General features: G+C 46.6%; 2 protein-coding genes across 11 annotated transcripts; both read right to left on the reverse strand.

Annotated features, from left to right (window-relative positions):
• Positions 1 to 22,912: 22,912 nt before the first annotated feature.
• Positions 22,913 to 432,619, reverse strand: LOC144785024 (uncharacterized). Of its 10 annotated transcripts, XR_013601741.1 has the most exons (14): positions 412,805 to 412,976; positions 320,732 to 320,821; positions 283,833 to 283,931; positions 280,820 to 281,002; positions 271,993 to 272,199; positions 255,502 to 255,630; positions 229,032 to 229,136; positions 221,196 to 221,255; positions 133,336 to 133,437; positions 117,245 to 117,334; positions 115,539 to 115,628; positions 111,810 to 111,933; positions 94,345 to 94,437; positions 23,922 to 23,951 (listed from the first exon to the last, which is right to left on the reverse strand). XR_013601741.1 is itself a non-coding variant. In XM_078664142.1 (13 exons), the coding sequence occupies exons 2-13, from the start codon at positions 320,783 to 320,785 to the stop codon at positions 23,304 to 23,306; spliced, it is 1,860 nt and encodes a 619-aa protein (XP_078520268.1). In that variant the 5' UTR covers positions 320,786 to 320,821; positions 432,501 to 432,619; the 3' UTR covers positions 22,913 to 23,303. The 10 variants fall into 10 exon arrangements, 9 of the variants coding, with proteins under 9 accessions (XP_078520268.1, XP_078520267.1, XP_078520275.1 ...); XM_078664142.1 differs by lacking the exons at positions 111,810 to 111,933; positions 412,805 to 412,976 and adding an exon at positions 432,501 to 432,619 and having other exon boundaries at positions 22,913 to 23,951; XM_078664141.1 differs by lacking the exon at positions 111,810 to 111,933 and having other exon boundaries at positions 22,913 to 23,951.
• Positions 432,620 to 524,431: 91,812 nt separating this feature from the next.
• LOC144785341 (olfactory receptor 1E2-like) lies at positions 524,432 to 535,780 on the reverse strand. Its single transcript, XM_078664302.1, has 3 exons — positions 534,866 to 535,780; positions 525,489 to 525,515; positions 524,432 to 524,437 (listed from the first exon to the last, which is right to left on the reverse strand). The coding sequence occupies exons 1-3, from the start codon at positions 535,778 to 535,780 to the stop codon at positions 524,432 to 524,434; spliced, it is 948 nt and encodes a 315-aa protein (XP_078520428.1).
• Between the last annotated feature and the right edge of the window lie 40,936 nt (positions 535,781 to 576,716).

Here is a 576,716-nt window from a genome sequence, read left to right on the forward strand (position 1 = left end):
GGTAACACACCAATCAGAACAGACTATTTGGAGGCCTTATTTACATCTCTGGGTACCGCCTAGCGAGATTGGGGTTCCCATGAGAAAATCGCGCAGAATACAGTGAAAGAATACATTTTAGCAACATAATAGAACAATATCATGATGCTGCTGGGCGAAGGTACAGCTTCCCAGGGTGACTCTGGTATCAACCTTCTTTGGCCTCCGTTCAATGCCATCATGGCTCCTGGCGAGTCTGCGCACAAGTACCCTCCAAGATGGACTCCCCAGCCTAGCACCCCTCCGAGTTGAGGATACATGAAAAGTAAGCGAAAACAAATTAAAACATAGAAATGACGATATGAAAACACATCATTGGTTTTGTACTTTGAACTTATCATTATAAGAAAATACTATGCAGTTTACGGGTTAGCAACATATACACTAGCACAAGAGCGACTGCACGAGCAGTATCACGTTATTACCAAAGCTATGTATTACGCATGCGCATCTTTTCCCTCCAAACCTGCAAATACGTCAGGCCACGTGAGTGTGACTGACGCATGCGCAGAAGCTATTTCAAAGCGGCGGCCATTTTATAGACTCAAATTAAATTGCATTAGAAATACACATGTGCAAGCTTCATCTAATTTGTTCATACATGAAATAAAGATTAGTAAGACGTACAAATTATTAATTGATTACACATGAGCGAGGTTCATGACTAAAGCAAGTCGCGATGCGAAGCTTTGCTTCATCAGCACTGCCACTTTGCCTTGACTGACTGTTCTGAAGAACTGCTTCTCTGCTTTGCTGACCAGCCCTGCTGCCTGCTGATATCTGCCTTTCTGAGGGACAAGGACTAGACCAATCTCACTTGAACCCAGAGTGACTCCAAGGGCTTTCCTCCTGTTTTCTGAAGTCCAGGAATACAAAAACTTCCTACAATCCTGCTGTTGCTGCTGGACATCTGTGAGTCCTACCCTTACATGAGGAGCTCCCTCTAGTCCTGAGCCTCAAAAATGGGTTCTCCAGCTTATTTTCTACAAAAGCGGTGCATGGTCACCACTGCACCGGTCTCAACCAACGCATCGCGAATTGACAAAGACGCAGACGCTGTTCTTCGACATCAGTTCTACAGCCTGGAGGCCTGATGATGACGCCCTGCACTGCTAGATAGCGAAGCATTGCCTGTATTTTAATGGAGCTCGGCGACGACACAGTGACCCGACTGAATGCAAAAGATTGACGCATCGTGCCTTCAGTGTCGATGCTTTGCTCCATCAAAGGTACTGTTTCAGTAGGACCTGCGTGAGTCCTGTAGACAGCCTGACCCTCATCACAGTTAGCCTGAACTATGGATTTACCTCGGTCCATTGCGACTTCAATTAACCTTTTAGCGCTATTGACTTCTAGGCACTGTTTTTGATTTATCCTTCATTTGTATCTTGAATTCTGCTGATTGGATTTTTGTTGTCTTGTTCTTGTTTTACTCAAATAAATATTCTCTATTTTTCTAAAACTGTGCGGAGTCTTTTGTGTCTTTTTCATTGTTTTACTCTGTGTGTCTGTTGCACAAATACTGTACACATTGCCTCTTAAGTTAAGCCTCTGTGTCAAGCTACCAGACGGTGAGCACAGGTTAATTTAAAATGTAAATCTGCCATACCCTGACTAGGATTGTTGTCCCTACTTGGACAGGAAGCAAACCCCTGCCAACTTGAGACCCTATTTCTAACAGCCAAACCTACATGTACCTGTTGTTCCTTGGTCGATATCATCATCACACATTCATCTTATTCACTGGCACTTGATAATGAAGTTGAAGAGCCTCTGTAGGATGAATTTGACGATGATCGACTTTGCCTGATTTCTACGTGTAACTGACGTGGGTCTTTGGCCTTGTGGGTATGACAAGAATGCTTGTAGTGGCCAATTTCTCTTCTCGCTCTGGAATATTTGGTTTTGCTTTGCGAACTGTTATGAAGTCATTTTCTTTACCAAAACTTTTACATGTCTGTCGCTTGGCTGGACATTTGCCTTCATGGAAAAATAAAAACCCACATCGGAAACACAGCTTTTTCTACTTTGGAGGTGTCAACTTGCGTACATCTATCTTGTGCTCGCTTTTCATGACCAATGCCGATTATATTTTCATTGTTCCAGCTTCCAAACCAGCAGCTTGTCGATCTGCTATTGCATCGGCCCTTGCAGGCATCTAAACTGAGCGTCGTCTCAACATGCGTCTTCTGAACGAGTCTGAAAGACAGCCATCAATGAGTCAGAGGTGTATGGCTTCTTCATCATTAAATTCACTAAACTTGCAGCACATCAAGTCTCTCAACAAACTCATCCATCATTTCACCAGCTTTCTGTCTTGCTTCATTGAAAATTTATCTTTTATAGTTGGCTTTCGGTATCGGATTGAATTTGGTTCCCAATGCTGATTTGATCTGATGGTATGATATTGCATCAGTCTGCAAGATTTTCTTGAGCACTCTTTTTCGCTCTGTCACCGGCAAGGTTCTTTAAATATTTAATGATTTTCTTATTATCTACTTCTTCTAGGACATCTATGAAGTCATCGATCTTCTCGATCCATGCAGTCCACAGGGTGCCAATTTCAATTTGGTAGTAAGCTAGTCCCAAAAAGGAAGGGATCCCCAGGGGAACCCTACCCCTCTGTGATTGGCAGTGAAAATGTTTTTTTAAGAGCAGGCATTAGTTCCACGGACCACTGCCTGCTCTTAAAAATGATAATGAAACGTTAAATCTTTATTGAAAAAGCAAACACAGACATGGGGGGGGTCTGCTGTCCCCAGCAGGTCACCATCCCAGTGTTATTACCCATTACCAATGGGGCACAAATTGTGACCTCCCTCATGAATATTGGTGAGGCAGGTCATTTGCGACCCCATTGGGATCCGCTAAATGTGTCTTAGACACATTAGTACATTTCCGTTTGTGACTCGCTATTTGCGAGTTGCTAAGATTTGCAAATTGTATGTCGCAAATGGAAATGGTCTTATATATGGCCCTAACCAATATAACATACTGATCCATTCCGGAAATATAACATAATAAGATAACTCATGTCATGAAAGTAACTTGCTGCACGCAAGATCATTTAACGTGACTCTTGACAGGCCTTGCAGCAGTTTTTGGTGTTGCACAGAAATGTCACTTCACGAGATCCTTTAAGGGTGTGTATCACAGGCATCTCTAAGCATGGGTGTGCATACAACACCATGTCATTGTGCAATAGTGTCAGGCACACAGAACCACTAGGCTTATAGCAACACTACCCTTTTCTTCCCATATGAGAATTTAAATAAATAAGATGCCGGGGTTCATTCCTTATAAAGTATACAGATTGGGCTGGACTGTTCCCATTTGAGCAGGATCATAGGTGATTTGCATGTGGCTGGTTCCAAACTGAGGTGGCATTGGGTGCAAAATAACAATGGACTGGGATACGGCCTGAGTACCTACCAGTTGCTGAAATTCATTCTAGCATTTCATCCTTCACTTTTGTGTATACTTTAGCATTTCCCCAGACATGGGTCCCATGCACACTGTGTCACTGGAACTAAGTGATACCCAGCTTATGAGCCCATAACAAGGGCAAAACGGTCCTTGGTTGCTTGTGTTCTGGTTCAAGGAGGACCTAGCCTGGCAGTTTGGGCTGGTCAGTTCTTATTTTAGCAGGTTCAAGGCTGATTCGCATATGGCTGAGTCCAAACTGAGATGGCATTTTGGACGAAAAATGATGGATTGGGATTCTCCGAGAGCAACTGACAGTGGCTTAATTAAAGCATTCCATCCAACTCCTTGTTTTTGATGCCCTCAGTGTGACGGGTATGCCTAGATGACAAATAATATTCCTGTTGTCTTTTGTGTGAGATAGCTTAGTGAGGTAATGCTTTAAAGCTTTTCACATACTGCTGCCTTTGTTGAATGTTACATGCACTATTTGATACAGCACAGGAAGGAGTAATTTACGCGGCATCTAACTTTTTTGCTTTGCTTCCCGGAGAGTATTCTTAAAGCACTTTAATACTTATTAATTGCCATTACTGACAAGACTGCTGATATGGGACAAGTAATTCCTTGAGGAACTGTCTTGAGAGCATATCAGCACTTAGGTGGATGAAGCTTAGGCAGTGGCCCGGCCCAGGAAGGGCTCTGCTGGAGTTTGCCTTGGGGGGGGCTAGGGTGTGGGCGCTCCCACTGAGGCATTGCTGCTCCCCTATCTTACTTTTGGAAGGGGAGGCCATGGTCTGTCCTCTTGCTTCGCCCTACCTGGACTTCCTTTTTCCCTACTCTGAAGATCATTACTGGCAGCTGGTTGGTGCACCATTGCTGGCAATTGAGGACTCACCTTGATCTTGCTATTTCAGTCAGGTCTTCTGCCCTCTCATCTCAAGTTCCGGTACTTGTTTTCTACCCGATGTATCTACACATTAATGCCTTCTCTTCGAACTCTTTCCGTCTGCTCCACACACACACAAACATTACAGAGTTATTTCACCAATGTTGGTCCTGGTTGGCAAGGTAAGGTATATGCTTTGCTAAAACAAATTCTTGAAACATGAGCCAAGATACACAAATATTACGAGTGGGCTCTGACGTAAATTACAGGAGACAGAACACCAAGTTGATTTCCTGTTCTTTCAATGCTCAACAAGCAGTGGGAGGAGCATAAACAATTAACAAGTGGAACTGAGTGTACTAGGCAAATGTATAACTGTCAATGGAACTCGAGGCAAATCTGACTATCAGCATTAATAAGAAAATATAACTTGGACCTCTTCCCAGTCCTTTGATGTTAACAAATAACATTTCAACAAGTACATGGTGAAAATAATTGTAAACGAAAGAATGCGGCTTGTTGGTAGCCTGTGCAAATTATAAACTGGATTTCTTCACTGGGAAGCATGATGCACAAGATTAATAAAGGCACACTGATCTGTGACCTATTATTTGGTGCTTAGCACCTATCCATGATATCTGAGAGAAAAGCCAAGAGCCAAACTGGGTAAGAAAGCAGCACCGATATGCTGGTGTTTGCTGGCATGCTGTCCTGTGAGCCCATATGTGCATGATGTTACTTGTTGTATCATATATCTGGATGCAATGACAGAAACTGTAAAATACAAGTAGGGTGGTATACTATGCCAAGCACAGAAAGGTGTAAATCACCCTACAGCTGCGCTCTATTAAGTAGAGAAATTCAGCAAGTCTACAAACACGACGTGCACTTTTCATGCTGTGTTTGTAGAGGTGCTGCATTTCTTTTCTTAACAGAGCTGGGCTACAAGGTGATTGTGGGGCTTTGTTAAAGATTTCAGGCTAATCACAGTGCCCGTCTGGGGCTGTGATTAACCTGAAATCTTTAACAAAGCCCCACAATCACCCCGCAGCCCTGCTCTGTTAAGAAAAGAAATGCAGCAACTCTACAAACACGACGTGTGCTTTTCATGCCGTGTTTGTAGAGTTGCTGCATTTCTTTTCATATTAGAGCGCAGCTGCAGGGTGATGGGCATATTGTTTGCTTTTGTTTAAAGTATTCATGTTAATTGCAGCTCGTGACGGCGCTGCAATTAATATGAATACTTTAAACAAAAGCACACAGTAGGCACCGCAGCCGGGCTCTACATTAAAGAAACACCCGGTTTTCGCGCACTCGCTTTTCAAAAGCAGCGGCGAGAATGTTGTTGATTGATGTGCTGTGTGTGTGCGCACCACACACAGCACTGCCCTCTTCATGCTACAGAGGTGTGCGCGCGCCCACGCGCGCACGTTATTGGGAACAATGGAGCATAGCAACCTTTGAGGCGGGTATATGGGGATTTCATGATTGTGTTCTAATTCAATATGTTGAAAACATGTTTTTAAGATTCACTACGGCAGTTCCCGCTAGCACCCCTGTATTTAACTGTCACATCGAGCTAGGAGTACCATACATCTCAGATTTAATTAAGGTACAACCAGTGCTGCTCTGGCATAAAATTTGGACCTCCACCAGCACAGGCCTAAATAAGGATATCTTAACCAATGCAATGAAACTAGATTATGCCAGCAAGATTACTTGGTTAAAATACGTAAAAAGAAATTATGCAGGACATTGGGCGTCCAGAATATTTTCCCCTGCCTGAAGCATTGAGTTCTATACACCGGAAGGAATTAAAAAAAGTTTGTATATCTTTTCTGGAAGAGAATAGGTTGGTCCTGGAAATAAATAAACCTATGGTGGTCCAGCACCAACTAATTCCCATAACGTATAACATCCAACCGTACCTGTTATGTTGTTTGGGGGGATATGACATGTACGTGTTAACATTTTGAGATTTAGGACCTTCCACCGATTTATCAGTCATCCGGTTATGAATAGTTGGTCAAGGGAATTATGCCAGTGTCCTTATGATAACATCTCTTTAGAAACTAGCATCCATGCTATTTTATTCAGTAAATTCTATATAAATGAACGATGTAGATGGATTGTACCTCTATTAAAACAGGGTGGATGGAGAGAATGCCGCCCTGCTTTTATGTATTTGCAGATGTTGGAAGATTACTATTGCATTGGTACTATGGAGGGTTTCCTAAAAAGCATATTGAGAGCAAGGAAAATCTTAAATGCTTAGACCTCTGATGGACTGTTTTTAAGATAGTTGCCAAATATTTTTATTTCCATGTATTCGAGACAATCAATGCACAATTAATTGATTCATGAATTTGTTTATATCTATGCACATTTGTGTATATTTAGAAGTGAGATGAAATGTTTTAAACTGTCTGCCTTTATGATTTTACATGCCTAAAATCGAATAAAGCTTGTTTTGATTTGATTTGACTACACACCTACACTGGTGTGTACACACCAAGATAGATCCCCCACATATGATGCACCCTGTCCACCCATCAAGTCACCATGTAAATCTAAATAGCAGTTGTTGATGAAGAGGATTCGACTATGACGTGTACAAAAGTAGAGGCCCGACAAATTAATGTAGAGGACACGAGTAGACCATCACAGACAAGCATCATGGTCCCATTAACCCTCTGAGTCAATAAGCACATTAGTTGCTTCAACCTCTGGGAACACTGCAATAGCCAATCAAGTACATGCCACTGTGAATGTTGCATTCAGAGCATGGAGCAGATGATCATATACACATACATTGTTGTGCATCATTAGCAAGGCCAGCGACAAAGCTCAGAACAAAAATATACATTTTAATACATAAACGCTGTATCTGTAATAAAAGTGCCAAACATAAAGGTCAATGGCCAGTCCAAAATATAGTCCACACTTATGTGCATGAAAACTTGCACTACAAACCTGTGACACAGTCCACTGTCATGTAAATCTCCCCAGAATAGGAGCATCAAATGGGTAGTTCAGATACCGCTCAGGGAGGATTGGGGTGGGAAGGGGGAGTCTGGTTCTACTTTGGGGCAAACTGAAACTGGGAGGGGGATGACTGTCTGAGGTAGTCAGAGGACTTGACCTGGGAGGGGGAGAACTGGCTGACGCAGTGGGATCACTGGATGTGGCCCAGGGAGGTGGAGAAATGCTGCGGGGAGGCTCAGTGGATGATGTTGCATGTGGAGGGGTGGGTCTAACTTGTTTGGGTGTCTAATATCCACTAAGCGTCTTGGGTCAAAGAAGAAGTGAGGTGGCCAGACCAGCCTCCTTCTTCCCAGATTTTATGATATGCAATGCAAACAGAATTAATTTGACTTAAGATCCACGTTTTACCTGTACATGTACTGGCTGTATAAGCCGAATCTTTTGCCCGATCACATGATGCATTGACACATGCTTTTTGGACGTTCTTGCTCCATGATGCTTGGCTGTGAAAGTGTCTACATCTCAACATCATATCCTATTGTGTATAGACAAACCTACATGCCTTCAGTTAAGAGAGTTACACATCTAATTCTATTGTGTTTCTCCCACTTGAAGTATGAGTTCACTGAACCCCACAGATACAAATGGACACATGACAATTGTTAAGTGACCTTCCATACAACTATGTTGGTACTGCAGCACAACTACTGCTGAACATTCTTAACTGATTTGTAGATGCATCGATGACATAGAAGTGCCCACCCCAAATATCTCAATGCACCCTAACATGATGCTCACTGCTGTTCACTGCCAGTTGATGTCTCTGAGTCTTACACCTCTGCGTATATTACATGGGCAAATTATTAGGGATAAAGTTCTACGAAGCACCATGTACTAATGTTGACAAAAAGACAATGCACATTAGCATGACTAGGGCAATGTGATGCAAGGGCCTTGCATTTTGTGACATGTCACATACCAACACCATTTCAATACCAGGCAAACCCTCAATGATCCACGGCATGAGAGTGCCTTTTGTCGATGAAGCTTTTAGTGGCCTCCATAATGACAGGCAATGTGTGCCAATAGCTAGTGCCTGGCATCTGGCATCCCTACGTTGTGCTGACCGCTGCCATCCAGGACACATCAATGTCACTCACCGATGTAAACCAGTAGCCACAACTTGACCATGCACTGATGCATATGGACACTCCTCCTCAATGAACACATAGTAAGTACTGCCACTCAGAGTGACACTGGTTTTTTTCATCAAAAGTTACAGTCAACACTTCAAATGCATCACAATTTGCCATATGCAGTGATCACATACAACCATGTTAAGCCCTAGTAGGAACACAATCTCACAATAGCCACGTTTAGCTCCATAGCTTCAACCTTCCACTGTCTAACCATCACAAAGACATGTTGCCATGTGCACAATGAGCAAATGCAGATCATCCAATACATCACTGCAATCTTCACCATCTACACCATTAGCACCTGTGTGCAGTTGCTGTCACTGTGGCAGGGAATTGCTACATGCAAAGCCATGCCGCTGATATTTGGCTAAATGTGTTGCTGTATCATTTTGCTGTATACCACCCATGGGACAGGTGTAACCTCTGCTAACTCACTGCACCCTGAGCCCACATTTATCCGTGTCTCAATCCCCTTTCACATCATCATATGATTAACAATATTGTGGGAGCCACACATCACACACAAGGCTGACAAGTGCACTATGTGAGACACTTCACACAACTTCGTTTCCTGTGAAGGAATGGCTCAGTTCAGACACCACTTTCCAGATGGTAGATGCAATCATGACAAAATGATTTGCAATGACACTGTTCCTGTATTCCCTACCTGAGAATCCAAATTTTGTACACATGCAGAACCTCATGAAATTGCCACTGAGGCTACTTTGAAGTGATTGCATCACACTAGAGACATCTTAGAGGTTTCTGGGTTGTTCATGGCTGGGATTAATGCAGTCAGTCATGCACCAAGTCACACTTAGCCAAGTACTCACCCTCAATTTGCTTCTGTTGGGCCCTCAAGCGTCCATCCAGCTCTGACTGTGCCACTGCCAGGATGCGGGCCAATAGTGGGGTCATGGTCCGGGGAGACAATCTGCCACTTCGAGGGACTGGTCCCAGCGTAATTTCTGCAATGTTTTTGCTGAGGCGGCAGATGTCATCGCACCTCTTGTGGCAGTGAGTATGTTGCCGGTTGGAGACCCCCACGGCCTGCACCTTGCCGGAGATGGCCACCCATATTGCCTTATTTATGTTTATTTATTTATTTATAAAGTTTTATATAGCTCGTACTAGATCCCATAGGCTATTAGAGCACTTTACATTAGGAAGGAAAGGAATGACAATAATGCAAATACATCAACAGGTAGGGATAAAAACAAGCATTATCACAGATTACACGACAAATGCCACATGGAGGTTATATTAAACAATTGACACAGGTAGCGAAAGAGGGGCATAATATGTCATAAAGAAGCATAGTAGTAAATGATGGTACCATGGAAGTAGGAACAAAGTCATCGGGCAGGAGAGCCTAGCCCGCTTACGGAAGGAATTTATTCAGAAGGAATCTTTTGACTTCCAGTTTGAACACAGTTGTTATGGAGATTCTGCGTACTTCCGGTGGTAGAGAGCTCCATATCTTAGGGGCAGTGCCAGCGAAGGCTCTGTGACAAGTTCTCTTTTTGCTCAGGATAAGTGGTTTCAAGAGGAATGTAGTGGCGCTTCTTGAGGCTCTTACACCACAGGATAGTTCAAGGTTTTGCGCCAGGTACCTGGGAGTATTGTAGTGGATGGCTTTGTGCTTCATAACGGCAATTTTTAACTGAATTTGTGCTTCGTAGGGGAGCCAATTTAGAGATTTTAGGGCTGGCGATATGTGCTCATTGCGTTTGGAGCCTGTAACCAGCCTAGCAGCCGCATGCAGAGATGCCCTTAATGGAGCCAGGGTGTATTTGGGAAGGCCCCGCAGAGTAGCGCTGCTATAATTTAGCTTCGGTAGGTCAAGCGCTTGGACCACCTGCTTGAAATCATTAAGTGGAAGGAAAGGTTTGATATTTCTGAGTGTCCTCATCAAGTATTTTGCATCCTTACAAATATTGCTGATATGATTTTTTATATTCAGGTGCTTGTCCATGGTGACTCCTAGAGATTTGGCTGAGTGTACGAAGAGAGGAGTGCAGTTGAAAGCAGCAAGGTGACTCAGCCAGAGGTCTAGCTTGGGGATATGGTTCGGAGGGGAGATGAGCAGGAATTCCATTTTTGAGGTGTTGAGTAGGAGATGGTTCTCAGTTAACCAGTTTTGAGTAGATGTTAGGCTAGTGTTGAGTGAGATGATGTTTTCCAGGGATGAGATTTTCAAATAGAGTTGCGTGTCGTCAGCATACATGTGGAAAAGAATACCTGTGGAGTTTAGTGAGTTAGCTATTGGTTCTAGGAAAAGGTTGTAGAGGGTAGGAGATAAGGCAGATCCTTGGGGGACCCCCATGAGAACTGGAGAGGGCTGGGAGAGAGAGTGGTTTGCCTTGACTCTTTGAGATCTGTGGTAGAGGAATGACGAGACCCATTCTAGCACCTGATCCCCAAAACCCATCCTGTTTTGTAGAATGGATAGGAGGTTGTCATGATTAACCGTGTCAAAAGCGGAGGAAAGGTCAAGGAGGATCAGTAGGCAGGATTCGTGTTGATCGAGCATTTTTAAAATGTCATCCATAACATGGATGAGAGCCGATTCGGTGCTATGCCCCTTCTGAAAGCCGGATTGATGCTGGTCTAGGAGTTGGTGTTTCTCTAGTGAGCACAGATTTGGGATTGAACGCATTTTTCAAGGAGTTTCGCCAGGGTGGGGATGTTGGAGATAGGTCGGAAATTGTTGAGATCAGTCTTGTCAGCATTATGTTTTTTTTAGCATAGGAGATACCTGAGCTGCTTTTAGGCAGTCGGTTATCGTGCCGTGAGATAGAGAAGCATTTACAATCCTTGTCCAGGTGGGGATGAGTGCATTCTTGATTTCCTTGAAGATGGCCGGGGGTAACGGGTCACTGAAGTGGTTGGACGGGTTAATATTCAGGAGGATCTTTTTGATGTCTTGTTCACTAAATGGGGTAAAGGGGTGACGCTGCCCTGGAGGAGAGCAGTAAGTAGAGGTGAGGTCAGTGGAGAGTTTTAATTTCTCAATGAAGAAAGCAGCAAGTTCGTCGCAAGAAGGTGGGCTGCCTACAGGTTCAGAGAGGTTTGGACCTACAACTGATTGTTGTTTGACCAATTCGAAAAGTTTCTTGGTACGGTTTGCCGCTTGATCCAATTGGTGTCTGAAGTAGTTAGCCTTGGCGCTCTTGATTTGTTTGTAGTAGAGACTCCTAACCTCTCTTAGGAGTTTAGGTTGGTCCAAGGAGGGATTTGATCTCTAGGAATGTTCAACTGCCCTAGGGTTGCGACGTTCCATGTTTAAGTTTTCATTATACCAAGGTTTGGATATGTTTGTATATGCATTTTTATGATGGATTGGAGCAATGTCATCCATGATGTTGGAGATGGTCGAATTGTAGTAGTCAATGAGTAACTGCACCTCAGTGAAGTCAACGTGGGAGGAGAGGGCAGATGTACAATATAATTGTAATTGTAGGTGTTCTTGTATAGGGCAAACTGCCACCCTACGGGTATCCTTGCGCTCAGACTTAAAGAAACAACCATCACGTGGTGGGGCCGGGGAGACTAAACAGAGAGGAGTCATGCCTTAGTAAAGAGCCATGTTTTCAGGCTCTTTCTGAACTCAGTTAGGGAATTGGTCTGCCTAATACTCTGAGGCAACTCATTCCGAAGGTGAGCAGCAGCCACACTGAAGGCCCTCCCCCCATCCTAGATTGCTTAAATCTAGGAATTACCAGCAGGCTAGTGCTGGAGGAACGGAGCTGCCTCTTAGGGAGATACTAGGCAAACTTTTTCTGTAATGGGCCCAGATCATGTACTGCTCTATGCACCAAACAAAGTGATTTAAAATTAGCACTTTCCTTGATAGGCAGCCAGTGGAGGTCTCTCAAAGCGAGAGTAGTGGAGGATCTGCGTTGCCTATTTAGCACCAATTTTGCCGCTGCCGACTGGACTCTCTGCAACTCCTGAAAGATATACTGTGGAGCCCCCAGATACAAGGAGTTGCAGTAGTCCAGCCTGCTCAACACTGTGCTTCTTACTATGAGGGAGAGCGAGTCCTTGGGTTGTATTGGAAGTATCTGATGCAACATATGCATCAGACCAAAGCACACACCGGCTGTCTTGTTTGCCTGCGATTCCATTTGGAGATTCTTATCTATTAGGACCCCCAAATTACGTACCGTGCTGACAGGAACCAACGGTCCCTCCTCAGGGGTAAGCCTCAACTCCACCAGTATGTGTGGGCAACTTCGCAGAGGAGCAATACAGCACCTCATTTTTCCCTCCATTAAACTGGTGGGCGGCTAGCTCAACAGAGTTTATTGATCTGAGGTCCCTTTTCCATATCTTTGATTTCGTTGGTTGAGCCTTCCTCAACAGTACCTCCTTGTTGATATAAAAAAGGATGCAGAGTTGGTCTGACCAGTCACATGTGGTAATGGAATCCAGGGTGACCGTCTGCCCTTATGAGATAATGAGGTCTAGGGTTTCTCCTTTATTATGAGTTGGTTGGTCACAGTGCTGAGCCAGATCATGATCATTTAAAAAAGCTTTAGGGCTTGATACCGCGAGGTCTTTGGGGTTTGCTGAGTGAAGATTAAAGTCACCAAGCAAGATTTGGGACACAGCTGAGTCAACATTGCTAGAAATTATTTCCATCAATTGCTCAATGAAGGGGAGATTGTCTCCCGGGGGTGGTAGAAGGTGTGAAGTTTGCAAAGCAGCAGGTTCTTACTTGAGATGCTGAGACAAAAATATTCACAAGAGGAAGGGGCAGAGGACTCAATGTGAGAAATTGAAAGTGTGTTCCTATGAATACAGACTAAACCCCCACCCAATTTCCGAGCTCTGTCTGCCTTACGCTGATGGACCTTGAGCTGTGGGCATGGGAGACAAGATGAGAACTTTTTAAATAGTGTGTTATGGACCATTGTGTGCCCGTCCAGAAGCATTTATACACATACCACACACATAGATCAATGGAAAGCAGAGTCTATATACCATGTCACATACTACACTCTGACCAAGCTTGATGGATACAATGTAAACATCTACGAGGATGGACCGACTACCTGGCCATCTCATATACATGCAGAGGGCGTGCACTTAAATCAAGGGGTAACAGGGTCACATCTGTGATGCATGATGTGACTGAGCCTGACAAACAATACACTGTAATTGATACCTAGTGGTCATACTCACTGTGTCTAACACTACACACCCCTTAATGTTCTTTACCATTGTGTAGCTACACACGTCATGGAGGTCACGATAAGGTACCTGACACTACATTCTCTCACTCATGTGACTAGGTGTAGGCCTGTCTTGTGTACTCTTCATACCTTAATATGCTGCTACATAAAGAGGAGGGTACACTACTCATATCTCTTGCAAAGTCTTTTGTGTGATGTGGTCTTGATACATTGTGCATTTACAGGACAAGCCTTAGGGGTTTTCACTGATGCAAATTGCGGGCCATTACAAGATTCACATACATGTAGAATGAGTTTAATGACACAGTCCATACACATGTGAGACTCAGTGGCGTTACGAAACTTGAGGAGGCCCCCCTGCAAAGTACATGGAGGGGCCCCCCATTATCTGTGTCAGTCAAGAGCTCTCAGGCCAGCGACCCGCCATACTGCAGGGGCTCACCCCAGCCATAAAAAAGGATTCTGGTTCCTCCATTGGTCACATCCGCCCTTTCTTAGGGCAATTTACACACATCAGTAAATACTGCTGCTGCGCCCTCCAGCAAAGTTACATAATACTGCCTCAAGACGGCCCACTAAACGCATCCTCCTACTTGATTACACGCCTTCATGCGAAGCCCGCTCAGTTAACCACCTCTAAACACAGACCACTGCCTTCAGGCCTGCTACTAACGCATCCATTACACTCTACTCTCACCCCCTACTAAACCCGCAGTTATGCTTTTCCGCCCACCTTTAAAACCACCCCTCGGATGTCACTGTGAACCTGTGACCGCCGCCCACTGCTCCCCTGTCCACCACCAACAGGAAGACTGATGGCCAGTCCCCATGTAACCACTGCTTACCAGTAAAGACAGAGCCTTTCAGCTGCTGCCCACCCAATGCCACTGTAGTAGTTTAAAACAGGTTAAACAATCTCTTCAACTGACCCCCCAAAAACAATTCTTCCTGCTAGACTCTACGGCAACAAAGCCGTTCCTGCTACTTTTCATCCTCTGCATGATGTACACAATAATATTAAATGTACAAAGGGTCCGATTTTTGTTTCCTCACGCCAATATTAGTTTACACTATGGATCCCACTAAACCATACCTCCTGTCAAAGGCAAATCTGATCCCATGTGTAGCACCAGTCAGCAAGTACAAACACCAGAGAGAATGCGCGATTCATATAATTAAACCCACAGTGACAACGTAGCATTTCCCCACTCACTGTCAGCCCAGCGAAGTGTGCTACCGCACAGTAGCCATCAATACCGGCAACATCTAAAGCTCATTTCTACTTCCTTTCAATGGCAGCTCCTGATACAAATACTTATGACTCTTCTCTTCCAGCTTCCTTACTAATAACTAATGGAGGATAACAAAAAAAGTATATAGTATTTTCTTAAGCAAATAGTGTATCAAGCACTTGCTGCCCACAGTCCTCACAAGATTCCCACGTATCAATATTCTGCTATCGCACCATCCTTTCAACCCTATTATTATCTGGAGATGTTTTTATCCCTTCCGTGAACTAGGAAAAACAATACCTTGCATGCAAACAAGTCCCTTTAAAACCTTTGCTACTTTTGTTGTAAAGCAAACAGGTAACTCATTCTAGGATTGGAATTTCTGCTTAGACGTGTGGAAGTTAATACTGAGACGTAGGATGATTTTTTGCATGTCTGCCAGGCACTTGTTCTTCCCTGTATGTGCACACAATGCTACAATACAATTTATCTTAAATTGTTCAGAAATGTACCGGAAGGTAAAGAAACAGCCCATATTATTTTTACAAAGAAAAATAGACAAACGTCCACTTTATACCCCATGACATAAAAGCCTAAGCATGCACAGCTTGTCCAAATCCACGCCACCTAATTCAGCCCTGCCAAGTATCACGCATCTTGCATTAGACTAACGCATTTCAGTGTGGTGATCTGCATCATGGCACTGAAATGCAATATCATGCATAACAGGCATCGCGCCTCCCCGGGTACCAGTGCTGATAATCAACGCTGGTGTAGTATTATTTCCATGTGGCCACAGTCTGATTTCTGGTGCTTCCCCTGCCTGCACAATGCGATGCGGTAAATTTCGTTATGCAGTACAGCTACCTGTGTGGTAGTCCTGTAATGAATGCCCTTTTCTATGCCCACAACATTTTGCCGTATTTCCAAAGTGTGTCCATAAAGTTAGGTCTCGCGAGGATTTGTTGCAGGTGCATGGCTTGCACCGGCAACCCTACGATGTCAGCAGCTTCGAGTGCGACATCTACAAGGACTGGCTCCTGATGGGAGCAAGGGGCTTGAGAAGAGTACCAGAGCTCTGGAGTGGGTGATGTGACCCAGGATTACCTCCAGCTCCCTGCGGGGAACGATGTTCAAAAACGGCCACTCTGCATGGAGGAGCCGGGATCTAAGATTTTGACAGGATGACACCACAGCGCTGAAGTGACCAATTTCATTGCTGTTTTGTTGTTGGGGAAATGGAAATACCCATGAGTAAGTATTAGATAAATAACATGCCAGAGTCTGTTTCCAGGCTGATTCCTACTTGTTTTCTTCAAACCTTCACATGACAGTAATAGCTACTTTCAGCAGCAGACATACTGGAATGAAAAACAAAACGTTAATTGTGAAGGTCCCGTAACTCCTGTGACCTAGGTGTATTGATAACTCTTACCGGTGTCAGAGTGTTGATTTCTTCAGATGCAAGATAGATATAGCTGCACTGATTAGGGGTGTTACATTGAGTAATTGCTAAATGTGTGACAATGGTTTCCGAAAGTGTTACTGTACCCAGGTGGCACTGTATTGATACTGCACATTACACTCTCAGAGTGCATAGACACAACCTCTCCTCCCCTTACTGCCCTGAATTATAGCTCCTCAGATTAGCGCCTCCAGTCTCCTCTTGTAGTTCCACCGGTTACTGTAGTCGGTCACCTCACAGCCATCCAACGCCTGTTGGCACCCTTCACGGTCCTCAATGCTCCTCTTTTGACTTCCAGCCTCTCAAGTTTGGGCCTCTACCTGCTGGTCGCAGGCCTGTGAGGCCCAATTCAAACACACACAAAAGAGGCCTCAGGTCCCCCTCCGTCCAGCAGGTGTTGTATTAATGCACCTACAGACCTTGCTCCGCAGGCAAGCCGATCGCGCCGAGGGTCTAGGTGCCTACCGTTGCGCAGGGAGCTGTGGCCTAACTCTAGTCTGGGAGCATCAGAGGCACCACTGCACATACTGATTCAGGCACGGATCTCCCCTCCTCTCACACTACTGGCTAAATGGACAAAACACTTCAGCCCAGGGTAGTCTAGACCACATAGTCCTAAAATATGTTAGATCCCAGTTCCCCCCCTCCTCAGATAGAAGATCACTGAGGAGGCACTAGAGGGCAGATCACTAGGTCTTACTGTGATTTTAGCATCCCAGAAATGAACTGATTACTCATAGATGAAAGCAGCTCTTTTTGGAAGGTTTAATCTGACCACAGATTAGCATTTAAAAAAAACTTTGCAGAATTTCCACGCAGAGTAATCAGACATTATGGGAGGCCTGATTGGACCTTCAATGAACTGCCACTTTTAAAGTGCTGGAGTAAGTGTAACCTGGCGCAGGCAAACCTCTGATTTCTGCAGAGAACATCTATGTATGCTGACGGAAAACTGCTTGGTGCTTGCAAGTTTGCAAAAACACCAGGCAGGCAGGTCAACATGAGGGTGCAGAGGAATACACCTCAATTAGAGCACATTTTTCATTCATTCATTCACTCATAGATGCCAAGGTTTGAGATTGGTATGTGTGACATTTTCACAATTTAACTGTAATAATGGGTGACATTCAAGCAGTCTGACTCTGCTTAGTTTTCAGTAGCCTGCTGTTAGCGCACTTCAGTTCAGTGACTTTCTTAGAGTTTCTAGTTGCTCAAATGGATGTAATTTCTGATAGTTATATGTTTCCCTCCTCTTCATTGCTTGATTGCGCTCACGAGAAAGTGTCACTCATAGTCGTTGAAATGTCACTCATAATTACACTGAAATTATGAAAATGTCACACATAGCAATCTGAAACCATGGCAGCTATGCTAATTCTACCACATACAGCACATTTCAACATCTCATAATTCCATGCCACACAATTCAACTATAAATAATTTAATGGTACAACATTCCATACCACATAATTATAATCCTAAAAATAAAAAAACCACATATTTCCATTTCACTCCATAGCTCCATAGCACATAATTCCACCTCACATAATAACATTCCACACAACGTAATACCAATCCAAACCACATTATTACACTCCACACAACACAATTCAACTACACATAATTCCACTTAAACCTATATAATTATACTTCACACAACATATTTACACACAACTCCAAAACACATAATTACCCTCTACAAAATACCACTCTGCAACATGCTGCATAATTCCACTCCACACAATTATACACCACACCATGCCACATAATTCCACATGTCACACAATTCCACAAATCATCCCCACACGATTCATCACACAACATAATTACACTCCACATAATACCACTCAGCACCACATAATTTACCCCCACATACTTATGCTCTACTCCATATTGCATAAATGCACTCCACATAAATCCAGTCTATGCCACATAGCAACATTCCACATAACTACACTTCACACCATGCCTCATAATACCACTCAACACAATTTTCACTCAACAGCGCACACTTCCACATCACACAAATTCAACTCTACACATTTTCATTCCACACCACATAATTCAACAACAAACGACATCATTCAAACCAAGAACACAATCACACAACACACCACGTATAACCAATCTACACCACAAAATTTCACATCATGCTACAATATTTAACAGCACACCACATAAGTAAACTCCACTGCATACCACTCCACAACACAAAATACCATTCTAGATAATCTCACTCCAAGACACACAATCCCACTCCATGACACACAATCCCACTCGACATAATTCTAATACACTTAATACCAAAGAATTACTATCCACATAATTGCACTGCACACCATAGCACATTTTTTCACTACACAGATCCAATCCTCACTATTCCACAACAAACCATATATGTCCACTTGACACCACAAACATTCACTCCACTCCAAACAGAAAACGCATAGGTAAAATACATTGTCCTTTACAACATCAATAGCTCTAACTCTCACACATGCGAGACCAATTGCATTGCAAATGCTTGTTTACCTACCAATGCGTCCCAACAGATCCTGTTCCTGGAGCTGCAAAACTTCACCTGCCCCTGTCAGCTCTGTGCTGCCTCGTCCCGTCTCAGAGGAGCAGTGCACTGTGGAGAATGCTCTCTCTGAGGGCCCCCACCCCCATCCTTTTTCCGGGCCTTGCTCTGACTGAAGAGAAACAATTTAACTTGTTATTTTGAGTCTCTTCAATCCTGAGTCAGTGCCAGGAGCTCAGTGCGGGCTGCACACTGCGGCTGCTTTAGAGCAAGCCGCTCACAGCTCTCTACAGATGAGTTGAGGGGGCCCCTTCACATACTGAAGACTGCGGCCCACCCCGCACTGCCTGGGGCTGCGGGGGTGATTCTTACGCCCCTGGTGAGACTCTACATATAATGGCACCAAAAGAAGGATGACATGTCCACTGTACATGTAGGAGATATGCGAGAGGTGAGTTGCTTCAGACATCAGTGTAACTGTACTACTGCTAAACTTCGTTTCTGCTAGGCAGAGTCTCATGCATTTACATTACCCATTCAGAAACAATATGTGTGATGTAAGTGCCCAAGGGAGCTGGACCAGTGACAAAGGTGCCATCCTCTGCACATACTGAAGTGCAACAACTTGTACGTCTTGTATAGGCCATGCAGATGTCAAAATCTGAATGCATTTACATTGGCTTGCACTCTGAGGCACATACTAGTGTCCAGTTACATAGGGTGAGCATTCTAATTACTCAAAATAAGTTACACATTTACTCACCAGTAACCATATAGCCGCCCGTACTAGCCAAGGGCCTCGTTGCCCAGGACCTCCAGCTCCTCTGCGGTGAAGGGACGTGCCCTGATGTTCTCAGTACGAGCCATGACTGGTTCCAGAGATGAAGAACAGCAGTAGTTGATGGGGAGGATGGGCAGGCAGCATTGTCTATAGGCAAGTGACAAGTGTGGCAATTTCACACACACATATTTAGGCCCCTAGGGTTGTTTCAGTGTTATTCTGCTAATGCCATTGGTCCTCCTCGGTCGCATTATTCAATTGGGGGACAATGCCTGTATCCGCAGTGGCGGTGCACGCCTAATGCACTGTAAGAAATTGTAAGGCACTACCGCGATGGCGGTTCTCATTGGCTGCTATGTTATTCGCATAGGCGGAGTCACATCGCGGGGTCAGAATGTCTCCACCGCTACCCTGCATTATTCAGTTGGAGCCAATGCCTGTACCCGCAGTGAGGTGCAAGCCTACAGTAAAGTTAAAAAATGTTAGCCACTACCGTGACTGTGGTTCCCAATGGTTGCTATGTTATTCGCACAGGCTGTGTCGCACCATGGGGGTCAGAATGTCTCCACTGCTACCCTGCATTATTCAATTGGGGCCAATGCCTGTACCCGCAGTGGCGGTGCACGCCTACAGTGACGTTAAAAAATATAAGGCACTACTGCAATGGCGGTTCTCATAGGCTGCTATGTTATTCACGTAGGCGGGGTCACACTGCAGGGGTCAGAATTTCTCCACTACTTCCCTGCATAATTGAATTGGGGCCTATGCCTATGCCCGCATGGCGGTGCACTCCTATTGCGATGTTAAAAAATTTAAAGCACTACCGCAATGGCGCTTCCCATTGGCTGGTATGTTATTTACATAGGCGGTGTCAGAATGTCTGTTCCGCTACCCTGCATTGTTCATTTGGGGTCAATACCTGTGCACGCAGTGGATGACAGCAACCGCACGTATAAACACACTGTGCTTTTGCATTCTCGATTTGCAAATTGCATCACTGATCCCAACACATTTTTCAAAAATTAAGTGCACCTTGTAAAGGGATTGGGGACTGGTACATTTGACTTCAGTCTCCCACACATGTTCTAGAAATACACATGGGATAAAATACATTGGTCTGCCCGTCATCACAGGTCATTTTCATCGATGTGGGCATGTATACACATTTCCTGTGAATTTGTGTTTTATTGTTGGGAATATGGAAATGTGTGTAATGCAAACTCCTGCCACAGACATGATGCTCTGCCCACTTAATGTGCATATATTTCTGTACACAGTGCTGTATATTTATGAAGTCTTGTCCAGCTTACACTCACTGGCAGCGGTTTGGTATGATGTTGTGCTTCGTGGGACTGAAGGTGGATTTTGTGCAGTGACAGCAGCTGCATACAACTCTGCATTGATGCTGTGTGCCACATGTGCTGTGTCATCTACCCACAGGGCTGGCTACACATCATTTAGCAGTGCACCATTGCCTGACACATAGTCTAACTTTGATTTGACAGTAGTTAGTATGTACACCCTGGCTACCTAATTGACTACAGGAGATCAGGGCGTCCATGCAGGTCACTTGTGCATTAAACGGATTCAACAGTCCTGTCAATGTTGCGGTTGTATGAGTAATTCTGTATGGTGTTACCCACATCTCTTCTTTGACTCTTTTCACACGTGTCCCCTGCCAGATTATGAAGGAGAAGACCACCTGTGTATCTGCCTATACCAGACCTGTTGACAATGGAGCATAAAGACATCATAAAGAAATGCCATCTCAATTGCCTTACCCTTCAAGAGCTATGTGCTCAGGTGGAGCCATATTTGAGGCCTCACAGAACGTATCTAACAGCTTTGACAGCAACAGTGAAGGTGATGGCCGCCCTGCATTACTTTGCCACCGGTTCATTTCAGTACAAGGTGGTCATCACAGGTGGGATATTTCAACCTGTGTTCAGCATGGTATTGCATGATGTCTTGTCTGCATTGTTAACATACAAGGACAGTTACATCCACTTTCTGAAGAGACATGAATTGGCAAATGTGAAGGGGGATTTTTATGACCTAGGTCACATCCCAAATGTTGTTCGAGCCATTGATGGCGCACCCATTGCCCTTGTTCCACTACAGGCACAAGAGCATATCTACCATAACAGGAAACATTACAATTCAATAAATGTGCAAGTGGTGTGCCAAGCCGATATGATAGTATCCTACAGGTGTGTGACAAATTTCCAGGGTCTGCACATGACTCCTACATAATGCAGAACAGCATCATCCCACAATTGATGGCAAATCTTCATCCAGAGAGGGACTGGCTTGTTGGTGAGTGAGCTGTGTCAATAAATGTGGTGTATATGTGACACGCTGGCCTCATCAAATAGTTCAATTACATTGTTGGTCGGTGTTTCTCACAAGTAGGTGACTCAGCGTATCCCAACTGGCCTTGGTTGCTGAGCCCAGTGAGGAATCCAAGGACTCCAGGGAAAGTCCACTTCAATGATGCCCATGGGAGGACACATTGTTTAGTGGAGTGAGCTTTTGGACTTCTGAAGGCAAGATTTACGTGCCTGGACAAGAGTGGTAGTGCACTACTTTACTCTCCCCATACGGTGTGTCAAATCATAGTCGCCTGCTGCATGCTCCACAACATAGCCTTGCACAAAGAGATCTCCCTTATTCAGGACGATGATGAGCAGCTGGAACCACCCGCTGCAAATCTACACATGCCCAGTGACAATGAAGGTGTTGAGGAGGAAGGTCTTGACCTGCGTCAACAGCTCATCAAAAACTACTTCCCTTGAGGGTAAGTTTGCATTGAGCAACTATGACTGTTACAGTTTGATTTGCTGTTAGGGCAGTAGCATTAATGATGTGTTGGGATGATTGCTGTTGTTTGCACACTGCTGTGGGGCACGTTGTGCATCACTGTGTTTGTATTTCCACTTACCCGATTACTATGTTGATGGTGTTGGTCAGTGTTATCTGATATGTATCTTGTACAGTGTTGACCATTAGTGTATTGCTGTTCTGCCATCATATGACAACTCAATGTTATCTTCTTTATGTGTCGTTCTAGGTCCCTCCGCCCTATCAATGGATTGTTACAATCACATCTTGTGGTACATTGAAATCTGAGTTTACATTGTACTTACTCTGATAAACATACACTAACACAAAGGCATAGGTGTTAATTGGGTTTATTTTCAATCATATGGTGAGTGAGATGTTAATTGTGCATACATAGTGTTTCAGTTATCAGTGATGGTAACAGAGACAAACAGAGTAGTCACCACAATAGTGGAAATCCACAGTCCAACAAACTCACGCCATCCAGATGGCAATGCGGGACAGGGTGGTCAACAAAGTCAATGTGCTGTGCAACACTGGTGACATTATGGCTGGCTCAGTGTCCTGGCTTGGCTTGGTACTTTGCAGCGAGATCGTCCTGTGATGTTTCTCAGATGTCCGTGCCCATGTTTGGAGGGGGGGCTCTGCTGCAGACTCAGAGGTGTCTGAGGAGTCAGTGGCTTGCATCTCATCCCTCCCTGTGGCCGCTAATGAGGTGGTGGGAGTATCAGCAGGCTGGCCACTGGAGAGGGGTGGTGGGGGTCGTTACTTGAGCTGCATGAATGTCCTTCAGAACACTCACAAGCTGGCCCATGAGATCTACCTGTTGTCCCATACGGGTGTCTATGGACCTCTGCAGCAGGCGGAGCTCACGCAGTTCATCTACAACCTGGCCCATCTGTCCCTGGTTGTGCTGGTATGCCCCAAGGACTCTGGTGACAGTGGCCAGGGGTTCAGTCTCAGTGTCCTCCTGTGATTGGCACCCAGTTGCCCTCCCTCCTGCCCTGTACACTCGGACCTGAGGCCTTGGCTGTACACGCACTGACATACTATCCCCAGCATCCTCGTTGCGGGTGGTGGTGCTGGTAACCTCAGAGACAGAGACAGTGTTGCAGGCAGTGGTGGTGATGGTTGCTGCACAGGTAGTTGGTGCAAGGCTCAGCTTTGTTGTTGCTGCTGTGCTGGTAGTTGTGGTTGGGGTGGTGGTGCCAAAGAGGCTCTGAGACTGAGTGTGCCCTGGAAGGCCTGAAGGGCCAGGTTGGTGCTGCTCATCCGAGAACTGGAGAGAATAAGCATCTGAGAGTTCATGCTCCAGAGGGGGTAGACTGGCTCTGCAGATTAGTGGTGGTCTTGCCAGTTGTTGATTGTGATTCACCTGTTGTACAGAGGTTACATTGTCAGAATGTTAAGTACACTCTATAACATTGGTGAATTTTTTTTGATGTTTTAATAGAAAAGACCATAGTTTTAGCATTGAGAATACTAGTCATTTGTCACAGTTTATCGGCAGTAGGACATGATGTTGAGCTACATTCATTACTTGTTTGCGAGGTACCTGGTAATACCAACCATTTAACACGTACATATAATGTGTTTCAAAGGACATGTTATCATCTACAAACTTGTTGTTCATCCACTTTAGTTTAGGCATGGATATTGTAGACTTTTCACATAATAAATCTCACCTATGCAGACATTTCCTAATTTCTGTGGGTCATTTTGCATTCACATCATGTAGGTTGTGTTCTTTGAATGAGTGTCCATGAATGTATTGTGGGCAAATGAGCCTTAATGCTTTGCTAAACTGGGACTAACACAGTGCATTTTGCGCATATCGTGACCGGGCTCAGCATTTCTTTACATAGGACTTTGTGATTCTAAGTGTGATTTATGTGACATATACGTGAGCTTAGCTGTGTGTGGATTGGATGTGACATATGGAGCATTGAAGAGCTGGCTAACAAGTGAGGGATGTGGTGGTCATATTTCTCCATGCTGTTGAAGTTTGAGGCAAGAGAGCATGAGCTGGCTACCTACCTGTAAGGAGGCACTGTGGAGGGAGATGGCTGCCACATGGCTCTAGGGTGGGGAGGGTGCTCCCTGCTGTTTGAGATGGAGGCCAGAGGGCCTTGTGGGAGTCTTAGTGTTGTTCTCATGTCCCGAAAACCCCTCCTTAGTAAGATGGCTGCCTACCAGTAAGGAGGCACTGTGGAGGGAGATCGCTGCCACATGGCTCTGGAGTGGGGAGGGTGCTCCATGCTGTTCGGAAGGGAGGCCAGAGGGTCTTGTGGGAATTGTAGTGTTGTACTCATGTCACAACAACCCCTTCCCTAGTAAGATGGCTACCTACCTGTAAGGAGGCACTGTGGAGGGAGATGGTCGCCACATGGCTCTGGGGTGGGGAGGGTGCTCCATGCTGTTTGAGAAGGAGGCCAGAGTGCATGAGCTGGCTACCTACCTGTAAGGAGGCACTGTGGAGGGAGATGACTTCCATACAGCTCTGCGGTGGGGAGGGTGCTCCATGCTGTTTGGGAGGGAGGCCAGAGAGCTTTGTGGGAGTTGTAGTGTTGTTGTCATGTCTCAACAACCTGATGGATATCAGTCCTTGCACTTGGTTGGACCACTATCTGATCAGGTGCCTGGTCCCACTCGCTGGTCGACCGGCACCACCACCCCAGAATGGAAAGTGCTGCGAGGGTGGAACAGAATCAAGGAAAGTGACCTAGTGGGTATTCTGCATAAAACTTCCCCATAAAGGCACATGCTGGGAAACCTTGATCAGGAAAGCGAGTCCCTCACAGACAGGCTAAGAGAAGCCAATAGACAAGGTGGCACCTGCACGACGGGAGAGAATTAGGAACAAAGCAAAGGGGCCCCCTGGTTTAACGAGGTCTTGAGGGGGAAGAAACAAACACTGCGCCAATATGAGAGGGCCTGGCGCAGATTGTACGACCCAGTGGCTCTCACTGACTATAAAGCTGTGTTTGCGACATATAAAAAAGCCATCATGACCAGGAAGCCTGAATACTACGAAACCAGGATCTTGGTCGTCGATAACAAGTAGAAGGAAACCTTCCGAATTTTGAAAGAACTTAGGCAGATATAAGAACAGAAATACCCTGCCATCCCTGAAGATTATAATAAGTTCCAGTCCTTATTCCTCCATAAAGTCAGTGATATCCTAATGGACATACATAACAGACCCATCGACCAGTGCCCCTTGGCTGTGGACCCTACACCCCATGCCCACGGCAAGCCCCTCACCATCTTTCCAAGGCTTGAACATGACTCACTAAGCCTTCTAATGGGCCGTGCCAAGTCTGGTTCTCCAGCAGACACCTGTCCAAGGGTGTTTCAAATGGCTCTACCTGGGGTAGAGAGCGAAGTCCTCAATCTGCTTACTCGGTCACTGGAAATGGGGTATGTCCCAGTCAACTTTAAGGAAGCCAGCGTTACTCACTTGCTGAAAGAACCAGGGGCGGATGTAGCCAACCTGAAGAATAACATCTATCTCCCAGCTTTCTGGCAAAAGTAGTGGAACAGCATGTTTTGAAAACTCTCTCAAACTTCATTGAGGAAGAACAGCTGCTCCAGGTGCGACAGGCAGGTTTCAGGGCTCACCACAGCACAGTGCTGGTAATGCTGGCATTGATGGATGAACTTAGACTTACGTCAGACAGCAGGAAGCCATGCGCCCTGGTCCTACTAGACCTATCCACGCTATTCGGTACGGTCAATCATGACCAACTATTGTCGCGGGTATTAGACCTGGGCATCCATGGACTGGCATATCAATGGATTTTGTCCTTTCTGTCAGGCCGCTCCCAAAGGATCCAGTTGGCTGATCTGGTGTCCAACATCGGTGCATTAACGCGCGGAGTCCCCCATGGATCAGCGCAGCCCCCCATCTTTTTAACATCTAGATCTGGCCCACATGGAGTGCCAAGTATTCTATTACGCTGATGACACACAAATAATCATCTAGATGGACAACTCCCCCCTGGCTCACGCACGCATGCAAAATATACTCAGGTACACTGTCAACTGGATGACAGTCAACTCACTTAAAATTAATCCTGACAAAACCGAGGTAATAGCCATTACCACCGGAAACAATCCATGGAGTGACCTTTTTTAGCCACAAGAGTTTGGTACCACCCCCACCCCAGTCCCAGTCATAAAAAGTCTTGGCATAAAAATAGATGCCAAGCTTTCCTTGTCGTACCAGGTGTCCACCGAGCCGGGGACATGTGTAGGCTTCCTGAGACAGCTGCGGAGATTTGCCCCCTCCTCTCATTTACTTCACTACAGATGGCTGTGTTGGCAATGATCGTGTCACGGTTGGACTATGGCAATGCTCTGTACATTGGCCTCCCTGAGAATTTGCTAACCAAACTCCAAGTTGCCATAAACAACGCAGCTAGACTAATCTTTAGGCTCCTAGGACGAGCACATGCCACCTCCCTACTGCAGCAGCGGCATCAGCTCCCTATCAAACAGAGAGCAATGTTTAAAGGTTTTTGTATAGCCCACAAAGCCATCCATGGCCAGGCCCTACATTAAGGAGCGCCTCAAAAACTATGTGCCAGTACGTACCCTTTGATTATCTGAAGCAGGCCTATTGGCCTGCCCGCACTTCAATACAAACTCTAAAGGGGGCAGAGCCTTTTCTGTAGTCATACTGCAACAGTGGAATGGGCTGCCAGAAAACCTTCATAGGGAACCTACCCTCCTCCCATTTAGGAAAAAACGTAATACGCTACTTTTCACTGAATCCTGGGGCACAACCTAGGCCAAGTCCGTTGCATGTACATGCTGATCATGGTGAGGTTTAGTTTCTCTCTCATAGCCCTAAGAGACCTGTTGGTGAACATGCATTCTATAAGTCCCAGTTACCAATAACAATAACAACCCCCTCCCTAGTAAGATGGCTACCTACCTGTAAGGTAAAGCAGGGGCAGGAAAGGCTAGCCATTTGACAGTGTGATGTGGTACTTACCAGTCTCCACTCCCACAGCTATTCCTGTGAGACTCACTGGAATCACGATCGCAAGCACCTTCTCCTCCCATACAGTGAATGTTAGTGGTGGAATGGGAGGGCCACCACCAGTTCTCGGAGCCGCCTCATGTTTCCTGTTGACGCAGTATTTGACCCTGCTCTTAAGGTCATGCCACCTCTTCTTGACGCCACGCAGTGTGCACACGGCGGTACCTACTGCTTTGAATTTGCTGACAATCCTCTCCCACATCTGTTATTTTCTAACAAGTGGGGTCTGTTGTACCATGGTTCCAAACAAATGTGGTTCTACTCTAATTATCTCATCTACCATCACTGACAACTCATTGTCTGTGAATTTGGGCATTTTGTTATCTGTGACATGTTGTATGCTGTACAAATATGAGACAAGTGCAGAGAGGAAGGTGGTGATGTAGGTGTGTAAGGTGTGTCAGGTGTGTGGGTGAAAAGTATTGGTGTGTGGAGATCGGTGGGTGTGATGGTCTGCCGTGTGATAAGTTGCTTCTCCTAACAGCTGTGGTGTCTGGCCCTTGGTTTTGCAAAGGATGATGGTCATGGAAGGGGTTGGTTTTATCCTCTGCTATGTGGGAGTGTCCACATGAGAAATTACCAACTGGTGTCCGTAATGGCCAGGGCTTTCAATGGGCTGAAATAACTGTGGGAGGTATCATTGGGGTGTGTCAGATGTAATTGAGGGCATGGCCTTAGACACTTTAGACACGTGTGCCAAACATTTGAACTTAGCACAGTGTACCACCCCACTGGGATTTGGCTGTTTCTGTCCATTTATGCAGCTACTTGACACAAGTATCATTGCACCTACAAAGAACAAGGACTGTTGACAATGCTTGTAAATGATATGAGATAAATTAGCAACAAGTATTACTTCGTTGTATATCATAACGCAAAAGCCTTCCTTTCTTGTGTGCGAGCTTGTGGCTCTGAGGCTAGAGCTGCCAACTTTCGAGCTGGGACAGCAGGTTTGAGTCTCTTCCTGTGATTAAAAACATGAATGTGTGCTTGTGTTATGCAACTGGTGCTCAAGTTAGCACTAACCCTGGGTTTAGTTCGCAGAGTTTTGCTATGAGGAACTCACAAAAGGAAGTTACAAAAAACTCTGTGAAGTTACAAAAAACTCTGTGAAGTTCAGCGAATTGCAGAGTGCAGTGCAAACTGCAGTTTGTGCTGGAATTCCTGCAGCTCGGGTAGAAATTCTACACGAGCTGCAGCTCACGCTCGCAAACTTACTGTTCACGATCGCGAATGTACTGTTCGTGATCGCGAGCAGAGAAAATACCCTGCTCCACATTGCGAAACTGAGTTTTCTGCACTCTGCGAGCTCCTCGGAGCGCAGAGTGCAGAAAACTCCGCCAATGGAGCGAAGTTCACTGACCAGGTCTAGTTAGCACTATATGATACGGACCGGATGATTCTTTTTGTAGGTACCTCAAAATCAGTGACAGATGGTACTATCACAGAGTTAGGCATTTTTGTTTTCAACTTTTGGCCACCCTGGAGGTGAAGGTGGAGAGCCCAATAGGGACTCGTTAAGGCCCCTGCGTTTCATAACTGCCGGTGCGGAGCAGATGGGAGAACCGGCCCACTTAAAGGCCTGGTTATGACGTTGCATTTGAACGTCCTTCATGTTGCCTTTGCGCGGGCGCAGCAGTCGTAATGTAGTGGCACTGTGAACTAGCAGGTCTATGGGCCAACATATCTTGCAGGGGTGTCCAGCATCAGTCTTGACACCAATCCCTTAGTTTACATTGTCCAACAAACACGCAGATCCTATGTATTTTTAGGAACTACATGACATGGCACTGCCAACATTGGGTTGGTTCTGATTTAACAGTCAAATCTGAGTAGTTCAGTCACGTTTTCTCATAAACCATTACTCACATTCAACCAGAGATGTTTAGAGAGAGCAAGGAAACCCGCCTCAGCTGAGTAGGTACACCATATGTATCGGCTGTAGGTTGAATCAAGCTTAAAGGATTATAGTTCCTCACATTGTGCAAACTTTATCTCTTTTCCTTACTAATTCCTCCTTCAATGTCTTACAAGAGGGATGCTTGTACCAGGGGTCAAATTAAGGAGGATGGTGAGCCGGAAGGGGCTCTTAATATTTTAGAAAATTGCAGACATGCAGTTACTTTTAGATTAATAAACCATGGCCTCACCTCAGCGGGATGTGGGGTTCTTTCATTAATGATGCATACATTGCATTCAGAACAGAGGTATTCTATTGATGGGTTAAATTCCCACATGCAGACGCACGCACACAAAACATTTCATACTTACATTGAGGATGAAATATCTGAAGAATATTCCTCATACGCGGACATAGAAGTCCTGTTAACATACCAGGAACATATAAAGTGGTTTAAAGGCGCTCTCCCACACACCACAGTAAATGTGAGACTGACCACTCAGCAGAGGCGGAGCGACATGGCTGGTCCTAGCTGCATACACACTGCACCGAGACATTGATCCATTGACAGCGCAGAATTACGTAAGCTTTACAGAGACATAGTGAAACCTTACACGGTTCGTCATGCGAACACTCACACTACAACCTGCGCGGCGTGTTCCAGTTGGTTAACCTCAATTGACTACTTCTACTATCAGTTCACAAACAATGAACGCAATTATAGGAAGAGTGCCCACCAAGCGGGAGTAAATTCCATTCTGGATAGCACAAAAAATAGCATAACTGGAAGCCGTATTTCCCCCATACGGGCCAGACGGAAAAACACAATGTTAACAATTTGCTTGCTGATGGGGATGGCTCCCCCAATAGAGGATTGTATCACCCCAATATACCCGAGGTATTGAAACAAATACAGAAGGAGTACGTGCAGAACCTGCCCTGGACTTGGGGATGAAACTGATGGGTAACTTTGCCCAAGTATCAACAATTATGTTAAGTAACATAAAAGTGAAGGTAGCATCGGGGAAATTAGTAAAGGCTGCCCTGAAAAGGGCTTGGTATACCCCACGTGAGACCTTGCTCACCCCAAAATAGAAAACGGATGTAACACAAATGACCTGTGTCTTGACCTTTAATCCCAAAGCCAATTAAGTTCAACAGATATTTTCAAAAAATTGGAGACTTATCGAACATTTGAATATCCCGAAGCCATTGTTTTCATTCAAGAAAGGTAGGAATTTAAAACAATACCTTGTTAGAGTGAATAGGGAACCACAGGCCAGAAAAGACACCAGAAGCATGTTAGGCTTGCCAGCAGTGGTGGGACTCTTCAGGTGTACCAACTGTGCCGCATGTGCAAGCACAATAGATTCTAAAACTATTGTAATCAATAATAAGACTCGTACCATGCAGTCCTTCTCCAATCGCAACACCAAAAATGTGGTGTATGTGGTGATGCGCCCGTGTGGGCATGCCTACATTGGCCAGACCACCCAAGCAGTTAAAATGCGCATCTGCCAGCAGAAGTCTCGCATAAGATGTAGGACCCTGGGAGCACCGTTGGTGCAGCACTTCAATGAACATGGACACAGTGAAGATGATTTAGTCTGGTCAGTACTAGTGGTGATCAAAGCAAGTAATAAGGGAGAACTGGAGACTAAGTTGAACCGCACAGAAGCTAGAATGATAGAAAGATATCATACCACCACTGAGGGTTTGAATGATAAAGATGAATAATGGGCTTTAATTTAGATACTTTGTGTGTTCTCGAATAGAGTAGTCGGGTACAGAGTCCTGCATTTCTATCTTAGATTTAGGAGGGTGAGAGAACTAGTAGGAAAGGTACATCTCGGACACTGATTTTCAGTGTCCTCTGTCCGTGTGTGCTGTCTGTTTTCGAGAGGTAATAATGATGATGTTGACTGGTACATTGAATTTATATGTTCATGATACTGTTGATTTTGCTCTCTGATTTTTCCTCATTCTCTCTGTGTGTATGCTTGAGAGGCTTCATTTGCAATACCTTGATATATGTACTCTGAGTGTTCACCCGGATGCGAGCATGCAGAGCCAGGAATATCTTGTAGGTTTTGTGGTTCTTTGTTATAGTCTGAGGCACCTGTGACTGTTAGCCGGGTTGCGATTAAGTGCCCATTTTACCATACCCTTCCGATTTGGTCGCTCGTTTTTGGAGAGGAACGTTTGTGTTTCCGGTCTTTTTATTTTAATTTTATTTTGACCCCGCAAGGTTCACTGTGACCTCAGCGGGTCCCTCGATTTGATCGATGCGATTCCATCTGTCACTTGGATCGCTTCTTTGATCAGCACATTCATCTTGGAGGAACCGCTTTGGAGGCAGCCCTTATTAATCTGCTGGGAGTTGATTTCCCTCCCCTCTTTAGTTTGTTATGGCTTCATTGCGCTTTGGTTTTGCATCTCGGTAACTCTAGCATGAGGACGCCTTTCACTTCAGTCCGCTCTCCATGCTGCCGGATGGACGTAGGTGACGTCAATTTGAACGTCCTTTTATACGTCCGTTGGAGGCGCATTTTTTTCGTGTTATGTGGACGAGAACAGACTGAATTGCTGGAGACTTGTGTGGCGTGACAGAGACCCGTTTTAACAGGTATGTGATTCAAGGGGCCTCCTTAACCCTCGATTACGATAGTGCACGTTTGTAAAGTGCGCACTGTAACGGTGTTTGGTTACGAGAGAGTTGTTGAACTGTTGCTGTATGTGGTTTTTCACTAGGAATTATACGCCTGCCATTTGTGAATAATGAGAAGTGGACATTTGATGATTTTTTGAGCCCTGTGAGACTGTGTTGTTACAGGTACGATCTATGTCACATGTTTTTATTAACACCTATGAGCTACTGATATTGCTTGATGTTCCTATGAATTTTTGTGAGGAATTATAGAACTCGTTTTCTGCCTATGTTTTCCCAGGATTGTAGCGAGTCTATGAGCTTGGTGGCTGCAGGGTTTCACCTGCGTAACCAGCGATTGAAGAGTGTGAGGCAGGATTTGTAGAGAGTTGTTCTCTCACTTAAGGTATTTAGCGTGCACTTCCTGAATTTTGTTATCGGATGATGTGGGTGATGGCTTGGTGCATACCGGCTATTTTCGTATATTTGCTTAATGGCACTCCGTCAGAGATTAGGCTTGTGTGAACTTGTTTGCTGGCCCTTCCTTTTCTTTCGGTGTCCACCTTAACCACCTGACCTTCCTGGCACTGCATGGTCACTGAGGGGCTAGTGTAATATTGATAGAATTGGATGTAGATTTATATGTTTGTTATTAATATTTTAGAGATAATGTTACCCTTGTCCTGATGAGGCCTAAAGGAATAACTCGCTGAAACGCGACCGCGACTGTGTCGACATATCAACGAGGAGTCCCATCATTTTGAGTCCTTTTGAAAAGATAAAGTGCCTAGAGAATAATTTGGTTAGAGATGTTATGCCTTAGGCGCATTAGGGATTTCTTCTGAGTGTATTACTTTTCAAGTTTCGAGTGTACACTGTGAGAATATTGTTGCTCTTAGTAGGGGTACTTTTTTGTTACCTTTTTGTACATCTTTTTGTATTTTCTTTTGTATGTTTTGTGTACGTTGTATATGTTGTATATAATGTATATATTATTGTATTATATATGAATGTGATTGAAATGTGATTTAGAGTGATTGTTATGTTATGTTCTGTACCTATGAAGTGTATATATACAACTGTGTATTTATTTGTGCCCTGCCCCACCATTTTGACACGTATATGAGTTTGATTTTTGGATATATAATGTATGTAAAAATAATTGGAAACATCAGGGTAATTAGCTGTACCTTGATTGAGAATAAATGTTGAATTGATCCCTCTGTATCCCCTTTTTCTTGATTTACATCGTTGATTGTTTTTGCTCAGGTACAGGAGGGTAATTTGGTCATAACCCCTTATTGATTTGTACCTAGTGCTTAAGGTAATGCACTCCTGGACAACAGGAGCGAGAACTACTTACAATTATTGAAGAAACCTATGCTTCACTGGGTAGCGATAATTTGGGAGCCAAACCTGGAAAACCACGAGTGCCAGGTAATTCTGAAAAGGATAACTCAAAGCAAGCTCCCGATTCTTTGAAGAAGAAATGGAATAATAAACAACCCAAAAATAATAATAAACAAATGTCACCAAGATCCCAGGATGGGTCTCCTCAACAGGAGCCCTCTGAGAAGAGGTATAACCTTAGGAACCAGGTTAGCATAAAAAAATCTGACAGGTATCAGGATACTGATACTCGTTCCTGTCGTTCCTCAGAGAGGCAAAGACGCTCAGAACATAGATCAAAAGAGCGAGTCAAACAGAAGAAAGACCCACATTGCACTACATTATCAAAGAAGAAGGAAAACCCTAAAACTAAACCACAATTTAAAAAGAAGAAGGTAGCTGGCCTTAAAATAAGTCATGCCTAGGCTACTGAAGACTCTGCTTCTGAACAAGGGAGTGGGCTCTGACGATGTTAGACAGAGCAGCAGAAGGAACAATAGCTCACCGGAACCTGATGGAATTTTTGGTGACAGCAGCATTGACGGAAAATATCATAGTGGAAACACCTGATACAAGGGTCCTAACATTGTTCATACGAAATGAAACTCCAAGTGGAGGGAGACATACCCAAAAAAGTGAAAGGTCTCTTTTGAGAGATCCAGACATATGGATACGATATCCTTTTGGCTGTGAAATATTCCAACCGAGTTCGTCATAGATTGCCCCAAAGGTAAAGATGTAATATTACCAGCATTTTCCGATATGGTTCCAGAGTCACTCAAACACTCATAGGCTCAGGAGTGGGAGCTAGCTCCCGCACTTTACCGCAATCATGTAGCGTGGGATGCTGAGTCACCTCACCATGAAATCACATTAAAATCTACCTCAACTCCACAGAGGCAGTACCCAATAAAATATGACGCAAATAAACAAGTCAGGGATATCCTAGATCAATTTGAATACCAAGGAGTGATTGAAAACTGCACCTCTTCAATGAATAATCCTTTGTTTCCAGTAATAAAACCCGACAATTCATATTGTCTAGTTTTAGATTGCATGCATTTGAGCACATGAACATTTGCAGTACAAAATGCACACAGTGCTGCATTAATGAATAACATTTTGCGAAAGAAATACAAAACAACTCTAGATATCTCAAATGGATTCATCTGCCAGAATGTAGCGCCTGAAAGCAGATATTTGACAGCATTGTCGGCCCTACGCACGCAACACCAATTTTGTAAACTGCCCCAAGGGTATAAGAACAGTCCTGAGTTGTTTTCAGCAAGAGTATCAGAGCTACTTCAAAATTGGGATGAGGATGCATTGTCCTATGTAGATGATATTTATCTGGCGGACGATGCACTATTGGAGCACTTGAGCAGGGTGAAAAACATAATTCAGGAATTTGCCACTTTGGTTTACAAATTCAATTTAAAAATATCAAAAATTGCCTATCTCAATGTCCTATTTTTGGGATATGAGCTCTCAAGTGAAGGGAAAAGCTGGCAGCCAATTTTTAATTTTTTTTATTGTGCACTGCTCCAACCGCCAAAGACTCTGAAAGGTCTATAATCCATTTTAGGATTCCTAAATCTTGGCAGAACATACATTTTGGATTACGCGGAAAAAGTAAAACTATTTTACGACCTAATCAGACCTGATTTTTCAGCTCACCATTGGACACAAGAACACACAGAAATTCCCTGTTCCATACAAGGTGACATGATAGCTTACACACACTTAAACACACGTGTAAATTGCACCAATTTGGTGTAGCCCTGGGTCAAGCAGGATACAATTACATCACTTTCAACGAAGGCCAAACCGTACCCATAGCATACAAATCTCATTTGTACACAAGTGCTTTTCCAATGGATTCATGTTTTGATTTATCTACTATGGATTTGTTTGTTTTTGAGGACCATCTACTGCAACATAACTGTAAATTATTTTGTATTATTATGGGTGGGAAATGTTTTTAAATTGTTTTATTTATTGTTTTAGAATTATATTATGTCATATATTTATCTGTACTTTTAAAATTTTCAAATTACATAATTATAATTATTCATTTAAAAAAAAGGGTAGAATTATGTTGTTTAAATGTTTTGTCATTTTAAGATGCTTTTTGGTGTTTAGCATTGTTTCTTGTTTAAAGTATAGATTTACCTATCATGTCTAGGTATTCCAGCTTTTTGGAGGTTGGAAATAGTTGAGTTTTGTGTTGCAGGTATTCATACATTGTTTTTGTTTGCTTACTGAGTTTAGGGCCTATTCTAGTTAGGGATTTCTCTAGCCTTAGCTCTTGTTATGTTATGTTATGTTATATTGTGTTTATATAGCGCACGGCTACTCTAAAAGAGTGTCCCGGCGCTTTCCACATGCAGCTCAGTGTAAATAACACAACAGACAAATAACAGACCACACAGCAAAAAAAGGGGAGAAAATAGAAGGCCTAGAGGTTAAAAAGCCAGGTCTTTAGGCTCTTCCTGAACTGAAGCAAATTAGAGGTGCTACGTAAAACCAACGGAAGCGAATTCCAAAGCTGAGGGGCCTTGAAGCTAAAGGAGCGACCCCCAGTACGGGCCTTTCTCACACGCGGAACCACGGCCATGAAAAGAGATTCTGACCGCAGTGAGCGGGCTGGACGGTAAAAGGACAGCCTCCGTTGCAAATACCTAGCGCCTGAGCCACAAAGTGCTTTATGCATCAGCGTCAAAGATTTAAACATGATCCGTTTCCGGATGGGCAGCCAGTGAAGCGTCTGCAGCAGCCCAGAAACTCGTGCTCGCCTGTGAAGGCCAGAAATGGCACGAGCAGCAGAGTTCTGCGCCACCTGCAGGCGCTGGACCAAATAATCCGGGAGACCTAAAAAGAGGGCATTCGCATAATCCAACCTGGATCCAATAAGAGCTTGCACAGTAATCCGCCTGTGTTCCACAGATAGCAGTGGTAAAAACTTGCGGAGCATCTTCAAGATGCCAAAACAGGTGCCAGCCAGACCAAGGACATGCGCTCTCAACATAAGCTTATTGTCCAGCTTGACTCCCAGGTTTTTGGCGACCAGCGATGACTGTGCAGGAGGACACATATCCGACGGCCACCATTCCTGCCACTCAGGGTCGGTGGCACAGCCGAAGAATAAAACCTCTGACTTGCTGGAGTTGGCCTTCAGACTATTCCGCTGGAACCAGTCGAAGACCATTCCCAAGCACCCCCGGATGCTCTCTCCATCAAATGCCTGATCTTTTCCGCATGTGAAGAGAAGTTGCGTGTCGTCTGCGTATGAGACGATCTGGGCCCCATAAGCCTCCACCAAGGCCGCCAGAGGGGACAGGAAAATGTTAAACAACGTCGGGCTCAACACAGACCCCTGTGGAACTCCGACTCCCAGTGGCGGCATCTCAGCGGAGCTCTGGGAGACCCAGATCGTCTGGCGGCGGCCCTCAAGAAAAGATGTAAACCATTTAAGCACCGTCCCCCTAAGGCCGATGTCATGAAGCCTGGCGAGGAGCGCCTCATGGGGGACGGTGTCAAAGGCCACCGACAGATCTAACATGACCAGCATGACCTTGCCACCAACATCCAAAGTCTCCCGAATGACCTCCGAGACCTCCAACAAAGCCGTTTCCGTACTTAAATTAGGACGGAATCCGGATTGGGATGGGTGAAGTAGATTGTTTGTTTCTAAGAAACCGGACAAGATGCCATGCACATGTTTCTCTGTGATCTTAGCCAGAGCCGGGAGAAGAGAGATTGGCCTGTAGTTGGCCAGAACCTCGGCATCTAAACCAGGCTTTTTCAGGAGGGGGATCACCATCGCCCTTTTCCAGGTGCGTGGGACACTCCCCTCCCTCAGGGAGGCATTGTGAAGGGGGTTGACCAGTGGGTTTACCACCGCAGCCATCCCGGCCAAAAATTTGGCAGGGCAGGGGTCAAGCGGCGAGCCCGATTTAAGGCTGGCTTGTTAGCTCTGTTCTTTTTTGGTTGATTGTCCTCTTCCTATTGTTGCTTGGAAGGCATAATGCCATCCTTCCACCGCGTTATTAGTTTTAGCTTTTTGAGCTAGAGTGCTATCGTAGATGTTCCACCAGGGGATTTGGAACTTTGGTTGCTTTCGGTACCCTGACCTATTTAGCCTTCACACCCAGGTGTCTTCAAAGTAGTCAAGGAAGGGTGTTAGTTTTCCTTCGTTGGCTTGGTAGAAAGGGCTTTAAAGAAGTACATTATTGTGGTTGTCTACTTCAGTTGATGGTATGTAGGCTAGGGCTATTAATTTTTTGATTTGGTTAGCAAAGTTGCTATGTGAGGCTTAATCTATACTTAGAATAGATTTTTGGAGGTGCCGCCAGATACTTTGGTTGAAGTGAGAATAGCAACCTTGTATTGTAGTGTGTGAGTATATTTTTTAAATTGACTGAATCATTGCTTGTTCAAAGTAAAAAAAAATTTGTGGGAAGTAGCTGTTGGTGTATTGTTTTATTATTATAAGGAGTTCTATGTAGTTGGTATTTTGCTTGTTGGGGAGTAGTGCGTATATGAAGGGGATGCTAGTCTCTTCATATTAGCCTTGGATGTTATAGATTTGATAAAAAGGGTTGGGGCAAACTTTCAATGTACCATCCATCATCCATGTTTTGCAGTTTTTTAACTTTTGAATGTTGTTATTGGTGGCAAAGATAATTATTAGTTTTTCATGACTGTTATTGTCATGAAGAATTAATTTTTCATCTTTTTGGGTGATAGTGTATTCCTGTAATATTTTCATTTCTGCAAAAGTTGGGGGAGGGTGGGTGCTGTTTGAGCAGCAGCTCATTTAGTTCTGGCTATTAATCATTTTAGAGTGGGGGTGGATGGTAGTTGTTCTGTCACATGTTCAGGAACCTTAGTCAGTAAGTTTTTTAATATTTGGGTACTGGTATGTTGGGAGCTGCTGCTTGCATCTCTGACCTAACCGTGGGCCGAGAGCTCTGCTCCGCCCGCGTAGTGTGCGGAGATTTGCCTACTGCGCGTTCCGCGGAGAAAGCGGAGTAGGCAAATCTCCGCGGCGGAGCGGAGCTGGCCAGCCCCCATCTCCCACCGCCCTATTTACGATTAATAAAACTTTTCAAAAACGCGTTTAAAGTAAATAAAAAGAACCTTACCTTAGCTGCGGCGTCTCCGGGCAGCCCTCCTCCTCTTTATCCCGTTCACGGTGAAAACTGCGCATGAAGAGGAGGAGAGCTGCCCAGGAATGCCAGAGCTAAGGTAAGGTTCTTTTTATTTATTTTAAAGCCATTTTTAAAAAGTTTTATTAATTGTAAATAGGGTGGGTGGGAGGTGAGTGGCGTAGCGGAGCACCACAGATTTTTTTCTCTGCTCTCTGATGCTCCGCGTAGCCCCACTTCGCCCACTACTTCCAGGCTTACTTTGACCTTGATTTCTATGATATTGGGGGGATGGTTGTGTTCCCTTACATTAACAACATTTGTTTCAACTGTTGTGGCTCTCCCATAGCAAGAATTGGAGTAGTATTTACTACATTTCCAATGGTTTTTTTTATCTGTTATTTACTCTTGCGTGCAAGATTAGGCCATGTAGCACAGAAGTAGTTTTCCATTTCGTGATGTGATGAATTTAGCTCCTTCTGACTTTTGTTTTGTATATCTGTGATATATATATATATATATATATATATATATATATATATATATATATATATATATATATATATATATTATATATATATATATATATATATATATATATTTATATATATATATTTATTATAAAGTTTTGGAACAACTTACATTTGACTTGCTTTAATATTCTTGTTGGATATTTTTATGATGTTCGTGTTTTATTGACTGCTTTATTTTTTTCTGTTGGTTTGAGAAAAAGTGTTACATTTAGTTTGATATTTCAATTATTTAGTATCTATTTTTGTTTGAGTAAAAAAAGTACTTACTATTTTTAGTTGTGAAGTTTATTTTGTTGATATTATTTTGTTGAAGTCTGTAGAAGCTGTAGAAGATGTTAAAAGAAAAGTATTTATTTGTTATGTTTTTTTAATTAAATCTATGTGTTGGTTAAGTCATACACTTACTTTGTTTTATATTTTTCGTTAATGTTGATTTTGTAGTTTTTTTAAGTAGATCTTTATTTTGAATTTTCTAGGTGGAGTTTTAGTGAAGTTTAATCTGTAACATACAAAGGAAAACGTGTTATATTTGTATTTGATTTGCTAATTTTTTAAAGCTAATTTTATTCATTTGGTGAAAATGTTGTTCTTACCTTTAATAGGAGCTTTTCTGAATAGTTGATTGTGTATTTTTCTTCAGTCTGTTTACTGTATTGCAAAGTTTTGTGATTCTTAAATGTTTGTCTGTTGAACGATCAGTTTTGTGTTAATTAATTGATTGCTCTTATACTGTTTACTTAATTAGTTAGAGTTTTCTGTTGGTTTGGGTTGGTGTAGTTTAAATTCATTGGTCAAGATAACTTTTTTGAATTTTTTGGCAGTTATAATTTAATTTGGTTAATATTAATTATGTTTATTTAAAGTGCACAACATGCCTTCCTGGCATTGTGGCGGGCGGTGCTGAGTGCACCGCCCCCCACAATGTCAGGAATGCAGGATGCACCCGCCACTGTGGTGGGTGCATCCTAAAGGCCCCCACAGGACCCCTGCCCTTATGGCGGGCGGTCCATTTCACGATAGGATGGCGGGGGACAAAGTCTGCCCGCCATCCTGATGGACCCCTTAGTCTCTATTTTTATTTACTAGTAAAAAAAATACTTACTATTTTTATTTGATGAAGTTTATTTCGTTGATGTTATTTTGTTGAAATCTGTAAAAGCTGTTAAAAGAAAAGTATTTATTAGTTATGTTTTTTAATTTAAATGTATTAGTTTTCATTAGTTTACTCTATTTGTTGGTTAAGTCATATACTTACTTTGTTTTATATTTTTTGTTAATGTTGATTTTGTAGTTGTTTTCGAAGTAGATCTTTGGGGCTTATTAGGATGGTGGCGGACCTGAGTCCGCCCGCCATCCCCACGGTGTTGGGTCTGGCCCCCAGACATGCGTCTGTCCCGCACAGCGAATTAGGATGCGACCGCCACCCTGGTGGTCGCATTCCACATTTTAACATTGCGGCGGGTGCTGCTGACAGCGAGCCTGCCACTTGGTGCAGCAAAATGTAGGCGGTACCATAGGTACCCCCCAAGTGCACCCCACCATCTCCAGACACATGGGGGGCCCACAACGGGCCCCCCAAATCAATCCCCACCAGCCGTTCCATGGCAGTGTTGCCGCCATGGAAAGGCCCTTAACAATCAACATCCTAATATGGGGACAGTGCCTGCTAGGCACCGTCACCATATTAGAGACCCTGCTCAGCCCGGCAGGCAAATGTAACGATTGCCTGCTGGCAGAAAAGCGACCGAAGGACTTTCTGTCTGCCGTAGTACCCACCGTCATCGTAATATGGCGGTGGGAAATTTCTTTACGATGGCGTAACGATTGCGACTGCCGGCCCGGGGGTGGCAATCGTTTCGCCATCGTAATGTGCCCCTTTGTTTTGAATTTTCTAGGTGGAGTTTTAGTGAAGTTTAATCTGTAACATATAAAAGAAAACATGTCTATTTGTATTTAATTTGTTTATTTTTTTAAGGTAATTTTATTTATTTAGTTAAAAAGTTTTGTTCTTACCTTTAATGGGAGCTTTTTTGTGAATAGTTGATTGTATAATTTTTTATGTCTTTTTGCTGTATTGCAAAGTGTTGTGCTTCTTCAGTGTTTGTCTGTTGAAAGATGAATTTTGTGTTAATTAATTAATTGCTTTTATAGAGTTTACTAAATTAGTTAGTGTTTTATTGGTTTGTGTTGGTGTAGTTTAAATTCATTGGTCGAGAGAGCTTTTTTGAATTTTTCAGCAGTTATTATTTATTTTGTTTATTATTAATTATGTTTATTTAATGTTTATTTTTATTTTGTTTATATAGTGTAAATAAAATTTGTATGTAAATAAATCATATATTTTTTATATATGATATATATTTTTATTTTTTATAGTTGTGATTTCTTTCATGCTGTATTGTTTGTTTATTTATTTGTTTTTGGTTTTTCAGTGTATTTGTTTGTTTTTCAGTTTTATTCATTTTGTAATTTGTTTTAGTGTTTGTTTATAATGTTTGGAATATGTTTTTTGAGTAATTATTAAAAATTGTTTATTATTGTTTAAATGTTATTTTTTGGTATAGTTATATGTATTTTATCGATGTTTGTGCTGTCGATATTATTTATATTCTTCATTTTTGTTGTTGATATGTTTGCCATTTAACTTTTTTTTAACGATTTTTTTATCGATGTTTGTATCGTTTCTGTTTTGTGTATTGGGTGTAGATATTTTTGTATATGATGTTATTTACTCGATATTTTTTTAGTTCGATGTTTTAGGAGTCAATGTTGTATCAGTGATCCAGGAAAGACGGAACAATCGTTATAGCTGTCATTGCCACGCGTAATAGCTCTGCCTTGCCAAAAGGTTTTACACTCAAGTACTTTGACAAGTTAGATGTGCAAAATATTCCATATGCTCAAATTCCAGGAGTGGGGGATAGAGTAATACCAAACATGAGGGCAGATTTACAAGCCCCTTGCAACATCTTTACGACACTGTTGCGTCACTTCTGTGATGCAGCAGCATCGTAAACAATGTGCCTCTATGCGACATATTCACAACATGGGGCATCTAGGGATATGCGTGACGTTGTAAAGCCCTGCTCTACATTATACCTGTGTCAGGTTTAACGTATGCAGGGTGGGCGTTCCGTCATAAGGAAGCCTCTTAAAAGTGACGCAGTGAAATCTACAAAATTTCACTGAGTCACTTTAACGACCCCGCTGCGTCAAAACCTTACGCCTGCTTGTAGCAGGCTTAAGGAGTGACGCAGCACAGCAAGTATAGGCTGCCACCTGGAAGTGCTGGAGTTGCGTCACACTTGCGACATGACTCCAGCACTGCGTCACCCTTACACTGACAGATGCGTGACTCATCTGTCTATCCTTGCGCCACTGTGCGCCTCATTATAAATGCGGTGCAATCATGGTGGCGCATGGCTATTTTTCCGTCAAGTACAATAACTGGCTCATCCCTGCTAATATACAGGGATGCGCTAGTTATTGTAAATCTGCCCCATGGATCGCAGATTAGAATTAATTCTAGCTGCACACAAGGGTCTGGGTTCTGCACACGCATGGATTGCTGCAACAATTTCACTATTGACGCAGCATTATTCGTGACCAGGTCTTGCAAAACAGACCAAGGGATATGTCCTCAAGTGCAACATCTTTCAGAAGATGAAAGGTTGCACCGTAGCGCGTCCACCTCAGACACCATTACTGATATCAGACAGACCTCTCGCAAGTGTGTATGTGGACTACTGTGACCCTTTACAATCTGACTTGGCTTACAAGTAAATCTTGGTGGCAGTGTTTGGGGATTTGGTCAGAGAAAAGATTGTGTATAAAAAATGAATTTGGTCCATCTTACAGAGCCCTTGTACCTGTCCTGGCTGTTGAAGGAACAAGAACAGTACTTCTTCTGCCACTTCCCGGTTGTAAAGAGCAGAGATTTGTCTCAATTGATCTGATCAAACCACACTATGTGGCCGATTCTCAACAGTAGGCCTCCTGGGTAGCCGTTGATCTCCTCTCACCATACAGGAGGTTTAGATGGAAAGACTGATAACTTTTGAAAACTCAAATCCACAAAGTGAAGGAGTTACCAACAATAGAATGCAACTTGTACCTCTTGAAATTGAACAACATCAAGTGAAAACCAGATCTCAATTGGGCCAAATACCAGCGTCTTTGTGAATGTGTCTCAAAACGAGTCATCTGCCAGTTCCACAAAACTTGCTGAGCTATCAAAGATAGATCGAACTGCGTCTGGCTACTTCATCAGCTTTGAGGATTTCTTATCGGAATTCCAGAGAACCAGAGACACCGCCATGGCCTGTTCCCTACAAACAACAAATTCATGAGTTCTACCTTTGGCTGAAAAAGACTTACTTTGTGGCTCCAGCTATGGCATGTAATTGGTCTATTTTTCCTAATAATTATGATTAGTGTAGTGACTGTCTTTTTCTTGCTCTTAAAGGGGCATTACCTTCCTGAAGGCTCTGCAGTACAAGTAGAACTTGGTCCTGAATCCGCATGTACCATCACACCGTGAACAAAGAGACCTGTCCTTAGTGAATGTTACAGCAGTTTCAGTTCCTGAAGAAATAGTATGGGATAGTTTTTCCTATGATGTGTAGGGTCCTACTGAACTTTTAAAGATTCCACACTTGTTTAAAATTTCTTTGAATGATTTCATCACCTCTAGTACTATCTCTGCTGATTGAGACATTGAGACTGTAGTTACTACAATGTCAGAACACTATGCCACATTTTCACAGGATGAATTGTATGATGACACATCTAATTTTGATACCATGTTTTGTCACCATTTTTTGCACAAAGCAAGTATCACACGTAATATTTTGACTTACTATCAATGGGAACAATGCCAGACACCACCACAAGGGAGTTCAACAACGTTTGCACTGAAGTTCACTTATTTTTCTGGGTTTAACACTTCAGACCCGGCCTCTTATTACTATAGGCTTGCTCCTACATTTGCAAAGAAAAATACGCTCACTAACACCAAGCTGATATACTCTGCTTCCTTTATTTTCCAATTGTCTTTACAAGGGTACGACTTTTGGAGGGAAACTATAGACACAAAATCTGTCTGGGGGACTAAAGTTTGGCAAGTTCAGGAAACAGAGGCCTTAATTATTTCAGGCAAGCCGGGCCGAAGACGGCTGTAATGCCAGAAACCGGTCCCCGGAAGCTTGTTTCCTTTCCAGTAAAGAATTGGCTTGGTAGTTTGGTCTGCCCTGTTCCCATGATGCACTGAGCCAGGGACAGACTAATCTGCATGTAGCCAGGTTCTGAACTGGGATGGTGCAGTGAGCTAAAAAACGGTGATGGATCAAGCCGGATCTTTTGACTGGGTAGGAGTGTTCTGCTTAATTCAGATACTCTGTCCATCACCACCCCCCCTTTATGAATCATTTTGGCCACCAAAAGCGTGGAAGGGTATGCTCAGATGTGAGTCCCTTGCTCACTGCACCATCAGGATTCAAGCAAGCCGGGCCGAAGATGGCTGTAATGCCAGTAACCGGTCCCCGGAAGCTTGTTTCCTTTCCAGTAAAGAATTGGCTTGGTAGTTTGGTCTGCCCTGTTCCCATGATGCACTGGGCCAGGGACAGACTAATTTGCATGTAGCCAGGTTCTGAACTGGGATGGTGCAGCGAGCTAAAAAACGGTGATGGATCAAGCCCTGATCTTTTGACTGGGTAGGAGTGTTCTGCTTAATTCAGATACTCTGTCCATCACCACCCCCCTTTATGAATCGTCTTATTTAAAGCCTGCCTCATACCATATCAAATAGTTTTCCTGAACAAGACTGTGCAACACACCTGTCTTGGATCAGCCAAGATCAAAGACTTGAACAAACCTCAGATTCCCTCACCTACACACTTTGAGGGTTGGCAAAATTATACAATACACTGTGAGGATATATTAGATGCTATACTGCACAATGGTTTTTACAATTCATCAGACCCCAATTGGAAGGGATGGTTGGTTTGTCCTATCAAAACAATGTAGGTATCAGTCAAGATACAGGGATACCACCGAAGTGTTTAGTATCCATAGGCCTGACCCGCGCTATGTACAATAAGAACACTCGGGTTGGGGACATGTTGGGAAGTTATGCTAGAGTGGCTAAAAACCTCAACATTGTCTCAGGTGAAACAACACTTGTCCCTTCTATGGCACTGCATGGATCACAGGGATTTTTGTTAGGTCCCCAGAAGCCACGTCGTAAGCGCTTCACGTATGCAATTTACAACAAATTATGGAAAATCTCCATACAGGAGGCTGCTGAGAGATTGTGTAAAATAGGCTTTGGTTGTGGCAACAACAGCATGACCACACTTTAGTCCAGAATGTATTCACTGGGCAACATTGTGTATTCTGCAATTGATATAATGGAACAAGATTTGTCTATTGTACAACACGGACAATTGCAGTTGCGCTACAATCTTTGTGTTCTGGCCGTGTTCCCTGGCGTTACATTAATAGCACGTCTCTGTTCTCTGTGAACAATCTAACAGAAGTACAGATGATTATAGCACAAAGAGATGCAAAGTACATCATGTTGCAAATTGAAAAATTGGACCAATTCCCTTTCACCGAGGCTGAGTCACCTTCCACAGAATGGTTCATCCATGGCTATATTACACTCTCAGTTACAACCTTCCAATTTCAATTCTGTCTCCAGTACCATCAGGTAGGCCGGTATGAAGCGCTGGGTGAGGGGTTCATACATAAGTACAGATTCAGATGTAGGAATGGGGACACTGAAGTTTTTCTCAGTGGTTCAAACCGCAAAAATACTTTTAGTGGATGTTTAGTTTGCAAAGAGAATACATGCTTAGGTTGCAACCTTTTCCTGGTATTTGAAGAGCTCCCCAGCTGCACTGATTCATCATGTGTTCGAGTTGCTCTCAAATGGGAGTTACTTAATGCTAAATGATCATCGCATATCTGGTCACAGTAAGATCCAGGGTTACTTGTTGTATGCAAGTATTGTTTCCACCAGCCCACAAAGTTAGGGAGGTAATGCTATGGCCTTCATTAAATGTTTGCTTTATACGGTTTGATTATCAGAGCTGACTAAAAGTCATGCTTTTTCAGAAAGATGTGGCCTCAACCTCAGCCCGAGAGACTTTTGATCTCCAGGTTGCAAGGTCTTCATCTGAGATACAAGCTCTAGTTTGTACAAATTTTCTGCTCCATTTTAGGGAAATGGTTCATCGTATTTTTAACATGTCTGATACGAGGGGGATCATAAACCTATTTAAACGTATTGGTTCTGGACTGGTTAGCACCTTTCAGACAATTGTTGGAGTAATTCCATCCTTGATAAACTCTGTTTTGGGATGCATTTTTGGAGGGCTTCTGCTCGTCTTACTACTTGTAGTGGGCATCCTCCTGATTTTAATCTACCTGCTTTGCAATGGATGTTCCAGTTCATCGGGGAGATGGAAAGGGCCCTGCTGGTGCAACGTTGTCGTGAATGCATGGTGCTCCATCTGGGCACAACTTAGCTGCAGGAGCTTAGTGTGCATTGGTTCCCATCGTTCAGACCAGCCTGGTTTGACTGCATCTTGCCTGTGTTCCGCTGCCTATTCTGCAGATTCTAATGCATGTTAGAACTGTGTCTGAGACTTCCGTCGGTTGCTCTACTGGACACAGACGTACTCCTGGACACCTTAAAGGCTCAGTGACAGTAATGTTGCATCTCCCTCATAGGACACATAAACAATTCAGCTCTCCGTGTGATGGGAACAATTTTTTTTAATTTTTTTTAAACAATCGAAATTGTAATGGAAAACATTGTTTTGTTTTATTTTCTTGCTCTGCACTGAGCACCATTGCTTTTGATGTGCTCAGTGAGCCTAATCATGTATTAAAAAAACTTTAACAGCATCTTTTTAACAATTTTTGTTTACATAACATGTTTTTAGAAAATTATTTCATGAATGCTTTTAGCAAGTTTATTTTAGCATCAGATGACCTTATTATCCTTCGGATGAGAAGTGGGTGTTATACTTCATAAGCTAGGCCTACATAGAAAGGCGACCTTTCCTCCTACCTTTCTTTACATAACAATTTTGGCACTGAACTTTTGCCTAGTTATGAGTTGAATAAATGTCATGTTGTTTTCTCGCCTTTGCCTCAATTGTTATGCATGAGGATTCTTGATACCATATAATGATACCCTACGCACTCTGTATAATACCTCTGTACAAAAGGCACTGCCATCGTCATACTTGGACAAAAGGCCTGCTGTGCACAGTTGCAATAATTGATTCAGGTCAATTTGTATAATTGCAACCATAAGATATTGATCGGAGTAGAACCCCTGTGGGTAGCTTTTTGGTATGAAAGAACTACACTTCCTACCTGATACTGGGTCCTGCATACTGAAAATTTAACACGCAACGGTCTGACATCCCTTGCGGGGTGTTCTGCTCGAGTCCAAGACTGTGTCCTTCATTCTCTTCCATCAGGTAATGGGGTTGGCACTTTCCTGGGGGTTCTTGGCTTCACGCCCACATATATGACCCTGTTCCAGGCAGGTCACTCCCCACGCTGCACAGCTAAACCTGTCTGTGCTCATGTTCATGCTCCCGCTGCTGCCCCGAGTTCGTGCCTCCTGTGCCTGCTCTCTTGTTTTCCCTTAATTGCCCATTCTACTTGTCCGCTTGTCTGATGGTCTTTCATACTCTGTCTGACTTTTGGTGCCATTCTTTGTTCTGTAGCGCTCTGTTTATATTGTTCTGCCTTCTACCACTTCCCCTTCCTGCTGCTGCGTCCCCTGCGGACCTACCCCCCTTGCTCGCCCATTCGTCCCGCACCCGACTCCCAGCTGCTCCTCCCTCCCACCTCCCCTTGTTAATGGCGACCGCTGTCCGGCTGCGCCTAAGACAAGCCCATCTGCACCTGTCCGCATCTAGACCGCGCCCAGCGCCAGACCCCCTGGCCCCCGCGAGCACCACGCCCCTCAATGCCGCAACAATGCCAACATCCCCCACAAACTCAACGCCGGGCGATCATCCACCTGCTTCCAGGCCACCTCGAAGCTCACCCAAGGACCCAAGGACCCTTCTCCTGCCAAAGCTGCAGCTTCACCAGCCAAAGAACACCTGCATGTCCTACCCCTCCCACCAGGGCAGGTCGCAACCATCTAAGATGCATACTACTCAACACCCGCTCCGTCCACAAGCACGCCATCAAACTATGGGACCTACTCGACTCATCCTCCCCGGACGTCGCCTTCCTGATGGAAACCTGGATGAACCCCTCCTCGGTGCCCGACATTGCCATGGCCATCCCGGACAGCTACAAGATCACCCGCAGGGACCGCACCAACAGACCAGGAGGTGGAATCGCCATCGTCCACAGGAATACCCTCAGAATTTTGACCAGCACTGCGCTGCAGAACACACGCCCTTCCAGATCCACATTGATTCCAACACCACCATCAGAGGAACCCTTGTCTACAGACCCCCTGGACCCCGGCCACAGTTCAGTGACTCATCACCGACGTCATCAGCACGCATGCCCTGACATCCGAAGACTACATCCTCCTTGGAGACCTGACCTTCCACCTCGAGAACACCAACGACAACAACTCCACCACCCTGCTCAACATTCTCGCCAACCTTGGACTCAAAACAGCTCATCACGACACCCACCCATTCCGCCAGACACACGCTCTACCCCATCTTTTCCACCAGCAACCACGTCACCTTCAGCCACACCACTGAACTCCACTGGACCGACCTCCGCTGCATCCATTTCTCCTTCAAGAAGCACACCACACACAACCACCCGCAACGAAACCCCCACCACAGCTGGAACAAGGTCACCAAAGACCAGCTAATCACCACCCTCCCCTGAGACCGACACCACCAACACAGCTGCCCACAACCTCAGGCAATGGATCGTCGACTGCGCCAACACCCTCACCCCGATCAAGAAACCCTCACATAAACGCACCAACAGAAGGGCCATCTGGTTCACCACTGACCTCCAGGCATCCAAGCAGGCTTGCCGAAGACTCGAGAAGAAGTGGCGCTACAAACAGACACCGGACAACCATGCAGCCCTCAAGAACGGTAGCCGCAGGCACCACCACCTCATTCGAACCGCCAAAAGGACCCCCTTCAAGGAACACATCAACAACAACATGCACAACAGCAAAGAGCTCTTCAACATGGTGAAGGAACTCTCCAACCCCAGCTCTAATGACATCCCGTCGTAAACAAGACCTCTGCGACTCTCTAGCCACTTTCTTCCACTGCAAGATCGCCGACCTCCATGACAGCTTCAACATCCAGACCCCCCGACAGCCGCCGACACCTCAGACTCACCGCGCCCCAGCCACACTGGCCTCCTGATCTCCTGGAACCACGTCAATGACAGCAACACCATCAAAATCATGAACATCATCCACTCCGGCTCACCGTTCGACCCCTGCCCTCACCACAACTTCAACAAAGCGAGCTCCATCATCGAACCCCAACTCACGAAGATCTTCACGGCTCCTTCGAGACTGCCACCTTCCTGGAGAGCTGGAAACACACCAATATGAACACCCTATTCAAGAAACCAAAAGGACCTCAAGAACTTGCAGCCCATCTCCCAGCTCCCGTTCCTGGCGAAAGTCATAGAGAAGATTGTCAACAGGCAACTGACCCACTTCCTCGAAGAGAACAACATCCTGGACTTGTCCCAATCCGGATTCAGCAGCAACCACAGCACCGAAACCGCCCTCATCATCGCCACAGATGACATCAGGACCATGCTGGACAACGGTGAAACCACGGCCCTCATCCTCCTAGACCTCTCGGCCCCCTTCAACACCGTTTGCCACCACACCCTAAGCACATGCCTCCACAATGCAGGGATCCACGACAAAGCCCTGGACTGGATCACCTCCTTCCTCACCGGCCAAACCCAAAGAGTCCGCCTCCGTCCATTCCGATCCAAAGCCACCATGATTACCTGCAGCATACCCCAAGGATCATCCCTCAGCCTGACCCTTTTTAACGTCTACATGACACCGCTCGCCAACATCGTCCGATCGCATGACCTCAACATCGTCTCATACGCTGGCCTCCCCACCACCACCAAAACCAACTTCCACGGAGGAATGAAGGCCGTTGCCGAATGGATGAAGAACAGTCGCCTGACACTGAACTCGGACAAGACGGAGGTCCTCATCTTCGGCTCCTCCCCCTCCGCCTGGGACGACTCCTGGTGGCCGGCCATGCTAGAAGCTGCGCCAACACCCACCGACCACACACACAACCTGGGGTTCATCCTGGACTCATCACTATCATTGACCCAGCAAGTCAACGCTGTCTCCTCCTCCTATTTCAACATCCTCTGCATGCTCCGCAAGATCTACAGATGAATCCCCACCGAAACCAGAAGGACGATCACCCAGACCCTCGTCAGCAGCAGGCTGGACTACAGCAACGCCCTCTACGCGTGAACCACGGCCAAACTCCAGAAAAGACTTCAATGCATACAGAACGCCTCCGCATGCCTCATCCTCGACATTCCCGCCACAGCCACATCCCTGCCCACCTGAGAGACCTGCAGTGGCTACCCGTCAACAAAAGGATCACCTTCAAGCTCCTCCCCCACGCTCACAAAGCACTCCACGATGCCGGACCAACGTACCTCAACAAATGACTCACATTCTACACTCTCAACCGCCAGCTTCGTGCCGCTGACCATGCCCTTGCCACTGTTCCACGCATTCACCGAACGACCACTGGCGGCAGATCATTCTCCCACCTCGCCGCCAAGACATGGAACACACTTCCCATCCACCTGCGACAGACCCAGGACCTGCTGACCTTCAAGAGACTTCTCAAGACCTGGCTGTTCGATTAGTAGGAACACCCCTCCCACCCCCCATAGCACCTTGAGACCCTCACGGGTGAGTAGTGCGCTCTACAAATGTTTGATTGATTGATATGCCTTACACATACATATATCTAGGTAAACTTAGAAAGGGTTCGCATTAGTGCGAGTAAGCTGAGATTACTGTTATATATATTACTGCATATATTTATTACTTTTGCGCCAAGGTAGAAATCTACCTACTATTTACACTTTTTGCGCTTGTAATTTTATACCTTTGCTTCTGTCTAATGATTGCAGCAGCACATACGTTTTACACTAGAGTGATGCTGGTTCAGTAAATACTTATTGAAAACGCACAATCGTTTATTCTGTGTATCTCACTGAGACTAAGTGTGCATGAGTGACTGAAAAAAATATACTGACTGTTTCCACGTTCCCTGGGGGGTCAGGGTTGTCATTTTCAGTAGTTGCCAGAAACTATTCGCTCCTTGGTAAGGATTAAGGGGTTTGTAGTGGCACTGTAAACGAGGTGGTCTACAGGCCGACATATCCTGCGGGGGTGTCCGGAATCAGTCTTGACATCACTCCCTTTGTTTATGTTGCCCAGCAAGCGTGCAGATCTTAAGTATTTTTAGGAACTACACAACACTCCCCCTGTTTATTTCGTATTGACACCCTAAAGACCCTGCCTTCAGGATGCATCTCCCCCTTGGGGACCAGGAACTACTGATATGAAATCTATAATCAGCAACCCCTGCAGCATGTCATCAAGACTTACATCATCCCAAAAAGTTATCAACCAACAGTGTCTGAAGTGTCATTTGGCGCCTCCGACTTGAAACTGTCAACAGATGTCGCTGGAGACCTCCATCCGAGGAGCCCATCATTCTCAATGTACCGTCCTCCTGTACCTCTATGCGGGGACTTGTTCTGTCTGTAGTCATGCCCCACCTTCTCCTTTCTGCCAATCTGCTCAGTCTATTGCGGGTCCTATAACATCTGGTGCCCGGTCCCCTGGAGTCAGCACCCCTCTCACATACCATCTCTGTCTCTATAGTTCAACATTCTTGCTATTATCGCTTTAGGGGAGGAGCCTGGGAGCGGACAAAGGGACCATTGCCCTATGAGCCCCTTTGATGAAAAATAGATGTGACAGCTTGTCTTGGTCCATGACCACTGTTAGCCACTTCTCCAAGAAGAACTCTTGTGAGTCGTACTCTGCACACTTTGGAAAGCCCTCAAAGCTCAGGTTGTGCCTCCGTACACTCCAACTGGTCGTCCAAATACACAACTCATTCTGTAAGGGTGCGAGCTGTATTCTGAAGACTCTCCACTTGCTTTGTCAAACAGGACATGTTCTTCTCTATCGCCAGTGAGATTCCACTCACATTCCGTTGATCCACTCCAAGCACCTCCACTCTTGGGCACAGGGATAGTGTCCATTTTATGTTTCATGGCCTGTTTGGACTGTTCAATAGCTAGTAGGATTCATGTGCCAAATGACTCCGGGAGGGACAATGAGTAAGGTCTCTCCCAACATCCAGTGGCTGCTTAATGCCCTAGCCCCGTCAGTATACTGGTCAATATTCGTTTGTTGGGTGGATCTGGATGCTCTATTGCGAACCATGTTGAAATCCAAATATTAGGCCCAAAAGACATAATGAAAAGACATCTAAACCATCTGCTTGATAGAAAACCATTTTTCACATCTGTGGTCAATTATACAAATGGCCCCTATGGTTAGCTGTTGGCCTAACCATAGGGGCTATTGCCCTAAGACATGTATGTGCGCCACATGGCACTTTGAAAAATGCCAAAAGTGCATTTTTCAAAGAAATCGCATATTACCACCAACTTGAAGTTGGTGGTGAGGTGCGATTTCTTAAGGAGAAAACGCACAACTTGGGTACTTTCTACATCGCATTTAAGGAATCACAATTTGCAATTCCTTAAATGCATTGGCAAAATAGGGAATCACAAATTTTGCTATTCCCTATTTTGCGAGGGCCTTATGGGATTATAAATCCCAACAGGCTTTTTCCCGTTCGCAAATGGGCCGATTCTGAGAATCGACCCGTTTGCGAATGGGAAATGGGCTTCATACATATGCCCCAATGTTATTTATACTGAGTGCAAAAATTCCTAGGCAGTCAAGGCTTTCAAAATAAAATAAACAAGTAAAGGACCCAAAACAAGGACACTTGAACGGCTGCGATGACTTATCTAAAATCATTAATTTTTAATAAAAACAACATAATATTAAAAACAAAACACTAGTAGTGAATCAAGAATAATTCAATTGATTAATACAATAATAACAATTACATATATGCAATACATATCAGAGCATAATACAATTAAAATTATGAACAGAACACCGCTCGTAGGGGTGTCCGACAAGATTATTAATACAGTACTCATGAGTGTATTAATCAATTGAATTAAGACTCCGAGATTGAGATGCAACCTTTCATGCATGTTATAGAAAAAGCTGCAAATCAAGTATGAGCTGCCTGTGCCCGAGCAGAATGGTTCAAAGACAGTGTGCCCTGAAAGTCCAGTTGAGTGCCAACAAAATGGATGTCCGTGGTGTGAAAGCGTGAACGCAGACCAATATTACCATTTGAAGGACTGGAAAGAAGCGGATGCGTTTTAAAACAAAGAACATTTTCATTGAAAGGATCATGTGGAACTAAAACAATGACATGATGAGGTTATGCTCATCCACCCCTTGGATTGTCCAATCAAAATTGGAGAAGACCCTAAATGTTTCAGAGTTTAGATAGATTAGCTAGCGAGAAAGGGTATAAAAGAGTATGTCCGGAGTTAGGAAAAAACACTCTCTTCTTCGATTTCTATCTGTGTGTTCCGACATGCTGCCCGAATGCTGAATTTTTCTGAGACGTAAGAAATTTGGTATTTTCTGAACTTTGAATTCTCTTGAGTGAGTACGGAGTCCTTAGATGAGGCTAATAGTTAGAAAGAATAGGGAGGCGAGCTTTGGGAACTATTATTTCTTTTGTTAATATTCATATCCAATAATCTCAATAATAATGTGTTTATTTCCGAGCTTTGAATTAAATGAAATATAAATGTATGAGTTCAATTTCTTTATTTTCCTTAAATCTATTTGCATTGAATGAATAAACAAAATGAATAAATTCAGGTCATGCTAGAAGATTTCTCTTTAAATAAAAATTAGAAAAATGAAGAATTAAGCTGGTCTTGTTCATACTTAGCCTCATTTTTACTAGCAGATCCATCGACAATCAATGGTGGTGTGTCTGAATAATTTGTTACATTAGTAAACCATGGTAAACAATTTAAACTGCAGATGTATATATATATAAATAGTTAGTTAACATTTTAGACACTCCTTTGATTCACACCAATTCATGAAGTAGAGAGAAAGTGTGTATGAGTGACTCACAGTGTTATGGGCCCCACTGATGAATAAATTAATGATTTAATACTTCAAGGAAAAGGTGATGAGGTTTTAGAAATTTTTTCCGGAGTAGCGCTGCATCAGTAATTAACTTGGTAGCAGAGCATAGGTTGCTATAGAATTAGCTAGGATAATGTATAGAGTGACGTATACAGGATTTGATGTACAGAATTATGACTAAAATCTTTTGAGTTTGTATTATGTTATATGTAGTCCTGAAAAAGCTTCCGGAAAGTGTGGGAAGCTAGTTACTCTGTCTACAGGCAGAGGAAGTGCGGCAGGTGAAGTCGCACATCGCATAGTATGTTTCAAAGTAGTGGTGTTGTCGTACATCACAAGTTTAGGGACTTTACGTGTGAAAGGATAAATGCCTAGTGAGGAGAGTCTATAAAATCTTAGCCTTCATGTACAGGGATCATTGTGTATCCTGATTTAAAACTTATCGCTGAGAGAGTAATAGAGCTTAACCCGAGCTTGAGAGAAGAGTAAAGGTAGAGGAAAGTTCTGCTTTATCGGTGAGTGTACAATTCTGTGGTAGAGAAGAGGTAAGCAATATCTACTGGAAATACAGAATACTTGTGCGATTGAGAAAACTATCACTTTGGTTTAGCGAAACAGACAAATGGAGTTGTTTTCTGTAGTTACTAACCGATTCTGTGGTATAAAATTGTAAATATGGCTTCTCGACAAACCTTGTAAAGGAGGGGTCAGTCGAAGCTGCAGAAGCCGGAGCAGAGCTGACGTCAAAAGCGTCGCGCAGGGATAGGTCCTTGTGACCTAAACAGAGTAAGGGCTGATTGGTGCCTCAGTAAAACAGCGAAACTATTGGTTAAGCACTACGACAAAGTATCTTGTTATAATTGGTGCGATAGTGTGAACCGCGGCTGATGTTACAAAGCAGTATAGGGAAGAGTGCGCAATCTTTTGAAAGACTGGAAATTATCAGACAAATTGAGTTTTAATACGGAAAAGAGAAGGAGAAACCTTCATGGTTTAAGAAGTTGAAAAATGTATTTAAGAAAGACAAGGTGATAGTAACGAGAGAAGGAAGATTACTTCCTCCGCCAAAAACACCTGCTTCTTACATGATGACGAAATATGGCTATCATACATGCATTTGGCTAGAAAATTGGGCTAGATACACTAGGAATGATGGTGCGTTAGCATTTCCAGAGGTAGGATCTTTTAATTTGGCAGTTTTGCGAAATTTGAGAGAAAAGATGATGAAGCTTGAACCGAGACCTAGACCAACTCAATTTGAGGCATTAGCAGAAAGGTAAGACAAGATGCAGGAGATAGAGCGAGAAAGGTTGGAAGATCATCGAGGACCGAGAGGTAGATTACGTGGATTATAGGGAGAGACACATGAGAGCAGAATGCGAAGGTGGAGAAATGCTGACATGTGTGGTGGAATGTATCTGGTTAGATTGGTAGATGAAATGGAAGGGTGAAAATGCGCAGAGAAAAGGAATAATGTGGAATCAGAGAAAAGGAAAAATTATGGAGAAAGTGAATCAGAGGATATGGTGCTGGAGGAGATATTAAATAGGAGACCACACCATATCAACCAGGTTCTATATGGACCACTCCAAGTGCTGCACCGATAGAGGATAGATTTACTGAAACCCCAAAAAGATTTTCACATTTTAGAGACCTTCCGGAAAGAGTAGAAATGAGATGATTCAAATACTCCAGTGATCGAAACCAGACTTACCCGTACTCCTAAGCAAAATGATGAGATCAGCAGAAGTGTAGCAAGAGTAGAGAGACAAATTGAAGAACAATCAAGTACTTCTGAATACATATGTTCTACAAATGAATTAACTGAAAAGATACAGAAACATACTAAAAATATAGAAGCTGTGACCGTCCCCGTAACATTAGGTCCTGTAATTCCGGTGTTTGAAAACCAGAAAATAAAAGAACCAACTATAACGATTCCTTTAAACCAGAGTTTACAAAAAGTAAGAGAAAAGATGTATCCAGATTTGTCTGAAATTAGGCGAACAAGTAACATAGTACTGCCTGATTTGACTTTTAATCAGAGTTTACCATACAAGTTTCCGACCAGAGCAGAATCTGATTCTGTGACTCCTGTAAGAAATGTAGAAAAAATAGATTTAACAAAAACCCCAGTAGGACTATAAGAACAAGAATTACGTGATTGGCTTAAAACTCTGAAATTAAAAGAACATTAACCAAAAGTATTAGATGTTGCTAGACTAAAAGTTGATATGGAAGAACTAAGTATTGGAACGATTGGAACAGATAGATTAAAAACATACCAAGATGATGAATTCATGTTCATGTGTGAAAGTATTACCTGGAAAGCAAAATCTATACATGATCAATTGGAAGGATTAGCAAGTGAATTAGATGTAGATTTTGCGAAAAATAAAACGTTACAGAAACCCTACAGAGTAGATTTTACAGAAAAAGACATCGAAAACATAAATACTGCAGGAAGATTGACACAAATAAAAGAGCTAATTGTTTTATTGAGAAAATGGGGAGATGTGAATAGATAGAAAGCAAAATGGGCAAAGAAGAAAGAAGAAGCCAGTGATAAATCTACATTAGCATTCCCGGTGAGAGAAAAAGAGACAGTAGTAAATGAATTTCCTATGAGAGAAATACCTGGAGGAGGATATGTACATGTTCCTTGGAGTAGACAAGACATATTATCATTTACTAATGATTTCCCCAGATTGAGAGAAAAACCAGTGGAATGGTATCGACAAGTGGATCGATTTGTAAAGGTTTCAAAGGTACTATGGGAAGATCTAGATGGATTATTTGACATAGTAGTACCAGCAGACTTATGGTCTGAGTGCAAAATAACAGTAGATTGGCAAAAAACTAAATATCCACGAGACAAAGTGACGGGTTCTTCTGGACCCGAAGTAATGCGAAAATAATAGTGTTTTTGAAAAATACAATTCTACCGAAAGAGACGGATTGGGTAAAGATTGACAGGACTTTGCAAGAACCGAAAGAATCTGTACATGCATTTTATGAGAGATTGTTGTTAGTATTTAAACAGTATAGTGGATATGAGGAACTAAATGAAAAATATGAGTCATTTTGTGTATAGATTTGTGTTTGGATTAAGACCAGAATTAAGAGACATGATTAAGCATAATGTGATGGGATGGCAGTCATGTTCTGTGGACGAAGTATTGAGACATACGAAATACTGCAGTGATGAAATTGAAGTTAAACAGAGAAAGCTTAAAGAGAAAGCCATGTGGGCACACGTAAAGGTAGCAGAACATCAAGTAGCACAATTGGAAAATAAAGGTATCGACGTGAATCAAGGAAAAATTAAGGGAAATTTCAATAAACCTAAATTAGTAGCGAACATAGAAGAACTTAAGAAAAAGTATCCTTGTCTTAACTGCGGCAGGATGGGACATTGGAAGAACAAGTGTAAGTGTCCGCCATGAGTTAACCCCGAAAATACATCATTGAATCAGCAGGTACAGAATGAGGTAATTCAACAACCACCGCAACAGCAGCAGGTAGTTTCTCAGCAAAGTCAGGTGCCACAACCGCCACTACCACACAGTGTAAATCTCCAGAGATACAGTGCAGAGACAGGATTCAGCAGAGGCGAGCAGGTAAACCGATCGCCCAGAGTGAATGTGAGTCCCCAGTATTGGTTACAAGAGGATGGCGGGAGTGAGCCGGATGATAGCTTCTGACGGTGCCTGAGAGAGGAAGAAGAGTGTGTGCTTGGAGCCACTCTTGAGGTAGATTAGTCTGGTCCATTTGTGAAGGGAAAAGCGAATGATGTAAAAGTAACTTTTCTAGTGGACACTGGTGCTACCCTATCAGTGGAAGTTCAAAATCTTCCTCTCTCGGGTGATAAAATCCAGTTCGTAGGTGTAGCTAATAGGCAAATTCAAACCTCCTTAAAGAAACCAGTAGAAGTAGAAATCGGAAATTTCAAAGACATGCACTGATTTGTGGTGTGTGATAGCAGTCCAGTTAACCTGTTAGGCAGGGATATTCTATGTAAAATGAACTGTGCCATATATTGTTCACCAGATGGCATTGAACTTCAAACTCCAGATGAAAATAGCCTGTATAAAATGACCATGGCAATGATAGTCATAAAAGAATTAACTGTTTCCTGTGTTTGATCAAGACAAGATACCTGTTGTGTTGAAAGAAGCAGTAAAATAGCAAGTGTGGGATTTTACAGGAGAAGATATTGGATTGATGAAAGGTGTAGATACTATAAAAATTTCTGTAAAAGGAGTACGTTACCGAAACATTCCCCAATATAAAATGACGGCAGAAATAATTGAAGGCATTACACCAGTAATAAACAAAATGATTGAACAAGGCATTTTACGAGAGATAGAAAGCAGTCCTTGTAATTCACCAATAATGGGATTGAAAAAGACCAACGGAACATTTAGGATTGTACAAGACCTTAGAAAGGTTAATAAGATCGTTGTCCCATGTTGTCCGATTGTACCAAATCCAGCAGTAATTCTATATCAAATTCCACATGATGCAAAATGGTATACCGTAATTGACTTGTGCAATGCGTTCTTTGCTGTTCCATTGCACCCAGAAAGCCAGCCAATATTTGCGTTCCGGTTCGGAGACCGCATTTTGGCATGGTGCCGAATTTCTCAGGGGTATACTGAGAGTCCATCTATTTTTAAGCAATTGCTAAAGAAATCATTAGAAAGTTTGAGCATGCCTGGAGAATCTGTATTGGTTCAATATATTGATGACCTGTTAGTGGCATCAAAGACAAGGGATGAATGTGTATTAGATACTATTGCATTGTTGAACCATTTGGCAGAAGAGGGACATAATGTGTCTCCCTCAAAATTACAATTTTATCAGAAAGAAGTGCAATACCTAGGTCATAAGATTGCTAAAGGAACTAGACAAGTTACCACAGAAAGAATCAAAATGATACAAGGAATGCAGCCCCCAAAAACACAGACAAGTTCGAATGTTCCTAGGAATGGTGGGTTACTGTAGACAGTGGATTAGTGGATTTTCACTAATAGCAAAACCCTTGCAGAGACTAACCAAAGCAGACATCAGAGATCCTATTGTACTGAATAAGACTGAAATGGAAGCATTTGAACAGCTAAAAACAAGCTTATGTGAAGCTCCAGCTTTAGGAATGCCTATGAGAAAGAATTTGAGCTGTATTGCAGTGAGCGAGAAGGATGTGCATTGTCAGTATTAATACAGAGACATGGAAAACTGAGGAAAACAATTGCATATTTCTCAGCCATTTTGGATGCAGTTGCAAAAGCTTTGCCAGGTTGCGTAAAATCAGTAGCAGCTACAAGTGTAAGTTTGGAACAAAGTGAAGGAATAGTGATGGGGTTTCCTGTGAGGGTATATGTACCTCATTCTGTGGAGATTATCCTCACTAGAACAAAAACACAGTACCTTACGAATAACAGAATGACAAAATACGAGAAAACAATTCTAGGTGCAGATAATGTGACAATCTCACATTGTGTAAACATAAATCCATCCACCTTGTTGCCTGATGCTATGGAAGCTGAAGTAAGAAACTAGGTTGATCACAAATGTTTGGATGTTCTTTAGTATTGTACCAAACCAAGGCCTGACATCAGAGATGAGCCATTGCCTGAGTCTGACTATGTGATGTTTGTTGATGGTTCATGCCTGAGAACAGAGGAGGGTGCTTTGAATGCTGCATACGCCGTATGTACAGTGGCAGATGTCCTGGAAGCATCTTGTCTGAAAGGAATTTGTTCTGCTCAAATAGCGGAATTGATTGCTTTGATTCGAGCATGTGAACTAGGAAAAGAAATACGAGTCACCATAGTGACTGACAGTCAGTATGGATTCGGGGTTGTCCATGATTACGGGCAACTGTGGTCCCAAAGAGGTTATTTAACTTCTGCAGGATCCCCCATCAGAAATGCTGAATTTGTAAAAATGTTGATTGATGCTATTCAGTTGCCTGATAAAATTGCAGTGGTTAAGTGTGCAGCCCATAAAAAGGGGGATGACTGTATAACCAGAGGCAAGAGGTATGTTGATTCCATTGCAAAATACTGTGCCAAAAATCTTGCATCCATAAATCGGGACAGGAAAGAAGAACATGTTTCAAGTCCTTTAATGCTAACCACAGTAGTTGAGACTTGGCAGGAAGTGAGAAAGATGCAGGAAGAAGCGAGCGAAGAGGAAAAAAATATTTGGCTAAAAGCAGGATGTAGACAAAGGGAAGCAGATGAAATCTGGGTTTACAAAGATGAAAGACCAGTAATGCCTGATAACATGATTTTCAAACATGGCCCGAATGTACCATGGTCAAGATCATGTTGGGAGGGATGCAATGATACGATTGTTCAGACAGACATGGTATAATCCCAGGTTTAGGATGATAGCTGAGAGCCTGTGTCAGTTGTGAGTATAGGAACTATAGGACGGGAGGGAGGTCCATTCACACAAATGCAATTGGATTTCATTGAGTTGCCTCCTTGTAATTGACTCAGATATGTGCTGGTAATCATTTGTCTGTTCTCTCGGTGGGTAGAAGCTTTCCCCACCCAGAGGAATGACGGACTAACTGTTACAAAATTGCTCTTGCGTGAAATCATACCACGATACGGTTTTCCAGTAACAATTGAAACAGATCGTGGGGGTAATGACCAGAATGAACTATTACAAATGATTTATGAAGCACTGGACATTCGTCAGAAACTGCATTGTGCTTACAGTTAAGTCTAGAGAAAATCCCTGGAATAATATTAAGAGATTGCGGCATGCAAGGGACAGATGGGTTTTTTTCTCCACAAAACCCATAGACCTATTGTAAGGGGACACACCAGAAACCAAAGTATAACGTTTACAATCTGTTATTAAAAATCAAAATTTGGTATTAAAATTTCAGAAAAAATCAATCAATTCTTCTGAAAACATACAGTTCTTTTTTTTAAAAACCAATGTCAACAATGTAAATTACATTTCATACAAATAAAAATTGTTAAAAAGACACATAAATCACCAATTCTAAAATTGAAACAAAAAAGGTTGCAAAAGGATCTAAACGTGAGACATACAGAATATAATACAGTAATATCAATAGCACAAAATATACAGAACAAAAACCCCACTTGTAATACTCGCTCGAATATTGTATCAACTGATCTATGGGATCCAATAGCCTTAGTAGGTTTGCATTTTTATACCACAGTTGTCAAATGTGCATACAGTTGGTATCTTCTAGGCTTTGTTGGATTCTCTATCTTTTCCGGGCGTCGACGTGTTTCGGTGTTAGTACCCTTGATACGGTCACACCTTCCTCATGACAATTTATAATGGGGTCCTCAGTTTCACATAGAAAAAGTTTCTTTCTGTAGGGATCTTGACAAAAAGGCACGATAGTGTACTTAAGGTCTCCCTTAGCAGCCAGTTTTCCTGGGTTCTTGAGATGTATCTTTATGTTGCGAGATGTAGACCATTTTTGTCTTATACTGGTGGGTTAAGCCTTTTCATTTATTCCATATATTGGTGGGTATTCTCGTGGAGCCTTCCGCTCTTCGGATTCCACGTATAGATACTTTGTGGGTATCTTTTCTTATATTTGAAGACGATTTCCCACAAATGTCCTCGGTTACAGGGGGTAGCTTTTTTATGCGTTTATCAGCGGTTTCAAAACCCGATGTGGTCTGCCGTCTTTACGCGCCGTGCTTCCCCTCCTGTATGCCGGTATTGCAATAATGCTTCAGAGGCTTCAGGGGTAGTTGAACAAGTGAATGGAAAGATAAAAAACAGAATTGCAAAAATGTGTTTGGCAACAGGACTAAAATGGCTGGACGCATTACGACCTTAAGGAGTATACCTGACAGAAAGACTGGACTAAGTCCACACGAGATTTTGATGAGACAAGCATTTGTACCAGTTGATAAACTGTTAACTATAAATGATGACATCATACTGGATTACTGCAAAAATCTGTCTGACGTGGTAACTTCTGTGTTCCATCAGGTGGGAACTGAGTCAAACATGAAAGAGAAACATCCAGCTCATGATCTATTTCCTGGAGATTGGGATCCGATAAAGGTACACCGATGGAGAAACTGTTTGGTGCCTCGCTGGCAAAGACCAAGACAGGTTATTTCGGTCAGCACAACTGCAGTTAAGTGTGCTGGAGTAAAGAGATGGGTGCATGCCAGTCACACCATTCATGTACCAGAGCCTGAAAATTCACACGAGGAAGGTGAAAGCACAACTGATTCTGATTCTGAAGGAAAACCAGAAAGAAATCCAGATACTGAAGCTCGACAAGAACGTCGACATCTGGAGGTATCAGATGCTAGCTCTGCATCCGAAGGAGAAGGTAAAATTGTTGAAATACCAAATTTTGAAGATCGACCTGAAAGTCGAGATTTGGTAAAAACTGATTCCAGTAAAGACATTGAACAAAGTGGAGACAAAACTGGTAATCAAGAGAATACTGAAGAACAGTCGGAAAGCTCTGAAAGCAGGAACCAAAATCCTGACACTGGAAAAGAGGAAATAACTCACGACATTAAACGCTGACTACAAGCGGAACTGACCTTAGCCGGGACGCTATTGCTGTGCATTAGCCATTTTGTGTTCGTGTTGGATTTTGCCGCTGCACCTCGCCGCACCCGCTTCGCGGGTGCCACTTCGCGGTGCCGTTGGTGGGAGCCACCTTTCAAGGACTCTGTGTGCCCTGGGTGAAAGTTCATCAGCAGCTTCAGGGGTGGAGCGCTGCAGGGACTCGCCTTCCCAGAAGTCCCTGCGTTACCCTTGTTACCTGGTCTGCGCCCCCTGATAGCCCTGCCCTCTGGACGCCATCCTTTCTACTTAGGGTCCACTCCCACGCTGGGCGGGAGAGCGCGGGAGCGCTGGGCTAAGCCCGGGCAAAGGGCGGGCCCTCTGAGGCCCTCAGAGACCGCAGGAGACCGGGCTGGGCCCCCCCTTATCGACGAACAATTCCTGATAAAGACTACTCGCATTACGTGGTAGTAAGCTGGCTTACTTAAAACATTTAAACTTGGCTGTTAAAAAAGTTTATTAATTGACCCGCTTGAGATGACTATGCTAGAGTGGTTTTAATAGGTCCCTATAGTGAATAGTGATTAGTGACCATCATGATGTCGTCTCCCTCTAAGGACAAGCCTTTATTGGCAGGAGGAGCTAATCAAGGCACACTTGATAACTATATAATTAGGGCTGCCACAGGAACTGATAGGGAAATCGCTCTTGCAGAGCGACGGGCTGAGAGACGTCGCTCTATTGAATATATTAAGAACAAGCGCTCATCCCTGGGCCCGTTACAGCTAGCGATTTCACCACTTCACATTACTTCTTGTGTAAATGAGGGCTGCGAGGCATCTTTTAATGACAGTATTCCATTACTCTTGCAAGATAGAACCCCTCCACTAGTTGCAACCAATGACTTGATTACAAACGATTCAGCTTCTCACTGTAATTTGATACCAGAGGTAGAAGTCCTGCCGGACACTCTGCCACCACGAGTAGACCCAGTCCATAAATTCAAGGAAACTCTCAAAACCCCCCGAGCCCAAGGCCCACCACCAAAAAGGAGAAAGCGGGGGAGCTCTTCACAGAAAAATAAGACCACTCCTAATAACTTTGGGCACTGCAAAAGCTCCTCACCTAACGCACCTACAACTCCTTTAGTATTAAATATTTTTTATTGAGTAAGTCAACACAGTACAGGCATCAACAATCAAGAGCGCTTGCCAATCGTTTCAATAGGAGCTGGGGCTCGTTTACATCAGAGGGGTCAGGACTATGCAGTATGTAGAAGATCGTGATTATACACAGCAAGCCGCCTACAACCCAACACGGGCAGGCCGCGTTTCAAACATTGCAGTGCTATTCAGGGCCGCTCTAGCTACTTCTGCCAACCCGCACCCACTGTCGCTGGCGTGTGATATAGCCCGCCCCTGTTGCCTGGTTGTGCAGTTCGTCAACACATTCTTGAACAATCATCCCCAACCCCCCTGCCTTAACCAACCTATCCCTCCCCGTGCCCAACACCCCACCGCCCCATTACCCCAACCCCAACAGTCCCAACCCCCATATCCCCCCCCCGCGGTCCACAGTCTCATTTCTACAACCCCTTTAATAGTTATTCCAACACACCTCCCACCAAAAGATCTATGTAGTACTGATCTAATGGGCAGTATAGAATTATTAATGAGATCATTCACATTGCCATTAGTAGAGAGGCTAAAAGGATTAACCCATCAATTGGAGAATCTTGAACAGGCTATTGGGGAAATTAAAGTGGCAATTAAGGACTTATCAAAGTCAATATCAGCGCCCCCAACCCCTGTGTTACCCCCAATTATGATCGCCCAAAAAGGAATAAAAACTACTAATTTGGCTAAATCAAAACCTCTGAAATCATTGCCTCCCAAAACAGCAGGGTTAAATATCAAGAATAAAGAAAAGGAGGCACAGGAAGGCGCTAAATCGAATTTCCTAGGAAATGCCCCTAAAACTAATGGCCATGAAAACACTGCTAGGGTAAATCCACCTAAGAGGCATAGAGTAGAACTGCCTCCGGAAGCAGTTCCGTATGTGGTGGTTCTCACAGGAGTGCCAGCTTTAGAGGAGGGTAGTGGAGAAGACCAGTATCAGCTGAAAAATAAAGTTATATTTTGGCTGAGACAGAATTGTCCACTACCACCAAATATAAATGGGGTAATTCTTAATGTCGGGCGTCTCTCCTGGCTAGGTCAAAGAACTAAGGATATAATGGGTGATATCATTATAATAAATTTTAGAGATGACAGAGCAGTCAGACACATTGTAAATTGGTTCCCCCAAAATGGTAGTAACTCAATCACTGCACGCGATTTGACTTACTTCTATCCCAGAGGTATAGTGGCTCCGGTACCTAATCTTAGGCCCCTGTCTTATCACCAGAGTAATCAAATTGGGCCCCTACCTCAACATCAGAATGCTGGTTTTGGGCCCTCATTTCAAATGCAGGAAGGTCGATCTAGGCCACTTTTTCACCAACAGGTTGATCGCTCCTTGCCCGTTTATAACCGTTTCGCGGCCTTAGCGGGCATGGAGGGAGTTGACTGACTGCTCTTTGGGGGCACAGCAGATGATGATGCCGTCGGTTCAGAAAAGGTGTCCCCATTGATCATAGAATCAACCAATAATGGTAATGCATATGTCTCTCTCCCAAAGCATTCATGTCCTCAGGACACAACGAATGACGACGTGGCTGCGGATGACGGGCAAACCGAAGCCGCACAAGGCATAGGATTGGGAGGTAAAATAGGGGAAATAGGGGAGGCAGATGACGATGTAGTTAGAATAGTGTCCTGGAATATAGCCGGATTGGCATCTAAATTTAAAAATAAAGAATGGCGCCAGTATATAAGCAGGTTCCATATAATTTGCTTACAAGAAACATGGGTGGTTGACAGTAGTTCCCTACATATCCAAGGGTATAAATGTTTCTTTGTCCCTGCAAAGAAATCTAGATCAGGTAGGGCTATGGGAGGGTTGTCTTTATATGTAGATTTGAACCTCCATGGCACATGGTCGACCTTAAACTGTAACTCATATGACATTCAAGAGGTACAGTTCAATGGGAAAGGGTTAAAACTGACTATATTCAACGTCTATAATAACGTAGCAGGCGGAGGCTGTAATGCACTGATAAGCGAATTGGAGTGCAGATTGTGCCAGGATTTTGTTGGGGGAACGGGGACCCATGCTCAAAATATTCTGGTTATGGGGGACCTTAACTGTCACCTCTGTCCGGCTCTCTTCCCAATAGATGTGGCCTGGTCGCGCTGTTTAGTGGACAACGGGGCTCATTTTGAGCACTCAGTGGAAGGTCATGCTTTAACCAAACTCTTGCATAATCATGACCTGGTTCATACCATGGATATGGCGGATATACCGCAGGATGGTATTCTCCCACCGACTTATAAGGGTAGAGGATGCTACAATACAACAGTAGAAGGGCCACAGCTACTCTCAGCATTTGAGCAGATTACTGGTTTGGTAGATGGCCTGTTAAAAACTAGTGACCCGAAAAAAAGAATTTGCTGTCAGCCGCGCTGGTTTGATCGGGATTGTTCCAAGGCCCTGAGGGAGCTTAAAAATAGTATAAAAAAGAGGCCAAGGGATGCCCTACGAGTTGCCTTATGCAGGAAAAAATATAAGAGTGAGCTGAGGAGGAGGAAACTAGCTCTATAAGCAGAAGGATGGGCAGATTTAAGGGAGGCAGGGGAAAAGAGGGATATGACAGAATTCTGGAGGATCATTAATAGACCTACATTCCAGGACGACAAAGCCCCCGAAATAGGAACAAACATCACGCCTGACAGGTGGATGACTCATTATAGGGGTTTATATAACCACGAAGTGGGAACATACGACGAACAAGGGAATGTTGACCAGGGCCAGCCCGTAGTTTTCTCAATAAAGGAAATCAAGGTCGGGATCGAGGGCCTGACTAAAAACAAAGCCCCCGGCCCACACGGTATCCCGCCTGATGTAAATGTAAATGTATTTCGATTTATATAGCGCACTAATCACCCAGGGGTCTCAAGGCGCTTGCTTAGGGAACCCGTCCTGGTATTCCCCTGTGAGATACCCCGGCAGGGTATTCACAAGGTGAAAGCCAGGCATCCCGCCACGAGGGGCCGTAGTGGAGATTAAGCAAGCTATTGCCCAGAGTCGCAGAGTGTGACCCCGTGAGTCGAGTAGGCACCGGAGCGAGAATTGTCGAGTCAGTGGAATTTTTGAGCCCGAGACCCGCCGAGGCGGGGAATCGAACCCTGGTCCACGGCTGATCTCAGCTTCCGGGTCTGCCGCCTCTAACCACTGAGCCACGCTTCTCCACTGATCTGTTCCTAAGCTCTGTGGAATTATGGGCCCCTATAATGACCAGGGTTATAAACACAGCAATTTGCTGTGGTTTACCGCCCTCCTGGTCAACGGCTATTATTGTCCCTATTTTTAAAAAGGGCAACAGGGACGACCCCCAATGTTATCGACCGATCTCTTTGACCGATGTATCTGCCAAAATCTTGGGCAGGGGGATATTAAACCGGTTGACTGAGTGGACAGAGGCAAACAATATTATCTCTGACACCCAGTACGGTTTTAGGATGGGCCGGTCCACGAGCGACCAATGCTTGAACCTTTACATGCTGGCAGCCAAATATACGAAGGCTAGTAATGAATCTATTTATATGGGGTTCATGGATTTGGCAGCCGCCTTTGATCATGTAAATAGGGACAAGCTTTGGGACATGATGACCAGAATGGGGATAGAGGTCGGCCTTATCAACATCTTAAGAGAATTGCATAGTAGTACCTCAGCACAAGTTAGGTACAACATGGAGGGCGGACGCACAGATTCCTTCCCTTGTAGAAGTGGGGTACGCCAGGGATGTATCTTGGCGCCTTTTTTATTTTCTCCTAATAATAATAACTTGGAGCAGTACCTCCTACACCTGAGATCTGATTGTCCACGAGTAGGGTCGCGTCATGTTCCTGTGTTACTTTACGCAGATGATGCGGTCCTCCTCGCACGTACACCAAAGAGTGTCCAGATTTTAATTGATGGTTTTGTATCTTTTATGGGCTCATTAGACCTGTCTGTTAATTTGGGTAAATCGTACGTGTTGTCAGCTGGCAACAAACCCTGTAATAAATGTACCTTCATGATAGGGAGCCATAAGATAGAGAAAGTTAAATCATTCTCGTATCTGGGCTTACTATTTGATGGGTCATTAAAATTAAATTGTTTGGTGGAGGAACGTTGCCGTAAGATGAATGTTACTAACGGCGCAATCGCAGGTTATGGGCAAAGGTTTGGGAGATGGTGCCCTGAACAGGTGCTGAACCTGTATAACTCCATGTGTTGTTCTAAAGTCATTTACGGGGCAGAGGTATGGGGCTTTGTGAATATTTGCCAACTACAACGGGAGAACAAACATTTACGATCCATCCTGAAAGCCCCACAAAGTTTAGCTGCAGTAATTGCACACAGGGAGTTAGGGATACCCTATCTTGAAGATCTGGTGAAAATCAGGCCAATTTTAGCCTGGCTAAAAATCTGGGTCAATTCAGAGGCGACCTTAAGTAGGGAAATCCTGAATGACTGCCTAGGTAGAGATAAATGGATACGAATCCCGTGGCTCAGTTACGTTAAGTCTGCACTAGAAAGCCTGGGCTTCGGAAATCTCTTTGATGACCCGGCAGTGATTACCCCTCAGCATAAAATGATTGTAAAAAAAAGCGTTCTTGGCACACAAAGTTACACAGAGAACAGAGTTAGAAAGGGCTAAAACCAAGGTGTCTGCCTATAACCTTGTTAAGAGAACAGAGGGAATGTAGCCTTATCTATACCTGATACACAATGCCCAGGACAGGTTTTTAATGTTTTGTTTTAGGCTCAATTTATTACCGTATTTATTGGCGGTACAAAAGGGGGTGGTGATGGACGGAGCATCTGAACCAATCAAACACTCACACCCAGTCAAAAGATCTGGGCTTGATCAATCACCGTTCTTTAGCCCACTCCGCCACCCCAGTTCTGACATGGCTATATGCAAATCAGTCTGACCCTGTGCCTCATGGGAACAGTGCAGCCCGAACTGCCAAGCCATGCCTTCCCTGGACCGGAAACAAGCTTCCGAGGACCGGTTTCTGGCATTCCAGCCGTCTTCAGCCCGGCTTGCTTGAATCCAGTGGCAAAGTGAGCAAGGGACTCACGTCTGAGCATACCCTGCCACACTTATGGTGGCCAAAGCGGTACAAAAGGGGGTGGTGATGGACGGAGCATCTGAACCAATCAAACACTCACACCCAGTCAAAAGATCTGGGCTTGATCCATCACCGTTCTTTAGCCCACTCCGCTACCCCAGTTCAGACATGGCTATATGCAAATCAGTCTGACCCTGTGCCTCATGGGAACAGTCCAGCCCGAACTGCCAATCCATGCCTTCCCTGGACCGGAAACAAGCTTCCGAGGACCGGTTTCTGGCATTCCAGCCGCCTTCAGCCCGGCTTGCTTGAATCCAGTGGCAAAGTGAGCAAGGGACTCACGTCTGAGCATACCCTGCCACACTTATGGCGGCCAAAGCGGTACAAAAGGGGGTGGTGATGGACGGAGAATCTGAACCAATCGAACACTCACACCCAGTCAAAAGATCTGGGCTTGATCCATCACCGTTCTTTAGCCCACTCCGCCACCCCAGTTCAGACATGGCTATATGCAAATCAGTCTGACCCTGTGCCTCATGGGAACAGTCCAGCCCGAACAGCCAAGCCATGCCTTCCCTGGACCGGAAACAAGCTTCCGAGGACCGGTTTCTGGCATTCCAGCCGTCTTCAGCCCGGCTTGCTTGAATCCAGTGGCAAAGTGAGCAAGGGACTCACGTCTGAGCATACCCTGCCACACTTATGGCGGCCAAAGCGGTACAAAAGGGGGTGGTGATGGACGGAGCATCTGAACCAATCAAACACTCACACCCAGTCAAAAGATCTGGGCTTGATCCATCACCGTTCTTTAGCCCACTCCACCACCCCAGTTCAGACATGGCTATATGCAAATCAGTCTGACCCTGTGCCTCATGGGAACAGTCCAGCCCGAACTGCCAAGCCATGCCTTCCCTGGACCGGAAACAAGCTTCCGAGGACCGGTTTATGGCATTCCAGCCGTCTTCAGTCCGGCTTGCTTGAATCCAGTGGCAAAGTGAGCAAGTGACTCACGTCTGAGCATACCCTGCCACACTTATGGCGGCCAAAGCGGTACAAAAGGGGGTGGTGATGGACGGAGCATCTGAACCAATCAAACACTCACACCCAGTCAAAAGATCTGGGCTTGATCCATCACCGTTCTTTAGCCCACTCCGCCACCCCAGTTCAGACTTGGCTATATGCAAATCAGTCTGACCCTGTGCCTCATGGGAACAGTCCAGCCCGAACTGCCAAGCCATGCCTTCCCTGGACCGGAAACAAGCTTCCGTGGACCGGTTTCTGGCATTCCAGCCGTCTTCAGCCCGGCTTGCTTGAATCCAGTGGCAAAGTGAGCAAGGGACTCACGTCTGAGCATACCCTGCCACAATTATGGCGGCCAAAGCGATACAAAAGGGGGTGGTGATGGACGGAGCATCTGAACCAATCAAACAGTCACACCCAGTCAAAAGATCTGGGCTTGATCCATCACCGTTCTTTAGCCCACGCCGCCACCCCAGTTCAGACATGGCTATATGCAAATCAGTCTGACCCTGTGCCTCATGGGAACAGTCCAGCCCGAACTGCCAAGCCATGCCTACCCTGGACCGGAAACAAGCTTCCGAGGACCGGTTTCTGGCATTCCAGCCGTCTTCAGCCTGGCTTGCTTGAATCCAGTGGCAAAGTGAGCAAGGGACTCACGTCTGAGCATACCCTGCCACACTTACAGCGGCCAAAGCGGTACATAAGGGGGTGGTGATGGACGGAGCATCTGAACCAATCAAACACTCACACCCAGTCAAAAGATCTGGGCTTGATCCATCACCGTTCTTTAGCCCACTCCGCCAACCCAGTTCAGACATGGCTATATGCAAATCAGTCTGACCCTGTGCCTCATGGGAACAGTCCAGCCCGAACTGCCAAGCCATGCCTTCCCTGGACCGGAAACAAGCTTCCGAGGACCGGTTTCTGGCATTCCATCGGTATTCAGCCCGGCTTGCTTGAACCCAGTGGCAAAGTGTGCAAGGGACTCACGTCTGAGCATACCCTGCCACACTTACGGCGGCCAAAGCGGTACAAAAGGGGGTGGTGATGGACGGAGCATCTGAACCAATCAAACACTCACACCCAGTCAAAAGATCTGGGCTTGATCCATCACCGTTCTTTAGCCCACTCCGCCAACCCAGTTCAGACATGGCTATATGCAAATCAGTCTGACCCTGTGCCTCATGGGAACAGTCCAGCCCGAACTGCCAAGCCATGCCTTCCCTGGACCGGAAACAAGCTTCCGAGGACCGGTTTCTGGCATTCCATCGGTCTTCAGCCCGGCTTGCTTGAACCCAGTGGCAAAGTGAGCAAGGGACTCACGTCTGAGCATACCCTGCACACACTTATGGCGGCCAAAGCGGTACAAAAGGGGGTGGTGATGGACAGAGCATCTGAACCAATCAAACACTCACACCCAGTCAAAAGATCTGGGCTTGATCCATCACCGTTCTTTAGCCCACTCCGCCACCCCAGTTCAGACATGGCTATATGCAAATCAGTCTGACCCTGTGCCTCATGGGAACAGTCCAGCCCGAACTGCCAAGCCATGCCTTCCCTGGACCGGAAACAAGCTTCCCAGGACCGGTTTCTGGCAGTCCAGCCGTCTTCAGCCCGGCTTGCTTGAATCCAGTGGCAAAGTGAGCAAGGGACTCACGTCTGAGCATACCCTGCCACACTTATGGTGGCCAAAGCGGTACAAAAGGGGGTGGTGATGGACGGAGCATCTGAACCAATCAAACACTCACACCCAGTCAAAAGATCTGGGCTTGATCCATCACCGTTCTTTAGCCCACTCCGCCACCCCAGTTCAGACATGGCTATATGCAAATCAGTCTGACCCTGTGCCTCATGGGAACAGTCCAGCCCGAACTGCCAAGCCATGCCTTCCCTGGACCGGAAACAAGCTTCCGAGGACCGGTTTATGGCATTCCAGCCGTCTTCAGTCCGGCTTGCTTGAATCCAGTGGCAAAGTGAGCAAGGGACTCACGTCTGAGCATACCCTGCCACACTTATGGCGGCCAAAGCGGTACAAAAGGGGGTGGTGATGGACGGAGTATCTGAACCAATCAAACACTCACACCCAGTCAAAAGATCTGGGCTTGATCCATCACCGTTCTTTAGCCCACTCCGCCACCCCAGTTCAGACTTGGCTATATGCAAATCAGTCTGACCCTGTGCCTCATGGGAACAGTCCAGCCCGAACTGCCAAGCCATGCCTTCCCTGGACCGGAAACAAGCTTCCGTGGACCGGTTTCTGGCATTCCAGCCGTCTTCAGCCTGGCTTGCTTGAGTCCAGTGGCAAAGTGAGCAAGGGACTCACGTCTGAGCATACCCTGCCACACTTATGGCGGCCGAAGCGGTACAAAAGGGGGTGGTGATGGACGGAGCATCTGAACCAATCAAACACTCACACCCAGTCAAAAGATCTGGGCTTGATCCATCACCGTTCTTTAGCCCACTCCGCTACCCCAGTTCAGACATGGCTATATGCAAATCAGTCTGACCCTGTGCCTCAAGGGAACAGTCCAGCCCGAACTGCCAAGCCATGCCTTCCCTGGACCGGAAACAAGCTTCCGAGGACCGGTTTCTGGCATTCCAGCCGTCTTCAGCCCGGCTTGCTTGAATCCAGTGGCAAAGTGAGCAAGGGACTCACGTCTGAACATACCCTGCCACACTTATGGCGGCCAAAGCGGTACAAAAGGGGGTGGTGATGGACGGAGCATCTGAACCAATCAAACAGTCACACCCAGTCAAAAGATCTGGGCTTGATCCATAACCGTTCTTTAGCCCACGCTGCCACCCCAGTTCAGACATGGCTATATGCAAATCAGTCTGACCCTGTGCCTAATGGGAACAGTCCAGCCCGAACTGCCAAGCCATGCCTACCCTGGACCGGAAACAAGCTTCCGAGGACCGGTTTCTGGCATTCCAGCCGTCTTCAGCCTGGCTTGCTTGAATCCAGTGGCAAAGTGAGCAAGGGAATCACGTCTGAGCATACCCTGCCACACTTACGGCGGCCAAAGCGGTACAAAAGGGGGTGGTGATGGACGGAGCATCTGAACCAATCAAACACTCACACCCAGTCAAAAGATCTGGGCTTGATCCATCACCGTTCTTTAGCCCACTCCGCCAACCCAGTTCAGACATGGCTATATGCAAATCAGTCTGACCCTGTGCCTCATGGGAACAGTCCAGCCCGAACTGCCAAGCCATGCCTTCCCTGGACCGGAAACAAGCTTCCGAGGACCGGTTTCTGGCATTCCATCGGTCTTCAGCCCGGCTTGCTTGAACCCAGTGGCAAAGTGAGCAAGGGACTCACGTCTGAGCATACCCTGCCACACTTATGGCGGCCAAAGCGGTACAAAAGGGGGTGGTGATGGACAGAGCATCTGAACCAATCAAACACTCACACCCAGTCAAAAGATCTGGGCTTGATCCATCACCGTTCTTTAGCCCACTCCGCCACCCCAGTTCAGACTTGGCTATATGCAAATCAGTCTGACCCTGTGCCTCATGGGAACAGTCCAGCCCGAACTGCCAAGCCATGCCTTCCCTGGACCGGAAACAAGCTTCCGTGGACCGGTTTCTGGCATTCCAGCCGTCTTCAGCCTGGCTTGCTTGAATCCAGTGGCAAAGTGAGCAAGGGACTCACGTCTGAGCATACCCTGCCACACTTATGGCGGCCGAAGCGGTACAAAAGGGGGTGGTGATGGACGGAGCATCTGAACCAATCAAACACTCACACCCAGTCAAAAGATCTGGGCTTGATCCATCACCGTTCTTTAGCCCACTCCGCTACCCCAGTTCAGACATGGCTATATGCAAATCAGTCTGACCCTGTGCCTCAAGGGAACAGTTCAGCCCGAACTGCCAAGCCATGCCTTCCCTGGACCGGAAACAAGCTTCCGAGGACCGGTTTCTGGCATTCCAGCCGTCTTCAGCCCGGCTTGCTTGAATCCAGTGGCAAAGTGAGCAAGGGACTCACGTCTGAACATACCCTGCCACACTTATGGCGGCCAAAGCGGTACAAAAGGGGATGGTGATGGACGGAGCATCTGAACCAATCAAACAGTCACACCCAGTCAAAAGATCTGGGCTTGATCCATAACCGTTCTTTAGCCCACGCCGCCACCCCAGTTCAGACATGGCTATATGCAAATCAGTCTGACCCTGTGCCTCATGGGAACAGTCCAGCCCGAACTGCCAAGCCATGCCTTCCCTGGACCGGAAACAAGCTTCCGAGGACCGGTTTCTGGCATTCCATCGGTCTTCAGCCCGGCTTGCTTGAACCCAGTGGCAAAGTGAGCAAGGGACTCACGTCTGAGCATACCCTGCCACACTTATGGCGGCCAAAGCGGTACAAAAGGGGGTGGTGATGGACAGAGCATCTGAACCAATCAAACACTCACACCCAGTCAAAAGATCTGGGCTTGATCCATCACCGTTCTTTAGCCCACTCCGCCACCCCAGTTCAGACTTGGCTATATGCAAATCAGTCTGACCCTGTGCCTCATGGGAACAGTCCAGCCCGAACTGCCAAGCCATGCCTTCCCTGGACCGGAAACAAGCTTCCGTGGACCGGTTTCTGGCATTCCAGCCGTCTTCAGCCTGGCTTGCTTGAATCCAGTGGCAAAGTGAGCAAGGGACTCACGTCTGAGCATACCCTGCCACACTTATGGCGGCCGAAGCGGTACAAAAGGGGGTGGTGATGGACGGAGCATCTGAACCAATCAAACACTCACACCCAGTCAAAAGATCTGGGCTTGATCCATCACCGTTCTTTAGCCCACTCCGCTACCCCAGTTCAGACATGGCTATATGCAAATCAGTCTGACCCTGTGCCTCAAGGGAACAGTTCAGCCCGAACTGCCAAGCCATGCCTTCCCTGGACCGGAAACAAGCTTCCGAGGACCGGTTTCTGGCATTCCAGCCGTCTTCAGCCCGGCTTGCTTGAATCCAGTGGCAAAGTGAGCAAGGGACTCACGTCTGAACATACCCTGCCACACTTATGGCGGCCAAAGCGGTACAAAAGGGGGTGGTGATGGACGGAGCATCTGAACCAATCAAACAGTCACACCCAGTCAAAAGATCTGGGCTTGATCCATAACCGTTCTTTAGCCCACGCCGCCACCCCAGTTCAGACATGGCTATATGCAAATCAGTCTGACCCTGTGCCTCATGGGAACAGTCCAGCCCGAACTGCCAAGCCATGCCTACCCTGGACCGGAAACAAGCTTCCGAGGACCGGTTTTTGGCATTCCAGCCGTCTTCAGCCTGGCTTGCTTGAATCCAGTGGCAAAGTGTGCAAGGGACTCACGTCTGAGCATACCCTGCCACACTTACGGCGGCCAAAGCGGTACAAAAGGGGGTGGTGATGGACGGAGCATCTGAACCAATCAAACACTCACACCCCGTCAAAAGATCTGGGCTTGATCCATCACCGTTCTTTAGCCCACTCCGCCAACCCAGTTCAGACATGGCTATATGCAAATCAGTCTGACCCTGTGCCTCATGGGAACAGTCCAGCCCGAACTGCCAAGCCATGCCTTCCCTGGACCGGAAACAAGCTTCCGAGGACCGGTTTCTGGCATTCCATCGGTCTTCAGCCCGGCTTGCTTGAACCCAGTGGCAAAGTGAGCAAGGGACTCACGTCTGAGCATACCCTGCCACACTTATGGCGGCCAAAGCGGTACAAAAGGGGGTGGTGATGGACAGAGCATCTGAACCAATCAAACACTCACACCCAGTCAAAAGATCTGGGCTTGATCCATCACCGTTCTTTAGCCCACTCCGCCACCCCAGTTCAGACATGGCTATATGCAAATCAGTCTGACCCTGTGCCTCATGGGAACAGTCCAGCCCGAACTGCCAAGCCATGCCTTCCCTGGACCGGAAACAAGCTTCCCAGGTCCGGTTTCTGGCAGTCCAGCCGTCTTCAGCCCGGCTTGCTTGAATCCAGTGGCAAAGTGAGCAAGGGACTCACGTCTGAGCATACCCTGCCACACTTATGGCGGCCAAAGCGGTACAAAAGGGGGTGGTGATGGACGGAGCATCTGAACCAATCAAACACTCACACCCAGTCAAAAGATCTGGGCTTGATCCATCACCGTTCTTTAGCCCACTCCGCCACCCCAGTTCAGACATGGCTATATGCAAACCAGTCTGACCCTGTGCCTCATGGGAACAGTCCAGCCCGAACTGCCAAGCCATGCCTTCCCTGGACCGGAAACAAGCTTTCGAGGACCGGTTTATGGCATTCCAGCCGTCTTCAGTCCGGCTTGCTTGAATCCAGTGGCAAAGTGAGCAAGGGACTCACGTCTGAGCATACCCTGCCACACTTATGGCGGCCAAAGCGGTACAAAAGGGGGTGGTGATGGACGGAGCATCTGAACCAATCAAACACTCACACCCAGTCAAAAGATCTGGGCTTGATCCATCACCGTTCTTTAGCCCACTCCGCCACCCCAGTTCAGACTTGGCTATATGCAAATCAGTCTGACCCTGTGCCTCATGGGAACAGTCCAGCCCGAACTGCCAAGCCATGCCTTCCCTGGACCGGAAACAAGCTTCCGTGGACCGGTTTCTGGCATTCCAGCCGTCTTCAGCCTGGCTTGCTTGAATCCAGTGGCAAAGTGAGCAAGGGACTCACGTCTGAGCATACCCTGCCACACTTATGGCGGCCGAAGCGGTACAAAAGGGGGTGGTGATGGACGGAGCATCTGAACCAATCAAACACGCACACCCAGTCAAAAGATCTGGGCTTGATCCATCACCGTTCTTTAGCCCACTCCGCTACCCCAGTTCAGACATGGCTATATGCAAATCAGTCTGACCCTGTGCCTCAAGGGAACAGTCCAGCCCGAACTGCCAAGCCATGCCTTCCCTGGACCGGAAACAAGCTTCCGAGGACTGGATTCTGGTTTCCAGCCGTCTTCAGCCCGGCTTGCTTGAATCCAGTGGCAAAGTGAGCAAGGGACTCACGTCTGAACATACCCTGCCACACTTATGGCGGCCAAAGCGGTACAAAAGGGGGTGGTGATGGACGGAGCATCTGAACCAATCAAACAGTCACACCCAGTCAAAAGATCTGGGCTTGATCCATAACCGTTCTTTAGCCCACGCCGCCACCCCAGTTCAGACATGGCTATATGCAAATCAGTCTGACCCTGTGCCTCATGGGAACAGTCCAGCCCGAACTGCCAAGCCATGCCTACCCTGGACCGGAAACAAGCTTCTGAGGACCGGTTTCTGGCATTCCAGCCGTCTTCAGCCTGGCTTGCTTGAATCCAGTGGCAAAGTGAGCAAGGGACTCACGTCTGAGCATACCCTGCCACACTTATGGCGGCCAAAGCGGTACAAAACGGGGTGGTGATGGACAGAGCATCTGAACCAATCAAACACTCACACCCAGTCAAAAGATCTGGGCTTGATCCATCACCGTTCTTTAGCCCACTCCGCCACCCCAGTTCAGACATGGCTATATGAAAATCAGTCTGACCCTGTGCCTCATGGGAACAGTCCAGCCTGAACTGCCAAGCCATGCCTTCCCTGGACCGGAAACAAGCTTCCGAGGACCGGTTTCTGGCATTCCGGCCGTCTTCAGCCCGGCTTGCTTGAATCCAGTGGCAAAGTGAGCAAGGGACTCACGTCTGAGCATACCCTGCCACACTTATGGCGGCCAAAGCGGTACAAAAGGGGGTGGTGATGGACGGAGCATCTGAACTAATCAAACACTCACACCCAGTCAAAAGATCTGGGCTTGATCCATCACCGTTCTTTAGCCCACTCCGCCACCCCAGTTCAGACATGGCTATATGCAAATCAGTCTGACCCTGTGCCTTATGGGAACAGTCCAGCCCGAACTGCCAAGCCATGCCTTCCCTGGACCGGAAACAAGCTTCCGAGGACCGGTTTCTGGCATTCCAGCCGCCTTCAGCTCGGCTTGCTTGAATCCAGTGGCAAAGTGAGCAAGGGACTCACGTCTGAGCATACCCGGCCACACTTAAGGCGGCCAAAGCGGTACAAAAGGGGGTGGTGATGGACGGAGCATCTGAACCAATCAAACACTCACACCCAGTCAAAAGATCTGGGCTTGATCCATCACCGTTCTTTAGCCCACTCCGCCAACCCATTTCAGACATGGCTATATGCAAATCAGTCTGACCCTGTGCCTCATGGGAACAGTCCAGCCCGAACTGCCAAGCCATGCCTTCCCTGGACCGGAAACAAGCTTCCGAGGACCGGTTTCTGGCATTCCATCGGTCTTCAGCCCGGCTTGCTTGAACCCAGTGGCAAAGTGAGCAAGGGACTCACGTCTGAGCATACCCTGCCACAATTATGGCGGCCAAAGCGATACAAAAGGGGGTGGTGATGGACGGAGCATCTGAACCAATCAAACACTCATACCCAGGCAAAAGATCTGGGCTTGATCCATCACCGTTCTTTAGCCCACTCCGCCACTCCAGTTCAGACATGGCTATATGCAAATCAGTCTGACCCTGTGCCTCATGGGAACAGTCCAGCCCGAACTGCCAAGCCATGCCTTCCCTGGACCGGAAACAAGCTTCCGAGGACCGGTTTCTGGCATTCCAGCCGTCTTCAACCTGGCTTGCTTGAATCCAGTGGCAAAGTGAGCAAGGGACTCACTTCTGAGCATACCCTGCCACACTTATGGCGGCCAAAGCGGTACAAAAGGGGGGGGGGGGGGATGGACAGAGCATCTGAACCAATCAAACACTCACACCCAGTCAAAAGATCTGGGCTTGATCCATCACCGTTCTTTAGCCCACTCCGCCACCCCAGTTCAGACATGGCTATGTGCAAATCAGTCTGACCCTGTGCCTCATGGGAACAGTCCAGCCCGAACTGCCAAGCCATGCCTTCCCTGGACCGGAAACAAGCTTCCGAGGACCGGTTTCTGGCATTCCAGCCGTCTTCAGCCCGGCTTGCTTGAATCCAGTGTCAAAGTGAGCAAGGGACTCACGTCTGAGCATACCCTGCCACACTTATGGCGGCCAAAGCGGTACAAAAGGGGGTGGTGATGGACGGAGCATCTGAACTAATCAAACACTCACACCCAGTCAAAAGATCTGGGCTTGATCCATCACCGTTCTTTAGCCCACTCCGCCACCCCAGTTCAGACATGGCTATATGCAAATCAGTCTGACCCTGTGCCTTATGGGAACAGTCCAGCCCGAACTGCCAAGCCATGCCTTCCCTGGACCGGAAACAAGCTTCCGAGGACCGGTTTCTGGCATTCCAGCCGTCTTCAGCCCGGTTTGCTTGAATCCAGTGGCAAAGTGAGCAAGGGACTCACGTCTGAGCATACCCTGCCACACTTATGGCGGCCAAAGCGGTACAAAAAGGGGTGGTGATGGACGGAGCATCTGAACCAATCAAACACTCACACCCAGTCAAAAGATCTGGGCTTGATCCATCACCGTTCTTTAGCCCACTCCGCCACCCCAGTTCAGACATGGTTATATGCAAATCAGTCTGACCCTGTGCCTCAAGGGAACAATTCAGCCCGAACTGCCAAGCCATGCCTTCCCTGGACCTGGAAACAAGCTTCCGAGGACCGGTTTCTGGCATTCCAGCCGTCTTCAGCCCAGCTTGCTTGATTCCAGTGGCAAAGTGAGCAAGGGACTCACGTCTGAGCATACCCAGCCACATTTATGGCGGCCAAGACGGTACAAAAGGGGGTGGTGATGGACGGAGCATCTGAACCAATCAAACACTCACACCCAGTCAAAAGATCTGGGCTTGATCCATCACTGTTCCTTACCCCACTCCGCCACCCCAGTTCAGACATGGCTATATGCAAATCAGTCTGACCCTGTGCCTCATGGGAACAGTCCAGCCCGAACTGCCAAGCCATGCCTTCCCTGGACCGGAAACAAGTTTCCGAGGACCGGTTTCTGGCATTCCAGCCGTCTTCAGCCCGGCTTGCTTGAATCCAGTGGCAAAGTGAGCAAGGGACTCACGTCTGAGCATACCCTGCCACACCTATGGCGGCCAAAGCCGTACAAAAGGGGGTGGTGATGGACGGAGCATCTGAACCAATCAAACAGTCACACCCAGTCAAAGATCTGGGCTTGATCCATCACCGTTCTTTAGCCCACTCCGCCACCCCAGTTCAGACATGGCTATATGCAAATCAGTCTGACCCTGTGCCTCATGGAAACAGTCCAGCCTGAACTGCCAAGCCATGCCTTCCCTGGACCGGAAACAAGCTTCCGGTCACCATTAGGGTATTCATCCACAATTGAGCAGAAGGGAACCTGTGGCTGCGACAATAGGTCTCCGCAGGATTCCCTTCATTTTGTATTGTTATGTTCATTTTATTCTAAGCCTAGGCGTAGATTCTTGATTGATATTTTAAAACAAGCTCATATGAAATGTGCCCAAGAGGCCTTGGTCTATCTACAACAAGCGACTGACCCTCTTACACTGTGCTGTATTATTAATTTTATCAAAGTCGCGGTTCGATTAAGGGCATCTGGGGGGGGGGGGAGAACTGTGAGATTTCAGCGATAGGTTTTAATGGCCATAAATGTCTTTTTTATATTCAGTGACTTTTGATTGTATTAACACTGGGATTCACATGCTTATTTAATTGTTTTTTTAACAAAGGGGGGATATTGTATGTTTTTGCTTTTATGGTGATTTTTAATCATCGAATAAAGAATCCTGAATTGAATTGAACTCACGACAAGGATGAGATTCCTAGTACCAGTTATGGAGATGTTCCTAACAGAGTGAAAGTACTGAGTAAAGAGAAACAAGATTCTGAAAAAGAAACAGACATTATAAAGTTCATCGTAAATGAAACTGTTGAAAATACTGAGAGTGAAACTGACAACAGTGGAGATGAAACTCAATTGAGAAAAAGTTCAAGGTGAAAAGCTTTTCATGCATTACCTCACTAAGCTAGCGCACATAAAATTCAACAAGAAATATGATTTGTCATTTAGGCATATCCGTCACACTTAGGGCATCAAAAACAAGGAGATGGATGGAATGGTTTAATTAATCTCAGCCAGTGTCAATTGCTCTGGCCGTTTTCGTCCAAAATTCCATCTCAATTTGGTATCAGCCATACACAAATCAGTCTTGAACCTGCTGAAATGAGAACAGTTCAGCCCAAACTGCGATTTTAGGTCCTCCTTGAACCAGTACACAAGCAACTCAGGACCGATGTTGCCCTTGTTATGGGCTCATATGCCGGGTATAGCTTGGTTTCAGTCACAGTGTGCATGGGACTCATGTCTGGACATACCCAGCCAACTTAGGGGAATGCTAAAGTATACAAAAAAGTGAAGGATGTAATGCTTGGATTATTTCAGCCACTGGTAAGCACTCAGGCCACATCTCAGTCAATTGTTATTTTACACCCAATGCCACCTCAGTTTGGACCCAGGCATATGCAAATAACCTATGATCCTGCTCCAATGGGAACAGGCCAGCCCAATCTGTATACTTTAGAATGAATGAACACAGCCATCTTATTCATTCAAATACTCATATGGGTAGAAAAGGGTAGTGTTGCTATAAGCCTAGTGAATCTGTGTGCCTGACACTAATGTACAGTGACATGGTGTTGTATGCACACCCTTGCTTAAAGATCACTGTGATAAACACCCATAAAGGATCTCTTGAAGTAGGAATTTATGTGCAACACCAAAAGGTGCTGCAAGGCCTGCCAAGGGTCACATAAAATAATCTTGTGTGCAGCAAGTTGCTTTCATGACACGAGTTATCATGGTGTGTTATATTTCCAGAAGAGATCAGTATGTTATACTAGTCTTAGGGCCACATGCACCACCATTTCCTTTTGTGACTTTCAATTTGTGAATTTTAAGGACTCGCAAATTGCGAGTCGCGACAGAAAATGTACAAATGTGTCTCAAACACAATTAGGAATTCCCAATGCCTCATCAATATTCATGAGGCAGGTTGCAATTTGTGCCCCATTGAGAATGGGCAAAAGAGGGATGGAGGCCTGCTGGGGACAGCAGACCCCAAGTTTGTTTTTCCCTTTTCAATAAAGGAACTTTTTTTAAGTGCATCAAGTTTTCCTTAAAGGGCAAGTTACTGACTCGCAAAATAGGTTTGGTACATGCTACAACCTCTTTTAGAGGTCGCAAACGGCCTGATTTTCCATTCGCCACCGCTAAAAATGATCATACATGTGACCCTAAACCATTTAGCTCCTGAGAAAATCACATGTGAGTGACCATGCCCAACTGGAAGAAGTTCCTTTGACTAGGAAGACTCGATTTTGAAAAACAAATACCGGGGCATTTCACTAACATAGAATTAGGACCACTACATCACATCGACCGATTGGCACAGAATGATTTAAAAGACAGTGTTGACACAAGTAATAATTGAAGCTTGGATGCCACACAAGTACTGGTTCTCTATTCTGTCTCCAAACTGGTACAGAAAACACCCCCCAGTCTTCTGCCAAATAGCTCCCTGTGTTTGCTCCTCTCCTCTACAGATCATTTTCCATCTCTGACTGCTTCCAGCCTTGGGCGTCGTAATGTCGTGAGACTATGTGCACTAGGACCCTTGCTTGTATTCTGGGCAGACTCAACAAGCAATTATATAACTTGCTGGGAGATGTTAAGGTATGGTTGTTAATGGTTATGACGTATTGAGTGGGCAGTCTGTGATCGTACGCTGTGGAATAAAGATATCTACTACAGAGCTCTGTGTGAGGTGCATTCATTCTGCATGCTCCTGGGCTGGGGAGGACACTACTGTCAGTATTATAAGAAGCCTAACACCACACCTTCCTGCTTGTTAGACTGAGCCCCCTGTCTTGTTGTATTTAAACGCTCTCCCCCATGTTTGAGTTTTTTGTGATTCTATGTCACATTTCTCCAATAAGTCATCAGGAGTCCAGTTACAGTGTGTCAAGAGCGTGTTGTCACATCTGGTCTCACAGCTGTTGTCCGATCTTCATTTGCCAGCTTAACATTCAGGCCTAGATCCTCTCCTCTCTTTGTGGCAATCATGCTGGGATCGCCTCGGGTTTGATGGTTGACGGTCTTGAAGACATATGGGTTCCTCATGATGGATTTTTCGGGTCAAGTAGCAGTGCCCATACTGCCCTTCTGTTCTGTCACCTTTAGCTCCATGTCGTAGGGCATGGCTGACTTCTTTTGCTGCTGGTTAGCTAGTACCCACTTCCATTTCTGTAGGTTCATCTCTTGGGAGTCTGCATATGTCTACCAATTCTCTCCTTTCCCCTGTCTGTGCCTTTACTTCCATTGCGGCAGTTGACTGCTAAAGCTTGGTGTGTATGTGCCTTCTTAAAATGAGTGTGACTGCGCACTCCCCTATTGTTGATTTTGGGTGTTTCAATATGCCCACTGGACATGTCATAGTGCTTTCGCTATGGTTGCACTCTCCACATTAGCTTGTTGTACTACCCTTCTTCAATGTGCCCATGAACCTCTCTACCATACAATTGGTTTTGGGTCACACTAGCATTATCCTCTGTTATTCGATGGCCAGCTGGGCTAGGAATTCTCAGAACTCCCCACTGTGAATGGCAGACTATTATTTGACTTTAATGTCTCTGGGAGGCTCAATACCGCAAAGATTTTGTTCAATGTCAAGACTACTTTCGTGGTACAAATGGATGAGCCAATTTTCACAGATGGGAATCAGAAATATTCATCCATGATTACCAGAAGGTATTTGCCTGAGGACCTGGGACTAAAGTAATCTATGGCCACCAGGTCCAATGCTTTGTTGGATAGTTCTGCCATTGTCACTGGTAGTGGTCGTGAAGTTGTGGAGATGCAATAACATATGTGACATGTCTGTAGTCCGAGGTGTGTGGTTACGATTTATTGGTACCCTGTTTCCAGATCTAGTTGATGATATCTTTAGCTTAGCTCAATCTCAAGTTTGGAGAGGATTTTGGCACAGTTCAACTATGTGATCATGTCTAATATGTGCGGGCCTGGATGTAGTTCACGCTTGATGACATTGTTCCGATGGCGCATGTCAACACATATCCTCATGACTCCCGTTGTGTCCTTCCTTGGTACTGCTACCATTGGGGAGACCCATTTTGTTGGGCCCCTGGAGGCTTCGATAATGACTAGTTTGAAGAGGTTCCTGATTTCTTTCTACATGGCCTCATGCAGGTAGAATGCTACTCATCTGTTCCTTTGTGCAACCTGGTGGGTGGCTTAATTTATTTTTAATTTGACTCAGATGTCCCTTGTTTTCCTCAGTCTGTTGAACAGCGTCGGGAAGTTTTGTGTCACTGGAAGATCAACTTATATTTTGTAGTTGATGGCTATAAGTCCTGTGGCTGCTGCTGTGGCAAAGTTTAGGAGGCATGGGCCAGGAATTTTTCCTTGCACTACGTGGAGGTTTGCTTTTGTGGCCTTTGAATTGTAGCTTGGGTTGTTTCAAATGACCCTAGGCTTCATAGCAGTTTGGAGGCTACCCACATGTAGACTTCGACATCAGTTGGCTTCAGAATTGGTTCTGGCATTAATGTTTGGAACGTCTCTACGCATATTATAGTGACTGATCCTCAGCTTCTGACAATGAACGGTACAGGATGTTCATTTTTTGTCATGTGAACTACCAGGCATTTACTGATTTTCAATTTTCTCACTGGTGTAGTTCATTGTCAGTATTCCTAGGCTTGTCATTGTGGGGAAGCAGATGACGCTGGGTGCTGACGTTTGCTTATCCAGGACATGGATTTTATTTGGCTCATTTCTTCTCTTTGTTCTGAAGGTTGTGAATTTGTCTTTGCACCTCACAGGCTCTACTACTCTGTGTGCATATGCATGTGTGTTTCAGTCAGATGCAGCTTGTATTTCATAGGTGCTAGGATACGCATTTCAATGGCATTCACCGAAGCGCCACTGTTTACTGTGAACTCTGCTTGGTGGTCCGCATCAAAAGGCTGACCCTTGCCATATGGCTTCCTGGATTGTTGACAGACATTATTTGGAGATATCCTTTATATTCACTATTTCCAAATGCTGATGCCACAGATGACCTTCTGCATGATTAGGTGGAGGGCTACCCTCTGGGCTTGGCCTTATATGCCTATATGTGGTGCCTTTCTTTCTCCCTCAACCTGTATTGTTATCTGGGGGCTTCTAGACATTTGGCTGTCGCTCTTAACATTTGGCTGGCTGCCTTCCCACGCCCTTTGTATGTCTGCTGCATAGCTGGGCATTTTCCTTAATGCAGGTGTTTGTCCTTTATTCAGTACCTTGTGGTTCTTATGTCTAGCATGTTTTCCTTTGAGTGTGTGTTTCTTTCAGCACTTTCTGTCAAAATGATTCGGACTGATACCCATCAATCAATGAATCAATCAATCAGGCATTTGTTAAGCACGACTACTCACCCGTAAGGGTCTCAAGGCACTGGTGGGGGGGGGGTAGGTGGGGCTTAGCAGGCTCCAGTACATCAAGAGGGGCCAGGTTTTGAGGTTTCTTGCAATGATGGGGAGCGATGTGGTCTGTCTGAGGTGGATCGGCAGGGCGTTCCAGGCTCGGCGGCGAGGAAGGAGAAGGAGCGGCCTCCCGATCTGGTCTTTCAGGGGCGGGGGACCAGAGCTGGGGTCCTCTAGGGTGCGTGGAATTTGAGTTAGCTGTTCAGGTATGCTGGTCTGGTGTCGTGGAGGGCCTTGTGGGCGTGGGTGACCATCTTGAAGGTGACTCTAGCTTCAATGGGGAGTCAGTGGAGTGTCCGCAGATGCTGGGTGATGTGACAGTGTCTTGGCAGGTCGAGGACCAGTCTTGCTGCGGCGTTCTGGATGCTCTGTAGCTTGTGGGTGAGGTTTTTGTTTATTCCGGCATAGATTGCGTTGCCGAAGTCGAGTCTGCTGGTGACCAGGGAATGAGTGACGGTCTTTCTGTGTTCGAGGAGGATCCATTTGAAGGTCTTACATAGGAGGCGGAGGTTGTGGAAGCAAGGGAACGAGACAGAGTTGATCTGGCGGTACAATTTGAGCTTGGAGTCCAGGATGATTCCCAGGTTGCAAGTGTGGTCCATGTGGCCGGGCGGGCTTCCGAGGGGGGGGCACGAGACGTCATTTCATGCGTCGGGGTTTAGGCCCATGATGAGTGAGGAGTACTTCTGTTTTGTTGGTATTTAGTTGTAGGCAGCTGTTTATCATCCATTTGGGACAGCTTCCAAACCTTCTTGAAAATTGTGTCTGGCGGTATTGGGTTTGTTGGATAGGGAGAGGATGAGTTGGGTGTCGGTTGCGTATGACACAATGTTGAGTCCGTAGGTTCTGACGATGGGGGTGAGTGGAGCCATGTAGACATTGAAGAGTTTAAGGCTGAGGAAGGACCCCTGGGGGACTCTGCAGGTGGTAGGTGTAGGGTCAGAGAGGAAAGAGGGAGTCTGACCCGCTGCGTTCTGCCGGAGAGGAAGGAGCAGATCCAGTTGAGGGCCTTGTCTAGTATCGCTGGGTCGTGGAGTCTGCATATTAGGGTGTGGCAAGTTGGCTGTTGATGGCTTTATAGATGACTTTCACTGAGAATGGGAGCAGGGTGATGAGTCTGTAGTTTTTGAGGTCGGTGGGGTCCGCCAAGGGTTTCTTCAGGAGGGGGTTAACCTCAACATGTTTCCAGTCGTCGGGGAACGTGGTGGTTACCAGGGAGCAGTGGATGGTGTAGCAGAGCATGGGTGCGATGGTGTTGGTGGCTCTGTTGAAAATGTGGTTGGGGCAGGGGTCCGTGGGCGCCCGGAGTGGATTGGCTTCATCGTCTTCAGTGTGTCTTCGGTGGTGAGGGCTGTCCAGTTGTCTATCGCTGGCTTCAGGGTGTTGGGGGTGGTTGGTGAGGGTTCAGTGTGCGGGTTGTCTTCATCAAAGTTGTCGTAGATGCTCTTGATTTTGTGGTGGAAAAAGGTGCTGAGTTTAACGCAGAGTTCTTGTGAGGGAGGGATGTCGGTGGACTCGCTGGTGGGTTGGGTGATCTCCTTCATGATGTTGAAGAGTTCTTTGCTGTTGTGTGTGTGAGTGGAGATTCTGTCTTCAAATCGTTTTTTTCCTCGTTTTTCTGATGAGTTGGTGGTGGGCGTTGGTGGCGGCTCTGAAGTTGTTGTAGGCTTCTGTGGATTTGGTGTTCCTCCAGGCTTTTTCGAGGCGGTGGCAAGTGTGTCTGGACTCTCGAAGTTCGGTGGTAAACCATCTGGCTTTCTTGGCGTGGGTGTTGTTATTTTTCTTGAGGGGGGCTATGGTATTGGCGCTGTCGGAGATCCATCTGTGCAGGGTTCGGGCTGCGGTGTTGGGGTCGTCGTTTTCCACGATGGTTGGGGTGGAGTTGCTGAGTGATGAGGTTAGCTGGTCGTCAGTGATTCTGGTCCAGTTTCTTCGAGGGAGTAGGTGCAGGTGTCTGTGGGTGTTCTGAGGGTGAAGTGGACGCATCGATGGTCAGTCCATGGGAGTCCATGGGAGTTTGGTGGTGTGGCTGAAGGTGATGGAGTTACCTGTTGAGAAGAGAGGGTCGAGGGTGTGTCCTGCTTAGTGCATGGGTTCGGTCACGATCTGGCGGAGTCCAATGTTGTGGAGGTTGTCCAGGAGGGATGTGATGCTGGGGTCCAGTCGGTTGTCAAGGTGGTAGTTGAGGTCTCCCAGTAGGGTGTAGTTGGTGGACGCGATGGCATGCGGGGAGATGATGTCAGTGATGAGTTAGTGTAAAGTCCACGGGTTCCAGGGGGTCGGTAGAGGAGGGTTCCTCGGATGGTGGTGGTAGGGCTGCCAAGTATCTTGAAGTGAAGGAGTTCCATCAGGTCTGTGGGCTCGTTAGGGAGTGTGCTCAGGTGGAGGTTGGATTAGTGGACGATGGTGATTCCTCCTCCCGGGATGGGTGAGGCAGTCCTTCCTGGAGATCTTGTTTCCTTGGGAAATGGCGATGGAAATGTCTGGTCCCGAGGTGGTGTTGGTCCATGTTTCTGTGAAGAACTCTACGTCTGGGTTGGTGCTGTCGGGGAGGTCCCAGATTTAGGTGGCGTGTTTGTGGAGGGATCGTACATTGAGGAGGATGCATTGCAGGGTCTTCGGTTGGGTTATGGTCTTGCAGCGGGTTGTGCCGGGTCCGTGGTCTTGGCGGTGCTGCAGGTGTGCCAGCAGCAGTGACAGCTGAAGGGTCCGTGGGTAATGGCTGGTGAGGCCAGCTTGCAGTTTCAGTCAGTCAAATAACTTTATTCGGTTTGTTTGTACAAAACCATCAAAGTATATAAAGGATAAAAACATTGTCAATTCACAAGTTAAAAAATATAAAAACAAGTACTGTTTCGAATAGCTTATTAAAAGTCATTGCGAATGTAAAACCAAAACATCAATAATTATTTGAAACATTTTAATGGAAATGCATTTAAATCAAACATGTAAATGTGCATTTAAATGAAAACATTGTTTAAAATGTTTATTTTTAAATAATGGGACCAGAAATAGAACTCCAGAACAAAAGGTTAAAGTTCAAATGCAGCACCCATAATTTTAAAAAACAGTGCAGGCACTCAGGACAGTTTGCCCTTTGATATTAAGTGCATTTCCAGAACACCGTCTCTTTGCAACTTTTATCTCTGCTGTAGATGTACCCTCCTGTAGTTAACAACACACTAGGATTCAATATATTTTACTTCCATTTCTTTTAAGCATTATTGGCAATGGAATTGAACACAAAAGTAGGGCTCATTCTGTTTAAGGCAAGGAAAAGGAACACTACATTTAGAGCAGATTTGCGACAGTAAATGGTTAGCTTTACCTTTAGTGTGGCTGACGGAGCTAAAAGAAGTCTAGTGGTCTTCGTGGCCAAATCAGGAGCCACAAGCAACCTACTTGCACTATCAGTACTCATGGAAAAAGCAGTGGCCCAAAGAACGCCACTACACAGTTGCTTTGTTGACTTTAAAGCAGCTTTTGACCAGGTGCCAAGGTGCCTGCTATGGCACAAACTGTAGAACTGGGGAATAACCCCAAGCCTTTTAAAGCCTAAATCCAACTTCATTCAAACACATTGATCCGTATAAAGTTGGGAGGGACCTCACGTCTCAAGAAAAATCCAGACCTCTTGTGGCATCAAACAAGGGTGCGTGCTGGCTCCTCTCCTTTTTAATTTGTTTAACTCAGATTTACCTCAGTAAATGGACAATGTCAACTCCCATTCCCATCAACTGGGTGGAACCCGCATCAGTAATTTACTATACGCCGATGACATGGTTTTACTCAGCCACACAAGGGTTGGACTGCAGAGACTACTTGATCAACTGCTTCTCTACACAATAAGTAATGCCCTGGAATTACATTTGTCGAAAACATAGTCAATTACCTTTGGGAGGCGGAAGCAGCTGAGGGGCGGGTGGCTCTTTAATGGCAAAACACATCAAAGCATTGACATCCTATAAACATCTGGGGACCTACATGGACTCTAAGGGAACTTTTTTAAAACAGAAAGAAGTGGTTAGGGCGAAAGCCCTGTCACTTGAGGCCTCAATAATGAAGCTCGTGAGACAGCTACTTGGCCCAAGCCTAACCCTGCTCCTAACAGTAATGTTAACATATGGCCAAGAGATTATGCTGGGTAACAACTTTATCATGCTGAACAAAAAAACAATCAGAATCTTCAAGCAAGTATGGCACTTGCCAAAATCTGCATCGCTTGAGTTTGGGCTACTAGATCATCGAGGCGTCGAGGCCGGCGCATACATCAAGCAGGGTAATAGGTTGCAAAACTCCAGAGAAAGTAGTCTAGAGGCCAGTCTGTGGCAAGAAATATTGTCTGTCCAAATCAGGCACAAACACAGACGCCACCTTGAACACTCCCTGCAAATACTTGATGTTGAAGAATACTGGGGAATAAACCTATTACCCAAAAGGCTTTAAAGCTCTCCCTCAAAAGAAGTGCTTGACTCTGGTCCTTTCACTCAGATAGGGCACAACTGTCCAAAAGAAAACATGCCTGGTCAGTTCTCTCGGAATTCAAACCAATAGCAGAGGCGCCCTATCTATCAAGCACTTATGCACTTTCCTGGAAGAAAAGGTTCATGGCACTGAGGATGGGCGAATGGCCCTTCTTAAGACACCTACTAGAATGACGCTGCCCAAGGGACAGCACTGAGTGCAGGGGGTACGGCTACCACTCTGAATCAATTGAGTGTGTGGTCTGCGTCTGTCCCGCACTGCTTAATGACAGAAGGATCCTGCTGCGGGGCGAATGGAACAAACACAGTGCTCAATTGTGTTGACAAGCCACCAAAGCTGCTATGAACCCAGAAAACATGATGCTCAACATCCAGTACACCAAATGTGTCACAAGAGCGGCCAAAAATCTAGGAATGACAGGTCTGCAAGCACTCCCGCCTCAACCTGCACTCCAGTGAAATCACCGAGCCTCTAATGATTTTTGAACACTCTGAGCCAACCCTCAAATGCTGCTTTTGTTTCTACTGTTTTACTTCCTCTCATTTTATCTTTATATTTGTCCTCAATAACCATGATATTGTTCTAGCCAGCCTACTCTAAACACTAGATAAACCATGAATGCGGACAATAATGAACATATAACCACCAGTGACATTTCGCCCTAATGAACTTTCAGCAACATCACCGCTTCTTCCTTAAACTATTTTGTAGCATAGATCTGCTTTTTAACTCTTAGTAATATCACCACTTCTTTTTAAGTCATTTTGTATCACCAACTTGCTTTTTTAACTCTTTTGTATGTAAGAATTACTTGTTTTAATTGTCATGATTTTAAGTAATCAAACAACAAAGACAAATTGAAATTGAACTTGAAGTCTTGTGGTACTGCTCTCTCTGCTGCTTTCCTGTTAGAATGACAGTTGATGTGACAAAAGATCAACATTCTAAACTGTTGATTAGAACATTGTTTGAAATGGAATAAAAATAGCCTTTTTTGGGAAAAAAGGCATTCCTCAAAAAAGTTTTGATAAAAACAAACAAACTGAATGTTGAAAACATAATTCAAAGTTTCCATTAAATTGTAACAATAACAATGTAGTTTGAGGAATTATTTTTCCATTAATTCACATACAACCATTAGGACTGGACCAAGGAGTTCTACAGTCAATAAGAGAGCAAAATATACACAAATGATGGATGGAATGCGGAACAAATCAAACATACACACCCAGTCAAGAAAGCTGGGTTAAATCCATTATTCTTTTGCTCATAATGCCACCCCAGTTTAGACCCAGTACTATTCAAATCACTCTTGGCCCTGCGCCTCATGGGAATAGTCCTTCCGAACTGCTAAGCCAGTTCCTCTCTGGACTAGAAGCAAGTAACCTGAGGCTGGTTTCAGGGCGTCACCCCATATCAGCCAGGCATGGCCCCGTGCGCCCCATGTCACTGGAGTCAAGCTAGCTTGACTGATGAGGGTTGAAACCCCAAAACCTGTCCCAGGATGCTTGTTCCCAGTTCAGTGAGGACCTGGCCTGGTAGTTCCGGCTGGACTGTTCCCATGGGGAGCAGAGTCAAGACTGAGTTGCATATGGCTGGGTTTACACTGGAATGGCATGAGGAGCAAAGAAAACGACGGATCTAGGCCCAGATCTCTGTACTGGGGTGAAAGTATGACATTGTTCAATATTCTGTCCATCAATTGTGCCTTTTGCATTTGTCACCTCGATTGGGACGGGTATGAGCAGAAGCGGGTCCCGTGCTCTACATGCCACTGAAGACAAGATAGCCTGGCTGATGAGAGGTGAAACCCCTAAAACCGGTCCCGGGATGCTTATTTCCAGTCCAGGGAAGACCTAGCCTGGCAGGTTGGGCTGGACTGTTCCCATAGGGAGCATGGTCAGCACTGATTTGTATATAGCTGGGTTCAAACTGGAATGGCATGGGGAGCAAAAAATTATGGATTTAGGCCCAGATCTCTGTACTAGGGTGAATGTTTGACATTGTGTAACATTCTGTCCATCAATTGTTCCTTTTGCATTTGTCAATAAGAGAGCAGCATCTTGCAGCTATTCTTGCTTTAGGGCTATGCACAATATGTGCTGGCTATATTAGGAGGACAGCATCACCATGTGTTGCTTCCAGTAGGTGAACAGCCACATCCAACTCTGCATTAGGAGGCCCGCTCTATCCAGCTCCTGGAGGTCAGCAAAATCCAGGTGAATCCTTTACTGCTTCATCATCGCTTAGCTCTGTCTGCAATATGAGATCTCTTCACTTTTAGAAGGATGGGACCATCCATTGTTTACAGTGGGAAATAACTGCCTTGGGTTCTATGAGGTAGAGGTTCTCTACCCGCTCCATGATTAGCATTTGTTGCATTACTTCAAATCATTACTGGAACCTAGGCACCACAACCTATGTGTAGATGTTTGACTAACATCTTCTTCCTGAAGACACAGCACAGCTTAAAGACTGTGGTCCTGGGGGAGACACTTCTCTGGCATACTGTAATATTTCTGGAAATGTCAGGGGAGTTGTGAGGGCGGCTCTGGATCTGTGTCCAAAAAATGAAACTGCAGTCAACGTACAGGGACAGCGTCTATATGTGGCTCTGCAGACCCACCCCACTTGACCTTGCCATATCTTAGGGTTTAAGAAAGAACTTGAAAAGAATTGTGGCTGGGATTGAACCATCTCTTTCGAAAATTAGAGAAGATCACCTTCTTGTTCTGCAATAAGACAATTTCACAATATGAGGGCTCTTTAAGGGACAATTTGGTACATTTCTCACAATGATGGGATTTTGAAATACCAAGAGGAGATTACCTTTTCCAGGAGAAAGTCTTTTGATGCATTTGCCTAACCATTTATGCAAGGAAAATTGAAACATTGATAAATGATTGACAGTAAATTAAATTACCAAATGTGCTAGAACACTTGATCTAACAGTTTAGTGTATAGAATAACAATTGTATCAGATGACCAGTCTTTATATATGTGCTATAATTGCATGAATTTTTATATAAAGTTATTACACCTTGTGTCTTTCCCACACATTGATGATACTGAAGAATTTTATATGATTTGCATTATGTTTATGGCTTGTGTAAGAAAATATTCATCAGCTCTATTTTCTATTCATACAGAATATGCATATCTGAATACTGTGGTGCATTCAAACTACAATTTGAGCTTATCAAAAGTCAGTATTAATAAATTTCTAATGGCTTGAAGATCGTTTCTCACTTTCAAGAACAGTGTAGAATGACTTAAAAGGGATCTGAAATAAACTCTCAAAAGCAGTGGTTCTTAAATCTTAAGCTGTGCTTGAGGACTACTTGGGGTGGTCGAGGCCTAGTCAGTGGTCTGCGACTGTGTTAACAATTTAAATAATATTAAAATTAATAAAGTATATTCAAATAAAGAAGGAAATTTGAAAGTGTTTTTGCTATTTGATTGTGAATTAAACAAAATATTTCAATATTTGAGCATTTGTTTGTCTTTTGTATTTTTGTGTATTGTTTTCAAGTTGAAATCACAGCTTTCAATAATGAGTCAGTGGGGATCCCTGGATTCCAGTAATGTTTCAGTGTGGGTCCACTGAAGCCAAACGGTTCCCTGGTACATTTCTCTTGCCCTGAAGGATCTTTTGCACATTTGGAGAATAATATTTTCTTCCTTGATCTTCTTCAGGACTACACTACACTGTTCTAAAGCATTAGACACAGAGCATCATTCAATGCTACAAGCATTAGGTGGTCAGCACCATTCTGATCACTGTGTAGAAGAACAGGTCCACACAGTGGTGCCTGCACTCATAGGATCCCACTATGAAAGGCCTGCAACTGGAAGACAAAACACCAGCTCTGCGTACATTTGGAGAACTGCCTATCCTGACTCTGCCTATATTTGAGAGAACAGCACTAACCACCTCTCCACACACTAGGCCAACACCACAACTCTTCATATATTCAAATGTCAAAATAAATGTAAAAGTATAAAATTAGGGGCAAGGAGAGGTGCAGCAGACCTTGCATGTACTGGTAAGATGAGACCAGCCAGCTCCTCCTTACCACGGGCAGGACGTCACCATCTGCAGACTCCTCCTCCTCTCTCTTAATCAAAAAATCTTCTATGTCCAATTGAAAGGTTTCGTTTGTTGCGCTCTGAAAAAAAAACATCTATCTCAAATTTTTAACTTAAAGTTTAATTCAATCAGAACACTGTGCACCTGACTGCATAAGGAACTAACACAGTATACCAAAAATATCTGCCTTCTTTAGGGGAACACCACCACTCTACACTAATATCAAAAGGCCAGTCCCACCACGCCTGCAAGAGGATATCTCTGACTGTTCCCTGACTTCCTGAATGAAGCCAGTATCTTTACAATGCTTAAACCTCACATGAGAGAAAGTTACTCCCTACTTGCTTCATTTTAGGTCTGGGATCAGGCGAAAAACAAAAACCATAAACTAAACACAATATCCCACATGACCTGTATTTCTTCTACTATAGCTCGAAGTGTACAGTGGGCTGACCAGAAACAAGTTCAAGCTTTAATGAATACATTTGCATAGTTTTTATTTACTTTTTTCATTGGTAAATATATACTTCAATACTTTTTACTTGCATATCCACAATATTATTTACAATTCTCATAATCACTAAATGTTTACTTTTTCCCTTTATGTATCAAAGACCATTTTTACAAAACCTTTATATATTTTCCATTAAAAGCCTTTTTTAATGCACATTATTGCAATATTGTTACTTACACGAATATTTTCTCCCCATCACTCAATCCACAAAGATAGGAAACACATCCTCTCACATATGCCACTCGTACCAATCCCGGCCACACCCCCCATATAACAAGATTTACAATCCGAAAAGATCTTCTATTTCAGCCGTTGTTGTGTTGCGGGCTAGGATCTCTCCAAAAAAACAGTCACCCCAAATTTCAGTAGGAAAAAAAGATTCCAAATCCACCTTCTTCAGGACCACACTAAAACTGGCTTTTACTCTGGGGGGGCAATGGGGGATTCTCGGAAATGGAGTATGCGAAATTGACGCTCAGGACCAAACGTTTTTAATATCTCTATGTTATTTTATTCCACTGTTAGAACCCATTGCATTAGGACCCACACCTTGATAAAAAAAAGTAATGAAAAGGTGATTATAAAGACACATGGTCAGTGTGTTGCCTATTACAGTATTAACTTCTATCCTGAACCCAGCATTCACTGTGCACAGAAAAATGCATCCTTAAATCGTGTAATTCCACGAATATAGGTAAAAAAAGGAGCAAGAGGAACAAAGAGAGAAGAGGGCTAGACCGTTGCGTGTGCATGCATAAACAAAAACCAGGCTCTCTTTTCCACCACTATTTCATGTGAGAAATGCGTATGCAGCCTGGGGATACCGAAGGACAGGTATGTGGTTTTAATGTACTTATTTTAAGTAGTATAATTACTTGCTAATAATGGGAGGGGGAGGCGTGTAGCGTTGTGGGCTACACAGAGGCCACGGAGTTTGTTCACAACTCCGTGGCCCTTCGCGTAGCCCCGCTAGGCCCACTAGGCACTGGGTTAGTCCTGACACTTTATTTATTTATTTTTTAAATAGCTGCGTTAAAACATTAGGTGTTCCTCCCTGTGTACAACTTTTCCCAGGTTGTATACAGAGAGGGGATTCGTATCAAGTCAGGCCAATGCTATACATATCATGTACACTGCCATTGCTATGGCTAAAAAGGCACCTCCTTCTTTTACAGTTAGGCTAGATATTCCCAGCAAAATTAATGGCGGGTCCATATCGACCTGAATCTGTAGTTTCTCATCTAAAAATCCCTTTATCTCCTTAATCAAGGGGTCAAGCTAGCTGCAGGTTGCAAACATATGAATTATGTTTGCCTTATAAAAAGCACATCATGGGCAGTAAACACCCTTCCCATTACTCCACTTTGCTATTATATTCGGAGTACACTAAAGCCCAAAGCATGTCTTATAGAATTGGACTTGAAGATTAGCCGGAATGAATGTTGTCTGGGTGCTTCAGAATATATTTTGGAAGGTGGCCCCCGTAATCCCTAGCCTTTCTTGCTACTTGTTGGAACATGTTTCCATATTATCTTTGGTATGCTCATTCAGCACCTTATAAAGAAGTCCCTATGAGTAAGGTCACATTTTGAGGTCAATTCCATGTATGTTACAATACCTGTGTGGGAATAAAAGTAGCCTAATTGTTTAATACCAGCATCAAACAAGGTCTTAAACGATAAGTCATTGAAAATATCTGGTAGGTTTCAATTCTGCCAAAGCGGTGTGTAGTAGTTTAGCCTTTTGTTTGGTTTGAAATTCCCCTTCCCGTTGTCCACTTACACATGCTATATTAGGTTAGCAATATGTGGCTAAATAGACGCCATTTGCATTCACGTTATACAACCCACTGAGTTATCCTCGCAACATGTAAGCTTCAGTTAGCTTGTGTGAATCTATTTTGTATTTCGCAATCACTAGAAGACTACTTGGGCTGTGCTCGCACTAGCCCTTATTTCTCTATGTGCTTGCCTCAGCAGAGCACTGTACTTCGTTATAATGTTCCCTCCTGTTCAAGGCTGTAACCCGACTTGCTAATGAACTGATATTCTTTTCCTGCATTCCAATCTCAATGCGTAGCTCTGCTCCCACATTAGGAGATGCTGAGACTCGGCACAGTGGCCTTGGGCTACTGATATTGCACCCATCTGGCAGGTGTTAGCTCATCTCTCTGTACCTCCTTTGTTCATGCCTGGCCCAAGCCGGCAACTTTCCATTAGAGGTGTGGCCGGAGTCTCAAGTAAGGGCTTATTATATATTTGCGTACCCTTACATTGCAGGCTGACTGGGCTCCTCAGCAGAGAATATGCTGAATAAATGTATGCTTGTATTCTCCACCATCTGACCGACTCTTCATTTTGGGGAAGGCATAGCAGGTGGGGGTGCATAACCCATGTGCCCCTAGAGGGCCCGTCCTACACTTTCTAGCCCATTTAGACGCTGTATTGACCACCATATTTTAAAGGTCATAAGTAGCACCTTGAACTGGACTCTTTTGTAGTACCCATAACGTAACTGGTGCCAAAGGGAACCCCAGGCATCAGGGCCAATCACAAGTTCCCATGGAGTAGGATATTCTGTTTGCATCCTTCTATTATCACTACTCAAGGGAGTGGAGAAATGTGTGAGTGAGGTGGCCCACCAATACAGCTTCGAATTAGAGAGGGCCAGGCCTCCACGCTCCCTGGGTAACGATCAACATTTAAAAGCTCTTCTTGGCCGAGAGTAGGCCCAAAGAAATTGTGCAAAAATATTCTCAAACTTTTTATTCCAGAAATTTGAGAAGGCGAGGGGTATTGCTCTAAAAAAAATATAGCAGTTTGGGAAAACAGATCATTTTTATTACATTGGTTCTAATAATGAGGGTTACACCTACTGGCTCGTTTGATGAACAAAAAATACATTTCCTGCAGGACAAATAGTTTGCTAAAAGGAGTAGGCAGTCCATGTTTGATTCTTTGAGAGTGTGGCAGAAAGAAGCAAAGCAGCGACACATGCAAGCAGAGAAAGAGGCTTGAAGGAAACGGGTGCAAACTATCACGCAGAAGGCGGTAGCCTATGAAGGAGAAAAGACAGAGAAAGGCATTGAATGCGCAGATAGGAAATTCCAACTTCAGACTGACAAGGAAGATGATCTTGTTGAAGAACTCTTGGATTCTCGCCCCCACCACCCTTTGCGCCACAGTGGATATACCCTATGGTCCCCACATCCCATTTCTTGTCCCTTGTGCAGCCGTTTCTAGTACTACTGCCTTAACCCAGCCCCCCATGCCTCCCTTGTATTCCTGCCAGCCACAGGAACGGATGCTGTTACTTCCCCTGTCCTCTCTCTCCACTCTCCTGCCCTGTCTCTTGGCTCTGTCTCGTCCACTACGCCCCCTTCCGTCCCTACAACTCTGTCTCCCTACATGATGGTACATGTCTCTGCATCCGTCCCTTCCCCTGTGAGTATAACTCCCCAAACGCCAATGACAATGGGAGCCATTTCAATTCCAAAGTCATTGATTTGGTGTGCATGGGCTTGCAAATGACTCAGAAATTCTATGCAGCAAACCACCCTCAATCAGCAGGCCTTCTTGAGAAATACAATGGTACTCTCAAGCTAAAGCTAGCAAAATTCATGAAAGTACAGGATTGCAATGGCCAGAAGCGCTGCCCTTAGCATTGTTCTCTACGAGACTACCAGTGCATTCTAGGACAGGGTGGTCACGGTACAAAGTTGTCTATGGGCGCTCCGCTAATGTCTGGGGGTCCCAAGACCCAAAAGTTTCTCTGAGATAGAGTACCCTCTTTCGATAGACTATCTGTATCAATTGTCTAAAGACCTTCATTTTATCCACCAACAGATACACACCACTCTGCAACCAGTACCAGAGGGGCCCAGACATCGACTACAGCCTGGGGACTATGTGATGGTTTGACATTTCCAGTGCAAAAACTGTTTGGAGCCAAGGTGGAAAGGACCTACTCAGGTGCTGCTCGCCACTCGTACAGCTGTCAAACTAGACGGGCGGAAGCACTGGGTCCATGCATCACACGTGAAGAAGGCGCCTCTGCCACTTCCATACGATGCCTGGGTTCGGGACGGAATCGCCGACCAGGAAGGTGAGCTGGTGTCTCATTTTGTCCCTTTCTCTGACGCCTGGCTGAGAGGGGTGCAGATGGACAAGGAGAGTGACGAGGCCTTATCCCGGTCAAATACGACACACAATCAGTGCTGAAGGCCCACTAGTAGCATTTGATTTACAGGCCCTGGCACACCCAGTGCACTTTATTAGGGACTAACAAGTAAATCAAATATGCCAATCATGGAACACCAATCCATAACACAATTTACATTGGGAGCACGTGCACTTTAACACTGATCAGCAGTGGTAAAGTGCCCAGAGTCCTAAAGCCAACAACAGCAGGTGAGGGCCATCTCCAACAGCTGCGCAGCAACATTTTACTCATGTTGCTGGCAGCCAATCAGAGTGCTTGCTTCCATGGGAGTCTGACTTCTGCGAGAGCGAAGTAGCCCAAAGTAAATAAAGCTCCCTGGGACAATCAGAACGCTCGTTTTTCAATTGGCGCTCCAGAGAGGGTTTTTGAGCCTCTCGCGGACCCAACCATCCATATATACAACTATTTTTACCCTTGATATCTAAAAAAACTAATGAACGGATTTCCATCATATCACAAAAAGCACAATTAGCAGACCAAAATCTAGCTTTGTTATATGTTCATTGTCGGCATCGCTAAGTTGGCATCAGCCTTGCTGCCATGTTGCTGCTTTTGCACGTTACTACATGACTTTATTATGCAAGACTCTGTTTGTGCATTTCACATGAGAAGTTTCTGCCTTTCGCCTGCTCTGCTAATTACTGGAGTTTAGTCTGAACATGATGTGCGATGTCAATAAACAATGTCCCTTGTTATTCTGTTCTGGTCAGTCCCTAGCACCTAGACATAACGTGCTAAACACAGCTGTCCTATTGGAGACTCGTGCTTTTGATAATACGAAGATGCATGTTTGTTCCCACAGACATTTGGAGAGAAACCTTTCCATGGAGAAGAGGTATGCTGTGCCTATGATGTAAAGCTTACATTTAGGCTTTAAGGCAGACACAAAATCTCACCTTAGTTTCTTTCACACTGTCCCAATCGATGGAATCTCGGATGTTTAGTTCTTCACACAAAGGAGGCAAAGTTGCTCTTTAAATTGCGTAAGTATGAGCATGCTATACACTCACGGTTTTATTGCAAAATTACAAAAGCGCCTATTGAAGGTTGCCATTTTTCTTGCTTTTTTAACACATCATGGGGCATATTACCAACGATTAGCGATATTTATCGCTAACGAGGCTTAGCAACGAATTTCTTAACGCTAAGCATCGCCGGAAATTATCGCAGAGGTAACTTGCTATTAGCAAGGTTTATGTCAGAAGTGATAAAAATCCTCGCGCTAACTGCCAAATGAGAGATTATCGCTGGAAAACCAACGATAATCTCTCGAAGTTTGGCGTTAGCTTGATGATAGGGGCTCACAAACTTAGCCATGATATCCACCTTCCATAGGATATCATGGCTAAGTTAGGAAAATATCAGGTGTAAAAAAAGCAGCGCTAACTGCGGTTAGCGCTGCTTTTTTTTTATCACTAACAGGGTTAGCAAAATCCTTGATAATAGGAGAAATGTCGCTTAACAACATTTCTCCTATTATTTTTCTCTGGAACGCCCCCTTTGCATCTCATTAGAGATGCAAGCGGAAGCGTAGAGAAAAAGGGTGCTAACATGCGAATTTGCGTGTTAGCACCCTGTTGCTGATAGGGAGATCATTTTATCTCCGCTTTCTTGGCTTTTAAAGCCAAAAAAGCAGAGATAAATCCCTTGATAATATGCCCTCATGTTCTCTGTAGGTTGGTTTGCCAACTCACTTCATAGGAATTCTTATTTTGTACAGTTAATAATAACTTTTTCCTCTGAGCAGTTTGCTCTAAGCTGTGGGTAAACAGCATTCAGTGGGCAGATGCTGAAACGGCTCAGAAATTATAATGCGGTGGGGGTGCAAAACTTTTCACTTCCTCAATTTAACATGGGGTTTATTTACATAGGAAAGATTTGCTGTGCAGAACTCCGAAACCACTAAATTAAAAGTCCGTCAAATTTTAATGGCGAAGCATTTTTTCCCAATCATTCAGTGTTCATTCAGTTTTTGGTTTAGTGAATTTTCACTCAGCTCTTTTGGCGATGTAAGAAAAAATGTAATTCTCCACGGCACGTGCCCGAACTATGTTTTTATCTGATATGGCACTATCACTGGGGAAACAAGTATAATGGATCTCTACTCCGTGGTCTACAGCATATTGCGGTTGAGGAGGAGCGGGCACCTCACTGTTTGCAATTTACACCTGGTTGCAGTGACAGCTGGTAGTTCCGCTTCTCTTTGGTTCGTAAAACCCTGTGGGCCCACTGGAAGCTCTCCAAGTACCGTTTGTAATTGTGATCTGGGCACTGGGTCCACTCACTCCGCCACAGTTCACAGCACATGGTAGGGAACAATCTTAAGATAATATATCTGTATAATAGGCTGAAAACAAATGGCTTAGGGGACAATTTTATTTATGTTTTAGAGTTTTTATGTAGGGCAAACTAGATTCGAAGATATCAGGGCGCTTTACCTGAGCACCAGTTTCATTACGCAAGGACAGATTCATTGCTGTTAGGCACGGGGAGATTAAGTGATTTGCCCAGAATCACAGGAAGTTGAGCGTCGTTGCAAAGACTCGAACCTGGTTCCCTAGCTTTGAGGTCGATCGCTCTAGCCGAAAAGCTACATCCTCTTCCTGGCTCATCCTACTGTGCAGTTTCACATCTGAGGTTCCCTCACATGACAGAGTGTAATCAATTAAGCAATTACCATTTTATTTTTACTAAGTGAATGGAATTCAAGTGGAAATGCTACTGGGAGTCCCAGAAGGCAAATAAAAGAAAGCAAGAGCTATGAAGAAGGATGTTCTCGTCAGTGACAAGGTTGACATCCTTTGAGCATGCAACCCTGAACCTAAATATTAATATAAAAAAAATTCTCGCATTTACATTTACAGATTGTGCCAGGCTCATTTTGTGCCAGTTATGTGAATTGCAAGCGTGGCTAGTTCGCGCAATTTCCTGCTGTCGCATTTTGCTCCCAAATAGACGCTTCATCATGATTCCGCAACAAAGTGCTTGGAAGGTTGGGTGTCTCCAGTCTCGCGTTTATGCAGATCAGAGCTTTTTATGATGGGAAATTTTGGCAGCCTTCTTGTGCCTGTGTTGAACGGAAGGCTTTCTAGCAATGTATGCAACTCACGCCTTATATATATTTTACACTTTTGAGGTACTGAAATTCTGAACCAGTTTTATAAAAATCGTCATATCATGACGATTTTGGTAACATCAGACCGAAAATGGCGAGTGTAGGGTGTACGAGTATTTTCGTCGTGTTCGAGTGACGAGATCACCATGAAATCAGGAAATCCGTCCTGAACCCTCGGGTTCCATTTTGTGCACGGCAGCCATTTTGTGGTTGCCCTCACATAGGCCGATGACAGTGGCCGAACTAGTCTCTAAGCACACGTACACCTTAGCTGACTTCTGAATGACCTGAGCAAGCGACCCTCTTGCCTAAAGCCAAAACTTGTTAAACCAGTTCCTTTCCCAGTAGCTGATCAAGATTACTGATCAAGGCACACGACACCGTCAAAGCTTTTATTGCTCACAACTATGTCTTATCTTGCTCACACCTGTCTCTGCTCTTTTCTTTACGGTCCGTTTACGATGGGGATGTGCCCGTTTTTATGATGGGTTCGATCGACCTGTCTGATGAAGAATGTTGGGTTTGACCAATAATTGATTATGGGCTGGACAAACTGAAAAATGGGCTTGTCATCATGATTCTGCTTTTTCTTTGTCGTGAAAACATGTGAGTGGTCAAACTGTAAATAAGGAATGTTTGCCTGAAGCATAATATTTGGTATAAAAAGGGATGACTAGCTTTGTAAAGTTGAGCAGTCTCCTGAGAACATACACTGTGTTGTACTTCTAGGATATCTGTTACTGGTTGCAGCCAATAAATTTGATCTTTGACGTCACCAAGAAGTTTCTGCGTTTCTGTAGTCTGAGACAGGAGAATCCGAAGTCTTTGGGTGTGTCCCCTGGCACCGCTGGGTTCTAAATAACCCGGTACTTCATTTTAGGACCGCTGTAAAGTGCCATTTGTTGCCTGACTGTAAAATGTCTGCACTTCATGTGGCATGCAATTATATAGCAATACAATCGGAAGCATAAAGGCAATGGACACAAATGATAACATGATTAACTTTGTGGCGACTGGGCCGAGGGTTCTGGGGCAAAGGGCGATCTTACGAATAGTGCTTCCAACCAGTCCATTCCTGACCTAGCTCCACATGTGGGCAGTGCTTTCTTTTTATCGGAGGTGGCAGGTGGTGGCCCTCTGTACTTATTTATAGGGACCAAACATTGTTTTTCAGCATCCAACTTTGGCCAATAGCAAGATAAAGGGGAAAAGAAAAAGGACAAGAAAGCTGTGAAATCAGAGACAAAAGGGATAAAGCAGAGATGAAAAACCACTTGCAAGAATGAGACAGAGGCAGGGTACACAGGGTGGAGGTAGAAGGAGGTGTGTGTTGATTTGTTCAAATCAAGACCTGACAGTCCTGGGATACAGATGCCCTCGCAAGAGCCAGCGCTGGCACAAGTGACGTAGTAAAAGCTTTAGCCCCTGTACTTTAAAAAAATTAATTGAGCTCTGCTTTTGGCATCCACTGTAAACTCTTTCAGTCTCTAACAATCTTTTCTTCTCTCTTCCTAGACCTACTCCCTGGAGGCTCACGCATCAGTTGTGGCTGGTGCAGGTAAGTGCGATGGGGCGGTGGAGTGGTGCGGGGGAACAGAATAGGTTTAATTTATTTATTTAATTTGACATATTTGTCGTCTGTCGACTTCCCCGCCCTGCCGCTGCCCCACAGCGCTTACTTACGCCGGCTGCTGCTGCATTTACATGCACTGTAATGCTGCCAGTTCCATGTGCAGCTGGACCCAGATCCATTTGATCAGACAACATTGCTCTGAAGTAAAATAGGCAACATCATTGAGCTTCTATTAGTTCTATTTTTTTAATCATGGTGTCCTAAACCCCCACTCAGGGCACAGGTCCTTAAAAAACAAGTGGGGGGACTAATAAGAATAAGCAATGCACATTGGTGTCACATGACATCATAGGAAGGGATGTCACCACCTCAATTACTTTAGTAACGCTCAACAATTTGAGAAGGTGCAAAAACAAGTCTGGGACTGAGTGGCTCACTTCCATTCAAAAAGTTTATGAAAGGGGGGCGTGGCTAGCAGCCGATCATGGCGGCAACATAAAGGGCGAGCTCCGTAGTTAGAGCGGCCTCTCCACACATCTGTGCACTTCCGGCCAAATCACGATCTCTAACGGAGGGACCTGACGCCCAGGACCGGGCAGAGTCGACGGCAGCATCCCCGGAGGAAATCCGACGCCGGGTGGAGAAGTTCTTGTGGGACGCATCTGTGGCCTGAGCAGCGACGGAGACCAAGGGGCTGTCCTCTCTGAAGCGGCCGACCGGAAGTGGCACGGACTTGGGCGAGAATCGCCAGAAGCGCTCCGCTGGAGCGGGACTAGGCTGCGGTGAGAAGCGGAATTGGCAGCAGAAGGGAAGCGAAGGTGCCGCCACAATTACAGGCAGCCGGACTGCGGGCTGCGGTGCATGGAAGATTCAGCTGCGGGTAGGAGCGTGCCGCCATATTGCGACACCGCAACCAACTCGTGGACCGGGTGGCATCCAGCGCCAGTAGTGGAAGGCGGAGACACGCGTGTGTAACGTGGACGAAGTGCATGAAAATGTTACCGCCGATTTAACAAATGCCCCCAGGAACGGCTTGAGAGGGGTGATCGAGTCCCGTAGGCTCACTGACACCGTATCCGTCAGACGCGGAGACAGGCACCGGCAGGCTGCTACCGACTGGGGTCCGAATGGTAGGACCGGATACTGCACACCCTGACGGTGAATAACTCCGGTGGCGCTGCTGAGTGGCCCCGAACTGCATAAGACCGCGGGGAGTGACACTGAGGAACTAAAGAGGCCTGATGCCCGCCTGGACCCGCTGGCGCTGCAGTGCATCGACCCGACGACAGGCCCCAGGGGAACACAGAGTAGTGACGACCGCCTCAAGGGCATGCAAGTCCCCACAGTGAGTAGCGGGTGGTTCTGCCTACCTGATTCAACTCCTAAGAATAGCTGCGGCTGGAAGACGGCCCACAAGCTGGATTCTGCTCTGACCCCCACATAACTCGGCGTGAGAACGCCCGTAGCAGCCAGCTTGACTGTGTGATACCTGCCTTGCGATCACCAAAGTGCTGTGCGGGCGCCTGGGCGGCAACGGATCCAGTGCACAGTGGCTAACACCGGCCCGGCACACCTGTTGCCAGCAGAGACATAAGGTGCACAGAGAGGCCCTTTCCAAGGATGGTACAAGGACAATCGTCAGCACAGGAGGTGGCAGTACACCTGGCACTGGGTAAATAGACTGGCAGTTTCAGATTGCCCATAAGCCGGGGACCGCAGTGGTAGGACTCCCCGACAGGCTGGAAATAAGGCATAACACCACCACAGGGACCGGACTGAGTCACTGCAACGCTTGCCAGACAACAACTGAATGAACAGGGTGTACAATTTGATTGTAGGTGCCGCAGGGGAGTAGGGGGCTGCATCCCGGACACACAACAGATTGGTTCGGATCCCTCCCATATCCTCTTCCACAACGCCACACAGGGGCCAAGCACGAAGGCGAGTGGAGCGGGGCACTGCGGTGGCCAGCATGGCGGGCAGGGGCTCAAAAGGAGGCACCACACAGACCCGTATTGATAAATACGCCTGCGATAAGGGCATCTCTTCCCCAACAGAAGGGAGAACACCCGCCGGTAAGTCCGCAGACAGAGCAGGTGGGAAAAAGGCAACGCTGGATGACGTAATGAAGGCCTTGACACAAGTACAAGCAACGGTGGGCTCGATCTCTACTGAAATCACTCTTATCAGGGCATACTTCAACAAAATGTCCGAGAAGGTGAGCTCCATGGAGGTGGTTACGAAATCGTTGGTGGAGGACGTCTCGGAGCTGCTTACGGCGTTGGAACGGATGTCGGCGGAGAACAAAACGTTGCGAGAGAGACTGGATGATCAGGAAGGGCGCTCCAGGAGAAACAACATCAGGATCCTTGGGGTTCCGGAGTCTGAGGGCACCAGAGCAATGGACCTCTACGTAGAAGAGCTAATAAAAACGGAACTCCAACCCAAGGGCCTATCCACCTTCTTTTACGTTGAGAGAGCACATCGAGTCCCGGGAGGGCGGCCAAAACCGGGCGCAGCTCCACGACCAATCCTGGCCAGGCTGTTTCCAGGTCCGTATAGCAGGGGGGCAGGGAGGGGGGGAGTTCAGGGAGGGGTTGTTTTCAGTTTCTGTTACATGTTTGACTCATGGTGGTTGGGTATGGCACAAAGACACCGACACATTGGTCGGCCCACGACTAGCACGAAGGTCGCAATCCATAACGCACACAAGTCTTACACTACAGGATAGAAATGACACACGGCTTGCAGGTTGGTGCCCTGGATGAGGGACTTCGCACGGGGCCGGTCGCACCACTGCAATTGATGTCTTGGAATGTGCGGGGGTTGGGGGACAAGATTAAGCGGGGGCTGGTCCTGCAAAGTATTCGAAGGTGGAGTCCCGCTTTAGTTTTTCTTCAAGAGACACAATTGGTGGGCACAGCTAGTCAGGCATTAGACAGACGGGGTTACCACATGATAGTACATTCAGATTTCACCTCAGGATCACGCGGGACGGGTATACTGATGCGGAAGTATTCCCCGTTCATGATACAGACCACTAAAACGGACGACTAAGGCCGCTTTGCGGCGGCACACGGACAGTGGGAGGGCAGGCCGCTAAACATAGTGTCTGTTTACATTCCACCAGCACTCCATACAGTTGCCTTTCCTGACCTAGGAAAATTTCTTCTTGAATTTCCAGAGGGCGACCTTATTATAGGAGGTGACTTTAACGCAGTGGCACATAACATGCAGGATAGATTCCCGGTCCGAACGCAGACCTCGGGTCCCTCTCGATTCAGTGAGTTCTTGGAGGCACAGGGGCTGATAGACGTCTGGAGGCAGTTACACCCTGAGGACCAACAGTACACCTATTACTCCACTGTTCATAATAGTCTGTCGCGTATCGACTATTTTCTTGCCCTGGGCGACAGCCTCCTCACCATAGGTGATGTACAGATCAGACCTAGGGGCATATCGGACCACTCTCCACTCATATTGACTTTGTCGTGCCCAGAGAGGGCTCGCAAAAGAATATACCCGATTTTTCCAGGCTATCTCAAGATACCGCCCGTACGTAAGGAATTGAAAAAGGTGACCCAGTATTATTTTGCGTAAAACGCGGACTCAGTAGCGTCACCTACGATCTTGTGGGAAGCCTACAAAACGGTACTTAGAGGGCAGGCCATCACGACCATAGCGGGGCATAAGCGTACGCAAAAACGGGAACTGCTGCAGTTAGAGTTAGAACTTAATAGGGCGAATGCAGCCCACATGGCAGACCCGACAGTGGACAGGCTGCACTCGCTTCAACTCTGCCAGCAGCTCCATGATGACCACCTGAGGCGACGGACAGTCGAGAATATTGCGGCAACAGCGCACAGAGTCTATGACATTGGAGATAAGGCGAGTAAACTCCTGGCCTTGCTGGACAAAAAGAAGGGAGGCAATAGGAATATTTTGCAGCTACGGGGTTCCGACGGGACACTGCACACGCGACCATCGATGATAATAGAGGCCTTAGCAGATCACTACCAGGAGGTATACACCCCGGGCGTCGAAATAACACCGAGAGCGGCGGCGACAGCTCTCCACGGTGTACCGACTCAGACCTTATCGCAAGAAGCAGTAAATGAGCTGGAGGCTGACCTATCACCGGAGGAGATACAATTAGCTATCAATGCGCTCCACTCCGGTAAAGCCCTGGGCCCCAACGGGATCCCTATTGAGTGGTACAAGGCAATGTCTGAAACGCTAAGTAAACCCCTACTGACCATGTACACAGAAAGCTTGGAGCGGGGGATCCTGCCCCTCGACCAGCGTATAGCTACCATTGTGGCGATCCCGAAACCGCCCAAGCCGCCCACTGAGTGCGCGTCATATCGCCCCATATCACTCATTAATGCAGAGGCCAAAATTCTAGCTAAATTATTGGCAACAAGACTGATGCCTCACCTCGCGCACTTGATCCACCCGGATCAATCCGGCTTTATGCCGCACAGGAGCACGGCGTTGAACCTCCGAAGAGTGCACGGAGCGATGGCGCAAGCCCCATTATTGACGGAACCGGCAGCCATCCTGTCATTGGATGCCAGGATGGCATTCGACATGGTGGAATGGCAATACCTATTCGCAGTGTTGGCACACATGGGCTTTGGCCCCAAATTTATCACCTGATACGGCTCCTGTATGCGAGTCCGGTGGCTCACGTGACCGCGAACGGACATATCTCCCGCGAGATACCATTAGCAAGGGGGACGAGGCAGGGATGCCCGCTCTCACCTTTGTTATTCGCCTTAGTTCTGGACCCGTTGGCCACTATCATTAGAGCTTCCCCGTTATTGAGAGGAATACGCTGGGGAGACAGCTGTGAGGACAGAGTCTCCCATTATGCTGACGACATGCTAATTTGTTTGTCGGACCCAGAGAGGGGTATTCCGGTACTCCTGGCACTGTGTGATACGCACGGGCAGACTTCCGGCTACACGGTTAATTGGACGAAGTCGGTCATTTACGAACTTAGGGGGTCCCTTGCCGAATCTTCCCGCCGGCTGCCCATTGGCGGTGGCAGGCACCTCCTTCCGATACCTGGGGATCCACATCACCCACGATGACAAGGTCTTTTATGAGCTGAACTTACTGCCACCGCTCACTCGACTGAGGACTGACATGAGACACTGGAAGGCCCTTCCTCTGACATTTCTGGGGCGGGCAGCGCTGTTTAAAATGATGGCGCTGCCACGTTTTCTTTATGTATTGGAAAAAACACCGACTCTGGTGCCGCCCTCTTATTTCCGAAAAGTCACGTCTGAAGTAACTGATATGTTGTGGGGCGACCGCCCGGCCCGTATAGCACATATGAAGCTCGTCCGCGGCTGGTACGACGGTGGGATAGCCCTGCCGAATGTACAGTTATACTACTGGGCGGCACACCTCAAGGTTCTTAACCAATGGCTGCATGCCCCGCAGGACGATCCGGCATACCTCGCAGATAGAGCGCAACTGGGCACACACAGTCTACTGGCCCCACTGTACCACAAGGGACTGGCAGCGAAACTAACGGGCCCGACGAGGCACACAGTGGCGCTATGGCACAAGGCACAGGCGAGGCTCAAATGGGGAGGTGTCATAACAAAACTTACACCTCTATGGGACACCAAGGCGCTGGGCCACCTACGACGTAGCAATGGGTTTACTCAATGGGACAACATAGGAATCTCCACGGTAGGAGACATGTGGACAAAAGATGGGGTGATCCCCTTCGTGCACCTTCAACAACAGTATAACCTAGGCCCTAACGAAACCTACCGCTATATCCAAATACGACATGCGCTGATGACGGTAATCGAGGTGGGAGCGGGGGTCCCTGAATCTTCTTCGCTGGAGGATCGCCTCCTTACTGACTATATGAAGGCTAGCGCCACTTCCCTCACATATCGTAAGCTACTGAATAACCTGCCAGACCCCTTACATAAACTGAGGGAGAAATGGGAGGGCGAACTGGGCAAAATGGACGAGACGGAGTGGAATGCTGCGAAGGCATCCCTGAAGGAAGCGGGCATTTCGGCTCGATTCAGGCTGGTGAGTTTAAGATACTGCACCGGGTTTACTTCACGAGGACCACTTTACACAAACTGCATAGGGCTGACCACCCGTATTGTCTCAGAGACTATGGAGGGGAAGGTACATTGTGGCATACACTTTGGGAGTGTCCGACTATAGTTGAATATTGGCGACAGGTACTACGTACCATCTCCCAAACTTTAGAGGTATCCCTTACACCTGATCCCCGCGTATGCTTGTTGAATGTATGGGGACCGAATGACCTGACACGCCAGGGACAACAGTGGGCCATTGTGGGAATTATGGTCGCCAAGCGAGATATAGCGCAAAAATGGGGTGCGGCGGATGCACCAACTTTGGCGCAGTGGTGCAGAAACATGGATATGCTTCTGGTGATCGAGCGGGCAGTGTATAAAATGAGAGCTTATCCTCGCAAGTGGAATAAGATCTGGATGCCCTGGAACAGCTACCGGGGAGACTTGTGCGAACCTCTACCAGAGGAAGACATAGATAGTTCAGAGGATGAGGAACACGTAGACTAAATAACTCAGTAACTGACTGTCCGTAATGGCACTGTGCTATACCGGGGATCAACAGGCTGATCAGCCAGTTCTTTTAGGGGGCCCTGGGAGTGTGAGGGATAGGATGCGCGCCTGGGTTGATCTGCCGAAGTGGGAGAATGGCAACATTTGTTTACATGTATGTTACTTATCGAACCTATTGAGTCATATGTTTGGTTATGGTTATAAAACACAAAAGTGAGACGAACTCTGATCTTTCCAAGAATAATTGTCTAGCTTTCTGCTATATTGTTGATAAATTGCTGCCGGACCGAAGGATGTCGGCTTAATAGCTGTGTATTTAATTTGGCGCATTATCTAAATATGTGGCAGCCGGCCTCAGGGTTGTAGGCACAATGCTGTGTACATTGAGCAGATGTTAATAAAAGTCTTACGTTTAAAAAAAAAAAAAAAAAAGTTTATGAAAAGGTTGGTAGGTATCTGCCTGACTTGAGGGTACTTACTTAGTAGGTGATGGGGCTGCTTCTGAGAACACTGTCCCTTTATGACTCAACTACATAAGTAAAACCCTTGTAAAAACAATATGCACATATTTTATCTTGGAAATCTTTTATTTGAACTGTCTAATAAGCCTCTGTCATTTAACCGCACCCACTCACAAGCCTGAAGTTGACTTAACCCTCGTACTGTTTTTAATATTATTTGCTGGATATGCCCTGGGATATCCGAATGACGGTCGATTATGAGGTGTACCAGATTCCAGACATTTCTGTCAGGTGGTGGGGGGCCCGACAGTTAAAAAAATTCAGCTTGGCGGCCTCAAACTAAAAAAGTTTGAAGACCTCTGCTTTAAGGTATGGGGTCTGCTGACAAAGCCCAGAGATCTTCCTTTATGTAATAAACAACATCTTACCAAGGGGAGGGTGGTTAGGTCGTGTAGTCCTTTTTCCACTGTCTTTATAAAATGACATCCCCTTTCATATTCTATGGAATTGTAACAATGCTAATTGTATTGAGTTTATGCATTTCGCTGCAGGTGGTGGCACATGTACTGCACTATAGAGCACATTAGTTAAAATAAACATTTTAAACTATACAGTGACTCTGAACGTTCCTACTGTGGACAAGTATGAGTGATCGAAAAGGTTGTCTTGCTACCATGATTATTGAGAGAGTCAGGAGTGTTGTGTTGTGAGTTGTCTAATCATTTGTAGCTTCGTGATTATGTAGGAGAACGAATGAGACGCTATAGCTAGTCAGTTTTGAGACTTTTGGGTGCTAAGGTGGAAGGTAAGTACAACCCTCATACACTGAGGTCCTGTTTTCCTGCGCCTAGTTCTGTGTATGTGCAGAATCCCTGCAACAGCTTCCTACCAAATTTGGTGTAATTTTGTTCAGCAGTTTTTGCTGTAGCTCTGCCTAAACAAGTCAGTGCATGGGGATTTTGTGTTTTGGGACCCACCTTTTTTCTCGTCCCCTCTTGACGGATCACCATGCACAAACTAGTCAAAGAGTAGCGCCTTGTTGGAAAGTTTCGTGGAGATTGGTCAATAGGGACCAAAGTTATTCTCACCACAATCAATTTACTGAAAAAAATTAAAGGTTACAGAGACGTTACAGTTAGGTTCACATTTTACACACACAAAACAATAGGAATTCAGAGGTTATGGTTATATTTATCTGAGCACCTGTGGTTATACTTATCTAAAGAAACTATTAGTTTATAATCGACTATAATGCTCTTGTAATCTTTTTCTTTTGAAGTACAGTAATATCTAACCACCGGCACGCATGGTTGTGCATCGCTCGGGGCTGCCTGCTTCCAAACCCCCGCATGTAGCCAACCCCACGCTGCGCACAGCCTTTGGTCGTGCGCGGTGAAGGTTTGGTGTTTTTTTTCTCTTTTTCTCTTTTCATTGGTAATTGCTGTTTTGGGTTACAAATCCAAAATACTTGTTGAGGGGTTCCTATTCAGTTTAAGCGATGTAGTTATCTTTCCAACTCATCTTCATTTTAAAAAATAAATTACATGTTCCTACACAACACATCCCCTTGTTTATTGGACAAGCAGGGGACACCATACATGCATTTATGTATCTTAAAAAATTGATTCCTGTTACCTTTCAGCAAACCTTTGACAAAATACAAAGCACAGCTGTGGTAGCCATTGACAAAAAAGCCTGAGGTTGGAGGAAAGGCTTTTGCTGGTAGAGGTCCTCTTCCGTACTTCTCACCCTCCACAACCACCCATGTGCAATCCCCCTTCATATCTTTAACACAGAGTCAACATTCTAGCTCTATTTTATACCCTCCACTGCCCCTGAGCACAGTCCTTGTCCTGTTGCTGGACTTGCCCACATCCACTTCCTAAAGTTGCCATCTGGCTGGTTTTGTACCGGAATGGCCAGTATTGTAATATCCTTCCAATATGAAACATTAAAAAATCACCTAAAGCCGGTATTTCTTACCCTTATCAAACATACGTTAAACAGTTATTGCAAGTAGAAAACACTATCAAATGTGTTCTACAGCAGCCATAATAAACCCTGACTGATAATTTGAGTAAAGAAAGACAGAGGGCCAGATTTAAAAGTCATTGGAGGAGAACACTCCATCACAAACCTGGCGGATATCTTGTCCGCGGCATACGATTGCAGTCTGTCCTATGGAGATTGTAATACGGCAGATGGGATAGCCATCACATTTGTGACGGATTATCCCCTCCACCAACTTCTCAATCAGGTCCAGAATCTCATGGTAAAATGAATACAGACAATTTCAGAATGTTAAAAATTGAACAGAGGGCTGGTATTTGTCTCTGGAACAGTTAGTTCTGCCTCTTCCCTCCTCTAAGGAGCATTTCTCTTTGTTGTTCTCTTTTAAGGAGACTGACTGTCTCTGACTGAAAGAAAAACAAATACGTATTTTGTTTCTCTTCATAACATATTCAGCACATTGTTAGCTTTGAGCATGCTGCACACTTCAGATGCTTTGAGACTATACACAGCAGCTCAGACAATCTGAGGGGGCTCCCTCAATGTAAAGAAGAATGGACTACCCCGCACCGTGGGGGCTGCGCGGGTGTTAATTACGCCCCAGCCGCAGTCATCAAACTATGGTCGCTCCGACTTTTTATTGGATGGGTGGACCCTAGTCTTGGCGAGGAGGGAACTTCATCGCCGATGCAATGGACGTCCCTCTCCGCCAAGATATAAATCAGGCCCTAAATCCATTAATCAGTTGACGCATAGCCTCCTCAGTCAGGGCCAGAATGACCGCGTCCTCAGCAGACAATAGTATTGAAATCTTCTCATTGCACACTTTGGGAACATCAAGATTGAGAAGAGGATTGAGATGTTTTCTGATGGCATTCAGAAGTAGGCAAAGAACAGTATAGGGGGAAACAACCTGTACAACACAACCATTACATCACACTACACTTACAACGCCGGCATTACATCGCAACATCCTTTACAACGCATCACACTACAACGCAGGCATAACAACGCATGACACTGCATCGCATGTCACTACAACGCTGGCATTACAATGCATACCATTAGAACGCATACCATTGGAGTTAGAATAGTAATTTTTAACCCTTACACTATCCAACACTTACCCTACTGTTGCACCTCCTGGAGTTAGAATAGTAATTTTTACCCCTACACTATCCAACACTTACCCTACTATTGCACGTCCTGGAGTTAGAATACTAATTTTTACCCCTACACTATCCAATACTTACCTTACTGTTGCACCTTCTGGAGTTAGAATAGTAATTTTTAACCCCTACACTATCCAACACTTACCCTATTGTTGCACCTCCTGGACTTAGAATAGTAATTTTTACCCCTACACTATCCAACACTTACCCTACTGTTGCACCTCCTGGACTTAGAATAGTAATTTTTACCCCTACACTATCCAACACTTACCCTACTGTTGCACCTCCTGGAGTTAGAATAGTAATTTTTACCCTACACTATCCAACACTTACCCTACTGTTCCACCCCCTGGAGTTAGAATAGTATTTTTTTACCCCTATACTATCCAATACTTACCTTAAATGCAATGTAATGGAATGCGTTGTAATGGTATGTGTTGTATAGGTAGTATGCGATGTAATGGAATGTGTTGTAAAGACAGTTATTTTAAAATGCAATGTAGTGTCATGCGATGTAATGGAATGCTTTGTACTGGATGTTGCAATGTAAAAACTGCGTTGTAAGTGCATGCGTTGTAAATGTATGTGTTGTAATGTCATACATTCGAGTAGGGGCTAGAACCTAGCCTTGCCCATACACCTGTGTCAACAGGTACAGCTTCAGCGAGATTCCCCTTTCAACCATATCTGATGCATGCCTTGTTATCACTAGCTCTAATAATAGGACAAGGCGTAAATTACATCCTGTATATAATAATATAAATAGATTCAGATGCAGGCTGCCTCTATGTATGTTGACAGAGATCTTCCAATCTACTGTTATATTTTTCATATAAAAATCAATAAATAATAATTATTAAACAAGCAGAATTGCATGAAGGGATAGGGGTTAGCATTGTAACAAATGAACTAACTTTAGTTTCATTTATTCTCAGTGCAGGTATTATTGATAGAGTTAGAATAGGGCAACTTAATTCATGAATTAAAGCAATGTAAGTTAAGTTAATGTATGGTTAGGGAAACAGTTAGTTGTAATGAAATATAATGAAATAAAATTACATTAAAATAAGTCTAAAGAAATGCGGTTTCGGTGTAAAAGTGAATTCAACGTTGGCGAGGAAGGTGAGGAAGTACAGGCAGTACAATTAAAGACATGCAACCTTCTGTATCTCACTTTGGAGCCAAATTATCCAGCTCTAGAGTGCAATCCTTGGCAAATCAGCCATGGACTCAGGACAGGTGGGTGCTCAAAAAGGAATTTTGTCTCCTTAGATGGTAGTTAATGGAGGGACATTCTTCATTCTTTCTTTCACAGGACAGGGGAACATTACCTAAAATGAGGTGGCAAAATGATTGGACCACATTACAGAAGTTTTTTCTCTGTGGCATTGGCTTATAATTCATTTGTGGCATTAGATTAATATTTTGGTATTTACTATGGATTAGTTAATTTACCTATTGGCAAAAGTCTCAAAAATGATTCCCTCCCCATGTGTGAATCTCAAAGTCCCCCCCACCCCTTACCACAAGAACGCGCTCCTCCTCATCCGGTGCTCGCTCCATACAGTCCTCCTTTAAGCTCTGAATGTGTGGCTGATTCCTATTCCTTGGAGCCTAAGAACAAAGATTAATGGATGAATTTCATTCTATTTCCACTTACCTTTAATATTGTGTTTATTTGTTTACTTATCCATTTATCTTAATGGTCTCAAGACACTACCTGGACGTGCCTTTTAGAAATAAGTCGCAGCACTAACTGCACAAGAAGCCTAGCACCTCCCCACCACAGTATAGAATGTACAGCATGCCACCCAATAATACCCAAAGTGAAAAAACAACACCCGTCTCAGCAGTGTATGAAGTACAAGGGCAGCACGGCTACCAGGACTGCTTGTACGATAGGTATAGCACCTGACACAACTGTTTGCACAAAAGGGTGAATACATCCACTGCACTAGGTCAGCCTCCCTATCCAGCACTGACTTTCTAGGACAGACACAGTATTTCCCACAACATTGTTTGCACGTGAAGTATATTCCTTGCCTCAGCAATGGCTGCACTTCAAAAAGGACTGCACCTTGCAATACTGCTTGCAGTAAAAGAGATCACCGACAGAATATCGGAAAAAGAAATATCGTGTGGACACAATTGTCCCAAAACTCTAAAACCAAAATATCGAGTGCAAATAGGTAGGTATAGATTTACTAGTCTTAACTCCACATCTACGTACCTTGAAGATATATCTGTTGTCAAGGAACATATATGTGGAGTTACATACATTGAAAAACTTTGCTTACCTATAGAGACTTACCTTCACAATATTTTTGTCCTCGATATCCTTGATACAATATTTCGTTCCACAATATTTTAGTTTCTGATATTCTGTCTAAACACGAGTAATACACAGCATATTTATCTCCCATCCATTAAATACCACCTTGCCAAAAATAACTGCATTAGGAGTACCACATGTGCATAAACTACAATAAAAGGATACCATCCATCCCACCATCCGTAAAAGAATAGCAATCATACTACACAAGCACCAACTAGAAAAGAAGGTGAGCAGAGCAGTACTTCCTAGGCGAGAAGGATAGAACCACCACAGCACTGGCTATGGTAGAAGAACAGTACAGCCCCTCTAATGTCTACACTGGAGGAATAGACTCAGACCAGCGCTGCCTTCAAAAGAGGGACACCACCACCAAAACACTTTCTGCACAAGATGGATAGGACCATCCAACTACTGACTAAGCTAGAAGCAGAATACCACAGCAACACTACCTACATTACAAGATTGACTCAACCCCATCACTGCAGACACAAGAAGAGTAGTAACATAACAGCAATACATATACTAGAAGTATATCATTTCACCGGCTTCGCCTATGCTAGAAGGAGAGCACAGCAGTTTTTTATTACAAGACCACACCAATACAGTCTATGGCAGAAGCATAGCACAACCCCTGCATTGTCTGTAAATAGTAGGGTAGCACAGCCCCGCGACTGCCCGCACCGGAAGGGGAGCAACAGACCATAACTACCTACACTAGAAGGATAGCAGTGCCTGCACTAGAAAGATGGTGTGACAACATGAAGGTCTACACTAGAAGGTTACTGTATCACCAATAAGGCTATTACAAGAAAGATAACACCACACCAACAGTATGTGGTAGAAGGATGAGTCAATTTCATGTGCTTCTCCTATGCCTAATAAGGCTGCAGCTCACCCCTACAAATCTGCAATCCTGGTCCCAAATGCCGTCATGTTCTGTCGAACCTTCCTTTATTTGCAGAGGGAACGGAAAACCTCTTTTAGCCTGAGGAGAAAGCACACAACAAAGTTACTCAGGTGAGCTCTGCAGTTTAACAAATAATTGAAAAAATTGTTGTACAAACCTAACCTTAAGACAGGATCAAGGTCAGCAAAATCAGCATAAGCCCACTATTTTGGATGATGATAATTTTGTTTTGTGACAGCGTAAAACCCTTGAGACCCCTGGGGGGGGGGGGCCACAGTGGGAAAGTGAAGAGTCACAGGGTGCTTTTTGCAAACAATTACCACGGTCTGTTTTTTGTTCTTAAGTATAGGAAGGGTATTAATGCACTGATGACATATCATTACATGCCACACTACCAGCCACAGAAAATACACTAACAAACGAGAAGAAACATTATGACTTCCACACGCCTTAAGAAGGTGCATATTTTGAGAATTTTAGCAACTGCTAGGAAATTTTAATATTTTATGTGTGTCTTCTACACTGGTCAAATTTGCTTTTAAGTACAGAAGGATAAAAAAGGACAAAACTAGATTTCAGTGAGCAGTGGAGTAGAGGCAAATCATAGTGGTGTCATAACATGTCACACTGAGATAAAAGAAGTGCTAAACCCTGATGGCCAGGCGGCTTCAAAATATAAAGTGTGGTGTTATTAAAAAGATTGAATATTTGCAAATATTTTGCACTGGTGCATGATCCTTGATATTGATCATGAACCGGTTATTTTTAAGGATTATAATCTCTGATGATCACCCAACTGAAATCAGCTAAATTTAAGCCATATAAAAACCTAGATTCCTGCTATTATTTAGTACCTGATTTACTATCTATAGTTAAAGTACCTACTAAGAGTAAACTGTAAACTGACAGTAGGAAGGTCTCTCAAAAGTTTAGAAACTGACAAGAGGGTTAGCTAGTAATTAAAGAACTCAGAATCTTTAAAAGATGGAGCCATTTACTATAACAATAGAGCATTTTAGAAAATTGTATCACATGGGATTCACTAGCTGGCCTTTCAGCCTGAAGTACGTAGCCCTGGCAAACTTTGGTTCTCAGATTTTGTAAACCTCTACTTTCATTCATGGCATATCGAGGAAGTTCTGAGTCCTGATATCAACATCAACAGATGGTGTGATTGCTGATACAGTTTTCCTTACATTAAGTCAGCTCTACTCGGCTTGAAAAGCCTGAAGACTGGTAAAGCTCTCAGAATTGATGAAGTCCCCTTAAAATGTTACTCCATCAACAGTATGATTTGAGACACAGTAATATCTTTTGCTGTTGCTAAAAGCTATTCTCCTGTTTCCTGGCTGTTTACTGTCAAAGATAACCGCAACATAAGAACAAATATTTATTGTAGCCCCAAAATATAAAGTTTCCACCATCCTTGCTCCCTTCCAGCTGTTCCGAATATCCAGCAAACCATTCCAATCCGTAAAATCAGAAAACAAGTGTGGAACAAAAACACTGAGTACATGTGACATGGCAACACTAAGAACCAAAAGGTACCCCCCTTCACCACAATATATAACAAAACAACAACAAAAACTTACATACAAAAAGACAGCATATTGGAATCAGACAAAAACATCTATATCTATATCTATATATATCTATTTATCTTCACATCAATATATATATATATATAGTCGCCAGTAGGTAGTTATAGTTAGGATCTAGTTTCATGGGAAAAGCATTTTTTGATTTGCCAATATCTTTGCTGCCGTTTGACGAATCTTCGCAGATTTTTCGAAATGAATGGGGCGCTCAGGTCCACTCCGCTCTAGAAAGTTTTGGGGTGATTCATCACGCGGGGGCCGAGAAAAAAGGGCGGTCTCAAAACGTGCTCTCTCCATGTTAATTTCCATAGATAATTTTGGGACAGGCTACAGCCCGAACTGCTTACCAGAATTACACCAAATTTGGCAAAAAGGTAGCTCTTAGTTCAGAAAGCGACCTTTTTTTTAAATGGTGTAAATCCGTTCAGTAGTTGCTGAGAAATTAAAAAAATTAAAATATCGATATCTGAGCACGGAGGAGGAGTTGCGACTCCTCCCGAGCACAAGCTGACTTCTGATTGGCAGCTAACACTTCAAACCAGAATGTGTTGGCAGCTATCTTGTGACTCGGTAACCGAGTCACAAGAAAACAGTTAAAAAAATATTTAAAACATGAAAAGGGGGCCAGGTAGAAACACCCTGCCCCCCTAGGCCTGCTCAAGGGGTCCCACAAGGACCACCAGGGCCCAAAAAAGATTTTTTTTTTCAATTGACCGAATTCACGTTGGGAGCACTGTATTATTGTGAAGCCTCCGGGTGGGCCAGGTTCCGGGGCCAATGCAGAATAATATAGCAGGGGCCTGTGGGGGCCCGCAGCCTTAGTGACTGCCACCTCCCCGGGGCGCAGATGAAATTAGGCTGGGGGCTCCCGGGCCCACCACGTCCGAGGACCGCCACCTCCCCGTGGCTTTGATGAATTTAGGGTGGGGAGGCCTCAGGGGCCCCCCAAGCCCCGGGGACTGCCACCTCCCCAGGGCTTTGAAAATAATTAGTGTGGGGGCGCTTGAGCCCCCCACACTGCCCGAGGGACCACCACCTCCCGGGGCACTGTTTATTTAAATATGGGGGTCCATTGTGGGCCCCTGAGCCCCGGAGACCACCTCCACCTCCCTGGGGCAATCTTCACCTGGGGAGGGGGCCGCGCGGCCCCCCTCCTGGAGCCCTTGATGGCACTGGGGACCACCACCCCCCAGGGCCTGCTCCTGCAATGTCCTGGGGTGCCCACCCCGGGACATTGCCGTTTGCTATGACAGGGCAGGAGCCATGTTCCCGCCCTGTCATAGCAAACCCTGCCATGCTTTTTGGAAGCGAGAGCAGGAATCCTGCTCTCGCTTCCAAAAAGCAAAGCAGATTGCTTTTGGGCAAGGGATGCTGCATGTCAGCATCTCCCCTTGCTCAAAAGCAATGCTGGCTCCTGCAAGAGGCGGGGAGCTGGCTGGGACCGTGGGGGCATTGGGGCACACCCACGGTCCCCAGCGCTAAGGGCCAGCCACATGGGATGGGGTACTTGGGGCAGAAGTGACCCGGGAGTGGGCCACGTGTCCCCCCTCCCTTTAAAAAAAAAAAGAATGGCCCGACCCCGGGAGATGGTTTCGCCAGGGCTGAAATCGGCCTGGGGAGGTGGGCCGTGCAGCCCCCCTCCTCAAATAAAAATAATTAAAATAATGGCCAAGCCCCAGGGGATGGGGTCCCCGGGGCCAATAGTGGCCTAGGGATGGGGGGCCATGCTGCCCCCTCTTTTTAAAACAAAAACAAATAGTGGCAGGCCCTGGGGATGGGGTTCCCGGGGCTATTAATGGCCTGAGGAGGGGGGCCACGCAGTCACCCTCCTTTTTTTTTATATGTTGACAGGCTCCAGGGGATGGGGTCCCTGGGGCGAATACTGAATAATGGAATTCAGTCATTTTTTTTTTCCGTTCCAGTTTGGAGTCGAGACTCCAAGGGGGCTCTCAGCGCGGCCCCCCGTGTAACATCGCAATGGATGCGCAAATTCACCTTAAATAATTAAGTAGTATACATTTTAGAAAGTAGTGTTGTATTTGTGAAGTTGTTTTAAAGAGGTATTGTGATTGAAGTTAATGAGAAGATTAAAATTGATAGAGTTGTTAAAAATATATAAAATTAATAGTTAAACTAGAAATGTGTGCTGTGTTGTAGTACATTGAATTCATGCTTTTGCGGATTCACCGGGTGCGCAAATCCACAAAAAAGTAAAAAAAATATGTATGTGTAAAACAAGATTATAATCAGTATTATGTTATAGGATGCCTCTAAAAAGAGCCTTTGTTTTCATTTTGAGTTGTTGTAGCTACATGTAAGTGCAGATGCACAGCTTTAGGTTGTTGACAAAGAGTCTGTTTCCTTGATCTGTGAAGTGTTCTCATCACTTCTGTAGATGTCAGCCATATAAAAACGTAGATTGTTGTTGTAGATGGACCCCATTCTATGATCTCTGAGGTATGCAGAAATAGGCTTATTAACATTCTTCTTAGCTTTCTCAAACTGTGGGCAGAATTGAGTTGACCACTTCCATTTCTGTCTTTGGCATATATTAGATTATACAAAGACAGTTTGAGGTAAAAGCAACCTCAATTGTGCAAAGGTGTCCTTCATTAGCATTTCCAGACCTACCCCAGGCAATGTGCCTAGATCATTTCAACCACAGTGCACAATCATGAGGTCAGGGAGTTGGAGATGCAAAAAGGTTTAAACCAAAGGCATCAATTGGTGCCACTTTAATTCTCTCCTTGCAATCCATTTAATATCCACATTTTGCAAAGATAGGTCTTTGTCAATACCTCTGCATTCAGCATACCTTTTGCACCAGAAAACATAGCTGTGCCCAACACGCCATGCTGTAAGCATCTTGAAGGGATGTCTGGAAGTAATGAAAAGGTAGGTAACAAAAGAGTGTACAGAGTTCCCCAAGGGGGTGAATTAAATATGGGGGAAGTGTTCTCTCTCTAGAAAGTATTGAATCGTGCAGCAGGGAATTAGGTAAACCCTTAACGGAATTAAGGATGCCTCACACAATTAAAAGGCTGGACAACTATTGCCATCCTACCTAATGATTGTATTGTGTCATCATTGGCCTCCTGCTCCAGCGGCAGGCTGGCGGTGCAATGCCTGCCGGGTAGCACATAGTGCTACTCTTTTAGCAGAGTTCTTTTATTCCTGGCCAATAGATGCGTGCGTGTGAGGGACCTAGGGAGTGCAGTAGTGAGCGTGAATGAAAGATTAAAATAGGTCAGTAGAGTCCATTAGGAAACCTTTAATAATATGGCTCACTGCCTAGTTAAAATTGGTGAAGGGAGGGGTTGCGAAGCACAAAGAGTCAGGTAATTTGGCCTCGTTCAACCCTCGCCTATGGTGCGGTCAACATGTTTCTTGCCGTAAAGGCAATTCTTCAGGACCTATAGATGCTCATCAACTAGCGGGAAATTTCAACCTAGTTGAAGGAAATTTCGTATACAACCTGTATATCTGGGCAGGACGGAATCCTGCGTGTGTTCCCGCCCCACAATCCCTGGTGGACGGGCCCCACAGACTGTCCTTGGGGGGCCTGAGCAGTGAGGAATTTCCTAGATCGCTCGAGGCACTAGGCTTGTCAGCACCTACCCATCCCACGGCGGCGGAATCGCAGGACAGCCGGTCAATGAAAAGGTGTCTGTAGCTCAGATAGTCATTTGGTAGAATGAGAGGTAACTAAAATGGTGGACAAGATGCTGAATTTTTAAAAGTGGAGAATTAATTGGTTGTTTAAGAATATTGTACATTGAAAAATAGGGTGCATGTTACTTTTTTTTTTAAGCATTTTTCCTATTGGTTAATAAAAAATGTTTGAAATGTACAGTAGATAGGATAAGGTGATATTTTGGAATTGTCAACCACACCTGCTGTTTGCCTTTCCAACATTGTGTGCTGAACTTGAACATATGGTGAACGTGTGACTTGTGAGTTCAGTTGAATGTTCCATGAATTGTTACTATGGAAACTGGCCTTAAGGAGAATGGGGGAAGAGTTGAAACTTAACTGTGGACTTAACATGTGAAATTGAAATTTATATCTAGGTGATATCTTATTAAAGTGAGATTTCCAAAGTCAGTACTATATTTAGAAGTGGTGTGCTGTTAAAAAAAATAGTGGTATTTTTGTTTGTAATATATTTTTGAACTCCCGTATGGATTCGCAGCTCCATTGCGTTGGTGCACGGTGGAGTCGTATCTCCCCAAAATTTCAGAATTAGTTTCGGCACTTTTAGAAGTCAGCTGCTAAGGGTTCAATAGAAATGTGTTTTACAATTTGAAATAATGTAGGAAGCAATGTGATTTGTTACTTGCATGTATTTGTGTGGAGAAAGAGAGAGAATCTTTGCCATTACTGGTTTTACCTTGCTGACAGGGGTGCTTCACATTAATAGTCTAGAAGAATGTACGGCGGTCCTATTCAGCTAGAGTGTTGAACATATTGAGTTCCTTCGCAATTTGATACATCTGCTTTGCAACTTGGTGGTCCTAACTGAATTGTTCTCTATGTGAATGCAGAGGCAATTATCTTGTTCTCTTTCAATTGTGTATGTTTTAACAACTCTATATGAAAATGTATCTATGATCTATTACATGTGTATAATTTCTAAACTCTATTCGAATTATTGTTACACAATTTTTATTGTGTTAATAACTTGATTTGAATGTATTGTTGTTTCTACTGTTGAACCTTGAATTTGTTTGGATATACATAAGTCCTATATGTTCAAGCTTGAAGGTACCTGGTTGCTATTGGCAGGGTCTAAATACCTAGGAACACATCTTCACACTCTATCTAGGTATAGAGTATGATTGTACAAAATAAGTTAAGTTTTAAATCTATGGCTTGGATCTTTGTCTCTAGATCAAGCGGTTTATGTTATACTGACCTTTTTCTGTGTTGATATAGACTTTTTATAAAAATAATATTTTTGGTAACTCGGTATGCAAATGCATATGTAAACTGTTTCGTATGGATGAAACTTGTTAATCATTTTTGTACATGTGCAAATTGTGAGATCTTGGGAAATGGGACAGCTTCCCTTTTCTCCACTTTCTTGTACCTCTTTCTTCAAGTGTCACTAGTCCAAGATGGCCGCAGGGTTTTTTTTCACAATGACCCTAATCTTGTTTCTGATCCGATTGGTTAGGTTTCTTCTAATATATCATCTACTGTCGAGTAATTCCTGTAAATAACAGACCTACACCTCATTTGTGTCCTACTTATAAGATTTTGGTAAAGTTTTTTTTCCCCTTTCTCTACCTTCTTGTACTTCCAGCGTAGTTTTACCAGTCCAAGATGGCTGCCGTTTTTTTGTAAGACCCTAACCTTGTGTTTCTAATCTGATTTAGTGTGGTCTTTGTTTGATACGTTTGCTACTTTCGAGTCATCCGCATATTCAAATTAGAACCACACTTTTCCAATTTTATTTTGGTTTTGCTACATTATGTTGAATTTCTCAAGTGCAAGTCCTCTTTCCATTAAGATGACGGCACACTTTAAATAGACTTATTTGCTCACTTTCAACATCGGTCCTCATTTCTGGGACTCGAACCACAGATGGTACCATTTGTTACATGAAATATCAATTTCGTCGTAAATCCCAATGCATTTCGGGATCTGAGGATCCCTTCTTCAGGGGAACTGTAAGAAAATATGTAAAACAAATTGTTTATCAATTCTATGATGTACTCTACAAAGTGGTGCAAGTCATGATAAAGTTTGCTTTCACACTTTGATATTTGTGCATTTTTGTAATGTAACAAATGGTAATATATGAGATTGATAATGAGCATGAATATGCAAGAGAATACATTTTGATTCAAAGTATTGTAATTGTTTTGACAATTGGATTCAGAGAACTTGGTATATATGTAAAAAAATTAAATATTAAGAAATTGTGGAGTTTAAAATCAGCAAACCCACGGGTTTGCAATTGCAGTGCAGGTAGGGCCAAGTGATCGAGTTGACACTTGCATTATTCATTTTGTTTAATAAGGAGGGTAGCTCCCTCCGTCCCGCCTGGCACGCCCTGTTTAAACAGAGGTTTATTTATAAATAAGAGTGTTCAAATTACTACCTAAAAATTACGAGTGCGCAGTACAACCCCTTACTTTCATACTAATTTAGAGAGGACACAATTGTTATTCTGTGTATTGTATAAATTGTTGTAGTTTCATGTTTTGTCCTCTGCCATTGTTTGTTCAGTTTACACTTGTCAATGTTCACAATTTAGTAATTGTTTGTGTAACTGTTTGAGCACCCTTATTATTATTGTATTTTTCTTATGTATCATACTGAATTTATATTGAATATCATTTTTGAGATCATCTATGTACATGGTCACTGCGAAATTATGCTAGCATAGTTTTATTTATTTTCCTTTTTCTCACAATTTGGTTTATACTTTGTTGTTTTAGCTCAGGAACCATTGTGTGGAACACAGTTGTTACTGCCCCAGGTTCTTGCTCTGGGTTGCCCTTGTTGTTTGTAAATCACATTGATTGTATGCATAAGAAAATCTTTTATGAGTTTGTGATATTTGAAACTCTACAAATCAATTTGAAAGGTGAGTTGTAAATGTGTGAAGTGTACTGTGTATTAGGTTTATTTTAATCAACAAACATTTTTGATGAACTGTGATATTTGAAATATATTATTAAATGTAGAGATGTGTATTGTAGTTTGTTTTATTGTACTTAAATTTTGTTTGAAATAGATTTTCTATAGTAATATGTGTATATTGGAAGATGGATTAGTGATTATGGTAGTTTGTATTTGTGTGTGGATATGTACATTTGTAGTATACCCCTAATCTTAGCTGTTGTTTTAAATTTGGAGGTGGAGTCTGTCAAGGTTTAAGGTGTGCATGGAGTTCTGTCTCAAGTATGTCTCTACTTGTAGTTGTATTTTCACGTGTCTAATACATTTGAAGGTGCATGATGTATAATAAAGAGGTGTTGTTTTTTATGTGGTAGGCTCATGACCGTGAGTAGTAGTAGAATGGTGAAGATGCAGCACAAAAGTGAGGTTTAAAAGAAGCTGACATAAGGTATTATTTATTAGGCTTCTTTTTTTAAGTTTCTATCACTCAGGCACTACTGTAGTACTAAAGTCCACAAGAAAGGAATATGCGCTCAGATAGAAGTCAAACAGGAAACACACTTGTAGTCCGAAAAAGTTCTTCTTTTTATTTAAAGTTGTTTGATTTAAAACCGGCACACAGCCAACGCGTTTCGTTCCCTTGTGCCACGGGAACTTCGTCAGGGCTATAACAATTATAAGAAACTCACATAAATATACATATAATACATATACATACAATAAACAAAATTATAAACAATACGAAACATTAAAAATACAAACAGCCCAAGAACAATGCAAGAATTAAAACACACACGTCAACAAGTGACAGCGAAAACACACAAGAATATACATATAATATAAAAAAATGACGACATGTTGCCATACAGTTAATCCAAATAGAAAAAAGTAGTGATCAGATAAAAAATCAAAAGGTGGGAAGAAATGACGACAGCACAGGAATAACCCTATAGCGTGATCATAATTTAAAAAACTATTTTTTAATTCAGAAATAATACAGAGAAACTGAGGGAAAGATATCTGTGACACCATAATAGCATCTTGACATAAAGAACCAAAAGTCCCGGAATAAAAACACCCCTTGACAAGTGAGGTATAAAGAATAAAAGAAAGAGCATAAACAGAACAAGAATCGTTGACTTCCAAGGCTGATCCAAAGGCAACTGAGTGTAGCCAATATTGTGATGTTACTAATGTCAGATCATCCTAAGAAAGGCCAATAACACCCAAAGAAATGTGAAAGATCATAATAAGATAAAACCCTCAATATAGAACGTGGCCGCAAAGCATAATAACATAAGACGGCATCTCACCTCGAGAATCAGTTTATGAGAAACCAGACAATTTCAAGATAGGTCCCATAGAGGTGTATATGAGCACATGTACGGTTCAATCAATTCGATCAGTCCATGTAATTCTAAGAAAAGGGCGAGGACGATACAGTACAGAACTAAAAGAAATGAAGGTTTTCCATTAATAAGGCAAAAACAAGCAAAGGGCCAACATGAAACAGTCCCAGAGAACAGAACGCCCTTCTAGGAACAATACTATTAAATACTCAATATTAAACAAAACAAAAACAGGCCCAGGGGTGGTCATAGCCCAAAAGTATAGGGCTAATGTGGCATTGGTGATCCCACTATATAACCTGACGCAAAATATCTCACCTGGATCGTAAAACAGACATCAAAAAGGTTCACATAGATTCAAGCAATGGCTCCCAAAGTTTGAGATAGCGGATATGCATAAAACCTGACTACTGTAGTAAGTACTACTCCAATCACCCAGGCAGTACACATGCACTTACAAAATCACCCAGGTACTTCCTATGTACTTCTGTAATCTCGCAGATATTACTACTGCTATCATGGAATCACCAGGCATTACCTATGTACTCTTCTAATCCCTGAGACATAACTGCTGCAATCAGGTAATCACCAATGCGTTAGCTATACGCTGTTTTAATCACGCAGGCACTACTCTTGCACTCCTCCAATAACCCTGTCAGGATCTATGCACTCCTCCAATCACTTAGCCAGTGCGCATTCACTTATAAAATCATTCTGGCACTACCTTTACACTTTTGCAATCACTGAGGCACTACCACAGTATTACTCTAATCACCCAGGCAGTGCTGATGCACTTATGAAATCACCCAGGCATTTTCTATGTAGTTCTGTAGTCCCCCAGATTCACTCATGCAATTACCTACGGTTTACCCATGCACTCTTTGAATCATGTAGTCACTACTTATGTACTTATATAATCACCCAGGAACTACTGTTGCACTCTTGTAATCACTCAGGCAGTACCTTACTACTTATGTAATCACCCAGGCACTACTCCTGGCCTTATAAAGTCACCTAGTCACTTCCTATGTACTGCAGTAATCCTCCAAATTTTACCCCTGCAGTCATGCAATAACTGAGGTAGTAGTTATGTACTATCCCTGAAGTCTTGCAATCATGGAAGTTGTACCTGTGTAATAACGCAGACAGTAGCCCTGCAGTCATAGAATCCTTTGGAGTCATCCAATCACCCAAGTACTACGCATTGAGTAATGCATTCACTTAAGCAGATCTATTACATGTCTCAGTTTCTAGGTTTTACGAAATTCTTTTTAAATTGTATTTATATATTTTTTTAGATATGTTGATGATTAGAAAAGGTGAAGACATTTGTATGCATGCTTGTAACAATATGGAGAGACTTATAGTTGAGTCACCTAATTGTCTGATGCTTTCTATTTGGCTAGGCCCAACACTCATCCAGTTATAAAAACACCTAAGTGCAACCCATGCAGTCTTCCAATGATCCAGTCACTACATATACACTGCTGTAATCACTCAGGTATTATTCTTGCACTCATGCAAACACCCAGCCAGTACCTGTACAGTGATGAAATCACCTAGCTATTACCCATGTACTCTTTGAATCATGTAGCCACTTCTCATGTACTTATATAATCACTCAGGTGGTAACGTTGCATTGCTTCTATCACGAAGGCACTGCACTTGTACTTATATAATCACTCCGCTAGTAGTCATGCTGTTATATAATAATCCAGGCACTACCTTTGCACTCCTTTATTCACTCAGGCACTACCTCAGTAGTGCTGCAATCACCCAACCAGTACCCATGCACTTATAAAATCACGCAGTCACTTTCTATGTAGTCACGTAAATCTCCAGATATTACCCCTGTAATCATGCAATCACCCAAGTGTTATCTATGTACTCCTTTAATTCCCCAGATGTTACACCTGTACTCATGCAATCACCAATATGTTGGCTATACATTGCTTCAATCACACAGATACTATCTTTTCACTTTTTCAATTACACACTCACTATTCTTGTACTTAGGTTATCACTCAGCCAGTACTCCTGCACTTATAAAATCACCCAGGCTCTACTTCTGCACTCCTGTAATCACTCAGGTAGTATCTTAGTACTTCTGTAATCATCCAGGCAGTACTCATGGACTTACAAAGTCACCCAGTCACTTCCTCTTTACTCCATGAATCCCGCAGATATTACCTTTGCCGTCATGGAATCATGCAAGCACTAGTTATGTACTATCCCTGAAGTCATGGAATCATGTATCTATGCACTCATTTAATAAAACAGGTATTACCCTTGCAGTCATAAAATCACCCAGATGCTGCTGCTGCACTCATTTATTCACGTAGGTACTACTCAGTGACTCCTCTATGCCTACAGGTACTATGTATACAGTTATCCATGTACTCATGGATTTAGCCAGTCACTGTAGTTACCCACTGCTCCCGCCATGCCATGGCAAACTCTGCTTTGCTTCATTAAAGCGAGAGCACAGAAAATGCTCTTGCTTTCATGAAGCGAAGCAGAAGTGTTTTTGGGTAGAGGGAGCTGCATGTTAGCAATTTCCTCTACTCAAAAGCAATGCTGGCTCCTGCAGGAGGCTGGAAGCCAGCAGGGACCATGGGAGTCTTGGGGCTCCCCTGCGGTCCCCAATAAAAGGCCAAGCCCCTGGGGATGACCCCGGAGCTGAAAATGGCCCAGGAGGGGGCTGCGTGGCCACCCTACCTTAAACTGATAAAAACAAATGTTTTTTAATGGGATGGCTAGGCCCCGGGTGATGGGGTCCCCGGGAAGCCGAAATCGGCCTCTGAAGGGGGGCCGTGAGCCCTCTCTCTTTTTATTTTTTTTTTTAGAAAAAAATGGCTCTGGCTCCAGGGGATGGGGTCCCCGCGGCCCGAAATGGTCAAAAGAAAGGGGGCCACACAGCCCCCCCTTCTTAAAATAAAAAAAGGAAGCCAGCAACTCACCGGAGGCCCGCCCCCTTTCTCCATTACTTTGAAAACATGCCTCCTTGCGCGCTCTTGGTTGGGGGATGACGTTTCCTTTGATGCTGAGGGTGCTTGGCGGCCAACTAGCCAACCTTTTACCTCCAGTAAGTTCCAACCAGCCCGATTACTGTGAGAACTTCAGAGGTCACAGCCCATTTCTCCACCACTCTGCAAACACGCCTCCTGCTGCACTTCTGGTTGGCTGATGAAGTCCCCTTGGCTCCACAGGGTCCATGGGGCCAACAAGCCCTCCTGTTACCTCCAGTAAGTCCCAAACAGTGAGATTGCTGAGAGGTATTTGGAGGCCACATCCCCTTTCTCCACCACTCTGCAAACGCGCCTCCTAGAGCACTACTTGTTAAAGGATGAAGTCCTCTTGGAAGCTGAGGGTCCTAATGGGCCTAGAACCCTCCTGTTGCCTCTAGTAAGTGTGACAAAGCAGGATTCATGATAGCTAGTCAGAGGCCCGTCCCCTTTCTCCCCAACTCTACAAACAAGACTACTAGTTTAAAAAACATGGAAATTCACTTAAAATAACAAAGGTTGTAGGGATGTTATAGTTAAGAAATAGAATTTAAAGAACCTTAGAAATTCACTGAAAAAAGCAAAGGTTACAGGGACGTTATAGTTAAACTGACATTTGACTTGTACAAAACCAGAGAAATTCTGCAGTTATAGTTAGCTTAGCTAAGTGTAACTTACGCCCTACCAATGCACTGCTTATGACCTCACATATTACATCACTCATGACATGGTTAGTTTTCTGTCTTCAACTGATTGATATCTCAATAATGGACAATTACATGCAACAGCTTCATTTTTAGGTCGCGCCTGCGAATGCAGGGGCGAAAGCCCCTGCTGTCGCAAAGCGATCTATTGTTATCATTTCAGTCCTTTTCCCGTTCAAGGACTAGGCAGAGACAACAGACTGTCACGAGCACGCAGCCGGCCGGGATCGGATCAGGTCACGCGCTCCGATCCCGGCCGGCTGTTCACAACACATGCACACATGCACACGCAAGCACAGGCAGGTACGCACACACACAGGCAGGCACACACGCAGGCACAGGCAGGCACACACGCAGGCAGGCACACAGGCAGGCACACACGCAGGCACAGGCAGGCACACACGCAGGCGCACACAACACACGCACAGACAGACGCACGCACGCACGCACACTCCCCCCCTCCCAAACTCACCGGGCTAAACAGTCACAGAGGACGGACTTAAAAACAAAAATGCTGTCGCACTCGCACCCCTTCTTCTGGGAGCAGTGTAGGCCACTTTTACGTCATTGTAACATCAGAAACCGAAGGCTCGTCAGCTAGGGGACTCCCCGGTTCCTCTTCCATGCCGTGACCACGTCATTCCAGCTCTGACGTAAGGAGCCGCGCCTCTGCTGGCGCCGTGCCTGGGGGAGGGGGGGACTGCAAGGGTTAAGTTGCCAAGTCAAATGAACTCCGCGGCTCCTGCTTAATGCACTCTTATCCGAGCCCGGCTGATCCGGTCAGCGCAGCTGTTCGCTCAGTTGTGCACTTGGGTGCCGCGTCCTCCGGTCTCATGCAGTGGTCCAAAGAGCCTGTTTCTTTTACTTTGTGTTTTAACCTTTCCGTCTGTCTGTTCTGGTTCCGACCTCTCCTTTGATCCCCAGTATTGTCGGAGTCGGCGCAGGGCTAGTGTGAGGAGGCGCAGGTTCTGAGAACCAAAAACCGAGACATTTCTCTCACAGAAATGCACGGCTGTAATTTGGCATCGCCCAGGGGCCCACGGTGGCATGATTGACAGCGCTCATCGTCAGAGAGAACGCAGACCGTGGGCGGGCAATCCATTGCACCTTTTACACACACTGCTAGCGGCTGCTAATTCATTCTGCACTACGGCACGTGCAAAGGGCTCTCGGAAAACTGGGTCTGTACTAAATGTTCTGAAATTTGCTGGAGCCCAGAACAGGTGCTGAAAAGGGAGGACTGCCCTAGCAAATGCGTGGCGCCGTCACCCTGGCTTATTTTTTTTTAAAGCAACTGTTGCAGAATAGATAATGCTGGCCATCAGGTGCCTAACGAGCCACTAACCCAGGCAAAACTAACCCAGGCAAAACGCGTCGTCCCTGATTACTCGTCAGTTTCATTGCAGCATCTGCAGAAGTCCGTGCCCTATAATGTGTGGCCTATAGTAATCAGGAGGCCACACTCGAAAGCATGAAGACGCCGTGGAAGCAAGTGCACAGAGAAGGCTTCCACTTACAAATAATGCATGTTTGCACAGAAAGTGACTCGCATGCACTTTGAGGTCTAAATGAAGCTGCAGCAGGATGAATGCATTTCTGCATTAGAGAGGGAAAAAACACATACGAATATCGAAGCTTAGAACTAGAAGCAACATCTGCCTCCCGGCCTGGACAGTGGGTGGCAGCAGACATGCGGCATTAGGTTGGGAGGCGGCACCAGTAAACTCTGCTCCTTGGAGATTGGCAGAGTTCTTTTTGTGCGCTAAAACTCTGTGTACTCCTCCAACGGAGCGCAGTTAAACGCCCACCCCTAGACAAAAGGCCCTGGCTAGAAGCTCGGACCACGACACTGGACGACCTTTCAGTACACAGGATGCTTTGCACAATACAAAACAGTAAGGACGAGCATTAGTTGGACCAGGTCAATTCATCATATAAAATGTATATATAAAATGTCCTAATACATGCATTGGGCCAGAACTGGGAGGACCATTGGCCATCTTGCAGCCCTTGATTACCCACAGCCAAGCGAGAAGGGTTTTGATCTGGCTTTTGTCCTGGTTGAATGCAGCATTGCGACATCATGTAAGTCACCCAAGCCTTATTAACTGAGCTTGTGGCAGAAAGACCCGAGTCTGACACTCGACCACCTTGAGGCAAAAGTTAGAAGAAAACCGGTATCCTTGGCTGTGCCGGTTTGGGCGGTGGTAAAGAATGGGCACTCCATTAATGGAATTTGTTAAGTACATCTGTTTGTCAAGCTGCACCATAAACGTATTATGAATCAAAAGTTAGGGCTACCATCGGACCAGGAAGGCCTTGGATGAAAGATGGACTTAATATGACAACCTTGTTACATGCTTAAGTTAAAAAGAGAATGCGAGAGGTGAGAACTGATGAAACAAGCATTGGTATAGCCAATAGGTCTCGCCTTTGGGACCTTATAAGTGTTCAGCCATGCAACAGTTGATGTTGTTGCACCAAGGATATTGTGCTGGATAACTAAACACTTATAAGGTCCCAAAGGCGAGACCTATTGGCTATGCCAATGCTTGTTAAAATATGGTAGCAGTAGAACATAGTTTGCCTGATTCTTAAATTGGCATGTATTCTATTGCTACTATAGTCATTATTGACTGGAGTGACAACAATAGAAACTGCAAAACATAAAGGATCCTGTTCTTCTATGGCAGCCAATTTTCATTTGAATATATTAGAAATGGGCATTCATTTTTATTCACATCCAAATGTAGCCTACATGTCATTTTCTAGTAATATAAGAGTTATGGGCACCTCTTTCACCAAAGCCTTGTATTCAATGTAGTCATCCAGCCTCTTCAGCAACACAAAAGCAACTTTAAGGTTCTCATGATCTTTTGTGTTCAGGTACTTTTCCTGTGGGAGAGAACAGACTTCTTGATTAAAAAAAAACATCTTTATTGGCATGATGTAATATACTATAAGCAGTGCATAAGAGGACATATGAGTTGCAGCACTAAAGTGAAAACGGTCCGCAATAATAGGCGTTAGTGAACAGCATTGACCGTCTAGTTAGAAGCGCACCACAACATATATTCTTAATAGTTACTGACAATGGTGAATCATCATACAATCAGACAATAAACATGTAATAGCAGAATGACAATAATTCAACAAAAAGCATAAACCCTAGAGGCAGGGAGGTGGACAGTATTATATGCTGAGCCAAACAGGTAAGCGGGCAAAACACTGCAAATAGGTGCAAGCTGCGAAGCATCTAAAAGCTTACTATGGCTGACAGTAGGAGACAAAAACTAGGCAAAGAAAGAAAGGGAGCAACCAAAGCCCTGTCAGAGCAGCAGCTCAGGCGACAGCAGACCTAAACTATGAAAAGGGGATTCGATTAGCACCTTTTAAGTACTAGGAAGAGCACTCCACCCGGAGTATCGTGCAAGGGCCCAATGCCATGAAAAACCAAGGGTATCCATTGGAGCCTTAGAAAGAAATTACACAGCAGATCATCATCTCTGGGTTCCTCTGCTGAGATGAGTAACAGTTCACCCCAGTCATCAGCAATCGGGTGTTTGCGCAAGCCATTTATGGGTAACCTGAATCCATGCATGTGATGATGGAGGCAGCCCAGCCTTCCATTACTTAGTGATAGATCATTTGACCTGAAGTAAGGCAAAAATGAGGAAAAGAGTGGCATTTTTATTTATTTTAAGCCTGTTATGGAGCCACAGGGCACAAACCACACAGTTATTCATGTTGGGTAACCCTGTAAGAGTGGGCAACTTGTCTACAACAAGCTAGCTAAGTGTGTTGCCCAGCTAGGACAGGAGGTGATGTGGGAAGGAAGATTTTGTTAATTGTTAATGTAAGTCCTATGTAAAATATTGAATAGTTTGAACTTGAACTTGCCATTAAACCATATAGTATTTAGGACTGCTAAGACTCTCTCTCACTCCATGTCATGAAGTGCTCCACCTAGCTCAGTCTCCCACAAAGAGGCTGTAGCAATAGTTGTGTGTGACTTAAAGGCCCTGTATAACCATATTATCCTCCTTATCCCTCTTCCAATCTATACTACTATAATAAAGGAAGAACTTTCAGCCTTTGAGGCGGGTAAACTCGGGAACCACAGCGCCAATCCACACACCCGATACACCGTTGGAATCGTCAGGGTGTGTAGATGGTTATAGGCTATATAAATTTAAAAAAAAGGTTATTTAAAAAATTTACAGTAAAAAAAAAAAGTAGTCCCTCCGAAGTAGCGACGGCCGCGACGTGCGTGCTCACGTCAGGAGCGTGGGGAGGAACGGCGTCCAGGAGCGCGACGAGGAGCGGCGGACATGGCGCAGGGGAGGAGGGGTGACGTGAGGAGCAGCGGACAGGCCAGCGGCGGTGCGAGCAGCGGACACAGCGGACAGGCCAGCGGCGGTGCGAGCAGCGGACAGGCGGGAGGAGCGGGGGCTCAGGTAAGGGGACCCATGTCGGGGCAGGCGGGGGTCGGGGCGAGCGGGGGTCGGGGCAGGCAGGGGTCGGGGCAGGCGGGGGCCGGGCCGGGTGGGGGCCCGGGCTGCTGCACAATGTCGGGGCGGGCGGGGATCGGGGAAGCCTGTTGCACCCGGACAAGGTCGGGACGGGCTGCTAGTTAGAAATAAAGTCTGAATCATAGCATGGGTTTCTTATTCTGTGTTCCCAATGTTCCATGTAACTTGGAGGGCCTTAACTAAAATCCGGTATGTCAAGAACTGCCTTCTATGCAAGGTAAACTGTTCCTGGAGTAGTTTGTCAAATGAGAAGAGCTGATCGTCCTGAAACAGATCACCCACTGGCATGATGCACATGTCCTTTTAGTGTACTAGGTCCCAACCCATTAGGTGTCCAAGATGAGTATGGAGATAGCAGGGGCGTAGGGTGTAACACGGTGAGTGATCAGCAAGCTATGGAATAGGCAGCTTAGTTCAGTGTGTAACAGTTGGGTAATTGAACATCCAAACTCCTTGCCTGTGAGAAGTGAGGAGAGGGACCATCAAAGCATGTTTCTGACAATGAATGCCCCATGTGCCAGCTGCTTATCCACTGGAGCCGGGCCTCCAGGCAGGAATACTCCAAATTCACCCAGCCCGCCCATCTTCACCGGGAGACGCAGCCTGGCTAGAGTAACCCTGCACCAGCTACAGTGCTAAATTAACTCTCCAAGATGAGTTTCTAGTTTTTGGCAACATTTTTTATAAAAAAAATAGAGAGATTGGTAAAATTGGACAAGGTGATATGCTACACAACAGAGAGAAAGGAGGAGAGATTTCTCAGAAGTTACTTGTGCCTGGCCAGCAAATTCTACCTTAGTGAAATTACCATCTAAGAGGTCTTAGTCATCATGGTATATCCTAATTCCCAGGTAGCGAAAGGAGAGCCTCTCCTAAGGGATTGGTCTACCGCCCTCGTCAAGACAACTCCAAGTAGCATCAGGGTACAAAGGGACAAAAGGCAGGATTTAGCCCAATTAACCTTCAGCACAGAAACAGAGCTGAAGGGTACAAGCTTTCCCCAATGATCGCCCACAGCATGTTTGATTTAGACCATGATGTCTTTAGCATACAAGGATACTGCATAGCCCTGTCAGCTAATAGGATGCACAAGAAACATCCTCCAAACCCAACTTAACTGCTAGTGGGCAATTAGCAATTGCAAAGGGGAAAGGGCAAAGGGGGCACACCTATCAATTGCTCCTTTGAACATCAAACGAGGTGAAGATCATCTTTCCCATCTGGACCCTGGCAGTATAGCTTGTGTAGAGCAGCTTGATCATTCACATAATGTGCTTCCAAAGCTGGATTAGGCCAGGACTGTGAACAGATGCTCCTAGTTCAGAATATCAAACTACTTTTCCAGGTCAAGGAACAGGCAAGCATTTTAAGGCCCCACTGATGGAGCTAATGTTCAGGGACATGTCTTCCTGAACACAAAACCATTCTGATCTACCTGTATCAGGCTGTGAAGTGTCTTTAGCATGTGGCCCACTAAATATTTTCTTATGATTTTAAAGTTAGAGCTCAAGATAGCTATCAGTCGGTATGAGGAGGTAGTCAAGGGTGTGCAGCCTGGTTTAGGTGATTAAGAGTGGGTGTGCACCAGGTAAAAGAAGTCCAAGGCAATCTTGTGGTGTGCAAAGTCTTTATTTTGAATTAATATTCTCAGATAAAATGACAACTTCAGCATAACCAACGGAATTCGCTCTCCTCAGAGAACTTCATCAGGGCTTAAAAAGTATATTGGCGGTCCCTTGATAATGGTAAGTAGATCGACAGTTGATGAAGTATGTGCTTCAGTGAATGACAACAGACACAAACGGGCTGTATGCTGCCCGAAGTTGTCATTTTATCTGAGAATATTAATTCAAAATAAAGACTTTTCACACTACAAGATTGCCTTGGACTTCTTTTACCTGGTGCACGCCCACTCATAATAATATTTTCAGGATCTGGGACACAGAGGTACCACGTAACGGTTGGTGCCGGGCTCTAAGTGCACAGGACTCTTGATTTGATGAAACAGGGACAAGGTGCATAACCAACAGTCTACTGTTAAAGCTTTGTTCTTTTAGCCTGGTTTTGGAATTAAGCATATCAGGGCCTCTCAGAATGATGACTTCAACACCCCCTTGTCAACCACATCTTTCATGAAAACAAGACAATTTTGGCACCAAAGCCTCAGCAGAGGTCTGACAGTGTTCCAATGAAGATGCATCAGTTCCTGGTGGCCTGCCTGCCGTTAGCTTTAATTTTGACTAGAGATAGGGGCATCTACTTCTTCTTTCCATTCAGGGGGGATGTGGGCAATGGCAGCTACCCAAAAACAGCCGTTACTGGCACATCTTTGTTCCTTGCCTCCCCTTTTTAGGACACCCGATAGCACTCATAAAGGCCACATGAATTTCTTGTTGAGAAAGCAGGACAGTTCCTTACACAAGTTGGACAGATTCAATAGGTGCGTGCATATTAACGTAGTTGCCTACCCATGCCAAAAGTCTGCTTGCCCTTTTGCCCTCTGTATGAGACCAGGCAGTATAAACTGTATAATCTAAACATCACAGCTGCTCTGATAGTACGGCTTGTTCTTCACGCACAGGGAAGGGGTGTAGTGGCGCGGCCAGGGCGACTGACTTCAAAACCGGGGGACTCACGACTTGATCCCCGCACCGAGCGGCAGATCAGACCTGCACCATGTAACTCTGGGCAATAGCTCATTTAATCTTCCCGGCAGCCCCCAGCACCTTGACACCCACAGGTAATTGTTCGCGCTTTACAAATACTGGACATGGACGTGGACAACCCTAAGGGAGTTCAGGAGAGTGGTATCACCACTGCCTTAAGTTACATTTGAACAGGAGAGTTTTCAACTCTTGTCAGCTCACTTTTCAAGTTATTTGCGCACATCAACCATAGCATGAATGCAATGACCTCATTTGACTACTTTGCAGGCCTCCCACTCAGTCTTAGAGGAGGATACTGTGCCCTTGCTGTCCTCAAAATAATCATGTATTATTTAATTGAACCACAAAATGCCATATTTTTCTACTTGGAGCCCTGACGGTGTCCCAAGGGAATAGAAGGATGGACTCATCCCCGACTGTTTCATTTCAGACCTACCAACAATAGTGACTCAGTCAAGTTGGAAATTTAGGTTGTATGGGGTAGAGTAAAAGTAGTATAGTCTGACTCTGAGGTTGCCATGGACCATTGTGCACGCCGGTGTGACAGTGCCTTTGTGTTGTGGAAGGTTTGAGCCTGCAGTAACAATGAATACAATCTGGCTAGTGTGATGTCTAACATGCAATTAATGTTTCCCTCTAAGATCCATTAAATGTGCACCCTTTTAGCCAGCTATTCAGATGGCCAATGCAGAAATGTGTGTTACTCTGTGTTGGGAGCATAAATATCTGTCCTTCACCGACCTCCCTGTCAACCTGCACTGTACCCAGTTTAAAAAGGACCCCTGCCTTAACCTAGATTTCCCCCCTTCCCAGATTAGTCTGAACAATTATTAAGGAAGGCTTGGACTGCACATATGACACTTGGCCTCTTATGTCAGTGTTATGTGGGAGTCTTGGAGCAGGGTTAGGTTCACCCCCTGTGTTTAAGAAGAGAGCAGATTTGGTAGTGCTTACTCACAGTATGCATCCCCCTGATGTTCCAAGTGATCATACAAAGACTACCTGGTTGTGCCACATTGGTGAGTAATGTGTGCATGCATGTAAAGTGCTCTTGGCTCACGTATCATCGTCATCAAGAAAAAATGTCACTGCCTCCATAGTGGTCAGGCAAGTGGTATAAGGATCAACCCAATCCCTACCAGTGGTAAACAAAACAGTAACAATACTGAGGACAGAAGGTAAACTGTCAACCGTCCAAGAATACTATTAATCTACGCAACTGCATTTGGGGGTTGTTATGCAGCTAGCGACAAATAAGGGTCTTGGCCAGGGGCTCCCATGCACCCCGGCCATAATTCACAGTTAGGGAGGCAGTGCTAGCGAGAAATATAGCAGGGCTACCTAGCTGTGTGCGCTGAGTAGCCCTAAAATGGAAAAGTCGGGGATGATTCTAACCACAGCATTGCCAAGCACCTAGGAAAGGAGTGGAGGAAGCGAGCAAGGACATAGTATTATATAAATCAGAAGCCTGTAATCATCAAAGCAGAGCAGCACATTCTAGCCAATCCAGTGGAGACCCCTCCATCACAGGAGTTCATCAGCAGACTGACGGGTCAGTACTGGGGTGGAGGGGATCATCAGAGACAGAGAGATGATAAATGGAAGGAGCTATCTTTGCCGACAGAGGTATCAGCTGAAATGGAAGCCCGGGCCCCTAACAGGTTCCTTGAGGAGGCCACTTTAACTAGAGGTATGTAATGGCTTTCCAGGACTTGCTCCCACGAATAGGTGATGTCACAGAGCAGGGCCCACCAGGTTTCAATCGGTATCGTCTGCACTTGTGTTCAGCCTTTTGATGCTCCAGTTAAAGGGGGCACTCTTCCTGTGATGAGATGTCTTGCCGCTCAGCTCAGTTCCGAGCCACCTACGGTTCAGTGAAGAATAGATTTTGACCTGTCACAGCTCCACAGGAAAGAGCAGAAAATATTTAAATCCTATCTCTCTAAGCTTTCTTTTTCCTCCTAAAAGGAAAGCCCAGTGATGCTGGAGGGTAAGCGTAAAATCAGGGAGGACCAAGAGTTGGTAACTGTCCATTTCAATGCAACCATCTTGTATGGCAGCCTGCAGTATTTTATCTGTCTTAGAAATGCATCAGCTTGGCAACAACCAGCCTTGGAAGGACTCCAAGAGTGTGTCTGCGAGCAGGAACCCAATGAGCTCTTTCAATGTAGAAAAAGCGGTAGAGCATTTGTGAGGCACCAATATGGTCTTGATATAATTCTTCCGGAATTTGACCATGTCCTACCCCTCCGAGCCTCCAGGCATTCCACCCACCCTCATGTTGCTGCACCATGAGTAGCCCTCTGCATCCTCCGATGATAAGTACATGAAAGTCCGTCAGATCTTAGAGCTGCTGCTGCATACAATGTCTGTTCTTGTAGTTCTCATTCAGATAATATGACCCTTTCAGTCATCCATTTTTGTTTGTCCTGCAACCGGCCAAGATCAATGACAACAGCATCTATTTTCGCCTACATCGAGGATGTAGTTTTGACAAGCGCCTCGAGGATGGCATCCAATTTGTCTGGTCCACGGTGTGTTCTGCTGAGCCTCCACCAACAGTTCAGTGGCTAGCTCTGCTGACCTGAGTTTTCCCTTGGCACCAAAATCCTGTGGTTAAAATTAATTGTGGGGTGTCACTTGCAGTTGGATGTGAAAGGATGCGGGTGAGTCTGCGTTCATAGGGTGGGGTCCTGATATGGGAACAAGTTGTGAGTAGCCGCTGTCTGGCCCATTAGCCACCCCTGGCCACCTTCCGCAAGAAAGTAGCTGGAGACCAAAGTGCGAGCATCCTGACCCCGTGAGTGGTACAGTCCATCACAGTGGCGCAGGCTAAGAGTCTCCGGCATTAATATGGCAGATACACTGGAACCATGTTGAGACGTCTCCCCAGTACCAAGCCAAGTGTGCCCCAGCTGCAGTCCACGAGGTGACCAATAGTAGCAATAGTCACAATAATGCCTGTATAGGCCAATCCGGGCCTCCCTCGTGACAGCAAGAAGGTAAGCAGGGTCCACCACACCCACACTTCTGTTCACAGACCAAAGAAATCTTCAACCCTGCTGCAGGTGAATGACTCAGTTTTTAGCAGAGGTTAGGACAATATAGTAGGAAGCGGCAAAAGCAGAATAGACCCATATCATTCCAACCACAACCCTTTGCCGTGGTGCTCATCCTATTATGAGGCTTGGGGCGATAACAAGCCAGTCCATCCAGTTAAGGTAGCAGACACAAGCTCTCACCCAGGAGCGCGCCAAATTCCAGGGCAAGTCAAAAGCTGCCGCAGCAGGCCTCTGACCACCTGGCACAGCAATTCCAGGGCACAGAAGCTGGAGCCTCCAGAAGGCAGGTCAGGGTCAATGTCAATCCCTCGCAGGCCCAGCGGTCCCTAGTATCATGACCTGCCACTGTCAGCGCTCCAGCCCACCAATCAACGTGACTCAGCAAGCATGCCACAGTCCTCAAGGCCCACCCTCTCCCTGGGCCACGTGATCTAAAAGTTGCCCTGTGCCGCTGGGGCACTTTGCATTCCTGTGAGATCTTCCACCATTCACGTCTACTAGGAATTAGCTACAATGGCGATGGCTGCAGCCAGAGGATAGTAGGCTCCAGGAGCACTGCGCAGGAGCTTTCCTAAACTTCGTCCACCATTTTAGCCACCATAAACGCTTCCCCAAACAGAGTTTCTGATATCAAAAGATATTTAAAGGTTTCATCAAGTTGCACAACAAACTATCTGCTACACCAGTCAGATAACAGCAGAAAAATAAGTCTAACATTACTAAGAATGATACTGTTCTAAGAGTTTCAGAATTTGATTGCCATAGCAAGTAATTATCAATTGGAACACAAGGTATCGGCAAGAAAGACTTAATTACTTTAACCTGGAGCATAGGATATTGATTCTAACTGTAAAGCATGGATTAAAAGTAAAATTCAAACATTGTCCCAGACAAGAATATATAGATTGTATTGATGCATTCTACAAAATTAAACTGAAGGCTCTACGGAAAATGAACACCACACACACAAACTTCAGTTTGTCACAGGAAGAAAGTTTACCAACAGAGAAGTTGAAAACTGATTTACTAATAGCAATCAATACTAGTATCAAAATGATGATTGACTGCTCCTCTGCACTCTGCTTCCTTACTCTTTTTGATATATGTAGGCCAATGTGAACTGCCAAATACATTATGCACTCCTGACCAAATGAGAGGGCTAATTGCTATTACACTATACATAACCGGCTCCATGCTTTATTGCAGCTCCCTTATACAGGCGGGTGCCGCCTGCTGGTGTGTTGCCACCCTTTGAGGTGTACACCAATGATTCTTCTCTTACTATAGCTCCTATTCACATGTAGTGTGCACGTTGACCCATAAGAGTGTCCCATTCATCTACAGGTCCAGCTTTACTGATGATTCCGAGAGATACGTGATACTGTCTGGTATTTTAGCACACAAGCGTGTCTTCCTAGTCAATATATACACCCCTAATTTTGACTTTCCTAACTTTTATCAGAAGGTTTCTGTACTAATGGGCCAAGTAGAGGCAGATCTGGTGCTCAAACCACGAGCAATGCACCACTTTCGAGATTTCACTGATACATTCAACCTCTCGGACGCATAATGACAATGCAACACTACAGCATACATCTCCTATTCTGCCCCTAATGGCATATGGAACCGCATTGATTACTCATTCCTCTCCACTAGCGCCGCTCTCTAGGTGTCAGACTTGGTGCACCTCCCTGCACCTTGTTGGACCACGCACCATTTAAACTGGTGCTACAGGTGGCATATAGGTGTGGTGTGGCCCAACAGTGGCACTTTATAAGTATGACTTGGTCTTTCATACGGAGTTGAGCGACTGCATTGTATAATACTTCACACTCAATTCTAGCTCTGTTGCTACACAAGCAACCCTGTGGGAGGCCTATAAGGAACACCTGAGGGGGTTAGCATCTCCAAACATGTGGGTGTCTTTCGAGATATTTGCACCCACCTTGGCTGACTCAAGGCCGAACTGCTCTGCATTGATCATGGAGATAAACTGCAGGGACATGGGAATAAGCTGCACCACCGCTTGGTTCTGATGGATGAGTTTTGGGATTAGGCGGACAGGGAAGTGGCATACTTGGCTAAATATGCACAAGTGCAACACTACGGGGAATGGGTCGCATACTGGTCCACTTACTATGCCCTAGTTGGCAAAGCGGGTATATAACGAAAGTCCTGGACGCAGGGGAGCAGCCAATAGTTGACAACGAGAGTATACTGCAGGAGCTAATACGCTATTATACCGCATGGATGACAGATAAAAACGCAGTGATCGCAAATTATTTGGCTGTGGTATCAATGGTGGGCTTGACTGATTGAGAGAGCCTCTTCCTAAGTGAACCTATATCCTGCAATTAAATTTTCCAGGCAGTACCCTGGATGGGTCCAAGGGCCCAGGTCTAGACAGCCAAACAGGGAATTTTTATAAGGCCCATAAGCATCTGCTTGCCCGACATCTCCTAGAGGTATACACTGAGGCATTGGACCCGTAGCCCACCTCTCACACTCCTCGAGGGCATGGTCACTATGCTTTTAAATCCCATTAAGGTGCCTAATTTATGCAGGTCATAGTGACCTCTTTTCCTCCTCAAATAATGTCACCAATACAAACTGGTTTTGTCCCACACAGCTCTACTGCTCTCAATATATGCACAATTTTCACAGTAATGAATCAGATATCCTCTGAAGTACATGCAGCGGTTGCCCTTCTCGATGCCGGGAAGGCATTTGATTTGCTAGAATAGCCCTTTGTGAGAGCAACGCTGGCTAAGCTGGGACTTTCAAGAGGGTCCATTGATCTTATTATGCTGTTACATTCATGCCAGGTAGCCTGTCTGGGGATTGACAGATCCCTTACAGACCCATTTCCGGTGACCAGTGGGTCCCACTAGGCTTTACCCCCTCTTCCCGCTACTTTTTATCATAGCAATGGACTCCCTGGTTTGGCACCTTCAAGAGTGGCACCTCCCTTGAGGCTTAAGATTTAGACAACACCCATTGTAAATATCCCTGTACACAAATGATATCTTGCTCTTTGTAAGACAGCCATTTGACAACCCCCCCCTCAAAATAAGCAACATTATTTGCTTTAGTGGTCTGTCTGGCCTTTCCATCAATTGGGCCAAGTCAGAGCTCTTTCCAGTCACAGATGCTATGGTGAGATGCTTGCAGAAATACCCATTGGCCTGGTGTGAAGTGGCAACTAAATACTTGGGCATAATAGTTCATAGACAAAAGGTGGCGGTGATTCGTTTGAATTATGACGCGGCCGATATTAAGCTGCCCACACAAATTGAACACTGGATTAAGCTCCCACTCTCCATTGTGGGCCAAATTACCATCATAGATGGTTATGCTACTCCGCTTTTTATATTTGTTCACAAACATCCCTATTCCCTTAACAAGTGGCTTTTTTGCTACTATGACTCGGCCCGGGATCAAATGGGACACATTGACACTGCCTTATGAAAGAGGGGGTTTGGCGTGCCAGATCAGCAGGTATTCATTTTGTGCCGCAGTGCCAACTTGCGTACCATTGGTATCAAACTGATGCACGCTTGCCTTATACGAAACCGGAGAAGGATCAGGCGGTGGATCCTCCACTTTCATCCATTCTCCCCCTGTGTATACCAAGGGTCCCTGCCCACATTCAGTCATTGACAATCAATCAATCAATCAATCAAGGCATTTATAAAGCGCACTACTCACCCGGAGGGTCTCAAGGCGCTTGGGGGGGGGGTGCCGCTACTGCTCGAACAGCCAGGTCTTGAGCTTCTTCCTGAAGGAGAGGTGGTCATGGGTCAGGCGAAGGTCGGTCGGGAGGGTGTTCCAGGTCTTGGCGGCCAGGTAGGAGAAGGACCTTCCTCCTGTTGTCGCTCTTCGGATGCGGGGGACGGCGGCGAGGGCGTGGTTGGTCGATCGGAGGTGGCGTTTGGGAGCGTAGAAGTTGAGGCGGTTGTTGAGGTAGCTCGGGCCTTGGTCGTGTAGGGCTTTGTGTGCGTGGGTGAGGAGACGGAAGGTGATTCTCTTGTTGACGGGGAGCCAGTGCAGGTCTCTCAGATGTCCGGAGATGTGGCTGCATCGGAGGATGTCGAGGATGAGTCTGGCTGAGGTGTTCTGGATCCGCTGGAGTCTCTTCTGGAGCTTGGCGGTGGTTCCGGCGTAGAGAGCGTTGCCGTAGTCCAGTTGGCTGGTGACGAGGGCCTGGGCGACCGTCTTCCTGGTCTCGGTGGGGATCCACCGGAAGATCTTCCGTAGCATGTGCAGGATGTTGAAACAGGACGCGGAGACGGCGTTGACTTGTCTGGTCATGGAGAGGGAGGAGTCCAGGATGAAGCCCAGGTTGCGTGCGTGGTCTGTTGGTTTGGGTGCGGTGCCCAGGGCGGGGGGCCACCAGGAGTCGTCCCAGGTGGAGGGTGAGGAGCCCAGGATGAGGACTTCCGTCTTGTCTGAGTTCAGTTTCAGGCGGCTGGTCGTCATCCACTCGGCTACGTCTTTCATCCCTTCGTGGAGGTTGGTTCTGGCGGCGGCGGGGTCGTTGGTCAGGGAGAGGATCAGCTGGGTGTCGTCGGCGTAGGAGATGATGTTGAGGTTGTGTTGGCGTGCGATGACCGCAAGGGGGCTCATGTAGACGTTGAAGAGGGTGGGGCTGAGCGAGGAGCCCTGAGGAACGCCGCAGATGACTTCCGTGGCTGCAGATCTGAATGGTGGTAGGCGGACTCTCTGTGTCCTTCCAGCGAGGAAGGAGATGATCCACTCCAGTGCCTTCTCCTGGATTCCGATGTTGCTGAGGCGCTGCACTAGGGTGCGGTGGCAAACAATGTCGAACGCCACGGAGAGGTCTAGGAGGATGAGGGCCGCTGTTTCACCGTTGTCCAGCAGGGCTCGGATGTCATCGGTGGCAGCGATGAGGGCGGTCTCGGTGCTGTGGTTGGCTCGGAAGCCAGACTGTGAGGGGTCGAGGGATCCATTCGACTCGAGGAAGGCGGCCAGCTGCTTGTTGACGGTCTTCTCGATGACTTTGGCTGGAAACGGGAGGAGCGAGATGGGGCGGTAATTCTTGAGTTCGGTGGGGTCCGCTGTTGGTTTCTTTAGTAGAGCGCTGAGTTCGGCGTGCTTCCAGCTCTCAGGGAAGGTGGCGGTGTCGAAGGAGGTGTTGATGATGTCCCGCAGGTGGGGTGCGATGACAGCGTCGGCCTTGTTAAAGACGTGGTGGGGGCAGGGGTCGGTCGGAGATCCGGAGTGGATAGAGTTCATCGTGCAGATGGTGTCTTCTGTGTTGATCTGGGTCCAGGCGCTGAGGGTGGTGGTGGGGGGCGTTGGTGCGGTCGTGGGGAGCGTTGTTTGTGGGCTGAAGCTGTTGTGTATGTCAGCGATCTTGTTGTGGAAGTAGGAGGCAAGGGAGTTGCAGAGGTCTTGCGACGGGGTGATGTCGTTGTTTCCGGCGTTGGGGTTGGAGAGCTCTTTCACGATGTTGAAGAGTTCCTTGCAGTTGTGTGCGTTGTTGTCCAGCCGGTCCTTGAATGCTGTTTTCTTGGTGGCGTGGATCAGTTGATGGTGCTTCCGGGTGTTGCGAGCTTGAGGGTGGTCATGTTGTCCGGTGTTGGCTCCCTTCTCCAGGCTTTCTCGAGGGCTCGGCAGTTCTTCTTGGAGCTCTTGAGTTCGTCGGTGAACCATGGGGCCTTCTTGCTGCCGGGTCTGGTAGGCGGGGTCCTCAGTGGGGCGAGGTCGTCTGCGCAGTTGCTGATCCACTTCGTGAGGTTGTCGGAGGCCTGGCTGGGGTTCGCTGAGCTGGCGGGAGGGTGCTGGCTCAGGGAAGCGGCAAGCTGGTCTGCTTTGATCTTGTTCCAGTTTCTTCGAGCAACCTGTTGCTGGTGGTGGTGGATCGTGGATCTTCTAAAGGTGAAGTGGACGCAGCTGTGGTCCGTCCAGTGAAGTCCGGTGGCGTGGCTGAAGACGATGTCCTTGCTGGCTGAGAAGACAGCGTCGAGTGTGTGTCCGGCGAGGTGGGTGGGGGTGGTCACCAGCTGCTTGAGTCCGAGGTTGGCGAGGTTGTCGAGCAGGGTGGTGGTGTTGCGGTCATTGTTGTTCTCCAGGTGGAAGTTGATGTCCCCCAGGAGGATGTAGTCAGCGGAGGGGAGGGCGGCGGGCTGATGAAGTCGGCGATGTCTTCGCTGAATTGTGTGCGTGGTCCCGGGGGTCGGTAGATGAGGGTGCCTCTGAGGGTGGTTTTGGGGTCCGTGTGGATCTGGAAGTGCAGGTGTTCGGCGGTTGTCAGGGTGTCGTCGGTGTTGGTCGTGATGCGGATGGTGTCCCTGTAGATGATGGCGATGCCTCCTCCAGTCTGGTTGCCACGGTCTCTTCGGGTGATTTTGTAGCCCTCTGGGATGGCGATGGCGATGTCGGGCGCTGAGGAGTCGTTCATCAAGGTTTCCGTGAGGAAGGCGACGTCATGAGCTGAAGTGTCGAGGAGGTTCCAGAGTTCGATGGCGTGTCTGTGGATGGAGCGGGTGTTGAGTAGGATGCACTTGAGGTGGTTGCTGCTGGTGTTCGGCTTGGCGGGTGCTGGTGCGGGGCAGGTCCGGATGCAGGTGAACTTGCAGGCGTGGCAGCTGAAGGGTCCGTGGGTTCGTCTCGGGTGGCTCGGTAGCATCCCGGGATTCGGCCGGTGTTGAGTGCGTTGAGGGTGGCGGCGTCGTACGTCCGGCGGGTGGGCTGGGGTCTGCGGGGGCCAGGGGTCCTGGCACTGGGCGCGGTCCAGGCGCGGACGGGCGCAGACGGGCTTACCTTTGGCGCACCTTCGGCGCGCAATCGGCAGGCCCGCTGCGCGTGCACGCTGCGCGTTGGCCACTCTGCCATAAGTGTGAGGGGGGGGCGGAGCGCGGGAGGGCAGCTGGGAGGCGGGAGCGGGGAGGGCACAGAAAGGAAGGGCGTGGCCGCGTGAACGGCAGCGGGAAGCGGGAGCGGGGCGGGGGGACAACCAGGGGTAAACACAACAAAGGAGGCAAAATACAATAATGAGGGAAAGGAAAATAAACAACGATCACAGACAGCAGTAGAAATACAGTGACACGGGCAGCCGAGTCCTACCGAGGACGGCGGAGCCGGCCCAGGGGGGGGGGAGCGCTCACAGAGTGCGAGCGTTGCTATGCGGCAGGGCAGGCCGCCGAGGAGGGCGGACCTGCATGGGGAGCGAGGCTGGGGGCAGCAGCGAGGGGAGAGGGTACCGGCACAGCTGGGGCCGTGCGGCGCGGGAGTGTCCTGCGAGCAGGTCACGCTGGACTGCGCCATGCGGACCCTATTTATGGACCAGTGGGCGGGAGGGCAGCTGGGAGGCGGGAGCGGGGAGGGCACAGAAAGGAAGAGGGCGTGGCCGCGTGAACGGCGGCGGGAAGCGGGAGCGGGGCGGGGGGACAACCAGGGGTAAACACAACAAAGGAGGTAAAATACAATAATGAGGGAAAGGAAAATAAACAACGATCACAGACAATTAGCTGCTGAGCATGAGGGAAGCTCTATCGATGCTTAGGTGGGGGTCTCCTTTACTCTCCTGCCATTCTCCTGATGCATAACACCCATTCACAACAGAAAAACTAGTACAGCGCCCACTAGGAACCTTTCAACTACATACAATGGGATACATATTGTCCGAAGGCCCTGTTATCACTCAAGCTGATACTGCTTTATTCAGCGACACTGCATAGATGGACTGATTCAAACTCAGATGGCTTCATATTACCATACGTGAAAGACTTCTATCTTATCCATTGGAGCCAGACAAATTTCCCCGGCTGACTCTAGTAATTACCCCTACTAAGAGAACAAGACTGAGCTCCAGGCTCTACCAAGCTAGTATTACACTGCGACCAGATTGAACTAGAAAGGTCAAAGCTGCATGAAAAATCGATCTGGGGCATCCTATCCCTGACAACGTTTGACATAGCTGCTGTGCCCAAATCAAACTTATATCCCCCAATCATTGGCGTAAGCTTCTACTTTATAAGCTTCTTCACCGTGCATACATCTCCCGGCGGGCCTGGCCAGAATCTACCCCACACGAACATACCACTGTTCCAAATGCAGGGCTGATAATGCAGATTTTATACACCTAGCCTGGACTTGCCCAACTATTCAACAGTACTGGACAAAGATTTTCACCCTTGTCTCCACCATGACTGGCACCACATTCATTCCGAATTCCCTACAGATACTGCAGCACTACGTTTGGGACTTCGATCTGGCACCCCCAGATTCACCGCCAAGAAAAATAAAAGTGGCTCTAAAGGGCAACCCTGCCGGGTTCCACGGGTGACCGGATAAGTGTCTGAGATGTGAGGCCCTGGTCTAGATCTAGCCATAGAACCTGTATACTGCTACTTGCTAAGAGCAGGCAGGTGATGTGCTAGTGGAGTAGACATTGCCCTAAAGACTCACAGCCAGATTCATCAATGCAACATTCTGCGAATTTCAAATTGCAAAAATTACCGATTCGCAATTTAGAATTCGCAGAATGGCATTCATGAAGAAATGCGCGCAAAAAATATGATTCGCAATCGGCCGCAATTGCCGATTGCGATTTTGCCCCAATCGCATATTAATCGCAGAATCGGCCGATTTCTTGGTTGAAATTGCGATTTCGCAATTACCGAAATCACAATTTGCGATCTCGCTAACTGCGAGATCGCAAAAACGGGAAGTCTCATTTCGAGCCCAATGATGACATCACAACCAGGAAGTAGGCTGTTCCCTCCCTCATTCAGACCACTGAGCCTGATAGTGGAAGCAAAACTGTGAGGAGCTCCACAACAGTGAACTTGCAGCACCACAGCAGGACATCCACAAGCTCCAAAATGTCACAGGAAGCAGCAGGGAGCAGTGGCCATGAGAGGAAGAGGAAGATTAGGTTCTCGGAGCAAGAACTTGAGTTCCTAATTGAGGGGGTCTGTAAGGACCATGCACACCTGTTTGGCAAGGACTCCAGGAGGGTGCCAGAGGCTGACAAGCGCCGCATCTGGCTGCGCATCCGTGCAAATGTAAATTCTGTCGGGGTGACCCAGCGGTCAATAGACGATTTGAAAAAGAGGTAGTACGACCTCAGAGGGCGTGCCAAAGAGCGGATTGCAGAGAGGCTGGGGGAGCGTCTTGCCACCGGTGGAGTGGACCCCACCGCCACAGCCAACACCCCACTGGAGGACCTCGTGGAGGACACCCTGACTCCTGAAGCCTGCGTGGGGGTCACCCAGCTTGACTCGTCCCGATCCACCCAACAATCCCAACGTAAGTGCCATGCGACTGCGAGCCCGTCCCCTAACAGTGCCCATGACCCCTGAGCTAGCAATTTGAGAACCCCAGTACTGCAGGCCATGCACACCTGAAATGCCCTATTGCTTTGTGGGAGTTGTAGTGTAAAAAACATTCCCATATAGCCCAACCCAGGGAGACCTGTCAATTCAAAGTAATTCCAAAAGCCAGTCAGGGAGAGCAGGCCTGCATGCATGTAGCAACATCTCATGTGCAAGCTACATATCATTAATCATGCACCCATTTACATCACAGGTGCAGCAGAACAGGCCAGCACCGACAGCGAGGCCCTACTTATAGATGAGACACCGAGGGTGAGGGCCAACCTGAACCAGGACCATCTCAGCCACCTGCAGCACTACCACCACCACCACCCCATGTGGGCAGGGCCACCCCAGCAACCACAGGTAGGCAGCAACCACCCCAACCAGCACCCACGGCAGTTGTACAGGCCACAACACCAGCAGCCAGGAGGCAGACGAGGCGCACAGCCGCAGTCAGGTCGCATTCCAGCGGACTGACGCGCCAGCAGCGTGACAACTCAACACGCGCGGGCAGGGCTGTCAATCCACGGGATCCTGGCCTGGCTATTGAACGCCGCATACTTGCGGTACATCAGACGCAGGCGCGTCACCTGGCTGCCATACATCTGCAGCTCACCAATACCGCGCAGCATGTTGGACAGCTGATCGCAGCTGTGCGAGAGAACAATCAGATCCATGGATTCTCGCTATTTCCGATTCGCTATAGGGGTTCCTCCTAGATTCTGCGATTTATTTTGCGATTTCGCAATTTACTTTTTGCGAATTCGCAATTCCTGTGTTTTTGGCATGATGAATTGCTTTTCTGTTAATTGCGATCGCAATAGCTAATTCGCAGCTATTGCGATCACAATTTTGCTTCATGAATCTGGCTGCAAATGTCCTCTCAATGCAATTTCTTGTGCGTATGTGTGCAGCATTGTAACTCCGTTGCTGTGGTGTTGCAGGGTTGAGGTATGGGGTGAGGAGGTACTCACGGAGACCGTAGGCACTCTCACCTAAATGAAAGGAGCAGAGGGTGAGTGCCTGTTCTGCGCAGCTACATGATCACAGTGTACTATTTGGGGTCATGTGTACTTACCTAGTAGGTGTCCTTCGCCAAAGTCTCCCCTGGCCAGTCGTGTGTGAATGCCGCTGTGCCGGAATATGAATGCGTCATGTGTGCTCCCTGGGTATTTTGCCACTATGTCCGTGATGAAAGTCTTAGCATTGCACACCATCTGGATATTGAGGGAGTAGTAGGACTTGCGGTTGCGGTACATGTATTCCGTTTGTGCTGGTGGGCAGATGCGGATGTGGGTACAGTCAATGCATCCAATTACATGTGGGAATTGCGCAACGTTATAGAAATGTAGCTTGGTCTCATTCAAGTCCTGTTGGGTGGTCGGGAATGAGATGCAGTGGTGTAGCCGGGTCAACATAGCCTCCAGGAAACTCCTTAGGCAGCGGGACATGGTGCTCTGGGAGATCCCCCCTGCAACAGCGACTATCCCCTGGAAGCTTCCGGAGGCCAGTAGGTGCAGGCAGCACAAGACCTGGACATGGGTGGGCACGGCATTGGTCCTCCTTGTTGGGTGCTGCATCAGGGGGTCCAGGTCCCGGATCAGCTTGATGATCATTGGCCCATTCAAGCGGTACTTTGAGTAAATTTGCTCTGCAGTTTGGCCCAGCAGGGTGACCCGCAGGCGGAATATTCGCTCCTGGATCCTGCGTTTGTTCCGTGCTGCAGCCTGGAGCCTTCGCCGCCTGACCACCATGTAGAGTTCAGGCATTGTGAGAGTCCTCATGCTACTGCTGTGTTTCCTTAAGTGTGTTTGTTCAGGACTGCACCTGTGGCTCGTTATTAATTTTTCTTTTTTTTTCTTTATGGTTACCACCTGCTTTTGGTTCTCCTTAAATTGCGCCTCGCAAATAGCGATTTTCAGCTTTTTCGCAAATTGTGAGTTGTCATGAATTGCGTTTGCGATTATTTAGCGGAATCGCAAAACAAATCGCAGAATCCATGGATTCTCGCTATTTCCGATTCGCTATAGGGGTTCCTCCTAGATTCTGCGATTTATTTTGCGATTTCGCAATTTACTTTTTGCGAATTCGCAATTCCTGTGTTTTTGGCATGATGAATTGCTTTTCTGTTAATTGCGATTGCAATAACTAATTCGCAGCTATTGCGATCGCAATTTTGCTTCATGAATCTGGCTGTCAGACTGGTTCAACGATATGATTTATAGTGATACCACCAGCGAAATGTCAGCCTCCCTCCAACCCCCCACATCATACCCCAGGGATATTTGGTACCCATTACGTGACTAACTACAATCACACGACTCCGGTCTTTCTGATTAAACTACCACGAAGCTCCGGCACATATTTGTAATAAACGTCACATTATCATTAATGGGAAGGCAAGTAAGGGATGCCGAAAGGGATGATTTTCCTATTGCTGGCTGTTGTGTTTAAACAAAGTTAAAATTAGATGTACAAGCTGAAAGTGCATATGGGGCACACAGGACATTTTTCGCAATGGGAAACATTTTAAAAATTATAAATAAGGTTTTTAGCGTGGAACATTGAAGTGAAAATTTTGAATAACGCTACTGTCCCTAAATTAAAAAGTTATTTTACTGTTTCCCCATGCGCGCTCTGAAGAGGAAATACGGCCTGCCTTTAAAAACCACGTGGGCATTTTTGAATACAGAGAAACTGTTCCCGTGACCAAGGCTTGTTAGAGCTGAAATGCGTAGGGAATGTGAGCCTCTTGCCTGCATGTCTTTATGGAATAAAACCAGTTCAATACACACAGCCTGAGCCGGTGTACTTATTGTTAAGGAGAGACAAAGGAGAAAGCGGGTGCTTTTATTTTTGGTAAGCTTAGTTCCAGAGACACTGGCCGCCCTGTTAAGATCTGGGGCTCCAGTAGGTAGTTATAGTTAGAGGAAAAGCATTTTTTTGATTTGCCAATATCTTTGAGTCTGTTTGACGAATCTTCGTGAAATTTGCAAAACGAATGTCCCGCTCCAGTCAGCTCCCATCTTGAAAGTTTCGGGTGATACGTCACACAGGGGCTGAGAAAAAAGGGGGATCCCAAAATATATTTTCTCCATGCTAATTTCCATATGAACTTTTGTCGTGGCTACAGCCCGAACTGCTGAACGGAATTAAACCTAATTTGGCAGAGAGGTAGCGATTGGTCCAGAGTGCACTCTTTGCTTTAAATGATGTAAATCCGTTCAGTAGTTCCTGAGAAATATAAAATATCAATGCCTGATAATCGCGGTGGATCCGCGAACCCTCCCGATCACAAGCTTCATTCTGATTGGCTGCCACCACTCCAAACCAAGAAGTGTTGGAAGCTATCTTGTGACTCGCTTGAACCGAGTCACAAGCAAAAGGGTAAAAAACGATTAAAAAAGAAGATAAGGGGGCAGGGTAGAATCACTCTGACCCCCTAGGCCTGCTCAAGGGGTCCCTGCGCTGAGGGTCAGAAAAACCATTTACATTTTCGGCAGGATTGGCGCTGGGTTCGCAAATCCTGCCGAAATTTTTAAAAAAACGAAAGCTTTGTTTTGTAGAAGTCCCCGGATGGGCCAGGTCCCAGGGGCAATGTTATTAATATTTGCTGTGGCTGCACGAGCCCACCAAGCCCCGGAGACAGCCACCTCCCGGGGCTTTGATTTTTAAATGTGGGCGGTCACGCCCCCCGCAGCCCTGGAGACCGCCACCTCGCCAGGTCAACATAAATTAAAAGTAAGTCTGAAGGGGCTCCTGCCCCCTGCCACACTGCCCTGGGGAACTAATTATGCTAATGTGGGGGTCCATGGCGGACCCCCGGCCCCGGGGACCACCACCTCCCCGGGGCTTTGTAAATGTTCAGAGGGCGGCCGCGCAGCCCCCCTTCTGGAGCCCTGGATGGCACTGGGGACCGCCAGTTCCTGCAACATCCCATGGTGCCTACTCCCGGGACATTGCAGTTTGCAATGACAGGGTGGGAGCACAGTTTCTGCCCTGTCATTGCAAACACTGCTTTGCTTCACGGAAGCGAGAACAGGAAACCTGCTCTCACTTCCACGAAGCAAAGCAGATTGCTTTTGGACACGGGGAGCTGCGTGTCAGCAGCTACTATTGTCCAAGAGCAATGCTGGCTCCTGCAGGAGGCGGGCAGACGGCTGGGACCACGGGGGCATTGGGGCTTCCCCCGCAGTCCCCAATGTGAGGGCTGGCCCCGTCGGATGGGGTCCCCAGGGCCAAAAGTGGCCCAGGGAAAGAGGGCCACGAAGCCCCTCATGTATAAATGAATAATTAAAAATTGAGGGCATGCCCCGGGGGATGGGGACCTCGGAACCGAAATCCGCCTCAGGAGGGGGGCTACGTTGCGCTCTCATTAAAAAAAAAAAATGGGTCAGGCGTTGGAGGATGGGGTTTCCAGGGCCCACAAAATATTGAGAGAAGTTGGGCCACACAGTCCGTTCTAAAAAAAAAAAAAGAAAAGCAGGCATTTCGCCAGAGGACCAGCCCTCTCCCTGCACCACTCTGCAATCGCACCTTCTGGCGCGTTTTAGGTTGGGGGATTAAGTCCCCTTGAAACCTGGGGGTCTCTGGGGGCTAACTAGCCCATCAGATACCTACAGTAAACCCCACACACTGGGATTTCTGAGAGGTGGTCCGAGGCCACTCTGCAAATGTGTCTCTTGGTGCATTGCTGGCGCGGCGAAGAGGTTCTCTTGTGTTCTGAGGACCTCAGTACTAAAGTAGACTTCACCCCCCCTGGCAGCAGTGCATCAGGAGGCGCATTTGCAGAGTGGTGTAAAAGGGGGACGTGGCCTTGGACAAACTCGCAGCAATCCAGCTGTGTGGGGCTTACTGGAGGTACCTGGTGGGCTAGTTGGGGGGACATACTGGAGGTATAAGTAGGCTAGTTGGCCCCTAAGGACCCCCAGCAGCGAAGGGGACTTTAATCCCCATCCAAGAGTATGCCAGGAAATGCATTTGCAGAGTGGTGGGGAAAGAAGCGTGGTCTGCTATGAGAACTTAGCAATCCTGCTGTGTGGGACTCACTAGAGGTAATAGGAGGGGTAGTTGGCCCCCAAGGTTGGCCTTGGGGGCCAACTACCCCTCCTGTTACCTCCAGTAAGTCCCAAACAGTGGAATTGCTAAGAGGTCTTTGGAGGCCACGCTAACCTTTCTCCACCAATCTGCACCGCCTCCTGGCACAGTACTGGATGGGGGATGAAGTACACTTTACTCATGAGGGACTTTGGCGGCCAAGTAGCCCTCCTGCTACCTCCTGTCAGTCCTACACAGCGGAATTCCCGAGCGCTGGTCGGAGGCCCGGGCCCCTTTCTGCACCACCCTGCAAACGCGACTCCTACCTTATAGTTAGAAATTAGCATTTAAAAAACCTTAGAAATTCACTGAAAAAGACATAGGTTTCAGGGACGTTATAATTAGAAATTAGCATTCAAAAAACCTTGGAAATTCACTGAAAAGACCACAGGTTTCAGGGACGTTACAGTGAGGTGGACATTTCACCCATACAAAACCAAAGAAATTCAGCAGTTGATGTCACATATTACTTCACTCATGACATGGTCAGTGACATCTCAAATGATGTCAAATGATAAATATATTACCTACTGGCGGTCGCCAGTAGGTAGTTATAGTTAGGACCTTCTTTCTATTCAAAAAGCATTTTTTCTTTTCCCAATAACTTTGGCGCCGGTTGACGAATCTTCGCGAAATTTTCAAAACTTGTGGGGCGCTCCAGTCAGCTCCTATTTTGATAGTTCTGGGGTGATTCGGCAAGCGGGGGCCGAGAAAAAAGGGGGGTCCCGAAACGTGTTTTCTCCATGTTAATTCCCATAGGAAACTTTTAACACTGGTACAGCCCGAACTGCTAAACGGAATTACCACAAATTTGGCAAAAAGGTAGCCTTTGTTTCAGAAAGAACTATTTTTGTTAAATAGTGTAAATCCTTTCAGTAGATCCTGAGAAATAAAAAAAAAAGAGGTCGAAAAATACATTTCCCATTGGAAACTTTAGACATGGCTAAAGCTCGAACTGCTCAATGGAATTACACCAAATTTGGCATAAAGGTAGCCTTTGTTTCAGAAAAGACTCTTCTCTTAAATGGTGTAAATCCGTTCAGTAGTTGCTGAAAAAATCAAAAAATACAAGTTTTGATATTTAGAGGCACGGAGGATCCGTGGACCGTCCCAACCACGAGATATATTCTAATTGGCTGTCAACACTCCAAACCAGGAATTCTTGGCAGCCATCTTGTGCCTCGGTAACCGAGGCACAAGAAAACAGGGAGATAAAGTCTTAAAGCAAGCAAAGGGGGCAGAGTAGAAACACCCAGAACCCTTAGGCCTGCTCAGGGGGTCTCACAAGGACCCCCAGGGCCTAAAAAAAGCATTAAAAAAATAGGCAAAAGTAGAGAAGCATCCGCGGATCCTGCGGCGAAAATAAAAAAAACAAAGCACGGGCTCCTGCGCTTCATTATTATTTAGACCCCGAGTGGGCCACCACCCCGGGGCTTTCATTAAACATTTGCAGGGGCTCAAGGCCACCCGCAGCCCCGGGGGGGCTTAAAACTGAATTGTATCGTTTTTTCAGAAAAATTAGACTGAGATATTATTTCCGCAATCAAACCACTAGGCCACAATGTTCCATCACCGGCCTGAGGGAACCCTCTACTTTTTTCCCGCCCACATATGCTATGAGCAACAAGATCTTGGCTTTTGAAGAAATTGTGACCTCCTCGGTAGACCAAGTACTTGAACAAAAAAAGTTTGTTAGATTAAACCTTAGCAAAAATGAGAAAAAGGCATTGATTGATCTAGGCAACAATAAGGAGTTGGTCATCAAACCAGCCGATAAAGGCGGGGCCATTGTCGTGCAAGATCTTTCTAAATATAAGGAAGAAATCTACAGACAACTATCAGATGGTATCAGCTACCAGCTATTACAAAGTGACCCTTCAAGAGACCTGGCTCTTTTGATTTTGACTACCACACAAAAAGGTTTGGATGAGGGGTATTTAAAGGAGCAGGAATTCAAATTCCTAAATCAAAAATTCCCAAGATTGGCTACTATTTATACGTTGCCCAAGGTCCATAAGAATCAGGACAGTCCTCCGGGTCGTCCTATCGTTTCGGGTTGTGGGTCCATGTTAGAGCCGTTGTGTAAATATATCGACTTCTTTCTTAAGCCGATAGCTCTTAACACTCAAACTTACCTTCGTGATACCACACAAACTATTAACCTGATAGATGAGAGACCTTTTGACCCAGCAAAGACACTCCTGGTGACGTGCGACATTGTATCGCTTTACACTAGCATTCCTCAACAGGACGCTTTGGATGTGATGCGAGAAGTGTTAGACAAAAGGCCGGCCCCTGTTCAAGTACCTACCGACTTTATTATTGAATTGCTAAGTATCGCCATGAAACAAAACTTTTTTATCTTTCAAGATAAATTTTATGTGCAGACCAAGGGAGTAGCCATGGGTGCAACGTTTGCCCCAAATCTAGCTATTATCTTCATGGACCACTATGAACAACAGCACATTTTCTCACTTGATAATCCTTTTCAAGCCAGAGAGACCCTTTGGATCAGATATATTGACGACGTACTTTGTATCTGGGATGGCAATAAACAACAATTGCAAGAATTTCATGAGTGGCTCAGTCTACGAAATCCCCATATTCAATTTACTATGGAATCAAGTAATGAGACCATACCATTCTTAGATATCTCAATTTATGCTAACAGGGACCATTTACAGACGACATTGTTCAGAAAATCTACGGAGTGCAATTCCCTGTTGCAATATGGGAGTCACCATCCGAGAGGCCTCAAGGATAATCTGCCTGTGGGGCAGTTTCTCAGAATTAGGCGAAACTGCTCCACTCGTGCTAATTACATCAAGGAATCAGAGATCTTAAATGATCGCCTAATTTCTCGAGGATATCCCTCCCGAATGGTGAAACGTGCAAGAAAACGCGCGTGGTACAATCCACGCGATAGCCTGTTGAACCCGGAAACCAATAATCAGACACAATTAGAGCGTATCATCTGTGTCATCTCCTTCTCTACGCGAAGCAACGAGATAAAACAAATTATCAACAAGAATTGGCCCTTGGTGGCGGATGAGATTAAACAACCACATCTCCCCCTTCACTCCTTCAAAAGGGCTAAAAACATTCGAGATATGGTGGTCCACTCTTACTTGGAACCAGAAAGTCAACCAAGAATAACCACCTTATGGAACCTGCCACCTCTGGTTGGACATTATAGATGTGGCACATGCACCGCATGTGATACCACCATCCAGACTAAGTCATTTGCCCATGGAGGACGGGTTTATACCCTCAAGCATTATACAAACTGCAACTCGCTCAGTGTCATCTATATGATACAATGTCCATGTAACCAGGTTTATGTGGGACAAACCCAGCAGAAAATAAAATCCCGCATTTCGTCCCACTGTATTAGAATACGTTGTAAAGTGTTGGGTGCTCCCCTGGTAGAGCATTGGCAAAAGACAGGACATATGGTGTCCGACCTTAAATGGCTGGTTATTGAAAAAGTATCATTGGGGAAAAGAGGAGGTAATCTGCGGACAGCCCTCAACACACGCGAATCTAAATTGATGTCCCTTTTGGACACAATTAAAAATGGGCTAAATGAACAGGATAGTAGCCTGGCACAATTGGCAGCTTTGGGGTGAAGCACTTGAGTTTTGTCAATGGATTGGGTGTAGCCCTTTTGAGTAGTCTTTCTATAACTTCTGAGCATTCAATACATCAGATAGGGATAGCATGTTACAAGTATGCGGATAGTATCTGGATTAATTGGGTATGTAGAGCCCCTGAGAGTGTTTTCATTTGCATTCCCCAAACAAGACACTGAGACGGTAGTAAACACCAATCAGACCCGTTTACACTCTCATGTCGGAGAAGTGCACGGGTTGCCTTTTTGATGAATACTACTATATCTATTCACATTTGATGTCAGCTCGTCTACACTCTTATGTTGGAGAAGTGCACGAGCTATGGAATCATGTTATGTGGTATTAGACACTTTCTTTGATATACTGTTTTTTAACAATGTTTTTTCACAATGGCCAATCTTACGATTACAACCTCCTGCGAGAGAGTTGCTCGGGTCAGGCCACTTTGAGTTTTGTTTATGATTAATAATTTCAACCTGTAATTTTTGCCTTAGTAATATCAAACCTCGGATCAGTGTCTGTACTAAATTTCCATGAAATCTATTTGCCAAGCGAATAAGATTCGATATCGCACAGAGCATTTAGTAGCGGTCCAGTAACTCTTCCATGTCTATGGCATCAAGTTTAGTACTGACCCCGCCCCCAAACTCCGCGTAGCAGCCTGGCGGAGTTTGGACAGACGAGAGCTTGAATGCAGCGGCCTCTTCGCAAGCCGGTAATTAACATCCCCCCTTTTTAATAATTATCTGTGACCTTGCGGGTTGTTTAATCTAAGACCTGACGGTTTCTCCTCTCCCGCAGGATAAAACAACCGCGAGTACTAACCAAAGAAGTTCCATGTGACGCCGGTTGATGCAGCAGCTGTTCAACCCACGCTGCTTACGAGTTTTAGACCGAGTACAGAGAATAACGATATAATCTATATAAACATACCAAGACAGTATCAGAGGTATGTTATAACTTTCTATACTAACGATTAAATAGGTTATTTGTTTTGAACTGTTACCGATAAGGCCCTTATTATTATTAATATTCTTACAGTGGCGACCCCCGAAAATATTATGGATGCGCTTTGACCTTCGGAGTCTACTTTTATTGAGTTCAATGTAAGTTACAAATGTACAAATAGCTTGTTTTATAACTATGTCATACTAAGTCCGTAGGGCATAGTAACTGTTTACTAGCCGGGCTTTTTGAACCTATCTCCACAGTCAAAGAGACGCCGTCAAGCCACAATCCCTTGTGTCAAGACCGACAGTGCGTCTCCTTTTTGGTCTAATGTAAGTGATATGATGACTCAATACTAATTTCTTGGTCTTATATTGAGAATTTGATGTCACTTAATTGGTTTCTTAATTCTTTTTAACCTACAGTCTGTATATCCACTTGATACCATGTCCGGTCTGAATAACGACTACTGATAATTTCGTATCATCGCACTTATTTGACTACGTGTCAAAACCTGATGCAAGTTCATCCTTGAGGTGATACTTTTGTACAGAATTTTTAGTATTCAATACTGTTTTACTTTTCCTCTGTTGTTGATAATTAATATTGCTGAGTTTGACCATGATCATGGACTTGGCTCTACTCAATTCCTGTGTCTGGAGGCCCTGATGGGCCCGGACGCCATGGTAATATTAGTTTTGTATTGTAACAGTGTTAAATCAAACGACACTCTTTAGGCCGCACTAATAAATAAGTCTGACCTGTAGTTTTAATTCACAGATTTACCTGCCCCACACTACTCCCGCCTTTCCTTCCCTGCACTTGTCCTGATGAAGACCCCGTTAAAGGATCTAACGTAACCTACGGCCAGGGGTCGAAACGTCGACAGCTCTTTCTCCTTTGGACTTCCGGCACATGCCCCAGATTACTTCAAACTATGCTTGTGGCCGTGAAATGTTCCTAGCTTAACAGTTTTCAATGTATGCCCTAACTGTTTAGGCCTTGTATTTGAGTTATCCCGAATCTGATTTGAAACTGTTATTATTCACGTTCTTTATGACTGTATTTATCCTTTTGTGACTTTACACCGCCCTGAGCACACCCTTCCCTTCCTTTCTACCCAACTGGGGCTTACTATTCGATGTAAATATGATTGTTCTATCACAGTGAAAGTCTGGTATTGTTAAATAAAAGACAACACCTTCCACAAGTATTTTGGATTGATGTCCCCTTCTCCCTTATTCTAAGTCAATTATTAATTGTACTAGTGTGTGTTGCACACAACACGTTTTCCTTGCGGGGACCCCTTCTTTTCATATACCACATAACGCCCAGGTCCCCGCGACTGCATGGGTTCAACCCCCCCCTTTGTAACGTTTGTTTCAGAAAGGACTCTTCTCTTAAATGGTGTAAATCCGTTCAGTAGTTGCTGAGAAAATCAAAAAATACAAGTTTTGATATTTAGAGGCACGGAGGATCCGTGGACCGTCCCAACCACGAGATATATTCTAATTGGCTGTCAACACTCCAAACCAGGAATTCTTGGCAGCCATCTTGTGCCTCTGTAACCGAGGCACAAGAAACCAGGGAGATAAAGTCTTAAAGCAAGCAAAGGGGGCAGAGTAGAAACACCCAGAACCCTTAGGCCTGCTCAGGGGGTCTCACAAGGACCCCCAGGGCCTAAAAAAAGCATTAAAAAAATAGGCAAAAGTAGAGAAGCATCCGCGGATCCTGCGGCGAAAATAAAAAAAACAAAGCACGGGCTCCTGCGCTTCATTATTATTTAGACCCCGAGTGGGCCACCACCCCGGGGCTTTCATTAAACATTTGCAGGGGCTCAAGGCCACCCGCAGCCCCGGGGACCGCCACGCCCCCGGGGCTTTGCTTTTTTTATGTGTGGGGGGCCTCCAAGGCCCCCCTAGCCCCGGGGACCGCCAACCCCTGGGGCTTTTAGTAATTATTTTGCGGGGGCACACGGCTCCCCGCTGCCCGGGGGAACGCCAACTCCCGGGGGCAAGTTAATTGAGTTGTCGGCCCCGGGGCCCGCCACCCCCGGGATTCTTTTTTAAACTATGGGGGCCTCCAAGGCCCGCCCAAGCCCTGGGGACTTCCACCCCCGGGGCTTTTTTAAAATATTTGCGGGAGGCACATGCCCCCCCCCTCCGCAGCCCCAGGGACCGCCAACCCTGGGCTTCTATTTTGGCTCGAGCCCCCCCACATGCCACGGGGACTGCCACCTCCCTGGGGCACTAATTTTTCAAATGCGGGAGTCCATTATCCTGGGGCCCACCACCTCCCGGGGTTTCACACATGTTGGGAGGGGGGCAATGTGGCCCCCCCTTCCTGGAGCCTGCGATGGCCATGGGGACCGCAACCTCCCAGGGCCAGCTCCTGCAGTGTCCCTGAGTGCCCACCCGGTATACTGCTGTTTGCTATGGTAGCGGTACAAAAGGGGGTGGTGATGGACAGAGCATCTGAACCAATCAAACACTCACACCCAGTCAAAATATCTGGGTTTAATCCATCACCGTTCTTTAGCTCACTCTGCCACCCCAGTTCAGACATGGCTATATGCAAATCAGTCTGACCCTGTGCCTCATGGAAACAGTCCAGCCCGAACTGCCAAGCCATGCCTTCCCTGGACCGGAAACAAGCTTCCGAGGACCGGTTTCTGGCATTACAGCCTTCTTCAGCCCGGCTTGCTTGAATCCAGTGGCAAAGTGAGCAAGGGACTCACGTCTGAGCATACCCTGCCACACTTATGGCGGCCAAAAGTGGTAGAAAAGGGAGTGGTGATGGACGGAGCATCTGAACCAATCAAACACTCACATTCAGTCAAAAGATCTGGGTTTAATCCATCACCGTTCTTTAGCCCACTCTGCCACCCCAGTTCAGACATGGCTATATGTAGATCAGTCTGACCCTGTGCCTCATGGGAACAGTCCAGCCCGAACTGCCAAGCCATGCCTTCCCTGGACCGGAAACAAGCTTCCGAGGACCGGTTGCTGGCATTACAGCCTTCTTCAGCCCGGCTTGCTTGAATCCAGTGGCAAAGTGAGCAAGGGACGCACGTCTGAGCATACCCTGCCACACTTATAGCGGCCAAAAGCGGTACAAAAGGGGGTGGTGATGGACGGAGCATCTGAACCAATCAAACACTTACACCCAGTCAAAAGATCTGGGTTTAATCCATCACCGTTCTTTAGCCCACTCTGCCACCCCAGTTCAGACATGGCTATATGCAAATCAGTCTGACCCTGTGCCTCATGGGAACAGTCCAGCCCGAACTGCCAAGCCATGCCTTCCCTGGACCGGAAACAAGCTCCCGAGGACCGGTTTCTGGCATTACAGCATTCTTCAGCCCGGCTTGCTTGAATCCAGTGGCAAACTGAGCAAGGGACTCACGTCTGAGTATACCCTGCCACACTTATGGCGGCCAAAAGCGGTACAAAAGGGGGTGGTGATGGACGGAGCATCTGAACCAATCAAACACTCACACCCAGTCAAAAGATCTGGGTTTAATCCATCACCGTTCTTTAGCACACTCTGCCACCCCAGTTCAGACATGGCTATATGCAAATCAGTCTGACCCTGTGCCTCATGGGAACAGTCCAGCCCGAACTGCCAAGCCATGCCTCCCTGGACCGGAAACAAGCTTCCGAGAACCGGTTGCTGGCATTACAGCCTTCTTCAACCCGGCTTGCTTGAATCCAGTGGCAAAGTGAGCAAGGGACTCACGTCTGAGCATACCCTGCCACACTTATGGCGGCCAAAAGCGGTACAAAAGGGGGTGATGATGGACGGAGCATCTGAACCAATCAAACACTCACACCCAGTCAAAAGATCTGGGTTTAATCCATCACCGTTCTTTAGCCCACTCTGCCACACCAGTTCAGACATGGCTATATGCAAATCAGTCTGACCCTGTGCCTCATGGGAACAGTCCAGCCCGAACTGCCAAGCCATGCCTTCCCTGGACCGGAAACAAGCTTTCGAGGACCGGTTTCTGGCATTACAGCCTTCTTCAGCCCGGCTTGCTTGAATCCAGTGGCAAAGTGAGCAAGGGACTCACGTCTGAGTATACCCTGCCACACTTATGGCGGCCAAAAGCGGTACAAAAGGGGGTGGTGATGGACGGAGCATCTGAACCAATCAAACACTCACACCCAGTCAAAAGATCTGGGTTTAATCCATCACCGTTCTTTAGCCCACTCTGCCACCCTGTTCAGAAATGGCTATATGCAAATCAGTCTGACCCTGTGCCTCATGGGAACAGTCCAGCTTGAATTGCCAAGCCATGCCTTCCCTGGACCGGAAATAAGCTTCCGAGGTCCGGTTTCTGGTATTACAGCCTTCTTCAGCCCGGCTTGCTTGAATCCAGTGGCAAAGTGAGCAAGGGACTCACGTCTGAGCATACCCTGCCACACTTATGGCGGCCAAAAGCGGTACAAAAGGGGGTGGTGATGGACGGAGCATCTGAACCAATCAAACACTCACACCCAGTCAAAAGATCTGGGTTTAATCAATCACCGTTCTTTAGCCCACTCTGCCATCCCAGTTCAGACATGGCTATATGCAAATCAGTCTGACCCTGTGGCTCATGGGAACAGTCCAGCCCGAACTGCCAAGCCATGCCTTCCCTGGACCGGAAACAAGCTTCCGAGGACCGGTTTCTGGCATTACAGCCTTCTTCAGCCCGGCTTGCTTGAATCAAGTGGCAAAGTGAGCAAGGGACTCACGTCTGAGCATACCCTGCCACACTTATGGCGGCCAAAAGCGGTACAAAAGGGGGTGGTGATGGACGGAGCATCTGAACCAATCAAACACTCACATTCAGTCAAAAGATCTGGGTTTAATCCATCACCGTTCTTTAGCCCACTCTGCCACCCCAGTTCAGACATGGCTATATGTAGATCAGTCTGACCCTGTGCCTCATGGGAACAGTCCAGCCCGAACTGCCAAGCCATGCCTTCCCTGGACCGGAAACAAGCTTCCGAGGACCGGTTGCTGGCATTACAGCCTTCTTCAGCCCGGCTTGCTTGAATCCAGTGGCAAAGTGAGCAAGGGACGCACGTCTGAGCATACCCTGCCACACTTATAGCGGCCAAAAGCGGTACAAAAGGGGGTGGTGATGGACGGAGCATCTGAACCAATCAAACACTTACACCCAGTCAAAAGATCTGGGTTTAATCCATCACCGTTCTTTAGCCCACTCTGCCACCCCAGTTCAGACATGGCTATATGCAAATCAGTCTGACCCTGTGCCTCATGGGAACAGTCCAGCCCGAACTGCCAAGCCATGCCTTCCCTGGACCGGAAACAAGCTCCCGAGGACCGGTTTCTGGCATTACAGCATTCTTCAGCCCGGCTTGCTTGAATCCAGTGGCAAAGTGAGCAAGGGACTCACGTCTGAGTATACCCTGCCACACTTATGGCGGCCAAAAGCGGTACAAAAGGGGGTGGTGATGGACGGAGCATCTGAACCAATCAAACACTCACACCCAGTCAAAAGATCTGGGTTTAATCCATCACCGTTCTTTAGCACACTCTGCCACCCCAGTTCAGAAATGGCTATATGCAAATCAGTCTGACCCTGCGCCTCCTGGGAACAGTCCAGCCCGAACTGCCAAGCCATGCCTTCCCTGGACCAGAAACAAGCTTCCGAGGACCGGTTTCTGGCATTACAATCTTCTTCAGCCCGACTTGCTTGAATCCAGTGGCAAAGTGAGCAAGGGACTCACGTCTGAGCATACCCTGCCACACTTATGGCGGCCAAAAGCGGTACAAAAGGGGGTGGTGATGGACGGAGCATCTGAACCAATCAAACACTCACACCCAGTCAAAAGATCTGGGTTTAATCCATCACCGTTCTTTAGCCCACTCTGCCACACCAGTTCAGACATGGCTATATGCAAATCAGTCTGACCCTGTGCCTCATGGGAACAGTCCAGCCCGAACTGCCAAGCCATGCCTTCCCTGGAACGGAAACAAGCTTCCGAGGACCGGTTTCTGGCATTACAGCCTTCTTCAGCCCGGCTTGCTTGAATCCAGTGGCAAACTGAGCAAGGGACTCATGTCTGAGCATACCGTGCCACACTTATGGCGGCCAAAAGCGGTACAAAAGGGGGTGATGATGGACGGAGCATCTGAACCAATCAAACACTCACACCCAGTCAAAAGATCTGGGTTTAATCCATCACCGTTCTTTAGCCCCCTCTGCCACACCAGTTCAGACATGGCTATATGCAAATCAGTCTGACCCTGTGCCTCATGGGAACAGTCCAGCCCGAACTGCCAAGCCATGCCTTCCCTGGACCGGAAACAAGCTTCCGAGGACCGGTTTCTGGCATTACAGCCTTCTTCAGCCCGGCTTGCTTGAATCCAGTGGCAAAGTGAGCAAGGGACTCACGTCTGAGTATACCCTGCCACACTTATGGTGGCCAAAAGCGGTACAAAAGGGGGTGGTGATGGACGGAGCATCTGAACCAATCAAACACTCACACCCAGTCAAAAGATCTGGGTTTAATCCATCACCGTTCTTTAGCCCACTCTGCCACCCCAGTTCAGAAATGGCTATATGCAAATCAGTCTGACCCTGTGCCTCATAGGAACAGTCCAGCTCGAACTGCCAAGCCATGCCTTCCCTGGACCGGAAATAAGCTTCCGAGGTCCGGTTTCTGGTATTACAGCCTTCTTCAGCCCGGCTTGCTTGAATCCAGTGGCAAAGTGAGCAAGGGACTCACGTCTGAGCATACCCTGCCACACTTATGGCGGCCAAAAGCGGTACAAAAGGGGGTGGTGATGGACGGAGCATCTGAACCAATCAAACACTCACACCCAGTCAAAAGATCTGGGTTTAATCAATCACCGTTCTTTAGCCCACTCTGCCATCCCAGTTCAGACATGGCTATATGCAAATCAGTCTGACCCTGTGGCTCATGGGAACAGTCCAGCCCGAACTGCCAAGCCATGCCTTCCCTGGACCGGAAACAAGCTTCCGAGGACCGGTGTCTGGCATTACAGCCTTCTTCAGCCCGGCTTGCTTGAATCAAGTGGCAAAGTGAGCAAGGGACTCACGTCTGAGCATACCCTGCCACACTTATGGCTGCCAAAAGCGGTACAAAAGGGGGTGGTGATGGACGGAGCATCTGAACCAATCAAACACTCACATTCAGTCAAAAGATCTGGGTTTAATCCATCACCGTTCTTTAGCCCACTCTGCCACCCCAGTTCAGACATGGCTATATGTAAATCAGTCTGACCCTGTGCCTCATGGGAACAGTCCAGCCCGAACTGCCAAGCCATGCCTTCCCTGGACCAGAAACAAGCTTCCGAGGACCGGTTTCTGGCATTACAGCCTTCTTCAGCCCGGCTTGCTTGAATCCAGTGGCAAAGTGAGCAAGGGACGCACGTCTGAGCATACCCTGCCACACTTATAGCGGCCAAAAGCGGTACAAAAGGGGGTGGTGATGGACGGAGCATCTGAACCAATCAAACAATCACACCCAGTCAAAAGATCTGGGTTTAATCCATCACCGTTCTTTAGCCCACTCTGCCACCCCAGTTCAGACATGGCTATATGCAAATCAGTCTGACCCTGTGCCTCATGGGAACAGTCCAGCCCGAACTGCCAAGCCATGCCTTCCCTGGACCAGAAACAAGCTTCCGAGGACCGGTTTCTGGAATAACAGCCTTCTTCAGCCCGGCTTGCTTGAATCCAGTGGCAAAGTGAGCAAGGGACTCACGTCTGAGCATACCCTGCCACACTTATGGCGGCCAAAAGCGGTACAAAAGGGGGTGGTGATGGACGGAGCATCTGAATCAATCATGTTTGATTGGTTCAGATGCTCGGTCCATCACCACCCCCTTGCTCACTTTGCCACTGGATTCAAGCAAGCCGGGCTGAAGACGGCTGGAATGCCTCGGAAGCTTGTTTCCGGTCCAGGGAAGGCATGGCTTGGCAGTTCGGGCTGGACTGTTCCCAGGAGGCGCAGGGTCAGACTGATTTGCATATAGCCATTTCTGAACTGGGGTGGCAGAGTGTGCTAAAGAACGGTGATGGATTAAACCCAGATCTTTTGACTGGGTGTGAGTGTTTCATTGGTTCAGATGCTCCGTCCATCACCACCCCCTTTTGTACCGCTTTTGGCCGCCATAAGTGTGGCAGGGTATACTCAGACGTGAGTCCCTTGCTCACTTTGCCACTGGATTCAAGCAAGCCGGGCTGAAGAATGCTGTAATGCCAGAAACCGGTCCTCGGGAGCTTGTTTCCGGTCCAGGGAAGGCATGGCTTGGCAGTTCGGGCTGGACTGTTCCCATGAGGCACAGGGTCAGACTGATTTGCATATAGCCATGTCTGAACTGGGGTGGCAGAGTGGGCTAAAGAACGGTGATGGATTAAACCCAGATCTTTTGACTGGGTGTGAGTGTTTGATTGATTCAGATGCTCCGTCAATCACCACCCCCTTTTGTACCGCTTTTGGCCGCCATAAGTGTGGCAGGGTATGCTCAGACGTGAGTCCCTTGCTCACTTTGCCACTGGATTCAAGCAAGCCGGGCTGAAGACGGCTGGAATGCCAGAAACCGGTCCTCGGAAGCTTGTTTCCGGTCCAGGGAAGACATGGCTTGGCAGTTCGGGCTGGACTGTTCCCATGAGGCACAGGGTCAGACTGATTTGCATATAGCCATGTCTGAACTGGGGTGGCAGAGTGGGCTAAAGAATGGTGATGGTTTAAACCCAGATCTTTTGACTTGGTGTGAGTGTTTGATTGATTCAGATGCTCCGTCCATCACCACCCCCTTTTGTACCGCTTTTGGCCGCCATAAGTGTGGCAGGGTATGCTCAGACGTGAGTCCCTTGCTCACTTTGCCACTGGATTCAAGCAAGCCGGGCTGAAGACGGCTGGAATGCCAGAAACCAGTCCTCGGAAGCTTGTTTCTGGTCCAGGGAAGACATGGCTTGGCAGTTCGGGCTGGACTGTTCCCATGAGGCACAGGGTCAGACTGATTTGCATATAGCCATGTCTGAACTGGGGTGGAAGAGTGGGCTAAAGAACGGTGATAGATTAAACCCAGATCTTTTGACTGAGTGTGAGTGTTTGATTGATTCAGATGCTCCATCCATCACCACCCCCTTTTGTACCGCTTTTGGCCGCCATAAGTGTGGCAGGGTATGCTCAGACGTGAGTCCCTTGCTCACTTTGCCACTGGATTCAAGCAAGCCGCGCTGAAGACGGCTGGAATGCCAGAAACCGGTCCTCGGAAGCTTGTTTCCGGTCCTGGGAAGACATGGCTTGGCAGTTCGGGCTGGACTGTTCCCATGAGGCACAGGGTCAGACTGATTTGCATATAGCCATGTCTGAACTGGGTTGGTTGAGTGGGCTAAAGAACGGTGATGGATTAAACCCAGATTTTTTGACTGGGTGGGAGTGTTTGATTGATTCAGATGCTCTGTCCATCACCACCCCCTTTTGTACCGCTTTTGCCCGCCATAAGTGTGGCAGGGTATGCTCAGACGTGATTCCCTTGCTCACTTTGCCACTGGATTCAAGCAAGCCGGGCTGAAGATGGTTGGAATGCCTGAAACTGGTCCTCAGAAGCTTGTTTCCGGTCCAGGGAAGACATGGCATGGCAGTTCGGGCTGGACTGTTCCCATGAGGCACAGGGTCAGACTGATTTGCATATAGCCATGTCTGAACTGGGGTGGCAGAGTGGGCTAAAGAACGGTGATGGATTAAACCCAGATCTTTTGACTAGGTGTGAGTGTTTGATTGATTCAGATGCTCCGTCCATCACCACCCCCTTTTGTACCGTTTGCTATGGTAGGGCGGGAGCCTCGCAGGCCGGAGCCTCGCGGCATAGTCCAACTAGCCCACCAGGTATCTCCAGTAAGTGCCACAGGCCTGCATTGCAGATTGGTGGTCCAGGACACACCCCTGTTTACACCTCTCTGCAACGCAGCTCTGTGGCGCTTACTGGAGGTACCTAGTGGGCTTGTTGGACCCCAGGGACCCTCAGGATCCAAGGGGACTTCAGCTCCCAACTTAAAATGCGCCACGGGGCACGTTTGCACAGTGGTGAAGGGAGGGGGCAGGGCCTGAGATGACACGTGTAGAAACTAACATTTAAAAAACCTTAGAAATTCACTTAAAAAACCATAGGTTTCAGGCACGTCATAGTTAGAAGTGAGCATTTAAGAGGGACCACCACCTCCCCGAGGTTTCACTCACGTTGGGAGGGGGCCACGCAGCCCCCCTTCTGGAGCCCTTCATGGCCCTGGGGTCCGCCATCTTCCACGTCCCGCTCCTGCAGTATCCCGGGGTGCCCACCCCCTGGACACTGCAGCTTGCTATGACAGGGCGGGAGCACGGCACCCGCTTCCAAATCCAAAGCAGATTGCTTTTCCACACGGGGCGCTGCATGTCAGCAGCTCCCCATGTGGAAAAGCAGTGCTGGGTCCCGCAGGAGGCAGGGAGCCAGCAGGACCGTTGGGGAATTGTGGTCCCCCACGGTCCCCAACGTATAGGGCTAGCCCCGGGGGATGGGGTCCCCCCGGGCCAGAAGTAGCCCCCTTCCATTTTTTTTAAAATAACATTTTGAAAATAGGAGTTAGGCCCTGGGGTATAGGGTCCCCAGGGCCCAAAAAAAGGAAAGGAAGAGGGGCCACACAGCCCCCTTCTAAAGAAATTAATTTAAATAAAATATGCCCCGCCCCTCCCAGCAACACTATGCAAACGCGCCCTGTGGCGCGTTTTAAGTTGGAGAATTAATTCCCCTGCAATCCTGAGAGTCCCTGGGCGCCAACTAGCCCACCAGGTACCTTCAGGAAGCACCACAGGGCTGCGTTGCAGAGAGGTGTAAAAAGGGGCGTGGCCTCGGACCACCTCTCTTCAACGCAGCCCTGTGACGTGTACTGGAAGTACCTGGTAGGCTAGTTGGCTCCCAGGGACCCTCGGGATTCAAGGGGACTTAATCCCCCAACTTAAAATGTGCCACGGGGTGCGTTTGCACAGTGGTGAAGGGAGGAGGCGGGGCCTGTGTGACATGTGTGCAAACACGTCCTGTGGCATGTTTTAAGTTGGGGATTAAGTCCTCTTGAATCTTGAGGGTCCCTGGGGGCCAACTAGCCCACCAGGTATCTCCAGTAAGCGCCACAGAGTTGCATTGCAGAGAGGTGTAAAAAGGGGCGTGGCCTTGGACCACCTCTCTGCAACGCAGTTCTGTGGTGCTTACTTGAAATGGAGGTCAAGAGTGACCCTAGTTCGGCCACTTCCTTCAGCTGGTGCCCAAACAGGGACTCCACCAGGTGACCAATCCCACCCGCAGTCGGGTTGAGGAGGCCGGGGTTGAGTCTGGTCGGATAGGTGGATCGGGGATTCCCACATGACAGAGCCTGGTTCTCATGGCTGCCCCTCCTGTCTGATCGGGCACCTCCTCGTTGAGTGCTTCGGCTTCAGCCCCGCTTGTCTCCCCTTCAGTTTCACAAGCTGCGAGTGTGGTGACTGCAGGCACCCCCGCAGTGTCTGTTGTTTCTGCTCATGTTTCTCCTCTTTCTCCTGCACCTACAACTCAACTGATGTTAACTTCGTTGCCTATGCCTTCTCCTCCTGTGTCTTCTCCAGTTATTTTATTGTCTTTGTCACATAGCGTTGGTACACCGGTACGTGGATCGGATCAGGGGAATTGGGTGGCAGCAAGGGAGCGGCTGGCGAGAGTATTGGTTCGCTCAGATGTGGGTGAAGAGGAGAAACAGATGGTAGCAAATCAGGCAGCGTAATGGGTTCGGAGCCCGATTTCTTGTGTGGAGGATGTATGGAGTGTGATGAAAGATTATGAGACATTTGCACAGCAGAATGCTCAACAGTATATGTCAGCTACCTTGATTGGTTTGTGGGAACAGTGTTTTGGTGGTATGGCCCCCTAAATAATTTATGACATTCTAGACCGTGTATATTCTGCTGGTCTGGCTCCTGAGGATGTCTTTAGTAATGTTGGAACACTTATTGGTTATCGAGATAGATTGCATCACCAAATTCCGACCAGTGTGTTCCAGTTTACGATGAGGGAAGTGCATCCGATTTACCATCCTGGGTCCCAAAGCAGCGTGATGCATTGGGGGTAGTTATTGAACAATGGGTAGAGGCTCATTTTCAGCAACAGTGGGTTTATACCCCATGGAAGAGAAGTGAGGTGCTTGCCCTGAAGAGTCAGTTACCTGGTCCTAGGAAGAACCTTACGTCATATTATAAAGAGTTGACAGAGGCTGCCTCTTCATCAGTTATGGCGTTAGCGGATATTGAGATGTTTTTCGGGCTGTTGATGCCGGTATATATATGGAGGCAGGTGCATACGCAGGTTCATAGGGTGGAGTTGGGAGGCACTTGGGAGTAGATTAAGGCATGGGATAAGGAGCGAAAGCCCGGGGATAAACCTAGGGCTGAAATTTTGGCTTTATTAAGCCTATTATTACTTATATACACTCTCTTATCCCACCAAGACGAGTTGGTTGGGATAAGTTGACAGCATGTCGTCAGAAAAAAGATGAAAGTGTGTCCGATTTCTTTACTCGGTTTCAAGGGGTGTTCTTGGATTTTAGTGGACAAGATTTGTCAGTTGAAGGTGGAGTTTGTTTATTTGTTAACAGGTTTGTTATAAATTCGTTCCCGGAGATTGTGGCCCGGTTGCTGGCTTCTGAGAGCACATGGACTACTTCCTCCTCTTCGGTGATATTGAGTATGGCTCAGTATTATGAGCATCAGGAGAATGAGGAAATGGACAGAGTAGAAAAGAAGAGTAAGGATTTGAAGACAAAGGTATTAATGCAGCAGGTTGCGCGGGGTTCCGGGAGGGTGCAAGGCACTGGTCTGGCTCAGAGTTCGCGGGATAGAGGTTGTGTGTCCTTAGGGACGAATCAGTGTTCCTATTATTAAAAGGAGGGACATTGGCAGAGTGAGTGTCCGGACTTGTTGCAGAGAATGGCAGTGCCTAGAGGACAAGGTTCAGGTGGAAGAGGCTGTAGTGAGGCTGGTTGGGATGAGAACCAGACTGGTGCATCCTCACGCGGTTGCTCTGATTAGAAATATTTTGATGACCCATGGAGAAGGCAGTATTATCATGATGATTATGATGTGGATGAGGCCATGGGGTTGTCCTATAGCTAGGGCAGCCAGGGACAGGGGTGGAGACCAGTTCAAATTCCTGTAGATCAGCGTGGTCTTTATGACACAGCAGATTTGCATGGTTCGGAGCAGACATTTTTGGTGGATACAGGTGCAATGAGTAGTTCTGTTTCTTGTTTGTTTGTCCCTGGGGCACCCCTGTCTGGCCGTAATGATGTTTAGGTAGATTTTTAAGGCGTATAGGTTGTAAGCCCCATTTCCCGACCTCTTGCTATGACTGTTGGTCCTTTTACTGTGGATTTCCCGTTTTTGTTGGTGGCGAATAGTGGGGAAAACCTATTAGACTTAGATTTGTTGAAGAAATTACATGCTACGATTTATTGTTCCCCTGATGGTGTTTATTTTACTCTTGGTCCTAATGTGGATGGTGCAAAACAGTGTTTGGCAAAAGATGCGCCGCTTCCTGTTGAATTTAAGGATGGGCCGTATTCATCGTGGGCAACATGGACTACGGGTTGATGTAGATACCACCAGTTTCTGTCAAGGTTAAGGCTAACGCTGTGCTCCCTCGTATTCCCCAGTACAAATTATCGCAGGCTGGGGAACAGGCTTTGATGCAGATTATACAGGACTTGATCAAGTCGGGAGTGGTTGAGGAGTAAATAGCGAATGTATGCAATAGTCATATTCTCCCTATTCTTAAGAAGGCATCCTTGGATACCCCTGATGCGCATCCTGATGTCTATCGCTTTGTAAGTGATCTGCGAGAAATAAATAAAATTGTGGTCCCTGAGTTTCCTGTAGTTCCAAATATAACAGTTCTCTTAACAATGATTCCTTCCACAGCCAAGTTCTTTTCTGTGATTGATTTGAAAAATACTTTCTTTAGTATTCCTATTCATCTAGACAGTAGGTACCTTTTTGGCTTTGCCTTGGCTGGCAGGAGCTTCCAATTCTGTTGAGCTGTGAAAGGCTGTACTGAAAGTCCTAGTATTTAGTATATAGTCGAGCCTTGAAAAGTCAGTTAGACTCTCTTTCTCTTCCCGTAGGTAATGCATTATTGCAATATGTGGATGGCATTTTGATAGCTTCTGATACCAAAGAGGGTTGTATGGATGCCACGGTTCAGTTATTAATGCATTTGGAGAAGCATGGACATAAAGTGTCCCTTTCCAAGTTCCAATATTGTCAACAAGAGGTCACCTATTTAGGTCACCTGCTGTCGAAGGAGGGTCGGAGGCTAACACCTGAGCGAGGTGATGCCATTGTTAAGATGCCCGTCCCTGTGACTCACAGGGCTGTGCGTGCTTTCATAGGCATCACCTCATATTGTTGGCATTTGATTCCTGCTTATTCTTTGTTAATTCAGCCCCTGCTGCGCTTAATAACTAAAGATGTGCATGAACCCTTGCCTTGGATGTATGAATGTCAGCATGCTTTTGAGCAATTATAAGTTGCTCTGCACCTGTGCTTGGTACGCCTGATTATAGGAAGCCTTTTATGCTGTATGTACATGAAACGGCTGGGTGTGCGCTTTCGGTGTTAACACAAGCCTTTGGGGGTAGGCAGAGGCCATGTGCTTACTTTTCTGCTATGCTCGGCCCTGTTTCCAGAGCCCTCCCGAGCTGTTTAAGAGCTGCTGCGGCAGTCTCAATTCCACAGTCGGCAGGGCTCGTCCTTAATCATGATCTCACAGTAATGGTACCTCATGCTGTGGATGTACTATTGAATAAGACAAAGATGCAGCACCTTACCAGTGCTTGTCTGACTGGTTATGAATTTACTTTGTTTACACCTCATATCACCATTAAAAGATGTGCCATTCTGAATCCAGCCACATAACTACCCCTCCCTTCGGAAGAATAAGACAAAGATGTCCACGATTAATTGTTCTGTTATGGAGAAGAAACGAAGGGACGGGAGGACTTGAAATATGTTCCTTTATCTGACCCACAAGGGGTACTACATGTCGATAACTCTTGTTTCAAGTTGTCAGATGGCACCACTATAGCAGCGTATGCTATTACCATGCTGTGCACTGTAGTTGGGACCTCACATATTACTTATCAATCAGCGCAGGCTGCGCAACTGATAGTTCTTTTGCGAGCATGCAAATTGAGCGAAGGACTGACTGTCAATATTTATACTGACAGTCAGTATGCTTTCGGAGTGGCCCATGATTTTGGGCGACTCTGGGCAGAGAGAGGTTTCTTGACTTCCCATGCCACCAAAATTCTGCATGGCCTGTAGATAGAAAGACGTTTGACAGCCTTGACCCTCCCCATATGATTGGCAATAGTGAAGTGCAGTGTCATAAAACAATTACTGATGATGTAGGTAGGGGAAATGTGTTTGCAAAAGAGACGGCTAGGATGAAGATGAAGAAAATGTTTGTGGCAAGTCCTGCTAGATAGGTATCACGTTTGAGAACACACTGGAGAGTGTTAGAGAAATACAGAGCGAAGCGACAGTCGAGGAGTTGGCAGTGTGGCAGGAGAGGACAGGGTGTGTAGACGATGAAGGATGTTGAACTGATATGTCTGAGAAGCATAGATGGATGTTACCTGACGCATATGTAATGCCTGTGTAGGAGAGTATGATCTGCTTCTTATAGTTAACCCCACTTTTTGCTGATGTTTCCCTGTTTTTGACTTCGACTGGCTGGGATACTGCTATCCAGGACTCCAGCCTAACTGCTTTCTCCTCTAAATTGATTGCATTTACTTTAGGTACACTCCAGAATGGAGTCGGGGTACCTTTATAAGTCCCTAGTATATGGTATACTATGTACCCAGGGCATAGGTACCGCAGAGGCTTCCCAGGGCTGCAGCATGTATTGTGCCACCCCTGAGTGACTACTCACACTAACACCAAAGGTGTACTTCTGCAGCCTGTGTAAGCTGGTGCATACCCCGTTACTTAGATATAGGTTCACCATGTGAGAGGGTGCCCATGCATGAGCACCTCTAAAGCCTTCAGAACCTATTTTCCATGGTTGTTTGTGATGCAGCCAACCATATACTCTTAAGTGCATTTTAACCTTGCGGTAAATACTAACGTTAAAATGGCTGCTTAGAAACAAGTCGTGTTTGGTGTCAAACACCTTGGAATCATACCTCCCCACCAGCAACTGGTGGGGAGGTATGATTCCACCCTCCTAAAGGGACATATGCAACACACTGGTACACCCAGTACCAGCTTTCTTGACCTGGGCATCATAAAATGGATGCTGCCGGCCACAGACACAAGCCTGCCCTCTCGCTGCTGAGCCATGCTCGAGCAGGGGAAGGCTTGACAGTAGGCTTCCTGTCACAGGGAGTTGTAACAACCTCCCATACAGGCTTTAGTGTATTGGGGCTGGGTGGGGGCTGGGTGGGTGCACTCTGAGAGTATTTTGATGTCTGCACTGGGGGCACATTTGGTGTCCCTGTGCATAGTCCAGTTCAAACAGGTTGCAGGAGCCATGGGCTCCTGCTCTGGCACGACACTGAACAGAGGACATGGGTGTAACCACCCCTCTGTCCTGACCCTCCCATATTTGGGTACCCAGAGTTTGTCCCACCCCTTCCTTGGGTATAAAGTAGGAACCCCTAACTACAGGACTTTAGATTTTACCGGGACTAAACTCTGCAACAGAAACCAAGTACTTTGATGTTCTACACTATGCTGGATGACTGAAGAATCTCCCTTGGAGTAAAGGAGTTACTCCCCTGCAAGGCAGCCACCTAAAACGCTTCTGACTGCTTTCCATCTCCTGAGCTCCTGAGGACTCCGGAGATTTCTGCAACACAGGAGGTGGGTTACCGAGGTCTCTGAGATTGATCTGCGCTCTCAGCAATTCTGAGGCCCATATCCCTGTGAGGATCATACAACCCAAACCCCTGTGCACCGTGCTCTTTTCAGCAGCATATGCTTTTCGGTGATCCCTGACGCTGTGTTTTGGGCTACTTGTAGTCCTGAACCCGAGCAGTGTTTCCACTGAAGATTTCTGGCCTACACTCCATGAATGTTCCGAGCGCTGGTATTTTGTGATTCATCTTGAGGTCCCTTTGCAATCCCTAGTCCGTTGACCCGTGGGTGCCTGTGAAGGTAACTTTAAATTTCCATAGGCTTTTCGGGTTGCCCCAGACGTGCCCTGACTCTCCATTGCTTGGAGAGTCCCCAGGATTTTGCTGGTCCTCACCAAAGCTGATTTCCTCTGAACGCTTGGGTTGCAGTTGCCAAGGTTTATTGGTGTTCAATCTGGACACTGATCCCCCAGCACTCTACATCTTTTGTGGTACAGCTCACCACCAGACTTTGGTCATCGCCGACATCTCCTGGTCCCCGTGGCTGTAGAGTCAAGCGTCGCATCAACTCACATGAGGCACCCGACATCGGTGGGCATTCGTCTACGAGCCCCTGGTCACCCTGAAGTGACCCAGACTCTCTCCCCTCTGCTTTCAGGTTCTTCTTACCTCGAATCCAGGCTTGGATTCCACCGGACACTTTTCATAATCCCGGCAGCAGCACTTTTCAGCATCACGCCATTGAAAACGATGAAGATTCCGGACATCACTTTACACCTATGCACCCGGCTTTCCTGGGTTAGGCAAAACGAGTACTCCAGAACTCACAAGGGTGCTGGCCTTAGAACCTTCTATCTTTGTAAGGGTTTGCTCAAAGTCTTCTCCGAAGTGTCCTTAATCTTGAAAATTCCAACCGCGACTTTCCCATAGAGTTGTACGAAGCTCTCGCCTGTGTTCTCACGCTGCACCCGTCCTCCGTGGGTCCCCTGTGTCACTACCTTGGGTGGTTCCTAGGGGTCTCAGCGATTCTACGTGCTGTAAGCACTGTGTCTAGTCAAGTCGTGGTTTTTATACCACTTTCTAAGTATATGGTTTGGTCTCCCCCTGGAGCCCACTGTGTATTGTGCTATTTACTGTCGTTCTAACGATTTAATATTATGTGCTTTGTTCTCTAAATCTCATAAAGAGATTAGTAGAGAGTGTTTAGTAATAAATACATATATTTTATATATGTCTTGTGTGGTTTTCCTTTCATTTGGTCATTCAGGAGGTTCTGATCTGGTAAAACAAGCTGCTTTACATTCCTTCAAGACTTAGCCTGAAGGCTGCTCTCCATAGTTACCAGTAGGAAAGCTTTTAATAAAAGTTGTCTTTAACCTAATCATCAATAAGGTTTGTTTGGACTGGTACAAGGTGCCCACTATAATTAGTGGTCAGCATATACCAGGCCAACTTCTCACATCCTGTAGTTACAGTGGCACATGGCCCAGCTCATTTTAGTGCGAGAGGTATCTGTAAATTGTTGGATCCAGTGTGGTGAAATGACAATATTCCAAAAGTTGCTCCTCACCTAGTGAAGTATTGCGCGATCTATATGAAGCACAATCCTGGGAAAGGTACTCCTACACCTTCTGGAAATTTTGCGCCACCTTCTTTCCCTTTCGAGGTTCTCCAGATTGATTATATCTAAATAGAACAAGTCAATAATTTGAAATGTGTGTTTGTGGCTATTTGTTCTTTTAGCAAATGGATTGAGGCTTACGCAACCAAAGAAAACAGCCATGGCAACGGCGAAAGCTCTTGTTAAGGAGTTTTTCCCGTGCTATGGTTTGCCCCGATTGATTTGGAGTGACAATGGAAGTCACTTTAATGCGAAAATGATCCAGCTGGTATGTAATGGTTTGCACATCAAGCAAAGATTTAATGCAGCAAATGATCCCCAGTCAGCAGGTTTAGTTGAGCAGTACAATGGTACTCTCAAGCTAAAATTGACAAAAATTTAGGAAAGCACTGGATTGCAATGACCAGATGCATTACCCCTTGCTCTATTGTCCACTAGGATGACAGCACACTCTAGAACTGGGCTGTCGCCCTAAGAAGTGGTCTTCGGCCACCCCTGATATGTGTGGGGTGTCCCGAGACCAAAGCATTTTTCTGAAATGTATTATCGTCTGCTTGTCCATTACTTGTATGACTTAACTAAAAGTCTGCATTATATTCACCAACAGAAACACAAGTCTTTGCCTCAAGCTCCCAAGGGACCCAGCACACCATACAGCCTGGCGACTACGTTCTTGTTCGTAATTTTCAGAGACGAGGAAGTTTGGAGCTGAGATTGCCGGGACCCTAGCTGGCCCTTCTTGCCACGCGGACGGCTGTGAGGGTTGAGGGCCGGAAGAACTGGAACCATACGTCTCACTGCCGGCGAGTCCCTCTACCACTCGCCTATGACTGTTGGGTCCGTGAAGGCGTTGGGGACCACGAGACGGAAAAAGTCCCACGTTTTGTTCCCTTTTCTGATTCCCAATAAACTTGGGCGCAGAAGGAGGAGGAGAGTGATGCTGCTTTGAATGCGACAGTTCCCCCAGAAATAAGGGCTTCCCAGGTCTCCTCTTCATCTGATCCACAGGAAGCTGAGTCTGAGTCCCCAATACCTCCTGAATTTCAGATTATTTTCCGTGATTAGACAGTGCCTGAAGTAACAAGTTACAATTTGCGTCCATGACAGAAGGATAGTGCACCAAAAGAAAAGTAAGTGTAGCAGGGATGGACTTTATGGATAAGATTAGTGCAAATGCCCCTTGTTTAATATTGTCTTTTCCTATTAGATGAGGATTAGAAGATTGGTGCATCGTCTGTGACACAGGACAGGATAAGTTGAGGGTATTTTCCCAAGGAGGGAGAGTGCTCTATCCTGACATTTGCTCAATAGACCCATCGAGGAATTTGGACAAAAGAAGCCTGTCAGGGAGGTTTATAACGGACCCTGAAAATATTTTAATATGTTTCCTTTTTTCCTTTTTGTGCACCCTCCATCATTGGCTCCATCATATGTTACCTCTCTCTGATAATTACGTTTGTTCATTTTTTCTCAGTAAAAATGTATCTGTTTGGTCGTCCCCTTGTAGAAGATGAACAGTTTTTTGTTGCCCTACGCCCGGGGAAGATCAGTTTTGAATGGTTACTCAGGAAGAAAATGTTTTGGGCTGCAGTCATACTGTTGTTTTTTCTGGTGGAAGGGGGTTGTTCTCGGCGCTGGAGTGTTCTGAAGTTACCTCATCTTGTGTCTTATATCAGACTGTTTCCTCAGATCGTAGTAAAAGAACAATGTAAAGTAATGTATTTTTAGACACACACCAGAAATTCTTTGGAAATAATACAGCTTGTTATCCCACAGATTCTGTTACAAGTTTATGGATCGCTTATCCATTCTTATTGATGAATTATACATATGTTCGTACTCTCCATTTCGTAGAGGCAAAAGGTGAAATTGGACTGGGATATCCTGGTCCGTGCTTATATTATAGAACACCTAGGGGGACAGGGTACCCAGGGTGTATTCCCGAAATGTATTGTGGTAATCTGTATATTGCCAAACAAAACATCACTCTGATAGGTTGGCACTATCAAGATCCTACTGTCACTTAAGAGGTAGGTATTTATCCTGCATGTTGCCCTGTAACAAATAGTACTGATGATTATGTGTATCTCAATTGCTTTGGAGAAGTGGTGTACAAAAATGTAATGAGTTTAGGAAGAAAAGATGGTCCCAGTATGAAGGGAAGGAATGCTAGATATGCTCCATTGGATTATCAGGGTCCACTTTACTCAAATCCAGGTTTTTATTTTCTACCAAATGGTACGTATTCTAATATGTACAACGGTACAGAGGATGTGGCCTTGGGAATGGTGCTACCTCTTGGAGTACCTTGCAAGTATAGTAAACCAAATATATGATGGGTAAAAAGAACCTTGACCAAGGAATTTTGTGAGGTCGTGACCGATTTAGAAATGAATAATTATAGTAATGGTATTACTTTCGGATATATCCTTTCTTCTATTATTACATATGGTGCTACTGCCATGGCCTGGGGTGAGCGAGCTAGAGAGTATTTTGGGTGTACATTTCAAATTTTGTCCAATTCTACAGTGGCAGCTCTGCAAGACATCACCACTCAGTTGAAAAGTATGTGCATATACTCTGAACAAACAAGGTATGCAGTTTACTTTATTTTAGCTAAGAATGGTGGTGCATGTGCAATCATAGGAGAGCAGTGTGTGGTCGGTATCACAAATATGGATAGGAATATCAGTCAGCATATTCTAGACATCCTTGAAAATGTACGAGGAATAGAGGTTGGGGTTGGATTCTCGAAAAGGTGATATATTTCATTGTACTTTTAATCTGTTGCTGTGTTTTGATTCACTGCCTCCCTTTATGTTGCTCGTACTGCACTACTTTTCTATCTCCAAAAAGGGTTTCTATCCATGATACTAATGCAACCATTATGCTTCAAAAGGAGTTTGATTCTATTATGCAAAGAGACAAGGGCGTTTTTGATTCAACTACTTCCCTTTCAGGTTCTGTTCCTGATGTTTCTCATATTGCTAATAATGGTGTTTTTCTTTCATGTACTCGCCATGCATACATATATATATATCACTGAAAAAAACATAGATTTCACACACGTTATAGTTAGGAATTAGCATTGAAAAAACCTTAGAAATTCACAGAAAACCATAGGTTTCACACACATCATAATTGGGAATTAGCATTTAAAAAACCTTGCAAATTCACTGAAAAAACCATAGGTTTCAGGACTGATATAGTTAGGAATTAGCATTTAAAAAACCTTTGAAATTCACTGAAAAAAACATAGGTTTCAGGCCTGATATGGTTAGGAATTAGCATTTAAAAAAACTTTAGAAATTCACTGAAAAAACTGTATATTTTAGGGGTGTTATAGTTAGCTGGACATTTCACTCATACAAAACCATTGAAATTCCTCCGATATAGTTAGTTGTACTAAAGATATCTCGCGCGCCCGAAATCCACTGCTGATGATGTCACATATTACATCATTCATGACATGGTCAGTGACATCACTGATGACATCTCAAATGACATCACTGATGACATCATCCAGTGAATATGGTTTGCTTTGTTATTTAAATATGTATTATATATATAGCAATTTGCATTGAAGAATGAGTGGATATATAAATATAAATATCTGTATAGAGGATTTAGTAGCAGTGTGATTGACTGTTTACTTGACTAATTTAAAGTGTCTCTCTAAATATATTGGATAGTGACTAAACTGTGTGAAGATCTGTATCACTTTGTCAGTTGTTGTAAAAACTACTTCTCCAGTTGGTTACTAGCTATTTGAAAGTCTATATTAGTTATTGATTAGTTAACTGAGTATTTGTATGGGAGAGTGAATGTGTGTGTGGTTCGGTGGGAGGTGTGTGACTGCCCAAAGATGTGTGAATAGTTGATTTAGTAGGTATATGACGTTAAGACTACATGTTATAACAGTTGTTTGGGTGAGGGAATATCTTTATGGGTGTGGCGATGAGCAAATATGTCTCTTAATGGTCCATGTCCAACAAAGTAAAAAAATAAAAGGCAATGTATGTGTCAGTTGTTGTTTATAAATAAGTATACGTAAGACTCAGTGGGCCTCATTTATGAGGCCTTGCGTCAGTTTTGCGCCGCCGGTGCGTCACTTTTTGTGACGCACCAGCAGCGTAAAAAATGCGCCTTGTTGCGCCATATTTAAAAAGTGACGCATCTAGGTAGATGCGTCACTTTTTAAACCCCTGCGCCACATTATACCTGCGTCAGGTATAATGTATGCAGAGGGGGCGTTCCCCCGCAAAAAGCCTTGTAATAGTGACGCAGTGAAATCTATGAGATTTCACTGCGTCACTTTTAGGACGCTGTTGCGTCAAAATCTTGCGCCTGCCGCACAGCAGGCGTGAGACTGATGCAAGCCCTTTCACATGGGGCTTTCCCCATGTGAAAGAACGCATTGCTGGAGTTGCGTCACTTTTGTGACACACTCCAGCAATGCGTCACTTTTGCGCTTACAGATACATCAGAAATACTGACGTATCTGTAACTCCTTGCGACATGATGCGTCATACATTAAATATGACGCATCATTGGTGTCCCAAGGAGTGCGCAGTGAAAAGTGACACATCGCTGTTTTCACGCAGCGATGCATCACTTTTCATAAATAAGGCTCAGTGATTGTATGCGTGACTGTATAGATAACTGTATACTTATAATAGTGATTTTATAACACACTAAGTATAATTTACTATACTATATGAATAGATAAAGTGGTGTTTGTATAAGTGTATAGCTAAGTAAATGTAAGTATGATCCATTGTTTGCATAAATGAATAGGATGACTTTATAAGTGAATAGGATGTGTGCTGGTGTGTAATGTAGATATAGGTGTATAAGTATAGTTGACAGTGTTCTATTGGTCATTGACTGCATGTATGAGTGAATCTGTAGGTAAGTGATTAGATGTGTGTATAGATCTAGGAATCACTGAGTGGATTTTTAGAAACTTGTATCGTGTGTCAATGGATTTAAATATGGTACTCTGTATTTTACAGTGAGTGACGAAAGGTTATACTAGTGTATGATGAGGTGTATCGTCATGTGGATGATGTCATCAGTGATGTCATTTGAGATGTCATCAGTGATGTTACTGACCTTGTCATGAATGATGTAATATGTGACATCATCAGCAGTGGATTGCGGGCGCGCGAGATATATTTAGTACAACTAACTATATCGGAGGAATTTCAATGGTTTAGTATGAGTGAAATGTCCAGCTAACTATAACACCCCTAAAATCTACAGTTTTTTCAGTGAATTTCTAAGGTTTTTTAAATGCTAATTCCTAACTATATCAGGCCTGAAACCTATGTTTTTTTCAGTGAATTTCTAAGGTTTTTTAAATGCTAATTCCTATCTATATCAGGCCTGAAACCTATGGTTTTTTCAGTGAATTTCAAAGGTTTTTTAAATGCTAATTCCTAACTATACCAGGCCTGAAACCTATGTTTTTTTCAGTGAATTTGCAAGGTTTTTTAAATGCTAATTCCTATTTATGATGTGTGTGAAACCTATGGTTTTTCTGTGAATTTCTAAGGTTTTTTCAATGCTAATTCCTAACTATAACATGTGTGAAATGTATGTTTTTTAAGTGATTTTAGAAAGTTTTTTAAGTGCTAATTCCTAAATATAACGTGTGTGAAAAGTATGGTTTTTTCAGTGAATTTCCAAGGTTTTTAAAATGCGAATTTCTGTATAATTTGTTTATATTTATTTTCCATCAAACTGCCTTTGTATATTGTAATACATTGACTGTATCCTGTAATATGCAACGGCACAGCTAGTTTTTATGATTTGGATAAAGTTAAACAGTATAGTCCACATCTTCAATCAAAATATAAACAGTCAAATTTGTCAAGAAACGTGAGCGCACCTCGTGATTTAAAAAAAAAATTTTTTTTTTGCCCTTCGGGGTCCTTCAGAGACCTCCTGAGAAGGCCTAGGGGGTCAGGGAGTCTCTACCCTGCCCCCTTTTCACGTTCTCCACTATTGTTTTTGACTCAGTTCTGCCTCGAGGGTGCGAGCAATGTGCGCGCACCTCGCGATTTGGTTTTTTTTAAAAAAAAATTTTTTTGGCCCTTCGGGGTCCTTCAGGGACCCCATGAGAAGGCCTAGGGGGTCTGGGAGTCTCTTCCCTGCCTCCTTTTCACGTTTTTAAAAGCTTTTACGAAAATCGGGTAAAACGTCATTTATATGCGACGGTCGCGAAACGTGCACACAAGCGTGCGCGCACGTTGCGTGCACGTAAAGTCATGTGACATGAAAACAACACTTTTGATTGGTTTATAGTACTTTCTTTTCCAGAATCTTGAAAAACCCCACCCACTTCCCTCACTATCTCTTTTGGTTTCCTGAGAGAAGGATCTCTGCTTTGTTCCAGCTTTTTTCATATAAAAATGGCAGAACAGCAGCCACAGGATTCTTCTGAGTTTGTGTGTGAGTAACTCTATAGATGAGTGTCCGTGTGTAATAAGATGTATAGGTGTATGAGTACATATGATGAGTGAGTATATGTATGAGTGCCCATATAGAACTGTTAGTGAATGACTGGATGTGTATGTAGATTTTGGAATTACTGAATAGGTTGTTCTAACTGGAATTGGTATCTCCATTTTTTTGAAAATTTTAGTTTCTATTTTTGAATGTGTGTATCAAGGGTTATAGTACGCTGAGAGGAGGTCTGCCACTCTTTCACAAGGATGATGTCATCAGTGATGTCATTTGATATGTCATCAGTGATGTCACTGACCATGTCATGAATGATGTAATATGTGACATCATCAGCAGTGGATTGCGGGCACGCGAGTTATAGTGAGTACAACTAACTATAACGGGGGAATTTCAAAGGTTTTGTATGAGTAAAATGACCAGCTAACTATAACTGGTGTGAAACCTATGGTTTTTTTCAGTGAATTTCAAAGGTTTTTAAAATGCTAATTCCTAACTATAACGTGTGTGAAACCTATGGTTTTTTCAGTGAATTTCAAAGGTTTTTAAAATGCTAATTCCTAACTATAACGCGTGTGAAACCTATGGTTTTTTCAGTGAATTTGCAAGCTTTTTTAAATACTAAATCCTAACTATAACGTGGCTGAAACCTATGGTTTTTTCAGTGAATTTCAAAGGTTTTTTAAATGGTAATTCCTAACTATAACGTGGCTGAAACCTATGTTTTTTTCAGTGAATTTCAATGGTTTTGTAAATGATAATCTTAAATGTATTAGTTGTTATATTTTTTATACTGATTTACTACATTATTTTAAATTATTTATTTTTAGATATTTTATTTTTTAAATTACAGTACATATTTTTAATATAAATTGAAAAAAAAATGTTTTTACACCTCTCTGCAACGCAGTCCCCTGGCGCGTTTGCAGAGGGGGAACTAATTCCCCTTGCATACTGTGGGTCCCTTGGGGCCAAATAGCCCACCAGGAACCTCCAGTATTCCCCAGGGGGCTGCATTGCAGAGAGGTGTAATGAGGCCACACCCTTTTTTACACCTCTCTTACGCGCAGCCCCCGGGCGCGTTTGTAGAGGGGGAACTAATTCCCCTTGCATACTAGGGGTCCCTGGGGGCCAACTAGCCCACCTGGAACCTCCAGTATGCGCCAGTGGGCTGCATTGCAGAGAGGTGTAATGAGGTTATGCCCCTCTTTACACCTCTCTGCAACGCAGCCCCCTGGCGCGTTTGCAGAGGGGGAACTAATTCCCCTTGCATACTGGGGGTCCCTGGGGACCAACTAGCCCACCTGGAACCTCCAGTATGCTCCAGGGGGCTGCATTGCAGAGAGGTGTAATGAGGCTATGCCCCTTTTTACACCTCTCTGCAAAGCAGCCCCCTGGCGCGTTTGCAGAAGGGAAACTAATTCCCCTTGTATACTGGGGGTTCCTGGGGGCCAACTAGCCCACCTGGAACCTCCAGTATGCGCCAGGGTGCTGCATTGCAGAGAGGTGTAATGAGGCCACACCCTTTTTTACACCTCTCTGCGACGCAGCCCCGGGCGCGTTTGCAGAGGGGGAACTAATTCCCCTTGCATACGGGGGTCCCTGGGGGCCTACTAGCTCACCTGGAACCTCCAGTATCCAACAGGGGGCTGCATTGCAGAGAGGTGTAATGAGGCAATGCCCCTTTTTACACCTCTCTGCAACGCAGCCCCCTGGCGAGTTTGCAGAGGGGGAACTAATTCCCCCTGCATACTGGGGGTCCCTGGGGGCCAACTAGCCCACCAGGAGCCTCCAGTATGAGCCAGGGGGCTGAGTTGCTTTGCCCCGGGGGATGGTGGTCTCCGGGGCAGTGTGGGGGGATTGGGGCCCTCCCACACTTCTTTATCACTATGCCCCCGCGATTCGGACACCCCGGGAAGTAATTTGAAAAAAACAGACCGGGTTTTTAAAAAACATTTTTGGGAACTTGGGGGTCCTTGTGGGACCACCTGGGCAGGCCTAGGGGGTCAGGGTGTTTCTACCCTGCCCCCTTTTGGTGTTCTACGCGTTAGTTTTTCTGATTTCTTGTGCCTCGGTCTACCGAGCACAAGATGGCTGCCAACACTTCCTGGTTTGAAGTGTTGAAAGCCAATGAGCATGCAGCTCATGCTGATTGACTGCCACCGTCTTGTCAACACTCCAAAACAGAAATTGCTGGCAGCCATCTTGTGCCTCGGTAGACTGAGGCACAAGAAAGCAGAAAAACAAACGTGTAGAACTCAAAAAGGGGGCTGGGTAGAAGTACCCTGACCCCCTAGGCCTGCTCAGGGGGTCCCACAAGGACCCCCAAGGCCCAAATAATATATATATTTTTTTTAAATCGCGGGGTACGCGTACCGTACTCGTACGGTACGCGTACGGTGCGCGCACGGTGCGTGCTTATAGATATATACATTTTTTCTAATTTGATTTTCTTAACAACTACTGGAGGGATTTACACCATTTAAACAAAAGGGTGATCTGCGAATCAGACTCTACCATTTTGCCAAATTTCTTGTAATTCCGTTCAGCCGTTCGGGCTGTAGCCGTGTCTATTCGCCCTATGGAAAATAACATGGGGAAAACATGTTTTGGGACCCCCCTTTTTTCTCAGCCCCCACTTCACAAACTAGGTCCTAACTATATCTACATAACTGGCGACCGCCAGTAGGTAATATATATATATATATATATATATATATATTCACAGAAAAAAACATAGGTTTCACACATGTTATAGTTAGCTGGACATTTCACTCATACAAAACCATTGAAATTCCCTCGTTATAGTTAGTTCAGCTAACTATAACTCGCGCGCCCGCAATGCACTGCTGATGACGTCACATATTACATCACTCATGACATAGTCAGTGACATCACTGATGACATCATCCAGTGAATGTGTGTCTTTCTGAAAAATTAACATTTTTTCTATATGTATATCTTAAGGTCAATGGAAGAATAAATGGGTAAATAACTATCTAAATGAATGTTTTTTTTGTAAAATTGATTGTATAACTGACTTATTAAGTGTATCTTAGTGAATACATGTATTAGCGAGTAATGTTTAAATATGTAAATATCTGTACCAGTGTCTTACTTTGTGTATAAGTGCCTGCATGGGTTGGTGAGTAGCTACATGAGTGTGTATATGGGTTATTAGTTGGTTTTTTGAGTATCAGTATGAGTGTCTGTATGGGTTGGTGGGGGGTATTACTTAGCGCATAGTTGTATGAATGAGTGACTCACTGTTTGTATGTGTTTTGAGGACAGCATGTGTGTAGGACTGTATGGGTGGATGAGTGTGTGTATGGGTGTGTTAGTGAGTGAATGACTGTCTCAATAGTATCTTTATGAGTAATTACATATGTTTTAAACTAGTATATGTGAGTATTGATGTATATAAGTGAGTATATGTGAGAGTGAGAGATTGGAAGAGTTCCTGTATAAATAAGTATGTGTTTCTATAAATGATTGTTTAAGAGAGTAAGTATGTGTACGTTTCTGTAAAAGTAAGTGTAGTGATGTGTGTATAGCTGTATATGCAAGTAAATCGATGTTTGATCGTTTATTTGCATGTGTGAGTATGTGTGTGAGTAACTCTATGGATGAGTGTCGGTGTGTAACAGGATGTATAGGTATATGAGTACATATGATGAGTGAGTACATAAATGAGTGACTATATAGAACTGGTGGTGGATGAGTGGATGTGTATGTTGATGTTGGAATTACTGAATAAGATGTTGTAACTGATATTGGTATCTCCATTTTTTGAAAATTTTAGTTTCTATTTTTGAATGTGTGTATCAAAGGTTATATTACGGTGAGAGGAGGTCTGCCACTCTTTCACAAGGATGATGTCATCAGTGATGTCATTTGATGTCATCAGTGATGTCATGAGTGATGTCACTGACCATGTCATGAGTGATGTAATATGTGACGTCATCAGCAGTGCATTGCGGGCGTGCGATTTAATAGTTAACTGAACTAACTATAACGAGGGAATTTCATTGGTTTTGTATGATTGGAATGTCCAGCTAACTATAACTTGTGAAACCTATGGTTTTTTCAGTGAATTTCTAAGGGTTTTTAAATGCTAATTTCTAACTATAACGTGTGTGAAACCTATGGTTTTTTCAGTGAATTTCAATGTTTTTTTAAAAAGCTAATTCCTAACTATAACGTGCCTAAAACCTAGGTTTTGTAAATGGCTATTTTTAAATGTATTAATTGTTATATTTTTTTTATACTGATTTACTACATTGTTTTAAACTATTTATTTTTAGATATTTTTTTTTTTTTAATTACATTACATATTTTTAATATAAATTGAAAAAAAATGTTTTTACAAATATTGAAAGTGTAATATTTTTTTATTTTATTTTATATATTTTTTTATTTATATATATTTTATATAGCAGGCAATGATACCCTAAGGAAAGAATTTCAAGTTACTGGTAAGTACGGTTACATTTACTTTTCAAGATCAGTAGTGGGCTGAAAGATGCAGCACTAAGGTCTCTCCTGATAACAGGTGAGTAAATCGGCATTCGTAGTTCGGCTGATTTTAGAGGACTATTGTAAAGTTCCAAAAGTCCACACTTAGAAGAATTTCCAAGTAAAACCAGTCAATGTTAGCCTATGAAAGGAAATTCAAGATACTGTAAGTATGGTTAGAATTACTTTTCAGGATCAGTAGTGGGCTGAAAGGTGCAGCACTGAGGTCTCTCCTGATAACAGGTGAGTAAATCGGAATTCGTAGTTCAGCTGATTTTATAGGAATATTTTAAAGCTCCAAAACTCCACACTTGGAAGAATTTCCAAGTGAACCCAGTCAATGTTAGCCTATGGAAGCAAATTCAAGTTACTGTAAATACGGTTAGAATTACTTTTCAGGATCAGTAGTAGGCTGAAAGATGCAGCACTGAGGTCTCTCCTGATAACAGGTGAGTAAATAGGAATTCGTAGTTCGGCTGATTTTATAGGAATATTGTAAAGCTCCAAAACTCCACACTTAGAAGAATTTCCAAGTGAAACCAGTCAATGTTAGCCTTTGGAAGGAAATTCAAGTTACTGTAAGTACGGTTAGAATTACTTTTCAGGATCAGTACTGGGCTATTTGGCCCTCAGGGACCATCAGTATTGAAAGAAAATTAATTCTCCAACTTAAAACACGCCACGGGGCGTGTTTGCACAGTGGTGAAGGAAAGGGGCGTGGCCTGAAGTGACATGTCTGCAAACATGCCCTGTGGCGCGTTTTAAGTTGTGGAATTAATTCTTCCTCAATCCTGGGGGTCCCTGGGGGCCAACTAGCCCACCAGGTACCTCCAATATACGCCAGGGGGCTGCATTGCAGAGAGGTCTTCAGAGGTCACGCCTGTTTTTAAAACACTCAGGATTGACAAAGAATTAATTCCTCAACTTAAACCACGCCACAGGGTGTGTTTTCACACATGTGAACTCAGGCCCCGCCCCCTCCCTTCACTACTGTGCAAACACACCCCGTGGCGTGTTTTAAGTTGGGGGATTAACTCCCCTTGAATCCTGAGGGTGCCTGGGGCGCAACTAGCCCACCAGCTACCTCTAGTAAGCGCCACAGAGCTGTGTTGCAGAGAGGTGTAAAAAGGGGCGTGGCCTCAGAACCCCACTCTGCAACACAGCCCCCTTGCGCATACTGGAGGTTCCTCGTGGGCTAGTTGGCCCCCAGGAAACCCCAGTATTCAAGAGGAATTAATTCCCCCTCTGCAAACGCGCCAGGGGAAGCGTTTGCAGAGTGCTGCATGAAGGGGGCGTGGCCTCCGGCACAATGCCGGTGTTTTTCTTTTTTAAGAATGGGGGCTGTGTAGCCCCCCTTCTTCTATTTTTTTTGCCCTGGGGACCCCATCCCCCAGGGCTTGCCCCCTAATTTTTTTTTAATAAAAAAATGGGGAGGGGAGGCTGCGTGGCCCCCTCCTGAGGCTTATTTTAGCCCCGGGGACCTCACCCCCCGGGACTTGCCCCCTAATTTTTATTTTAAATAAAAAAAATGGGGAGGGGGCTGCGTGGCCCTCCTCCTGAGGCTCCTTTTAGCCCCGGGGACCCCATTCCCCGGGGCTCTGCCTCATTTTCTTTTAACCTTTGTTGTGGACGAAGGCCGCGTTGCCCCCCTCCTGGACCACTTCTGGCCCTGAGGACCCCATCCCCCGGGGCCTGGGCTCTCATTGGGGACCATGAGGGGGTCCCCAATCCCCCCACGGTCCCTGCCGGCTTCCCGTGTCCTGCGGTAGCCGGCATTGCTTTTCTAACATGCTGTTCCCCATGTAGAAAAGCAATAGTCTTTGGTTTTTGGAAGAGAGAGCAGGTTTCCTGCTCTCTCTTCCAAAAACCAAAGCAGTTTGCTATGGTAGGGTGGGAGCCGCTAGGCTCCCGCCCTACCATAGCATACTACAGTGTCCCGGGGGTGGGCACCCCGGGACACTGCAGGGCAGGCTTGGCCCTGGGGGGGTGGGGGTCCCCAGGGCCACCACAAGGAACAGACTAATTTGCATATAGCCAAGTTCTGAGCTGGGATGGTGCAGTGAGCTAAAAAACGGTGATGGATCAAGCCCTGATCTTTGGACTGGGTAAGAGTGGTCTGCTTAATTCAGGCACTCTGTTCATCACCACCCCCTTTTCTGAATCATTTTGTCCACCATAAGCGTGGAAGGGTATACTCAGATGTGAGTCCCTTGCTCATTGCACCATCAGGATTCAAGCAAGCCGGGCCGACGATGCCTGAAATGGCAGAAACCGGTCCCCGGAAGCTTGTTTCCTTCCCAGTATAAGAATTGGCTTGGTAGTTTGGTTTGCCCTGTTCCCATCATGCACTGGGACAGGAACAGACTAATTTGCATATAGCCAAGTTCTGAGCTGGGATGGTGCAGTGAGCTAAAAAACGGTGATGGATCAAGCCCTGATCTTTGGACTGGGTAAGAGTGGTCTGCTTAATTCAGGCACTCTGTTCATCACCACCCCCTTTTCTGAATCATTTTGTCCACCATAAGCGTGGAAGGGTATACTCAGATGTGAGTCCCTTGCTCATTGCACCATCAGGATTCAAGCAAGCCGGGCCGACGACGCCTGAAATGGCAGAAACCGGTCCCCGGAAGCTTGTTTCCTTCCCAGTATAAGAATTGGCTTGGTAGTTTGGTTTGCCCTGTTCCCATCATGCACTGGGACAGGAACAGACTAATTTGCATATAGCCAAGTTCTGAGCTGGGATGGTGCAGTGAGCTAAAAAACGGTGATGGATCAAGCCCTGATCTTTGGACTGGGTAAGAGTGGTCTGCTTAATTCAGGCACTCTGTTCATCACCACCCCCTTTTCTGAATCATTTTGTCCACCATAAGCGTGGAAGGGTATACTCAGATGTGAGTCCCTTGCTCATTGCACCATCAGGATTCAAGCAAGCCGGGCCGACGACGCCTGAAATGGCAGAAACCGGTCCCCGGAAGCTTGTTTCCTTCCCAGTATAAGAATTGGCTTGGTAGTTTGGTTTGCCCTGTTCCCATCATGCACTGGGACAGGAACAGACTAATTTGCATATAGCCAAGTTCTGAGCTGGGATGGTGCAGTGAGCTAAAAAACGGTGATGGATCAAGCCCTGATCTTTGGACTGGGTAAGAGTGGTCTGCTTAATTCAGGCACTCTGTTCATCACCACCCCCTTTTCTGAATCATTTTGTCCACCATAAGCGTGGAAGGGTATACTCAGATGTGAGTCCCTTGCTCATTGCACCATCAGGATTCAAGCAAGCCGGGCCGACGACGCCTGAAATGGCACAAACCGGTCCCCGGAAGCTTGTTTCCTTCCCAGTATAAGAATTGGCTTGGTAGTTTGGTTTGCCCTGTTCCCATCATGCACTGGGACAGGAACAGACTAATTTGCATATAGCCAAGTTCTGAGCTGGGATGGTGCAGTGAGCTAAAAAACGGTGATGGATCAAGCCCTGATCTTTGGACTGGGTAAGAGTGGTCTGCTTAATTCAGGCACTCTGTTCATCACCACCCCCTTTTCTGAATCATTTTGTCCACCATAAGCGTGGAAGGGTATACTCAGATGTGAGTCCCTTGCTCATTGCACCATCAGGATTCAAGCAAGCCGGGCCGACGACGCCTGAAATGGCACAAACCGGTCCCCGGAAGCTTGTTTCCTTCCCAGTATAAGAATTGGCTTGGTAGTTTGGTTTGCCCTGTTCCCATCATGCACTGGGACAGGAACAGACTAATTTGCATATAGCCAAGTTCTGAGCTGGGATGGTGCAGTGAGCTAAAAAACGGTGATGGATCAAGCCCTGATCTTTGGACTGGGTAAGAGTGGTCTGCTTAATTCAGGCACTCTGTTCATCACCACCCCCTTTTCTGAATCATTTTGTCCACCATAAGCGTGGAAGGGTATACTCAGATGTGAGTCCCTTGCTCATTGCACCATCAGGATTCAAGCAAGCCGGGCCGACGACGCCTGAAATGGCAGAAACCGGTCCCCGGAAGCTTGTTTCCTTCCCAGTATAAGAATTGGCTTGGTAGTTTGGTCTGCCCTGTTCCCATCATGCACTGGGACAGGAACAGACTAATTTGCATATAGCCAAGTTCTGAGCTGGGATGGTGCAGTGAGCTAAAAAACGTGATGGATCAAGCCCTGATCTTTCGACTGGGTAAGAGTGGTCTGCTTAATTCAGGCACTCTGTTCATCACCACCCCCTTTTCTGAATCATTTTGTCCACCATAAGCGTGGAAGGGTATACTCAGATGTGAGTCCCTTGCTCATTGCACCATCAGGATTCAAGCAAGCCGGGCCGACGACGCCTGAAATGGCAGAAACCGGTCCCCGGAAGCTTGTTTCCTTCCCAGTATAAGAATTGGCTTGGTAGTTTGGTTTGCCCTGTTCCCATCATGCACTGGGACAGGAACAGACTAATTTGCATATAGCCAAGTTCTGAGCTGGGATGGTGCAGTGAGCTAAAAAACGGTGATGGATCAAGCCCTGATCTTTGGACTGGGTAAGAGTGGTCTGCTTAATTCAGGCACTCTGTTCATCACCACCCCCTTTTCTGAATCATTTTGTCCACCATAAGCGTGGAAGGGTATACTCAGATGTGAGTCCCTTGCTCATTGCACCATCAGGATTCAAGCAAGCCGGGCCGACGACGCCTGAAATGGCAGAAACCGGTCCCCGGAAGCTTGTTTCCTTCCCAGCATAAGAATTGGCTTGGTAGTTTGGTTTGCCCTGTTCCCATCATGCACTGGGACAGGAACAGACTAATTTGCATATAGCCAAGTTCTGAGCTGGGATGGTGCAGTGAGCTAAAAAACGGTGATGGATCAAGCCCTGATCTTTGGACTGGGTAAGAGTGGTCTGCTTAATTCAGGCACTCTGTTCATCACCACCCCCTTTTCTGAATCATTTTGTCCACCATAAGCGTGGAAGGGTATACTCAGATGTGAGTCCCTTGCTCATTGCACCATCAGGATTCAAGCAAGCCGGGCCAACGACGCCTGAAATGGCAGAAACCGGTCCCCGGAAGCTTGTTTCCTTCCCAGTATAAGAATTGGCTTGGTAGTTTGGTTTGCCCTGTTCCCATCATGCACTGGGACAGGAACAGACTAATTTGCATATAGCCAAGTTCTGAGCTGGGATGGTGCAGTGAGCTAAAAAACTGTGATGGATCAAGCCCTGATCTTTGGACTGGGTAAGAGTGGTCTGCTTAATTCAGGCACTCTGTTCATCACCACCCCCTTTTCTGAATCATTTTGTCCACCATAAGCGTGGAAGGGTATACTCAGATGTGAGTCCCTTGCTCATTGCACCATCAGGATTCAAGCAAGCCGGGCCGACGACGCCTGAAATGGCAGAAACCGGTCCCCGGAAGCTTGTTTCCTTCCCAGTATAAGAATTGGCTTGGTAGTTTGGTTTGCCCTGTTCCCATCATGCACTGGGACAGGAACAGACTAATTTGCATATAGCCAAGTTCTGAGCTGGGATGGTGCAGTGAGCTAAAAAACGGTGATGGATCAAGCCCTGATCTTTGGACTGGGTAAGAGTGGTCTGCTTAATTCAGGCACTCTGTTCATCACCACCCCCTTTTCTGAATCATTTTGTCCACCATAAGCGTGGAAGGGTATACTCAGATGTGAGTCCCTTGCTCATTGCACCATCAGGATTCAAGCAAGCCGGGCCGACGACGCCTGAAATGGCAGAAACCGGTCCCCGGAAGCTTGTTTCCTTCCCAGTATAAGAATTGGCTTGGTAGTTTGGTTTGCCCTGTTCCCATCATGCACTGGGACAGGAACAGACTAATTTGCATATAGCCAAGTTCTGAGCTGGGATGGTGCAGTGAGCTAAAAAACGGTGATGGATCAAGCCCTGATCTTTGGACTGGGTAAGAGTGGTCTGCTTAATTCAGGCACTCTGTTCATCACCACCCCCTTTTCTGAATCATTTTGTCCACCATAAGCGTGGAAGGGTATACTCAGATGTGAGTCCCTTGCTCATTGCACCATCAGGATTCACGCAAGCCGGGCCGACGACGCCTGAAATGGCAGAAACCGGTCCCCGGAAGCTTGTTTCCTTCCCAGTATAAGAATTGGCTTGGTAGTTTGGTTTGCCCTGTTCCCATCATGCACTGGGACAGGAACAGACTAATTTGCATATAGCCAAGTTCTGAGCTGGGATGGTGCAGTGAGCTAAAAAACGGTGATGGATCAAGCCCTGATCTTTGGACTGGGTAAGAGTGGTCTGCTTAATTCAGGCACTCTGTTCATCACCACCCCCTTTTCTGAATCATTTTGTCCACCATAAGCGTGGAAGGGTATACTCAGATGTGAGTCCCTTGCTCATTGCACCATCAGGATTCAAGCAAGCCGGGCCGACGACGCCTGAAATGGCAGAAACCGGTCCCCGGAAGCTTGTTTCCTTCCCAGTATAAGAATTGGCTTGGTAGTTTGGTTTGCCCTGTTCCCATCATGCACTGGGACAGGAACAGACTAATTTGCATATAGCCAAGTTCTGAGCTGGGATGGTGCAGTGAGCTAAAAAACGGTGATGGATCAAGCCCTGATCTTTGGACTGGGTAAGAGTGGTCTGCTTAATTCAGGCACTCTGTTCATCACCACCCCCTTTTCTGAATCATTTTGTCCACCATAAGCGTGGAAGGGTATACTCAGATGTGAGTCCCTTGCTCATTGCACCATCAGGATTCAAGCAAGCCGGGCCGACGACGCCTGAAATGGCAGAAACCGGTCCCCGGAAGCTTGTTTCCTTCCCAGCATAAGAATTGGCTTGGTAGTTTGGTTTGCCCTGTTCCCATCATGCACTGGGACAGGAACGGACTAATTTGCATATAGCCAAGTTCTGAGCTGGGATGGTGCAGTGAGCTAAAAAACGGTGATGGATCAAGCCCTGATCTTTGGACTGGGTAAGAGTGGTCTGCTTAATTCAGGCACTCTGTTCATCACCACCCCCTTTTCTGAATCATTTTGTCCACCATAAGCGTGGAAGGGTATACTCAGATGTGAGTCCCTTGCTCATTGCACCATCAGGATTCAAGCAAGCCGGGCCAACGACGCCTGAAATGGCAGAAACCGGTCCCCGGAAGCTTGTTTCCTTCCCAGTATAAGAATTGGCTTGGTAGTTTGGTTTGCCCTGTTCCCATCATGCACTGGGACAGGAACAGACTAATTTGCATATAGCCAAGTTCTGAGCTGGGATGGTGCAGTGAGCTAAAAAACTGTGATGGATCAAGCCCTGATCTTTGGACTGGGTAAGAGTGGTCTGCTTAATTCAGGCACTCTGTTCATCACCACCCCCTTTTCTGAATCATTTTGTCCACCATAAGCGTGGAAGGGTATACTCAGATGTGAGTCCCTTGCTCATTGCACCATCAGGATTCAAGCAAGCCGGGCCGACGACGCCTGAAATGGCAGAAACCGGTCCCCGGAAGCTTGTTTCCTTCCCAGTATAAGAATTGGCTTGGTAGTTTGGTTTGCCCTGTTCCCATCATGCACTGGGACAGGAACAGACTAATTTGCATATAGCCAAGTTCTGAGCTGGGATGGTGCAGTGAGCTAAAAAACGGTGATGGATCAAGCCCTGATCTTTGGACTGGGTAAGAGTGGTCTGCTTAATTCAGGCACTCTGTTCATCACCACCCCCTTTTCTGAATCATTTTGTCCACCATAAGCGTGGAAGGGTATACTCAGATGTGAGTCCCTTGCTCATTGCACCATCAGGATTCAAGCAAGCCGGGCCGACGACGCCTGAAATGGCAGAAACCGGTCCCCGGAAGCTTGTTTCCTTCCCAGTATAAGAATTGGCTTGGTAGTTTGGTTTGCCCTGTTCCCATCATGCACTGGGACAGGAACAGACTAATTTGCATATAGCCAAGTTCTGAGCTGGGATGGTGCAGTGAGCTAAAAAACGGTGATGGATCAAGCCCTGATCTTTGGACTGGGTAAGAGTGGTCTGCTTAATTCAGGCACTCTGTTCATCACCACCCCCTTTTCTGAATCACCACAAGGCTCCAGGCGGGGGACCCCCTCCCAACATTTAAACATCCCGGGGGGGGGATGGTCCCCAAGGCTTGAGCCCCCCCCCCACACAGGTTTATTTTATTTTTTATATTTTTTATTTCTATTTTTTTTAAAAAGAAGCCCCGGGGGTGGTGGTTCCCGAGGCTGCGGGGGGGGCATGAGCCCCCCGCATACATAATGTTAAAGCCCCGGGGGTGGCGGTCTCCAGTGCTGGGGGGCCCCTCAGGGCCCCCCATTATTATGAAAAAAAGAAGCCCAAGGGATGGCGGTCCCCGGGGCTGCAGGGGGGCCATGAGCCCCCTGCATACATAACGTTAAAGCTCCGGGGGTGGCAGTCCCTGGTGCTGGGGGCCCCTCTGGGCCCCCCTTTATAATTAACAACATTGCCCCTGGGATTTAGCCTCCCCGGGGGCTAATTACAGATAAAGCAGGCTTCGTTTTTTGTTTTTTTCACGGGATACGCGTATCTTGTCGGACCCCCTGAGCAGGCCTAGGGGGTCAGGGTGTTTCTACCCTGCTCCCTTTGCGTCTTTTGCGCACTTGTTTTTCAGTTTTCTTGTGCCTCGGTTCTACCGAGACACAATTTGGCTGCCAACACTTCCTGGTTTGGAGTGTTGACGGACAGTTGACAGCCAATTAGCATGCAGTTCGTGCTCGTAAGGGTACGTGCATGATCCTCGGAGGACACGTGTACCCTACTCTGTCCATAGATATATCTATGATTTTACTTTTGATTTTCTCAGGAACTGTGAACCAAACTCTACCTTTTTGCCAAAGTTGGTGTAATTCCGTTCAGCAGTTCGGGCTGCTGCCGCAGCTAAAGGTCCCTATGGATAATTGCATGGGCAAAACATGTTTTGGGACCCCCCTTTTTTCTCAGCCCTCACTTGACGAATCACCCCGAAATTTTCAGGATAGGAGGGGAGCGCCCCATCTTCTTTGAGAATTTCGTGAAGATTCGTCAAACGACGCCAAAGTTATTCCAAATAAAATGTTGCAGATTTCCTATGGAAACTAGGTCCTAACTATAACTACCTACTGGTGACCGCCAGTAGGTAATATATATATATATATATATATATATTCACTGAAAAAACCATAGGTTATACACCATATATAGTTAGGAATTAGCATTTAAAAAACCTTATTTTACTCACACAAAACCATTGAAATTCCATATATAGTTAGTTGTACTAACTATATATCGCGCACCCGCAATCCACTGCTGATCATGTCACATATTACATCATTCATGACATGGTCAGTGACATCACTGATGACATCACTGATGACATCTCAAATGACATCACTGATGACATCACTGATGAAATCTCAAATGACATCACTGATGACAACATCCAGTGACTGTATTTTTCTGTAAAGTTAAAATATGTCTTACATATTTAAGAATGAGTGGATGTATAAGTGTCTGGATGAAGGATTTAGTAGGTGCATGACTGACTGTATGAATGAGTGATTAAATGTGTCTCACTGAGTGCATGGGTTAGTGACTAAACTGTCTTAATTTGTGCATCATTATGTCTGTTGTTCTGAAAACTGCTGCATGTGTTGTTCAGTAGCTATATGAGTAACTATATGGGTTATTGATTGGTTGCCCAAGTATTTGTATGGGAGACTGAGTGTGTGTGTGGGTGGCTGGGAGGTGTATGACTCTGTGCATAGATGTGTGAGCAGTTGATTCACTAGATGTATGGGTTCAAAAGTGCATGTGGAAACAGCTGTATGGGCGGTTGACTGTGTGCATCAGTGTATTGGTGAGTGAATGGATATCTCAGTGCTACATGTCAAAGTAAGTACATATGTAAAACACAGTACATGTGAGAGTTGACATATATAAATAACTGTGCAAAAGAGCCAGTGAATGTGTGAGTGGCTGTATGGATCATTGTGAACTTGTATCAGGGATTGTATAAGAGAGTAAATATGTGTTAGTATATGTTTGAATAAGTAAGGTGTGTATAACTGTATAGTTGAGGAAATGGAGGTGTGATTGATTCTTTGCATGACTGACTAGGTGTGTGAGTAACTCCATGGATCAGTGACAGTCTGTGAGTGTCTGTTTACACTGAGTGTATCTAAGGTTATATTAGAGTCTGAAGAGCTTCATCGTATTATCACATGAATGATGTCATCAGTGATGTGATCAGTAATGTCAAATGAGATGTCATCAGTGATGTCATTTGAGATGTCATCAGTGATGTCATCAGTGATGTCACTGACCATGTCATGAATGATGTAATATGTGACATGATCAGCAGTGGATTGCGGGTGCGCGATATATAGTTAGTACAACTAACTATATATGGAATTTCAATGGTTTTGTGTGAGTAAAATAAGGTTTTTTAAATGCTAATTCCTAACTATATATGGTGTATAACCTATGGTTTTTTCAGTGAATTTTCAAGGTTTTGTAAATGCTAATTCCTAACTATATATGGTCTATAACCTATGGTTTTTTCAGTGAATTTCATTGGTTTTTAAAAAGCTAATATCTATAGCTGTAAAATGTATTCTTCTTTAAATCCCAAAATATATTTGATATGTTTATTAATAATTTTTTTTTAAATATTTTTTTTGTTTCGCTCCCGGTCCGCGAACCGGGAAGCTTCCCGTTAGCTCATCTTGATGCCGCGACCCAGTCCGCGAACCGGTAAACGTTCCGTTTGCGCAACTGCCGCTTTAGAAATCAACATCGTGACGCGTCGCGAAAGCGCGACGTATCGCGTTGCCGCGTAATGCGTCTTATGACGTACCGCGTTAGCGCACCCGGAAGTGCCCCGGGGCGCGGACCGAGGCGCGAAACGCAGCTCCCCGGAAGCGATCCGCGTCGCGAAAGCGCGACGTATCGCGTTGCCGCGTAATGCGTCTTATGACGTACCGCGTTAGCGCACCCGGAAGTACCCCGGGGCGCGGACCGAGGCGCGAAGCGCAGCGACCCGGAAGCTATCCGGGGCGTGGACCGGAGCGCGTAACGTAAGCATAACAGGTCATGTGACTTGTTAATAACACTTTTCATTGGTTCATTTCACTTTTGGTTTCATAATCATGTAAGGCTAGGTCAGGTGACCTAAAAATAACACTTTTCATTGGTTGAGAACTATTGTTTTTCCCAAATGATGAAAACCCCTCCTTCTTTCCTCACTCTGACTTTCATCATTGTGAGAGGAAGACCTTTATTAATACTTGAGAAATGGCTTCAGTAGTTGCTTCAGCTGGTGCACCCCCACCACCACCTCCACCTCCTCATGGGAAGAGAGGACCACCTCCCCAGGTCATGACCAACACAGAGGAGGAAGAAGAAGAAATAGAGGAAGAGGAGAGAGAAGAACCACAGTTCTTGGAAGAGATGCCCCGGGTTTCCCATAGGAAAGCCAGTTTCATCTGGCAGTTTTATTCAATCCCTCCAGGGCAAAAGAAAGTGAATGCGAGGTATGTCACCTGCCTCATCTGCAAAGATAAATTATCAAGAGGGACTGATAAAAAGTATAGTTATGGGAACTATACCATGCATAGGCACATGACCAGGAAGCATCCACTCAATTACAGCCGGGCGGAAATACGGGATATGGAAGAAAATCCAACATCAACTCCTGTGGCCAGGTCAAGATCGTCAATATCATTGACACCAGCAGAGGCACGGGAAACTGTGCCAAACATCCAAGAGAATTTTGGCCACATGAAACATACTTGTATGCACTGTGGTGCGTTGATAGCATGTGGCAACATGAGTATCAATTCAATAAACCTAGCTTACAACAATCATAATTGCCCTAACCGCCCCCAGTAATTTTTTTTTTGCTCCTGTTGAGCCCTTTTCAATGCCTGTTTTTTGTTGTTTCCCCCCCCCAAAAAAACCAAAAAAAATATAAAATCGTTCAAAAAATACAAAAAAAACAAAAAATGTTCAAAAAATAAAAAAAAATATAAAACAACAAAAACATTAAAAAAAAAAAGTTCTTTTCAGAACTACCTCCCCTTTAAAAAAAAATTGCTAGAATGTTTAGCACTCTGGCAAGCTCTATTTCTTTTGGTTCGCTTCCCGGTACGCGGACCGGGAGCTAACCCAAAAAAAAAAAAAAAAAAAAAAGAGTAAGTATAAGGAAAGTAAACAGAGAGTGATGTTAAAAGAAAGACAGCTATAGGGAGTAAAGAAGAGATACTGTTTAATAGATCTATTTACCGAAGAAAAGACGGAAGAGGGTATAATTGTGAAAAACAAAATAGATAAGGAAGTGAAAGAAAAAAAAAGAGAGTAGAACAATAACAAAGAAGAGTTTCTTGGAGAATGTGAGTGAATGTTGAAAATAAGATTAAAACATGGGGAATAACAGAGAGAAAAAATAGAAAACAGAAAACAAAAAATAACAGAAAAAGATTAATTGAAACAGCAAAGAAATGTAAGTAACATAGAGCCATATCATCAACATAGGCAATAAAAGTTTTGCAGCTCTTATCGGCAGAAATGTGTCGCTAAAGCCACTTTTGCGGCAGGAAACTGCCGCTAAAACCACTTTTGCACCAGTTTTCTGCCAATAAAAACAGCAATAATTTTATTGGCTGTGTTCATAATATGCCCCTTAGTGTGCTTCAACTACACAGAGAAAGCATTATGAACAAGTAGTGATAGAGTGATCAGTCAAAGACACTAAGAGTAATAGAGACGGAGTGAGTGAACAAGAGTGAGGAACTATGAGAAGAGAGGGACTGAGAAAAAGAGTGGAAGGAGTTGAGTAAGTAGGTAATAGAGAAAGGAATGAGGGAAGTAGCAAAGGCAGGAAACTGAGGGTTAAAGAAATGAAGCAGTGGAACTAATAGAAGTTAAATGTGATAGAAATGTAACGAAAAGAGTACAAAACATTTACCTTATAATTGTCGTTAAATTACTCACTTTTTGTTTTTATACTTTCAATCTGTGAAAGAGAGAACAAACATTTGAAAAATATTAAAACATGCATTTAAAAATTACAAAAGACAAGGGAAAAGATTGAAGGACAAACAGTTTTTCAACAACTTTGACACTTACAGAAGCTTCTGCTTCTCCAGGCCCCCTACACAGTCCTAAAGATATACATTTTAAACTAACTGTATCTTGTTGCAGATGAAGTGAGGCCTATCTTAAAACATGGTGCATCTTTTGCATTGCTGTTGTCTCAGAAAAGTGTCGCAAGACACTAAAATTTTAAATGATTGCTTCAGGATGCCAATAAGATGTGTCCTATCCAGAGGTTTGTTTGAGGTGAGGCCTACTCAGGGTTGCAGATGAAATTTAGAGTTGTTGAAGAGTACAGAGAAGATAATACATTTGCAGGCCTACCAATGAAGTGAGCCATGTCCACTGCACTCTTGAACAAAGGCCAAACCTCCTCTGTTTCCCTGGACAGACCTAAACTTGATCTGCACAATGTGATTCGTAATGATAGGAAACACAGGTGATGTAATTGAAATACGTGCAATTTCTTTTGCTCATTTCACAATCACATCACTTGTGTTTCCTTTGCTTAGGTATCTCATTGTGCAGATGTAGCCCAGCATATGAAAGAGTACGCAGAAGTGCAGCACTGCATGCACCAACTTTGACACTTACAGAAGCCTCACCTTCTCCATGCCTCCTACACAGTTCTACATATACATCATAAATGCAAACAGTACAGAATTAATTATACATGTTAAATGGTTTATTTTTGCTGTTCTCAGAATGTATCAAAATTCACTAAAAACAGTGACTTGAAGGTATTCATCATATAACAGCGGGGAAAAAAAAACACAATCAAAATGATTGTGTTTAAAAAACCCATACAACATAACAAATCAGAATTCAGAACTCCTTAAAGTTAACTTACTTTCCATGACGTCAAAGGATGTCCTATGAACAGCTTACACTCTGTTGTGCTGTTATTACTTTCAGCCCGCCACTTTCTGAAAGAAAACCTCCATCGTTTTTAAAAACATGTTACATGCAATAAATGACTTCTTGCTCTCTACCACAAGTTTCCACAAGGCCAAATCTTGTCAGAGCCATTTATAACTCTTGGATTTGTTGTAAGCCAATCCCGTCATTTGGCATTTCTGCAACTTTCAGAATTAAAATGTTGAAGATCATTTTCACAATCCTGGAATAGTAATATCTTCCCCTTCTTGCTCAGTCATGTTCTACATTTCCTATGACACTGATACTGCTTACTATGAAGCAGACTTACACTACCTCTATGACTACTACAATTATTTAATTCTCTACATCACTTTTAATCACAAAGCAATGTAAAACAGTAGACAGCATTGCAGACTTACATTCCCTCTACTCTATGTTTTGATTGGCTGCTTCAATTAGCTTATAAAAAGAAATAGTTTTTCTGAACTCATTCAAAGTGCACTTATTTCTCCATGACGTCCAGTCTAATGGTTAGAAGTTGTCTCTGAACTACACTTATCCTCAAGGCCAAATCGTGTAGGAGCCATTAGAACTTCTTGAAATTCCTCAGAGCACATCCCGAGATTCTTTCCCTAAAATTTTGGTTTTAAAAACACCAGGTAAGAGTTTTTAAGGTCATACGGCAATTCATTTTTGAAAATTAAAACAGAATCATTGCAGAATGACCAGCCATTTCTAGACTTTAAATAAGCTGTGTAATGTCCTGATGTTATTGAAGGACCGTCATGATATATAATTGCTACAGTTACAAAAGTCCTTCCTGATATTGACAACTGTGAAGCCACAAAATTTTTAATCAAAGTTGTCAATTTTGTTCCATCAGGCCTACATCGTTGGAACATTAAAATAACATACTGGCCATATGTTCGTATAAATAATGTGGACATCATTTCAGATTTACATTGGCTACACTCCATGTTGTGATCAGCTGCTTTTACTAGCTTATTAAAGGAGACTGATTTACTGTCTGGCAAAGTTAAATATATAAATCTTTCTGAGTCTACACTAGTAGTACTTGATACCATACAGTTCTCGCAGTCATGCTGCCATTGATAAGAAAGCCCAAACAGCTGATCTACATCTACACCTTCAGCATGCAATACATCAAGCATATACATTAAAAACTCCTGACAATCTTGCTGAATGTTTTGAGAGAATTGTGTTTTGGCCTGAACATCTGTCTAACAGATTTCGAATTTCAGACACACTTTCTATGTTTATTCTATCAGTGCTACATTTCTCAAACACAGAATTTAACAAACTGCAAAATCTTTGATCAGAATTGACCACAATCTCTTCTTTTACATTTTCTAGAGAAAACAAAACATTAACCACTACATTAGCATAGCAGTTGACACCAGAACTGTTTTCAAATTGAAAACCAACAACATCTTCAACAGAATCCTTTTTGTTTCTGCTTATAATTTCAGGTTCATCGACTTTTCGTCTTTTTGCTACAACCTCCCCAGTATTGGTCACATTTCTTCGTTTCCGGCCTACCACACGTTTCTCAAACAAAGGATATTGAGGCAAATGTGGCGCATACTCTCTTCTTAACCTATTGTATTCCTTAACACAATCTAGATCCGCACAAATGCTTGTGACATCACACTCAATCAAGTACAATCCCGATAAAGTTCTAACTCGTGACAATGCCACATATGCCATACCCTCCTTGAACACAGAACTGCCAATATTCACCAATGCACTGTCTACACTTAAACCTTGCGATTTATGGATTGTCACCGCATATGCCAAGCAAACAGGAAACTGCTTACGGCGAACATATAAGTCTTTTACAAGCAAAAATCTAGCAGAACAACGACCAATTAGCTGTACTTCCTCAATGCCATCAAATTTAATTTTTAAAAATTCAATTCCATCTCTATTTCTGTATTTTACAAAATCAACAACATTACCCATTGATCCATTTACCAGACCTCTTTCAACATGTAAATTCCTTCTTAAAATTATACGGCAGTTCAAGCACACATTCAGAGTCTTTTCAAAACCTGCAGTTTTAGATATACTCTTCTCTAATGAATCCAATTTTGTTTTCAGATTCTCAGACAAAATAATTGTTGATCCCATATGCTCTACTCTGTCAATAGCTTCCAGTTTCACAATCTCTTGCTTTTCTAAATGCAACATTTTGTTGTTGAATTTGGCACATTCTGCAAGAGTTGGCATCAAACATATTCCAGATTTCTTCTCAGTAATTTTCTGAAAAATATTCCCAGGCACAACATCTTGTTCTGGATATAAATTTGACAGTAATCGTGCATGTAAAGCTTCTTTCCCATGCTCGGTCACTTTTCCAATTCTAACATCTTGTAGAATAGTCTTGTAAACTTCATCCTTCGCCTGACGCATATTTTCATGCAGTTCAGCATAATTGAAGTTTAACCATATATTGACGTTGCCAATGCTGCCTAGGCACTTCCTGGTATCTTCATGCGTGAGCATTTTGAACACAGGTTGCCCTTTCACTGGTGTCAGCTGCAGAAGATCTCCGAAAACAATGATGTGTTTGCCACCAAATAACACATCATACTCTGTTTTGAGAACTTCTTGCATTCTCAAATGCACAAAGGCAAGCATGACATTGGAAACCATGCTTACTTCGTCAATGATAAGAAGTTTCATTTTCCTCAAGATTCTTGAAACTTCAAAACAAGCATCTCCAGATAGCTTGTGATATTGTAATTTGTTGTCATGCTACACTGGCAGCATCAGTAAACGATGTAAAGTAATCCCTTTAATGTTATGTGCTGCCAGTCCAGTTGGAGCGGTGACAATACAAGACAGCGATGACTCTGTCCTTTCCTGCAAATAGCATGAAATTGCTTTAATGAGGAAACTTTTTCCAGTTCCCGCTTCTCCACTCACGTACAGTCGGACAGGCTTCAACGACGTACATGAGCACTCTTTCTTGTCATGACTTAATCCATGATCAATTTGCATGGTAACTTCGTCATATATTTTCCTCTGCTCAACGTTGAGTTGTCTTTCCAACTCTTCTAAGTTAACCGCATCCTCCTGAGCATGTGCCATGGCTCTTTCCACTTCATTCATAGCAGTGGCAGCTTCATTTTTGATAACAGGTCCTCCTAGTGGATCCTGACTCAATGAAGCAGAACTCTGACTGTCCTGAGAACTGTCTCTGGCAATCTCGGCTGCAATCATTGCTTCCTGCTCAATTTCCGCATTCAACATTTGTACATATTTGGGAAAAGCAGGACATTCTATGGTCTCCTTGGCGGCATTGAAAGAGTCTTCGTAACAGAGAAAATCTCCAAGCAGTTCCTCTTCTGCACGCCAAGGCTTGAAAAGTTGCAAAAGTGCTAAATAGAAAAACTCCTTTTTTTCAGGAGATTCGCCACTCAATTTTCGATGGTTTACCAAGTGGCATTTTCTTTGCTTGACCAGACATCCCTCACTTCCTATTACAGCATACACTCCTTTCTCAGTATCTTCTTTGATGTTCCTCTTGAATATGTAATTTTGAAGAACCTCATACAGACAAACATTCTCGAGGTGAATGCTTCGATTTGGATAATATGTATCCAACATGTTGGTCTTCAAAATGTCGGTACTGTTTGGCTCCTTTTCCGCCAAATACTCAATTTCCCGCACAGGTTTGAGAACTCGATTACGCGTTGCAGCAAGACCAAGACTCGCCCAAATGATACTCCTGGACTTGGCATAGAGACTTGCTGAAGACAACCGGTCAGAGCATTCGTACACTCCGATTTCTCGATGCGACAACATCTTCAGACTGAAACTGTACAACTTCTTGCTGAGGCTCTTTTCATGGGAAATGTCCTCCCACATATCCTTCAATTCTGTCTTCTCTTTTTTGGTGATGTAAGACGTCACATACCGAGCCACAGCCATACAGTTATCAGCCACAAACTGTATATCCATGTTAGCATTCCACATGGACAAAATCACCGGGTTGTAGTCGTTGATGTACTTGGAGTCTTCGTTCCTCTTCAAATTGTATGTGTTTTTAGGTGATTTCTTCATCACATTATGTCGCAGCGAAGACATCAAACTGTTTTCTCTTCCTTTAGAAATCACCGGTCGTGGAAAGCCGAAACGACATTTGGTGTAGAACTTGTCCTTGTTTCGGAATTTACGACGACAGTACTTTCCACATCGATGGCTTTGGAAACGCAGAACTTTTTCTCTTAGGCTTTTCTTCTCCTTTGCGTTTGGAACAGCACACGTAGAATACTGTTGTATAAAACTCATCACTGAGTCTTCTGGATCCGTTCCAAATTTAGGTGCATCCTTGATCCACAGCAACATATGTATATGAGGAGCACCTCTTGCTTGGTACTCCTTTCTCCAGAAGAAATCCAACACCTCTCCAAGAGGTGGATTCTTCTTATTCATGATGAAAGACATCATAGCTTCAAATCTATGATTGAAGTACCTACATACATTGACTGGATCCAAAGAGCACAGTTCTCCGGGTGTCTTGAATTCGATGTTTTCTACGTTAGCATTTGCCTCTCGTAGAAATTCAAGTAAGTCTTCCCAGCCATACTCGGCACAGCTCAGAGTGAGGAACCATGTGGGAGTACCTAAGTTCCTCAGCATACATTTTAAATCACCATGACGACGGTACCAGTACTCATTAGTACCACGCTGACACGCCATGAGATTAATCGGGTGAGAATCCAAAATACTGTCTTGGACATTGACTTTATCCATAAAGTCACTTGCCGAGATGTTTTGCATGTGTATACCACTTTTCAAGATGTGGTTCACTGCATATGACAGTCCAGACAGATCGCTTTCAAACAGGAGATGAAACAAATAAGGAATGCATTGTCGAAACCTAGCATCTCCTGCATACAATCGCAAAGTCCGGTATTCAGAAGCAGGAATTTGATGAGGTCGCTCATCATATCTTCCTCCCTGACCTGTTGGAAAAAGCTGTGGGAAACACCGAGCTTCCAAACTTTCCTCCCAAACACTAATGGGACTCCCTTTGGCTTGTTTCATTTGAAACAACTCAATAGCATTCCCCATGACTTCCTTGGAATGCAAAGGATGAACACTATAATGTTCATATATTTCTTCACTAGTAGAAGTTTCTACTTTCTCAATTTGACCAGCACACAAATCGCTATCCTCTTCCTCACTTACTTCCTCTTCTGCAACATATACATTCTTATAGTATTTATTATTTTTTTTCAAATACAATGTTGCCTTTTTAACTTTCCTAACATCTACTAAATCTTGCCATATTTTCTTATTCTTTGTCGGAACCCCATTAACTAAGATAACCAGAGGTTCCTCGTCCACTTTTTCTACTCCAATTGTGTTAATGTTTTTCTTCAAATCTAGAGGCAAATAAACAACTCTTCCCTTTAATCCTCTCTGTAAATCTGATGGAGGCAATTTCCCTGTCTTTGGCTCCATTCTTACAATAGCCTGAAAGGGATGGATACTTTGAATCAAAATAGATTCATAAGTATTTAAATCCTTCAATTCAGAAGGAATCTCAACCAATTCCAGATTATTATGAACTGCTCTAGCAGGCATCTGGTTTTTATTTAATTTGCAACAACAATAAGTACACACACGTTGATCCAATCCCAAATCAAAACAATTTTCTACCATCAAGTATGTTGCGAAATCCTTCCATTCACTATTATTTTCCCTTTCACTTTTTGCATATAAATCCACTAACTTAGTCTGATTCTTACAATAAGTGCGTCGACAACACACACAAGTGAAATTTGGCCTCTCACTTGATTTGACCTGAAACGTGGCAATTTCCCTCTGGAAATTATCTGTACTGGAAACCTGTACACTATCTTCCACATCACCCGCTTCTTCTTGGTCAATTTCAACATTCTCCTCTTTACTTCCAAAGTAACAAAACTCAATTTCTTCACATATATTCTTCACATCTATTTCAGAACCATGCAAAAGAGCAGCACATAATTTTTTAAGCATAATTGCTGGACTCTTAGCATAATACAACATTCTAACTAATTTCCTCACTTTATTATGATGCACTGCTAGCATCCTGAAATGATGAAAAACACTCTGGCATACTCTCCTGGAAAGACAAGCCAGTGAATGACCATGCAAACCTGTCACTTCTCTCACTCTGCAAGGATCTAATTCTTGCAACAACCTTATTTTCTGCTTCAAACTTTTCTTATTAAATGACCGTACAAAATCACAAAGCAAATTGATGGAATCCTGTCGCACACTGCAAATACTACTACACTTCCAGGTGTACACAGGACCCTTAGCACGTCTTCCTAAAACCTCATTACCTAACACCTCTTCTGCCTCTGTTGTCACAAGTTTTTCTTTTTCAACTGGACAACCATCTTTCACTTCATAAGCACGACCACTGGTGTCAACTGCATGCACCAAATCATTATCCTGGAAATAACTCTCCTCATTGAAAAATGCCTCACAGCTTGAACTATGCATCCATTCTCCAGAAAAAACTTCACAAAAATTACTACGATTAACTATTCTCTTCCATCTACTATTTCTTTTGAAATCATAAATTGCCTTGTTTAGCTTCCTAATTCTATTGATTATCAAAATAAATAACTTACGTTTAATTTCAAATGCCTGATCAATAACTTTCTCAACTTTTTTTTTCTCTTATAAAAAACCACTTTCTGTTGACCTTTCTTAATATTTTTTAACAAATTGCCAATTATCCTGTTGCGGAACATTCGTTTACGAATGTCCCTAAACTGTTGTTTCCTTCTACTATCATGCACAGAGTTATCTCTTGCTCTAGCAGTAACATTTTTGATTGGCCTTTCCTTTCCATTTGAATTGCTTCTCTTTTTCTGGACTGAAACATTTTCTGTAGTAATATTTTTTTTACTGCAAATATTTCTTATGAATGTTTTTGTACTCTTACCCGGTGCTTTCTTGTTGACTTGACAAATCTTTTTGTTAGAGGACTGCTGCTTTTTTTCAATCACCTGCTGTCTTTGACGTTTTGCAGCCTTTCTCAGTCTTTCTTTCGTTGGCATGGTGAAATGTTGAAATGATCTGCAGTTGAATCTGTGGTAAAATATATTAAAAAATGTTATTAACCACTATTACCCAACAGTACATCAATAACAGTAATCAAAAACTTAAAACACTACTTTACATTTTTACATATAAGATTTTTTAGTGCATGGCAATTTTAGAATACAGAAATAGCAGAAAAGAAATGGAATTTATATTCATGTTACCTGTGCTATCTTATATGTGAATCTGATCTATGAGCATATTTTAATATTTTATTGAAGACACTACACATAACCTGTTTTTGAAGGTGTCTTTATTTTTAAATTAAACGGTTTACATTTTTACTTTTTATTTATTATAAATTTTAAAAATAAATGTTTATAGTTCCATAGGATCAAGCAGGTCAGCTTCCCACCCTATGTCATATAATTCGGACAAATCTGCATCCTCATCACGTTCTTCTTCATCCTCAGGATTTAAATCATCCAAGGGATCAACATCCACTGATGTTTCAATTACAAGTTCAATGATGAGGTCAAAATCAACTGATTGCTGATTGTCGCTCATGTTGATGCTGTCTTTATCTTTAAAGAAAGATAACAACAATGAGATGTTGCAGAGTAAGAGACAAATCTCAGAGATTATAATAGTAAAATTGTTTAACAAGAGTAACATTTTGCAGCTATTATTTAGCCATGTCCAGCGATGCTGAGCAGGTGAAGCCTATGTCTAATTTTTCAGTGAACAGGACTCATCTCTTCTTAACCTTGGATAAGCCTCACCGACTCTGTGTCCCCTGCGCATACTTAAATGTAAAGGGGCAGATTTATGTTAAATGGCACATCCCCAGGCATGCACCAGTTAACGTGCACCGCTGCTCTGCCACCCATGGTGTGCCACATTTACAATCAGATAGAAGAAAGCTGCGTCAAAACCCTGCGCCTGCTTTAAGCAGGCATAGGTCTTGACGCAACATTGTGGAGATGGGGCACCCCTGAGCCTTGCTGGAGCTGCATCGCACTTGCGATACAACTCCAGCAATGCGCCACCTTTACAGCACAGATACGTCACGCATCTGTGCCATTTTTGCCCCATGCTGCGCCGCATTGTAAATGCAGCACACCATGGGTGGCGGAACAGCGGCGCAGGATGACTGGCACATCCCTGGTGATGCGCCAGTCATCATAAATCTATCCCTAAGCTTCTTATCTTGTTACAGATGAACCGCCATATGTATCATCAAACTATTTTGCATTACCTAAATAGCGAATTTTAAGGAATAAATAGCAATTCTTTACCATTCCTAATTTGCAATGAGCAAATTGCTAATTGCAAATTACCCATTCATTTCCATGGGCCAGGAGGCTCATAGGAATGAAGGTGCAATTTGCGATTAGCAATTAGCTCATCGCAAATTAGGAATTTTTCCAAGGGTGCAGGGGTGTCTCAAGAACACCCTGCTGCACCCCTGAAAAAGAAATTTGGGGGCATATGGCGCACATACATGCCCTAAGGGCATGTATTGGCGTCATATGGCACCTTTTGTTTTTTGGAAAAAAAGCTTTTTGAAAAGAATTCGCAAATTACCACCAACTAAAAGTTGGTGGTAGTTTCCAAATCCTCAATGTCATTTTTTACATATTTTTTGTTTGATACATTGCATTTAAGGAATCGCAAAATTTGCAAATCCTTCAGTGCAATCGCAAAATAAGGAATAGCAAATTTTGCTATTCCTTATTTTGCATCAAACTTGTTTGATACATACCATTTGTCTAATTAGCATTCGCAAAGGCCGAAATTCGCAGAATTTTGATCTTTCCGAATGGTAATTAGCTTGATACATATGGCCCGAAGTGAGGCCTGTCTTGCAACATGGTGCATCTTTTGCATCACTGCTGCATCGGTTTCATGTGGCACGTTTTTTTTACACCATGACACATCTGCCTAAATGCATCAATTTGTAATTTTGTCGCCTCATAGCAAATCTTTTGCACCGCCGCTGCATCACAAAAGTGACGCACAGTGGCGCAAAAGAGGCATACACCTATCATAAATCTGTCCCTAGCATTTTAAATGATTAATTCAGGATGACGATAAGGTGTGGCCTATCCAGAGGTTTGTTTAAGGTGAGGCCTACTCAGGATTGCAGATTAAAGTTACGCTTGATGAAGAATACAGAGGAGATAATACATGTAAAGGCCTACCAATGAAGTAAGTAATGTCCACTTCATTGCGCCAGTCATCATAAATGTATCCCTAAGCTTCTTATCTTGTTACAGATGAACCGCCATATGTATCATCAAACTATTTTGCATTTCCTAAATAGCGAATTTTAAGGAATAAATAGCGATTCTTTACCATTCCTAATTTGCAATGAGCAAATTGCTAATTGCAAATTACCCATTCATTTGCATGGGCCAGGAGGCCCATAGGAATGAAGGTGCAATTTGCGATTAGCAATTAGCTCATCGCAAATTAGGAATTTTTCCAAGGGTGCAGGGGTGTCTCAAGAACACCCTGCTGCACCCCTGAAAAAGAAATTTGGGGGCATATGGCACACATACTAGGGCATGTATGGGCGTCATATGTCACCTTTTATTTTTTGGAAAAAAAGCTTTTTGAAAAGAATTCGCAAATTACCACCAACTAGAAGTTGGTGGTAATTTGCAAATCCTTAATGGCATTTTTTGCATATTTTTTGTTTGATACATTGCATTTAAGGAATCGCAAAATTTGCAAATCCTTCAGTGCAATCGCAAAATAAGGAATAGCAAATTTTGAATTAAGGACATTTTAAGTCATTTCCACATGTGCAGTGTTTTCAAATTTTGATTTGAAAATCGTTTTTAGGGAAAAGGAATGGTTTGTAAATTTATGACAAGGACATAATGGTGTATGCTTCTTTATAAGGCATTTCACTGTCTCTGATGTCATTTTTCCCATATTACATTATAAGACCTTTCCCCATGGAGCACATTCCTTGTAAATATGCTCCCACCTGTGCATGGTGAATTTAGATTTTGACTGTTTGAGTCACATAGCCATGTTAAAAGTGACCCCAAAAAATTGCAAAGGCTTTAAAAAAACACTTTCATGTGTCTTAAGGACATTTTAAGTCATTTCCCCATGGGCAGTGTTTTGTAAGTGGCGCAAAAGAGGCATACACCTATCATAAATCTGTCCCTAGCATTTTAAATGATTAATTCATGATGACGATAAGGTGTGGCCTATCCAGAGGTTTGTTTAAGGTGAGGCCTACTCAGGATTGCAGATTAAAGTTACGCTTGATGAAGAATACAGAGGAGATAATACATGTAAAGCTCTACCAATGAAGTAAGTGATGTCCACTTCATTGCGCCAGTCATCATAAATGTATCCCTAAGCTTCTTATCTTGTTAGAGATCAACCGCCATATGTATCATCAAACTATTTTGCATTTCCAAAATAGCGAATTTTAAGGAATAAATAGCGATTCTTTACCATTCCTAATTTGCGATGAGCAAATTGCTAATTGCAAATTACCCATTCATTTCCATGGGCCAGGATGCCCATAGGAATGAAGGTGCAATTTGCGATTAGCAATTAGCTCATCGCAAATTAGGAATTTTTACAAAGGTGCAGGGGTGTCTCAAGAACACCCTGCTGCACCCCTGAAAAAGAAATTTGGGGGCATATGGCGCACATAAATTTTAACAACATTCCTTTACCTCAAAAACGATTTTCAAGTCATAATTTGAAAACACTGCCCACAGGAAAATGACTTAAAATGTCCTTAAGACACATGAAAGTGTTTTTTGAAAGCCTTTGCAATTTTTTTGGGTCACTTTTAACATGGTTATGTAACTCAAACAGTCAAAATCTAAATTTACCATGCACAAGTGTGACCATATTTACAAGGAATGTGCCCCACGGAGAAAGGTCTTTTAATGTAATATGGGAAAAATGACATCAAATGTCCTTAAGACACATAAAAGCGTTTTTTGATTGCCTTTGCAGCATGTTTGTATCACTTTTAACATGGCTATGTAACACAAACATTCAAAATCTAAATTTGCCATGCACAGGTGGGAGCATATTTACAAGCAATTTGCGCCACAGAGAAAGGTCTTACATTAAAATGGGAAGAATAACATCAGAGACAGTCAATTGCCTTATAAAGAAGCATACACCATTATGTCCTTGTCATAAATTTAAAAACAATTCCTTTTCCCCAAAAACGATTTTCAAATCATAATTTCAAAACACTGCACATGGGAAAATGACTTAAAATGTCCTTAAGACACATAAAAGCGTTTTTTGATTGCCTTTGCAGCATGTTTGTATCACTTTTAACATGGCTATGTAACACAAACATTCAAAATCTAAATTTGCCATGCACAGGTGGGAGCATATTTACAAGCAATTTGCGCCACAGAGAAAGGTCTTACATTGAAATGGGAAAAATAACATCAGAGACAGTCAATTGCATTATAAAGAAGCATACACCATTATGTCCTTGTCAGAAATATTATAACCATTCATTTTCCTCAAAAACGATTTTCAAGTCATAATTTGAAAAGACTCCACAGCTCCTATGCAGAAAAACACCCTGTCAGTACTAATACTTCACATTTTCTCCAATTACATTTTCTCAAAGAAACAAAATCTATTTGTAAAACACTTGAGACAAAGCAACATTTGAAAAACACAACTTTCTTCATAATTTTCTCCTTAAAGCACACTATTCTGTATCTAAATTAAAGAAATATTTTCTCACCTGAGCAAATACTTTGAGTTTGAAAACAGTCTCAGAAACACACCAATTTGTCTTCAGCAGAGCAAAAGGTATGCACTCCAGAGTCTGCAGCTATCAAAAGCACAGAAATGCTGTAATTCTTCACACATATCTCTCATGTCACCCAATCAAAACTCTTCCCTCACTTTTTTTCAAATGAAAACCCTTCCCCCCTCTGCCATTTCATGCCTTTTCTGCATGGCAACCACCTCTTGGAAGACTTCTGGTGTTTGCAAGTTCACACAACAATGTTGCAATTGAACTCTGAACTCTCAGTGCACCTCATATCCAGTGCATTCTTTCATTTAATGATTTTTTCTTGACCACTCAAAATACATCTTTCAAACAACTCATCCATGCACCCTAACTTTCTGTTTTCAGCAATCAAAATCCACCAATCACTGTTACTGCTTCATTAACACAGAAACTCCACAGTTTTTTTCATTTTAAACTCTTATTTTTTCAACTGCCATTTCATTGCCACACTTCATCTGACTGCAGGAGAACCTTCTCTCACCATGTTTTCTGTCTGGATTGTTGGACATAGTTACATCTATTGGGCTCAGAGGTATGCTGAGAACAGGAATTTACCTAACCTCAATTTACAAGATGTGGAAATTAAGTGGTTTGGCCACAGAGGATTAAAATGTCACCAATTGATACCATTGGTGAAAACCTTTATGCATTTGCCAAAACCTGACCTGTTAATTGTGCACTGTGGAGGTAATGATTTGGGCACTTTGACTGGGGTAGGTCTGGAAATGCTTTTAAAGGACACCTTTGAGCAATTGATGGCACTTTTTCCTCAGACTGCCTTGGTATATTCAAATATATGCCAAAGACAGAAATGGAGGTGGTCAAACCAATTTTGTCCACAAATTGAGAAGTCGAGGAAGCATGTAAACAAATCTGTTTCAGCTTACATGAGAGACCATGGAATGGGCTCCCTGTACAACAATAACTTGCGTTACTACATGCAAGATATCTACAGAGGAGATGGAGTTCACTTCTCAGATGAGGGCAACAGAATTTTCATTCTGAATTTAAGACTGTGCATTGGTACCTACTTATAAGTACCTAAATGTACCATAAACCCAAAAGCTCTTCTCAGAGCTACCCTACATCTGATCACTCACAATTATTATTTTACTCTAACTTTTTTCACTAATTTTCAACAAAGTACGCTCCCTGGGGCGCTTCCCGGTACGCGAACCGGGAGCTAACCTCGCAAAATTTTTAAAAAAATGTTTTTTTTTCGCACATATGGGCCTCCTCAGCCACCCTCAGAAAACCTAGGGGGTCAAGATAAGTCTACCGTGCCCCCTTCTACCCATTCTGAACATTATTTGCCCTCCATCTTGTATCTTAATTCGACCGAAACACAAAATGGTGGACTCCCGTAACGCTTAAGGTTCGCGAACCGGGGCGCTCACCAGTTCGCGTACCGGGTCGCTCCCTGGGAAGCGCACCATCAAAAAAGGTGGGAAAGTAGTTTACAGAAAAGCGACTGGAGACAATTTCACCAAATATAGATTACCTCATACTACATACCAATGCCTACCATTTTCACAAATTTGATTGAAATTCCATTTAACCATTTAGCCTGTAGACCTCTCTAAATACCCTGAGGTAAATTACTTCACAAAACACATCTGAAGTGTTGGAATTGACAACCAATTAAAATGTTACTTTCATTTTCTACTTTTTTTACCTGACATTTGATTGGTTATGTACCTGAATATATATAAAGAAAGAGAGAGAAACACAGCCATTTTGACTACTACTTCCTGAATTACATTGCAAGATCATTTTCACTCACAACTTAAACTTGTTTTTAGAAGGTGAGATATTATTTTATAAATTTGAAAACATTTTCAGATAGTTATATACTATCCCTCTTTAAGAGTTAGACATTGAGAAAGGCTTCTTTATTATAATTATGGATTGATTTAGGTTTCTGTGGTATAATTATGAATTTACTTAGGCTTCTTCTACTATCCCTCTGTAAGAGTTAGACATTGAGAAAGGCTTCTTTATTATAATTATGGATTGTATTAGGTTTCTGTGGTATAATTATGAATTTACTTAGGCTTCTTCACAGGCACTTTTTAATAGTACTACTTCACGCCTGAAACCATACAGTGCCCATAGATTACTTCTCTGTTATAAACTCACAAGTACCTGTCTGAACTTAAACCCAACAGTGCCCTATCACTACTGATATATTTATTTTTTATGCAAATTACAGCAATAAAATGGAAGGTGAGCAGAATGTTTCCTTCGAAATTGTTCTGGACAGCAACAATGAACAAGTTATGGAACCCATTGATGACTTAGAATTCATGGATGAGTCATGGGACTATGAATTACTTCAATGTGTAGAATCTGTCGATCATTTACTCCATTATGATGACGGTCAAATGTGGGAACTTATGTTCACTCAACAAGAGGACATATCGGACAGTCAAATGCTAGACGTTCTATTAAATTTTGAAAAACAATCTGAAAAATAAAATTGTATGTAATATTAAAAAATTGTTTGAGTCTTTAATCATTTTTATATGTAATTCATAAACTAGTTAAATGTTAGAAATGTTATTAAATTTTGAAACACAATCACAATAATAAATAATTGCTTAAAAAATAAAAAAAATAAAAAATAATCAACAAAACCAACAATCAATTAACATACAGTATTTGAAAAGTCTATCATTCATTTTTCATTATAGTACGCTGCCCAGAACGCTTCCCGGTTCGCGAACCGGGCGCTACCCACGCAAAAAAAAAAAAAAACCTTTTTTTTTTTTTGCCCCGCGGGGCCCTTTTAAAGCCTCCACATTAAACCTAGGGGGTCAGGGAGGATATACTATGCCCCCTTATGGTCATTTCCCCCTTTGTTTTGGCCTCCTCTTGTCTCTCAATCCTACCGAGAGACAAGATGGCGGCCGCTCCGGACTGTTTAGAATGTTGACAGACACCGGAGAGCCAATCAGCTTCGGTACGCGTAAAGTCCGCGAACTGGAGCGCTGCCCAGAGCGCGCTTACAGATATATATCTTTTTTTAAACGTTAATTTCTCAAAATCCACTGAAGCACATATATTGAGACCTAGCAAAGGCACATCGGGCTACCAGTCCCTACAATTTTGCCAAGTTTTGTGCAAATCCATTCAGCCGTTCGGGCTAAAAGTGAGGCCAACCGCCCTATGGAAAACTCAATGTTAAAAACACGTTTTGGGACCCCCCTTTTTTCTCGGCCCCCCCTTGACGAACCCCCCCCCAAATTTCCAGGGGCTGCTCAGAAACAAAATGTTCCATTTTCCAGAAAATTTCAGCCAATTCCGTCCACAAACGCCAAAGTTATTAGACATAGAATTTTCAAAAATCCCATAGGGAAAAAATCCTAACTATATATACCTACTGGCGACCGCCAGTAGGTAATATATATATATATATATATATATATATATATATATATATATATATATATATATTCCTTCATGACATATTGTTACTGGACCCTTATATTGCCTTTGCCTTTAGAATTGTAAAGACCCTTTCCTTATAGTGTGAAGAAAGGCATTTCTTAGTTATTGAATCCTAAAAGGAGTGACTGATAGAATTAAAATGTCTTCCTGCCATATAATTTGCGCTTTATCTGACATTATGTTAGCATTCATGTAGCTATTTTGAAATAAGTTCTTGCTGTGTGCATACGCCATTAGTAAGTGCAGATGTTATGTAAGTTAGGTTGACATCTGTGCCACCATTTTAGTTCTCAGAGACGCCATTTTCTATTATAATCGAACATGTTACTTGTACATTTAAGAGAAATGGTCCTTGGTAAGTTTTGTTTCTCCAATGCTGAAACTTGCTCATTAATGCAGGCCTTTTCTGTTACATAAGGGCCTTCTCCCACTTGTCTAGAGAGGAGGATAAGCCAGACGACCTTGGGCAGTAGATAGCTGGTGCCATAATGTGGAATCAAAACTTATGTTCTGTACCCCCATTGCCTTACGGCACCTACCAGTGCTTTTCCATAGTAGGCAGGTCTTAGTGGGCTCTGCAACATACATAATGTAACTTTATGCTTGTTAAAATCAGTACCTTGTCAGCCATCATAGGAGGCTGGTCTGATTGGACTCCACTGCAGTGTACTTTGTGAATAAACCAGTTTGATTGCATTCTCTACTGTGTCATCGACTCTTCATTTTGGAAGGCAAGAGGAGGTCAAAAGTCACCCTAGTTGGGCCACTTCCTTCAGCCGGCAGAGCAAGCCAGTCAAATTTCAAATCTTAAAGTACTGCAGTATGATTTTGCAATTTACTTTGTATATTTCTAATTGAACCAACTAAGTTATAAGATGGCCACCATTCGAGGAATACACATCATTGTATTTTCTAGTCCATCTTTCATGTCTGAGATATGTATAAGGCAATCTCAGGATAATCTTTGTGTGAATGAGACTGTTTTGAGTGGGAGGTTGACAAGATGGCTGCTCGCTAAAGTCCCTCTGCAGCACCGAGAAACCTTCGCTCGTCGGGGGCGATAGTTTTGGTTCTATGCTGCTGCACAGCATGGGACACGATGTCGGAGGCTCCCGGGAGCAGCGAGGTATGTTATTAGACCTTCATTTAGTCTAATTGATACCTTTTTTTTTCTTTGCCTTGCCGCTCCCTCTGAACTCCTCATATCGGCTGCCATTTTTAGAGCTCCTACGCTCGAGCCTCCTCAGGAGCAGGAGTAAAAGCATATATTGCTCATTCTCTTGCTCCTCAAGGATTTAAAAAGTTCTGGACAATATTTAAGGAAACACCACAATAGTGTTCAGACTCATATTGGTTCCTACTGATTTCACACACACATGATGACTTTTTCTTTATTAGTATTCACATAATAAGACAACTTTCAATAGATTATTGAGTCATCTGCTGTGCATTTAGTTCCAATTGAGCCAAGGCGGCTACTAAGTGACTAGGAGAAAAGCTGTTGCTCTCTGGTGTTTACCGTTATGCAGCATACATATTCAAGTAAAGTTCAGGCTTCTACTACTTCTCATGCCAAGGGAAAATGAGTCTGCTACCAATACCAATAAAAGGGTTAATAATAACCCCACTTCTCCAAACAAATCACCTCTGCCTCTGCCGATAGAGTATATTATGGACGAATTGAGAAATATACGACCTTTTATGGCAAATACTACTGCGACGCTTCAAAGAATTGAAGATAAGCTGACGGGATTGGATTCAAAACTTACTGAGGTTAAACAAAGAATCAGTGACTGCGAGGGAGAGAAACAACCACCAGAGCCCTGAATCCTACCTGGTGCTATTTTCCCTGGAGCTGGGGCAGAGCATGGGCAGGAACAGAAAAGGGGAAGTGACCAAAGGGTTAAACTTTTGACCTCCCACGTGCAGGTCGCTGGGAGGCCAATCAGCTGAGAGAGGCGGCCTTGAAGAGGAGAATCCAGCCGAGGAAGTGGGGTGGAGCCAGAATGACAAACAGAAGCAGGGTGTCGAAAACTAAGGATGTTGAGGAACCGCGTAAAGAGGGGGACAAGACACCGAATGCGAAGAGAGAGGACTCCATACGCCGATTCCAAGTTCTAGAAGATTGAGAGGATCCAAGAAGACGAAGTGGTGGAGAGCTGGTCTGAAGAGTGGTGGACCCCTCAGGATAGCTGATAAAGAGCTGCTGCAACTCAGGAGAGTTGCGGCAATCACAGTGAGTGCTCGGACAGGGGGGAGGAGAGGGTGATAACTGACTCCATTCATTGCACTGCATTAACCCCACCAGACATAACAACATTTTTGTTATAAAGGCTAAAGACTCTTATTTAATTTTTTTTAATTTCACCTTCAAAAAAATAAATATCACTAGGGCGGAAAATTGTGTTCCCTGGCTCACCAAGGGAAAGACAGGGAGAGGGGAATCTGAGAGCACGTATGTGCGGTGCCTTGTCTTACTCCACACAGCCTTTCCTCACCTTATAAAAACCCCATATTCTATGGGTACATATTCTTGGTTTGGTGGCGGTCTTTCCTATAGAAAAGAATAAAAGAAGACCTTAATACTCACCGCCTTCTCTCCTGTTTTCATCTGAGCCTCCTGGGGTGTGTCCGTCTCCGGCACTAGAACCTTTAAAGGAAGGAGAAGAGAGAAGACATGAAGTGAACAGTAAAAGAGAGACCAAGCCTAATATTAATAGGATGCAAAAAAGGGTCAGAAGTTTGGAAATTCATCACAAACCTATGACGAACCTAGAACGAGCGAAGGACAAGTTCAATGGAGAATTTCTTTTTACTCTACTTGGCGTTGGCGTTGTCTCACAAACAACTTATTTACACAAAACCCCTGAAACGCTGTCACAACAGGAGCAGGGAGGCCGACCCTATGTGAGGAGGTAAGGAAAGTTTTAGAGAAAGGGGCTCTCTTTTGGCAGTGTTTTAAATGACTCGTAAATAAAACGTCCTGCTTTAACTCACTAGCGAATCAGCATGGGGATGACGAAATCAATAATAGAGACATCGATAAACGTAGCTGTGTAAACCCTCTATGGCATAGTAACCACAAGATAGAAATAACAGACGAGCGATCTAACGGCGACCGTCTGGTTTTATAACTTATATGGACATAACCAAAACCATAAGAGAGATACGATACACTAGCGGTCAAACGGGCGCGTCTGGTGTGTCTGTAATGTACATGCACATAACCATATGGTTGGCCCTTACACGATAAAACCAGATAGGCAGTTGCAGATTTTTATATGTACAACTGGTGACCACCACAGGGAGAATAGACACTTCCTGCGAGTATACTCACCAGAATATATAAGACCTATAAACCATATAAATCTTTTCGTGAACCTACCACACGGAGCTGTGATTTTAAGTGCAAATAATAAAACACGAATTGTCGGTTCTTCGAATAAAGATATACTCCCTGTAAGTTGACAAAATAATGGAGATATAAAAATTAAAATTTGAATACCAGTCTTTTTCACCCTCAGAAATCCCAGACTGTGTGGGAGGACAACCCCAGATTAGAAAAGTCGATACGGAATAGCCAATTGAAAGGGCTACGACTACAGCGATTTGCCATATAGTGAAATGTGGTAAGTGGAAATACCATGTGCCTTCAGACCAAAGAGTTAATAAGACTTTTTAGACATGAAGGGTAATTCTATGCATTTGGTTTACTCCTCAGCAAAACATGAACGGACATATAACCGGTGGCTCCTGTTATGATAGCGTGAACTTGAATATAATCTCTTTAAGGTACCCAATCCTCTCAAAATAGATATATATACGACCTAGTGAGAGGGTTAAATCGCTACTAATAAAGGCACCTCTATCTTTATCCTATGTAGAGGCGTATGAACATCCAGACATATACATTATATAAGAGTCTGAACTCCGTCCTGCCCAGATCAGGGAACGGTCTTTTTTATCCAACTCCGAGGCTATTTTAACCCTCAGGTAACGAGAGAATAGTGCCCATACTTTATCTATAGAACATGTGTGTAAACATGAATAGACTATGTTAGATCAACAATCTTTGTTTGTCAATAACAGAGCCCGATTGACAGTTTTTTTTATAATACCAATAAAATGACCTTCCAAGAAATCATTTAGTGATAAACATGTTTACAATCAACTGTTAGAGCCCAATCTGTGTGTAGTTAAGTTAAAAAGAAGCCAGCAGAGTTGAAACATTAGCAATAGCATTAAAGATTGTTTGTGCCCATATTAACTGTACCATGTACATGAAATAGTAATTGTTTGTTTCTATGTAGAAACTGTCCTGAAGAAGGTTTTTCATTTACACTTCAACCGAAACGCCGCGTCGACACCTGTTCTCTTATGAACATTTTAACCATTGTCATATCTAGTTGTTTTATTTGTATGATTATGTCTTTTATATAACATGTATTTTTTTATGATTGTATGTATTTCTATAGCCTTTGCTATTGTGATAAAAATACAATATTTCTGAATAAATATATATTTGTATAAACTCAAGAAATAACCCTCTCCTTCTGTTTACAATTCATTATATCACGTATTTTATAGAACGTTGATTTGGGATTTTGAGTTACAACTGCACAGTTGAAATATCCTTAATAGGTTTCTATATATTTCTTTGAAGTTGGGAGGTTCTTTTATTACTGTGAGATTGGTATTACAGCTAAAAACAAGTCACTGTTGGGCATCTGTGTTCACTTAAGACCACTTTTGTGGCTCCTGTAGGGACGTTTGTGTCTTTTTTTAATACTTTCCCCTGGTCCCAGACCTTTAACAGGAGGGGGCCTCCTTTATCTTGTTTTGTGTTTCAAGTGGGGAAACAGCCATCAAAACGCGGGCACAACAACCCACTACCATTACAACAAAACTTTTACAATGCAAGATCTATTACAACGCATGCTATTACAATGCATGCCATTACAACGCAGATGCTATTACAACTCATGCCATTATAACGTAAGTATTGGTAAGTATTTAGTTTAATTAATATTAATTTCATTTTAATTTAATTTACTTACAATTTGTTTTATTAATTTGATTACATTTTATTTTAATTGAATTAAATATATTTTAATTTAATTTACAACGTAAGTATTGGTAAGTATTTCATTTAATTAATATTTTAATTTAATTTACTTACATTCTTTAATTAATTTAATTAAATTTAATTTTAAATTAATTAAATATATTTTTATTTTATTTAATTTAATTTTAATTTAATTTATTTTAATAAAACCCCTACACTATCCAGCACTTACCCTACTATTACACCCCCCTGGAGTTCGAATAGTAATTTTAACCCCTACACTATCCAACACTTACCCTACTATTACACCCCCCTGGAGTTAGAATGGTAATTTTAACCCCTACACTATCCAACACTTACCGAACTATTAAACCCCTCTAATAGTAAAATAAAAAATACTTACCCATACTTATGTTGTAATGTCATGCGTTGTAATAGCATCTGCGTCGTAATGGCATGCATTGTAATAGCATGCGTTGTAATGGATCTTGCGTTGTAAAAGTTTTGTTGTAATGGTATGCGTTGTGAATGTATGCGTTGTAACGTCATACATTGGGACAAGTGTAGCCCTATCTAAACCTGTGGCAACTGACCTCTGGAAACATGATCGAAGATTTCAGGTGGCACAGAGAGAAGACCCTAGCTTCTTAGAAGCATGGCAAAGATCTTCAACTCAAGAAAATACTAATCAAGTAGGTCCCCTTTTCTTGGAAAGGAAGGGGTTACTGTACCGTATAGGAGGACAATGCCAATCCCCACAATTGATGGTTTCCCAGCAGTATCGAGAACAAGTCTTGTTCCTTGCACACAGCCATTTGTTAGGAGGTCTTTTTGGCGGAGAAAAAAACAGAAAAAGCCATCCTAGAGAACTTTTAGTGGCCTGGTGTCTACCATCAGGTCAGAAAGTAATGTAGGGAGTGCCCAATATGTCAGAAGAATAGCCAAAGTCAACCTACCAAGGTCCCCCTGAGGCCCTAACCAGTAATAGATGAGCCCTTTTCCAGAGTTGGGATGGACATCATAGGACCTCTCCTTCCCTCCCATAGTGGATGTCCATTTGTTTTGGTCGTAGTTGATTATGCTACCAGGTTTCTCGAGGTTGTAGCCCTAAGACAACCTAACGCAACACAGATCGCAAAGGCGATGATTAATATTTTTTCGAGGGTAGGATTCTCCAAAGAGATTTTAACAGAACAGGGAACCCCTTTTGTCTCTTGGTTACTGAAGCAAGTATGTCACCAACTAGGTATAAAACGGATACGTACTGCAGCATACCAACCCTAAATGGATGGGCTGGTAGAGAGATACAATGTGACCCTAAAGATCACACTGAAACAACTGCTTGACCTAGAAGCTAGGAAATGGGAAGACATGCTACCCTTAGCCTTGTTTTCTCTCTGATGCAAACAGCAGAAAAGCACAGGGTGCTCCCCCTTTGAGTTACTGTATGGGAGGCAGCCACATACCCTGCTTGACATGATGAGGGAGGAGTGGGAAGAAGAACCAGAGGGGGCTGAATTCCTTCATGAATATATATTTGGGCTAAAAACGCGCCTGCATAAAATACGAAGTATAGTGATGGACTACTCAGGACAAGCCCAGGAAGCCCAAAAGAAACAATATGACAAAAAACGAAAGAACACACCCTAAACATAGGAGATTGGATACTTATAATGAGACCTACTTCCGATCATAAGCTCTTGGGTCAGTGGCAAGGCCCATATAAAGTGATTGATCAGGTACCTCCTGTTACATATCGTCTCGAGCTAGATCCAGGGAATAAAAAGAACACCCGGATATATCACATCAATTTGCTAAAAAGATGGGAAGGAAGCAGACCAAATTTAATGGGGATAGTAGACAACAACAACTCCTTATTTCAACAAAGTATAGATCCCGATCTACCCAGAGAACACAGACAAGAGTTGAGTGCTTATCTATCCCCCCTTCAGGATGTATTCTCCCTCACCCCGGGAAGAACCTTGTTAATTCAACATATCCAAACCGAGCCACAGAGGGTCGTGTGGTTGAAACCATATTGAATACCCGCATCCCGGAGGGAGGCGATTGAAAAGGAAGTCCCGCAAATGCTGGATATGGGTATCATAGAACCCTCAACCGGTGAATGGAGCTCGCCTATTATTATTGTTCCGAAACCGCATGGCTCTATAAGATTTTGTATTGACTTTAGAGAAGTCAACAAAATATCCCAGTTTGAAGCCTACCCCTTACCCAGGGTAGACAAGATGATTGAAAGGTTGGGGAGGGCTCAGTACAACAGCACTCTAGATGTATTCAAAAGGGTACTGGCAGGTACACTTAAGAAAGCAAGATAGGGGAAAACATCTTTTCTACTCCTGGAGGGTTTTACCACTTCAAGGTTCTTAAATTTGGTTTTTATGGTGTACCTGCTACCTTCAAAATGCTTATGAATCTCGTTCTTAAGCCACATCAAGCCTTTGCAGCAGCCTATATTGATGACATAGCCATCTATAGCGATTCGTGGAGACAACACCTAATGTATTTGGAAGCCGTGATTAACTCCCTAAAAAGGGTCCTTATCATAAATCCAGCTTAAAGCCATCTAGGCGCTCGATCAGTAAATTACCTAGGGTATCTCCTAGGTGAAGGCTTCATTGAGCCTCAAGAAGAGAAAGTGGCAGCCATAGCCAGGTTACCCTTCCCCCAAAATAGAAAGTGCCTCTCTATGCCTTCTTGGGTATTCTTGGATATTATCGAAGGTTCATCCCTTCTTTTTCAGAGATCGTGACCCCACTACCCGATCTCCTCAAGAAGAACGCAAAGACGGAAAAGGAACTTAGACATCCCTCCCCGAGGTCCTACAGGTGTTTAGCCAGTTAAAACAAGCCCTCACTATTCAACCTGTCCTTTTAAGTCCTGACTATGACAAACCCTTCATACTACAAACTGACGCTTCCGATCATGGTCTGGGTGTGGTATTGTCGCAGCACGATTCACAAGGCCATGAAAGACCCCTGCAGTTTATTACCCAAAAATTATTTCCTAGAGAAAGCAGATATTCTGTCATAGAAAAGGAGACCTTGGCCATAAAATGGGCTGTTGAAACAATGCATTACTATCTGGAAGGTAGAGATTCCATTTTATATACAGATCATGCCCCACTAGAATGGCTGGCTAAAAATCTCAGGCACAATGACCTAGTTTTGAGGTGGTTCCTAGTGCTCCAACCCTTTAGATTTATTACACATCACAGGAAGGGCAAAGACCAACTCAAAGCTGAATACCTGTCCTGATACCCCGTAGAACCCTCTCTTGCAGGCTAGAAAGTTAGGGAAGGGGGATGTGAGGGAGAGACATGACCGGAGCCCCGATCCCTACATAACAACATTTTCGTTATAAAGGTCAAAGACTCTACTTTTGATTTTTTAAATTTCACCTTCAAAACTTTAATGTTCACACAAAGTTTTTCCCCCTCGGACCTAGGGGCAGATTTACAATAACTGGCGCATCCTTGCATATCAGCAGGGATGCGCCAGTTATTGTGCGCCACGGTAGACACCTTTTGCACCACCATGGATGCGCCGCATTTATAATGCGGCGCACCATGGGGCAAGAATAGACAGATGCATGACACATTTGCTGCCGTAAAGGTGACGCATTGCTGGAGTCACGTCGTAAGAGCGACGCATCTCCAGCAAGGTTCGGGGTGCCCCTATGCCTAACATGCTGTGTCAATCCTTACGCCTGCTTCAAGCAGGCACAGGGTTTTGACGCAGCATGGCCTTAAAAGTGATGAGTGAAATCTTGTAGATTTCACTCAGCCACTTTTAGGAGGCGTTCCTGCGCTAGAACGCCCCCCCCCCCTTTGCGTCGGAACGCCCACATGTGTGTGGCGCAGGGCTTTACGACGTGATGCATCTCCCAGATGCGTCACGTTGTAAATACCCCGCAACATGGTGCTGGCTTTGCGCCGCCTCTGTGTCACAAAAGTGAAGCCCATGTTCACACCAGAACATGGGGTTCTATGGGAATTCACAAGGGCAGATTATCAAGCCCATTAACGCCATTTCTTGATAATATGCCCCCAAGACATTTTACTTGTGTGATAAATAGGCACTAAAACCAAACTGCCACACATTGCTTCTACTCCATATTGGTTTAGCAGTAAAACTGCATGACTGATGCACATTTAATACCCATATCAGAAGGCCATTTTCAAAGGAAAATGTGCTCTCTGAACATGGCAGAGCTTTACCACTCCATGCTTTACTCATATATTTGGGACAATATGCTGCAAAACGCACCACTAGACCCTTACTAGAACCCTACGATTCTCCTGCTGAACGAAAGTGGCTAATTTGCTACCCTTGTCCTTAATGTAACGCATTGATTTTTCACAAATCCTGTGACTTAAGTGATGTAACATTGATAGCAGCACCCCCACTCCAAAACCAGTGACATTTGTCAGTTATTGTATACAGTGCACGCCATAACTCAGGTTTTCTCAATCCACCCATTCAGATAATTCAGACTTGTGTGCAAGAATGTTATCCTTGCCAAATAAGGGAACTAAGCAATAGTTTGTTGAATACCAATGTGTCACTTTTTTGAAGTTCAACTGCAGTAGAGATTCTCTACAAGGCGGGGTATTATTGCCACATCCTGATATTGATCGATGAAGTGGGAAGAATAAAGTGTTCCAAAATTCTTTCTGATGCTAACATGTACACTTGCTTCAAACTCAAGGAGCTCTGTTTTGTTTTAGAACCAGGGTTTATAATAAATCTTAGCCCCCCATTCAAAGTGTAGCAAGCAAAATGTTCCCCTTTGGGGTATTAAGTGGCTGGGGTACAGCATACGCAGATTCTATTGAACACCAATAGAAATAAACTATTTCTCATACTAATACTTGTTGGCAGTTTCCTCTCCACCTCCTCAAATGTTATGCATCTTCCTTATTTAGAACTCTTCTTGTAAAATAGGGAGGAAATTTGCCTGTTTCTTGAAGTGGGATACCTACTTCACAATCACAAACTGTTGTGTAGATGATAGCTACTGCAGGCTACTGTTCTTCTGTAGCACCCATTTTTCCATTTCAAAATACTAAAAATAGACATTAATTTTTATCAACATCTAAGTCCTGACTACATGTTATTTTCTTGTAATATTAAAGTTCTGTGCACCTCTTTCTTGAAGTGGGATGCCTACTTTACAATCACAAACTGTTGTGAAGAAGAAAGTTACTGAAGGCTACAAAAGGTACTGTTCTTCTGTGGCACCCATTTTCCATTTCAAAATACTAAACATAGGCATTCATTTTTATCCACATCCAAGTCTTGCCTACATGTTATTTTCTAGTAATGTTAGAATTGTGTGCACCTTTTTGACCAACGTGGGGCATTCAGTGGTGTCTTCCAGTCTCTTCAGCAATACAAACGCATCTTTAAGAACGATCCGATGATCTTCGACATTCAAGTATCTTTCCTGTAAGAGAGTACAGACCACTTGATCTTAGGAATATTTATATATATATTTTTTTTTTTTCTTAAACTTTGTTTATTGATTTTCCAGCTGAGGGTGATATACAGCAAAAAAACAGAGCAATCAACAACCATAACAGAAAAGGTAAATGATGACGGGCAGACTTAGTGACCGTATGCACAATGGGCAATGATCCACAACAACACCAGCAGTCAAATAGTGCACAGCAATATACAATTAACATGACAGCAAACAGTTAATAGTGATAACATAGAAAAACATGCATAACGTTTACCCCAAGCAGGCCACAGTAAAGTCAGTATACATCCACATGGGAGTGATGTATATAGTAATCGTATAACAACCTCCCCACCAAACCTAGGGTTGTGTTTGAATGTTTGGGGCAAGCGTTTCAGTGGCAGGAGGTGTCGTCCTCTCATCCCGGGGGGATTCAGGGGCCACCCTCTCAGTGCGCGTTAGCCCATGTCACAAATGGGGCCCATATGTCTTTGGGTCTCGACGCCATGGGCATGAGATCCCAATATGCTGATAGCATTTCCTGGCAGTATGTAATGTTGGGAATCCAAGTATCAACTGTGGGCGCCTGGATGCATCGCAATTCGCTGCCTGGCCAGGAGGAGCATCATGGCCAACAGACGATTTGTCACCGGAGATGTGTCTGCCACGTAACCTAATAAAGCTATCAGCGGGAAGCGGACTTACCGGTTCCCAGTTACCTCATAAATGATGTCAAATACTTTGTCTCATACACGCAATATGGGTGGGCAGGACCACGCAAGGTGGAGGAAGGATGTCTGTCTGTAGGCGCATCTCCAATATTTGGCATCAGGTCTTAGACCCATTTTGACCAGTTGCAAGGAGTGCAGTAAAGTCTGTGAAGATACTCAAAATTAATAAGTCTGAGTTTATAATTGGGAGAGAGAGGTATTAGAGTTGTGATTAGCAGAAGGCCCATTGAGCCACTGTGGGTGGTGGGTCCAGGTCAGCGCACCACAGCCCCAGCGCATTGGGTGCAACTATCGGTGTGGTTTTTTGTGTACCGTTGTAAATGTGTGTAATCAGTTGCTTGGGCGACGGATTCGCTAATATATTTTCTAGCACAGCTAGCGTTGGTGGCGCCAAGGGGAAGGTGGCATGAGCTTGTATGCAGTTTGCCCAGAGCTGGTAGTATAAAAGGAGTTCCTAAGCGGGCGACTGGGTGCCGACGGGAGCCATTGCCACACTAAGACCTTCTTCTCTGGATAGAAGTCGTCAGAAGAGGTAAGGCCCATCCGACGTGCGTGCTGAATGGAGCGGGTGTGATGTAGGGGGTGGGGAGATTGGGTGGTGCGCCTGTGGCATCGATGATGCATACAGTATTTAGCCCTTCGTTAGGTCTTTTGTATATGTACCAGGTGGCAGCTGCTAAAGGGGCAGGAAAGGCAACATCTTTTTCAATCGCCACATGAGGTTGGAATGGGATAGGGTGAGTCCAGTAATGGAGGTATTGAGCCAATGTGCTTAAAGCATAGGGCTCCAAGTCTGGTGATCCCAGACCGTCCTGCGCGAGTGGCAGTGTCAGCACCTCCCATTTGATATGTGGTTGTTCACCCCCTCAAACGTGTCACTAGAAGGGACCATAGTTGCCTAAAGAAGGCATGTGTTAGAGGAAGAGGAATCTTGACAAAAAGGTACAGGAATTTAGGTAGAATTATCATTTTCTCTATGGCAATTCTGCCAGCCAACGAAAACGGTATTTTGGCCCATAGGGCTATTTTACTTTCCAGCCAGGTGATCAGCCTGCTATAATTAATTCGCCAAATCTCCTGTACCTCTCTGCTGAGCCATATCCCCAAATATTTAACCGTCCCTTCATCCCAGGTCAAGGGGAAGTCCAGATCAAGTACGATTGGGGCCGGCGTCAGAGGGAGAAGCGTCGATTTTGCCCAGTTGACCGGTATGCCCGACATGCTGCCAAACAGGAGGATCTCCCATTGCACAGGATTAAGGTTCAATGCAGGGTCACGTATATATAGCGTGTATAGGGTAAAAGTCAGATACCAGGTCGCTGGCCCTGAGTCTGGCATTATGGTGAGTGTAAAGCAGGGTAATTAGTTTAAGAAAGATGGTGCAATGGCTGTTCTAGACAATTTTGTGAAAAGGTACAGCCACTCGAGGGAGTTGAATGTTTTTTTTGGTTTTCAGGAAGGCAGAGAGGGCCGGCAGATCCAGGTTCAGTTGATGGAGGATGAAAAAAAGGTACGTAAATTATGAGCAGTGGATCTCCCCAGAATAAAACCGGACTAGTCCAGTCTGGCAATAATTGGGAGTAAGGGTTGCAGTCTATTGGCAAGTAATTTAGCTAGTATTTTACCATCAATATTAATGAGGGAGAGTGGGCGATAGGAATCGCATTTATTAGCTGGTTGTCCGGTTTTAAGATTATAATAATCACGGCCTCTCGCATTGTTGGCGACAGGTGGCCTCTTTCAGTGACTCCTAAGATACCGCCAAGAGATAAGGGACAAGTATGTTGGTGTACGTGTTATAGAACGAAGCCGTCAGTCCGTCCAGCCCGAGGGCTTTATCCCTGGGTAGACTGTTTATTACCTGCATAATATCTTCCACTGTGAAGGGCATATCCAGGTATTCATGGTGAGCGTTGCTCAGTCACACTAGCTCAATGGATTCTAGATATGCCTGCAACTCAAGGTTCAGGCTGCTCTGTGTGGCATTGTAAAGGGATGCATAGAAGACTTTTAATCTTTCCAGCGTGGCGGTCTGCCCACAGACAGGGCTAGAGTCTCTGTGACATAGGACGAGGTGCCAGGCTGTCTAAGTGTGTTAGCCAGGGCTCTGCTTGGGTGATCTCACTCCCCATATCTATGCACACCTGAGTTCTTCCTCAGGAAGTTTGTCTCGTGAACTGCTTCTGTCATATTCAGAGATTTTCTCACGTATAGTTTATAGACAGTCCGCTCTGAAAGTACAGACGTTCTGTCTGATGGCTCTCTGTCTCTATCCTTTCCAGATTATTTGGCAATACACGCCCCTCTTATAACAGACTTGAAGGCTTCCTACAGTGTGGAGGGGGAAATCAACTGATTTTTCATTAGTGGCAAAGAAATGTAAGATCTCCGTACGCACCTCCATACGGAATACTGCATCATTTAATGTATGTGGAGGCAGGCGCCAGCTGAAAGCACATGGCCTAGATATCGGTATGGTCCAGCTAAGTAGGACAGGGGAGTGATCTGAGAGGGTGCGTGGCATGTGTTTGATGTTTGTGGACCAGGACGTAATATCGCTGGACATTAACCAAAAGTCCAAGGGGGACCATGCATTGTGGCATGTGGATATTAAGGTCTCCTCCCTAACCCCCGGGTGCCAAGCACACCATATATTTATTTTATTTATTTATTTAATTTATATAGCGCGTTATAACCACCGGGGTCTCTAAGCGCTGTCAGCCCACATTCTAGTGTCAGCAGGGTTGTGTGTAGTGTGCCTCTCAATAGGACATAGCGGCCCTCAGAATCGGTGACAGAGTTGGTGGTAGTCCAGCCCACCCCTCGCCTGATCAGGATTGCTTTACCAAGCGCATAGTTAGAGTGCACCGCAGAGGAGTGTGTCTCTCCCCAGTATCTGTGGTGTAGTTTGGGGTCAGTATTGCTCCTAAGGTGCGTTTCTTGCAAAAAGCAAATATCTGTCTTGTGCCAAATTAAATAGGAGTGTACTAATCTAGCCTTTCTGTGACTATTGAGACCACGTATGTTCAGGTCAGGAACTAGATTGCAAGTAGCACGACTTGTGCATTGGGCATGTGCTGTAAGATGTGTGTTTGCAGTTTCCTATAAGCCGCCATTCATAAAATGGGACCTTGTCATTGAGTTGTGCGCTCCATTGCTTCTCATGCATGGCAGAATGAATGTACAATGCTTCTGAAGTACTGTGTCCCCCTTCCCATCCCCAACCGCCCAACCCACCCCTCCTCTCACACCAACCCCCCAATTAGGTTGTGTTTTCCCTTCCCACTCCCTCCCGAACAAACCAAGAAAGAAGACAGACTTGTCAAACCATGGGAGATCTCTGTGGGGGTATGAGGGTGGCCGGGCTATACAAATGTTCAGGGTACAAAACAATAAGCAGTAGTGGGTGAATGTGACGGCAGCAGAGGGGTTTCCTATCTCTTAAAGTTTCAAGTCGGCCCGGTGAAGGCGGCCATAACCCTATGTTGTGAGCCGCTGCCCACAGCACCCTCTCTTTATTTAGTCATGGTCACTAAGTCTATTCTCGGCCTCAGTACGCGGAGGTGAGCTGGTCTGCCATCCCTTGGAGCAGATGTGCTTGGCGGACCTTTGGGCAGACTTGGCATCTGTGAAGAAATGAGACTGTCCTTTATATGAGATTTTATGTTTTGCTGGTTAAAGCATTGCGTACGGGATTTCGGCACATTGTAGAAGCCGTTTTGTGGGCAGGAACTCTTTTCGCGCAACTTTAACCAAGGGGGTGAAGTACGGAAATATTGATATAATATTCCCTTGATGGTTTATGGGGCCGTGATCCTGTGCAGCTTTTAGTATAGAGTCTCTGTCCTGATAGGTGCACAATTACAGGTCAAGGTGTGCCGCTGACAGGTGGCTTTGTCCCCAGGGATCTATGCGCACGCTCCATCACAAAGACTGCAGAGAGACCATTATGGAACAGATCACGTAGCAAGGACTCAGCATATGTCTCCATTTTTGGTATGGTTGTGGTCTCAGGGATTCCGGTGATGCACAGATTGTTGCGCAGAGACCGCGCTTCCAAGTCCTCATTCTTTGCCTTGATCACTTTGAGGACTTTTTCCATATTAAGAACGTATTCTCTGGAGTCCTCTTGATATTCGTGACCTTCCGAGGCACAATTCCCATGCGCATCTAGCCTAGTTTCATGGGTGTCCACCTGGCGCTTTACCGTGTCCAATCTAGAGGTGTGCGTGTCAAATTTAGTGTTAATAGATTAAAAATTAGTGTGGACCGCCAGCATTATCGTGCGCAGGTCCTCTTCCTGCTTGTCACTCATGTTGTTGAAATCGGTTTCAGGTTTAAATCCAGTGTCTGCAGCGCGAGTATGCCGCTTGTTTTCAAATGGCGGTTTAGACTGTTTTGGGTCGTTCTTACCCATCATGGGGACACGAGGTGCCACTCAGGCACAGGAGAAGAGGCTGTCTTGCACATGACTATGGCTCCACTCTGCAGTGTTTATGGCAAGAGAATGGGCTCCCAAGGTGCTGCCTCAGGTGGTCTCGGATTCAGTCCAGTAACAGGGCCCAAGGGGAGGTGAGGTCCAACACCCAATGCCTAGCAAGGGAGCAGGACACAGGCACACCAAGGCCACAGCGCAGTTGGGCGGTCAAGTCGCCTGGGTTCCCAGTATCCTGTGCCGTCCCCAAACTGCATCAGTGCCAGCTCCCACCCCCAAACAGCACCTCTAGCTCTATAGAGCCACCGACTCAACCGGCAGGCCCTTGGTGCTCCCTCAATCAAGGCAGGGTCAGAAGACAGCGCCTCGATGCCTGGGACAGCCCACCAGCCCGTGTCCCAAGCCAGCTGCACCCCAAGGGCAAAAGGCCTACTCACAAATAGTTGCCTGGTCACGCCTGGGCATCATCTTCCTCTCATGCCCAGTCAGTTCAAGCACAGTCCCGGTTCACTGCTCAGCTGCATTCCTCAGTGACTGTGCGATTCTCCTCGTGCCTGCACTCTCATCAGCCTCCGGCATAGACTTTGGTGGGTAGGAGCAGGTCCCGTAGATCACCTCCACTGTAGCTCCTCAGCGGGTGAGCTTGCAGCAATCAACAGTATGGCGAATAGATGGAGTGCTCAGCACCTTCAGACCTCTTCTCCGGTTGTAGCTCAATGGAGTTCTTTGTGTCTGAAAGACACTATCGTCTCTGCTGCAGCAATCTCCGACTGGCGTGGTCAATAGTGTTAGGTGTCTCAGGGCCCAGCAGGATTGGGAGCCTCATCTGCCACCGCAACCGGACTAGTCAGGGCAGACCATGCAGCACACCGCTAGCCAAGGACTCACCAGCAGCCCCGGACGCTCTGATCGGCCCCCGGCAGCACACCGCGCCTCTCAGGGTTAGCTGAAAATAGCCCACAGGGTTGTGAAGGGGGATTGCCACGATAACAAAGAATATATGCAGGATAATGAGCCCGTCCGGCAGAGCTCACTCAACAGCGGCCATCTTGCTGCACGGCCAAGCCACGCCCCCTCATCATAGGAAATATTCAAAGGGTTCATCACTGTACACAACAATGGATCTGGTACACCAATCAGAGAACAGAAGTAAAATGATCCTACAATAACCAAAATGAGAAAGGATATAGAAGTTTGAGAATTTGATGCTCTAACAACTTATTTTCAATTGGAAAACGAGTTACTAGGATAGGACTCTCACGGATTGAACAATGGAGAATAGGATATTGATTCTAACGTATGAAAATAGTGGATTAAAATTGAAATCAAAATGTTGAAGCTAAAAAGAAGAAATTCATTGTTTTGACGACAAAGGCAGCAAATAGTCATATTTAACTAAGAGGTGCATAGCACAGAGGTAAATAGGTAGCTAAGTTACTCAAATTGGATAGAAACAGAGCTACTTCAAGTAGCATTGAATGAGGAAGAACTAGAACATGTTTCCAGTAATGTATGCTTTATATGGTATGCTTTATATGCACTACTAAGAGGTTGGTTACAAGTCTTGTTTTTATTCGAGTGGGATCAGGGATTAGGTGGGGGGGCCTGTTTATTGAACCGGGGGACAGGAGTGGTCCGAGGAGCAGGGGCAGCTCCTCCATGTGGGTGGAGGAGCCTCGCCCACTGCTTTCTCGCAGTGCGAGAAACAGACACATAAAATTGTATTCTATATACCATTTTATGTTTCAGCTTCTCATACTGCGAGAAAGCAGAGGTGTTTGGTTGGGGGCAGGTAGGTGGGCACTCCTGCTCTAGGGCAGGGGAGGAGAGCTCGGCCACTTCTGAAGGCGCAGACTGTTTAGGGCCAACCAAACAAGTCATGCGCACTCTGCCTTTTCTCCATGTAGACTGCATGAAGCCTACATGGTGAAAATCGCCTCCCCGTAGAAGCCTGGTTGGTCAGCGTCCCCACCAATCCCAACGCTGACATTGCGTGTTGTGATTGGCTTAGGGCAAGGGAAGGAGGCTTCCCGGAGAGGAGCAGGCAAGATGCGGGACCGGGCCGTCGAAGGTAAGTTATCATTTAATTTTTTTTCATTTTAAATTAAACACCCTCCCCACGCAACCCCCTGCCTCACACAACCCCGCACCCCCCACCTGCGAGTCACGCCCGCCGCGACTGTTGAGGAGAGGAGGGTGAGGTCAAGCGCATTTTCGGGGCAGCATTTCTTCTCCAGTCAGAGCTTTACTGTTTTTCACTTTAATGTTGTTGATTCCTTTATAATGTTTCTCCAGTAGGTAGTGCTTCTGCCTTATTTAGTCCAAGCGTTTTGTGCAGGCAACCTTTTTTATAGTAATTTCTTTTGGGCATTGTTCAGCATTGCTGCCCGGCTGAGACCGTGGTTTAGTTGGAAAAGTTGCAGGCAGTGGTGGCACATTCATTAAAGGGGCATTACTTTCTCCTCTCGTTCTGTTCTCTGGGTGGATTTCTTTTTGACATTGTTCAGCATTGCTGCATGGCTGAGAGTATGATTTCATTGGGAAAGTTGCAGGCAGTGGTGGCACATTCCTCAAAGGGGCATTACTTTCTCCTCTCATGCTGTTCTCAGGGGTGGATATGTCAATTAGGCAGAAAGAAAGAAAGGCTAGTATGGACGTGGTCATGGGGAGACTAGATGCCACAGATATTAGTCCTGATTCAACCGGCCTTGGACTCATTGGCACAAACCTAAACTAATACGGAGGCCCCCAGTGATATTGAATTTGGGGATGAGGATCACCTTAGGCGAGCGGGGGTACCCCCGAAGGTCCCTTTTCCACCAGTCAAGAAAAGGGCACAGAAGGGAACAGCAAAAGGGTGAGAGATTACAGGAGTGGGTCAGACTAATGTAGGGGCCAACACGAGTAATGGTCAGTCCTCAGGTGAGGTCATAGTGGTAGGGGGGGAAAGAGTGAGGGACAAGGTGTTGGGGGGGATGAGCCCAGACAAGTCTGGATTAGATCTGGCCAATAGCCTTGCCAGGGAGTTACCCTGCCTCACGCAATTAGGCAACCAGGGCTCACTGACTGTGACAGCAGGGGGGAGACCCCAACAGCCCCAAACGCTCTAGTGGGGGGACCCCCACACATTCCACTTGGGGGTGGAGTGGCCACCCAGAGCCTCTCCTGTGCTTCTACCCATCTAGTGGGTCCAGGGGAGGTGCAACCTTCGACAACCGGGTTGGTCTCTCTTACAATACCACTGCCCGCAGCACCAGCTGCAACTAGAGAGTCCGCATCAGGGCAAAAGGTGAGGGGTCAAAACTCGCCTGTGGTGGTGATGATCAGGTCCTTTCACCTCAAGATCAATTGGGTATGCACTTATCCTGAGGACAAGGGCTAAAATTAAGAAGGGTGCATATGTGGATTTTTTTTAACTTACTGTGGTAAAGCACCCTGAGGACGACAATAAGGATTCCAAAGACTGGTCCCATAAATGGAAGAAACCAAAAGTAGAGGAAACACTTATGAATTGGATTAGGGGTTTTACTATTTATCAATCAGTCCTCTTAGAGAAATACCCGGAGTGGGGGCCCTCAGATGGTTTACTACATGAACAAAACAGTGGGTGCTTACTGGAAATTCAGTGGGTCCTGATGGAAAGAATACGATAAGGCATTCAGGATGAAGAAAACTTCTACTGGGGCATGTTTTGGGATCAAACAGATGAGAATGCCTGGTTGCCTTGATTTTTTATTTTTTTTTGAAAACCTTTATTTACGCAAAAGTGTACACCGCTATTTAGCCGAACATCCCAGGGGCACGGCAGCACATTAAAGACATAGAAGCACGGCATACATCGATCATATTGCCAGATAGGTGAGGTTTAATTTTACTTTTAAATCAGGATGACAACAAGAACGTAAAAAGCTCCAATATAACGTAAAGAATGTGGGAATCAGGTGCCTAACCGTGATAAATAGTCATATAATGGGCAAGCCAAACAATAAGTCCTGTATAACGAAGACGATCACAAATAAGACCTGGGCAATGCATCAGAGATGTAGGATATACATGCATACAATTACTACAAGCATCAAGTAGGCGCCCGCCCATTTACACCAATAATGCAGCAACAGCTAGGACACAGATTACGACAAATCAGTGAAAACTCAGGGAATAACCCAACCGACTGATCCCAAACCCAGAAAAAGAAGAAAGTGAAAGGAAAACCAAAAGAGCGAAGAAAAAAGGCCATAGAAACAAATTAGGAACAAAAAAAAAAAAAAAAAAGGAAACCCCTCCCCCAACCCCCCACCCCGCACAACTGTAGATGGCTACGGCCTACCCCCCCTAGCAGCGTGCCTGTCGCCCAGCATCCAATCCCGAAATATAGAAGAGAGAAGAAATAGAAAAGAGAGGAGAAATATAAGAAGAAAAGAAAATAAGAAAAGCGGAGGAGGAGAGAAAATTAGAATATGAGCTTCCAGTCGCCCACCCTCCGAGCCGAGACCCTCAAATCAATACAGAGCCAACATTCGATTCAGTCATTGTACAGCCTGTCCCGCGTGGTCACCAGCCGTCTACACACCAGTACTCGAAAGAACATCCTCAGCCCTGTCCCCTGCGATCGATTATGGCAGCGGAGTCCAGCCGGCCAGCCGCCATATTGGATATAGTGGGTGAATGGGGTGTCCATGGGAATCCGTCTGGCTGCCCACCAATGCCAGCCAAAAGCAACAATGCGCGATCAGAGACCCTTCGGGAAGGACCCAAGCGCCACAATAAGCCACCAAAGTCCGTTAACCAGCCCGTTAGCATAAGTTCCAGGAGAAGAGGGGGAGTCACTCCAGAAGTCCACAGCTGAATAGTCGGACGCGGCGTTCGGGATCGAGTCTCCACACACAACGCTGGGCCACCATCACCGGACCATCCCTCATCGGTAGCAATCAGTCCTGCGGCCGGCACGAGATCCCGGTCCTCCAAAGTCCCCATAGCCACCGGGGAAAGCATCTCACCGCGGTCGGGTGCAGGGTGTGGCGCAGTGTCCCGCAAGTGAGGAAAATCACAGCCAGCGCAGTACACAGTGGGAGCAATGGCGTCCAGCCTACTCTCCAGATCCTTGGCACGACAATTCAGGGCAATGCGCAAATCACCTAGAGCAACAAGAACATCGCTGATACCCAGCGTTGCCCCAGATACAGAGGCTCCAGCACTCTTCCCAACGTGAGGCTCCTCGGCAGAGCGGGACTCACAAGCCTGAATGCCGCGCTCACATGCGTCCATCCGGTCTCCACACCGCCACTCACCAGAGTAAAATCGGACCGGGACCTCGGGACCATCGGGCTCCATAGTGTAACGATAGGTGGCGCAGACGCGGATGCAACAGTCGCCGGTCCCGCAACCGTGACCCAGAGCGCTCAGTAGCAGGCGCCAATTATGCGAAGCTCAAGACGTCGCCAGAAAGAGCCTCGGGAACACAAAGGAACTGTCCGGGCAGCTCAGGGACGGTGAACCAAATACAACGTAGTCCCCCAGATCCGCGATGTCCCACAGTTACACGACACCACCGGGTGGGCTGGATGGCTGCAGCAAGGAACAGGCAGCACAGAAGGTTCACTCCGTCCGGCCGACTCCTCCCCAACGCCGATGGCCGTTGTTATTCCATTAGGGGCCGGCCGTCCCCCGCACTCAATGTCCCGGTCTCATGGACACAAAAGGGCCGGAGACTAGGCGAGGACGCTTCGTCGCTTTCCCAGCCAGTAGCACTCCCGGAAACACGCCAACGAGGGCAGCTTCATTTCTCCCGCAGCAGGACACGGCTCGGAGGCAGGATAAATCACAGGATATAAGCACAAAGCAAGAAGGTCGGCGGAGCTGAAAGTTTAAGCGGCCATCATGTTTGCCGGCGTAGCTCCTCCCCCTGGTTGCCTTGATTGATGTTGAAGAAACCAGAGGGCGGGGGCCAGCTGCCCTTTCATCAGGCGTCGAATGGGGGAGAGCGGAAAGGGGCGGGTTGGGAATATAACAAGAAAGCATGTCTAGGCCGTAAGGGTCTTGCAAATTTAAGCACAATTGCTCCTTTTGTGGGACGACAGGGCACCCAGAGTTTAAATGTTTTAAGGAGTCCAAAGAAAAAGGTGGACAGAAATGAATGAGGCCTGTCCCTGGTTTTTAATAATCCCTCCCCGGTCTCACTATTGCTTATGAATTCTTGGTTCAATAAGAATCCACATCAGGAGCAGGCAAATCAAGTGTACTCTGGTTTTCGATTTGGATTTTAGGATGATTCCCTGCGATAGGACTTCAGGGTCCTAAGGTCTGCAAGAATCAACAGTCAACAGTCACTAGTACAGGGAGTGGAGGTAGCAAAGAGAAAAATTGACAAGGTGTTGAAGTACGGAAGGGAGGCCGAGCCGTTTGATAGTCCCCCATTTGCAGATTTTGTTTGCTCCCCTCTCAGCTTGGTTCCCAAAAAAGATCCAGGGGAATTTACATTAATTCACAATCTTTTAGCCCCTAAAGGGGCTTCTGTTAATGATGCCATAAACCCTGCCCTGACTTCGGTCAAGTATGCTTCTCTTGACAGTACCCTTGAGCTCTTAAGACAGGTAGATCCAGGGGCATTGCTAGCAAAAGCAGACATAAAGTTCGCATTTCGTCTGTTGCCAGTCCACCCAAATGATTATCATTTGTTGGGTTTTCAGTTCCAAGGAAAGTATTACTATGACAGGTCTCGTGTGCCTATTTTCAACATTTCGACACACTCCTTGAATGAGCCTTTACCCAGGTATTTGGATCCACATATGTCTTTCACTATTTGGATGACTTCCAGTTCTTGGGACCGGCTGATTCCGACCACTGTGCCAAGTCCCTGGTGACATTTGAGGGTTTGATGTCTGAGTTCGGAGTGCTCTTGGCTTAGGAGAAAATGGCTGAGCCAGCATCGACATTGACTTTCTTAGGGATTCTATAAAGGGGAAATGTAGACTGCCAGCAGAGAAGGTTAAGGCTTTCAGGGCGTCACTTGAATATTGTTTGGGGCACAGAAGGTCACCTTACATCAAGTATAGGTACTTATGGGCCAGCTAAATTTTGCCTTATGTATAATACCGATGGTCTGTCCTTTCTCACTGTCTACAGCCCAGGCTATGTCAGGACTGGGAGAAAAACCCCATAGGACCAACCTGTCAGCAGATCAAAAGCAGGACTTGAGGATCTGGTTGTCATTCCTCTCAGGTTTCAATGGTTGCCCCAGTATTGGAACTTTCATAGATTCCCATGCTTTTGTATCATTCCCCGTCGTCGGAATGAGAGTCTCGGTAACAAAAATAACATAGCAGTAGGTACAAAAGAGAAAGAAAAAGGCCTAGGCCTCATTCCCTTTTGTAGCATATCCGCCTCTTTGTGTAAAAGAGACCAAATCAGGCATCAGCCAATCAGAAGAGTCTCACCCCATAGAACCCTCCTGAAGGAACCTCAGAGCCTCAGATTTTCTGCCGCTCTGCTCAATCTCTGTTCTTCAGAAGTTTTTTCTTCAGGTTTCTCGTCAAATTGTTAGCCGTTCCTGCCAGGATGTCTGACAAGGAAAAGAAGACGTGTACAGTTGGGGGGGGGTTTTACCCAAAAGGAGTCACTGGGACCTGGGTTGATTAGTAATATGAGGAAGGGGTCCCAATGAGATTGAGAACACAAAGTAAAACTTGATAAAGACAACAATCACGTAGACATTAAATCCAACCACATTGTTTTAATCACAATGGGGAAAACATGATCAATAACATCAATAGTCAGGTAATTGGTGAAAGGTGGAGCAAGGCCCCGGGAGGGGGGGAAGGGGTGTGTGATGTTGTGAGGATACAGTGATAGGGAAGGGTTGATAGGTGACAGAATAATCAGTATTTCAAACCAAATGGTTTTGATGGTTACATACTATGTACAAAACAAAACAGGAAAAAATCCACTTTAAAATCAAGACATATCATACTCCAATCAGTACAATATATGAACAGTTGGGACGTGGAGTTGATAATTAGAACAGGTAGTTGTCGACGTTTCGACCCTCTCGAATAGGCAGGTATTGTTATGTCCTTGCAACGGGGTCTTCTTCAGGACAGGAGAATGGGGGCAGACCACCTAATTAATGTATACAAATGCTGGTATTATTTGGAATATTCTAACTAGTGGAAATAAATTACCATCATTAGATTAGGAAAGCACAATGACCTATTAAAATGGAAAGGGAAAGCATGCATGATTATCAAAGCCATTTAATAGCTTGATCAAATCATGACCCCCGTGATTGTGGGGTACCATTGTTCAAAATACGCTTCACCGTGATTAATGGAGTCTAATTCAGAGAGAGCGCGAGGGAGGCCAGTGATCCGCCACCAGGTGGTGTGTGATTGGCACGGAGTTTCTGACAAGGTATACAATGGAATATCTGACTTTACCTTGTTGGAGTCAGTTCAGGGGTAATAACAGTCAAGGACATCCAGTTAAAAATACGCTTCACCGTGATTAATGGAGTCTGATTCAGAGAGGGCGCGCGGGAGGCCAGTGATCCGCCACCAGGTGGTGTGTGGTTGGCACGGAGTTTCTGACACGGTATACAATGGAATATCTGACTTTACCTTGTTGGAGTCAGTTCAGGGGTAATAACAGTCAAGGACACCCAGTTAATGTTCCTAGGGAGGAATAAAAGGGACAGGGTCCGACATGTTGTTAGTTGGCTTGACAGACACACGTTATGAATTTATTGTAAAATTGAGGCGGAGGGAAAGAAGACGGCCCTTTTCAAGCCATGTTCCACCTGTGGCAAGAAACGGTTATTTGTTGAGGATAAGCATAAAGACTGCATCTACTGCCTCTATCCTGATCACAAGGCTGCGGACTGCAAGATCTGCCGCACCTTTTCAACCAAGACCCTCCGGGACTGTGAGGGTAGACTTCTTACATGGCTCCAGAAGTTGAAGTCCAGGAAGGACACTGTCTCCAGTGACAGTGAGGACTCTGCGTCAGCATCATCGACGAGCAGGTCAGTCAAGAGGGGTAGAGGTTCCCCTTCTCCGTCTGTGGAGCATCCTTCAAAAAAGACCAGCAGAGAGTCTGAGTGCCAAGGTCCAGGCGAATCTCCTCACCACGGTGAAAAGGAGAGGGTGGCCATCTACACCTTCTGTGGGTGTGAAGACTGATTCAGCCTTCAAAAAACCCTCTTCTCAATCTTCTGGTAAATCTGACAGAAGTTCCAAGTCGTCGACGATGAAGGCGTGGTCGACGGAGGTTCCGTCGACGAAGAAAGTGAAGGCTAAGCTTAAATTGGCGACGGATTGTCGACGAGGATGGAGTCGGCGGCGGCAGTTACAGTGACGTCGACGAGGGAGTCGACGATGACAGCGGCGTCGAGGAGGATGTTGACGACGACAGCGGCGTCAACGAGGATGTCGACGACGACAGCGATGACAAAGTGTTCGTCAACGGTGGCGACGACGACAGTGTCGTTGACCAATGCCTCGACGACGACAACATTGACGACGACGACGGCTGGATTGTCATCAGTCTCATCGTCGACGGCATCGACGACGCCCATCTCGTCGTCGAGTGTCCTGTCGTCGACAATGATTATTCCGTCGACGAAGCTGATGACGGCAGCATTATCCATACCATCATCGACGATTTTGTCGTCAGAAAAGAGAATTACAATCTCGATGACCAGAATCACTCCGGAGATGACATCTCCTAGAAGGGTTACCCCCTTGCCACCAGCTCTCCTTTTTGATGAGGATGAATCAGGGGATGATGATCAGGACTCATATGGCTATGCAAATAGTCCATCTCAACTTCTGGTTAAGTGCCAGGAAACGGATTCTGACGGAGAGTGCGACCAGGAATGTGGCTATCATCGTCATCATTTTGCCCAGCCACAGCAGTACTCCAGACAAGACATGGTTTCTGTACTGTCATCTTTCTTACAGGACCTTCATAATATGCTACAGGATTATAAAGCTAGAAGTGCACATCCTGCTCCAGCTTCGGTTGCGCAAGCCATGCCTGTCCCTGAGGCTTCCTCTATGATTGTTCCTGAGTTGCCGGCCCAGGTATCACCTCAGCCACAGACATAAGTTCCACAGGAGCTGTCTAGACCAATGGCCACCCATGATGATTCCTCGGACGAGGATCAACATTTGGATGATGTACCTGATCAAGCTTCAGAATGGGATGAGTATGTCATCCCAGACCCGGCATCTCCGTGCCAGGATCCGGTGGACTCCCCACCAGCGGATATAGGGGGGTTTCATCAACTGATTGAGAGAGCGGCTGGCAGATTCAAATTAGCAATGCCTTCTGTTGCCACCGAATGTTTCTTATATGACTTTAAGGAACCTTATAAAAAGGCAACCAGATCCATACCTATTGTCCAGCTGTGGGATGAAGGTGTAAAGGCAATGAAAAATCCAGTGACGGAGGTCCCTGTACTACCGCGTCTAGACAAGAAATACCAGGCGCCTGAGGATGGTCCGGCTTCTTTGACAGGACACCCAAGACCGGATTCGGTCATCTCTCAAGCGGCGCAGAGAAAGTCCTGCAACCCATCTGCTCCTTTAACAACTCCTCCAGATAAAGAGGGAAGGAGATTGGACAACGCCGGGAAGAGGTTCTCCTCAATGGCGAGTCTACTAGTGCGGGCTGTGAATGCCCTAACGATTTTAGGCAGATATGATCGCCAACTTTGGTGTGATGTGTCACCGTACTTGGATCAGCTTCCTCCTGAGTCGAAGACAGAAGCTAGAAAGGTGAGGCATCAATGGAGATCATCGACTGTGCCATGGATATTGCTACGACGGCTTTTCGTTCTTTGGCTGGGGCCGCAGTCCTTTGTCGCCAGGGATGGCTTAAGGCGACCTGGTTTAGGCCCAAGATCCAAAATAAAATCTTGGATCTTCCTTTTGATGCAGTGGAATTATTTGGAAAGGTGATAGACGACACTCTCCAGGATATTAAAAAAGATACTGAGACCGCTAAGTCGTTGGGTACGCTTCATTACCGTAAAGCTCCTTTTAGAGGATCCAGAGGCAAAAGCATCTACTACAGAGGATCTTATCAACAACAAAGGTACTTGTCCTGTGGCTCAGGTTTGCAGCAATATCGCCAACCTTATCACCAGCGGCAAGGTCAGTCCTCGAATTACTTGAGACCTAATAACAGAGGGAAACAGGCTCGCCAGGGACAGGATTCGTCCAAGTTCAAGTTCAAGTTCAAAAATTTGTATAGCGCACTACTCACCCAGAGGGTCTCAAGGCGCTTGGGGAGGGGGGTACATTACTTATCGAATATCCAAGTTTTTAGTTGCTTTCTGAAGGAGAGGTGGTTCTGAGTAAGGCGGAGGTGGGTGGGGAGAGAATTCCAGGTCTTGGCCGCTAAGTAGGAGAAGGATCTTCCCCCCATGGTGGATCTATGGATGCGCGGAATTGCGGCGAGGGCTTGATTGGACGATCGTAGTTGGCGGGTGGGGGTGTAGAAGGACAGTCGCGTGTTGAGGCATTCGGGTCCTAGGTCGTAGAGGGCTTTGTGTGCGTGGGTGAGGAGACGGAACTTTATTCTCTTGTTGACGGGGAGCCAGTGGAGATCTTTCAGGTGGCCGGAGATGTGAGCTTGGCGGGGATGTCTAAGATCAGTCTGGCTGATGCGTGTTGGATGCGTTGGAGTTTTTTCTGTAGTTTGGCTGTGGTTCCGGCGTAAAGGGTGTTTCCGTAATCCAGTCGGCTTGTGACCAGTGCGTGGGTGACCGTCTTTCTTGTTTCGGTGGGGATCCAGCAGAAGATTTTCTTGAGCATGCGTGGGGTGTTGAAGCATGATGATGAGACGGCGTTGACTTGTCTGGTCATCGAGAGGGAGGAGTCCAGGATGAAGCCTAGGTTACGTGCGTGGTCCGTAGGTATGGGTGCGGTTCCCAGGGCCGGTGGCCACCATGAGTCGTCCCAGGCCGCGGGGGATGAACCTAAGATGAGGACTTCCGTTTTGTCCGAGTTCAGTTTTAAGCGGCTGTTCTTCATCCACTCGGCTACTTCTTTCATTCCTTCGTGTAAGTTGGTTTTGGCGGTGTTTGGGTCTTTGGTGAGGGAGAGGATCAGCTGGGTGTTGTCTGCGTAGGAGATGATGTTGAGGTTGTGTTGGCGTGCGATGGATGCGAGGGGACTCATGTATATGTTGAAGAGGGTGGGACTGAGTGATGATCCTTGTGGTACGCCGCAGATGACTTCGGTAGCCTCTGATCTGAAAGGGGGGAGGAGGACTCTCTGGGTTCTTCCGGCGAGGAACGAGATGATCCAGTCCAATGCTTTTCCTTGTATTCCGACGTTGCTGAGGCGTTGTATGAGGGTGCTATGACAGACTGTGTCGAATGCTGCGGAGAGGTCCAGTAGGATGAGGGCCGCTGTTTCTCCGTTGTCCAGTAGAGTTCGAATGTCGTCTGTTGCTGCGATGAGGGCGGTTTCGGTGCTGTGTTTGGCTCGGAAGCCGGACTATGAGGGGTCGAGGGATTTGTTGGATTCGAGGAAGGCGGCAAGCTGACTGTTGACGGCTTTCTCAATGACTTTGGCAGGGAATGGGAGGAGCGAGATGGGGCGGTAGTTCTTAAGTTCAGTGGGGTCTGCTGTGGGTTTCTTCAGAAGGGCGCTGAGTTCGGCATGTTTCCAGCTTTCCGGGAAGGTAGCGGAGTTGAAGGAGCAGTTGATGACATCACGGAGATGGGGTGCGATAATGGAGTCTGCTTTGTTGAAAATGTGATGGGGACATGGGTCGGTTGGCGATCCCGAGTGAATGGAGTTCATTAGGCAGATGGTGTCTTCAGTGGTGATTGGGTTCCAGGCGCAAAGGTTGTTAGAGGACGGTTTAGGTTCGGAGGTGGGTGGAGAGGACTGGTCATCGGACTGGATTCCAAAGCTGTTATGTATGTCAGCGATTTTGTTGTGGAGGAATGAGGCCAGGGAGTCGCAAAGTTCTTGGGAGGGAGTGATGTCGTTGGAGCCGGCGGTGGGGTTGGTAAATTCTTTGACGATGTTGAATAGTTCCCTGCTGTTTTGGGCGTTGTTATCAAGTCGACCCTTGAATGCTGATTTCTTGGTGGATCGGATCAGTTGGTGGTGTTTGCGGGTGGCGTTTTTGAAGGTGGTGAGGTTGTCAGTGGTTGGGTTTTTTCTCCAGGTTTTCTCGAGGGTACGACAGAGCTTCTTCGATTTCTTACGGTCATTGTTGAACCAGGGGGCTTTTTTGCTACCTTGCTTGATTTGATGGTTTTTCAAGGGTGCTAGTTTGTCAGCGCTGTGGGTGATCCATTGTGTGAGGTTGGTGGCTGGTTGGTTTGGGTCCGATGATTTTGCAGTAGGGTTTTGGTGAAGCGATGTGAAGAGCTGGTCGGTAGTAATTTTGTTCCAGTCTCTTCGGGGAATAGGTTGTGGGTCGTGATCTTTTTGTAGTTGAAGTGAACGCAGCTGTGGTCCGTCCAGTGGAGAGCTGTGGTGTGATTGAAGGAGATGTGCTTGCTGGAGGTGAAGATTGAGTCGAGCGTGTGTCCGGCATAGTGGGTGGGGGTATTGACAAGTTGTTCGAGTCCGAGGTTGGCCAGGTTGTCCAGAAGGGTGGTGGAGTTGCTGTCGTTTTTCTTTTCCAGGTGGAAGTTGAGGTCTCCCAGTAGAATGTAGTCCTCAGAGGGGAGGGCGTGTGGGCTGATGAAGTCAGTGATGTCTTCGCTGAATTGTGTGCGGGGTCCTGGTGGTCTGTAGATGAGGGTGCCTCTGAGTGTGGTCTTGGGGTCGGTGTAGATCTGGAAGTGAAGGTGTTCGGCGGTAGCGAGGTAATCGTCGGAACTGGTCGTGATGCGGATGGTGTTCTTATGGATGATGGCGATGCCTCCTCCTGTTTGGTTGGTGCGGTCCTTTCGGATGATCTTGTAGCCGTCCGGGATGGCAATGGCGATGTCGGGAGCTGATGAGGCGTTCATCCAGGTTTCTGTAAGGAAGGCGACTTTCGGCGATATAGTGTCGAGTAGGTTCCAGAGTTCAATGGCGTGTCTGTGGACCGAGCGGGTGTTGAGCAGGATGCACTTTAGGTGGTTAGTGTCTGAGCTCTGTTTGGAGTTTGTGGATTTGGTGTGGGTCCTGGTCAGTCAAATTTGCAGGAGTGGCAGCTGAAGGGTCCATGTGTGTGTCCTGGGGCGGCTTGGTAGCAGTTTGGTGGGCGGCCGGCGTTAAGGGCTGAGAGGGTTGAGGCGTCGTAAGTTATGTGGGCGAAGTGGATTTTGCGGGGGCCAGGGGGTTTGGCGCTGGGCGCGGTCCAAGAGACAATAGCGGCCTCCTGGCTCTTCCTACTGTGCCCACCTCTGCAAGTCCATCAGTAAGAGGCAGGGTGTCACGATACCTTCGGAATTGGTCCAAGATAACATCGGACCGTTGGGTGCTCAACATCATTCGAAAAGGCCATACTTTGGAATTCACCCAAATCCCACCATCTGCCATTCGGTCAAAACATCTGCGTCTCGGAGTCCATCAAATGCTCCTGAAGGGTGCTATAGAGCCGGTTCCCCCCGACCAAAAAGGAGAGGGATTCTATTCCAGGTTCTTCCTGGTAAGGAAGACGCTAGAGAAATGGCGCCCCATTTTAGATCTCAGGGAGCTCAACACCTATCTCCTCTCCCTATCTTTCCGGATGGTCTCTCTTCAAGACATTCTACGGCTTGTCAATCCGGGAGATTTCATGGCCACACTCGATCTCGAAGATGCGTATTTACATGTACCAATTCACCTAGCGCACAGAAGGTTTCTACGGTTTAAAGTAGCCAAGAGTCACTATCAATTCAGGTTTTACCTTTTGGTCTTTGCTCATCCACCAGGATCTTCACAAAGGTGCTGGCGCCTGTAGGTGCGTTTCTTCAAGTAATCACTTTCAAGTCTTCCCTTACTGGACGACTGGTTGATAAAGGCTCCGTCCAGGGAGGCAGCGAGGGAAGCTGTCCGAGCATGTACAACCCTGTTTCAAAATCTAGGACTCACTTAAAAAAAAGAGAAGTCATCTCTGATCCCGTCCAGGATAGCACGCTTCCTGGGAGCCATCCTGAACTCGAATCTCTCAAAAGCTTTCCCAACCTTGGAGAGGCAGGAGAAATTGCAGACCATGGCGCTAGACTTATGAAAAAGAAGGTGTCTTTCAGTACGCCACTACAAATCTCTTCTAGGGGTAATTTCGTCATGCACTCCTCTAATTCCACACTGCAGATTGAGGATGCGTCCTCTTCAGGAACAACTGGACATCCAATGGAAGCAAATCCTTGGATCATTCGACGACAAGGTGGCCATCACCCCGACGATGAAAAGAGCGGCCTTGTGGTGGACAAAGCAAGAGAACTTGTCCCAAGGTCTATCCTTTGTAAGCGATCCGTCTCCTCAGGTGGTGACAACCGATGCGTCATTGGAAGGTTGGGGAGCGGTGATGCAAGACCTGCATGTCAGTGGACATTGGACTCCTCAGGACCGTCGACTCCATATCAATCTCTTGGGGCTAAGAGCAATCAAACTGGCTCTTCAAGCTTTTCTTCCCCACTTAAAAGGTGCAAAAGTTCTCATCCGGATGGACAACACCACGGCCATGCTTACGTGAACAAGGAAGGAGGAACAAGGTCTCTCCCGTTGTCTCAGAAAGCTCAAGAGATCTGGGAATGGGTGATCCTTCATGGAATGTCGCTGCAGGCAGAACACCTGCCGGGGGTTTTGAACGAGAATGCCGACAGACTAAGCAGGTTATCCACGGTCAGCCACGAGTGGGAGCTGAACCAGCGGGTGCTGGACGAGGTCTTCCATCAGTGGGGCAAACCGGCAATAGATCTATTTGCCACACCGACCAACAAGAAATGCCACTCTTATGCAAGCAGGCTTCACCACCGAGTATCATTGGGGAATGCACTTTCGGTAGCCTGGTCAAGGACATTTGTCTTCGCCTTTCCCTCCATTCCACTGATCCCGAAGCTCATCAGGAAAATCAAGATAGAACCATGCAAGATGATCTTGATAGCCCCTGCTTGGCCGAGACAGTTCTGGTACACGGAGATAAATCTGTTGTCGCTGGTTTCTCCTCTTCCCTTGAGAACCATCCCGGACCTTCTCACAATGTCAGAAGGGCAAGTTTGGCATCCGAATCCAAAGTCATTGCACCTGACAGCATGGCTGCTGAACAGCGAGAATTTATGAATTTTCCCATCTCGAATGAGATAAAAGATGTTCTCTCCCAGGCTAGAGCTCCTTCCACGAACAAAACTTACCGACTCAAATGGAAGAGATTCTGCATTCGGTGCAGAAAAGAGGGTGTGGACCCTTTTTATTCAGAACCTCACCAGCTGCTGCCCTATCTGTTCTCCTTGGCTAAGACAGGACTTGCTCATTTATCTATAAAAGTTCATTTGGCAGCGATTTCGAGGTACAGACGTTCTGGGTCTGGACCTTCTCTTTGGTCGTCCAGGATAGTAAAGCAATTTCTCAAAGGATTGTTCCAGGCGTACCCCCCGGTGAGGCCTCCGCCTCCTACTTGGCATCTGAATCTGGTCCTCACTCAACTTATGAAGAGTCCATTTGAAGTGATACATCGATCAGACATGAAATTTCTTTCTTGGAAATTGGCTCTCCTTCTTGCCCTCACATCAGAAAGACATATTGGGGAGTTACAGGCTCTCACATTTCTAGAGCCGTTTCTCCAATTCAAAAGGAACACTGTGAATTTGAGAACAAACCCAAGCTTCATACCCAAGGTGCCCTCGGACTTCCACTTAAATGAACCGGTTATTCTTAAAGCTTTCTTTCCTCACCCTACTACACCAGTGGAGAGGTCACTACATTCTCTGGATGCGCAAAGGTGCTTAAACTTTTACTTGGATCGCACCAAAGGATTTCGGAAATCCTCCCAATTGTTCATTGCTTTTGGTGGTCCTATCAAGGGTCTCCCTATATTAAAACAGGGGATTGCGAGATGGATTACCAGTGCAATTCTACATTGTCATACTGCAGCGGGTAAACCACTGACCGGCAGAGTTTGAGCGCATTCCACAAGATCAGTGGCTTCTTCAATAGCTCTCTTTGCGGGAGTGCACATCAAAGACATTTACAGGGCTGCGACTTAGAGCAGCGTCCACACCTTTACAAAGCATTACTGCATGGAATCCTTGCAACAAGAAGACACGGCTGTGGGCCAGGCAGTCCTGAGGAACCTCTTCCACTAATTAGTGTGCTTTCCTTTCTATCCCACCTTCCTTATTTGCACATTTTGTATCTTCATGTATTGGTGGCTATTACAAGGTATATTTATGCTACAAAATGTGTTTTTTATTGCTAACTGCTTGCTACTCTGATACAAAAGCATGGGAATCTATGAAAGTTCCAATATTGGGGCAAGAAAACAAGTTACTTACCTGTAACTTTGATTCCCCAGTATTGGTAACTTTCATAGATTCCCATGTGCCCACCCACCTCCGCGAGGAAAGCTCAGCCTTCAGCAGATATGGTGACTGTTACACAACGGCTACGAAAATCTGAGGCTCTGAGGTTCCTTCAGGAGGGTTCTATGGGTGAGACTCTTCTGATTGGCTGATGCCTGATTTGGTCTCTTTTACACAAAGAGGCGGATATGTTACAAAAGGCAATGAGGCCTAGGCCTTTTTCTTTCTCTTTTGTACCTACTGCTATGTTATTTTTGTTACCGAGACTCCCATTCCGATGACGGGGAATGATGCAAAAGCATGGGAATCTATGAAAGTTACCAATACTGGGGAACCAAAGTTACAGGTAAGTAACTTGTTTTCTTCCAGTGTTTGGCCTACTCTTCCGTGATCTAGTTATGATTTTGATTTGTTCACAGTCGTAACATATGGTCTGCACAAGCCTGCCCTCGTAAAACACATCACCTTTATAGAGCTGTTTCCAATTTTAGTAGCATTGCATATCTGGACTGACCAGTTTCGCAATCAAGCAGTCACATTTTGGTCCGATAACATGGCAGTAGTGGAAAGTATTAATTGTCAGCATGCAAGGTGCAAGAAGGTGCTCATTTTGGTAAAGGAACTAGTCTTGATTTGTTTAAGGAATAACATTTTTGTTTAAAGCAAGGCATGTCCCCAAAGTATTGAATAACGCTGCTGATGCATTATCTCTTCTTAAGTTGCAGGAATTCCGGAGATATCACCCACAGGAAGATGCGGAACCCACACATTTCCAAACACACCTCTGGAGCCTTGGAACTCAACTCTCCCGGATCGCAGCCAGCCTGGTGCCTAAGACTTTGGGAGCCTATAAAAGGGCTATGTGTTGTTATATGGCTCACAGCACGTGCAGTCCTCAGACCCCTCTCTTTTGTTAAGATAACTGGTTGGTTGTGTAGAACACATAAGAGTTCAGGGGGGCTCTGCATCCTTGGCTAGATGCAATTTTGCAGCAGTCACCCTCTTTGCCAAATTGGGGTAAGACGTGGATCATTTGCATCCTTCTTGGTTAAGCAAGCATTGAGGGGATGGGAAAGGTTTGAGGGGGTGTCAAACAAGTGTTGTTATGCTGTTCCTCTAGTGGTAAAGTTGCAGAGTCAAGGAAAGGCTGTGTCCAGCTAAGCCCAAATAGGGTCTATAGTTGGAAATCCATGTGTTGGATTTTAATGCCCTCACACATCCTTTCAGGTGTCATGCTTCATCATATGGGCTGCTCCTCGTTGGGTCGGCGGTGCAATACCCAACGGGCTCACTTTGAAAAGAGGCACTTTATCGGAGATATTTTATCGAACAGCCATATGGTGACATGTGGGTATGGGGCCAGCAGCTTGTAGATGTGCAAATGTGGTTTAAAAAGTAGGACTTGGAGTACCTGGCCGGGAATCATTTTATTCTGGGGGTCTCCCTTCCTAATTAAAAACAGTGAGCACAGCACTCATCCGAGTGTAATGTCTCAAGGTAGAGTGTCCGTGTCTTATTCATCCAAGGTCAACATGTTTCTCGCGTATTGTATATTTACTCGCGATTCTTCAGGACCGGAAATAATGAAAGACACTTAAAAATCTTTTGGTAACTCAACTTTGCAAAAGAAAACAGGGTATTTTGTTTGAAGTGAAATACCTGTGGTAGCCTGGATCTACCTATGTCAGTAAAATGTCCAGACATCAACAGTACCCGGTGGTCAACACATAGGGTGTAGCTCCTATGTATGCTGGAGTTATGTATCCAAGCGTTGTTCCTCTCGAACTACCCAATGCACCGGGTTCAGGAGGTCAAAAAAAAAAAAGGTTAGAGGGGTACATCTCAGACAAGGGGTGCCCTATAGATGTTGAAAAATTGGAGAGGATCTTTGGGTCTTGGACAGGGTATTTGAGACTTGGTATGAGATTGGGTATGAGGTAACCTTGTTTTCAGCAGTCTTTGCTCTGGCCTTTTATGGGGCCTTCAGGGTTTCAAAAATTGTGGCGAGGTCCAAACAGAGGCGTTTTACTCAGTAGTATTTCTTGGTTGGGGGACGCCCTGGTGGTCACCATTCCACGCTCAAAAATGAACAAATGTGGAAGAGGTGATTTTGAGGGGAGACAGCAGTTTTTTGGGGTGTCAATTTAAGGTGACATATGCATATTTGCAGAAGCGTTCTAAGGTGGCGTCCACTTCCTTATTTGTACATCTTTTGTGTATTCCTTTGACAAAATACTGGTGTGCACATATTATGCGCAAAGCCCTCTGGGCAGTGGGCATTCAGGGTACCTTCAGCACACATTCCTGTAGGATATGGGCAGCAACATCTGGAGTGGGAGCGGGGCTTAACTCAGAAACGGTGAAGAGGATTGGCAGGTGGAAATCCGATTGCTATGAGCGCTATGTGCGGCTAAATATATTATAAGACACAGGGGTTTTCATTAGATGATTTCAGTGGCGTCAACTTTTTCCTTCCTCTTTAATATTCTATTAGGGCACAAGGCTTCCGCCAGTGCGTGGATCTTCAGTCATTCCTTTGTGCAAGTTTGACTTTTAGCCGGAGTTGTTTGTGATAACGGGCAGCTGACGCTGCTCTTCAATCCTATTGGGTTGGTAGGGGTGGTCTTCGTCTAGAGGGCCTACACAGACTTATCAAAGAGGTTTCAACCCGGGGGCTTCATCATCCTTCACATTGGTGGTAACAATTTGGCGACTGGGGCAAGAAGGACCCTGTTTGAGGCCCTGATGGTCTCGATTGCATGGTTGGGTCAGAGATTTCCAAATGCTGCCATAGCATGGTCCCATATAATTCCAACAAGAGTGTGGAAATTCGGTTGGTCTGCAAAGGGCTTGAATGAATCAGTAAGACGTTTGAACAGTAGACTAAAACGATTACTGATCACAGCACGGCTAAAGACAATTTCACATGGTTGCCTTCAGGGGGATTTGTGTTTTCACAAAGACGGGGTCCATTTATCAGCACACAGTAAAAAATGTTTTATTGATAATTTGGTTGCCCTCACAATGCAGCATTTCCCACACCGATAAGGGGGAGTCATAGTTGATCGGGAAACCAACTACTCCTGTGGCGGTTAAGGAGTAATGTTTTGACTACAAAACGGGTTGTCAATGTGGGGCATTTCAAATTCAAGCGCAGGTGGATTTAAGATGTGGCAGGGGTGACTTGTTCATTGATGAAGGGCGGGAGGCATTTGCTACCAAAATTGTCCTTGGCCCTGGAGGGTACCCTGTGATACGCCCACTGGGAGTGGGGGGGATGATGGCTGCACCAGGGGACCAAGGTTTGGCCCGGTTGCCCAGCCTTATTCCCCGATTGGGGACCAGGGAGTGTCACTTCATTGGGTTGCTCTTGCATGGATGGTTCTTTTAGGGGTCAGATGTGGAGTGGAGTTGGCCCTTGGCTCCCTCATCCAAGGTGTGCCTTGAAAACGATGTACTGAGGAACCGTGAGGTGGTAAAGCATGACTCCTAATGAAGTGTAAGAATATTGTATTCCTTTTGGGGTATATGTATATCGAAATGTTACGCAATATCTAGACAACTGTTGAATTTCTGTTTAACATCGTGTTTATGATGTGTAATAGATACGACCAGAGAGTGCTGACATTTCTCTAATGTAAGTTTCTGGCTAGCTAAGCAGATGAAATCTCCATGGGAAGTTAGATGGGGAAATGAAGAATTACTTAGGGAAGTGGAGTGAATTATTACCGAATCCTGAGGGACTGCCAAGGGTCGATGCCTAATTCCACGTACTTCTCTCGGCTGAAGATACCAATATCCCTGGTAACCATAGTTCTGGGTAGGGGAATGCCAGGCCATTATACTCGCAATGAAACTCTAAAAGTATAAAAATATTTAGTTAATTCCACTGAAAGAACAACTTTTTTTAGTAGAGTGCAACTGAAAGGTAACTATTGATGTAAACCATTACTTTTCCAAATACATTCAAATAATTCTCTGATTTATCCCAAAAAGTAATGACATATCAAGTGATCTAAGGGAGATGAACGGTAATTTAGTTAGTATGTGGATAACCCTTTCTGGGTCAAGCATTTACACTTGCGTCAAACATAGACTGACAGTTCAAGCTCTCAACTATTTGAGTAACAAACCAGCAAGTTTTCTTAACTAGTGTGAAATTTATTTTGAAAATAGTACATTATGTAGTGACATAGAATTTATTTATAGTCGATAATGGAATTATTTATCCCATCATATAGCACAGTTTTTGGAAATCTATTTGCACCAGACAATACCAACCACTTGGTGGAGGGGTGGGGAGATGATAGCAACTATCTCACTCTCATTAGCATGTAACAAAATGGTTCAGGTACAACTCTGAAGTTGTACTAATGTGGCCAGGAAGTGTGCAGCCTGTCCTGAAATTCTTAGGTTTTTTGGATCTTAATTATGTAAATGTTAGAGTTCACATTTTGCACACACATACTCAATCGGAAATCAAATGTGTAACTTGACATAGAATTAAAAATAATTACAATATTGAGTCACATCAAAGTAAAGCTCACTTCAAGCGGAATCTGTCTTTATTGGTTCTTTATATTCAGAGACGTTTTAAGGCATGGGCAAAGTGGGCTCTGGCCCAGGGCCACAGGCTTTCAGGGCCCCCCCATGATAGAGCCAACTCAGTTCTGCAGAGAGTCCTACCCCGATGACCTTGAATAATTCTTGCTCTGATTGTTTTGAATGCTATCTTCCTTTAACCTCTTCGATGCTCATGACGGCTCCACGGTGGGCGTGTGCTGATGACGGCCCGGGAGCCGTCATGACCACGCCCACGATCGGAATGTTCAGCACTGCGGCGGAATTCGCGCCGCAGTGATGAGGTTAATGTGTTTTAGTGTGGGTGATGTCTATTATAGACATTTTGCAGAGAAAGGTGTTTGCATGGTGCAACATCCATAAAAAGTTTCTTTTAGATGACAATCGGACCTTACAGATGAGAAATGGGAGGGTGTCACGGAGAATATTCACAGTGATAAAAGTGAGCAGCAGCTGTGGTACAATTTGAAAACACTTGTTGCTATCCCTGAATATTAGATACAAAAACATTTAGAAAATAGACCAGTGTACCTGTGCACTTTCAGTGACCTGACCAAAGAGGGCATGAAAAAGCTGAAATTGAATCATAAATTCAAAACTGTTCCGAACAGGGGCCCCCAAAATACATTTGGCCGAGGGCCCACCAAAATCCTTAAAATGTCCCTGTTATTACATGGTAACTTGTCGATTTTGGTTCTAAATAAAAATCATCTAATTCGACTTGAATCAGCAGAAAGTGCTCTCAGAGAAATGTCCACATTGTACTGAATCAAGGACGGTTCTTATTGTCCAGGCTACGTAAAACAATGTACCAGCTTAATCGTACAGCCAAGACTGTGAGAATGGTTTGAATCCCATTGTACTCCTATGTTGAGAGAATCTCCAAATGTATTCTGTAGTAAAAAGTTTCTTCTAGAATGTTTCCTTTTGGTCCAACCCGTGAGAATCATGTATTCCCACAAAATGTATGAACTTTTTTGTCTAAAACCCTATATGAGTGTGAAGTTTGCCCGCAAGAGAGACCCCCATCTTAGCAGGCACATTTATGCCAGATTTCAATTCAATCCGCACTGAGTTCTTGATACTTTTGCATATATGATTTCCTGCTAGTTTGTTCATGGCACTTGTATTGTTTAAAGAATTTTTTTATTGGGATTTAAGATACATAATCACTTCAGTCAATTAACCCCCCTCCCCCCAATTGAACATACACAGTGCAACAATCCAGCTTCCCATTATACAAGCCCTACTGTGATCCTATACACAGCCATTCAGCCAACAACCCGAGAGAGGGCAGGCGGCGGACACCACACATTTAAGAACAGCATATCCGAAAAGGTCTAACTACCCCCCACCTCCCCCCGCCCCACTCCCAGTGCAGTACACTTCCCCCTCCAAGCCCTTAAGTGCGCGGCATTACTCTTGGAGGGAGCAACCCCAGTGTGTCTCTAGAGTAGCTTCTTTCCGACCCCTGAATCCCCCCTGTGGTACTAAGTGGGGGGACTGTAGCCGTTAACTCCTTCCTTAGCGCCAGAATTGATAGGGTCGCCCCTCTCGGAAGTCTAGCCTCCCTTGTAATAACTTTGAAATCCTATCGTGGCTCCTCAGCGTGACACCTCCGCCCCGCCATCACCAGTCTCCTCCGAGTCATCATTAGTGCCCCTGCTGCTAATACGTGTCCGGTACAACCCCCAAAAATTCTTCGGGCGATTCGTGGGGGGGGGGGGGGTAGCAACTCACTGTAGTGTTCAGACTGCGTGCAGCAGTAGAGCATGTCCTGTTCCCAGCGATTAGTTGTAGGTGCTGGTCCTCTCATCCAGAAGAGGGCAACTACATGCTTGGCCATAAGCATCCCCATATCCACTAGCCTGCAAACTGCACCTGGCAGCTTCCTATTGTGACCTAACAGAGCCAGCGCGGGGTCTGGGACCAGTTCAATCTCCACTATCTTGCTCAATTCTGTAAAGATGTTCTCCCAGTATGCCCGCACTCCCGGGCACAGCGCAGCCAAGTGTAGGAAATCTGCCACCTGCACGCGACACCTCTCACCATTTAAAGATATCCGCCTGGTGTTTACACAACAGTAGCGCCACGTGTCATCATCGATTGTAATCTGTAAGTCCCTTTGCTAAGCCAGCCGAGCCTTTGTGAACTGTTGCTCCCTATGGGTCATAGCGATTTTGTAAAGATTGGGCAGTAGTTTGCGGGGAGACTCGGTCTCTATTATATACGAAAGTTCAGGGACTTCCGGCGGCTCCGCCACGTCGTCTCCCAGCAGTCCTAGAAGGGCTCCTCGCACTCTATGGAACTGGAAGAGTAGAAGCAAGGAGTCTTCCCCACCACTCCCCGCCACCTGATCCCAGGATTTAACCTGCTCGTCTTGGAATAGATCTCCTGTGTGTTTGATGTTTAGCTTGTGCATGGCATGTATCACACCTTTATCTCCGATGGCGATATCCACTGGGCCCATTCCACCTGCATACTAGGTGAGTAAAGCAACGCCCCTCCCTGTAACTGCAGGAGGCAGTACCATGCATGATTTGTTGCTGTTGTGGAATCCAAAATCCCAGTTCTACGATCCGCCGGCTTGAAGATCGTTGCAGGGAGCGGAAGTGAGTCCGCAAATAATCTTTACATACGGACGTGGGGAATGCGCATATCTCCGTGTACCCAGGTGTGCAAGTGTGATGTCTGAGCCACCCTGTATTAAAGTAAAGCTCTAGGTCGGGGGCGCCAAGGCCGCCCATGCTGTATGGCAGTGAGAGGAGTGTCTACTTCGCACTTGGCTGCTTGCCAGCCCACGCTAGTTTAATCATAAGCTGCAGTCTCTGAAAGAAAACCTTAGGCAACACCCTCGGGATGGTAGCAAACAGAAACAGTAATCTAGGAAGTACCACCATCTTCATGATCGAGATTTGACCTAGGAGCGATAACGGGAGCCTACACCAGGCCTCCACATCGTCCTCCAATTTGCTGAATGCCACCCCATAGTTTTCCCTGAACAAAATCTCAGAGTCGGTGTGAACCGTACACCCAAATATCTGATCGGGTCCGTGGTCCACAGCAGCGGGTACTCCATGTCAAATTCCCGAGTTACTGGGGTGAGGGGGAAGGCCAACGACTTCGTCCAATTCACTTTTAGGCCAGAGAGGGCCCCGAAGTGAACTACCTCTCGTAGCATCGACGATAAATTATTTTCTGTGTCGCGGACATACAGCAAGGTGTCGTCCGCGTACATTGAGACCACAATCCTGTATGCGGGGAAACCTATGCCCTCGTTGCCATGGTATTCTCGCAATGCACACGCTAGCGGTTCTGCCACCAGGGCATACAGCAGAGGAGACAGTGGGCACCCCTGCCGTGTCCCCCTACAGATTGGGAAGGATTCTGTGACCAGATCGCCAAGCCGTAGTCTGGCCCTTGGTTTGTTGTATAGGGAGCCTATCATTTGGAGGATTGGTAAACCCAGTCCCATCCGCTGCAGCACCTGTCTCATAAAAGGCCACTCCACCGAGTCAAAGGCCTTTTCCATGTCCAAGAACACTGCAATTGCCTACGTGTCTTGCTTTACGTGTTGCATGGTGCCAAGGACTGTGCGAATATTATATGTTAGATTTCTACATGGGCTGAAGCCCGCCTGTTTCGGAGCGACCAGCATTGGAGCCAGGAGAGCCAGGCGCTTCGCCAACACCTTGGCAAAAAATGTTGTGTCGACATTCAGCAGGGAGAGGGGCCTATACGAGCTGCACTCATCGTGTCCCTTGCCTGGTTTAAGAATAGTCACCAAGAGCACCTCTCTCATTGAGTGCGGCATGCAACCCTCCACGCAGATATCATCAAACAACGTCGATAGGTGCAGGAGCAGTTTATCCTGAAAGGTTTTATAAAAGCCCACCGTGAGCCCATCTGCACCGGGGGCACTGCTCGACCGCATGCCCGTGAGAGCCTCAACAATTTCATCTTTCTCTATTGGAAGCATCAGGAATTCCCTATGCGTGTTGGTGAGCATAGGTATCTCTATATGTTCCAGGTAATCAAGAATTTCGTCATCAAGATTCCTGCTCTTGGAGGAGTACAAGTCTGTGTAGAAGCTTCTAAATGTCTGGGCGATGTCAATCTCGTCAGTGAGGACCACGCCCTCCTCAGTCCGTATCTCCGTTACCTGTGGTCTACCCTTCCTCCCTCTCAATAACCTCGCAGGAACTGAGCTAGGCCTCTCTCCCTCTCCGTACGCGCAAGCCATCGCTTACTTTCCCATGTGTTTGACTTCCCTGTCTGCTTCCTCATGATATTCAGTCAAAAGTGACTTAATCTCTTCGTCTACAGCTGTGTTTTGGTTCCTCTGCTGTCGCTCCTCCAAATGTGCTAACTGCCGCTTCAACTCTGTCAGTCTTTGCCTAATGGACCTGAGTACCCCCGAATGCCCCTGGTGTTGGAGCACCAGTGGGCGCTGAGGTTTTCTTTGGACATTTGGGGGCAATGTGCCCCACCTCCCTACATGCATAGCAAGTAGGCGGGGACCTGTTGTCCTGCTTGCCCTTAGGGGGCCGGGACTTCTTAGACTTGGGGGGTGGAGACTCCTTCTCCTGGGAACTATTTTGGGGCCCTTTAGAAGACTCCTTTTGATTACCCGTGTCCCCCCCACTCTTCTGCTGGGGACCCTGTCCACCTTTGGCTGGGGTACTTACCACTCCCTTGTGGACCCTGGTGCTAGTCCAGCGGTCCGCCTCTTTAGCAAGCTCACTGGGATCAGTTAACTTGCTGTCTAAAAGATGCTGGCGCAGCTCTGGAACACATAAACTACTCAAGTGCTCCCAACTAATCAAGTGACACAACCCCACATAATCAGTAACTTTGCTAACCTTTATCCAACCTTCCAGAGCACGCGTGTACATACTTACACACTCCACCCAAGTACTAGAATCAAGCTTCTTGAAGTTCCTAAACTTCTGGCGGTACTGTTCTGGAGTGAGCCCATACCTGAGGCACAAAGCCTCCTTCATAGCGGGGTAGGATAAAGTACCTGCTGCTTCTAAGGGTGCCAAGACATCCCTCCCAGAGGCCTCAAAATGCTTCCACAAACCTGCCCCCCAATTCTTCCCAGGCACTTCATTCATCTTCAAGGCAAGTTCATACGATCTAAACCACGCAAAAATATCCTCACCCCTCTGATAATTCTGAACCAGATCTTTTGGTATGTATACTTTACCCGCCTGTACTGGTTGTGCGCTGCCACCAGCGCAAACAAGGAAGAGCTACAGAAAGCTCTGAGGGCCTGGTGGGAGGCCAAACATGGTGATCCAGAAGAGGTTATTGGAGAGGGAGGCACACAGGAGAATGCTTTTGAATCCGGTGATTTGCCCGGAAACTCCAGTTGGCTCATGAGTTTAGCTTTAATGTCCCGTTCCCTCATGCTCAACTCATGAGCCAACTGGAGTTTCCTCTCCTCAAAAGCGAGAGCATTCCTCCCCTCCTCCGCCTTCTACTCAGTTTCAAGGCGCAGTCTCCTTTCTTCTGCTTGGGCTTTGAGTTTAAAAAGCTCAATCTCATGGGCCCTAGCTCTCTGATTATCCTCCAGCTCCTCTGGAGAAATGATCCTACTGGAGTGGTTGCTGCCAACCCTAGACGCTGGCCTTCTCACGGGCAAATCACCGGAGGACCCTTGCATCTAGTCAGGGTGGAGAATTACACACAGTAGATAACCCCTGCTCACCCTCTAGGTAGCTTGGCACGAGCAGACAGGCTTATCCCTAAGGCAATTTGTATAATAGTTGCACTTAACACCAACAATGACCCCCCATCCACCACAAACTGAGACCACACCGGTAAGTATATATAAAAAATATAACTTTATCTAGTTGCAGCAGTAATAATCAACAATACACGATGATCACTTCTTCAGGAATATGTTGCACTTAATCTTATGGTTGCACTTGTTAGGAAGTTCTCGATGTAAAAATAGTCTCAAGTCTCTAAAATTGGTATTAAAAATAATGCCAATGGCTTATCTCCAATAGTCTCTAAAAACGCTCTGTTCAGATAATGCCCGCGTGTGACTTACTTCGAAAATCACACCTTCACTTCTATTGCGCTCATACAATGCGAGCGCGCCTCACCAGGGGCTGCGGGTGCACCGCGCCGATCAAAACAGGCTTGCTTCAGCCCCGGCCGGTCCCTGCTGCTCTCCGCCCGCTCTCAGTACTTCCAGGGAGCGGCGGGGAGCTAGCACGGCTCCTCGGGACACAGGCCAGGGGCGGTCGGCACTCGCGCTGCTCCCGCGGGGAGGGCGGGTCTCGAGGACGGGTCTCCTTCTCGCTGCGGGCGCGGCTCCTCTCTTCCACGGGCTTCCCCCGACCAGCCAATCGCGTCGCGGTACTGATGACGAGCCTCCACACACGCCCGGGAGTCAGCCAATGGCAGTGCGGCTCCCGGGACAGGCTTGCAATGATGCACTTCGGGGCAGCCAATCACCACTCGGCAACAACGATGACGCTGCGGTGCACGGGCCTATCCCCTCGCAGCGTTGGTGAGGGGGCTTGGCTCCTCCAACCAATGGGAGCACGGCGGCTTCGATCTTCGGCCCCGCAGCTCCGATCAGGACGGCAATCGGGGAAGAGGTTTTCTGGCCCCGGGCAGCGGCGGTGAACAGGCGGCAGATGGTTTTTGAGGGCGCATATCACGAAAAGACCGCCCTCTCGGCCTCACAACCGCTCTAGAGCAGAATTCACGAGGGGAGGCACCGCAGACCTCCGACCCTCGCTGGGAATGTGCCGATGAGCACACCGATCCCTACTCACGCTCAGCAGTTGATCACCAAGCACGCTCCAGGTCAAAACAGCACGATCTGCACAGCGTCTTGGGCTTCTTTAGGAACCTTTTAACCCTGGGTTCCAGGAACAGGAGGCCAGCTCTTCTCAGGCCCTTGGAGATTCAGTGAAGACACAGCACACAGCAAAGTCTTAGTAGTTCAAGCTGGTAGGGGCACAGCACACAGCAAAGCCCTTCTTCTCCTCTCCTTCAGTTGGATAGCAGGATAGGTCAGCCCTTAGAGCACACAGCAAGGCAATCTTCCTTCAGTTCTACAGCAGTCCTTCTTCCAGCAGAGGTTCCTCTTGATTGTAGAATCTAACTTTTCTGTTGTCAGAGGTCCTTCTCTTATACCCCTAAAAGTCTTTGAAGTCCTTTGAAGTCTTTGTGCAAGTGGGCCCTGAGCCCGGTCTAAACCAGTTCTGGGTGTTGCTGAGGCACTGGGGTTTCCTGGCTTCCTTCTTCCTCTCAATATCAGGGACAGAGGTGACAGTCGCCCAGCAGGGGGGTGGAGCCAGCATTGTGGTCAGGCAGGCACAGCCCTATCACTATCAGGTGTGATCTCCTCCCACTTCCCTGGCAGCAGATGCTGCCTTTCATCCACGGGCTGACTCAGACAACCTCCTGGGGGCCCTGCAGCCCATGTCACACTCAGGCCAGACAGTCAATCCACAAACAGGCTCAGGCACACAGAAAGGTTAGACAAGAGAACAGCCACTTTCTAAAAGTGCTATTCTCAAACACAGAATTTAAAAACAACCCTTCCTAAAAGATGTGTTATTAAATTCTGAGTTCAGGGATATCAATCACTTATGTCCCATCTTGTTCCTATGAGAAGATAGGCTGGTATGCATTGGGACCAGCCTCCCCCATGTTATTCTATGGAGCAAGATAACCTTACAGCGGTGAGCAAACAAAATGGCTGCTGCTCACTACCAGAGCATGTGACCTGCACTAGTACATGCTCTACCTTACCCATACACTGCACCCTGCCCAGGGGGGTACCTTGAGCCTTCCATAGGGGTGACTGATGTGCACAGACAGGGAAGGGTTAGGCCAGGCGGACATGGTAGTCCACTGACTGCACACAGGCACTTCGCTGGCAGGCCTGAGACACCATTTTAGGGGTACTCATGTGGGTGGCGCAATCTGCGCTGCAGGCCCACTAGTATCATCTGCATCACCAGCCCTGGCACACACAGTGCACTTTACTAGGGACTTCATGGTGAAACAAATAGGCCAATCAGGTATACCCAATCAATATGGCAATTTACATAGGGAGCACTTACACTCTGGCACTGATCAGCAGTGGCAGAGTGTCCAAAGCATCTAAACCAGCAAAAAACGAAATCCAGCACAGCATCAAAAATACAGTAGACAGAGGCAAAAAGATGGGGAAAAACCACGCCAAGGGTGTCAGGTCTAACACTTAGACATAGCGATGCCCCTAATGTAGACCTTAAATGCCTCCCACACTGATTGAAAGCTGTCCACTGAGCCTATGTTGGCCTCAAAAAAGTATATTGCCTCCGCTAACTCCTCTCGGAACAGCAGGTCAAGTAGCGAATATGGCGGGAATCGCCATGTGAACGGCGGAAAATGGTTTTCTTAGGGGTATCTAGCACTAGTAGTAGTGGCGAAGTGGTCAGACAAAGTACGCCGAAGGACCCCACAATCCCGTATCCGTCCCAGTATAGAGGAGGACGCCAACCAGTAATCTATTCTGGTGTGTATGTCATAGAAGGCCGAGTAGTGAGTGTATCCCCCCTGCACTGCATGTCTCAACCTCCACACATCCTCTAAGTCTAAACTAGTGATCACGCTGTGTAATGTTTGTGCAGCTGCAGAAGGCCTACGTGATGGACCTGCGGATCTATCCAGCGCCGGGTCAAGTACTAAGTTAAAATCCCCACCCCACAGGAACTGGGCTGTATTATAGTCACGGGCTATCGTTGCCAATGACAGGTAGAATTCCGGGGAATCATAGTTTGGTGCATAAACGTTAACTATCACTAAGTCCAGCCCCAGTCCTTTACACCGCGATATAACAAAACGGCCCACCGGGACTGCTCTCAGGAACGTGGCAGGCATTAAAAGAAAGGCAATAAATGAGGACTGGGTGAGTGTGGTCAGAGGATACGAAATTATCGCCATGCAGGAGACCTGGGAGACATCAGATAGCTTCTTCCTGGACGGCTTTACTAGCTTTGTTAGGGCCGCACTCCCAAGTAGCTCAGGCAGAGCCAGGGGCGGTCTTATAACCCTTTTTTCTCTGAAACTCAAAGGCTCTCTAAAATTGGTTAACAATCCTTGCCCAAACCTGCTAATAGTTGAAAGACAAGTTTCCCCTTCCATGAGCACCTTTTACATTAATTTTTATAATTCAAAGAACAAGGATACTAGCATCAATAGTATTGCTAGCCTAAATTCTTTTTTAGCCTCAGTCAGTCAAAACACACATTTTAGTCATGAGATTATTCTCCTAGGAGATTTTAATATTCATCCATGTAATGGTCTGTGCGGCTTAATGATGGGGGCAGATTCCGAAGGGCTAGCAGTGCCTCATTTTGAGCATTCTTCCGAGGGAGCAGAACTAGAAGATCTAGTGGCTCATCATAATCTTTACGAACCAAATCTACCCGTAGGCATCATTAGACCCCATACCTATAAAGGCACTACCACAGGGTCCACTATTGACTATATATTTGTGACCCCAGGGATCCTGAGCAGGGTAAGGTCATACAATACGCAGGAGTCGGTACACAGTGACCATAACCCGGTTGTAGCAGAGGTAGCTTGGGGTCAGTATATGGGACCTATGCCTCAAACATCAGAGGCCCATATCTTAGTACGCCCAACTGACCAGGGGAGAAGGCTCAAGTGGGCTAACGTAGTACCCAATAGTTTCCATGCTGAGCTCCTACCCAAAATTAACTGCTACCTTGAGGTCTGCCAAAACAATTTGTCCCCGCCTGAGGAAATTAAGCGGGCCTTTGAAGCAATCTGTAACCAAATCGTGTTGGACCTCACGGCCAACACGAGGCGGGGAACCAGCAAATCCCATCGATGGTTCAATTCAAATTGCTCCAAGGCCCAAAGGCTGTTGATGCTCGCCTTAAAGCAACCCACAAGGGACACGAGGAATATAGCCTACCTGAGGAAACAATATAAGTTGGCCATTAAATCAAGGAAAGAAACAATCAAGTCAACTGCTTGGGATAATCTATTGAATGTAAATATTCTTAGGGACAGCAAAGAATTTTGGAAGGTAATTAACCAGCCCTTTTTCACGACGCACCAAATTCAGTCATGGATTGCGTGATTCTGGACGAAAAATGGATTAGTCATTTTAGTGCAGTTTATGGCGGTGTGAGCATAGATAGTACCCCCCATCCACCCACTGCCCCGGAGTCCTACGCCCTAAGTTTTAATATAGGTGAAGTGGAAAAAGCCATCCACGATACCTCTAATAATAAAGCACCAGGCCCGGATGGGGTGCCGGCCGATCTATATAAATCTTCCCCTGGTACATGGGCAGCTGTTCTGACAAATGTATTTAATGCGGCAACTAGTTGCTGCTACCCATCTTCCTGGGCCACCTCCATCATCATCCCAATCTTTAAGAAAGGTAACCGGGACGATCCAGGTTGTTATAGGCCTATATCTCTCCTGGACTCTGCCGTTAAAATCCTTGGCAGAGTCCTGTTAACAAAGCTCAGGGAGAGTATAGAGACCCATGGAGGGCTAGCCGAAATACAATACGGCTTCAGGGAAAAGAGGGGTACATTAGAACAGTGCTCAAATCTACATCTTCTGCTCGCCAAGTATACGGTCGCCAAGGAGGGGTTCATATTTCTAGCATTCATGGACCTCTCCTCGGCTTTCGACTTGGTGAATAGAACCAAACTTTGGGCCATGTTACGGAAGATCGGGATAGATGAGGCCCTGGTTGGTTTCATGTCCTCATTACATCAGGATCTGTCCGCTAAGGTTAGGGTCACTAGGGAGGGAAGATGCAGTGCCAGATTTGACTCCAGGCGGGGGGTAAGGCAGGGATGCATATTAGCTCCCCTCCTGTTCACTATTTACATCAACGGGCTAGGGAAGTGCCTAGAGCAGACAGGGGGTGACGTTCCGCGTGTAGGAGCAGCTAAGATCCCTGCACTCCTATACGCGGACGACGCAGTCCTTATTGCGCGTACCGGTAATGCCCTACAGAGGCTGCTTGACGCATTTGGCGCCTTCATGGATGACCTAGATATGAAGGTTAATGTGGGTAAATCTCACACAATGATAGTAGGAGCACACAGGCATAAACGAATGATTAAATCTTTCAGTTGTAAGGGCCAGGAGGTCTCAAGAACAGCAGTCTTTCCCTACCTGGGGGTGCTCTTTGACGAGAGGGGAACTTGGGTCCACAGGTTAGGGCAAAGACCTTATTAGTGACCAGGTCATCGGCTGCTCTTATGACCTTCTCCAAAAAGCTGGGCGCTAGACCTATGGAGGCCCTACTAAAGGTTTACACCTCGAAATGTCTGTCAATTGCCATGTATGGCGCCCCAATCTGGGGATATGCACAAACTGAACCAATCCAGAGAGCAGAGAACAGGTTTTTACGCTCACTACTGTCAGTCCCATCATCAACCCCAACTTACTCCATCCATTCGGAGGTGGGAATAGACTATATAACTGACAGGCTGCAGCTGGCCCCTTTGATTTATTGGCTAAGGACGTGGCTCAATAACGAGGTAATCCTGAATCATTCCATCATTGAGGACGTTATGTCACTGGAGCACTATAAAAGGATACCGTGGTTGGATTATCTGAGGAGGTCATTTCACCAGCTAGGAAGATCGGAACTTTTTGAATCTCCCAGAAGTATCACAAACAAGGATGTACTTTTGATCAAGAGGCAGTTTTTGTCCCTGGCAAGATCAAACCGAGAGGAAAAAGAACTGCAGAAACCCTCGGTTAGGTCTCATTATTTAACAAAAAGCGCTATTGCCATGGAACCTTATCTCATCATATGCACAAGACCTTTCCACAGGTTCCTCTTGACAAAATTTAGACTAAACCTGATCCCTTACTTATTGGGAGATTATCCATCCTGGGCTAAACCAGAGTCAGCCCCGTTGTGTTCCTGTGACAATTATTCAATTCATGATACCACTCACTTTGTTTTGTCCATTGTTCGCCGAGCCCCGAAAGAAATACCTGCTCCCAATTCTTAGAGAAGCGGGTTTCCGACAAGTTAAACCCGCACTTTTATACTTACAGTCGATGAGTTCCATCCGTACAATTTTTTGTATGGGAAGCTTCTTGGCTGCAGCAGCGCGTATTAAAGCTAAACACACATTCATTAACAGAATACAAGGACCCTAGTTTGCTGTTGATCAAACCGCCTATTTCTGCAGTGTTTTATTGTGGCTACCTTTATACATCTAAAAGCTTTTAAAGGTTCTATCTTAAAGTCTGGTCATGTGTTTTAATCCCTTTTTCAACATGATGCACTGGAAATAACTGTAAAATGTATAAATTAAATTTGTATGTAATGTCTTTTTATGATTTTTTTAAAATCGAATAAAAGTATTTTGACTGACTGACTGACTGCTCTCAGGAGTACCAATGTAAGTTTCGATTTGGGATTTAACCAGGTTATCACCCACCTGGCATGTGTCATAAAGCCTGCTGCGGTAATGTTACCCTCCAGCCCTCTACTATGTAGCATCTTGCTCGTTTGTGGCAGGTGAGTCTCCTGTAGGAGTGCCACATCCTCTTGATGCCGCTGTAAATAGCTCAGCACCTTCCTCAGCTTCCGGTAATCGTTAAGCCCCCTAACGTTCCATGTGAGCGCCCTTATCATGTCATTGGGTCTAGGTTTCTCTGGTTCAGCCGTACTCGCCATTGCTCTCTATTTCGAACCTCGTGTGTGTATGGTCACTGTGAGAGTTTGCATTCCGCTGTATGTTCAAGAACCGAAACAATCCCCCCTCCCCTCAACAACCAACCCCCAACACACGAACACCTCCACCCCACACCCACAGCAGACCACCCCCAACTTGGCCTTGCAGAATCCTCCACCACCCACCCTCCCCACATCCCACTTCCCAAACTGTATGACCTTCAGGGAGTCATAAGGGTGCATAGCATGCGGGGACTAAGGTTGCTTCACAACCAGCTTGTAGTGCGTATGCACGATATACTAAACACTCTCCTCCAAACTCTTGTTGTACCGTATCATGTGCATCAGTAAGGTTTAGGGTATTCAAGCCCTTAAGCAGATCTGACATCATTGTAAGCATCCCCTGTACTTGAATATACCCCCCCTCCCATTCGTGGCATATCAACCAACCTTCGCTAGTCGTCTGTACGTGTCCCCAAAGTGATTGTCCACAACTAACCAGCAGTGTGCGTGCTAATAGTAACCTCTCTGTATTACACCCTGGAGGTAACAGTCTGGGCCACAAGGCCCCCTACTCACTCCCCGCCTTCAAACATCTGGAAACCAAACCAACATTTAGAGTGACCCCAACGTGCTGCAGGGCTCTAGGATCGGTAAAGAGGTGGGAGTGCCCCTGCCGGTTCACCCGCAGTTTTGCAGGGTATAGCATTGCGTAATCCAGACCTAGGTCTCAGAGCTGTTTTTTAAATGGTGCAAAGTGCTTGCGGGCTTCCTGCACTCTGGCAGTAAAATCCGGATAAAGCGAAATCTCTGAGCCCTCGTATTGTAGCGACTTTTTGTCCCTAGCCAGTCGCAGCGCTGGGTTTCTGTCCCTATGATTGAGCAACTTGGCTATGATGGGTCGCGGCGGTGCTCCAGGGCGTGGGCGAGGGCCCAGTGAGCGGTGCATCCTGAGACTTTGAGCGCCTTTGATCAAAGAACAGCTTGCTCTGTGTCTTGTCTCCTCTACCCATACTGCCAAGGGTGCTAGGAGCTGTGGCTGCTGTGTGTTGCTGATTGCGATTCCCACCGGCGAATCCGGACCGGTCTAGGCCCTCAATGCTCCCAAGATATCGCCGAGATCCGCCACAGTGCAGCCTGGTTCCTACGTTGTGAAAAAACAGCTACTTCTCACCGGGTTCTGCGTTGTCACCAAGCGCCTCCGGTCACCTAGGGTCGCACTTCGAAGTCGTCTTCTCCTCAGTCCTCTTGGCGCCGCTCTCGTGTCTCACTCTAGGCCCACAACTCGCCCCGAAGCGGCAGCCCATCTGGATGTGGCTCTCAGGTAAAATGCAGCGCTCAAACGTTGTCCAGACTTCCACTGCAGGGAGGGGGGGGCACAGACACTCCTCCAGGAGATCGTGGGGCCGCAGTGCACTGCTGACTGCTCACCCGTATTCGCCCCTGGCTATCAGGATGCGCCTCAAAATGGTCTCCAGTGCCAGCCCCCTGGCTGTGTATACGCTGTCTCTGCACCGATCAGCACATTCCCAGCTTAGGCCCAGCGTCTGGCTGCTTCAGGTTCTGCCCGTGGCTCAGCCCCGGCACTCATAGACCGCTCGTGGCCAACCACCTCCGTCTCCTCAGCCCTTTCTCCCTAGGGGTCGCCGTCAACTGTCGCAGCTCTTCCACCGTCTATAAACTCAGCAGGGCTCCACCGCACTGTGTCTCCGGATCTCCGGGTGCCAGCACCAGCCGCCGTCTCGTTTTCCTTCACCGGTGCCACGACGGCAGTGTGTAGACTTCACCCCCGCCTCGTATTAGCAGGCAAGGAGGGGGGACGACACAAGGCCTCTCACCTCCCCAGTCAGGACGGGCATTGGGAGCGCGCTCTACTCCAGGCCTCCCGGTCCGCCTCCTTCCGCACCCAAGCCGCACATACTGTGACGCAGCACGGTCGCAGGCAGCACTCCAGGGTGCAGCAGCAGGGCCTACCACACCGCCGATCTGCCGCGACTAATATCGTCGGGCCCCATGCTCCGAATCGTGATCACCAGACTTCCGCTGCGAGCTCCAGCCGTCCTCTATCTTGGGGGGTGATACAACAGCAGCAAAGCCAGTTACTGATGCAGGATATTGCAGGATATTACTAACAACGAGACAGAGCTCGAGGCTCAAGCTGCCATCTTGGTCGCTGGCAAGCTCCGCCCCGCAGGTCACTTGTATTTTGGCAAATTATTCTCATATAAAGCATAGTAATGAGAATCTTTTTCTGTCATTCTTATAATAACGTTTTAGCATCATTGAATGAGTACTTCTAATTAAAGAGATTTTTCCAGTAGGGGAGCACCAAAGTCCGTATAGAGACTACACTGCTCCCGGTCCTAGATGTCGGCACACCGCATTTAAATAACAGCTCAGTTTTTAAAACATCTTTATGAATCTGAATAATCAATAAATATCAACAATAAATATAGGGGGGCAGATCTGCAAAGAAGTTCGGCAGCATGGCACCGCAAGCCCTTTAGCTATGCCACACTGCAGCACTTCCGAAGCACAGGGATGCAACATATTTACAAGAATATGTTGCATCTCTGTGCTTCCCCCTGCGCTGGCGCACAAACTGCAGCCATGCGCTGGCGCAGGCATCAATGCACCAATGTGCTGTGTGTGAAGGGGCCGTACTTATAAGGAGAGGAGAAGCCATGCAGGCTGGCTTTTCCTCTGCTTGTAGATATGGAGGAGCCCCCTGCACCACCAGTACGTCACAAAAAGTGACGTACTGGTGGCGCAGGGGGCTTGCAAATCTGCCCCTCAATATTTTAGAAGGGTGAGTAATATTCAATAACCCTGATGAAGCATTGGAGGAACAAGCACATACGATAAGTCCGAGGTCCATCCGCGTAGCATTCATAAACTGTAGTGAGCCAGGTTTTGTGAGAGTCGCGTACCTTGAATTCATCGTTAACTACTACTTGTGGTAGAGACCTCATGGGCGTATGAGTAGCCTGTGATGCCTGCTGAACAGCTTGATGCAGCTTTCTCTGCTTCTTCCAGGCAGACATTTTCATCCTTCTTCTTCTCTTTGCTCTATCCCATTCCCACTGATTGCCATGGTCTACTTGTGGATGCTTCTTGTAAGCAAGGACAAGATGCTTCTGTGAAAAAGAGATGGAGGAGTGAACTTTGAGAGAAGCTGTGGACTACCACTTCATTCAGTTTCCTAACGTAACACATTTCAAAACAGTGGGGGAGATGAGAGGAATATCTCAGTGGGGTTCATCCTCCTGTTTACATACATCTTCAGAAAACAAAAGAGCCTGTCCATACTTTTTATGCTAGCCCTCCATGTGATAGGGAGAAAACTTTTATTTGCCTTTTATGACCCTTACCCACCAGGGTTGTCCCTTGGTGGCATGCTTCATCATCGGGTTCTTCCCTTTCCGCTGTAGAACGGGGAAAACTGCGAGTAACGGATTACGAGGGAGCACTGAGTGATATACTCTAAGGGGTCGATTCCGATCCGGTAAAAAAAAACGTCTGTACGATTCGTATCCGGAGAACTCTCCGTACGACTCGTACACACGCCGTACGACTCGATGAGTACGATCCGGACCGGGGTATCAGGACGCGATCCATACGGTCCACGTCAGGTAGGGCGATTCGCACGGAAAAGCGCACAATCACATACACACCGTATGGTGCGTACTCCCCATGATCGCAGGTGTACCCACCATACACCCAGCGTACATGGGGTACTGTGCGTACCCCCCATGATCGCAGGGGTACGCAGCGTACACCCAGCGTACATGGGGTACGGTGCGTACCCATGCGATCATGGGGGGTACACACCATACCCCATGTACGCTGGGTGTACGGTGCGTACCCCTGCGATCATGGGGGTACGCACCGTACCCGGGGGGGCGTTCCGTACCTGTTTAGTTGCGAACTCTGCTTTTACGGCTGTTTTCGGCTCCCGTAGAAAAAGGGTCGTAGGGTGCGTACCCGACACGTATCGTACTTGCTGGGTCGTATAAACCAGCCGCGAGCCGTACAGATGTCGCGTACAGCGGGTTCCGACGGAGACTCATACGGGGATTCAAGTCGTACGGTCTCTGTACGATTCGTACGGAGTCCGGCTCCTGGTACGAATCGTACTTCGTGGTACGTACGGGGGACGTTGCAGGGTACGATTCGTACGGGAAAAACCCTCCGAACGGCTATTCGGAGCGGTTTTTACCTGATCGGAATCGACCCCTAAATGATGAGAGAGAAAAAAAAAGGAGAGGGAGGGGTTTTGGGTGGAGGTTACAAATTCCTGCCTGGTAGGTCAATGATGCTTTTCATTACGTCCTCATAGTGGTATGGTTATAAAACGGGGAGAGATAAATGAAAGTACAGGTTATAATGTACCTGCTCTTCTAGTGGTCTACATGTTTTAAGCCGAACCCCGGGCTCCAGTGTGTTTTGTGCTTAGGTGATTGGAGGGGGACGCTTTGAAGTTAGTGTGACAAAGGCTCACCTTGACCACTGGAGGATCCATGAAGCTAAATCTTTGCCTAATTAGAATTATCAAGCAGTGACACCAAGTAGGTTCAATTACTTGCTTATCATTAGCATGCAGTCATTTTGTGCCAGCACAATTGTAGGAGTGGAATTAGGGAGTTAGATCCTTGGTCCTGAAGAGAAGCCATAGGAATTGGCTTGAAACATATAGAGCACTAGAAGGGCAGGTACATCATAACCTATACTCTCTAGCTCTATACCTGTTTTTTAACCCCTTCGTTGCTCATGATGGAGCGGTTCCGTCATGAGCGCCGGTTGGGCTGTGCTTATGACCGGACCGCTCCGTCATGGCCCCGCCCGCTCAATAGAACCCTCAGCACAGCGTGAAGATTCGCGCTGCGCCGAAGAGGTTAACTATGCAGCCAGAAGGACGTATTAACAAGTATCACTGACCTACCAAGCAGATATTTTCAACCTCCTCCCAAAACCCTCCCACTACTATTTTTCTCTCATCATTTAGAGTATACCACTCAGTGATCTCACAAAATCCGTAGTTCGCAGCATGCCAGGTTATCATTGTTAATATCATACTCTTTTGATGTCAGTGTACAGAAGTAATGTGGGTTTTGTATGTTGGATTTATAGGCTTTTGTGACTTGGAACTTGTTTTCCATCCATACATAGTAAGTATACCAGAAGTTCCAGAGAATGAGTATTTTCTAATGTGGCATATTGTGTGAGTTTAAACAAATCTTACTTTGTGTACAGTGCATGGTGGGTGAGCAGATATAAAACGTTTTAACATGCCCCATATTTCCCAGTGTGGAATGTTTTTTCCCAGTTCTGAAGTATGTGCTCTAAGTTGTTGTTCAAAATTGGATTCCATTCATGTTTTAAAGTTATATATACAGTTTATAATATTTCACATTGAGTACTGTGGTATTTTGTGCATAATATCCTTAATGTTTGATTATCTCTCCTGGAACCCAGCAGTCCCCTTCCAGCCAGGAAACATGCTCTATTCTCTTGCCATTACCTCTGTGCTGTGCTGCACTGCCTTCATCTAGGTTTGTTCTATGTAAATACTACATACATCCATGCATAAATGTTGTTTGTATGGATATCCAACATTGGGTATGTGAGCATATGAATAGTGTCTGTTTGTGGTTATGGGGTTGTCTGATGGTGGGTGAATGCATGTGTAATGCTAGCTCTGTGGAAGTAAGATAGTGGGTGCATCATGTGTGGCTGTATGAAAGAATGTTCTCCTATATTCACAGGTCTGTGGTCTTCTGACAGTGGCTGTGCTGGCATATACTGTTGGCTGTGTAGCCTTATGATACTGATTGATTTGTGTATGATGATTGCTGTGTTGCTGTATGATGGAGGTTATGGTGGTGTGTGGTGGTGGGTCTTTGCTGCATAATGATGAGAGTGTGGGTGTTTCAAGGCAGGTGTATAGGCACTGGGGCTGCTGAGAGGTCTGCAAGCACTCTGTTCTCAATTTGGAACAATTCCCCGGGAACGCTGTAAGCTGCCTGCCTCTTCAGGGCACACAATACACTGAGGGACATGGAAAAGTGAAACATCTACCTGGTACCCTCTCGTTTTTTGGTCTCGGCCTGCGTAGGCTGCGCTTGCGCAGTCTCGCCGGTGAGATCTTCTGTTTTTCAGTGTGGGGCTTGAACCCGCCCCTCTTCTCCATTGGCTGGCTACCTAAATGGAGGCCAGCCATTGGAGAAGAGGGGCGTCTGTCCATTTAAGCCCTGTCTTTTTGGGATTCGGGGGGTGTATTTTTTCGTTTCTTTCTGTCCTCTTCCCATTGGCTGGAATTTTACATTCCAGCCAATGGGAAGAGGAGAGAAAGAAAAACACGCCCCAGAATCCTTAAATGACGGCCGTTTCTCCGAGGCATTTCTGCTGGACCTCGGAGAAACATGGTGGTGTGCATGACGTGGTCTGCTTTGCTGCCGGAGCTCGCTTTTCTGCCATCTAACGAGGGTAAGTATCTGCCCTCTAGTGATGCTTGTGTTATTTCTCCATACCTGTGTGCTTCGAGGCGGCGCTCATGTCTTCAGAGGATCTGCGCTCCCGAGGCTCCTACCTACAGCTCCGCCGGAGGGTCTGCTCCCTGCAGAGCACCCCCCCGCCCGCACATCTGCCCGCAGGAGGGTGCGCCTCACCTCCCAGCAGATCTGCCCACCGGAGTGTCACCGGCGTCGCTGCGTCTCCCGGCCGCCGGAGGACTTGTTTTGTTTTACATCTAACGTGGTCGCGTTGACCCGAGATGAGTGGTCCATTGCCTCAGAAAAGGCAGGCACTATTTGAACAGGCCGCAGAGTGATTTTGTTTTAACATTAGGTTGGGGGTGGGCCTCTGGTCCGATTCAATCAGGCCCGCTACTTTAGGATTTGATTGAGGTGGGTGTGGGGCTCCGGAGCGGTGAGGCCTCAGCAGCGCTGCACCCCGCCCCCTCTCCCCCCGGACTCTGCCTACCATTTCCTTATCGCGGTGTAGCGCTTGCGGTGTACCCCCCCCCCCAGCGAGTGTCCAGTGGGTGTTGCGGCCTTCTGACTTGTGCAGGCCTGTTTTCTATAGGCCCTCTGGTTTGAATAGATTGGGGTGGGGGTGGACCTCTGCAAGCGCTGGAGGCGCATGCATCTCCTTCCCCCCTAACGCCCCCCCGTGAGCTTGTGGTTGCACCAGTATTGGATTGTTAGTACGTAGTTAACCAGCAGGGATGCACTGTTCCGAGCGAGGACCCCGAATGTGGATTAGTAAATTTGGGATGGGGTTTGGATCGAGTGAGAGCTCTATGTGCAATTGTTTTGAAGGGGTAGGATGGCATCCTGGGAAGGTCTGATTCAATCAGGCCCGAAAATGTTGTATCTGTGTTGAGGTGGGAATGGCCCTCCGGCGCGGTGAGGCCTCAGCAGCGCTACACCCCGCCTCCTCCCCCGGACTCTGCCTGCCATTTCCTTATCGCGTTGTAGCGCTTGCAGTGTACCCCCCCCCCAGCGAGTGTCCAGTGGGTGTTGCGGCCTTCCGACTGGTGCAGGCCTGTTTTCTATAGGCCCTCTGTTCCCTGCTTGTGCGCGATTTTCTTGCCTCTGTTCCCTGCTTGTGCTCGATTTTCTTGCCTCTGTTCCCTGCTTGTGCTTGATTTTCTTGCCTCTGTTCCCTGCTTGTGAGCGGATTTTCTTGCCTCTGTTCCCTGCTTGTGAGCGTTTTTTCTTGCCTCTGTTCCCTGCTTGTGTTCATTTTTTCATGCCTCTGTTCCCTGCTTGTGATCGTTTTTTCTTGCCTCTGTTCCCTGGGGCGTTATTGGGCAGAGATGGGCATGTGGCTGACCTAGACTGAGGGATGTCTGTGTGTGTGTGTGACTCTGTGTGTGTGTGTGTGGCTCTGTGTGTGTGTGTGTGTGTGGCTCTGTGTGTGTGTGTGGCTCTGTGTGTGTTGGGCTCTATGTGTGTATTGGGCTCTGTGTGTGTGTGTTGGGCTCTGTGTGTGCGTGGGAGGGCTCTGTGTGTATGTGTGTGTGTTTGGCTCTGTGTGTGTGTGTGTGCGTGTTGGGCTCTGTGTGTGTGTGTTGGGCTCTGTGTGTATGTGTTGGGCTCTGTGTGTGTGTTGGGCTGTGTGTGTGTGTTAGTCTCTGTGTGTGTGTTGGGCTCTGTGTGTGTGTTGGGCTCTGTGTGTGTGTTGGGCTCTGTGTGTGTGTGTTGGGCTCTGTGTGTGTGTGTTGGGCTCTGTGTGTGTGTGTTGGGCTCTGTGTGTGTGTTGGGCTCTGTGTGTGTGTTGGGCTCTGCGTGTGTTGGGCTCTGTGTGTGTGTGTTGGGCTCTGTGTGTGTGTTGGGCTCTGTGTGTGTGTTGGGCTCTGCGTGTGTTGGGCTCTGTGTGTATTGGGCTCTGTCTGTCTGTGTGTGTGGCTCTGTCTGTCTGTGTGTGTGGCTCTGCCTGGCTGTGTCTGTGTGTGTGGCTGTGGCTGTGTCTGTGGCTCTGTGTCTGTGTGTGTGGCTCTGTGTCTGTGTGTGTGGCTCTATGTCTGTGTGTGTGTGTGTGGCTCTGTGTCTGTGTGTGTGGCTCTGTCTGTGTGTGTGTGTGGCTATGTCTGTGTGTGGCTCTGTGTGTGTGTGTGTGTGGCTCTGTCTGTGTGTGTGGCTCTGTCTGTGTGTGTGGCTCTGTCTGTGTGTGTGGCTCTGTCTGTGTGTGGCTCTGTCTTTGTGTTTGTGTGGCTCTGTCTGTGTGTGTGTGTGGCTCTGTCTGTGTGTGTGTGGCTCTGTATGTGTGTGGCTCTGTGTGTGTGTGTGTGTGTATGTGTGGCTCTGTGTGTGTGTTGGGCTCTGTGTGTGTGTGTTGGGCTGTGTGTGTGTGTGTGTTGGGCTCTGTGTGTGTGTGTTGGGCTCTCTGTGTGTGTTGGGTTCTGTGTGTGTGTGTGTGTGTGTGTTGGGCTCTGTGTGTGTGTGTTGGGCTCTGTGTGTGTGTGTGTTGGGCTCTGTGTGTGTGTGTTGGGCTCTGTGTGGGTGTTGGGCTCTGTGGGTGTGTTGGGGTCTGTGTGTGTTGGGCCTTGTGTGTGTGTGTTGGGCTGTGTGTGTGTGTTGGGCTGTGTGTGTGTGTGTTGGGCTGTGTGTGTGTGTGTTGGGCTCTATGTGTGTTGGGCTCTGTGTGTGTTGGGTTCTGTCTGTCTGTGTGTGTGGCTCTGTCTGTCTGTGTGTGTGGCTGTGTCTGTGGCTCTGTGTGTGTGTGTGTGGCTCTGTGTCTGTGGGGGTGTGTGTGTCTCTGTCTGTGTGTGTCTCTGCCTGTGTGTGGCTCTGTCTGTATGTGTGGCTCTGTCTGTGTGTGTGGCTCTGTCTGTGTGTGTGGCTGTGTGTGTGTGGCTCTGTGTGTGTGTCTGGCTCTGTGTGAGTGTGTGTGTGTGTGGCTCTGTGTGTGTATGGCTCTGTGTGTGTGTTGCTCTGTGTGGGTAGCTTTTTTGTAGGTGGCTCAGTCAGTGTGTGTGTGTGTAGCTCTGTCTGTGTGTGTGTGTGTGGCTCTGTGTGGGTAGCTTTTTTTGTAGGTGGCTCTGTGTGTGTGTGGGTGGCTCTGTGTGTGTGTAGGTGGCTCTGTGTGTGTGTGGGTGGCTCTGTGTGTGGGTGGCTCTGTGTGTGTGTGTTTGGGTTGCTCTATGTGAATGACTGTGTGGGTGGCTCTGTGTGGGTGACTCAGTATGTGTGTGTGGGTGGCTTTGTGTGTGTGGCTCTGTGTGTGGGTGCAAATGCAATAGGTCTCGCATTTGTGAGAGATTAAGCTATTGGCATTGTAAATGACAATGCCATTTATTTATGTTTTAAAAACAAAAACATAAATAAAAATGTCATGAGCAATGCCAATAGCTCTAACTTTAACAATGCAGAGACCATTGCATTGTAAATGCTTGTTTAAAACTTCTTGTGCTCTTGCACAAGGGCAGAGGAGTGGAGACACGTCCTGTTTCACCCTTTGAAAGACAGGTTAGGTTTTTTTATATTTTCATCATTCCCAATGTGTGCAAACATCGGGAGAGATTAAAACTAGGCCTGGTCGGAGTTCACTGAGTTCTGCAATGCGGAACTTCGCGAAGTGACAAATAAACTCAGTGGAGTTCCGCAAGTGGTGGAGTGCATTCACACTGATCTTCCTGCCGCTCAGGTAGGAACTCTACCTGAATGGCAGCTCGCGCTTGCCAACTTATAGTTGGCGAGTGTGGACAAAACTCTGCTGCTCTACGCGCAGAAGAGTTTTCTGCACTTCACGAGCTCTGTGGAGGGCAGAGTGCAGAAAACCAAACAAATGGACCAAAGTTCACCACCCAGGCCTAATTAAAACATTTTGAAACAGTGCCTGTTGTTGCATACCCTTTTGTTGCCCAATAGCAGGGGAGCACTGCAGCCTTATGGCCCTAGTAAGCCCAAAGACAGGGAATACCCCAATGCTCTGTTCTCAAAATGTAACAGAGGCCGTGGAGAACTGAAAGTTGCCCGCTCCTCCATGCCTTGCAACATGCTACCTGGAGCAAGGCGCCTTTCTTCTGCCCCTGCACCCTGCTCTCAACTGCAAGAGGATCCAAGTCCAGCTGATAGCAGCCCTGCTCTTCTGTGTCCCAGAGCATCTGTCAAGGTCACAGAGGATGGCTGCTATTCTGTTTATAACCTCCCACCCTTGGACATGAGGCATAGGGGAGAAAATGCCCCCCACAATTTGCCAATTAGGGGGCTACTAAATACCTCCTACCTTAGGAAACATAGCGGTGGTGTAAGAGTATTCTTTCTCCCTAGGGCAAGGTAGAGACTAAAAAAAAGCCATCTGTGTTTTGGCAATGGAGGGAGAGGTGTCTGCTCCGCCATGGCCAAAAGTGGGTTTGCATGCTTTTAATACTAGTTCTCTGTGTCTAGTTGCTGTCGTAGGTACTATGTCCTCTCACCTGCCTGGGAGATGGGGGAGGGAAGATGACATAAGGCACAGAGGAGCCAAGCAGCTTTCATCCACCCTGCTCTAAATTGGCAACAGAGCGCTGTGACAGCTAAAGCTGCCTGGCTGCTCCAGGGCCTGCAAAATACTGTGGGCCACGAAGAAGTAAAACAGCAGCAAACAGGAAAAAGTGGCAGATGTGAGCCTAACCAATCCTCTGTGGTCCATCAAATACTGCAGGCCACAGAAGAAGAGAGCTGCTATAAGATGCTCTGCACCCTGTTTGCAACCCTCCTTATCCAAAACATTCGGGTCAAAATGTCCATCTACTTCATTATGGACACATGAGTGACTTTAAGTGTATGTTATTAGGACTGCCAGTGCTTACCTGAACAACTGGAACCAAAAGCTGCAGTCAGTACATGTTCATTCGAACTGTTTGCGACACGTTACAAAGTCTACTGTGCACTTTAACTTGGAGTCCACAAAGCCTTGATGCATAGTGCATAAAAGTGAGGTATGCTAAATGCAAAATTAGCATTCAACTACAGGGGTAAGATTAAGAGGGCAAACTTACAGTGTAGGTAACAGTAGCACTATTGCATTGTAAAAAGCTGCTAACAAATAGAAGACCAAAGTTCATTAGGGTGGCTTTGGAAAGGGCTAGTAAAATCATCCGCACACTCTTGCATTATTTCTAAAAATCGAATGCATTAGTGGGAATCTGATCCTTGCTAAATATGCAATCACTAGACTGGGTCTGGCAGGTGTCCACCCTTCATGTAGGAACAATTCAACCCCCTAACCCACAGAAAAATGTTCTATACTACATGCCATAAAGGCTCATACCCGATTGATGACATTTTTAAGACGCGGCAAGGCGAACAATTTGCACTGCCTCAATCGGCACTTCTGGCGTTTCATGTTGGGCCCACCAAACTTCGGCATATCCAGACAAAAGTCGCATTTGCTGCAGTCCTCCTTCCGCTTGCACGGGCCACATTTATTGCACCTCCTTCGGAACCGACGTTTCTTCAAAACCAGAAAGACCAGGACCAGGGAGGGAAAAGAAGAGCAGAGAGTTAGCAAAAGCAAACAATGCCCAGTAAAGGGCCTGGTGAAATGAAGAAGAAGATAAGGCAGGCCATCGTATACTGAGACAAAGAGGACCAGGATGGCTTCAGCGGAAGGGGCAAAGGGAGCTTGTAGGTCACACATTTAGAACCTTATGTTGAGTCCCGCAATAAGTCCGTCAAAGCTAGTAACTGGCCACACTGGGTTTATGAGATCAGAGGAAACACTGAAGATCAGGGGAAGCTCACTGCATCTCAGGGATTGTGCCTATTTCAAGAAGAGTAAATCCCCAAGTGCAACTATATGGATATATCAGGCATTAGTGGGATTCAGCTATAATGTATTACCAATATCCTGAGAAATTCCTGATTGCCCAGCATTTTCTTGGGATTCCACTCATATTTCCGCTGACCTTTACCCTTGGTACAGTACACGCACAAGGGGGTGGTGATACACTGGGACATTAGTAGCACAATGTAATGTGGAGGGTCTGCACCTGCCATCAGGATTTTCATGGTCTAAGGATTGGTTTGCATGTTGTTGAGTGTCATATCTTTAATTTTGGTCATTCAGAAACACAAAATTGTGTAGTTCAAGATCATTAATATCATTATGATTATTTTAATAATAATAATATTAATAGTTGTTATTATTATTAATATGTGTGTTATTAACAGCAATGACAACTAGTTACTTTAGAATAATTATTATAATTAAGTGTTATTCAGTTTCGCCGGCACAGAATTTGCGCTGTGCTTTTTACAACCCAGCTCCTCTCTTTCCTGGCTTCTCATTGGTTCCTGTGCTGGCCACTTACCTTTCCTCCATTTCTTTTGGCTATAGAATATTTTAGAATATTTTTCTGCATTTACCAATGCTTGTTCCTCATCTGCTTCTCTTATCAGTTTCCACCCGCCGAAAATACTGTTAACATCTGCTTTGGTGGAACTACATTTTCATAAAGTTTTGCCTTTTATTCTTGCAACATATTTATAAAACAATGTATTACTCAGAGAGATAAAGAGATTTGCATAGAATCACAGGATGTTGCCACATCCTCCCCACTTCCGTGTTATCGGTAAAGGAGCTCTTTCCTTCTCCCGGACGATGATTAATCCAAACTCTCTATTCATTACATAGACAAAACCGATGCATTACCAATGCTTGTTATTGGTTGACGGGAATTTAATAAAACATTTAGCATTATCATCTGTATACTATAAGGGACACTTTAATCCTTTTGTTAATTAATAACGATCTGTGATGTCACAAAGTTCACTGTTAGATTGAGTACAGGGTGTAAAATGCACATCATGGAGATGATTTAAACTAGCCCAGAGATCCCTGATTAATTCATGCAATTTCCACTCTTCCTGTTCATCCCTCAGCAGCAAACAGGATACTGTAGAGTGGCAAATGAAGGCGTCCATCCTATGATGTCATAGGGGTCAAACAGTGAAAGCCATCACTTGAGCTACCCTTGGGATTCTGGTGCTGCCATGTCCACTTCAAGTGAGGGTCCAGCAGAGAGCATCTCACAGCTTTTCTGTTTCCTTTCTACATCTGGGATGTGACACATCTGGACACCACCACATAACTATGGCCTAAAAACCAAAACACATGCTTGGAAACTCCATGTTCACGGAAGCTGTGATTGTGCTTCCGGGAAGAAGAATACTTTTATTTGATTTGTTAAAATCGTAAAAGGTTTGGAACATACCACCATGTGGTACACACAACATGTTGAATAAAAATAAAATATGCCCCCGTGTCCTGAGCAACATTGCACAGATATACATGATGAGTAAAAATAGGGAGAGCATTTTTAAATATACAAGAAGAATAAAAACAGGAGTAGCACTTTATAAGGCAATGGCTCTCTCATTAGAAGATTGGGGCAAGCAAATGACTGTTATAACAAGGGATTGTTATCTCACATATATTGTTTGCCCTGTCCCAGGATATTTATCCACAACAGGGGGTCCTTGTTTTCTTCACAAAAAATAAATAAATAAATAAAATAAAATAAATAACAAGGGATGCTGCACACGTTAGGGCTTATATTTGATTAAATGTGACTGTCCCCCTTGTCTCGAATAAGGTGCTTGCAGTGTCTTAGAATAAAAGAGATTGTGCTTCCAAATTGTAATCTCACTACCTTCCATGGTTAGTAGCAGACTGTTATATTCTCAATAGTTGTTGAGTTTTAAATGTTTTACACTGCGCTGAGTAAATGGTGCTCTGTCATGCGGAATGTAGATGGTTGCCTGGATGCAGTGTCACTGTGTTCTATGTTTTGAATGGGCAGAGGGAGCAGTTGGGATCTTGCTGTTGGACAACTATTTTGCTGTCAGCTGTGTGGCTGATTTACATTAAACTCAACTCAACGTTCTTCCTGTCTACTCGAGTTTTTACTACACAGACATTATTCTTGAGCGCTTTGAGACAGAAATTATAAGTTACAGGCAAATTTCAATTAATTTCTTTCTTTCTGTGATTGATATCAATGGCTTTCCCTTTCAAATGAAAGAAGTGCAGGTTCTCATTTCCTGCTCACTTAAGACACTGGCCAGTGGCATGAGCAGAAATATAAACATCATATCATTTAAAGTTTTTAAAAACAATATACATAAGGTCCAAATTTAGATGTAGCCTCCTACCCTTTATGTTCGACTTCATTTAGGAAAAGACACAAGATAAAAACGATAATGCAGCACCACTGACCCATGGTGCCTACTTTAAAAACACCAGGGAGAGGCAATGGAGAAACATTCATCAAAGTACTCACTCTGCGAGGAGGTGCTTCGGCTGCTAGGCAATTGATCCCATTGATGTGCTTGATCCCCATCTTTGTGTCTCTGAATTTGTATCCAATCTTCTTTTTCCCCTGAAATAGATCAAAGAAAGAAAGGACAAGTAATCACAGTAGAAAAGCCGTCATAGGCTGCAGTATTTGAGGAAACTGATTGCCTAGTTGTAGCTGAAGAGGCTAAATCATCCCCCAACTATGACGCATGTGCTTTCTCCTACCAAAACTAACCACAGATTTGGGACTACCATTACAGATGTCTGTGTATAGACCCCAAAGAACTGCACCCCACTGGGACAACTGCATACTACCAGTCCCCAGTTTTAAGTCGATGTACACAGAGCAAAGCAGGAAATGTACTAGAAGAACCAGGCTCAAGTAACAACTGAGCATTTTTTTCACAGCATTAGGTGTGGAGAGTCTGAAAGTGGGTCAAACCCTTCAGTGACTGCTATGAGGTGATACTGTCCTTGGATATTCAGAGTGCAAGTCCCGCCCTCTATAAGAGCAGGTGAAAGGTGGAGAAGAAGGGAACTGAGAAAACCCACGGGGGGCCTGCTCGCTGACACCGATGACATTCGCATGCTACTCGACCAGGGCCAAACTGCTGCCCTCATCCTACTAGACCTCTCCGCAGCCTTCGACACCATCTCCTACATCACTCTCACCGCCAGACTCCACAAAGCCGGCATACGGGCTACCGCCATCGACTGGATACGCTCCTTCCTCACTGGGAGAACCCAAAGGATCAGACTCTCACCCTTCCTCTCCGAACCCACAGAGATCAACTGCAGAGTACCCCAAGGATCCTCCCTTAGCCTCACACTCTTCAACATCTACTTGGCTTCCCACGCCGCCTCATTATACAGCGTGGGCTCAGCATAGTATCCTATGCTGACGACACCCAGCTCATCCTCTCTCTCACCATGAACCCTGAGGACACCAGACTCAGCTTACAGAAAGGAATGAAAGACATTGCAGCCTGGATGAACTACAGCTGTCTTAAGCTCAACTCGGAGTGGTCAGAGGTCCTCGTCCTTGGACCCTCCTCCACCGCCTGGGACAACACCTGGTGGCCTTTCGCCTTCTGAAACTAACCCACTCCATCAGACCACGCCTGAAACCTCTGCATCATTCTAGACTCCTCTCCCACCATGACCCGCCAGATCAATGCCGTTGCCTCCACCTGCTTCAACTCCCTCCGTATCTCCCAAATGCAGAACAACCGTCACCCTTGCACTCATAACCAGCGGACTGGACAACGGTAACGCCCTCTACACCGCCATCAACAAAACCTTGCTACACAAGCTCCAAACCATCCAGAACAACACAGCCAGACTCGTCTTCGGAACCCAACGACACAAGCACATGACCCAGCACCCTGCGAGACCTCTACTCGCTCCCCATCAAGAAGAGAGTACTTTCAAGCTACTCACCCACAACTACAAATCCATCCAAAACATCGGACCCAAATACCTCACCGAAAGAGGCTCCTTCCACGTACCCAAAAGGAACCTCTGCTCTGCCGACCTCACCTTGGCAGAGACCCCGCGCATTCGCAGAACCAGAGCAGGTGGAAGAGTCTTCCCTCACACCACAGCACAGACCTGGAACAAGCTCCCAGTCAACATCAGACGCTCCCCCACTCTACACACCTTCAGGAAGAGTCCCAAGACCTAGTTCTTCGACTGATGTGGAGCTGCACCTCCCCCCCAGCGCCTTGAGACCCTCATGAGTAAGTAGCACGTGTTATAAACCCCTAATTGATTGATTGAGGTGGCACTGTCACAATCTGCATTTCTGATGCTTCAAGTTTCTCCCTCCAAACTTCAGCTTGTCCTCACAGAAGTCACATGTGCTGCAGTCTTTCTCCCTGTAGTAGGCCTCGCATTCACCACAGATCCTTTTCAAGTAACAGCTATGAAAGATCTGAAAGAAGAAACATGAGGACACCACAGGCAGAGGGTTCACCAGAAGTAAGAGCTGTAAAGCATAAGGCCGGGGTGACATGAGTCTGAAGGTATTTCATGCTGTCCTATACTAAGAGGGAACCTTCAGATCCATTATTCCCATATATCTTCGAATATGTTACAGAGGTGTGGAATGTAATTAAATATTTTCTTGTCCATGGGGCAGGTTGCTTCATAAATCTACTTGTCCTGTAACAAAATCCACTTGCCCCTTTGGTGCCATGTAGTGCAGCAACAAATTATGGCAGCAATCTAATTATATAAGAGCTCTGACATAGCTTCTCTGATTATGCCAGGGCTCATACCATAGTAGTGTTTGAATGCTGGCAATCCCCTTTTGTTGCCAGTTCCAGGGTTAGAATGCCCTTTGAGTCTGTGCAAACCTACTAACTTGCATGTTTGAAGGGTTTTCAACAACCCTTCTCTAATCAGACATAAAACTTCTTCCAGAGTTGGGAAAAACTGTGGTTGGAGAGAAAGTGAACTTGCAAACACTCCCATTTTCGAATGAGCAAATCTACACATGAATATTTGCTCATACTAAAATGCAGTTAATATTTTCTAGGAGTATTATTTCTTGTCCTATTTCTGTAAATTATTGTGAATTCACGAAAGCTGTATAGCTGCACTTAACGCAAGGACATATACCATGGGTGCACTTTTGAGACTTTCTTTAATAATTGGGCCCCTAATTTGGCCTGGCCTTGACCGTGACATTTTGGGTTTATTCTGTCTCCCTCTGTATTGGCTGGCTTCACTGTGAGTGACAGCATTCTGCTCTTTCACAGGGAGCAAATCGGCACACAAAGTAGTTTTGTTCAGTGCCAGTAACTCCTGTGGCAGTATGTGCTTTTTTTAGACCAAAAAACAATTTTTGCTTTTGCCAATGTAATGGTGAGGGCCCAGCAGCTCCCACACTAATAGGGTTTTGCAACAACCATCCCAAAACAAGTCACACATTGACTGACCACCAATTTCAGATCTACTGGCTTTGCCAATGCTTGTTTATTTTTGTTTTCCATAATCTTATTGAAACTTGCTTCACTGATTTTCCATAATGAATATGAATATTTTTGGGAAATACTAACATGCATCTACACATGTTACTAGATTATGCTGCAAAGAAATGGTAGCTGAAATTTTACAGTAGTTTAGAAAAGAATCATAAATCTTACTTTCAAGCGTCTGCAAATATTTGCATCAAATCAGTGAGCATTCTGGGAGCATTATATCCCCAACTCCAGCAATTCCAAGGAACTCTTCAGTGTCATCCAGGAAATAAAAACCCCCCACTGCGAAGCCACAGACATCACTCCGTCCTAAGACCTCTGCGATAAGCTTGGAACCTACTTCCACCTCAAGATCAAAAACCTCTACGACAACTTCGTTGACTATCCACAGGATGCTTCAGCTGGCCCGCCCCCCAGACACGCCAGACGACCATCTCCACCTGGACACTGATCACGGCTGAATACACCGCCTCGAAAGGCATCCACTCTGGGGCCCCCACCAACCCCTGTCCTCCACACATCTACCACAGAGCCGCCATAGCACCCGAACTACAATGCACCATCAACACCACCCTCCAAACAGGCACCTCCCTGATGACTGAAAACGCGCAGAGGTCAGGCCCCTGCTCAAGAAGCCCTCAGCTGACCCCATGGACCTCAAGAACTATCGGCTCATCCCGCTCCTCCCCTTCGCAGCCACAGTGGCGGAATAAAATGTCAACGGGGGACTGACAAGATTCATCAATGACAACTCCATCCTCGACCCGTCCAATCTGGATTCCGAAGCATCCACAGCACAGAGATCACCCTACTCGCCACCACAGACGACATCCGCACCCTCCTGGACCAAGGCCACTCTGCAGCCCTGATCCTACTCGACCTATCAGCAGCCTTCGATACCGTCTCCCAGTGCACACTTGTCGCCAGACCACACAACACCAGCATACAAGAAACCACCTTAGACTGGATCTGATCATTCCTCACCGGAAGAAGCCAAAGGATTAGACTGCCATCCTTCCTCTTTGATCCCACGGAAACCACCTGCGGCGTCCCACAGGGGTCATCACTAAGCCCGACTCTCTTCAACATCTCCATGGACCTCCTCGCCACCCTCGTCCGACAACACGGCCTGAACATCGTATCCTACTCTGACGACACCCAGCTCATCCTCTCCCTCACCAAAGATCCCACCACTGCCAGACTCAACTTCCAGAAAGGAATGCAGGACGTCACAGTCTGGATGACCAACAGCTGCCTAAAGCTCAATGACGAAAAGACAGAAGTCCTTTTCCTCGGATCCCCTCAGCATGGGACAACACCTGGTGAGCCACCACCCTCAGCAGCCTACCGACCCCCTCGGACCATGACAGAAACCTCAGCATTGTAATCGACTCATCCCTCACCATGAACCGGCAGGTCAACGCAATCGCCTCCAGCTGCTTCAACACCCTCTGCACCCTCCAAAAGACGTTCAAATGGATCTCCCCTGAGTCAAGGAAGACAGTCACCCATGCGCTCATCACAAGCAGACTGGACTATGGAAATGCACTCTACGCTGGCATAAACAAGTCCCTACTCCGTAAACCCCAGACTTTTCAGATCACAGGTGCCAGGCTCGTCCTTGACATCCCTCGGCATGAGCACATCAGCCAACACCTACGAAAGCTCCACTGGCTCCCCATGGAGAAAAGAGTCACTTTCAAAAGCCTCACCCACGCCTACAAATGCCTACACAACACCGGACCCAAATACCTCAACGACAGCATCACCTTCCACGCACCCAATAGAAACCTCCGATCTGCCAACCTCGCACTGGCAGAAACCCTACGCATCCACAGAGCGAGAGCAGGCAGAAGATCCTCCTCTTACTTCGTGGCCAAAACCTGGAATGAGCTCCCGGTAGACATCCTCCCTGAACACCTTCAGGAAGGCACTCAAGATCTGGCTCTTCAGCTAAACGGATCTGCTGACACCCCCACCCCACAGCTCCTTGAGACCCTCACGGGTGATTAGCATGCATACAATTCCCTGATTGATTGATCCCTATAGTTATTTCGTAATACACCACAATCTGGAGTCATGCATTACTCTACTTTTGCCCTTAAAAGTAAAGTTGAAGGTAGTGCAGCAGAACACACTTACTCCAGATATCCTTCACAGACCAGTAGCAATAGGTCCACTTTTTCTCACAATTTATCTTCAAACCTTTTACAACTATGAGGCTGTTAAATGGGAACTACTGCATTGAAAATAGAGCAATCTCTCTAGCCCCCACTGTTTCCCCCACAATCACAGTTGGAATTACATCCCACGTTGTTGGAGAACTGGAAGAGACAAATTTATCATCACCACGAGGATCTCACCATAAAACACTACTGAGATGCCACTTTAACACAAAGTGGAAACTCCTTTATGTGTCTCTTCCCTGCAGTTTATACTGTGCTACCCTTGCCTCTGTCGCTGAACATTGCATTCTACAGCGATTCGGCTTCACTTCAGGTGGTCACACATCCAACCATGTGGCGACTTTCAGGTTATGATCATTTTTGTGTTCGTTTTCACACTGAGGTACCAGAAGACATGGATCTGAGGTAAGGCATGGAAGGGAACAGCTATGTTGCCACAAATATTCCAAGAAATACTAATGATTGCATCCACAAACTCAATAACATAACGTGTATTTGTAAAGTGCACGTTCACCCAGAAGGGTATCTGGTGCTGAAATAACAGATGTTTATGTTTACCAAAATCTATGGTACTCAGTGTATTGACCTCAGAAGGACAAAAGGCTGATATGGACCAGTGACCATGAGGTCAAACACAGGCACCTAAAGTTGACACATTAGTCTACTAAGCAAACATACCCGGCTTTACACTAGGCCACTTAAGCATATAAGTGTGTATTTTCATTCATAAACCTGGCAATCAATGACTTTCAAAGGTATCTCATTTACACTTAAATGAAAGCCAAATGTAACACTGTTAAGGATAATCAGCATCTGATAACTCAGAAAGAGGTTTTTAATAAAAGAATTTAACCAAATATTAGATCCTTTGTTTGATAATAACCAAGTCAGGCAATTAAGATAAAAGCCTAAAGGCAATATGATTTCAAAGTGTGTCAGAGAAATGCACATCTACTAACAACTACTAACAACGGTAAATTAATCTGTGTTCTGTGTTCTTGCCTGGTAGAAGCTAAACTGTGCCAGTGGCTAGAGGAACAACAGCATCTGAATCTTGTGATCCATGGAGAGCCCATAAATTGAGCCAACTCTTGGGGGAAGAGTAGCCATTGTTAGAAAGGAGAATTACACAACAGCCATTGCTGCTCTTGTATCTGAATCAGTGGTCAATCAGGAATTCAGGATGGCACAAGTCGCATCTTCCCATAAGTAGGGGAGTTGGTACCAACGTGATGGAGCGCATAATATGAGTTGCATGTTGATTCGTGAGTCAGCATCATGCCAGAGTAAAGAGCAGTTCTTACTGAGCAACGAACAAAATGTACCCTCGATTTAAGGGAGGGAAAATTCTTTTCTGCCCTCATTCTCTATTTAGTGATAATACAAATAGAGACCGCCTAAACCCAATCCATAGACCTAAACATACGCTTGCAAATGCTGCAAATCTGACAGTTCACTCAAGCTCTACCCTTATTGCCCTCTAAAGACAGTACCAACATAGCTTGTTTTTTTCGAGTAATTATGTAATGCATTATTACGGGCACAACAAATTTTCCTAATCAATTTGGTTCTAATGCAGTGGTAGACAAAGGTCTTCCAGGAAACCCAGGGCTAGCAGATGCTATTGAAAGACATGTAGGCGACAATTTGATTCTCTGATTAGCTTAATCCCATAGCATTAAAAATTAATTGACAAACATTACGTTTCAATAGAACCCGTTGATAATTGCAGTCCTTCAACTTGGAACCATGTAACTGTTCTGCACCTCTTGCATATGAGCCTTCCTTGCCATAATGCTCCTCTTTCTTGTCACAGAATAGCACCATCAGTAAAGAGCTTTAATTATTTACTGTGTTATGATACATTGGTATGATTTCAAGACTGGTATTTTTCTGAACAACAAAGATGTTTAAGTTTTACTTTTTGTTTTCTTGCTCTTAGTGAAGTTTCAGGAGCAGATCAGACTTTGTGGGCAACCTTCTCGCCGAGTGCAGTGGTGATGAAGGGGTCTGGCAGATGCTGCCAAATTGTTCTTCCCTAGTATCCCTTGTGCAAAATACTACACATATGCTAGAACCCCAGTGACAAGCCGCGGGTGTGTGTGGCTCCAAGACTATGATTCAGGCATGGTACGCACCTGGAGGGGTTGGGCAGAGCAATGGATCGTCTGTCAGTCTGACTTTCAATCTCCCCTCCTGCTTACAAGGAGAAGAGACTTGGTGAAAAGCCAGTGAAGGGAAAGGAAAAATCAGACACGCCCTGCTGATTTCACCAAAGTATGGCGATTACACCTGATGGAGGGGTGAAGCGAGAAGATGTGCTGTGGAGAGTGAGACATCCTTTGATGACTGTTGGAAATGGCCCTTTTTGCAGGGTTATCCCCAAACTTTTTGCTTCTTCCTCCTATTTTTTCCTGACCTGTTTGTGTTGGTTTTAGGACTCTGGGCACTTTACCACTGCTAATCAGTGCTAAAGTGCATATGCACCCGGGGAAAATTGTGTTATGGATTGGTGTTTCCATGATTGGCTTATTTGATTTACATGTCAGTCCCTGGTAAAGAGCACTGAGTGTGCCAGGGCCTGTAAATCAAATGCTACTAGTGGACCTGCAGCACTGATTGTGCCACCCACATGAGTAGTCCTGAAAAGGTCATTCAGACCTGCCACTGTAGAGTCTGCGCGCACTTTGTAACTGCCATGTCGATTTGGCAAGGGCACCCACTTGCCAGGCCCTAACCTTCCCTTTTCTTACATGTCAGTCACCTCTAAGGCAGTCCCAAGGTACCCCTGTGGGCAGGGTGCAGTGTATGTGAAAGGTAGGACATGCCTTGATGGTGTGACATGTCCAGATAGTAAATTACTGCCAATTTCGTTTTTCCCTATTGCAAGGCTACCTGGTCCCATAGGACATAATGGGGAGTTTGTTTATAACATCTTATAAGCATAACTGGCCCAGGGCACTAGGTAGAAAAATAAAGTTTATTATGCTTGAACTCAGAATCTAAAGATGCATCTTTTAGTAAAGGTGATTTTTACATTCTGTGTTCGAAAATACCCAGAGGCGTAGCTAGAGCTTGTGGCGCCCGGGGCTATCCCTCAGATTGCCGCCCCTGGACGGCGAGCACTTGAAAGAGGTCAGAGAGACCTGTAGTATCGCCGCTAATAGTTACATCGATCATGCAATTTACATGCACATACATGACACGGCCCAAGGCTACACAGTTGAATACATTGGTGACCGGCAGTACAAAGGAAAACACACAGACTGCATGATCTATCTGGGGACTCAGAGAAACCGCATGTGACATCGATCAGAGAGCTGCGTGAACAAATACCTGGTAATCCCCTCAGCACAATGCAAACATGCACATACATGACACTGTTCAGGGATCCATAAGGCAGTGTGTGTGTTTGAGGGGGGAGGGTGAGAGAGAGGTCTGCCAGGTGCTGGTCCCTGAGTCTGAGCATCTCATCAGGGTGCCTGCCGGCGGCAGAGGTGCTGTTGACATTGCGCCCTGTATCAGTGTCAAGTTTAAGGCCAAAGGTCAAATAGGCATTCATTTCAAAAGGCCGTAAATGTGGCAGTGTTCAGTAACGCAGTGAGTCGAGGGATCAGCAGTGCGTTGGTTACCCTAAGTGCGACAAAAATAAACCGTAGGAAAACATATGCTTCTTTTTCGTGTTACTAGCTGGCTTTTCAGGCGCAGAGTTTGTACTGTTGGTGCACTCATGTACGTGAGCTCTCTGACTAGGATTGACATTTGCCAACTCGAGGTTGCAAGACGATCCCTGCGATAGGTGTGTAAACCCACTGACGGTCTCATTCCAAGAGCTGTGCCTACCTTACAACCAGGCGCAAACAAGTGCTCGCAGCAGATGTTAAATCACTAGGGGCAGATTTACAATAACTGGCACATCCCTGCAGATCCGCAGGGATGCATCAGTTATGTTTTGTGACGTTAGGAACCCCTTCCGCCACCATGGATGTGCTGCATTTACAATGCGGCGCACCGTGGCGCAAGGCAAGACAGATGCGTGACGCATCTGGCAGCGTATAGGTGACGCAGTGCTGGAGTCGTGTCTCAAGCACGATGCAACTCCAGCACTGCTCAGTGCCAGCCTATACTTGCTATGCTGCGTCACCCCTTACGCCTGCTACAAGCAGGTGTAAGGTTTTGACGCAGCGGGGACGTAAAAGTGACGCAGTGAAATCTTGTAGATTTCACTGCGTCACTTTTAAGGGTCTTCCTTGCGACGGAAAGCCCACCCTGCATACATTATACCTGACGCAGGTATAATGGAGCTCAGGGCTTTACAACATGACACATCTCACTAGATGCGTCACGTTGTAAATCTGTTGCATAGTGGCGCATGGTTTACGACGCCGCTGCGTCACAAAAGTGACGCAACAGTGTCATAAAAATGTTGCAAGGGGCTTTCTAAATCTGCCCCCTCGGTGTAAAATGAGCTTGCAGTTACAGGAAGCATACCAATCACAAAGACAGCTCCAGTACGCTAATCCCCATACCCAGGGAAAACTCACAAGCCAGTGCATAGAAGAGAGCCAGGTGCATACTGTACCCGTGTTTCCCCAGACACCTTGGCGCACAGAATGAGCGCGTGAAGGCTTTCTAGGACTCTAAAACATATGATCTGCAGACTGCAGATTACAATATCTCTGCAAGAGGTAGGCCGCAGGCGGGGGCGAAATTGGTTTAACACCAGTGAAATCTTGTGAAATTTGTTACATTTCAGAATATTTCAGGGGCGCCAAATTTTACGCGTGGGTTTGGCCTCAACACAGAATGTTTTGTGGCAACAGTGAAACTGTGACCGAGAGACAATTTCTCTTCAAACTAGTCTCCAGGTCCCGCTGGTATACCATGACTTTTGTATACCTCCTTGTCTTCCATTTTCCCACAGCTGTCATCACTTTTCTTTACATTTTGTATTGTAATTGCATTTATTTAGCGCTCCTTTATGCATGTCTATCCTTGCCAGATTAATGCTCTATGTGGTGTGGAGGCGGCTGGAAGCAAAGAGTTTGTCTATAAAAAAATTATTGGGGTTTATAGCATTGCTTTATTACCTCTCTGCTACAAAGAGGCCGAGTGTCATGTATGACAAGTACAACCAAACCAGGGATTTTGCCTCCGGCGTTATAGTTTCACTTTTCGCATTGCATTAGCTTAAAAGTCCCAGCATTCACGGTGCCATTGTTAAAACATTCAGAAAGCCTCTTTACGTCGTGCTGCGCCTCGGGCCTCCTCACAGTTTGGAAAACTCCATGCTCCTCATTTTATCGGGTATTGGGTAATTAAACGCTGAGCTGGCCATTTGGAGACAGGACTCAGGTAATGATTCCTGCAATAAGGACAACAGCCTACTTGACTGTATATAATTCGGAGTGCGACCTCAAGTTATAAACAGATTTCTGCAGGGGGCATAGTAGTCGGCTCCGGAAATGTTTTCCCTATGTAATGTTTAAGGCTGCCCAGCGCAGTCTAGTGTTCACGCACGTAGACGTGCGCCAGCGCGGACGTGGTACGTGGCGTCCGCGCTGACTATAAAATAAAGGAGGCGTGGTCTCGGGGTTAGTCCGGACCACGCGGAGGAGCAATTACGTGTCCCGTGTCCTCTTGTCCTGCGCAGCGGCCCAGCGCTGCGCCAGTGCACACGAAGGCCACAACAATGGCGACGAGGGCGTGAAGTGCCCATGCGATGCGAGGATCCCTTCCTCGCTCCTTCCGCCCGTCCGCCCACGTGGTCCCCGGCCTCGGAAGTCAGCTCACGTGGGGGCCGAGTACGGAGCGGCCGATTCTGCCTCTCGGCGAGGGCGCGTGCCGATCTCATGGCACACTGCACTAGCGGTGGCAATACCGCGTAGCCTCCAGCCCCGGCGCAGAGAGGGGATTGACCTTTGGCCACACCAAGGTACACGCGCTGTGCTTTCATTGAGGGCCAAGGACGCCTCTGTGGGGCCCCCTTCCCCCGCGCATGCTCAGGAAAGTGCAGTCATTACCCCTGCGAGGTGCCCTCCTCTGGCTGCGAGAACTGACGCCCATCATTGTGTCATCTTCCGGATTTCAGTCCCAGGCCCTGGTAGAGGGGGATCCACACTACCCTCACCCCACGTGCCTGTGAAGCGGCGGCTGGCCATCTCGCCTCATCATGGCGTCCATCCCGCCCATCGAACCCTTCTTGGTTGATGGGGCTCCAGCGTCCCTGGCCCCGCGTTGGAAGGACTGGGTGGAGAGACTCCAATTCTACTTTGAGGGAGCAGGTACGGCGCGCGAACGGCGCAGGGCGCTCCTCCTGCACCTTGGTGGAAAGGATATCTATCGGATTTACAAGACTTTGGTGGAGGCCACCCCTCACACCTATGTCACCCTCCTCAATGCGCTCAACGCTCACTTTGAGCCAATGCAGAGTAAAGACTATGAGCGATTCATCTTTAGACAAGCGCGCCAGGAAGCAGAAGAATCCCTTGATGCCTTCCATGGTCGCCTAAAGGAGCTTGCGAGCACGTGCGGATTCCGGGATGTGCAAGAAGAGATCCGCGGCCAGATCATCCAGAACTGTTACTCCTCCGACCTGCGGGTGAAGATCCTCCAAGAGGACGGCAAGCCTCTAGCCGACATTCTGAAACTAGGCCGTTCGAAAGAGTTATCCCACGCAAGGGCGTCACATATGGAAGCAGCGCTCCACAGACCAGTGAAAACGGAGCAAGTCCACGTGGCAGAACAAGTCAACGTGGTCCGACCGAAACAGCGCCCGGCGGGGAGAGGAAGAACACCAGAACGCCGGAAGGAGTGCGGATACTGTGGGGGCGCGCCACATAGAGCCCAAGACTGCCCGGCACGTGGGAGGAAGTGCGGTTCATGCGGACGCATGAACCATTTCGCATCAGTGTGCCGATCATCGAAACCGAAACCTGAAGCCGCCCACGCCATAAGGGAAGACCCAGAGAGTGAAGATATGGACGATGACACTCACGACTATCCGGTGCACTATGTCTTCGCCATAGATCAACCACTGAGAAAAAAGCGGCGGCTCCCCAAGTGCAGGATAAAGATACAAAACCAAGAAGTGAGAGCAACCATTGACACTGGGGCTTCTATAGAGCTGATGGCGGCGAACGTCTACAATCAACTGCGAGACAAGCCGACCATGAAACCGGCCAAGATCAGAGTTTTCGCATACGGACAGAAAACGCCAATTCCGTTAATAGGGTGCTTCCAAACTAAGATACAGCACCAAGAAGAGAAGACAACGTCTACCGTCTACGTCACAAAAGAAGGTAGCGGGATGCTCCTTAGCGGCCAAACAGCTGAAGAACTCCACCTCATTTCCTTCGCCCTGGCCGTCCTAGAAGAAGAGCTAGACACAATTCTGGAAGAGTTCGAAGACGTGTTCAAAGGGATTGGTTGTCTCCGGGGGAAAGAAGTATCGTTGCACATTGACAAATCCATCCAGCCGGTGGCCCTCCGTCATCGACGAATTGCATTTCACCTAAGAAAGAAGGTGGAACAGGAGCTGGAGACCCTTGAAAAACAGGGGATAATCGAGAAAGTCAGTGGACCCACCCCATGGGTGTCGCCGATCGTGGTGGCGTGGAAACCCAAGCAGCCAGGGCAGGTCCGCATCTGCGTCGACATGCGTTTGCCCAACGCAGCGGTGAGGAGAGAAAGACACCTAACGCCCACCATAGACGACATTCTGGGAGAGCTAAATGGAGCGAAATGGTTCTCCAAAATGGACCTGAGGTCAGGATACCACCAGCTGCCTCTGCACCCGGACTCCAGGTACATCACCACATTCTCCACTCACATAGGCCTCCGGCGCTATCGGCGACTCAACTTTGGAATATCAAGCGCTGCAGAAGTCTTCCAGAACACGATTCGTGAAGTACTGAGTGGGATCACCGGTGTCCTGAACGTCAGCGATGACTTGCTGATCTATGCTGACACAGTGGAAGAGCACCACAAGAGACTAAGAAGTGTCCTACAAAGGATTAAAGAATCTGGCCTCACTCTGCACAGAGAGAAGTGTCAATTCCTACAGAACACAATCAGCTTCTTTGGGTACACCTTCTCCGACAAAGGAGTAGCCCCTGACCCCGACAAAGTGAAGGACGTGCAAACATCCCCCGCACCGAACAACACCTCAGAAGTTAGGAGCTTCCTCGGGATGGTGAACTTCTTCGGGCGGTTCATCCCGGACCTCTCCAACCTCACCAGACCGCTACGAGAACTCACAAAGTCCACCACCCCGTGGCAGTGGGGAGAAGAGCAGGAACTGGCGTTCCAGAACACCAAGGCGGCCCTGTCAGCCAACACGACTTTGTCAGACTTCGACCCTACCAAAGCCACCAACATAGCGGTAGACGCCAGTCCCTATGGACTCGGAGCGGTACTGGCACAGAGCCCCAACGGTGAAGACTGGATGCCCATAGCCTACGCCAGCAGGTCACTAACAGAAACAGAACAGCGCTACTCACAAATCGAGAGGGAGGCCATCGCAATCCACTGGGCCTGCCGGCATTTCCATGTGTACGTCTATGGACACCCGTTCACTGTTTCCACTGATCACAAGCCCTTACTCCCTTTGTTCAGAGGGTCAGTCTCCAAGCCTCCCCCGAGAATCGAAAAATGGATTCTGCAACTCCAAGAATATGATTACAAGCTGGAATTCAAGCCCGGTGCGTCCAACCCGGCCGACTACCTCTCCCGGCACCCCCGGGCGGCAACTACCAGAGAGAAAGAAGATGCCGAAGAGACAGAGGAGTACGTACAGCTCATCGTTGAACGATCGCGTCCGCTGCCCATGGACATCAACATGATCGTGGACGCAACCCGCAAAGATGAAGTCCTGCAGCTAGTGACAACCGCCCTAAGGGACAACGACTGGAGAACACTCCAGAACTCGCTGAGCCAGAGAACACCAGAAGCCAAGCGGGCCCTTGAAACAATCCTCAAAGTGAGAGACGAACTATCTATGGACAGTCAAGGTTGTATACTCCGAGGACCAAGGATCGTGATACCCGCGAGTTTGACTCAACAAGTGATCGAATTAGCCCATCGAGGCCACCAGGGAGTGGTGAAAACAAAGAGCAGACTCAGGGCCAAAGTGTGGTTCCCGGAACTAGACATGAGAGTCGAACAGAGAGTCAAGGAGTGTCGCTGGTGCCAAGCAGCAGGCCCCCCCGAACCACCTCCCCCGGTCATCACCGAGGAGAACCCCGACAGGCCCTGGGAACAAGTGAGTGCTGATTTTGGGCATCTCCCCGATGGACGGTACATGCTTGTCGTCATTGATGACCTGACAAAGTATCCTGAGGTGGAAGTGATACCATCGCTCACAGCCAAAGAAGTGACAGCCAAATTTGAGAAACTCATCGCCACCCATGGCATCTTCGAACTGGTCAAGACCGACAACGGACCACCGTTCCAAAGCCAAGAATTCGCGGATTATCTCCAAGAGTGGGGAATCCAGCACAAGAAAATCACCCCCAGATGGCCCCAAGCCAACGGAGAGGCGGAGCGCTTCATGAGGACCCTCAATAAGGTGATTCGGATTGCCCACGCAGAGGAAGCACCCCTGGAGAAAGCCATTTACACGTTCCTGAGGGAATACCGGCTTACACCCCATCGCACCACCACAGCTGCCCCTGGGCCAGCCGCCATGGGGCGAATTGTCCGAGACACTATTCCTCATCACCACACCTGGACCCCAGCGGAAGCAAATCCTCAGAAAACCCTGCTGAACAGAAAACAATCAAACGATTATGCCAGCTTCAAACGCAGGGCCACGGAGTCATACATTGGAGAAAGAGATCAAGTATATGTGCGAGATCGATATCCAGGAAGCAACTTCAGGCTCCCGTTCGAACCCAAACCATGGACAGTCACCCGCCGGACCGGCACGATGGTAACGGCCCAACGCGATGGAGAAACTGTTACCCGCAATGTGTCATTCTTCAAGCGAGCCTCGGGCCCGCCTGATGACAGGCCCGGCCTAAACCCGGACAGAGCGACACCCAGCCCGCCAACACCATGCGCCGGATCCCCGGTGAGTGATCATGATGATGCCGCAGACCAGATGGGGGCAAGCCCGCCGGTATCAGAGAGTCCCTGCATGATGAGCCAACACCCCCCCGGGGAAGGGCTTTCGCCAACACCAGCCCGACCTGAGACCCCGAGGCGAGTACTGTTTCGAGGGGAGGCCGCAGGCTACGGCCTGAGAAGAAACCCAGCCCCCTCATCACAGCTGGCGGACTTTGCTGTAGGCTGAGACTGTAGAATCAGAACATCAGACTGGTAACAGGCCTGCCGGCCATTTGTTTTGTTTTCTTTCACACATCCACCATACAGTCACTGTTTGCATTCTGTTTTAATAAAGGTGGAAAGGAGTGTAATGTTTAAGGCTGCCCAGCGCAGTCTAGTGTTCACGCACGTAGACGTGCGCCAGCGCGGACGTGGTACGTGGCGTCCGCGCTGACTATAAAATAAAGGAGGCGTGGTCTCGGGGTTAGTCCGGACCACGCGGAGGAGCAATTACGTGTCCCGTGTCCTCTTGTCCTGCGCAGCGGCCCAGCGCTGCGCCAGTGCACACGAAGGCCACAACACCCTACACGCGGCCGCGAGCCAGACCTAGCGTGTTGTTCAAAAAGGACCTCTAATTTAATTAAATTAAGGAAGGAAAGCCAATACTTACAGCAATAACTGGGAAAACATCGCAACACGTTGAAAGCCTAGTCGGACACACAAGGTGGTTGTGCGCATGCGCGGTACAATCAGGCTGATCCCGAAACGTAGAGCACCAGAGGATGAAAGTGAAAGCATTGTAACGCGCACTGTGTCACCGCTTCCAACGCGCCCTAATTCTGTTTGTGAAGGCACTACGCCTCTCCCCCAGTAATCTGACAATTTACACAACGTAGTTGCCTTGGCATTGAAGAAACAATTTCCCCCTTTTACCGTTCCTGCTCGTCCTCGATTAAGGTGCCAGTTAAAGCCAAATAAGAAGCCCTCATTCTAAAATAAGAGGATGGGTGATGGCGCATTTTGGGGACATGGCAGTTGGCTCGCGCTGCTTTCTGCGACCGTGTGCTTGCACTTAAAATGGGGCCTCGAGCGTTGCACTGGTGGCCCGATGCGACGACCTTTATAATTTATTTGGGGACACTGAAACTACTGTAATATCTGACAGTAGTGTCAGTGAGTGTCCCCAAATAAATTATAAACGCCGTCGCAACGGTCCACCAGTGCCGCGCGGCTGCCGCCCTCTAGATAGTGCCGCCTGGGGCGGACCGCCCCCACCGCACCCCCCTAGCTACGCCAGTGAAAATACCACTTTTAGAAAGTAGGTATTTTCTTGCTCAGCCATCCAGTAGGCCTCTGCTGGGGTTGTGGATGGACTGTCTTGCTTTGGGATGGCAGGGGCTGGGGAGGAGCAGTAGCCTCAGATAGTCTAGGTGGATCAGGAAAGGGCTGAATAGACCTGGGCTGCATTTAGAGTAGGGGGAGGAGATTGACTTTCCCCTGAATGGGCCTGGTCTGCCCTTGATTTATTTTTAAAACATATTTTATTCGTTTTATACATGAAGGGTACAATTCTCTTGGTATACATCATCAACTTACTCCATCCTCACTCATAATCCTCTTCAACCCATTATTAGGGGTCCTCAGCTATTTGTTAGGCGAATCCGACATAACCCGTGCTATATCTGTCCAGTCTTGATACCCTTCTTGTCCCCCCAAACGCAACTTTCCCAAAATAGTCACAATCTTAACATCCCCCTCCCTTCCCCCTCCCCCCCTGTGTGTGTTACTACAGGCAAACTGTTAGATTCGGGGCAAATTGGTGCTGCTAACTAATGCGATCTGTATCAGCCTTGTGAGGTGGACTCTCCCTGCTCAGCCCTCTCCGCTTGACCCCCCTTTATGCAATGATCAGCCAAGGACTGCACTAACGCCTCCCATGTGTGCGCGGTTTCTAGTGCCTTTTCGTTGTTTGAGCGCCGCGCTTGCTGGTATCTAACGGTACTCTCACTGTGTGCCCACTTCTGGAACTCAGCTCTCCATCTCACGCTACTAGGACCATCCCTAGATTTCCAGTGTCCAGTGATTTCTCTCTTGGCTAGTATCAGTCCCATATCAATGAAATTGCTTGTGACCTTAGTCTTGGAAGTGTGTGGAAACCAATGCAATATGCAAGTTGCCATGTCAAAAGTTACGTGTCTATCCGTGACCCCTTCTAATACCTCCCCTACGTCCTCCCAGTATGCTTCCAGCGTAGGAATGAATGAATTAATGAAATAGGTCTTATAAGGCGCTACTTAGCCCAAGGGCATCAAGGCACCAAACATAAAAAGTGGACAGACAAACAGACACAGGAGTCTTTTAGCACCAAGTCCAAGATCTACGAGTAGGCCTCACGGAAAAGCCAGGTTTTCAGTTGTTTACGGAAGGGCCCCGGCAAATATTGGGCGGCCAGTTCTGGGGGGTGGGGGGGAATTCCAGAGTAGGACACCCCCATAACATGTGTTCCAACTCCGCCCCTTCGCTCGCGCACCGAGGGCATGCTGCGTTCTCAACCTGGAAATATTTCCTGATCTTACCTGGTGTTAAGTATGCTCTATGTAATATAAAGAAATGCACTAGTTGGAACCTTGCATTCCTTGTGCTCTTCCATGCCCTGCGTATTATTTGTCCCCATGCTTCCTCCGGTATAGCTTTCCCCATGGCCATTTCCCATTTCGACCTCAGTGCGACCAATGGTTCCAGTCCCTCATGTAGCATTCAGGAGTATAGGCAGGTCACCGCCTTGAACGTCCCTGCCGCCATTACCACATATTGGCATGCCATCGTCGTCTTGGGTTCAATCAGACCCAGTAAAGTCCCTGGTAAAGAGCACTGAGTGTGCCAGGGCCTGTAAATCAAATGCTACTACTGGACCTGCAGCACTGATTGTGCCACCCACATGAGTAGCCCTGAAAAGGTAATTCAGACCTGCCACTGCAGAGTCTGCGCGCAGTTTGTAACTGCCATGTCGACTTGGCAAGGGCACCCACTTGCCAGGCCCTAACCTTCCCTTTTCTTACATGTCAGTCACCTCTAAGGCAGTCCCAAGGAACCTTTGGGCAGGGTGCAGTGTATGTGAAAGGTAGGACATGCCCTGATGGTGTGGCATGTCCAGATAGTAAATTACTGCCAATTTCGTTTTTCCCTATTGCAAGGCTACCTGGTCCCATAGGACATAATGGGGAGTTTGTTTATAACATCTTATAAGCATAACTGGCCCAGGGAACTAGGTAGAAAAATAAAGTTTATTATGCTTGAACTCAGAATCTAAAGATGCATCTTTTAGTGAAGGTGATTTTTACATTCTGTGTTCGAAAATACCACTTTTAGAAAGTAGGTATTTTCTTGCTCAGCCATCCAGTAGGGCTCTGCTGGGATTGTGGATGGACTGTCTTGCTTTGGGATGGCAGGGGCTGGGGAGGAGCAGTAGCCTCAGATAGTCTAGGTGGATCAGGAAAGGGCTGAATAGACCTGGGCTGCATTTAGAGTAGAGGGAGGAGATTGACTTTCACCTGAATGGGCCTGGTGTGTCCATGATTTTTTTTTAAACAAATGTTATTCGATTTATACATGAAGGGTACAATTCTCTTGGTATACATCATCAACGTACTCCATCCTAACTCATAATCCTCTTCAACCCATTATTAGGGGTCCTCAGCTATTTGTTAGGTGAGTCCGACATAACCCGTGCTATATCTGTCCAGTCTTGATACCCTTCTTGTCCCCCCAACCGCAACTTTCCCAAAATAGTCACAATCTTAACATCCCCCTCCCTTCACCCTCCCCCCCAGTGTGTGTTGCTACAGGCAAACTGTTAGATTCGGTGCAAATTGGTGCTGCTAACTAATGCGATCCGTATTAGCCTTGTGAGGTGGACTCTCCCTGCTCAGCCCTCTCCGCTTGACCCCCCTTTATGCAATGATCAGCCAAGGACTGCACTAACGCCTCCCATGCGTGCGCGGTTTCTAGTGCCTTTTCGTTGTTTGAGCGCCGCGCTTGCTGGTATCTAACGGTACTCTTACTGTGTGCCCACTTCTGGAACTCAGCTCTCCATCTCACGCTACTAGAACCATCCCTAGATTTCCAGTGTCCCGTGATTTCTCTCTTGGCTAGTATCAGTCCCATATCAATGAATTTGCTTGTCACCTTAGTCTTGGAAGTGTGTGGAAACCAATGCAATATGCAAGTTGCCATGTCAAAAGTTACGTGTCTATCCGTGACCCCTTCTAATACCTCCCCTACGTCCTCCCAGTATGCTTCCAGCATAGGAATGAATGAATGAATGAAATAGGTCTTATAAGGCGCTACTTAGCCCAAGGGCATCAAGGCGCCAAACATAAAAAGTGAACAGACAAACAGACACAGGAGTCTTTTAGCACCAAGTCCAAGATCTACGAGTAGGCCTCCCGGAAAAGCCAGGTCTCAGTTGTTTACGGAAGGGCCCCGGCAAAGATTGGGCGGCCAGTTCTGGGGGGGGGGAATTCCAGAGTAGGACACCCCCATAACATGTGTTCCAACTCCGCCCCTTCGCTCGCGCACCGAGGGCATGCTGTGTTCTCGTCCTGGAAATATTTCCTGATCTTACCCAGAGTTAAGTATGCTCTATGTAATATAAAGAAATGCACTAGTTGGAACCTTGCATTCCTTGTGCTCTTCCATGCCCTGCGCATTATTTGTCCCCCTGCTTCCTCCGGTATAGCTTTCCCCATGGCCGTTTCCCATTTCGACCTCAGTGCGACCAATGGTTCCAGTCCCTCATGTAGCATTCTGGAGTATAGGCAGGTCACCGCCTTGAACGTCCCTGCCGCCATTACCACATATTGATTCAGAAAAGGGGGTGGTGATGAACAGAGTGTCTGAATTAAGCAGACCACTCTTACCCAGTCCAAAGATCAGGGCTTGATCCATCACCGTTTTTTAGCTCACTGCACCATCCCAGCTCAGAACTTGGCTATATGCAAATTAGTCTGTTCCTGTCCCAGTGCATGATGGGAACATGGCAAACCAAACTACCAAGCCAATTCTTGTACTGGGAAGGAAACAAGCTTCCGGGGACCGGTTTCTGCCATTTCAGGCGTCGTCGGCCCGGCTTGCTTGAATCCTGATGGTGCAATGAGCAAGGGACTCACATCTGAGTATACCCTTCCACGCTTATGGTGGACAAAATGATTCAGAAAAGGGGGTGGTGATGAACAGAGTGCCTGAAGTAAGCAGACCACTCTTACCCAGTCCAAAGATCAGGGCTTGATCCATCACCGTTTTTTAGTTCACTGCACCATCCCAGCTCAGAACTTGGCTATATGCAAATTAGTCTGTTCCTGTCCCAGTGCATGATGGGAACAGGGCAAACCAAACTACCAAGCCAATTCTTGTACTGGGAAGGAAACAAGCTTCCGGGGACCGGTTTCTGCCATTTCAGGCGTCGTCGGCCCGGCTTGCTTGAATCCTGATGGTGCAATGAGCAAGGGACTCACATCTGAGTATACCCTTCCACGCTTATGGTGGACAAAATGATTCAGAAAAGGGGGTGGTGATGAACAGAGTGCCTGAATTAAGCAGACCACTCTTACCCAGTCCAAAGATCAGGGCTTGATCCATCACCGTTTTTTAGCTCACTGCACCATCCCAGCTCAGAACTTGGCTATATGCAAATTAGTCTGTTCCTGTCCCAGTGCATGATGAGAACAGGGCAAACCAAACTACCAAGCCAATTCTTGTACTGGGAAGGAAACAAGCTTCCGGGGACCGGTTTCTGCCATTTCAGGTGTCGTCGGCCCGGCTTGCTTGAATCCTGATGGTGCAATGAGCAAGGGACTCACATCTGAGTATACCCTTCCACGCTTATGGTGGACAAAATGATTCAGAAAAGGGGGTGGTGATGAACAGAGTGCCTGAATTAAGCAGACCACTCTTACCCAGTCCAAAGATCAGGGCTTGATCCATCACCGTTTTTTAGCTCACTGCACCATCCCAGCTCAGAACTTGGCTATATGCAAATTAGTCTGTTCCTGTCCCAGTGCATGATGGGAACAGGGCAAACCAAACTACCAAGCCAATTCTTGTACTGGGAAGGAAACAAGCTTCCGAGGACCGGTTTCTGCCATTTCAGGCGTCGTCGGCCCGGCTTGCTTGAATCCTGATGGTGCAATGAGCAAGGGACTCACATCTGAGTATACCCTTCCACGCTTATGGTGGACAAAATGATTCAGAAAAGGGGGTGGTGATGAACAGAGTGCCTGAATTAAGCAGACCACTCTTACCCAGTCCAAAGATCAGGGCTTGATCAATCACCGTTTTTTAGCTCACTGCACCATCCCAGCTCAGAACTTGGCTATATGCAAATTAGTCTGTTCCTGTCCCAGTGCATGATGGGAACAGGGCAAACCAAACTACCAAGCCAATTCTTGTACTGGGAAGGAAACAAGCTTCCGGGGACCGGTTTCTGCCATTTCAGGCGTCGTCGGCCCGGCTTGCTTGAATCCTGATGGTGCAATGAGCAAGGGACTCACATCTGAGTATACCCTTCCACGCTTATGGTGGACAAAATGATTCAGAAAAGGGGGTGGTGATGAACAGAGTGCCTGAATTAAGCAGACCACTCTTACCCAGTCCAAAGATCAGGGCTTGATCCATCACCGTTTTTTAGCTCACTGCACCATCCCAGCTCAGAACTTGGCTATATGCAAATTAGTCTGTTCCTGTCTCAGTGCATGATGGGAACAGGGCAAACCAAACTACCAAGTCAATTCTTGTACTGGGAAGGAAACAAGCTTCCGGGGACCGGTTTCTGCCATTTCAGGCGTCGTCGGCCCGGCTTGCTTGAATCCTGATGGTGCAATGAGCAAGGGACTCACATCTGAGTATACCCTTCCACGCTTATGGTGGACAAAATGATTCAGAAAAGGGGGTGGTGATGAACAGAGTGCCTGAATTAAGCAGACCACTTTTACCCAGTCCAAAGATCAGGGCTTGATCCATCACCGTTTTTTAGCTCACTGCACCATCCCAGCTCAGAACTTGGCTATATGCAAATTAGTCTGTTCCTGTCCCAGTGCATGATGGGAACAGGGCAAACCAAACTACCAAGCCAATTCTTGTACTGGGAAGGAAACAAGCTTCTGGGGACCGGTTTCTGCCATTTCAGGCGTCGTCGGCCCGGCTTGCTTGAATCCTGATGGTGCAATGAGCAAGGGACTCACATCTGAGTATACTCTTCCACGCTTATGGTGGACAAAATGATTCAGAAAAGGGGGTGGTGATGAACAGAGTGCCTGAATTAAGCAGACTACTCTTACCCAGTCCAAAGATCAGGGCTTGATCCATCACCGTTTTTTAGCTCACTGCACCATCCCAGCTCAGAACTTGGCTATATGCAAATTAGTCTGTTCCTGTCCCAGTGCATGATGGGAACAGGGCAAACCAAACTACCAAGCCAATTCTTGTACTGGGAAGGAAACAAGCTTCCGGGGACCGGTTTCTGCCATTTCAGGCGTCGTCGGCCCGGATTGCTTGAATCCTGATGGTGCAATGAGCAAGGGACTCACATCTGAGTATACCCTTCCACGCTTATGGTGGACAAAATGATTCAGAAAAGGGGGTGGTGATGAACAGAGTGCCTGAATTAAGCAGACCACTCTTACCCAGTCCAAAGATCAGGGCTTGATCCATCACCGTTTTTTAGCTCACTGCACCATCCCAGCTCAGAACTTGGCTATATGCAAATTAGTCTGTTCCTGTCCCAGTGCATGATGGGAACAGGGCAAACCAAACTACCAAGTCAATTCTTGTACTGGGAAGGAAACAAGCTTCCGGGGACCGGTTTCTGCCATTTCAGGCGTCGTCGGCCCGGCTTGCTTGAATCCTGATGGTGCAATGAGCAAGGGACTCACATCTGAGTATACCCTTCCACGCTTATGGTGGACAAAATGATTCAGAAAAGGGGGTGGTGATGAACAGAGTGCCTGAATTAAGCAGACCACTCTTACCCAGTCCAAAGATCAGGGCTTGATCCATCACCGTTTTTTAGCTCACTGCACCATCCCAGCTCAGAACTTGGCTATATGCAAATTAGTCTGTTCCTGTCCCAGTGCATGATGGGAACAGGGCAAACCAAACTACCAAGCCAATTCTTGTACTGGGAAGGAAACAAGCTTCCGGGGACCGGTTTCTGCCATTTCAGGCGTCGTCGGCCCGGCTTGCTTGAATCCTGATGGTGCAATGAGCAAGGGACTCACATCTGAGTATACCCTTCCACGCTTATGGTGGACAAAATGATTCAGAAAAGGGGGTGGTGATGAACAGAGTGCCTGAATTAAGCAGACCACTCTTACCCAGTCCAAAGATCAGGGCTTGATCCATCACCGTTTTTTAGCTCACTGCACCATCCCAGCTCAGAACTTGGCTATATGCAAATTAGTCTGTTCCTGTCCCAGTGCATGATGGGAACAGGGCAAACCAAACTACCAAGCCAATTCTTGTACTGGGAAGGAAACAAGCTTCCGGGGACCGGTTTCTGCCATTTCAGGCGTCGTCGGCCCGGCTTGCTTGAATCCTGATGGTGCAATGAGCAAGGGACTCACATCTGAGTATACCCTTCCACGCTTATGGTGGACAAAATGATTCAGAAAAGGGGGTGGTGATGAACAGAGTGCCTGAATTAAGCAGACCACTCTTACCCAGTCCAAAGATCAGGGCTTGATCCATCACCGTTTTTTAGCTCACTGCACCATCCCAGCTCAGAACTTGGCTATATGCAAATTAGTCTGTTCCTGTCCCAGTGCATGATGGGAACAGGGCAAACCAAACTACCAAGCCAATTCTTGTACTGGGAAGGAAACAAGCTTCCGGGGACCGGTTTCTGCCATTTCAGGCGTCGTCGGCCCGGCTTGCTTGAATCCTGATGGTGCAATGAGCAAGGGACTCACATCTGAGTATACCCTTCCACGCTTATGGTGGACAAAATGATTCAGAAAAGGGGGTGGTGATGAACAGAGTGCCTGAATTAAGCAGACCACTCTTACCCAGTCCAAAGATCAGGGCTTGATCCATCACCGTTTTTTAGCTCACTGCACCATCCCAGCTCAGAACTTGGCTATATGCAAATTAGTCTGTTCCTGTCCCAGTGCATGATGGGAACAGGGCAAACCAAACTACCAAGCCAATTCTTGTACTGGGAAGGAAACAAGCTTCCGGGGACCGGTTTCTGCCATTTCAGGCGTCGTCGGCCCGGCTTGCTTGAATCCTGATGGTGCAATGAGCAAGGGACTCACATCTGAGTATACCCTTCCACGCTTATGGTGGACAAAATGATTCAGAAAAGGGGGTGGTGATGAACAGAGTGCCTGAATTAAGCAGACCACTCTTACCCAGTCCAAAGATCAGGGCTTGATCCATCACCGTTTTTTAGCTCACTGCACCATCCCAGCTCAGAACTTGGCTATATGCAAATTAGTCTGTTCCTGTCCCAGTGGATGATGGGAACAGGGCAGACCAAACTACCAAGCCAATTCTTCACCAGAAAGGAGACAAGCTTCCGGGGACCGGTTTCTGCCATTTCAGGCGTCGTCGGCCCGGCTTGCTTGAATCCTGATGGTGCAATGAGCAAGGGACTCACATCTGAGTATACCCTTCCACGCTTATGGTGGACAAAATGATTCAGAAAAGGGGGTGGTGATGAACAGAGTGCCTGAATTAAGCAGACCACTCTTACCCAGTCCAAAGATCAGGGCTTGATCCATCACCGTTTTTTAGCTCACTGCACCATCCCAGCTCAGAACTTGGCTATATGCAAATTAGTCTGTTCCTGTCGCAGTGCATGATGGGAACAGGGCAAACCAAACTACCAAGCCAATTCTTGTACTGGGAAGGAAACAAGCTTCCGGGGACCGGTTTCTGCCATTTCAGGCGTCGTCGGCCCGGCTTGCTTGAATCCTGATGGTGCAATGAGCAAGGGACTCACATCTGAGTATACCCTTCCACGCTTATGGTGGAAAAAATGATTCAGAAAAGGGGGTGGTGATGAACAGAGTGCCTGAATTAAGCAGACCACTCTTACCCAGTCCAAAGATCAGGGCTTGATCCATCACCGTTTTTTAGCTCACTGCACCATCCCATCTCAGAACTTGGCTACATGCAAATTAGTCTGTTCCTGTCCCAGTGCATGATGGGAACAGGGCAAACCAAACTACCAAGCCAATTCTTGTACTGGGAAGGAAACAAGCTTCCGGGGACCGGTTTCTGCCATTTCAGGCGTCGTCGGCCCGGCTTGCTTGAATCCTGATGGTGCAATGAGCAAGGGACTCACATCTGAGTATACCCTTCCACGTTTATGGTGGACAAAATGATCTTTGGACTGGGTAAGAGTGGTCTGCTTAATTCAGACACTCTGTTCATCACCACCCCCTTTTCTGAATCATTTTGTCCACCATAAGCGTGGAAGGGTATACTCAGACATGAGTCCCTTGCTCACTGCTCCATCAGGATTCAAGCAAGCCGGGCCGACGACGCCTGAAATGGCAGAAACCGGTCCCCGGAAGCTTGTCTCCTTTCTGGTGAAGAATTGGCTTGGTAGTTTGGTCTGCCCTGTTCCCATGATGCACTGGGCCAGGGACAGACTAATTTGCATATAGCCAGGTTCTGAGCTGGGATGGGGCAGTGAGCTAAATAACGGTGATGGATCAAGCCCTGATCTTTGGACTGGGTAAGAGTGGTCTGCTTAATTCAGACACTCTGTTCATCACCACCCCCTTTTCTGAATCATTTTGTCCACCATAAGCGTGGAAGGGTATACTCAGACATGAGTCCCTTGCTCACTGCTCCATCAGGATTCAAGCAAGCCGGGCCGACGACGCCTGAAATGGCAGAAACCGGTCCCCGGAAGCTTGTCTCCTTTCTGGTGAAGAATTGGCTTGGTAGTTTGGTCTGCCCTGTTCCCATGATGCACTGGGCCAGGGACAGACTAATTTGCATATAGCCAGGTTCTGAGCTGGGATGGGGCAGTGAGCTAAATAACAGTGATGGATCAAGCCCTGATCTTTGGACTGGGTAAGAGTGGTCTGCTTAATTCAGAAACTCTGTTCATCACCACCCCCTTTTCTGAATCATTTTGTCCACCATAAGCGTGGAAGGGTATACTCAGACATGAGTCCCTTGCTCACTGCTCTATCAGGATTCAAGCAAGCCGGCCCGACGACGCCTGAAATGGCAGAAACCGGTCCCCGGAAGCTTGTCTCCTTTCTGGTGAAGAATTGGCTTGGTAGTTTGGTCTGCCCTGTTCCCATGATGCACTGGGCCAGGGACAGACTAATTTGCATATAGCCAGGTTCTGAGCTGGGATGGGGCAGTGAGCTAAATAACGGTGATGGATCAAGCCCTGATCTTTGGACTGGGTAAGAGTGGTCTGCTTAATTCAGACACTCTGTTCATCACCACCCCCTTTTCTGAATCATTTTGTCCACCATAAGCGTGGAAGGGTATACTCAGACATGAGTCCCTTGCTCACTGCTCCATCAGGATTCAAGCAAGCCGGGCCGACGACGCCTGAAATGGCAGAAACCGGTCCCCGGAAGCTTGTCTCCTTTCTGGTGAAGAATTGGCTTGGTAGTTTGGTCTGCCCTGTTCCCATGATGCACTGGGCCAGGGACAGACTAATTTGCATATAGCCAGGTTCTGAGCTGGGATGGAGCAGTGAGCTAAATAACGGTGATGGATCAAGCCCTGATCTTTGGACTGGGTAAGAGTGGTCTGCTTAATTCAGACACTCTGTTCATCACCACCCCCTTTTCTGAATCATTTTGTCCACCATAAGCGTGGAAGGGTATACTCAGACATGAGTCCCTTGCTCACTGCTCTATCAGGATTCAAGCAAGCCGGGCCGACGACGCCTGAAATGGCAGAAACCGGTCCCCGGAAGCTTGTCTCCTTTCTGGTGAAGAATTGGCTTGGTAGTTTGGTCTGCCCTGTTCCCATGATGCACTGGGCCAGGGACAGACTAATTTGCATATAGCCAGGTTCTGAGCTGGGATGGGGCAGTGAGCTAAATAACGGTGATGGATCAAGCCCTGATCTTTGGACTGGGTGAGAGTGGTCTGCTTAATTCAGACACTCTGTTCATCACCACCCCCTTTTCTGAATCATTTTGTCCACCATAAGCGTGGAAGGGTATACTCAGACACGAGTCCCTTGCTCACTGCTCCATCAGGATTCAAGCAAGCCGGGCCGACGACGCCTGAAATGGCAGAAACCGGTCCCCGGAAGCTTGTCTCCTTTCTGGTGAAGAATTGGCTTGGTAGTTTGGTCTGCCCTGTTCCCATGATGCACTGGGCCAGGGACAGACTAATTTGCATATAGCCAGGTTCTGAGCTGGGATGGGGCAGTGAGCTAAATAACGGTGATGGATCAAGCCCTGATCTTTGGACTGGGTAAGAGTGGTCTGCTTAATTCAGACACTCTGTTCATCACCACCCCCTTTTCTGAATCATTTTGTCCACCATAAGCGTGGAAGGGTATACTCAGACATGAGTCCCTTGCTCACTGCTCCATCAGGATTCAAGCAAGCCGGGCCGACGACGCCTGAAATGGCAGAAACCGGTCCCCGGAAGCTTGTCTCCTTTCTGGTGAAGAATTGGCTTGGTAGTTTGGTCTGCCCTGTTCCCATGATGCACTGGGCCAGGGACAGACTAATTTGCATATAGCCAGGTTCTGAGCTGGGATGGGGCAGTGAGCTAAATAACGGTGATGGATCAAGCCCTGATCTTTGGACTGGGTAAGAGTGGTCTGCTTAATTCAGACACTCTGTTCATCACCACCCCCTTTTCTGAATCATTACCACATATTGGCATGCCATCGTCGTCTTGGGTTCGATCAGACCTCCCTTCCAGTGCTTGCGGAGCGCAGAAACCAGCGCAGCATGCAATAGGAACCCTCCTCTGTGCAGATCGTACCTCTCCTTTAATGCTTGATAAGGCAGTAACTCTCCATTCTCATATAGGTCCCCAAGAACCTGGATCCCTGCCTGTTTCCAGTCCAACAGTGGCTACCAGTCCCCCCCATGTGGCAATGCTGTAATCATACCCAGCGGAATTTCAGGCGCATAGGGATGCAACACCCCCGCCCTACGTTGAGCTCAGTACCAGCATAGCCGTAACGTCTTCTCCTCCATGGTCAGATCCCCTATATCCAGCCTGCTCTGCCCCTGATAATGCTGTTTCCACTGCCTGCCAGGAAGCTACACCAGAGAGGGCAGAACTGGTTCCGGCTGGGCACAGACACTCTCTGTCTGAGAGGACAAAGGATTTTGGGTGATAAAAAGTGGAGCCCAAACCCCTAAACTTTAGAACTCTTTGACCAAGAAAACTGCCAAGAGGAAGAGCTGGAGAAGCTGAAAGGAGGAACTAACACTTTGCTGAGTGCTTTGCTGTGTTGGCCTGCAGTGGCTGCTTCTGCCTTGGGCAGTAAAAGGACTGGACTAAACAATCTGCATTCTATTCTTGTGAGTTTCTCCAAGGGCTTGAGGTAGAGCATGTCCCCTGTTCAAGAAGTTTCAGGAACACCAAAGACTTCAAGTTCTTCTACCCTCAGCAACTGGACACGGTGTGTTTTGGGCGGCAACAGCAAAAAAGCAATCCAAAGGCATGTTATGTTATGTTATGTTATGTTAATATTTTTTATTAGGCGCACAGCTGCTCCAGCGAAGGAGCGTCCTGGCGCCCGACAAGGTAAAACATAACACTACCAACAGAAAAGCAGGGAAGAAACGACTACAGGGAGATTAGAATAAAAAAGTTTTGATGGCTTTCCGAAAATGTGAAAGATCCTCTAGCATACGAATCTCAACCGGAAGGGAGTTCCAGATAGCCGCAGCCTTCACACGGAAGGATCGGCCACCGGCACGACACAACTTAAAACGAGGGGCCACGGCCAGAGCCTGGCCCAAAGATCGGAGAGAGCGTGCCGGGACATAAAAGGACAGGAGATCAGACAGGATCTGAGGGGCGATGCCTTTCAGGATTTTAAAAGCCAAACACAAAACCTTAAAATGAATCCTCATCTTCACCGGCAACCAGTGCAGGGAGCGAAGAACATTGGAGACGGAGCAGCATCTTGGCAGGCCTACTATTGCTCTAGCTGCAGCGTTTTGAACCCGCTGCAGACGGGTAATTTCTGCCTGGTTAGCCCCCACCAGGAGAGAGCTGGCGTTATCAAGCCGGGAGATTACCGTTGCCTGAATCACCAGCTGCCTGGTCGGGGCATCGAAGAATTTAAGGACCGGTCTTAGGCCCCGGAGAACGCCGAAACAACAGGCCGCGGTTTTTTTGGTATGGGCAACAAAGTTAAGGCTACTATCCAGCCAGACTCCCAAGTTTTTTAATTCTGAGACCGGAGTAGGGGATGGTCCCAATTCCGAGGGCCACCAGCTGTCCCCCCAAAGCTCCGCTCTCTTTCCGACAATAACTTCGGTCTTTGATGCGTTAAGCTGGAGACAGTGCGCCGTCATCCAGCTGGCCACCGCCTTCAGTCCATTCTGAAACCTGGGGGCATCAACCTCCGCATCCCCGCTGAGGGTAACCGCCAGCTGAGTATCGTCGGCATACGAGACCATAATTAGGCCCCACTGCCTTGCGACCTCAGCCAGCGGTCTCATGAATAGATTAAATAACGTGGGACTCAGCGAGGATCCCTGCGGAACCCCCATGGCCAGAGGATGGAGTTTGGACTGAAAGGGAGGGATGGCCACGCAAAAGGAACGATCGTCGAGGAAGGAGCGGAACCACTGCAGGGCCTGTCCCCCAACACCAATCTCCTCCAACCGGTGCAACAGAATGCTGTGAGAGACAGTGTCAAAGGCGGCGCTGAGGTCTAATAATACCAGCGCCGCCGTCTGACCAGCATCCAGCACCGTACGCAGGTGTTCCACCATCGCAAGAAGAGCCGTTTCCGTGCTGTGCCCAGCACGGAAGCCATTCTGCGTGGGATCGAGGACATCGGCCCGAGCGAGATGTTCTGACAGGGCCAAGTTAACATGAGCCTCTGCCACCTTCGCCGGCCAAGGGATTAATGAAATCGGTCAGGAGCTCTCGGGTGTCACAGGATCCATCGAAGGCTTCTTCAAGATTGGAGAAACCACCGCCTGCTTCCATTTGATCGGAACCACACCCGAGGTCAGCGAAAGGTTAATCAAGGAGCACACCGCGGATCGACCCAGAAAAGACTGGTCTCTAAAAAGAGCTGATCTTACTGGATCCGAGGGAGAGCCAGACTTGATCTGCAAGGCAAGTTTGTTAAATCCCTCCGGAAGTAACGGAGGAAAGGAATGCAATGTAGTGTGTCCTTGAATACCATCTTGAGTTCCCGGGTCGGGCCCAATGCCCGGAAAAGCCTGATAAATAACTCGAACCTTCTCCAGAAAGAAGGAAGCCAGTGCCTCACAGTGGGAGATGGAACCAACTGCCAGGGAGGTGGTTCTTTTCGCCAAAAGATCTTTAACGGCTTTAAATATAGTCTTGGAAGGGTTCGAGCTATTGCGGAATTCCAATGCATAAAACGCCGCACAAGTTTTACAAATAGCTCGATGATAGGTCTTGACGGAAGCAGCGTACGCGACTTTCGTATCAGCATCATACGTCTTCCGCCAGGCTCTCTCCGCCCGTCTACAACTCCCCTTCAGGGCACGCAGTGCCCCGTCATACCAGGGGCTCGGATCTCTAGTGCTCAATTTACACGAGACGATGGGAATCAGAGAATCCAGCGCCCTAGTAGTCCATCTACAAAACTGATCGTAGCCCGCTTCCACGTCATCCAGCGGGCTCAACGGCACTTCCTGCAGAAGCCGGTGCAGGTCTTCCATCCTGATTTTATTCCAATGACGCTTGGCAACCCGCCTAAACGTTGGAGTAGAGGGGGTCTCTGGCAAAGAATACCGGATGGACACAAGAAAATGGTCCGACCACCCTAATGGAGAGATGGATACAATACTGGCCTCAGTCAGATTAGTAAAGAAGGGGTCCAAAATGTGGCCTCCTACATGGGTAGGTTGTGATACCTGTTGGAAGAGCTGGAGAGCTTCTAAATCAGCTAAGATACTTTTCACCGCCGGGGTAGTGTGAATGTCGAAATGGAGGTTCAGGTCGCCCATGATGGAAAAATTAGCACAGCCCATGGCTAATGCGCTGACAGCGTCTGAAAAGGCGTCTCTGAACACTACATCACTCCCCGGAGGGCGGTAAACCACCATCCCAGAGAAAGTAAACTGGGGGCTGATTTGGATCTTAAAAGAGGCACTTTCACAGCCATCGATGTTGAGGCCATTCCAATTACAGGTAAAACAGGACCTAACTATAAGAGCAATACCACCTCCTCTAGTTGGCCGGTTCAGAGTGTAGATAGAATACTCAGGGGGGCAGGCTAAGTTGATAATGGCCACATCCGCATCCTGAAGCCAAGTTTCAGTGATGGCAAATATGTCCGGGGACTCATCCTTAATGAGATCGTGGATGGCCTGATGATGTTTTACCATGGATCTGGCATTTACGTTCAACACCCTAAGAGTACGTGCAGGGCCCTTACTCCTGGGGACAGATGGAATGTCCCTCTATGACGCCTCAGCGGACTACGTATCCTGATGGCACTGCAGAGGGCACCGCCGCAACGCCGTACCTGGTCTCACCAACGATGCCTTCTGATGCCCCCATGGAGCAGCTGCTTGCACAGCGACCTGTGGTCCCCAAACTCCGCCTCGATTCACGACTCAGCCTTGGTATCTGCGACGATGACGCTCCATGCCGAAATCGACGCCACTGCTTGCACAGTGATTCGAGGGCACCGCTCGTAAAGTTACGCAACGCACCACCCTCATCCCGCCCTGTAGCCTTGGCCTACCGACGCTGGCGCCATTGACTCCAGTTCGTCAGCCAACGATCGCGCTTCAGCAACGACAACAACGCTGCTTGCACTGTGACCTGCCAGCACCTCAACGAGCACAGCATAATTTCGCACCCCGACCCTGGTCTCACCGACAATGCCCTCTGATACTGCCACTGAGCCGCTGCTCGCACCGCAACCTGAGGGCATCGCACGTTGCACCGCTCCACTTCGCACCGCAGCCTGCACCCGGCCCCTGCCGGCACCAGCACTCCTGACTACAATCGCAAAGAGTTCAATCTGCAATGCTGTGACTTCAAGGGCCTGACGCCTCTTGCACCGACCTCTGGAACTGACGCCTGCTAACGCGAGAGGTCGCCGATGCCCTGCACTTCTAAAGGTACTGTTTTGCGGGTCTTCCTGACACCGTAGCTGGCCCGCAATGCCGCGGTCAGCCAGAAGTGTTTGGATTTGTTTGTTCACAACTCCATGATAGCCCCGGACGGAGCTATTGACTTCAAGGGACTATATTTCAAGGTTACTTTGATAACTGAAGATTTCTAAGGGCTGTATTGTGGATTTTTATCATTTTTGGTCTTGTCCTAAGTATATAAAAATATTGAATATTTTTCTAAACTGGTGTGGTGTCCTTTTGTAGTGCTTGCACTGTATTACTGTTGGTTATGTACAAATGCTTTACACACTGCCTCTAAGATCAGCCTGACTGCTCATGCCAAGCTACCAAGGGGGTGAGCAGGGGTTATTTTAGGAGGGTAACTCCCTTATCCTGACTAGAAATAAGGGTCCATATTTTGACAAAGGTACCTACCTCTGCCAACTAGAGACCCCCATTTCTAACAATGATCATGAGCCTGGACACTCCCGATTCATTCCACGCTGCTCGTTTTGACACTGAGTTTGGTGAGTCGAAGATAACTCTGTTGCTACTGATAGCAGATCTGTACCTACTGGATTCCCACTGCTCTAAATTGTGACTGCATATATGGGACACAAGCAATATGGTTTCTAACCGTAACCGTTATCAGATCTATGCTCCACGGATCTTGGCTACCAACTGCCAAGCTCCCATGGCTTTGCTGTTCCACAAGAAAAGCTCCCACTTTGCGATTGGTAGGCCATCCCCTTCAGGGAGACATCAATTGTGTGACAAGCCACTGATATATTACATTAGGATATAGAGAAGCTCTAGTGGAGATAAAAGATCTAGATGTCTCCAATTGCATTACATGGTTCAAACATATTAGAACATGGTTAGAGAGGGTTGGATTATTACACTTTTGGAGTAATCCATCTGCATTATCGCCTTGGTCCTAGAAGATTTTAAAAGTAACCTTTTGGGTTTACATGGACGATCATAGAACCAATGACATAACAAATGGTTCCTTGACTAAAGAATTTCTTTCGTTCAAAGTAGGCCCAAACTTTGAAACTTTTCTAAATGAAGTAAATCCACCTTTGGCTAAAACATTATATCTAAAGTTTAGATATGGAGTACTAATGTTAAAAAGTTGTTTAGCAAAGTGAACTAAAGATAGCAATGACAAATGCACGATGTGCAGTGAGGAAGTTAGGGAGGACATTGTGCATGTTTTATTTACTTGCCCTGCCTACACAATTCCAGGGAAAAGATGGATCAAACCCCTCTGTGTAAATATTGGTGTGCGATTGTGCAGATTAGCAGAAAGAATCCTAAAATCCGACACGCGCCAGGTCTTTGTTTTTGCCATAAGTAGGTTCCTGCTAGCAGTGTATTTTCTTAGGAAAAAAGCTGGTGAAAAATTCTGAAATTTTCATGAGATCCAATATATTTTTGTATAAACTACTTTAGAATGTTAAAAATTGATGTATATATTTTTTTTAAGATAATGATTGTATTGTGCCTTTTTAAACTATTTATGCATTTTTTTAAATGATGATTGATTACTTCCCCTTATGATTATCTATGCTCGTATTTATATCCACCCAGGATTGTGCAATGATGCAATGTCTCCTTACAACATTTGTGTTGTTCTCTTCTTCTAACTTTTATGATACTGTGTATCGAAATAAAGATTATAATGAAATGAAATGAAATGAAAGGCGGAAGTGGTTACCCCTTTGATGCCCCTTCCAATGGAATCACAGTCAATAGCAGTGGGCACTTTTGCAAGAGGGGAAGTCATCCTTTCTTGGGAAATCCACGAGTATATTTATAAGAGTAGCCGAGCGGACAGGTGATTTGGCTTTCAGCGAACTATAGGCTGAACCACCTGCCCAGATGGCTCTGGTTAAAGAGCCTTTAAATAAGCCTAATTCTTGCCAACGTGTCTTGTCACAGAATCACCAATTTGTTTTACTGGTGTAACAAAAATGGAGACACCATGGCGAGTGGCATGCCGCTCAAGAAATTATGACAAAGGATGGCAGTAGACGCTTTGACAGGTGGTGTTGTAAAGTTAGGGAAACAGGGAGGTTGACAGTAAACTAGAAGTTACTGTACATCTGGTTTCCCACCTAGGAGAGTTGCACTGTGAGGTGTTCTCTTCTCTATGGTGGTTCAGAAGATCTGGTGTTGAAGGTGCCCTTGACTAGAGAGTGTGAAGAGTTCTGGTCTTAGGAGTCCTTACCATGCCGAGTTTAGCCACAGTGGGAACATCTGGAAAGGGGATCAGAGTGGCAGGAAATGACTGATATTATGAGGTATCAGGTGAAGGTCTCGTGTTAAAACACTGCCGTCCTCCCAAGCCTCTTCTTGGAGAAATATTTTTAGTTCTCTACTGCTGCTGTTTGATTGAGCAAATAAAGCAGGGGAAGCTCAAAGTGTTCTTAACAGGTGTTTCTTATGCTTTTTAAACACAGATCCATATTTGAGGCATTCTTCTCTCCTGATATATTTCCGATTCTAAAATTAAGTCAGACGATTATATCAATAAAACAAGTACACCTTCACTTGGTGTGAGAAAAAATAAGTTTTCTAGGACTCTAAAGATAAACAATGGTGAACATAATAGTGACAGAGAAAGAAAATAGAAATTGTGTGGATTAGTACTCACCATGCAGTGAGGCTGCTTGGTGTCAGGGTGCTCACGGTTCAAGGAAGCAGCCTGATCTCAGTATCTCAGTAGTATGGATCAGTAAGCACTCTTTAATGAGGATGCTTGGGCTCATGGTAAATGTGTGGATTAGTACTCACCATGAAGTCATAATATTCACTGTGCAAAGAAGCAGCTTGACTTCAGAGTAATGTGTGGATTAGTACTAACTCTTCAACGAGGAATCCTACTCTTAGGGTAATACTTGGATTAACACTCACTCTTCAATGAGGCATCTTCATCGCAGGATAATGTGTGGATTAGTACTCACCCTGCAAGGAGGTGGCTTAGTTTCAGGGTAATGTGTGGATTAGTACTCACTATGTAAGGGAGCGGCTTGGTCTTAGTGTAATGTGTGTATCAGTACTCACCATGCAAGGAAGTATCTTGGATTCAGGGTACTCACTGTGCAAGGCAGCAGCCTGATCTCAGGGTGATGTGTGGATAAGGTACTCTTCAGTAAGGCTGCTTGGTCTCAGGAGAAACGTGTGCATCAGTACTTTTTGATAAAACTGCTTAGTTTCAAGCTAAAGTGTGAATTAGTACTCATTCTGCAAATCGGTGGCCTGGTCTCAGGGTAATGTGTGGATTAGTACTCCCTCTGCAAGGAAGAGCTTGATCTCAGGGTAATGTGTGGATCGGTACTCTTCAACGAGGCAGTTTGGTGTCGGAGTAATGTGTGGATTAGTACTCATTCTGCAAAGTAGTGGCTTAGTCTCAGTGTAATGTGTGGATTAGTACTCCCTCTGCAAGGAAGAGCTTCATCTCAGGGTAATGTGTGGCTCGGTACTCTCCAACGAGGCAGTTTGGTGTCGAGGTAATGTGTGGATTAGTACTCATTCTGCAAAGTAGTGGCTTGGTCTCAGGGTAATGTGTGGATTTGTACTCCCTCTGCAAAGAAGAGCTTGATCTCAGGGTAATGTGTGGATCGGCACTCTTCAACGAGGCAGTTTGGTGTCGGGGTAATGTGTGGATTAGTACTCACTGTCAAAACAAGTAGCTTGACCTCAGGGTAACGCGTGGAACAAAAGTATTCATATGACACCATGGTCTCAGTGTAACATGATGATTAGTACTCACTGTGCCTGGATGCAACTTGGTCTCGGGGTAATATGTGGACAAGTTCTCTTCAATGAGGGAGCCCGATTGTCGGGGTAATGTGTGGATTAGTACTCACCGCGCAAGGATGCAGCTTGGTCTCAGGGTAATATGTGGATTAGTACTCACTCTGCAAGGATGCGGCTTGGTCTCAGGGTAATGTTTGGATTAGTACTCACTCTGCAAGGATGCGGCTTGGTCTCAGGGTAATGTTTGGATTAGTACTCACTCTGCAAGGAGGTGGCTTGGTCTCAGGGTAATGTTTGGATTAGTACTCACTCTGCAAGGAGGTGGCTTGGTCTCAGGGTAATGTTTGGATTAGTACTCACTCTGCAAGGATGCGGCTTGGTCTCAGGGTAATGTTTGGATTAGTACTCACTCTGCAAGGATGCGGCTTGGTCTCAGGGTAATGTTTGGATTAGTACTCACTCTGCAAGGATGCGGCTTGGTCTCAGGGTAATGTTTGGATTAGTACTCACTCTGCAAGGATGCGGCTTGGTCTCAGGGTAATGTTTGGATTAGTACTCACTCTGCAAGGATGCAGCTTGGTCTCAGGGTAATGTTTGGATTAGTACTCACTCTGCAAGGAGGTGGCTTGGTCTCTCGCTTAATGAACGGCTTCATGTTCATCATCCGCACATCGACTCTGTATCCAATCAGCAGTTTCCCCTGAAATATATTGAACAAAGCATGGAAACTCAATTATTCAGTGGAAGCAAAATCTCCAGAAGATAGTATGTATACTCCACTGCATTTTATTATGTTTTTATTTATTCTTCCTGGAAAGTGCTATCACTACAGAACTAAAAGGAGGTAAAATGGGGAATCGATTTGCAACAGTAAACTGTACTACAGCAACCTAAGTGGTGGAAGATTGAATCAGTACCTAGATCATATGCTTGTGGGAAAAACACAGTCCTCACAATTTTGCATTATTTGCTGAAGTCCGTCTATAGGTGAAGGAGCAGCGTGTATGTGGGAGGAGCAACATGCAGCTGTGGGAGGCAGATGGTAATCTGAGGCGTAGCCTGGCACTAAGGGGCTCATTAAGATGGTGGACGGACTTGCGTCCGTCCGCCACCCTAGAGTAGGAGGGACCGTCCGCATGGGCTGCGGCGGTCCCTCCGTGCAAATTAGGATGTGACCGCCACCCTGGCGGTCACATCCTGGATATTTAACATTGCGGCAGGTGCAGCTTCAAGCTGCACCCGCCGCAATGTTAAAAAAGCATACATTGCATATGTATGCAGCAAGCAGCAGGCACCGCGCGGTGCCTGCCGCTTGCTGCATACATATGCAGGGGGGTACCATAGGTACCCCCCATGTGCACCCCCCACCCCCCTTCACCCAGGGGGCCCGCAACGGGCCCCGTAGTGAAGCACCGTATGCTTTTACACGGCGGAATATCCGCCGTGTAAAAGCATTTCTTTCTGTGCATCCTAATATGGTGGACGGTGTCTGAGAGACACCGTCACCATATTACAGCTTTTCCGCCGCGGTTGTAAGCCAACCGCGGCGGAAAAGCTGCGGACGGAAACCAGGACCCACCAGCCATCCTAATGTGGCGGTGGGTCTTTGGTGGGTCCGCTGCGGTTTTTCCGCATCCTCCGGGCCAGCGGTGGCTTCCGCCGGCCCGGAGGATGCGGAAAAAACGCAATCCTAATGAGCCCCTATGTGTGTATGAGGCACAGAGCTTTGAGCTCAACCTTCCACTTGACCTGTAGCCACTGGAGAGATTTCAGTGCTGGTGTGATGTGGTCAGCTCTTTTTAGACAAACAATGGGGAGACTTGAATAGCCATGCCCTTCTGGGAATTCACCATTATTTTGGGCTGGCAGCCTCCACAGCACCATCAGCCTGGCAGAAGGCATCTGCAAAGGCAGATGTCACGTGGTGGTGAGATAGTGCAATGAGACAGGCAGATGAAAGAGTTATTTTGCTCATTCTTGATATAAGGATGAATGAGAGAGGAGAGTCAAAATCCTTTGCAGATAAAGCAGAAAGCCTTTCATAACGAAGCACTCTGGGTTCCTCGGTGCTGACCAACATGAACTTCCTTTTAGCAGATGAAGTTGAGGTTCATCCATTGATGGGCACGGGGGCACTTCATTATTGTAGGCTAATGACTCTGGTACTTAGACATTTGGATGTAGGAAAGGGGGAAATTGACAGATGAAGCTCCTCACAGGGTGAAATGGTTAGCTCTCTAACTCTAATCACTTGCACTCAAATGAGAAAGACTAAAGGATTTTGAGCTGAGGAGTTAGTTGCAAGGATAGCAACATAGAGTTCTACGTAGGTAATCTCGGCAAGAAGAGGAAATATCTTATTGGTAACAAGCACATTAAAAGTTACAGATACAAAAGTTGGTAGAATTCTGAATAAAGACTAATAAGATACAAAGGAAAGCAATAACACTTGTTAGCAATATTAAACAACTGGGTGTCACTATGCATAACTGTTGAAATCCCATCCTCGTCGCCAGTGTTGAAGTTAAAAGAAAAATAGAACACTCCAGAGCAGGTAAGAGTGACCTTTATTCCGATCATCCGCTCTCCTCAAAATTACAGTGAAAACACCAACATAAAAAAAAAAAAAAATTCTAACCTGAACCCTCTTGTCAGGTTCTAAAGGGCAAGGCAGGGGAGGTGGTATGGAAGGTACCACTAGGGAACTCATATCAAGATTATAACAATAACCTTTTAAGTAAGGATAAGTCTTGGTTTTTTATATCTCAAAACTATCTCTAGATTCTTTGGGCATCATGAATAATAATAAAACCCTGTCTAGAGAACCTTGTCATATAATTTTAAAGGATATTACAGAAAAAATAAATCAAGAATAGAGAGATTGCCAAGTAGTAGCCAACATATCTTGACACAGAGCCGACCATGTCAAAATAGCTCTCATGGATTGTTCAAGAATGTAACCTCCAGCTTCAGTCTATAATTATGCAAACATGACCCATGAATTTGGAATAAAAATACAGGTGTCATGGTCCCAAGTCACCACTTTAGTCATAGATATTGATGCGTTGTTATCGGAAACAGGATTATCTGGGTATCTCAAAGACTCAGCCCAAGACTATCTATAAATTGCACATGACAAGCCCCCAGATGCATCAAGCATCCATTTTGCGATTCCTTATTAGCGAAAAATAAGGATTCGCTAATAAGGAATAGCAAAATGCTATGCATGAAGAAATCGCTAAAAAAATTGCGATTTCTTAATATTCCTTAATTGCGACTCGCAAATTGCGAGTCGCAATTAAGGAATACCTCCCCATTCATTCCTATGGGTCTAGAGGCCCATAGGAATGAATGGGAAGACATTCTCAATTTGCGATTCGCAATTAGCGAATCGCAAATTGAGAATGCAATTACATGGGTGCAGGGGTGTCCAAAGGACACCCTGTTGCACCCCTGAAATTAATCTGTGCACATTCTGAGAATCTGCCCCTTTGCGACCAGATTTTCCTTTCATGCATCTGGGCCAAGATTCTTAAAGTTATCAGCTCGTTTGTTTATTACAAAATGTAGTTTGATTACAGACGACAGCATAGATGTAAAAAAATCTGATCTAAAACCGAACAATCTAAAAGTCTGGCTCCTCTCCAAATAGCACGTGATTTTACAATGTTCAGAAACAAAAGGCACACGCATTTCAAGACATGATATTAGGTGGAAGCAATGTTGTAAACGTAATAGCCAATCAAACTATTCGTTTTTAGGGCATCAATGCAACACCTGCTTTCTGTTACAGTCTATTGCCTAAGGCAGTGAATAATTAATTGAGGCTGCGAGCTCATGCATCATGGAACATAAGAAAATACCATAGCTTGTTATGTCTACAGTGCAGAGTGGGGCTGAGCAGCCTTGAGAATTATAAGAGAAGGACATCCTGCATACTTACTACCAGAGGAAAGTAAACCTTACATTTCTATTAGAACGAAAACCACAGCTAAGTCATTAATTTTCATGATTTTCTGAAATAAAGAAAGACACATATACGTGGAAAGCCCGTACATCTTCTATACTACTATTATAAAGAGAGAACATGCACCTTTGAGCCAGGTAAACTCGGGAACCACAGCGCCAATCCACACACCCGATACATTGTAGAAATTGTCAGGGTGTGCAGATGGACATAGGCTATAAAAAATAAAAAATAAACATACATTTAAAAAAATAACTTTAAAAAAAAGTAGTGCCCTGAAAGTAGCGCCGGCCGCGACGCTGCTCTGGCCGCGACGTAGCGCGTGCGTGATGACGAGGAGGAGCGGCGGCCGGCGGACATGGAGCTATGGTGAAGTGAGGAGCGCGGGCGTGTCATGGCGAAGAGCAGCGGCGGTGAAGTGAACTTCGCGGGAAGGAGCGGCAGCACAGGTAAAGTAAAGGCTCAGGGCGGGAGGGAGTCGGGGCGGGAGGGGAGCAGGTGTGCACAGAGGGACAGGCGGGAGGGAGTCGGGGCGGGAGGGAGTCGGGGCGGGAGGGGGTCGGGCGGGAGGGGGTCGGACCGGGAGCGGGTGTACTGCCCCCAGCCCCTTTCTGCCCCAGGCAACGCTGGGGCGGGCTGCTAGTATAAAATAAACAGACACTATTTTCTACAGTAAATGTGAAGGATGTTCAGTGCAGTAGGCTGCATTCTAGTCGTGCTAACTATTGTGCACTTAAATTATTCAATATTTTCGAATAAATTAAAACTCTATTACACAAAAAATATAGATTTCACTAACTGGTGCACAACTGTTTGAAAACATGTCATTGAAATGTATGTGAACTACTTTTTAAATGCATGCATTAAAATACTTTGAAGAATTTTAAAATTGCATTTGTTCATGATGAAAATATTTGTAACACTAATTGTAAGCTGGGTAACAACACTAATACTTTAATTTTGCTTTTGAAATATTAAACAAATTGCTTCTTGTGGCAACACCATGCTCTACTGTTGTGGAAATGAAAAGCTGAGAACAAAACTACATTTTTTTTTAGGGGCATTATGAACCAATGTAAAGATAACTGCACTCTTGGCAATGATTTACTTCACCTTACCTGACCTGTATATGTTGCTTCGGCATGGTTTTTCCTAGGATTATTATTCACATTGAAATTGATCTAGGTTGATTAATTTTGGGATGAGTAATTTCATGGTCTTATTTTTTCTTTTACTTAATGTTTGTAAGTCTCGGTTAGTTTATTTTACTGGAAAACAAACTCTAATTTTCAGATGTACTTTTTTATTTAAAAAAAGATATATATTTTCTATAGCATCTTGCCTTTTCTTAATTTTTTCTTTTTTCACTTATACTCTATGACTTTACCTTTTAATTGTATCTTCTTGTTTTATCTTATTTTCCTCTACATTATTTCTGTATTTGTTTAAGATAACCCTTACCCATAACATTACTTTTAACATTTTCTATTTACTTCCTTTATTTTTCTTACATCGATTTCAGTAACCCACGATTTTTGTTTTCTAAGGTAATTCAACCTTCAAAAAACACTATTTAATGCGACTCAGAAAATACAGAGCAGGTGCAAGACTTCTGAGACAGGGACTTATCAGTGCAATTAGAGCTGTGCGTAGGAAGGTTTTCGGTAATAAAATGAGCCATCTGGGTAGTCATGATTTCAATTACAATCTCTCTTTCTTGTTCCTGGTCCCTCCAGACAAGAGAGTAAAAAGAATATTCCTTTGCTTCGTGTTCAACTTTGTTTCACTCACTACAAATGTTTTACTGTGTTTGTTCAACATACATCGGCACAAAAATATATTTTTCTTATGAACAGTTCTTTAAAAATATCTCAAAATACCTATTTTTATTCTTTTTATTTGTAGTGAGCATTATAATACAAAGAGTACCATGTTTGAAGGTGCAGATCATAAAGCAAGGATTAAAATAGGAGAGCATAAAAAACTATGGAAAAATACAAGTGGAGCACAATAAAACCAAAACACCTAAATCTGCATGTTATGATGTATTTTCAAAAGCAGCATTTTCGATGGGAGGTAATCATCGCACTTGTTAAATTCCCATGCCTGTGGTGTAAGTGAAAGGCCAGCAGGGCTGGAGTAGAGCCATTCAGTGACATCCTGGTTCACATGAACATGAACTCGCCAGCATGTCAGATCAGTGACTAGTGCCCTCGCTAATGAGCTGTGTATAATATGCACCTTATAGGTTTGAAACATCAAAAGGCCAACTCAGACACCAACAGGGCGGTGGCCGATAAAATGAGTGCATTTGGAAAGAAAGTACATCATCAAGGGAAAACAAACAACTGTATCACTACATTAATCAATCAAAGATACACCAGAGATGAGCAAGCGAGGCAGCTCTGGTTCCAACACAAAACACAACAGGAGCTATACAAGTGTTTTTTTTTTCTATATTTATGTCTGTCATTCAGTCAGTTCTACTTCCTTATAAAAGATTTTTTTAAAACAGTGCACCTACTTTGGTCACCTGTGGACAACACTTCAGCAGGGCTGGACTGGCTACCGGGCAGTTGTGTGTGCTGCCGAGGTGGGGGCTGATTTCGTTGATAGGGACCTGCGTGTGAAAAACGAAATTCGTTTTGCTTTTTTTATTTCAATGCGCACGCAGGTCCCCATCAACGAAATAAGCCCCCACCACAGAGAAATTAGCCCCCAGCTCGGCAGCACACACAACTGCCCGGTAGCCAGTCCGGCCCTGCACTTCAGAAGTGCATTTATTCAAAAAGGCCAGAAAAATCCAAACCCCGGCAGAAGCGCAGCGCCTCTGGAAGACATGAAAGAAAGATGAAAGTTTTACAGAGGATATTGCAGCTCCTAGAGACTCCTAAAGCTAGGGAACCATTGCTCTTGTACTACAGAGCTCTATGTCTTGGTGTTGAGTGCTGTTAGTAACTGGTTTGTCCAAGAACCTCATGACAAGACTCAGTGAGAGCTTCTGACAGGGATATCACTGGTCCCCATCCATGTCCTGCTGCTGCAGCTCTCTGGTCCCAGCACAGCTCATCTAAAATACCTCATTTTGGACCACCATGAATCTGACCCTGTGTGTTCCTGTCTTCATGGTACATGAATCCACACCCCGCTGTGCCAATCGAATGTATGACATAATATCGACAGACAGAATATCTACATACAAAAATATCGACACAAAAATATCGAAATCAAAAATATCGAAATTATATCTACATAATGGTAAGTACAAAAATATCGAAAAAATAATATTGTTGTACAAAAATATCGAAATTAAAAATATCGTTTTTTTAAATGTATTAATAATAATTTAAAATTAATTTAAAAATACATATAATTTTACAAATATTAACGCATGTTTTTACAACGCAGATACTTTTACAACGCATACCATTACAACGTAAGTATTGGTAAGTATATAATAATTTTTTCTGTAAATTAATTAAAATTAATATAATATAATTTAATTTAATTTAATTTAATTAATTTAATTGAAATTTAATTTTACTTAAATTTTTACACTGTACCCCTGTACCCCAAAAACCCAAAACTGACCCTGAACCCTAAAAATACCCCTTTACCAAAAAACTAAAAACTGACCCTGAACCCTAAAAATACCCCTTTACCCAAAAACTAAAAACTGACCCTGAATCCTAAAAATACCCCTTTACCCAAAAACTAAAAACTGACCCTGAACCCTAAAAATACCCCTTTACCCAAAAACTAAAAACTGACCCTGTACCCTAAAAATACCCCTTTACCCAAAACCTAAAAACTGACCCTTAACCCTAAAAATACCCCTTTACCCAAAAACTAAAAACTGACCCTGAACCCTAAAAATACCCCTTTACCCAAAAACTAAAAACTGACCCTGAACCCTAAAAATACCCCTTTACCCAAAAACTAAAAACTGACCCTGAACCCTAAAAATACCCCTTGACCCAAAAACCCAAAACGATAACATTTTAAATATAATTATATACTTACCAATACTTACGTTGTAATGGTATGCGTTGTAAAGGTATCTGCGTTGTAAAAAAATGCGTTGTAAATGCATGCGTTGTAATAGTTTTTGCGTTGTAAAAGTTTCGTTGTAATGGTAGTGCGTTGTAAAAGTTGCGTTGTAATGGTTGTTTCCCTATAAACACACAACCCACTACACATAAATAAATGAAATCATTTAATCACTTAATAATTATTAATTACCAATTAATTATTAATTAACAATATCAAAAAATAATAAATTAAAAATATTAACACATTAACTCTAATTAATTTAATTTACTACTTAATATTTAATTACAAATTAATTATTAATTAACAATAACACTAAATTAAATATATTAGCACAATAAATCTAATTAATGTAATTAACTAATTAACATTAATTAATTACCAATTAATTATTAATTAACAATAACAATAAATTATATATCTTAGCACATTAAATCTAATTAATTTAATTAACTAATTAATATTAATTATTTACCAATTAATTATTAATTAACAATAACACTAAATTAAATATATTACCACATTAAATCTAATTAATGTAATTAACTAATTAGTTTCAATTAATTACAAATTAATTATTAATTAAAAAATATTTAAAAATATATATTAATTATTTAATTATTATTAAATTACTTCCCACCCTATTCCCCTATAAACCCACAACCCGCTCTAATACTAAAACGCAAAATGTTAACATAATTATTAATTTTCAAACATACATTTCTAAACATATTTAGCAAACATATAAACAACATAATAAAATACATAACACTAAACAACAAAATTTCGATATTACTAACATACATACCTTAATCTCGATATTCTGTCTGTCGATATTATGGCACATCGATATACTATACCATCGATATTAAAACATCGATATTATTGTATATCGATATTTTAATTTCGATATTTTGTCTGACTACCGTGCCAATCAATGCGCCCCACTCCAAATCTGCTGTACCTACTGAGCTCTGCCTTAATCCTGAAATAGAAGTCCACTGTTATTAACTCTCATACAGAGACCCCAGAAAAGCTGTGATGATGCTTCTCGCTCTGCCCTGCAGAACCTACAGCTCCCCCAAAGTACCTCAATCATGACCAGCAAACCTTACAGCAACTTTTGGATCCAGGCGATTGTTCCAGGGCATCTGAATCCTGTTATGCAGCACCAATTGTGTTGATACTGGAATCCAGACAGTTCTACAACTGCATCCCAATACTGGCTGCAGTACCAATGTCTTTTCAGAATCGGGGCCTGCCAATCCTTGCCAGTGCATCTCATGTATGTATGTATGCATGCATGCATGTATATGATACTTCTGCGGTGCAAACCTAGGTGAAAAGTGGAGCTGCACCGGTAAAAGACAAAAACATAGCCAACAAACAATTGTAGGGGTAGCTGATTTCTAGGAGCAAAAGTAGACTGTTACTACATCATTCTTTAAAGGGGTGGGTCTTCTATACTAAATTGGAGCAACATTGGGGCAGTCCTGATCGAAACGAGAATATCATTCCAAAACCAGGATGCAGAGACACACAGTGTCCCAGACAATACAGTTGCCTTGTGTTTTTTTTTTGCACTTCTTTGGTCCAGTCTGATGTTTGCTTTGCTTCAGGTGTGCCAAGAGTCACCAGAAATGAGCATCACAATCAGAAAAACAAAAAAGATTTGGGAGGATTGCTTGAATTAACCTCTGCCACTGGTAATTACTCTGGGCATCAGTCTGTTTATCACTTTTTTTACCCACCATTTTACCTTAGACAGTACCAGCCAAAGGCAAATCATCTGGTTCTTCCTAATTGTGCTGTGTGGCATCAGGGTATGCTGCGATCAATCAATCAATCGATCAGGACATTTGTTAAGCGCACTACATACCCGTGAGGGTCTCAAGGCGCTGGTGGGGGGTGAGAGTTGCTGCTACTGATCGAAGAGCCAGGTCTTGAGGAGTCTTCTGTTGGTGGGGAGGGTGTTCCAGGTCTTGGCGGCGAGGTGGGAGAAGGATCTGCCGCTGGCAGTCCTTCTTCGGATGCGGGGGACTGTGGAGAGGCCGGCGGGGCGGAACTTGCGGTTAGGGGCGTAGAAGCTCAGTTGACTGTTGAGGTACGCTGGGCCGGCGTTGTGGAGGGCCTTCTGTGTGTGGATGAGGAGCGATTACATTAACTACAAGCTAAGCACCGAGCTGACAATATATTACTATGTATGTTGGTGAAATGTTACATTTCGAGCTCTTGCCAATCCACTCTCCCTCCCTAACAAGCCTTTGAGTACTGAAAGGGTGTTTGCACAGCCACAGTGGGTCGAACCCCAAGAACACCAGTGGCATATGGCCTCGACCACCACTGTTAGGGCCAGTAGACCTTGTCTGCCCAGTGGCTATCTTGGGGTCTTCCACATGAAAAAGAGGGCAGAATGAGAGGGAGGTGCAGGCAAGATGAATGAGGAGTCACATAAGTGGGAAAGATAGAGGGTCAAGAGAGAAGAACAAGAGCGAGGTGCGGAAGGAATGAAGAGCAACGCACAGGCAAAGGTGGAGAGGTGGGAGGAACAACAGCAAACACATTCAGAGAGAGAAAGTGTAAGGAGCAGTAAGGAGCTATGAGCAGACAGAAGAAAAGAAAGAGTAAGGGGAAGTAACAATCTACAAGTTGAAGACAAGGCCTCTGGTTGTAAAACAGTCCCTCATGAAACGTAATGCAAGCATAGCGTTGGAGGTGGAAAATACACTATGACAGCTAACTGCATGAGGGGACAAGGATAAAGTCCTCTTTGTTGACCCAAGATATAATTGACTTGGGGCCATATGTATGAAGCTCAAATGGGTTCGCAAACGCCGAAATTCGCAGAATTTTGGCGTTTGCGAACTAATTTTCGCTAAATGGTATGTATGTAGCAAATTTGAGTGCAAAATAAGGAATCGCAAATTTGCGATTCCTTATTTTGCAATTGCATTTAAGGAATCGCAAATGTTGCGATTCCTCAAATGCAATGTATGAAGCACCCAAGTTGTGCGATTACTCATTAGGAAATCGCAAATTCCAGGGAGGAGCTTAGCGCGCATCCAAGATGGTCGCGTGAGCTCAGAGCTCCCGGACCCTCGCCACCTCCACCGGTTATCCTGCACTTTATCCTGATTTGGACGACGGGCTTTTGTGGTCGTGACCCTGCTGATCATTTCCTCGTTTCCGCATTTCGTCTAGGCTCCCGGGAGCCGGAAATATGGACTTTTGACCGTTTTTGGCCTGCTCCATGGTACTGCCCCGGGCTTGATTTCCCTGCCAGCCGGGTGGTAATTGAATAACAACGGCACGCGTGACTCTCCCCTGCCCGGTCTCCAACTTTCGGTTTCGGTTCTAGTGCCTCCACCTCATGGACTCTGCCTTGGTTGCCTAGGTGATTTGATCCTCACACCTGGCCCGCAGGCGCTTGGCTGTCCTGGTTGTCCCTGCTTATTGACTGGTGGCTGGCCTTTACCGATTCTCCGACTTGCTGAGGGCACTTCGAGTGTAGCCATTTTCACTCGGTCTCAGAGTACCCCTCGGGGCGCACGACCCAAAATGGCCACCAAGCCCGAGGGAGAAAGACGCAAGACCAGACCGGCGGCTCGAGGAGGCTCTGTGCAGTCCAACGTCATGGATCGATACACCCTCACTAAGGGCTCTCCGGGTGGACCGAGTAAACCCCCTGTCAACCTTGGGGACGACTCCCTGTTGGATGGAGATCTGTCGTTGAAAGACGTCATGGGCGCCATTAATGGGATGAAGGCCACGCTAGGACAGCAATACGAGGCCCTGACCCATAAGTTGGACACAGTTGCCATAGATGTCACCCTGATCAGGGCGGACCTTGCGAAGACTAACGAGAAGGTCAAATCCCTAGATCTGAAGACATCTAGCCTTATTACCGACGTCTCCGAACTACAGACTGAAGTTGGTAACCTGAGGTCCGCCCGTGACTACCTATCCCGGCGCCTGGATGATTTTGAAGGCCGCGCCCGACGGAACAACGTCCGACTGGTCGGGGTACCGGAGACGACGGATTCGTCATCGGTGGATCTACTAGTGGAGGACCTTGTCCTGAATCACTTAGCGCCCAAAGGCCTTAGCAAGTTCTTTGCAGTAGAACGGGCCCACCGTATTCCAGGTGGCCCGCCTAAACTTGGAGCTCCCCCACGGCCCATCATCGCACGGATCTTTAACTTTCGTGACAGAGACGTGATCCTCCAGGCTTCCCGCACATCGGGCCCTACGGCTTATGAGAATGCTTCGGTTAACTTCTACCCGGACTTCACCCAGCAGGTCCAGAAGCAACGCCTTGGATTTCAGGGAGTGAAGAGGAGACTGCGGGACAGAGACATGAAATATGCCATGCTTTTCCCGGCTCGCCTGCGTGTGGTCTACAATGATAGAACATTTTTCTTTGACCATCCTGGAGCAGCCAGCGACTGGCTGGACTCGCTGCCCCCTCGAGATCAATTTGACTGTCCTGATCACTCCGGTGGTGCGGGGGACGGCCCGGTGGAGCAGGAATGAGGAGCGAACTCGGCTCCCGGGCCGCCATGTTGACTTTCGGCAGTGGTTTGATGCTGCGCAACTATTGTTTGCTATTGTGTTGTCAGAACGGGGTGTGGGCGGGGGTCGGGTGTATCTTCCTCCTCTGGGGTTCTTTTCGTAGATTAGTTATATATTAGGGCGACAGGCACACTGCAAGTTGGGGTGGCTCTTGAGTCTTACGCAGGGGTGCGGGGTGGGGGGTATGACGATGTTTTGGGTGTTCCGATTTTTGTTTTTCTGTTTTCTTCAAGGCACTGTACTGATGATCTTCTGTATTTACGTGTTGCGTTGGGGGTGGGGGGGGCCTTGGGGTGGCCTGTGGGATGGGGGATAGGGGACTACGTATACTGTGTTGGAACGTCAATGGGTTGGGTGATAGAATTAAGAGGGGGGTAGTTTTGCAGATGCTGCGACGCTTGTCTCCGGATGTGGTTTTGCTTCAGGAGACGCATCTGCTCGGCAACACGTGCCATGCACTGAATAGGCGTGGCTATCGTCTCATTGCACACTCAGGTTTCACTTCTGGCTCCAGGGGCGTGGGTATTATGGTTCGGACCTCCCTCCCTCTCGCTGTAGATGATATTTTACTTGATGATAGAGGGCGGTACGCCGCAATTGTTGGGCGTTGGGAGGGGAAGGTGATCACTATGTTTTCTGTCTATATACCTCCGGGCCTCCAAACTACGACTTATGCCGATCTGGGGAGAGTGATTCTGGGGGTCCCCGAAGGTTTGCTGGTGATTGGGGGGGATCTCAATTCGGTAGTGTCTGGGACATTTGACCGTTACCCTCCCCGTGTTATCGCACAATCTCAATCCTGGTTGGGGGACTTCCTGGAGGCGCTGGGGCTGGCTGATTGCTGGCGTTTACATCATCCTGGGCAACGCCAATACACATTTCACTCTGGGGCCCACGGTAGCCTTTCGAGACTTGATTACGTACTGATGCCCTCCTCCCAGGCTTCCCTTATAGGAGAGGTTAAACATCTAGCCAGGGGTATTTCGGATCATTCCCCGTTGTGGTTGGTTGTGAATGCACATCTGGGTTCGGAGGGTCGTCTCGCCCCGATTAACCCGTGATACCTCCGCGATCCTAAGATCAGGAAGGAACTCCTTGCAGCGATCACTCACTACTTTGCTGACAACGTTGGTTCAGTGACCTCTTCTGTTTCTCTATGGGAAGCGTACAAAACAGTAATTCGAGGCCAGGCCCTCTCATCGATTGGCCATGTTAAGAGATGTAGGCGGGAGGAGGTCGTCCGTCTTGAATCTGAAGTTTCCGCCCTTGAAGGGGAGTTGGATTCTGGGGTCTCCCCTGAGAAGCTGCACCTTCTAAACCTGAAACAACTTGAATATAGAGCGCTGGTGACTGATTCTGCGAAAGAGATGGGTCGTGAACGGCAGGGGCGGCTGTATGATGTGGGCGATAAGGCTGGGAAATTGCTGGCTTGGTTGGATAGGAGAGAATGCGCGAGTCGAGTAGTTCCTGTTGTGGTGGATGAAAATGGTGTGGATGTCACTGATCCAGCTGGAATCGTGACGCGTTTTGCTGACTATTTTCGAGTGGTGTACTCCTCGGTGTCCGATCGGCCGGAGCGGGACTCCCACTTGCTTCTACGACATATATCGCTCCCATGCCTGTCTGATCAAGAGAGGGATCTATTGGACGCTCCGCCCACTGCGGATGAGATTGCGACCGCTATCCACTCGATTCGCTCGGGCGGGCCTCGGGCCCGAATGGGCTCCCCATTGAACTTTATAAGCTCTGTCCGGACGTCCTGGCGCCGTATCTCCGATCGATGTTCTTGGAGTCACTGGAGGCGGGATTTCTTCCTCCTTACCAAAGACTGGCCTCCATTGTAGTTATCCATAAGGAGGGCAAGCCGCGTGACCGTTGTGAATCCTTTAGACCTATTTCCCTGATAAATGCTGAACCTAAGATCCTAGCTAAGGTCATTGCTAATCGTCTGGTGTCTGTTATAGGCGATCTGATTCACCCGGACCAGTCCGGCTTTATCCCGCACCGAAACACGGCACTTAACCTTCGGCGACTGCATGGAGTCCTCGCGAGAGCGGGGACTCTGCGGGAGCCGGCCATCTTGGCGTCCTTGGACGCCACCATGGCGTTTGACACGATTGAATGGCCTTATCTTTGGGCGGTCCTCAGTAAATTCGGTTTTGGACCCGCCTTTATTCGCTGGGTGCAATTGCTCTATGCTGACCCCTTAGCCAGGGTGGTGGTGAATGGGCGGGCCTCGACCCCCTTTGCTCTTGGTAGGGGGACACGCCAGGGTTGTCCTTTGTCCCCGCTCTTGTTTGCCCTAGCTCTGGAACCACTGGCGGCTTGGTTGAGATGGGAACCGTCCTTGAGGGGAATTAGATGGTCCCCGGACTTTGAGGATCGGATATCTCTGTACGCAGACGATATACTTTTATACCTTACGTCACCTCGAAAGTCGTTAATCGTCCTTTTTGATGTTTTGACTTCCTTTCATAAAAATTCCGGTCTAGTTATCAACTGGTCAAAATCCTGTATCTATGTTCTTTCCGGTGACACTCCGCTTTTGCCACGTGGATGTCCCATCTCGGTGGCGCTGGAGGGTTTTAGGTATCTGGGGATCTTTATTACCTTGGACCCCGTACTTCGATATAAACGCAACTTGCTGCCCCCCCTCCAGCGCCTCCGTGCGGATGTTGGAACGTGGAGTCGGCTTCCTCTTTCTCCTCTGGGACGAGCGGCGTTGTTTAAGATGATGTCGCTCCCCCGATTTCTCTATGCGCTTCAGAATTCGCTTGATGTTGTACCGGCTAGCTATTTTCGGGAGATCGAGGGCCTCCAGAGGCAGTTGCTATGGGGAGGCCGGTCTCGCATTGCCCTTTCTAAGCTTACACTCCCGTGGTACGATGGCGGCATCGCTCTCCCTGACATCCGTCGCTACTACTGGGCCTCTCAGCTGGGGGCCATCAATCATGGCACCTACACTCCTTCGCCAAATCCGGCCTTTGCGATGGATAAATGGTTGTTGCCCGGTGGTGACTACAACAAGGCTCTGTATGCGAAGTCAACTGTCGGGTCACTTACGGGGCCCACCAAAACAGTCGTGCAGGTGTGGCATCGGGCCACGGCTGCTACAGGCTGGGCTGATAAGTTGACCCGTGCCACGCCGCTTTATGCCTCGGATAAACTTGGCTCCCTCTGGCGGTCGAAGGGGTTCGATCGTTGGGACATGATTGGGATCAGCAAGGTTGATGATGTATGGATCAAAGGTAGGGTCAAGTCGTTTGATGAAATGAAAGTTGAATATGGGTTGAATGATAGAGAATCCTTTCGATATGCGCAGGTCCGACACGCGGTCCGGTCTGTTTTCCCCCTGGGCTCGGATGTTCCGGAAGCGTCCCCGCTTGAGGATCGGATACTGGATGGGCATGTCCCTGATAGCACGATCTCCCTCCTTTATAAAAAGTTAATCAATATTAGGATTGATCTATTGGATAGCCTTCGGGAGTTGTGGACTAGTGATGGTCTGGAGTTGGATGATGAGGACTGGCGGGATGCGCTCTCTTCTCCTAAGGAGGTAGCTATTCCGGCACGCCTTCGATTTGTCCAGCTCAAAATTCTTCATAGGGTTTATGTGACTGGTCCGCGTCTGGTGCGCATGGGATTCTCGGCGGATGGATTGTGCAGACGTGGTTGCGGTATGGTGGCCACGTTCCTACATATCATTTGGGAATGCCCTGCTGTACTACACTATTGGAATCGCGTGCATGAAGTAATGAGTGAGGTTACGGGTGTGCGGTTGCAGCCTGAAGCGCGGAGATGTTTGTTGAATGTTTGGGAACCGAATGATTGTACCCAAGCGCAGCTTCGATGGGTGACACTGGGTAACATGATAGCCAAGCTTGACATTGCCCAGCTTTGGGGCGCTCAGAGGCCTCCTACGGTTCTGGCATGGCAACAGAACATGGACTGGTCCATGTTTCGTGAAAAGACTGTGTATGTCTCCCGAGGCAGACCTGGCAAGTGGGGGAAAATTTGGACTCAATGGAACGTGTACCGTGGAGATATATGTACCCCCCCCTTTCGGATTTTGATACCGACTTGTTTTCCTCCCAGCCTGATGTTTCCTCCGCAGCAGTATAGATGTATTGATTGTTTCTGTTCTCTTTCTCTTCCCCCCCATCCCACAATATATTTTGAATGCGATACTGTTAGCTGTACGTTTGTACCCCCCCCCCCCGCGAAACCACATGATGACATGCTTGTACTGGACTGCCTTGTTTTCTTTTGTTTCTCTATTTTCTTGTTTTTTATATTCAATAAAAAGTTTTCAACAAAAAAAAAGAAATCGCAAATTACCACCAACTTGAAGTTGGTGGTAATTTGCGATTTCTTTCACAAAAGCACTTTTTTGCATTTGTGAAGGTGCCTTGTGGCGCACATACATGCCCTTAGGGCATGTATGTGCACAATATGCGCACACATGTGAATTTCAGGGGTGCATCAGGGTGTCCTCATGACACCTTTGAAATTATTCTCAATTTGTGATTCTCAAATTGCGAATCGCAAATTGAGAATAACTTCACATTCATTCCTAGGGGCCTCCTGGCCCATAGATATGAATGGGAAATTATTCCTTAATTGCAATTTGCAAATCGCAATTAAGGAATTTTAAGAAATCGCCAAAAAAAACACAATTTTCTACATTCATACCAATTTGCAAATCTCAAATAGCGATTTCTAAAAAAATCGCTATTTGAGATTCGCAAATCTGGATGTTGATACATCTGCCTCAAAGTCTCAAGCCGGTGGCTGAAAGAGGCTGCTCAAAAAAGTCAAAGGTAACAAAAGAGAATGACCCAAAGCTCACTCTTAGTATATCAAGGGCAGTAGGTGCTTTTGACAGCTGCACTATCAAACCCCAGACCTATAAATGATCCATGTTTCAATACAGATAAGAGTTCAAGGAAGGGAGGGAAATGTAATGACAAAAGAGCGAGCTGGAAACTGTTGCGGCCTCCGCAAACCAGAAAACAGTTTAAGTGAAGAATTTGCACCTGTTTCTGGAAAATTCCTTCCCAAATGTGCATTGCGTAGGCTGTCAGCCATTGGGGAAACACCCTCGAGTTTCAGAAACACTTGATATGTTCTGGTTGAGTAGCACCTAAATGCTGAATGAGACACCATCCACCTTGCTTCCACTTTTGAAAATGAAGTCTTGTGATTAGGGTCAATCTCACAGAACAGAAGACCCGAGTTTATGGTTATATAAATATATATATATATATATATATATATATATATATATATATATATATATATATATATATATATATCAGAATCCAGCACTCCCCAGCTCCGGAAGATATATATATCACCTACTGGCGGTCGCCAGTAGGTGGTTATAGTTAGGACCTAGTTTCCATAGGAAAAGTATTTTTTGACTATATATATTTAAAAATTTAAAAAATTTGCACACGGCAGCCCTGCCTTAAGGGGACCACGGGATGAGGAACTGTTCCGTAATCTGACAGCGCGGCGAATCAGATGGAGCAACTTGTACCAATCCTACTTAAGGACTTGTAAATAGCTGTAAAATATTGATTTTGGCGCTTGGGACACACTCAGGGATATATTTGTATGCTCGACCACATGACCCATAATGCAATGTGATACTACATGAGGCCCACGAGGGGGCCAACAAACCAATAAAAGCATAACAATCAAAGAGAGCACTCATCGCGGCACTTCACTACGGCAAGCAGCCTTTGAAAATGAGGTTTACAGCAAGCAGCCTCTGAAAAAGAGGTGCACTACCTCGAAACGCGTCAGGCTAACGAACGAACCAAAACATTGAGGCAAGTTGACATGAAGTCTCGGATGGGAGGCGAGCCATCGAGTGCTCCTCTAAGCTCTTGGGCACTTTGATAAAAAAAAAAAAACATTACAGAGTACAGACTCCTAAATGGGAGAACGGAAAAAATCATAGATCACATAACTTGTGAATCCCAATATGTAATTTACAGACTGACGTGCCCATGTGGGAAGCATTATATAGGGAGCACAATCAACAAATTAAAATTAAGAATTTTGCAACATCTTCGTGCGATCAAAAACATCGACCCTAATTACCCAATGGCCAAGCACTTCAATGAATGTCACCAGGGCGATTGTAATAAACTACAGTACTCCGGCCTTAAAATTATAAAATCTGCAGAGAGAGGGGGTGATCGGACATTGAAGTTGCGGAAAATGGAGTCAAGAATGATCATGGCGATGGGTACGGAGCAACCACATGGACACAATCTGGATGCAGAACTGTATGTACATTTGTAAATATCAGTGTAAATACCAGTATAAATATCAGTATAAATATCAGCACGAACTCACAAACTTACAACCCTTAATGATTGTGAACATTCTGAAAAAATTCCTCCCAGTGATGTATGGATAGTTGTAACATAGGATGTAAATATGGATTTTCCTTTTTTCCACATTGTCATCATATATTTACATAAAAACGTAGTAAAAATTGACGCAAAATGAAGGGATTTGTAGATAGCATGTAGCACTCTTGAGAAATCAGATAGTTGAGAGAAAAATTACGTTTCTTTTATGTAACTTCTTGATGATGTTTTTTGTACTTTACAATTGAAGGTGATAACAGAACTGTCTGAGAACTTGGGTGACTACTTGCAAAACTAACCACCTATGAAATGTATACCCTTTTTAGAAAACTCGTAAAAAAAGTTTTTCTTTCAAAAATATTGACGTCAGTTGAATAAGAGCATGTTCTTGCAAATGGTATATATATATATAAATTTTTTGTATAATTTTTGTATATTTTTTGTAAATTTTGTAAATTCTTGAAATTCCATGGATAGAAACTCAGAAAAATGTTTTCACTTCATCACATTGTTTAATTAATGTACTTTACATATTATATGAATTGATATGGTGATAATTATTTTCGTTTTGAAAAGAGTACTTTACCTTTCATGCGAAATAGATATGGAAATAGAGATGAAAATGAACACAAAAAATAACAGCGGTAAAATGGTGGCAACACTGGTCCATTGTGTGAGAGAAAGGTTATCTAGTGTTTTAAGGACATAGAAAAGGGTACTTGCACACATACACTTTAAAACCACTCTAGACGCCTTGGGACTCTATGGTCCAGTTGAAGGCTAAGTGTAGCCGAAACGCGTAGGCCGTCCTGTATTTCTTCGCACTTTTGCACATGGTGTTTTAAGAAATAAAACTTAATGAATAACTTATCTGCTGCGATGCCGTGACTTTCTTGCTGGAAGGAGAGGAGGCGGAAGGAATCAAAGTCATATATATATATATATATATATATATATATATATATATATATATATATATATATATATATGATCAAGGGCCGTTGGGGCTCGAAACGCGTCATGGCGGAGGTGCGGGGTCTACCACAATAAATCAAAGCACTTTTCATTTTGGGTCCCGCTGTCGTCTTTTTCAAGCTTTCTGGAAATTTTAAGATTGAGGATTTGTTGCAGCTATATATATATATATATATATATATATATATATATATATAAATATATATATATATATATATATATATATATATATATATATATATATATATATATATATATATATATATATATTCTGCTCCTCGCCCTCCTGCCCTTTCAAGAAGACACAGCACTCACGGGGGGGAAGTCAATAGATTTATTCCAGACTTCCAAACGCAAACGCACCAGACGCGTTTCGGCTATCGCCTTCCTCTGTGGTACAGGGGGATTGCGGCCATTACAGTTTTTTATACACATGTGCTCAATCGTAAATAATAGTAAACATAAACAAAGGACACAACATTTATCTTCCACATATTGTGTCAGCGCCATCTTATAATGGTGTGAGTTCATATACAACACATCCTAGCAAATATCGCTATTAATTTCGATCTAGCCCTGTATGGGCTTAAACCTACTTCAATCTTGCCCTGAATGGGCCTTTTGTAGCATGAGTCCTCCGTTGTTTCAACAACTAAACGTGCTCCCCAAAATAATAAATTCAAAATTGCAATTTTTTACAGTTTTCCACCCATTATTCTTCAAAAATTTCCATTATATTTACACAGCAAACTAAGATCTTAGCAATTATACATCTTTGACTACATCCAACTATTTACATATGAAGCAAAATTATTATTCCTAGGTCAAAGAGCCCTTTAACCCAGGTGTACTGCTAGCTCCTCATGGCTGTTCAACCCGTTAGGCGCCTTTGTACAGAGATCCACTATATATCTGGATTCCAGCCTACGTAGTTTCTGTAGCCTGTCTCCCCCTCTTATGCTCATGGGTACTTGATCCAGGGCAAAATAGGAAATCAATTCATTGTTACTACCATGATGTTTCTGATAGTGTCGTGCTACTGGATAATTCACATCCCCCTTATTGATGGCTCTTAAATGCTCTAAGATGCGAATTTTTGCTTGGTGAATAGTGCTCCCTATGTATTTCAGCCCACAGGGACAGGTTAAACAATAAACTACATATGGCGTCGTGCACGTAAGGAATTTGCTTATTTTGATTTCCCTATCCCCCACTTTGTATGTTAATATCTTTTTGCTGTTCCTGCACGCCTTGCACCTTCCACAAGGGAAGAAACCTGGCGGATGGTCTCCAAAAGGTTTAACCACTGGTTTTACAAAATGACTCCTGGTTAGTGTGTCTTTCAATGCCCTGGCCCTTCTGTATGTTATCATGGGTCGAGATGGTAGGTCTGTCCCTATGACTGGGTCCGTTTTTAAAAGGTTCCAGTTCTTTCGCATGATACCCCGTAATCTATCTGCCCCCTTGGAGTAAGTTGTTATCATTCTTAGTCCCATAGCATTTTTCTTTGTGCCAGCATCCTTCTCTTTTAATAGATCTTGTCTCTCAATTTTTTGTACTTTATTTAAGGCGTCTTCAAGAATCTTTTTACTATAGCCTCTGGCCCTGAATCTGGCTATGCTGGCTTCAGCACTGACTAGAAAATCTTCCTCCTTGGAGCAGTTCCGTTTAATCCTCAGTAATTCCCCATAGGGAATACTGTGGATTAACCTAGGGGGGTGACTACTTGTGAAATGTAGAACCGAGTTCCCTGCTGTACTTTTACGGTACAATCTCGTGGCAATTTGACCATCCTTCAATTGCCACGAGATTGTACCGTAAAAGTACAGCAGGGAACTCGGTTCTACATTTCACAAGTAGTCACCCCCCTAGGTTAATCCACAGTATTCCCTATGGGGAATTACTGAGGATTAAACGGAACTGCTCCAAGGAGGAAGATTTTCTAGTCAGGGCTGAAGCCAGCATAGCCAGATTCAGGGCCAGAGGCTATAGTAAAAAGATTCTTGAAGACGCCTTAAATAAAGTACAAAAAATTGAGAGACAAGATCTATTAAAAGAGAAGGATGCTGGCACAAAGAAAAATGCTATGGGACTAAGAATGATAACAACTTACTCCAAGGGGGCAGATAGATTACGGGGTATCATGCGAAAGAACTGGAACCTTTTAAAAACGGACCCAGTCATAGGGACAGACCTACCATCTCGACCCATGATAACATACAGAAGGGCCAGGGCATTGAAAGACACACTAACCAGGAGTCATTTTGTAAAACCAGTGGTTAAACCTTTTGGAGACCATCCGCCAGGTTTCTTCCCTTGTGGAAGGTGCAAGGCGTGCAGGAACAGCAAAAAGATATTAACATACAAAGTGGGGGATAGGGAAATCAAAATAAGCAAATTCCTTACGTGCACGACGCCATATGTAGTTTATTGTTTAACCTGTCCCTGTGGGCTGAAATACATAGGGAGCACTATTCACCAAGCAAAAATTCGCATCTTAGAGCATTTAAGAGCCATCAATAAGGGGGATGTGAATTATCCAGTAGCACGACACTATCAGAAACATCATGGTAGTAACAATGAATTGATTTCCTATTTTGCCCTGGATCAAGTACCCATGAGCATAAGAGGGGGAGACAGGCTACAGAAACTACGTAGGCTGGAATCCAGATATATAGTGGATCTCTGTACAAAGGCGCCTAACGGGTTGAACAGCCATGAGGAGCTAGCAGTACACCTGGGTTAAAGGGCTCTTTGACCTAGGAATAATAATTTTGCTTCATATGTAAATAGTTGGATGTAGTCAAAGATGTATAATTGCTAAGATCTTAGTTTGCTGTGTAAATATAATGGAAATTTTTGAAGAATAATGGGTGGAAAACTGTAAAAAATTGCAATTTTGAATTTATTATTTTGGGGAGCACGTTTAGTTGTTGAAACAACGGAGGACTCATGCTACAAAAGGCCCATTCAGGGCAAGATTGAAGTAGGTTTAAGCCCATACAGGGCTAGATCGAAATTAATAGCGATATTTGCTAGGATGTGTTGTATATGAACTCACACCATTATAAGATGGCGCTGACACAATATGTGGAAGATAAATGTTGTGTCCTTTGTTTATGTTTACTATTATTTACGATTGAGCACATGTGTATAAAAAACTGTAATGGCCGCAATCCCCCTGTACCACAGAGGAAGGCGATAGCCGAAACGCGTCTGGTGCGTTTGCGTTTGGAAGTCTGGAATAAATCTATTGACTTCCCCCCCGTGAGTGCTGTGTCTTCTTGAAAGGGCAGGAGGGCGAGGAGCAGAATATTTTGCGGCGACACTTTCCGCATTAACAGCACCCGTGAAGGAAAGAGTGCGTGGAGCAAGTGTATGAGGAGCAAACATATATATATATATATATATATATTTTTTTTTTTTTCCGGCACTCAGGTTCCACCAGCCGCCGCTCCGTCACCACGAATGCAATTTGTATCATTCATTGTTATGGTAATCTTTTTTGATGAAGCACAGTGACATACTGAACAATAATTATCTATATGTTCATAAGCAGATTGTTATGCCCATTCAGGGCTAGATCGTTAATAATTCAACTGTGTCATTTTTTCTTGGTGACCCAAAATTCTGTGAACTTAATGTGATTTTCACCAAGAGTTGGGTATGAAAATCACATACATAGGTACTTGCGGCATAGATGCCAACTATGCATGTAAAAATAAGTATAGGGGACAAATATTGAATGAAATGTGATTTCATGTTTGAATTGTGTTAAATCATGAATTGGTTCTCCTATTTTGCTTATAAATGTATACATTAGAATGAGTAGATTATCCATTGAAAGATGGCCGCCGCAAAAGTAATGAATTAATTATTTCAAGTACCGTCTTTTATGTTTATGTACATTTTGGTTGAGAACACGTGACTGATGACAATCACGGCTTCTGTTTTAAATAAATTTTGAAAACAGTGTCAGTTTACACTGACGAAGGCGGCAACGCCGAAACGCGTTTGTAGACTGATTGCTGAGGAGGTCTTTGATTAATAAAAGACTTGGCGAACCTACGCCGTATTGGCTTGGAGTGCTCTCATTTGTAAACCCGTGATCTGGGGGTTTCAGCGTTGTGCAATATATATATATATATATATATTCACTGAAAAAACCATAGGTTATAGACCATATATAGTTAGGAATTAGCATTTACAAAACCTTGAAAATTCACTGAAAAAACCATAGGTTATAGACCATATATAGTTAGGAATTAGCATTTAAAAAACCTTATTTTACTCACACAAAACCATTGAAATTCCATATATAGTTAGTTGCACTAACTATATATCGCGCACCCGCAATCCACTGCTGATCATGTCACATATTACATCATTCATGACATGGTCAGTGACATCACTGATGACATCACTGATGACATCTCAAATGACATCACTGATGACATCACTGATGACGTCATCCAGTGACTGTATAATTCTGTAAAGTTAAAATATGTCTTACATATTGAAGAATGAATGGATGTATAAGTGTCTTGATGAAGGATTTAGTAGGGGCATGGCTGACTGTATGAGTGACTGATTAAATGTGTCTCACTGAGTGCATGGGTTAGTGACTAAACTGTCTTAATTTGTGCATCATTATGTCTGTTGTTCTGTAAACTGCTGCATGTGTTGATCATTAGCTATATGATTAACTGTATGGGTTATTGATTGGTTGCCCAAGCATTTGTATGGGAGACTGAGTGTGTGTGTGGGTGGCTGGGAGGTGTATGACTCTCTGCATAGATGTGTGAGCAGTTGATTGACTGGATGTATGGGTTCAAAAGTGCATGTGGAAACAGCTGTATGGGCGGTTGACTGTGTGCATGAGTGTATTGGTGAGTGAATGGATATCTCAGTGCTACATGTCAAAGTAAGTACATATGTAAAACACAGTACATGTGAGAGTTACCATATATAAATAACTGTGCATAAGAGCCAGTGAATGTGTGAGTGGCTGTATGGATCATTGTGAACTTGTATCCAGGATTGTATAAGTGAGTAAATATGTTTTAGTATATGTTTGAATAAGTAAGGTGTGTATAACTGTATAGTTGAGGAAATGGAGGTGTGATTGATTCTTTGCATGACTGACTAAGTGTCTGAGTAACTCCATGGATGAGTGACAGTCTATGAGTGTCTGTTTACACTGAGTGTATCTAAGGTTATATTAGAGTCTGAAGAGGTTTATCGTATTATCACATGAATGATGTCATCAGTGATGTGATCAGTAATGTCAAATGAGATGTCATCAGTGATGTCATCAGTGATGTCATTTGAGATGTCATCAGTGATGTCATCAGTGATGTCATTTGAGATGTCATCAGTGATGTCATCAGTGATGTCATTTGAGATGTCATCAGTGATGTCATCAGTGATGTCACTGACCATGTCATGAATGATGTAATATGTGACATGATCAGCAGTGGATTGCGGGTGCGCGATATATAGTTAGTGCAACTAACTATATATGGAATTTCAATGGTTTTGTGTGAGTAAAATAAGGTTTTTTAAATGCTAATTCCTAACTATATATGGTCTATAACCTATGGTTTTTTCAGTGAATTTTCAAGGTTTTGTAAATGCTAATTCCTAACTATATATGGTCCATAACCTATGGTTTTTTCTGTGAATTTCATTGGTTTTTTAACAGCTAATATCTGTAGCTGTAAAATGTATTCTTCTTTAAATCCAAAAATATATTTTATATGTTTATGAATAATTTTTTTTTTTAATATTTTTTTTTCTTCGTTCCCGCTTCGCAAATCGGGAAGCTTCCCGTTAGCTGACCTTGATGCCGCGAAATAGACCGCGAGCCGGTAAACGTTTCTTTACCGCAAGTGCCGCGTTACAAAACAACATCGTGACGCCTCCCGTCCGCATGACGTTTCACGTTGTCGCGTGATACGTCATATGACGTACTACGTTAGCGAACTGGTACGCGAAGCGAGTCGCAAAGCGCAGGTTTCTGGAAGCAAACCGGGAGGCCCTGCAAAGCGCTTAACGTAAACACAGCAAGTCATGTGACTTGGTAATAACACTTTTCATTGGTTCATTTCACTTTTGGTTTCCTAATGATGTAAGACTAGGTCATATAATCTAAAATGAACACTTTTGATTGGTTGAGAACTCTTGTTTTTCCCAAATGATGAAAATCCCTCCTTCTTTCCTCACTCTGACTTTCATCATTGTGAGAGAAAGACCCTTTGTGATCACTGAGCAATGGCTTCTTTAGTAGCTTCAGCTGGTGCTTCCCCACCACCTCCACCACATCCAAGGAAGAGTGGACCACCTGCTCAAGTTATAATTCAACAAGAAGAAGAAGAAGAGGAACAGGAGGACGAGCACGAAGAGAGGCAGTTTTTGCCTGAGCAGCCCAGGACGTCTCACCGGAAAGAAAACTTCATTTGGCAATTTTTTAAAATTCCCAAAGGTCAGAAAAAAGTAAATGCAAGATACGTAACTTGCCTTATATGTCAAGATAGACTGTCCAGAGGGACCGACAAAAAATACAGTTTCGGAAACTACACAATGCATCGCCATATGACTAGGTGGCATCCTAACAACTACAGTGCTGCACAGTTTCGGAACGACCTAGATAATCTCCCTATTATGGCCAGAAGATCTGTTGTACCGGAAGTAACGGGACCAGAGGGCAGGGAGATGGTGCCAAATATACAAATGAGATTTGGTGATGTAAAACACATCTGCGTATTTTGCGATGGATTAATTTCCTACGGAGAAAAAAGCATCACTCTGATCAACAGAGCTATTGACTATCATATGCAAGTTTGTACGAAACGCCCAAAATAATAAATACTTCTTTTTTTTTGTTTTGTTGCTCCTGTTGAGCCCTTTACAATGAATCGTTTTCATTGCCCCCTCCAAGAAAAACCCAAAAAAATATAAAACTGTTCCGAAAAATTCAAAAACAGTAAAAAAATGTTCAGAAAAATAAAATAAAAAGTTCTTTTCAGAACTACCTCCCCGTTATTAAAAAATTGGTACAATATTTGGAACTGTGCCAACCTCTATTTCTCTTAGTTCGCTTCCCAGTTCGCTCGCCGGTACGCGAACCGGAAGCGAACCAAAAACAGTAAGTATAAGGGAAGGAAACAGACACTTATGTTAAAAGAAAGACAGCTATAGGGGAGTAAACTAGAGATACTATTACCCGTAATCCACTGCTGATGATGTCACATATTACATCATTCATGACATGCTCAGTGACATCATCAGCAGAGGATTGCGGGTTTTTTGGCAACATGCCTTATCCACGGTTTAATAACGCTGCCTTTTGCTTTATATAAGTTTTCAAATTGTATGAAATATATACCAATAGGTCGTTATGAACCTTTAGGTAGTGCTTTTCTTCATGAGGTCTGGTCGCTTCCATACACATACAGATGTTTCAAAGATGATCAAGAAGTTTATCTGAATGGAGAGGAATGCACTGAGACGCCAGATCATTCACTAATGTGTAGGCACATACAGTTACACGGTTCATGCAACAAACACCGACCAAATATGGCTTGCGTGTTGCAAAGCACGCCAGTTCCTGCTATCATCCCCACATTCAAGTTGTTGGAAAATTGTAGTTATTTGATGCTCAATAATGAAGATTGTTCTGAGTTAATTAAAAGTATTCCTTTTATCGTAACAGTAAGTGAACGGGTTATTTGCTGCAGAAATGTTCTATTTCCTCCCACACATGAACATAGGGAGTTTTCGATCTGGCCACAAATACCAACCTTGGGACACGTTTCAACGGCATGGCAAGAATAAGAGCTCTTTTGTCTCAGAGAGAGGTGGCCTTGAGTTCGGCCCGTGAAACTTTCGTACTTCACATAGCGAACACCCGTACAGAGGTGCACACCCTTTTCAATTAAGATTTGCCTTTCAATTTCAGCAACATGTTTCCGACTATCTTTAACGCATCCTCCACAAAGTCCCTGGCGCACTTTTTTAAAGTTGTTACCAGTGGTCTCGTGACTTCATTTGAGAAAATCTTTGGAGTCATCCCTGCTTCCTTTCATTCCATTTTCTCCACTCTGGTTCGTGGATTGGCATTTTTACTTGCATTACCAGCGGACGCTCTTGTGCTTTTTTACATTTTTAAATATGGATGTCCCTCCTATGCAACCTCCCACCCTGCAGCTGCTGACACTGTTCCGCAATCGCATGCTAGAATATTATGGTGCCGTTGGCGATATTAAGCACGGCATATGGATTATCTTTTCGATTCTCCTACTTCACCTGTGTCCAGCCTGTATTTCACTGCCTGACCTGTGATTTCGATTGGGCCATTGATTTGTGTCTCTGCGGACCGGTTTCTCCTGACGTCGACTTTAATCAGCTGATGACTCCTATCATTACTCACGAGTTGGTTTGTCCTGGCGAAAGGATTATGGCTGTGGCATTGATGCATGGACTACTTGGTCCCTGGAATTTACTGGCGGCAGCACAGTCTTTCTTGGAACAGAGCTTTCTTGAAAACCCACCGAGCTGTCCTCTGATGGTGATAGAGGATCCGGTGCTGGGAGAGCACGTATGTTCTTTTCCGCTTTTAAATTGGATGGCTGAACTGTTTTCGGATGAAGACGGTGACTTCCTATTGGAGGCTGTTGCAGCTTATTTTGCATACACAGTTATGTCATAGACCTTTTTCATGTTTGATATGCTGAGTACTAGCATTTCATTGACAATTCATTGACTTATTTGTCAAGTTTTTATTATTTACCTTGCCTATTGGCTTAAGACTCGATAAAGTACTTGGCTGTTTTATTTTTCTTTAGCATTAAATTTTCCTAGTTTTTAATGCTTTACCTTGCGGACCGTCCACATATAAACTTGCAATCTGCTCTCATGAGATGGCACTTCTATTATCTTATTCAGTTCGTTTCCGGATCATGGGGAGGTGTCATCTAGGTCCTGGATATCTTTACACCGTGTTAAGTTAGCATGGGCTCATTACCGGTTTAAACGCCATTTTTCCTTTTTTGCAACTTCTGCACAAGACACTTAGTTGTTGCTTTAGCTTTCCACCTAGTAGTTCATCGTGGTTTACATGAGAATAATATGTTATTGGTCTACTATCTGCTTTACTTGTTAAACTATATCTGTACAGCGAGTGCTAAAGTTTCAAGAACAACACGATACAGAATTGTTATGAGGTCTGATCTCCACGACTTCATACTCATAACATAAGTGCAACTTCTGCCAATTCTGGGCATGAGGCGGGTTTTATATTGCTTTGCCGAACACACATACACAACAGTTGATGCGGTTCACATGAAGAGAGAGCTGGTGTATGCTGATGTGATTCCTTCAAATCTAAGACACTAAAGTATGGGCACGCCCTAAACCAACACAAAGAGACCTTCTTAGCAAATAATATAATATGTGTATTAGGGAGGGTGAGATATAAGCAGCCGCGGGCCGTGGAGGGAGTTACGATGGGGCAGGGAAGCGGGGAGGGGGAGAAGCAGGGTGGAGCCCTCTCTACCTTGCCCCTCCCCCTCCCCGCCTCCCTGCCCCACCGTAACTCCCTCCACGGCCCGCGGCTGCTTATAAGTGTTGCTAACTCTTATTCATTTACAGCATGTTAACATACTGTCACCATTCGCTTTTTATGTACTAGTAACTATGCTGGTAATTTTGCTACTGATAATATGTGTACTTGTATTCTCCACCCTGCTTCTCCCCCTCCCCGCCTCCCTGCCTCACCGTAACTCCCTCCACGGCCCGCGGCTGCTTATAAGTGTTGCTAACTCTTATTCATTTACAGCATGTTAACATACTATCACCATTCACTTTTTATGTACTAGTAACTATGCTGGTAATTTTGCTACTGATAATATGTGTACTTTTATTATCTAAGGTACTACGCCTGAGAAGACGGCATTAGTAAATAAACATTTCAAATACACATCTGTTCTTCTTAACTCCATGTTCTGGTTTCTAAGAAATCTATAACGACCGACTGTTCATGAGTTCCACGTATCCTGAGGTACTATAAGTTCATATTCTGGATTGTCTAAACATTGAGAGTTTGTTATATCCAATGTGACACTGTACCTAGCTTGCTAAGGAGTTTTTGATTACTAACGTGAGTTTTGGGACACCCTAATTCGCCGAGGTTCCAATCCTCTGTCCACAGTTCTGTGTGAGAACAGAAACCCTGCGACAGGGGCACCCCCGACCCTTGCTGGAGCTTCATCACACTTGCGATACAACTCCAGCAATGCATTCGCCGAGGTTCCAATCCTCTGTCCACAGTTCTGTGTGAGAACAGAAACCCTGCGACAGGGGCACCCCCGACCCTTGCTGGAGCTTCATCACACTTGCGATACAACTCCAGCAATGCGCCACCTTTACGGCACAGATACATCACGCATCTGTGCTGTTTTTGCCCCATGATGCGCCGCATTGTAAATGCAGCACACCATAGGTGACGGAACAGCGGCACAGAATGACTAACACATCCCTGGTGATGCGCCAGTCATCATAAATGTATCCCTATGCTTCTTATCTTGTTAGAGATGAACCGCCATATGTATCATCAAAGTTTTTTGCATTTCCTAAATAGCAAACTTTAAGGAATAAATAGCGATTCTTTACCATTCCTAGTTTGCGATGAGCTATTTGCTAATTAGCCGAATGTAGCCCAATGAAGCCCAATGTAGCCCAATGTAGCCCAAAGATGGCCGCCAGACACACAAAAAAACAAATGTAGCCCAAATATCAGCCAGATGTAGCCCAACTATAGCCCAGTGACAGAATGACCAATCAGCTTCGCAAACCTCTGTTACGCGAAGCGGAGCGCTGTTACAGATATATATCTTTTTTTGAACGTTAATTTCTCAAAATCCACTGGAGCACATATATTGAGACCTAGCAAAGGCACATCGGGCTACCAGTCCCTAATATTTTGCCAAGTTTCGTGCAAATCCATTCAGCCGTTCGATTATTATTATTATTATTTTTTTTTGCCCCGCGGGGCCCTTTTAAAACCTCCACATCAAACCTAGAGGGTCAGCGAGGATCTACTATGCCCCCTTATAGTTATTTCCCCCTTTGTTTTGACCTCCTCTTGTCTCTCGATCCTACCGAGAGACAAGATGGCGGCCGCTACGGACTGTTTGGAATGTTGACAGACGCCGGAGAACCAATCAGCTTCGCTTCACAAAGCTCCGTTGCGCGAAAAGTCCGCGTCCTGGGCCGCTGCCCAGTCCGCTGTTACAGATATATATCTTTTTTTAAACGTTAATTTCTCAAAATCCACTGCAGCACATATATTGAGACCTACAAAAGGCACATCGGGCTACCAGTCCCTACAATTTTGCCAAGTTTCGTGCAAATCCATTCAGCCGTTCGGGCTAAAAGTGAGGCCAACCGCCCTATGGAAATTAACATGGGAAAAACGCGTTTTGGGACCCCCCTTTTTTCTCGGCCCCCCCTTGACGAACCCCCCCAAAATTTTCAGGGGCTGCTCAGAAACAAAATGTGCCATTTTCCTGAAAATTTCAGCCAATTCCGTCCACAAACGCCAAAGTTATTAGACATAGAATTTTCAAAAATCCCATAGAGAAAAAATCCTAACTATATATACCTACTGGCGACCGCCAGTAGGTAATATATATATATATATATATCCAAAACAATCCACTCCAAAAGGAACAGGGAGAGGCCACACAGGGGAATCCTTTGGAATACCTTTATTGAATGTCAGCGTGTGCATGATGCATTTCGGCCTGACGGCCTTCCTCAGATGCTGCTGATTAGGCTGCGTGTGACTCCACCCGCACATTTAAATGTCCAGAAGCCCTGCCATTGGAGGTAATCCGCTGACCTTTGAGTCACATGGGTCAGACTTCACTGCAGCTCTCTCACAACTGCAGCGCCCAGAATGCACCACACCGGGTAAGTGTGAGATGGCAGAAGCTGAATAATTCAAGCCCCCTTGATGGGTGGATTTGATGACTGGAAATGTGCGCAGTGTCCAATTACGAGTTGTAGCCCTCATTCCTCGCCGGTATTCCTCCGGTCCCCATCGACGTTACAACCTCGTGGCATGTTTGCCGGCTGAACCACGAGACAGCGGCACAGTGTCCTCGTCTCCCTGTTAGTTACAGGCTGCATAGCGCAATAGCTCAGGATACAGGCGTGTGTCACGAGGTGGGCTGGATGTGATTCAATACCTTGAAGAGTCTGTAGCTGCGAACAGCTATATAATAACAAAAGCCCTAACACTTCGAAAGAGCACTCAACGCTGTCTCTTGCCCTCCAGCAGTTTGTGCCTCGCTGTAGCTTGCTTTCTGACACCTTTCGTGCATTTCACCATTTCCAACGCGTTTCAAGGCTGGAGCGCCCCGTAATCATGGAAGGCTTCACAGAGGGACATGACAAAACAGTGCTTCATTTATACTTGTTTAATTGAATGACGCCGCCCTGAGTGGGCGCGGCACATTTCGGACATGCATTAGCATTCTGGTCATTGAAGTCCTGTGAAACACTGTATATTATTATTGCCTTGAGTAGACTCAGTCCCCCTGAGTGCATTGGCGATTCTCTTCTTCACCCACAAGAGTTCATCAAATTCAAAGGCCTCCTTGAATTCTGTAAACTGTTTCCTACTGGAAACAAATGGGAAGCTGCTCGGTCTATATCAAGGTTATTGTGCGGGTGAGGCAGGCCCCAATCAGTGGTGTAACAAAAGTTGAGGGCCCCCCCACTGCAAGGTACACGGAGGGGCCCCCGCTCCAATTAATCTGGAGTTCTGTGCTGAGGGGGAACATCCTTTACAACGCGGATGTTACCCCGCAGTACTGTTACGACGTGTCTTTTACAATGCAAGTCGTAACCACGACTTGCGCTGGAGGGCGCTCTAAGATAAGGAATAGTAGATTTACTATTCCAACACCTTCCCTACTGTACGTAGGCTGGTGTTGGAATAGGAAATTTAACTATTCCTAAGTCCGCACCCCTACAGCGCAAGTCGTGGTAACGACTTGCGTTGTAAAAGAAGCGTTGTAACGGTACGCGTGGTAATACCACGTGCTGTACCGTCGTACATCCGTGCTGAGGAGCCCCCCTGCAGCTCGGCATCCCCCCGCATTGAGGGGGGTGCAGGGGCATGCATTACGCCCCTGGTATATGACATTATTAGAGTACTGTATCTCAAAAGGAAATCTTACACATTGCCTGCATAAAAGGCCCTGCCCATTGTCTGAGCATACAGTCAACATTATCTGGGTGCCACACTTTATACATTATACCATACACATTATCTGGGTGTGATATCTGAGTGCAATGCTCTGAATGTTAGCCGAGTATGCTACCTTGCACACTATATGGTTTTAATACCTTTCACATTATGTGGGATATCAATTACTTCCACATTACTTATACAATGCACTGCACATTATATGGGTACCCTGCACACCATTTGGTTCCAATACCCTGCACAAAATCTGGGTATGATACTCTTCGCTTTAATTGAGTTTGAAACTCTGGGTACAATACACAAATGCTTATATTTGCATAAAAAATGTAAAACTGCCCCTTATCAGGGCTGGACTGGCTACCGGGCAGTTGTGTGTGCTGCCGAGGTGGGGGCTGATTTCGTTGATAGGGACCTGCGTGTGAAAAACAAAATTCGTTTTGCTTTTTTTATTTCAATGCGCACGCAGGTCCCCATCAACGAAATAAGCCCCCACCACAGAGAAATTAGCCCCCAGCTCGGCAGCACACACAACTGCCCGGTAGCCAGTCCGGCCCTGCCCATTATCAAGGAACAGTTTACTAGTTAAAACATTGTGCATATTATGTGGGCGTAATACCTAGTATGTTATCAGAGTATGATATCCTGCATACCATCTGGGTACACCACTCTGGATGCCATCGGTTGAGACTCTCATGCATATTTTCTGGGTACAATATCTCAACGTTATCTTTGTAGAACAACCACAATGGTATTATGCACTAGGTACAATAACCTGCACATGTTCTGGTTAGAGTACCATGCACAACATGTAGGTATGATCCAATACACACTGGATGGGTAGAAGAGCCAGCACATTGTCTTGGCGCAATACCCAAATATAGTGTGACTACAATACTCCATATATTATATCCGCTACACATGGTTTAGTATAATTGCATGGGCATAACATCCTGCACAGTTTCAGGGAGCAGTACTATTCACATTATCTGAAAATGATACTTTGCACGTTATCTGGGTTTAACCCCTTCGATGCTCATGACTAGCTCAGCTCGTCATGACCACACCCATTTCCATTATGGCCCAGCACAGGAGAGGATGTTCTAAAGCCCCCAAGGTGTTAATACTCTGTAAACATCATTGCACATTATGTAGATAGGATGCCACATATAGTATGTCGGTAAATGTCAATGCACAATGTCTGGTACAGTACCTTGAACATTACCTGAAAAAAACAACACTACATAGTTACCTGGATATGAGATAATGAAAAGTATGATAGATACAAAATGCTGCAAATTATCTAGGAATTATGCCCAACGTTTTCACTCGTCAGTTAAGACATAGGGCCTTATAATGGCTTTGGCGGTCTCGGAGCGCGACCGCCATGCTGCAGCCCTGCTCCGAGATTGACAAAGCCATTAAAGGCCGCCTGCCAGGATACAACTTATTTTCACTCTGGCAGGCGGCTCTCTGGTGGTCCCACTGCAGTGCCTTTGAAAGAGCGTCAAAGCCAGTTCCTGCAGGACATGTGCCCCCCTGCATGCACCCCATGGCGCAAAAGAAACAGGGGGTCCTGTAGGGCCCAATTTGTTTCCTCACCACCACTCTTTTCATGGTGGTCGCACTACCATGAAAAGTGTGACAGTGAGGAAACACCTAATATGAATTGTGGTACCACAGCGGCACCACCAGCATTCTAGGGGCCTCAGACTGATGAGCCACCGCCAGGGATCAAGGATCCCTGGCAGCAGCAGTGGTCCTGTGGCGGTCCAACCACAACAGTCCTAATGCAGCGGGTGGACCACCAGCATGGGTTCAGTGGTCCATTGGATCGCCAAACTCATAACATGGGCCTAAGACTCTACGTCTCTCATTAGTAATGGACATCAACAATATTAGTTTTATCAACTATTTTTGTAACTGTTTCCCTTCAGTAGAGAACAATTTAAATATCTTATAGAAAAGTAAATGTATAAAGTGACTGGGGAAAAACATTAGGGCAATCAACAATTAACAACAATGCTGATAGATAACCAGCTACCAGTAATTTCTGTTCTCTCTCAAATGAGGGCAGAATGTGACTAGCTAATAGGAAAGAACATACAAATCAGACACTTCATGGGGAACTTAAAACAATCACCAAAATACAAAATAAAACCAAGTATATACAACCATCTTACAACAAAACAAGACACTTTTTCTTGGACTCTACAGTAAAGTCCTTTTTAAGGTTCAGGTTTATATTTCTCTTCTCTGTTAGAATGATCCTGAAATCACTCTGGCAAGAAGCAAACTCAGTCAACCTCAAGCAGAAACAACCAAACATTTACTTTCCCTGTACCCTAAATTACTTGACCTGTGAAAGAAATATTTAAGACTGAGGTTTGTCATAGCAGCAGTGCTTAATTTGAGCCTGTGTTTTCCGGTGTTCAGCACCAGTACATAATTGCCAACACCAGGACTTATGACAGTCTGCCACATGGTGGCGCTGTCTGGCTAATTTAGATATTAGCACAACAGCTGTGTGTGATGGTTAGTAGCTGTGTTTGTACTGTCATTTCCAACTGGCAGGGGCAATGTGTGGTGCAAGCTGCATTGGCCTCTAGACGAGAACCCCGGCACTTATTAGTTTACAAATTAAGCACTGCGTAGCAGGATTAGAACAATAAAAGAAGCCACCGAGTTGTGCTTTGAAGGTTGGACTCAAACACTCATTGAAATTCAGAGCTTTAGGAACTAACATTTTATCAACGAATCTTTACATTATTTAAATAATGCTTTAACAAATGTCTTAAGAAGTTAGTAATATACTGATTTGTTAACAAGCAATTACTCCGTCTTCATGTTTTGTTGCAATTTTTTTTTTTTTTTGTAATACAATAAATAATTTCCAATCCTAACATTATTCACTAAAATAAGGAGTCTGCATTGGGCTGCAGATTATCTGGGTAGGATATATATGGGTACAATATTCACTGAGTCTGATTATCTGGTACCCGGACTCTATGAAGGTAGAATTCTTTGCACATAATATGAGTATAATAACATGCACACCACCCTGGTACAATACTCTGAACATTACCTGGCTTCAATAACCAGTGGCTTATTTGAGTGGCAAGAACGCTGCTCTGCGAGCTATCAAGGTACCATAGCTGGCACATTGTTGCAGTATGACAAGTTTAAAACTTAACGATGTACCCTGCACCGCACATTATCTTGGTGAACAACTTTGCATATTATCTGAGTACAATATGCCGAACATAATTGGGAGCATATACTACTCTTTTTGGACACTTAACATCATAAAATAATTGTAGGGTCACTTACAAACGCCAACCTGGACGTTGCTAAGCCCATACCCCAAAAACATAGCACAATTACAATTTTATAAAAGATGCCAGTTGGGGTCGTGCTAAACTGGGCACCTTTGATACCCATGGGACGTAACACTTTATTGGCTACCAGGAGCTAATGCCTATCCAAGCTGACATGTTTGGTGTTTAAATGCATAAATACAAATGGAAAATCTCTCTGCAGGAGTAATTGTCATAGCATTGACCAGCATAGGTGCTTAGATCAAGAAGCCACGCGCTTCTGAGGAACACTAGACACAACCTTCAGTGGGCGATGGAATACAGCTTTGCCTTCCTGGGTCCAAATATTGAATTGGCTTCCGGTGGACATTGAACATACGCTCGCTCTGCAAGGTGGTCAAAGCCCCTGAGGCTCCACTTCACCAGGGTGCATCTGCACCAACGCACTGATGTTTGTAAGAATGATGGGGCATATTATCAAGGACGGGCGATACATTATCGCCGCTTTTATCGGCAGGAAACTGCCGATAAAGCGGCGATAATGGGCTTGATAATATGCTCTATGAATTCCTATCGAAGCCCATGTTAGATGTGAAGACTGGATTCACATTCATTCATGCAGTAAATAAATGGAGTTGGACGGTCTGGCGCTGAGTCAGAAGTGAGGTAATTTAATTTTAGTTACTGTCTACTCTAAGGCTACGCACGCTGCACGCGTATGTATGCCACATTCACAATGCCATATGACGTGCATTGCAGTCAGAGTTGCAGACGCCTGGTGTTACAGTAGACACGGCCCTCATAAATAAGTGCCGCACCGGCACAAATTAAGCACTGACACCTGCCTGGCTAAGAGCACATCCTGCTATCACACCAGCCTGGATGAGCGCACATCCTAATATCACACCTGCCTGGATAAGAGCTCATTCTGATATCACACCTGCCTGGATCATGGCACATGTTGATTTCACACCTGCCTGGATAAGAGCACATCCTGCTATGACACCAGCCTGGATGAGAGCACATTCTGATATCACAGCAGCCTGGATAAGAGCACATCCTGAACCTACACCTGCCTGGATAAGAGCAAATCCTGATATCACAACAGCCTGGATGATAGCACATTCTGATATCACACCTGCCTGGATAAGAGCACATCCTGCTATGACACCAGCCTGGATGAGAGCACATTCTGATATCACACCTGGCTGGATAAGAGCACATACTGATATCACACCAGCCTGGATAAGAGCAGGGCCTGATATCACTCCTGCCGGGATAAGAGCACATCCTAATATCACACTAACGTGGATGAGAGTAGGTCCTGATATCACTCCTGCTGGGACAAGAGCAGGTTCTGATATCACACCTGCCGGGATAAGAGCACATACTGATATCACACCAGCCTGGATGAGAGCAGGGCCTGATATCACTCCTGCAGGTATAAGAGCAGGTCCTGATATACCTCCTGCCGGGATAAGAGCACATCCTGATATCACACCAGCCTGGATGAAAGCAGGTGCACAAGTCACATGGGCCTGGATGACAGGAAATGTATTTTATTTTATTTTATTTTTGGAGTTTTATATCCTACCATTACACCTGCCTGGGTGAGAGCACGTCCTGTTATAAATCCTGCCAGGATAAGGGCAAATCCTGATATCACACCTGCCTGGATGAGAGCACATCCTCAACTCACATGGGCCTGGCTGAGAGCCCATCCTCAAATCACATGGGCCTGGATGACAGGACATTTTGCTATTACACCTGCCTGGGTATTAGCACATCCTGCTATCACACCAGCCTGGATGAGAGCACAACCTGATATCACACCTGCCTGGATAAGAGCACAGTCTGATATAGCACCTGCCTTGATAATAGCACGTTGTGAGATCACACCGGCCTGGAGGAGGGCACATCCTGATATCACACCTGCCTGGATGATAGCACATTCTGATATTACACCAGCCTGGATAAGAGCACATCCTGATATCACACCCGCCTGGATGAGAGCACTTCCTGATATCACACCTGCCTGCATGAGAGCACATTCTGATATAGCACCTGCCTGGATAAGAGCGCATCCTGATATCACAATAGGCTTGATGATAGCACATTCTGATTTCACACCTGCCTGGATAAGAGCACATCCTGCTATGACACCAGCCTGGATGAGAGCACATTCTGATATCACATCTGCCTGGATAAGAGCACGTACTGATATCACACCAGCCTGGATGAGAGTAGGTCCTGATATCACTCCTGCTGGGACAAGAGCAGGTCCTGATATCACACCTGCCTAGATGAGAGCACATTCTGATATCACATCAGCCTGGATAAGAGCACATCCTGATATCACACCATCCTGGACGAGGGCACATCCCAATATCACACCAGCCTGGATAAGAGCACAACCTGATATCACACCTGCCTGGATAAGAGCACATCCTGCTATGACACCAGACTGGGTGAGAGCACATCCTGATATCACACCAGCCTGGATGAGAGCACATCCTCAACTCACATGGGCCTGGCTGAGAGCTCATCCTCAAATCACATGGGCCTGGATGACAGGACATTTTGCTATTACACCTGCCTGGGTATTAGCACATCCTGCTATCACACCAGCCTGGATGAGAGCACAACCTGATATCACACCTGCCTGGATAAGAGCACAGTCTGATATAGCACCTGCCTTGATAATAGCACGTTGTGAGATCACACCAGCCTGGAGGAGGACACATCCTGATATCACACCTGCCTGGATGATAGCACATTCTGATATTACACCAGCCTGGATAAGAGCACATCCTGATATCACACCCGCCTGGATGAGAGCACTTCCTGATATCACACCTGCCTGCATGAGAGCACATTCTGATATAGCACCTGCCTGGATAAGAGCGCATCCTGATATCACAATAGGCTTGATGATAGCACATTCTGATTTCACACCTGCCAGGATAAGAGCACATCCTGCTATGACACCAGCCTGGATGAGAGCACATTCTGATATCACATCTGCCTGGATAAGAGCACATACTGATATCACACTAGCCTGGATGAGAGTAGGTCCCGATATCACTCCTGCTGGGACAAGAGCAGGTCCTGATATCACACCTGCCTAGATGAGAGCACATTCTGATATCACATCAGCCTGGATAAGAGCACATCCTGATATCACACCATCCTGGACGAGGGCACATCCCAATATCACACCAGCCTGGATAAGAGCACAACCTGATATCACACCTGCCTGGATAAGAGCACATCCTGCTATGACACCAGACTGGGTGAGAGCACATCCTGATATCACACTAGCATGGATAAGAGCACATACTTTTTTTTTTGTCCTCAGCTTCACCAAGACTTTCACAGATTTAACAAGCCAATTTACACTCTTTGTTTTCTGGAGGGCCCCTTGGCTCACTGTTTCCATCTAGGCCCCTTGGCGTTCCACACGTAATTGAGGACTGGTGTAATCATAGGACCGTAAAGCCAGAAAGTATTTTGATTAAGGCTATTAGGGCTTAGGTTAATTAATCAAGCACCTATACCGTGTCCAACTTGTGAAGGGTTGCCAGGTGTTGTGAGGGTCATCGTTTCCAGTGTCTAGTTCAAGTCTTGACATATTAATTGCCGCTCTAAGCCAGTCTTCCCTACCTTTAGCAGATACTAGTCTCTCTTCTTGCTAATAGTATTAAGTACAATAATAGAGCTTTTTGTTTCTGTGAGCATACCCCCTTGGTTTGGTCATTCATACCAAAAAAAACTAGAGGTAGGTCGACTTCCAAGTCAATGTCAAAGATAGATGATAAAGTATCCCCGACGCCCTTCCAGAAGGTGTCTAATATTGGACATTGAAAAAAAAGAATTTTCCCCAGGTTGATTAACTGGATTTTGTCTAGTTCTTTGACTACTTTAATTCTGAGGTATCTAAATTCTCTACTTTCTGAACCATTTCTATAAACTGTGTTCCAGCACATTATTTCAGTCTTATCTGAATTTACAAGGTACACTGAAACCTTACCAAATTCCCTCAAAGTGCATTCAAGTTGCGGTATTGAGTCTTCTGGATTGCTGGTATAAATTATAATGTCGTCGGCATATAATGCCAGTTTACACTCATAAGCTGAAGATTTAAAAGGGATAATGGCATTGTTCAGTCTGATGGTCTGCGCTAGAGGTTCTATGTAAAAATTGAATAGAAGGGGTACAGGGGGCAACCCTGCCTAGTTCCCCTCTGAATTGGAAAACTTGGTGTCAAAGAACCATTCATAAGAATTTTAGCGGAAGCATCCGCATAACTGTGCTTCACCGTCTGTATAAACACTGGACCAAAGCCCATGACCTCTAATGTTCCCCAAAGATACCTCCAACACACCCGGTCAAAGGCTTTAGCAGCGTCAATTGCAACTACTGCTAATGGGTCTGTCTTTGCAACTGCAAGGTCAATGTTGCCTATGAGCAACTGAGTTTGTTCTTGAATCACCCTGCCTGGCATAAAGCCCTTCTGGTCTGGATTAATTAGATTAGATGCCAATTTCACCAATCTCCCTGCTAAAATGGCCATAAAGATCTTGTAATCGGCGTTCAGCAGGGAGATTGGACGATAGGAATCTGCGGCTAGGGGATTCTTTCCTGGTTTTAAAATTAACACCAATGTAGCCTCACTCCAGGATTTTGGCATCACCCCCTTGGAGCAATATATTGAATTAAAAAGAGTAAAAAGCACCGGCAGAAGATCTTCCTGTAACAATTTGTAAATTTCATTAGGGAGGGCGTCTAGACCAGCGGCTTTTTTGTTTTTTGCTTGTTTTATTTGGATCTTTATCTCCTCTAACGTTATGGGGGCATCAAGTGTCTCTCTGGAGGCCTCAGTGAGGGTAGGCAGAGATTTATTTGCTAGCCAGGAAGATATCTCATCCAGAGTTGGTTCAAGGTCTTCTTTATAAAGATACGAAAACAGTGAGAGTAAGGTGTTTTGTATATCCTCCTGGTTGGTTGATTTATTGCCACTATTGTCTATAATTAATTCATTGATATCATTCTTGGCTCTATCTGGCCTAGCCTTCCAGGCGAGGAGAGCCTCCGCCTTCTCTCCATATTCAAAGTTTTCCATATTCCTGGATTGCCACTGTGCTTTGCATTTTTGATCCAAAAGTAGCCTACATTTAAGTTAGAACTATCCCTCTTGGGGTCAAGTCTTATGTTGAAGTCTCCACCAATTATAAACGGGGGATTTGCCAACATTAAGGACCCCTGTAATTTAATCAAACATGAAGGATCGTCTGTATTTGGACCATAATACGATGAACAAGTCATCTCCACCCCCACTAGATCTAAAAGAGCAACTACCCACCTACCAGACTAATTAGTTTGGACTGACTTAATAGTACAAGGCACTCCTTTCTTGATCACAATTGCAACCCCTCGACTGCTCAGAGACTGTTCTGAAACACAAAAACACTGTATCCAAGGGGTCTTAGAAAAAACCTCACTAAACTTATTGGAGCTTAAGTGTGTCTCCTGCAGTAAGCAAATCTGTACGGTTGCAAGTTCTAAATATTTCAGGATCAATCTTCTCCTACGTGGACACCTCAGACCATTTAGATTCCATGACAAATATTGGATTTTACGTCCATCCGACTCCTTACCCATCACGGCCTTGAGAACCATCACAGTTACTGCACTCTCTTGCTGTCTTTTTACTGAAATTGTGAAAGTTGTGAATATATGAGGTATTTTTTGTTTTTGTTTTTATTTTTAATTTTTCCCTACTCTGCTCCCCACCCAGTGCTCCCCACCCTCGATCTCCCTGGTCCTCCCCTTCGTGCCCCGCATTCCTCTATTCCCCTTGAGGAACCCTCCCTTCCAATAGGCTAACCTATTCGGGTGTTGCTCCCTCGAACATCTTCCTTAATCAGATTTCTGAAAGCTGTTGTGCCTGTAATGTCTTTCCGCCTAGGAAGCCTCTTAACACTCACTCATTTTCCACCCTGTTTATCGTGTTGAATTTTATCAATCAGTGTATCGGCTTCCTCGGTAGATCTGAGGATGTACATGTGGTTGTTCCACATTGCCCGGATAGTTGCTGGGAATCTTAATTGTGCCTTGACTCCAATGCTGTTAAGCTCCTCCAATCTCTTCCACAGCTCCCACTGCCTTGTCGCTGTTGTGTTCGAGATGCCTGATCTTATGAGAAAAGAGAATGAAGAGCTTTCAGATAGTGGTGACTCGATACTCCCTTCTTTTAGTGCAGCCGAAAGAATGAGCTCCTTTACCCAGTACGACAGGAAGTTCACTAATATTTTGCGTGGTTTTTGTTTTCCCGCCTCCTTTTAAAGGGGTCTCTGTGAGCCCTTTGGATCTCGCGATCAAGATCAATGCTTGAATGATCCTTTAGGACAGTAGCTTTTAATAGAGTAATCAAGAATGCCTTAATGTCCTCTCCTTCAATGGCCTCTGGAACATTCAGGAATTTCAGGTTGTTCTCACGCGAATGATTCTCTAAGCGCTCTAGGTCGTTCTTAAGCTCTTTATTCTCAGAGGCAAGAGATTCCAGTCTGGATGAGTTGGATACTAATGATTCCTTCAGTTTAGGAATCTCTTCCTCTAGTGCTTCTGTCCTTGCCATAATTTCCTCCAGTTTTTTAGCCAAGGCCTCACAGGAGAACCCGATTGCAACCTGGTTTGCCTCCGACACTGTAAACCTAGAGGCCATTTTAGCCTGATTTGCCTCAGAGACAGTGAATCAGGACGTCATCTTTTCTTTCATTGTCAACAACAAATCAGCTAATGAATGTGTGGCTGTATTTGAGGTAGAGAGAGAGGGGGAGGCTTACAAGCTTCTGGCCGAGTTCTTGCGCGTCTTGTTCTTCAACCCTATCTCCTGGTTGAGCAGCTACTTGGTAGGGCGGAGCTAGGAGGAACATGGCGGCCGTCGTCTGAGCGGTCGCGGGACTGCTCCCTCGGACGCTTCCCAATATCGCATGCCTGGTCGATAGTTATGTACAACGTGGTTTACCTGTGGAGCTGAGGGGCAGCTGAGAGTCCTGGGAGTGTTCCGCTTGTGTTCCCTGTTTTGTTCGTGGTGCCGGTAATCCTGGAGGATCAGGCGGGGGTTTGGTGGCCTCTCTCAGCAGCGAGTGGAGCGGTTCTGTCGGAGCTTCTCGGCGAGGGAGGAGCCGTGAATAAAGGCGGGCCGTGCTGGAGGTGGGGGGTAGCAGCAGCTGCGGCGCGCCGGAGCAGTCGAGTGTGCTCCTTGGTTGCCTGCCCTCGGAGAGGACCGTCCCAACCACCACCAACAGCGTACTGGGTGTCACGGCAGGTAGGGGGGCCCGGTCAGTACTTGTGGCCTGGATCGAGGTTCCCGATGGTAACAGCCAGTACGGTCAATAAGGGGGAGTCTAGGGGGTATTACCACATGAAGGAAGTTCTTTCTTTGCAAGACTGTATGGAGAAAGGCACTGATGCTAAAGGTCTATCCCCCCCGAGAATAAGTAGATATTCGTTGCGAGCAAGAGCCGCTCATTTAGCCGCTAATAGAGATTTCACTCATTTTCCTCAACGTGCTCTCCCTAAAGTGGTAGTAGCCCCTGAAGTAAAGAGCAAATCAATAGCTTTAGTAAAGCAACTTAAGGAGGAGCAGGTGACACAGTGGGCTTACGAAACTCTAGGAAAGCAAACTCCATCTAAACAGCTGCAAGACAAATCTAGGCTACAGGAAAGGAGGAAAAAAAATCACAATTACATCTAAAGTTACCCCCCGTCTTTGAAACCTTACTTTTAAGTTATTTCAACAGTAACATCCTCAGCAACCTCAAGCAAAATCAGGGAATCGCAAATTGACACCATGCTTAGTCCCACTAAGGAGGCCTTAGACAGCCAGTCAACAGGGAAACCGAACATAATTTCTTCAACCCACTCTCCACTACCAAGAGAGAAGTCAGTAAAGGTAAAGGTTAAAACAGTTAAATCACCTGAATCCTAACCACTAAGCTTAGAACAAACTGCCCAGTCTGTAAAATCGGCTACGGATGGGCTTCAGGAACAGGAAATACATCCTGAGATAGGTCTCTCTAATAGGTATGTTGTATTAGAAGAACTAGTTGTGGATAAGAGCACATCCTGATATCACACTAGCCTGGATAAGAGCACATCCTGATATCCCACCATCCTGGACAAGGGCACATCCCGATATCAGACCAGCCTGGACGAGAGCACGTCCTGATATCATACCTGCCTGAATAAGAGCATATTCTAAAATCACACCAGCCTGGATAAGAGCACACCCTGCTATGACACCAGCCTGGATGAGATCACATCCTGCTATCACACCAGCCTGGATAAGAGCACATCCTGCTATGACACCAGCCTGGATGAGAGCACATCCTGATATCACACCACCCTGGATAAGAGCACATTCTGATATCACACAAGCCTGGATGAGAGCAGGTCCTGATATCACTCCTGCCGGAATAGGAGCACACCCTGATATCCCACCTGCCTGGAGAAGAGAACATACTGATATCACACCAGCCTGGATAAAAGCAGGTCCTGATATCACTCCTGCCGGGACAAGAACAGGTCCTGATATCACTCCTGCCGGGATAAGACCACATACTAATATCACACCTGCCTGGATAAGAGCACATCCTGCTATCACACCAGCCTGGTGGAGAGATCATCCTGATATCACACTTGCCTGGTGAGAGCACATTCTGATATCACACCAGCCTGGATAAGAGCACACCCTGATATCACACCAGCCTGGATTAGAGCACATCCTGATATCTTACCATCCTGGACGAGGGAACATCCCGATATTCCACCAGCCTGGATGAGAGCACGTCCTGATATCACACCTGCCTGGATAACAGCATATTCTGATATCACACCTGCCTGGATAAGAGCACAAGCTGATATCACATCTGCCTGGATAAGAGCACATCCCGCTATGACACCAGCCTGGATGAGAGCACATCCTGATATCACACCACCCTGGATAAGAGCACATCCTGATATCACACCAGCCTGGATGAGAGCACATCCTGATATCACACCAGCCTGGATAAGAGCACACCAGCCTGGATGAGAGCACATCCTGATATCACACCAGCCTGGATAAGAGCACATCCCGCTATGACACCAGCCTGGATGAGAGCACATCCTGATATCACACCAGCCTGGATAAGAGCACATCCTGATATCACACCAGCCTGGAGGAGAGCACATCCTGATATCACACCACCCTGGATTAGAGCACATCCTGCTATGACACCAGCCTGGATGAGAGCACAACCTGATATCACACCAGCCCAGATAAGAGCACATCAAGATATCATACCAGCCTGGATGAGAGCACATCCTGATATCACACCTGCCTGGATAAGAGCACATCCTGCTATGACACCAGCCTGGATTAGAGCACATCATAATATCACACCAGCCTGGATAAGTGCACATCCTCCTATGACACCAGCCTGGATGAGAGCACATCCTGATACCACACCAACCTGGATGAGAGCACATACTGATATCACCCCAATCTGGATGAGAGCACATCCTGATCTCACACCAGCCTGGATAAGAGCACATCCTATCACACCAGCCTGGATGAGAGCACATCCTGATATGACACCAGCCTGGATGAGAGCACATCCTGGTATCACACCAGCCTGGATGAGAGCACATCCTGATATCACACCAGCCTGGATAAGAGCACATCCTGCTATGACACCAGTCTGGATGAGAGCACATCCTGCTATGACACCAGCCTGGATGAGAGCACATCTTGATATCACACCCGCCTGGATAAGAGCACATCCTGATATCACACCAGCCTGGATAAGAGCACATCCTGCTATGACACCAGCCTGGATAAGAGCACATCCTGATATCACACCAGCCTCGATAAAAGCACATCCTGCTATGACACCAGCCTGGATGAGAGCACATCCTGCTATGACATCAGCACGGATGAGAGCACATGCTGATATCACACCCGCCTGGATAAGAGCACATACTGATATCACACCATCCTGGATAAGAGCAAAACCTGATATCACACCTGACTGGATGAGAGCACATCCTGCTATGACACCAGCCTGGATAAGAGCACATTCTGATAGCATACCTGATTGGCTAAGAGCACATCCTGATATCACACCAGCCTGGACGAGTGCACATCCTGATATGACACCAGCTTGGATGAGTGCACATTCTGATATTACACTAGCCTGGATAAGAGCACAACCTGATATCACACCAGCCTGGATGAGTGCACATTCTGATATTACACTAGCCTGGATAAGAGCACAACCTGATATCACACCAGCCTGGATAAGGGCACAACCTGCTATGACACCAGTCTGGATGAGAGCACATCCTGCTATTACACCAGCCTAGATGAGAGCACATCCTGATGTCACACCCGCCTGGATAAGAGCACATCCTGATATCACACCAGCCTGGATAAGAGCACAACCTGCTATAACACCAACCTGGATAAGAGCACATCCTGATATCACACCAGCCTCGATAAAAGCACATCCTGCTATGACACCAGCCTGGAAGAGAGCACATCCTGCTATGACACCAGCACGGATGAGAGCACATGCTGATATCACACCCGCCTGGATAAGAGCACATCCTGCTATGACACCAGCCTGGATGAGAGCACAACCTGATATCACACCAGCCTCGATGAGAGCACATCCTGATATCACACCAGCCTGGATAAGAGTGCATCCTGATATCACACCAGCCTGGAGAGAGCACATCCTGATATCACACCTGCCTGGATAAGAGCACATCCTGCTATGACACCAGCCTGGATTAGAGCACATCATGAAATCACACCAGCCTGGATAAGTGCACATCCTGCTATGACACCAGCCTGGATGAGAGCACATCCTGATATCACACCAGCCTCGATGAGAGCACATCCTGATATCACACCAGCCTGGATAAGAGCACATCCTGCTATGACACCAGTCTGGATGAGAGCACATCCTACTATGACACCAGCCTGGACTAGAGCACATCCTGATGCCACACCCGCCTGGATAAGAGCACATTCTGATATCACACCAGCCTGGATAAGAGCACAACCTGCTATAACACCAACCTTGATAAGAGCACATCCTGATATCACTCCAGCCTCGATAAAGCACATCCTGCTATGACACCAGCCTGGATGAGAGCACATCCTGCTATGACACCAGCACGGATGAGAGCACATGCTGATATCACACCCGCCTGGATACGAGCACATCCTGCTATGACACCAGCCTGGATGAGAGCACAACCTGATATCACACCAGCCTGGATAAGAGCACATCCTGATATCACACCAGCCTGGATGAGAGCACATCCTGATATCACACCTGCCTGGATAAGAGCACATCCTGCTATGACACCAGCCTGGATTAGAGAACATCATGATACCACACCAGCCTGGATAAGTGCACATCCTGCTATGACACCAGCCTGGATGAGAGCACATCCTGATGTCACACCAACCTGGATGAGAGCACATCCTGATATCACCCCAGCCTGGATGAGAGCACATCCTGATCTCACACCAGCCTGGATGAGAGCACATCCTGATATGACACCAGCCTGGATGAGAGCACATCCTGATATCACACCAGCCTGGATAAGAGCACATCCTGGTATGACACAAGCCTGGATGAGAACACATCCTGATATCACACTAAGCCTCGATAAGAGCACATCCTGATATCACACCAGCCTGGATAAGAGCACATCCTGCTATGACACCAGCCTGGATGAGAGCACATCCTGCTATCACACCAGCCTGGATAAGAGCACATCCTGCTATGACACCAGCCTGGATGAGAGCACATCCTGATATCACACCACCCTGGATAAGAGCACATTCTGATATCACACAAGCCTGGATGAGAGCAGGTCCTGATATCACTCTTGCCGGAAAAAGAGCACACCCTGATATCCCACCTGCCTGGAGAAGAGAACATACTGATATCACACCAGCCTGGATAAAAGCAGGTACTGATATCACTCCTGCCGGGACAAGAACAGGTCCTGATATCACTCCTGCCGGGATAAGACCACATACTAATATCACACCTGCCTGGATAAGAGCACATCCTGCTATCACACCAGCCTGGAGGAGAGATCATCCTGATATCACACTTGCCTGGTGAGAGCACATTCTGATATCACACCAGCCTGGATAAGAGCACACCCTGATATCACACCAGCCTGGATTAGAGCACATCCTGATATCTTACCATCCTGGACGAGGGAACATCCCGATATCCCAGCAGCCTGGATGAGAGCACGTCCTGATATCACACCTGCCTGGATAACAGCATATTCTGATATCACACCTGCCTGGATAAGAGCACATGCTGATATCACATCTGCCTGGATAAGAGCACATCCCGCTATGACACCAGTCTGGATGAGAGCACATCCTGATATCACACCAGCATGGATAAGAGCACATCCTGATATCACACCAGCCTGGATGAGAGCACATCCTGATATCACACCACCCTGGATTAGAGCACATCCTGCTATGACACCAGCCTGGATGAGAGCACATCCTGATATCACACCACCCTGGATAAGAGCACATTCTGATATCACACAAGCCTGGATGAGAGCAGGTCCTGATATCACTCTTGCCGGAAAAAGAGCACACCCTGATATCCCACCTGCCTGGAGAAGAGAACATACTGATATCACACCAGCCTGGATAAAAGCAGGTACTGATATCACTCCTGCCGGGACAAGAACAGGTCCTGATATCACTCCTGCCGGGATAAGACCACATACTAATATCACACCTGCCTGGATAAGAGCACATCCTGCTATCACACCAGCCTGGAGGAGAGATCATCCTGATATCACACTTGCCTGGTGAGAGCACATTCTGATATCACACCAGCCTGGACAAGAGCACACCCTGATATCACACCAGCCTGGATTAGAGCACATCCTGATATCTTACCATCCTGGACGAGGGAACATCCCGATATCCCAGCAGCCTGGATGAGAGCACGTCCTGATATCACACCTGCCTGGATAACAGCATATTCTGATATCACACCTGCCTGGATAAGAGCACATGCTGATATCACATCTGCCTGGATAAGAGCACATCCCGCTATGACACCAGCCTGGATGAGAGCACATCCTGATATCACACCAGCCTGGATAAGAGCACATCCTGATATCACACCAGCCTGGATGAGAGCACAACCTGATATCACACCAGCCCAGATAAGAGCACATCCTGATATCATACCAGCCTGGATAAGAGCACATCCTGATATCACACCTGCCTGGATAAGAGCACATCCTGCTATGACACCAGCATGGATTAGAGCACATCATGATATCACACCAGCCTGGATAAGTGCACATCCTCCTATGACGCAAGCCCGGATGAGAGCACATCCTGATATCAACCAACCTGGATGAGAGCACATCCTGATATCACCCCAGCCTGGATGAGAGCACATCCTGATCTCACACCAGCCTGGATAAGAGCACATCCTATGACACCAGCCTGGATGAGAGCACATCCTGATATGACACCAGCCTGGATGAGAGCACATCCTGACATCACACGAGCCTGGATAAGAGCACATCCTGGTATGACACCAGCCTGGATAAGAGCACATCCTGATATCACACCAGCCTCGATAAGAGCACATCCTGATATCACACCAGCCTGGATAAGAGCACATCCTGCTATGACACCAGTCTGGATGAGAGCACATCCTGCTATGACACCAGCCTGGATGAGAGCACATCTTGATGTCACACCCGCCTGGATAAGAGCACATCCTGATATCACACCAGCCTGGATAAGAGCACATCCTGCTATGACACCAGCCTGGATAAGAGCACATCCTGATATCACACCAGCCTCGATAAAAGCACATCCTGCTATGACACCAGCCTGGATGAGAGCACATCCTGCTATGACATCAGCACGGATGAGAGCACATGCTGATATCACACCCACCTGGATAAGAGCACATACTGATATCACACCATCCTGGATAAGAGCAAAACCTGATATCACACCTGACTGGATGAGAGCACATCCTGCTATGACACCAGCCTGGATAAGAGCACATTCTGATAGCATACCTGATTGGCTAAGAGTACATCCTGATATCACACCAGCCTGGACGAGTGCACATCCTGATATGACACCAGCCTGGATGAGTGCACATTCTGATATTACACTAGCCTGGATAAGAGCACAACCTGATATCACACCAGCCTGGATAAGGGCACAACCTGCTATGACACCAGTCTGGATGAGAGCACATCCTGCTATTACACCAGCCTAGATGAGAGCACATCCTGATATCACACCAGCCTCTATAAAAGCACATCCTGCTATGACACCAGCCTGGATGAGAGCACATCCTGCTATGACACCAGCACGGATGAGAGCACATGCTGATATCACACCCGCCTGGATAAGAGCACATCCTGCTATGACACCAGCCTGGATGAGAGCACAACCTGATATCACACCAGCCTGGATAAGAGCACATCCTGCTATGACACCAGCCTAGATTAGAGCACATCATGAAATCACACCGGCCTGGATAAGTGCACATCCTGCTATGACACCAGCCTGGATGAGAGCACATCCTGATATCACACCAGCCTCGATGAGAGCACATCCTAAAATCACACCAGCCTGGATAAGAGCACATCCTGCTATGACACCAGTCTGGATGAGAGCACATCCTACTATGACACCAGCCTGGACGAGAGCACATCCTGATGCCACACCCGCCTGGATAAGAGCACATCCTGATATCACACCAGCCTGGATAAGAGCACAACCTGCTATAACACCAACCTGGATAAGAGCACATCCTGATATCACACCAGCCTCGATAAAGCACATCCTGCTATGACACCAGCCTGGATGAGAGCACATCCTGCTATGACACCAGCCTGGATGAGAGCACAACCTGATATCACACCTGCCTGGATAAGAGCACATCCTGCTATGACACCAGCCTGGATTAGAGAACATCCTGATATCACACCAGCCTGGATGAGAGCACATCCTGATATCACACCTGCCTGGATAAGAGCACATCCTGCTATGACACCAGCCTGGATTAGAGAACATCATGATATCACACCAGCCTGGATAAGTGCACATCCTGCTATGACACCAGCCTGGATGAGAGCACATCCTGATGTCACACCAACCTGGATGAGAGCACATCCTGATATCACCCAGCCTGGATGAGAGCACATCCTGATCTCACACCAGCCTGGATGAGAGCACATCCTGATATGACACAAGCCTGGATGAGAGCACATCCTGATATCACACCAGCCTGGATAAGAGCACATCCTGGTATGACACCAGCCTGGATGAGAACACATCCTGATATCACACCAGCCTCGATAAGAGCACATCCTGATATCACACCAGCCTTGATAAGAGCACATCCTGCTATGACACCAGCCTGGATCAGAGCACATCCTGCTATGACACCAGCCTGGATGAGAGCACATTCTGGTGTCACACCCGCCTGGATGAGAGCACATCCTGATATCACACCAGCCTGGATGAGAGCACATCCTGATCTCACACCAGCCTGGATAAGAGCACATCGTATCACACCAGCCTGGATGAGAGCACATCCTGATGTCACACCCACCTGGATAAGAGCACATCCTATCACACCAGCCTGGATGAGAGCACATCCTGCTATGACACCAGCCTGGATGAGAGCACATCCTGCTATGACACCAGCCTGGATGAGAGCATATTCTGATGTCACACCCGCCTGGATGAGAGCACATCCTGATATCACACCAGCCTGGATAAGAGCACATCCTATCACACCAGCCTGGGTGATAGCACATCCTGATGTCACACTTGCCTGGATAAGAGCACATCCTGATATCACACCAGCCTGGATAAGAGCACAACCTGCTATGACACCAGCCTGAATAAGAGCACATCCCGCTATGACACCAGCCTGGATGAGAGCACATCCTGATATCACACCAGCCTGGATAAGAGCACATCCTGATATCACACCAGCCTGGAGGAGAGCACATCCTGATATCACACCACCCTGGATTAGAGCACATCCTGCTATGACACCAGCCTGGATGAGAGCACAACCTGATATCATACCAGCCCAGATAAGAGCACATCAAGATATCATACCAGCCTGGATGAGAGCACATCCTGATATCACACCTGCCTGGATAAGAGCACATCCTGCTATGACACCAGCCTGGATTAGAGCACATCATGATATCACACCAGCCTGGATAAGTGCACATCCTCCTATGACACCAGCCTGGATGAGAGCACATCCTGATACCACACCAACCTGGATGAGAGCACATACTGATATCACCCCAATCTGGATGAGAGCACATCCTGATCTCACACCAGCCTGGATAAGAGCACATCCTATCACACCAGCCTGGATGAGAGCACATCCTGATATGACACCAGCCTGGATGAGAGCACATCCTGGTATCACACCAGCCTGGATGAGAGCACATCCTGATATCACACCAGCCTGGATAAGAGCACATCCTGCTATGACACCAGTCTGGATGAGAGCACATCCTGCTATGACACCAGCCTGGATGAGAGCACATCCTGCTATGACACCAGCCTGGATAAGAGCACATCCTGATATCACACCAGCCTCGATAAAAGCACATCCTGCTATGACACCAGCCTGGATGAGAGCACATCCTGCTATGACATCAGCACGGATGAGAGCACATGCTGATATCACACCCGCCTGGATAAGAGCACATACTGATATCACACCATCCTGGATAAGAGCAAAACCTGATATCACACCTGACTGGATGAGAGCACATCCTGCTATGACACCAGCCTGGATAAGAGCACATTCTGATAGCATACCTGATTGGCTAAGAGCACATCCTGATATCACACCAGCCTGGACGAGTGCACATCCTGATATGACACCAGCCTGGATGAGTGCACATTCTGATATTACACTAGCCTGGATAAGAGCACAACCTGATATCACACCAGCCTGGATAAGGGCACAACCTGCTATGACACCAGTCTGGATGAGAGCACATCCTGCTATTACACCAGCCTAGATGAGAGCACATCCTGATGTCACACCCGCCTGGATAAGAGCACATCCTGATATCACACCAGCCTGGATAAGAGCACAACCTGCTATAACACCAACCTGGATAAGAGCACATCCTGATATCACACCAGCCTCGATAAAAGCACATCCTGCTATGACACCAGCCTGGAAGAGAGCACATCCTGCTATGACACCAGCACGGATGAGAGCACATGCTGATATCACACCCGCCTGGATAAGAGCACATCCTGCTATGACACCAGCCTGGATGAGAGCACAACCTGATATCACACCAGCCTGGATAAGAGTGCATCCTGATATCACACCAGCCTGGAGAGAGCACATCCTGATATCACACCTGCCTGGATAAGAGCACATCCTGCTATGACACCAGCCTGGATTAGAGCACATCATGAAATCACACCAGCCTGGATAAGTGCACATCCTGCTATGACACCAGCCTGGATGAGAGCACATCCTGATATCACACCAGCCTCGATGAGAGCACATCCTGATATCACACCAGCCTGGATAAGAGCACATCCTGCTATGACACCAGTCTGGATGAGAGCACATCCTACTATGACACCAGCCTGGACTAGAGCACATCCTGATGCCACACCCGCCTGGATAAGAGCACATTCTGATATCACACCAGCCTGGATAAGAGCACAACCTGCTATAACACCAACCTTGATAAGAGCACATCCTGATATCACTCCAGCCTCGATAAAGCACATCCTGCTATGACACCAGCCTGGATGAGAGCACATCCTGCTATGACACCAGCACGGATGAGAGCACATGCTGATATCACACCCGCCTGGATACGAGCACATCCTGCTATGACACCAGCCTGGATGAGAGCACAACCTGATATCACACCAGCCTGGATAAGAGCACATCCTGATATCACACCAGCCTGGATGAGAGCACATCCTGATATCACACCTGCCTGGATAAGAGCACATCCTGCTATGACACCAGCCTGGATTAGAGAACATCATGATACCACACCAGCCTGGATAAGTGCACATCCTGCTATGACACCAGCCTGGATGAGAGCACATCCTGATGTCACACCAACCTGGATGAGAGCACATCCTGATATCACCCCAGCCTGGATGAGAGCACATCCTGATCTGACACCAGCCTGGATGAGAGCACATCCTGATATGACACCAGCCTGGATGAGAGCACATCCTGATATCACACCAGCCTGGATAAGAGCACATCCTGGTATGACACAAGCCTGGATGAGAACACATCCTGATATCACACTAAGCCTCGATAAGAGCACATCCTGATATCACACCAGCCTGGATAAGAGCACATCCTGCTATGACACCAGCCTGGATGAGAGCACATCCTGCTATCACACCAGCCTGGATAAGAGCACATCCTGCTATGACACCAGCCTGGATGAGAGCACATCCTGATATCACACCACCCTGGATAAGAGCACAATCTGATATCACACAAGCCGGGATGAGAGCAGGTCCTGATATCACTCTTGCCGGAAAAAGAGCACACCCTGATATCCCACCTGCCTGGAGAAGAGAACATACTGATATCACACCAGCCTGGATAAAAGCAGGTACTGATATCACTCCTGCCGGGACAAGAACAGGTCCTGATATCACTCCTGCCGGGATAAGACCACATACTAATATCACACCTACCTGGATAAGAGCACATCCTGCTATCACACCAGCCTGGAGGAGAGATCATCCTGATATCACACTTGCCTGGTGAGAGCACAAGCTGATATCACATCTGCCTGGATAAGAGCACATCCCGCTATGACACCAGCCTGGATGAGAGCACATCCTGATATCACACCAGCCTGGATAAGAGCACATCCTGATATCACACCAGCCTGGATGAGAGCACATCCTGATATCACACCACCCTGGATTAGAGCACATCCTGCTATGACACCAGCCTGGATGAGAGCACAACCTGATATCACACCAGCCCAGATAAGAGCACATCCTGATATCATACCAGCCTGGATAAGAGCACATCCTGATATCACACCTGCCTGGATAAGAGCACATCCTGCTATGACACCAGCATGGATTAGAGCACATCATGATATCACACCAGCCTGGATAAGTGCACATCCTCCTATGACGCCAGCCCGGATGAGAGCACATCCTGATATCAACCAACCTGGATGAGAGCACATCCTGATATCACCCCAGCCTGGATGAGAGCACATCCTGATCTTACACCAGCCTGGATAAGAGCACATCCTATGACACCAGCCTGGATGAGAGCACATCCTGATATGACACCAGCCTGGATGAGAGCACATCCTGACATCACACGAGCCTGGATAAGAGCACATCCTGGTATGACACCAGCCTGGATAAGAGCACATCCTGATATCACACCAGCCTCGATAAGAGCACATCCTGATATCACACCAGCCTGGATAAGAGCACATCCTGCTATGACACCAGTCTGGATGAGAGCACATCCTGCTATGACACCAGCCTGGATGAGAGCACATCTTGATGTCACACCCGCCTGGATAAGAGCACATCCTGATATCACACCAGCCTGGATAAGAGCACATCCTGCTATGACACCAGCCTGGATAAGAGCACATCCTGATATCACACCAGCCTCGATAAAAGCACATCCTGCTATGACACCAGCCTGGATGAGAGCACATCCTGCTATGACATCAGCACGGATGAGAGCACATGCTGATATCACACCCGCCTGGATAAGAGCACATACTGATATCACACCATCCTGGATAAGAGCAAAACCTGATATCACACCTGACTGGATGAGAGCACATCCTGCTATGACACCAGCCTGGATAAGAGCACATTCTGATAGCATACCTGATTGGCTAAGAGTACATCCTGATATCACACCAGCCTGGACGAGTGCACATCCTGATATGACACCAGCCTGGATGAGTGCACATTCTGATATTACACTAGCCTGGATAAGAGCACAACCTGATATCACACCAGCCTGGATAAGGGCACAACCTGCTATGACACCAGTCTGGATGAGAGCACATCCTGCTATTACACCAGCCTAGATGAGAGCACATCCTGATATCACACCAGCCTCTATAAAAGCACATCCTGCTATGACACCAGCCTGGAAGAGAGCACATCCTGCTATGACACCAGCACGGATGAGAGCACATGCTGATATCACACCCGCCTGGATAAGAGCACATCCTGCTATGACACCAGCCTGGATGAGAGCACAACCTGATATCACACCAGCCTGGATAAGAGCGCATCCTGATATCACACCAGCCTGGAGAGAGCACATCCTGATATCACACCTGCCTGGATAAGAGCACATCCTGCTATGACACCAGCCTAGATTAGAGCACATCATGAAATCACACCGGCCTGGATAAGTGCACATCCTGCTATGACACCAGCCTGGATGAGAGCACATCCTGATATCACACCAGCCTCGATGAGAGCACATCCTAAAATCACACCAGCCTGGATAAGAGCACATCCTGCTATGACACCAGTCTGGATGAGAGCACATCCTACTATGACACCAGCCTGGACGAGAGCACATCCTGATGCCACACCCGCCTGGATAAGAGCACATCCTGATATCACACCAGCCTGGATAAGAGCACAACCTGCTATAACACCAACCTGGATAAGAGCACATCCTGATATCACACCAGCCTCGATAAAGCACATCCTGCTATGACACCAGCCTGGATGAGAGCACATCCTGCTATGACACCAGCCTGGATGAGAGCACAACCTGATATCACACCTGCCTGGATAAGAGCACATCCTGCTATGACACCAGCCTGGATTAGAGAACATCCTGATATCACACCAGCCTGGATGAGAGCACATCCTGATATCACACCTGCCTGGATAAGAGCACATCCTGCTATGACACCAGCCTGGATTAGAGAACATCATGATATCACACCAGCCTGGATAAGTGCACATCCTGCTATGACACCAGCCTGGATGAGAGCACATCCTGATGTCACACCAACCTGGATGAGAGCACATCCTGATATCACCCAGCCTGGATGAGAGCACATCCTGATCTCACACCAGCCTGGATGAGAGCACATCCTGATATGACACCAGCCTGGATGAGAGCACATCCTGATATCACACCAGCCTGGATAAGAGCACATCCTGGTATGACACCAGCCTGGATGAGAACACATCCTGATATCACACCAGCCTCGATAAGAGCACATCCTGATATCACACCAGCCTTGATAAGAGCACATCCTGCTATGACACCAGCCTGGATCAGAGCACATCCTGCTATGACACCAGCCTGGATGAGAGCACATTCTGGTGTCACACCCGCCTGGATGAGAGCACATCCTGATATCACACCAGCCTGGATGAGAGCACATCCTGATCTCACACCAGCCTGGATAAGAGCACATCGTATCACACCAGCCTGGATGAGAGCACATCCTGATGTCACACCCACCTGGATAAGAGCACATCCTATCACACCAGCCTGGATGAGAGCACATCCTGATATGACACCAGCCTGGATGAGAGCACATCCTGATATCACACCAGCCTGGATAAGAGCACATCCTGGTATGACACCAGCCTGGATGAGAGCACATCCTGATATCACACCAGCCTCGATAAGAGCACATCCTGATATCACACCAGCCTGGATAAGAGCACATCCTGCTATGACACCAGCCTGGATGAGAGCACATCCTGCTATGACACCAGCCTGGATGAGAGCATATTCTGATGTCACACCCGCCTGGATGAGAGCACATCCTGATATCACACCAGCCTGGATAAGAGCACATCCTATCACACCAGCCTGGGTGATAGCACATCCTGATGTCACACTTGCCTGGATAAGAGCACATCCTGATATCACACCAGCCTGGATAAGAGCACAACCTGCTATGACACCAGCCTGGATAAGAGCACATCCTGATATCACACCAGCCTCGATAAAAGCACATCCTGCTATGACACCAGCCTGGATGAGAGCACTTCCCGCTATGACACCAGCACGGATGAGAGCACAAGCTGATATCACATCTGCCTGGATAAGAGCACATCCCGCTATGACACCAGCCTGGATGAGAGCACATCCTGATATCACACCACCCTGGATAAGAGCACATCCTGATATCACACCAGCCTGGATGAGAGCACATCCTGATATCACACCAGCCTGGATAAGAGCACACCAGCCTGGATGAGAGCACATCCTGATATCACACCAGCCTGGATAAGAGCACATCCCGCTATGACACCAGCCTGGATGAGAGCACATCCTGATATCACACCAGCCTGGATAAGAGCACATCCTGATATCACACCAGCCTGGAGGAGAGCACATCCTGATATCACACCACCCTGGATTAGAGCACATCCTGCTATGACACCAGCCTGGATGAGAGCACAACCTGATATCACACCAGCCCAGATAAGAGCACATCAAGATATCATACCAGCCTGGATGAGAGCACATCCTGATATCACACCTGCCTGGATAAGAGCACATCCTGCTATGACACCAGCCTGGATTAGAGCACATCATGATATCACACCAGCCTGGATAAGTGCACATCCTCCTATGACACCAGCCTGGATGAGAGCACATCCTGATACCACACCAACCTGGATGAGAGCACATACTGATATCACCCCAATCTGGATGAGAGCACATCCTGATCTCACACCAGCCTGGATAAGAGCACATCCTATCACACCAGCCTGGATGAGAGCACATCCTGATATGACACCAGCCTGGATGAGAGCACATCCTGGTATCACACCAGCCTGGATGAGAGCACATCCTGATATCACACCAGCCTGGATAAGAGCACATCCTGCTATGACACCAGTCTGGATGAGAGCACATCCTGCTATGACACCAGCCTGGATGAGAGCACATCCTGCTATGACACCAGCCTGGATAAGAGCACATCCTGATATCACACCAGCCTCGATAAAAGCACATCCTGCTATGACACCAGCCTGGATGAGAGCACATCCTGCTATGACATCAGCACGGATGAGAGCACATGCTGATATCACACCCGCCTGGATAAGAGCACATACTGATATCACACCATCCTGGATAAGAGCAAAACCTGATATCACACCTGACGGGATGAGAGCACATCCTGCTATGACACCAGCCTGGATAAGAGCACATTCTGATAGCATACCTGATTGGCTAAGAGCACATCCTGATATCACACCAGCCTGGACGAGTGCACATCCTGATATGACACCAGCCTGGATGAGTGCACATTCTGATATTACACTAGCCTGGATAAGAGCACAACCTGATATCACACCAGCCTGGATAAGGGCACAACCTGCTATGACACCAGTCTGGATGAGAGCACATCCTGCTATTACACCAGCCTAGATGAGAGCACATCCTGATGTCACACCCGCCTGGATAAGAGCACATCCTGATATCACACCAGCCTGGATAAGAGCACAACCTGCTATAACACCAACCTGGATAAGAGCACATCCTGATATCACACCAGCCTCGATAAAAGCACATCCTGCTATGACACCAGCCTGGAAGAGAGCACATCCTGCTATGACACCAGCACGGATGAGAGCACATGCTGATATCACACCCGCCTGGATAAGAGCACATCCTGCTATGACACCAGCCTGGATGAGAGCACAACCTGATATCACACCAGCCTGGATAAGAGTGCATCCTGATATCACACCAGCCTGGAGAGAGCACATCCTGATATCACACCTGCCTGGATAAGAGCACATCCTGCTATGACACCAGCCTGGATTAGAGCACATCATGAAATCACACCAGCCTGGATAAGTGCACATCCTGCTATGACACCAGCCTGGATGAGAGCACATCCTGATATCACACCAGCCTCGATGAGAGCACATCCTGATATCACACCAGCCTGGATAAGAGCACATCCTGCTATGACACCAGTCTGGATGAGAGCACATCCTACTATGACACCAGCCTGGACTAGAGCACATCCTGATGCCACACCCGCCTGGATAAGAGCACATTCTGATATCACACCAGCCTGGATAAGAGCACAACCTGCTATAACACCAACCTTGATAAGAGCACATCCTGATATCACTCCAGCCTCGATAAAGCACATCCTGCTATGACACCAGCCTGGATGAGAGCACATCCTGCTATGACACCAGCACGGATGAGAGCACATGCTGATATCACACCCGCCTGGATACGAGCACATCCTGCTATGACACCAGCCTGGATGAGAGCACAACCTGATATCACACCAGCCTGGATAAGAGCACATCCTGATATCACACCAGCCTGGATGAGAGCACATCCTGATATCACACCTGCCTGGATAAGAGCACATCCTGCTATGACACCAGCCTGGATTAGAGAACATCATGATACCACACCAGCCTGGATAAGTGCACATCCTGCTATGACACCAGCCTGGATGAGAGCACATCCTGATGTCACACCAACCTGGATGAGAGCACATCCTGATATCACCCCAGCCGGATGAGAGCACATCCTGATCTGACACCAGCCTGGATGAGAGCACATCCTGATATGATACCAGCCTGGATGAGAGCACATCCTGATATCACACCAGCCTGGATAAGAGCACATCCTGGTATGACACAAGCCTGGATGAGAACACATCCTGATATCACACTAAGCCTCGATAAGAGCACATCCTGATATCACACCAGCCTGGATAAGAGCACATCCTGCTATGACACCAGCCTGGATGAGAGCACATCCTGCTATCACACCAGCCTGGATAAGAGCACATCCTGCTATGACACCAGCCTGGATGAGAGCACATCCTGATATCACACCACCCTGGATAAGAGCACAATCTGATATCACACAAGCCGGGATGAGAGCAGGTCCTGATATCACTCTTGCCGGAAAAAGAGCACACCCTGATATCCCACCTGCCTGGAGAAGAGAACATACTGATATCACACCAGCCTGGATAAAAGCAGGTACTGATATCACTCCTGCCGGGACAAGAACAGGTCCTGATATCACTCCTGCCGGGATAAGACCACATACTAATATCACACCTACCTGGATAAGAGCACATCCTGCTATCACACCAGCCTGGAGGAGAGATCATCCTGATATCACACTTGCCTGGTGAGAGCACATTCTGATATCACACCAGCCTGGATAAGAGCACACCCTGATATCACACCAGCCTGGATTAGAGCACATCCTGATATCTTACCATCCTGGACGAGGGAACATCCCGATATCCCAGCAGCCTGGATGAGAGCACGTCCTGATATCACACCTGCCTGGATAACAGCATATTCTGATATCACACCTGCCTGGATAAGAGCACAAGCTGATATCACATCTGCCTGGATAAGAGCACATCCCGCTATGACACCAGCCTGGATGAGAGCACATCCTGATATCACACCAGCCTGGATAAGAGCACATCCTGATATCACACCAGCCTGGATGAGAGCACATCCTGATATCACACCACCCTGGATTAGAGCACATCCTGCTATGACACCAGCCTGGATGAGAGCACAACCTGATATCACACCAGCCCAGATAAGAGCACATCCTGATATCATACCAGCCTGGATACGAGCACATCCTGATATCACACCTGCCTGGATAAGAGCACATCCTGCTATGACACCAGCATGGATTAGAGCACATCATGATATCACACCAGCCTGGATAAGTGCACATCCTCCTATGACGCCAGCCCGGATGAGAGCACATCCTGATATCAACCAACCTGGATGAGAGCACATCCTGATATCACCCCAGCCTGGATGAGAGCACATCCTGATCTCACACCAGCCTGGATAAGAGCACATCCTATGACACCAGCCTGGATGAGAGCACATCCTGATATGACACCAGCCTGGATGAGAGCACATCCTGACATCACAGGAGCCTGGATAAGAGCACATCCTGGTATGACACCAGCCTGGATAAGAGCACATCCTGATATCACACCAGCCTCGATAAGAGCACATCCTGATATCACACCAGCCTGGATAAGAGCACATCCTGCTATGACACCAGTCTGGAAGAGAGCACATCCTGCTATGACACCAGCCTGGATGAGAGCACATCTTGATGTCACACCCGCCTGGATAAGAGCACATCCTGATATCACACCAGCCTGGATAAGAGCACATCCTACTATGACACCAGCCTGGATAAGAGCACATCCTGATATCACACCAGCCTCGATAAAAGCACATCCTGCTATGACACCAGCCTGGATGAGAGCACATCCTGCTATGACATCAGCACGGATGAGAGCACATGCTGATATCACACCCGCCTGGATAAGAGCACATACTGATATCACACCATCCTGGATAAGAGCAAAACCTGATATCACACCTGACTGGATGAGAGCACATCCTGCTATGACACCAGCCTGGATAAGAGCACATTCTGATAGCATACCTGATTGGCTAAGAGTACATCCTGATATCACACCAGCCTGGACGAGTGCACATCCTGATATGACACCAGCCTGGATGAGTGCACATTCTGATATTACACTAGCCTGGATAAGAGCACAACCTGATATCACACCAGCCTGGATAAGGGCACAACCTGCTATGACACCAGTCTGGATGAGAGCACATCCTGCTATTACACCAGCCTAGATGAGAGCACATCCTGATATCACACCAGCCTCGATAAAAGCACATCCTGCTATGACACCAGCCTGGATGAGAGCACATCCTGCTATGACACCAGCACGGATGAGAGCACATGCTGATATCACACCCGCCTGGATAAGAGCACATCCTGCTATGACACCAGCCTGGATGAGAGCACAACCTGATATCACACCAGCCTGGATAAGAGCGCATCCTGATATCACACCAGCCTGGAGAGAGCACATCCTGATATCACACCTGCCTGGATAAGAGCACATCCTGCTATGACACCAGCCTAGATTAGAGCACATCATGAAATCACACCGGCCTGGATAAGTGCACATCCTGCTATGACACCAGCCTGGATGAGAGCACATCCTGATATCACACCAGCCTGGATAAGAGCACATCCTGCTATGACACCAGTCTGGATGAGAGCACATCCTACTATGACACCAGCCTGGACGAGAGCACATCCTGATGCCACACCCGCCTGGATAAGAGCACATCCTGATATCACACCAGCCTGGATAAGAGCACAACCTGCTATAACACCAACCTGGATAAGAGCACATCCTGATATCACACCAGCCTCGATAAAGCACATCCTGCTATGACACCAGCCTGGATGAGAGCACATCCTGCTATGACACCAGCCTGGATGAGAGCACAACCTGATATCACACCAGCCTGGATGAGAGCACATCCTGATATCACACCTGCCTGGATAAGAGCACATCCTGCTATGACACCAGCCTGGATTAGAGAACATCCTGATATAACACCAGCCTGGATGAGAGCACATCCTGATATCACACCAGCCTGGATAAGAGCACATTCTGATAGCACACCTGATTGACTAAGAGCACATCCTGATATCACACCAGCCTGGACGAGTGCACATCCTGCTATGACACCAGCCTGGATGAGAGCACATCCTGCTATGACACCAGCCTGGATAAGAGCACATCCTGATATCACACCAGCCTCGATAAAAGCACATCCTGCTATGACACCAGCCTGGATGAGAGCACATCCTGCTATGACATCAGCACGGATGAGAGCACATGCTGATATCACACCCGCCTGGATAAGAGCACATACTGATATCACACCATCCTGGATAAGAGCAAAACCTGATATCACACCTGACTGGATGAGAGCACATCCTGCTATGACACCAGCCTGGATAAGAGCACATTCTGATAGCATACCTGATTGGCTAAGAGCACATCCTGATATCACACCAGCCTGGACGAGTGCACATCCTGATATGACACCAGCCTGGATGAGTGCACATTCTGATATTACACTAGCCTGGATAAGAGCACAACCTGATATCACACCAGCCTGGATAAGGGCACAACCTGCTATGACACCAGTCTGGATGAGAGCACATCCTGCTATTACACCAGCCTAGATGAGAGCACATCCTGATGTCACACCCGCCTGGATAAGAGCACATCCTGATATCACACCAGCCTGGATAAGAGCACAACCTGCTATAACACCAACCTGGATAAGAGCACATCCTGATATCACACCAGCCTCGATAAAAGCACATCCTGCTATGACACCAGCCTGGAAGAGAGCACATCCTGCTATGACACCAGCACGGATGAGAGCACATGCTGATATCACACCCGCCTGGATAAGAGGACATCCTGCTATGACACCAGCCTGGATGAGAGCACAACCTGATATCACACCAGCCTGGATAAGAGTGCATCCTGATATCACACCAGCCTGGAGAGAGCACATCCTGATATCACACCTGCCTGGATAAGAGCACATCCTGCTATGACACCAGCCTGGATTAGAGCACATCATGAAATCACACCAGCCTGGATAAGTGCACATCCTGCTATGACACCAGCCTGGATGAGAGCACATCCTGATATCACACCAGCCTCGATGAGAGCACATCCTGATATCACACCAGCCTGGATAAGAGCACATCCTGCTATGACACCAGTCTGGATGAGAGCACATCCTACTATGACACCAGCCTGGACTAGAGCACATCCTGATGCCACACCCGCCTGGATAAGAGCACATTCTGATATCACACCAGCCTGGATAAGAGCACAACCTGCTATAACACCAACCTTGATAAGAGCACATCCTGATATCACTCCAGCCTCGATAAAGCACATCCTGCTATGACACCAGCCTGGATGAGAGCACATCCTGCTATGACACCAGCACGGATGAGAGCACATGCTGATATCACACCCGCCTGGATACGAGCACATCCTGCTATGACACCAGCCTGGATGAGAGCACAACCTGATATCACACCAGCCTGGATAAGAGCACATCCTGATATCACACCAGCCTGGATGAGAGCACATCCTGATATCACACCTGCCTGGATAAGAGCACATCCTGCTATGACACCAGCCTGGATTAGAGAACATCATGATACCACACCAGCCTGGATAAGTGCACATCCTGCTATGACACCAGCCTGGATGAGAGCACATCCTGATGTCACACCAACCTGGATGAGAGCACATCCTGATATCACCCCAGCCTGGATGAGAGCACATCCTGATCTGACACCAGCCTGGATGAGAGCACATCCTGATATGACACCAGCCTGGGTGAGAGCACATCCTGATATCACACCAGCCTGGATAAGAGCACATCCTGGTATGACACAAGCCTGGATGAGAACACATCCTGATATCACACTAAGCCTCGATAAGAGCACATCCTGATATCACACCAGCCTGGATAAGAGCACATCCTGCTATGACACCAGCCTGGATGAGAGCACATCCTGCTATCACACCAGCCTGGATAAGAGCACATCCTGCTATGACACCAGCCTGGATGAGAGCACATCCTGATATCACACCACCCTGGATAAGAGCACAATCTGATATCACACAAGCCGGGATGAGAGCAGGTCCTGATATCACTCTTGCCGGAAAAAGAGCACACCCTGATATCCCACCTGCCTGGAGAAGAGAACATACTGATATCACACCAGCCTGGATAAAAGCAGGTACTGATATCACTCCTGCCGGGACAAGAACAGGTCCTGATATCACTCCTGCCGGGATAAGACCACATACTAATATCACACCTACCTGGATAAGAGCACATCCTGCTATCACACCAGCCTGGAGGAGAGATCATCCTGATATCACACTTGCCTGGTGAGAGCACATTCTGATATCACACCAGCCTGGATAAGAGCACACCCTGATATCACACCAGCCTGGATTAGAGCACATCCTGATATCTTACCATCCTGGACGAGGGAACATCCCGATATCCCAGCAGCCTGGATGAGAGCACGTCCTGATATCACACCTGCCTGGATAACAGCATATTCTGATATCACACCTGCCTGGATAAGAGCACAAGCTGATATCACATCTGCCTGGATAAGAGCACATCCCGCTATGACACCAGCCTGGATGAGAGCACATCCTGATATCACACCAGCCTGGATAAGAGCACATCCTGATATCACACCAGCCTGGATGAGAGCACATCCTGATATCACACCACCCTGGATTAGAGCACATCCTGCTATGACACCAGCCTGGATGAGAGCACAACCTGATATCACACCAGCCCAGATAAGAGCACATCCTGATATCATACCAGCCTGGATAAGAGCACATCCTGATATCACACCTGCCTGGATAAGAGCACATCCTGCTATGACACCAGCATGGATTAGAGCACATCATGATATCACACCAGCCTGGATAAGTGCACATCCTCCTATGACGCCAGCCCGGATGAGAGCACATCCTGATATCAACCAACCTGGATGAGAGCACATCCTGATATCACCCCAGCCTGGATGAGAGCACATCCTGATCTCACACCAGCCTGGATAAGAGCACATCCTATGACACCAGCCTGGATGAGAGCACATCCTGACATCACACGAGCCTGGATAAGAGCACATCCTGGTATGACACCAGCCTGGATAAGAGCACATCCTGATATCACACCAGCCTCGATAAGAGCACATCCTGATATCACACCAGCCTGGATAAGAGCACATCCTGCTATGACACCAGTCTGGAAGAGAGCACATCCTGCTATGACACCAGCCTGGATGAGAGCACATCTTGATGTCACACCCGCCTGGATAAGAGCACATCCTGATATCACACCAGCCTGGATAAGAGCACATCCTACTATGACACCAGCCTGGATAAGAGCACATCCTGATATCACACCAGCCTCGATAAAAGCACATCCTGCTATGACACCAGCCTGGATGAGAGCACATCCTGCTATGACATCAGCACGGATGAGAGCACATGCTGATATCACACCATCCTGGATAAGAGCAAAACCTGATATCACACCTGACTGGATGAGAGCACATCCTGCTATGACACCAGCCTGGATAAGAGCACATTCTGATAGCATACCTGATTGGCTAAGAGTACATCCTGATATCACACCAGCCTGGACGAGTGCACATCCTGATATGACACCAGCCTGGATGAGTGCACATTCTGATATTACACTAGCCTGGATAAGAGCACAACCTGATATCACACCAGCCTGGATAAGGGCACAACCTGCTATGACACCAGTCTGGATGAGAGCACATCCTGCTATTACACCAGCCTAGATGAGAGCACATCCTGATATCACACCAGCCTCGATAAAAGCACATCCTGCTATGACACCAGCCTGGATGAGAGCACATCCTGCTATGACACCAGCACGGATGAGAGCACATGCTGATATCACACCTGCCTGGATAAGAGCACATCCTGCTATGACACCAGCCTGGATGAGAGCACAACCTGATATCACACCAGCCTGGATAAGAGCGCATCCTGATATCACACCAGCCTGGTGAGAGCACATCCTGATATCACACCTGCCTGGATAAGAGCACATCCTGCTATGACACCAGCCTAGATTAGAGCACATCATGAAATCACACCAGCCTGGATGAGAGCACATCCTAAAATCACACCAGCCTGGATAAGAGCACATCCTGCTATGACACCAGTCTGGATGAGAGCACATCCTACTATGACACCAGCCTGGACGAGAGCACATCCTGATGCCACACCCGCCTGGATAAGAGCACATCCTGATATCACACCAGCCTGGATAAGAGCACAACCTGCTATAACACCAACCTGGATAAGAGCACATCCTGATATCACACCAGCCTCGATAAAGCACATCCTGCTATGACACCAGCCTGGATGAGAGCACATCCTGCTATGACACCAGCCTGGATGAGAGCACAACCTGATATCACACCAGCCTGGATGAGAGCACATCCTGATATCACACCTGCCTGGATAAGAGCACATCCTGCTATGACACGAGCCTGGATAAGAGCACATCCTGGTATGACACCAGCCTGGATTAGAGAACATCCTGATATAACACCAGCCTGGATGAGAGCACATCCTGATATCACACCTGCCTGGATAAGAGCACATCCTGCTATGACACCAGCCTGGATTAGAGAACATCATGATATCACACCAGCCTGGATAAGTGCACATCCTGCTATGACACCAGCCTGGATGAGAGCACATCCTGATGTCACACCAACCTGGATGAGAGCACATCCTGATATCACCCAGCCTGGATGAGAGCACATCCTGATCTCACACCAGCCTGGATGAGAGCACATCCTGATATGACACCAGCCTGGATGAGAGCACATCCTGATATCACACCAGCCTGGATAAGAGCACATCCTGGTATGACACCAGCCTGGATGAGAACACATCCTGATATCACACCAGCCTCGATAAGAGCACATCCTGATATCACACCAGCCTTGATAAGAGCACATCCTGCTATGACACCAGCCTGGATCAGAGCACATCCTGCTATGACACCAGCCTGGATGAGAGCACATTCTGGTGTCACACCCGCCTGGATGAGAGCACATCCTGATATCACACCAGCCTGGATGAGAGCACATCCTGATCTCACACCAGCCTGGATAAGAGCACATTGTATCACACCAGCCTGGATGAGAGCACATCCTGATGTCACACCCACCTGGATAAGAGCACATCCTATCACACCAGCCTGGATGAGAGCACATCCTGATATGACACCAGCCTGGATGAGAGCACATCCTGATATCACACCAGCCTGGATAAGAGCACATCCTGGTATGACACTAGCCTGGATGAGAGCACATCCTGATATCACACCAGCCTCGATAAGAGCACATCCTGATATCACACCAGCCTGGATAAGAGCACATCCTGCTATGACACCAGCCTGGATGAGAGCACATCCTGCTATGACACCAGCCTGGATGAGAGCATATTCTGATGTCACACCCGCCTGGATGAGAGCACATCCTGATATCACACCAGCCTGGATAAGAGCACATCCTATCACACCAGCCTGGGTGATAGCACATCCTGATGTCACACTTGCCTGGATAAGAGCACATCCTGATATCACACCAGCCTGGATAAGAGCACAACCTGCTATGACACCAGCCTGGATAAGAGCACATCCTGATATCACACCAGCCTCGATAAAAGCACATCCTGCTATGACACCAGCCTGGATGAGAGCACTTCCCGCTATGACACCAGCACGGATGAGAGCAAATGCTGATATCACACCCGCCTGGATAAGAGCACATCCTGCTATGACACCAGCCTGGATGAGAGCACAACCTGATATCACACCAGCCTGGATAAGAGCACATCCTGATATCACACCAGCCTGGATGAGAGCACATCCTGATACCACACCCACCTGGATAAGAGCACATCCTGCTATGACACCAGCCTGGATGAGAGCACAACCTGCTATGACATCAGCCTGGATTAGAGCACATAATAATATCACACCAGCCTGGATAAGTGCACATCCTGCTATGACACCAGCCTGGATGAGAGCACATCCTGATATCACACCAACCTGGATGAGAGCACATCCTGATATCACCCCAGCCTGGATGAGAGCACATCCTGATCTCACACCAGCCTGGATAAGAGCACATGCTATCACACCAGCCTGGATAAGAGCACATCCTGCTATGACACCAGCCTGGATGAGAGCACATCCTGCTATCACACCAGCCTGGATAAGAGCACATCCTGCTATGACACCAGCCTGGATGAGAGCACATCCTGATATCACACCACCCTGGATAAGAGCACAATCTGATATCACACAAGCCGGGATGAGAGCAGGTCCTGATATCACTCTTGCCGGAAAAAGAGCACACCCTGATATCCCACCTGCCTGGAGAAGAGAACATACTGATATCACACCAGCCTGGATAAAAGCAGGTACTGATATCACTCCTGCCGGGACAAGAACAGGTCCTGATATCACTCCTGCCGGGATAAGACCACATACTAATATCACACCTACCTGGATAAGAGCACATCCTGCTATCACACCAGCCTGGAGGAGAGATCATCCTGATATCACACTTGCCTGGTGAGAGCACATTCTGATATCACACCAGCCTGGATAAGAGCACACCCTGATATCACACCAGCCTGGATTAGAGCACATCCTGATATCTTACCATCCTGGACGAGGGAACATCCCGATATCCCAGCAGCCTGGATGAGAGCACGTCCTGATATCACACCTGCCTGGATAACAGCATATTCTGATATCACACCTGCCTGGATAAGAGCACAAGCTGATATCACATCTGCCTGGATAAGAGCACATCCCGCTATGACACCAGCCTGGATGAGAGCACATCCTGATATCACACCAGCCTGGATAAGAGCACATCCTGATATCACACCAGCCTGGATGAGAGCACATCCTGATATCACACCACCCTGGATTAGAGCACATCCTGCTATGACACCAGCCTGGATGAGAGCACAACCTGATATCACACCAGCCCAGATAAGAGCACATCCTGATATCATACCAGCCTGGATAAGAGCACATCCTGATATCACACCTGCCTGGATAAGAGCACATCCTGCTATGACACCAGCATGGATTAGAGCACATCATGATATCACACCAGCCTGGATAAGTGCACATCCTCCTATGACGCCAGCCCGGATGAGAGCACATCCTGATATCAACCAACCTGGATGAGAGCACATCCTGATATCACCCCAGCCTGGATGAGAGCACATCCTGATCTCACACCAGCCTGGATAAGAGCACATCCTATGACACCAGCCTGGATGAGAGCACATCCTGACATCACACGAGCCTGGATAAGAGCACATCCTGGTATGACACCAGCCTGGATAAGAGCACATCCTGATATCACACCAGCCTCGATAAGAGCACATCCTGATATCACACCAGCCTGGATAAGAGCACATCCTGCTATGACACCAGTCTGGAAGAGAGCACATCCTGCTATGACACCAGCCTGGATGAGAGCACATCTTGATGTCACACCCGCCTGGATAAGAGCACATCCTGATATCACACCAGCCTGGATAAGAGCACATCCTACTATGACACCAGCCTGGATAAGAGCACATCCTGATATCACACCAGCCTCGATAAAAGCACATCCTGCTATGACACCAGCCTGGATGAGAGCACATCCTGCTATGACATCAGCACGGATGAGAGCACATGCTGATATCACACCATCCTGGATAAGAGCAAAACCTGATATCACACCTGACTGGATGAGAGCACATCCTGCTATGACACCAGCCTGGATAAGAGCACATTCTGATAGCATACCTGATTGGCTAAGAGTACATCCTGATATCACACCAGCCTGGACGAGTGCACATCCTGATATGACACCAGCCTGGATGAGTGCACATTCTGATATTACACTAGCCTGGATAAGAGCACAACCTGATATCACACCAGCCTGGATAAGGGCACAACCTGCTATGACACCAGTCTGGATGAGAGCACATCCTGCTATTACACCAGCCTAGATGAGAGCACATCCTGATATCACACCAGCCTCGATAAAAGCACATCCTGCTATGACACCAGCCTGGATGAGAGCACATCCTGCTATGACACCAGCACGGATGAGAGCACATGCTGATATCACACCTGCCTGGATAAGAGCACATCCTGCTATGACACCAGCCTGGATGAGAGCACAACCTGATATCACACCAGCCTGGATAAGAGCGCATCCTGATATCACACCAGCCTGGTGAGAGCACATCCTGATATCACACCTGCCTGGATAAGAGCACATCCTGCTATGACACCAGCCTAGATTAGAGCACATCATGAAATCACACCAGCCTGGATGAGAGCACATCCTAAAATCACACCAGCCTGGATAAGAGCACATCCTGCTATGACACCAGTCTGGATGAGAGCACATCCTACTATGACACCAGCCTGGACGAGAGCACATCCTGATGCCACACCCGCCTGGATAAGAGCACATCCTGATATCACACCAGCCTGGATAAGAGCACAACCTGCTATAACACCAACCTGGATAAGAGCACATCCTGATATCACACCAGCCTCGATAAAGCACATCCTGCTATGACACCAGCCTGGATGAGAGCACATCCTGCTATGACACCAGCCTGGATGAGAGCACAACCTGATATCACACCAGCCTGGATGAGAGCACATCCTGATATCACACCTGCCTGGATAAGAGCACATCCTGCTATGACACGAGCCTGGATAAGAGCACATCCTGGTATGACACCAGCCTGGATTAGAGAACATCCTGATATAACACCAGCCTGGATGAGAGCACATCCTGATATCACACCTGCCTGGATAAGAGCACATCCTGCTATGACACCAGCCTGGATTAGAGAACATCATGATATCACACCAGCCTGGATAAGTGCACATCCTGCTATGACACCAGCCTGGATGAGAGCACATCCTGATGTCACACCAACCTGGATGAGAGCACATCCTGATATCACCCAGCCTGGATGAGAGCACATCCTGATCTCACACCAGCCTGGATGAGAGCACATCCTGATATGACACCAGCCTGGATGAGAGCACATCCTGATATCACACCAGCCTGGATAAGAGCACATCCTGGTATGACACCAGCCTGGATGAGAACACATCCTGATATCACACCAGCCTCGATAAGAGCACATCCTGATATCACACCAGCCTTGATAAGAGCACATCCTGCTATGACACCAGCCTGGATCAGAGCACATCCTGCTATGACACCAGCCTGGATGAGAGCACATTCTGGTGTCACACCCGCCTGGATGAGAGCACATCCTGATATCACACCAGCCTGGATGAGAGCACATCCTGATCTCACACCAGCCTGGATAAGAGCACATTGTATCACACCAGCCTGGATGAGAGCACATCCTGATGTCACACCCACCTGGATAAGAGCACATCCTATCACACCAGCCTGGATGAGAGCACATCCTGATATGACACCAGCCTGGATGAGAGCACATCCTGATATCACACCAGCCTGGATAAGAGCACATCCTGGTATGACACTAGCCTGGATGAGAGCACATCCTGATATCACACCAGCCTCGATAAGAGCACATCCTGATATCACACCAGCCTGGATAAGAGCACATCCTGCTATGACACCAGCCTGGATGAGAGCACATCCTGCTATGACACCAGCCTGGATGAGAGCATATTCTGATGTCACACCCGCCTGGATGAGAGCACATCCTGATATCACACCAGCCTGGATAAGAGCACATCCTATCACACCAGCCTGGGTGATAGCACATCCTGATGTCACACTTGCCTGGATAAGAGCACATCCTGATATCACACCAGCCTGGATAAGAGCACAACCTGCTATGACACCAGCCTGGATAAGAGCACATCCTGATATCACACCAGCCTCGATAAAAGCACATCCTGCTATGACACCAGCCTGGATGAGAGCACTTCCCGCTATGACACCAGCACGGATGAGAGCAAATGCTGATATCACACCCGCCTGGATAAGAGCACATCCTGCTATGACACCAGCCTGGATGAGAGCACAACCTGATATCACACCAGCCTGGATAAGAGCACATCCTGATATCACACCAGCCTGGATGAGCGCACATCCTGATACCACACCCACCTGGATAAGAGCACATCCTGCTATGACACCAGCCTGGATGAGAGCACAACCTGCTATGACATCAGCCTGGATTAGAGCACATAATAATATCACACCAGCCTGGATAAGTGCACATCCTGCTATGACACCAGCCTGGATGAGAGCACATCCTGATATCACACCAACCTGGATGAGAGCACATCCTGATATCACCCCAGCCTGGATGAGAGCACATCCTGATCTCACACCAGCCTGGATAAGAGCACATGCTATCACACCAGCATGGATAAGAGCACATCCTGGTATGACACCAGCCTGGATGAGAGCACATCCTGATATCACACCAGCCTCGATAAGAGCACATCCTGATATCACACCAGCCTGGATAAGAGCACATCCTGCTATGACACCAGTCTGGATGAGAGCACATCCTGATGTCACACCCGCCTGGATAAGAGCACATGCTGATATCACACCAGCCTGGATAAGAGCACATCCTGCTATGACACCAGCCTGGATAAGAGCACATCCTGATATCACACCAGCCTCGATGAAAGCACATCCTGCTATGACACCAGCCTGGATGAGAGCACATCCTGCTATGACACAAGCACGGATGAGAGCACATGCTGATATCACACCCGACTGGATAAGAGCACATACTGATATCACACCATCCTGGATAAGAGCACAACCTGATATCACACCTGCCTGGATGAGAGCACATCCTGCTATGACACCAGCCTGGATAAGAGCACATTCTGATAGCACACCTGATTGGCTAAGAGCATATCCTGATATCACACCAGCCTGGACGAGTGCACATCCTGATATGACACCAGCCTGGATGAGTGCACATTCTGATATTACACTAGCCTGGATAAGAGCACAACCTGATATCACACCAGCCTGGATAAGCGCACAACCTGCTATGACACCAGTCTGGATGAGAGCACATCCTGCTATGACACCAGCCTGGATGAGAGCACATCCTGATGTCACACCCGCCTGGATAAGAGCACATCCTGATATCACACCAGCCTGGATAAGAGCACATCCTGCTATGACACCAGTCTGGATAAGAGCACATCCTGATATCACACCAGCCTCGATAAAAGCACATCCTGCTATGACACCAGCCTGGATGAGAGCACATCCTGCTATGACACCAGCACGGATGAGAGCACATGCTGATATCACACCCGCCTGGAGAAGAGCACATACTGATATCCCACCATCCTGGATAAGAGCACAACCTGATATCACACCTGCCTGGATGAGAACACATCCTGCTATGACACCAGCCTGGATAAGAGCACATTCTGATAGCACACCTGATTGACTAAGAGCACATCCTGATATCACACCAGCCTGGACGAGTGCACATCCTGATATCACACCAACCTGGATGAGAGCACATCCTGATATCACCCCAGCCTGGATGAATCACATCCTGATATCACACCAGCCTGGATAAGAGCACATCCTATCACACCAGCCTGGATGAGAGCACATCCTGATATCACACCAGCCTGGATAAGAGCACATCCTGGTATGACACAAGCCTGGATGAGAGCACATCCTGATATCACACCAGCCTCGATAAGAGCACATCCTGATATCACACCAGCCTGGATAAGAGCACATCCTGCTATGAAACCAGTCTGGATGAGAGCACATCCTGCTATGACACAAGCACGGATGAGAGCACATGCTGATATCACACCCGACTGGATAAGAGCACATACTGATATCACACCATCCTGGATAAGAGCACAACCTGATATCACACCTGCCTGGATGAGAGCACATCCTGCTATGACACCAGCCTGGATAAGAGCACATTCTGATAGCACACCTGATTGGCTAAGAGCATATCCTGATATCACACCAGCCTGGAAGAGTGCACATCCTGATATGACACCAGCCTGGATGAGTGCACATTCTGATATTACACTAGCCTGGATAAGAGCACAACCTGATATCACACCAGCCTGGATAAGGGCACAACCTGCTATGACACCAGTCTGGATGAGAGCACATCCTGCTATGACACCAGCCTGGATGAGAGCACATCCTGATGTCACACCCGCCTGGATAAGAGCACATCCTGATATCACACCAGCCTGGATAAGAGCACATCCTGCTATGACACCAGTCTGGATAAGAGCACATCCTGATATCACACCAGCCTCGATAAAAGCACATCCTGCTATGACACCAGCCTGGATGAGAGCACATCCTGCTATGACACCAGCATGGATGAGAGCACATGCTGATATCACACCCGCCTGGAGAAGAGCACATACTGATATCCCACCATCCTGGATAAGAGCACAAGCTGATATCACACCTGCCTGGATGAGAACACATCCTGCTATGACACCAGCCTGGATAAGAGCACATTCTGATAGCACACCTGATTGACTAAGAGCACATCCTGATATCACACCAGCCTGGACGAGTGCACATCCTGATATGACACCAGCCTGGATGAGTGCACATTCTGATATTACACTAGCCTGGATAATAGCACAGCCTGATATCACACCAGCCTGGATAAGGGCTCAACCTTCTATGACACCAGTCTGGATGAGAGCACATCCTGCTATGACACCAGCCTGGATGAGAGCACATCCTGCTATGACACCAGCACAGATGAGAGCACATGCTGATATCACACCCGCCTGGATAAGAGCACATACTGATATCACACCATCCTGGATAAGAGCACAACCTGATATTACACCTGCCTGGATAAGAGCACATCCTGATATCACACCAGCCTGGATGAGAACACATCCTGATATCCACACCAGCCTGGATAAGAGCACATCCTGCTATGACATCAGCCTGGATTAGAGCACATCATAATATCACACCAGCCTGGATAAGTGCACATCCTGCTATGACACCATCCTGGATGAGAGCACATCCTGATATCACACCAACCTGGATGAGAACACATCCTGATATCCACACCAGCCTGGATAAGAGCACATCCTGCTATGACATCAGCCTGGATTAGAGCACATCATAATATCACACCAGCCTGGATAAGTGCACATCCTGCTATGACACCATCCTGGATGAGAGCACATCCTGATATCACCCCAGCCTGGATGAAGCACATCCTGATCTCACACCAGCCTGGATAAGAGCACATCCTATCACACCAGCCTGGATGAGAGCACATCCTGATATCACACCAGCCTGGATAAGAGCACATCCTGGTATGACACCAGCCTGGATGAGAGCACATCCTGATATCACACCAGCCTCGATAAGAGCACATCCTGATATCACACCAGCCTGGATAAGAGCACATCCTGCTATGAAACCAGTCTGGATGAGAGCACATCCTGATGTCACACCCGCCTGGATAAGAGCACATCCTGATAACACGCCAGCCTGGATAAGAGCACATCCTGCTATGACACCAGCCTGGATAAGAGCACATCCTGATATCACACAAGCCTCGATGAAAGCACATCCTGCTGTGACACCAGCCTGGATGAGAGCACATCCTGCTATGACACCAGCACGGATGAGAGCACATGCTGATATCACACCCGACTGGATAAGAGCACATACTGATATCACACCATCCTGGATAAGAGCACAACCTGATATCACACCTGCCTGGATGAGAGCACATCCTGCTATGACACCAGCCTGGATAAGAGCACATTCTGATAGCACACCAGCCTGGACGAGTGCACATCCTGATATGACACCAGCCTGGATGAGTGCACATTCTGATATTACACTAGCCTGGATAAGAGCACAACCTGATATCACATTGGCCTGGATAAGGGCACAACCTGCTATGACACCAGTCTGGATGAGAGCACATCCTGCAATGACACCAGCCTGGATGAGAGCACATCCTGATGTCACACCCGCCTGGATAAGAGCACATCCTGATATCACACCAGACTGGATAAGAGCACATCCTGCTATGACACCAGCCTGGATCAGAGCACATCCTGATATCACACCATCCTTGATAAAAGCACATCCTGCTATGACACCAGCCTGGATGAGAGCACATTCTGCTATGACACCAGCAGGGATGAGAGCACATGCTGATATCACACCAGCCTGGATAAGAGCACATACTGATATCACACCATTCTGGATAAGAGCACAACCTGATATCACACCTGCCTGGATGAGAACACATCCTGCTATGCACCAGCCTGGATAAGGGCACATTCTGATAGCACACCTGATTGGCTAAGATTACATCCTGATATCACACCAGCCTGGAAGAGTGCACATCCTGATATGACACCAGCCTGGATGAGTGCAGATTCTGATATTACACTAGCCTGGATAATAGCACAACCTGATATCACACCAGCCTGGATAAGGGCACAACCTTCTATGACACCAGTCTGGATGAGAGCACATCCTGCTATGACACCAGCCTGGATGAGAGCACATCCTGCTATGACACCAGCACAGATGAGAGCACATGATGATATCACACCCGCCTGGATAAGAGCACATACTGATATCACACCATCCTGGATAAGAGCACAACCTGATATTACACCTGCCTGGATAAGAGCACATCCTGATATCACACCAGCCTGGATAAGAGCACATCCTGATACCACACCTGCCTGGATAAGTGCACATCCTGCTATGACACCATCCTGGATGAGAGCACATCCTGATATCACACCAACCTGGATGAGAGCACATCCTGATATCACCCCAGCCTGGATGAATCACATCCTGATATCACACCAGCCTGGATAAGAGCACATCCTATCACACCAGCCTGGATGAGAGCACATCCTGATATCACACCAGCCTGGATAAGAGCACATCCTGGTATGACACAAGCCTGGATGAGAGCACATCCTGATATCACACCAGCCTCGATAAGAGCACATCCTGATATCACACCAGCCTGGATAAGAGCACATCCTGCTATGAAACCAGTCTGGATGAGAGCACATCCTGCTATGACACAAGCACGGATGAGAGCACATGCTGATATCACACCCGACTGGATAAGAGCACATACTGATATCACACCATCCTGGATAAGAGCACAACCTGATATCACACCTGCCTGGATGAGAGCACATCCTGCTATGACACCAGCCTGGATAAGAGCACATTCTGATAGCACACCTGATTGGCTAAGAGCATATCCTGATATCACACCAGCCTGGACGAGTGCACATCCTGATATGACACCAGCCTGGATGAGTGCACATTCTGATATTACACTAGCCTGGATAAGAGCACAACCTGATATCACACCAGCCTGGATAAGGGCACAACCTGCTATGACACCAGTCTGGATGAGAGCACATCCTGCTATGACACCATCCTGGATAAGAGCACATCCTGGTATGACACCAGCCTGGATAAGAGCACATCCTGATATCACACCAGCCTCGATAAGAGCACATCCTGATATCACACCAGCCTGGATAAGAGCACATCCTGCTATGACACCAGTCTGGAAGAGAGCACATCCTGCTATGACACCAGCCTGGATGAGAGCACATCTTGATGTCACACCCGCCTGGATAAGAGCACATCCTGATATCACACCAGCCTGGATAAGAGCACATCCTACTATGACACCAGCCTGGATAAGAACACATCCTGATATCACACCAGCCTCGATAAAAGCACATCCTGCTATGACACCAGCCTGGATGAGAGCACATCCTGCTATGACATCAGCACGGATGAGAGCACATGCTGATATCACACCATCCTGGATAAGAGCAAAACCTGATATCACACCTGACTGGATGAGAGCACATCCTGCTATGACACCAGCCTGGATAAGAGCACATTCTGATAGCATACCTGATTGGCTAAGAGTACATCCTGATATCACACCAGCCTGGACGAGTGCACATCCTGATATGACACCAGCCTGGATGAGTGCACATTCTGATATTACACTAGCCTGGATAAGAGCACAACCTGATATCACACCAGCCTGGATAAGGGCACAACCTGCTATGACACCAGTCTGGATGAGAGCACATCCTGCTATTACACCAGCCTAGATGAGAGCACATCCTGATATCACACCAGCCTCGATAAAAGCACATCCTGCTATGACACCAGCCTGGATGAGAGCACATCCTGCTATGACACCAGCACGGATGAGAGCACATGCTGATATCACACCTGCCTGGATAAGAGCACATCCTGCTATGACACCAGCCTGGATGAGAGCACAACCTGATATCACACCAGCCTGGATAAGAGCGCATCCTGATATCACACCAGCCTGGTGAGAGCACATCCTGATATCACACCTGCCTGGATAAGAGCACATCCTGCTATGACACCAGCCTAGATTAGAGCACATCATGAAATCACACCAGCCTGGATGAGAGCACATCCTAAAATCACACCAGCCTGGATAAGAGCACATCCTGCTATGACACCAGTCTGGATGAGAGCACATCCTACTATGACACCAGCCTGGACGAGAGCACATCCTGATGCCACACCCGCCTGGATAAGAGCACATCCTGATATCACACCAGCCTGGATAAGAGCACAACCTGCTATAACACCAACCTGGATAAGAGCACATCCTGATATCACACCAGCCTCGATAAAGCACATCCTGCTATGACACCAGCCTGGATGAGAGCACATCCTGCTATGACACCAGCCTGGATGAGAGCACAACCTGATATCACACCAGCCTGGATGAGAGCACATCCTGATATCACACCTGCCTGGATAAGAGCACATCCTGCTATGACACGAGCCTGGATAAGAGCACATCCTGGTATGACACCAGCCTGGATTAGAGAACATCCTGATATAACACCAGCCTGGATGAGAGCACATCCTGATATCACACCTGCCTGGATAAGAGCACATCCTGCTATGACACCAGCCTGGATTAGAGAACATCATGATATCACACCAGCCTGGAAAAGTGCACATCCTGCTATGACACCAGCCTGGATGAGAGCACATCCTGATGTCACACCAACCTGGATGAGAGCACATCCTGATATCACCCAGCCTGGATGAGAGCACATCCTGATCTCACACCAGCCTGGATGAGAGCACATCCTGATATGACACCAGCCTGGATGAGAGCACATCCTGATATCACACCAGCCTGGATAAGAGCACATCCTGGTATGACACCAGCCTGGATGAGAACACATCCTGATATCACACCAGCCTCGATAAGAGCACATCCTGATATCACACCAGCCTTGATAAGAGCACATCCTGCTATGACACCAGCCTGGATCAGAGCACATCCTGCTATGACACCAGCCTGGATGAGAGCACATTCTGGTGTCACACCCGCCTGGATGAGAGCACATCCTGATATCACACCAGCCTGGATGAGAGCACATCCTGATCTCACACCAGCCTGGATAAGAGCACATTGTATCACACCAGCCTGGATGAGAGCACATCCTGATGTCACACCCACCTGGATAAGAGCACATCCTATCACACCAGCCTGGATGAGAGCACATCCTGATATGACACCAGCCTGGATGAGAGCACATCCTGATATCACACCAGCCTGGATAAGAGCACATCCTGGTATGACACTAGCCTGGATGAGAGCACATCCTGATATCACACCAGCCTCGATAAGAGCACATCCTGATATCACACCAGCCTGGATAAGAGCACATCCTGCTATGACACCAGCCTGGATGAGAGCACATCCTGCTATGACACCAGCCTGGATGAGAGCATATTCTGATGTCACACCCGCCTGGATGAGAGCACATCCTGATATCACACCAGCCTGGATAAGAGCACATCCTATCACACCAGCCTGGGTGATAGCACATCCTGATGTCACACTTGCCTGGATAAGAGCACATCCTGATATCACACCAGCCTGGATAAGAGCACAACCTGCTATGACACCAGCCTGGATAAGAGCACATCCTGATATCACACCAGCCTCGATAAAAGCACATCCTGCTATGACACCAGCCTGGATGAGAGCACTTCCCGCTATGACACCAGCACGGATGAGAGCAAATGCTGATATCACACCCGCCTGGATAAGAGCACATCCTGCTATGACACCAGCCTGGATGAGAGCACAACCTGATATCACACCAGCCTGGATAAGAGCACATCCTGATATCACACCAGCCTGGATGAGAGCACATCCTGATACCACACCCACCTGGATAAGAGCACATCCTGCTATGACACCAGCCTGGATGAGAGCACAACCTGCTATGACATCAGCCTGGATTAGAGCACATAATAATATCACACCAGCCTGGATAAGTGCACATCCTGCTATGACACCAGCCTGGATGAGAGCACATCCTGATATCACACCAACCTGGATGAGAGCACATCCTGATATCACCCCAGCCTGGATGAGAGCACATCCTGATCTCACACCAGCCTGGATAAGAGCACATGCTATCACACCAGCATGGATAAGAGCACATCCTGGTATGACACCAGCCTGGATGAGAGCACATCCTGATATCACACCAGCCTCGATAAGAGCACATCCTGATATCACACCAGCCTGGATAAGAGCACATCCTGCTATGACACCAGTCTGGATGAGAGCACATCCTGATGTCACACCCGCCTGGATAAGAGCACATGCTGATATCACACCAGCCTGGATAAGAGCACATCCTGCTATGACACCAGCCTGGATAAGAGCACATCCTGATATCACACCAGCCTCGATGAAAGCACATCCTGCTATGACACCAGCCTGGATGAGAGCACATCCTGCTATGACACAAGCACGGATGAGAGCACATGCTGATATCACACCCGACTGGATAAGAGCACATACTGATATCACACCATCCTGGATAAGAGCACAACCTGATATCACACCTGCCTGGATGAGAGCACATCCTGCTATGACACCAGCCTGGATAAGAGCACATTCTGATAGCACACCTGATTGGCTAAGAGCATATCCTGATATCACACCAGCCTGGACGAGTGCACATCCTGATATGACACCAGCCTGGATGAGTGCACATTCTGATATTACACTAGCCTGGATAAGAGCACAACCTGATATCACACCAGCCTGGATAAGCGCACAACCTGCTATGACACCAGTCTGGATGAGAGCACATCCTGCTATGACACCAGCCTGGATGAGAGCACATCCTGATGTCACACCCGCCTGGATAAGAGCACATCCTGATATCACACCAGCCTGGATAAGAGCACATCCTGCTATGACACCAGTCTGGATAAGAGCACATCCTGATATCACACCAGCCTCGATAAAAGCACATCCTGCTATGACACCAGCCTGGATGAGAGCACATCCTGCTATGACACCAGCACGGATGAGAGCACATGCTGATATCACACCCGCCTGGAGAAGAGCACATACTGATATCCCACCATCCTGGATAAGAGCACAACCTGATATCACACCTGCCTGGATGAGAACACATCCTGCTATGACACCAGCCTGGATAAGAGCACATTCTGATAGCACACCTGATTGACTAAGAGCACATCCTGATATCACACCAGCCTGGACGAGTGCACATCCTGATATCACACCAACCTGGATGAGAGCACATCCTGATATCACCCCAGCCTGGATGAATCACATCCTGATATCACACCAGCCTGGATAAGAGCACATCCTATCACACCAGCCTGGATGAGAGCACATCCTGATATCACACCAGCCTGGATAAGAGCACATCCTGGTATGACACAAGCCTGGATGAGAGCACATCCTGATATCACACCAGCCTCGATAAGAGCACATCCTGATATCACACCAGCCTGGATAAGAGCACATCCTGCTATGAAACCAGTCTGGATGAGAGCACATCCTGCTATGACACAAGCACGGATGAGAGCACATGCTGATATCACACCCGACTGGATAAGAGCACATACTGATATCACACCATCCTGGATAAGAGCACAACCTGATATCACACCTGCCTGGATGAGAGCACATCCTGCTATGACACCAGCCTGGATAAGAGCACATTCTGATAGCACACCTGATTGGCTAAGAGCATATCCTGATATCACACCAGCCTGGACGAGTGCACATCCTGATATGACACCAGCCTGGATGAGTGCACATTCTGATATTACACTAGCCTGGATAAGAGCACAACCTGATATCACACCAGCCTGGATAAGGGCACAACCTGCTATGACACCAGTCTGGATGAGAGCACATCCTGCTATGACACCAGCCTGGATGAGAGCACATCCTGATGTCACACCCGCCTGGATAAGAGCACATCCTGATATCACACCAGCCTGGATAAGAGCACATCCTGCTATGACACCAGTCTGGATAAGAGCACATCCTGATATCACACCAGCCTCGATAAAAGCACATCCTGCTATGACACCAGCCTGGATGAGAGCACATCCTGCTATGACACCAGCATGGATGAGAGCACATGCTGATATCACACCCGCCTGGAGAAGAGCACATACTGATATCCCACCATCCTGGATAAGAGCACAAGCTGATATCACACCTGCCTGGATGAGAACACATCCTGCTATGACACCAGCCTGGATAAGAGCACATTCTGATAGCACACCTGATTGACTAAGAGCACATCCTGATATCACACCAGCCTGGACGAGTGCACATCCTGATATGACACCAGCCTGGATGAGTGCACATTCTGATATTACACTAGCCTGGATAATAGCACAGCCTGATATCACACCAGCCTGGATAAGGGCTCAACCTTCTATGACACCAGTCTGGATGAGAGCACATCCTGCTATGACACCAGCCTGGATGAGAGCACATCCTGCTATGACACCAGCACAGATGAGAGCACATGCTGATATCACACCCGCCTGGATAAGAGCACATACTGATATCACACCATCCTGGATAAGAGCACAACCTGATATTACACCTGCCTGGATAAGAGCACATCCTGATATCACACCAGCCTGGATGAGAACACATCCTGATATCCACACCAGCCTGGATAAGAGCACATCCTGCTATGACATCAGCCTGGATTAGAGCACATCATAATATCACACCAGCCTGGATAAGTGCACATCCTGCTATGACACCATCCTGGATGAGAGCACATCCTGATATCACACCAACCTGGATGAGAACACATCCTGATATCCACACCAGCCTGGATAAGAGCACATCCTGCTATGACATCAGCCTGGATTAGAGCACATCATAATATCACACCAGCCTGGATAAGTGCACATCCTGCTATGACACCATCCTGGATGAGAGCACATCCTGATATCACCCCAGCCTGGATGAAGCACATCCTGATCTCACACCAGCCTGGATAAGAGCACATCCTATCACACCAGCCTGGATGAGAGCACATCCTGATATCACACCAGCCTGGATAAGAGCACATCCTGGTATGACACCAGCCTGGATGAGAGCACATCCTGATATCACACCAGCCTCGATAAGAGCACATCCTGATATCACACCAGCCTGGATAAGAGCACATCCTGCTATGAAACCAGTCTGGATGAGAGCACATCCTGATGTCACACCCGCCTGGATAAGAGCACATCCTGATAACACGCCAGCCTGGATAAGAGCACATCCTGCTATGACACCAGCCTGGATAAGAGCACATCCTGATATCACACAAGCCTCGATGAAAGCACATCCTGCTGTGACACCAGCCTGGATGAGAGCACATCCTGCTATGACACCAGCACGGATGAGAGCACATGCTGATATCACACCCGACTGGATAAGAGCACATACTGATATCACACCATCCTGGATAAGAGCACAACCTGATATCACACCTGCCTGGATGAGAGCACATCCTGCTATGACACCAGCCTGGATAAGAGCACATTCTGATAGCACACCAGCCTGGACGAGTGCACATCCTGATATGACACCAGCCTGGATGAGTGCACATTCTGATATTACACTAGCCTGGATAAGAGCACAACCTGATATCACATTGGCCTGGATAAGGGCACAACCTGCTATGACACCAGTCTGGATGAGAGCACATCCTGCAATGACACCAGCCTGGATGAGAGCACATCCTGATGTCACACCCGCCTGGATAAGAGCACATCCTGATATCACACCAGACTGGATAAGAGCACATCCTGCTATGACACCAGCCTGGATCAGAGCACATCCTGATATCACACCATCCTTGATAAAAGCACATCCTGCTATGACACCAGCCTGGATGAGAGCACATTCTGCTATGACACCAGCAGGGATGAGAGCACATGCTGATATCACACCAGCCTGGATAAGAGCACATACTGATATCACACCATTCTGGATAAGAGCACAACCTGATATCACACCTGCCTGGATGAGAACACATCCTGCTATGCACCAGCCTGGATAAGGGCACATTCTGATAGCACACCTGATTGGCTAAGATTACATCCTGATATCACACCAGCCTGGAAGAGTGCACATCCTGATATGACACCAGCCTGGATGAGTGCAGATTCTGATATTACACTAGCCTGGATAATAGCACAACCTGATATCACACCAGCCTGGATAAGGGCACAACCTTCTATGACACCAGTCTGGATGAGAGCACATCCTGCTATGACACCAGCCTGGATGAGAGCACATCCTGCTATGACACCAGCACAGATGAGAGCACATGATGATATCACACCCGCCTGGATAAGAGCACATACTGATATCACACCATCCTGGATAAGAGCACAACCTGATATTACACCTGCCTGGATAAGAGCACATCCTGATATCACACCAGCCTGGATAAGAGCACATCCTGATACCACACCTGCCTGGATAAGTGCACATCCTGCTATGACACCATCCTGGATGAGAGCACATCCTGATATCACACCAACCTGGATGAGAGCACATCCTGATATCACCCCAGCCTGGATGAATCACATCCTGATATCACACCAGCCTGGATAAGAGCACATCCTATCACACCAGCCTGGATGAGAGCACATCCTGATATCACACCAGCCTGGATAAGAGCACATCCTGGTATGACACAAGCCTGGATGAGAGCACATCCTGATATCACACCAGCCTCGATAAGAGCACATCCTGATATCACACCAGCCTGGATAAGAGCACATCCTGCTATGAAACCAGTCTGGATGAGAGCACATCCTGCTATGACACAAGCACGGATGAGAGCACATGCTGATATCACACCCGACTGGATAAGAGCACATACTGATATCACACCATCCTGGATAAGAGCACAACCTGATATCACACCTGCCTGGATGAGAGCACATCCTGCTATGACACCAGCCTGGATAAGAGCACATTCTGATAGCACACCTGATTGGCTAAGAGCATATCCTGATATCACACCAGCCTGGACGAGTGCACATCCTGATATGACACCAGCCTGGATGAGTGCACATTCTGATATTACACTAGCCTGGATAAGAGCACAACCTGATATCACACCAGCCTGGATAAGGGCACAACCTGCTATGACACCAGTCTGGATGAGAGCACATCCTGCTATGACACCATCCTGGATGAGAGCACATCCTGATGTCACACCCGCCTGGATAAGAGCACATCCTGATATCACACCAGCCTGGATAAGAGCACATCCTGCTATGACACCAGTCTGGATAAGAGCACATCCTGATATCACACCAGCCTCGATAAAAGCACATCCTGCTATGACACCAGCCTGGATGGGAGCACATCCTGCTATGACACCAGCATGGATGAGAGCACATGCTGATATCACACCCGCCTGGAGAAGAGCACATACTGATATCCCACCATCCTGGATAAGAGCACAAGCTGATATCACACCTGCCTGGATGAGAACACATCCTGCTATGACACCAGCCTGGATAAGAGCACATTCTGATAGCACACCTGATTGACTAAGAGCACATCCTGATATCACACCAGCCTGGACGAGTGCACATCCTGATATGACACCAGCCTGGATGAGTGCACATTCTGATATTACACTAGCCTGGATAATAGCACAGCCTGATATCACACCAGCCTGGATAAGGGCTCAACCTTCTATGACACCAGTCTGGATGAGAGCACATCCTGCTATGACACCAGCCTGGATGAGAGCACATCCTGCTATGACACCAGCACAGATGGGAGCACATGCTGATATCACACCCGCCTGGATAAGAGCACATACTGATATCACACCATCCTGGATAAGAGCACAACCTGATATTACACCTGCCTGGATAAGAGCACATCCTGATATCACACCAGCCTGGATGAGAACACATCCTGATATCCACACCAGCCTGGATAAGAGCACATCCTGCTATGACATCAGCCTGGATTAGAGCACATCATAATATCACACCAGCCTGGATAAGTGCACATCCTGCTATGACACCATCCTGGATGAGAGCACATCCTGATATCACACCAACCTGGATGAGAACACATCCTGATATCCACACCAGCCTGGATAAGAGCACATCCTGCTATGACATCAGCCTGGATTAGAGCACATCATAATATCACACCAGCCTGGATAAGTGCACATCCTGCTATGACACCATCCTGGATGAGAGCACATCCTGATATCACCCCAGCCTGGATGAAGCACATCCTGATCTCACACCAGCCTGGATAAGAGCACATCCTATCACACCAGCCTGGATGAGAGCACATCCTGATATCACACCAGCCTGGATAAGAGCACATCCTGGTATGACACCAGCCTGGATGAGAGCACATCCTGATATCACACCAGCCTCGATAAGAGCACATCCTGATATCACACCAGCCTGGATAAGAGCACATCCTGCTATGAAACCAGTCTGGATGAGAGCACATCCTGATGTCACACCCGCCTGGATAAGAGCACATCCTGATAACACGCCAGCCTGGATAAGAGCACATCCTGCTATGACACCAGCCTGGATAAGAGCACATCCTGATATCACACAAGCCTCGATGAAAGCACATCCTGCTGTGACACCAGCCTGGATGAGAGCACATCCTGCTATGACACCAGCACGGATGAGAGCACATGCTGATATCACACCCGACTGGATAAGAGCACATACTGATATCACACCATCCTGGATAAGAGCACAACCTGATATCACACCTGCCTGGATGAGAGCACATCCTGCTATGACACCAGCCTGGATAAGAGCACATTCTGATAGCACACCAGCCTGGACGAGTGCACATCCTGATATGACACCAGCCTGGATGAGTGCACATTCTGATATTACACTAGCCTGGATAAGAGCACAACCTGATATCACATTGGCCTGGATAAGGGCACAACCTGCTATGACACCAGTCTGGATGAGAGCACATCCTGCAATGACACCAGCCTGGATGAGAGCACATCCTGATGTCACACCCGCCTGGATAAGAGCACATCCTGATATCACACCAGACTGGATAAGAGCACATCCTGCTATGACACCAGCCTGGATCAGAGCACATCCTGATATCACACCATCCTTGATAAAAGCACATCCTGCTATGACACCAGCCTGGATGAGAGCACATTCTGCTATGACACCAGCAGGGATGAGAGCACATGCTGATATCACACCAGCCTGGATAAGAGCACATACTGATATCACACCATTCTGGATAAGAGCACAACCTGATATCACACCTGCCTGGATGAGAACACATCCTGCTATGCACCAGCCTGGATAAGGGCACATTCTGATAGCACACCTGATTGGCTAAGATTACATCCTGATATCACACCAGCCTGGAAGAGTGCACATCCTGATATGACACCAGCCTGGATGAGTGCAGATTCTGATATTACACTAGCCTGGATAATAGCACAACCTGATATCACACCAGCCTGGATAAGGGCACAACCTTCTATGACACCAGTCTGGATGAGAGCACATCCTGCTATGACACCAGCCTGGATGAGAGCACATCCTGCTATGACACCAGCACAGATGAGAGCACATGATGATATCACACCCGCCTGGATAAGAGCACATACTGATATCACACCATCCTGGATAAGAGCACAACCTGATATTACACCTGCCTGGATAAGAGCACATCCTGATATCACACCAGCCTGGATAAGAGCACATCCTGATACCACACCTGCCTGGATAAGTGCACATCCTGCTATGACACCATCCTGGATGAGAGCACATCCTGATATCACACCAACCTGGATGAGAGCACATCCTGATATCACCCCAGCCTGGATGAATCACATCCTGATATCACACCAGCCTGGATAAGAGCACATCCTATCACACCAGCCTGGATGAGAGCACATCCTGATATCACACCAGACTGGATAAGAGCACATCCTGGTATGACACAAGCCTGGATGAGAGCACATCCTGATATCACACCAGCCTCGATAAGAGCACATCCTGATATCACACCAGCCTGGATAAGAGCACATCCTGCTATGAAACCAGTCTGGATGAGAGCACATCCTGATGTCACACCCGCCTGGATAAGAGCACATCCTGATAACACGCCAGCCTGGATAAGAGCACATCCTGCTATGACACCAGCCTGGATAAGAGCACATCCTGATATCACACAAGCCTCGATGAAAGCACATCCTGCTATGACACCAGCCTGGATGAGAGCACATCCTGCTATGACACCAGCACGGATGAGAGCACATGCTGATATCACACCCGACTGGATAAGAGCACATACTGATATCACACCATCCTGGATAAGAGCACAACCTGATATCACACCTGCCTGGATGAGAGCACATCCTGCTATGACACCAGCCTGGATAAGAGCACATTCTGATAGCACACCTGATTGGCTAAGAGCACATCCTCACACCAGCCTGGACGAGTGCACATCCTGATATGACACCAGCCTGGATGAGTGCACATTCTGATATTACACTAGCCTGGATAAGAGCACAACCTGATATCACACTAGCCTGGATAAGGGCACAACCTGCTATGACACCAGTCTGGATGAGAGCACATCCTGCAATGACACCAGCCTGGATGAGAGCACATCCTGATGTCACACCAGCCTGGATAAGAGCACATCCTGCTATGACACCAGACTGGATCAGAGCACATCCTGATATCACACCATCCTCGATAAAAGCACATCCTGCTATGACACCAGCCTGGATGAGAGCACATTCTGCTATGACACCAGCACGGATGAGAGCACATGCTGATATCACACCCGCCTGGATAAGAGCACATACTGATATCACACCATCCTGGATAAGAGCACAACCTGATATCACACCTGCCTGGATGAGAACACATCCTGCTATGACACCAGCCTGGATAAGAGCACATTCTGATAGCACACCTGATTGGCTAAGAGCACATCCTGATATCACACCAGCCTGGAAGAGTGCACATCCTGATATGACACCAGCCTGGATGAGTGCACATTCTGATATTACACTAGCCTGGATAAGAGCACAAGCTGATATCACACCAGCCTGGATAAGGGCACAACCTTCTATGACACCAGCCTGGATGAGAGCGCATCCTGCTATGATACCAGCACAGATGAGAGCACATCCTGCTATGACACCAGCACGGATGAGAGCACATGCTGATATCACACCCGCCTGGATAAGAGCACAACCTGATATCACACCTGCCTGGATGAGAGCACATCCTGCTATGACACCAGCCTGGATAAGAGCACCTTCTGATAGCACACCTGATTGGCTGAGAGCACATCCTGATATCACACCAACCTGGAAGAGTGCACATCCTGATATGACACCAGCCTGGATGAGTGCACATTCTGATATTACACTAGCCTGGATAAGGGCACAACCTGCTATGACACCAGCCTGGATAAGAGCACATTCTGATAGCACACCTGATTGGCTAAGAGCACATCCTGATATCACACCAGCCTGGACGAGTGCACATCCTGATATGACACCAGTCTGGATGAGAGCACATCTTGATATCACAGCCGCCTGGATAAGGGCACAACCTTAAATCACATGGGCCTGGGTGACCGGACATCCTGAAGTCACACCTGTCTGGATAATAAAGGAAAGAGAACAACTTGAGAGCTCTCGGAAGCTCCTGTTGAAGATGGAGAGGTAGGAAGAGGCCTCGGCACAGCTGGGGCGGAGACTCCCGGAAAGAGCTCTCAGAATAGGTGCTTCTGCCAGATGCAGCTCAGAGCCGCGCGCGCAGTTTCATATAAGTACTTATCCCCTGACTTAGTTTCACTTTGAGACAATACCGCAACACAGATGTCTGGAAGCAGGCGTTTATGCGCGATTAAAAGTTCTCGTTTTTTCATCACACTCCCACCACGACAACCTTACTGCCCCTCGCTTTACCTTTTAAATAACTTTTTTCAAATTAAGTTTTAAGTCCCTTACCTGCTGGCCCGGACTTCCTCATGCGAAAGCCTCACAACGGCAGGAACATGAAATGCTACTTTCGATTCCGTTTTAAATTGTGCGAAAGGACACGCTGACCCCAGCTGCAAAACTAGTACAGACTCTTAAACAGAAGCCTATTGTTGTTTTTTTTAAATCTCAGAAACGTGCATCAAAGTGTTCTGGCCGGAGCCCCCTGCCGTGAAGCGGCCTTGGGTCTTATCAGTGTTGGCAGAGATGCGCTCTCTGAAATCCAGAGGCTGCAGGAACTCTGTGTCGTGTTTTAGAGCTGTCACTGGGGCATGGTTTTGAAATCTGAACACAGGGCATCTCCGGTACATTCCTGGGGGGATGGGGAGCGGTTCTCCCCAACTGCACTTAGCCAAAATGTGAATATGTAATGCAAAATGTAACCATGCCCCACTTTAAAACCAGCTGAACTTCTAGCACAGCCACGTCATGCAACCTAGTGCAATCACACCCCAAGTTTAGGATACTGGTGTTGTCGAAGATAGGCATTTGTAGGCAAGTATTCAGGCAGCCAATAATGCAGATTATAAGAAGAAGGTTTATTGAGTAAGGTAAGACTTAGCTACTTAGCTTAACTAAACCACATTGCCACAGCCCTGGAAGAAGGAGCGGGCGGCTCAGAAACGCGTTGGCAAGCAAGATGAAATGACGGACGTTAATTCACCCTCGATATGCAAATAAATGAAGGAAGTTCCTTGATGCTGTGGAGTGCTTTTTTTGCTGCAGAGCCATTGAATTAAATATATATATATATATATATATATATATATATATATATATATATATATATATATAGGCACAGTCGCCTCCTCTTACAAACAACAAGGGACTCAGCGGGCAGTATTCAGGTAGGATTATTCAGAATTCTTGTAGCATGACGCGGATATAAAGGACATTCATTCACTTAAAACAACATTAAAAATGCAATCATCCTGCACCCAGTACAGTTAAATGGAGTTAAAAAACAACATACTGTCTCTCTGATAGGGAGTGCACACTAAAACAACATGCTGGATATCAATTGAAACACACCACAAGTACATACAGAAACTCACTCTGAGACGGACTGCAGTACAAATATATGACGCAAGGATAAAGCATAAAATTAGGGATTCCAAAGTACATAAAAAAAACACATAGCAGTTTTATGGTCCCTAATATTGTGCGCAATAAATAAGGGTTTTAAAAATGAAACAAATCAATAATTAAAAATGACTAAAGATGGAAATAAATAATCAAACATTTCTTTATCGTCAGATACATTATTAATCACTTCATATAATCCTCTGCAGGACTTAGGGAACAAATAACACCCCTAAGACATTCGGGTCACTGGGATGCAATACTCACACTAACCCCCTGCTGCAACACATTTGAACACTGAGGTGCAACCTTCGCATCACTGACGTGCAACACCCACGCGCCCCCCTTTCTGCAACACACTAGGTGACACTCTGGGGCACAACACACAGCGCCTACTCTTCTCCCCAACCTCTTTGAACAAACACTACTCTGCACTAGGGTACACAACCCTACAACGTGACACCAGGGTACACAACCCCACTCCAACATACATAACTCTACAGCGTAACACCAGGGTACACGTTCCTAAGCTAGAGATCGCAACTTTACAACGTCCCACCAGGGTACACAACCCAACGATAGAGTACACAACTCTACAACATATTACTAGGGTACACGGTCCAACACTAGAGTACACAACTCTACAATGTAACTCAATGTACACAACCCCTCGCTAGAGTACACAACTTTACAACATAACACGAGCGTGCACGACCCCAAGGCTAGAGTACATGACCCTACAGTGCAATACTAGGTTGCACAATCCTAAAACTCACCTTGACACTTTGCAACGCTAGGGTACAAGACCCAACAGGACAACACTAGAACACAGGACCCCCATCTGCAACACTAGGGTACACGACCCTTAACACTCAACACCATTCTGCATCACAAATGCCACACGCCTTACATGACCAGGGGTAAAAGACCATAGATCCCAAATCCAGCATGTCATAATAAACCTACACAGGATGCAAAATAAGAATAGCATCTGAATGTGGAAAATCCAGAACAGTATTGAAAATACACTTAGGCAGCAAATTAAGCATGAGAAAAATAAAAAATATACTTAAGGCAGCAAATTCAGCATTGCATAAATAAAAATACACAGTTAGGTAGCAAATTCGGCATGGCATAAATAAAAATACAGTTAGGTAGCAAATTCAGCATGGCATAAATAACAAGCATTTGCAATGCAATCGGTCTCTACTTTGGGACCTTATATGTATTTAGCTATGCAGCACATTAGCCTGGGTGCTGAAACATCTACTGTTCTTTAACATGGAGGGAAAGTAAGCACCAAACTGCGTGACATGCCAGGTATGGGAACACATGAAGAGAAATATTGCCTTTCAGCGGGAAATGGTATAGTTCAAAGCTCTGTTTTTATATAAAGGCATGAAAATACACAAGATGATGGACGGAATGTTGCGCAATGGCAAGAAATTCACCTCCAGTCACAGATCTGGGTTTAATACATTGTTATTTTGCACACCAAGCCACCCCAGTTCAGACATGGCCGTATGCAAATCAGTCTTGACCCTGTGCCTCATGGGAACAGTCCAGCCCGAACTACTAAGCCATGTCTTCCCTGGACGGAATCAAGCATCCTAAGACCGGTTTCTGGCTATCAGCCGTTTTCAGCCAGGATAGCTTGACTCCACTGGCGTAGTGAGCACAGGACCCACGTCTGGGCATACCCTTCCCACATAGGGTGAACAGTAAAACACACAAGATGATGGACGGAATGTTGCACAATGGCAAAACATTCACCCCCAGTCACAGATCTGGGATTAATCCATCGTTATTTTGCTCACCAAGCCACCCCAGTTCAGACATGGCCATATGCAAATCAGTCTTGACCCTGTGCCTCATGGGAACAGTCCAGCCTGAACTGCCAAGCCATGTCTTCCCTGGACCGGAATCAAGCATCCTAAGACCGGTTTCTGGCTATCAGCCGTCTTCAGCCAGGATACCTTGACTCAAGTGGCGTAGTCAGCACGGGTCCCACGTCTGGGCATACCCTTCCTACATAGGGTGAACAGCAAAACACACAAGGTGATGAATGGAATGTTGCACAATGGCAAAACATTCACCCCCAGTCACAGATCTGGGATTAATCCATCGTTATTTTGCTCACAAAGCCACCCCAGTTCAGACATGGCCATATGCAAATCAGACTTGACCCTGTGCCTCATGGGAACAGTCCAGCCCGAACTGCCAAGCCATGTCTTCCCTGGAGCGCAATCAAGCATCCTTAGACCGGTTTCTGGCTATCAGCCGTCTTCAGCCACGATAGCTTGACTCCAGTAGCGTAGTGATCACGGGACCCACGTCTGGGCATACCCTTCCCACATAGGGTGAACAGCAAAACACACGAGATGATGGACGGAATGTTGCACAATGGCAAAACATTCAACCCCAGTCACAGATCTGGGTTTAATCCATCGTTATTTTGCTCACCAAGCCACCCCAGTTCAGACATGGCATGTGTAAATAGTCTTGACCCTGTGCCTCATGGGAACAGTCCAGCCCGAACTGCCAAGCCATGTCTTCCCTGGACGGAATCAAGCATCCTAAGACCGGTTTCTGGCTATCAGCCGTCTTCAGCCAGGATAGCTTGACTCCAGTGGCGTAGTGAGCACGGGACCCACGTCTGGGCATACCCTTCCCACATAGGGTGAACAGCAAAAAAACTAAGGTGATGGACGGAATGTTGCTCAATGGCAAAACATTAACCCCCAGACATAGATCTGGGTTTAAACCATCGTTATTTTGCTCACCAAGCCACCCCAGTTCAGACATGGCCATATTCAAATCAGTCTTGACCCTGTGCCTCATGGGAACAGTCCAGCCCGAACTGCCAAGCCATGTTTTCCCGGGATCGGAATCAAGCATCCTAGGACCGGTTTCTGGCTATCAGCTGTCTTCAGCCAGGATAGCTTGACTCCAGTGGCGAAGTGAGCACGGGATCCACGTCTGGGCATACCCTTCCCACATAAGGTGAACAGCAAAACACACAAGATGAGGCCTTCAGTGTTCATATCACTGAAAATACAAGATTTAGCACTTTGTACAGCGCTCTGATACCCTCAAGGGTCATGTTCACGCTTTATAAAACTTTTCAAATAAAATAAAATAACATTAAAGAGAAAAGCAGTGGGTTTTCACTGTCCCTTAGGGGCACCTACAACAACAAGCATTCACAGTAAATGAGCTCAACACCCAAGAGCCCAGCACAGCAAACAGCAAGGGCAGATTTTTGGCAGAAAACAAATGTAACCAAATCAGGCTCCACGCAATGAGTATATTGTGCTAACTGCAGGACGTAAATAAGAACAGTCATGCTCTCAATAATTAATTCGTTTTAAAAGCAGATTACTGGCATTTCTTAGCTGAGCCATAATGACTCTAAGAATATTTCAACAGCAGTGCTTAAGAGCAGTGAATATTTGCCCCAGGATTATCGAATAACTTATTTAAAAGGAGGTAGGCACCGTAAGACCACGTCACTCACGTAACTCATCCGTACACTCTGCAACTTAACCTCTTAGGGCCTGCAGTCCTGTGTATTATGACTTTAGAAAATGAACATAAGAAGAACTATTTACAAATGGGCTTGGGAAAGTTGAGAGTTGTGAACTAGGGGGCAGATTTACAAGCCCCTGGCATCACTTTTGCGCCGCTGTTGCGTCATTTCTGTGATGCAGCAGCGGCGTAAAAGTTGCGGCCCATTTACAACGTGACGCACCTGGGTCTGCGTCAGGTATAAAGTATGCAGAGTAGGTGTTCCCACGCAAAAAGCCATGTAGAATTGACAGTGAAATTTACAACATTTTACTGTGTCACTCTACGCCTTCGCTACGTCAAAATCCCTGCGCCTGCTTAGACCAGGCATAAAGAATGACTATGGGCTTTTTAAATGGGACTTACCTCTCTGTTGTGACACATTGCTGGAGTTCCATAACTTTCATGAGCAACTCCAGCAGTGCGTCACTTTTGGGTCAACAGATGGGTCAGTATATCAGATGCATCTTACAACCTTGCACCATGGTCCGCTGTAATGTAAATACGGCGCATCCATGTTGACGCAAGGGTTTTGCATGGTGGCGCAGGGAAAGTGACGCATCTCTACAAATGCATCACTTTCTTGTAAATCTGCCCCTAGAGGTTTTCCATTTCAAGGGCTGGCTCAGTGAGTCAATACTTGAACAATGGAACTTTGTCCTTGAGAGGATGAAATAACTTTTTGGCGAGAGCACAGCAGGCTGAGGGGGGGGATCGCACTCTTAGACAGGACAAAGGGGCATAAGCGGCAGGTACAGGAGCTAAACCTTTTGTTCTTTCTGGTCCCAGGCAGCTCTGTTTCAGCATTAACCCCTTCATCTGACAGAGTACCTGTGTCCGTATGCAATATAAAGATGCACGGACATAGTCCCCTCATGGCAACAGGACCCCCCGCCCCACACATGGATACCCTACAAACATGGAATAATACACAGGACACAGTGTTTGGTTGGAAAGAAAATGCTGCAGGATTTATTACATACAACATATGTAATCCAGATGGGTTTATTACATACAACATATGTAATCCAGATGGGTTATCTTACGGGCGATCCCAGGGCAGGCCGCATTCTCGCCACCTGCCCGCCTGATGAGCCGGGCAGCACAGTGTGGAACCACCTGTGTGCTGCCCCATATGTTAATTTACTTAGCTCACGCCCCGAGGGGCGGAGCGCAACTAGGCAGCCCCCGGTTGTACAGGCCCACAACCGCCCGAAGGACTACTGAGGCGCCGACACGTGTACCCGGACCTCCCATGAAGTCCAGGTGTTAGGCTCTGGCACCCCTATGTGCCTGCTGAGGTACAACGCTGCACCTCTCCGCTTCCGGATCACCCTGTAACTCTACCACAGCCCGACCGGCGGCCACCGCCGCCGCCCGGGCCCCCCATCCACTAGGCTCCTTCCTACCTGCAGCCTCTCTCCTGCAAAGCATCGTACCAATCTAGGAGGAAAAGGTCCGAGCCCACTGCATTGAGATGAACATCTATACTCAAAGTAACCTTTTATCTTTCCTGAATCATCTCATGGCGGATGAAACCAACGCCACTCTGCGAAGTGATTCGCGCATGTCGCGGTTTACCCTCCTCCTAGACTTTCCTATGGCTTTGCCTGACCTAGCGCCTCGCCAGACTCTGCGTGGGAGCAATTCAGACCACCAGACCTCACAGCTCCCCACCATTCTGCAAACCTCCACCAGGTCCGCCTTCATTTTATGCAGCAGCGCGGACCTTCCCATGTTGGTGATGTCGTTGCCCCCAGGTGAATGACCAAGTGATGCGGTGGAGCGCCACCTGTCGCAAGTGAGTGCCTGATTCTGGACAAGAGGCCGTTCCAGCGCATGCCCGGGAAACCTAACCATACACAGTCCGTGTTGGAGAAAGCCCACCTCCAGTTCCTGTTGGCTGCCCATCGACCTAACCTTGCGACGGTTGACTGGCCCAGAACCCAAACTCTCGAACCTGTCAACACCAAAGACACCAATAACTTTTTTGTTCTTTTATTGCACGCTTAACACAGCAAAAAAGGCACAGCAACCAGCTCCTGCCACTGAAAACCACCACACACCTCCACACAAAGCCTCAGCAGCCTACACCCAGTCTAGTATAACTTCTGCTGAGGGGCAGGTATAAAATCCAACTGCAAACTGTGCTTTATGTACGCCTGTGCTACTATCCTTCAGCAAAGTACAGAGGAATATTTCGGTGCGCCATGCATAATATAGTATCACACGCATGGTGAACTTGTATTTCATATACAGTATTGCACAGGTAAACAGCTGGACCCATGCCCCCCCCGGCTTGGAGGCTGCTTAGACTATGCTACACCAAAATTAGCATGTCCAAAGGTAGACTTACGACCCCCGCCATAAAGGGTTTAGTCTGCACACCGGTGCTCCCAATAATGGCGATATCAATCTCGGGCCAGCTACTCGCCTAGAGAGGAGCCCAAATGTATATAAAGGTACTCCGGCTAAACACGAGGCTGATCCATCACAAGCCAGGGGCGCCCAAACCATAACCGTGAACGAGACACAGTGTGTCCAATTCTTGATGGGAGCACCTCGCGCAATGCCACCACCCCAATAGTGAAAACGAGCAAAAGGGGGTGTTGGAAACCGGGAGACATTCAGAGTTTCCAAAACAGCTGATACTACTCTTCTGGAGCAATTCTATATTGCGAGTCTACTAGGGGCCCACTTCATAGGTATTATTGGCAGTCCAGGCTCAGGCAGCGGTGTCACAGGTACTCCACTAGTATGAGAAATGAGTGTAACACTGCCAGCTGAAGACCCTAAATACTACTGATCGGCAGCAGCACCCGAACTGATGGCTCTTCAGATAGGCTGCCTACCCGAGTCCATGCCACCACCCATAATAGTGAAAGCGAGCAAAGAGGGGGGGGGGTAGGAAACCGGGAGACATTCTGAATTTCCCTACAGCTGTTACTTCCTCCTGTAGAATTTTATATCAAGAGTCTACTAGGGGTCCACTACTATGTATTATAGGCAGTCAAGGCTCAGGCAGTGGTAGCGCAACTACTCCACTAGCATATAAATGGGAGTGACCTTGCCGGCTGTGGACCCTACATACTACTGATAGGCCGCAGCTGCTCCTGACTGATGGCTCTGCAGATATGCTGCCTTCCCTATTCCAGAGTCTTGGAAGAACTGACAGACAACAGCAGTATTATGGAAGCAAATGAACTAGTGTCCTGAGACCCATTCTTCTCATAGGTTAAGTTAAAACAGGCAGGTCCCAGGAATGTACAAAGACAATACTAACTATCCCTCATGGATAAGGCCCCCGGCGATTGCTATGCACAATGGGATATTATGAACCTATTAGCCTAGGGCCAGACCTAGAATTAGCAAACTATCCGAATGGTGGCACATTCTAGCTGACGTCCATACGGTCATACCTTGCCAAGGCAGTACAGAAAGATAATACCCCAACAGAGAGAGCCCCTTCCACTTGAGGGCCACAGGAATAAGCCCAACAACCAAACTACAATATGTATGATATTCAGGAGCCAATGAAAATTACCACGCAGTCATTGTACAGTCACAACGCGGCGCGGGGCTCCCCCTAGCACACCTGGCGTGTAATTCTATGGGGTTACTGCTCTATTGTCTTAGAACAGACCCAAAAGACGCCAATGACATCGTGATTGAGAATTAGGAGAAAGTTGGGCGAGTGCCTACGTACCTCCAGGAGGTAAGGTAAAGGCGTGGCCTTCAAACTGACCCAACAAATCTCCCCCAAAATGACACCTCCAATGATACTACCTGCCCTCACCAATATCTGATGGCAGACCTTACAGAGAATTCTACTTGCCTAGAGTGTGGAAGTGTCTTCCCAGTGAATTCTCGTTGCAATAGAGTCCATACAATTGCAGGAATACTCTTCTACCAGTCTAACGGACTCATAGTAACATGCACCTATTACTAATCTTTTGTCACTACTGTGTGCTACCTATGCAATGAGATGGTTACCTGCAAGGCACCAGTGACACCCACGCTTGCGTAACCCCCGTTACTGGGTGTACCTGTCGCCAGCAGTGAGGGTTGGGATCACCCTGCGGCCCAGGAACCCCTCAAAGAAGTGGCCCACATACCCGGCCAACAACTACCTATAAACATCATAAGGCTGTTCTCGCAGGGCTCATAATTAGGCAATGATTGATACCTATAAAATTTTTAAAGCTCCTAGGAGCAACCACATCGGGGAAAGCCAAAGCACGACTTATTGGCTGGTGAAGTGATGGGAGAAAAAAGCCGAAAGCCGAGGCCAATGTTGAGCCAGCCAGACATGCGCTTGAGCTAATTAGCCACTAGTATGCCAAACTACTCTTAGTACAAGTCGCAGGGACTTGCCCCGCCGATCTACAGGACGCTAAACCTTTCCCCTCCGTTGTTGCTATGCCCCTTGGTGCAACCGGGCCCAGATAATAACAATATTGTAATCCGGGAGACAGCTACTCCTAGCATGTTCCAAACATGGGTATTGCTTGGTCTGAAGGAAAGTGGAAAGTATGTTTAGTCTTCCCCTGTCACGTCAAAATCCTGTTGCCATCCCGTTGCAGAAGACAGAGGCAGCAACATTCTCCCATGGGGGTGTTTGGGCCCAGCAATACCTGAACTTATTTGCTGTGGTCCTACCCAGATAACCCTACCTGCTGCCCAGGAGTGACCGTAGTTGTGTAGCTATCGTGTCCTGGTTCAGAAGCGCCCCCTGAAAGTGCAAACCCATCCGGAGTGTTGAAGTGTGCATTCCAGGAACTCTGAGGTGCTGGTGCATGTGTGTAATATGCATTACTGATGACATACCCTGCCCCTCCATAAAGATGCCTTGTGTTTGCATGCTGACACAGCAAGGAGCATGCCGATAGCTGCCCCTTGCATGAAGATTGAGGAGGTCATGCCCACTCGCATGTCAGGGAAAGCCCAGTGCACTGGAAGAAGTGAAAGATACTCACGTCTTAACATGCACACCTCACGTGACGCTTATGACGTACCTTACTACCTCTTAACATAGACTCTGATTCCAGTGTGCACACGTGTCGCCATTACCTGGGAATCCTTAGAACATGTCTTTGACTGCCTGCCATACATACATGACTTAACCTCTACTAGAACATAGAAAGCTCTTGCAGCTTGCATTGGAAGATCTGGAGATGCCGGGGATATAACCCGGGGCCTGATACACGCCGAGCTGGTGCTCTACCAGTTAGCTACTTTCCCCCCTTGCATTCCTTCCAATAAAATCCTTTTGCTACGTCTGGTGTAGCATAAATAAATTAAAGCCACAGACATGCCTCACCAGGTACTACCTTCCGGATGCAGGAGACATAAGTTCCCAAATCTTCTATAATACTCGTGAATATGGATCTACATATTTAGGAATTTTTTAGCGTGCGGCCTCCCTGTGAGTGCTAGTTCCGCAATATTGTTATGTACTGTTGTACCTAACAAGAAACAACTCCAGGATGAAAGTACTTGCGTTTAATGGAGCATGGACAGACACGCGTCGAGCGCGCCGATATCCAATGCGTGCCCCACTTGCCTCCAACACCGTGATAGTCATATCCTGCCGACCGACAATCCAATCAGGCAACCCCGGGCCCCCACCAAATGAAAGGAAAGGCAGGCGGGCTGGGGCGTGGGAGAGCGCGAGGGCAGCCGACAAGAATGGGCATCAGAGGGGGGAGGAGCAGAGAAATACTGGCATCCCGACACATAGAACCAGCAACGGCTCACAGGTCAATGAAACAAAGTGAAGACTAGCCACAAAATCTTCTCCCTCTGCTCACGGATAATAGGGCACCCGATACCCCAGAGTAGGACACCCATGTCGTCTTAACGCGAGAGGTGGCGCGCACAGAAGGAGAAACCGCTGACAAGCGAACGCCCGCCAAGGCATACACATGCCCCAGTGCAGGCTCTACCGCTGCAAATAACTGGAAAAGCCTTTATCGACACCCAAGTGAAGCAGCAAATAGCATACTCAAAATCACGAAGAGTGTATGGTGGGGGCATTCAGACGAGTGCCTCACGCCACCATTGAGGGCTTGTGGGAAAATGGCCGGACCATGGCACCCACGACCCCGAGGTGGGGGACAGTGCGTGTCGCCAAGATGGCCGCTAAACTACCCGCCGCCCAGCCGCGTGGGCAGTGCCCACTGGCTGCCTAGGTCACAAAATGGCAGCAACAAAGCGCCCCTGCCAGAGAAGGCGGTGACCCAAGCTGCACAGATGGTACTCTTGTGTAACATACACACGCCACTCTTCTCTTGTAACACAGCTTTGCAATGTGTTCAATTGTAAATTTCTCCTCCTGTGACGTTACTGTTCCTATTGTGAAGCGCTCTGACGCCTTCCGGTAAAGTCCGCGCTATATAAATGCATACATAAAACTATCTATAAAGCGGCTGAAGGGTAGAAAGTGATGTTTACCGGAGGCTACACAATTAGATTACAATGATGTGCTTCCAGCCGAGGAAGCACCAAGCCGTAGCGAATTTGCGAAGAGCCTAATCGAAAAATCTTGCAGCACAGATGGCCACACCTCTAGAGAGACCCTTCCTCTCCATCCACCCCTCGCTGGGCCACACTGCCGGCCCGCACGACGGCCCGAGACACAGTGCATGGGCAGAAGGCGCACTGAAGGAAAGTGCCGGGGACATCCGTGTTGCTCCCTGGCTCCGGGAGACTTCAGCGCAGGCGAGACGTCACTCCTTCCGCACGACCCCCCCCCCAGCTCGCCGCCACTGGTCCCAGCAAGGGAGATGCCAGGCACCCAAGTCCTGCCCACGAGACCCAGCTGAGAGGGGGGGGGGGGGATAGGGGGTGCGGGGACGCACCGAAAAACTGCACCCAAGCCGGCTGAAAATAAAGCCCCCTGCACCTTGCCTAACCCCTACTGCCAGGGCGAGCTAGGATCAGGCCGGTTAGACTAACAGGCTGGTATTGGAGCACCGATAAGGTGACCATTGTAGAACCGACAGACCCGACAACGGTATGTTCTGACCTTGTCCAATCAAACCCTTCCATCGTCAACTACACTGCATAGTATTTGGCCTGCAAACCTGATAACATGCAATATGCAATTTGCAGTCTTAATCTATCGCAAAACAGTGCCCAACTCCTCTCCTATTATAAAATAATTTACCATATTTACGCCGTTCGGCACTGCAAGTTTGCTCCGCCCGTCCCACTCAACCAGTTGCGGATTGTGGAGCAATGCACGGGGCGGAGGGGAATCACATTAGAAGCGCCATAATAAAGCACATTACAGAACGGTGCATGCTCCACCAATAATAGTAGTGACACAAAATGTAATCGGCAATTAATCGAAGAATCGGGACCTATACCGAATACGCCACGGATTACTGATTTGTACATAATGAAAACCGCGGTATAAAACCGTGTCGTTCCTCGATCGTTAGAACACTCACCCACGTGTGCCAGCACAACCAACCTACAACCGGCGTGCAGATTCAGCCACGGAAATTGCCGCCACCCCACGGCCGAGGGAACGGCTCTGCCCACATTTTAGATGGGGTTGATGATTGCGATCCAACCACTCCAGATAGTCTCTGCGAGTTACTAAAGCCTATCGGCGGCTCGCACCCTATTTGCAAATATCCCAACAGCGTGTCAGGTCGCGCTGCGCTTTTCAGTCTCCTACAACAAAGGAGAGACAGGGCCTTGCCTCGCTCACTGCTCTCCCCCGTCCAACAAGCCCCAACCGTATGCCCACGTGGGCCTGACCCCTGGAATATTCTCTGCGGACCTAAAATTGATCGGGTTCCTCGTGGTTCATTGTGGACTCCTCAACTCCCGCAGTGCACGCGCAGTGGGCTTTTAGTGCTGCGCTCTACCTCTCCCCCACTAGACATGACTACCGCGTTGCGAGGGGAGACAGCATCGGCCGCTCGAGCGCACCGCCGTGCAAATAACGGGGAGGGACAAGGCTGCGACCATGCAGCTTTCTCCTGACGGCAGGGGTCAAGGAGGCCTACTCCACGCCACACGCATCTGTTGTATACATGTATTCTAGCAAAGCTCCCACTTTAAGCCACTAAAGCAGGGACTTCAGCGCGATCCTCTGAGCATGAGCAAGGACCGGCCATAACTCACACAGCAGGGGGGGGAGCATATGCCCAACCGCTTCAACACGCCCCAGGGGGCGAAAGACGGTGATCATATGGTAGCCGGATGGCGCCCGCAGTGTTGGGGGCGGAGTGATGTATCCCTTGGAAGTGCCTCGTGCATGGGCGATAGTTCTCACTCCGGGCTGCCCGTGGGTGGCACAGAGGCTAACAGAAGCTGCCGCTGCTGGCAGTACCGCTGCTCTCCTTACCACCCCCCTTGAAATGACTGCAGCACAGTTACAAGTATCCCGGCTGGGATGCGCAGAGACGCAAGCGACCCCAGGCTCCGTCCCCCATGCTGCGGCGTAGGGCACGCCAAACCCTCAAAATCCCCGAGCTGGCGCCCTAATAACACAGAGAGCGAGTAATATAAATCTCTAAAGCGTGTACACCCTTAGGTCTGTAAGACGCTATTCGAGCACAGCTCAATGATGCTTCGAGGGGCCACGGGGGTCAGTGGCGCTGCCGCACTCCGAACCTGAGGCCATAACGCGCGCGCAGACAGGATGTAGGAGCCCACTGGCTAGTAGACTGGCTACCAGCCACGCCACCCCATATAGGCACCGAGCGTGTGGAAAGTCTCAACGTCGAGACCCGCCACGTGGCGATGCCCCGTAGGCCCCTGTCGTCCCCCCCCCCTGAGCGGAGGGGGTAACGGCCAAGCTTCCCCCCTAGTAAGTGAGAAAACCGGGGTTGCTAGTTACCGCAATCGCTCCCCAAGCCCCCTCACAAAATAGATCAGCGAAGGGGCCAGGTGGGGTGGCGAAGGGGACCCCGTGGACCAGGCGAGGACTGACCAAACTCAACCCCTTTCTTTTTTTTTTTTTTTTGGCGGCTCAACAGCATGGCCGGCCCGCCCTGCCCTAGGTGCAAAACCACCGGGAAGCTGGGCAAGGGGGTGGGGGCGGGGGTGATGCCAGTCCGGCACAAATGCACTCACCGTGCCACAGCTGCTCCAAAGCTGGCCGCTCCCAGAGGCCCGTCGTCCTCGAAAGACAGCAGACCCCCACCTCCCTTGAATCAGCATGCCAAGACTGACCCCGCGACGGCCGAGCACAGGATCAACCACCAGACGGCGTGACCCGCGCGGCAGCGGACGTGCGAGAAATGTGTGTCCCCACACGAGGACACTACGGCGCGTCCGGTGCGTCCTAATCGACCGTCTGTCCGTGGTGAGGGGCGGCAAAGAGGCCTGAACAAGGCGAGGGGGACTTAAGTACCCCTCGCCCGGCCTGCCGCCCCCCGAAGCACGTCACTGGGCCAGCCCCGTTCCTTGCCGGACCCCTCCTGCCCGAGGGAGGAGGGAGTACCTCCACGGAGAGGGGGCGGGGAGGGAGCCCCCCCCCCGGCGACTAAGGTGCCTGTAGGATGCGCTCTAGTCTATGAGCGTGAACGCGATGACGCGTCACGCCATAGACAGGAGCGCGATGCGCGCGCATGCGCAGTAGGCGCCAGAGTGAAGGCGCGAACGGGGAAAACGGCAGTTGGCGACCGGAGCAGTCGCTGTGTAGACGCTCGGCGCCCTTGTGCTCTAATTACTTGTTTATATGGAAATAAAGATAAAGCATTCATACCTACCTGGACTCTGTGCATAGTGTGGGGCAAAGAACATTACATTGGCGACGAGGCTGGGACCACGAACACCAGGCACCACAGTGGTCAGGAGCAGACACTCCATGACAGCCCCACACCTCCAGCAGTAGGACAACAGCGACAAGAAAAAAATAAGGACGAGCAGAGGGCGTGGCAGTAGCTGAAAAGCACGGGAACCATCCTATCCAGCTCCAACAACCAGGTCAGTGCTGGGCAAGGGAAGGAGAGCACAGCCAGCACCCTGGCAGCCAAAGGCATTGACCCCAAGACAGAGGAAGGGGCGCAAACCGACGACCCCACGCAGACTAGAAGGGATAGCACACCAGGCAGCCCCAGAGGGCAAGGGAACACGGCAGGGAGTGCAGGAGCATCCGGTGTGCCCAGTCAACACAGTGCCCAGGCGGTCGACCCCAGAGGTGAGGCTAGAATGGCAAATCAAGCGTCTGCTCTGATGGCCCCTGTTCCATTCCTGCCTAGACCGGGCGAACCACAGTTAAAATGGGAGGACTGGAAAGAATATTTTCAAAACTATATTGAAGCACTCGAAGATGAAAATGAAGGGGCATTCACCCCGGAAAGGAAGAAGAGACTATTACTCCACAACCTGGGCCCGGAGGGGGTGAGAGTGTTCAAGAATCTGGTGCCCAAGGAGAGGGGAGCGACTGAAACAGATGTCTTTAAAAACGCACTGGATGACTTGGACAGCCATTACCGTCCAGCAGTCTGTGTCTCCATAGACAGGTATAATTTCCAACAGCGGAAGCAGGAGGCTGGTGAGTCGATTGATGATTATGTGGCAGCGCTCCGACGCTTGGCCATCACGTGCCAGTATGGAGGTCTTCAGGAGGAGTATATAAAAGACCAAATCGTCATGCACACCACGTGCAGGTCTGTCCAGGACAAACTGTGGGCGCAGAGTGAGACATCCCTTAAAGAAGTTGTGGCGATGGTCAAAAAGGCTGAGATGTCAAGGCGCGGTGCGGAGGCAGCCAAACGTGAGAACGCACCGAGGCAAATGGTTAACAAGATAGATGAGGCACCCCAGCCCGGAAAACCCAAGGGAGTGTATGGAGATCAGAGGAAGGACTCGAGATGGACAGGGAAGCAGGCAGTCCGCCCTAGTTCAGACAACAAGTTTGCATGTTATAGATGTGGCAGCACGGCACATTCGGCGCAGGATAAACGCTGTCCCGCGTTCCGCGCCAGATGCTCGTTTTGCGGCCTGGTCGGCCATTTTGAGAAAGTCTGCCGCAAGAAGGGGAAGAAATCCACGGTCAAGTGCGTCGATGCGGCCGCAGTCGACGTCAGCGGGGAGGACGACCTGGAGGACGACGACTTGGTGTTATGCATCGAGGACCAAGTACTTGAGGTGACGGGGAAGCAAAGAGACAAGCCTCGCACGGACATGTTGATAGGGGGAGTGAAGGTACACGTGGCCGTCGACTCAGGATCCCCTTGGACCATCGTGCAAAGATCCATATGGGAGGAAGACTTTGTGCCTGTGGTGGGGCCAGACCTATGGCCGCCGGACATCAGACCCATCTCGTACACGGAAAATGCCATTCCCTTGGTGGGGTGCCGAGACTTCACATTCGAATTCAGAGGGAGGTCAGCCACGTGCACCCTGTATATAGCGGAGAGAGGACCTTCAGTGCTGGGGTGGAGAGATGCTGGAGATCTGGGGATCATACTCAACCCGGGAGGAAAAGAACAGATTCTCTTGACAGACGAGTGGCCCCTCACGAGAGGTGAAGATTGGAAGTCAGCATACCCCAAAGTTTTTGACGGCTCAGTGGGAAAACTGGACAAGTTCGTTCACAAAATGGTCCTCAAGGAGGGCGCAGTACCAGTGGTGCATAAAGTCAGGAACATTCCCATGTCTACCAGCGGAGCGGTACAACAGGAACTCCGGAGGCTAGAGGAGCAAGGCGTCATAGAGCCGGTGGATAGTGCGGAGTGGCTATCCCCCTTGGTTGTGGTCAAGAAGCCAAACGGGCAGGTTCGGCTCTGCGTTGACCTCCGCGAGCTCAACAAAAGTCTCATCGTGGAGAAGTTTCCCCTTCCCAGAATCGAGGAGATGCTCGCCAAGACTAAAGGTGTGACTCACTTTTCCACTATAGATCTCACGTCTGCATACTATCAGATTGAGCTGCATCCATCGAGCAGAAAGTACACCGCCTTCATTACTCCATTTGGGTGCTACCAGTTCCGGAGGATGCCCTTTGGCCTGGCATCCGCAGCGGCTGTCTTTCAGAAGCTGATGCATCGGTTGTTCAAGGACATTCCAGGGGTACAGTACTTTCAGGATGACATCCTGGTGATGGGCTCTTCCAAAGGAGATCACGACAGGAAGTTGCAGAGAGTGCTGGAAGTGTTGCAGAACAAGGGGCTAACGGCGGAATGGAGTAAGTGCAAGATAGGGACCCATTCGGTGACCTACTTGGGCCATGAGATCAGCACGAGTGGAATTTCACCCAAAGAACGAAATGTGAAGGCCATAAAGGATGCAAAGGCACCCAGCTCCAAGGAGGAGGTGCGGTCGTTCCTTGGAATGGCCGAGTATTATAGTAAGTTTGTGAGACACTTTGCCACCAGGACGTACAGAATGAGGCAACTCATCAGAGACAAGACCAAGTTTGAGTGGGACGCAGAAGCGCAAGCGGAGTTTGACACAATCAAAGACTGCATCAGTCAAGCTGTTCCATTGCAAGGGTTTGTCCCCTCGGGCCAGACCGTGGTGACCACAGATGCCAGTGATAAGGGCTTAGGGGCGGTTCTGGCACAAGTGAGGGATAATGGTGCCACTGAGACGATCTGCTTTGCTTCCCGTGCGTTGTCTCCGACGGAGCAAAGATACAGCGTAATTGAAAAAGAGATGCTGGCAGTCACCTGGGCTTTAGGCAGATTCAGACAGTTCGTTTGGGGTACGAGATTCAAGCTGCAAACGGATCATAAACCCCTGATCAAAGTCTTGACTTCCTCGGGTCATGAGACAGCGACCCCGAGAATAGCCAAAATGACTTTGAAGCTGCTCGATTACACCTATGATGTCGAATACCTGCCGGGAACACAGAACAGGGTCGCGGATTATCTCAGCAGGGCTGCGGCGATGGAAGTGGCGCCGGAGGAGGCCCTGGACAAGGAGGAGATGGTGGCAAGTATGGAGGACTATGAGAGTTCGATAAGTGTCCAAGAATGGGAGGCCGCCTATGATCAGGACATGGAAAAAGTGGAGATCAAGAGACATTTGACATCAGGCTGGCCCGACAAAAGGAAGCTCACTGATGGAGTACGGAGGTTCTATGAAATAAGGGAAGAACTGTCCCTGAGTGATTCTGGAGTGTTTATCTATAGGGGCGAAAGAGTCGTGCCGCCAGATTCACTGGTACCCAGATTGCTAACTCTACTACACGAGGGCCACCTAGGTATTGTAAAGACCAAAGCACGCGTTAAGCAGATGTATTGGTGGCCAGGCATGGATGTCCACATTGAAAGGCAAGTACGGGAGTGCGGCCAATGCCAAGGCGCTGACAAAGTGCTGAGGCCACTCCGACCGGCCATGGGGAAGTTTGACACGCCACAGGGACCTTGGGAGAACGTGGCAATCGACATACTGGGACCGGTCCTGGACAGCAAAGGAGTGAACAAGTATTTATGTGTGGTAATGGACAAGTATTCAAAATGGCCTGAGGTGGACATTCAAGAATCCATGGACACTGACACGATTTTGAGATTCCTGACTTCAGTTTTCTTAAGGGAAGGCATCCCCAAAACCATCCTCAGTGACAATGGCCCGCAGTTTGTCTCGGACAAATGGATTAGGTTCATGAGGAGAAATGGTATCGAATCCAAACACACGGCAGTGTATCATCCCGCATGCAACGGTCAGGTGGAGCGGTTCAACCGTGTGCTGATGGGCTCCATACAGGCGGCCATCATGCAGGGAAAGGATTGGGAGACCGAGGTAATGAGTATGCTGTGGTCCTACAGGATCACCCCCACGGCGGTGGGGTACAGTCCATTTCAAGTGCTGAGAGGGCGGCATCCGTTCACACGGGACAATGTAGTGTGGAGGGAGAAGACCATCACTAGTAAATGGTCCCCTGCGGTGGTTCAACACAACTTGGAAAAAGCCCAGAAGATCTATGCTGCGAATTATGACAAACGTCGGAATGTGAAAGGAACAGAGCTGGAGGAAGGAGAGTGGGTTAGGGTTAAACTCCCTACCCTTCAAAAGAAAGGCGACAGCAAATATAGTCAGCCCCTACAAGTCAAGGAGGTGCGAGGTAGAGCAGCCCTCCTCAGCGATGGCAGGGTGTGGTCCCAAGACCGCATGGCTAAAGTAAACAAGATAGTCGTATGGCCCAAGCTGGAGGAGACAGAGACACAGAAGGACTTCCACGAGAACACGCCTCGACCTGAGCAGGCTGATGAAGTATTTCCCGAGGAAATAGGAGAGGACAGTGAGATAGAAAATTCCAGCGCAGGGTGCGCAGTCAGAGATGTCACACCGACTGGAGTAACACAGAGTGGAGATCGGAGAGATGGCGTGAGACCAGGCGGAGACAGAGAGGTGGAAGAGAACATGCCGGTAAGACACACCCGTAGTGGCCGGGCAGTTACAGTGCCCTCAAGATATAGAGACTATGAAATGTGTGGACATTAAGGATAAGTTGGCACGCTGGCAGCCAGCCAGAGAACATTGGGGAACCAGGGACAACTCCGTAGAGTTTGAAAAGTTAACTTTGTTTATTGTTAAAAAGGGGGAGATATGTAGGATGCGCTCTAGTCTATGAGCGTGAACGCGATGACGCGTCACGCCATAGACAGGAGCGCGATGCGCGCGCATGCGCAGTAGGCGCCAGAGTGAAGGCGCGAACGGGGAAAACGGCAGTTGGCGACCGGAGCAGTCGCTGTGTAGACGCTCGGCGCCCTTGTGCTCTAATTACTTGTTTATATGGAAATAAAGATAAAGCATTCATACCTACCTGGACTCTGTGCATAGTGTGGGGCAAAGAACATTACAGTGCCGCCCTCTTGATGGCCTCGGGCAGCTGCACAAACAATACTCTCCCAAGCACAAAAGTAATGGAAGTGCAAATTAGCAGCACATAATTGCCAACACTTGCTACGTGTCGAGAAGGAGATTTAGGAAACAAAATTGAGCGAAGTTTAATTATTTTCCTCGCAAAGAGCCACATAAGGGCATAACACAGGCCCCCGCAGCCCCTGCGGGCGGGGGACCCCGCTCCAGGGGCCACCTCACTCACTTTAATAAATGAAATGGTGCGCAAGTGCGGCCTGCACAAAAGTGCTGCTGTGCATCCATCAGATTCAGTTTGATTTAGCTGCCAGTGCCTCGGAGATCACAGTGAAGGTAGGATCCTCCTCACCAGCGTTGTGCGAGCGTAACGTCATGGCGTTGAGCGTGACGTCACGCGCAGGGATGCTCTATCTGACTGAGTTTGAGAGACGCGCCACTGTGCTAAGCACTGCGCCTCCTACACTACTCCCCTCTCCAGCGCTGTGCGAGCTTCACTTCCATGCGCCGGGTGTGACGTCACTTCCGTGCGATAAACAGAAGGTGCGCAGCGGTGCATGGTATCATTCCCGTTTGTTAAACACTGTTTATGTTCCCTGTGTGCCACTGTCTCACCCTGTGCTCGTTACCAAATGCCCTGCGTAATTGATACCTTCTGCATGTTTTGACCCCCTCCCTGACCCTCAAGTCCGTACATATTTCAGGAATTATTTCAGTTAGAAGTCACACATCCCAACAGACGGGAGTCTCTCTGCCTTTGAAGTAAATAATGGCTTTTCTTTACCTGTCTCCGGTCTAAAACTGCATCAGCTTCACTAGAATTCATTATGCAAAATATATTCCTCCGATTTCTGGGGGGAAAATTCCCCACGTTCCTGTTCTAAAATGTTGGCATTCATGAAAAGTCCTCTCCAAAACACCAAGCAATGGTCTTTAGGAAGTGAAGTCTCCCTCAGTGTGCCAAGCATGGCATCGGACTGCACATCACCCTTTCCTCCCAATCGTAAACATCGCCCTTCCCCGTTTAGACACACCCCTACAGCCCTGAGAATGAAACACTATCCTTGCCCTGTGTCACATGCTGACACCTCCGCCCCCACCATTAACACTGTCCGTCTTAAACCTCCCCCCTGTGAAAACACTACAACCACACAACCCTTCCCATGAACCTCTGTGTTACACAGAACGTGTTCATAAAGTGCTGCAAAGTGTTGTACCTATCTGGTGTTCACCGGGCACATGTGCGCTTGTCATACAACACTCACTCCATTCTAATGTACGTGCAAACTCGTCTGTTTTCCTTGTGCTAAATATGGTTCGCCGTTTTTATCAGGACACACCTCTTACAAGTGCCCCATCAGTGTCCCTCTACAAGTGAAAACATTCCCTTCTCGTGATAAAGTGCACCTCTGCACCAGCATGCTTGCAAAAAAAGCACGGTATTGCTGCTTAATCCTCAGTGTGTTATAGCAGTGTGTGTTGCAACCGTGGCACACTTCTTGGGATGGCTGACTTCCCTCGGTGTGATGTTAGTGTGCGCTGCTGCTCCAGTATTGAATTGTATTGTATTGTAACTGCATTTTTATATAGCACTTGTTCTGGTTAGTGTTTAGGTACTGCACACCTGTGATGTGAGGGCAATGTGTGCTGCTGTACCCTTCATATGATAGCAGTGTTGACGGTGTCTGCTGTACCCTTCATATGATGGCAGTGCATGACAATGTCTCTGCTGTACCGTTATGTGATGGCAGTTTGTACCCTTTGGTGGCAGTGTGTACCCTTTATATGATGGCAGTGCCTCTGCTGTACCCTCTACCCACCTCTACTTGTTGTTTCCTGTTGCCCCACCTGAAAGCTCCTGTCCAGCGGCGCAGCGGCCGGGCTTGGCTCCGCCGGAACCCCTCTGAACTCCCGGGTGAAACCGACCGGCCGGGCTTGGCTCCGCCGGCCGGACTACAGCCCCCAGCAGCCCTTGGGGGGCTGTGACGTCAGTGAACAGCGCGCTAGGCGGCGCACCATAAGAAGCCTGCAGGGGCCGAGTTCCCCGTCTTTCCTTGTTGTTTCCTGTTGCCCCACCTGAAAGCTCCTGTCCAGCGGCGCAGCGGCCGGGCTTGGCTCCACCGGAACCCCTCTGAACTCCCGGGTGAAACCGACCGGCCGGGCTTGGCTCCGCCGGCCGGACTACAGCCCCCAGCAGCCCTTGGGGGGCTGTGACGTCAGTGAACAGCGCGCCAGGCGGCGCACCATAAGAAGCCTGCAGGTCCCTCGTCCCGCGAGGACGTGCGCGGGACGCGCCGGACGAAGCCCGGACTAAGGGCGGACAGTCTAAGACAGTCCAAGACTGGCCACGACTGGACTGGGCCACAACCCCTGATTGAACACTAATCTCCGTTGTGAGGTATTTAGACAACATTTCCTCCCTCCATCTAAGTGAGTGCACTAGGGGGAAGACGGGTTGAAGTGTTGTATATCAATACTGGTAAGGGTGTTCAGGGGCGTTCTACTCCATCTTTGTACTTGTGTTCATCAGACCCATACATGTCAAAACAGAAGACCCCCATTGCCCCAGCCAACACCATGGACAATTACTTGGTGCAGGTGGTGGCAAAAATTAATAATGAGCGTAGATCTTCTTTGGGTCTTAGTAACTCCTCAATATCATCTCAAGGGGGAAATATATGTATGAATCTCGTAGATAAAGATGTAGGAAACACCACAGATCCATTCATTCAGCATTTTGCGGATGATTTAGAGCCGAATGTTTCTGTGGATTTATTAGCTAAAACTAACCCTGACATAATTGACGAAGGTGGTAGAGAAATAGATACCCTCCATGAGGACATGGAACTTATTGAGTGCCATTCTTCACCATTGGCCCCCGTCCCCGCCCCTAGAGCAACTAGTGGGGGCTCTAATGTTCTCCCTAGAAGAGAAGGGTTGAGATCAAATAAGAAAAGACCAGCAACTCCTCCTAGAAAGAACCCCGGAAAAGGCAAAGGGGGAGAAGAAACAGGGGGCTTAGGCTGGAATGACGCTATCATAAAGAAACTTATGGATCTGATGGATAACAAACTTAACAAGATAATCAAGCCATTGTTATCTAAAATCGACCACCTCACCGATAAAGTTAATAAAATGGAGATCCTCTTGAAAACCACTAATGATAATGTGGGGGAGATACCACATTTGGTGCTGGATAAAATTAAGGAAATAGAAACTGCAGGTACGATATTTAGGGGAGTAGTAGATGTTGTAGCCCCTACCCAGACAACTAGTCCAATTCCTGATATACAAAGACCTCACCCAACCAATCCTGAACTGTCATCCATCCCAGGGAAAACAATTGATCCAGGCCCAAACATAGAAATAGGACCTGTAGAGCTGGTTATAGAAGCGTCACCTTTGATCCTCGTTCTTGCTAATGTACCACCTCTGAATGTAGGACAGATTGAGCCTCCAGAAACATTGTTAAATAAAGCATTCAATTGGCTGAGTAATAACATGCATATCTCTCCCTGGGGAAAAGAAAAGCTGATAGATGACTTGACTTCAGCTAGAAGAGTGAAGTGGATAGGGAGGAAAGCTAAGAAATTTGCGGGGGACTCTGTGGTGTTAAATTTAAAGGGCCCAGAAGTGTTATCAGAAATCTTGCTTAATCTATACCCACCACAACGAAGAACAGCAGAACTCATACCACTTACACTAGACTTCTTTTATAGTAGAAGAGGTTCAGGGATAAAGCCGAGTGTCTTAAGGACCAAGTGGTCTGTCGTGGGTAACAGAAGTGCTAGGGAGAGCACAAGACATGATTGGGGGCTGCACTTGGAAAACAGATTCTCGGCTTTATCCAATTTAAATGAGTGCGATTGACTTACAACGCACGAACATTCCTCAGTTCCTCACAAAGGAAGGCAAAACATGGAAAAGCAAGTTGTTTTCCCATGTATGCAATTGTGCAAACAGCCAATACAGCTCAATGGAATCCAAGATCTAAAATCTGGGGTGGCAGACGAAGACCGGCAGGGGGGAAATATAGTGAGAGCAGAAAATGAGGAGGGTTTGAAGAGGGGTAAAGCAATGAGTAATGATTGTGTGGAAAATTCTGAGGAGATGAGCCTTTTAGGATGTAAACCAGGAACAACTTCTGTGAACATTATCTCGTGGAACATAGCGGGCATACTTAATAAGATATCATCTCCCGAATGGGCTGATTTCATTGACCAATTCGATATCATCTTGTTGCAAGAAACTTGGGCACTAGAACCAGTCTTTCACCACGGTTATCTAAATTATTTTACACCAGCAACTAGAAACCAGACAGGACGCCTTTCTGGAGGCCTATTAATCTGGATTGACCAGAGGTTGAATTGTTCTATAACCCAAAGATCCCCCCCTTCAAATGATATTTTATCAGTGATCATTAGATGGGACAATGGTCAAGAACTAGCTTTGTTTAATGTATATGCTAGGGGTGTTGGTAGAGGCAAAACCTCAGAAGTGGTAACAACTTTAGAAAATGAACTGGAATTATTGGACCCACATTCCCACGTAATTGTGGGTGGGGATTTTAACTCTACTTTTGAACCTATGGGGTTAGAAGATAGGTTTCTGTCTGAGGAGGAGGACAGTAAATGGGGCATACCCCAGTTGGAGGTTCCAGCAATTAAAAGATGGAGTGCTGTAGCAATACAATTAAAGAGCTTTTGCCTAGCAAGAGGCTTGAGAGCGGCAAATGGGCGTACGCCCTCAGATATAAATGGGAACAACACATTTGACAATGGACGGGCCACCAGCAGAATTGATTACCTTCTGATAGACATAAGGGCATGGAGTAAATTGGTAGATATGTCTGTGGAGACAAGAATGGAAAGTGACCACAATCCCTTGTGTTTGACCCTCCGCACCTATCACAAGACCATGGATGATGTAAATGAAACTGAACGGGTCACCCAAGATGTTGTCTGCTCGAACAACCAGCGCCATCTGAAATGGAGAATGCTGATTGAGGACACATCGAGACTTGAGGACCTTAAAAAAGCAGTGATAGATGAGGTAAACAACATTAAGCCCTACTGTGAGAAACCCAATTTCCAGGCCCACATGATGGAGAGATATAAAACATTTTTTTCCAAACTCCAGGTTTTTTTTGTCAAATCTGTAAAACCCAGAATAGATAAAAAGGAATACCCTAGGCAGGGCTGGTATGATACGCATTGTAGACAGGCACGCCAAAATTTAAGCATAGCACTAAGAACGGGCAACTCCACGCTAGTTAGGAAGGCGAGAGACGCCTATAGACTAGCCCAAAAACATGCTAAAAAATGCTGGGACGAAGAAAGCTGGTGCGAGCTGAAGAAGGCTTGCGCAGCAAAGGATTCTAAACTTTTTTGGGCCACAGTTAAATGGGACAGGGGCGGGATAGCTGAACAGCCACAAAATCATGTAGCAAAAAAAGACTGGATTGAGATTTTTAAACCACAGTATGCATGTAACCCAACTCATGCCGAAAATCCCCCCCCTTCTAACATTTCTTTTAAACATAACATATTTACTGAAAGAGATGTCAGCCTGGCCATGGATTGCGTATCAGGGGGAAAAGCACCGGGTATGGACGGAATTCCGGCAGATGTGTTCTTATCTGACAGGAATTCATGGTGCACTTACTTCACATGGTTGGCAAATGCAGTGGCGATGGGAGGGGAAGTGCCCGCTTCATGGAAGGGAGCAGAGATTATCCCTATATTTAAAAAAGGTGACAAAACACTGGCGAAAAATTATAGACCCATCAGTCTTATTGACACAGCGCAAAAGTTAATGGGGCGATTAGTCCAGAATAAGCTGCAGCAATGGATTGATGGAAATAATATACTGTCACCTTACCAAGCAGGGTTTCGCCCATTGACCAGTAGTGTCGATCAAGTTTTCTACTTTATAACAATCTTTTGGAGAAACGTTACTCTAAAAAAGGGCCCATTATATGCTGTCTTTGTAGATCTGAAAGCAGCTTTTGACTTGGTCCCAAGAGGAAAACTTTGGCAGACCCTGGCCGCAAATGGGCTAAGTCAGGAACTTCTTGCACTCCTAGTACGCCTCCATGAAAACAACTTTGCTAAAATCAGATGGGGCAAACAGGGAGAAGTGACTGAGTCCTTTCCAGTGGAGCGAGGGGTGAGGCAAGGCTGCGTCTTGGCCCCAACCTTGTTCTCAATTTACATTAATGGTATTGTTGACCACCTGAAGAAATTTCCTACTGATGCGCCAATTATTGCAGGTTCACGCGTACCCGTATTAATGTTCGCAGATGATACGCTTCTACTCTCGCGTACACCGAGTGGTCTCCAAAAAGTGGTTGATGCCTTTGGTGAATTTTGAGATGAGAGGGGCCTTGAATTGAATACAACCAAGACCAAATTCATGTGCCTTAATCATCACTCTAAGTTCAAGGGTGTGATCATGTACAAGGGCACCCCACTTGAGGAAGTAGATGCTTTCTCTTATTTAGGAATAATCCTACAGGGTGACATGAAATGGAAATCACACATTAACACGGCAGTCCTAAAGTTTAACCAACTAGCAGGGGTGGTAGCCCGTAAACACCGTGCCTCATTGTCAAAACCAATTAATTGTGCTCTTGAAATCTATAACATGAAGGTACTGAGCTCCTGTCTGTATGGCTCCGAGTTATGGGGCTTTTCAAATTTGAGTGACTTGGGGAGAGCAGAAAATAGATTTCTTCGAGGACTTGTAATGGCCCCACAGAGTACACCCACAATTCCTTTAAAATTGGATCTTGGCAGAAAAAATGTAGAGGACATAGCTCGGCTACGGCCTTTGTTATATTGGAGGCGCCTGATGGTGACACCAGAGCTATCCCATTATTTAACAGCATTATTAGATGTAGTAAAGTGTGATCAATTCCATTGCATTACATGGCTAAAAGAACTACGCGCTACTCTTGTAAAGCTGAAATTGGAACATTTGTGGGGCAATACGGATGTGGCTGATTTTCCAACGAAAACCACATTGAAAGAATTGTATTGGGAGATGGTGTATTCAACAATGTATCAAAAAAGCACTGTATCTAATTTGTCATCTCGCTTTTTGGACATTAAGATGTTTCCATCATGTGAAGATTATTGGGACTTAATCGAACGTCCTTATGACAGGAAACTATATTTCCAATTCCGGATTGGAACACTTCCTGTGAATATCTTTACGAAACACTGGAACCCATCACGGGACGATCACTGTCATTATTGTAAGGACCAATTAGAGCACATATCCCATTTGTTGTTCTGTTGCCCACTATATGCTAGTCCAAGGCGTAAATGGTTAAAGCCAGTCTGTCTAAATATGGGAACTCGTTGTCAATCAACTGCACTAAGAATATTAAAATCTGATTGTTCCTCTTTAGTGGTGATTGCGGTAGCAAAATTTCTTGCTTGGGCTTGGGTAATCCGTTCACGCTCACTACTGTCAAATGTAATACAATGAAATATGGCTGTTCTGTCTAAATGGCTCCAATTATATGAAATAGATGTACATTATAACTGTTATTTTAACTGTGTTTTTACAACTTGACAATAATTTTTACATGTAAAAAGCATTCGACTGTCACTGTTTAATATGTTTTTTAAACGATTTTTTTTTTAGCTATAGTATTTATTGTATAGGATAGGGATTGATGCTTTTATGACAAATGTCGAATAAAGCTTTGAAATTTGAATTTGTGATGGCAGTGTGTACCCTTTGGTGGCAGTGTGTACCCTTTATATGATGGCAGTGCCTCTGCTGTACCCTCTACCCACCTCTACAACCCTTCTGGTCTACCCACCTGTACACAACTTATGTTTTATCCAACCTGTACACGTCTTCTGCTCTACACACCTGTGCATGTCTTCTACTCTATCCACCTGTACCCACCTTCATAAGCCTTCTGTTCTATCCTACCTGTACCCACCTTCTGTTGTATTCACCTGTACACACATTGTGCTCTACCCACCTGGACACACCTTCTGTTCTACCCACCTGCACATGCCTTCTGTTCTATCCCACCTGTACATGCCTACTTTTCTACCCACCTTCTGCTCTACGCACCTGTTCACGCCTTCTGCTCTACCCACCTGTATAAGTCTTATGTTCTATCCCACCTGTACACACCTTCTGTTCTTCAACACCTGGACATGCCTTCTGTTCTACCCACTTGGACATGCCTTCTGTACTGTCCCACGTACCGCCTTCTGCTCTACGCTCCTGTACACACCTACTTCTCTACCCACCTTCTGTACTGCCCTACTGTTTTGCTTTGCACCTTATATATCTATTCTTGATTTGTATATTTTTCATGTTGTTTCACTATCTTTTTATCTGCGTGTATGCCTTGTTTGCCTCATACTATCTTGCCTCATATTATCTTGCCATGTAAAGCGCTCTGATACCCCTTGGGTCTAGCCAGCGCTATAGAAAACTTTAAAAATAAATAAAATAAATAAATAAATAAATAAATAAAAGTAAACAATTTAATTAATAAAACGATTTTCGTAACGCGCCCTGCATCGCATTTTGCGATGCAGGGCACGCTACGAAATTAGTCTTATTAATTACATTGTTTACTTACCTCCAATTATCCATATTCCGGTTTTTAGCACCCCCCCACCCTGCCCCTCCACCGCCCCGCCTTTCTGCCCCACTGAAACTCCCTCCACGGGCCGCAGCTGTGTGCTGGGTGAAGAGCCTCAGGGGAGGTGGGCAGTGTCTGTGCTGGGCGAAGAGCCTCAGGGGAGGTGGCCAGTGTCTGTGTTGCCTGCAGAGCCCTAGGGGAGGTGGGCATTGTCTGTGCTGGGTGCAGAGCCCATGGGGAAGTGGGCAGTGGCTGTGTTGCCTGCAGAGTCAATGGGGAGGTGGGCAGTGTCTGTGCTGGGCGAAGAGCCTCAGGGGAGGTGGGCAGTGTCTGTGCTGGGCGAAGAGCCTCAGGGGAGGTGGGCAGTGTCTGTGCTGGGCGAAGAGCCTCAGGGGAGGTGGCCAGTGTCTGTGTTGCCTGCAGAGCCCTAGGGGAGGTGGTCATTGTCTGTGCTGGGTGCAGAGCCCCAGGGGAAGTGGGCAGTGGCTGTGTTGCCTGCAGAGTCAATGGATGGATTCATGAGTGGATGAGTAGATGAATGGGTGGGTGGGTGGATGGGTGGAAGGAAGGATGGCTAAGTGAAAGGGTCGCTGGAGAGAGAAAGGGAGGATGGATGGATGACTGAAAGGGTGAATTGGTGAAAGGATGAGGGACTGGGAGGATATATGAGTAAGTGAAAGGGTGGCTGGATGGGTGAAAGGGTAAATGACTGGATAGATGAGTGGATGGATGGGTGGAAGAGTAGATGGATGAGTGTAAAGATGGATAGGGTGGATGGATGGATAATGAATGGATGAGTGAAAGGGTGGATGAAGGGATGGATGAGTGAAATGATAGATGGAAGGATACATGATGAACAGGTTTGCAAATGGTTGAATATGTTTGGATATGGATGTGCTTACTTATATACTATTGCACAACCTCCGCTGATGTGTCTGTAAAACGTACATTTTGTCCCGAAGTTACGTCCTGAATTTTGACCTCCTGTCCTGAATTTTGACCCGTGGTAGGACAAAGTGGTAGGTGGTGGGCTGGGACACGGGGGCCCCCTCCATGTGCTTTGCAGGGGGGCCCCCTCAGCGCTTGATTACCCGTTGGCATTTAAAATCACGTGGATCCGCGCTCTGAAAATGGCTTCAGCACCCCTTCTCAGGGCTGTATATCCTATCCACTCCCACCTCTACTCCCATAGGAACCTCCTTTTACTCACTCAAAATAAGGCAGTACAAGGCAGCATCTCCCCGTCTAGCCCGAGGATCGAGAGGCGTGGCTGCCGTAGCCACACAAAGAGTCCCAGCAGTTGTATTCCACTCTTTACAGCACTGGAAGGGTTGTCTGCGAGAGAAAGTAAATTCTGTGCTATTGGAGCCCCTCATATCCCAAGCACTCGTGGGGTCTAGTGCGAGGACAAGGGTCCCTCCCTTAGGCTAGGTGCAGTTACCATGGATGCCGTTCTGGTGAGACATGCTGCTGCAGCTGATGGTAAAGCTCCGACCTGGAAATGTCCAAGCGGAGATCGCTGAGCTCAGTCACAGCGGCTGCTGCCAGCTGAACTTCACAGCTCCAAGATGCTGTTGCCCAGCAACTTGCAGCCAAGAGGACTCTTACTAATGTTTTGGTGGGACATGATGATGTCAGACACAGAGACTCTTGCCACAGGCTGCCACTCTAAATATGATTTGCAATGCAATAGGAATCGCATTTACGCGAGACCTATTGCATTGGAAACAGGGAGTGCAGGTGGGCAAGAAGGCACCAACGGGAGGGGTGGTGGGGACGTGAGAAGTTTTAGACTGGGAGAGGGAGAGGGGGGAGACAGGGAAGACAATAGTTTTCGGAGTAAAGGGGCCAGTAGCCATGGAAGGATACATTTGACAATATGGCCATCATGAGGAGGGCCTAACAAGCCTAAAACCAATCGGTAGTCGGAATTTAGGACCTAAGCCAATGAAAAAGATGGGCGGAGAGTGGGCGCAGCTTCCGCGAAGCTTCCACGCTATACTGAATACTGCATGCCTAGCAAATTGAGCAGCGCATGCGCTGCAACGCTAGGCTCGACCGAAAAATATGCAGCAATTTGTCAGAAGGCATAGCCTGACATTTGACCTTTCTCTATCTTTGAAAGCAAAGGAAATATGTCAAGATATTTAGGGGTGCTTTAGCCCCCATCCCCGCTTCCAGCACCTATACAAAAATATGGCAAATATTTAGCACTTCCCATGCACTTGGGCATCCTGTTCTGGCTACTGAGGTTCTCAGTGGAGATGAGTGTGGTCTGTGACAACTAGGGATGCCACATGGCCTTTTTTTAACCTGGATTACTGGGATTTTAATGTCACTAATGGTACAAACATTATCAGCACATACTTTAAAAAGTAAAGACTATATGAAAACACTTTAAAATATGTTCTGCAGCTGGCCTTAAGACCCCTGACTGACACAGAAAAGAAAGGCCCAAATGCCATGTTAAAAATGAATACAGGATTTCATCTAAAGTTCTACGTAAGTATCATGTCCGGGCTTTTGCAGAATCTTAAAACGTGAACAGATGGCTGGTATTTTATTCTGGGAAAGGTGGCAATGCTAGCGACAATATTAATAACACAACAAACCGGGGGTCTGGAAACAAGCCAATTTTAGGCTTGAAAAAAGCAAAGGCTCCTTCGCAAGTGAGCCAGGACTCGAGTTCCTATCTGGCCTAAATGCAGGGCTAAACAACAGTATACAGAAACAAAGACACTAGTGATTGTTGGTGAGACTCATAAACAATCAATGGATTCCCATCAAAGTCTAGTAATGATCAATTATCTAATTTGGTCATGCAAAAAATGGGATGGTATGTCTCTTGATCATTGAGACTCATCTCCATACCCACTATGTCGATGTACAATGGGTCAAGCCCACAATCACTGTTACTGACCTTGAGGATTGAAATAGTGTGGGAATAAGTGCAGTGCAGAACAAAGAAAAAGGTGTTGCTTAAAATAGAGTGAAGAGGCAAAAAAAAGAGATTTTTTATTAGAAATTGTTTCTTCCTCTAGTTAAAACCAAGAACAGTGCAAAAAAGCAGTGTCAACAAATAACTGCAATGTGCCTCCCCCTTGACTCGGGAACCACTCAAAACAACGGTTTTGGATGCCCTTGTATGGTAAGGTAGTTTTAGGAACACTTAGGGGTCGATTCCAATTTGGGAAAAAACGCTCCGAATAGCCGTTCGGAGCGTTTTTCCCGTACGAATCGTACCCTGCAACGTCCCCCGTACGTACGACGAAGTACGATTCGTACCAGGAGCCGTACTCCGTACGAGTCGTACAAGACACCGTACGACTCTAATCTCCATACGATTCTCCCTCGGAACCCGCTGTACGCGACATCTGTACAGTTCGCGGCTGGTTTTTACGACCCAGCAAGTACGATACGTGTCAGGTACGCACCATACGACCCTTTTTCTACGGGAGCTGAAAACAGACGTAAAAGCAGAGTTCGTGTCGAAACAGGTACGGAACGGACCCCCCGGGTACGGTGCGTACCCCCCATGATCGCAGGGGTACACACTGTACCCCTGCGATCATGGGGTGTATGAGCCATACCCCCATTGTACGATCGGTGTACGAGCCGTACCCCAATGTACGATCGGTGTACGAGCCATACCCCCATGTATGATCGGTGTACGAGCCGTACCCCCATTGTACGATCGGTGTACGGGCCGTACCCCCATCGTACGATCGGTGTACGAGCCGTACCCCCATTGTACGATCGGTGTACGAGCCATACCCCATGTACGATTGGTGTACGAGCTGTACCCCCATTGTACGTGGGGTACGGCTCGTACATCGATCCGTACATGGGGTACGGCTCGTACACCGATCGTATAATGGGGGTACGGCTCGTACACCCCATGATCGCAGGGGTACGCACCGTACCCCTGCGTTCATGGGGTGAACGGACTGTACGGTGTGTATGTGTTTGTGTGCTTTTCCGTACAACTCGCCCTTACCTGATGTGGAACGTATGAATCGCGTCCTCATACCCCGGTCCGGATCCTACTCGTCGGGTCGTACGGCATGTGTACGAGTCGTACGGTATGTGTACGAGTCGTACGGTTCACGGTTTCAGCCTTGCAATACGTACGGATCGTGACGATTCGGACGGATTCACGGAATACGGATCGTACTTCGGGACTCGGACGGAAGGGTACGATTCGTACGGAGAGGGCTCCGGATACAAATCGTACGGACTTTTTTTTCCCGAATCGGAATCGACCCCTTACTGTGGCATATTTGTATTTGGAATAGACTGGTCTAGTTTGGTATTTGTATTTGAATTTTGCATTTGAATTTTGAATATATGTGTTGCAACTCATATAGGCGGGTAATGCGAGGATTTTTCCTCAACTATTTGATTTGAACGGCGCAACGTACTAAGAAAGTACTTTAAGCGTTACTTTACGTATAATAGTGCAAATTTTGCATTATTTTTGGCATGCCTGTTTTTAGCGCACTTCGAAGGTTGTGCTGCTTTTGTAATGGTACCAGTTTACGACTAGAGGAATTGCAGCCGGCTCCCCCAGAAGGGACGCCTAATAGAGATATGTATCTGAAGTTTGGTCTTTCTGCCATAATGTACAGCACGTTGTGGCACAAATATACCAAAAAGGATCCTGAGTTACGGTGGCCACTGCATGGGTCATTTGATGCGCGAAAGGTTGAGTATGTGGAACGATGTTTGTATGAGCGAAGGTCTAGGCGTGATATGTTTGAAAGTTTGCGAATGTGGGAGAAAGAAGTACGACAGCAAGAGAAGCGTGAGCAAGCGTTGATTGAAAAAGAACAGTGAAAGAATGTGAATGAGAAAGTGCTGGAGTTGCACAAGAAAGAAGTGAAAGAGTCACAGGAGCGAGAGGAGAAAGAACGTAGGTTGCAGGTATCTGGCCAATATCCTGTCCGTCAGCCTCTCTATCTGTCCTTAATAAACCGCAAGATTATTTTTTGGTATTAGATCGACCTCCACCTCCGTATGCCGTTCCGTCCGCTCTGTCCGGAGACAACGAGGACTCTGACACGTACAAACGAAAAGCACGGGACACTCGATCCATGTTGACTACTGTGCGTTCGTCCGAGCTTAGACAAGCTGCTCGTCTGGCATTACGTAATACTAATTCTGCCCCTGCTCTTTTAGCTATTATGAAAGATTGGTCGGAAAAGGAGCAGTTATATTTTACTGAGACATTTGCTGATGAAGTCGTAGAAATGTTTCAAAAACACTCTCCAGTTTTACAACCTAATGATATAGCAAATGATCGTAAACAGCTACGTGATGCTTCTTTTGTTTTTTCCCAGGTAGACGACACGATTAGACGATTGATTAAATTACGAAATGAGGCGTTCCACCTGAAGGAGCAGAAAAAGATTGCGGACACCGCTCCACAGTCTAATCCACCCGGAGACTAGCAAAAAAATGGTCAGGGGTTCTGCCCACTTAACCCTCCTATACATGAGCAGGGGACATCCTAAGATGAAAAGATAGCAACAAAAGGGTACCGAAGGGATTGATCCAAATTTAATTCTCAAACAAGAAACAATTAATTATCTTGTGAAACAGAACTTAAACATGAAAGAATTACATATAAAATGTATCCATACATATATGAGCAAACATCAAGGAAAACACAACAACCGACAGTCTATCTACAAATTATCACATATACATATATACAAATATACATCACATTTATAGTATCACGTAACTATGTACCCCAAACACAAACAATATATATAAAAAATATATATATATATCCTAATTCGAATCAGTGCCTCCACTTCATTTGTAATGAGAGCACAATACCATGGTAGTCCCAAGAGTAAAGCACCTGGGGGTTACAGAGTCACCCCAGTCTATATTTGCATAGGTGCCAATCTGAAAAAAATCAAACAAATTATTTCATCAAAACAAGGGACTCCAATTGAAGCAAAAGGTGTCGACGCAGTCGCGGTCGCGTTTCAGCCAGATGATATAGGCTTCATCAGGACAATGGGTACTCTATTCTTCTAGGTCCATACAAATTCACGAACAAATATCGGCGGCCAGCAAATACACCCACCCACATGGGGGGGTGCAGGGGCAGGAATCAAAATCTGACCCCAGTTCAAAGAATTCTTCCTTAATCTTTACGCAGACCGTCCACTTGGATAAGGCAAGAGGAGGACAGGCGTGGCTAAACTACACGTCCTTTCTGCAAGCAAAAAGACCAAAGCGACCCGGAGAGTCGCAGTCTCCTGTCTTTGAAACAGATAAGATAGTGCCTGTTGACATGAGACCTATGCGGGAAGCCGCGCCCTTGTATGTTCCTCCTAAAGGAACGGGTGATGAGGACGATAAAAATTCTGCTAATGCTAAAGGATATTTTATTTATAATTGGGTATACACTCCTTGGAATAGAGCAGATGTAATGGCGCTTAAAGCAGCGTTGCCTGATCCGCGTAAAAATCCAGCCGCCTTTTATGAGGAAGTTGAAGGCGCTTTAAATTCCTGTACTATGACCTTATGTGATATAGATTTATTTTTCGGCTTAATTCTGCCCCCAGATATGTGGAGGACTGTTCATAAAATTGATGACCGTGCTATTTTTGGTGCCGAATGGAAAGATTTGGAACCAATAGATGCGGATAGAGAACCCGCCCAAAAGCCACATCGGTTAATATTAGATCTTCCTGCAGCAATTTTGACTAAACTTAAAACAGTTATCTGCCCGAAAAAGATTGATTGGACTGTTTTAGCATCGTGTAAACAAAAGACAGATGAATCAGTTTCTGATTTCTTTACACGCTTTGAGGAAGCTTTTCATGATTTTAGCAGCCAGTCTTTAACAGATGATACCGGCAGGCATTTGTTTGTCGATAAATATGTTACGAATTTGTTACCAGGGATAGCCAGCCGTCTAAAAGCTAGTGAAAGTTCTTGGACTACGTCCTCTCCAGCATCTGTTTTAACGATGGCTCAATACTATGAGCGTCAAGAATTAGAAGCGAAGGGAAATGAAGATAAGAAATCCAAAGAGTTAAAAACAAAAGTTATGTTGGCCCAGGTTTACGGTCCGCCTTCTAGAGGTTACGATAGAGGCCATGACAGAAATTACGATAGAGGCAGACGAGGATCTTTCAATACCCCTTACACTCGTACGAATTTGTCCATTAATCAATGTGCGTATTGTAAGAAGTTTGGCCATTGGATGCTTAATTGCCCATTATTGCGCGCCCAGCAGGATTCACGGGGACGGGGCCAAATGAGAAATCGTTCAGGGTTTTCGGGACCTAGGGGAAATATGAATGATCGTGCCCGATTTGATGCAAATATACGACCACAGAATAGTCAGAACACTTTTGATAGACGAAATCAATATCAAATATCTGATTATGTCCAGCCTGATCTTTACGATTCTGCTCATGCATAGGATTGCCTAGGATGGGGTAAGGAATCAGTTGAAGTTCCAGTAGATCAGACAGGTCCCTATGTTACAGCACATGTTTTGGGTTCTACTGATTGGTTTCTGGTTGATACAGGAGCTACTCGTAGCGCTCTGTCTAAACAATTGGTTCCGAGGGCTCCCAGTCTGGCACGACTATTACTTCGATAGGTTTCGATAGAACACCTTCCCATAGCCCATTGTCAAAACCACTCCCATTTTATGTTGATAAATTTAGTGCTCCATGCCCGTTTTTGCTTTCTCCAAACACACCAGACAATATTGTGGGTCTTGACATGCTGAAGTATTTTAGAGCCACGATACGATGTTCTCCTGAAGGGGTGCGTGTCATTTTAAATGATAATTATTCCGAGCCTGAAAGATTTTGTCTTGTTAAGGAAGATATTGCACTAGCCTCACTTCCTGAATCTCTGTGGGCTACCTCAGACACTGATGTGGGTCAGATGGTTATTCCTCCGGTTCAGATTAGTGTCAAGGAGGGAGCTGTGTTACCCCGTTTGCCACAGTACAGGATCTCACAGGAGGGAGAAGAAGCACTCATACAAATTGTACATGATTTGATTCTAGTTGGGGTGGTTGAGGAAGTCCCATTTAATGTTTGCAATAGTCCGATTCTTCCGATTCTGAAAAGAGACACTGATACACGAGTTTACAGGTTCATTATTGATTTGAGGGAGGTGAACAAGATTGTCGTACCACAGTATCCCGTGGTTTCAGACATCACAACACTTCTTACTTTGGTTCCTTCGACTGCCACTACATTTTCTGTGATAGACTTGAAGAACGCTTTCCTTTCGATCCCTATTCATCCTGACAGCAGATATTTGTTTGAGTATTTACAGTCAAGCTTTAAAAAGGGAACTTGATTCTTTTGTATTGCCCGAGGGTGTGGCTCTCATACAATATGTCGACGACATCTTGCTGGCAGACGACACCCCAGAACAGTGTGAAAAATGTACTCTGTCTTTGCTTTCTTTTCTTGCTTCACATCATCACAAACTCTCTCGAAAGAAGCTACAATATTGTAGACCAAAGGTAACCTACTTAGATCACCTTTTGTCTAAGGAGGGGCGTGCATTGACATCAGATCGCATTCAAGCAATTTTAGACACGCCAGTTCCTACCACAGAAGGGAGTACGTGCATTTTTGGGTCTTACTTCCTTTTGTAGACAGTGGATTTTGGGGTTTTCACACGTTGTTAAGCCTTTGTTATCGCTTCTGACTAAAGACACTCCAGTACCTCTTCCATGGACAGATGAATGTGAAAGTGCTTTTCGACAGTTACGACAAGCCCTTTGTTCAGCACCAGTATTAGACACACCAGACTACACGAAGCTTTTCACACTTTACGTACACGAGAAAGATGGATGTGCCTTGTCAGTTTTAGTTCAGTTACATGGCGATAAGCAACGTCCTTGTGCATATTTTCCAGCAGTTCTTGATCCTGTTGCTAGAGCATTACCTGGGTGCATTCGCTCAGTTGCAGCAACGGCTGTGTCAATACGACAGAGTGAGGGAAAAGTTTTGTCACACAAATTGTTAGTACTAGTACCTCATGCTGTTGATGCCCTTTTGAATCAGACAAAGACGCAGCACTTAAATAGCGCTCGTCTTACAGGATATGAACTGACATTGCTAACCCCCCACATTACATTGAAGAGATGTGCAACTTTGAACCCAGCTACTTTGTTGCCATATCCGGTGACTCAGCCTCAGTCACAAGAAATGCATGATTGTATATTCCTGACTGAGGAACAGACAAAGGGTTGCATTGATTTACAGATGTGGATGGTGAATTGTGGGTTGATGGGTCCTGTTTGAAATTACCAGATGGTACGACCTCAGCCGCATATGCAATTACCACGCTTGAGACAATAGTGGAGACAGCTCGCATACCACAGAAATTGGCCCAAGCAGCTGAATTGATAGCTTTGACACGAGCATGTGAACTCAGTGCTGGTTTGTGTGTGAACATTTACACAGATAGCCGCTATGCTTTTGGAGTAGTGCATCATTTTGGCCTACTCTGTAAGGAAAGAGGCTTTCTTACATCTACAGATAATGCATGGGGAATTAGTGCATAATCTCTTGACTTCATTGACATGTCCCAAGAAAGTAGCCGTAGTGAAGTGCAGTGCACACAAGAAAGTGACAGACAAGATTGGACAGGGAAATGCCTTTGTAGACCACGTTGCACGTGAAACAAGCTGAGAGATGGCACGATGCTATGCAGGAAGTGCGAGAGATACAGAGGACAGCCTCTGACAAAGAACGTGAACAGTGGTCTAAAGAAGGAGAGTTAGATGATGAAGGTTGTTGGAGAAGCAAGCAGATGGATAGATGGAAGCTACCTTTAGCTTTCGTACAACCTGTGGTTCAGATGGCACATGGGCTAGCACATGTTGAAGCATCCGCAAAAACGAGAATGCTTACGCAAGTTTGGGAGCATCCAGAAATTGCTAGCACAGCAAAGAGAGTAGTACAGTCTTGCTTGATTTGTTTACAATACAATCCTGGAAAAGGGACGCAAGTTTCATCTGGAGGTTTTGCTACACCAACTGCACCTTTTGAAGTCCTGCAAATGGACTACATTCAGCTTGAGCGGTGTAATAACTTGAAGTATGTTTTGGTGGTGGTTTGCGCCTTCAGTAAATGGATTGAGGCATACCCCACAAAAGACAATACTGCTATTACTACTGCTAAGGTGCTACTGAAGGAGTTCTTCCCTAGGTTTGGTGTTTGCAGACTTTTATGGAATGATAACGGACCTCATTTTGTTGGGGAAGTTATCAAGTATGTCTTGAAGGGATTAGGAATCAAGCAGAAATTTCATGCTGTGTTCCATCCACAATCAGCAGGATTGGTGGAAAGGTATAACGCTACTCTGAAGCTGAAAACTGCGAAAATCCAAGCTTCCACGAATTTGACACTTACCGGAGCTGGGGGGACGAGGGGAGTCCTCTTCTGTCGCCGCCACCGCCAGGAGTCACCACATTGCTGGGATAGCGCCGCTGCCCTGGGACTGCAACTCCCGGCTGCCTCAGCGGCGGCGCTGCTTTTACACGAACCGCAAGCACCAGGAGGCGCCCATAAACAGCACTCTGCTCGGCGGAGCAGGGGGAGGCACACTTACCGGAGCTGGGGGGACGAGGGGAGTCATCTTCTGTCGCCGCCACCGCCAGGAGTCACCACATTGCTGGGATAGCGCTGCCGCCCGAGACTGCAACTCCCGGCTGCCTCAGCGGCGGCGCTGCTTTTAAACGCACCGCAAGCACCAGGAGGCGCCCATAAACAGCGCTCTGCTCCGCTTCGCGGGACGCCGAGCGAAGCCCGGGTAAAGGGCGGGCCCTCTGTGGCCCTCAGAGGACCGAGGAGGACGGGACGGGGCACCCTTTGGCTCTTGGTTATGAGGAGGTAAAGAAAGACTTTTGCCTCCTTTTGGTTCTCCGCTTCTTGACTTTGCCTTTTTGCAGATAACTACTTTGTTACACCCAAATTACACCATGACTCGCAAGGGGGATAATATAACCAGCTCAAATTTGTCTATTGCTAGAGAAGTCGATACAGGCGTATCTCCCCAGCCCACACAAACAGTAGTCCCAGAGCACGCTCTTGCATGGTTAGATGATTTAAACTTCCTGTGTAAAACCAAACATGCTTTACTGGAATCGCCGCCTCCTGCTGATAGCCCCTGTGTGTCACATGATATTGTTAGCCCCCTGCAACCCTTCCCATCAACCAAAACGCCCAACATTGAAAACACTCAAAGGATAGTTTCCCCTCAATTTTCATCTGTTAAGCAGAAACGTTGTGGGACTAATCACATTGGGAATCAATCAAAACCCCAAAAATTGTGCTCAAGCCCCACAGTTTCAGTAAGCAATTTTCCCACGACTCCTGAGGCTGCCGAGACATTATTCATTTCAGCTCCTCCTCCACAGCGGGATTTATTATCCCTTATTGAACAACTGGTCAGCTCTATTATAACACCACTATTAGAAAAAATAAACATACTAGGAGACAGGCTGACTGGAATGGAGGAAACCATCAAATCGAACTTTCTAACCAATAAATGCAAAAAATGCTTTATAACATCTAACTGTTCCCACCCACCTACTACTCCCAATGACCCCAAGCCTGTTACGCAAGACAAAAGGGCTCCAATCCAATCAAAAGCCCCAAATGCACCAGCCCCAATAGCCCGTAAAACTTCTTTAAAACCTCTTCTGCCACAGATTACTGCTCCTAGAGCACAGTATAAAAAAGTTACCCCTATCCAACTCCCTCCGGAGGCAGCTCCTTTTGTATCTGTCCTCGCGGGAGTACCATTACTTACACCTGGGAAAACCGAGAGACAACATGATTTGCTGAATAAAGTTAAATTTTGGTTGGCAAAAAATAGACCCTTGCCACCTAACCTTGAGGGTACAATAGTGAGTGTCAGAAGGGTGTGTTGGCTGGGTTCCCTCCCAAAAGATATTGATGGTGATCTTGTACTGGTTAGATTTAGGCAGAGAAACATCGTCCCATACCTGCGTACCTGTGCACCCCAAGTGGGCAATGGCCCAATCTCCGTCTGGGATCTGCATGATTTTTACCCCAGAATGCCATGCATCCCCACATCTAGCCTAAAGGTAGGCTGCAACATGATAATGGGCAGAGGACTCCATGTACCGAGCAGCCGTAGCTTTCCCTCCTATACCAGACAGGAATCACCGTTTTATAGTCCCAAGCATTGGAACCCCTATTAATTACTGTTTGATCTAAACTCAACCTGTGAAAAGACTGCTAAAATTAAGACATTTATCCCCACGGGTTGGGGAAAAGTTTTTTTGTAAACCTCAAATATTATGTGTCATTGTATGTATCTTTTACCTGTAACTGTTTTTATCTGTACGCTATTATGATTTTAACCCAAAATCGAATAAAGCTATACTGACTGACTGACTTGGCCAGATGCATTGCCATTGGCATTGTTGTCCATCAGATCAGTACCACATTCTAGAACGGGTCTCACCCCGTACGACGTGGTATTCGGACGGCCAATGAATATGTGGGGAGTTCCGAAACCGAGTTCTGTGTATGATGTACCTTGTATTTTAATGAATGACTATTTGGCACAATTAACTGATAGCTTGGTTTCTATTCATCAACAGGTTCGAGAAGCGCTCCCCGATAAATCCCAAGGTATGGGCCATGAACTCCGTCCTGGTGATTTTGTCATGGTGAAAGTTTTTGAGAGGTCAAGCAGCCTGGAGCCGAGATGGCGGGGACCAGAGCAAGTGTTCCTTGCCACGAGAACGGCGGTTCGAGTCACCAACATAAAGAATTGGGTGCATAGCACTCACTGTCGGAAGGTATTGTCGACGTGGTGGAACCTGCTGTGCTGACCGACCATTGAGACATCTTGACTACGGAGAAAGGCCCTGCTATATCACCTGACGGATTTGCGGAGTTCTTCCCGGACCAGGCGACCCCTGGAGCAGCGCAATACAATTTGAGATCGAGGAAGTGATCTACAGGTTTTTTTTCTTGAGAGACAGGTTGAGCAACCGCCCTGGGTAGTGGAAACGGAATGCCAATATGACAAAGGAGGGGGATCAGCCCTGCGTTGTGTAGTGACACCTGTCTTGATCTGTGGTGAACAAAACAACGTCTACCCACGGGTGAAGAGCTCATTGACTATTTTTTTTTTTTTCTTTTTTTTAGTTTGAAGAGAACTGACTTTGTTACTATGATAACCACTAAGAAAAGGATTTTAGGAGTGTTAGGTGTTTTGTTGTCTTGACAATTATAGCAGTGATCACCTGGTCTGTTGAAATGATGATTCCTGCTCGTGAGTTCTTTGTGGTTCCTACTACTCCAGTCCCAGAAGAGCATCAGCATTTCACTCTTCCCTATCATGAGTATAAGCATCGAGAGTCCTATTTGAATAATACGTTTGTTCAGATGCTCCACCATACACACAATGCAACCAATACCACAAATTGCTGGATATGTGGTATGCTTCCAGCTCATCAAAAGAAAGGTGGAACACCGCTTATTCCACTTCCTTTTTCGCATAATGGTTCTTGTCGAGCCTGGTACATTCTTCTCTTTGCAAACAGAAAACCTGCAGTAGGTGGACTTCTCTTTTGTCTGAATAAAGAGTGTTACCAAGATGAACATGGGTATCCCCAAGCGAATGGAACTATATGGGAATTGGAAGAATACCGACCGGACAATGCTTCTACGCCATATGTTTTCACCCATACGAGAGACTCTACCACAAGCAATGAATCTGTAATTACTGTTACACGGACAAAAGCAGACCTTTGTGTACAAGGTACAGGACGAATTCCAGTTGGAACTAGTGATTGTGTTGTTGTATTAAATATAGATGGAATAAATGATAGTACGTTCTTGGCTTCACATAACACATATCTAGTATGTGGAAGTCATGGGTATCATAGACTACCAGTAGGGTGGTCAGGTGTATGTTATGTTTCTTTCCTATTGCCTCCTGTTTTCCTAGCACCAGCTTCGTATCACCGATATTTTAAATTGTTTAGAAACATTTCTATGAACCGCTATAAAAGGACAATACGAATTGATGATGTGGACCAAACAGACACTAGTCTGCAGCAATATGTTGATTTTAATTTAGGCCTGTTTCCTTTTGTGGGTGCTGCATTAAATAGTAGGAAAATACGACGATTGACTAGAGTTGTGGAGGCTGTCACTAATGAAACTGCTGTACCCTTGGAAATATTACTGAAGAGTTGAAAATTGCTAGAATTGTAACTCTCCAAAACAGGATGGTATTAGATGTCTTGTTAGCAGATAGAGGAGGAGCATGTAAAGTTATCGGAAGAAGTTGTTGTGTTTTTATCCCAGATAATTTGCCTTCAGTATATGAAGCAATTCTTAAATTGCATAAGATTGCTGCAGATATTCATGTTAAAAATGGCACCTGGACTTTTGCTGGTTGGTTTTGGGCTTTAGTTTCTGCTTGGGGTTGGAAATTACTGACTGTTCTATGTATTGCAATTGCAGGGATTTTCACCTGTTGTATGTGCATCCACTGTGGCCCAATGCTATGTTCTATGTGCATAACTGCCTGTATACCATCTAAAAGGAATGCCATGAAAGCACAACATACGTTGGATAAAGAGGTGACTAGTATAATGTGCATAGATGTACAAGATGAATACACAGATTACCCTAAAAGAGCGTGTGTCTTTAGCTAACGCTAAAAAGGTCGTCTGTTGTAATCTAACAGCGATTAGGTTGAGCGTTAGCAAAAGACATCTTAGTTCTAGCCGTTATCTTGACATTTAGTGGCCTCCATTTTGAATTCACAGCAGCCATTTTGTCTGCCACACGCTACCTCGTGTTGACCATGTGCGTTGTCCTATCTTTCTGCTCATGGCCTTTGAATCTGCCCAGCAACAGGCTATTAATAGCGTTCCCTTGTTTTGCCGCTGACCGTTAGGGTCCGCATCTGTTAGTGATTAGCCCTAGATTGGAATGTGTTAACCGAGACCCCAAGACTGTTAGCTCCTCCCACTGATCGATCGTGCTTTTCGATATTGCCTTATATGGACATAAATGTGCTCTTGTGCCTTGTACCGCCTTCTTTTGAGCCCCTGTGTGGGTATAAATAAACCATGCGTCTGTAGCCCTTTGTGCTACTTCTTGCAATGCCGAAGGGTACTGTTTAAATTGTAGCACCCCCTCATGAGGTGTAATAAATGTTATGTTTTGTATTTTCCAGTTTCTGTGCCAACTTCTTCCAATTGGGTCTGAGGACTTCGTGCAGAGAAGGGCGAACCCCTTGCACTAGCGGGTCTAGCTGAGGCCTGCACGACACACCGATTTGAAAAATGCACAGGTCTCTCTCATTGATGGCCAGCACCGACATACACTTTTAGACACACCTCCCGCCACAAGTTCTAGAATTGCGAACTTTAGAGCTGGGGAGCTACGTTCGAATTTCGGCATCAGCTCAACATCCTGTGATTCCAGGCAAGTCAATATACCAAGTACTAATCTATATATCCTTTTTGTTGTGTGTGTAATTGTGTAATAACATAAATCTAATGAAAAGTACCCTATTTTGCCAAAAGCCTTTTTATAGTCATCGGGGCGTGTGTGGAGGAAGTCGTGTGCAGGGTGTGTGGCTCCATGATAAGCTAACATAAACAAAGAAAATCCAACTTTGGGGGGGAAAGGGAAGAGTGATCAAAGGGATATTGAAGCACTCAGTGTTTGATAAAATACCCCTCACACACCAAAAGGCCCCTTGGTGTCATGCTTCATCATTGGGGTCTTCGCACCCCTCTATCGGGATGCGGCGTGCTGCGACCTACGGATACGCGGGAGCACTTTCAAGTTGGCTATGTGTAGTGTACAGTGTGTGGGGTATGTGAATAAAGTGAGTAGGGAACGTAGTGAAGGTTTAAAAAGTACCTGGCACTTGAGAGAAAAAAGATTTTTATTCCGAACTCTGGCTGGTACTATTAAAAATAAGTGCAGGGCGAGATCAACCTGTTGTGTTAATGAACAGGATCTCTGGTGTGCTATGTTGTCGACATGTTTCGGAGACTGGCTCCTTCTTCAGGACAGGGGCACAAACTCCCTTCCCTACTCACGTCTTCTTCTACAAAAAAAGTGTGATTTTTACAGAAAAGTGAAATTTTTGTAGGAATAGGCTAAGTGTGCCTACAGCGGTCTGCTACAAGTACAATGACCTGCAGAAAGACAAAAACCAAAAGACTAATGGTTACCCATGTAGCGGGTAGTTGCAAGACGCAGTCGCCTTGAACCACACCATTTGCTTGATAATAAGCTAGTAAAAACGGACTCACACCACATACAACATAAAACACATAAAACTAGGATTTTACTGCCAGTTGTACTCATACTTGTGAAGCCTGGTTGGTGGGCTTCATGAACAGCGTGTAGGGGTGTTGCTCCAATGGCTATCTGTAGTAGAGAATGATGTAGCTGTAATTTTACAATTCAATCTCACTTACTTTGGAGGAAAAAGGATCTCTTGTAGGATGTACTTTTCTAGATGATATACTCACAAGGTCTGGACACTCTGATCGCCGCCTACCCCTCGCGCTACTCCGCTGGTGTGGAGTCATGCGAAGGACATGGGTATTTATACTCTGTTTTGTTAATTGGGCGGAAACGAGAGTGACACCATGTATGGGTGTTCCGCATGTCAGCCATACAGGGCGATCGTATGTTACTGCTGCGTGAGCACAGGATCAGTGTCTGTCTGGTATGGTTAGTTTCCCATTGTGCCGCTATGTCTTTGCGCATGCGTAGTGCGAGTTCTGGTTGTCTAATCACTCGCGCATGCGCGGTAAGCCCCAAGCGCCAAGCGCACTGGGTTCTTTTATCGGGGGAGCGCGATTACGGTCCACGTGTCTGCTAGATGCACCAGTTATTTGTTGAATGGTGCTGAGTGAGGATAGCGACCTTGTACATCCGAAGTGATTAGTAACCCCTTGCTAAGGTTGAGAATGAATGACAGTGGATCATGGCAGGGGAACCTTTTGACAGATGGGAATTACTCTATCAAGTACTGTACTGATGTTTTAGTGGTACTTATGCTGATAGTTGGCTCCAGGGCACATCATCATTAAGCCCAATGATATGGGTGCCCAGACGGAACACCCATCTTTGTTCCTTTTGGAAAAGACCAGCATCAGTGGGCAACTGTTCGATTATTGTCCATTTCAAATCGTTGACGCAGTGCTGCATAGTGAGGAAATGTGTGGCCATTTTCGTCGTACTTTTCTTACATCTCACATTGCTTTTGTGTTCATTCAATCGTGTTTTGACGGCTCGTGTTGTCATTCCCACATATTCAAGATTGCATGGGCACTTGATGAGGTAGATAACGTTTTTAGAGTTACAGTTCGTAAATCTCCGCTGCTCCCATGTCGATCCATTACGGAATGTGAGTTTTTTGCTTTTTTCGGTTAAATGGCAGCTGCTACAATTGCCGCATGGGAAATGACCTTGAATCCCTATGGATGGTTGAGGGGATGCTGTTGTAGGTTTCGGTCTGGTGTGTACCAAAATATCTCTGAGGTTGCGTCCTCTGCGGTGGGCAAACATTGGTTTGTCTAGATCCAGATCCCCGCTCGTCAGTATTCTCCAATGTTTGTTCACAATCTTGGATACTGCATTGGACATTGTGTTGAAAGTGGTCACACAGATTGGTCTTTTGTTTTGAGTGGGTTCCTTGGTTCGTTCCTCCAGTAATGATTCCCTGTTATTGTTTCTTGCTCTTTTTAGTGCTTTGTTGATGATCCTGTCTGGATACTCTCTTTGTCTGAGTTTGTCTTTAAGGTCGGTCGCCTGTTCCTTGAAAGCAGACACGTCAGTGCAATTTCGCCTGAGCCGTAGGAACTGCCCGTAGAGGGAACCTACCCCTACACTAAGGCGGACTATGTGTCCACGAGAAATGACACTGATAGTGATGGGTCAGACGGTAGCTCCACTGGTTCGAATTCCAGCGGTGGCAGAAGGAACCGCCCGAATAGAGGCGGGTGGAGACAAAGACGACAACAATTCCCAAGACAAAGAGGATGGAGGGGATACCCGCCCCAGTACCCACAATTTATGGCACCCCCACCTTTCCAACCTTTCCAGTTCAACCACCAACCGGATATACAGGGTTTCCCACAATGGAACCAGGACTTTAATGGAGGTTTTTACGATCCACAGCCTTTTTTAGGCTCCCGCCCAGGAACACGGGGAAAGAACCGGAAGGGCAACAACGTCACCTGGGAATCAACGGACCAAGGGAACCCCAGACAAACCAGGAGCATGACAGGCTCCCTACCCAACCAGGCATCAACCAGCAACCAGAGAGGGACCTAGTGGTAAATCTCACTTCCAAACCTCTGACGAGTATCCAACGACAGGTACTAAATAAAGGTTTGGGATTTGTACCGACACAAAAACCGGACATCTTCAAAGTAAACGTGGAAATGAAGGAATTTGTACGAAAACTAAAACTACAGGTCTTTTTCAGTGACAAACCAACACAAGCTGTGATGACAGACACTGGTCTGAGACCAAAATCGACCTTCACACCTCCTGACCCTACACTCCCCATTGAGCTACTCGCTTTTGAGAAGGCAGTTATGACGGATGTCAATAAATTGGATGTGTCACCCACACAAATCTTCCACAATACGACCAAGGAGGAGCAGCTTGCCTTAAGGAATTTATCTGAAGATATCAACATGGTAATAAAGCCAGCGGACAAGGGGGGAGCAATAGTATTACAGTCCACTGAGGACTACGACAATGAATGCATGCGCCTCCTGTCTGACAGACGAAACTACATGGTTTTACAACAGGACCCAACTGAACATCTCAGGGTAAAAATCGGATGCATGATTGAGGAAGGTTTGACACACAATTGGCTGAGCAAAAAGGAAGGCGAATTCCTTATGCAAAAGAAACCTCGCATTCCATATTTTTACAGTATCCCCAAAATACATAAGGACATCAGAAAACCGCCGGGTAGACCTATAGTCTCGGGCATTGGATCTATTCTAGAACCTTTGTCGAAGTTTGCGGACGCATTCCTGAGACCCCTGGTGCAGTCCACAAATACGTACCTAAAGGATACCAAGGCAGTACTACAACTCCTCCAGGAAATGACTTTTGACCCTCAAACCCAACTACTAATGTCTCTTGACGTGGAAAGTTTATACACCAGCCTGCCCCACGATGAAACTTTGATGATCATCGAAGAAGTTCTCTTTTCGACCCAATGGAAATACCAGACACCACGTAACTTAGTTCTGGAATGCATCTCACTGGCCCTGCAGAAAAACTTTTTCCAGTACAAGTCCACTATTTACCAACAATGCCATGGGACCAGCATGGGAAGCACCTTTGCTCCGAGCCTAGCTGGTCTCTATGTGCACCACCTCGAGACCAGTAAGATACTCCATGAACACAACCCGTACTGGCCAAATATAAAATGTTGGAAAAGATATATAGATGACATCCTGGTCATATGGCAAGGCGACCACCAATCAGCGAAGCTCTTTTTGGAATGGCTGAACACCCAAAACACATTCCTGAAATTCACGAGCACCATTTCAAACCAAACGCTGGTGTTCCTGGATCTCAACATCTATGCAGATACTGGTTTACTTAAAACAACCACCCATTTTAAACCTACTTCCAGGAACTGCCTACTAAGGTACGATAGCTTTCACCCTCGCCACCTACGAGAAAACCTGCCCTACGGGCAGTTCCTACGGCTCAGGCGAAATTGCACTGACGTGTCTGCTTTCAAGGAACAGGCGACCGACCTTAAAGACAAACTCAGACAAAGAGAGTATCCAGACAGGATCATCAACAAAGCACTAAAAAGAGCAAGAAACAATAACAGGGAATCATTACTGGAGGAACGAACCAAGGAACCCACTCAAAACAAAAGACCAATCTGTGTGACCACTTTCAACACAATGTCCAATGCAGTATCCAAGATTGTGAACAAACATTGGAGAATACTGACGAGCGGGGATCTGGATCTAGACAAACCAATGTTTGCCCACTGCAGAGGACGCAACCTCAGAGATATTTTGGTACACACCAGACCGAAACCTACAACAGCATCCCCTCAACCATCCATAGGGATTCAAGGTCATTTCCCATGCGGCAATTGTAGCAGCTGCCATTTAACCGAAAAAAGCAAAAAACTCACATTCCGTAATGGATCGACATGGGAGCAGCGGAGATTTACGAACTGTAACTCTAAAAACGTTATCTACCTCATCAAGTGCCCATGCAATCTTGAATATGTGGGAATGACAACACGAGCCGTCAAAACACGATTGAATGAACACAAAAGCAATGTGAGATGTAAGAAAAGTACGACGAAAATGGCCACACATTTCCTCACTATGCAGCACTGCGTCAACGATTTGAAATGGACAATAATCGAACAGTTGCCCACTGATGCTGGTCTTTTCCAAAAGGAACAAAGATGGGTGTTCCGTCTGGGCACCCATATCATTGGGCTTAATGATGATGTGCCCTGGAGCCAACTATCAGCATAAGTACCACTAAAACATCAGTACAGTACTTGATAGAGTAATTCCCATCTGTCAAAAGGTTCCCCTGCCATGATCCACTGTCATTCATTCTCAACCTTAGCAAGGGGTTACTAATCACTTCGGATGTACAAGGTCGCTATCCTCACTCAGCACCATTCAACAAATAACTGGTGCATCTAGCAGACACGTGGACCGTAATCGCGCTCCCCCGATAAAAGAACCCAGTGCGCTTGGCGCTTGGGGCTTACCGCGCATGCGCGAGTGATTAGACAACCAGAACTCGCACTACGCATGCGCAAAGACATAGCGGCACAATGGGAAACTAACCATACCAGACAGACACTGATCCTGTGCTCACGCAGCAGTAACATACGATCGCCCTGTATGGCTGACATGCGGAACACCCATACATGGTGTCACTCTCGTTTCCGCCCAATTAACAAAACAGAGTATAAATACCCATGTCCTTCGCATGACTCCACACCAGCGGAGTAGCGCGAGGGGTAGGCGGCGATCAGAGTGTCCAGACCTTGTGAGTATATCATCTAGAAAAGTACATCCTACAAGAGATCCTTTTTCCTCCAAAGTAAGTGAGATTGAATTGTAAAATTACAGCTACATCATTCTCTACTACAGATAGCCATTGGAGCAACACCCCTACACGCTGTTCATGAAGCCCACCAACCAGGCTTCACAAGTATGAGTACAACTGGCAGTAAAATCCTAGTTTTATGTGTTTTATGTTGTATGTGGTGTGAGTCCGTTTTTACTAGCTTATTATCAAGCAAATGGTGTGGTTCAAGGCGACTGCGTCTTGCAACTACCCGCTACATGGGTAACCATTAGTCTTTTGGTTTTTGTCTTTCTGCAGGTCATTGTACTTGTAGCAGACCGCTGTAGGCACACTTAGCCTATTCCTACAAAAATTTCACTTTTCTGTAAAAATCACACTTTTTTTGTAGAAGAAGACGTGAGTAGGGAAGGGAGTTTGTGCCCCTGTCCTGAAGAAGGAGCCAGTCTCCGAAACATGTCGACAACATAGCACACCAGAGATCCTGTTCATTAACACAACAGGTTGATCTCGCCCTGCACTTATTTTTAATAGTACCAGCCAGAGTTCGGAATAAAAATCTTTTTTCTCTCAAGTGCCAGGTACTTTTTAAACCTTCACTACGTTCCCTACTCACTTTATTCACATACCCCACACACTGTACACTACACATAGCCAACTTGAAAGTGCTCCCGCGTATCCGTAGGTCGCAGCACGCCGCATCCCGATAGAGGGGTGCGAAGACCCCAATGATGAAGCATGACACCAAGGGGCCTTTTGGTGTGTGAGGGGTATTTTATCAAACACTGAGTGCTTCAATATCCCTTTGATCAGTCTTCCCTTTCCCCCCCAAAGTTGGATTTTCTTTGTTTATGTAAGTATCAGAGTGGAGCACAAATCCGACGAATAGCTCTACCTCCCTTTTTTGGTTTAATCCATGATAAGCTATCCCTCCGGACCTCTGGGGGCTTGTTGTGCCCTGTGACGCTGTACCATGTATCGTATACTGCACATATCTCAAAACTAATTCCTCCCTATTGCCACACAGCTGCTGTAGTGCGCCACCCTTCATTGTCATAGCCTGCAAAATGTGTCACTATAGGACACACACACATATACACTCTTTTTGTTAAATGGTGTAAATTTGTTCAGTAGTTGCTGCGAAATGTAAATAAATTCCCAATTGTATATCTACGAATGCAATAGATCTGCAAATCCTCCCGATCTCGTGCCTCAGATCTGATTGGCTGCCAAATCTTCAAACCAGGTTGTGTTGGCAGTCATCTTGTGACTTGGGGCCAGATGTATGACGCTCAAATGGGTTCGCAAACGCAGAAATTCGGCGTTTGCAAACACATTTGAGCAAAATGGTACGTATGTAGCAAATTTCAGTGCAAAATAAGGAATCGCAAATTTGCGATTCTTTATTTTGCAATTGCATTTAAGGAATCACAAATTTTGTGATTCCTTAAATGCAATGTGTAGGAAGGTGGATATCTGACTATGGTTACCCCCAAACTTTTTGCCTGGTGTTTAGCTGGTTTTTGACATAGTTGGCCTGGGATCCTGCTATTCAGGGCCCCAGGCTAATTGCTCTCTCCTTAAAATGGACTCCAAGTACCTTAGGTACATACACAATTGGAACTGGTTCACCTTATTGGCCCCTGTAACAGTGTACCCAGGTACCCAGGGCATAGGTGCTTCCAAGGCCTACCAGGGGCTGCAGCATGTATTATGCCACCCCTGGCCTGGCCTCCATATTTGACACAACTGGCTGATCACTCAGCTGGGGTAAGTCGGTGTAACCACCCCTTACTTAGGTGTAGTATGCCTATACCTAACCTAAAATGGACACATATGTTCCTATCAGCCACTCCTATGGAAGGCCTCATCAATCCTGGAGGCAGAGTGCTTGGAAATATGTGAGATGGTGCTCTGGCATGAGCTGAGCCTGTCTGCAGCTTTCGGAACCATCTCCTTTAGCTGTTCCATGATACTGCCATACCATATACTCTTAAGTGCATTATAATCCTCGCGGTTAAATGCTATCTTAGGTTTGGCTTTATCAAAACATGTCGAGTAAGGTGTCATACGAATTGGAATACTACCCCCTCGCCAGTTCTGGCGACGGGGGTAGCATTCTACCCTTCTAGAGGGACACGACATGTACCTAGCCTGAACCCCGGTTAAAGTTAAACAGAGCCTCAGCATCACAAGATGGATGCTGCCACCGCAGACACAAGTCTGACCTCCTGCTGCTGGGAGTCCTTCCAGCGAGGGCAGCTTGGACAAAGGGTTTCCTGCCTTGGGAGGTGCTAGCCCCACCCCAGACAGGATTTTGTGTATTGGGTAGGACAGGGCTGAATAGAATCAGACATGCCTGGGGCACACAAGGTGTCCCCGTGCATAGGCCAGTTCAAACCGGTGCTGGGGCCTTCCTGCCCCAGTCCTGGCGCGAAACTGGACAAAGGAAAGGGGGTGTAACCACTCCCCTTCCTGGTTCCACCCAGAGGAGGGACCTAGTAGGTGATCTGGCCCCCCAGATTCGAATAAGAGTGGGAGCTGTGTCCTGAGACTTCAGATCATCCTGAATCAACTTGAAATACAGAAGAAGACTGGACTTCGACATTCTGCTGCTCAGAAGACGGAAGAGAATCTCCCTTGTGGCCAAGGAGTGACCACCCTGTGAACACAGGCACCAACCAGCAACTCAACGTCTGCTTTGCCGCCACCTCCCGCCGGAGCCCGAGCCCAGAGCCTGACAAGACCCAGACTCCCAGACTTCTCACCGCCCGATCCACAGTCCCTGCAAAGAAGGGACCTGTGGAGGCACCGAGAGACGTGGGACCGGACATCTTGGAAGACCCCCGAGACGCTGACTGCGCAGCATCAGAGGCACCCTCGATGCTGTGCTTTGGGGTTTGAGAATCCCCAACCTCGAGCAGCCCTTGCACCAAAGATCAGCCCCCCAGCATCTCCACGATCTGCGTGGGGCCCTTTTGCACCGTGCCCCTCGATGCCCCATCCCGGCCACTTGCCACGTGGCTAGCGGCCATCTTGGCGACGAAACCTTCAACTTTCATTGCAGGTCTGGTTGCTCAAGACTTGCCCTTGCTCCTGTAAAAGGGAGCACCCGCTCTGACCTTGCTGGTCCGAGTGACAAGCCTTTTTCGATTCCTGCGTGGCTTGCCTTAGCCAAGGCCTGTTTGCTTCCATCCGGTTGCCGACACTGCCAACAGCGAGAAGCCTGCGTGGGACAGCTCGTGACCGACTCCTGGACGTCTTCGACCCCTCGTGTCCACGTGGCTGCAGAGAGAAGCTACACCTCGACGCCTGTTTGCACCCAACATCGCCTGGTTCCACTCTGGCTCCAGGGTAGTCACTGGCTAGTGACTTTGAACATTGTCCCCTCTGCTTTCAGGTCTTCACCTCTTCAGATCCACCCTTGGATCCACCGGAACTCTTCACATCGAGCCGCCTGCAGCATCTTCAGCTCCAAGCACCATCGACCTGCGTGACGAAACCCGACACTACTTCGACCCTGTGCATCCGCTTCCTGTGGGTGAGGTAACTCAGCTCCGCCGGTGTTCCCACACTGGTACACACCTCTAGGGCCTGTGTCTAAAGTTTCAGCTTTCTAGGTCACTCGGAAGGTTCCTTAATAACTAACTTTGTAACTTTTACGCACCATTGACATTGCATTGGTATTGCGTGCGCTTTCCGCACTGCACCCGAGTCCCGCGGGCCTTTCCCGACTTCTTCACTGCTAGTCCCGATCAGCTCCAGCGATTCCCCAGGCCCTAGGCCTCTTCACTTTCCCCATAGTGGTTCTTATACCACTATTTTAGTATATGGTTTAGGTGGCCCCTAGGGCTCATCCATATTCGTGCAACTTTTGTGTATTTAAACTGTGTTTTGTTTTAACGCATTTGCTTCTGTGCTCATAAAGAGTATAGGGTATCTTTTGAGAAATAAATCTATATATATTTTCAATATATATCTGTGTGGTGTCCTTTCATTTGGTATTCAAGGGATTGTGTATGGTAAAACAGCTTGCTTCACATGCCTTTACAGAGTTTAGCCTAAGACTGCTTAGTCTATGCTACCCCTAGGATAGCTTGTCTATAAGGTTGACTTTACAACCTGCACCATAAGGGTTGCTTGGCATGGTACAAGGTGATCACTAGAACTAGTGAGCAGCATATACCAGGCCAACTTCTCACATTGGTGAGCAGCGGATTGGGATTTGAGCTTGCTGTTGTTTTACCATTACAATCTTTGAAAATATCATTTGAAAGATCATACAGGTACCTGATAGGTACACTAAAACAAGACTAGATATACTTAAGTTCTACTGAACTTAGTTGTTGTAGAGGATAGGGAGTAGCACACCCTGACTACAACTACTAGATAGGTTTTGTAGGAAAACACAAGTGTAGGTAGATTGCAACACATCCACCACACTAGAGCAATGTCTGGAGCAGAGGGATCCACTGGACCCAACTCTGTTGAGAGTGACCCTCCAAGGGCACCATCCAAATTTGCTATCTTTCCATTTAAGGAACTGAGGCAACTGTGTTCCATGAGAGGAATCAAAACAGGTCCTACTCCTACAGCAGGACACCTCAGAGAGCTATTAGACCAGTCTGAAGCTCTTAAGAACTCCAAACCAGGCCCCTCAGGGACTGGTGAGGAAGTTTCACCTTCTGAAGATGATAACCCTGATGCCCCTGCCCCTGTCCTCCAGGTAGATGAGGAAGACCAGACCCCTGGGAATACTCAGCCTGAGGAAGAAGAAGAGGAGGAGGAGGAGGAAGAAAGTGATTCTGATGATGGTAGAAATAGCCAGGTGTTAGCAGGCTTAACCAGGCTAACTTAAGCTTATTTGGGACTGAAGGTGGGTCCAACCCATTCAGACCCCCAAATGGACTTAACCAGGAGCATAGGAGGAGGAGGAATCACTCAGGTGAATCCAATACTTCCCATGTTTCTAGAGGTTCTCATGGCAACTCCAGAAGGGAGTTGACTAGCCCTCAGAGAAGGGAACATGAGGCCAAAATGAGAGAGGCTGAACTTAGGATCCAGAGACAAGAATTAGAAGTTGCCCTGGCCAAAGAGAAACTTGCTAGAGCAAGGCAGCCTAGAGAGAGTGGGTTAGAACCCACTGGTGGCAGCACTATCCCTAAGGATAAAGACAGGTCCTATGACAATAGAAACCTGAGTAAGATTGTGCCCCCCTACAAAGTTGGGGATGATATCCACAAGTGGATGACTGCACTTGAGAGAGCTTGCAAAGTACAGGAGGTCCCTCAGGAGCAGTGGGCAGCAATCTTGTGGCTCTCCTTTGAAGGTAGAGGCCGAGACAGACTCCTCACAGTTAGTGATGGGGATTCTAGAAACTACCTGGTCCTGAAGAGTGCTCTGATTGATGGGTTAGGCTTAACCACTGAACAGTACAGGTTAATGTTCAGAGATACCCAGAAGACACAGACTCAGGACTGGTCTGAATTTGTTGAATGTGCCACTAAGGCTCTGGAGGGCTGGTTGCTGGGAAGTAAGGTTACTGACTATACAGGATTGTATAATTTAATTATGAGAGAGCAAATCTTAAGTAATTGTCAAAATCAGCTTCTACATCAGCACCTGGTTGACTCTGATCTGACCTCCCCACAAGAATTGGGTAGGAGGGCAGACAAATGGGTCAGAACCAGGATCAGGCCTAAGAACCAGGGTGGTGACCAAAAGAAAGAGACTACCAAGCCTCAAGAGAAGGGTGGGGATAAAAGTAAGGAAAAGACTTCCCCAGGGCCCCAAAACTCCAAGGATGGGGGTGGGTCCCAAGACACTTCTTCAACCCAGAAAAAGCCTTATTGTCATGCCTGTAAACAGGTTGGGCATTACAAAACAGACAGCTGTTGTCCCAAGAATGGCAATAAAGAGAATATACCTCGAAAGCCAGCTCCAACACCTCCTGTTACTGTCAGCAGTAATCCCCCAGGAAGTGGGAGCACACCCAGGAATCTGGGTGGGTTTACTTTTGGAGGACAGGTGGATTCTGGACTAACCAGGTCCCCTACCTCAGATACTCTTGTCTATGAGACTGGCATGGGGTTTGCCAATTTCACTGCTTGCCCAAACACTTTGAGCAAGTATAGACAGGAGCCCCTCATCAATGGCTTGAAAGTTGAGGCCTTTAGAGACACAGGGGCTAGCATCACCATGTTGGCTGAATGTCTAGTCCCCTCAAGGCAACTTTTACCTGATGCCACATATCAGGTGACAAACATTGATGGAATAGAAACCAATCACCCCATGGCAGTAGTAAATCTTAGCTGGGGAGGTGTCACTGGCCCCAACAGAGTGGCAGTATCATCAAACCTGCCTGTAGATTGTCTACTGGGGAATGATTTAGAAATCTCAGCCTGGGCTGAGGTGGAACAAGAAACCCATTCTAAAATGGTAAATCTCCATGGAAAGGTTAGTGGGGCCGTGATGGCTACAGCCCCAATCCAAGATGTCCTTCCTGAAAAGGTTGGTAGGGCTGAGCAAACCTCAGCCCCATCTTTAGCTAACTTCCCTCCTGAAAAGATTAGCAGGGCTGTGATGGTAACAGCCCATACCCAAACTGAGTCTCCTCCTGAAAAGGTTGGTGGGGCTGTGATGGCCACAGCCCAAACTCAAACTGATACATGTGTTGTGAAGCCTGAAAAGATGGATCACTCCACACAAACAGAGAGCATTGAGGAGGAAGAGAAATCTCCCTCCCACCAGACTTTAGGAAAGGATCAGCCTCCTCAGGGAACTGATCTTACCCCTGATGAAGGAACTGCCCCAGAGGTAGTCAGGCCTAGCCTGACAGAGCCTCTGATGTCAGTGGACCCTTCTCAGGTGGGACCCAGTCTGGAGCAGGTATCCTGCCCCTCTCTACCTTGCCTTACTCAGCCCAGGGCTGCTGAGGACAAGAAGGACAGTGAGCCCCAAAGGGCCCCCTGTCAAATAAAGCACCCCCATCAACAGATTAGGGTCACCGAAACTAGTAGCCCTAGTGAGGTGAAAACTTTAAAAACTCCTGAAGGAGCCCCCTTAAAAGTAGTTAGGGACCTCCCACAGATGGATTCTGTTGGGCACAGCCAAACCTGGGACCCCAAGGGCCCAAACCTGAACTGTCCCTCCAGTAAACCAACAAGAGGGACCCAGCCTCCAGCTTTAGGTAGCCAGAGGTTGACCCTGAGAGCACAGTGCAACTCAGTCAAAGAAAGAAAGGCACACATGGTGGAGAGTGATTGGAGGAAGCTGAGCCCTACAGAGGAATCTCACTTCAGTACTCCATCCCACCACCAGCCTTTAACTTTGCAAAGACACACCACAGGTAGAGATTCCCTATGGTGGAGACCCTCATATACCCTTAGGGTGAGGGATTGCTTAGTGGACCATGAGACAGGGGGTAACCAAGCCAGAGCTGGTACTTCCTTATATGGCCACTTAGGCAATATAGGCTTACCTGGTCAAGGATAGCCTTACCTCCTTTCGTTTGGGGGGGGGGTTATGTAGGAAGGTGGATATCTGACTATGGTTACCCCCAAACTTTTTGCCTGGTGTTTAGCTGGTTTTTGACATAGTTGGCCTGGGATCCTGCTATTCAGGGCCCCAGGCTAATTGCTCTCTCCTTCAAATGGACTCCATGTACCTTAGGTACATACACAATTGGAACTGGTTCACCTTATTGGCCCCTGTAACAGTGTACCCAGGGCATAGGTGCTTCCAAGGCCTACCAGGGGCTGCAGCATGTATTATGCCACCCCTGGCCTGGCCTCCATATTTGACACAACTGGCTGATCACTCAGCTGGGGTAAGTCGGTGTAACCACCCCTTACTTAGGTGTAGTATGCCTATACCTAACCTAAAATGGACACATATGTTCCTATCAGCCACTCCTATGGAAGGCCTCATCAATACTGGAGGCAGAGTGCTTGGAAATATGTGAGATGGTGCTCTGGCATGAGCTGAGCCTGTCTGCAGCTTTCGGAACCATGTCCTTTAGCTGTTCCATGATACTGCCATACCATATACTCTTAAGTGCATTATAATCCTCGCGGTTAAATGCTATCTTAGGTTTGGCTTTATCAAAACATGTCGAGTAAGGTGTCATACGAATTGGAATACTACCCCCTCGCCGGTTCTGGCGACGGGGGTAGCATTCCACCCTTCTAGAGGGACACGACATGTACCTAGCCTGAACCCCGGTTAAAGTTAAACAGAGCCTCAGCATCACAAGATGGATGCTGCCACCGCAGACACAAGTCTGCCCTCCTGCTGCTGGAAATCCTTCCAGCGAGGGCAGCTTGGACAAAGGGTTTCCTGCCTTGGGAGGTGCTAGCACCACCCCAGACATGATTTTGTGTATTGGGTAGGACAGGGCTGAATAGAATCAGACATGCCTGGGGCACACAAGGTGTCCCTGTGCATAGGCCAGTTCAAACCGGTGCTGGGGCCTTCCTGCCCCAGTCCTGGCGCGAAACTGGACAAAGGAAAGGGGGTGTAACCACTCCCCTTCCTGGTTCCACCCAGAGGAGGGACCTAGTAGGTGATTCGGCCCCCCAGATTCGAATAAGAGTGGGAGCTGTGTCCTGAGACTTCAGATCATCCTGAATCAACTTGAAATACAGAAGAAGACTGGACTTCGACATTCTGCTGCTCAGAAGACGGAAGAGAATCTCCCTTGTGGCCAAGGAGTGACCACCCTGTGAACACAGGCACCAACCAGCAACTCGACGTCTGCTTTGCCGCCGCCTCCCGCCGGAGCCCGAGCCCAGAGCCTGACAAGACCCAGACTCCCAGACTTCTCACCGCCCGATCCACAGTCCCTGCAAAGAAGGGACCCGTGGAGGCACCGAGAGACGTGGGACTGGACATCTTGGAAGACCCCCGAGACGCTGACTGCGCAGCATCAGAGGCACCCTCGACGCTGTGCTTTGGGGTTTGAGAAGCCCCAACCTCGAGCAGCCCTTGCACCAAAGATCAGGCCCCCAGCATCTCCACGATCTGCGTGGGGCCCTTTTGCACCGTGCCACTCGACGCGCCATCCCGGCCACTTACCACGTAGCTAGCGGCCATCTTGGCGACAAAACCTTCAACTTTCACTGCAGGTCTGGTTGCTCCAGACTTGCCCTTGCTCCTGTAAAAGGGAGCACCCGCTCTGACCTTGCTGGTCCGAGTGACAAGTCTTTTTCGATTCCTGCGTGGCTTGCCTTAGCCAAGGCCTGTTTGCTTCCATCCGGTTGCCGACACCGCCAACAGCGAGAAGCCTGCGTGGGACAGCTCGTGACCGACTCCTGGACGTCTTCGACCCCTCGTGTCCACGTGGCTGCAGAGAGAAGCTACACCTCGACGCCTGTTTGCACCCGACATCGCCTGGTTCCACTCTGGCTCCAGGGTAGTCACTGGCTAGTGACTTTGAACATTGTCCCCTCTGCTTTCAGGTCTTCACCTCTTCAGATCCACCCTTGGATCCACCGGAACTCTTCACATCGAGCCGCCTGCAGCATCTTCAGCTCCAAGCACCATCGACCTGCGTGACGAAACCCGACACTACTTCGACCCTGTGCACCCGCTTCCTGTGGGTGAGGTAACTCAGCTCCGCCGGTGTTCCCACACTGGTACACACCTCTAGGGCCTGTGTCTAAAGTTTCAGCTTTCTAGGTCACTCGGAAGGTTCCTTAATAACTAACTTTGTAACTTTTACGCACCATTGACATTGCATTGGTATTGCGTGCGCTTTCCGCACTGCACCCGAGTCCCGCGGGCCTTTCCCGACTTCTTCACTGCTAGTCCCGATCAGCTCCAGCGATTCCCCAGGCCCTAGGCCTCTTCACTTTCCCCATAGTGGTTCTTATACCACTATTTTAGTATATGGTTTAGGTGGCCCCTAGGGCTCATCCATATTCGTGCAACTTTTGTGTATTTAAACTGTGTTTTGTTTTAACGCATTTGCTTCTGTGCTCATAAAGAGTATAGGGTATCTTTTGAGAAATAAATCTATATATATTTTCAATATATATCTGTGTGGTGTCCTTTCATTTGGTATTCAAGGGATTGTGTATGGTAAAACAGCTTGCTTCACATGCCTTTACAGAGTTTAGCCTAAGACTGCTTAGTCCATTCTACCCCTAGGATAGCTTGTCTATAAGGTTGACTTTACAACCTGCACCATAAGGGTTGCTTGGCATGGTACAAGGTGATCACTGGAACTAGTGAGCAGCATATACCAGGCCAACTTCTCACACAATGTATGAAGCAAAAAAAAATTGCTAATTGTTCCTAATGAATCACAAATTACCACCAACTTGAAGTTGGTGGTAATTTGCGAATTTCTTGAAAAATCACCATTTTTGCATTTTTCAAAGTGCCATGTAATGCACATACATGCCCTTAGGGCATGTATGTGCACCACATGTGTATCCATGCTTATTTCAGGGGTGCAATAGGGTGTCCTTTGGACACCCCGATACAGAAAAGGGGGTGGTGATGAACAGAGTGTCTGAATTAAGCAGACCACTCTTACCCAGTCCAAAGATCAGGGCTTGATCCATCACCGTTATTTATCTCACTGCCCCATCCCAGCTCAGAACCTGGCTATATGCAAATTAGTCTGTCCCTGGCCCAGTGCATCATGGGAACAGGGCAGACCAAACTACCAAGCCAATTCTTCACCAGAAAGGAGACAAGCTACCGGGGACCGGTTTCTGGCATTTCAGCCTCTTCGGCCCGGCTTGCTTGAATCCTGATGGAGCAGTGAGAAAGGGACTCATGTCTGAGTATACCCTGCCACACCTATAGTGGCCAAAAACGATACAGAAAAGGGGGTGGTGATGAACAGAGTGTCTGAATTAAGCAGACCACTCTTACCCAGTCCAAAGATCAGGGCTTGATCCATCACCGTTATTTATCTCACTGCCCCATCCCAGCTCAGAACCTGGCTATATGCAAATTAGTCTGTCCCTGGCCCAGTGCATCATGGGAACAGGGCAGACCAAACTACCAAGCCAATTCTTCACCAGAAAGGAGACACGCTACCGGGGACCGGTTTCTGGCATTTCAGCCTCTTCGGCCCGGCTTGCTTGAATCCTGATGGAGCAGTGAGAAAGGGACTCATGTCTGAGTATACCCTGCCACACCTATAGTGGCCAAAAACGATACAGAAAAGGGGGTGGTACAGAAAAGGGGGTGGATCTAGCCCTGATCTCTTGACTGGGTGAGAGTATTCTGCTTAATTCAGAGACTCTGTCCATCACCACCCCTTGTTGTAAATATTTTTGTCCACCCTAAGCGTGGAAGGTTATACTCAGATGTGAGTCCCTTGCTCATTGCGCCATCAGGATTCAAGCAAGCCGGGCCGAAGACGGCTGAAATGCCAGAAACCGGTCCCCGGAAGCTTGTTTCCTTCCCAGTGTAAGAATTGGCTTTTGTAGTCTGGTCTGCCCTGTTCCCATGATGCACTGGGCCAGGGACAGACTAATTTGCATACAGCCAGGTTCTGAAACTGGGATGGTGCAATGAGCTAAAAAACGGTGTTGGATCTAGCCCTGATCTCTTGACTGGGTGAGAGTATTCTGCTTAATTCAGAGACTCTGTCCATCACCACCCCTTGTTGTAAATATTTTTGTCCACCCTAAGCGTGGAAGGTTATACTCAGATGTGAGTCCCTTGCTCATTGCACCATCAGGATTCAAGCAAGCCGGGCCGAAGACGGCTGAAATGCCAGAAACCGGTCCCCGGAAGCTTGTTTCCTTCCCAGTGTAAGAATTGGCTTTTGTAGTCTGGTCTGCCCTGTTCCCATGATGCACTGGGCCAGGGACAGACTAATTTGCATACAGCCAGGTTCTGAAACTGGGATGGTGCAATGAGCTAAAAAACGGTGTTGGATCTAGCCCTGATCTCTTGACTGGGTGAGAGTATTCTGCTTAATTCAGAGACTCTGTCCATCACCACCCCTTGTTGTAAATATTTTTGTCCACACTAAGCGTGGAAGGTTATACTCAGATGTGAGTCCCTTGCTCATTGCACCATCAGGATTCAAGCAAGCCGGGCCGAAGACGGCTGAAATGCCAGAAACCGGTCCCCGGAAGCTTGTTTCCTTCCCAGTGTAAGAATTGGCTTTTGTAGTCTGGTCTGCCCTGTTCCCATGATGCACTGGGCCAGGGACAGACTAATTTGCATACAGCCAGGTTCTGAAACTGGGATGGTGCAATGAGCTAAAAAACGGTGTTGGATCTAGCCCTGATCTCTTGACTGGGTGAGAGTATTCTGCTTAATTCAGAGACTCTGTCCATCACCACCCCTTGTTGTAAATATTTTTGTCCACCCTAAGCGTGGAAGGTTATACTCAGATGTGAGTCCCTTGCTCATTGCACCATCAGGATTCAAGCAAGCCGGGCCGAAGACGGCTGAAATGCCAGAAACCGGTCTCCGGAAGCTTGTTTCCTTCCCAGTGTAAGAATTGGCTTTTGTAGTCTGGTCTGCCCTGTTCCCATGATGCACTGGGCCAGGGACAGACTAATTTGCATACAGCCAGGTTCTGAAACTGGGATGGTGCAATGAGCTAAAAAACGGTGTTGGATCTTGCCCTGATCTCTTGACTGGGTGAGAGTATTCTGCTTAATTCAGAGACTCTGTCCATCACCACCCCTTGTTGTAAATATTTTTGTCCACCCTAAGCGTGGAAGGTTATACTCAGATGTGAGTCCCTTGCTCATTGCACCATCAGGATTCAAGCAAGCCGGGCCGAAGACGGCTGAAATGCCAGAAACCGGTCCCCGGAAGCTTGTTTCCTTCCCAGTGTAAGAATTGGCTTTTGTAGTCTGGTCTGCCCTGTTCCCATGATGCACTGGGCCAGGGACAGACTAATTTGCATACAGCCAGGTTCTGAAACTGGGATGGTGCAATGAGCTAAAAAACGGTGTTGGATCTAGCCCTGATCTCTTGACTGGGTGAGAGTATTCTGCTTAATTCAGAGACTCTGTCCATCACCACCCCTTGTTGTAAATATCTTTGGACACCCCTGCACCCTTGAAATTATTCTCAATTTGCGATTCGCAAATTGCGAATCGCAAATTGAGAATAATTTCACATTCATTCCTATGGGCCTCCTGGCCCATAGAAATGAATGGGAAATTATTCCTTAATTGCGATTAGCAATTTGCTAATCGCAATTAAGGAATTTTAAGAAATCGCAAAAATTTCTACATACATACCATTTTGCAATTCTCAAATAGCGATTCCTTAAAAATCGCTATTTGAGAATCGCAAAAGTGTATCTTGATACATCTGGCCCTTGGTTGGGTCACATGAAAAACTTTAAATAAAAAGAAAATGGGGCCTGTTCAGGGGGTTCCCAGGGACAAAATGAGCATTTAAAAAAGATTTGGAATCTTGTCGTGGTGGATCTACGAATCTAGCCGAACGAAGAGCGGTCTCCCATGCTTTGTTTAATTTTGTGCCCTTGGGTGGGCCAGTCCCCCGGGTGGGCCAGGGGTAATAAAAAATAATGAGGGGGGCCCGCTCGGGCCCCGCAGCCCCAGGGATGGCCACCTTCTCAGGGATGATTCGTGAAATGTAGAGGGGCTACTCTGACCCCCTGCAGCCCCGGGGACCGCCACCTCCCCTGGGCTATATTAAAATGTGTGGGGGCTCCAGCCCCCCATGCAGCCCCAGGCACCCCAACCTCCCCAGGGCTAATATAGTTAAATGCGGGGGACACGTACCCTAGGCTGCCCTAGGAACCACCAACGCCCTGGGGACCGCCGCCCCGATGGGCCAGCTCCAGCAATGTCTCGGGGTGACCGCCCCCTGGACATTGCCGCATGGCTTGGCAAGAGCAGTGCTCCTGCCAAGCAATAGCAAACTCTGCTCTGGTTCATGGAAGCGAGAACAGTAAAAATGCTCCTGCTTCCATGAAGTAGAGCAGAATTGCTTTCGGAGAGAAGGAGCTGCATATGAACCTCGAGGCTCTCCTGGGTCCCCAGCAAGGTGGCCATACCGTGGAGGGTGGGCTCCCAGGGGCAATATCGGCCCAGGGAGGAGGGCCGCGCTGCCCCCACCCAATTTTTAAAATAAATTGCTGAAGGCCTGCCCTGGGGGATGGGGTCCCTGGGGCGGAAATCTGCCTCGGTATGGGGACCCCTTGGCCCCCACCCTTTGTATTTGAGGTGCCTAGGGCCTAATCAGCCAGGGGGGCCACACGGCCCCTCCTTCCTAAAAAATATTAAAACATTTTTAAAATTCAACTCGCAGGAGGCCCGGCTTCCTTTCTCCACTACTCTGTAAATGCACCTTCTGGCATGCACCTGAGTGGGGGATGAAGTTTCCTTGGCTGCTGAAGGTGTATTGGGGCCAAGAAGACCGCCTGTTACCTCCAGTAAGCCCCACATAGCGGCATTGCTGAAAGGTGGTCAGAGGCCACAGCCCTTTTTGCACCATTCTGCAAACGGGCCTCTCGGTGCACTGCTGGTGGGGGGTGACTTCCCCTTGCCCTCTGAGGGCCTCGGGACTAAAGTGGACTTCTTTCCCTAAGCAGCAGTGCTCCCTGAGGCATGCTGGCATCGAGGTGGAGAAAGAGGGCATGGCCTCTGACCACCTCTCAGCAATCCAGCTGTGTATGCCTTACTGGAGGTAACAGGAGGGCTAGTTGGTCCCCACGGACTCTCAGTAGCCAAGGGAACTTCATGCCCCAAATAGTAGCCCTACAGTGAGCGTGTTTGCAGTGTTGTAGAAAGGGGGAATGGCCCGCTATCAGATCTCAGCAATCATGCTGTATGGGACTTACTGGAGGTAGTAGTTGGGGTAGGTGATCCCAAGGACCCTCAATAGCCAAGGGGACTGCATCCCCCTACTAGTAATGTGCCAGGAGGAGAATTTGCAAAGTGGTGGAGAAAAGCGGCGTGGTCTGCTATCAGATGTCAGCTATCCTGTTGTTTGGGACTTATTGGAGCTAATAGGAGGGTTAGTTGGCAACTGTTTGCTGCATGGGCTTTTGTATTAGAGGAAAGTAGGAGTAAATTATTTGGCGCTGACTTGCTTGGGGCTGTGGCTGCATGTGGCGTGCAACACCCTGCAAGTTGCCTGCTACTGCATTCAGTGCAGTGTGGGGAAACTCTGCAATGATAGTCATCTTGCTAACTGGCGTTGCGAGCATGACTGTGTCTGGTGCGTCTTTCTTTTTTTTCTCATTAAGCTTCAGCTGTACAAGCTTGGCAGCTGCATTTTTAATTGCTCCCTGCCTGTTTCTTTCCTGCTCTTGCTTATTTTTACAGAAATTAATGATGTGGTCTTGAATTTCAGGCCGCAGAATTGAAACGTGTCACTGCCATATTACTCGTATTGTACTTGGTATTATGTTAGCATTTATGTAGTTATTTCATAATCATTTTTGTTGAATGCATACACAATTAATACGTGTAGACGCTATGTAAGTGAGACTGACATCTGCCACCATTTTACCGTTAGTAAACGCCATCTTGTATTATAATCAAAACTGTTACTTGATCATTTACGAGAAATGGCCCCTGGTAAGTTTTGTTTCTCAAATGCTGAATCTTGGCTTCTTTCACTTGCAAGTGTTCTTGTTAACGCATGCCTTTCCCGTTAGACAGAGGCCTTCTCCCAGATGTCTGGTGGGGAGGCTAAGCCAGACGACCTTGGGCAGTAGATAGCTTGTGCCAGGCTGTGGAATCGAAACTTATGTTCTGTACCCCCATTGTATTACGACACCTACCAGTGCTTTTCCATTGTAGGCGGGTCTTTGTGGGCTCCGCAAAATACATAATGTACCTTTATGCTTGTTAGAGCCAGTCCCTCAACAGCCATCCTTTAGGGCTGGCCAGACTGGACTCGGCTGCAGTGTACTTTGTGAATAAACCAGCTTGATTGCATTCTCTACTGCATCCTCGACTCATCATTTCTTGGAAGGCTAGAGGAGGTCGAGAGTGACCCGGGTGACCCTAGTTGGGTCACTTCCTTCAGCGGGCAACCCTGTGTGATAGAAGAATCTAGAGTTCCCTCCTATTGCATTCCGTTTCGCTCCTAAATCCTGATGTAATATTCCTTCAGTTGTGAGTAGCATTGTATTGGCTCTTCATTTTGTTGCATGGTCTGTGACATGGGAGACCCGATATCTGGGATATCAGATAACTTGTGGGTAACTGGGACCATATGATGGTAAGCATTTTGGTGAATGGAGCACTGTCATATTTAGTTTTGGTTAGCGTTACTCCTACTTTTGGTATGTCTTTGCTTCCACTCCTATCAGGGAGGTGAGCAGGCTTTTAATGTCACCTACTGCTAAGGGGATACCAGCTGTAGGTTTTTCTAGTGCTGATATCCATTTACCAGCACCTTCTGTTAGCAGTGGTAGTTTCTATTCTGTTAATTGTCTTTGTCCGCTTTGGGCCATGGGACACATTGAAGGGCAGCGAATGGGCTTTTGAACAGTAATGGCATTTGATATGTCATTGTGGAAGTTGTTGTTGTGGGTCACGTGAGGTCAAATTGACGTGCATATTTCTGCCAGAATTTTAAGCTTGCCCTCATGTAAAGGTAGTCCCAATCTTCATCTCCCTCTCCATGTAAGATACATTATTCTGCCGTTGCCTTGTTCTTTGGCTCAAATGATCCATCTAGTGGCCACGGAATCATCTGTGGTGCAAGAATTTCCTTCCAACCTGCCACTTCATCAGTGATTGGGTTGACATAAAAGTCAGAACCCTCCCTGCCGGTAACTATTTCATTGGGTGTTAGAACATTGCTCTGTAATGCAGTTTCTTTACTGAGCATCATGTTTCTGTGAAACGTATTAGGGCTGTTAACAGAATGTCACTTTGATGTGCAGTAATTGGTGATATTTATTCTGCTTGTGGTAGTCTTTCGTATGGGTGAAAACATATGGCGTAGAAGCATTGTCCGGTCGGTATTCTTCCCATTCCCATATAGTTCCATTCGCTTGGGGATACCCATGTTCACAACAGGTCTGTTGTGCAATATGTAAAGAATTATTTCCGTCCTCTCTCTACCCCCATTACTCAAGTGAAATCATTTTTAGAGCAGGTTACCTGCTTCAGTGTAGTATTATTGAGAAGTTAATTGAGCTGTATTTAAAGGTGTAGTATTGACTTTAATATATTAATGTAGGGAGGGACTCTTGTTTTATTCACAGTCTAAAATTCTTTTAAAGGAAGTCTGTATTTTAAGTTAATGGCTGAAACGTTGATATTTTAATATTTAGGCTGCTAATCAAGGCTTAGTGGGCTAGATGATAGAGGTTACTTTTGAGCCCTGTTCACGCAGTTATTTGCCTAGTTTTAGATCATTGTGAAATTAAGGTCCATAAATCATTTTGTTCTAAATCTATTTAGAACGCTGGAGGAAAGGCTTTTCCATGGTAGACAGGAGGGATTATAAAATTAAGCTCAAAAGCTATCATGCTCTGATAAGGAAATACCGTACTTCCTATTACAGGGACAGAATAGAGGGAGCTGATAATTCAGCTATGGAGCTGTTTTCTCTGTTTAAGGAAGTATCCTCCCTGTCCAGCTCCGCCGCACCTGTGAAAGGTTCAGTGGAATCCTGTGATCGTGTGGCACAGTTCTTTGCGGATAAAGTGGGAAAAATCTATTCCTCGTTCTCGGCGGAGGCCAGAGTGTGCGGTGGGATAGAAGAAGCCACTATAAAGCATAATGGAACTGAGTCACTTACATCCTTTAGCATTCCCCCGCAGGATATCTTAATTGCTATAGCATCTAAAATCAAATCGGGTTCCCCTAATGACCCAGCGCCTGCGAGAATACTAAGGGAAAGTATAAAAATTCTGGAACCCCACATACGCCATCTGTTAGAACTCTCCGTTGGGTTGGGTATTGTTCCGATAGCTTGGAAAGAGGCTGTGGTGCTTCCGCTAAAACCCCCCCCAATGTTAGCGCAGAGCAACTAGACAATTTGAGCCCAATTTCCCTTCTCCCCTACTTTGCTAAAATCGCGGAGAAAGTTGTCAATATGCAACTGACAGAGCATATCGAAACTTGTAAACTACTCCACCCCACCCAATCAGGCTTTCGGGCGTCGTACTCTACCGAATCTGCCTTGCTCCTATCAACGGAAATCATACGGAAGTTAGTGGATGAAGGTCAGACAGCACCATTTATCCTTCTGGAGTTAAGGGCTGCCTTTGACACTGTAGCACATCACACCTTGCTGCAGTGTCTAAAAAAAGGGGGAGCGGCAGGTAGAGCTTTGGAGTGGTTGGAGTCGTTCCTCCAGAATCGTAGCTTTCAAGTAGCTCAAGGACCTTACCGGTCGAAGAGCACTAGGCTGAAACAGGGGGTACCTCAGGGGTCCAGCTTGAGCCCCACCCTTTTTAACCTCTATGTAACTCCAGTAGCAGAGATCACTGAAAGGTTTGGGGTGCAAGTGGTATCCTACGCTGATGACACCCAACTTGTTGTGTCTCTCGCTCAATCAGATGAGGCAGCAGCCAGTAACTTTTTGACGTGCCTACAGGAAGTAGCGGCCTGGATGGCTAATAACTGTTTGAAATTAAACGGAAGTAAGACGGAAGTGCTGGTTGTGGGTAAAGCACCATCTGTGTGGACATCGGCATGGTGGCCGCAGGAGCTTGGGCCTCAACCTACTCCCAGTGAACAAGTCAGAAATTTGGGTATCTAGCTAGACAATAAAATCTCCTTTGAGTATCACACAAGGCGCGTGGCAGGACAGTGCTTTGGTATCCTGAGAAGTATAATAATAATAATCCACATTTGTATAGCGCACAATCACCCCTTAGGGTCTCTAGGCGCTGGGGGCCGCCGGGAAGATTAAGCAAGCTATTGCCCAGAGTCACATGGTGCTGGGCTAACCTGCCGCCGGAGCCGGGGATCGAACCCTGATCCCCAGATTCCAGCGTCAGTCGCCCTGGCCGCGGCGCCACACCTCTCCCTCCCAGAAGTATGCGGAAGACACTTGATCTGCTTCCCCCGTTGGCCAGGAAAACCCTTGTCCTTGCCCTTATTACATCTAGGCTGGACTATGGGAATGCCCTGTACCTGGGAGCTAATATAAGGTGTATCACTCGGCTACAGCGTATACAAATTGCGGCTGCCCGTATGGTCTTGATGCTGCCTAAAAGACCGTCATCTAAGTAAGACCTTGAATCACTGCATTGGCTTCCTATCAAAGAACGGGTGCTCTTTAAAACCTTGTTGATTAGTCATCGCATTATGCAGCGGAAAGGGCCCTCTTATCTTCTTGACCTGCTGACCCCTTATACTCCTGCGCGCCAACTAAGATCTACTGGGACAGGGCTGGCTAAGGTCCCTAAGATCAGAAGAGCCCGGATGGGTGGGCGCTCTTTCCGTGTTCAGGCAGCTCAACACTGGAATAGACTCCCACCTAGAATGCGACTGGAGACCTCTGAATGTATGTTTCGGAAACAACTGAAGACCCATCTCTTCCCCACAGGCTAGAGGGGGAGGAGGTCCGTCTCTGAGGATCTGGAGAGAAGGATTTGTCCGCTTAACTGTTGCTAGCCGCACCACAGCGCGAGGACACACTGGCCTTAGTGTAACCAGGCGCTCTACAAATTTTATTATTGTTATTATTATTATTTTATTAGTTTCCACATAAATGTGTACATAGTTATAACACATACAATACTAATGATAATCATACAAACAGCATGGACACTTCTGTCTTTACTTTAGAGTCCACAGGGCCCCGTCCTAACATGGCATTCATGTATAATTTAGATAGTTCGTAGTGGAGCATACATGGCATAGTTAAGTGGCTCAGGTAAGTGAAATGGTTTCGCTGCAAAGGCATATTTTTGCCAGTGTTCAACAATAAAGAAGAACTTGTGAGAAAGAGGGGAAGGCGGGCAGGTGGGGGAGAGGGAAGGCTCCCATTGGGTCGCTGCTTGAGGCTAAGCTATAGCCATGATATGTTGTGGGCGCTTAAGTGGCACCAAAAGAGGTAAGAGTATTGTAATGAACGGGTGGTGTGTCTAAGTAATGGGGTATCACCTCCAGTGATATGGTCTGCTTCATTCTGGGAGCTCAGCCCCTCGCGGTAGCAAAGCTTCTTCAAAGAGTTGCAGAGCTTGCAAGCAGAGGAGAGAGAGAGGAGAGAGAGGAGAGAGAGAGCAGCAGTGCTCCAGTTTGCACAGGTGTAGCTCACGTGGTTGCCATATTTGTGTAAATTTCGTAGCAGAGTGTGTGATGCGGAGAGTCAGGAGCTCCATCGACATGGTATGCCAGAGACGGGTGAGCCACACCGAAGTCCACAGTGTCAGGTCTTTCTTCCAGTGCAGAGCAATAACCTGCTTGACTGTCCCTAGCATGTGAAGGACTACACGCCAGTCAGAGGGGGTCATGGCTTTAAGAGTTTGGGGTCGGATCCCTAGGATCGTTATCTGCAGGGTGCTCAGGATAGAGAACTCCACTATGTCTTTGATGTGACTCAGCACCTCCTTTCAGAAGAGAGTTAATATTGGGCAAGACCACCAAGTATGTATATATGAGCCTGTGTCAGCTTTGCAACACCAACACAGGGATGTGGAACTGGGAACATTTTCTGGAGGCAGAGTGGAGTGTAGTACGAACGGGTCATAACTTTATAAGCCGCCTCCTGCTGGGCAATGCTTCTGTATGTTCTGGGGATATCTCTCCACAGCTGGTCCCATTGCTCCGGAGGGATATCGCCTGCTATGTCTGAGTGCCATTTCAGCTGAGATGGGTGAAGAGGAAGAGGGTTGGAGTGCTGCACAACCTGGTATGTGCATGAGATCAGGCCTCGCAAGCCATCAAAGGAGCATACAAGCGTTTTGAAGGAGGTGAGCTGGCGTGTGGCTCTTGTGTATTGATGGGTGTATGTAGCCAGTCTCGAATTTGATCATATTGCAAGTGTGCCGTGGCTGGGAGGTGAAAGTCTTATTTGCATTGGTCGAAGGACTTGAAGGCATCTCCCTCAAAGAGGTCAATAATCGTGCGACATTCCCCTTCTACCCAGGCCAGGAAAGAGTTGGGTTGTAGAGTCGGGGGAAGCCAGGGTTGCCTGCAAGTAGCGTGTTTGGAGAGGGAAAGAAAGTAAGACCCCGACTGACCACAAGTCTATCCCATACATCCAGGATTGTTCTCGTGGGGTAGGCACTTCGTGGCCTTGCTCTCCTTGGCAGCCAGCCAGTCAGGTCCTAAGGGGGTGGCATGTTACTGCCCTATCCATATGCAACCAATGTTTCTCACGTTCGCGGACTACCCACTCTGAGATGTAGCGCAGTTGTGTGCCCTAGTAGAAAACAAATAAATTGGGACAGGCAAGTCCCCCTAGATCTCTTGGCAGCATTCGAATTCTGTTAGAGAATCGAGGTCTACCCTTACCCCAAATTAAGGCATTCACTTCCTTCTGGAGCTTACAATATCCGCTTGGGGATAGGCATCAGGAGGGTTTGGAAGAGATGGAGTACCTTTAGAAAAATTGACATGTTTACTGTGTTGAGGCAACCTAGCCATGCTATGGTGAGTGATTTCCAGTGCCTTAGGTCTTCCCTGATGGACCACTTGCAATCTGGCCAGTTGGCCAGAGACTATGAATCCAGCGAGGCTGTGACGTGAGGCCCAGATACCGAATCGAGTGAGGAACCCATTGAAATGGAGTGAGAGAGCTAAGTTTGAGGACCTCCTATGGGGAAAGTGTTAAGTTCAATGCCTGCGATTTAGGTACATTCATTTTAAGTCCTGAGATACATTAAAATTTGAAGAGCAATGTAGGTAATGCAGGGAGGGAGCTCTTAGGGTTGGTCAGGGTGAGAAGGGGGTCAACTGCGAATAGCGCTATCTTGTGTTCATCGCCACTGAATGGCATGCCCTTGATTGTAACAGAATGGTGGATGGCTATCGCTAGGGGTTCTATTGCCAAGGATAGAGGATAGTGGGCGTTGGAGTTGGGCCTTTTAGCAGGGTCATCCCTGAATTTTGTGCCTTCCTCAAAGTCTTTTTTCTGATCTGGTGTTGGTGGTTTTAGGACTCTGGGCACTTTAGCACTGCTGTCCAGTGTAAAGTGTGTTTGCTCTCTCTGGTAAACATGGTAAGATTGGTCTACACCCGTTTGGCATATTTAATTTACCTATCAGTCCCTCGCGGTAGCAAAGCTTCTTCAAAGAGTTGCAGAGCTTGCAAGCAGAGGAGAGAGAGAGGAGAGAGAGGAGAGAGAGAGCAGCAGTGCTCCAGTTTGCACAGGTGTAGCTCACGTGGTTGCCATATTTGTGTAAATTTCGTAGCAGAGTGTGTGATGCGGAGAGTCAGGAGCTCCATCGACATGGTATGCCAGAGACGGGTGAGCCACACCGAAGTCCACAGTGTCAGGTCTTTCTTCCACTGCAGAGCAATAACCTGCTTGACTGTCCCTAGCATGTGAAGGACTGCACGCCAGTCAGAGGGGGTCATGGCTTTAAGAGTTTGGGGTCGGATCCCTAGGATCGTTATCTGCAGGGTGCTCAGGATAGAGAACTCCACTATGTCTTTGATGTGACTCAGCACCTCCTTTCAGAAGAGAGTTAATATTGGGCAAGACCACCAAGTATGTATATATGAGCCTGTGTCAGCTTTGCAACACCAACACAGGGATGTGGAACTGGGAACATTTTCTGGAGGCAGAGTGGAGTGTAGTACGAACGGGTCATAACTTTATAAGCCGCCTCCTGCTGGGCAATGCTTCTGTATGTTCTGGGGATATCTCTCCACAGCTGGTCCCATTGCTCCGGAGGGATATCGCCTGCTATGTCTGAGTGCCATTTCAGCTGAGATGGGTGAAGAGGAAGAGGGTTGGAGTGCTGCACAACCTGGTATGTGCATGAGATCAGGCCTCGCAAGCCATCAAAGGAGCATACAAGCGTTTTGAAGGAGGTGAGCTGGCGTGTGGCTCTTGTGTATTGATGGGTGTATGTAGCCAGTCTCGAATTTGATCATATTGCAAGTGTGCCGTGGCTGGGAGGTGAAAGTCTTATTTGCATTGGTCGAAGGACTTGAAGGCATCTCCCTCAAAGAGGTCAATAATCGTGCGACATTCCCCTTCTACCCAGGCCAGGAAAGAGTTGGGTTGTAGAGTCGGGGGAAGCCAGGGTTTCCTGCAAGTAGCGTGTTTGGAGAGGGAAAGAAAGTAAGACCCCGACTGACCACAAGTCTATCCCATACATCCAGGATTGTTCTCGTGGGGTAGGCACTTCGTGGCCTTGCTCTCCTTGGCAGCCAGCCAGTCAGGTCCTAAGGGGGTGGCATGTTACTGCCCTATCCATATGCAACCAATGTTTCTCACGTTCGCGGACTACCCACTCTGAGATGTAGCGCAGTTGTGTGCCCTAGTAGAAAACAAATAAATTGGGACAGGCAAGTCCCCCTAGATCTCTTGGCAGCATTCGAATTCTGTTAGAGAATCGAGGTCTACCCTTACCCCAAATTAAGGCATTCACTTCCTTCTGGAGCTTACAATATCCGCTTGGGGATAGGCATCAGGAGGGTTTGGAAGAGATGGAGTACCTTTAGAAAAATTGACATGTTTACTGTGTTGAGGCAACCTAGCCATGCTATGGTGAGTGATTTCCAGTGCCTTAGGTCTTCCCTGATGGATCACTTGCAATCTGGCCAGTTGGCCAGAGACTATGAATCCAGCGAGGCTGTGACGTGAGGCCCAGATACCGAATCGAGTGAGGAACCCATTGAAATGGAGTGAGAGAGCTAAGTTTGAGGACCTCCTATGGGGAAAGTGTTAAGTTCAATGCCTGCGATTTAGGTACATTCATTTTAAGTCCTGAGATACATTAAAATTTGAAGAGCAATGTAGGTAATGCAGGGAGGGAGCTCTTAGGGTTGGTCAGGGTGAGAAGGGGGTCAACTGCGAATAGCGCTATCTTGTGTTCATCGCCACTGAATGGCATGCCCTTGATTGTAACAGAATGGTGGATGGCTATCGCTAGGGGTTCTATTGCCAAGGATAGAGGATAGTGGGCGTTGGAGTTGGGCCTTTTAGCAGGGTCATCCCTGAATTTTGTGCCTTCCTCAAAGTCTTTTTTCTGATCTGGTGTTGGTGGTTTTAGGACTCTGGGCACTTTAGCACTGCTGTCCAGTGTAAAGTGTGTTTGCTCTCTCTGGTAAACATGGTAAGATTGGTCTACACCCGTTTGGCATATTTAATTTACCTATCAGTCCCTTGTAAAGTGATATCTCAGATACCAAGGGCCAGTAAGTTAAATGCTACTGGTGGGCTTGCAGGGCTGATTGCACCACCCACCAAAGTAGCCCTTAAAACCTGTCCCATGCAGCAGTGACACCTTATTTACAACTTATTAGTAAAGGCAAGTATTTGCAGTCATCACAATGGTTGTCATTTGTCAGAGACAGAATGAAAAAAAGAATTCATACGTTCTAAAGAGTCTAAAATATAGCACTAAAATAATTTTCCCTTGAACTGAGAGGGTAGGAAACCACAAAGGGAACTTTTAGAAACTGAAGCACTTCCTCCTATTTCAATATGAAGACAGAAACGTTGTAATATTAATGCAGAACAACATCAAACTAATGGTTTTGCCCTTTTTTTCCATGTCAATGTTTAGTACTTTAACCCTTTAAGTCTGCAAAAGCTACAATACTATGGGCCTCCTTCTCCTGTCACCATATAGGGACAGGTGAAAACCTTATGTGTTTTAACACTTAGAACCTGCAAAAGCCGAGAGACGCAAAATGCAGCTCCCCTTTTCCTATCTTATTACTAACTAGATAAGTACATAAATCTTCGCAAAAGTGGTCACTTCAATAAACACTGGCATGCCCTGGTGCATGAGTGACTTGACCTTTTCCTGTCCTGTTCTCGCATGCCCTGCCTACGAACAGACGTAGACAGGCGATCCCTGTCTTTTCAGAAGAAAAATACAAAATACCGAAATGATAAGTCCAATCTTGCATGTTGTGACCCAAGAACCCCAAGCCTCAAACGTTGAGATCCTACAATAAGTCCTGGCTCGGTGCCTCCTTGTATGCTTTATTAAAAAAGGGATTTTTTTTTTCTTTTTTTTTCGGGGGGAACGTGACAGTGGTATGACACCCACAGGCCCCTACCAAAGAACCCCATGACCCACACCACACTAGGGCTAGACAAAGAGAAAAGCACAAAGCTCTTTGATTTGCCTGGGTGCATCCGGTGGATCAGGCTGGATGAGACGGTGAAGGGCAAAGTCTGGCCGCATCCGCAGGGGAAGCCCCTCTCTCTAGATACTGGAGATTCTTATGCACGTCCCTTTGTGGTCGCCAAATGTTAGAGGGTGCTTTTTGATGACACAGGAATGGACACTGAATGCGTTATTTGAAATAACAAGGCTGTTGTAGAGTGGGTTATCAGTAGTGACAAATGTATATCTGCAACTGGCAATAAGGCACTAACCCAATCTAGAGCTCAGTAAAGGTCTTAGAAAATTATTCCCATACTCAAACCTTGTTAGGTTGGCTGCAAACAGGCAGGCTTAACTTCAAAGACCCGTATGTAAAGCATTTACAAACACCAATTTAGTAAATCATTAAGACACCACACACAATAAAACTCCAACACTAATTCATAAAAATATGAAATATTTTTATATTTAAAATTGACACCAAAATGACAATAATCCGATGTAGGAAACTAGGGATATGAATGTTTAAAGATTTAGCACTGTGAAGTACTAAAAAAAATACCATAGAGATATACTTACCAATAGCCCATATACCTTATTTACCAAGAATAAGTCAGTCGGCAATGAAGAAGGTTCAATTTTTTTTTTTGCAAAGTACCCTATATAGGGGAGCCTCACTCTCGTCTTCACCTTGGAAGGTGCGCAGAGGAGACTGCTGGATTACATTCAAAGCAGTGCATATATACTTTCAGCATACCTCATGAAAACCCCGTACATGGAAAAGTTCCACTTCTCGTGAAGCCAACAGGAAAACCCATATAAGGCACAATTGATTGATTCGAAACTCAGCTCAAACTATTTCGGGGGTAGGTCAGTAAAGGTGCCTCCCTTTCGTAATCAGGCACGGGAGTACAGGCACAGCGTCTGCAAGAATGTGCTCATCCCACAAGAAAGGCAGATGCGACCTTGAGTTTCCTAAGTTAGAATCAATGGTCCATTCATAGCCCAGGCCGACCTCTCAGGCTCGCTCTCTACACCGTAGCAGGTCACGTGTTTTCCTAGCAAGAGCAAGAGGTACAGGGAAATGAAACCAACATGGCGTTTGTTCAGTCAAGGCCCGATTCATAATGTATGGATGGTTCGAGTACATTAACTAGGAGGGGGGGTTTCCTAAGGCGGTATGCTATTATATTGGATACATTAGGCCAACATTATACAATATTGATTTATATTTCTTCAACTGTATGGCACATACAAACCTATAGCTCCTATTGGGACATCTGGTCGCACTAGACAGGGTCAAAGTCAAAGTTTCAGGCCAACTGCGATCGACACCTGTGTGGCTAACCCTCGTGGTAGGTCTCCGTCAGAGTTTTTACCTTCTGACTTAGAAACTTTGCTGGCTCACCTTACGACAAGCTCCCGATAAAACCTATGGAGGTCAGACTTCCGGAGCTTTCCAGCAGGATCAACCAGAGAGCCAGGCCACTGTGTGGATTAAGGTGGGTGGCTTGACTCTTGTGGTTGGTCTGTGTCACCTCTAATACGTTCGGACTTAGAAACTTTTATGGAGCTTTTCCTTGCAGAGTCCCTTGATCCTGTTCATCAGGCTGGATTCAGTGAGGGTTCGCCGGCTTGGGTTTAAGTTCACTTTCGGTCAAACTCTGGAAGTCGGACCTCTGGAGCTTTTCAGCAGGCTGAACTTGGCCAGCTGGCCGGCTAACGGTTGAGGGTCGTCGCTTGGCTGGCCAAGTTGAGTCAGTCCACTTATGGAGCTTTTTTCCAAAGTCGCACCAAACTTCTGGGTCCCATGGGTCTGGAAGCTCCTAGATGGTCCTTAAAAGTTTGGGACTTCAGTTCCCGCAATCCACTTTTACAAAACCCTTTCAAATCCACTGGTAATACTCCAGGCTTAGGATTGTTGGTGGTGATGTTCCAGGGGAGCTCTGTTAACCTGTAGCTTGCAGTGAGGCTTTTCTTTAGTCATTTTGAACAAGTTAGTCCACAGGGCAGTAGTTCTGGATGATACAGAAGGCTCAATCTTCAGATTGCAGGGCCTGGTGAAGGCACATCAAACTCCACAGCGTGGACCCTTCTTCTCTCTTAAGATTCAAGCAACAGATCTGAAAGGTCTGCCCCTCTCAGATACTTATTCCAAGTTCTCTGGGTCAAGCAGGAGGGCTCTCCTGTCGAATGAGATGCAGGGCAACACCCCAGGGTATGACCACATCCTCCAAAGTGTGTCATCCTTTTCTCCCAGAAAGCACTTTTTTTTCCAAAAATCCATCATGGCTGATCTTTCAGCAGAGAGACAAAAGCTGGCTAAGCTCTTCTTCAGGATGGTTCAGTTCTATACTGTACCTCCCTCTTACATCTGCTTATCTCTTCCTTAATCCCACCATCTGGCTGGGTGCAAAGGCTGGAGTTGTAACTGAACCGGATTTACAATATCTGTCCCCTCCATTTTTGAAGAGGATGGTTTACGACCCCTCCCCCTGGCTCCGGCATTCCTATGTAGCAGGACTCTGCCCTCCCAGAAGAGGAAGCTAACCCCAGGAGCTCTTTATCCCCTCATCAAAGGAGCCTGGCTAATCCACTTAACTCTGACCAATCAGGACAGACTACTGGAAGGTTATATTTTGGCTTACAGACAAGAAAGTCTTATAACTGCTTGTCTATACTTTTTAGGATACATTCAACAATAGTATATTGTTAGATGTATCAATATCATTATGGGCAGTCCTTGAATGATATTTTTATTAATCACCCAGCGGGAATTATTAGTTAATAACTCCTTGCGCTGTTAACCTATATGGCTGGGGATCTGCAATGGGGAAAATGAACTGGGTAATTTCTCCAACACCAGGGTTTATAAAACATCTTTTATAAGGTCCCTGACTATATCTAAAGGACCCCTGACCTCTGGAATACCAAGGGAAGACTTTAGGGTTTCTGAATATGTACAAATGTTGCAGACCCTCACTCCACAGTGCTCCTAGCACAAAAGTCGGTTTTATGAAGCACTTTATCACAATGTGGGAGTGAAATGTGCATTTTAACTGAACCCTAGGCATATAAAACTCATCTGATAAGAGTCCTTCTTATAACTACCTGTCCCCCCGCCACAGGGACACCTAGGGGAGACCCTGGGGGTACCTAGTATGCCCAAATACTGTGGTTTATACATTGTTAAGTGCCTCAAACACCAAAGTTGAGTAAGGGTACAATTTGTATTTTAAAATCAGTCCTGCAACACAGGGCTGCTTTTAAACTGACCTCACGCTTCAGCAGGGCACACATTCAAGTGCAGAAAGGGCTGCTAGCCTTCACACTGTCAACCCTATTATATAGTAGGGACTTGAAGGTAATTTTATTCCCCCTGGCCTATTATGTGCTAGGGCCTTATAGGGGAGGTCATGCCAATCACATTGGTACCCTAACCCATCGTGTACCCTGGTGCATGTAGGTGTTTTCAATTTATTCTAAGAGTCTCTTTCAACATAGCACTTGCCCTGGGCCTGGTTAGGCAGAGGCCCGGGTCAGTCAGAGACAGTTACCACCAGTACCAGTCAACAAAAAGTTGGTGGGTGCCCAGGGCACAGGATGACTTTGCAACAATTACACACTCTGAGAAGCAGGAATCGAGTCACAAGTGGCACTTTTTATTCAAACAAAACAGTGACAAGTGTCAAAGACACATTGTTAATCAAGAATAAAACCATTGCAGTCTAACAACTATTAAACCACGGCAATTCAAAGAGTGAGAGAGAAAAATTGGATATCAAAATACAACGAGGCAGTGTAACCTTATCTAAGGCTAAATATATCATCTCGGTTGGAGCACCTCGTCGTGAATTACACTGTGTGAGTTGATCAATGAGCTTGTCAATGGACAGTCCTTTTATCCAGTTTAAATGAGGAAGTGGTGACCGCAAAATAAAAACATTAGCAGGTGCTTTTCCGCAGAACATAACAAAAGCTATACACTCTATTGAACACAATTTTTGTAACTTCTCGGAAAATTTAAGAAGCATAAGTTACTTATAAGATACATAATTAATCACAAGGTTATTGTTTATTTTGAGCCATGCCGCTGTCTTAGTTTCTAAAGCTAGCAAAACATCAGGTGAGAAGTTGCAGAAAGATGCGATTAGCCCCCACTCCTACTCTTAGCCCATCTTGTTCATCTACATGTTAGATGCATCCTGTTGTTTCTTCATCAACTTGATGTACAGTAAGATGTGCATGCAGAGGACAGTGGCTCGCAGACTTGTTTATCAGAAAGGCAGTGACCTGAAGTTAGTTGCCTTCACAGGAGAGATACATCTAAAGGTACAGAAGGGCATGAGGCCTACTGCCTCAGTAAATGCTCAAGACAGTATGGACAATTTAGCACAACCTTATCTATTGGTTGGCAGGGATATTCAAGACTCTCATGGTTCAGATGTGGGCAGAATGGGCCTGGGGCACTATATGGTAAAACTAGACCCAGCTATATGAATACAGATGAAGTCCGAGAGACTGCTGTGGCGTTTGCGGACCACTATGGTTCCCTCTACGTGAAATGGACATGGCCAGCTAGAGGTATTGAGTCCCACTTGATTAGAGACATAGCTTTTCCAGTGCTATCTGGCACTGTAAGGGAGGAACTTGATCAACCCTTTACAGTGGAGGAGCTCAATCTTGTGCTCTCCGATCTGCACACTAGCAAGATACAGATCCAGACGGGTTCGCAATTGAATGCTATTTGAAGTTTAGACAACTACTCCTACGTCTGCTATTAAAGGTGTTCAGAGGGGCCGACTGCTGAATGGGGCTGGATCTAGCCACTATAGTAGTATTTCCTAAGGCAGGGAGGAGACCTTAGTGCTGTGCCTCGTGTCACCCTATCTCGCTTATTACCTTAGTCAAACTGTGTTAAAAAATGTTAGCTAATAGGATCCTCCTGGTTCTCCCCTCATTAATACATAAAGACCAGTGTGGTTTTATGCCCAATCAAATGACCCAACATTGTGTACATAGGGTCCAGGAGGCTGTGGTGTATAAGCATAGGCTAAAGGGTGAAAACACATTCCTGTTGCTTGACTTTGAGAAGGCATTTGATACACTAGATTGAAACTTCTGAGACATGTTGCACCCAATAGGAGTTGGAGGACGGATTTATATCATATATACATGTCCTATATACGACACCTAGGGCCCAGTTGCGGGCCAATGGCTCACTGTCTGAGCCATTCCCAATTACAATGGACACCCTACAGGGGTGTCCATTGTTGCCTCTTATTTGTGTTAGTGATAGTGCCTTTTATATCATTGGTGCGTTGTGACGGCCAACTGTAGGGGTTCTTTTAGGGAGACGGGTTGGAAGACCGTATAGCATTATATGCAGGATGATGTCGGTCACAGCTCATCCAGAATGCATGCGATCCACGTCTCCTTCAAATACTAGATCTCTATGATCAGGTCTTTTGTCTGCATGTGATTTGGTCCAATTCCCTGTTGGTGCCTGTTGGAACTGGCCCTTCTTGAAGGGTCATCCTCAAACTTTTTGCTTCTTCCTCCCTTATTTTTCCTGACCCGTGGCTGTTGGCAATAGGACTCTGCGCACTTTACCACTGCTGATCAGTGCTAAAGTGCATATGCTCTCTGTGTAAATTGTTATTCTGATTGGATATACATGTTTGGCATATTTGTATCACCATGAAGTCCCTAGTAAAGTGCACTGGGTGTGCCAGGGCTGGTGATGACAAATGCTACTAGTGGGCCTGCAGCACTGATTGTGCCACCCACAGGAGTAGCCCTAAAATGATGTCTCAGGCCTGCCACTGCAGTGCCTATGGGCAGTTTAGAACTGCCATGTCCTCCTGGTCAGTGTCCCCACTGACCAGGCCTAACCCTTCCCTTCCCTTTTTGTGCACGTCAGTCACCCCTAAGGAAGGCCCAAGGTACCCCCCTGGGCAGGGTGCAGTGTATGTGAAAGGTAGAGCATGTACTGGTGCAGGTAACATGTTCTGGTAGTGAATTACAGCCATTTTCGTTTTTCACTATTGTAAGGCTATCTTGCTCCATAGATTAACATGGGGGATGCTGGCTACAGTGGTTAACAGCATTTCTTCCCATAGGAACAAGATAGGACAAAAGTATCTAGTATCCCTGAACTCAGAATTTAATAACACATCTTTTAGGAAAGGTTGTTTTTAAATCCCGTGTTTGAGAACAGCACTTTTAGAAAGTTGCTGTTCTCTTGTCTGACCCTTCTGTGTGCCTGGGCCTGTTTGTGTATTGACTGTCTGGTTTGAGAGTGACAGGGGCTGGGGAATTCCCCAGGAGGATGGATGAGTCAGCACTAGGCTGAATGACTGCATTTGAAACTGGAGTGGTGGGAGGAGTTAGCACCTGGGCTGAATAGGGCTGTGCCTGCCTTCCACAATGCTGGCTCCACCCCCCTGCTGGGCGGCTGAGGACCCTGCCCCTCACTCTGAAAGGAAAGAAGCAGCCAGCAAAATAAAGTACTCAGGAAACCCCAGAACTGGTTCAGACCGGGCTCAGGGCCCACATGCACAGAGAGAACAAAGACTTTAGGGGTATAAGTACAGGACCCCTGACAACAGAAAATTAGATCATCCTGGAAATCAAGAAGGAACCTCTGCCAAGGAGAAAGCTGAAACTGAAGAAGGAAGATTGTCCTGCTGTTGCTCTGCTGGACTGACCTGTTGCTTTGCTGCCAAGGAGAGGGGAAGGACTTTGCTGTTGAGCTGTGTCCCCTGTCTTGAAGGAATCTCCAAGGGCCTGAGAAGAGCTGGCTCCCTGTTTTGAAGTCCCAGGAACAAAAGGACTTCACCCCCAGCTTCCCTGAACTCTGCTGAGAGAGTTCGGTCCTTCCTAGAGTGCTTGATCCAGTTGTGGGGCCTCTGGAAGTTGTACCTGTGCTGGGAAGCTTGAAACTAAGCTTGAGTGACTTTTGAAACTGAAAAGTGTCGCATCGCTCGCTTGCGGAGCGCATCCCCGACAGTGCGAGAAGTTTCCCGCCGCTACGGAGGTCAAGATCGTCGCAGCGCCTGACGCCGCTGCCAGAGACGTCGCATCCTTCGTTTGAGGGACGCACCAGACTGGTGCGGGAGAATCGAACATCGCTGCGAGTATCGTCGCAGAGCCTGTCGTCGCTGGGTGAGATCGCCGCACTGCTTGCTTGCGGACCGCATCACGTCGCTGCGAGCATCGTCGCAGAACCATCGCATCGAGGAGCTGCGAGAGAGAGGATCACCGCTGGACCGCGCATCGCTGCCCCGGAGATCGTCGCAGCCCCTACGAGATCGTCGCATCGTGCCTTTGCGAGAACAGACTTCCTACGGAACCTACGTACCGGAATCCATACAAGTCGCCTTCCTCCTCATACAGACCGGATTCGTCGCAACACGCCCGCTGCTGCAGCGGGGCTGTCGCATCGCCTCCCCAGGGTCTCAGGAGCAACGCATCGCTTGTTTTCCACCGCACCAGCTTCTGCTTTTGGAACTTTGTTGCAACTAAAAGGTACTGTGAGTAAACGTGACGCAACTGTGAACTTTTCACGCATCAGTAGAGAATTCTATCGCAACGTAGAGAATTCTAACGCAACCTTAAGAACTCTTTTTGAAACCATATTCTTGAACTGTGTATGTTGGATTTTTGTCGTTTTGGTCTTGAGTAGTTTAGATTAAAAATACCTTTATTTTTCTAAACTGTTGTGGAGTCAGTTTGTGGTGTTTTCACTGTGTTACTGTGAGTGTTGGTACAAATACTTTACGCATTGCCTCTGGTTAGCCTAGACTGCTCGTGCCAAGCTACCTAGAGGGTGAGCAGGGGTTATCTCAGAGGGTTATCTCCTTGCCCTGACTAGAAGCAAGGGTCCCTATTTGGACAGTGGTACCTACCTCTGCCAACTAGAGACCCCCAGATCTAACATTGGTGGTCAGGCGGTGGGATTTGAACTTGTATTTGTACTTGACCCACAGTAATTGGTGTACATCACTAGTGAGTGCAGACCACTACGCCACCACATACTGTTTGTTTTTTCCGGTGTCCTCCTGGAAGTATTTTTGGATATTGAGACTCTGGCTAATGTTGCACTTGTAAAATCCTGCCAAAATGGAAGTCAACTTTTTTCACCTGTGCATCTACACAGAAGAGGAGATAAAAAGCCTTTTGCAAGAAGAGGGGGCTGCCCGTGGAGAAAGGTTCCACAAGGAGGGATCTTGAGGCATGCCTGTATTCCCATGAGGTCAGAATTTGGGAAGCAACATTAGCAGATGATTCTGATGAGGAGGACTTCTCTGATAGTGAGGAAGAGAAAGATGAGTGGTTCCTTGCTGCTGAGCAAAGGTGCAGAGAATTAGACCGGCTAAACAAGGAAGGTATGATCCGGTGGGCCTTAGCCCAGAAAGAAAAATGGGACGCTCAAGGAAGGAGCTTTGCTGAGTTGGAGGTGGAGTCCAGCTCAGATGGTGGCAGCATGGTTATGATATCTAGTGCTGAGAGAAAGGTACAAACACCCAGAGATGTGGCACCTGACTTGAGGGAGGGGGTCGACATACACCAGGGGGTTCAGGTTTATGATGTAGTTCCAGTGGAGAGCAGTGTCCCTGAAATAGATTGGGGGACTGGCACAGGGGACCATATTCCTAGTGGTGGGAGGGACAGACACTCTACTGACTCTAGAGGAGAGGTACAGGGAGAGGGGTTCCCCCATGGTAGAAACCTTGGTGTGTGTGTGTGAAGACCAGCCAGAAGAGTGTGGGTTGTGTGACAGAGACAGTCAGATACTGTCTTGCCAGTCTCAGGAGAGTGGTGTGGGGTACTTGTGTGAGGCACTGGAGGGTGAGGCAAAGGGTAGCTTGGTTAACAACTGTGGGGGACTGTGTGATTCATTTGTTGGAGAGCATATTTTAAGTCCCTGTTTTCCAGAGCTATGCCAACACCCGGTGGAGTGTGAGTTCTCTGAGCCCAGAGAGCTTGCGTTGGAGGCAGACCTCTTGGTGGATTCCAGAGAGTCTGAGGAGGCATTGGGGAGTGATCCCAAAGGGAGTGGCTTAGATATCTTCCAGACCTGTGAGGTGGAAGAGGTTCAGTGTAGCCCAGTTAGGTCCCAGTGTAGTGGGAGGGGTGTAGGGGCTCATGTCCGGTCTCAGTGGAGAAGGAATGAGTGTGGGACGGTGTGTCTCATGGTGACCGAAACCCAGTCTCAGGGCCTGGAGGGTTCCTTAAGGGAACACCAGGTTGAGGACCTAGACTGTACTTGTAGGCCATGTGAAGAGGATCTCCTAGTGTCTGATGAACGGGGAGTGCCTGTAACCAGGCCTCCATCAGTTCTGGTGTCTGGCAGTGCCGCTCCATTTGGGAGGGTGCAGAAGTCCAGACTGAGGGGTGAGAGGGGGAAGGAGTCCCCAGTGGGAGAACCAGTGGGTCAGGGACCAGTCAGAAGGGCTGAGTCCCCAGTGAGTGACCATGGGGACCTCACTTCTGTCCTGGGGGATATTCCCGCGCTGTCAGGTGGACAGGGGTCGGGAGATCTGCGCCAGGCAGACTGTCACAGGACACCTGAGTTGTGTGTCACCCTCAAGGGGGTACTATGTGTGTCCCCAGAAGTCCTGGCATGCCAGGCAAATGCACAACCGCAGGTTTTGGTCCCTGGGTTTGGAGACCAGGTTCAGGATTTGCCTGACCTGGAAGGAAGGACATCTGTAACCAGTGTCCTGACCAATATGGTTCCCAGAGGTACCCCTCCAGTAGGGAGGGTGCAGCGCTCTGGAAGGGGGTACAGAGGGAGGGAGTCCTTGCCTCTGACCCCGGTACAACCTGAGGGGTTAAACCCTAGGTGGGGAAGCCAGGTTTAGGTGTTGTCTGACCTGGAGGCTTGGGAGCCTAGGTTTGAGGGCCAGGCCCGGGGTATCCCCCCTGACCTGGAAAACCAGTTGCAGGATAGCACCCCTGAACTGGTGGATGAATGGTGCGGGACACCTGCCACAGGTGCCCTGGCTATTCTAGAAGGGGGTACCGCTCCAGGTGGGAGGGTACAGAGCCCCAAGGAAGAGGAGGACCTGGTGTGGGGAAGCCCACATCAGCCTCTTGTCCAGCCGCCGGATACTGGTCCGGGACTGGTGGGTCAGTGCCAGGATGTCAGACCTGACCTGACAAGAGAGGGAGTGGACAAAGGGTGCCAAGCACCTGGGGCTACTGCCCCCCACCGTCTGATGCCACAGGGGTTTGAGAGCCATGAGAGGCATGAGGCCTGGGTCTCATCCCTGATCACTGTTGGTGGTCACTGTGGCTGGCTGTCTGTCTGTTGGGACACACCTGTGAGTAAATTAAGGTTAGGTGCTGCACAGGTGGTGTTCACAGGTGAGGAGAAGGGTTCCACATGGATTGGCATGGTGGACCCTGAGAGTATGGATAGAGTGATTGAACTGGGTTTAGGACGGCGTAGAACAGGACTGCCCTGCTGTGTGGGCCAGTTTCCGTGTTCTATCGCCTTAAGCAGGGAACACCATCGAGGTATCGTTTGGTCTACCCTGGCTTTAGGCTGGAAGGGGGTTGTGTTGGAACTGGCCCTTCTTGCAGGGTCATCCTCAAACTTTTTGCTTCTTCCTCCCTTATTTTTCCTGACCCGTGGCTGTTGGCAATAGGACTCTGCGCACTTTACCACTGCTGATCAGTGCTAAAGTGCATATGCTCTCTGTGTAAATTGTTATTCTGATTGGATATACATGTTTGGCATATTTGTATCACCATGAAGTCCCTAGTAAAGTGCACTGGGTGTGCCAGGGCTGGTGATGACAAATGCTACTAGTGGGCCTGCAGCACTGATTGTGCCACCCACAGGAGTAGCCCTAAAATGATGTCTCAGGCCTGCCACTGCAGTGCCTATGGGCAGTTTAGAACTGCCATGTCCTCCTGGTCAGTGTCCCCACTGACCAGGCCTAACCCTTCCCTTTTTGTGCACATCAGTCACCCCTAAGGAAGGCCCAAGGTACCCCCCTGGGCAGGGTGCAGTGTATGTGAAAGGTAGAGCATGTACTGGTGCAGGTAACATGTTCTGGTAGTGAATTACAGCCATTTTCGTTTTTCACTATTGTAAGGCTATCTTGCTCCATAGATTAACATGGGGGATGCTGGCTACAGTGGTTAACAGCATTTCTTCCCATAGGAACAAGATAGGACAAAAGTATCTAGTATCCCTGAACTCAGAATTTAATAACACATCTTTTAGGAAAGGTTGTTTTTAAATCCTGTGTTTGAGAACAGCACTTTTAGAAAGTTGCTGTTCTCTTGTCTGACCCTTCTGTGTGCCTGGGCCTGTTTGTGTATTGACTGTCTGGTTTGAGAGTGACAGGGGCTGGGGAATTCCCCAGGAGGATGGATGAGTCAGCACTAGGCTGAATGACTGCATTTGCAACTGGAGTGGTGGGAGGAGTTAGCACCTGGGCTGAATAGGGCTGTGCCTGCCTTCCACAATGCTGGCTCCACCCCCCTGCTGGGCGGCTGAGGACCCTGCCCCTCACTCTGAAAGGAAAGAAGCAGCCAGCAAAACAAAGTACTCAGGAAACCCCAGAACTGGTTCAGACCGGGCTCAGGGCCCACATGCACAGAGAGAACAAAGACTTTAGGGGTATAAGTACAGGACCCCTGACAACAGAAAATTAGATCATCCTGGAAATCAAGAAGGAACCTCTGCCAAGGAGAAAGCTGAAACTGAAGAAGGAAGATTGTCCTGCTGTTGCTCTGCTGGACTGACCTGTTGCTTTGCTGCCAAGGAGAGGGGAAGGACTTTGCTGTTGAGCTGTGTCCCCTGTCTTGAAGGAATCTCCAAGGGCCTGAGAAAAGCTGGCTCCCTGTTTTGAAGTCCCAGGAACAAAAGGACTTCACCCCAGCTTCCCTGAACTCTTCTGAGAGAGTTCGGTCCTTCCTAGAGTGCTTGATCCAGTTGTGGGGCCTCTGGAAGTTGTATCTGTGCTGGGAAGCTTGAAACTAAGCTTGAGTGACTTTTGAAACTGAAAAGTGTCGCATCGCTCGCTTGCGGAGCGCATCCCCGACAGTGCGAGAAGTTTCCCGCCGCTACGGAGGTCGAGACCGTCGCAGCGCCTGACGCCGCTGCCAGAGACGTCGCATCCTTCGTTTGCGGGACGCACCAGACCGGTGCGGGAGAATCGAACATCGCTGCGAGTATCGTCGCAGAGCCTGTCGTCGCTGGGTGAGATCGCGGCACCGCTTGCTTGCGGACCGCATCACGTCGCTGCGAGCATCGTCGCAGAACCATCGCATCGAGGAGCTGCGAGAGAGAGGATCACCGCTGGACCGCGCATCGTCGCCCCGGAGATCGTCGCAGCCCCTACGAGATCGTCGCATCGTGCCTTTGCGAGAACAGACTTCCTACGGAACCTACGCACCGGAATCCATACAAGTGGCCTTCCTCCCCATACAGTCAAATTACATAAAGGAGGAAGTAGATCTGCCCATATTTGATCAAATATCGGCTCAATTAGAGTCCAGAATTTTCAATAGTCACCCATTTAGTCACTCACCAATTAGTCAAGGCCAGATACAGTTTGGACAGAGGCAATTTAATAGAAAATGTGTCATTTTTATTCTTATTTACTTCATAGATTTTTATACATAGCACAACTATACAAGGTCATTTTTTAGACAATTTTCATGATAATAAGATAAAAACATATATATACAACCCATCAGGCCTTCCAGCATTCAGACTTCAACAAATTCAAACATCGCACCCAATCATGCTCAAACAAGACTCATTCATACATTCTACTCAGATGAGATTAGAGACAATTTGCTCTGAGATCATCCTGAATATTCATCTCAGCCATAGGCCGGGGATAGATGGAAATGTGTTCAGGGGAGATGGTTTCAACGCCGACGCGCGTTTCGGTGCCGGGCCCCAAGATAGGCCGCACCTTCGTCAGGGCAAGGAAAAGGAAGGAAGGGTTGTACTCAACAGTAGAATTAAAAACTTCTGATATCCAGGCACTCTGTAGAGAAAACACATCTTTTAGTATAGTGTTTAGCCCCCATTCCAAATAACATTCTATAGTAATATATTCAGTACTGATCGCAGCATTACTAATCACAGTGAGAATTCACAAGTACGAGAGACACTCATTGGTTATCCTCATCCTTTTCTTTTTCTACAACAATTTTCAGAATATCAATACATAGGGGAACTAGACCCGTGATGTCTCAATACAATGGTAATATCAAATATAGGGGGCATTGGTGAGCTCGAGAAAATGGGTGACAAAACAGGATAGGACTAATAAACAAACAAGAAATAGTAGGAATTCAAGAAATCTTCAGTACCCATACAATGGACCCTCACACACACGCTAATTCACCTATTACATTTCTTTTATACAGTAAGAATAGCTCATATGAGCGTTCATTCATTCATCTATTTTTTGTGTGTTTGAAATTAAATACACTTACGTAATCCATCACAAGGGGCCTGGCTTTTAAGGCACTAAGTCTTTAAGCATGTTACTCAACCCCATTATACATCGAGGGCGCTACCTGACATTTAAGTAAATATCCGCGAGTGGTGTGCCGTTCAAGCATCTTTCTGAGCTCCATGGCAAATAACATTTGTTTACATAACATAATGACGTTACCTGACGTTCAAATACACCTCAGCGTATAGAGTGCTGTTGGAAAATGACGACCAGTCTTTTTCGATAATTAGCACGTTTTCAGCGCCTTCGTGAGGTCCTACACAAAAACAATTATCATTTCTCAAAGTCATGTTTATCGCATATAGAACCGCTATTCTCTAAGGTTTAATAACTCCCTTCTTACCTACATAAATGTTTTAGTGGGCGAGAAGCGTGGTGTGCAGACAGGTTAGGATCGATGGTCGCGTTCTGCCTAAAAACAGAGAGATAAGTTAAACACCCCTTCCTTTCCATTGCCGGGATAGAAAACATGAGTGACTGGAGGTCAGGGGTTACCTGCTAGAGAGGGTTTAGCCGTGTAAATGATTACATAGATTTTCGTTCTCGATGGACCAAGGAGCTCTGGCAATAAGCAGCTCGCAATACGCCTCTGCGTTCAGTTAGAAAGACAGCCCGGGCGGCGATTTCACCAGGAGGTGCCGTCAGGCTCTGTCGGAAAGGGTGTAAAAATAAAAGTAAGCTTTAAAGCTTCTGGCCTCTGGAGCTTTAAAGCTTACTTTTATTTTACTTACTTTTATTTTTACACCCTTTCCGACAGAGCCTGACGGCACCTCCTGGTGAAATCGCCGCCCGGGCTGTCTTTCTAACTGAACGCGGAGGCGTATTGCGAGCTGCTTATTGCCAGAGCTCCTTGGTCCATCGAGAACGAAAATCTATGTAATCATTTACACGGCTAAACCCTCTCTAGCAGGTAACCCCTGACCTCCAGTCACTCATGTTTTCTATCCCGGCAATGGAAAGGAAGGGGTGTTTAACTTATCTCTCTGTTTTTAGGCAGAACGCGACCATCGATCCTAACCTGTCTGCACACCACGCTTCTCGTCCACTAAAACATTTATGTAGGTAAGAAGGGAGTTATTAAACCTTAGAGAATAGCGGTTCTATATGCGATAAACATGACTTTGAGAAATGATAATTATTTTTGTGTAGGACCTCACGAAGGCGCTGAAAACGTGCTAATTATCGAAAAAGACTGGTCGTCATTTTCCAACAGCACTCTATACGCTGAGGTGTATTTGAACATCAGGTAACGTCATTACGTTATGTAAACAAATGTTATTTGCCATGGAGCTCAGAAAGATGCTTGAACGGCACACCACTCGCGGATATTTACTTAAATGTCAGGTAGCGCCCTCGATGTATAATGGGGTTGAGTAACATGCTTAAAGACTTAGTGCCTTAAAAGCCAGGCCCCTTGTGATGGATTACGTAAGTGTATTTAATTTCAAACACACAAAAAATAGATGAATGAATGAACGCTCATATGAGCTATTCTTACTGTATAAAAGAAATGTAATAGGTGAATTAGCGTGTGTGTGAGGGTCCATTGTATGGGTACTGAAGATTTCTTGAATTCCTACTATTTCTTGTTTGTTTATTAGTCCTATCCTGTTTTGTCACCCATTTTCTCGAGCTCACCAATGCCCCCTATATTTGATATTACCATTGTATTGAGACATCACGGGTCTAGTTCCCCTATGTATTGATATTCTGAAAATTGTTGTAAAAAAAGAAAAGGATGAGGATAACCAATGAGTCTCTCGTACTTGTGAATTCTCACTGTGATTAGTAATGCTGCGATCAGTACTGAATATATTACTATAGAATGTTATTTGGAATGGGGGCTAAACACTATACTAAAAGATGTGTTTTCTCTACAGAGTGCCTGGATATCAGAAGTTTTTAATTCTACTGTTGAGTACAACCCTTCCTTCCTTTTCCTTGTCCTGACGAAGGTGCGGCCTATCTTGGGGCCCGGCACCGAAACGCGCGTCGGCGTAGAAACCATCTACCCTGAACACATTTCCATCTATCCCCGGCCTATGGCTGAGATGAATATTCAGGATGATCTCAGAGCAAATTGTCTCTAATCTCATCTGAGTAGAATGTATGAATGAGTCTTGTTTGAGCATGATTGGGCGCGATGTTTGAATTTGTTGAAGTCTGAATGCTGGAAGGCCTGATGAGTTGTATATATATGTTTTTATCTTATTATCATGAAAATTGTCTAAAAAATGACCTTGTATAATTGTGCTATATATAAAAATCTATGAAGTAAATAAGAATAAAAATGACACATTTTCTATTAAATTGCCTCTGTCCAAACTGTATCTGGCCTTGACTAATTGGTGAGTGACTAAATGGGTGACTATTGAAAATTCTGGACTCTAATTGAGCCGATATTTGATCAAATACGGGCGGATCTACTTCCTCCTTTATGTAATTTGACTGTTTCTCCCCCGCAGATCTGCCTTTTATCATACCTCGGGGGGCCCCTCACTTTGTGACTTATTTGATACTTCCTCCCCATACAGACCGGATTCGTCGCAACACGCCCGCTGCTGCAGCGGGGCTGTCGCATCGCCTCCCCAGGGTCTCAGGAGCAACGCATCGCTTGTTTTCCACCGCACCAGCTTCTGCTTTTGGAACTTTGTTGCAACTAAAAGGTACTGTGAGTAAACGTGACGCAACTGTGAACTTTTCACGCATCAGTAGAGAATTCTATCGCAACGTAGAGAATTCTAACGCAACCTTAAGAACTCTTTTTGAAACCATATTCTTGAACTGTGTATGTTGGATTTTTGTCGTTTTGGTCTTGAGTAGTTTAGATTAAAAATACCTTTATTTTTCTAAACTGTTGTGGAGTCAGTTTGTGGTGTTTTCACTGTGTTACTGTGAGTGTTGGTACAAATACTTTACGCATTGCCTCTGGTTAGCCTAAACTGCTCGTGCCAAGCTACCTAGAGGGTGAGCAGGGGTTATCTCAGAGGGTTATCTCCTTGCCCTGACTAGAAGCAAGGGTCCCTATTTGGACAGTGGTACCTACCTCTGCCAACTAGAGACCCCCAGATCTAACAGTGCCCCTTTAGGGGCACCATGGACGTCTTTCATAGGCTGCTCCAAATTCCCGTTTGGCGATTGAGTTTTAAGTATTTAGGGATATATAACCCTACTGCCCTAACTGGCTATGTACTTCAACCTAGCCCCACTCACAACTAAAATATAGGTGAATCTCAGGAAGTGGGCCAGACTCCCCCTCAACTTCCTTGGTAGTGCCGCTTTACTCAAAATGCTGATTTTACAGTGCTTTCTATATGTTTTCCTGAATTTTTCTCACCTAAATACCAGGAAGTAGATGCAGGAAACCCAGGACATGGTGCGCTCCTTCTTGTGGGCTAAACAAATGTTCCCTGCATAGCATTGGGTAAATGCCCTCAATCTGCATACAGTGGAAGGATGGCAGTTGCATTCCCACGCTTATATTACTTGACCACCCATCGCATATTTATAAATGACTGGCTCCAGGGAGTGTGGAATGACCCTGGCTTTCAGTTCCAGGTGTCCTTCCTTGGAGTTGATACTATTATGAGCAAATGTTATGGCGTTCCTCTCCCTGAGTCATGCCCAGAATTGATAAAAGTAGCTTTTCCAGTATGGCGGATGGCCCTAGGCTAGGCGGGGTTGGATCGAAAGAGCACTATGCAGACACCCTTATGGAAAGGGGGATGAATGGTCCCCACTGTGCAGCTGGAGGGCTTTCATAAATGGAACCTTATTGGTATATCTCATCTGGGGTATGTGTGGCAAGGAACTCACATGAAGGTGTTCCAAATTCTAAAAGAAGAGTTCTGTCTGCATCAACCTCAGTTTTATGTACATTACCAGCTTCGACACGCATTGTTGACCAGTGAGACCCCTATTGGAGCCTCCCCTGAATATAGCCCACTGAAAGCTAGGTTGTCAATGGGAAATTTATGGAGAGGTGCACATATAATTTGCTAATCATTAACTTACCTGATCTGTTCACTCCCTTCAGGGCCAACTAGGAGGCTTGATCGGCCTTTTGGAAGATGCGGAATGCAGAGAAGCCCTCAAGGCACCAAGAGAGCTGGGGATCTCCTCTAAGTTATGACTCATTCAATGTAATTATTTGCATTATACGTATCTAACCCCATTGAGGCTTTAGAAGGCCCTAAGTCGTCCTTCATCCTCCTGTGTGCGCAGCGGTGAGGAGGATGCAGACTTCCCGGTACAAAAAAGGGGTGGTGATGGACGGAGAATCTGAATCAATCAAACACTCACACCCAGTCAACAGATCTGGGTTAAATTCATCACCGTTCTTTAGCCCACTCTCCCACCTCAGTTCAGACATGGCCATATGCAAATCAGTCTGATCCTGTGTCTCATGGGAACAGTCCAGCCCGAACTGCCAAGCCAAGCCTTCCCTGGACCAGAAACAAGCTTCCTAGGACCGGTTTCTGGCATTTCAGCCGTCTTCAGCAGGGCTTGCTTGAATCCAGTGGCAAAGTGAGCAAGGGACTCACGTCTGAGCATACCCTGCCAACTTATGGCGAACAAAGCGGTACCAAAGGGGGTGGTGATGGACGGAGCATCTGAACCAATCAAACACTCACACCCAGTCAACAGATCTGGGTTTAATCCATCACCGTTCTTTAGCCCACTCTGCCACCCCAGTTCAAACATGGCCATATGCAAATCGGTCCGAACCTGTGCCTCATGTGCACCCCCTTTTGTACCGCTTTGTTCGCCATAAGTTTGCGACCTGAACGTACAATTGGATACCATGGGTCAACAGCCATGCTCTTGTGAAAACACAAACACCCAGGGGCCTATTTATCAATTTTTCAAGGAGCGCAGCAAGCCACCTTACTGCTCTTGCCTGTGCCAAAGGGAAAGCGCAGGAATGCACCGTATTTAACATTATATAGTGCTTTCCTACCGCCGGCACACTTTTGGAAGCCAAACACCAATGCAGCTTCCCTTGTATCATGGGGCAAGGGTGTCTGCGTTACACTGAGGATTGTTTTTCGCGCAGGAAGTGACACCTTCCTGGACAAAAACAATACTTAGAGTCTTTTTCCTCTTTAGTGTGCTGTGGAATGCAGCACTCTTAGAAATGGGAAAAAATTAGGAAAAACACAGATATTTCTCCTTGTTGAGCCTCTCCTGGGGAAGCGTAGCATTGTTGCATTCCCAAGTTTACTAATGTTAGTAAATCAGGGAATGTGCCAAAATAGATGGGTGAATGGATGGGGACACCCACTCTCCACCCATGTAACACCTTAAAGCAAAACAATATCCCTTAAACGCTAACTTTCTAATTATACAATTCTGGAGTTATTAATGTTCCCCCGCAACTCCCATCACAGCTGTGAAGTCATGAATAGAATTCCTGCCAGATTTCAGAATAGGGACATTTCCTAATCGGAGAGTGAGTTGTAATACTGAATTTACAAAATCAGAAGCTAATGTCCTTGGCCCTAGAGAAAGAGAGCTAAAGAATGTAATCAATACTCATCAGTGCTGTTTACTTCTGTTCTTGGCACTACTGATGTAACCTCTGGGGCTAGGGTTTGCAAGGGCAAGTCCAGGGCTAATAAGAAAGCCCCCAGTTGTAGCTGCTGCTTCCTCCAGTGATCCCTACACGAGGTTCATGGTTATTTGAGTTCAATCATAAATAAATAAAGGCCGGCCCCAGGCGAAGGGGTCGCTGGGGCCAATAAAGGCCTCAGGAGGGGGGCCACGCAGCCCCACTCCTTAACAATTAGCCCAACAGGTACCTCCAGAAAGCGCCACAGAGCTGCTTTGCTGAGAGGTGTAAAAAGGGGCATGGCCTCAGACCACCTCTCTGTAACGCACCTCTGTGGTGCTTACTGGAGGTACCAGGTGGGCTAGATGGCCCCCAGTGACCCTCAGGATCAAGGGGAATTAATCCCCAACTTTAACCCTGCCAGGGGGCGCCTTTGCACAGTGGTGAAGGGAGGGGGCGGGACTGATGTGACATATGTGTACTTATACAATCACTCTGCCAAAACACAAGCACTTATAAATTCACCATGCACACTCCTTGCAGTACTCTAATCATCCAGTCAGTACCCATTCACTCATGCAATGACCCATGCACTAACTCATGCACTGCTACAATACCCTGAGCACTACCTATGCAGTCCAGCCATCGCCCTATCAGTACCCATGCACTCCTTCAATCACCCAGCCAGCACCATGTACTTATTCAATTACCCCACCAAAACCCAATCACTTATAAACTCACCATGCACTCTCCTTGCAGTAATCTTCTAGTCAGTACCCATGTACTCATGGAATGGCCCAGGCACTAACTCATGCACTGCTACAATCCCCTAACCACTTCCCATGCATACCTCTAACCAACTACACACTACTGATTCACTCCTCCAATTACCCAGGTAGTACCCATGCACTCCAGAAATCCCTCTGTCACTACCCATGCACTCCTCCAATCACCCAGCCAGCACTATGTACTTATTCAATCACTTCGCCAAAACCCAAGAAGTTATAAAATCACCATGCACTGTCCTTGCAGCACTCTAACCATCCAGTCACTACCCATGTACTCATGCAATGACCCAGTCACTAACACATGCACTGCTGCAATCCATTGAGGACTACCTATGCAGTCCAGTAATCTCCCTGGTACTACCTATGCAGTCCTCCAATCACCCAGCCAGTCCTGTGTCCTTATCCAATCACTGCGCCAAAACCCAAGCACTTATAAATTCACCATGCACTCTCCTCGCAGTACTCTAATCATCCTGTCACTACCCATGTAGTCATTCAATGATCCAGACACTAACACATGCACTGCTACAATCCCTGTGACTACCCATGCAGTCCTCTAACCACCTACACACTTCTAATTCGCTCCGTCATTTCCCCTGGTAGTACCCGTGCAGTCCAGCAAGCACCCTGTCACTCCCAGTGCAGTCCTCCAGTCACCCAGCCACTACCATGTACTGATCCAAACACTCCGCCAATACCCAGGCACTTATAAATTCGCTCAGGCACCCTCCTTGCAGTATTCTAATCTTTCAGTCAGTAGCTATTTATTTATTTATTTATTAATTTGTAGAGTGCGGCAGCTACCCAAAAAGGGTTTCCCGGCACTGGACGGATAAGTGCAGGTAATAGCTTATTTACACCGATAGACAGAGCTTATTGGTTAAATAGCCAGGTCTTAAGGGATCTGCGGAAACGTGTGTAGATGCTTTCTTTGCGGATGTCGGGGGGGCGGGGGAGAGAGTTACATAGTATTGGACCGAGGTAGGAAAAAGATCTCCCACCCATCCTGGAGAGTTTGACTCTGGGTACAGTGAAATTACCATGAGTTGTTGACCCTAGATGGCGAGTGGGAGGATAGGGACAGACAAGGGATTGTCAGTACTGTGAAGCCATGCCCATTTTGATTTTAAACATATATCTCAGGTTTTGAATTTGATATGACTCTCAATCCTGAGCAAATGTAGGTCGCAGAGGTAGCTGGAGATGGGAGAGACTTTGGAAATCCTGCACAGTAGTTTCGCGGCAGAGTTCTGAGCCAGCTGCAGTCGTCTGATCACTGCCTTGTTAGAGCCCAGATAGAGGACATTACCATAATCCAGCCGAGATGTTATAAGGGCATGGACCACTGATCTCTGGGTGTCGCCTGGCAGCATCCAGATTATTCTCCTAAGCCATTTCAAGATGGTGAAACAGACGGCAGAGACCTTGACTGCCTGTTGGTGCATGGTTAGGGAATCGTTGATAGTAACTACCAGGTTACGGACGTGGCTGGAGGGCAGCGGGAGGGTGCCCATCTTGGCAGGCCAGTGTGACAGGCCCCACAGGTCTTTCTTTTTACCGAGAATCAGTCTTTTCGCCATTCAGTTTGAGAAGGTTACAGTTCATCCATGTAGCAATTTTCCCTAAGCCTGACTGAAGGGGAGATGTCGAGCAGGGGTCCTTGCTCGAAAGGGAAATGGTGATCTGGGAGTCATCGGCATAAGTAAATAGGGTTAGGCCGGCTTGTTCGGCAATGCGGGCTAAAGGCATGACATATAAATTAAAAAGCAGAAGACTAAGAATAGATCCTTGGGGTACCCCATAGGGTGAAGAGTGAAAATTAGAATTGGCCATGGCAGAAAAGATTTGGAAGGTGCGGTTGGCTAGAAAAGAGGAGATCTAGTTCAATGCTGGGCCACAAAAGCCTAGCGAGCTTAGGGCCCCATTAGGATGACGGGCGGACATTGTCCGCCCGCCACCCTATCGGAGAACAGGACCGCCCGCCATAAGGGGGGGTCCAGTGGGGGGAATTAGGATGTGCCCGCCACAGTGGCGGGCACATCCTGTAGTTTAAGGGGGTCATTACCATGTCGGGCGTATCGCCACCGCCATGGTGTCGGTGGCGATCCGCCCGACAGAAATGCCAGTCCGCCACCCTTTCCCCCCCCGCCACATTACAATGGCGGGGGGGACCGCAGCGGAGACAAACACCGCCTGCCACTTTTCCGCCCCGGTCGCCTTGCGGCCGGGGCGGAAAAGGTTTCATATGGTGTCTATCAGACACCGCCAGCCATATTTGGATGCTTGTAAATAGGTGCCTTTCCGCGGCGGCGATGCCGCCACGGAAAGGCAGGTGGACTTTGCTTTGGGGGGCCCCTGCAGGCCCCCCTGGTAAAGGCCGATGTAGGGGTGCACAGGGGGGGTACCTATGGTACCCCCTTCATTTGCATGTACAAAGCGGCAGGCACTGCGCGGTGCCTGCCACTTTGCATATGCAAATGCATAAGAGCATTTTTAGCATTGTGGCGGGCGGTGCAGAGTGCATCGCCCGCCACAATGCTAAAACTACAGGATGTGCCCGCCACGGTGAGCCTGATTTGATTTCTTGAAGTAAAACGGAAATGAGATCTGTATTAACCGGTGGAATGGACCTGAGAGCAGGGCCAATCGTTGAGTCTGGTTCCCTTTGTTCACATTGTGATTTTTCATGGAGCTGTGCTCCTGGTGTTATCATTGGGTTGGGGGGAGGGAGTTAAAGATATTTCCTACTTTACTTTTAAAAAACGTGGCCAATCCATTGCACCTTTCTTTAGCGTAGTGCGGGCTGATAGCTCCCTGCTTTACCGTAGTGAGACCCTAAACAATATTAAAAAGCTCCTTAGAAGAGTTAGAGGCCTTTGCTATTTTTTCCTCAAAGAACACAGCATGCGCTATCCTAATGCTCTTGTGGTGGAGATGTATTGCAGCTTTATAGGCTTTTTTAAATTCTGGGTCATATGACTTCCTCCAGTCTCGGTCCAGCCTTTTACAGCTTTTTTTTTGAGTGACCAGCGTGGGTGAGAACCAAGATGATCTGTTCGAGTTTTTTTTAGATGGGGGCCTGGTTTCCTAAAGTTCTTGTCTATGGAGGTGTTTACCCATGTCTGCCAATTCCTATAGGCCACTTCTGGATCTTGAGTGTCCGGGGGCACAAAGGACTCCAGATCGCTGACCCAGGTTTCCGGCACAATCCTGGGCCATTTTCTTCCTACTATTGTATGTTCTTTCTTTTGTTTTAGGCTGGGGTGAAAAGTTTGCAAAGTTGGGGAAATATCTGTGTTCATTCTGCAAATAAATTATATCACTTCCACACCTAAGTTGACTTAATGATCATTGCATTTAACTATTGTGTGCTACAAAAACACAAGAATGAAAATATTTGTCTTTGAAGAGACAAATATGAAAGCAACATTTTTGCCGCAGTAGTGCAAGGTTTGTCTCAAAGTAAAGAACAGAGCACTAGTTAGCAGATTTCTGTCTTGCCACAATGTCCACATTAAATGACGCGGTATTCCTGATGCATTTCAAAAGAGGTATACTGTTTTTAAGAAGGTTGCCAGTTTTGTATTTCTAGTTAGAAATACGTGAACTTTGTGTAAAAGAAGACTTGCCCCATTTCTTTATGAAACATAAGAATGGTAAAATTAACAAAAAAGTCCACAGTCACAGCAAACTATACAATACTGCTGACGTGCATCAGAAATAGAGTTATATTAAAAATGTGGAAATGCTGTAAAGGTAGCTTAGTGAATTAAATGCTCACTCTGACATCTGTGAAAGTACTCATAGTCATAAGTTGTAATCTCAGGCTGCCGACAACGCCATCAATCCTTCTGAGGTCAGTAAAATAACTAGCTATCAATTAAGTAACTATACCACCTGATGTGGGCAGTGCTTAGAGGTGGCAGAATTGTAGTACTCAGCACTGTACAAAAGCATTTTATTGTCAGACGAGGAACGTAATTAAAACTTGCATGTATGTGTGGAAGGTGATGTGCTTACTGCCAAACTGTAATATAATGTTGGCCTTGGAGTAATGTTTGTAATTTCAGGCATATTTTGTTTGCCAGAGCATGCAGTAGTCTGAGATGCACACATAATCATTCCATGTGCAGCAGCAGTACGTGTGATTTGAGGAGAATGGCAAACTGATATGTAGACACAAAACAAGCATTTATTAAAATTGAAAAGCTAGAATTTCCGCACAAATTTCAAAAACCTGCTCATCTATCAGGCTAATAAATTGTATTGTTCTAAAATTAAAAGCTCGTGTTGAATAGCAGAATTCCTGTATTCTTTTAGATTGAAAAGCTGATGTTTGGGCAGAAACCTAATATGTTTACACAAATATATATGAAACAAATAATTGTATAATAATGACTACTTATGCCTGTAGTTCTTCCCTCCGGCCTTAGAATGAGAGAGTTGTGTATTTTTTGTTTTTTGTGCTTTGTACTTTCATAGCAGTTATTCAGTCAAAAGAAGTGACCAAGAGTCTCTCTAAAAAGGGCAGGTCGGTAAAATGTCAAATAATACAAATGGAGAAGCAATGAGAGATGTCAAGACAATGATGGTTTATGTGAAACTCAACTTCCAGGCTGCCTTTAGTACATATAGCACCTTAGACTTTATTAGAGAGCCGCTCCTTGAAGAATTTTATCACTTTGCCACCATTTTGTGTAAATGCTTTGTGGCTAGTGAACACTGACCACCATTAGGTGAGTCAGCCTTGGTTGTCACACCATATAAGTGTTGGAACATTTAAGTAATCCACTTTCAGAACCAATTGTATTTTTTAAAGTTTATGTTAGATTAGTGTTATAAAAAACCTATTTGGCCTAATATTTTCAAAATGTTCTAAAAGGGAGAACATCATTTTATCCCCCAGGGGAAGCCAGGCTTACTCGCTTTGTCAAATTACCAGACAGTATTTACCTCCAAGTACTTTCAAAGATCACATGCCCCTTGACCCTGTCACCAGGTAGGTTGCGCCCCTCAGCCGCCACACGGTCCTCCTTGTGCCGCTGTCCCGCTGCCACTGTGCTGGTTTTTATTTGTTTTTATTTATTTCGTTTTGATTTGTGTCACCTTCTACACTCTGACCCGCCAGCTCCGCTCCGCCAGCCTCGCCCTCGCCAACGTCCCACGGATTCGCAGAACCACCACCGGAGGAAGATCGTTCTCCTACTTGGCCGCCAGGACATGGAACTCCCTCCCCGCCCACCTACGAATGACCCAGGACCACCTCATCTTCAGGAAACAACTCAAGACCTGGCTATTCAAGCAGTAGCAGCACCCCCCCTCTCTTCAGCGTCTTGAGACCCTCATGGGTGAGTAGCGTGCTCTATAAATGCATTGATTGATTGATTGATGCCCCCACTGTTTGTAGGTGACCTCTTGGATACCCTGGAAACAATTGGATTCACTTGCTCAGCTGATTGTCATGAGAGGAGGTTATTAAATTCATGTCCGCCAAAGGCAACCTTTAACCAGGAAAAGTAATGACAAGACAGAGGGCGGAGGCTGAACTGTAAGGCTAGTGGCTGTCCATGCATGGCCCTGTCTGTCTCTGCAATTGCGGACTATTTTATCATTCACAACCAGAAGAGCCACTCTTGCTCTCGCTGGCACAGCAATGTGGGGTACATGCATATATAGTTTACTGCTGTTGCCACCTAGACATATGTCATGCTGGGGCATCATCTGCTTCTGATCTGCCTTTGTTGCCTCCTGCAGAGTGTTCTACAGTGCAGGATAGTGGTGTAGCACCTAATGATATAAGCTGTCAGGTGCACAGTTGTAGCTAGTTGCATTGCCTCCTGACCTGATCTAGAAGTGTGTTTGTGCTTGTGTCTTCCACACACGGAGCCACTGGTGTCACCTGCACTTGGGACCGGGTGCTGCCAGCTACCAGCATCCTTGACCAGTATCTCTGCATTCTGCAACACTACTGCTGCAAGTCTAGTCCACTAGTCACTGTGAAAGGAAATACAGAAGGGCCTGCAGTCTGGCTGCTTATAGACCCTGCCCACCACCTCCCTGGCAGTGGGCTGCTCACTCCCAAGGCTTGCCATTCCTGCTTTCAACAGAATGCGTGCATCTGAGACTGGAGCTGAAACGACCAATACAACTGGACTAAAGTGTGGACCACCACGCAGTACATGATCTAGTAACTGCTGCCCACAGCCAGGCCAGTTGAAGCTGGAATTAAATACCCATTAAGTAATGCCTTACTGTTATAACCACAATTGACATAATTGTGATTCTTTGAGTCTGACTCTGTCGGTTTTTATCTCTTACCCCATACCTCTCCTGAAGCGACATTTGATTAACAGTAGTAGTAGGCATTATAGATGTTCCTGTTACCATGTTTCACCAAGATGACATATGTATATTTATAGTCTGGTTTGACAATGCAACTGTCGCCATATAATAATCAGATAATCACGAGGAGAAGGTCTTTGGCTCTGCCCACAAGTTGGGAGGGAGAAGTACATGTTTTCATTGAGCAACCGTTGTGTCCTTCCACAAAAAAATGCTTCCCCTCCACACAACTGTGATCGTTTTGTTTATTCATCTAGCCAAATGAGCCTGAACTTTAAGGGTTCACACCAATAGTATCCGGCATGGCTTGAGGGCGGTAGGGGCGGGCGAAGGGGGGGTCGTGCGGGGAGGAGTGGTCATAAAAAAAACCCAAATGTAAACCTACTTTTCCGCCAGGTCCCGCATCTTCACTGCTCCTGCTCTCCTGCCTCCGACAAAGACAAGAAGCAGGCAACCAGGCTCCCTCCCCTAAGCCAATCACAACGCTGCATGCAGCATTCAGATCGGTCTGGAGCGCTGTGACACGGAGATCAACCAGGGTCTAGAGGGATGTGCATATTCTCCATGCAGGCTGCAATGCAGCCTGCATGGAGAAGGGCCAAGTGCGCATGACTTGTTTGGGAGGCCCGAGAGGGGCCAACCAAACAGTCTTTGCGCACTCAGGAGAGGGAAAACCACTCTTCCCCTGGCCTGCTCAGAGAGCAGAGCAGCCCGCCCGTCCGCAGATATTCTAGTACTGCGAGCAAGCAGTGTGGCGACGCTCCTCCGCCTTAGCGGAGGAGCCGCCACTGGTACACCCATGACATTGTAATGCTATCAAAATGTCTTAAACAAGTAGATAATTTGTAGTGTTTTCTTTGGCAGCAGCACAGATTAAAGCTGAACAGTTATTAACCTACAAAGATTTTTATGTCTATCCATTTGAATGTCTCTGTTTTTCATTGGTACAAGATGGAGAAGACAGCTATCTTTACGAACCGTGCTTCCTCGTTTCTATTGTTATGCACATAGACGTGTAACCCTGGGTCAGTTTTCATCTTAATTTTGTTTCCGATTTTTTCAGAGTAGCTTGGTTTTTCATTGCAACGGGCAGAATGTTATATTTCTCTACTGCCTGATAGCACTTCATGTTTTCCCGTTCACCTCTTTGCCTTTCTCCACCATGTCAGAATGGCGGCACAAATGGTGGCACCCTGGGGAGCTTGGTACTGTTCCCGTTATGGTCCTACTTTTGTTTTTCAGAATCATGCTCTTTTAGAATCTTTACTTGCACACACCAAAGATGCTTTATACTTATTTAGTTTTCTTACATTGCTAGGCAGTCTACATTGGATTTTACTTTTCTTCTGACAATGTATTCAGTCTTTTATATATCTACCGCTTTTTCCACGAACCCATTTTATGTTTGTCTTTTTTTTAGCTTATCAAGGCTACAAACATGTAGCTTGCCTAATTGTGGGCTTGTTCGATTGGATTCTTTGTATGTTGATGAACAGCACTTGATTTGCTTTTACACTGCACAGTCTCTTGTATACTGGTAATACTTTAGGGGGAGTTTTCATAACTTTTTTGAATTTCTCCCTTTTGGAGATGGATTTATATTGTTTATTTAGATTTTTGTTGACTTGGTTTCTTTTGTCCATTTTACTAGGGACAGGGACGCATTATGGTTGATAGGACTATATCGTATTGCACTGTGACTATGTGTCTTCGGTATTACTTTAGGTATCTTGTTTCTTTCTGATACAACTCACCATAAAATTATACTAAGATTTACGTCTCTTTTCATCGTACAGGATTTCGCCCTTTGGTACTTGTAGCTCTGTCCAATAGCAATGCGCTCAAATGGCAAACAGACAAATGCATGTAATGGAGGTCAGGTACGTATATTCTGTATTGTGTTTACAGATGTTCCTGTGGTGTTTCACGTTTCATACACACATATACTTTCCTTTTCTTTGACAATTCTTATTATTATGTTTGATCTTGAATCAGAGTCTTATCTATTTTTGAGTTGTGGCATTGACAGAAGTAGAATATATTGTGTTGTTTTATATTATGGGACAGATTCACTACAATTGTATATTTTACACATGTTGCAGCCTTGAAAAAGTCTTGATAGACAAAATATATGTTAGGTGCCAGATTTGTTTTTCAGAGTGTCTGCAACAGCCACAGCAAAGAAAATATACAAAATGACAAATGAATGGACTGCCTCTTTGATCATACTTTGTCAACAAATTACAGTACTTGAGTATGCTCCAGTGGTAAATATTATTTCTCTGTCTGGATTGTATTTGTTCAATCTGATTGTTGGACAGGCCACATGAAGGGCTCGCTCCCTCCCCGCAGGACAGGGCCCGGGCCGCCGTCAGCACCATTGCCCGGCCCAGCCGCCATCTTGGACACGGCACCACGCGGCCGCGCGGCCTCAGCCCGACCCCAACCCTGGGCCTGGCCAGGCCCCGACATCCCGGCACCACCCTCCACCCAGGAGGTGAATGGACCACTTGGCAGGTCAATGGGAGTAAGAAGTGTCGATGGCTCTCTCCCCCGCCAGGTGCCGAGCACCCCCAGCCTCCTCGGGCGCTGGCTCCACCCCCCTGCTGGGTGTCTGGACTCCCTCATCCCAGACCTCCCGACCTCCAAGAGCGAGGGTCCGGACATCAAAGGGCGCCAGACCTATAACTGAGGCCGCCCCAGGACAGGAAGGCAGTTGTATCCTGGAGTCGAGAGACACCGCGACGAACTCATCCTTGACGGACTGCTGGCGCTGCCACAGCCCTGCCTTGTGAACTATTGTCCTGCCTGCTGGCGCTGCCGCGGCCCTCTGCAACCTTCATCCTCGTGGGACCTGCTGGCGCTGCCGCGGCCCGTTGTAACCTTCATCCTCGTGGGACCTGCTGGCGCTGCCGCGGCCCGTTGCAACCTGCATTCTCGTGGGACCTGCTGGCGCTGCCGCGGCCCGTTGCAACCTGCATTCTCGTGGGACCTGCTGGCGCTGCCGCGGCCCGTTGTAACCTTCATCCTCGTTGGGACCTGCTGGCGCTGCCGCGGCCCGTTGCCACCTACGACCTCTTCGGGACCTGCCGGCGCTGCCGCGGTCTGACCCATCCGAACACCGAGCTCGAGGATTGTGAGCTATCACCGTTACACCTCAGTACCCGTGGGTACCAAGACTGTCCCGCTACCCCCTTCCCTTACTAGAGACTAGAATTGAGAGGATCATCGTGTCCTGATCGCCTTGTATCGTACCACTCTACTACCAGAAGTGCCTATAAAAGGTGTTACCCTGATCTTTGTGTGGTGTCCATCTGTGGGGGGGAAGTTACCTGTCTGTGCGATCACTGTGCTCGGCCGACCCTCCAGGTCCCCGTCTAACATTGGTGGCTAGCGGCGCGATCCGAACCAACGCGTACCGTACAGACAGTAACTCACCCTACGACTAAAACCACAATGACGACCAAAGAGAGCGGATCGGCGGAGAAGTTTCAGATGGAAAAGCTGGAAGAATACAACCACCGAGAGCTCAAACAATTTTGCATGGACTTAGGCATTGCTACCACCGGGCTAAGCACAAAAGAAGACTTCAAAAACGCCCTAGAGGCCTGGACAGAGACAAATACCGCAACCCCCCGGGACCCCGCAGCCCCGGAAGTCAACACCACCCGGACGGAAGAACGGAGAACAGGCCCTTCCCGTGAAGAGATCCAAGAGCGGGAAAAAAATAGATTACACGAGTTAGACTTGGCACGACTCAGATTAGACGGAGAATTGAAACTGGCGGAACAAAAGATAAACTTAGAACACTTACGGCTCAGAGAAGAGCGAGAGGAAAAACAGAGACAGAGAGACCTCGAAGAAAAAAGACTGGCATACGAGCACGAGTGCAAACTAGCGGAGATAGAAATACGCAAACTGAACAAAAACCTAGGGGTGCCCGAGCAACCGCACTCCCCGGGCCCTACCGAGCAGAAGGTCCACATCCCCAAGGATGTGGTCCGAGAATATCACCGGAACGACGACATACAGCAGTGGTTCAAGGCCTATGAGATTGCCATGACCGCCCACCGGGTCGCTCGAAGTGACTGGGGAGCCGGTCTATGGGGGAGATTCGTCAACGAGGGTCGTGATGCCCTGCTGCAGCTTCCGGACCATCAAATGACGTCCTATGACCACATGAAGGCCGCCCTCCTCAGTCGATATGGGCTTACACCCGAAATGTATCGCCAGAGGTTCCGCAACTGCACCCGGATCCCAGGTACGACGTGGTTGGAATACGTGAACTATTTCAGCCGAGCCTTCGAGGGGTGGATCAAGGGTAACAACGTAACCACTTACGAACAACTCTTCAATCTCATTGTGTGGGAGCACCTCTCCAACAACTGCTTCATCGAGCTCAGGCAGCACCTCCTCGACAGTAAATTGACTGAACCCCGGCAGCTCGCCACCGAGGTTGACCGGTGGGAGAGCACCCGAGTGGCCCGGAGTGGGCCGAATGAGCAGAACAGAACCAACCAAGGTCATCATCGTCCCCGAGGAGGAGGAGGAGGCCCGGGCCGGGGCCGAGACGCCGTCCCGGCCGCGCCCACTAACGCCACCCCGGCCCCAGCAGGCCGGGGAAACCCCCCGATGCGCCCGGGGTTCCGAGCTAACGTGACGTGTCATCGATGCCAGCGAGTCGGCCACTATGCCAGTGACCCGCCCTGCCCGAAGAACCAGGTCCCCGGGCCCCGCCAGATGGCGGCCGCCGCCCTGGGAGAAGAACAAGTCTCTGAAGACACGGAGACCTATGAGTCGGAGCAGTTCGAGTGGGAACCCGCCGCCATGACCCTGGCATGCCTGGGAGGAAGAGACATGGTCCCGCGGACTCCCCTGCCCGCCAACACTCGGAAGTACAGCCAATGGGTGAGCATCAATGGGCGCAAGGCCGAGGCCCTGCGTGACACCGGGGCCAGTGTGACGGCCGTCCGTTGTCACCTGGTGACCCCAGAACAAATCCTACCAAACGTACTTTGCCCCGTCCGATCGGCAGATAACTCGGAGAGCCTGTGTCGGATGGCCTGCGTCCCCTTCGAATGGGGAGGAGTGTCCGGCATGCTGAAAGTAACTGTCCGCGACGATGCCCCCGTGGACTGCCTCCTGGGGAACGATCTCGAGAGCTCCCCGTGGGCCGCTGTGGAAAGAAGAGAGCATCTGGGGATGTTGGGTCTCCCGGACTGGGCGTGCGTAACCACCCGGTCCATGGCCACCCGCACCATCCCTAGACCAGAAGAACCAGAATGGGCAGCACCTCCGCCCTCGATCACTCCAGAAGAAGACTTCCTCCAGACCGACCACCCGGACCCCACCACAGAGGGGTCCACACAGCCCCCCGAGCTTCCCGACCTGGCTCAGTGGCGTCAAGAAGGGGGGCCCACCCAGGAACAATTCCGGCAGGAGCAAAAGACCTGCCCCTCCCTCGAGGGATTGCGACAGCAAGCGCTCGCCCAGAGCCAAGGAGACACCACCGGGGCCCACTGGGTTTATTGGGACAATGATCTCTTGTACAGCGAGCAGAAAATCGCAGAACTGGGGGCCGGACGAGTGCTGGTGGTGCCCCTCCACTTCCGAGACTTCCTGTTGAACCTAGCCCATGATGTCCCCCTGGCCGGGCACCTGGGCCAAGACAAGACCTACCACCGCCTGGTGACTCACTTTTTTTGGCCCAAAATGAGAAATGACGTCTCCAACCATTGCCGGTCCTGCCCGACCTGCCAGGCCAGCGGGAAGAGCGGCCGCAAACTCAAGGCACCCCTACAACCATTCCCCGTGGTGACCACCCCGTTCGAAAGGGTGGGAATAGACATTGTGGGGCCCCTGGACCCCCGAACAGCACAGGGGCATCGCTTCATCCTGGTCCTGGTGGACCACGCCACCCGCTATCCTGAGGCGGTCCCCCTTCGTACTATAACAGCCCCAGTAGTGGGTCGAGCCTTGATGGGGATCTTCTCTCGAGTGGGCTTCCCCCGGGAAGTCGTCAGCGACAGGGGTACGAACTTTATTTCAAAGTATATGAAATCCCTCTGGCAGCAGTGCGGAGTCACTTACCGCTTCACCACCCCCTATCACCCCCAGGGGAACGGACTGGTCGAGCGGTTCAACCGCACCCTCAAGGGAATGATCATGGGGCTGGAAGAACCCCTACGCCGCCAGTGGGACGTGCTACTACCGTGCCTCCTCTTCGCCTACCGAGAAGTCCCCCAGAAGTCCCTCGGCTTCAGCCCCTTCGAACTCCTGTACGGACACCCCGTTCGCGGGCCTCTCAGCCTAGTGAAGGAGGAATGGGAAATGGCCCCCCTAAAGACCCCTCCGGACGTCTACAAATACCTCCTGACCCTCCGAAATCAGACCCGGAAATTCAGGGAGATCGCTAAAGCCAATCTGGAGGCCAGTCAAGAGGACATGAAGAAGTGGTACGACCAACATGCCTCCTCCATCGAGTTTGAACCGGGTCAGCAGGTATGGGTGATGTCCCCCATCGAACCGTGTGCCTTGCAAGACAAATGGACGGGGCCCTTCAAGGTGATCGAGCGCAGGAGTCCCGTCACCTATCTCATCGACCTGGAGTCCCCCCGGAACCCCCTCCGGGTCCTCCACGCCAACAGGCTCAAACCCCACTTCATGCGCTCAGAGCTCAGCCTGCTGATGGCGACCGACAGTGGCACAGAAGGAGACTCCGAGCCCCTCCCTGACCTACTGAGGACTCGGGAAAGAGATGGCTCGGTGGACGGGGTCCGACTCTCCGAGGTCCTGACCCCAGAGCAGCGTCAAGATTGCCGGGCCCTCCTGCTGCCGTTCGCAAACCTGTTCTCCCTCGCACCCGGAGTCACCTCCTGGTGCCTGCACGACGTGGACACGGGGGACAGTCCTCCTGTCCGACACCGGGCGTACCGAGTACCGGATCGGGTACGTACATGCATCCAAGAAGAAGTCTCCAAGATGCTCGCCCTCGGGGTCATCGAGCCTTCGGACAGTCCCTGGGCCAGCCCGGTCGTCCTGGTCCCCAAGGCCGCGGCACCGGGCACCACGCCGGAGCTCCGATTCTGCATCGACTATCGGGGGCTGAACGCGGTCACCCGAACCGACGCTCACCCTATCCCCCGAGCAGATGAACTAGTCGACCGCATGGGGGCAGCCCGCTACCTAAGCATCTTTGACCTGACAGCGGGCTACTGGCAGATCGGCCTCACCCCCAGGGCCCAAGAACGTTCCGCTTTCTCCACCCCGGACGGGCACTACCATTTCAGAGTGATGCCCTTCGGCATGAAGAACGCTCCAGCCACCTTTCAAAGACTGGTGAACCAGGTATTGGCGGGCCTCGAAGAATTCAGCGCCGCCTACCTGGACGACATCGCGGTATACAGCCGCCACTGGGCAGACCACCTCCACCACCTCAGAGCGGTCCTGCAGGCCCTCCAACAGGCCGGCCTCACCATAAAGGCCAGCAAGTGCCAAATCGGCCAGGGGTCCGTGACCTACCTCGGACACCAAGTGGGGAGCGGTCTGGTGGCCCCCCTCCAACTCAAGGTAGCTGCCATCCAGTCCTGGCAACCCCCCGAAACACAAACAGAGGTCCGAGCCTTCCTGGGGCTCACCGGATACTACCGGCGGTTTGTGAGGGACTATGGCAGCATTGTGGGGCCCCTCACGGAACTCACGTCTAGGAACAACCCAAAACGAGTCAACTGGACTCCCGACTGTCACGCGGCCTTCGAGACGCTGAAGGCCGCCATGTGCACCGCTCCGGTGCTCCAGGCCCCCGACTACAGCCGCGAGTTCATCGTGCAGACCGATGCCTCCGACCATGGTATTGGGGCCGTCCTCTCCCAACTGAACCCCGAAGGAGTGGACCAACCCGTGGCCTTCATCAGCAGACGCCTACTGCCCCGAGAACAGCGCTGGAGCACCATTGAGCGAGAGGCCTTCGCAGTGGTATGGGCCCTCAAGAAGCTCCGGCCCTACCTCTTCGGAACCCATTTCCGGGTACAGACAGATCATCGGCCCCTGCAATGGCTCATGCAGATGCGGGGGGAGAACCCCAAACTATTGCGATGGTCCATCTCCCTGCAGGGAATGGACTTCACTGTGGAGCATCGCCCTGGCCAAGACCACGCCAACGCGGATGGCCTGTCCCGCTTTTTCCGCCTCGACGAGGTAAGTCCCCAAGAAGATGGGTGACTCTCCCCGCCTTCAGCTGGGGGGGACGCATGTTGGACAGGCCACATGAAGGGCTCGCTCCCTCCCCGCAGGACAGGGCCCGGGCCGCCGTCAGCACCATTGCCCGGCCCAGCCGCCATCTTGGACACGGCACCACGCGGCCGCGCGGCCTCAGCCCGACCCCAACCCTGGGCCTGGCCAGGCCCCGACATCCCGGCACCACCCTCCACCCAGGAGGTGAACGGACCACTTGGCAGGTCAATGGGAGTAAGAAGTGTCGATGGCTCTCCCCCGCCAGGTGCCGAGCACCCCCAGCCTCCTCGGGCGCTGGCTCCACCCCCCTGCTGGGTGTCTGGACTCCCTCATCCCAGACCTCCCGACCTCCAAGAGCGAGGGTCCGTACATCAAAGGGCGCCAGACCTATAACTGAGGCCGCCCCAGGACAGGAAGGCAGTTGTATCCTGGAGTCGAGAGACACCGCGACGAACTCATCCTTGACGGACTGCTGGCGCTGCCACAGCCCTGCCTTGTGAACTATTGTCCTGCCTGCTGGCGCTGCCGCGGCCCTCTGCAACCTTCATCCTCGTGGGACCTGCTGGCGCTGCCGCGGCCCGTTGTAACCTTCATCCTCGTGGGACCTGCTGGCGCTGCCGCGGCCCGTTGCAACCTGCATTCTCGTGGGACCTGCTGCCGCTGCCGCGGCCCGTTGTAACCTTCATCCTCGTGGGACCTGCTGGCGCTGCCGCGGCCGTTGCAACCTGCATTCTCGTGGGACCTGCTGGCGCTGCCGCGGCCCGTTGTAACCTTCATCCTCGTTGGGACCTGCTGGCGCTGCCGTGGCCCGTTGCCACCTACGACCTCTTCGGGACCTGCCGGCGCTGCCGCGGTCTGACCCATCCGAACACCGAGCTCGAGGATTGTGAGCTATCACCGTTACACCTCAGTACCCGTGGGTACCAAGACTGTCCCGCTACCCCCTTCCCTTACTAGAGACTAGAATTGAGAGGATCATCGTGTCCTGATCGCCTTGTATCGTACCACTCTACTACCAGAAGTGCCTATAAAAGGTGTTACCCTGATCTTTGTGTGGTGTCCATCTGTGGGGGGGAAGTTACCTGTCTGTGCGATCACTGTGCTCGGCCGACCCTCCAGGTCCCCGTCTAACACTGATCTACACCTGAATGGTGGCAGGGTGTGCCACACTGTTTTAAGCACCTTTAAATAGTTTCATACTTTTGGACATTCAATTTGTTTGGGACAGAAATACCCATACTGGTAGTGGATGTGCGATCCCCCGACACCAGAGCTACCATTTAAAAAAAATTATCCATGTGGGGTTGAGCATTCTTTACTGGGACACTTTGCAAACTCTTGTTCACTTCCTCCTACCCTGCCACGCTGTTGTTAAATGTACAGCACCCATATTTGGCCTACTGTTTTATTTTGGTGTTGTTTTTAAAGAATACATAAATGTGCCAGGCCAGACCTGTACCTTGTGGTTGCGCAAAAGGTATCCCTTGGTGAATTCCTTAATACATAACCTAACAAACTCAAACTAATCATAAAATCAATCGAATAGGCAATAGGACTGGACTGGATACCTATTTCTCCCATTTGGACCAGTCATCTTTGTTCTTTAAATCTTTCATATCGTAAATATATTACTGGTGTTTGTATTACAGCAACCACAGAAGACAAGAATGTGCCTGTAGACTTTATGCAACAATATCTGATTTTTGAATTCCTCGGTTACAGATGTAAACCTAAAATACTGTATCTCAATGTACGTTTTATTATCTAAATATATATTTACAACTTCTATCAGATTGATAATCATAACTTCTTTTTGAGACAGTAGCTTATATAATTGTTGTAATATGTGTACTGGCCTCACATGTAAGGCTCTGTAACCTAAGGAGTAGCTCTGTTGTATGGTTGCTTGAGTCTATAAATTATGTAGGTCTGCAAAATATATAGCTCTGCTTCACAAGGCTGTAACATGTGCAATTCTGCTTTCTACAGGTTGAGATTGTGAGCTTTGTGTAGTAGATTCGGAAGGGGCAGATGGAACAATGAAACTAAGTGGAAAAAGAAGCAAAGAAAAATGCTATGACAATTAATATGCCCTTTGAATTTGCGTTTTCTAAAATGCATCTACCCCTTACATCGCTCTGGACATTTGATATGTGAACTGGAAATGGAAATGCATGCTTTTCCCTCCATTTTCTTCTTGTTTTTTGGTGGAGGTAAACTAGAAACACTTAGGTTCTGATGGAGCACTCACGATGTGCCTAGCAAGTCTGGCCTACCACCCATCACTTTGAAATCAATATACTTGTAAAACATTTATTAAATGTACTATTTGGTCATGTCCAATATTTTTACCCTCTGATCCCTTAAAGTACTAACTCCAAACCTGACCTAGGAAGGTTTTGTGTTTGCTTTCCAGTTTTCATTCATATTAATGTTCAGACAATTGTACTTCAAGATGTGTAATTGGCACCAATTTTCTCAAACTGTCATTTAGGAGAGAATTACCAAATCCTCTATAAAACTGTATTTAAATTGGGGCTTATTTTGGCTAACTTGGTTGATTCAATTTGATTGTGATTTTCCATATGCCACAGCTCATAAGAGCCCATTGCGGGAGAAACTCCAAACCTCCTTACATTTAAATCTTATCAGGTTTTAGCCAAGTTTACTGGCTCAATGTGCTATTACGTGCAGCACTTGATCTTAACGTTCCATTTCCATTTGTTCCATGATGGTAATTTCTATCTCTGCTGTATGGATGTTTTTGAACTATGTTCAGTTGTGGCTTTAAAATGACCCATTTGCCACCCTTTTTCACTCCTGAGAAGGAACAAAAGCATGAAAATGTGTTTTTTGTGGTTTGAAATATCACTGTCAATACAGCACCAGTTTCAAATGCTATCTATTCCAGCCTGCCTCTCCTCTCCCATACACTCCTTTATCTTTTCTGGGGTCCGTGCCCACCAAAATAAAATTTGCTGGATTAGTACTCAGGCTTGATAGCTCCGGATTAAACCCGGAGCGGAGGCCCCTCTGTGTACCCTGCAGGGGGGCCCTTCAAATTTCGTTACGTCACTTACTCAGTGACATCACTGATGACATCTCAAATGACATCACTGATGACATCATCCACATGATCATCTGATGCACCTCCTCATACCCTAATAAAGCCTTTCATACACCCACTCTAAAATACCGACCACCAGTATTGAAACCATAGACAGACCAATAGCAGTTAGTACATACCTACTCAGAGATTCATATGTCTACACACACATCCACCCACTAACCCATACAGTCACTCATACACACAGTCATTCATCTATACAGCCACTGATATATCCACTCATATACCCATATAGACACTGCCACTGACCCAAAGAGTTACTCATACACCTGGTCAGTCATGCAAAGAAACTATCACACATCCATTTCCTTGCTTATACAGTCATACACACACCACCGCACTTATATATATATATACAGATACTAACATGTACTTACTCTCTTAAACAATCACTCATAGAAACAAACACTCTTCCATACAAATATTCTTGCAATTACTCAGTCTCACACATAGTCATTTATATACTCCAACACTCACATATACTGCTTGATGACATATGTAGTTACTCACACATGCACCACTGAGACATCCATTCACTCACCAACACACCCATACACACTCTCACCCACCCATACAGCTGTTTTCATATGTACTCTTGAACCCATACACCCAGTGGAACAACCACTCACATATCTAAGCACAGAGTCACACACACCCCACCCACCCACATAGACACTCAGGCACCCATACAGATACTCACACAACCACTAAATAACCCATATAGACACTCATGTAGGTACTCACCAAGCCATGCAGCCGCTTACACACCAACTAACAGACTAATAAAGAAACTCACACAGTTTAGTCACTAACCCATGCCTTCAGTAGGACACATCTATTCATTCACTTATGCAGTCAGTCACACACCTACTAAATCATCGATTAAGACACTCATACATCCACTCATACTTCAATACACCTTGGCATATATATAGATATATTGGAAGCACCACGCATCAAGCAAAGATACGCATACTGGAACATATGAGAGCTATAAATAATCTAGATGAAGCCTACCCCATTGCTAGACACTTTGCGAAGGAACATAATCGTAACAGGGATCTGTTGTCGTATTTTTGCCTTGATAGTGTCCCAGCTAGCATTAGAGGAGGGGACCGGTTGCAGAAACTCAGGCGACTAGAATCGCGGTACATAATAGATTTGCAGAGTAAAACACCGAATGGTTTGAATATGCATGAAGAACTGGCTGTACATTTGGGATAAGATTTGTTCCTTTATGATATCCTCCATATATTGCGTGATATGCATTAACCACTGGATCGAATGTATGTAAATATATAGCAAAAGAACGAGTTTTATATAGAAGTATTGACTAGTATACTGTATGTGACATCGAATTTTGGACTGAAAAGTTTTGCAGAAAATTGTTTTAGCCCATTGAGGGCGGGATGGTGACATTAAGGCATCACCTGGGACGGGGTGCATTGCAACAGCCCATTCAGGGCGGGATGTTTGAAGATACGTATTCATTTGGATATGGTATTCTCGGGTGCCTTTATGAGGCAGTAATGATATACATGCATAGATGGTTGAATTTGACGTATAAGATTGTTTGTCATTTAAAATGCATGTTCCAATATGGCGCGAGATGTTGTTTGTAGATGCACGATAGTCCTATGTTAATGTCAATGATTTGTCCTACGTGTATAAAATACTAATGGCCGCCGCGCGCTTCTGTAGATCAACTGACGAAAGCCCATGCTGAAACGCGTCTTGATGTGCTGAGTGTTTCCCAATAAAATCGAAGTGGAAACCACCCCTGCGAGTGCTACGTTCCTTATCAGGTAGACTGCCTGAGGATGTTGTGAGCAGAATATATATATATATAAATATATATATCAAGGCTCCAATTTCCAAAAAATGCCCAGCCGGGCTTAGAGGAAAACACAGCACTCACACGGGCAACAGCAGTTTAGCAAGACGGTTTATTCAGAAAAGCAAAGCAGACGCGTTTCGGGAATGGAATCCCTTCGTCAGTGTTGTCATCAAAGCGCCAATAATTACACCCTTATCTATGTTCATGCCAAATGCCGACATCAACAAAGGACTAATGCATTTTCCGAAAAACGGCGCGCCATCTTTGAACGCCTATATTATTTACATTTTTACATTTTATCAACATGGGAAATAAAAATGCATACTATTCGCATCATATTCAAAACGTCAATCAAGACATTAGTGCCTTGGCATCTCAAAATCTCGCCGTGTATCGGCAACAGATATAAGAGACAGTAAAGTCTTAAATAGTCACATATCTGAGGTGAAGTGCAATACAAAGAATGCATTTTTAAAGCGACAAAACGCTTCTCTTATTAATAAATGGTGTGTTTGACCAAATCTTGCCGTGGATCGGCAATTGCAACCTAATATTAGGTTGCTAGATACTCAGTAAAGTGACACAGAAAAAAGCACATAGAAAATAAATCCCATAAAGAACAAATACAAAACATTGCGTTCACTATATACATGTTCAGAATAATACCCAGTTCAATGATCACTGATATTGCGTACAGAATTGTGTGGTTATTTGTGTATTATAGGTCATGTTCTTAGCCCAGGTGAGTAGCAAGTTCTTCCCCTATATTAAGTCCCTTGGGGGCCTTGGTCTCAAGATCTATAATAAATCTAGATTCTAGTCTTCTCAAGACCTGTAATCGATTTCCTCCTCTTGGATTTTCAACCACTTGATCTAAGCAGAAGTAGCGTAGCAGAGTTCTATCACTCTTGTGTTTGATGGCAAAATGCCGTGCTACCGGATAACTGAAGTCTTTATTGGCAATTGCCCGCATATGCTCCAATATTCGAAGTTTAACTGGGTTGATGGTACTACCCACATACCTTAACGAGCATGGACAGACTAAACAGTAGACTGCGTGATCGGTGTGACAGGACATAAATTTGTTAATTTTCTTGCCACCTAGACAACCTGGTACCTCATATGTCAAGGTTCTCTTACTAGCAGAGCAGGCCTTGCATTTCCCACACGGGAAAAAACCTTTTGCATCCTTTAGAGTTCCTAAGCGTTTTTTCTCTGCTGGAAGATAACTGTGAACCATATCATCTCGTAACGATCTTGCCCTTTTGAAGGTAATGGCAGGCACAGCTGGAATGTCTGGACCTATGATTGGGTCCGCTTTCAAGATGTGCCAATGTTTGGACAAGATCGATCTTAGTCTAAATGAATTCGCGGCAAACGGTGTGATCATTCTGAATTGGGCCACTTGTGATTCAATGATCACTTTCTTTTCAAACAGTTTGCTGCGAGGGATCTTTCTGACTCGTTTCAATGTCTCTCGAAGCTGGTTACTATTATAGCCTCTATTTTGGAACCTCTTTATGCTATCGCTAGCTGCTAGTTCGAAATCTTCATTGTTGGTGCAATTCCGCTTTAATCGTAATAATTCACCGTAAGGGATGTTGGCAATCAGTTTCCGGGAGTGGCTACTTGAGGCGTGTAAAACGCTGTTCCCCGCCGTTGGTTTGCGATAAAGTTTGGTGCTGATTTTCCCATCCTGCACACTCACTTCTAAGTCAAGGTAATTGACCTTCTCTTTGCTGATTTCCCCAGTGAATTTAAGGTTGCACTCATTGTTATTAAGCACAGAGATATAATCATTTGCCTCTTCTATAGACCCATTCCACACAAGGAACAGGTCATCAATATACCTGCTCCAAGCCACTATTTTATTGCTCCAGACTGCATTTCCAGGGGCCCAGGCTACCTGCTCCTCCCACCAGCCCACGAATAAATTCGCGTAGCTGGGGGCGAAGCAGGAACCCATCGCAGTCCCAGAACACTGTTGGTATAGGGTGTCCTGAAAGAGAAAAATGTTGTTATACAGACAAAATCTGATAAGTTCCAACAGCATCTTGTTGTGTGATGCAAATCTCAGTTCTCTTTGATTTAGGAAAAATTCCACAGCAATAAGTCCCTTTTCGTGGTCTATACAGGTATAGAGACTTGTAATGTCTAGCGTAATGAGTATGAATGAGGGTTGCCAAACAATAGACTCTATTTTAAATATATATATATATATATAAAAATATATAAATATATATATATATATATATATGTATATATAAAACATATTTTTATACTTTACAGAAACACACATTCACTGGATGATGTCATCAGTGATGTCATTTGAGATGTCATCAGTGAAGTCACTGAGCATGTCATGAGTGCTGTAATATGTAAAGTCATCAGCAGTGCATTGCGGGTGCGCGAGTGATAGCTAGGTCTACTAACTATAACAGCCGAATTTCTATGGTTTTGTACAAGTGAAATCTCCAACTAACTATAACGTCCCTGAAACCTATGTTTTTTTTTAGTGAATATATATAAATACACACACCACAGAGGCAATATATGCAGCAGAGCTTTTAGTGTGTTATACATACAATTGCGGTACACTGTTGTGTTGTGAGTTAAGTCATCATGTGGGGAAGAACAAGCTCTTGACTATTCTTCTGAAGTTGAGATAATTGTCCATGGATCCTATGTTTGTGTGTAGCGGATTCCATAGTTTGGCTGCTGGAACAGAAAAGGATGATTTTTTCTTGTATGCATGAATTTTGAGGCGGGCTGCTGTTCTCGAGCACAAATTCCTTTGTTGTACGCATTTGATAATTTTCTTTCTGATGAAGAGTAATCTGCCATGAATTTGTTTGTGAGTGGTACAATGCAGCTTGAAGAAGGATCTTCTTGAAACTGGTAACCAGTGTAGGGCCCTCAAGGCAGGGGCTAGGTGTGCTTGTGGCTTTACATGTAGTAGCAATCTAGTTGCAGCATTCTCAATTCTCTGTAATCCTCTCATTGTTGATGAAGATGAGTCATGATAAAGACCATTAACGCAATCCAGTTTTGATAGGACAAGAAAGATGGCAGCTTGAATCTTGTGGGGGAATCCTAGAAGCGGGACGATGTGTCACAGTGTTTTTATTGTGATAAAGCATGATTTGGCAACCTGATCCACTTGGGCATTCATTGACAGCTTGCTGTCCATGGTAAATTTAGGTTTTCTTACCCTCTTAGATATCTTTGGTAGTGGCCCTGGATCGTCAGTCCAGTGGCAGAGAGGGTATAGGTTTTCCAACCATTACAGGCAATTATTTCAGTTTTGGAGGCATTATTTTTGAGGTGGGTCCATGTCACCAATTGTTCAGTGGCCCGGATGTAACTGAAGATTTCTGATGTTGAAATGTCCTTTGGGCTTTCCAATTTCAGAAGTATCTGCGTAGTTATGGCAAGTGAAGTCAAAACCATCAATAGATCTGGTAATGATTTTATGTAGACGTAGAAAAGCTTGTTTGAGATGATTGACCCTTGAGGGACTCCTGCTTTAGCGCTGTATGGTTTAGAATGAAATGGAGGAGTATGGATAATATTTTCTCTATTGTGTAGATATGATGCAATCCAAGCAAGAGCTGTGCCCTCTCTTCTGGCTCCCTTAACTCTTTGGATTAATGTTTCATGATCCACTGTGTCAAAGACAGTTGAAAGGTGCAAGAGAAGAAGGGCAGTAACCACATTCTGGTAGACTGCATTTTTAAGAAAATCCCAGATTGTGATTAGAGCTGAGAAAGAATCCAGATTAAAAGTCAGAAAGTATGGAATCGTCTTCAGTGACTTGTGACATTTGGGAGAAGACTGCTCTATACGTGAGTTTGCCCATGAATGGTCAGTTTGCTTTGGGCCTGTAGTTGTCAGGGTCTTGATTGTGCAGGTTGGATTTTTTTTAATAATGAGCATATGTATGCCTTTTTTAGGTCTTCTGGAAAAACTCCAGTTGTTAAGGAGTTACTGATGAGTGTTCTGACTGGAAGGGCCACTGACGTTGTTAAGGTAATGTTCTTGAAGAGTTGGGCATTGGTCAAATCCTAAGAGATCCAGAAATGTGGTTGCTGACAGTTCTTTGCAGGAGCGTAAAGGATGTGTTTACCTTCCCCTTGAGGGTTTCATTGGAAACAGGTCAGGCTGTTGGTTTCTTTGTTGCTTTAGTTGTTTAATGATTTGCCAGTTTGACACAAAACACTTGAGGAAATAGGATTTATAGCTTCTGTGAATTTCGGCTTATGGAATTATTTGTCTTTTATAAAATTCTTCTTTTTTTTATTTTTTTCATTGTAGATTTGTGTATTCTGTTATGTCTGCTTAGGCATAACTTGTCTTGATGGTTGTTTGTTTTGTGCTAGTTTGCCAGTTGTTTTGAAGCTTAACAATTTGTTTTTTTAATCTTTTTGTAATTCTCCCTTCATTGAAGGGTCATGCTTTTTTGTGATACTTATGTTTTCAGAAGAATTAAGAGAACATAAGCTTCCTGGATCAATCCATAGAATGTTTGCACAGAATTTATTGTCACCAGATCTATGTTGGAGATTTGTAGGCTTTCTAATTTCTTTAGATTCAGCTTGTTCCAAGATCGATATGTAGTTGCAGGTCAGATGATTTTAGAAGGAGTGAGTTGTGGTGTCTTGTGTTGGAAGACAACAAGGTAGTGGTCTGACCTCGTGACTGGAGTAATCCTTTGGAAAGTGACTAGGTCTGGTTGGCAAAGCTAATACCCAATGTGTGTCCTGTGATGCGTGTGAGATTGCAAATGATTGGGTAGGCTATGTGTGTATAGGCCAGTGAGGGTGATTCTGAGGTGTGACATATTAGGTCTGTCAAACCATATGTTGAGGTCACCAAGGATGCATAGGTCTGAGTATATTGTATTGTGCCTGGGAATGTTGCACTGTTATGTGGTGGTCTGTGGAGAAATACAAAGTAACATAAAAAGATTACCATAAAGTAGCCCCTTACAAGGATGACCTTAATAGAACAATCATTTATCAGTAGGCAGTCTAAAGAATGTTTTTGTAGATGGTGTAAATTTGTACTGCATGACAGTGAGTTTATTTTTTGAAATAGTGGGTGGTGTACTAGTGTTGGTGGTGTTAACTGTTGCAGGACACCGAACATGTGTTTTTGTCTCTCATTATCTTCCTTCAAAGGGCTTAGAAGACATTGCTTTGGGTGTGCATGTGCGGCTGGAGGTGGTGGTGAGTCGGTTTAAAATTGAGGGATTGGACTGTGGACTTGTGTCTGAAAAGTAGGCTTATCATGTGATTAACAAGGGAATGCAAGGTTCTGAAGAGTGTTGTGGAGTTGCTTTCCTTTGCGCATGTTGAAGGTGGAAGGTGTGTGGTGGAGGGGAGGTGGTGCAGCTTGAGGGTCATATTTTATGGCCCGGAATTCAGCAATGGATGATAGTGATTGTGGATTCAGAATTTGGTCTTTTTGTTGAATGGAGATTGTGAGATAGAGATGGATTTAAATGTATGTTATTTATGTTGGTATTCATAGAAGAGTGGATGCATGTAGGTATGTTTGGATGGTTTGGATTTTTGAATGTGTTAGATTTGGTTCACTTAAAATTCATATGCATATTTTTTTTGTGGGGTAGGATTATCTGGTATTTTGGCAGTGACTTGAAGTGTAGAATTTGAGTATGAAGTACCAGTGAGTTGTGCAGGTTGAAGGAGAAGGGGTACTGAGTGTGAGAGGAGAGTCTCTGTGTAGTGTAATATTGGGTAAACAGGGTTTGATAGATGGTTGCAAGCTGAGTAGGGGGATGATCTTGCCTTATTAGTGGAAGGAAGTTTTGAAAGAGTTGTGTCATTGGTCTTGTGTGACCAGAAGAGGATAGCTGTATGGTAAAGTGGTATGATAGATGGTTGGGTAAAGAGCCCAGAAGTATGGCAAGGGAAATGCTAGGATTCGGCAGAGGGCAGTGAAAGGGGTTTGTTTGGAAAGGATGGGAATTTGTGAGGATGATGGTGTATGTTTTGTTGGTTATTGGTATATATGCAAAATATGTTTTTGGTTATGTTGTAGTACAGAGATGAGGTTTCTCCTGGAGTGGGTGGACGTAGGGGTGGAAAGGTGTGTAGGAGTATAGTATACAACTAGGTGGTTTTTTGTGAGTGAGAGTAGGGTGGATCAACCTTGTTTGTTTGGTAGAAAGAGGTATGTGTTTGTTTTGAGTTTGTGTGCATGTCTCTTCTTTTCAGTTGTTTCCTGTAGTGTGGTTGTAGATTGTAAAACAGGCAACATTTCTGCCCCTCAGTTCTTCCTGGCCCAAACAGGTAATTGCTGTCCTTTCCTTGGTGACCTCAGCACATGGTTGGGATACTGTCAACAGTGGATTCCCAACTTCTCCCTGATGGCTAAGCCTTTGCAGATGTTGACACACAAAGATGTGTCAGATCCGGTACCACTTAGGGAGGTCAGGAGGACCTTCCAATAGAATATATTTGAATTTTGTTGAGATGCTCATGTGCAATAGATTGAGGTAAATTCTGGTTGTGGTGTACATATTTTCCTATTCGGTCGATGCCTTTCCAGCTAAGAGGTGTGACAGTCTCACAGTAGCTAAGCTGTTGTTGAGGGAGCTCATTCCAAGGTTCGGATTCCTAACTATATAGGAGGCGGATCGAGGAACTAATTTTAATAATGTTGTCCTGAAATTCCTATGTGCAGTTTCCGGGTGGAACAGAGACTACATTGCAGTTACAGGCAGGAAGCCTCAAGAATTGTTGAACAGGTCAATGGCACTCTGAAGTCGAGATTGGCAAAGGTGTACTTCAACGTCGCTGAAATGGCCCAATGCATTGCCTCTTTTGCTGATGAGTTTACGTGGTGTTCCTGATAGAAGAACTGGCCTGTCGCCTCATGAGGTTCCTATCGGGTTTGCGAGCTGATTACCTACTGTGCCTTCCAACATGCCTGTGAATATCTCAGATGATTTGGTTCTTGACTTCTGTAAAAGATTTGCTGATATGGTGTGTTCTGTTTCTCATCAGGTTGAAGCAGCGACTGCACCAACATCAGGAGATCTCTGCCACAACCTAAATCCTGGAGGCTGGGTGTCTTTGTTTCCCTTACATCACGCAGCCAGCATGTGATAAGAAGTACCTGGATCCTTTTGAGCTTGTTGACTTTAGGACTTTAGATCTGAAAGCAGGTACAGGTGCATAGACTTTGAGGCACTGCCCAGTAACTTCCATCTAAAAAAAAGATGGCACCTCTCTCCCCTACCTCCCTCTACGATACCTTTAGGGCAGTGAATTAATAGATAATTTAAAGTAAAACACTTTGGGCCTGATTCACAGGGCGCTCTGCACTCATGACAGAGGGCCTGCAGTTGTGGCAGGGGCCCGCAGTCATGGTGGGGGGCCCCCACTCATGGTGGGACATCCGCATTGCAGTTTATCATTGCAGAGGCTCCGCCACAAGTGCGGGCCCCCGCCACAACTTCAGAGGCCCTTTGTTAAATCGAGTACTTATATTCTTACTTCCAAATGCTAAATTTTTGAATCTGTGAATGTTCCCCCACACCTCACATCAGAAACCCGAGACTTTGAATGGAATCACTACCTGACTGCAGAATAACAAGATTGCTGAATTTTCCCCATTCCAAAACCAGAAGCCTAATGTCCTGGACCCCAGAGGGAGCAACAGAAAGTAATCAAAGCTCATCGGATGTTAACTTCTATTCTTGCCGCTGCTCACGTGACATCAGGGCCAGTATTTGCAAGGGTAGGTACAGTGCTAGCAGGAGGAACCCAGTGGTAACTTTAATGATACCTAAATGAGATACTGGAACTGTAGCGTCAATTTCACAAAAACATCATTGTTTTAATTGGCTTACGATACACATAGATAACCATTGACTACAGCATAAATTCATGTATATTTTGACTGTGTGGAAAATATGCATTTTGGGTTGCATTTTAAAAGCTCTTCTATCAAGCTGCTGGACCCATCATCTTTCTTACACAGATATTTTCCTACAGAGCCCTCATTATGTGGGGCTTGTAAATAAAAAGCAACCAAAATCTTGTGGTGAAATCTAGCCCAACATACTCAAATGACCAGGTGAAATCAACCAAGAATTACTGATTCCCAGTTATTCCTTATTACTTAAAGGACCCGCAGGTACACCCCATAAGGTTGGATTTCCCCTATCACTGGTGTTATCAGTACCCTCAGTTTCCGTAACTCTGAGGGATGGGGAAAACTTTTATTGGGCCACTCATTATGAGAGCCTGACCACTTTTTTCATTGCACTTTTGACGTCATTGTTTCTCAGGCTGTAGATGAATGGGTTCAACATGGGCGTCACAATGGTGTACATCACCGTCACCACCATCTCCTGGTCTAGTGCGTTGGCTGAGATTGGGCGGATGTAGGCAAAGAAGATACTTCCAAAGAACAGGGTCACTACAGTGAGGTGGGAGGAGCAGGTGGAGAAGGCCCGCTGCCTCCCTTCTGCTGATTGGATCTTTAGGATTCTGTAGATGATATAAACATAGGAGCCAATGATGAACAAAAAGGGGCTCATGGAGACAAGGGAGCCCTCAATGAAGATCACCCATTCATAAGAGGTGGTGTCGGAGCAGACCAATTTAAGGAGGGGTGGGAGGTCGCAAAAGAAATGTCTGATGAGATTGGAGCCACAGAACTCAAAGTTGGACACAATGCCAATGTGCAGCAAAGAATGCATGTTCATAACGACCCAGGACCCACACACCAAAGATATGCAGAGGCTTCTGGACATCACAGAGGTGTAGCGGAGTGGGTTACAGATGGCAATGTATCGGTCGAAAGCCATGACGGCAAGAAGGTAAGCTTCGGTGCTTCCTGTGCAGAAGAATGCATACAGCTGGGCAAAGCAGCTATGAAAAGGGATTGTTCTGACCTCTGACAGCATATCTTTCAACATCCTGGGGGCAATAGCAGAAGTGAAGCAAATGTCCACAAAAGACAGGTTGCCCAGGAAGAAGTACATAGGGGTATGAAGATGGAGGTCTCTGATAATTACGGCTACAATCAGGGCATTCCCCATAATAGCCGTCAAGTACATGGCAAGGAACAATGCAAAGAGTCCAGCCTGCTGATTTGCGTTGTCCGACAGTCCCAGCAGGACGAAGTACTTCACTGACGTCCAGTTTTTTTCTGTTTGTCTCATGGTTGCATTAGATGCAATCTCCTTTTGGGTGGACTGTCTCTTCCTGCGGGAAGCAATTAGCAGGAGGCAAAGCATTGAATCAAGTCAATGTAGAGAGTAAGTAATAGCAGCATACACACTCAACAACTCATCCTTCTATAGAATAACATGCTTTTCGAAAGAGTCACTCAATGAAGCATAAACAAAAAAGAATTTAAGATACTGGTCTACAGACCTAAGTAGCCTTCCAGTACAAATGTTCTAATCTGTGGCCCCTCTCAATTCCTTCTCAGTCAGCCAGATATAAGATGTCCTCAATAGGTCTGCATCCATGTTGTCTTTTCAGCACTGCTCTTCACTTCTTATGGTACCAAGTGTGAAAGTAGGCAATACTGGCTGGACAAAAGAACTCATTTGAAGACAGCAGGGCTATTGGGGAGGCTTGAGTCTTGATGGAAAGATACAAGATGAGCTGATGGGGACACTTGGCAGGCATGGAGAAGACATGAGACATAGAAGGGGATACAAAGGAGCTTAAAGGAAGACATATAGTGCCATGGGGATGTATCCAGAACCACAGGAGGTTATGGGTGAGATGGTGAGTTAGTTGGGAGACATAGTGAATGAGTGACACGTTACAGATCTTGGGATCCCATGTAACTCGGACAACTGGCAATCCCTGAAAATGAATTGTCTGTTTTCCCTGAACCACAAGAACCAGATATTTTGTCAGGTTCATTGGTTTCTCATTTTTAGGCTTTGTCTGTTAGGAGGATCATAAGGTTTACTTTTAAAGGCTGCTGTGGTGTAGAATTATACTGGTGGCACAGACATAACACATGGTAATGGTCATGTCCAGTCAGTAATATATATTTCGGAAATGAATGGAGGTTTTATTGATGTTAACTTAAATAGTTAGTACACAATTGATAGACCCACAGTTGAATGTTTCTGACCAATAATTCGGGCCCTCTAGATTTCTTTCAAAATAGCAGAGTTACAAAACAAGTGTACTTGGGTACGCTGAATTCAGTGAAAAACCTACATGTTTTGTGGTTATTTAGTTATAAAAGTGCTCCATGTCAGGTGTGCGGTGAAAAATGTACAAACAATGCATTCAGTAAAAGTGGTTGCAGTTTGCACACTGACGGCTTCACTATGCGTTGGTATTTTGTGAACTGATCTGTGTACAAATAGTTTAGTTCACAAACTATCGAATTATAGTGGGTCGGAGTTTGACCTACCTCATGAATATTATTTCAGAGGATATTATTACCAGCAAGGTAACTCTGGTGGCTAATGTACTTGTGTTTTGTCTAGTCACAGTTCTGACTCATTGCACACAGGATAATGTGTAACATTCAAATCACAAAATATTATTTTATGTAGGTGGCTTACTGCTTTTGTCATAGAGATCATTTGGTAAATGCAGTCCACAAAGTTACGATCCTTTTATGAAAGCACAGTGAGCTATCCACCAACAAAAGAGCTGCATGCAAAATGCAGTGAATGGATTAAAGACCTTGATCTTTCAATATGCACAGGTTGCTAAAAAAGGGTTCCTTTGGGTTGTAATACATGTACATGTAGTACATGTGTAGACAGCCCCAGCCAATGAGTTATGTTTTAAATCCTGAGTTTGTGTTATTCGGGATCAAACTCTTTTGACCTATAGTTCCTACCAGTGTGGATGATATGACATCTATAAAATTGTAACCCTTTTTGTCCTATGTAACAATTCCTATACATTGATTTACACATGCATATGATTCATTGTCTCTGTATAATGTGAGGGTGATGCAGAGCACTCTGACACCCTACCTTGCAATAAGTAGCACTGTAAAAGAAATTAAAACAATATGAGAGGGACTTCAGAGAGATGAGAGGCACCATAGGAGGGTCGTAATGTCGGAATATATAGAGAAGGATTTCATGGGGCATCAACAAAATTGGACATCCTGGTCAGAGAAAGGCACTCTCCGTCCACCAGCTCCGCTGTCTGTGCCGCTGACCCTGTTCACCTCTGCCTGGTAGGTGTCCGAGGCCTTCCTCCACCCGCAGGCTCCTGCCTGTGCCTCATCCCTGGTGGTCCAGTGGGAGAGCCTTGCTCTTCTGCTGGTCAGCTGTTGTCTGTCCTGTGTTTGTACCCGTTTTTATGTCTTTTGTTAATAGTACCTGTAAATTGTATTTTCTGTATTCTGCTGTTTTTTTCCTGTTTTTTTCCTGTGTGTACTGTTGGGTACAAGATCTAGAGGAAGGACCGTCCCAACCACCCAGGAGGAGGACTTGTCATCACACACAAAAGCTCCCTCTGACTCATGACCTCCAGCTTGAGCGATAGCCCACTCACCACCACCGAACACCTCCATTTCCAGATCCAGACCAGCGCCAGAATGACCGTAAGAGGGACCCTCACCTACAGACCTCGTGGACCTCAAACTGCATTCACCACCACCATCGCCGACCTCATCGCGCCCCACGCCATCGCCTCCATGGACTAAATGCTCATCGGAGAACTGAATTTCAACCTCAACAACCTCTGTGACCCCAACTCCGCCATCCTCCTAGACAACCTCACCAACTTCAGAGTGAAACAACTCATCACCACCCCCACCTACAAGGCAGGACTCACCCCGACCCCATCTTTGCAGGAGGTAATAACATTCACTTCAGCCACACCATGCAACCCCCATGGTTTGACCACCACTTCGTACACTTCCATGTCAACAAAACCACGCCACCCAAACCTGCCCCCTGCGAAGAAACTGGAGCAAGGTCACAGAGGAGCAGCTCAACTCCACCCTTAAACGCGATGCCCCGACCACCTCAACCGACGCCAACCTCGCAGCCAAAGAACACCACAGATGGATCACCAACTGCGCAGACGAGCTTGCACCCCTATGCCAGAATGGCCACTTTGTTCACGGCCGATGTCCAAGAATCAAGACGCACCTGCAGATGTCTCTAGAAGAACTGCAGAACAGCTAATTTTTGAAAGACCGCACCACCTACAAGAACGCCATGATAGAATACCACCAATGCATCAGATTCACCAAAAGGACCTTCATACAGAACCTAGAAAAGTAAAAAATATAAAATCAGTCATCTATAGAGGCAACTGCAGAATTCTCATAGAATTTCATATTCTCTTATTTCATTCAGCAAGGTGAACAGCTAGTTCTTCATTTGAGTTTAACCCATTCGGAGACTTACATTCAAAATCAATTATATATCTTGACTCCAATTTGCGTAATACCAGTTTTCTGTTGCCACCTCGAATTCCCAAGTCCACCATATCTATAACCACCATCTGTAAAAGATCTACATTCTGGAAGTGATGGTCATAGAAGTGACGTGCTACAGGGTACTGTTGATTGTTATTTTTGATTGCCCTTACATGCTCCATCACTCTCTTTTTGGCTCTATGTTTTGTACTACCCACGTACCACTTGTCACATGGACAGATGAGTACATAGATACAATACATAGAATTACAGGTCAGGGACTTGCGGGTTATGAATTCTCTCCCTGATGTGGGAATGGTGAGAGTATCACAATCTATACTCTTCCGGCATGCCTTGCAATTTTTACAGCATTTGAAGCCAGCCTTTACTTTTCCCGGCTCTTTACTGGTTACCGAGTTGTGGCTTAGATCATCTTTTAGAGATTTACATTTTCTAAATGTGATCTGAGGGTTGGAGTTTAGGTAAGGTTTTAGATGTTGGTCTGTCAAAAGGACATGCCAATGTTTATTAAAAATCCTTTTAATTCCATTGGCCTGTATTGAGAACGTTGTTATAAATCTTACTTTGTTGTCTTCATCACTTATCTGATTGGGATTCAACAGTTCATTCCTAACAGTGGCATCCGCCCTGTTACATGCCTGTTTGATGGTTCTGTTTTTATAACCTCGTTCCCTGAAGCGATTGCACATTATTTCTTTCTCAAGTTCATAAGCAGAGTCTGTGTTGCAGTTCCTCTTTGCCCGTAGCAGTTCCCCGTAGGGTATACTGTCTACTAGGTTCCGAGGATGAGCACTTCGGGCACTTAAAAGACTGTTGCCCGCTGTCTTTTTGCGGTAAAGACTAGTGTTTACAGTGTGTCCATGAATTTCTACTTGAACATCAAGAAATTCAATCGAGGTCTTATAAATGTGCTCTGTGAATACTAGATTCAGTTTGTTGTTATTTAGTTGCCGCACAAATCTTTTTGCTGTTTCTGTATTCCCATTCCAAATCCTAAAAATGTCATCGATGTGCCTAAGCCACAGAACAACCTCGTTGTTGAACTCTTCCAGCTGCATGGACACCTGCTCCTCCCACCAGCCCATGAATAGATTGGCGTAACTGGGGGCGAAGCAGGTGCCCATCGCGGTGCCCTGTGACTGTCGGTACAACGTGTCATCAAAAATAAAAAAGTTGTTAGTGAGACAGAAATGGATCAGTTCTGTCAACATTTTGGAATGGCTGAGAAAAGAAATAGATCTTGTTTTTAAGAAATGCTCATCCGCTATCAGGCCTAGATCATGACGTATACACATATATAAACTACTTACTGTACTATGCCTCATCTATTTTGTATCTTGGAGGTCAGAACGTCGACGCATCACATTGGGTTTGAAACGCATCGACGTTCTGACCTCCAAGATACAAAATAGATGGGGCTTGATAGGAATTAATTAATACACGTGTAACTTATCCAGCTGTTTATGTGTTATTCCTAGTCATAGCACTCTGTGATGAACTACATTGTGTATCTTGTGTTGGTGCCAACAAGTAGGCCAGTGTACCAATCTATTAGTCCACTTGTTTATTTTCATTCAGGACTGGTGCCTCATCAGTTGATCTAGTTGAGGCATAGTTCAGTTGTCCAATGTGAACTTTTTTGTGACAAATTTGCTTGTCTAATCATTTGGTTTGATATGTTTTTTCAGTGGATTGAATGTATTCATGTATTTGTGTAAATATCGTGTTGTATTTTGATGCCAAAAAACTTTTCTAAAAAACTCTATAAAATAAGAATTAATTCAACACAAATGGTTGTCCAACCTAGCAATTGATTTTACTAGGGGGTGCATTGTTTTATTAATTCAATCTGCCCGGCCACTGTTTTTGTTTACTTCTTAGTTGTGGTCCAGGCCGGACAGTGATAGGACCCTTCTTTTGACATTAGAGCACTTACTTCCAACATTAGTGTTTCAATTTGCTCCAACAATTTGCTTCTACCTTCCAGAGCATACTTCACCAGTATGCGCATCATTGTAACGGAGCATGAGGAAGAGTTGTTGGCCCACTCCTCGGGCATTTCAGGGTCCGGGTCTTCGAAGGTTGGAATGGTGAAAATTCTTAAACCTCGCGGTACTCTTCCAACCTCTTTATATCTTTTGAGTGACTCAGCCTCCCACCATTTCGATAGTTCTTTTTTGTGCAGTTTTTCTAGCTTGCCAAGTAATGTTTGCAATTGAATCTCGCCATTAATGCTTTTTGTTTGGGCACTCGGATTGACTGTTGTGCCACCCTGCATGAAGAATAGTTTGTCTGCAGTTGCCTTCCTTTTAGAATCTAACGCTGCCATATTTTCGTATTGATTACTCTTACAGCAACTCAAGCCGACCTGGAGGACGTCTCCTCCTTTTTACTATCGCTTGGAAATGGATAGGGAAATGGCAAACCGCCACCGGTCAAACATCAAATTTGATGTTTTTCACTTTACTCAATAAAGTTGACATATTCAAAACCACGTGATACTCTCATTTTCAGGCTGAACATTGCATCCAAAACCATTTGAAAAGTATTTGCGATAATATCTGCAATAGTTTCGATGAGTCCTTGCCCTAGTGGGCATATATACAACAACTAATTCGGAACACAACCATTATGTCAGTGTTCAATTCAAATGCTGCTGTGGAAAGGAGAAATATAGCCTGTCCACAGCAGCATTTGAATTGAACACTGAACACATTGAATATAAACATAGAGCTTGTTTGATCATACAAAGTGGTACTATATGGATTTAGCTTAAACGCCCACTTGGGCATGGAAGTCAGGCTATATTTCTCCTTTCCACAGCAGCATTTGAATTGAACACTGACATAATGGTTGTGTTCCGAATGAGTTGTTGCAGTGCAGCTATGTGGCCCATATTGGAGGTACCTGGTGGGCAAGTTGGCCCCCAGAGACGCTCAGGATTGAAGGGGAATTAATTCCTCAACTTACAACATGCCATGGGGCTTGTTTGCAGAGTGATGCACTGAGGGTTCGGGGCCTCTGGCGCGATGCCATTTATTTTTTATTTTTCAGAAGGGCCCCCCTTCTTTTCCTATTTATTTTTTGGACCCTGGGGACCCCATCCCCCAGGGCCTGACCCCTATCTTGTTAATGTGTTAAGAAAATACAAGAAGGGGGCTGCGTGGGCCCCTCCTGAGGCCATTTTCAGCCATGGGGACCTCATCACCTGGAGCATGGCCAGTATTTAAAATTGTATTTACAATATTCGGAGGGGGGGCCGCGTGGCTCCCCTCCCGGGCCACTTCTAACCCAAGGACCTTATCCCCGGGGCGTGGCCACTCCATTGAGGACCATGGGGGGAGCCCCAATACCCCCACGGTCCAACCAGCTCCCCGCCTCCTGCAGGAGCCAGCATTGCTTTTCCACATGGGGAGCTGCCAACATGCAGCTCCTCTTGTAGAAAAGCAACCGGCTTTGTATTTTGGAAGCCACTGTTTGCTATGACATGGCGGAAGCAGCACGGCTCCCGCCCTGCCATAGTAAACAGCAGTGTCCCGGGGGTGGGCACCCTGGGACACTGCAGGAGCCGGTCCTGGGGGGTGGCGGTCCCCAGGGCCATCAAGGGTTCCAGGAGGGAGGCCACCTGGCCCCCTCCCTACCAGTGCAAAACCCCGGGGAGGTGGTGATCCCCAGGGCTCGGGGGTCCATAACGGACCCCCGCATTTCCATATTCAGTGCCCCGGGGAGGTGGTGGTCCCTGGGGTGTGTGGGGGGCTCAAGGTTTTTTTGTTTTTAAATAGAGACCCGGGGAGGTGGTGATCCTCTGGTTAGCGTGGGGGGATTCGGCCCCCCCACACAGTTTTTTCACAGCCCTGGGGAGTTGGCAATCCCCGGGGCTGCGGAGGGGCCACGTGCCTCCCGCAGTTGTTTCTGAAAGCCCCAGGAGGTGGTGGTCCCTGGGGCTGTGAGGGGGAATGGGACCCCCCACACATTTTTTTCACAGCCCCGGGGAGGTGGTAGTCCACCGCTAAATATTTGGCAGTGCCCCGGGGACCTGGCCCACCCGGGGGCTTTTTGACATTTTCAAAACTAATGGGGCGCTCCGGTCAGCTCGTGCCTTGAAAGTTTCGGGATGATTCGTCATGCGGGGGCCGAGAAAAAAGGGGAGTCCCTGGCGTGATGTTAGTTGGGGAATTAATTCCCCTTGAATACTGAGGGTCCCTGGGGGCCAACTAGCCCACCAGATATCTCAAGTAAGCGCCACACAGCTGGATTGCAGAGAGGTGGTCCAAGGCCACGTCCCTTTTTATACCACTCTGCAAACGTGCCTCTTGGCGCACTGCTGGTGGGGCGATGAGGTCCTCTTGAATCCTGAGGACTCAAAGATGGAATCAATGAGGAGCACTTGTGGGTCTAGTCAGAGGTATGAGCAGGGCCACTAGAATTATGTGAGTGGCTGCACCGACTTTTGCACAATTATACATTTTCTGCATTAGCCACATAATTCATAGTCTGCACCCTAATCTGCAGATTTGAACAAAAAAAGCCTTTGTTTATAGCTCAAACGGCTCAAACGTTACCAAAAATGCAGCGACAAGTGTAACAGCGTGGTGGAAGGCCCTTTGCAAACCTAGAATGGTCACCTGTTACTTATTGCTAAATGTGGGTGTTAAATTGGTACTAATGGTGTACAAGCCACTCTTGCTTCCCTCTGCACCTCTCTAGCCTCTTTCTGCATTTCTGTTGCTTCTTTCTGCACGTTTCTTTCTTTTTCTGCACTTGTCTTGACCTCATTCTGCAAATCTCTTGTACTTTGTCCATCTCTCTTCCCTCTTTCTGCATGTTTGTTGCTTCTTTCTATACCTTATTTGCTTCTTCAATCAATCAATCAATCAATCAGAGCATTTATATAGCGCACTACTCACCCGGAGGGTCTCAAGGCGCTGGTGGAGGGGGGTCTGCTACTGCTCGAACAGCCAGGTCTTGAGCTGCTTCCTGAACGCAAGGTGGTCCTGGGTCAGGCGGAGGTGGGTCGGGAGGGAGTTCCAAGTCTTGGCGGCCAGGTAGGAGAAGGACCTTCCTCCTGTGGTGGCTCTTCGGATGCGGGGGACGGCGGCGAGGGCGTGGCCGGTCGATCAAAGTTGGCGTGTGGGAGCGTAGAAGTTGAGGCGGCTGTTGAGGTATCCTGGGCCTTGGTTGTGTAGGGCTTTGTGTGCGTGGGTGAGGAGACGGAAGGTGATTCTCTTGTTGACCGGGAGCCAGTGCAGATCTCTCAGGTGTCCGGAGATGTGGCTGCGACGGGGGATGTCCAGGATGAGTCGTGGTGAGGTGTTCTGAATCCGCTGGAGTCTCTTCTGGAGTTTGGCGGTGGTTCCGGCGTAGAGGGAGTTGCCGTAGTCCAGACAGCTGGTGACGAGGGCCTGGGTGACCGTCTTCCTGGTCTCGGTGGGGATCCACCGGAAGATCTTACGTAGCATGCGCAGGATGTTGAAGCACGACGAGGAGACGGCGTTGACTTGTCTGGTCATGGAGAGGGAGGAGTCCAGGATGAAGCCCAGGTTGCGTGCGTGGTCTGTTGTTTTGGGTGCGCTGCTCAGGGCGGGGGGCCACCAGGAGTCGTCCCAGGTGGAGGGTGAAGATCCCAGGATGAGGACTTCCGTCTTGTCCGAGTTCAGTTTCAGGCGGCTGTTCATCATCCACTTGGCTACGTCTGTCATCCCTTTGTGTAGGTTGGCTCTGGCGGTGGCGGGGTCGTTGGTGAGGGAGAGGATCAGCTGGGTGTCGTCGGCGTAGGAGATGATGTTGAGGTTGTGTTGGCGTGCGATGGCTGCGAGGGGGCTCATGTAGACGTTGAAGAGGGTTGGGCTGAGCGAGGAGCCTTGAGGAACTCCGCAGATGACTTCGGTGGCTTCTGATCTGAACGGGGGGAGGCGGACTCTCTGTGTCCTTCCGGCGAGGAACGAGATGATCCATTCCAGTGCCTTCTCCTGGATTCCGACGCTGCTGAGGCGCTGCACTAGGGTACGGTGGCAGACAGTGTCGAAGGCCGCGGAGAGGTCTAGGAGGATGAGGGCCGCTGTTTCTCCGTTGTCGAGCAGGGCTCGGATGTCATCGGTGGCTGCGATCAGGGCGGTCTCGGTGCTGTGGTTGGCCCGGAAGCCAGACTGCGAGAGGTCGAGGGATCCGTTCGTCTCGAGGAAGGCGGCCAGCTGCTTGTTGACGGTCTTCTCGATGACTTTTGCAGGAAACGGGAGCAGCGAGATGGGGCGGTAGTTCTTGAGGTCGGTGGGGTCGGCTGATGGCTTCTTTAGTAGAGCGCTGAGTTCGGCGTGCTTCCAGCTCTCCGGGAAGGTAGCGGTGTTGAAGGAGGTGTTGATGATGTCCCGCAGGTGGGGTGCGATGACAACGTCGGCCTTGTTGAAGATGTGGTGAGGGCAGGGGTCGGTCGGAGATCCGGAGTGGATGGAGTTCATCGTGCGGATGGTGTCTTCGGTGCTGATCGGGGTCCAGGCGCGGAGGGTGGTGGTGGGGGGCGGTGGTTCAGTCGTGGCGTGTGTCGGTTGAGTGCTGAAGCTGTTGTGTATGTCCGCGATCTTGTTGTGGAAGTAGGAGGCGAGGGAGTTGCAGAGGTCTTGTGAAGGGGTGATGTCGTTGTTGCCGGCGTTGGGGTTGGAGAGCTCTTTAACGATGTTGAAGAGTTCCTTGCTGTTGTGGGCGTTGTTGTCCAGTCGTTCCTTGAATGCAGTTTTCTTGGTGGCGTGGATCAGTTGGTGGTGTTTTCGGGTGGCGAGCTTGAGGGCAGTCATGTTGTTTGGTGTTGGATCTCTGCTCCAGGCTTTCTCGAGGGCTCTGCAGTTCTTCTTGGAGCTCTTGAGTTCGTCGGTGAACCATGGGGCTTTCTTGCTGCCGGGTCTGCTAGGCGGGGTCTTCAGAGGGGCGAGGTCGTCGGCGCAGTTGCTGATCCACTTCGCGAGGTTGGAGGCCACCTGGCTTGGGTTCGTTACGCTGGTAGGAGGGTTCATGCTCAGGGAAGTTGCGAGCTGGTCGGCTGTGATCTTGTTCCAGCTTCTGCGTGCGACCTGTTGCTGGTGGTGGTGGATCGTGGTCCTTCTGAAGCTGAAGTGGACGCAGCTGTGGTCCGTCCAGTGGAGTCCGGAGGCGTGGCTGAAGGCGATGTCCTTGCTGGATGAGAACACGGGGTCGAGTGTGTGTCCGGTGTAGTGGGTGGGGGTGGTCACCAGCTGCTTGAGACCGAGGTTGGCGAGGTTGTCCAGCAGGGTGGTGGTGTTGCGATAGTTGTTGTTCTCCAGGTGGAAATTGAGGTCCCCGAGGAGGATGTAGTCTGAGGAGCTGAGGGCGTGCGGGCTGACGAAGTCGGCGATGTCTTCGCTGAATTGTGTGCGTGGTCCCGGGGGTCTGTAGATGAGGGTGCCTCTGAGGGTGGTCTTGGGGTTGATGTGAATCTGGAAGTGCAGGTGTTCGGCGGGTGGGAGGGTGTCGTCGGTGTTGGTCGTGATGCGGATGGTGTTCTTGTGTACAATGGCGATGCCTCCTCCAGTCTGGTTGACTTTCTGTACCCCTCTTACATCTTTCTGCATCCTTTTTGCCTCTTTCTGCATATCTATTCCTTCTTTCTGCACTTCTTTGGCTTCTTTCTGTACCTGTCTTGCTTCTGTCTGTACCCCTCTTGCCTCTCTCTTCACCACCCCTCTTCCCTCTTTCTGCACTTCTGTTGCTTCTTTCTGCACCTCACTTGCCTCTTTCTGCACCCCAATTGCCTCTTTCTGCAGTTCTCTTGCCTCCTTCTACCCTTCACTTGCATCTTTCTGCACCCCTTTGCCTGTTTCTGTGCCCCTCTTCCCTCTTGGTGCAACTCTCTTGCCTCTTTCTACACCTCTCTTCCATCTTTCTGCACCACTCTTGCCTCTTTCTGTACCTTTGTTCCTTCTTTCTTCACCTGTCTTGTCTCGTTCTGCACCCTTTGTGCCTCTTTAAGCACCTCTGTTTCTTCTTTCTGCAGTTCTCTTCTTCTTTCTGCACCCCTCCTGTCTCTTCCTGTACCCCTCTGGCGTCTTCGTGCACCTCTCCTATCCCTTTCTGCACCTGTTTGCCTCTTTTTCCACCTCTGTTGGTTCTTTCTGCATCTCTTTTGGTTTGTTCTGCACTTTGCTTGCCTCTTTCTGTACCCCTCTTGCCTCTGTCTGCACCTCTGTTGGTTCTTTCTGCACTGCTCTGGTTTCTCCCTGCACCTCGGTTCCAAATTTCTTCACCCCTTTTGCCTTTTTCTGTACTCCTCTTCCTTATTTCTGTACCTCTCTCGCCTCAGTCTGCCCACATGTTCCCTCTTTCTGTACCTCTTTTGCTTGTTTCTGCAACTCTCTTGACTCTTTCTGCAGTTCTCTTGCCTCCTTCTGTACCTCACTTGCCTCTTTTTGCACCTCTGTTGATTCTTTTGCACTGCTCTTGTTCTTTCTGTACCTTTCTTGCAAATTTCTGTACCCCTCTTGCCTCGTTCTGTACCCCTTTTACCTGTTTCTGCACCTCTCGCCTCTGTCTGCACCTCTGTTCCCTCTTACTGTACCTCTTTTGCATGTTTCTGCAACTCTCTTGCCTCTTTCTGGAGTTCTCTTGCCTCCTTCTGCACCTCTGTCTCAAAGTTAATCAATCGAAAACCTTCATTATGAAGTGTCGTAAGAATAGTGAGAAATGCAGAAACATAACAATAAATGGAATAAAGATCAGTTCCGCCAACACTTTTTCTAATCTTGGAGTCCTTTTCGACAAAGACGGCTTATGGAACAAGGCAATTGAGAACAGAAATACCCTTTTTAGTAAGGCATGTTGGGCTCTTAGAGGTTTTGCAAGACGACTGGTCACCAATCCCCCAGATATGATGATGAAGATATATAAAGTGAAATGCACTAGTTTAGCACTTTACAAGGCGGGCATATGGGGACATAAGAAATGCGCAGAGATGCAAGTAACAGAAAATTATTTTCTTAGACACCTTTTAGCAATCCCCAAAAGCACGTCAGTATATGTACTTCACTCCGAACTTAATGCTCCCTTTCTCACAAATGTAATCAAGCTAGAACCAATCTTGTTGTGGCATAAAATCTGGACCTCAGAATACACAGATCTCAATCGAGCAATAATAGCTAACTGTCTCAAGTCAACTGCATATATGTGCATTCCATGGCTAGCATATGTCCAGTGGTTCTGCGGTGATATGGCTCACCCGGAATACTTTGAGAAACCTTACACATTAGTCACCATCCACAGAAAAGCACTGAAAAGGGAGGCAGTGACACATCTGGAAAAACCTAATTTGATAACGGAACATCCAAAATCTTCTGTTTTTCAAAATCAATTGATATTAACTACTTTTAATATGCAGCCTTATCTTATAACTTTTAAATTCACAGCATAGGTTTGTTCTCATTCGCCTAAGACTGGATATATTTCATAGACTATACTCCTTCCCTACTATGAATGATTGGTCAATAAATTTGTTACACTGTCCCTGTGACAACAGGATGTCTCAGAATACTATGCACGTGGTTCTCTTGTGTAAATTTTACTCTAAATATAAGAACCAGTACATTTTACCAATAATAAGACAGTTAGGCTTTACACAATGTCGTCCGGTATATTTGTACCTGCAATCATTGCCAATGCTGAAGATCTGTTGCAGAATGTCAACTTTGCTATGGGCAGCTTTTTATGCTAGAAAAAGGATGGCATCAGATACTATTTAGAATATGGTAATGGGATTATATACTCGAGGGGCATGTATGTAGGGTCTTATGGAAGAACTGAATCTGGAAGGTAACACGAAAAATATTGCATTAATGCACTTTAATCATTTTACGATTATAATTGTATGAATGTTTAATACAAGTTTTATTAGCTAGTTGTCTCTTAGTAATGTGTGCTCATGTTTATAATTCTTTTAAATGTACTTGAATGTATTTAATTAGATTACTTTTTAATATTCTGAGTTTATGATTATACTGCATTTTTAATGTATTTTATATCTAATAAAATGAAATTGACGCATACTGTTTTTTTTGTTTATTTATGTAAACGTTTTTATGGATGTTTTTTGTGACTCCGAATAAAGCTATAGCTTACAGAATTCTATGAGTATTTTATAAAAAAAATCTTTTGTTTGCTTTTTCTAATATAGATTTATATATTCTGTTATGACTGCTTAGGGATAACTTGTCTTGAGGGTTGTTTGTTTTGAGCCAGTTGTATTGAAGCTTAGCAATTTGCTTTTTGATCTTTTTCAATTCTCCCTTCATCTGAGGGCATAAGCAAAAGGTTCTTGGAGCCATCCATAGAGAATTTGTTGTAACCAGATATGTGTTGGAGGTAAGTAGGTTTTCCAGTTCTTCCATAATTAGCTTGTTCTAAGGTTGATTGCACATCAGATAATTTTAGAAGGGGGGAGTTGTGGTGTCTAGTATTGGAAGGTAGGGCGGTAATGGGCTGACCCTGTCATCTGAGTAATCATTTGGAATATGACACGGTCTGGGTTGGTGAAGATGGTAGCTAATGTGTGTCCAGCGATGTATGTGGAATTGGGAATGATCTGTTGTATGTTGTGTGTGTCTAGGCCAGTGAGGATGATTCTGGGGTATGGCATATTATGTTTGTCAAACCATATGCTGAGGTCACCAATGGAGGCATATACCTGACCATATTCTAAAAATATTAGAGATGGTGCTTAGAAATCTGCCTGGTAATGTTGCATTCCTAGGTGGTAGAGAAGGAGAAAGTAACATGAAAAGGTTCGGGTAAGGTTGCACTTCACAAGGGTGGCCCCACAACCTTGTAAAGAAACATTCTCAGCTTTGGTGAGGTTTGTTGTTTCTTTAAAATATCAGCTAAGCTGCCTCCTCATTTGCCTATGTGAATTTGTGTCACAGTTCGATAGCCTGGTTGAACCTCTTCATGCAATACTGGTGCCATGTCTTCCCCATCCATGATTCATTTGTTAATGGTAAGTCAGGTTCTGTGTCTATCATTAGGTTGAATATGTTGTACTGTTTCTTTTAATTCAACAAGCATTTATCTGTGGGCAGTCTAAAGAATGTTTTCGTAGGTGGTATGAGTTTCTGCTGGTGGAGAGCGAGTACTGTCCTTTGCAGTAGTGGGTGATGTGCCGTTGGTGGTGGTGTTAACTGTTGCAGTGCAGAGTAAGTGTGTTTTTGTATCTCATTATCTTCCGAGAAAAGGTATAATAGACACATCTTTGGTTCTGCATACGTGAGTGGAGGTGAGTCTGTTTGAAATTGAAGGATTGGTGTGTGGAGTTGTGTCTGAAAGGTAGGTTTGTTATGTGATATAAAAGGAAAGGTATGGTTATGAAGAGGGTTGTGGAGTTGCTTTCCCTTGCATGTGTTGAAGGTGTGTGGTTTAGGGGTGGTGTTGGAGCATGAGAGTCATATTTTATGACTCTAAATTCAGCAATAGATATAGACGTGTGAGTGAAAGTTATGGTTGTGGATTGAACAATTGTTTTTTTTTGTTCAGAGAAGAATAGATGTGTGTAGGTATGTTGGGATGTTAGGTGTTTCTGAATGTCTTTGATTATGTTCATTTAAATGTTATATATTTGTTTGTTTTTGTTTTTGTGAGGTAGTATTATCTGATATTTTTGTAGTGGCTTGAGGTGTAGGATTTGAGTGTGAAGTACCAGTAAAATGTGCATATTGACGGTAAAAGAGGGAGGGTATTCATTGTGAAAGTAGGGTCTCTGTACAATGTAAAACTGGGTAAACAGGGGTTTTGCGAGATGGTTGTAGGCTTAGTAGAGGGATGATTTTGCCTGATTGGTTGGAGGGGAGTGTTGAAAGAGTGTTGTATTTGGCCCTGTGTGAGCTACAGAGGATGGTTGTGTGGTTAAGTGGTATGACTGATGGTTGAAAAAATGGTTTGAAAGGTGGCAAGGGCAATGCTAGTAGTAGGCAGAGGGTAGAGGAAGGGTTTTATTTGGAGAGGGCAAGCGTTTGTGAGATCGATGGTGTGTGTTTTGTGGCTTATTGGTATATAATTAAAATGTGTTTTTGGTTGTGTTGTAGTACAGACTTGTGGCTTGTGCAGGGCTATGTAGGTGTAGGAGTAGAAGGGTATGTAGAAGTGTATTATATCATTAGGTAGTGTTTGGTGAGTGAGTGGAAGGTGGATCAACCTTGTTTGTTGGTAGAGAAAGGTATGAGTTTGTTTTGAGTTAGTGTGCATGGCTGTGTTTGTGGCTGTTTTCTGTAGTGTGGTTGTGATTGTAAAATGGGCAACATCTCCACCCCTTAGTCCTTCCTGGCTCAAACAGGCAATCACCATTGTCCTCACCACCATTTGCCTCGACGGCCAGGCTGAGGCACCCTGTGGAGATGGCTTGTAAAGGCTAATGGTGAGGATGTGGCCTTTACCCAACCTCTTAGGCTCAGTTGCAGGCCCATTCAAGTGGTTGCCCAAATGAGTGCACCTGGAAGAGGGGTGTGGTCAGCTTTCTGATACACATGCTGCGTCTTAGAGGGCAGGTAGGAAGCAGGGAATTGAGGGGCGAGGAAAAAAACTGGGGCTATCAGTAGTCAAGCTTGGTTAATAACTGGTCAGTGTGTACGACATCCTGCGTGACAATGCATGACAATGCCTTGAGCAAGGGGTGCAAGTGGTGATGAATAATGTCCAGGAGCAGAGGGGATGAGAGTGAGGACGAAAGCCTGTAGAAAGCCATGACAATGGTCTGTTATTGCAAATTCTAAGGCTTCTGGGCTCAAATTCATTGAGTTTTCCAGGCTTTCACCTAGGACCACTAAGAAACTAGGGCAGCAGCAAGGTTGTTACCGTGGCACTTTCTCATGGCTAAAACAAAGGTACAAACAGATAAATCTTAATGCAACTCTACGAGATTAGATGTAGCTCAGAAGCAATTATAAATCATAGTGATAACCCAGTTGGATGAGTTAAAAAAAATCCCTGAGATGTAGCGGACCCTATTGCTAATAATTTATTGGATTCATGATTATTTCTAATGTTAAGGTCAGTCTTCTAGTAAACAATTTTTGGGATATATGTTTTATAGTCATGTTAATAATTCATCTCATACTTCTGTTTTAGACAAGTCTTATTGTTTAACATCTAATATGAAAATACATTGTTAATCACAGTCTGTCTGCCTATTATCGCTCTTTGGGAAGTGATTCAATAGGACATACTCTATTTTTTTCTTTCTTTTAAGAGCCTTTCCTTTTTGCCCCACATCATTGTATCAAACTCTTGACTTTTGTAAGCAGTGTTGTGTAATTAAGGGTCGATTCCGATTCGGGAAAAAAATGGTCCGTACGATTTGTATCCGGAGCCCTCTCCGTATGAATCGTACCTGTCCGTCCGAGTCACGGAGTCCGATCCATATTCCGTGAATCCGTCTGAATCGTCGCGATCCGTACTTATTGCAAGGCTGAAACCGTGAACCGTACGACTCGTACACATGCCATATGACTCGTACACATGCCGTACGACCCGACGAGTACGATCCGGACTGGGGTATGAGGAAGCGATTCGTACGGTCCACGTCAGGTAAGGGCACAAACACATACACACCGTACAGTGCGTACACCCCATGATCGCAGGGGTTCGCACCGTACCCCTGCGATCATGGGGTGTACGAGCCGTACCCCATGTACGATTGGTGTACGAGTCGTACCCCATGTACGATCAGTGTACGAGCCGTACCCCATGTACGATCGGTGTATGAGCCGTACCCCATGGGGTACGGCTCCTACACCGATCGTTCATGGGGTACAGCTCGTACACCCAATGATCGCAGGGGTACGGTGCGTACCCCTGCGATCATGGGGGCTACGCACCGTACCCGGGAGCCGTTCCGTACCTGTTTCGGCGCGAACTCTGCTTTTACGGCTGTTTTGAGCTCCAGTAGAAAAAGGGTCGTACGGTGCGTACCCGACATGTATCGTACTTGCTGGGTCATAAAAAACAGCCGTGAACCGTACAGATGTCGCGTACAGCGGGTTCAGAGGGAGAATCGTATGGAGATTAGAGTCGTACGGTCTCTGTACGACTCGTACGGAGTACGGCTCCTGGTACGAATCGTACTTCATTGTACGTACGGGGGACGTTGCAGGGTACGATTCGTACGGGAAAAACGCTCCGAACGGCTATTCGGAGCGGTTTTTCCCGAATCGGAATCGACCTCATAGTGTCCAAAGTTATGTGTAAAGGTTGCCCAAAAACTCATGGGTTGCTCTCCAAAGATATAAACAGGGCCTGACTTACCAACTGCACCATTGTGGTAACTTACACTTTTTTTTAGTAATTTACAGTTTTGTAGTGAGTCCCGCACAATATATGGCCAACCACTGGTAATACAACGCTCTCCTATAGAAAATAATCTAGGCAGGGACATAAACAAAAACCCATAGGAAACAATTGTATTTAAAAAAAAATAATAGTGCAGTAGCCTTTTTTCTGTTTTGTCCTACTTTTAAAGAAAATTTATTAAATGAATTTGCACTAGTATTTAACATGTTCTTCATTAAATGGGGATGCATGGACCTCCTATGTGGCCACAAGTATTTCAAGTGGTTTCTTTTGATTTTCATGCTAAATTGTCCCTGTTCTAAAAATAAGTCATTCATGTGCTATGCAGATACTCTTTGGATGTTTAACTGCTTAGCACTTACATTCTTTATAGGAAGGACTCTGTCACCACACGTGTTCCATAGTGTCATGAATCATGTGTGGCATTCAAATGGGCAATCACGTTGTTGCATCACAAGACCTGCATAACCAGGCTCTGTAGCTTTATAAGACTGCTGAACTCTGTCTCTTGTGCTTTGAGTGGGACCAGAGGCTAGCGAATGATGTTAATTTCATCAGCACCAGAGGGGATTCCAGCCATGCCCAGTACAGAATCCTTACTGGCGTTCAACATGGTAATCTTCTAGGCGTTGAAAGTGGCAGCGTAGGCATCTGAGCAGGGATTAAATGACAGCCTGTGGTATGTCTGAAAACAATACTTTAGATGTGTGAAGGCAAAATGGTACAAACATGTGATGCTGCTAATAGCTTCATTAGTTTGGTACTTCAGACTTTATGGCAATAGGTGGTTGTTAAAGTCACCTCAACTTCTGCAAGAAGGTTCATTTTGGGGTCCAGTTGGTGCAATCTTTGCTTTACCTGAGCACACTTATCCCAATACGTGTGTTCAGGTAATGAAAAGACTAAGGGCCAGATGCAGAAAGCCTAATTCCGGTCGGTAACGGCCGAAATTACCGAATTTTGGCCGTTACCGACCGGAATTAGGCTTTTCATATGTAGGGGCCTAAATTAAGGATTCGGTAATTTACCGAATCGGTAATTTAAGGAATCGATAAATTACAGAATTCTTAAAAACCGATTCGGTAAATTACTGAATCCTGATATGTAGGGAGCATTCAAATGAGTGATTTTCCCATTTTAGGATTCGTTATTTACCACCAACTACAAGTTGGTGGTAAATTTCGAAAACCCTAAAAAATGCAAATTAATGCAAATAATAACAGTGCCATGTGGCAGACATATATGCCCTTAGGACATGTATGTGTGCCACATGTGCACCCATACACAATTCAGGGGTGCAACAGGGTGTCAAAATGACACCATGCCACCCTTCAATGTTTCCCCCCTTTTACCGAATCGGTATTTACCGATTCGGTAATTCCCATTCATTCCTATGGGCCTTAAGGCCCATAGGAATGAATAGGGAATACCGATTCGGTATTTACCGAATTTTACAGATTCAGTCAAATTTACCAATTGGATACCTACATAGCATTTACCGATTCTAAAATACCGAATCTGTATAATTCTCTGTTTTAGAATCAGTAAATGCTGATTATCTACATCTGGCCCTATTGGGCCAGATGTAGGTAATCCCAATTTACCTATTCATAAATACCGAATTTTACCGATTCGGTATTTAAGAATAGGTAAATGGGATGTAGATACATTTTTGGTAAAAAGTACTGAATCTGTAAGATTCAGTATTTACCGAATCGGTATTTACCGATTCGGTAATTGCCATTCATTCCTATGGGCCTGGAGGCCCATAGGAATGAATGGCAATTACCGAATTGGTAAATACCGATTCGGTAAAATGGGGGAAATATTCAAGGGTGCCAGGGTGTCACTTTGACACCCTGTTGCACCCCTGAATCGTGCTTGTGTGCAGATGTGGCACACATACATGCCCTAAGGGCATGTGTCTGCCACATGGCACAGTTGAAAATGCACAGATTTGCATTTTCAAAGGTATTCGTTATTTACCACCATCTTATAGTTGGTGGTAAATAACCAATCCTTACAGGTGGAAAGCACTCACTTGAGTGCTTCCTACATTTCAGATTCGGTAATTTACCGAATCGGTATTTAAGAATTCGGTAATTTACCGAATTCTTAAATACCGATTCGGTAAATTACCGAATCTGAAATGTAGCCACCTACATCTCAAATGAAAAGGGGGGGCCCTCGGCCCCCCCGCACGCATGGCGGCGCGGCGACCGTCGCCCCCCCTTTCCCCTTTGTTGTCATTCGGCGGTGGGGGCGTGCCCTGGGGGCGCGGCCCACCGCCGATTGGCCGGCGGCCTTCCTGACCCGGATCCAAGGTAGTGGGTCCGGGTCAGGGGGGGACGGGCGATAGGAGGGGCCGCCTGGCCCCTCGGGAATAAAGAGGTGGGGAGCGCCCAGGAGACCCCCTTGTCCCTGGACGCTCCCCCGCTGAACGGTGTGCCCCGCGCTCGGGGCTTCTTTGTTTTAGTCATTTCTCTCGTTTATTTTTCCAGGTGTGCGGTGAAGAGCGTGGAGCAGAGCGGGATTGCCGAACACTGATCGCCGGAGCCGCCGTGTTGGGCCAGCCGTGTCATTCGGGCGGAGAACGCGGTGTTTAATTATTTTTTCGCTTTCCTTTAGCGTGGTGGAGCAGGGGACGAGACGAGGTACATCGCTTCGCAGGTTGGTGAAGCGGGTTGCTGAAGCGGGTGAGGAGCCGCGCCGCAGGCGCAGGGAGCGGCCGAGGAAGCGTGGTGCGGCCCGTGGTAGAGGCCTTTAAGGTATTGTGTGGGGACGGGGGTAGCAGGGATCAAGGCGCTGACTGGACAAGCGCGCCGGTTGGTGAAGGGGGATCGGGAGCGGGCAATTGCCGTCGCACTCTGTGGCCAATATAACAAAGACCTTGCTTCCTTACCGATTTGGCGCGCATTCACGCTCGCGCTTAAACAAAAGAAAAACTTGCTTCCTTAATTATTTTGGCGCGCATTCACGCGCATCGGTGGCATTACGTGTAGCAAGAGACAGCTGTGTTTATGTGGATTAGACAATTGTTTGGGCGCGCAGTCTCGCGCATTCTCACTAGCGCATAAACGAAGTAAAGCAGGGTCCACCAGGGTAGCACCTGGATGGGAGACCCCATGTAAAGATTGCACAATTGATACGATCTCCACGGCTGCACGACTTTTATTAATAAGTAAATGAGGTTCATGATTGAAAACAAGTGTTTATTGTGGAAAAAGTGGGGGATCTTAGTAACTGAGTGATTGATGGTTTATATCATTACACAAAGTGTACAGTATAATGCAGTTACAGGGGCAGTATTTGCCTGGTCTTGTTTAGGAGGGATATTGTGAATTGGGCTGATATAATTGCAGTGTGGTACGAATTATTAAGCGACTGGATCAAAAAACGCTTTCCTGCTTTATTACACGGTATTAATTGTTGTTTCAATTCCAGGCAACCTTAACTACATTATTGGCACATTTCACTCGCAGACAGGGCACACGACGTGGTGAGGGCAGTGACCGCAGATCATCACCGCCGGCGGGTGCACGGGACTGGTCGGTAAGAGGGGTACGGGGGGCTAGCATTCATTGCTCCAGGTGGCCGCTGGGTGGGTCTACATTAGGTTTACTCACCCCCTTACATAAGCGGACAAGCCGCTAGTGTTGCGGTCGCCGTTGCATGGTGCTGAAAGCCCCCTGGTGACCCTCCATCAAAAAAGGTACACATAGTTGACCGGTTGTGATATTAAGAGAGTAGGCTGCGGTTGTTTGGGGTGGTATCATGCCAGGTCCGCGGGGTGGAAAAAGGGGGTCCAACATGGAGGCTATGATGCGGGCCATGATGCGTGAGATGAGTGAAATTAAGCAGCAGCTAGGGAAAGTAGATGAGCTGGAAGCACGGTTGAATGAGAGGCATGGGGATGCCCCGGGCCCATCGGGTAGGCCTATCCGCAAGAGGGTGGCACCAGTGCCGAGGGGGGATTTTGTCACCCCACCTAGGAAGTCTAGGTCCAAGAGACCCAGGGATGCTGCCCCCACCCCAGGGCCAGTAGAGCCGGTACCTACCGTGCCGCTGGCGGTCGTTCCTCCCCCGCATATACCTATGCCTACACCCCTTGCCCCTGTGGTGCCGGTGCCGGCAGGTCAACCAGTAGACGCTGGGCCTGCTCCCCCACCGGTGCCCACAATCCCGGGTACAGGCTTGCCACACCCGGCACCCGCCCTGCCAGCTGCACCAGTACCACAGGGCATAACCCCAGTGGTACCTGTTGTCCCGGGGGGTAATTTAGATTCAATGCCCCCTGAATTGTTATCCCAGATAACGGCCTTGATGCCATGGCTCCAAAAAGGGGGAGCTTTCCCGAATTCTGCAGACCATGCAGCAGAGGCGGCGAGGTTTGTGGAAAAAATCAGATCGGCAACGGTCGCCGACAGTGTTGCATTGCCAATATCTTCTCCCCTTGCAGGTCCAAGTGTTCCCCAGCTGGACGGAGTTAAAGGGCAGCTGCCCCCGGTGCCCGCACTTGGTAAGGAAGTGGCATTGCCGCTCTTGGGGGACGGTGTTCTACCTTCCAGGAGCGAGAATTTGGCTCAGCATGTGTCATTAGCTGTGAAAGAGATGATTTGGGCGGACAAATACGTTTATATTTATTCTTTGTTGTTAGATAATAGGGAAATGGAGCAGGTAAAAACACTGAAAGAGTGGATGCTCCCAAGCGAATGGAGGGTGCAGTGTGCTAGATTTAGGGTTGAGGAAACTCTCAACAACTGGATGAAAGCGTGGGCTGTATTCACTGCTATTAAAGCTGAGCGTCCTCCAGATTTGCAGGCAGCATTGGCATGCTACTCGAGCAGGATTGTGGGGTGGAGTGAACAGTATTCTTGGGAGGCATGGAAAGGGTATGATGTCAATTTCAGGAAGGCATTGGAATTTAATAGAACATTGGCATGGGACACGGTAGATTCCATGGCTTGGCACAAACAGTTCTCAGACACTGCACCTCCCCCCCAGTTCGGTTCGGTCAAGGTGTTCTCTAGACCTCAACAGCCCTTTCGGCCCCCCCAAACGAGTGAGGTACCTGGGAAGTTTAGGGCCAGTGGGCCAGAGAAAAAAGGGGTGTGCTGGGATTTTAATAGGCGCACCTGCGCAAGGGCCGCGTGTAAGTTTAGACATGCATGTTCCTCCTGTGGGCACCCCTCTCATCCAGAAACTGCCTGTAGGTCCAAGCAGGGAAACACAGGTCAGAGGGGTAGGGGAAAGCCACTATAAGACAAACAGGTTAGGCCCCCCCACTCCAGTGGATGTGGTGGCAATGATTCCATGGTTGAACAGATACCCGGACCACACATCGGCCACCCTACTCCAGGAAGGTTTTTCTAAAGGCTTTAGGATCCCGGCCGCGGGATACACAGGCAGCGCGCACTGTAGAAACCAATTGTCAGTCAAGCACAATCCGGCTGTGGTGGCCGCCAAAATTGACAAGGAGCTATCGTTAGGCAGGATAGCTGGCCCTTTTTCTGAAGTGCCAGTACCCAATTTTGTGTGTTCCCCATTAGGAGTTGTCCCCAAAAAAGCGAAAGGGCAATGCAGATTGATCCATAACCTGTCAGCACCTAGGGGGACGTCACTGAATGATGCCATTGACGAGGGTATCTGTAGTGTTAAATACGCCTCTTTTGATCAGGCTGTTAACTTATTACAGGCCACGGGACCCGGGGCGCTGATGGCGAAATCAGACATAGAATCAGCCTTTCGCCTCCTCCCGGTCCACCCAGCCGATCAGCATCTCTTAGGCTTCACCTTTGGGGATATGTTCTACATGGACAAATGCATGCCCATGGGTTGTTCTATATCTTGCGCTTACTTCGAGATGTTTAGCTCTTTTCTTGAATGGGCCATGAGACAAGTGACGGGCCATCAGCGGGTCATGCATTATTTAGATGATTTCCTCTTCCTGGGTACAGCGGGATCTCAGGAGTGTGCACTGGCATTGCAGGAGCTTTGCGTGCTCATGCGGGCTTTTGGAGTCCCGCTTGCGCCCGGGAAGACGGTTGGCCCGACCACCTGCTTAGAATTCCTCGGCATTGAGATTGACTCAATGGAAGGGTGTTTTAGATTACCTAGGGACAAGGTGGACAAATTCAAGACAGCGCTACAGTTATGCCTCCGGAAGGAGAAGGTCACTCTGCAGCAATTACAGGAGGTGGTAGGGCAATTGAACTTCGCACTGAGGATCATCCCCATGGCTCGCCCGTTCTCTCGCTCTATTGCGCAGGCAATGAAGGGGCTGAGGGAGAAGCACCACCGCACTCGGCTATCAGTTGAAATTCGCCAGGATATGCTTATATGGATGGCATTCCTGGAGGATTTTAACGGCAGGGTAGTCTGGCCCGGCCCGCTGACAACATCAGCAGAGTTGGGCCTGTGGACGGATGCTGCCGGGAGTGTGGGCTTTGGCGCCATCCTAGGGAACAGGTGGGTCGCTCAACAGTGGCCGGAGGTATGGCGAACATGGGGCCTGAACAACAACATTGGCTTCCTGGAACTCTTCCCAATATGGGTGGCACTGATGGTCTGGCCCGAACACCTATGTAATCAATCAGTGGTGTTTTGGTCGGACAACATGACGGTGGTGGAATGTATCAACCAGCAGGGGGCGCGGTGTCCTTTCATACTTCGTCTGATCAAAGAAATTGTTTTGCAGTGCCTCAAATTGAATGTCATTTTTAAGGCCAAACATGTCCCTGGTGTTCTGAACAATGCAGCTGACTCCCTCTCTTGCTTCAAAATGCAGGTGTTCAGGGAGCATCTTCCTACAGCAGACCCCTCGCCAGCGCACTTCCCAGCAGTACTTTGGCAGATTGGTGCCCCAGATTACAGGACCTCGTGGTCGCTAGCCTAGCCCCCAGGACCAAGACGGCTTACGAAGGGGCGTTTTTGTCTTATTGTTCTTTTTTGGGGCAACAATGGGAAGTGCTTTGGGCAGAGGAGGATGGCTTTGCAGCCTATTTAGAATGGATGCATAAGGAGGGGCGCTCGGTGGCAGCGGCGAACAGACATAGGGCAGCGGTGTCATTCTTCGCTCAAGCTAGGGGCTTCCGGGATCCCACTAATACCTTTATGATACGTAAGGCTTTGAGGGGATGGCGCCGTATTCAGGGACATCAGAAGGATAAGAGAAAGCCCATAGGATTGGCCCGGCTGACAGCTTTACTGGGCACGCTGGACACTGTTTGTAGCTCGGAGTGGGAGGTGCTTCTTTTTAGGGCAGCATTCTCTTTGGCATTCTATGGGGCGCTGAGAATTAGCGAACTTGTGGCAGGTTCTAAGTCAGACCTACTGGGCGGCTTGCAAAGGGCTAGTGTGACGATAAGGGAGGACACCATGTGGGTGATTATTCAGAAGTCAAAGACCGACCAGGAGTCTAGGGGCCACACCATAGTTCTTCAACGGGCCCCCGCCAACCCTTGCTGCCCAGTGAGGCACGTGGAATTATTGCACGGACTGCTGGTGGGCTCAGCGGGCAGGGCACTGCTCTGTCACGCCGACGGGAGCCCCTTGACCAGATACCAATTCAGGAAGGTATTGGAGATGGGGGTCAGGAAAGCAGGTCTCGACCCTAAAGAGTTTGGCTCTCATTCCTTTAGGATTGGGGCAGCAACTGAGGCGGTGGCGGGGGGCCTCCCGGTGGAGAGAGTGAAGTCAATTGGGAGATGGTCTTCAGAATGCTACAAACGTTATGTACGGATTGACATGCTGTGATTACATGGCACTCACGCTTGGTTTGTTTCCGCTCTCTTACAGTTTCTCAGACCTGTTACGCAGGGGAGGAATTTGTCGTCGGGCACCAGCAACATACATCAGCACGGAGCGGCAGCCAAGAATCAATGAAGAACAGTGTTTGGATTGTGGGTCACTCCTATGTAAAACGAGCAGAATGTGTCTTTATGTCAGGTGACAGGGGGAAAAGGGCGGCACAACTAGGGTGGGACATCACGTTCTTTGGCAGAGGGGGGTTGTGTCTGCACGAGTTTAGGGGATTCTTCCTGGGGCTTTTAGCACGCCCGCAGTCTCCACCGTCAGTGGTGATACTTCACCTGGGGGAGAATGATTTGGCAACACTGGGTAGGCGCATTCTGATCGAGGAGATTATCTCAACGGTGGGTTGGATGGCCAGGACCTGCCCGGGTTGCACACTAGTATGGTCACAACTCATACCTCGACTACAGTGGCGGGGGGGACATTCGGTCAGGGCGTTGAATCACTCGGTAAAGAGGATCAACACACGGTTGGATAGGTTGTTTCGAGCCCCCTTGTTACAGTCAATACCTCATGGGTGCATCTGGGGCGACAAGTATTACTTAAAGGACGGAGTTCATTTAACAGAGGAGGGGAATGTCTTGTGGTCTGACAATATCTGGGCCTGGCTAGAGGGTTTTGCAAGTAGGAGGGTTTCCTTAGGTAGGGGCTAAAGGGGGGAGGCCAGATCGTCGGTTAACAATGCTGGCCTGTGGCGGTAAGGTCATTATCGGTGAGCACATATTTGAGGTCTGAGGGGGCGGGCATCATCCTATGGAGGTTCCCGCCCAGGGGGAGGGGCCTGCGGGCCACTCCCAGAACTCCAGGGGCAAGGTAATGGATGCTGCAAAGCAAAGGAGTGCGGGTAGGAGTAGTTCACGCTTTCCTTAGGCTGGTAGCCACCCCGCGCGCGTGGACTCATGACGCCACCGGCGCAGAGTAAGGGCCCTCCTTTAGTGGGTAAATGGAGTCCAGGGCGTAGACCGGGCAATTCCCGGGGTAACACTGCGCATGCGCACGTCTCTAGGGGAGGCGCAGCTTGTAGGACCTGACACCGGTAGTGACCCTGCCATATGGCTAGAAATGTGCAAAAATCAAGATGAGGATGTTTAGTCTCGGTTAGGAAACAACATGTATTAGAGTTTTGTTAAGGTCAGGCTCTCAAACTTGTTGATAAGAATTGTGTATCTAAATATCCTGCTGATTTTTGTATAAATTGTTGATTATGCAATTAAAAACCTTTTTTAATTTTATACTTTAATAAATACGGCCGGGCGACTAGCGCCCGCCTTCCAAAAAGTAAAGACGTCTCGTGTCCACGTTCCTGGTTGTTGGGTGCCGGATTGGGGGGGAGGCGGCAGCTAGTCGCTGACCATGTGCCTAATACCGGTCGGTAACGGATGAAATTCGGTAATCCCGGCCGTTACCGACCAGTATTAGGGTTCCTACATCTGGTCCTTTAACTTTTGTAGCACCAAATCTCCTTTTTTATCTAACATTTTATTATCAGAGTGTTTTTTCTATTGTAAAGATTTTAATTAATTGAATAATAAAGTCTACATTTATTCACGAAAGTGTACTTTTTTTTATCAATCAATCACTTTATTGGGTCGATAATGACAATAAAAGCACATGAAAACATCAGAAACATCAGCTTAAAACAAAAATGAGTTTCATTACATATGTAAAAGTATTTCATAATATATAATGTGAGCTGTAGATTCAAAACACATTTTAAAAACATAATACAAAACCGGGGAACACCCATATCATGAACCTGATAACAAAAAACTCAATAATGGGTCTGCTATGTTATAAGGCAGGTGCAGAGCCGCCTCCTCGGCTCTAGGATTTAATTCAACAAATATCAACAATTCATATAAAATGTTGTTAGTACAATAATAGGGTCTAGATGTGCTTTTAGGCCCAGTGTACAGACTAGAAGTATACGTAATCACAAGGAGTATGCAGTTCCTTTCGAGATAGGAGAAATGGAAACAACAGTCAGCCAGTGGGGAGCTGGGCAAGCAGCTGGGGGGTGGGGGGGGGGGCAATGAATGAATGAATGAAGGGGCACTTATAAAGCGCCTGGTTACCCAAAGGCATCCCAGCGCTAAGGACACTAAATCAGGATCATAACATATCATATCAGGGAAAAAGAAAGGTTTTCAGCTGTTTCCGTCATGCTTCATCATCAGGCAGCTCCTCTTTGGACCAGCGCTGTAATGCCCAACAGGCACCTCGAGGAGCTCTATTCTAGAGGTCTTTTTTAAAATAAGACGCAGTGGTGAAGTGTGGGTGGAGGTGTGCTATGTGTAGATTGGTGTGAAGTGATTTAAAAATAACTAAGAGGTACAAAAGGGATTTTCAATGTGGAGGTCCTCTTGTTACGAGTAAAAACTGTGTTTCCGGCTTAGTATGGATGTAATGATCCAAAACATCTCATACTATCGGGTACATAGAGGTCGACATGTTTCTTCCAAGAGTTGTCGCTATCGATCAGGGCAATTCATCAGGACCAATAAATCTAATCTACGGGTGATTGGGGAAGTGAATTTGATAATTATACAGAAATACCCAATCACAACAAATAATGTTGCCCTCTGCAAGTAGGGTATACCTGTGGGTATCCAAAAACGGACCCAAAGTCGGTAAAAAATGGGCCTCATAGGTGATGGTAGAGACCGTACTAGCTCTGGAGTGAAAAGGGCACAGAGAGGGGTAGGTTGCTGTTTATTTATTTATTTATTTATTTATAGAGCGGAACATTCATTCGATAGGATATCACGGCGCTGGACGCCTTTTCACTGCACAACTAGCGCAGACTCTGCCATTCCAGCCCTCCCTGTCAGACACTGGCCAGCTCAATAACAAGTCTTTGCTGTTTCTGGAATCCCCCTTTAGAAGAACATGTGGTTTGGAAAATAGCTCTGGTCTTCCAATGGCTGTTTTTCTGTATATATTTTATCAAGGGGACACTAAAGCCATGGTCACACGACAAACATTCCTCAAAAATCTCACGATTGAAGGAGGCCTCTGGGTTATTCCAGATGGAAGCCCAAAGAAGAGGTGGGGCAAGCCCCCCCCCCCCCCCCCATCGGTCATGTAAGCCAATCCCAGCTCTTCATGTATAAAATACTGTGAGCTGCCTGTTCCAAGTCCAAGCAGCCTCCTGCAAAAGCAACTTCCTTCTCTCTGAAGGCTGCTGCAATCTCTATACCTCCCATATGCCAGCACCATAAGTAAGGATGTGTAGACACTTCCATTTATACATTTCCAGAAGCGGTATTATAGGTTTACCACTCACTTTAGTAGATACATTAAACAAGCAGCAACTGCTCGATCAAAGTGTGTGGCAGGGCAAACAACCTTCATCAATATCGAACAGTAATTCTCTCCCGCCTTTAAACCGTAGCAGATCTTATGAGAATTTTCTCTTTGATTGTTTGCCTTGTGCTAGATTGTATGTGGCTTTGGCTATTGAATAGAATAGGGCTCAGCTTTCCCTGCCTATGGTGATTGACATTTCCTTGCATTTTGAGTACTTTGAATTGAATTGACTAACCATTGCCTTTTGCCTTCTGTAATTATTTGTAAATTTTAAATACATCTTCATGGTTTCACCTGAACCTTATCCGATGTGGATTTTTCAGTATAGATTTCTTGTATGAATTTTCGTCTGTGGGGACTCTGGGTTTTCACATAGTTTATGACAAGTGCTTTCATCGCAAGGGGAGAGGATTGGCGCTGCGGCCAGGGCGACTGACTTGGAATCTGGGGATCACGGTTCGATCCCCAGCCCCGGCAGCAAATTAGCTCAGCACCATGTGACTCTGGGCATTAGCTTGCTTAATCTTCCTGATGGCCCCCAGCGCCTAGAGACCCTTACGGGTGATTGTTCGCGCTTTACGAATGTGGATTATTATTATCCTGTGAGACTCACAAATAACCATGATCCATTATATTGTCCCTTTTAAACTTAAAAAGTGCTTGCATTAGCCACGGTTTCCCTTTAAGGCTCTCCAGCTGGATGTGGTTCTAGGTGTGCCTGTAATTTTGCAGTGAGGATCAGAATAGAAGCCATGCCCAGTTGTCTGAATCTCCAGATACGAGAGTGGCCTGTTGGGCTCAAAATATCTGGAAAGGGTCTTTACACTGGGAAACAGCGATAGAGCTGAAAAGTGACTGCGGAACCCTTAAAGTGATATGTTGGTGAACCCCAAATATTTGAGTAAATTAGTAAATACATTTGCAATAAAGGGTAGAAATTGTATAATGTAACTACCGGCCATACATGAAACTTTACTCTGTAGAACTGGACTGTTTCCATTCTTAATGTAATATCACAGATGATGCGAATTCTGCTCTTCTGAGAGATAGTGGAAGAATCAAATACAAGATTGTGATACTTACAGGTGGTGATCTTCAAAGGAAACCTGTACCAGGAGTGTTAAGGAGAGTGTTACATGTGAGAGACTGGGGCATTACAGTGACGAGCAGAATGTGCCATATTATGCTGCTGCCCCTGGTTGTATGTCTGCCATGTCTCCACAAGCAGTGTCAGACTGGGACGCAAAATAGGCTAGGTGCCAGAATAAAAGAGGTCCTCTTAGTGAATCAGACAACTAAAACATTATTCCACGTTTGTCAAACTGGAGCAGGTTTGAATACGTTATGACACTCTGAATATGTGTCTTGCAAGATATGGGAGACTGAATGCATTTTTGCTTGCTGCAGGCAATGTGTGTGGCAATACCAGAGAAATCAACAGTAAAACCAGACCCCCCAGACCAAAATACAGGTTTACAAGCTGCAGAAAAAAATGACCGAGCACTGAGTTGTCCGGATCAGTCCTTTGACCCTACCAGATTGTTCATGGACCAGTCTGACCCTTAAAGCTGCTGGATGGTGGATCACTAGACACGGTACCCCAGCAGCATGCTCTTTTCTAATCGAATTTACAATTTTTCCACTTGGAACAGTATATGTCATCCATTTCACATCAGTTGAACACATTTAGTACACATCTTTAGGTACAAGCTGTATGTTCTTCTATTTTCCTGACATCACGTACCATAAGAACTGGAGCCTTGAATTGTGCAGTTAGGGGCTGATTTGTTGTTAAATTGTACAACCAAAGTCTTGACAAGCAGAAGATTTCGTCAATATCGGTGCCCAAGCTTGGTGCCAGAGTGTTTTCCACAGTCATCAATTGCAATTGTGACTCTGACAACACTTCACTGCAACTGACCACAGTATTTACTAGAACACTTTCAAGAAACCACAACACATCTGGCATACCAGGCCTGAAAAGTCTTCATGTGGCAGCATTGGATGTAAGACCTTCTCAGACTTCATGCTGGAGCATGGATTAAGGGTAAGACTCTGTACCTCATGTGATGGACTCACACAGGCCTAACTTAAAACTCCACAGTAGAATTGTCCTATTTGTGCCTGATGGTCACCAGTGCAGGTCCAACATCTGCCTGCCACAAAACACAGAACCTGTGTGGACACAGACTGTCCCGACAAGCCCTCTGATGTGGGAGCAGCCTCCCTCTCAAGACCTTTAAGATGCGCCAGGAGCCTCCTCTTACTTCGCGAAGCCTTAGGACCAACACAAGCTGTACCGAGGTTCCTAAAGGCTGATTCTTTCATCTTAAGGCTCTTTCACGGCTAGACCATGGACACCTCTCAGACATCTTTGCTAAAAGCGTGGCACTTATCGTGGTATATTCACTGTGATTCCCAGTGATGCTGGAGGTTTTCTTTTGCAAATATAGCAGTTCTTGGTGGAAGGGGAATGAGCATGGGAGAAATGTGTTCATGTAGTCACCCCAGTGGCACTAATAAGCAATATTACAAGCCATCATCAGCAAAAGGTTAGAGAAAAGCAAGCAGTCATGCTGCTAAGACTGTGGAGATGAGGCACACTCTTAGCACACTCCAGAGAGGGCAGGTAGGAGGGGATATGGCCCCTTCACAGACACCTCTATATGAAGGAGGCTAAGGTATCCAGCACTACAGGTCAGTTGGGGGCCTGAGGTGAATATTCGTGATGGAATCTGTGCACAACAGCTAGTAGAGGTGTGCACAATGGTTGGTGCAGTGTATAACTACACTCACTTTAGAGGAGACCTTTGTTGTTCATTGTTTCCAAGCTATGCTGTCTTCTGCACACAGACTGACACTTTCAGTTAGCACATGATCTGGAGAGGCTTTTCCTTTTTGGTAAAATGGTGCATTGCCACTGTATGTGCCGAGTGACTCTTTGGAAATAAGGATCTATACAGATTTGCAACACTGGCTTCAGAAGCTTCAGCCATCACTCACCTCTTTGAGCACACCACACCAGTGATCCTTGTTAGGTGTCCAGGGTGTCAGTGGATGTGTTGTGCCAGGCATGTGTGTGGCTACATGTATAAGTAGCTGATTTTAGTCCCAAAGTCCTGCAGCTGCTGCTGTCAAAGGAGGACTGCAATACTCTGCACCTTAGGTCACTGGGGAAAGATGTGCAGATGCATTGTGCGAACACAAATTTGATTCTCTCTGGAACACCTTCTCATGATGAAACTGTTTCTGTTAATTAGAACCACAAAACAGAGACAGCTCGAAGAATGGCACTCTGAACACATAATTCTCTTATCAAAAAAGTCTTAGCGCTCACTTGCAATTTCTATCTTTAAATGTTTTCAAAAGACCTGAATGTCCTGTTTCTAATGCAAAATGTGCATGTCACCATGAGAAATTGCAATCCCAATGCCAAAGTTCATTTTGTTGTGTGACCAAGGGGCATGTGTATCAACATCTGTGTTTGCGGTTCTCAAATAGTGATTTTTTGGGAATCGCTGTTTGAGAATTGCAAAACAGGATGTATTTAAAAAATCACAATTTTTTGGCAATTTCTTAGTATTCCTTAATTGCGATTAGCAAATTGCGAAATCGCAATTAAGGAATACCTTCCGATTCATTCCTATGGGCCAGGAGGCCCATAGGAATGAATAGAAAATCATTCTCAATTTGCGATTCTCAATTTGAGAATCGCAAATTGAGAATTATTTCAAGGGCGCAAGGGTGTCATAAGGACACCCTGATGCACCCCTGAAATGAGCACATGGCACTTTGAAACATGACAAAAAGTGCATTATTGCCAGAAATCGCAAATTAACACCAACTTGAAGTTGGTGGTAATTTGCGATTTCTTAGGGAGAAATCACACAACTTGGGTGCATGATACATAGCATTTAAGGAATCGCACTTTGCGATTCCTTAAGTTTGCAAAGAGAAAACAGCTCATACGTCGCGTTTAGCGATTTTTGCGAATCGCAGCGTTTGCGAATAAAAAAACTTTTAATACATATGCCCCTAAGTCACTCTCAAGTTCTCCAAGGGCCAATGGAGGTGCAGCCATATTTCCTCATCGCACACAACATTATGACTAGCCTACTGTGATGTCCTGCTTGTCAGGGTGCCTAATGATGTTATGGGTTGTCAGGGTCATGGGGGGTCCCTGGAGTGTGGTTGAACCAGAAGAAGCAGGGCTGAGAATCTAACCACGGCTGCCCCTGGTGTGATTAATTTGTGTATCTATTCAGCTTACAATAAACTCTCTCCTTACCTACTGATAGCATCTGTGTATTTCTGCAAATTAACATGATTGAAAACACCTACACCTACCTTGTTAAGGTAGATTTCGAGAAAGATGAAGCCCATTCTGCATTGATAGGTGTCCGCATGATATGTACTTTGTTCACACACTCTCCAATGTGCCTGGACCCTTCACTGGAGGTTCATCTGTAGTTGATTCACAGAATGGGACAGTCTTCATTCCAGTCCAGATGTTTTTCTTTTGGTGCATGATTTTGTTTATTCATGCAGAGATTTACCACATGGGATCTAGGTTGGACCACTCACTCCACCACCAAGAGTGTGCAAATATCAGACTGAGTGATGAGGCCTTTGAGCTATACTGGCCAGACTGTCCTTTCATTCTATGGAAAATAAACAATTCTTCATACTCATTAAAGCCAATGTGCCACTAGCCTTTTCAGAAGGCCAATCAGAAGAGTGGTTCTCTATCAGGCTATCATCTTTATAAATATTGTCTGACATAAACATTGTGTCCTAAATACTGCTTACAAGATTACCACCATATTAGGTATAGAATTTCCATTATGGTAAACAACCTTTACAACGCAACAGCAAGGAGATTTGCCACGCAGATCTGCTGGTTCTCTCCACCGCCGGGCTTAAAACACTTGTACTCACCGAGGTGTCTGTCTGCAGCGGCCGCAGGCTTAAAAACACAGACGCCCGCGGAGAGCTCGGTGAAACGGACTGAGAGGCTCCGTTTTTGGAGGGAAGTGCTTTTTCGGAGCTTTAGCGTCCTGGTGCTGGTCCTGGTCACAGTGTTATCGACGCTGTTTGGATAATGGGGGCAATATAGAGCATCGCAGGGAACGAGTTTTGGCAGCAGAACAAGAAAGATGAGCTCTCGGGGGAGCAAAAAAAATTTAAAGGTGAAGACACCTACTGCAGGAAAGGATTCCTCAGCGGGAGATGACTCCAGCAAGACCAAGTTCAAACAGGTCAGTGGGGCTATTGGGGCGAAAAAAAACACTGGACAGACAGGGGCAGGGGCTTCTAGTAAAGATTTCAGAGACAACAAAGATACTAGTTTGGCACACCCTCTTCCAGCCAAAATATTTCTAGCGGCCAAAAATCAGGCAGCCACTGTTAAAAACAGTATAAAAAACTTGCAATGCCCTAACAGAACTGATGACTCCTCTCAACTGAATAGCGATATTGGTGACATTAATCAAATACCCGCTATTAGTCTGGACCCCAGTAATGCCCCTTCCAGCCTGGAGGCTCCCCCCCTCCTGATATGCAACCAGCAATGCCTAACAGAACCTTCTCAACAGAACAGTGATATTGGTGATATTAATCAAATACCCGCTGTTAGCCCGGATCCCAGTAATGCCCCTTCCAGCCTGGAAGCTCCCCCCATCCTGGTATGCAACCAGCAAAGCCTAACAGAATCTTCTCTATCATTGCATACTACAATTGAAGAACATGACTTTATTCATGGCTCCTCTAAGCCTCTCAATGCTCTCCTAACCCCACTCCCTATCGAGGGTGAATTCCTAGAACCAGATGTAGGAAACATTGGTTATTCCCTGTGTACTCCCTTTGAGAACCTGAACACCAGGGGTCACCCCACAAAGACGGAAGCTGCCATTCGAAACCTGGAAGTTCCTCCTGGCTCTACTGCCCTTTGGACCCCAGAGATCGGTCAGGAGGCCTTTTACTCGGTATCAGACAGTACTCCGAGTTCTTCAGGGGACGGGGAGACAGAAGAAGAAGATGAAGGCAATACTAACAGTACTAGCGAAGAGGAAAGAGAGGCTTCCCGTGATAAAACTGGTACAATCGTCCGCCCCAAAAACCCAAGGAATAAGGCTAAACGAAGGAGTCAGCTTAAATGGGATTACTCGGACTCACAGGTGTCTTATCACTTAGACGAAGATGAGCCGACTATGTCACACTCACTATCACAGGGGCGTAGCCCGAGAAGACTGCAAGCCAAAACTAATGAGACATTAGAACCCTCACTCACCGCTATACTTACCTTGATTAAAGACTTCCAGGAGGAGGTGAGAGGCGAAAATCGGGCAGCTAAAAAAGCAGCAAAAAAACTACAGGGTGGTCTCAGACGGCTGAACAAGACCTGCACAGACATTAGCGAGAGAGTGGGTATGGTCGAGGCCAGGACTGAACATTTGGAGACTGAAGCAGTGGCAACCAAACAGGCCACTGACTCCAATTCTGCTTGCCTTATGGATCCAATGGTGAAAATGGAAGAAAATGAAAATCGGCAACGCCCCAACAACCTGCGCCTGCTGGGGATTCCAGAAGGAAAGGAGGGGGAAGACCCCAGACAGTTCATTGTCAAGCTACTCCAAGATTCTTTCCCGGAACACTCTGGATGGGATTGGGACCGCGAAGTGCAGCGAGCTCACAGGTTTCCCTTTTTTCTGAAAAAGCAACACAAGAACGGCAACGTGACTGAAGGTCAGCCCCGGGTCTTCCTTTTATACTTTGGCAACTTTCTCTTGAGACAATTGGTATACGACAAGGCTCGCCCCAACTCAAAAAAAGGGGCTCATGGGATTACTTTTTTTTCTAAACCGGATTTTTGCCATCAGACCGTTGAGCGCAGATGGCATCTGCGGTAGCTGATCTCTCCCTTGCAACAACTAGGTGCAGAGGTGTATCTCATGAACCCGGCTAGGCTGAAGGTTATCCTGCATCGTACTACCAAGGTCTTTACTTCTGAGATCAAAGCCAAGGAGTACTTGGAAGAGATTAGACTAAAGAAAGGACACAAAGGGGCAAACTGACAAAACGATTTAACTGGTTACTTGATGCTAACCTGATGCTATCTCCTATTTTATAGAGAGATAGAAAAGAAAGAAATCCATTGACCCGCACCCTAGACCATGTACGCATACACTCTACGTGTATAATACTGGTTTTTTTTCTCCTCATTATTAATCTACCTTTTTCTTTTTTTCCCTCACATCCTTTACCTCTTTCTAGAAATTAATTCCTCTGGCGGGGAAAGGCGGGGAGAAGGAGACAAAAGGAATTGGGGGGGACTGTAACTCTAGTTGGCCGATCACTTGAATTTATGGTCAAGCATTCTTACTCATTCTCCGGCGCATGGTGTGGCTGGCGGCAGCGGCTTATGACTGACCACCATCATTCAGGCCTTGCCTGATTGCTCACACAGGGGGGGGGTGGGTGGGTGGAGGGGGGACCCTGGCGGGGGGGGGGCGGGAGGGGTGGGTAGGTTTACCAAAGGCACACACAGGTACTTACTATACGCACACACATCAAACTTTATTGACTAGTTTTTTTTTTTTTTACTTTGGAATTCAGATGGGCACTGTTGTATTCTTTAGATGGCTATGCTAGAACCACTACGAATTGTCTCAGTCAACGTTTGTGGCTTGAACGATGCATCAAAAAGACAAAAAGTGGCCATGGGCTTGCGAACACTTGGGGGAAACATCATATGTTTACAGGAAACCCATGTAGAACAGTCCCAAATACATCTGCTAAATACATTAGGGTTTAAAGAAGTGGGCGCCACTACGCAAGGAGCTAAAACAAAGGGGGTTGGAATTTTAACTGACAGGAAATTTGCTTTCTGTAATCCACGAGCCAAAACAGACCCACTAGGAAGGTGGGCCATCACTCAGATTTTACTCCCCAATAACATCTCTTTTACTCTTTGCTCACTATACGGGAGTAACACTGATGACCCCGGGGCCATCAACCAAGTCTCCAGCGAATTAGCACATTGGCCCACCCCGATAGTTTTATGTGGAGATTTCAATATTCATCTACCTGGCAACTGGGACGCTAACACAACCTGGAGGTATAAAGGAAGGAAACCCCAAGTCTTTCAAGCTCTAACCAACCTTATACAAACTCACGGACTGATAGATAGCTGGGCGAGCAAAAACCCTTCTCTACCTGGGTATACTTTTTACTCGGCCCCGCACCAAGTATTGGTTAGATTAGATTCTTTTTTTGTTTCGGCATCATTAGCCACCAGTTATACTATAGATATTGCACCCCGTTTTATGTCCGATCATAACCCTATCATTCTTTCCATAAGGGAATTTGGGCAACCTAGAGAGGCTTCTAGATGGAGCTTCGAGAAAGCGTTATTGTACGATCCTAGCTATATCAATCATATGCAAGTATGGATTCAGAAGTTCCTGGAGATAAATATTGGTTCCGCCTCCCAAATGACAGTCTGGGATACTCTAAAGGCAGGGATTAGAGGTGAGACCCTTAGGTTCTTTGTCCAAAAAAATAGGGCTGAAAAAGCCCAGGTCAAAGATCTCCAAGAAAAACTAAGAAAAACAGAAATAAAGCTAACCCAAACAATTCACGCAGGACTAGATTGTCAGTCAGACCACCAAGAAACAATTTTGGCTAAGGCGGAAATAGGGGCGGTGTTCATGGGAAAAATAGCGGCTAAATGGGCAGCGGCAAGGGAGAAGGCATATGAGTGCAGTGACAGCATTGGACATCACTTAGCTGTTAGGATGAGACAACAAATTACCTCTAATGAAATTCACAAAATTAGACTTTCTTCAGGTATTGAGGTTACTGATCCTAGCTGTATTAGGCACGAGTTCCAGGAGTTTTATGCTAAGCTATATAAGGAAGAAAATTGCGGCACGGCCGATGTTCTAGACAGAGAGATCCTTGGATATCTCAGCGAGGTCGAATTAAGCAAGCTTAGCCTAGAAGACAGTGAATTATTAGACCTCATCCCTACATGGGAAGAAATTCTGGATGCCCTCAAGAGCCTCCCTGATGGGAAAGCTTCTGGCCCTGATGGCATTCCCGTCGAATTTTTCAAAATCTTTGCCGACCAAATCAAGGTCATATTTTCAGAGGTAATAACTTCCATCTTCAGCGGCGTCTCACCCCCAGCCTCCTGGTCTAGTGCTAGAATCTCCATCTTTCCAAAAAAGGATAAATCTCCTTTAGATATGAGCTCTTATAGACCAATAACCCTCATCAACTGCGACTCCAAAATATTTTCCAAGGTATTAGCCTCTAGAATATCTCGAGTAGTGGAACTCCTTGTTTCAAAATGGCAACATGGTTTTATACCTAAGAAAGGGACCACTGAACATGTCCGGAGGGTTATTACTCTGTTTGACGCTGCCCAAGTAGCTGGAGACCCGATGTCACTTATATTACTCGACGCCGAAAAGGCCTTCGACCGGGTCTCATGGCAATTTCTTTGGAGGGTAATGGACAGTATGGGGTTTGGGGGCAGGTTTACGCAGGCAACGCAGGCACTCTATCACAACCCAACTGCTAGTGTTGTCATAAATGGACACCTGACAGAGCCATTTAAAATCTCACGAGGCACCAGGCAGGGCTGCCCCTGTCCCCGCTACTGTTCGCTCTATACCTAGACCCCCTTATCAAACAGATAGAGAAAAATCACAACATTTCTCCTGTAACATATTTTCAAAATAGCTGTAAAATCCTGGCTTACGCTGACGATCTTGCCATTACTACTCCAGACCCTGCCAATTCCACACGGGCACTAGAAAGAGAGGCCCACAAATTCGGGTTACTATCTGGGTATGCCCTAAATAAAAGCAAAACACAGATACTAGTAAACAACAAAATCACTTGGGCTGACGCCAGAGTGGAACCAAAGGCCAAATACCTGGGCGTACTAGTATCACCTAGACTGGAGGAAATAGTCGCAGCGAACCTGGCCCCCCTTGCTGTTCAGACGAAGAGGGCATTAAAACAAATCGATAATTTACATTTAACGCTGGTTGGCAGGTGCAACGCCATTAAAATGACTTATTTTCCCAAGTTACTTTATTTGTTTCGCTGCATTCCTCTTGAGTTCAGTAAAAAAGATTTACTTAAATTCCAACAAATCTTTACTCAATTAATTTGGGCATATGCTCAGCCCAGATGTGCATTAAAACATCTGACGCTACCGAAAGACAGAGGGGGATGGGCTTTTCCTAATATCATCCTATACTACTGGGCGACAGTCCTTCAATACAGTTCAGTTCTACTAAGAGAATCCACCTTTGGAGCTGAACCGTCTTTACCCTCACCCTTCCGGTCCTTACTAGGGGAACAATATTGGGGCTGTTTAGCCCGAGAAACAGCTTATGGATATTACAATCGTGTTAAATTTAAGACACTAATGAATTCCTATAAAGTTTTTCGTCACATCCGGAGAATCTTTTGACTGGGTAGACACAACTTTTATTCCCCTATAATCAATAACAACAACCTACCTGCTATATTTAGTTCATCCTATCTAGCCGAATAGCACAGAGCAGGGATAACAAAACTAGGGGACCTTATAACAACCAGGGGGATCGAGTCCTTTTCAACCTTACAGACCAGATTTAAACTAAAAAGTCAAGACCTATTTAAATACATGGCTATTTATGACTACCTTGCCAGGAAAGAGGGAGGAGCCAACGGATTTGTTGAGGTTGAGCTTATGAACACTCTCCGGAATATCACCACTGCTCGTATTGGAAGTATTTACCAATTAATAAATAAGGAAACCCCTGACGATTTAGAAACTATCGCTTCTAAATGGCATACCAAACTTGATTCCCCTCAAAGTATATTTTACAACTCCATGCGGTTATCTCAGCAAATCCTTATCTCTTCCAAATTACAAGCACAACATTTTGAAACTATATTTTTTTTGTATATGACACCTAGCAAAATCATCAAATGGGGATCTGGGAGAGGAACATTATGCCCACGCTGCTCTGAGGTAGGGGCGGACTCTATTCATATATTCGCAACATGCCCAACTATTAACTCCACCCTACTCAGAATACAGAATTTACTCTGCGAAATAACAAACCAATCAATCCTCCTAAACCCTACGATCATTCTTTTAGGAACACAATCTGACTCCTTAAGAGTAAAGGAAGAAGGGCTGATTTTTGTTGCAATGGCAGTATGGAGGATATGTATTTCCTCCGGATGGTTAGATTCTGAGTCCCCCTCCTACGCACAATGGCTGGCTAGATTATTTGCTACATACCATCTTGATAAATCTGTATATGCTAAGAAAGGACGAAGGAAAAGGAGGATTGGGCTTGAAGTCTGGGGGGCATTCTTCAAATGGATTGATCAACAAGGGCAAGGGGATCCAGAGATCTAGTAGGGCTACTAGAAATCTACAACACCTTTTTTTTTAGGCAAATTCTTTTGTTATTATACTTTTTAATTTCGTCCAGTGCCCTTTTTCTTTGTTTATCTGTACCTGTGCCACTGGCTTTTAATGGTGGTGAAAGGTGGGAGGAGGGTGGGGGGGGTCCTGAACTCTCTTTCTTGTGTAACTTTGTTAAGACTTCGCTGTTGTGAAAACCAATAAAAACGTAATTTTTTTTTTTTTTAAATACAACGCAACTTTTACATCGCAGAGCCTTTACAACGCAACCATTACAACGCAAACTATTACAACGCATTGCTCTGGGGGCGCTCTAGGATAGGGAATAGGTTAATTTACCATCCAATAACCTTCCCTAGTTTCCACGGGGACTGGAGTTGGAATAGTAAATTAAACTATTCACTATCCAGCACCCCAAAGCACTATGCGTTGTAATGGACTGCGTTGTAATACTTGCGTTGTAAAGGCATGCGATGTAAAAGCATAAAGTAAAAGTAAAGTCCACATTTGTAAAGCGCACAATCACCCGTAAGGGTCTCTAGGCGCTGGGGGCCGTCGGGAAGATTAAGCGAGCTATTGCCCGCGTTGTAACATCATACATCCTTCCATTATTAACTCTAATGTGAAGGCATTTTACTTCTCTTTTTCTAGCTTAACTCTTAGTTCAATATAGTCATTCTGTCACGGTGGAGAAGAGAATCTGTATCTCCAAATTCATGCTTTAAAAGTATATCTTAAAACAACAATCATATTTCTCAACGCACTGACATAATTTGTTGAAAGGGGCATCAGCTGATGACAAACACACCATGAAACAAAA

Source organism: Lissotriton helveticus, chromosome 10 (genome assembly GCF_964261635.1).
Source record: "Lissotriton helveticus chromosome 10, aLisHel1.1, whole genome shotgun sequence".
Taxonomy (NCBI): Eukaryota; Metazoa; Chordata; class Amphibia; order Caudata; family Salamandridae; genus Lissotriton; species Lissotriton helveticus.

Excerpts from the sequence above, each read along its gene's own strand:
- LOC144785024 (XM_078664142.1), bottom strand. The coding sequence starts at position 320,785 with ATGATGAACATGAAGCCGTTCATTAAGCGAGAGACCAAGCCACCTCCT. Across the intron at positions 272,200-280,819 it reads TTAAAAATGTCATCAATCGG|AAGCATCTTGTCCTTGCTTA; the intron begins GTATGAGCCTTT and ends TCTTTTTCACAG. Across the intron at positions 23,952-94,344 it reads ATGGTGACGTCCTGCCCGTG|GTGAATCACAATCAACAACT; the intron begins GTAAGGAGGAGC and ends TCTGTACAACAG.
- LOC144785341 (XM_078664302.1), bottom strand. The coding sequence starts at position 535,780 with ATGAGACAAACAGAAAAAAACTGGACGTCAGTGAAGTACTTCGTCCTG. Across the intron at positions 525,516-534,865 it reads TCAAAAGTGCAATGAAAAAA|TTGGTGTGTAAGCGGCTGCA; the intron begins GTGGTCAGGCTC and ends TTAGTCTGTTAG.